The sequence below is a fragment of the Manis pentadactyla genome, chromosome 2 (genome assembly GCF_030020395.1).
Source record: "Manis pentadactyla isolate mManPen7 chromosome 2, mManPen7.hap1, whole genome shotgun sequence".
Lineage (NCBI taxonomy): Eukaryota > Metazoa > Chordata > Mammalia > Pholidota > Manidae > Manis > Manis pentadactyla.
This window is the reverse complement of record NC_080020.1, coordinates 173,469,949-174,040,494: the sequence shown is the minus strand read 5'-3', so window position 1 is coordinate 174,040,494 and position 570,546 is coordinate 173,469,949. Positions and strand designations below refer to the sequence as shown.

At 41.3% G+C, this 570,546-nt stretch overlaps 16 protein-coding genes, 1 long non-coding RNA gene and 2 pseudogenes across 43 annotated transcripts; 8 read left to right on the top strand and 11 right to left on the bottom strand.

Annotated features, from left to right (window-relative positions):
- Nucleotides 1-29,178: 29,178 nt before the first annotated feature.
- Nucleotides 29,179-34,418, top strand: NOTO (notochord homeobox). The gene is made up of 3 exons (XM_036930699.2): nucleotides 29,179-29,717; nucleotides 32,073-32,287; nucleotides 34,112-34,418. The coding sequence occupies exons 1-3, from the start codon at nucleotides 29,336-29,338 to the stop codon at nucleotides 34,268-34,270; spliced, it is 756 nt and encodes a 251-aa protein (XP_036786594.1). The 5' UTR covers nucleotides 29,179-29,335; the 3' UTR covers nucleotides 34,271-34,418.
- Nucleotides 34,419-36,399: 1,981 nt separating this feature from the next.
- On the top strand, nucleotides 36,400-48,177 carry SMYD5 (SMYD family member 5). Of its 2 annotated transcripts, XM_036930708.2 has the most exons (13): nucleotides 36,400-36,550; nucleotides 40,163-40,271; nucleotides 41,053-41,192; nucleotides 41,623-41,744; nucleotides 42,131-42,200; nucleotides 42,800-42,904; nucleotides 43,723-43,785; nucleotides 43,998-44,068; nucleotides 44,393-44,499; nucleotides 44,902-44,958; nucleotides 45,860-45,954; nucleotides 46,627-46,697; nucleotides 46,794-48,177. In XM_036930708.2, exons 1-13 carry the CDS (start codon nucleotides 36,455-36,457, stop codon nucleotides 46,939-46,941), a joined length of 1,254 nt encoding a protein of 417 aa, XP_036786603.1. In that variant the 5' UTR covers nucleotides 36,400-36,454; the 3' UTR covers nucleotides 46,942-48,177. The 2 variants fall into 2 exon arrangements, with proteins under 2 accessions (XP_036786603.1, XP_036786604.1); XM_036930709.2 differs by lacking the exon at nucleotides 43,723-43,785.
- On the bottom strand, nucleotides 45,801-47,882 carry LOC130682572 (uncharacterized). Its single transcript, XR_008995802.1, has 2 exons — nucleotides 47,772-47,882; nucleotides 45,801-45,970 (listed from the first exon to the last, which is right to left on the bottom strand). It is a non-coding gene; the product is annotated as an uncharacterized LOC130682572 (long non-coding RNA).
- Nucleotides 48,178-48,628: 451 nt separating the features above from the next.
- PRADC1 (protease associated domain containing 1) lies at nucleotides 48,629-52,638 on the bottom strand. The gene is made up of 5 exons (XM_036930711.2): nucleotides 52,453-52,638; nucleotides 50,449-50,549; nucleotides 49,821-49,930; nucleotides 49,395-49,562; nucleotides 48,629-49,167 (listed from the first exon to the last, which is right to left on the bottom strand). The coding sequence occupies exons 1-5, from the start codon at nucleotides 52,517-52,519 to the stop codon at nucleotides 49,047-49,049; spliced, it is 567 nt and encodes a 188-aa protein (XP_036786606.1). The 5' UTR covers nucleotides 52,520-52,638; the 3' UTR covers nucleotides 48,629-49,046.
- A 906-nt stretch (nucleotides 52,639-53,544) lies between these two features.
- Nucleotides 53,545-69,349, top strand: CCT7 (chaperonin containing TCP1 subunit 7). Its single transcript, XM_036930707.2, has 12 exons — nucleotides 53,545-53,717; nucleotides 58,368-58,521; nucleotides 59,142-59,248; nucleotides 60,617-60,742; nucleotides 61,576-61,628; nucleotides 61,980-62,151; nucleotides 65,018-65,182; nucleotides 65,992-66,180; nucleotides 66,782-66,879; nucleotides 67,250-67,382; nucleotides 67,871-68,077; nucleotides 68,976-69,349. Exons 1-12 carry the CDS (start codon nucleotides 53,712-53,714, stop codon nucleotides 69,195-69,197), a joined length of 1,632 nt encoding a protein of 543 aa, XP_036786602.2. The 5' UTR covers nucleotides 53,545-53,711; the 3' UTR covers nucleotides 69,198-69,349.
- Nucleotides 69,350-70,803: 1,454 nt separating this feature from the next.
- LOC130682571 (uncharacterized) lies at nucleotides 70,804-74,392 on the bottom strand. The gene is made up of 2 exons (XM_057497095.1): nucleotides 72,922-74,392; nucleotides 70,804-72,462 (listed from the first exon to the last, which is right to left on the bottom strand). The coding sequence occupies exons 1-2, from the start codon at nucleotides 73,204-73,206 to the stop codon at nucleotides 71,770-71,772; spliced, it is 978 nt and encodes a 325-aa protein (XP_057353078.1). The 5' UTR covers nucleotides 73,207-74,392; the 3' UTR covers nucleotides 70,804-71,769.
- A 21-nt stretch (nucleotides 74,393-74,413) lies between these two features.
- FBXO41 (F-box protein 41) lies at nucleotides 74,414-96,860 on the bottom strand. Its single transcript, XM_036930683.2, has 13 exons — nucleotides 96,554-96,860; nucleotides 83,978-84,989; nucleotides 81,644-81,854; nucleotides 81,066-81,139; nucleotides 80,443-80,801; nucleotides 79,401-79,645; nucleotides 79,054-79,169; nucleotides 78,780-78,932; nucleotides 78,504-78,599; nucleotides 76,923-77,041; nucleotides 76,583-76,741; nucleotides 75,225-75,340; nucleotides 74,414-75,088 (listed from the first exon to the last, which is right to left on the bottom strand). The coding sequence occupies exons 2-13, from the start codon at nucleotides 84,865-84,867 to the stop codon at nucleotides 75,026-75,028; spliced, it is 2,601 nt and encodes an 866-aa protein (XP_036786578.2). The 5' UTR covers nucleotides 84,868-84,989; nucleotides 96,554-96,860; the 3' UTR covers nucleotides 74,414-75,025.
- A 6,154-nt stretch (nucleotides 96,861-103,014) lies between these two features.
- Nucleotides 103,015-106,101, bottom strand: EGR4 (early growth response 4). Of its 2 annotated transcripts, none has more exons than XM_036930713.2 (2): nucleotides 105,269-106,101; nucleotides 103,015-104,871 (listed from the first exon to the last, which is right to left on the bottom strand). In XM_036930713.2, exons 1-2 carry the CDS (start codon nucleotides 105,711-105,713, stop codon nucleotides 103,565-103,567), a joined length of 1,752 nt encoding a protein of 583 aa, XP_036786608.2. In that variant the 5' UTR covers nucleotides 105,714-106,101; the 3' UTR covers nucleotides 103,015-103,564. The 2 variants fall into 2 exon arrangements, with proteins under 2 accessions (XP_036786608.2, XP_036786609.2); XM_036930714.2 differs by having other exon boundaries at nucleotides 103,015-104,868; nucleotides 105,269-105,464.
- A 63,077-nt stretch (nucleotides 106,102-169,178) lies between these two features.
- ALMS1 (ALMS1 centrosome and basal body associated protein) lies at nucleotides 169,179-367,596 on the top strand. Of its 9 annotated transcripts, XM_057497091.1 has the most exons (24): nucleotides 169,179-169,488; nucleotides 186,966-187,100; nucleotides 191,437-191,632; nucleotides 195,026-195,143; nucleotides 196,288-196,754; nucleotides 198,302-198,420; nucleotides 198,513-198,644; nucleotides 202,899-202,989; nucleotides 221,326-226,386; nucleotides 227,412-227,545; nucleotides 251,960-253,803; nucleotides 265,930-266,171; nucleotides 275,662-275,787; nucleotides 287,956-288,126; nucleotides 292,931-293,068; nucleotides 302,550-302,717; nucleotides 321,888-323,038; nucleotides 356,602-356,722; nucleotides 357,847-358,050; nucleotides 358,343-358,572; nucleotides 359,537-359,720; nucleotides 360,962-361,025; nucleotides 366,345-366,444; nucleotides 367,450-367,596. In XM_057497091.1, exons 1-24 carry the CDS (start codon nucleotides 169,192-169,194, stop codon nucleotides 367,492-367,494), a joined length of 11,538 nt encoding a protein of 3,845 aa, XP_057353074.1. In that variant the 5' UTR covers nucleotides 169,179-169,191; the 3' UTR covers nucleotides 367,495-367,596. The 9 variants fall into 9 exon arrangements, 8 of the variants coding, with proteins under 8 accessions (XP_057353074.1, XP_036786548.2, XP_036786550.2 ...); XM_036930653.2 differs by lacking the exons at nucleotides 186,966-187,100; nucleotides 195,026-195,143; nucleotides 196,288-196,754; XM_036930655.2 differs by lacking the exons at nucleotides 186,966-187,100; nucleotides 195,026-195,143; nucleotides 196,288-196,754; nucleotides 275,662-275,787.
- LOC118934799 (aurora kinase A-like) lies at nucleotides 294,259-296,367 on the bottom strand (annotated as a pseudogene).
- Nucleotides 367,597-376,231: 8,635 nt separating the features above from the next.
- NAT8 (N-acetyltransferase 8 (putative)) lies at nucleotides 376,232-378,912 on the bottom strand. 5 transcript variants are annotated; one of them, XM_036930663.2, is made up of 2 exons: nucleotides 378,808-378,912; nucleotides 376,232-377,680 (listed from the first exon to the last, which is right to left on the bottom strand). In XM_036930663.2, exon 2 carries the CDS (start codon nucleotides 377,607-377,609, stop codon nucleotides 376,905-376,907), a length of 705 nt encoding a protein of 234 aa, XP_036786558.2. In that variant the 5' UTR covers nucleotides 377,610-377,680; nucleotides 378,808-378,912; the 3' UTR covers nucleotides 376,232-376,904. The 5 variants fall into 5 exon arrangements, with proteins under 5 accessions (XP_036786558.2, XP_036786561.2, XP_036786562.2 ...); XM_036930666.2 differs by lacking the exon at nucleotides 378,808-378,912 and adding an exon at nucleotides 378,481-378,793; XM_036930667.2 differs by lacking the exon at nucleotides 378,808-378,912 and adding an exon at nucleotides 378,547-378,793.
- A 3,476-nt stretch (nucleotides 378,913-382,388) lies between these two features.
- TPRKB (TP53RK binding protein) lies at nucleotides 382,389-389,622 on the bottom strand. 4 transcript variants are annotated; one of them, XM_036930673.2, is made up of 5 exons: nucleotides 388,414-389,622; nucleotides 385,992-386,154; nucleotides 384,962-385,084; nucleotides 383,478-383,654; nucleotides 382,389-382,920 (listed from the first exon to the last, which is right to left on the bottom strand). In XM_036930673.2, the coding sequence occupies exons 2-5, from the start codon at nucleotides 386,130-386,132 to the stop codon at nucleotides 382,834-382,836; spliced, it is 528 nt and encodes a 175-aa protein (XP_036786568.1). In that variant the 5' UTR covers nucleotides 386,133-386,154; nucleotides 388,414-389,622; the 3' UTR covers nucleotides 382,389-382,833. The 4 variants fall into 4 exon arrangements, with proteins under 4 accessions (XP_036786568.1, XP_036786569.1, XP_036786567.1 ...); XM_036930674.2 differs by having other exon boundaries at nucleotides 385,992-386,151; XM_036930672.2 differs by lacking the exon at nucleotides 388,414-389,622 and adding an exon at nucleotides 388,365-388,385.
- Nucleotides 389,623-392,261: 2,639 nt separating this feature from the next.
- On the bottom strand, nucleotides 392,262-413,438 carry LOC118934807 (RNA/RNP complex-1-interacting phosphatase). Its single transcript, XM_036930661.2, has 9 exons — nucleotides 413,187-413,438; nucleotides 411,685-411,760; nucleotides 408,770-408,901; nucleotides 407,113-407,236; nucleotides 403,901-403,961; nucleotides 395,850-395,896; nucleotides 395,495-395,570; nucleotides 395,082-395,267; nucleotides 392,262-393,268 (listed from the first exon to the last, which is right to left on the bottom strand). Exons 1-9 carry the CDS (start codon nucleotides 413,285-413,287, stop codon nucleotides 393,073-393,075), a joined length of 999 nt encoding a protein of 332 aa, XP_036786556.2. The 5' UTR covers nucleotides 413,288-413,438; the 3' UTR covers nucleotides 392,262-393,072.
- Nucleotides 413,439-415,458: 2,020 nt separating this feature from the next.
- Nucleotides 415,459-422,234, top strand: C2H2orf78 (chromosome 2 C2orf78 homolog). Its single transcript, XM_057497543.1, has 3 exons — nucleotides 415,459-415,467; nucleotides 418,148-418,280; nucleotides 421,122-422,234. The coding sequence occupies exons 1-3, from the start codon at nucleotides 415,459-415,461 to the stop codon at nucleotides 421,868-421,870; spliced, it is 891 nt and encodes a 296-aa protein (XP_057353526.1). The 3' UTR covers nucleotides 421,871-422,234.
- A 133-nt stretch (nucleotides 422,235-422,367) lies between these two features.
- LOC118934832 (RNA/RNP complex-1-interacting phosphatase-like) lies at nucleotides 422,368-435,199 on the bottom strand. The gene is given in 7 exon segments (XM_057497090.1): nucleotides 422,368-422,779; nucleotides 425,536-425,596; nucleotides 428,922-429,045; nucleotides 430,568-430,699; nucleotides 433,480-433,555; nucleotides 434,990-435,035; nucleotides 435,038-435,199. Coding segments are annotated over 7 exon segments (531 nt in total). The 5' UTR covers nucleotides 435,090-435,199; the 3' UTR covers nucleotides 422,368-422,739.
- A 9,671-nt stretch (nucleotides 435,200-444,870) lies between these two features.
- On the bottom strand, nucleotides 444,871-446,164 carry LOC118934827 (mirror-image polydactyly gene 1 protein-like; annotated as a pseudogene).
- Nucleotides 446,165-448,734: 2,570 nt separating this feature from the next.
- On the top strand, nucleotides 448,735-482,376 carry STAMBP (STAM binding protein). 5 transcript variants are annotated; one of them, XR_008995795.1, is made up of 11 exons: nucleotides 448,804-449,306; nucleotides 450,667-450,881; nucleotides 461,630-461,705; nucleotides 462,039-462,134; nucleotides 463,260-463,626; nucleotides 465,549-465,673; nucleotides 466,502-466,639; nucleotides 471,733-471,845; nucleotides 472,459-472,558; nucleotides 473,894-474,059; nucleotides 479,839-482,376. XR_008995795.1 is itself a non-coding variant. In XM_057497086.1 (10 exons), exons 2-10 carry the CDS (start codon nucleotides 450,679-450,681, stop codon nucleotides 473,948-473,950), a joined length of 1,275 nt encoding a protein of 424 aa, XP_057353069.1. In that variant the 5' UTR covers nucleotides 448,735-448,829; nucleotides 450,667-450,678; the 3' UTR covers nucleotides 473,951-474,553. The 5 variants fall into 5 exon arrangements, 3 of the variants coding, with proteins under 3 accessions (XP_057353069.1, XP_057353070.1, XP_036786494.1); XM_057497086.1 differs by lacking the exon at nucleotides 479,839-482,376 and having other exon boundaries at nucleotides 448,735-448,829; nucleotides 473,894-474,553; XM_057497087.1 differs by lacking the exon at nucleotides 479,839-482,376 and having other exon boundaries at nucleotides 448,794-448,903; nucleotides 473,894-474,553.
- A 9,512-nt stretch (nucleotides 482,377-491,888) lies between these two features.
- Nucleotides 491,889-516,117, top strand: ACTG2 (actin gamma 2, smooth muscle). Its single transcript, XM_036930640.2, has 9 exons — nucleotides 491,889-492,018; nucleotides 502,130-502,291; nucleotides 503,138-503,266; nucleotides 508,128-508,238; nucleotides 508,484-508,568; nucleotides 510,024-510,185; nucleotides 511,022-511,213; nucleotides 513,041-513,222; nucleotides 515,896-516,117. Exons 2-9 carry the CDS (start codon nucleotides 502,166-502,168, stop codon nucleotides 516,037-516,039), a joined length of 1,131 nt encoding a protein of 376 aa, XP_036786535.1. The 5' UTR covers nucleotides 491,889-492,018; nucleotides 502,130-502,165; the 3' UTR covers nucleotides 516,040-516,117.
- Nucleotides 516,118-522,515: 6,398 nt separating this feature from the next.
- On the top strand, nucleotides 522,516-552,427 carry DGUOK (deoxyguanosine kinase). 6 transcript variants are annotated; one of them, XM_036930650.2, is made up of 7 exons: nucleotides 522,516-522,708; nucleotides 534,433-534,545; nucleotides 542,639-542,808; nucleotides 546,176-546,323; nucleotides 550,920-551,035; nucleotides 551,647-551,775; nucleotides 552,199-552,427. In XM_036930650.2, exons 1-7 carry the CDS (start codon nucleotides 522,567-522,569, stop codon nucleotides 552,200-552,202), a joined length of 822 nt encoding a protein of 273 aa, XP_036786545.2. In that variant the 5' UTR covers nucleotides 522,516-522,566; the 3' UTR covers nucleotides 552,203-552,427. The 6 variants fall into 6 exon arrangements, with proteins under 6 accessions (XP_036786545.2, XP_036786546.2, XP_036786543.2 ...); XM_036930651.2 differs by having other exon boundaries at nucleotides 522,518-522,708; nucleotides 551,647-551,746; XM_036930648.2 differs by having other exon boundaries at nucleotides 522,518-522,708; nucleotides 542,639-542,826.
- The last annotated feature ends 18,119 nt before the right edge of the window (nucleotides 552,428-570,546 follow it).

The window sequence follows — 570,546 nt, the reverse complement described above, 5'->3', positions numbered from 1 at the left end:
CGGTTGTGGCGCTGGGCCTGCTGGTGTGCAGGAAGCTTTTGCAGGAGAGGGAGGCCTGTGTTGGGTGCTGTGCTGTGGGTGTGGAGGGAAGAGGAGGCCTGCTTTGTACCTGTGCCTGTCAGCATTCTGTGTAGAAGAGAGCTCTTGGCATTTTAATCAAGAAGAGATTTAATACAAAGAATTAGGTTTTTTCCAAATTATTGGAAGGGCCTTAGTGGGTTCTAATCTGAACCTCCAGGAATGATTCCCAGAAGAATTCTCAACTGAACCCTGTGGGACTCTCACCTCTGAAACCATCCTGTGAACTCTGGGTTTGAAACTACTGTAGCTGTGACGGAGAGATCAAGAAACCAGAATGAAGCCACCACTGACACTGTCACTACTCTTTGCCTTTTGACACCCAGAAGCTAGTGAATGGTCAGTGGGAAGCTGCTGCAGAAAACAAACAAAAAAGCAGAAACAACCAGAGGCAGGAAACAACCCAGGCTCCTTTCAAGTTTCATGAGTATAACTGATCTATTCATTTCCAGAACCCTAACTGCAAGGGAGTCTGGAAAATGCAATTTTTAGATTTCCAACCTCTCCAGCCAAATGGAGGGTGGACGGGAGTTCGAGGGAGCCCATCCTCAGTGTCCACCACACCCCTCAGGGGAAACTGTTAGGTGGAGGAAATGGAGCAGGACTGCAGTTCACATGGTGTGACTGGAACACCAAACGGAGCTGAAGTTCTGAGAGGGCAACTCGCCCTAGGGCCCCCCGGAGGGGGGAGCTAATACCTGCAGGCACACTGAGGAGGCCAGCCCTGCCCCAGCTTGTTCTGTCCTCCCTCTTACCTCACAGACAGGGCCTAGTACAACCCCATTTTCTCACAGGGAAGCTGAGGCTCAGAGTGGGTGACCTGCCCAAGAGTACCCACCGGTAAAGGGCAGAACTGGGCAGAGAACAGGGACTGCTTGACACCAAAGCCCTTTGGCTGGCTGTAGAGAAAGGGATGGAAATAGAGTAGATGGGAGGAGGGAGGGGGCTGAAGGAAGCCATCCATGTAAGCAGAGGCACTGAGGGCTTGAAGCGTGGTGAACGTGGGCTGGAGTGAGCCAGAGGTCTGGGGGAGAGTGGGCGTGCTGGATAGGAGGGCCGGGAGAGGGTGAGACGTGCTCAGGAGGACACTTCCTGCTGCACCACTATGAGGGGTGCACAGTGAGCACGGAGGGAAGCCAGCTGCAGGGCCTGGGGAGTGGGGCAGGAACCCATCTGGAAAGGGGCAGGAACCTGGTGAGGGAAGGAGCCGGGGCAAGGTGGAAGGAGAACACTGAGGCTCAGGTGATCAGAGCATGGGGATCGGTTCTCCCCACCACCCAGTAGGCATTGCTCCCGGGCTGGCAACAGGCCCTGCCACAGGGAAACACAGCCTGCCATGCTGTTCAGGAGCTGGGGGTTCCTGCCTCATTCTTCCTTCAGACAACTTTCTTGAATTGCCTCCAGCCAGCATTCCTGGGGCCAGGGACAGCCACATGGGTATATGGCCTGCACAGCTGCCTAGACCCCCTGCTTGGAAGAAGACCCCTGTGCTTGACTTAATGCTCTGCCATCACTATCTGGAAATTCTCAATAATTTTTTAACAAGGGGGCCTTGCATTGTCATTTTGCACTAGGACCTGCAAATTATGAAGTTAGTTCTGCCTGGAACGAGGAATAATTTAAGGTTTCCATGATTGGGGGGTTGGGGAGGTCTCCCCATGGACCTTTCAGGGAGGATGGGTTGAGGGCCTTGAAAGGCATCCCTCCCATTGTTTGGCCTTCAGGCCCACCCCTGATTGCTGCACTTGCACCAGGCACCCTCCTTTATGAACATGTGTGACTTTCCCGCATCCTATGCCAACCCTGCTCTAATCTCTGAGAAGCACAGCCAGTGTCATCTGTCTGCCTAGTGCGCATTGGCTACCCCATATATCTGTTTAGTGGGCATGTGGAGCCTCTGATTCCACCTAGGGCTGTGCACACAGTGGGTGCTCCATGGTGCTCACTGAGCTGAGCAGAAGGCCAGGCTGGAAGGCCGGGTGGACAGACTGTCTATGATGATCCTCTTCTGCAGCCTGGGCAGGAATGGTAGACAGGGAGAAGGGAAGGGACTCTGTGTGTGCGTGTGTGTGCACGTGTGTAAGTAAGAGAGAGAGAGGGAGGGAGGGAGAGAGAGAGAGAGAGTGGAGGGGCGGGAAGGAGGGAGGGGGTCCATAAAACAGAAACAAATAAAGAGTTCAAATGTGAAACGATTAAAAAAATAAATCGAAGGGAGCGAGATAAGGCAGTGGAGCCTCTGCTCCCTAGTTAACATTCATTGGATTGAATAATCAGGCTTCATTATCTCAAATTGTCTGCATATTTGCCCTCAAAATGCTAATTTACAGTTGGCTGGGAGCGGTCTCGGCCTATTTTGACTAAAATATTATTTCACTTTATTGAGCACTGTTCTTAGCTGTCGGGCATCTTGGTTTGCAAGGGAAAGGAGGGGAAGAAATAGAGGGAGAGAGGAAAACATTTTCTATCAAAGCTCTGCCCCGCTCAAGTCTGATTATGGGCTCCCTGTTTTGCGTAGAAATGGCATTTCTAAGCCTCCAAGTAAAATTAGAGTCTTTATCATTTCCTTTTAGGGGACAGTTTATCATTAATCTCAGAGAAGGAAATAGGAGAAGTAATTTTTTTTGTTTTACTGAAGGGATGAAAAAATCTTGCTCATCACATCCCCCTCCCTCCTCAGTGCTGAGGCAGCTGGCTCCCTCCTCCTCCACCACTTTCTCTGACCTCCAAAGGCCGGGAATTTTCTGTCTCTTGCCCTTCTCTGTCCTCCAGGCCACAGTGACAAAAAAAAAAAAGGGGGGGGTTGCAGGTTATTCACATCAGCTCTGGAGTTTGGCTAGAGTTTCCCAGAATCTTAGCCCTGGAATGGAGATGTGAGCTCCAAATTAAATTCGAGAAGTGAGTTAGAAAGACACAGCCCTCCTGGGAGCTAAAAACCCGTAGTAGTCCTTCCCAGTCTTTGTTCACGTATGAGCACGGAGTTCCAGACAGCAAGATGTGGGCCCTGGGCAGGCTGTCTGGGCAGGTGGCACTGAGCCGTGCCTGGGCTCTATCCCACCTCCCAGCCTCCCTTGTGAATAAGGGCAGGATTTAGTGATAGTTGTCATCTGGGTCAGCCTTAGGCCAGGCCAGTTCTGTGTGATACAGTCACAGGGAAAAGAACCTTAAAATTGTTTTATTCTAACCCTCTGAATCAGACAGCAAAACTGAGGCCAGAAAGAAGTTAGTAGCTGGAGGTCACATATCCTTTTAGTGGGTTACAGACCTTGGGGACTCCTGCTACTGTTTGGCTTCTCTCCTATCCCCTTTCAGGCTCCTTTCTGAATGCACTTTTTGGGCTCTCCTACTTTTTCTGTCATCTCTTCCCTGTCATAACTCTTTCAAGGGCAATGAGTGGCCCCTCCGGCACTGTGTGGAGCAGGAAGATTCTGGATTGCTGCTGCCTTTTGCTCTGCCTTTGCTGTTTAGGCCAGCCCAGGACACAGGAGACAGTATGCCCAGATGACAGGCCTCCAGCTATCCTTTTTCAAAGCTATCACCTCCCCAGCCAGCCAGGCTTTCCCTCTCCTCCAAAGATTGAGGAAGATGTCCTTTTCTTAGAGGAGGCAGAAGTTGCAGGCTCCCAGGCCAAGGTACAGGGTCAACATGCACAGCTGGGCAGGTTGTACCTTGCACAAGGGCACCAGACCAGGTGGACAGTGGGACTGAGATCCACTTCCTACTTCCTTCACTGAGTCCTGTGTACTGGCATGGAGCTGCCTCTGTCCAGAAGGTGCCAAATGGGCTAGTCCTCCAGAGAAGCTCACCTCTCTACCCCACCTGCCCCAACCATCTGAGCTCAGCCTTCTCCCAGGGCGCATCTCCTTCTGAATTGTCCTGAGTCTGAATATGTTGCCTGAATTGAGTCCCAGACTTAATGTGTCCACTTCCCTTCCCTGCCCAGTATCTGTGTGGTGCATGGGCCTTGCCTGTATTCAGTGGGATTCGAGGCCCCAGGCACTGGCTATGTTCACTTGTGTCTCCATGCCCCTGGTCACAGCAGTCACTGCTGGCCCTCAGCTGCCTGACCTCCTAAGACAATGGACTTCCCAGACCCTCAAGGCATGTCTTCCTAGTCAGCCCAGGCCCAGGGGCAGCAGCCTCTGGCCAGACACAGGGTCACTAGTTGGGGATATCATCAGGCACTTCACACAGAGGCTTCCAGAAGACAGCATCATGATACAGCCTGAAGGCACCCCAGCCACCTACATGCACACAGAGCAGACATTACACACATACATCCCAGCCAGTACTGCACACACTCTGCAGACCCCTCTGCCCCAGTCACTACTTCCCCCCACCCTTAGCAAACACTGCAAACACACAGGCACCACCCAAGAGACATTACACACATACACACTCAGCAGACACACACCCAGACAATAGCCCCCCACCAATCTCTACTCATATCCAACATAATCCATGCACAGCCTCTGCTGACACCACACACACACACCCTCGCAGGCACATACACACATACCATACACATTCCCACCTGCTCCCATGTGCACTGTCACATTTACTGGAGTCGGTGGCCACATGCCTGGTATGCTGTGAGAAAGCTGAGAAGTGCCGGCAGCCCACACCTGCATGCATGAGGCAGAGGGCACTGTACCCTCAAAATTCACCTGATGCAATTACTAAACATGTTCCCATGGCTTCCAGGACACAGGAGCCTGACTTCAGTTCAACTCTGTCTGACATGTGACCTGGGTTACCCTCTCTTCAATCAGAAATAAGGTGTAAGGATGGCTTGTCCAAAGTCTTTAGAAGGGTGTGAGGGCCCCAGGTATTCACCATACAGCATGTATCAATGGCTACCCTGGCCTGGGTATTGCAGGGCAGATAAGGAATTCCAGGCCATTCTTGGTCCCTGTCCTGAGGGAGTCAGTGTCTGGCTGGAGAGGGAAGCAAGGCTTAGTATTAGAGGATGTGAGAACAAACACACACCAATTGTGCAAATTCACGCTCAGGCAGAGAGCCTGAGGATTAAACGGTGTTCAAGGTAAAGCAAACAACCCGGGGGTGGCTACTGCAGCTGGTCATGTCTAGAGGGAAGAATTCAGACTTGGGGGCAAGGAGGGTAGAAGATACAGGGTTATTTATTCATTCACCAGCTACTTATTTATAGAGCCCTCACTGCCTTCCTAGGCCCTGCTCTTGGTAGTGACTTCAAAGATGAGGACCCTGCCTTAGGCAGCCTCTGTCCCAGCAGGGAGACAGTCTATACCAACCAAGTGAATAGTGAGGACGATATCACAGTGGCATCAGGCTATGAGGCAAAGGGGCAAGTCAGGGGCACTGACTGCGCTACCACGGGCCGGGGGAGGGCTCACTAGGGCAATGAGTGCAGGCATGGGACCAAGGAGAGGCACGGAGGTGCTCCCCTCGGGTGCTGCCCCTGCCCTTGCACGGCCTTGAGAGGGAGTGCCTCCTTACATCTGTGCCCTCAGTGGTGTCTTACCTGCCTGCTCAAGGGGTTAAGGGGAGGCCACTAGGCATGAAGTTCTAGTTTGCTATCCAGACCTCTTGGCCCGATTTCTCGCCTACATCCCTGCTTTCCTAGTCCGCATCTACAGACCTCCACCCCGCTGGCCCAGCCTCTGCCCAGGCTCTAGCCCTCCTTCCTTGGACCTCAGGGTGTTAGAAGAGGCCCCTGCATACTGGATGCCCCAGGAGCACAACACCAAGCCTTGACCCTGCACAGAGAAGCCAAGCTTTGAACTATTGGCCTAGTCCCAGGGAGGTCACTCAGAAGGCCAGGTGGTGGCTGTTCTGGGAGGAGAAGAGCATGCTGGGGGTCTGGGTGGGAGGCTGGGAAGTGAGAGGGAAGAAACAGCTCACCCATCTGGGGAGGTCTTGTCCCAGTGAAGCCATTTCTCAGGCCTCAGTGGTCTGCCCCCAAAGGCTTCTATATCACCCTACTTCTCTCTTCCCCTGCACTGACCTCTCTCATTAATGACTTGTAGAATAGCATAGAATAGGCCACTTCTGTTTCCCAGCTTCAAACCCTTGGCCCTCTGCACCCCATCCCCATGTTCTGTGAACAAATGACAGAATGAGGTCTTCTGGGTAGACCACAGGAAGCAGGTCCTGCCGCTGCAGAAGCACTGGGTCCTTAAGGGTGGTTTAGGGCATGGTACCTCCCAAGCCCCAGCTCCACAGTGGGCTCTTAGGGTATCAAACCCAGGCAGGCCCCTGTGGCTCCTCCACACCCCCTCCCTCACCACGCTTAGGACAGCAAGGTCTGGTGGGGGTTGGGGAGTGGGGGGTGCTGTCTCTCTTCCTCCAGCCTTGGCCAGTTTGTGGGTGTTCCTCCACCCCATACCCCCTCCCCCAAATCCATCTTTCCACTGGCAACCTGGATGCCCTTTTCAGGGACATTTCCTCCCTCCAAGTCCCGAGGACCACGGTAGGCTAGGAACGCGGGGGCTCTGGGAGAGGTGTCCAGATGGGGAGAGGGTCCCGACTCCCTCCTAGGCCGGGAGGCTGGGGCACCCCTCTCGGGGCTGGGCTGAGCCTGCGGCTTCCGCGCTAATCAATGGACCGCAGCCGGCGGGAGGGGCCCTGCCGGAGGATTAGGGGCGGAGAAGGGCAATTACAGCAGATCGTCCGCACTCCGGCTTTCCCGCGCGGCGCAGCTCAAATGCCGCATTTCGGATGCAACACCGCGCTCGGCCTGTTTGCTTGGGGAGCCGGGGCTCCGGGGCAGGAAACCAACTCGCAAGTGTATGGGAGATTAGGGCCCGCGGCGGCGGGGGCCGGCGCTGGGCAAACACGCGGCGGCCGCCTCAATCCCCCGTCCTGGATTCCGCCCGCGGCGGCGCCGGCCGGGCCGTGACTGGGCTGCATGTGGGTGTGCGGCAGCGGAGGATCGGTACCCTAACCCCGCGCGGAGCCCCCGCGCCCGTCCCCGGGGAGGCTTGGCGGCCTGGGCCCGCAAGCAAGCGGCAGCGGGGAGGGGGCGCTAGGCAAGCTGCGACGACGCCGGGGAGGCAGCACCCGGCCGGGGAGCAAAGAATGTTATCTTCCTTCCCATGTTACGAATTTTGCACCTTCTCCTTATTGAGCTTACATGTGGAGGGTCAGTTCCCGAAAACGAGTGGGTTGGTACGAAAAAAAAATGGAGGGAGAAGGCGGGAAAGAAAGGGGCACGGGAGAGGAAACAGGGCCGGAGTGAGTCAGGAGGACAAGAAAAGGACGAAGGGGAAGAAGGGGGCCGGGGGAAGGGAATCCGCGCACGGCCTTCCGTAGTCCCTCCGACCCGGTGGGGCCGTCCCCCAGGCCTGGCTCTGGACTCCCCTCTCCCGGCACCCCTAGTTCTCCCCCTGTCTGAGGGGGCGAGGGGAAAGAGTTCCCAGTTAGGGACGGGGAAAGAAAAAGAGCCAAAAATGTTGGTGTTAAGACCAAAGTGGCGCGACCCCTGGCCACGTGCGCGCTCAGGGGGTCTGGCAGGCTGGCCGCAGAGCCCGCGTGGCCCCATGGCGAGCAGCGCGGAACCAGCGCGGCAGGGGATGGGGCCCCCGAGTACCCAGGGAACCGCGCAGCTCGGCCAGGACCGCCGAAGCAGATCTGCGCCCCCGGCGGCTCTGGAAGGCGAACCTGAGACGACAGGCGTCAAGCTGCCCCAGGGGACTTGTCCGGAGTCTTAAGTTAGTTCTTCCAGGGCCCCAGAGATCTGAAGGACAGTCTAGAACTCCTGAACAAACTCCTTTCCTGGGCTCCCCACACCGGCCGCTGCCACTTCCCCAGCTAGGGGTCCTATCCTGGCCTCACAGCTCACCCTCGACCCGTGCTCCTTCCCGTTCCCCAAGCAGACTGATCATTCCTTAGAAGCCTGCCTTAGGAGGGTCCAAATCTTGCCCACTTACCAAGGCAGAGGTAGCTTCCAACCTCCTCCTCCAGGAAGCCCTCCAGAGCCTCCCCAGCTGGAAGAATGAAATGAAAGATACCATTCACAGTATTTTGTTAGGAGATTACGGGAGTGCTTTCATCTTCTTAGTAATAATTTCGGTATTGCTTTATTTTTATGCAACTTGTATATTTTAGTTTTGGAATCAGAAAACCCATCTTGTCAGGACAGAAGGGTCTTGGTCAGCAACACATTTGAGGCTGGCAAAGGTTGTGGTCTGGGAGCAGAGAGATGGGTCCACCTCCCATACTGCCACTTCTTAGCTGTTACTGCGTAGGAGACAGTCGCTTTCTTTGCCCCTTCGGTCAGGATAAGAGCTACACAAAAATGTGTTTGTTTTCCATTTTAACACTTGGGGATCTTCGACAATCGGCTTTACGCTGCGCCCTTCCTCCGGGGAGGTGGGGCATCCCCCCGCAGTCAGGCAGCGTGACTCCCGCAGCCTGGAGCTGCGGTCCTCAGCACCGCACGCAGCGTACCTCCTCTCTCCTCCCCACGAGCACTCTGCAGCCCTGGGACACAGCCCCCGCCCACCTCCCCGACTCGGGTTTCATTTCCTGGGCTTCTGAGGTGTCTGCAGACCAATCTGATCCTAACTCTTAGGCTCCGGTTGGATGGCCTCTCCCTTCTCACACAGCTTCCAGGCCTGCGCTGCTGAGAGCCCGGGGTCCTGGTTGCCCAGGGCTGCCGAGGCAGCGTCCCCATCACGCGGTCTGCGCGCGCCCCCTGCTGTCCGCCGCGAGAAACCACACGCTCCGTTAGCCCTTCGGTCAGCCAGTTGCTGGGCGCTCGCGACCATTCACATCTCAGCGCGTTCTCCTGGCCTCACAGGGTCAGCACCCAGGAGGGACAGGCACTTAAAAAACAAAATGGTGCCTCCATGAATGGGCTCACAGGCTGTGAGGCTATCATCCCGCTTCATAGCGCCTAAGCGACTCACTTGTATCTTGTCATGCAGCAAGTTAGACACAGAGCCAGACCAGAGCCTAGGTTTCCGGACAGCAAGGCCAGGCCTCGACAAACCACTGACAGAACAGAGGGCTTAAATTCTCCGGGGCACTGTATGAGGAGCTCTGTGGAGACTGAGAAAACGGGGTCCTGCCTCCCAGGAACCTAGAGCTCCACAGCAGGCACAGGCCTTATTTTGTGTTCTGCCAACTGCCCACACAGGCCAGCAGCCACCTGTTCTGTACCTGGGCCAACCTGCCCACCCAGGCAGTAAGCACTGACAGCCTCTCCTCAGCACCAAGTCCAAGTATGTTCCCAGTCAAAAGAGAAGCACCAGCCCAAAATAGTTCTAAAGCACCCCCATCCCTCTCTGGCCTCCCTTCTACCTGCAACACCCCACCTCACCATGGTGAGTTCCCTGGGGAAGGAAGGATAATGATGCAAGGTCAGGGCCAGGGGAGCATGGAGGGAGGAAAGGGCACCCCTCCCTTCTGCCATGTACTAGCTGTGCCATCCAGGTAAGTGGCTTACCCTCCTTTCTGAGACTGTGTTCCTTATTTGTAAAGAAGTAGTAATGATTTTTTCACAGGTAGTGATGAGGGCTTACTGCTGTGATTTTTGCCATATCCAGCACATAGAAGATGCTCCATAAATGGTGGACCCCAGAGCCCTTAGATCCCCAAAGGATCTCCAGTCTGTCCCAAGAACTGCCCAACTGTGGCCATTAGCCTCTAACAGCAGGTGCTGTCCTTTGCAGACCTGTTTGAATAATCAAACACTAGCCACAACGCAAATGTCCATTAATAGTATAATGGATAAATAGATCATAGTATATTCATCTTCGGAATACTCTACAGAATGAAATTAATAAACTAGAACTATAAAATTTGCAAACATAGTGCTGAGTGAGAGGTAAGCTGAAGAATGGTAAGTGCAGTATGATGCCATGTATATGAAGTTTAGAAGAATGAAAAACCCTTCATGCTATCTGATGCTCATAGATAAGTTACTGTGGAATAATTGTATGAGACCATGAATGGAAATGATAACACCCAATTAGAACAGTAAACTCCAGTGAATAGGACTGGAAAGAGGCTCAAAGGGGCCTCCTATGTGTCTGTAATGTGAACACATTCAAAACAAAACAAAAAAAAAACTCAAGTAAACATGGTAAAACTACAATTGATAATGTAGGATGGTGGGTTCTCAGGTATTTATCACATTTTTATCTGTAGCTTTCTTAGTGTTAAAATATTTTATAATTTTTAAGAGAAGGGGAGGAAAATAACTGCTCGCCTACCTCTAGATCGTGTGATAACCCCTGCTTTCAGCAGCCCAGTCCACTCATCTCCTCGCTTCTCCATCTTTGACCCATTCACTGATGTCTTCTTTTCAAAGTAGAACCCACATGCAGATGACTCCTAAATCTACATCCAGCCCAGACACCTTCTCTGATCCAACATCTTATCAGATATCTCCACTGGAATATTTCCCAGACACCTAATCCTTAGGATGTCCAAAATTACTCCCTCTATCTGCTTGTTGCCCACACCTGGAAAGACATGTTGAGAGAAGATATATACCCAAGCTTCTTGTTAAACTTTTGAATGCTGATGATAAAGAAAAAAATCTTCCAAGCTATTAACAGCAGGAAAGGTTTTCTACAAATAAAAAAATCAAAGAAATACCAGAAAATAGCCATTAGAAGCAATGAAACTTCTAGTATACAGCACCAAAAGAGACCTTTAAAATAGTTTTGAGGAGCAAGAGAAAGAAAGAAAAAGAGATGTATACACAATATGTGTGTAAATTAAAACAGATATACAAAACAACCCTACATATTTTACATGGATCCTTAAATAATTGATAACAAACAGCAAATACACAAGAGAGAGGCTCATTGGGGAAGGGAGGTATTGGCAAGGAGATGAAGATAAAGAAGAATAGATTGACAAAAAGAAGAGTGGGGTCTGGTGTGGGCCTCTGATGGTAATGGCCATGAATGGGTAGGAAGACTGCCTCAGCCCTCTGTTCCTGAGGTCCAAAAGGGGGAAAAAATCATTAAAAAATTAAAAATAAAAGTGTTCTTAAATGTGAAAAAAGGTTGTTGGTCATTAGGTTAAAAGATGATTTAGAGAGATGCCTGGGAGCTTGCAGGAATTTGAGTTCAGGTATTTATTTTTGCTTAGAAAAGTGACAGGTTTCAAGTCATATGGTCATGTATTTGGCTGTAATCAATCCCTACCCAGAACTCTCTTGGTGAAAGCTAAAGCCTTGGTAATCCTGGACCAGAAACTCAGGCTGGTGGCAGCTTACCTGGCTCCTTTAGGGCCCTTGAGAGGAACACCTGACCAAATGGATGGACAATGATCAGGCTGATGAGCTATTTCCTGCCCTGCTCACATCTCCTCCCAGATACCCACACAAATGTGTGCACAGCCTCTTTCTGTGCCAGGAATTGTATCTCTATTACTCTTTTCAGATTTTACTAAATCCAACAGAGTAGGCTATATTAGGTGAAGCTAACATCAGTTACATTCATTTATTGTTGTATTCTTTTAATAAGTATTTGTTGGCTGACTGTTCCATGCCAGGCTTAGTTCTAGGCACCAAGAGAAAAAGCAATGTAAAAATCTCTACCTTAGAGACTTCACATGGACTTTCACTCTTGTTGAGGGAGAATAAAAATAAATAAGTTAGTAAAATAAGTGCTTCTTGCATGGTGATAAGTACTATGGAGAAAAATTAAACAGTATGGGGAAATAAGGAATTTAGAACAAGTCAGAGAAGGTCAGGGAAGCCCTTATTAAAAAGGTGGTATCTCAGCAAGAACCTGAAGAAGATTCTTGAACCTGAAGAAGGGAATGAGGCATACAGATACCTGAAGGACAAGCACTCCAAGCAGAAGGAATAGCAGGTACAAAGGCCCTGAGGCAGGAGTGAATTTGGTCAAAGGAAAGCCAGAAGGCCCATGTGGCTGGAGCAGAGTGGGGGTGGGGGCTAGTAGTAGATGAGATTAGAGAAATAGGAGGAGTAGAGGGCCTTGTCAGCCTCTAATTGGGATGACTGGGGAGTCACTGGAGGGTATTGAGCAAAGGAGCAACATGATGTGACCTGTTTACCAGAGTTACTCTCGCAGTGGAGTTGAAGACTGCAGAGGGGTAAGGAAACAGATAGGTTGCTACTGCAAGATCCCAGCAAGAGATGGGAGGCTTGACCTACAGTAGTATCAGTGGAGATGGTTGGATGAAGTTATGTTCTGGATACATTTTAAAGATGGAGCCTTATGAGAAGTATGCTGATGGTCTGTCTGGGTGTGAGGATGAGAGAAAGAATGGATTCAAGAATGACTCTGAGATTTGTGACCTGAGCAGCAAGAAGGGTGAAGTTGCCATTTTCTGGGATGGGAAAGGTTGCAAGGAGAGCAGCATGGGGACACGTGAGGAGGCATAGGCTCCCCAAACTCACAATGTGAATGTGCACAAGCCTGATGTAAGCTTAGCGCTGACTCCACTTTTATTCTGCTCCTCCCCAGTAGTTGAATTGGTTTGTCTCAGGTGGGGTCAGAGATCTGATTTGTCCACTTAGATCCTGAGAATGACTAGAGGACTGGCCTTGGCCAGAGAGCTGCAAGGTCTGTTGGTCACTTTACCAAGTAAGTTGGTGGGAAAAGGGTGAGCCAGGTGAACAGGTGCAAGAGGCATGGGGACATGGCTCTAGCCCCTTTCCTCTGAGCAATGAGGCCTACTGGAGTGAGGAATCCAAAGCTTTGCTACTCAAAGTGTGGTCCCCAGACCAGCCTGGGAGTGTGTTAGAAATGCACTACTGAGTCAGATCTCCAACTTTACCAGATCTCCAGGTGACTCCTATGCACAGTAAGGTTAGAGAAGCTGGTAGACTCTAGCAAGGTGGTTTTCACCTGGCTGCACACTGGAATCACCTGGGAAGGCTTTACAAGTCCTGATGCCCTGGCCACAACCCAGATCAACTAATCAGCCCCTCACAATGGGACCCTGCCATTAGTCTACTTTGCTCCTCACTAGTTAGTTCCTCTGGTGAGTGAGGAAACCAAACTCTAAATCCTTCCTGACTCAGGACTCCGCACTGGGCAAGCCTCATGTGGCCCTTGTCTGGAAAGCAGGGAGCCGGGGCTGAGGTCTAGTGGGGCCTAACCCTTCCTCTCCTCACCAGGGGCTTGTAGACACAGATTTTCCCAGATTATTTTCTGGCCCCCACAGGCTTTGAATTTGGTCCATACTCTCCCTTCCCACACCTACTCCTATGTTTGAAGCCAGGACTCCAAGGAGCAGCTTCCCAAGCAAGTGTGAACAGCAAACAAATCAGTCTGGACACAAACAAGAGTGCTTCCTAACAGGAACCTCAGTTCAGTGGTGAGCAAACAAGCAGGCAGAGCTGCTGCCCCACTCCTAGACCCCCCGGCTGGAGGCAAGGCCAAGCCTCTGCACCTGGCCTGGGAAATGAGGTTTCCCAGTCCTCCCAGTGCCCCACCCCCCAACTCTCTCCCAGCCTGTCCCCAAACCTGGGTTCAACCTCCCCAGCCTTAGAAGCAGGTGGCAAAGGCTTGGTGACAGTCCAGGAAGCCCACTCGTGGAAGAGCCTTAGAAGGGTTACAAGGAGATTAGGGAAGGTTTGGGCTCGTATGCAGGGCCTGTCCCCTTTTCCTTACCCAAGGCCATTCAGTATCTACCTTCAACACACACACACACACACACACACACACACACACACACACACACACACACACACACACACACCACAGCTGCCACCACCACCATCTTCATCATCTCCATTTCCCTTTCTTCTGAGCACAGAAACCTCTCTCCACATAGTTTTCTCATCCTCTCGCTTCTCCAACTCCACCTGCCTGTAAGACACTGGGGGAGGTCACACCCCTGGTGATCCAACTCTTCCGGTGTCTTTCTCTTTCACTGATGCCAGTTTCTGGACCCTCAGACCAGGTTGGAATGCCAGTGATGCAGAGAGGGGCTGAAGCCTGAGAAGGCTTTGGAAAAAGAACTAATACTTTGTTCATCTCTGCTACTGATGTTTGAAGTTCAGACTTTTATGAGTAGTTAAAACAAGTTAGTCCTTCAAAAGAGTTACTCTCTCACACATACTTTCTATTATAACTCCATCCCCCCCATTTATTCCCAGGGGAAGAAATAATCCTTCCCCTCTCTGAGGGCTGTGGGCACAGAGAAGTCAACTTAATTAAATTCCATTTCAACCATTTAAAGTGATTCTCAGTTGTAGAATTGAGAGTCAGATGGACTGGGTGTGAATTCAGATAGTTCACTGGGCTGTGAAACCGGTCACTTAGCTATCCAAAGTATAGTTTCCTCATTTGTTCTGTGGGGATCAACAAAATAGCATAAAATCATGCCCTGCATGGTGCCTGTGGTATAATAGGGGTTTGGTAGGGGACCCAAGAAAGAGGAGATCCCTCTTTCTTCTCTCTTCAGAAACTGGAAGAATAAGGAAGAAACAGAATTCAGTTCAGCAATTATACTTGTACTTACTATGTGCTGGGTACTGTGGTAGGCATGGCTGGTGGATAAAATGACAAGATGCTGAACGGAGTCTTGAGTTGTCAAGGGGCCTGGTGTGGATGAGCTAGAAGCTGAATACTGGACCAAGTCTTGCCTTTGGGGAAAATCACTCCCCACTTTGTTGGACCTCACTGTCCTTTCCAGTACAACGAAGGGCTTTGACTGGTTTTCTGCTAAGGTCCCAGCCAACTCTGAAGAACTCTGGTAGAAAAGGTACCGGTGTCACTGCATGAGCGTTGTTTGCCCTGGTCTTCATCCTGCTCTGATCAGCCCTTCTTCCCTTTATCTTTGCCTATCCTCACCATTGGGAGTCCACACAGGGTTCATACCAGCTAGGCTTGCTCTTCTCTCACAGCATTTTCTTTCTGCACAATCTCACCCACTCCTTGCTTTCATAGGCTTTTCTCTCTTGGGAGGTATCTGTAGAGGAAAGCCTCCTCCAGGAAGCCTTCCTGGATCTCTGAAGTTATAACATCTCTGTCCATCATACTCCCACAGAATCTGCCCCTTTAGTTTAACAGTTGTGTTACTTAGTTGTGAATCTCTCCCACCATGAGATTGTGAATTCCCAATGGGAAGAAACTGTTTTCTTCATTCCTTTGTACCCCCCATAAACCCAGCTCTAAAATTGTCCTCAAACAAATAGATGTTTGCTAAGTTCAGTGTAACTGAAGAGCACAGGACTTCAGAGAAACTCTTAAAAGCAGCATACATAAGAAAAAGTTAAGAAACCCTAGGTAACTGCAAAGTGCAAAATGTGTTAGCATATATGGTACCTCCTCTGTGTCACTATGCATTCCGGGAGAAAGGAACAAACAAGCTTGTTTGCTCTGGGCCTGTCAGGTGCAAGGGGATGCAGGAGGGACCGAGAAGGGCGGAGCAGGTGAGGGCTGGAGCTGAGACAGCAGGCAGAGGGAAGAAGTGGGGGGCTTCCCCCAGTGTAGCCCTTCGGCCTTCTCATCCTGTAGGCTGGGCTTTATGGGAGACCTAATGTGTGTGGGCCCTTCATCTCAGTGCCAAAGACCCACATATTTCCCACTAGCACCTTTTTGCTGGATGAAAAAGGTCCCTTTGGAAAGATGAAGAGGAAGAGAAATGGAAAGAGACCCTGCAAAAGAGAGGGTGAAAAGGGAGAAAAGGAACAAGGACCTGTGTGGGTGTTGGTAGAAAGGGCAGCAGAGGCCTCCCAACACATCACCAACTTCCTAAGTCCCCAGTGGCTCTAGGATCCTGACTAGGGCTCAAAACGTTGGTGTCTACAGCTATGCTTCTCCCCTCAATCCAGAGATAGAAATTCATTCTCTCCTTAAGTAAGATAGCCCAAGGGCAAAACTAATAGCTAATCAGTAAATTTAACAGTTCCTATTATTACCAATTTTCCCTCTTTCTCCTCCTCTCTACATTTCAAAGTACAGAGTATATAATATACAGTATAGTATGTAATATAATGATAAAAAGAATATCCATATGCCCACTACCACCCACTTTATTATTTTTACTAGCTGTTTTAATAAATATAGTATTACAGAAAATTGATGGCCTATATGCCCAAACCTTGTCCTATTCCTTTCTTCCTCCCCAGAGCTCATCCCTATTTTAATTGTCATATTTCTCATGCTCAAAAATGTCTTTATACTTGTACTACATATTCATGTTTTATGTTATACATATTTTAAACCTTTCTATAGTGTGGTGCCTTTGTATTATGTCAATTTGGCTAAGCCTAGAACTACATTTTCCAGAATTTCCTTCCCTGAATGGTTCTGGGCTAGGATTGGCCAGATGAGAAATCTGCATGATACCTGGGTAGCAGATGTGGAACCACAACATTAACACTGTGTAAGACAGTGGTGGCTCATGCATCGTGACAGATTTGCTGGCTCACCGAGCTAGTCGGGGGCAGCACCTGGGCATGAAGCTCCTTTATCTCCTAGCAGACCCTCTTCAGTTTCCCAACTCCTGAGCTAGGTATGTATTTAGTTCCAGAACAAAGGACCCCAGATTCTTTTGCAGGTCACCTGCATCAACAAAGTTGGAAGCTCGGAGGTGGTATGAGACTGAAGCAGTTTCCAACTCATTCCTACTTTTCTTCCTGAATTCCAATTTGTCTTGGCTCTCTGATTTCACACCTATCTTTCCTGCCCAACTGCTTACCCAGAGTTCAGTCTCTAGCCCCAGCAAAGTCTCACACAGACTATATAACCAGCTCCCAGCATTGTGTAAGGTCAAATTCCCATAAAAAAAAAGTCCTTATTCTGTGTCACTCCTAGTGGTTCTGCTTCTCAGACTGGATCTTGACTGGTACAGAATTTGCTACCAGACATGGTTCCAAGACAGAACCTTAGTAAGTGATGAGATCTCTGAATTCAGTCTGAATTACCTAGAATTGATTCTGTGATCTCATCATATTTAATGGCATAAATGACCCTTACCAAAGATTACCAAGGGCTTCCAGGGTAAAGGGATTACTGGTATTCTATGGCATATAATAGGAGAGAAAGGTCTTTTAAATGAACACCTATAGACAACTGCAATCAAGTGCTTATAGAAGTCAATACTTTGATTGGTCAAGTCTTTGCTTGAACATAACAACTGGAATCAGATTGGTAGAGGGTAAAAATGACCCAAAGAACTTCAAGAAAGAATATAGTGTGTCAGGGCTTTAAATTCCCATCTCAAGATTCATGTAAGAGACCTGTGGGACAAATGATGTTCCCAACTTCAGGGGTCTCTCCTGTTAAAATCAAGTAGTTGATTGGAAAGAATGTGACCATGAAAGTTAGGATGGAGACATATATGGGCAGATTCCAAGGAATCTGGGAACCCTGAGTCCCTAAGTTATTCTGAACCTCCTTTTTAAACAGAAACAGCCTTCCACCCAGATCTGAGGAAGTCAGTATCCCCTTGCCCAAAGGACCAGCAACAGCCTTCCCTGAAGTAGTGGTCTTGATTTTTCTTGGGCTCTCCTTCCATCACTTCTTATTGCTTGTAGACTCAAGTCTAAACAGGCTTCAGAGGGTGAAGTACACAGCACGATCCATGAGAAGGGATGATACACACCAAAATAATTGCATACCTTTGGTAATTTACATTGACACAGACCTGGAGAAATGAACAAGAATGGATCCCTAAGGTGTGGGATTAGGGTAGAAGGAATATAATGTCATATTTTAGGCTGAATTTATAAGGGCTCACTAGGCAGAGATTGCTGATTCAGTATGTTAGCTTGAGAGATTCTAATAGTTCACTTAGTTGGTTGATTGAAATCTGGAATCTGAAATGTCAGAACACTGTTGGTATACTGTACAAGAGAATATCCAAAGGCTAAATAAGGAAGATTGGAATGCTAGAGCAGACCTACCATATAACATCTGCTTACCTGCCCCCTCAATATGTGCCCAGGAAGGTCAAGAAGACACTCCTTCTACCAAGCCTCTGAGAGACACATTTACAAGGAAAGCCCTGAAATCTGCGGAGCTCCATTTTGGCTATTCCTTGAAGGCCAGAAATAATGGCAGGAATTTATGCCACTGAAACTGGCATGGGATGATGGGATCCCAGGTTAGCAGGGACCAAGTACTTAGTCACTAAAGATAAAATAGGTATGGTTATTATAATGGGCTTGTGAAAAAATGTGGCCATGGTGGGAGGGATGAAGTTACCCATGGGCTTAGTAACATAGGTTCCTACTCACCAAGGTGGCTCTGGCTATAGCCACTGCTGAGTGCCAACAGCAGAAACCAGTACTGAGTTCCCAATTTGGAAATCAATCAGCCAGCTGGTGGTGGGCTGGTTACACATGAAGGGGCAGTGCTTTGTTCTCATTCAACTATCCAGTTACTGTGACACAGATTTGCCTTCCCCGACCATGCTTCTGCCAAAATCACCGTCTGTGAGTTTACAGAATGCCTTATTTACTGTCATGGCATTCCACACAGCACTGCTTCTGACCAAAGAATTTCTTTTATAGCCAATGGAGAGCGGCAGTGAGCTCAGGCTCATGGAATTCACTGATCTTACCACGTTCCCCTCACCCTGAAGTAGCCAGCCTGAAAGAACGGCGGAATGGCCTTTTGAAGACTCATGGCACCAAGCTGGGTGGCAAACCTTGCAGGGTTTGGGTAATGCCCTTCAGAATGCAGGATATGCTCTAAATCAGCAGCTGACTTACGGTGCTATCTCTCCCAAATAGGGGGATTTATGGGTCAGGAAGCCAGCGGTAGAAATGAGAACAGCTTCCTTCCACAGCGCTACTCTACCAAAAACGTTGCTTTCTGTCTCTGAAGCTTTGGGCTCTGCTGATCTGATTTTTAGCTCTGGGACGAAGGGCACCATATTCACCTACAGATCACTTGCATCATGGAAGTTGGGGGCTTGGAGATACTGAAAGAAGGATGTGAGTTCCAGCTTCTCCTTGTGAGTTTCAGCTTTTCTTTGCAGGATCCAGTGGTCCTTGTTACCCCCGGCTTCATGTCCATGTTTCCTTCCTCACTGTTTGCCTTGCTGACTTCAGGTGTCAGTACCAGATGTGGAAGCAATAGCTGTACATGAGCTGTTTAACCAGCTCCCATAATTCCATAAGATCGAATTCCCATAATAAATTCCAAGTCACTCCTAGTGGTTCTGATTCTCTGATCAAATCCTGTTAGCTCTGTGAATCATAAATATATTCTCCCAGTTTGTTACTTACTTTTTATCCTTGTCTATGGGTGTCTTTTATGGTACAGAAGTTCTAAATTTGAATGTAGTAAAGGTATGGAGTGTGTTTCCTGTGTTTAAGTAATTCTTCCTTATCCTAAGGTCATAAGGAAGGTCTTAAGGGCCTATATTTTCTTCCCAAAAAACTTGAAATTTTGTTTTTTACATTTAGGTTTTAAAACCCCTCCTAAATTAGTTTTGTGTGTGTTGTGAGGTAAGAATCTCCTTTTTTCTCTTTCCATATTTGTAATTAACTAACCTAGCCACAGTTTTGAGTAGTCCATGTGCAAAAAAAATTTCAAGTTGTCTTCCCATTTATTCAGGTCTTTGTCTTTCAATACCGTTTTCTAATTTTCTCTTTAAACATTTCTCACATCTCGTTTATTTCTTATGTGTCTTATAGTTTATGTTGCAGTTATTAATAAGATATATTTGTCTATTAGATTTGCTAATATTTACCCTTACTAATTTTTATATATTGATCACATATCCAGCAACCTTACTAAATATCAATTACTAAATTTCCTAATTAATTCTAGTAGTTTCTCTGCAGATTTGCTTGAATTTTCTCTGTAGATAATCATATTGTCAACAAATAGGAGTAGTTTTCTCTCTTCCTTCCCTATTCTTATATCTTTCTTTTTGTGTCTTATAGCATTGGCTAGTACAATGATAAATAGACACTATGACAACAGATATGCATGTCTTATTCCTGACTTTAATTGGGACTGCTTCTGAAGTCTCATTTTTAAATATAATTCTTGCTCTAGGTTTTTTTATGACTACCTTCAACCTTTTAGTTTGGAGAAAGGTATGCTTTTTAAATGAATGAATGTTAAATTTTATAAAAGTTTTTTCTGTACCTATTAAGATTACATAGTTTTCTTCAATCTGTTTATATGGAATACTACTTTGATGACTACATTTTACCCTTAAGTTTACTAAAAGTTTACCTTTTTAAAAATGGTTATAGAACTTTATCAAATGTCTCTTCTGCATCTATTAAAAGTATTACATATTTTTCTTTAGCCTCTTATACGGTGAACTCTTTAATAGATTCAATGATGTTGGACAAACTCTACTTGATCACGATTAATTATTATTTTCATATAAACTGCCAAATCTGATTTACTAATATTTTATTTGGCATCTCAGCAATTTAGCACCATAAGGATGATTGGCTTATGCTTTTGTCTCTTAAAACTATCTTTTCCTGGTTTGGATATCAAGGTTACATTAGCCTCAAAAATGATTTGGGTAGCTTTCCTTTTTTTCAACTCACTGAAACAGTATAAAATCGAGATTACTTGTTTTATAAAAATTATTGGGACTCTGTGTCTTTTTTGGGATGGGGGATATGATTCATAAATTTTTTATTACCAATTAATTGTTAGTGATATATTGTTTTCTATTTTCTAAAGTCAATTTTAACAATTTATATTTTTCTAGGAAAGTATCTACTTCATTTAAGTTTTCAAATGTATTGACTATGTTAGTCATGATAATTCCTAGGAATGAAACTATCTCTGTTTTATTTCTAGCCTTGCCCTGTCATCATTCCTAATAATGTTTATTATGCCTTTACTCTTTTTACTCTGGATAAGTCTTGACTGTGGTTTGTTTATTCTACTATCTTTTCCAAAGAACTGTTTTGGTTTTTGTTGGTTTTCTCAGCTGTACCATCTTTTTCTGTCAACTATATATTTTTATATTTCCTTACTTTTTTGTTCCTATCTGTATTTTTTATTTTCTTCCATTTAATCTAACTTTTCCTTGTTGTTTTTTTCTCTACCTACTTAACTTGGATATAATTCATTTTTACCACTCTTTGCTTTAATTGTTACTTCTCCTTATAGAAAATTTTAAATATAAACAAAAACAGAAAGAATACTACAATGAAACCCTATGCACTCATCAATCAACTTCAACAATTTTCAACTCATGGCCAATCTTATGGTGGCCAGTCCCCACCCTAGATTATTTTGAAGCAAATTTTGACATTATATATGTTCATGTATAAATAGTTTTGTAAGTTTTTCTAAAATATAAGGAGACAGTATATATACATACATACATATATATATACACACACACACACACATCTTAAGAATACCATCATGTGCTTAAAAAAATACCATTATAACACCTTAAAAAATTACACTAAATCACAACCATTTGGTACAGGCCAAGAACAGAGAGCCCAGATATAAACCCAAGCATATATGGTCAATTAATAAATGATAAAGGAGCCAAGAATATACAATGGGGAAAAGACAACCTCTTCAACATCTGCTGTTAGGAAAACTGGACAGCTATATGTAAGAGACTGAAACTAGATCATTGTCTAAGTCCATACACAAAAGTAAACTCAAAATGGATTAAGGACCTGAATGTAAGTCATGAAACCATAAAACTCTTAGAAGAAACATAGGCAAATAATTCTTGAATACAAGCATGAGCAATTTTTTCCTGGACACATCTCCTCAGGCAAGGGAAACAAAATAAAAAATGAACAACTCAGACTATATCAAACTAAAAAGCTTCTGTACAGCATAGGACACCATCAGCAGACCAAAAAGGCATCCTACAATATGGGAGAATGTATTTGTAAATGACTCATCTGATAAAGGGCTAACAGGTTAACACCCAAAATAATATAAAGAACTCATATGCCTCAACACCCAAAAAACAAATAACTCCAATGAAGAAATACAGAGGGCCAACAGGCACATGAAAAGATGCTCCACATCACTAATGATCAGGGAAATGCAAATTAAAACTTCAGTGAGATATCACCTCACACCAGTTAGGAGGGCCACTATCCAAAAGACAAGAAATAACAAATGCTGGCAAGGATGCAGAGAAATGGGAACCCTCCTGCACTGTTGGTGGGAGTGTAGATTGGTGCAACCATTACGAAAAGCAACATGGAGGTTCCTCAAAAAACTAAAAATAGAAATACCATTTGACCCAGGAATTCCACTCCTAGGAATTTACCTAAAGGAAATAAAGTCCCTGATTCAAAAAGACATGTGCACCCCTATGTTTATCATTGCATTATTTGCAATAGCCAAGATATAGAAGCAATCTTAGTGTCCATCAACAGATGAATGGATAAAGAAGATGCAGTACATATACACAATGGAATATTACTCAGCCATAAAAAGAAAGAAATCCTGCCATTTGCAACAACATGAATGGATTTAGAGGGTATTTTGCTCAATGAAATAAGCCAGGTGGAATAAGACAAATACCATAAGATTTCACTTATTTGTGGAGTATAAAAACAAAGCAAAACAGAAGGAACAAAGTAGCAGTAGACTCAGAGACACTGAGAGGTGACTAGTGGTTACCAAGAGGGAGGGGGTAGGGGTGGGTTGGCGGGGAGGGTGGAGGAGATAAAGGGGCACAATAATTTGCAATCACAATATAAGTTGGTCATGGGGACAGTAGTACAGCACGCAGAATACGGTTAATGACTCTGTAACTCTTACTACATCAATAGATAGTAACCACACCAGAGCAAGTGAGGATTTAATAATATGGGTAACTGTTAAATCACTGTGTTGTACATTTGAAACCAACATAAGATTGTATATCAATGATACTTTAATGAAAAAATACACTGATAATATTTCATATCATCCAATATCCAGTATTCAAATTTCCTTAATTATTTCCTATGTACATATACAATTCATTTGGCTCCTAATAAGGTCCAATCATTGCAAGTGGTTAGTATGTCTCTTATGACTCTTTAAACCTGTATGTTCTCTCTTCATGTTTTTTTTCTATTTATTTATGAAGACAGATGGTATGCCTATAGAGTGTCTCATAGTCTGGATTTTGCTGCTTGCATCCCTGTGGTATTATTTAACATGTTGCTCTGGCCACTGTATTTCTTGTGAATTGGTAGTTAGATCTAAAGATTTGATCAGATTCAGGTTTGATTTTTTTTTTTACAAGAAAACTTCATAGATAAAGTTGGGACCACTGATGATCACTACCACTATTCTTTTTTTTTGTATTAAGGTACTATTGATATACACTCTTATAAAGTTTTCACAAGAAAAACAAATATGGTTATTACATTCACCCTTATTATCAAGTCCTCCCCCATGCCCCATTACCATCACTGTCCATCAGTGTACTAAGATGCAACAAAGTCCCCATTTGTCTTCTCTGAGCTATACTGTCTTCCCCGTGACCCCACACACACCATGTGCAACAATCATGATACCCCACAATCCCCTTCTCCCTCCATCCACACCCGCCCTCATCCATTCCTCCCCCTTTGTAACCACTAGTACCTTCTTGGAGTCTGTGAGTCTGCTGCTGTTTTGTTCCTTCAGTTTTTGCTTTGTTCTTATGCTCCACAGATGAGTGAAATCATTTTGTACTTGTCTTTCTCTACCTGGCTTATTTCACTGAGCATAATACCCTCTAGCTCCATCCATGTTGTTGCAAATAGTAGGATTTTTCTTCTTCTTATGGCTGAATAATATTCCATTGTGTATATATACCACATCTTCTTTATCCATTCATATACTGATGAACACTTAGGTTGCTTCCATATCTTGGCTATTGTAAATAGTGCTATAATAAACATAGAGGTGCATATGTCTTTTTGAAACTGGGATCCTACATTCTTAGGGTAAATTCCTAGGAGTGGAATTCCTGGGTCAAATGGTATTTCTATTTTTAGTTTTTTGAGGAACCTCCATACTGCTTTCCACAATGGTTGAACTAGTTTACATTCCCACGAGCAGTGTAGGAGGGTTCCTCTTTCTCTGCATCCTCACCAGCATTTGTTGTTCCTAGTGTTTTTGATGTTGGCCATCCTAACTGGTGTGAGGTGATATCTCATTGTGGTTTTAATTTGCATTTCCCTGATAATTAGCGATGTGGAGCATGTTTTCATGTGCCTGCTGGCCATCTGAATTTCTTCTTTGGAGAAGTGTCTGTTCATATCCTCTGCCCATTTTTAAATAGGGTTATTTGCTTTTTGGGTGTTGAGGCTTGTGAGTTCTTTATATATTTTGAATGTTAACCCCTTGTCGGATATGTCATTTAAAAATATATTCTCCCATACTGTAGGATGCCTTTTTGTTCTGCTGATGGTGTCCTTTGCTGTACAGAAGCTTTTTAGCTTGATGTAGTCCCATTTGTTCATTTTTGCTTTTGTTTCCCTTGCTCAAGGAGATGCGTTCAGGAAAAAGTTGCTCATGTTTATATTCAAGAGATTTTTGCCTATGTTTTCTAGCTTTGCAGAGTTTTAATTTCCTCATCTATACAAGGTAATTGTATTACCTAGCCTACAAAGTGGCTGTTAAAATCAAATAAGACAAAATATCCAACTCAATTTCTCAAAGCCTAACAGCTGCTCACTAAATATTATGATCTTATCAAAGTCATAACACCTATTGCAGAGCTGGAACTGGAGCCCAGGTATCCTGGCTTTTGATGTGATGCCCTTTCCAAGACTGCACTGTTTCAGGGCTTACATTTAAGTTGTTTTAAAACTAAAGTTCATTTCCATTGGTATGCATATGTATTCAAGTAAGCCAATGTCAAGGCCTAACCTTTGGTGAATGACTTGACTGCCCATATTTCATTTGTCCCTATCTTTACAGTCATTCCATGGCTTACAGTGTGGGTGCATCAGGCTTGCTATTAAATCTTTTTTTTTATGTTAATAAATATTTATTCAAAGCTTAATATATGGCAGGCATGATTTTAAGTATCTTACATATATTGACTCATGTTATTCTTTTGCAAAATTATAAGGTAGAGACTACTGTTTTCAAATTTTACAAATGAATAATCATCTATAAAAAACACAGTAAAAAGCTGTGCAACACAGAGAAGATAAGTAGTGATTCTATAACATCCTTCTATGCTGATAGACAGTGACTGTAATGGGGTCTGTGGACAGGACTTGGTGAAGGGGAGAGCCTAGTAAACATAATGTTCTTCATGTAATCGTAGATTAATGATAATGAAATTTAAAAAAAAACACAGTTAAAAACAAAATCATATGGAAACACTGATGAGGATTATAAAGATGTTATCTCAGCATAATGAAAATACAGTATATTAAAACAAATTTGTGAAGCCTAAAAATGAAACATTAAGAACATTTCAATTTGAATCACAAGAAAATAAATTATCATTACTAATATACATAAAAATTACAGTATTCTATCATTTTTACACAGTGTAATACAAATACAAAATAGGTATTAGAACATATAACTGTTGGAATTCAGAAGCAACATTTTCCTTTACAAAAAAATTTCAGGTAAATATCACTTTTTCCATTAGTATCCAACTCTCTTTCAGCCTCAAGCCCATCCATTTATCATTAATTTGTCTTGTCTCCATTTTTTCTAATTGAATTTATCAGATGGTTCCATGTTTGTTGGGGTCCTGTTCTGGTAGTCTTAGTGACACTCATATATTTTAAAATGTGACTCTTTTTAAACTCTTATATCCATTAATGACTCTGTTTATCTTTATTGTTTAATTACCTAGTCTTCTATACAAGCTCATTTTTAAACTTCTTGCCTTGGATTCATTTTTTATTTAATTTTAATTTAATTTCAAATACTAGTATGTTCTTTTACAAATTTACACTTGATAAACTTAACACTCCTTAAGTGTTTATATTTACAGTCCTCATTTTAACTGCATTCTAAGGGATCTTAATGATATTTAAATTTCATTTTTGATCCACCTGTCAATCATGTGTGTTTTTAATAAAATTTGTTGTTGGCTTTTAAATTTATTATTTTTCAATATTGTTGAAGTAAATATCAGAGAATATTAATTCTGCAACTTACTATTTAGCTATCCTTAGTTTAATGTATTATACTTGTTATTTTCCTTAATACCAACAAATCCACAAGAAAGGTACTAAATCTCCATCTCATGATAAAGTTAAATGAATTGCCCATAATCATACAGCCCAAGGTTTCTCAACCTTGGCACTTGATGTTTTCAGTCAGATAGTTCTCTTTTGTGGAGGGATATCCTATGTATTGTAGGATATTTTTGCAGCATGTCTGGTTGTAATAATCAAAAAGGATTCCAGACATTGTCAAATGTTTCCTAGGGTTGGGGTGGGGCGGGGGGTGGCGTACATAATCACTGATATAGCTGGTGCCATTTTTTGATAAATGCTCTTGGTGGTTTCAAAGATTTCCTCCTGCTTTAATAGAATCAGCTGTGCTTTTCTACTTAACGAAGGAAAACAAAATTTTATCTATATGCTCACAACTACATTATCTACTAAAACTTTTACTGTCAGTCAATACATGTATAAATAGATTCAGGAAGAAAAATAAATAAAAGATGATTGTGTCCAGAGCTTTGTTTTTCATAATAAAATAAACTAGGTGGTCTTTCAATACTCTTGAATCATCCATCCCTGGTCTTAGTACTAAACCAATTCTCCATTTTTTTTCATATTCTTCCCTCAAATACATTCCATAATTTCCTCTTGTCTAATGTCTCATCTTCGTATTTAATTTTGGGCTCTGTCTCTTGCAGCAAAATAATATTTAGCATTGCTTTCTTGTTTATTATACTTGTGTTTTTCCTTAGCTGTGATTTATTTTGTCTTTCTTCCTACCTGCTAACTTCTGTAATAAACATGTCACGATTCATAGTTCAGCCACTACAACTAGTTCATCTGTGTCCCATCTCAGCAGCCTTCCCCCTGGGATCCAGCCAGAATCGAGGAATAATTTTCTAATTTGTAGAGAACACTATTCTGAGGTAAGCAGTCCGTGAATAGGATTAGGCGACTGTGATCCTGATCTCTCTCTCCCGACTGGGTATAGGCGTTCTCTCTGTCTGCAGGATGAAATCCCTGCTCTCCATAGCCACTAGTAGCCTCTGTCATTCCTTGACTTGTAGATGGTCATTTCCCTGTGTTTTCACACATGACCTCTGCTCTGTGCTTCTCTGTCCTTGCTATTAAATCTTTATATTAAAGCAAATCTCTGTGATAATCTCTTTTTGGCCTCTCTCTATTCTCTGGAGGATATAGCTAGGTTAATTTCAAAGTTAATCTTTTACAATTAGCATTATGTTCATATATGAAGTGCAGCACATTAATAGATCATTATATCAAAGATAATTTGTAAATCTCAAACAAGTAATTAAGGGAGATCATAAGAGGAAAAGCTTAAGTAGAACTCACCTTCATATTTAGTACACCCCTCCACCCCCACCATAACAACAACAAAAAAAAAGGATTGCTCTGCTCTGCAAGCTACCATTTAGCTAAAAAAACAATTTCATTTAATTCTTGTAACAATCCCATCAGGTAAGTATTATTTTCTCATCTAAGTGATCATTCCCATTTTACAAGAAATTGGAGGCTTAAAATCAATAATCCACTTAGTCCAAGTCACTAAATGAAACATACATTCGAATGTTCAGTGACAAAGCTAAGATCTGAAGCCAGATTTGAGCAATTCCAAAATTCACATTTTTCTGTTGCTGTAGTCTTTGTGGGCCTGATAAGGTGGGTGCTTGTCCCTCCTCACAGGCATTCTATTGGTATGTTGGCACTGCAGTCTGGGCAGTCCCGGGGGTTCATCTCTGACCCAGCACCTCCTGGCTGGACCACAGTAAGCCTACACCTGGGACCAGTCGGGCCATCCAACAATTATTTTAAGCACAATCTTACATTCCCAGCCACCTAGGGGGCTGTCCAGAAGGCGGGGACAGTATTTGCTGAAGTGAGAAGGGGTCTGCCCACCTCAGCAAGGTTCCTCTGGCCCTACCTGTAGAGCAGAAAGGGTATGTTGTGTCTCAAATAGCTGACGCCTATTCGCAATGACATGGAACAGCCCTCCCCCCGACTGAGTATTTTCAACATTAGGCATTGATTCGGGGAGGCAGAACATAATGGTATCTTGGAGGCAGAAATCCCTCTAAGCCCCACAATGACAGGATGCGTCAGACCAACTCTAAATGCTTTATACGCACTAACTCATGTAATCTGCACAGTTATTCAGTGAGGTAGCTACTATTTCATTCATTTAACAAGTGAGGAAATACAAACAGTAACTTCTAACTTGCCTAGGGACAATAGCTGGTAAGTACTGACTATTCAAAAATAGGGATACAAATACCTTCCCTACATGTACACAACGCAAGGTGTTTTGTGGGCCAACAACTCCTGTGCATTGACAGTAAACTAATATTTCTTGATCTGGAGCCATTACAGTTTTCCCCTTCTACTTTTTTGTATATTGGAAATATTTTTTTTGTATATATGGAAATATTTCTGCACCCACATCACCTACACTACACTGGAAAAAAAATCAGGTAAGTATATATATTTCTTGATAAAAATCAGGTAAGTAAGTATATGTATGTATTTTTATATATACTTACCTGATTTTTTTTCCAGTGTAGTGTAGGTGATGTGGGTGCAGAAAGTTCCTGGAAAGATCCAAATGAAATTGGTAAGCACGTGGTGTCTCTAGGCAGGTAAACACCTGCTAGGGGACAGGGTGGAAAATCTAATTTTCACTGTACTTAAAATCAAGGTGTTTAAAATTTTAAATGTTTAAAGGTCTGAGCAGTCATAGGTGGATCTATCTGGCTGGGGTTTCTGCTTCAAAGGACTCCCAGGCCTGACGGCGCCCAGTAGAGGGGTGGCTCGCCCAGGCTCACCAACGAGCCCCAGCGAGGTCGGAGTCCTTTCCCTGAGCGCGCCAAGGTGGGCATCTTTTAAAGAGCAAGGAGGGAGGAAGCGAGAACGCTCACTGGCGCTGTGCCCACCTTTCCTAGCCCAGGGCTGGGCGCGGCCTTAGCCGTCGCGGTGCTCCCCCGCTTTGCAGGGCTGGGACCCGGCCGCGCGGGAGGCCCCGCCCGGGCCGCAGGAGGAGAAGGCCGGCCCCTGCCCCGCCCCGCCCCGCCAAATTTAAGAGCACTGGCCGACAGCTGGGGCCGGTACGGGCCAACAAAGTCTCTATCCCTCCAGTGGGCTATTTCATTCGCCTTTGGCGTTCCCCACCACAGCTCCAGAGGCCCCGACTCCCCTCTCTAAGCCCGTCCGGGCAAGGGCCGCTTCATGCCCAGCCCGGGGCCGCGAGGCCGCCGGCCGCCCGCTCTCTCGGGCGCTTCGGTCCAGCCCCCAAGCTCAGGCCGCTCTCCGGCGCCCGCGTCCCCGCGCCGCTCCGCCGACTCCGGCACACCCCGCGCTCCCGGACGCCTCGAGTCCTCCTTCTCCGTCGAGGCCATCCTAGCCAGGCCCGCCCGCCGCGCGCCCGCCGCCTCCCCGGGGCCCGTCTCCGTCAGCGCCGCCCCGGGCCTCTGGACCGCTCCCTCTCGGTTTCCGGCCCCGGTGCTGCCCTGGGCACTCCCGGCGACGTGGCTGCCAGCCTACCTGAGGCCCCCTGTGTCTGGGCTCCGCGTGGCCCACTTCTGCGGCCTCCAGGGCTTCGGCGTCCCAGGTACGAGGTGCCCTCGCGCCCGCGACCCGGGAAATGGGCGGGGCGGCTGTGCTCAGTCTAGAGAAGCCCCTGAGTTTGAGTGGGGGGGACAACTATGACCCTTGACCTTGCCGTTGAAATTGAGGCGGAGAGCCCAGCTGCGACAGTATGCCACACCCCAGTATGAGGCTGGGGGAGATGTGTGTGAGGGCAGGAATGCCGGTGGGCCAGGGGCTCGGAAGACTGACAAGGCCAGCTCTGAGACAGCTCAGGAGGAGCCCTGCTCTCGGCCTGCACGTCCCCTGATGAGGGGTTTATAGAGTCTCTTTCTTGCCTCCCACACCCGCTTGGATAGGAGCTGGTGAATGTGTAGACCCCAGTACCGCCCCCATTGTTCACGTCTGTGAGAGCTTAGGCTCCACACTTAATGTCTCCGAGCCTGCTTGCTTAAGCCTTCTTAGAAGGATGCCTTCAGGCTCTGGAGCACAGGCACTTAAATCCCAAAGAGAATTGTACTGTTGATGTTCTGTGGAGGTAACTTTCTCCTCCGGCATTACCATCCACTTACACAAGCTTTTGCCAGTTGGCAGTCTGGTTCATGTTTCCCCACTTCCTACGAGGGAAACAGAAGCAAAGTTAGTGCAAGCCTTATCAACCCACACCAACATCGTTGTAATACAGTCTAACCTGGTTCCTACTCCCTCCAGCCTGCGTTTCCACAGACCCTTTCAGCTGGGCATTCCCCCACCCTCTCCCCATTAGAGAGAAACCCTGGGCTCCCAATTCCATCCATATTCATGACACCCATCCAGGAGCCACTCCCATCACTTCAAGCCACCTTTTTCTCACCTCCCTACACAACTGAGGTCTGAATTGCAGTTTGCTACTTAATATTATAGTTGTCTCATTTTCAGGTTAGTTTTTGCATATGTATTACATTCACACAGTTCAAACTGTTTACTAAGATTCATGGAAAATAGTTTCCTTTAACAGTCCAGTCCCCGAGTTGCCTGCTTACTCCCAACCCACAAGTAGCCAATGACACCATTTTTTATTCTTTCAGAGGTATTTTATGCAACTTTAATATCTAAATACCCACATATGTACATGTGCGTGTGTGTACATATGTATATACACACACGCACATATACATTTACGTTTCTCCTCACACTCCATCACTCCCACTAGACACACTGCACTACACCTTACTCTTTTCACTTGCCCATATCTTGGGAGATTTTTCATTATCAACCCACACAGAGCTTCTTTACGCTATGGAGTGTCTCATTGTTGTATACAATCAGGTCCCATTGATTTTTCTCAGTTTGCTATTAAGCTTATGCTTCTGGTAAGCCTGGTGGGCCCATTGGTTGGGCAGCCAGGGTCCTGGCCTCTCTCCCTTCACTGGGGCATTTTGTCTGCCACCCCTCCCCAAAGCTAGTGGGAACTAAGGAGTCTTAGCACTGCACTTGCCATTCCTCCATCTAGAACAGTGCCCTCCCAGACAGCCCAGTGGGTCACTTCCTCATTCCTTTCAAGTTCTGACTCAGATACTGTCCCCTGATAGACAAACCTCCATCTCCATTGGTCCACACCTCAAGGGAATGAATAGCACTTTTTTTTTTCGCATTAGAAAAGGGCACCCCTTCCTTCATGAGACACAGCACCTTGATGTGGGCAAGAATTGGCCTTTGGAAAGTGGGCAAAATTTCAGACTCCACTTACCTTCTCAGCTGAGTACCTGTGTGCAGGGCACAAGATGTACAGAGTGGCCCTGTTCAAGTGTTACCTCAATATGGTGGCTTCCCTTCCTAAGGATACAAACTGTCCCCCACACATACTTTCATCCTCTTTCTCTGTTCTTCTCACTAGTGCACATCACTTTCTCACATGCTCAGTATTTTACTTATTTACCTTTCTTAATGTTTTACAGGGATTACTGTTTTGTCCTGGAACCATGCCTAATGCATAGTAAACATTCAATAAGTATTTGTTGAATGAACAAAGAGGGCAAACCCTTGGGGGTCCCTTCTCTGGGGGACTTTCATGGGGTTCCTGCTTTCATGGGGTTCCTGAAGTAGCAAGGAAAGGAACAGAGAGCAAGGAGAGATAGAGGTTTGGCAATTCCTTTTAGGCTCAGAGGTTAAGTGGCTCTGCTGGAAGAAAAGTGCAGGCAGTGGATCCTCACAGAATTGTCCCTTCTTTCTCATGTTTGTTTTCTATTATTTCTGCATAGTCTCTTCCCAGCCTGCCATCTTGCTGTGTTATTTGGCCAAGGCATGGCAGGGCAGTGGAGCTGCGCCTGTCTCCACTCTCCTCCAAGGCGGGTGGGAAGGTGGGTGCTGACTAACCTCCCCTCCTGTTGGTTTCTCTTAGGTGTGGAGCTGGCTCACCACTCAGGCCTCTGGGGTCCCCTGGACTGGGCTCCAGCCAAGGACCTTCAGGATACTGAGAGACCCCAAAAGAGGGTTCGAACTATGTTTAATTTGGAGCAGCTAGAAGAGTTGGAGAAAGCGTTTGGACAACAGCACAATCTAGTGGGGAAAAAGAGAGCCCAGCTGGCAGCACAGCTCAACCTGACAGAGAACCAGGTGGGAGCAGGGGCTGCACCTGCGGGCTGACACTAGTGTCCAGGAGGCCCTGGGTCGGGGCTGGGGGGCACATAGGCCTTCACCCTCTGCGCCAGGCCACTGCGGGAAACAGGCCCTCCTCACTGGCACACTTCTTACGTGAATGAGAAAAATAGTCCCATTTGAAATCACATTATGGGAACAGCACATGATTGTTAACATAGATATTAATCCAGAACTTTCCATTTGCAATGTTAATAAGGAACTGACAGTGAAATTAAGTAGGTTTTCAAGGGACTAAATATTTTTAAAAATTATTAACATTCCCTTGACCACCATTTCCCTCTCCAGCTACTGCACCATTCTTCTGCTCTTTTCATGAACTAACTTCTCAACAACTTGGTATGTTCATTCTCTCCCTGTACTCCCTTCCCATCTACTCCTTAACTCATTCCAGTGTGAATTCTTTCTGCCATTCCATGGAAACTTCTCATCAAAGTCTCTAAGAATCTCCGTGTTGCCAAAGTCAGCAGATGCTTTCCTCATCTTACTCCACCAGTCAGCAGAGTTGACTGCTCCTTCTGTTGAAACATACAAACATACTCTTGCCTTGGCTTCCAGACACCACACTCTCTTAGTTTTCCTCCCAGCTCTATGATCACTTCTTCTCTGTCGCCCTTATAAAGTATATAGCTTGCAACCTTCTCTTTATGACCCCAAATTTTTCTCCCCTGCCGATCTCATTTCTTCCCATGGTTTAAAATACCACCTATAAGCCAACAACTCCCAAAGTTGTATCTGAGCCCACCTCTCTCTTCTGACTTGCACATCTTAACTACCTTCTTGAGGTCTCCACTGGGATGTCTTGTAGATAGGCATTTCAAACTTAACAAGTCTAAACTTCAATTCTTGCCTTTCTTTACTCCCCTTCTCCATTTATGACCCCACCATCCACCCAGTTGCTCAGAATACCAAGTCATCCTAGATTCTGCCGCCTTTCCCACATCAGCAAGCCTTGTCACCTCTACCTCCAAACAACAGCTGGAATCACTTCATTTCTCTCCATTGCCCCAATCCATACCAGCCCCAGCTCTCACTGGATAATTTCAATAGCTTCCCTGCTATCTCCTGGCATCTGCTTTCATCCATTCTTTACTCAGCAGCCAGATGTGCAATTCACTTGAGATGCAAATAGGATGTCACATCCCACTTGAAAGTCTCAAAGTTCACATTCCTTACCTATGGTCTTCATTTTATTTTCCTGGGTGATCTGGCCCCTGCTGGCCTCTCCCACTTTCCCTTCCTTTGCTTCCCCATCTCACTTTCAGGTAGTTCAGCCACATTCTCCTCCTTTCTGGTCCTCAAACACTCCAAGCTTAGTTCTATCTTAGAGCCTTCCTATAGGTTGGCCCCTGCCCAGGCCTTCTTTTCTCTGACCCCATTAGGCTGGCTTCTCATCTGAGCTTCAGCTTAAGTGCTGGTTCCTCAGAGAGGCTCAAGCCTCTGTTTATATCCCCATTCATGTTGATTAATTTGTTAATTTCCATGTTTGTTGTCTCTCTCCATTAGACTGTGAGCTTCATGAGAATAGGGACCACACCTCTGTTGCTCACAACTGTATCATGATCACCTAGGATGGTGTCTAGTACATAATAGGAGTGCAGTCAACACTTGTTGGGTGAATGAATGGTGACTGAAATTATACAGAAGGGTGTTTTGGAAGGGGTATTTCCCTTAGAAGGAAGAATAAGTTATGGGCAGAGAGGAGTGGGCACTGTGGGAAGAGGGGAAGCAGCAGGAACTGTTGGTCAAATTCTGATCTCTGCCCACTGCCTCCAATTATAGGTGAGGGTCTGGTTCCAAAACCGCAGGGTCAAGTATCAGAAGCAGCAAAGGTTGAAACTTCCAGCCACATCTGCTATGGCTGCATCTCTGGACGAGCCCTCCAGCAGCTCTGATACCAGCATCCAGAGAGAAGATGCTGATTCAGGAGTGGACAGCTGAGGACTGGGACAAAGGTTCAACCCAGGCTCTCTGGGCTGTTTTTTCTGTGACACCCAGTGGACTCTCCTGGCCCATATTTTAATGAAGAGTCTCATTAGGGTCAAAGGGCACCAGGAGAATCTGTACTATCAATCAGTGGCCTCCTTTATCTATATTGGTCCTGGAAAATTGGAATAATAATGGTCAGGGGCACAGATTTTGGCCTTCAGCTATGTGCTTGGCCAAGTTACTGAACTTCTGAGCCTTTTTTCTTGATCTATATAATAGGTGTGTTGGTAACTTAAACCTCCCAGGGCTGAGATGATGTCTGTAAAGCACTTACAGTATGCCAGGCACAGTGCTAAATGTTTGGTAACTGTTAAGGCTCATAGGCCCCCTTTACCTAGGGGCATTGTGCTTGCACCAGCCCTGGCTTCTCTAAGGATTAATCTTTCCCTGGCCTGGCTATGAAGGGCCTCCTTGAATCAGTGTCTGGGCCTAGAAGACCCTTCCCTGCCAGAGATGGTAGAATTGAAAGCAAAGAGAAGGGAAAGGTAAACTATTTAGCCCACTTTCCCTCAGAGTTTTCCAAAGTTTTGCTTTGTCTGAACTGTTAACCACTTTCACAAGTTGCTGAGGCACAGCTGCCTCCTTGGAGCAGACATGCTACCTTGATCACCGTCTTTTTCCCTCTAGCTATCCACCTTGACCCCTTCTCCATCTCTATATAGAATAGAGAAATTTGACTCTGCCTTTGCCAAGGCAGGCATTTTGTCAGAAATTCTTCTGTATTTTCATGAGTCAGTTCATAACTGTCTCATGGTTCCTTTTACTTCTTAGGGATATGCGCAGTTTCCCTTAAGCCTAACAGATAGCCAACCCTTGTGAAGCCTGCCACCAGCATTTCTAGAGATGATTTCTCTAGTACTTGGCCTTCCTGGGCAGGCCTCTATTGAGAATATTGATTTACAATCTAGCGTGGCTCCGGGTGCTCAGGTGAGCCAGGAAGGAGGACTGCCCTGCCACCTGGTGGTAAAAGAAGGCACGGCCCCTACTGCTCTGTATAGAGTTTTCTGAGGGAGAAAGGAAAGGCTGGGAGCAGAGGTGGCCTTGGAAAACCACCTGTCCCTAAGGCAGCGGACCACTCTCCCTGACACCAGGCCACAGGCTTGAAGGAGGCCAGGGTCCAACTTCAAGAACCCTTCTCTATTCCTGTCTTCAGAGAAATCCTTCCTCATGCTGGCCCCAAAGTCAACTCAATCAGAAGAACCCAGATACATCTACCTACCTCTTCAGATGGCTTACTTTATTATTATTATTTTTAACCAACAGTTACCTATTCAGCAGTTATGAGGCTCTACCCAATCCCCAAATGTCATTATAATGAGACTACAGCAGAAGCAGACACAGATCTCTTTTCAAAAAATCAATTAGGGGACAAGGAAACAAGGCACGGTGGCCAGATTGGCTGTGGGAACAGATGCTATACATCAGTGGTTTGCAGCTTTTGGGGGTTTCTGAATTAAGAAAGCAGGTCTCTCTCCTGCTGTCAGAAAAATGTGTGTATGCACTCACTACTGCATACAATTTCAGGGGTCTTCATACCTGAGGTCCACTATAGACTCCCCCTCCACCACTCCCAGGCTGCAAGGTCTCTATGCCCCTTAAGAATCTGAGAGAGGCGAAGTCCAGCTTGAGCTTTTGTAGGGCCGTCTGCCCCGCTGCCAGAAAGCCCACGTTAAAGAGAAGTCATGCGCAGGGCTCTGTAGGCTAATTGGAAAGAGAAGCTAGTCTTTCCTCTCAGGTTGAGAGTCAAAAAAGATGGTAGTTAGTCGGCCCGCTACTATCCCACCGCTCGGCTGGGTCCAAAGAGTACTTGACGCAAGACGGCCCACTGGGTGGGCAGAAACGACACAACCATGAACTCGGACAGGTAACACATCAAAACTACACGCACACAGCCTCTGATACAGAGGTTAACATACTGGCCACGAAGACAGACACAAAACTACACAGATGTGAAAACACAAAGGCACGCTTAGCGACCAACCGACCTAACCCCGCAGGTAAAAGGGAACCAATCTCGGTCTCGCCAGCGCGCAAACCCTCGCAGGCTTGTACACGTACGTCGGGGCGGAGCCGGGAAGGGGTGGGCCTCCCGGGTCGAGGCGAGGTCAAGGGTCAGAAGGCGGAGGCGCGCCCAAGATGGCGGCCTCCATCTGCGACGTGTTTGGCTTTTGCGTGGGCGTGGCGGGCCCGGCCCGGGTCGCCGTGGAAGTCCGTTACGTGAGCAGTGCTAAGGTGAGGCCTGGGCGGACCCGCCGGGAGTCCCCCACCCCGTCCAGCCTTGGAAACAACCCCACAGGACCCCAGCCATAGAGCCTACAGGCTCCTCTGCTGCTCGGATGCTGCCGCCCGGACCCTGCTCGCGGCCTGGGGGTTCCCTGTCCCCGCGCGCAGAATTCCGGGGCGGTCACGCGGTGGACCGGGGCCTCCGAAGTCTCCGTGAGCGCCCCCTCCCCGCGAGCGCAGCGTACCACCAGCGAGCGGCCCAGCTACTGTCGCTCCAGCAGGGCCTTGTGGGCGCCGGGCCTTTTGGGCCGGACTGGGGGACATTGCTCCTGGGCCCCAGGGACGGTGGAGGGGAATCTCTGAGCAGAGAGAACTGAGGTACAAAAAAAACGTGGGTCTTCAGGGAACTCTGAGTGAGATTTGGGGGTGTGAGTGAGGATAGAGTCCAGTATATTTCATAAAGGGCCTTGGAGTGCTTAGGTATTTGGACCAGAACCCGACGCCCGCGGGAGCATTTGAAGGGTTTAAACAGGAGAGTGGCATTATTTTGTCGTTTTTGTGTTTTTAAAGTTCATTGTAGAAAAAAATTGCAAATGCATGTAGGGAAAGAGAAGGTGAAAATCACTCCTAATCCTATACTTGTCTGAATATGTGTATACTAAAAATCACGTTTTTAGAAACTGCTTTTGGATGCAGCAAATCCTTCAACGTCAATAACCTATGTCTACATATTAGTTTTTGAGAGCTGAGTAATAGTCTGTTTCATGGGAGGACCACAGCTCACTCCACCAACTACTTATTTTTTAACTCTTATGTTGTATCTTTTTTCGTTCCTGAGGTCAAAGGTCTTGGAGCTTAATTTCTGTGCACACGTCTTTTTGTTCTTTCCAGCACTATTTTCTTCCCTAGTTGTCTTTGCCAGTTGATCTGTGCACTATGGTGTCCCTTTGTTTTCATTTACATTTCTTTGTTTACTGGTGAGGTTGAATGACTTACCTGTATAGTGGCTGTTAGTCCTTACCCAGGATGTCATACTCATCTGTGTCCTCTTCTCAGCATCTTCGTATTGATCTAGGTCCCCATCCCACTTTCCATTACCCTTTTTCCATTTCAGGGGCATCTGGAGCATTGCTCACTTTCTTTGGTAAATCAGCTCCTCTACATTTGTGGCCTCCTCAGATACTCACATCTCCATCTCTGTCCCAGGGCCACTAGTGTTCTTGATTGACCCACAGTTTGATGGTGTCTCAGTTTCATCATTCCTAGCCTGCAGAGATACTCACCTTTACCTTCTCTTAGCCCCCTCTCTCTCAGCCCCTTACTTTTTTCACTTCCTGCCTCTCATTTCATTACCTCAGCCACTCTCCTTGCCCAGTTGTCCCGTCCCAGCCTTCTAGCAAAACCTCAGCTCTGAAAGAATGAGCTGGCTGCCCCTTCCATACCTACAACTGATCTGCTGCTGGAGAAAATCACATACTCACCCAGGCGTGGTGACAAGATGGATTATTCCGGGCCTTTTGCATCTGTATTCATCAAGTGAAATTGATTTGTGATGTTTTTTTCTTTGTGCTAGCTTATGTTTATTTTTGGTAAAATAGAGCAGCTTTCCATTTTTTTCTCTGTTACTGGATAGTTTAAATAACATAAGGATAATTTATTTGGTTTGAGAAAACTGGCTCAAAAACAGTAGGGGCCTTGTGTGGGGTACCAACTATTATACCAGGGACATGACCAATCAGAAGAGAAACCTGACCAAAGATGGTGGATACCAGCCAGCATGCCATACTGTTGCAGATCAGGCAGGTATCAGCAGAGATTAGTCTGTCTAGACTTTATTCCTGTTAGATTCAGTTTTGGTAATTTGTATTTTTCTGGAAAACGATCCATTTAATAAAGATGTTTAAATTTCCTACATAGTCTTAGTGTTTTGTATAGTCTGTTTCAAAAACGTTTTTCAAGTCAGAAATACCTTTGCATAGTTTGTGCTCTTCCATTCAGGTTCAGTTCTCCCCAAGCTTCTTGAAACGTGAATTAGAGCTGTTTTTCTTGAAATACTGTCATAAGTTTTGGGGATGAGTGTTTTCATAGAGAACGGCCTTTGTTTTGGCTACTAGAACAGCTACTGTTTCTGCAGTTGGGTACTTCAAAAAGAGGGAAAAAGATGTATATTTACTCAATACTGGGATTGCAGATTTAGAGAGAATGAGGGTGCATGTTGATATCTTTTTATCCCATAGAGGAAGGCCAGGTTTTCATTTTGCTAGATTGGGTTTCAGGGGCTACGAGGCATGAAGGAGGGGCTTTCAGGAAGACACCTTGGGTGCATCCACGGTGTCACCCCGTGGTTTTGTTCCAGCTGTTCCTCTCTGCTGTTAGAGCTCCCAGAGGATTGAGCTTTGTGGCTCATGGGTTGCTTAGGGCCTGTCCTGGTCTACACATCTGCTGCTCCGACTTTGGGAGGTGCCCCTGTCTAGCCAGAGTATCGATGCTAGAAGGAACCAGAGAGCTACCTGGGAGGCCACGTGACAAGACATTTCACTGCTGGGGCAATCTTTTTTTTTCCTTCCCTTTTTGTGACAGTTCAGTGTTGGCAGAGGCATGACTCCTTTTATGCAGACAGTGGATGTAAGTGCCTGGCAGGGTCAGTAACTCCATAGGTTTGAAGCTGTCTCCTGAGCCCTTTGCACATTTGACAGATGGAAATTCAACAACTGTTTTCTCATCCTCCATCCCTTACATGATGTATACAGTGCTTTAGACCAGTGTTTCTCAAACTTTAATGTTCCTCTGGGCATCTTGTTAAAATGCAGATTCTGATTCAGCAGGTCTGGGGTGGGGCCTAAGAGTTTGCATTTCTAATAGTCTCCCAGGTGATGCCCATGCTGCCAGCCCATCACCTGACTTTGAATAGTAAGGAGCTAGTGCCCATGAGGTACATTCATCTGTGCTATATGCTTGCATCCTGGAAACTACCTGGTAGGTATTACCATAATATTTTCATATTGGAAACAGATGCAAAGAAGTGAAGCAATTGGCTCAAAGGTTTACAGCTTTGAGGTGCTAGGTTTAGTCATTCTTTTCATGTGACAATTCAGAATGTGTTGAGTACTAGGTACAGTGACTACTGAGCTGACCAGGGAAATAGGGCACTTTCTCCCGCAAACTTGGCCTCCCTCTCTTGTGGTGTTGGATTTCTCTGCAATCCTGAGCAGCGTCACTGCCAAGATCCTGAAGGGGCACATAGGTAACTCAGAGAAGGCTTCCCTGTTGTTACCAGCTCCTGGTGCAGGACCTGCAGCCTGTTATGAGCCTGGGTCCTGCTCTATCCTTTCTAAGATTTCTTCTCCCCTGAGTACAGTGGGATGGCTGATGTGGTGGCCCCCTCCCCATCCCAGGCCCTCTGCTCTGAACAGGCTGAAAGAGGTGCAGCGGAAAGTAGGTCAGAACCACATTTCCAGAGGAGGCAGTTATGGAGGACACTGACCATGAACCCTCCTGAGGCAAAGGCCTCTGCTGAAAAGGAGGCTTGTGGGGGTGAGGCTGGGAGGCCCTTCAGGGGCCTGTAGAGCTATGTCTCCTTTTTCTTCTTAAGACCACCCTATTTCTTCTCTGCCCTTTTAGGGAAAGGGGCTGTTCGCCACACAGCTAATCCGGAAGGGAGAGACCGTCTTCGTAGAACAGCCCCTGGTGGCTGCACAGTTTCTCTGGAATGCACTTTATCGCTATCGAGGTGAGCACATTTTGCTCACTTCTGGCTGCTGGGCCCAGGTGCCTTTGTGCAAGGAAGAGAGCTACAATGCACATCCCTACTGGCTGGTGTCTCTGGGACTCCAGCTGTTGGGAGGAAAGGCTGTCTTCCCTTGGAGAACTGTGCCAGAGAGCCATACCTCTGTCTAGTCTCTGGCAATTTGGGGCTGTGAGTCTGCAGTCAAGAGGCTCTTCCCAAGTGCTCCCTGGGGAGGATGTCACTCAGGTGGAACTCGGTCTGGCCAGAGTTTAAGGGACTGGAAGTCATGCTGAAAGGCTATGCCAAAGTGCAGCCCTCCACCAAGAAGAGGCCTCTCATGTCCCTTGGTCAGAAAGGCTGAATTAGGGGTCAGAAGCAAGTAGGAAGCCCTTAGCTTTGCCAACCACATGCTTTTTTCACACTCTTCTTAGGCTAAAGAAGACAAACTGAACAGAGGGTCAGTTGGCTGCAGATTGTGGGGAAGTCCAGTCTGGGGGAGGGGAGTGAAGGGAAGCCCCTCAAACTAAGTTCCATTGAGAAGCAGAGTCCGACAAGAGGGGTGGGTACTCCGGAGAGGGAAGAGGACCAGTACATCTTGTAATGGCTGCAAAATTCATTCTTCCATTCTTTAACATAGCCATCATCCACTCACTTCTCAAACGTTTATTGAACACCTACTATGTGCCAGGCACTATTTTAGCTCTGGGGATATTGCTGAGGACAGGACAGACATGGCCTCTGCTCTCAAGACACTTATATTGCCATGTTTGGTTCTCTCCCTCAGCCTGTGACCACTGCCTTCGGGCACTGGAGAAGGCAGAGGAGAATGCCCAGAGGCTGACCGGGAAACCAGGCCAGGTTCTGCCTCACCCGGAATTGTGCACTGTGCGCAAGGACCTCCATCAGAACTGTCCCCACTGCCAGGTGAGCATCCCTGGGGACTGTGTGCATTTAGAAGGGGGCTGGTGGGGGAGGACTGAGCTGAGGGAGACCAGAGTGAGGACAGACCTGGTCATGGCCCTTGAGAACCATGATGTAGGGCAAGACATTGAGAAGGCTGAGTTACTGTTCCAGTCCCACTGTCTAGAAAATAGGCTTGATGGGAACTTGCCTTGGCGGCCTGGCAGGGGCTCTTTCCTCTCTTCCTGAAAAACTATCTTTCCTTCCCATGGTTTTATAAGCTTTCTCCCATGTCCCCAGAGCACTATAGGCTTTCTCATCTCATGGTACCACTGAACTATTCCTTGGGCAGTGTGTAGAAGGAGTGCAGTTAGAGGAGGTGATCACCACAGGGGACATGTGTGCCTCACTCGTAGGCAGATACTAGGGTGCTGACCTCCACCGACTCCAACAGGTGATGTATTGCAGTGCCGAATGCCGGCTGGCAGCTGCTGAGCAATACCATCAGGTCCTGTGCCCAGGTCCCTCCCAGGATGACCCCCTGCACCCTCTCAATAAGCTGCAGGAAGCATGGAGGTAGGTAGCATTTCATCTCTTGTTCCTTTTTCCTTCCCTCTCTGCCTTCCTGCTTGGGTTTGGCAGAGGCAGCCGTCTTTCTTAAGTTACTATCCCTTAGGTTTTTCTTTCATTCGTAAGGTTAACCAGAGGTCACATTGCCCAGCCCCCTCCTGACTTAAATCTGAGCTGCCAGTCCCACCCCACCTTAGCATTTTACACTCATAGAAGGAGCCCCGTTGAGCCCACGGTGGGTAAAGTCCTGCCCAAGTCCATGCTGATTACTTTCTCTCTTTGGTTATAAATGGTATCAGTATGAAGGATTCTCTAGCAGTCGGACTGGGCTTCTCAGAAATTCAGCTACTGGAAAGGGAATTTCTAGGCCAAATCTTTTTCTTTCCCTGCAGGAGTGTTCACTATCCCCCTGAGACTGCAAGCATCATGTTGATGGCCCGGATGGTGGCCACAGTGAAGCAGGTGAGCCCACCTGACCCTCCCAGGGAAGCTTATTCTGGCCTCATTCAACCCTTGACTTCATTCTCCTCCTCACCTCAAGACCCTGGCTTGGATGCAGATTTCCTCCTGGGCTCCCCAAATGAGAGCTGCCTGCTATGTAAACCTTAGGAGTAGCTAACCATAAATCTGGCAGGGGGAGTGGGGTTCACGTTGCCTGTAGTCTTTGATCTATGAGAGAACTTGTGCAGTAGCAATTCATGCGTTTGATTTATAAGCACCACTTTTCAGGATTGTATCTCTTACATAAAGCAAGAGAAGCCACTTTAACTGCTTCTTTTAATATTGTTGCCTTTCAGCCTCAATCTCTTTATTTTACCAAGTGTTATTGAATTGGCTGGCTTGTCCCCATTTGAAGAGATGATTGTGTGTGGGTGGGATGGGGAGGAAGTCCCTAGACAGAGGCAGGAAGGGTCTCCTAGTCACTCACGTGTAATGGTGTTTCCCTGATGGCAGGGGCTTTAGGATCATAGGCTACCTCTTGGGTAAGGGTGGCAGAAAGGAGGCATGTGCATGCACAGGCATGTGTGAACATGACCCTGAAGTACATCTGTTCACTGCAGGCTAAGGATAAGGATCGTTGGATCAGGCTCTTCTCCCAGTTCTGTAATAAAACAGCCAATGAGGAGGATGAAATTGTCCACAAACTCCTTGGGGACAAATTCAAGGTTAGTCTTCTCTCATGATCTCCCACCCCCAGTAGCCTGGGATATTCTGTGACTTTCTGTGGGGAGCTCCACATCTGATCCCTTCCCAGCCAAAGGCAGGGGTTAGAGTCTGGGGCCAAAATCTATTCAGAGGACTTAAATTCCTGCCACTGCTTAACTTCATGACCTAACATGGACCTAAAGTCAGAAAGTGGCATGATGTGACAGAGGAAGGAGGGGTTGAGTGCTTTGATGGTGGAAGGCAGAACCTGTGAAAGGAGAGCAGTGGGCAGATCAGGTACACCTGAAAAAGGAGGGCTGGGGTCCACAGGGTCAGGGAGTGGTGTGAAACGGGAGAATTTTAGCTGCCAAGGTAGTGAGTGCCCACTGCCGATCAAAAGTTACACATTCTCACTGAGGACAGCAGACTTCCATGCAGGAGCTGCCTGAAGGTGGAGGCAGGTGTGTGAAAGGGCATCTGGAATGGGTTCCTACATTGAATTCTGAGGAAAGGAGGGGGAGAATCAAGCCAGTCTGGAGGCCAGGTTGGGAAGCCTGGAGGGCGGTGGTAAGGATAGGCATTCTAAGGCAGGTGCCTTGGCCCTACTGGAACAAGTACTGTAAAATAGGGAGGTATTTGGGGTTTGTCACCCTGGGTTGGAACAGGCCAGGGGACTGCATGGCTTTTTGGAAATGAGGACTTTGTGGCCTGGCTTTGCCCCCAGGGAAAGCTCATGCTACAGGGCTGGCCCTCTTCCCGTTCCTCACCTGGTCTTCCGGGCCCTGCCTGAGTGCTAATCTCCAGGGATGCAAGTCTCTCCCTGCTTCCCCTAATCCAGGGCCAGCTGGAACTTCTACGGAGACTCTTCACAGAGGCCCTTTATGAGGAAGCACTCAGCCAGGTGAGTGGGGGGGAGGTGGGACCAACGGCTCACAGTCACTGCAGCTCTCCAGGAACAGCTGGGTCGGCATCTCCTACTGGGACAGCTAAGCCAGGCCGACTTGGTCTTCTGGAGCTGGGATGGAACTGACTCATGGGAGACTTCCTGAACAGTTGTGAGGAGAAAAACAAATGGCCATAACCTGAAGGTTCATCTCTTTTTCTCTCCCACAGTGGTTCACGCCAGATGGATTCCGGTCTCTCTTTGCTCTTGTTGGGACCAATGGCCAAGGAATTGGGACCAGGTTAGGAGAGAATATTCTGGAGCTCTCGGACTTGTCCCATAGGGCTTGGGTGGGAGACTGGCTGAGGAAGGTAGCCACAACTCCTTTCAAGATTAGGGTGGGGTAGGGTGTGTGGCTCTGTGGCTAGAGTGCTGGACTAGACTCAGTGATGAGGATCAGAAAGACAGAGGCAGGTGAGGTGAGATTGATCTTGGGAGCCTTGGTTTCTTGGGGAAAATGGGGCCCCAATCCTGGAGAAAGAAATGGGCTTAACTTGCCTGGAGGTGGAGAGCCCTGTGAGCTGGGCCTCCCCCTCTTCCAACCATGGCTGCCTGGGACCCCCAGCTCGCTGAGCCAGTGGGTCCATGCCTGTGACGCTCTGGAGCTGAAGCCTCAGGACCGCGAGCAGCTAGATGCCTTCATTGACCAGCTGTACAAGGACATCGAGGCAGGTTGGTGAGATGGAGCCTTGGCCTCACCCAACCTTGGAGATGCCCCTCAGTCAGATGGCGGACACACAGCCTTCCCCCAGGGACCTCTTGAGTTTATGGTTGGGGAAGGTACTCATTGTGTGCCAGTGGGAAGCTTCAAATCTGTCCACAGGGTACACAGATGGGCATTGGTCCTAAGATCCATGCAGAGGCTCGATGCTGAGGGTGGGAGAGTGCTGGCCAAAAAGGTGATAATGTTTACAGACAAGCAAGGCCGTGCCTCAGAGAAGCTGATGGAGTAAAATGGTAATGATTGGGTGGCAAGACAGTGGAGCCAGTGCCTGTCCTTACAAGTCTAGTTTCCTTTTCCCACCTGTAAAATGGATAATTCTAGAATAAAACCTGCATATTACTGTCTTACAGCAACTGGCGAGTTTCTTAACTGTGAAGGATCTGGCCTCTTTGTGCTTCAGAGCTGCTGTGAGTCCCGACATTGAGGAGGGGTGGCCTCACAGCCACAGTTCATCTTTCTTGATGGAACCCTTCTTAGGCTAGTGGAGTTGGTCTGGCAATGGGGTTAAGTCTGAGCTTCCTTGGACATTCTCTTGGGCCTTTCTGTTTCATCATTTTTTCATTCACTCATTCATTGGATTGCTTGTGCCTTAATATATGTTTATATATAAAACCTTCCAGTGGGCCAGGCCCTGTGCTGAGGCAGGGCACAGAGCTCTTATTCTTGCAAAGGGAAGCATGGGCCCTGCACCACCACTGCCCTGTGAGATTTGGTGGGGAGTGTTGTGAGGGTCTGGGAGGCTGTCAGGATCCTGGGAGGAGGATGCTTAGGCTAAAAGGTGACTCTTATCAGCACCGGGTTGGGAGGGGCAGAGCCAACTCAGACTCTTGTCTTTTCTGGATCTCAGCCTCCTGCCCTCTGGTTTCCTCCCTGCCAACCCCTCCTCCCAGGCTCTGGGACTACTCTGCCCTCCCAAACTACATTTTCAGGGGGGCCTGGGTCAGCTGTTACCACACTGTCTGTTACCAGTAGCAGACAGGACTGAGTTCTGTGGTCTGGCACAGGCATCCCTTCACAGCTCCCCTCCCTTTCCCAGACACTGGTAACACAACAGAATCCAGCTGGCCAGTGAGGAGGACAGCAGGGTGGTCATGGCAGGTGGCAGAGGGGAATGATGTGGGAGTGCATTTGTGCCTGTGCTCCATCGTCTTCAGGAAAGAGCACTGGACAGGGAGTTGGGAAATTTCCAGGACCTGTGCAGTCCTAGCAGGAATCAGAACAAGGAAGGATGGGACCCAGTGCTCTGCAGAATTGAGGCTGTTATTTTTATTAGTCAACAACTCTTACTACCTGCCTCTCATGACCCAGGCAACCACAGCTGTGTCCCCAATGCAGAGACCTCCTTCCCAGAAAACAACTTCCTTTTGCATGTCACCGCCTTGGAGGATATTAAGCCAGGAGAGGTGAGGGGCTTAGGAGCTGTGGAGGGCAGAGAGGGTGGGCAGTGGGCCTTGCAAGTTCTCTCCAGGGATTGGGAGCAGCAGTGTCTAGAGCCCCAAGTTCCGGTTGTTGGTTTAAATCTGGACATGCCCCAGGGCATGAGTCTTTTTGCCCTAACTCCACCCCACTTTTTTAAAAAAAAAACAACTCCAGAAAGCCTCGGAGCAGTGTTTGACAGACAGTTGTGTACCCAGCACCTTTTTATCACCAAATCTGCAGCTTCTAAGAAAGCAAGAGATGGCTCTTTGTGGCAGGGGCTCTGGGGTACTAGTGCGGGTTTGGGGGCCTGCATGCTAGCATACCACGCCTGGGTGAATCTTCTTCCAGGCAAGTAGCATTGCACCAAGATAACCTCTGACTCCAGCCACAGACCTTGGCTGTTGACTGCCTTTACCATGGCCTGAGGCCAATCGCAGTCCCCTCCGTCTCAGACACAGGTTGTTAAAGCCTCTTGATCTGCCTGCCTCTAGGCCTTTCCAAGGACTGAATCAGGGCAGCCACCCCTTCCCTTAAAGGCAGTGTGGGCCTGGCTTCTGAGTGTGGGGCAGTGGTTGGAGATAGGATAGAGCTGAGGAGGCTCTTATCCCACCTGATAGAGAGGCAGGCTCAGACCCCACCTATTTTCTGCCCTCCAGGAAATCTGTATCAGCTACTTAGACTGCTGTCAGCGGGAGCGCAGCCGTCACAGCCGCCACAAGATCCTCAGGTGCCAGCAGGGGATGTGGTGGGAACTGGGCTTGGGTCCTTCATCCGGTGGCTGGCTGACTTTTCACCCTCACCACCATCCCCCCAATCCCTGCAGGGAGAACTATCTGTTTGTCTGTTCCTGCCCCAAATGCCTGGCAGAGGCTGATGAACCCAATGTGACCTCAGAGGAGGAGGAGGATGAAGAGGAGGAGGAAGGAGAGCCAGAAGATGCAGAGCTGGGTGATGAGATGACTGATGTGTGATGTCACCCTGCTGGAAGGGGACTTACCCCAGGCCCTGCCAGGAAGGGGGTCCTTCCTCCAGAGAAGAGGCTTGGAAGGAACTCCCCAATCCTGTTGCTTGCTTTCCCCCCATTATGCCAGCTCTGATCCTGCCAGGGTGTTAGGACAGAGGCTGGACTCCAAGCCCTGGACACTGCTGCTGAGTGGCTCAGGCTCTGAGCCGTCACTGAGCCTCTCAGAACCGGCCTCCCTCCGAGGTACTCCACTCCAGGGTGTGAGCAGCTGGAACAAGGTCAGGGCCGAGCAGTGTTTCCTCCCCTTGGCCCTGTGGCCACACTTCCCCATCCACCTGAGGCTTCACCCCTCTCAACTTGCTGTGGAGGGGGTAACAAAGTGGCCATCTGAGAACAGCCTAATTTCACAGGAGGGAGAGGGAATGAGCCTTCTTCCCCACCTCCCACCGTTGTAGCTGAGAAGGCAGCTGCCTGACCACCAGTACAGCTGGGAGAGGCAGAAGGAGGAGCTGGGCCTCCGGAGCACCTTCCCTAAGGCTGTGTGCTGGGGAGCACCGAGCCAGGAGGATGACCTCCCTCTGCCCACCACTGCACTCCCAGCATTTGGACATCTGGGGAGTGGAGATGAGCCCCTTCCCAGACTCCAGACTCTCTGTATCGTGCGCCTTGCCTTTCAGGTCTGGCACAACAGCTAACCCAAGCAAGAGGCCTCTGCTTCCCTCAGAAAGGGCATGTGGGGGATTGTCACCCCTTCCCACACCCTCTTCCATTGAGGGTTCTAGCAGCATGGCTAAGCAGGTCTGTACATCCTTAATTTAGGATGCTCTAGAGTCTTACCTGGGACCAGTTTAACTTTGGTTGGCGAGGGGCTTTCCTGGCCTCAGTCTTCATCTTTAGGGTCTCCGCAGAGGAATATTGAAGTCTTCCAGAAACCTAGAGGGGCCGAGCTAGACACTGGGAGATTAGCCCTGACTGTGTTCCCCCAGATGAGCACTACCCATCACTCTTGGGCTGGATGCTATGGGAATTATAACCCATCACTTGCAATTTTTTCTGCCTAACTTCCCTGAGGGGCCTGCCATATCCCACTGCTGAGGGATTCCCAGGAGAGGTGCCCACCCCATGGGCCCTTTCCTGGATATGAGCCAGTCTGGCCTATTGAGTTCTTACTTCTTCACAACAGCCAGGACCCCTTCTAACCCCACCTGCCCACTGTTCTCAATAAAACATGAGTGGTGACAGGCCTCTGCAGGAATGCTTTGTGGAGGATGGCTTGACAGGCTGCCCTGAGACATGGCAGTCATGTAGGTGGTGCAGAGGCACGTAGGTTAGACAAAGTGATGGCAGATGGGGGCTCTGCTTCCCAGTCTGGGTTCATCTCTGGTTTCTACACTGCTGTGCAAATGCTTCTGAAGCCCAAGAGTAAGGATCCTCCACAGGCGTGTGGATCCCCAGTACCAGGCTCTAAGGTGAGTCTTCTCAGGTAAATTACAGGTCCCTGAGTGCTTGAGCAGGAGGCTGTGTTGGGATCCAAGATTAACAGTCTGAGCACTGACCCAAAAGGGCCTTGGGCAAGTCATTTATCCACTCTGAACTTCAATATCTTCCCCTCAGAACAAGGGCATTAGACAGACATGTGAGTTTGAAGGCCCTACCCACCCCCATGTGCTTTTTTTCTAGGACACAGTTGCAACCCTGATGAGAGGCTTTATTGCTAAAAAGTCAGTGAGGGTTTATTAAGTCCTCAAACACCAGCTCCTTAGACCACTTCACCAAGTGCTGTGAAGGGCACTGAGGAGACCGTGGGTGAGGAAGGCTGGAGCCAGATGGGGTGTGACAGATCACAGATGGCCACCTTTAGCCCCTTTTGTTCCAGATTCTAACCAAGAAGCCCTGGAGACTGGCTATTGCCTGTGCCCCCTAGCATGAGACACCTTTGGGGGCCCTGAGGAAGGGAAGGCCAGTGGTGTGGTTTTCTTTAGCAAAACCAAGGCCCAGGCCTTTTTCTTCTACCTGTCCCCAAATGCTATCCTTAAACCTAAACAGCAGAATTCCTGGATTCCCCCTCCAAGCCCAGAGTTGCTTATGGCTGGAATGTGGGACCAAACTCTTCTACCAGAAGGTCCAAGGCGGTTGCAGCAGCTCAAAGGTGGGGATGCTGGTGACATTGACTGGGATGGAAATGATGGCCCATGGCAGCCCATGCTGTTCCAGGGAGCGGCGGATCATGTAGCTGGGAGGGCATGAAGAGAGGTGGCAACAGTCACTTTCCCAGCATCCTATCACACCCCATTGTCCCCATCATTCTGGGAGTTCCAGAGCCTGAGGACTTCTTTGGCCCTCCAACTGGGGCACCCCCAGGACAAGGCTGTGGGAAGGGATTGGTGATTGCCCTTGACCTCCCCAAGTTAATGGCACCCAGCCTGGTGCTGATAACAGTCAGAGACAAGGAGCCCTTACCCGTCTCGGCCGAGCAGGAAGAGAGCAGGGATGTCAGCAGTGCGCTGGGTACTGTCCTGGATCATCTCCACGTAGAAGCTGTCATTGTCAACTGCATTGTCCGAGATGATCACTGCCCGCCCGCCATGCTCCTGTACCACTCGGGTCTTGGAGAGGAAGGAGCAGCCCCTGGAAGAGGTGATGAGACCAATGAAAAGGTAGGTTCCTCGCTACCCCTGTACTAGACTTATCACCCTGGGAGGATGAAAGAAGCGTCATGGAGAACTTATAAGGGCTCATAAGTAAATGGCCAAAGGCATGGATAATCTTAAGACATTTCTTAAAGACCTTTAAAAAGGTGAATTATTCAGTTATTTCAAAGCACTAACACCGACCTGAGTCTATCTGTGTCTCCCTCCCCTTGTTGCTGTGCCTGCTGCTCCTTACCCCCTCTCCACCAGAGCGATCTGGTCCTGGATGAAGAAACCGTTGCTGAGTTCCCCGCAGGCCTCTGAAGGTTCTGCAGGGACAAGGTGAATCTGCTCATACCTTGTGTGCTGAAAGACATTTAGGCAGGTCAGAGTGAGGAGACACTGGCTTTAGGATAGGGCTGACAATCCCATCCTGTCAGCTCCTCACAAAGTGAGCAGGAAATGTGGAGTGCTTTCTGTGTGCTGGGCACTTGAGCATTTTTACTTAATTCTCACGAAGGCTTATCTAGTCCTCCATCCTGCCTTTTCATGAGATAGGTATGGGAGTTGATATGTACCCAGAGCGGGGAAGTAACTTGCCTTAAGTCACACAGTGCAGAGGTAGAGCTAGCAGAACCCTTGGTTTTTCACTGTTTTGTGTCCCTAAAGCAGATAGCTTATCCTTCCATGGTGCCCAGGTCTGTATTATACCCACGGGAGTAGCCAGAAGCCCTTCGTTCCTGCATTGCAGCCCCTGGAGGGCAGCGCCGGATTCTCTCCCTTCCCTGCCCCAACACTCAGGTTGAAGGAATAAGACAATGACCTCAGCTTAGCTGGGGGAAGGTGGAGACAGAATCAGAGACGGGGGGCCTCCCTGAACTTACAAAGATACCACCAAAGTCCTTGGCAGGTGTGGCTGTGAAGATGTATCTAATGTCCCCAGGACTCAGTACTTGGAAGTACAAATAATCATGGATGCGTAAGCCTGAAAGACAAAGAGTTCAGGTGAGAAGACTTCAGGGAACAAGTTGGTTAAGGTTCAGATCATGGATGCTGTGTTTTCAACTGAGCTGCTATACTCTGGGACCCGGGACCCAGCTTCAGCCAGGTGGAGGAGCTCTCTGCCCTGGAGAGGATGGAGTTGATGCAGACAGAGTTAGTAACCCAGAAACATAGCTGCAGCTATCCAGGTGAGCCAGGAAGATTGAGAGCTCTAGTGTTATCTCAGATGGTTAATCCTTTCCTCTGTAGTCAAGGTGGAGATAATGGTAGCCTGGGTACAAAATAACTCTCACTAAAAATGAAAAGTTGACTCTGGTTCCACTGCCACCCCCATAGTCCAACTACTGTTATTTTTTGTCCTGACCCAGCTTCCTAATTAGTCTGCCTCCATTTTTGTCCCCTAGGGTACTTTCCCCAAACAGCTGTCAGGGATCTTCTTAAAACATCTCAAAGCAAATGTGATCATGTCACCACTCCTCTGGCTTCAGTAACCTTCAACAACTTCCTTTTGCACTTAAAGTAAAAAAGAACCTCTTCCCTACCACCTGCAAAGCCCTGCTTCATCTGGCCCTTGGCTGCTACTACAACCTCATCTCCTTCCTATGTTCAAGTTACACAGGCCTCCTTTCAGTTTCTTTGAGCCTTTTTGCAAGCAGTTTCCTCCTCCTGGGGAGGCTTCCTACTCTCACCCAGACCACCTCTACCTCTTTACCTGGTTCACTCCTGCCCATCCGTTAGGTCATAGCTTAAATGTCACTTAGAGAAACCTTCTGCCCTATGACTGCCCTCCCTTTATGCCCACTCAAAATTTTCTTCTCCATTGACACTTTGAATATAACTTTCAGTTATACAGTATCCAGTATTTTTTAGTGTCTGTCTCCTGCACTAGGGCAAGGGCCCTAAGTTTGTCGCTTCACTTAATGCTGTATCCACATTACCTAACATAGTGGTCAGGAAATGTGGGTGCTCTAATGTTGATGAGTGAACAACTATCTTCAACTCCATTGCCTTGAGGAAGAGCATTGCCAGAATAACCAGATTTTTCTGGGGTGTGGAAACTACTCTTCAGCAGCAAACTTTAAGGTTTTACCTGAACTTGAGTCCTTGGTTTCCTTAGCTCAGAGAAACTGAGGAATGTGAAAGGGTGGAAGCTGCTGACACAGGCCCATTAATCAATCAACAAGCCACCAAGCCATTAGTGTGCCCAGGCTAAAACTAATTGTAGCTTTAGCTTCCCTTGTCTACTCAAATCACAGCCACCAGGTAGAATTCCATTGGTTTGGCATTGGGCTATACAACCTTTCATCCTGGGAGTATTCCCATCAGATACAGATACACTCCAAGGAAGCGGCCTTGGGTTATCATTAAACTCCTCCTTCCCACACACGTCTTTGCCTGGCCTTTGATTCTGCTGATCTGTGTAAATTCAGTGTGAGTATACATACGTTCATGTATGTGTATGGGTGTATACGTTTATGTGCTCCTGTAGATGCAAACAGGCTGTGTGGGTACGTATGTACTTGTGCGTGTGAGTCCACGTGTAGGAGGAGCATGTGCTCCTGTATATGTGACAGCTCATCTACATATCTCTAGCTGTCCCTTGTTCCTCCTGGTCTCCCACTCAGCCGTTTGGGTCGGTGGTGGTTGGGAGTAGGGGGAGTCTTCCTTCGACGTGGGTAGCTAAGGATTCAGCCCAGCCTCAGGCCGCGCCCAGCTCCAGTCCCTGGAGACGGACCAGCACCCAAACCACTCCAGTCGCCCCTCTTGGGACTTGCCTAGACCCGAACTCCCGGGGTCCCCAAGGTGACCCGTGGCTCCCGACCCGAGACGCGAGCAGGCTGGCCAGCCCACCCCGCCCCAGCGCAGCCCAGCCCGTTGTCGCTCACCGTGAGCCACGACGCACGCGGGAAGCCAGAGCACGAGACAACACCAGCCCGCGGCGCCGGGGACCATCTCCAGGGCCCGGCCCGGCTACGCGCTTCTTACAGCTGCGGTGGCGCGCGTTGCTCTCCAGACTTCAGCCTGACAGCTGCTCCGGCCTCCCGCCCCCAGACCCGTTCTCGCTGCTGGTTGGCGGTCGGGAACGAGGCCCAGGATTGATTGGCTCTGATGCCTGCTCATGTAGCCACAGTTTCCGCCTTTGCGCCTTAGCCCACTTCCTATTGGTCAAGAGAAGTGGTGCCGCGGGTTGACTGGTCTATGCACTTAACAGAAACTGCCGCCCCGTTCTGGGGCTGGTGGGCGGCCTGAGAAGAATGGCGAGCAGGAGGTGGTTTCTCCGGCGGAGCTGTCTTCAGCCGCCGAAAGTCCTGGCCCTCAGCACTTGCGTCGCAGCCGGATTCTCCGCGTGGCAACCTGCCAGAACGATTATTTGCCTTCTTCCACCTGGGCTTTCTTCTACCCACTCCCACCTTGGGAAGGCATTCATCAAGCGCCCAGGTGGACTCCTGCGACGCTCGCTCTGCTAGTCTTCTGCCCAGTTCCACTGGGCTTGCGAGCTCTCTGTCTGTAGACGCCCTCGAGGATTCTCTGGCCTATGCAGAGCTAAAAAATAGGAGTTCGGACCAGGTGCCTGCTTCTCTGCCATGTACTGTGCAACTCTGACTTTGGACATTTTCCTAACCTCTCAGCCTCAGTTCCCTCATCTGTAAAATGGGCATGATAACAGTACCACTGCGATAGCGTGGTAGGGACTGAGATCTCTGACCAAGTGCTTACTTAACAAGTCTCTCCTACCGTCAGCGTTCAATAAATGTTTACGTTTATTGCATTCCTTGGTCTGGCATCTGGGGCTGGGGGAGGCGGATAGGAGGAAAGGAGGAATGGAATTAGGGTTAGTGGGTGACGCGAGCCAAGCAAGAATCCCACATGCTCAAAGAGAAACAGCTGGACCGAAATCCAGCGACCCTACGATCAACGATTCTCGCAAGAGCACCCTCAGAGGCCCAGTCCCTGGCCCTTCTAGCCACCTCGACTCTGTGGTAGCCAACCATAGAGTGGCGGAAGTAGGCGGTCCTCTTCCTCTCTGGGTCCAACTGCTCTGCGAAGTTTCTGGTGATTTCTCTGGCGCGGAGCATTGTGGGGTTGCTGGGCGGTCCGGACACGGTGAAAAGAAGAGCAGCGGGCCATTGAATAAGCTTCCAAAATGATGGTGAGTGGCGTCTTGCGCATCCGTGGCCATCCGCTGCCTCCTGCTGCCATCTGGCCCGTGGCTGGCGTCACCCGGCCCAGATCGGCCCGGTAGAGCCCTCCGCTGCCTGCTGACCCTCTCCTTCCCGGATTCCCCGTCTACAGGCGACCCCGGCCTGCCGGGGCCTGGCTCGTCCCGGGCACTTAGCAGGGCCCGTAGGCAAAGGCTGTGTGGGCTCGAGGGGAGGTTTTGGTCTGGGCGGCTGGGAACTACAAGTCCCAGGGTGCTTCGGGACCTAGGGGACCCGGTTTTTGGAATCCCCCACATTTGTGACCTGTGTTAAGTGCGAATTGAGCGCGCACACGTGGTCGGCGGCCAGACTTGGAAAACCTGCCTGCCCTAAAAAATGCGGGGTGTAAAGATGTGTGCTGGCTAGCACGCGCAGCGGCAGAATGGGGACCTAACGAGCCCACGGTCTCGATTGTGGTTGCTCGCTGTCTTAGCCTGCCTGCTGGTGCATAAATGGAAACAGACTCAGCTCATACTTTAATTCATTCATTGAGTAAGCGCCTATTTAGTGCCTATTCAGTGTACCACGCACAGTTGCCTGTTGGCAATGCAACTCCTCAGCCAGGAGAATGGACCGAGCAGACGGGGCACTGTATCAGAGCTGGGAACAGCTGGGCTCTGAGTATGCCCTTGTCTGCCCCTCCGCGTTTGACCTTAGACCAGGCTTTTCTAGTTGGCCATCTAACGCCGGGTCTCCTTTTCTTAGATTAGACTGGTGGGAGTGGGTGCGGTTGGTAAAACTTGGAGGATCCCTATAGCCTTCCCCCCATCCGACTTGGCATCCTTTTCCTACATCTCCAAGCTGCAGATAACGCTTGAAGGGTCCCAAACCTGGATGGTATCTCTTGAGTTGCTGTTGAACAGGACCACCTTTTAAGGTGTTGGAGGCAAAACCCTGACTAAGATAATACTGCTCCCTGTGCACTTGGCAGTTTCACTCATTCAGTTTGGTCTATCAATAGGATTCAATTCTCTGCTCTTTTCCAGCTTCCTACAGCTTCTCCCTGTCCTTGTAGATATCAAACCAACCCCTGTGAGGTGTTCATTCCACTACCAGATACCTTGTGAATCCAGCTGTACCTAAGATAGAAGAAACCTGGCATTTATCTGTCTGTACTCTCTCTTCAGATCTCCAGTACTGCCCTTTATCAATCCACCGTCAGTATTACCTGAATCATCATCTCTGTGCACAGACGGCATAGTAGAGCAGTTGAGAGTAAGGGCTCTGGAGCCAAACTGAATGCCTAGGTTTGTAACTCAGCTCTGTCACTTACTAGGTGTGTGACTTGAGCATGATATTAAATTTCTGGCCCTCATTCTGTTAAAGGGGATTCAATGAACTAGTACATAAGAAGTTCCTAGCATGCAGTAAACACTTGGCAAATGTTAGCTATTCTGCTAGGTGGTTGCTTGCTTCCTTTCCTCGTAATCCATCTTGCTCTCAGGGCTACCAATTTTGGTTGGCATTCATAAAACTAGGGATCAGAACCGAACTTTGTCCGGTGATAAGGCCCTTCACCAGCAGTCTCTAGACCACCACACTTGGGTTTTTCCTGAAATGACTCCTACTCTGTTTCCCTGCTGTATTGTCCGTATCTCCCCTTTTGGCATGTGAAACTACTATCAAGAACCCTCGCTGTCATTAAATTGGTCCCTGATATTCTAGAAGCCTTCTGTGTTCAGAAGGGAGGTGAAAAGGTCCCTTGAAGCCTCAGCCCTATGACTTTGGTACAGCTTGTACAAAAAGTATGTCTTTGCCTTTAGGTTGTTGAGTACTATATTCCTTGACATATAAACACCTGTTGTTTTATAGAACACCAAGCTTAGTAATGCTTAATAAAAATTTTTAAGGAGGATTAAGAGAAAGATCATGAAGCTGAAATTGCAAAGCACTGTGATACCTTTGGCACATTACTGGGTTCTGCTATTGTTTCTTTACTGGAGTGAAAAATGAGTGAGGTTGAAAAGTGGCCTGGGGACAGAAACTTTACATAGCAGTGCCTGCTCCTGGGGAATTAATAGAAGAGGACCCATCCTGCTTGAGCTGGCTTGGCTCAGTCCAGCTCTGCCATCTTTCTGTACCCCATAGGATCTCACTTCTACCCAGCCCGCCATTTCTGTAGGGCCTACAAGCATAGAGAAGTTGGGGACTATATGGTCAGCTGCTTCCAAGCTCTCCTTGCCTTGTACTTAAGAATTCTCAGTGGCTTTAGTGTCATCATACTACCAATGCTTTTCCAAAAATACCAAGCCCTCTACCAATAGCACTCTATCTTATTTCATAGCTTATATCAAGCACTTTCGTGTCTATGTAACAGTTGAATTTTCAGCACCAAAACTGCTGTATATTGTTCATATCTAAGCACTCTATAAATTGAGATTACTACAGTCCTTACCTTTGGGAAGCTCATACTTTAAAATGGATGGCAATATAAAAGTTGTGTGCAAAAGGAAGCAGAGTTATGGAATTCCCTGTTCAGGATGCCTCTGTTAGCTGCTGTTGAGAAAACTACTTGGAAGAATTGGGGCTCTGAGGAATTGCTGGCCTGGTGATAAAGTGGTTTTGGTAGGAAGTGCCAGGGTGGCTTTTATAGGTGGTAGTACAATTTGGAGATGGAGGCGAGAAAAAGTCTACAAAAGCATTGGTAAATCAGCTTGTTGGAGAGGTGAAAGAGTTTGTTGACGACAAGAGGAAGGAATTGAGACAAGTTGGATTTTGATTTATGTGTTAAGAGTCCCTCAGGGTAGGGTGGACCACCGCATACTGGAGGCTGCCATGCAGAATGATGCTACAGGACTGGGAGAAGGCGGGGCTTTTGGGGGGACATGCCCTTCCTTACAGAAGATGCATGGGTCCAGAAGAATGCTGGGAGTATAGAGAAGCGATTTCTTGCCACCAGACCTGGGACGCTACCATGAAAAGGAAGGAATTTTCCCTTCAGGTCTTGCCTAACCCCAGAGTTAAGGGGTTATCTGACAGGAATTCCTTTTTTTAAAATGAGTAATGTGTGACATATTCTTTAGAGAAAAGTTAAAACAAAATGTACAAGACAGTGTCAAAACCTTGTTTACTATTACTCTCTTACTCATTAGAGTTTGCTGGGAATCTTTCTAGGTCCTTTTCATGCATTTACGTTTTATATCTTGCCTCTCAACCAGTTTTCAGTAGGGCTTTTTATTTATTTTATTTTTTATATAAATCACACCATGCCTTTCCTTTGCTAAAAGGAGTTTGCAGGGTTTCCCTTCTTTGTAGGAATAAAATCTAAACTCCTTACCTTGGCCTGCAAGTGAGTGTGTGGTCTGATTCCTGCCAGCCTCTTCAGCCTTCGTCCAGTCTTGTGCTTCCTCACCATCCTCCAGCTGCACTGGCCAGAGGAGTTGCACTTTGTAAGGAATTGCCCAGGTAAAATGGAGTCAGCCTCGTGGGTTGCTAGACTACTGGTGTGTGAATTCTTGACTCCTTATTGTTTTGCCAAGAGAGCCCTCTGATTTCCTGTGCCTTCCCTGCTCAGACACCTGAAGTACCCCGAGGGGTTAACGTGGGCAGTGGCTTCCAAACTTCATATTGCAGTCAATCCAAAGTAAGAAACAAACATTAAATCATAGCCTAATCTCACACACATAACCCAAGTTTTGAAACAGTATTTACCCTTTCTGTATTCTGTTTCACACACAGACTTAGTCATAGACGTTGGGGAGACCGGGTCTGGTTCATGAGCTCCTCTCTGAGGCACGGGCTTGGATGCAGAAAGGACTCTGGTTTTCTAAGCCTAAGAATTTGTGCTAATGGTCACTAGAGCAAAGACATCTAAGCAGGTCCTTTAAAAAAAGCAAGTATGCTTGCTCCCCAGCGTTTGTGAAGCAGGTCTGCAAATGAAGCTTCTATAGGGACTGTGACTCTACCGGAGGCCAACACAAAACAGAAGAACACTTCATTGGGGTATCTGATTGGAGATGAGGCACAAGAAAGCTTTATGGAGCCAACATGAAAGAGGGAAACATTGCTGTATGAATTAAATGTGTGGTCCTTTTGTGAGGCAAGTCAAAGTGCCATTTGTCTCCCTGGCTACTTCCCTACATAATTGGTAAAGCTGCCTGCCTGTGCGCTTCTCGGACAATATCGGAAGCTGTAGGCACTTGTGTTTTGCTCAGGGCCCCGTCTGCTTGTTTTAGGATTAAGTTGTAACACAGGTAAGTGGGTGTTTTGCTGGAGGGTGAACACAGCATGGCCTACTGCTTCCTCCTCTGCTGTGACCTAGTTCCTCAACACAGGAACTGGTGTCAGGAGTTGAAAAGGCTGTGCTCATTCAGCCGGGTGCTGGAAAACACATGTTTGACTTGTTTTTTTGGACTGATTCAGTGCTTCTCAAACCAATTCCGAGCAAACCTGCAGAGTTTGCATGGTCTTTGCAGTGTCTCTGAAGGCAGAGGCTGGTTAAGGAATAGATGTAGTGGATGGTGGGGAAATGTGGCTTAAAAAGCCTCCAGATACTTCTGTTATGAGGGAGATGGGAGCATTTTTCTTTCCCAGTCCCTCCTTGAATTTCATTATAGTAGATGATTATTACAAGCAATCACTTGCTCTTCTTTCTTCTCTAGCCCACACCAGTTATCCTGTTGAAAGAGGGGACCGATAGCTCGCAAGGCATCCCCCAGCTTGTAAGTAACATCAGTGCCTGCCAGGTCATTGCTGAGGCAGTAAGAACTACTCTGGGCCCCCGTGGCATGGACAAACTCATTGTGGATGGCCGAGGTAAGCCTGCAGGTTCCCCAGTGTGTAGGAGAGAAGGCTCCTGGGGAGTGTTGGGGGCTAGCAGAGGTTGGCATCAGAAATCCCACTGCTTTTAAGATCTCTGAGGGATTGCTCGTTATGAAGTGGTTCCATTTCATACATTGTCCTGAATGTTGAGCCCTGTGGTTGAAGCTGGGCTCAGGAGCCTGTTGCCTCATAAGAGATGGCAGCCTAGAGACAAGAATTAATCATCTGTAGTTGTCTGTGGTCACTTAATGTTGTATCCTCTTTCCAAGACAGAGAAAATCCCCTCATATATTTCAGTGGATTAATTGACATGAGATACTAGGGTATCAAGCAGTAGAAACCTAAATAGTTACTCATTCCCATTAAATTTTTTTTCAATATCCACTTGGGGTGTGCTAAATGTTGTTCAGAGGAAATCAGGAGCCCATGGTCTTCAGAAGCCTGTGATTTGAAGTGGTCCTTTGGGTACAAAGCCAACTCTATAAAAAGATCAGTTCATGCCTACCTCCCCTCTGCCCTATCCCAATAAAGCGTACCTGGCCTCCAAAGCCAACAAGAAGACAGAATTTTACGAAAGGAGTTTTAAATTTTTATTTGTGTTTGTTCCTTTTAAGGCAAAGCAACAATTTCTAATGATGGGGCCACAATACTGAAACTCCTTGATGTTGTCCATCCTGCAGCAAAGACTTTGGTGGACATTGCCAAATCCCAGGATGCTGAGGTAGGAAGCATGTGCTCAGGTGGAGGTTGAAACACGTGCCTGCTTACTCCTTTGAAAGCATTTTTTATTTTACATCTCTAATTTCAATTTTAATAGTAAGATATGCTCATAAAGATATTTAGATAGAATTAATACTCTTAAAATTCCTATTTTTTCACTGCATGTAACTGAGATCTTAGGCTCAGGCCATGTGCTGTCATTCATATGAGTTGCCAGGTAAATAATTGAAGCTTGCTTTCACCTGTTGGTCACCTTTTAAGATGGGGCTGGAAACTCTAGGACTTCCAGTTCACCTTTTTTTTTCTTTTATGGGGGTAAAATGTATATAACATAAAATTTACCATTTTAACAATTATTAAGAGTATAATTCAGCCGCATAACCAGTCTGCCTTTTTAAAAAAAACATTTATAATGCTGGAGTCTGATAATACCTGTGGAGAGAGACAGGTTTGCATTTTGGATGTAATTACAGATAGGTCCTAAAGTTACATGAAAAAGTTTTATTAGCTTATAAAACAAGTATGGCATATATAAAATTAAAGTGAGAAAAGTTTAGATTTACCCTGTTAATGTCTTCAACAAGGGACTAATACCTTTTTGGCCAGGAGTTTGGCAACTTAAACCCTTCACCACGGTAACCCTTTCTTCCCCCTTGAGAATCCCTTACATTATACTATGGACACAAATGAGTTGATATTTCAAATTCAAAATAAATTTCTTTTTGAATCAGAGTTTAGCCAGTTTTCTTAAAAGCTCTTATTCTTTTTTCCTTTATTCAAAATAGGGTTTAGATCCCATTATAGAAAATAGCCATGTTAGATTGGCAGACTAGTGATCCACTTAATCCAAATAGTGTTTAAAATATAAAGGACTGGCTAGTCCTGGGAGGTTTGTTATAGTGGGGTTTGGCTGGGAACCATCTTTCTTTAAACTCCTGTAGCACTTTACACTTCTTAAAGAATATTCATCTCGTGCCTCTTGCTACCGTGGTTATTTGTGGCATGTAAGCATTGTATTGGAAGCATGACTGGGATTGTCTTATTCATCATCTTGCCTTGTATATAATAAGTTCTTGGTTACTTCACATACATGTTTTCATGTCCTGAGGAAATTTAATTATCCAAATCAATTCTCTCGAGAATAGACCTCACTGGGGATATTTTTGTAGCCCAGGACCATTTGATGGTATATATATACCCAACCACTATCACCTTCCTTCGACTTGTGATTACCTGTGCTTTCAGGAAGAGGTTTTATACCCATTTAAAAAGCCCCCAATTTAAAAGGGCAGATTGCCTAAATATGGAGTTTGGGGGGGCTTTATCCCTGAACATGAGATGATGTGAATTTCCTGTCATCCTCTTCCAGGTTGGTGATGGCACCACCTCAGTGACCCTGCTGGCTGCAGAGTTTCTGAAGCAGGTGAAACCCTATGTGGAGGAAGGTTTGCACCCACAGATCATCATCCGAGCTTTCCGCACTGCCACCCAGTTGGTATGAGAGTCCTGGCTAACTTGGCCTGGTACCTGGGCACCTTCATATTTCTCTTACAATATCTTTATTGTGGTGTGGAGAGACTGGGAACAGGATTCCTTGGACATTTTCTGAATACTCCTCCCAGGAATCTCCAGTTCTACCATTCAGTAGCTATTTGACTAGATATATTACTCCAACTCATTAAGTCTCAGGTTTCTTAACAGACCATAATGTAGGCTCTCAGTGAAAGCTATTTTTGTTTTTATCAAGTACTTTATGACACATCGTGAGACCTTTGACTTTGACCTTCATTTTGTGACCTTGGGTAAATCATTTCCTCTAGGCTTTACTTTCTCCCTTTATCATCTCCGTTTCAGGGTAGTGACATTAAATGAGATCATACATGAGAAGTGCTGTTGAAAAGATAACGAGTTTAACAAAGAAGTGTGTATATCATACATTGTATAACATTTCTAATTAATACATAAAATGCTAGAAGTTGCCGTGGGTGTTTTTCACAAGCCAGAAGGTTGGGACCACTCCAGTGTCGTAGCTTGTTTCCACTCATTTGTTTTAGTGTGTTATCTGCCTATCCAGAGCTAAATCCTGAAAGTACCCTGATGTTTCTTCAGAAGTATACCTATTCTACATTTCTAAAACTTCAGGAGTTTTCCAAACTATAGAGATTTATATTTTTCTGGAAAGCTACAAGACTTAGAAATGTTTCAGCTGTAGAACAGAAGTGCTTAAGATTTGGGAGTCAGCAGATGAGGGACTAGCAAAAGAGATTGAGATCATGTCTCCAGTTAGTCTTTAGCATGAGAGACTCACTCAGCTTCTGTTCTTGTCAGGCAGTTAACAAGATCAAAGAGATTGCTGTGACTGTGAAGAAAGAAGATAAAAAGTAAGTTGACAGTGAGCATTGTTGGAACCTTGACTTTCTGTGGCCAAATTGGTTGCAGAAGCATGTTGCAGCCCCTACATGTGCCTGCAGCTGTTTGGCTCTTGCTAGACCCTTGGCTGTGCCCCAGCCCAGGCAGCATAAAAGAGGCTGTAGACTAGTTTAAAAGCTGTCACACATGAGATCTTTGACTGTGGTCCCTTCTGTCACTGATACCTGCCCTAAAGATAACAAGAAGATGAAATTGGTAAAGGCTGAGTTTAGAAGCTAGAATGGAAACCACCTCCACTTTACAATAGAATAAGACAACAGGGGCTTTCAAGGGCTGATGCATGTGTCCCCTTTGTGTCCCAGGGAGCAGAGGAAGCTGTTGGAGAAGTGTGCCATGACCGCTCTGAGTTCCAAGCTGATCTCCCAGCAGAAAGCCTTCTTTGCTAAGATGGTGGTGGATGCCGTGATAATGCTCGATGATTTACTGCAACTTAAAATGATTGGTATTAAGAAGGTGCAAGGTGGAGCCCTAGAGGTAAGCCTGCTGAGGCCTCCCTGAGAGGCTCCTACATTCACAGTGGCTCTTCAGCAGCTTGGTGTTGGTAGAGAGCACACGTTACAGATGAAGAGGGAACATGTGTTGGACTAGAGGTCAGACTTGGACTGTATTCCCCGTGCTGGCTTATAGGCTGTGACTATACATCCATTTTGTTATCTCTGTCGACCTATATTTACTTGTCAGCAGAGTGGAAGATTAAACTGGCTGATATTCAGAATCTCAGTGTTAATGTGGGAGCGGATAGGGCTAGCTATAGTAAATTATCTGTGACTCTGTCAGTTACTAAATCTGAGAAGTACTTTAGTCCATTCTTCTCCAGGTGAAAGGCCAAGCTCTCCCTTCTTCTATTCATTTATTTTGAATAGATGACACATATTTCAAACTGTATAAAAGGGCCTAAAGTTAAAAATAAAAGTCCCCTACACTGCTCCTATGCAGATATAACCCTGTTGTGTGTGTTTTCTTCCACAATTACTGTGTGTATCTATAAGCACATGAGTAAATACTGCTTTCTTAAACACAAGTGTTCACTTCTACAGTCTATAACTGGCTTTTGTCTATTTGAAACGTATTTCAGAATTTGTTCCATGTTAGCACATGTAGCTCTTCACTCAGTGCTGCCTTGGAGAACTTTCTGTGATGGTGAGACTGCTACATAGCTGCACTGTCCTGTGTGGTAGCTACTAGCCAGGGGTAGCTACTTAGCGCTTGAAATGCAGTTAGTGCAACGAGAAACTGAATTTTATGTTTAATTTTCATTTAATGAAATTTAAATAACAACATGTGGCTGGTGTGTACCATATTACACAGCATAAGAAACTCTTACTTGTACATTTGTTTTCCCTAGTGACCTCAGCCCGAAGTGATTGGGACAGGGCAAGACCTGCTTCAAATACTATTTCAAGCCTGACTGTTAGTTTTTGTTCTGTGACTTTACCTTTCCAGGTTGTATTCCCAGTGTGCCTGCCTCATCTTCCTATCGTGGTACATGTCAGTGGGCTGTCGTACTCTTTATGTAATAAGCCTGTGAGGAATCTGGAGGTCGTCTGAGCCGTTCCCCCACCTGGCCTCCATTGCTACTTAATTTTCAGCCCATGATGGCTTGCTGATTGTGTAAAGACTTTACACACTACTTTGGTAGCAATACTCCACTTTCTCTTGGGTCTTCCTGCTGCCATAAACCCTTGTGATTAGTGGCATCTCCTCCCCCGGGATTCAGAACTAATCATCTCACCTGGTGAGAAAGCCAGGGCTCCAAGCCACACTTATGTTTTCCTCAGACTGTCCTTAAGTTTCCACATTCCTTAAATGCCTGTAAAACCCTTAACATAAAACCTGACACAGAGAATTCAATAAATGGTGGTAGTAATTATTTACTTATTCTCAGAATTAACTGAGAACTCCCTGATCTGTATTTTCAGCCCTTACCCCTCCCTTGAACCTCACATTCTTGTATGTAATTACTATTGAATTCATTATGTTGTTCTCCAAACCTGATGTGTTTTCTGTATCCTTGACATAGCTGGTATCACCACCATTTATTCAACCACTCAAACCAGAAATCTAGGGTCATCCTTGAAGATCTTTACAACTCCCCACTACCTGCTGGTCACTGATGTCTCATTTACCTACACATTCACTTTTTATTTCTTCAGTCTGTCTCTTACTTATTCCCAAGACCATTCTGGCAGTGGTCACCCTCCTGCCTTCCTGGAGTCTTAGACCCCTAAATCTATTTTCTGTTGCAAGGTGAAGTGCCCCAATTTACTACCCTGTGTTTAAAGCCTTTTAGGGTCTCACATTGCCTACAGGATGAGAGCCAGGCCTTAGAAGAGCGTATAAGGTTCTCCTAAGCTGGTCCCCTCCCTCTGTGTTCCAGCAGCTGCAGGCGGCTTTTCATTCCTGGACTCTCCCTCTATGGAATATCACTCTTTCTTTTTCTGTTTGACTAATTTATGCTTATCCATCTTGATTCAGCTCAGGCATCACCCCTTTTAGGAGGCTGTGGATTTGAAAGATGCAGGGAATCTGTTCACCAGTAGGCTACCGTATTACAGAATGGGACTGTAGATCAGTACTAGCAGAGACCATAGAGGTCTTCCAACTGAATATATACTCTTTCTTACAAACCTGATTGTTAAGTAAGAAAGAGATTTGAGATTGGATCCTAAGTCTTCCAATAGTGCCAAAGTTAGTACCAAGTGCATCGTGCTTTCTGTTATGCCCTACTACTAAGTCCAACCCCCAGGGAGCTCTGTTAGGGAACACGTGGTAGAAGTTCATGTTTGGAGGGACTGAGATGTGGGAAGCCACAGTGTTAGCTTGGGATCTGTGCAGGGAATTTTGACCCTTATGATCGTTTGGTTTCATAGCCTGGGAAGAGGAAACATCTAGGCTATAGTACACATGCCAGAATATGCGTGTATACGAGTGGTGCAGGTGGGAGGAGTATGTGTAGGTGTGTGCAGGTAGGGAGGAGACTGCAGCTTTGAGATTGAAGAGGGAGGCATTGGATGGCTTGTGCCCTATTCCTAAACACCTGGCTCCTTTCCTGGCACTGATACCTAGGTACCTCTGGTGTTATCCCTTGGCATCCGCTTCAGAGGCCAGTCTTACAGGACAGCCCAAACAGGCCTTTACCATGCTGGTCTCTGCAATACCGAAGAGACAACCAAAATATGTCTGTATTTTTCCCAACTTTTATGATAACAGAAAGACTTTGTTATACCAGTAACATAGTTAACTCTCAGGTTCCTGGGAATGGCTGTGCATTAGTCTAGCACACTAACTTGATCTCATCTCGTGCCAGTACTGATGCTGAACTGTTTGTTTTTCTATACAGGAGTCCCAGCTAGTAGCTGGTGTCGCATTCAAGAAGACTTTCTCTTATGCTGGGTTTGAAATGCAGCCCAAAAAATACAATAATCCACTGATTGCCCTTTTAAATGTGGAGCTTGAGCTGAAAGCTGAGAAAGACAATGCTGAAATCAGAGTCCACACAGTTGAGGTAGGCCCCTCTTAACTGGTGGTGGTGTGGAAGAAGTGGGCGGCTTTCTGGGCCATAGTCTTGGGTCTTTCTGGCTATCTTGGTTCCAGCTCTATTTCTCAGGCTCCTCATTGGCCTCTTTCTCCTCCTGTACTCTTAAATCTTAAACATTGATGTCGAAATAGAAGGCTTTCTTTTTTTCTCACTCTATACTCTCTGAGGAACCTGGCCCTCTGGGCCTGAGGAGGCTTGAGTCGGGCAGGCCTGCTGAGAGGTTCTCCTCTGGCCCTAGGCCAGGGTTGCCCCAGACTCTCTGGCTTTGCAGCAAGCCCAGGATTTGGGTTCCTCTTCCCTGGCAGAGGTGGGCTCCTCCCTTTCTAGACGGGCTCCCAGGCTGCAGGGGCAGGAGTGCCCATCATTACCAAGGCCATCTCTGGAGGTAGCACCCAGCTCCGAAGTGCTCTTGAGAAATGTGGCCCTGACGCAGAAGGGCCTTCGGGGGAAGGGGTCTTGTCAGTGGGAGCTCCATGGGTGCAGTGCCTCAAGAGGAGACAAGAATTCAGCCAGGCCAAACTGTTTCTTACACCGTGGCAATTCCAGCTCTGGAGGAGCTCGCAGTTGTGGGGCTACTTGATGTTTTTGTGTTTGAAAGTTTTAGGTGGTTCCTAAATTGTCTTGTGTCCTTGTTTACTTGGACTGAGGAGAGGCTATTGTGTTTACCCGTTAGTTCCCAAAGAAATCAGTGTATTTGGGGGAGTGGTATATTTTAGCCCACTACATACGCTAACCTTCACCCCAGAGCATCCTGATCCTTCTTGGGGTCTTTTCAGGATTATCAGGCAATTGTTGATGCAGAGTGGAACATTCTCTATGACAAGTTAGAGAAGATCTATCACTCCGGAGCCAAAGTTATCTTGTCCAAACTCCCCATTGGGGATGTGGCGACCCAGTACTTTGCTGACAGGGACATGTTCTGTGCTGGCCGCGTGCTGGAGGAGGATCTGAAGAGGACGATGATGGTAAGCAAACCTGAACAGACGGCCGCTTGGCCTTCGTGGCCCTGGAAGGTTAGCCCTGAGGTACTGGAGTGCGATCTAGGCCTGCCTGCGTCACCTTTGTTGTGAAGCACACCAATCCCAGTGTATGTGAGCTCTGTACAAAAGTTAGTCTATCCAGAACTAGTCAGAAAATCTGATTTGTGCAGGAACCTAGCAGTAGTGCGGTGATGAACTGGATAAACCCAAGTAATGACACTTCCAGCCAGGTTTCTTCCCTCTCTAATAGAGCATCTTACCAGATCCACTTCAGGTCTAAACCATTGTTCCTAAGACCCTAGTTGGGGGAGGGGGTGTCAGAGCAAAGCATTGGGTCCCTGTCTCCTTTTAACTAGGCCTGTTTGCCCTGCATGTGTTTTATCTCTGCTTTGTTTTCTCCCCTCCCAGAGGGGGTAGGGGTTGCCTGGAGGTCACAGATGAGAGTGGATTACTCAGTGCAGAGGGCTCAGAGACACTGAGGCAGAGTCCAGCATGGGAACTGGATTTGAAAGTGGGTGGTGGGAAGCTGTCTTCTGGCCTTTCTGAGCCTTCACTGCTGACCCTCTTGCCGCCTTCTGCTCCTCAGGCCTGTGGAGGCTCCATCCAGACCAGTGTGAATGCTCTGTCAGCAGATGTGCTGGGTCACTGCCAGGACTTTGAAGAGACCCAGATTGGAGGCGAGAGGTGAGCTGCCAATTTGAGGAGCTTATGAGACCTGCCTGGGGCTGGCCTGCTGCTGTCATCAGTGTGGTATACAGCATATGCTACCCCTTGTGGAGGTCTCATTTTGGGGGGTACAAGGAGCTCAGATATAGAGTATTTCAGTAGGGAAGAGTGTCAAGTTGGATCTAGAGTCCAGCAGAAGTCCACAATGTGTTATGCCCCAGTGGTACAGCCCCAGACCTTCCCAACAACATGTCTCTAAGGGTAGGATTAGAGAATCTTCATGAGGAACAGAAGAGCAACTGCTGAGCGTTGGGAGGACTTGGTGAGGTCAGAATATAGCAGGTTGGCAGCAGAAAGGAGTTCACATGTTTGTTTTGACTGGGTGTAGGTACAATTTCTTCACTGGCTGCCCCAAGGCGAAGACTTGCACTATCATCCTCCGGGGTGGTGCTCAGCAGTTCATGGAGGAGACAGAGCGGTCCCTGCATGATGCCATCATGATTGTCAGGAGGGCCATCAAGGTACTTGGGACTTGGGACTTCTGCCTTTCATAGCCCCTCTACTGCCCAAGCTGATGAGACCCTGGATTTGTGTGGTGATTCCTTCCCTATATGCCCTGTTCTTCCCTGAGTGGTGTGTGGGCCCTGGTTGGCTTCACAAATCATAGAACCTCAGCCTCCTGAAATAGGTCGTGCTGTCTTAAAGGCTAAGACTGGTTCTTATGAGCAAATTCTGCATCTGGAGTAGTCAGCCATCCCAGGGATATTGCCAGTGCCCTCGAGCTATATGTGACCTTGAAGATGGTCAGAAACCAAAAGGTTCACCAGATTAAAGTTGGGATATGCCAGACAAGAGCCATGTCAGGGCTTCCTGGGGCTTGGGATGGGGGATGGAATGAGGAGCCACTCTCTGGGCTGGAAAGCCTATTGACTGAGTGGCCCAACTTGGCCATGGCTGGAGCTTGGACCAGGGGCCCCCTTACATTGAGCGGTGGGTCTGGTCTTTGCAGAATGACTCAGTAGTAGCTGGTGGTGGGGCCATCGAGATGGAGCTCTCCAAGTACCTGCGGGATTACTCAAGGACCATTCCAGGAAAACAGCAGCTGTTGATTGGGGCATATGCCAAGGCCTTGGAAATTATCCCACGCCAGCTATGTGATAATGCTGGCTTTGATGCCACAAACATCCTCAACAAGTTGCGGGCTCGGCATGCCCAGGTGGGTCCTTATTCTCATCGGGGTCTAGGAATTGGGTGGACGGGGCTAGGTTCTGAGTGCATGCCGTGTTTATGCAAGCTCTACCTGCTTGGCCCATGACGGGGCTGGAACCAAACCCCGTACTAAACTGCTTCCTCAGAGCAGAGGGGAAGCCACAGTGCCAAGACAGGAGGTTCCAGGATTTCTTCAGTGCTTCTCCCAAGAGTGTGGTCACTCCTCATGGTGCAGTGGGAGGAACCGAGGGATCCCTGTGGCCTCCTGCCTGGCAGCACACACTGACCACAGTACCAGCTTTCCCAGTGTGGCAGTAAAGCACTCCAGAACCCTGCTGAGGCACCATCCCTCCTTGGCTTTACCACTTCCAAGTTGTTACCTCTCTGAGAACTTAATTTGTTCATTTGCTATTTAGCAAATACTTGGCTAGAGATACGTGTTAAGGGCTCAGTACTGTGACAGGAGCACTAAATGAGTGGCTTGCTTCTGACTTGTGTTTGGGCTTACACCACCACTTTCCCTGCCCGTGTCTCAGTTTTCTCATCGGTAAAATGGGGACTGACAGAAGCAGTGACATAAAATGAGATAAGGGACTGGAAAGTGTTCCTCTTAAGATTTGTTGCTTGATAAACAGAGTCCTTGGGCCATCTCGAAACAGCAGCTTGCGTGGAAGCGGGCTCAGAGCTCTTATGTGATCATGTCCAGAATGGCTGAGGGTGGTTAGCGAGGGCAGCAGTGAGAAGAGGGCCGCTTCCAGCGTCGTGGTTTGATGCCACAGGCAGGTGCTGTCTTCCTCAGGGAGGTGCTGGCCAGTTCCAAGTCGGGATCTCTAATAGGTCTTCAGAAGGGCATGCAAGAAGAAATTGAGAATGGTTCCCTATCACCTTTCTCTCCCTGCTTTCAGGGGGGAACGTGGTACGGAGTGGACATCAACAATGAGGACATTGCTGACAACTTCGAGGCCTTTGTGTGGGAGCCAGCTATGGTGCGGATCAATGCCCTGATCGCAGCCTCTGAGGCCGCATGCCTTATTGTGTCCGTCGATGAAACAATCAAGAACCCTCGCTCGACAGTGGATGTGCCCGCAGCTGCTGGCCGGGGCAGAGATCGAAGCCGCCTGCATTGAGAGGCATCCCACTGCTCACACAGGTGGCCGGCAGGCTGGCTGCAGGATGTGCTTATTTTCTGTCTTGGTTAATTGGTATCACAAGGAAGGGGTAGTAATTGGCCCAGTGTGTTCTTACTGGAGGTTATTTAAATAAAATTTAAGACTTGGAATTCACTTGGCAAATTATTTAGGCCGGGAATTTTACTCATACCTGTCTTAATGGTGGCTCAGGGCTTTAGTGTTGTGTGTACTCACCCAGTAGGTAGAAAAAACCATCTTCCCTCCTATCAGGAGCCTGTGATGAGGATCCTGAGTTCTCATCAGCCTATGGCTGGTAAGGTAGAACGTGGGTTGCTCCATCTGAGTGGCCCTTGTCCAGAAGTCTTGCTTTGGTTGCTTCTTAGTCCCAGAAGTGGCTGGTAGATGAGTTGCTGCCCTTCTGACATCACCTTCCTCAGCCCTAGCCCAACTGGGCACTGCCCCCAGGCTTTCTCTGGATTTGAGTAAATGTGGTACATGACCTTGTGTGCCCATTTTGCCCACATACTCTTTTGGTCACTCTTACTCAAGATCTGGAGGTTGAGGGCTCTGTTTTAGAGAAGCCACATCCTCTCAACTCTAGTGACTTCCTGGAAGTCCACCAAGGAAGTGGCTGAAGGAGCACTAACCTGATTTCAGTCTTGGGGTCCCTTTCCTTGTCTGAACAGTGGAAGTGTGGACTGACTGGCACAGATAGCCTGGGTATCAGCAGGGTCTAACTGCCTCATTTATGCTAGAGCTGGCCTGCAGTTAGCTACGGTTAATAATTGTTGAAACTAGAAATGAATAAAGCTGTCACCTTGAGCGATCAAAGCTTTTGCTGCCTGAAACTGAAAGTGATTTTTAAAAAATCTGCATCTGATCACTCCTGGTTGGACAGACCCCAAAGCAGAATTGGGTGATGGACAGGTGCAGGCTTTGGAGTCTGGTGGTCCTTGTAACTTGATGGTCTTTGGGTAAACTAACTGTTCTGAGCCTCAGCTGTTCTCCCTGTCCAGTGAAGGTAAGACTAGCTGGCTTAGATCTGTGGGGAAATGCTCATTTACTTGTTTGATGCTAGGGCCGTGCATTGTTTAAGGCTGAATACCTGATCTTTTTTCTGACTTTAAGTATTTTAAGACTTGAGTAATCAAAGCATGGATCAACCCTATTTTGTAAAATAAGGAGGAAGTTGGTGCCCAGATTGTGGGGAGCAAGTTCGTCTCTCCAAGGCCTGAGCCTGACCAGCTGGCCAGCCACATAAGCAGGTGACCAAGCCAGTGAGGGACTCGGCAGGGCCTGCTGCTCCTGCTCTACTTGTGCGAGGGCTGCCCTTCAAGATGGCCTTACCTGGCTGGGAGTCAGAAATGAGACCACAGGCTTCCTGCCCACATGCAGATACTGAAGGGGGTTAGTGAGCTAGGGCAGAGCCAGTAACCCACATGGGCCTGCCTCCATCGATGCCTGCAGCTCCGAGACATGTCTTCCTCATCCTTCACTTCCATGCTGACACCGTGCAGGTCACCCACCTCCTGCCCACCTCAGTGCACTCGAGCTACAGAAAAGCTTGGTGATACAGAGTAGCAGATGTGGCCACCTACATTTACTTCCCTGACACAAGTATTCCAGTTTCACCATCTTTTATTGGATACAAAGTCATAAATTCTCTGATGCCCATGTGAGTCCTTTTAAATACATACGCTCAGGTACATTCGGCAAAGGGCATCTAAGGGTGATGTGGAGCAAAGTGCTGGGATGGTGATGCCTGGGTGGGGGCAGAGAAGTGGGGCCAGGGAAGGCCCCCTGGGGGCTGGAGGTACAGGCACCACTTCAGAAACAAAATCAAAAAATGCTCTCCACCACTCTGCCTGATGTGCATGAGGTGGGGGAAGCTACCCTCTCACAGCTCAGGCCCACTGCAGCCAGGCTGTGTGGGGAAGGCAGGGTCTGGGGGCCAGTTGTGGAGGACCCCACCACTGGTACTAGAACCAAGCCTACTGGCCCCAGTCACAAAGCAAGCCTAGGTCACCTCAGGCCTCTGCACCTGAATGCAAGACCCCTGCCAGGGCAGAGGTGAGGCTGGAGAGCCCAACGCCAAGCCTCCCTAGGGCCGTGCTAGTGGTGGCAGGCGAGTGAGGCTTGGACTCATGGTGGGGAGCCTGCCTGATTGTCAGGGGCCTTGGGACTGGCCAGGCTCCCAAGGGGTTGGGGAAGGAATAGGAGCTGGTTGCCTTAGTTGGCCCTGGTATTCTGATCTTCACCCAATCCTAAATATCCTCAGGCAAGGGCTGCAGATAAACACTTGTCCAGGAATAAATACATACACACAATACACAGCAATATATACAGGAATGCAGGCCTGGGACAAGGCTGGGTGAGAAAGTGAGGCCACCAGGAATAAAGAGAAGTGCCAGGCCCCTGGAGGAGGGAAGTGACACTTGTCAGGGAATAACAGGCTGGGACAGATGCCATGAGTTTAACTCCTCTGGGTACCTGGGCCCTATACCCTCACCTGTTTTCACCCCAAGTCCACAGGAATTGGATCTTTGGCACCAATAGTCTGGGAAAGTCTTCAACTTAGCGCCTTAGAGAGCTTGGGGTTGGGTAGCTCCCTAACTGTGACCCAAAGAACTAGAGGCCAGAATGAGGGGAACACACAAGACCCAAATGCAAGGGATGCAGTCAAACCTTGGAGCATCAAGCCTTGGGAAGGAGGCGGCTTTTTTTGTTTTTTGAAGCAATTCCTGAGGGAGGGGTTGGCCCAAACTCCACTCTCATGGGTAAGAGAACATGAGCTGCCTCGGTCCTTAGGTGGTCTCTCCTGACCAGTAGAAAGCCGTGGTCCTGGGCAGCTCACTCCCTCTCTGGGGATCCAGATGTACATAGCACCTCCTTTGTTCTCTGCCAGTGCTGTGGGGAGGCAGTCTGAATAAAGCCTGATGAAGTACTCAAGCCAAGTAAACCAAGCCTCTGGGTGCTGGGGCCCAGCTGTACAGCAGGTGGGGGACAGCAGTGACAACAAGAGGCCACCGCCTATGGGAGCAGGCCTGCCTTGGTTTGTGGTCTCATACTCTTCTTTGCACCTTACTGGGTGTGAGATGTGGAGGAGGGCTCCTTTGGGTGAGTGAAGGGTGCAGCACTGCAGGGATGGCCAGGCCTGCCATCTCCATATCGCATCTTCAGCCCTAGCTGTGTGGTTATCAGGAAAGTGGATAAAGTATCCCGGCAAATAAAAGCCCCTCACTCCATGGCAAGGCTTATGCCCCTGAGAAGCAATAAATAGCATTGAGCTGCTGGCAGGGTGCCTGCAAACCCACCGCTTCCCAGGCCATGCATGAAGGCCTGTGCACACACGTCTGTCAGCCCTGGGGCCAGGTGTGCAATGGGACACCCAGCGTTCCTGTTGGCAGGGCCTTGGGCCTGTACAGAATGCACTCCACACATCCTTCACATACTTAGATGGAAAATTTAGAGCAGGGCACCTGGGGGTTTCTTGGCAAAAGCCAATCCTGTGAGAGGCAAATTTCCCACCAGCAAAGGGGTCCTGTTTCCTCTTGTGTCCCCTGGGCTGGTGGTGCTCAGCGCGGCTGCATTCATGAATGAATGAATGACCTTACCCATACAACTAGTCCTTTACCACCACCTTTCTCCCACTGTAGCTACCTGCCTGTGCACCCTGACCTCCTTTGCCAGGACTGATGCCAGGCACTCTAGTGACACTCACCCAGGGAGGAACTGCCTGTAGCCTTGCCCTCAGGGCTGGAGGCTTCCTGGGGCACAGAAAGTCCCTCAGTAGGGCAAGCTCAGGCCTGGCAGGGCATCCCTTTGTGCTTTGTCCAGAAGACAGAGAGGGCAGTGCCTCTGGTCCTGGGTTGCGGGGAGCAGGGGCTACAGAGAGTGCAGTTGGCAGGCAGGACAGACACACACAGGGCGGCCAGGTCTTGAGTGGCCCTCCACCTCCATTGCAGGCCCCTGGAGTTTGGGGAAAAGTTGTGCTTCTCCTTCCCATGACTCTTGGGGACAGGGCCAGAGAGGTGGGAGCCAGTGGAGCAAGTTGCTCTGGGGTGGGGAATGCCACACAGCCAAGGCTTCATGCAGGACTGGACAGGGAGTTGCCACCATGACACCCTTGCTTTCTGGGGTCTTCAAAGGCCAGGGCCAGTACAAGCCACGGAAGCAAAAGTCATCAACTATGAAAAGCTGGGACACAGCTGGGGGCACTGCTGAGCCTGTGGGGCCCCAGCTCTAGAGGACTTGTTGCGGGGCTGGGTCTCGATGTCCAAGCCAGGTTGTGGCAGGAAGTTGGGTCCCTGGAAAGTACTGAGAAGCTAGAGATGCCCAGTCCCTACCAGGACCAGCAGCCTAATGGTTAGGGCAGAGATCTGGTCCTGTACAGGAGAGAAGGAAGCCCTAAGGTGGATCTAGGTTATGGTTGTTGAATCTTTCAAATGAAGTTTGGCAGGACCCATGGCCTCTGCACCATTGTGAGAGTCGTGAGAGGAGGAACTGGGGAGACCTGAGTCTTTGGAGCCTTGGTGCTGGGACCTGGTCCTGTGGGAACCATGTCAGAGTTACTGAAAATCCCCCATTTGCATCTGTGGTTTCTAGGCCAAGTGGCTCTGGCTCAGACCCCAGCAACACACCCAAGGGACAAGACCCCCAACACAGTCCTCAGCCAGCAGAGACAGGGGAGAGGGGTGAGTGTGGTGAAGGTGCTTTTCCTGGCTCTTGGCCACATGAATTTCGCTCCCTACCAAGGCCACATCGTCAAGCAAGCTGGTTGGACAAGGGAGCAAAGCAAACCACTCTCATCCTGGCCTCCTCCAGGCCCCAACCCAGAGGGCAACCCCATAACTCCCTCCCACAGTCTTGGAGACCCAAAGGCCATCAGATTCCTGCCCAAGCACTGGATTAGGATGACACTCCTTGAGGACAGAACTGCTCCTCACCATGGCAGTCTCCCAGAGCTGGCACCTGTTTCCTGTGGAAGCTCAGAGTGGCCGGGAGGTACAGAAACACGTACCTTTGAGCTGAGCCAGCTCGGGGGGTCACCAGGTGGCATGGGATATGTGCTGGATGGGAGGAGGAGTCTTCTCTTTCCTATAGCAGTAAGAACTCTAAGTGTCTCTACCTGGCAATTTCCCCCTTTAGAAGGGGCAGTCTCAATATCCTGTGGAGAGGTTCTGGATGAATGTTTTGCTCTGGATGAGTGTTCCAAGCTCACTCCCATTACCTCACCGCACCCTGCCCCCTACTTTTGGGCCCCTAGGGTGTTGTCCCTGGAGAATGTGGACCCAAGCCTAGGCGAGCTGTCTGAAGGAGTAGCCCTGCAGAGGGGTGGGACAGAGGAAGGAGAAGGGCCCTCCTTTCCAACTCTGAGCTGCCTTGTGGAGCCCCCTCTGGTCGGGGGCCTAGCAGAGGCCCCTGAATAGAAGGCTGTGCCCCAGGAAGTGGAAGCTTCCCCCGCAGCCTGAGTAGCTGAGGAGCCACTGGGTGGTTATTGCAGATCCTTGGGACAATGACACCAGGTGCTGCTGGTGGTGACTCAGCTCTTCGCTGGCTGTGCTCAGAAGGCTGCTCCAACTGGGGGTGGGGTAGGGGCTGGAGGGCAGCTTCTGTCTGAGCCCCTGCCATGGAGAGGCAGTGCCCAGGATCAGGCTTGTTGTTCCACTGTCCCAGGAGGTGGACAGGAGACTGTCCTCCCCTCCCTGGAAGCCAGGAATAACACTAGGCCTCCAAAGGTCCATTCCAAATCAAGGTCCCTCTGGAGATCCAAAGAGAGTGCCCTGGTGTGGGGTTGGCAGAGGCCCTGCCGCCCCCAACCCGGGTTAGCAGCTGCCTTCCACCTTGATGTGCAGGATCTTAGAGAAGCCGGGCCTCCGTCGTAGGGCCTGCAGACCGAACCCTGGGTTAGTTCCCCTCAGGGCCAAACAGGTGGGGCCCTCCCTTCATACACCCAGGTCACCAGCCCCAGCCTAGGGATGCCACTTGGGGTCATGGGGGCTGGCCTCAGAGCCAATTCCTCACCTGGAGTTTTGTTACCATGTCCTCGAACAGCTTCTGGGCCTCAGGACTGCTGGGCTCTTTGAAATAATCAGCAATTCCAATCTGGACCACAATGGACTTGAGGTTCCGGCAAATGCCTGGGAAGAGGTGGGTGAGGTGGGGGCCCATGTTTGGCCTGGGCAATGGGGCTGCTTCCTCTCCTCTCCCTAATTAAATGAGAACCCTACTGAGAGATGATCGTGGGCCAGGCAATGGGAACCCAGAAGAACAGACCCATGATGCCCAGGGGTTCAGCTGGACAGACAGTCAGGCTGAAGAGCAGAGGCCGCAGGGGACTCGGGAAGAATGAGTGGGCAACAGCCAATTGTGTAGGAGCTTTAGGAACTTCCCCTACAGAGGAGACAGTTGTGCTATGGCCTGGGGATTTGGAAATGAATTACATGGGCAGAGCAGCTGAAGGAGCATGGTGAAGGGGAGATGGGGAGCAACAAAGTTGAGAACAGAAGGCTTGAGGGCCTGGATGTTGCCATGAAGTCAAGGGAGGAGGGGCAAGGCCAGGAGGCTGAGCAGTTAGTTGTGGTGGTCAGTCGGGATGAGGCCATGAGGCAGAAGGGGAAGGAAGAAAAGGATCTGGAAATAATAATCCAAGGTCAAGGAACCATCAGTCCTCAGCACATGGTATCCTGCCAGGGGCCAAATGGTCCTGGACGATGGTCTCACTGGGCCTGAGCAGCCCGAGCTGGACACCCATGTCCTCAACGGGTGACATTGGAGGAATGGCTGGGAATGGAGTGGGTGGTTGGAGAGAGGTGGGGCCAGACCAGGCACGTTGGAGTCTACACCAGCAAGAGAAGAGTCTACACTGAGAACTGTCCTCTGGGGGCTCACACACATCTCATTTAATCCTTCCATCCATTCTAGAAAGTCAGCTTAGAAGATGGGGATACAGAACTCAGTACAGTAGTACTGAGTACAGAAGTACAGTACCTTGCCCAAAGTCACCCAGCTAATAAAGCAATAGAGTCCAAATCGAGGCCTAGGTCGGTCCAGCTCCAGGACCTATGCTCATAACCTGCCTATTCTTCTGCTTCTGCCCTTGGCTGGAGGCTCAAGTTGGGGCAGATGGTGCTACACAGCTCAGGTCTCCATGGGTGGAGCACAGGGCAATAAATGTCTGTAGAACTGAGCCATTTGGACCAGATGCTGACAGGCCTTACATGCCATGCTGGCTTCAGAAGGCACTGTTAGCAAAGTGAGGACTAGAACCCTGGTCCGTGTGATCCCAGGGCTTGTGTTGCTGTCTAGGAGCGAGAGGGAACTAGTTACAAGCATGGTAAAAGGTGACAGTGCATTCCCACCCTGCATTCCCCATCTCTCACTGTTGAAATGCAGCAGGGCCTTGGGAGTGACGGGGGTGGCTGTGAGCACCAACATTTCCAGTCCCTTCAGGCCTTCCCGGCAAACCTCAGCGGCCACCTCCTGGGTGATCTCCGACACATGGTCCAGCTCTAGGACCTGCAGCCGCATGCAGTTTCTCGCTGAGAAGGAGGTAGAGGGGAGATTCTGCTGACAAACTCCCCGAGTCACCTTGTGCCCAGCTCCTGCCCTGGATGGAGCGCCTGCCACCAGCCAGGCTGCAGCCCTGAGCCCTCTGGGATAGAAGTGCCGCACCCATGCCTGTTTCCACCCACACTACTCCGAGCCCAGGGAAAGACTCACCAAGTGATGCCAGGCCCTGAACCCCACAGCCAGCGCCCCCAACCCCCAGGGCTCGGAGGTGGGGCCAACAGCGACCGATCATCTGCAGGCAGCGGTTACTGAAGCGCATGGGCTGCTGGCTAGAGAATGAGGTGGAGGGAAGGTGGTCAGGGAAGCCTCTGGTGGCATGACAGCCCAAGACTGCTTCTCCTCCAGGCGCCCCCCACCTCTCCGGCAAAGGGCCCCACCGACCACCTAACAACTCATTAGAACCGTGGGATCATCCCTGACTCCCTCTCTGTCACCTCCTGCCAAGACCTGCAGATTCTGATTCTTGAATGCCTCTTCAAGCCCAATTCAGACCACCATCAATAATCATCTGGAGTTTAAGTGGTCTCCCTGCTAATTCAGCCTCCATATTGCTGACAGTAAGCCATTCATCCCTACATTCTCTGTCAGTCATTCAATAATGGTTCACAAGAGTCTACTATAGCAAGAACCTCGGAGCCTGGCCCTGGAGATACAGTAGTGACAATACAGAAATGGTCTCTGCCCTCAAGGAGCAGACAGTGCATCTGTGTCTGGGGAGGGAGGGAATGGCAGGGGAGGGGTGGGGGCACACAACCACAACCAGTCTAATGTAATCCCATTTTTAAGATCTAAAATCCCCCAACCACTCCCCTGTGCTTTCTAGATAAAATGCAAAAATCTAAAGGTCAAGGGCTTACTGACCTTGCCCCAGCCGTCCCTTTCCACACTCCCTGCTCAGCCCTGCCCACCACTCACACCAAATTTGCTGCTTCCCTGAACACTTCATCCCTCAACACTTGCCCAGGCAGCAGACTCACTGGCGTCTGCCTTGTGCTTGGTACCAGGGATGTGGAAACGGATAGTCACAGCCTCTGCCCAAGAACCATGAGTCTAGTGTAGACTGAAATATAGAGAAATTATTGCAAAATGGACAACTGCAGGGGTCAGGACAAGTTGCAACAGGAACAGAGGCAGGGGAGCAGTGACAAATCCTACCAGGGGGCTAGTGAAGGGAAACTGAGTGACCTGGGAGGAGTCGTCACACAGACAGAGGGCCTGGAGGGCAAGGCAAGAGCAACAAAAAAAGCCTGGTGTGTTTGAGGAACTCCAAGGAGAGCGATGGAAGATCTCACACCCTGGATTCTCCAACAACCAGCTCTTTTGTATATTATACACTGACCTCCCTGAAGTGCCTTTCATATGCCAAACAAACCTGGCTATTTCTAGCTACTGTTTACTGAACACTTACTGGGGGCCCTGCAAGCCTTCTGTACACATCTCATTTGAGCCAGCTATAGTCCTAATAATGTCGACGGATCCCTAATATCACTTTTACTTTGCAGTTGAGAAACTAAGGCGTGACTGGGTTCCCCCAAGTCACACTGTTAGTAAACCAAGACGTGACCCCAGGTCTGATTCTGAAGTCATGTTCCTAATGCTGAAATACAGACTGATGAATGTGAATCTGTTTCCCCAGCCAGCTTATGGAATGGGGCCAGATCTGCTCAGTCCTCAGCCACAGCCACAGCCCCAAGCCCAACCCTGACCCTCCCCACCCCTGCCAGGGCTCACCAGGGGTGAAGTGGTGCCACCTGGAGGGAGACAATCTCTCTGCAGCCTGCGCCCAAGGCCCAAATGACCTCATGGCCCACGGGGTCTGTTGCGCTCCTGTTGAAAAGACTAAGCTGGGGCCGCCCACTCTGGTGGCCTCTGCTCCCTTCCCTTGGGCCACAGAGCTCTTGGGTCCCTTTGCCTGAGAGCCCTGGGGAAAGCATATACAGAGAGGAGGGATCCCTTGGGTCCAGGGCCAGGAGGGGATAGGCCGTGCGTCTGGTGGTGCAGACCCACCTGTAGGTGACAGCCTGCAGGGCACGGCAGTAGCAGCTGGCCAGCCAGAGTGAACGGTCAGTGAGAACGTTGGGACAGTGGGAGATGCGCAGGATCAGCAGGTTCCCCCCTGCCGCCTTCAACAGGGACTCCAGCCCTGCTTCCAGGCAGCCCCTGGGGATGGCCAAGAAGTCATGGTGCTGCTTATGGCCACCTCCTTCTCCAGGAAGTATCCCCATGTAATTCTGGGTCTGCAGCCCAGGAGCAGCCACCCAGCCACCCACCACGGCCTCACCGGGTACTCCGGGCATATTCCTCCTTGCTCTCCTTCTTGCCCCGCTGCCGGGGCTTCAGGTTCTGCAATGTTAGTGAGTGGGCCTGGGTGCACCACTGGGCCAGCATTGCCAGGAACTGCGGGAAGAGATGGGTTACCTGAGGATGAGGGGTCTGAGCCTGGTTGACTGGAGGTGGACCAGCCCCAGGATGGGGGTCCCATGAGAGTATTTCGGGGACCCATACTGGAGCTGGGATGTTTAAGGGGCTGCAAAGACCAGACCTTGAGGAGCCCCAGACTCTGCTGGGGGAAAGGTGTGCTCAGAGGGAATGGGTGGGAGGGAAGGGGTGGTGGGTGGGGGCAAGCACCTTAGAACAGACGCGGGCATTCTCAAGTAGCACCCGTGTCCAGACAGCGGGGTGGCGGGCCACGAAGCGCCAGTCCCGGCAGACCTCAGCAGCATGCAGCAGTGTGCGTGTGTCCAGGTAGGTGAAGATGCAGAACAGGGCAGCTCGCATCTTGAGGATCTCCGGGCTGATGACTTCGTTGGAGCGAGAGGGGCTGCCCCGCTCAGCTCGCCGACCTCCGCGCCCGCTGCCTCCCTCAGGGCGGGCTGCATAGTACCAGAGGGTCAAAGGTGAGTATGGAGGGTCAAAGGCCAGCATGGACACATGGGTGGGAAACTGGAGTAGGTTAGGAGCTACAGGAAGAACGGGCATCAGACCCATGCTGGGAACCAGAGACTTGGGAGGAAGAACAGGGCCTCTGCCTCCCCTCCTCCGCATCACCCCAGTCCCTAACTTTGCGAATTAGAAAAAGGCAGTCCTTCCTCAAGCAAACTTTCTAAGATTGTGTATCATCACACAGTCCAAACTCACCCCCTGGACGAGGCAACTGAGCCAAGTTTGGAGAAGGAAAGAGTATGGAGGGCTGGGGGACGGGTGGATAGAAACCATCTCTGTGAATGGAAAGCGGGTGTGAGCCTGCCCAGAGTAGTCACTGGGCCACTGCCACACCCAGAGGATCCCTCTAACCTCCTTATCCTGACTTCCTGACTCACCCACATATGCACATGGCCTCACATATGTGGGAGGGACTCTCCCCACTGCTCTGGGGGCTTCAGTATGGGGCTAACACCCCACCACTCTCCTGTACATGTCAGTGAACAGAACCCCTGAGATGTGCCATCCTTGTGCTGTACCCAAACTGAGTGCCCTGCACTGCAAGCTCCTGCTCCAGGCTTGCAGGGTGCTATGCAGGAAGGAGTTTGTCTTTCTCATTGTGTGAGGTCTGCAGCAAGGGGGAAGGAAGTGCAGGAGCCCAGGAGATTTACAGCTTCAGACCTGTGTCCCTTGAGAGGGCCCAGCACCATGGAAAGACCGGCCTCTCTGCACACCCCCCAGGCCTCACCTGAGAGCCGGCAGCTGCTCGGTGGCCCAGCCACAGCAGGCCCAGGGCGGGGCACATCCGAGGGGCCCTCAGCCTCTGACTCGGTGGTTCGGGAGCCCACGTCCGAGACGTCACCCTCCTCCCCCTCTGTGCTGTGTCGGCGGGGTCTGCGCTGCCAGTTCTGGATGGCCTGGCGCCGCAGGCCTGAGCTGCGAGGGGGCTGGGCCCGCTCTGAGCCACCATTGGCAGCCCTTTGGCTTGCGCCCAAGCCCCCAGGGCCATTGTCCTCAGGAGCCCCCTCTTCTGGCCGGGGCAGCTCCAGACTGTCACTGTCATAGCAGCCTGAGCTCTGGGATGCAGCTGGAATGCGACTGGAGGCCCTGGGGTGGGGTGGACCAGATGGTGAGGAGCGAGGGACACCAGGCCTGCCCACACTCCCATACCCGCCTCCTCTGTCCAAGGGCAGGCCCCCGCCACCCTCCCTTTCAAGAGCCCCTCTGAGTGTGGAAAGGCAGATGGAGGTGACTCAAGGAGGACAGGGAGAGGAGGACGTATGACCCCAGGGAGGCCAGCCATCCAGTGGGCTGGAGGAGCTTTCCAGGCTGAGAGTGGGCTGTGTGGGGCGGGCCAGGCCCGAGGCTTACCCTGTGCTGGGAGAGGAGCCATGCCGTGACACTGCGTATGTGCTAGGCATGGCCGGGCCTGCATGGTGTTCTCGCTGTGGGCCCCCAGCGCAGGAGGGAGAGGGAGGGGGCAGTGGGGAGCAGAGGAGGCAAGAGGATGAGAAGGAGGAGCAGAAATGGGGCACAGAGAGAGAGGAGAGGAGGGAGAGGAGAGAGAAGGAAAAAGGTTGGGAAAGATGGACAAATAGACAGACAGACAGCCCAGAGAGGCAGGCTCACCAGCCTCCTCCCCCCACCCCATCCCCCCAGCAACCCAGGCCAAAGCTTGTGGCTCCTGGGCTCTTATTTGCAGGGATGGGTAGAGATGGGCCCCTGAAGGCTGGGCTGCTGGCACACACCTCATTACAGCCTCAGGGACTGGCACTCCTGCCCTATAAAAGGGGCTCCCCCGTTCCTGGACCCCTGCTTCAGGCCTGAGTCTGCTCACAGGGAAGAGCCAAAGATGGAAAGCGTGGAGCAAGGGGGGTGTCAGGCCTGTGTGAGGAGAGGTCACGGGGCCGGCCGCACAGGTCCAGGAGCAAGGGCGGCTGGGCACTCACCGACCTGCCTGGGCCCCGGGCGCCGGGCCCACCTCCACGGCCCAGGCTGGCACTAGGCGTGCTGCCACAGCTGCTGCTGATGACCTGCAGCTGGCGCTCCGCACGGTCAGCCCGTTCAAGGAGCTCCTCGATGAACTGCTGCAGCCGCAGCTTGGCACTGGCCTCCCGGGCCGCCGTCTCCTTCAGGAACTGGTCGATCTGCACCACCTCCCTGGGCCCAGAGCAGTCCCTTACCCCAGTGCCGGGGGGCCTGGCTGCCCACACACCCCCGGGAGGAGACCCGAGCAGTAGGGAGAGACATGAGCACAGCTGCCCGCTATATCTGCTCACAGTCATGTGGGTACATGCAGCACAGGTCCTGGCACACTCTCTGCTCATGGCACACACAGAAATGCAAGCACACTCTCTGTCTGGGTCACACTCTCCACACACCACCGACCCAGCCCCATACATACAACTAAACACCCCCACTACCCAGGGAAATGCTCATAGGTATGCTCAGTCACACACAACCACCTCCTCCCTCCAGAAACAATCATGGGCACACCCTTAGGGTTGCACAGCCATGTATGCATAGCCTATATCACTCATATGCATGCACATTTACCAATGTACACATACAATTGACCCTCAAACAATGCAGGGGTTAGGGAGGCTGACCTCTGCACAGTTAACAATTGTGTATAGCTTTTGAGCTCCCCCAAACTTAACTACTAACAGCCTACTGTAGACCAGAAGTCTTACCAATAACATAAGCAGTTGATTAAAACATATTTTGTATATTATATGTATTACATGCTATAGTCTTACTACAAAGTCTGCTAGAGAAAATAAAATGTTTTTTCAAATTGTCACAAGTCTCCAAAAATTTTCCTAACACCTTTATTTAAAAGATCTCCATGTAGAAAGACAAGTGCCAAATGATTTCCCTCATTTGTGGAGTATAACAACGAAGCAAAACTGAAGGAACAAAATAGCAGAGACTCCAGGAAGGGACTAGTGGTTATAAAGGGGAGGGGTGGGGGAGAGCAGGTGGGGAGGGAGGGAGAGGGGGATTGAGGGGTATTATGTTTAGTACACATGCTGTGGGGGATCACGGGGAAAACAGTATAGCACAGAGAAGGCAAACAGTGAATCTGCAGCACCTACTACACTGATGGACAGTGACTGCATTGGAATATGGGTGAGGACTTGATAAAATGGGTAAATGTAGTAACCACCTTGTTTTTTCATGTGAAACCTTCATAAGAGTGTATATCAATAATATCTTAATAAAAAATTAAAGAAAAATAAACTAGTGCAATGCTGATATAATGAGAAAAAAAAAGATCTCCATATAAATAGACTCTTGCAGTTCAAATGTGTTGTTTAAGGGTCAACTGAACTTACATCATGTTTATGTGTGATATGAGTATTTACTCCCAAACACATTCACAGTTGTCTATGCATCCATTCAACATTTACTGAGCACTTTGTAGGTGTCAGAGACTGTTCTAGGGTATTGGGGATACAGCAGTGGGCAAACCATTGAAAAATTCCTGCCCCCATGGAGCTCATATCACAATGTGGACAGATAAACAACATCTATATATTTCATAATTCTACATTTAAAGACCACAGCAATGAGAAGCCAGCAAAGGTGACTGAGAAGCAGACAAAAGCTAGGAAATCCCAGGAGAGTGTCCTGGAAGGGAATTATTTCAAGGATCAGCTATGTCAAATGCCACTGATGGGCCAAGTAAGATGATGACTGGGTCTTGGCAGCGTGCAGGTTGATGACATGGAGAAGAGTGGTAGAGGTAGACACCTGATCAGAGTGGGTTAAGGGAGAAGATGGGAAAGGAAATGGGAGACCAGGAGTACACAGAATACTTTGAAGGTGTTTTCCAAGGAGAGAAAAGGGTCAGAAGCTTAAGAGGAGGAGGCATTAGGGCAGATGGGGGAAACAACCTTCTGTGTGTGTACGCTTTTAGGAATGATATAGTAAATAAAGAAACTCCAATGATGGAAAATGGAGAGGGGAGAATTAAGCCATGTCTTTGAGTAGACAACATGCAGGGGCTGGCCTGGCTAGGAGGACAGAAAAGAGAGACAATTTTCACAGTGAGGCACATGGTCATATTGCCATGGACTGACTCACGGTCCCAAATACACTCCATCATGACACTCTTGGCCCCACACACCATTTCATGCTCGTGGCCACAGATCCCGTATTACAAAACCACGGCCACTCACGCACACTCATGGTGGTGGCAGGGGCACAGTGTTCCATGCTGTCACCCATTCAGGAACACTCAAGCGCACATCAACTACATGGCTCTGCGGGTTACTCACTGCTGCTTTCGGCTCAGCTCCTGTTCCTTGTGCACCAGGTCCTGCTTGAGGGAGGCCAGGAGCTCTACACTCACGTCCACCTGGCGGGAGAGCTCGGAAGCGCGCTCCTCCAGCTCCTCCTTCTCTCGCCCCAGCCGTGCGCTCTCCTGCCGCGCAGTCTCCAGTTCGGCTGCCTTGCGCTCCAGCTCGGCCTGCAGCCGGCCCACCTGGCCAGCGATCTTCTGCTCCACCTCCTCGCTCAGCCGCTCCAGCCGCCGGTCCACCTCCAGCTTCTCCAGCGCGCGGATCTTGAGGCGCGCCAGACCCTCCTCGTAAGCCACATCGGCGGGAGAAGGGGACGCGGGCGAGGCGGACGCAGGCCCGGGGCCCGGCCCGGGCGGGGGCGTCGAACAAGCCGACGAGGCCACGGACTTGCGGGCGAACAGCTCCCCCAGCGGAATCTCGATCTCACGCAGCGCGTAGCGCGCGGCGGCGGCGGGCACGAGGCCGGGTTCAGCCAGCTCGTCGCAGGGCAGGCTGGCGGGCACGAGGTCGCCGGGGAAGTGGGCGAGGGGCGCGTGGTGGTGATGGTGGTGAAGCAGGTGTGGCGCTGCGGGCGACGGCCCGGACGCCTGCTCCTTGCCCTGGAAGGACGTGCTCTCAAAGACCTCGCGCCGGGCGCCGGGCACGGCCAGCAGGGCGGCGGGCTCTGGTGACAGCGGGAAACCCGAGGCGGCGGCGGCCGCAGCCGCTGCGGCAGCGCCGTCGCAGATGCTGTTGGTCTTGGAGAGGATGTAGAGCGTCTCGTACGTGTGACTGTACTCCAGGTGCGCCCGCAGCGACGACAAGCTGCGGAAGCGCTTGTGCTCCCCGCAGCGGGGGCAGCGGTATGGGAGGTCCAGCGAGGCCATGACCCCGCCGCCCCCGCGGCGCCCAGGCTCCAGCGCGGCCCACCCGCAGGTCAGCCGGGCGCGCACATGAAGGGCTGCAGGCGGGCCTCCCCACGTGGTCAGGACGGCTCAGGGCGAAGAGGCTGGAAAAGAGGGAGGAAACCTTAGAGGCTGGTATTCCTCCCCCCCTCCCCCCACCTCGTATGCCCCACCCGTGAGGACATTGACTTCCCCAGGAAACACATGCCCAGAACGGAGGGGCCAGCCGGGACCAATGGCCTGACCTCCCAGAAGGGGCTGGCCTGCTCTGGTACCTGTACGAGGGCCTGTACATATGGCAGAGTGAGAAAGAATGAGAATTCTTTAAGGAAAAAAAAGGCATTCGTTTTATTTATAATAACTCCAACCTAGGCATAACCCAAGTGCCCATTGCCAGTGAAACAGATAAACTGTGGTATAGTCATAATGGAATATTAGCCAGCAGGGAGCAAATGAACCATTGGCACATGAAGCATGGACGAATCCATTCAATATTAGGTTGCATGAAAAAAGCCAGACCAGAGTGCACACCATCGGATTCCATATAATGCAGAGTTTGAGAACAACCAAGTTGACAATGACAGAAGTCAGAATAGAGGTCACTCTTGGGAGCTATATGGGCAGAGAAGGGGCAGGAAGGACCTTCATGTGATGCTGAAAATGTTCCATATCTTCATATGAGTGGTGATATACAGGTGTGTACATACATAAACAATCTAGCTGTATACTTAAGATTAGTGCACTATATGTATTTGGCTGTATGTTACATCTCCACAAAAAATGCTTTTAAAAAAGATGCTTGTTCAATTTCCATGTTGTGAAAACCACACCCATCAGACAGGCTGGACTATTGATACCCTGTTGCAGTGACCAAGATGTCACCTCACCTGATGGTACCTGTGTATCACTGTTCCTGTCCCTGCTTCTGAACCACATTCTCCCATTCCTGCCACTCCAGGCACCTAGGTTCTTTTTCAGATTTCTTTGCTTTCCAGTAAGTGCCCCTGCCCTGCCCTTTGCTCCAAGGGCTACCATATTTGTCTTACTCAGATTCTTTGTGGCACAAGCCACCACCTTTCCTGGCATCCCACCCCTGGTCACCCTCAACTCCCACTGCCCATCCTCCCTTCTCTCTGACCCATCATCCTTCCCCTGCCTCACCAGATCTCTACTCCATTCCTCAGTGCCCTCCTCTTCCTAACTGCCTGCAACTGGGAATCAACCACCCTCTGTTGTCACTACATTCTTCTGGGTCACAGACAACCTGCTAATCAGACAGTCCCCTTGGCATCAAGAGTCTCCTTCACCCATTTGTCCCTCAGCTGATACTACAGACCTCCCTCCCATCTTCATAGATTGCCATGAAGCTTCCCCGTTTGTGTCCTCAGACCTCCTCTCACTGTCTTCCTAATCATCCTGTCTCCTGATGGGAAGTCTCCCTTCCCACCCCCTTTGCCTCTGTCTTCTCCCAGGTAGTCTGGTTCACTCCCACAGCTTCACTCACACCTTTAAGCCAATGACTCTCAGCTCTCTCTCTCCATCCTGACCTGCTCCTGAATTCTGTTTGCCTTCTGGCATTTGCACATAGATATGTGGGGGGATGTTTGCCAGCTCAACACCCAGTCCTCCTCCTGGTAACAACACCCTGCTTTGACCTTGAGGAACCATCCTTCCTTCCCCACTTTCTCAGTCCATGTGGTCTGAGTGGGGATTGATGGTCCACCCCGGGTTTCAGGAATAAGACGGTGATATCGGCCTGGCCAATTAGAATCCTGGAATGGGCACAGATCACCAAGTTAAATCAATGAGTCTTTTCTCACTGCATAATGAGTCATTTATCCAGGACTTCTCTAGAACTACTAGAGAAAAGCATCCTCTTTCAGGTTTCTAAGCTAGTGGGGAAAGTCAGAGCAGCAAAGGCCATCTTTGTCTTCTCTGGGAGAAACCACCTGGGAATGAAGCTAACACAGAGAAGCAGGACTGAGATGGAGAAAAAGGGATTCTTCCAGACACTGAGATCCTGGTCTGTTCAATTATGTGAGCCAATCAATCCCCTTTTTTGCATAAGCCAGTTGGAGTCGCATCTGTGTTACCTGGACCAGGAGAAAGTCCTAACTCAGAAATTAGAATGAGAAATAGAATTTTTAAAAGTGACAGACCCTAAGGAGGAATTAGCTGAACTAAGGGGAGTGAGGAGTGAGATAGTACCGCTTCCCTAGTCAAGTTGGTTAGCCCTGCTGCAGAAAAGCAAAGCAGCTGATTGAATTCTCCCACCATCTCTGGGGCTGAGGTGACAGGGGACTTGTAGGAAAACATCATGATGTTGGGGTGTGGGCTTTCTCATGGCCTCAGAAAGGTACAGCAAGAAACAGACACACTGGCTGAAAGCGGAGAGGAAGAAAAGGCTGCTTTGCCGGGAGAGGCCCTTTCTGCCTGAGGCCAGTAATCCAACACGGCTGAGAGTCAGATAATTAAGAGCCAGCTCTCTGCTTCTAGCTAAAGGCAGTTCAAGTTGGAAACACAGAGGGAGACAAACCTGGGGCCTGAAAGGCTCTTGACTCCTCAGACCCTCCTGAAGCCCTCCTGCTGTGCCCTTCCAGTTCAACAGAGGCAACTGTTGCTTCCACTATAAGCAGCTATTCACTGGGATGCAGGCTGAGTGGAAAGGCGCAAATGAACTCTGCCTCCCACCCTACACTAGGCATTCTCATTGCCCTGTGGCAGAGCCCTTATTAGAGGCCACAGAACCCTGGGCTCCTGGGATGGGCAGGGTACCAAAGCCTGTTGCTAAGAGACAACCCCTCCTTCTCCCACAACACCATCACCAGGGACTCGATTCAAGAATGTAACTTTCAGTAAGATCTCTAGTTTGGTTAATAGCTCTGGGGATGACGGAGTACAATTTCACTGAAAGCTTCCTAATGATGAAGGGAATTGTACTGCCAGGAAAAAACCACAAAGGCTGGGGATTACTCAGCCCCTAAAGTTTTCCTCCCCCAAATCTGCACCAATGGGAGGTGACCCCTCAACCCTCCTTTTGTGTATGGCCACAAAATTTCTTTGTGGGACAGCAGAACCAGAGCCGCTGAGAGGTGGGCCACTACCCTCACCCACACTGGTGGAGCATGTTGACCTCGCCATGGGCCTTTGACCACTGCATGAGTTTCTTCATCTCCCCTCTTCAGTGGAGAGGATTTTTGTTCTTTAATCTATATGCGTTTTCCTCCACCCTCAAGAAGGTACCAGGTTCCTCTGTCCACAGATGACCCCTTCTCATGGTCCTTCAGTGGCTCTCATCCTCTATCAGCTGTAGCCAAACTCCTCAGTTCATGTGTGGGTTTCCCTGTACTCTTGGCAATTTTAGAATGACAAATGGCTGGCTGTTTTCACTTGCATTTTTTTGATTACTATGGCTGGACATTTTTTCACACATTTGTCAGTCATTTATAACTCATTGGTGACTTGCCTATGCACTACTCATTTTTATACTGAACATTCATATTTTCTTATTGATTTGCAAAAGCTTTTTATTATATTGATCCTTTGATATTTATATACTAGAAATATTTATATACTAGAAATATTTTTCTCAAGTGTGTTGATTGGCTTTTACTTTTGTTTTTGGTCTTTATTGATATACTAAAGCTTTTACGTTTGCTTCAGCAAAATCTTCAGTATCTCTGATTTTGTCACATGTAAAAGTCTGTCCCTCCCTGAAGATTATATGAACAGCTACAAATGTTTTCTTTTAGTACTTTGTGATTTCCTTTTTTTAAAGTCCAGAACATTTTTTTAAATTAAGGGCGTTAAACAAATAACCATTACACTATAAACTAACAATGACTTGGTAGCATGCAAATTCTCTAGGCTTTGTGGTTATCTTGTTTACACTGGAGTTTTAATCCATCCAGAAATATTTGGTATGCATGGTGAGACAAGGACCACTTTTTGTTATGGACATTTTCACAAAAATGGAATATGATGATGAACTCCAGTGTACCCATCATCCAGCTTCAACAGTCATCAACTCACGGCCAATTCTGTTTCATCTGTACACTGCTCCCCTGCTTCACACTTCCTCCATCCCCACCACTGGACAATTTTGAGCAAATCCAAGATATCATATTATTTCATCCCAAAATACCTTAGTATGTATAAGACCGGGACTTAGATCTCTTTTTGAAAAAATACTTGTCACTGTTCTAACATCATCATCCTTTAGGTATGTATATTAAAACCCAAAGGTAAATCCAGAAGATGGATTTCTGAAAAGACCAACAAAATAAACACCCCTCTGGCAAATCTATTCAAAAAGAAAAAAAAAAAGAAAAGAAAACAAGCACATAAAACTATGAATGAAAAGAAGAATAACTACTGACACAGAGATTTTTTTAGAAATTACTAAAATGCTACCAGGTACAACTCTTGGCCCCAGTTTTTGAAAATCTGGATTAATTGAAAGCTTTTCTGGGAAAATATTAAATTATCAAAATTGGCCCAAGAAGAAATAGAAAGCCTGAATAGACTATTGACTGTAGATAAAACTGAAGAAGTCGGCGAAATGGCCAAGGGATATTATAAAATAGAATTCAGTTCACACGCACCCAACTGTTTAGGAACACGGTTACAGGCATACCTCAGAGAGGGCAAGTAGGGTTCTGGGCTGCTGCAATTAAGCAAGTATCACAATAAAGTGAGTTGAATGGATGTTTTACATATAAAAGTTATGTTTACACTATACTATACTCAATTAGGTGTGCAAGGTTACTATGTCTAAAAAACCAAGGTACATGCCTTAATTTAAAAATACTTAAAACATTTAAATACTGAAAAAAATTTTTTTAAATAGTTAAAAAATGCTAACCACCACCTGAGCTTTCAGAGAGTCATAAGCACTGATTATTGATCACTATAACAAATAGAATAATAACGAAAAAGTTCAAAATATTGTGAGAATTACCAAATTGTGACACAGAGACATAATGTGAGCAAATGCACTCACTTGGAAAAATGGCGGTAATAAGACTTGCTCAGTGGGGTTGCCGCAAATCTTCAGTTTGTAAAAAAAATGCAGTATCTGTGAAGCACAATAAAACAAGGTATGCCTGTATCTGTATGGAATGGTCAGCCTGGTGTCACGGTACTTGTGTGTGCCTGTTCATACCAGCTAAGTGCCGATCCCTCCAGTGGGGGCATTTTTTAGAGCCTCAAAAGTAGCCAGCCTGCTTCCTCCCCTCCCCCAAAAAGGGTCCATTTTTGAAGCACCCTTCGCCTGCACCGAATCTTGCTAGACAGGCTCCAAGAAAGCAGGGGAAGGGGAAAGTCTCGGGGTGCAGGCTTTTGTGTGGATGTGCAAGGCAGAGAAAGGAAGGGGCTTCTGAGATCCAGCTGGCTCTTCCCAAGAGGCCTGCCCATCCCACAGTTCCCTCCATCTACTGGAGCTGAGTAATGACTATGAATCATTCTTAGGAATATTTTTGCCCAAATGTATACATTTCCTCATCATGAGCATGAAGCTTTGAATGTAGGCAAGAAGGTGATGGAGGCAGGGGAAGGCAAGAGAGGAGGAAAAAGAAAAATAGAAATGTCTGTTTAAATTCCATTGCAAACTTATACTCAGTACCATGACAGAACAGACAGAGATCTTCCTTTGCATTCCAGTCTCCCCAAATCAGCAACCCCTGCAGCCCTAAGACTTGCCTCCTTTTTCAGCCTGGCCCTGTCCCCTGGCTGTCCCCAAGACCTGCTCCGCCTTCTCCCATCTGAATGCCTATCTCAAGTCTGCCTTTTTTCAAGTCCAGCTCAAAACTTTCATTGGGTAAGAGGATTCTACAGGCTGAACCAATCAGGAGACATTATCTTTTCTCCTTTTTCTTCTTTTTTTTTAAGGCTTTCAGGTGTGTCAGTCTCATCTCCTCAAACAAGATCAACATCTCAAGGTGTGTGTCTTCTCTGGCTCTTGTCTACTGTCATTTTCTCAGGTTTCTCAGGTTTCTCTGCCAGAAACACAGATAATCTTACATTTTCATGGCTTCCTTGACCACGTGGTCACCAAGAATTCCTGCAGTAGATATTATATTTTCCCTGCTCAGCAAGTCTTTACCTTCTGGTATTAGCAACATCTTGTCCTTTCCTTGATGAGTTGCCTCTCCTCACTCCATGTGGTTCTGATGGGGCTGCCAATCCTAGTAGAGGGGACATATGACCCAGGCCAGGCCAATCATGGTACCCCGATCTCCTTGGCCACAATGATTGACCCAGGAATGGGCACATTCCTCAAGCTGAGCCAACAGTCTTTCACTGGGAATTTATAACAAAGATTCAGGAGTCCTCTGGTCCTTCTGGGATCACATGCCAGGAGGATGAAGCTATCTATGGCCTTGTGCAACTTCCATCCACTATCATGGTTGGAGAATAAATATGGCAACATTTAGAGGAAAACTGAGCCAAAAGCTAGGCAAAGGGTCTTTGTGACATTTTTGAGAAACTGGGTACAGTTATGCCAAGACCCACTCATCTCCCTTATTTGGTACCTATTCTTTTTCATTTAAAATAATTTGGGTTGGATTTCTGTCACTTCTGATCAAAAGTCCTGACTAATACTCTCATAAGTCTATATTTCTAGCCTAAAATTCTCTCCTGGGCTCTATTAAAACATGAATTCATTGAATGTACATTCACGGAGTACCTGCTCTGTACCATGAACTATATCAGGTGCTGTGCTAGGTAAGCTGAGGACACAGACCAACACGATTCAAACCTTGCCTTCAAGTGGCTTGTGATCTTCTGGGGCAGATGAGGTATTGGATGAAACCATCATAAGATAAATGCAGGAGGCTGGTATGGGATTCTATAATCAATGCAACTTGAGGAACAGGAGGACTGAGATAGTAGCATCCAGGTTGACTCTTAAAGAGCAAAGGAAAGTTGTCAGGTGAGGAAGGGCAATTATGAGATTGGGGGTGAGGAAGAAAAGCATTCTGAGTAGCAGAAACAGCATGTGCAAAGGCCAGGAAGTGAGAAAAAGTACGCTTCCCTCAGAGAACTAAAATGTGAACTCCACAGGGTAGAGACACTGTCTGTCTCAATCACTGCTGTTTCTTCAGTACTTAACAAGAAATGCTTGTCATGGGGCAGGTGCTCAGCAAGTGTGGAATGAAGGAATGGCAAGGGTTTAATCACTTGTACAGTTTAGAGAATGTACCAGAGAGGGCCAGGGCCAAGGTCAGGAGGAAGGCTGTTGGGATGTTGGAAGTGGAGACTGTCAGCCAAGGTAGCAGGAGTGCAAACAGGGAGGAGGGTGGATACAGGAACAATTAAAGAAGGAGAATTGAGAAGGCTTGGTAACAGAATGCTTGTGGCAGGTACAAAAGGAAGGAGTCGAGGATCAGGCTTAGGTATGGGTTCTGAGCTTCTGGGTAGATGAGTATGTGGTTCAGTAAGGAGGAAAAATGAAGGAGCGCAGGTTTGGGAGTAAGATAATGAGTCTGGTTGTAGATTCCATGAACTTGAGTTTCCTTGGGGTCTTGGAAGTAGAGATACCCAGTACATAGTTTGCAATGTGGAGCTGAAAATACAGTTTGGCAGCTTAAGCATAAAAACAAAAGTGGATGAGGACCAGGGAGAGGGTGCAGAGAGGAGAGAGCCAGAGGAAAGGTAAACCATCAGAGAGGCAGAGGAGAAGAACCAAGAAATTCCTATGAACCAGCAGCAGAAATGGGATTTCTGGTGGGAAACCTTAGGGAGGACAGGATATCAGGGAGGAAAGGAATGGGCAACAGTGTAAATAACAGTGTAAACAGCAGGAATTGACAACTCAATTAAGAGCAGAGCTGCAAAGGGTCTACTGGTGATTTTAGAGAGGGCCACTTTGATGAGCTTTGCTAATGTGGGTTTAGGAGACAGCAAGGTAAGGATGTGAATAGAGTCAGTGAGTGGACACAAAAAGTTCAACTGTGAGTGGGAGGAGGCAGCATGGAAGAATCCAGAAACAGGTTTTAAGATGAGAGACACCTGAAGATATTTAAATGTTTCTTAGAGATAACCTATAATCTATACCATCACGTCTGCTAGCCTGGGGCACAGATAACTCAATGCATTAGACCTGAAATTTGTAGCAATTCTTTCTTAGAAGCACCACTTAGAGAGAGGATGAAAAGGGATATTTCAATGTAGATAGCTCAGAGCTTATTACGACTGAACTCCCAATACAACAACAATCACCTTCAAACCTGCTGCTTTCTCGTGTTTCCCATCTTGACCAACATCTTTATTATCTACTCAGCAACCTGGACGTGACTCACCAAGGCATCACTGAATTCTCAGTGTCCCCCTCAGATCTCATCAATCACTGATTTTCGTCAATACTATTGTCTGAATATTTGACTCTGTCTACTTCTTGTTTTTCCTATAGCTGCTGCCCCAGACCTGTTATCTTCTTCTATTGCATCATTGATTCTAACTGAAGTCTCTGATTCCTCCAGCTTTGAATTCTCATGTTTCCTGCAAATATAGATCTAGTCATGTCACTCTTCTTCTAAATATCTAAAGGCAAGCCATCTTCTGAGAGGTAAAGTCCACCTTGTCTTGCCTACCCTCAAGGCAGGCCAGGATCTGACTACCACCAAGCCTTGTCAGCCCTAAATTTTGCCTCTGCTTCCCGCACGCATCCTTAGCAAGCCCTGTGGGGCTCAGCTTCAATGAGAAGTGCCGTGTGCTGTCACATCCTCAATCTTGGCTCACACTGGTCCCTCTTTCTGGGACTCCCTCTCCAGTTGGTGATTTCTGCAGACCCGGCTCAAATGCTGCAGTTTCCACGGTGCCTTCCTGGGTCCTCTCCTCCAGATCAAATCACATCACAGCATGAATCACTCCTTCCCATAGCTCTTCAACATATGTTAGCAGGTATCACATGCTGGAGAGTCAAAGACCTGTTACACATCAGATCCTGGCCTACACACATATTAGAGAGCAGGGACAATGCAAGTGATTCATTTCACACCTTCCTCACACACAGTAGACATCAGTATCTTCTTAGAGGACTCACACTGGCTAATGGATGAATTCACTGTTTTCATGTAACCAAAGTGATTTCCACCACTCATTGTCATGGAACTAGATGAATTTGGTTACAATTAAGTCAATCTAAGAATCATCTTTAATAACAAGTTCTTCCCTGGCTCTGCTAGTCATCCACTGGGAGGTAAGAACTTGCTAAGCTTTTTTGACATTGTCGCTCTAAGCAGAGCTTGAACAGAGCTTCTCTGTTTCATTCTATTTTACCCACTCAACAAAAAGACGCCAAACATAAGGTCCATGCCAGGCACTGGGGACACAAAGATGAATAAAATAGTCATGTCCTCAAAGTGCTTGCAGTCTAATAATCTAAATAGTGAACATTTACTTACTCATTATTCTGATCAGATACCATGCTTCTCATTTAGTTCTCAAGGCAATGCTGCAAAATGGGTGGTATCATCTCCATTTTAGGAGGAGGAAATTGAAGCTCAGGGTGGCCAAATCACTCACCCAAGTATAGTAAGTAACTGTAATAGGCTGTTGCTTTCATGGCCTCCAATGAGCTATGCCTCCCAGTATTCTTGCCCTTACGTGGTCCCCTCCACACTGACTTAGAGTGTGGCCATGTGTCTTGGTTTGGTCAGTGGGACATGCACAAGTCTGATGCAGACAAAGGTTTGATAAACAGTTGTAAATAAGGGCTTACCCTCCTGTAATACTTCCTCTTAGGATCCAGCTGCCATGTAAAATACTTGGGCTAAACTACTGAAGGATTAGAAGCTATGTGGAGAGATACCCTGGAGGATGAAAGATCATCTTGGTGTTTCTTTCCAGCCACCCTCTCAACTGAACACAGCTGACAGGTACCAAGTAAGCCCACAGCCAGTCATGGCCAACCCACAGACCATGAGAAATATTAAATATCTGTTGTTTGAGGCCCCTAAATTCTGGGGTGGCTTGTTATGCACCAATGTATAATTGAAACAGTGACAAACTATGATTTGAACCCAGTACTACCTGATGAACTTCAAAACCCACAGTCTTAGTCTCAACACTAGGTTCCTTCTGGTTGGAAGTGGAATGTCGCATTGATACTGTAATATTCACAGGCTGGCCCATACTGCACTCAATAAATATTTGTCAAATGAATGAATAAAGGGGTGGTTGGCTACCAGAGAGGTAAGAAAGTCCTGGGAATTCAAAGGCAGGATGGCAATTACTTTTCAACAACCATCATCCCCTTTCAGCACAAATATTCCAAAAACAAAAACAACCCTAAGTCTAGAAATGAACGTGTGGATATCACCAAACTACTTCACTCTGTCTCTTTCTCTGTTAAATTTGATCAGGCAAAATTGAGATATTAGCAGAGTTTGGTTTTTTATGGTCCTTTCCCCTGTGCCCAGCTCCCCACCATGCCCCTGGGATCTCCTCTCCCTCCCACTTGGCCTTCTGGGCCCCTGAGCTCTTTCTTCTCTTTCCATATAAAATCCACATGCAGGAAAGGAGCAGAAAAGGTGGAAATTACAGAAATGGGGAGGGAGATTTGGGTGTTAATAGATGATTTTACAGGCCAAATAAATGAAGTAAGTTTCAGGAGACAACTGCCAGCATGTGGAGGAGGTATTCTAAAGAGGGGGAGGCAGTCAGAGGTGTCCCCGTGGACAGGGAATAAAGGAATGCCCCCTGCCTCTTTAAATCCTTCTGAACCCTCAAGAGGGAGGGTCTTTGGCTCTCCACAGCTGGGGCTGGGGCTCTAACATGTTTATATCCCAGAGTAGTCACTATAGCCTGGTCAAGACCCACAGGGGTCAAAGTACCCAGTCCTCTGCTTCCTGACTGCCCTGATATTGCCTTTTCTGTTCTAAGCCCCCAGTCACTCTCAGGCTCCTGCAAACATGCACACACCTCCCAAGGTCACACACATGGTTCCAGCATATGAATCCCACACCCAGAAAATCATTTGAACCCATAGCTGCAGACTCGGCCTAAGGAGAGAGCAGGGCCCACTCTTACAGGCAGACCTTAGTAAGTGCACATAGGCACCGTGTCACACACTCACATGCAAAGCAATGCAATGCAGTGGGGTGCACACATCCAGGCACTGGAATATGAGCAGACAGAAACATGTGTGCACATACATGCACACCTCCAGACCACGTAGACTGTCACACGTGCCCAGCAGCACGCACACACAGATACCTAAACCCTCCCACCCTCAGACACCGGCACAGGTGCCCAGCCAGGCCTCAACACCAAGCCCCTCCCCCACCCCTTTTCAGAAGCAGGTGGAGTGGGCTGGGATTTTCGGGCGTTGCCCCTCCTCCCTCCCTCTGGCCCCTGCTCTCCAAGGTCCACAGTCTCATTGGGGTCTGGAGCCCGCCCCGGCCCCCAACCTGCGCGCAGGGAGCGACTGTTGAGAGGGGGGATGGGAAACCTGGTCTCAAATCCTTCGGATTTTAATTCCTTAAATTAACACCTTCCTTGCCTCCGGTCTGGCCTGTCCAGAATCCCTGCCTGTCTGGCAGCCTCGCGGGCCTCTAGAGGGCTGTGGGGGAGAAGGAAGAGGAAGAGACAGCGGCTGGGGTCCTCCCTGCCTGCCTTCTCTCTCCAGGAGCGGTCCCACTGCGAAACCGCGACTCGTCCTTACCTCCTCCACCCCGCGGCGAGGCCAGGCCCCGGCTGGGGGTGCAGAGGCAGCCCCCGCGTGCCCGGTCCAGATGAAGGGCCGCCTCGGGGCCTGGGATCTCGTTCCCCACTGAAGCCTCGGGTGGCCGCCGCGGCTGGAGCCCCCGCCTCCCTCTCGGGGCGGGGGCGGCCAGGCCTCCCAGCCAGTCGCGGCGGGAGGGGCCCACCAACCGGGTGGGGGAAGATTGGAGAAGAGGAGGGAGGAGGGGGTGCGCGGCCGGGGGAAAGGAAGGGAAGGGGGAGGGAGGCAGCTAGGAGATGGGGCGGAGCCGGCCCCTCCTCTGGGGCGGGCGCTCCTGCAAGCTGGGGAGCGGCAGATGCCGCCAGAAGCGGCTGCGCCGGGACCCCACGCTTTCTGCTGAAGGTGGCTTCGATGGGGGAGGGGTCCACGGCGCCGCCCTCGGGTGCAGGGACCGCTCTGGCCGCGCTGCTCCTGGGTCTCTGCCTTGCCGGCTCCTGGCACCGCCCTGAGCATTCTCCTGGCCCTGGGCACCCCCGGTTGTGGCCTCTGCTGCCCACCTTTAATCCGAACCTCTCCTCCTTAACCCTACCACCCTGGCTTGGGCCTGCACCTACTCGGGGCGAATCCTAGGGTGGGCGGTTCTGTGGAAGAGGGCCGGCGCGCTGCAATACTCCTGGGATATGTGCCCCAGCCCCTAAGCGGCCCGTGGGCTACGCACCTAGGTTGTGCACTTGGCGACCTCGGGTCCGATGCGTGGACTCTGCGGAGACTGCTTGAATAAGTCCGCTCTGGGCATCCCTAGGGAACATGGGGAGGTGGGAGTGACTGTTCCAGGCTACTCGGTGTCCTGGAACCCAGCCTTGCCCTTGAGGGTGCCACCTAGGACCACATGCTATTGCCACAAATTCCATCGCAGACCTAGAGGAAGAAAAGAGCAGGCCTCCGGACTGTTCCTTCTAACCTCGAACATGGTTAGGAGAGAAGCCTGGATCCCTGGAACTAGAGCATCTAGAGGGCCTGCCTGGCCCTTGGCTTAAGGCCTGTCCAGCTGAAGAAGCAGAAACAGTCTGGCTGCTCTAGGCTTGGAAGACGTCCACAGGGCTGCAGTGGGGCCTGAGCAATCCAGAGGACTGGGGCTACAAGCCCAGGGCAGAGCTGGTCTTTGGATGAGGAAAGGGGAAGATGGAATTTCAGGCTAGGGATGTTACTTGGGCTGAGGCATAGAGACAGGCTTGGGTAAGGTTGAGCACCAAGGCCATAAAGGGCAGTCTGGCTGCAGCAGAGCAGAAAGCCAGCATAGCCCCAGGATTCTCCAGTAAAGGCTAATGGGACTTCCCTTGGCCACATTCTACTCCAGCTGAGGCAGAGGCATTGGGCATTTAGTATCAGTAAGGATCATTTGTAGACTTGTCAGTGGCCCTGGGAAGAGGCAAATTTAGTAAAGTTTGAGGCTGAATAGTGGCCAGATCAAACTACCCCCTCCCCACACCTTCTCTTCCTTTCCTTAGCTCCCAAATTTCTTTCTTCCTCCAGAAAGTGTTCTTAGATTGAGTGAATGAGAAATCACTTCTCCTAAGATTTAAATGATACCAGTTTCTATTAATCGAGTGCCAAGCATTATACTAATCATTTTTATGCATGCCATTCAATCATCCTAATAAACCTATGGAGTAGGTATATTATTACCCCCAATTTACAGATGGGAAAGCTAAAGTTCAGAGTTCAAGAAATGGCACAGCCAGGATGTGAACTCACATCACCAAACTCCGAGGTCTTTGCTTAACCATGGTGCCCTTCTCCAACCTCTTTACTGTATTAAACCCACTGAGCTTTCCCCTACCAAAATTCAGATTCCCTAAATCCACCCACTTCTGTAGTGATCCAAAAATATCCATATATTGTCTTGGTTCTACCTTTTCTAGTGATGTTTGCCCTCACTCTGTGCTTCTTGTGAATATGCAAAAACGATTTAGGGCATGCTTGTGTATGTATGTATGTGCTTTTGTGCAAAAGCATATGCATGCATGTGCATGCAGGTGTATATCTGTGCATATACATATGCACTCATGTCTGCGTATGTGAGTACTTGTATGTGTGAATGCATATGTGTGTATATGGAAATACACTGCACATATATGTATAACGAATGCACATGTGTTTGTGTTTGTGTGTGGGTGTATTTTTGTATGTGGGTGTGCATATGTGTGCATGCATGTGTGCTTGTGCGCATGTGTGCTCATGCTACATTTCACAGACAACAGTTCCTGCCTGGTTGTTATGGGAACCACAGTTCTAAAAATGTTAAACTGAATCCCACTCCATGTGGGCCAGAGAAACCAAGAGTGAGTGAGCTGAGTGACAGACACATTTGGGGGCCCAGTGCTAAGGCAGAGAATCATGGGCTCAACAAGAACTGGACATCCACAGACTAGCTGGAAATGTGGTCCCCCCTCATGAGACTCCATGGCTTGGACTAGGGCCTCAATCCTGCTTCTTCCCACCTCTCCCTCCTGACCCTTTCCCAGCTTCATGCTCTCCAAACACCTCCCTTTTTCTTTCCCTTTTCTCTTTTCCTTTCTCCTTTTAGAACTTTAGGCCCTTTTTTGGCCAACCAATGTACACAAAATTATTGTACTTTAGTGTATGGGCAGTAGGTTTGGTGATATGGTATCCACATGGGTGGATCACACAAGGTCTCTACCTTTGAAGGAGCTCAGCGGTGGGAGGAGTTGGATAGTACATGCAGGGAGGGGAGAGAACAGAGTAAAGGAAGAAATGACAGAGGAGGGGGAAGATGAATTTGGTTCAGACATGGAGGGCTTTAACTGCAGTGTATTTCTGGAGGAAAGTGGAAGCTGTGTTCAGTTTGAGATAAAACACTGAATAATGTTTTAGGGAAATCACATCAGTAGCAATGTGCAATGTGGAATGGAGAGAGAATAGAGACAGACGTAGCTCAGTTTGGTTTACTGCAGGCTTGTCTCAAATAGGAAACAGGAGTTGGGGGAGAGGAGAATAGCAGACATCCTGTGTTGCTTTGTCAAACTGTCCCGCATATCTTACTTCACACCAAGACTCATACTACTCTTCCCCTCTCTCTAGGGTGAGAATCAGGACTTGAGTGAACCTTTGTTACTGATGTGTGTGTTGAATTCCTCAAGTGCACTGGAAAGGAAAAAAGTTGGGGACCACTGACCTGGAATATGGTAGGCACTCAATAATACTTGCAGAATAGGGATAGTCCCAGATCTTGGAACTGGAAGGCCCAGGTTCAAGGTCCACCTCAGTCTCTCATCATCAGTGTGCCCTTAAGCCTTAACCCCCAAACTTCTTGAGCCTTAGTTTCCTCCTTTATACACTGAGGGGTCAGAAAGGGTATTCTTATAAACTCCTTCTACCTACAGGCTCCTATGCAATTCTATGTGACTGTCCTAGCCACAGTGTACACATATGTGAAGTGGGTAGCATGGACTGAGGAGCTGGCAATAGGCACAGAGAGGATAAATGTGGGAAGTATTTTAATAGAGAAATCAACATCTTCTGGCTTCAGTTTTAATCAATATTGTTGAATAAATAAGTCATAGACCCTACTGCTATAGAATAGGTGGACTGGTTCACAAAATGTAACAGACATTTGAAATGTTTAGCTGAGATTACAAGAAAGGAAAGAAAATCTACATCAACCAAAGTAAGGTAATTGAGACAAATAAATGAAAGCAAGAGATGTGTTGTGACTAACCACAGGAGGTATGGGGCCAGGGAACATTGCTCTTCTGTCCTGACTTGAACCCTGCTTTCGAGGATTGAGGGAGTTAATTGCCTCTGAGAATTAATAACTATTTGAGTTAGGGTTTAAACACACAACACCTGTATGTACAGGAATCCCAGGCCAAGAAATTAAGATAAAGACTGATCTCTATCAGTTGATATTCCAGTTTGCTTGTGACCACCCAGCACAAGCAAACACAAAACTTCTTGGGATAAACACACCCCTAACCCAGGCCCCAGAGTATTACTGTCCAGGTAAATCCTCACTGAAAATGAGCTTACAAGCTAAAGATCACAATATACAAAAGGAAGCAATGTACCATGAATGAGAGTCAATAAGGCCCTGAAGAACTTCACTAAGATCAAACAGGTCTGAGTGACAGCCTAGATGTGGGGGAGGGAAGGGTCAAAGGTGAATTCCACAGAAGAATTTTAGTTATTTGGGTGACTCCAGGGAACCAAACAAATAATAATCCCCATTAGCAGAAATTGGGTAGAGAGAAGGATGATTTGATTTTAAACAGTGAATTTGAAATAGTGGTGGGACATCCACATGGAGATGTTCATTAATCAAAACCAAGGGGCTGGCTGAAGCTGGAGTGAGGACCAGGCCTGGGTGACTTAGAAGTCATCTCTGTAGCTGTGAGAGCTGAAAGCTGGGAATAGGAAATAGGAGAGACCTCAGAACCAAGGTTTGGAAAACACCCACATTTTGAGGACCAGATGAAGAAGAGGAACAAATAAGGACAATGAGCTCTTAGTCCTTGATTCTGTTTGGGTTGATTTTCTGATTGTTTGATTTTAATTCTTTCCATCTCTGACCTCACATTCTCTTACTTCAGAATCCCTAGGGGAAGGTCCAGTAAATGGAGCCGTTTCCCTTGGGATTAATAGGAGGAACTTTTCATCGGGGAACCAAGATGGGTTCTGGTACCAACACCACTACTAAGTCACTTCTTTGGCATTCAACTTTCTCATCAGGGATATTAGGCCTAGGTGGGTGTGTGAGCAAGATGAGGCTGCTGAAGGGGGCAAGGGTGGCGTGGTTAGCTGTCACCCACCCATAGCCTGTCAGCACATCTTCCTTTGTTCGAAGTGTGTGGTTTGGGACCAGTTGCTTGAAATCTGGGCCTCTGTGCTCTTCTTTACCATATTTTGCATGGAAACTGAAATCAGTGAAAGTCACTTTCATGACTATAAGTAAAAAGTGTGGTCACTCAAGTAGCAAGATAAATGAGACGCATCATTATCTTATGTTTCCATGAACCTACCACTTACCTATTAGTGTCTGATGGTCTGTCATTTGAGCCTTTCTGTAGGGCTAAACATTGCCCTCTACCGGCTACTCTTTTAAAATGTTAATTCTCCTAGAAGAGGTAATACTAAATCCCTTACCACAAATTGGTTTATTAAATACAAGATACTCAGCCATGTGAAAGTACTTAACACTTAGGGAGAGAAATGGGTGGAATTCTCTGATTTGATAATTTTGTCTCTGGTCAACTGGACTGTGGGGATGGAGGGTGAGCACATCTGAGAGTGAAGGGATGAAGGAGCCAAAGGCTCAGAATCTGGGTTGGTCTGGCATAATTGGGCAATAAGGCTCTCTTAATTCAAGAACAGTTCAGCTCAGAAGAGAAAATTGTGAAACCCCCAGACAGGCCCTACCCTTTCCTTAACAGAGAGGAATTGTTGGGAAGGAGAAATGGGGTGCACAGAAGACTTTTAATGGTTCAAGTTCTGTCAAAGGTGACCAAAAAGAGTGAAAAAGTTTTGGGGCTGGAAGTTCAGGGAGTAAATGGGGGCTAACTTTCACTCACCTCTCACTTTCCCCATCACAGGATCATGCTTTCCTCACCAACCTCCCAGCTCCACCTGCCCCCTCTCCACTCTGACCTCCTGGGCAAAGCCACGAAGGGTTCACCTGGAAAGAGGGGTAGGGAAAAGGGGTCTGTGCCAGGTGCAAGGCTAGACGGTAAATGGGTAAATCTCCTTTTGGAGAAGCTCCTCTGCGGGAAGAGCTTCTGACAGACACCCTCTCCTTGCTGGGCTTGGCTTTGCCTATCAGTGGTCTAGCTCACAGCATGTGACTCTCATACAGATGCATAGGCACTGCCTGGAGCTTCTGTAATACCCAATACTCTGGGTGTTCATAGTGCTGAAATACTGCAGTCTTGTGTTGCTGTCGCTACTCCCTGGGGCTCCTTCTAGTTGCCCAACCTATTTCATCTCCTGGTAAGAAGCCTTTCCAAATAGTGCTATTAAGATAAGGTGCCTCCATTCTGGGATTTGAAAAAGAGCACTGGCTTTGGAGCCAGACAGATCTGAATTTGACCCTGTCTGTTACTGGCTGGGTTACCCAGCAGGTTACCTACTTTGCTTCCTCATCTTTGAAACAGAGTATCTGACTGCTGCACTCAAGATTGTGAGAATTAAGGAAGATAACATGTGCATAATGTTTAACACCTAAACCTCTCAGCCACGCTCCATTTCCAGAAACACCTTGAGCCCTTAGGTCAGCTGTGATTAAATCTATTCCTTAATTCAGTACATATTTATTGAATGCCTTCTATGTGCCACAGTGCCTGACTTTAGGTGCATACTGACTCCATTAGCGTGAGGCTCTCCTTTCTCTTCTGGCACATATTCTCCAGGGGCAGTGAGCGGTTGGGGGGAAGGGTCAGAAGCTTGGATGGCAAATCAGTAAGCTTTTAGCACGATACTTTTAATTGCAAAAATAAACAGTTTTGTCAACTGCTTGAGAGTAGCGTCTGCTTTACAAAATTAACAACAACAAAAAGGAAATAACCCCAAAGCAAAACGTTACATCCAATGGCTGCTGGAAACGACACTGCTGTACAAAATCCCGCGCGAGACCGGCTCTGCGCTGCCCCAGCCTGTCTCTGGGGGTGGGGTGGGGTTAGGGGAGGGCGTGGGGCGTGCGCCAAGCCAAGTACAAAAGACTGTCTTAAGTCCCAAGGAAATGCCTACTCAGTGGGTGACCTGAGAGGGATTTTCCCAAAGCGCAGCTAACGCGGGACACAGCGCCTGGGCCCTGGGAGCTGTCCACGGAGCTGGTGCTGAAGGGCGTGTGCAGTGGGCGCTTCACGGGAACTGGAAGCTGGACCAAGCCGGCCCCCGGGCGTGACAGGAAGAGGAGTGGAGAGGCGGGGGTGGGGTCAGGCCAGGTCTTTTTGTGCGCGCCGGACGGCTACGCCCCAATTTACAAACCCATTTCTCCCCTCACAGGGCGGCGAAGGAGAGGCCCAATGAGTAAAAGCCAAGGCCTTTGAGCCGCTCCTCGGCGCGCGCCTTCTGCTTGAGGTGCACCTTGCTGTGCCGTTTCTTCTCATCGCTGCGCGCGAAGCGGCGGCCGCACACGTCGCAAGCAAAAGGCTTCTCGCCTGTGTGAGTGCGCACGTGTGTGGTAAGGTGGTCGCTGCGGCTGAAGTTGCGGAGGCAGATGCGGCACTGGAAAGGCTTGTGGCCCGTGTGTATGCGCAGGTGGCGGTTGAGCTCGTCGGAGCGCGCAAAGCTGCGCACACAGCTCTCCACAGGGCAAGCAAAGGCCTTGGCATGCGGCCGCGGGCAGAAGCAGCGCGCGCTGCACTTGCCGCCCCTGCGCCCCTTGCGCCGCGCTTTGGCAGGGGGAAATGGAGCCTGAGGCGGTGGCCCAGGAGGCTCAGGTACGCCGCTGCTTCCAGAGACGTCTGTCACCAGGGGTTTCGAGAAGTCCGCCGTGGCGCTGCGGAGGCTCAGCGGAGACGGCTGAGGCTGCGTGCTGGCCAGAAACTCTCCATTGTCGCCGGTACTCCCCCCCTCCCCACTAGGAGGGGTCAGGAGCTCCGGGAGGCTCTCGGTCCCCTCCCCTAAGTCACCCGGGGCCAGCGGGAAAGCGTCGTAGACCCCCGTGTTGTAAAGTCTGTTGGCCGGACCGGCCGGCAGCTCCGCGGGGCAGCTGATGGACAGCAGGTCTTCAATCTTGGTTCCCATCGGAGGGAAACGGGCCTCGGGCGCGCCCTGGTAAACTCCCTGTGACCCACAGCTCCCTGAGAGCAGCTCCCAGGGAGCGTAAGGACCTTTGAAGGCCGAGGCAGTGTCCGGAGCTGGTGAGGCCGGAGGGGCGCGGAGGCCTGGCTTGACGTCGGGCGGGGAGAGCTGAGGCTCATACAAGCACTGTGAAGGGGTGCCCGCTGAGGACGAGACCTCCCAGAGCGCCTCTGGGAAGGTGGCAGAGCCCAGATCCGGGGAGTAAAGGTCCGGCGGACCCGGCAACAAGGTGTCGGGGCCTGCGGGAAAAGAGGCGTCCAGCGGAGAGCGGGATGCTGCCGCCTCCGGGCCGGGGAAAGATGCCAGACCTAGGATGCCCGACATGAGATTGAAGAGTGCCTCCGGGTCGTGCGGGTGTTCGGGCACTGCCTGGATGAAGAAGCTACCGCTGTAGCTGAGGCCGGGAGGGGGTGTGGGTGCAGGCCCCTCCAGGAAGCAGGAATCAGCTAAATCCCCCCCGGCGCCGCAGCTGCTCAAAGCCCAGCTCAAGAAGTCGCCTGCTGAGGGGGGAGCAACAATCAGCTCCTGGCACATCAAAGGGCGCGCCCTAGAGTCCGCAGCCCTAGTCCACGAAGCCCTTGGTGCGCACTGACACATACAAAGTGCCTTTTGCACATCTGATCCAGCCGAAGCCGACATACGCCCCAGACGCGCACACAAACATGCACACGCAAAACACACGTGCACAGGCAAAAGGACGCCTGGATACACGCACGGGTTCCTGCGGAGGCGCTGGTGGCCCACTGGGGGTGGGAATGGCAGTGCGAACCCCAGTACCCCCGAACCTCTTACCGCCCCTGCCCCCACAGGTCCAGCGTCCCAGTTCCTGACGGTTCTCAGGCACCGTGCACCCCCGAGCTGCGCAGCCGTCTGAGCACCCTCGGCCGCGCTCCTTACCTCCGGAGTAGCCGGCGGTCGCTGGCGCGTCCCTGGCCGACAGCCGGGACAATTCGGTGCAGGGTTCGGCGCAGCAGTCCTCGGTGGACTTGGCTAAGAGCGCGTCGGGGCCGGAAAACTCGCTAAGGTGGAGCATGGCGCGGCGGCGACTGCGGGGCGCCGGGGGCCTCGCCCGCTGGGCTTGAGAGGACGCGGGTGGCGAGGAGGCCGGCAGTCGGGGTGCCCCACGCCTCGCAGACCTGGGCACCCGGGCTCCTGGCTCCAGGGGCTCACCTCTGGGAAAGTGGTTGCGAGGCCGAGGAGCCCTTGCTAGCCGAGACCAGCCTCGGGCGGCAGCTCCTCGCCTCTCCAAAGCGCAGCCGGGCTCCCCCAATCCTTGGCCCCCCCACTTATATAGCAGCGGCGGCGCTGGCTCCGGGCTTCCGACTCCCCGGGCCACTGCCATTTCGGGAGGCCCCGGCCCTGCCGTCGTGACGTAAATGCCCAAACATGGACACAGGATGTTTGCCGGGGACTCCCGAAAAGGAAAACTCGGGCCGTGACGTCGTCGCCGCCGCCGCTGCCGAGCCCGTGCCGCTGCGTGCGCGCGCGCTCCCCAAGCGTGGAGCCCTGTGCGTGCCGGGGCCGCGGGTGCGCTTGGCCCGGGCGCTGCGCCGAGTGAGGCCCAACGACCAGTTAGTGCGCTTCCCGCCTGGAGGCAGAAGCGGAAGGCAGCCGAGGAAAGAGCACGTGACTTTGGGATGCCACAACTTCGGGTTCGAATCCACTTTCTGCCACTTCTGTATCATTTAATCTGCCGGGAGGGACATCAGCGGCCTCACCTGCGACCTAGAGATATTATATTTACTTCGCAAATGTGCAACGAAGAGTAACTGGGCTTGAGTATGTGAAGTTCTATGCACAAGGGCACACAGTAAACCATAGAGATTATCACCATTATCCATTGTTTGCTAGCACCTCTATTTTTTTTCATTTTGTTAACTGTCTTTTTTTTTTAGTTTGTTCTACAAAAAATATGTTACCTAAATTATAAGGAACATAATACTTGCTAATGGTGAGGAAAAAAGTAAATTACTACAGAAAAGTATATTCCAAATTGAGAAGCAAAAACCTCTCTTTTCCCTACCCACCTACCTCCTGAGGAAGCCACATCTAAGTTTCTTGTGTATTCTTTCAGAAAAAAATATGCATATGCAAGCATACATGCTGTTCAGCAATATAATTTTTTCCCACCTACAATAGCTGAGAAATTATCCAAACATAAGGAGTTTGGGCATCCTTTTCTACAGCTGTATAGTACTCCATTGTAAGGGGGGTCAATTTGTCCGCTATCTGTGAGCATATAAGAAGTTTCTAACCTTTTGCTTTTATCAACATGTAGCCAACATCCTTGACTATATAAATGTGAATATATCTGAGATAAATTCCAATGAGTGTAATTCTGTGTCAAGAGTATATAAAATTTTGATAGACAACTGGCAACTTGTCCTCCAGAGAAGTAGGGCCAATTCCTGCTCCCACCTTCCTCATCCACAGGGTATGAGATGTATCTGTAGACATTTTTTATAAATGACTTTTACTCTAGGAATGTTCCCAGCAACACAAAGAGAATCCACAAATTATTTTTCCATGAAATCAGTATCCTAAATAGTTGGAATTCTTCTGAAAAAGTTAACAAACAAAAATTTTTTAATCCCCTAACTTTAAGGAGACTGTGAATCTTGGCTGCAGGTCAATCAACTCCAACAAAGAAGCCTGACTACGTCCCTGATCTCATCTCTCTTCTGCTATGGTTTTCCCTCTGTATTATTTTCTCCTCCTCTTTTTAACTTTTTCATTTTATTTTGTGTTATGCTCACTCAACTCCTTTCTGAAACCAAATCAGGGAATGAAATAAATATGGTATAGCATGCTTTTCTTTACAAAGAGCATCAATTCTTGGGACTCTGGCTGTTGGAAAGTGGGGAGGGGAAGGATGGGTTCCCTCTTCCTTCTCTACTTTCCTAGGAATAGGAGCAAAGGCATCCAGGGCTGATGAGCTACAGCATGACAGGCAATGTATCTCCCAGCCTCCCTTGCCTTTTCAAGAAAGAATGCCAAGAATGCCCAAACGCAGGCCTTTCACCCTATGTCCATCATCCAAACATTCATTCACTCGATTTCTGAATGTTCATTCATTCTTTAAGTGCCTACTATGGGCCAGAAATTGATTTTGTTTTTTCTTCTACCAGGACCCTGAGGCCCTCCAGCCCTAGCTGCCCCCTCCAACATGATCCTCTAAGTGTGTTTACAGAGTATGTCATCATACAGTCATCTGTGAAAACACATGCTGACACACTTGCATTCATCTTCTCCTTGTGTCTGGAAATCATACAAAGGTTTTCAAAGAGTCATGCATGTGCAGCATGTCCTAACAAATGTCACAGACATGGTTCTATGTTAGCAGCACCTATGTTTGCATGTGGGAAATGCAGAAACCAACCACATGTCTGTAAGGATGGGACACACAGAATACTATTTCCCTTATACTCTATTTCAGAGCTGGGATTTGGTTCTAAACCAAATGCATTGCCAAGACCAGGTGAGACCACACCAGACATGCAGGGTGCACATGTCTCAAATCCATTCTGGCATCTTGCTGCCTGGGAGGGAGGGGGAGTGGAGGGGTTCGGCTAGGCTGGTGTCCAGGGCTCCCCAGGTTGCTCCGTCGGGCCAGATTGGCCAGCCCCAGGTTCCCTGTGCCTTCTGCTGCTTTTCTCTCTACCACAGCATTCCTTCTCCTTCTTAGTCATAGATAATTCCCCTACTCCTTTGGCAAGTTCCCAGACCATTGCTGCTTTCTGCCAAGGGTTATTGGACTAGGTCTGTGTTAAGACATGGATCCAAGTCACCCCAACTTCCTCTTGTGAGAGGCCAGGCCTAGAGGCAGAGCTGTGGAGGAAGGAATGTGTAAGAGAGGAGATGGGGAACACAGTTCATGCTCTGGGTGTGGGCTGGCCCACACCCCCATCTCTGCACCACTCACCTTCAGTGAACACACACACACACACATTTACACACACACATTTACACATAGGATGGTTACCTCTAGAGAGCAATTGTATCTGCACTTGGTTCCTTGAGGATGAGGAGGGAATATGAATTTTGTAGCCCTTCCCAGCTTAGCCCCTCTTAGCCCCAAATTTTAACAGCTTAAGAAGAAATTCTGGGCCCAGGTATAATAAAGATATTTGGGAGGGGATGGAAGAGAGAGGAGCTTAGTTCTATGAGCCCTACTTTAATTCACACAAATTTACACAGAAAAAAGGGAAATCATATACATTAAACACTTTTCAAACATCATTTGATTATCCAAAAAGCTCTGTGGAGTAAGGTATTGGAGATGTATTTCACAGATGAGGAAAAAGAATCGAAAAGGTTAAAAATCTTGCAAAGGCCACACTTCCATTCAGTGGTAGGGCTGAGAGTCAAGACCAGGCTAGCCTACTCCACAAAATAATTTAGGAAAAGATAATTTATTTTACAAAAGATTCACTGTAAAATGACTTTAGATGGAGAATCTCCATTTAGGTTTTCAAATAGGGTATGACATGCAAACTCAGCCTTGTTGGTGTCCATCCCTGCAAGAATTCCCTGATGTGAATGCCAAAGATAGGAACAACATGGGTCACATCAGATATATGCGGAGAAGGAACACAATATAAGGTCCTTGGGAGCCAGTGTGGAAGTTAGTGGTGATGGTGGTGTGTGTGTATGTGCGTGTGTGTGTGTGTGTGTGTCTTGGGGTGGGTCAAATGGAATTTCTGATTTCAATGGGAAAAGGTGGGGGAAGCAGAGTTTATCTACCAGATAAGCACTGAAGGAATATTTACTGAATCAATTAATGAATGAACAAATTCATTCATCAAAAGTTCATTGAGCACAGCCCTGTGCCAGGCACCGCACCGGCCTTTCAGATGCTGATGCTACAGTGGGTGAGACTGGAAGCTCTGGAACCAGGGAGGGAGAAGAGGAAGAAGATTGGAAAGAGTGAGCCTCCCTTCTCTCTCTTCTGGGAAAGGCCCAGCCCCTGTCCTCAATCTGGTAACGTTGCCGCCCCCTCCCCCACTCCCCACCTTGAGCTTTCTGCTCTAAATATCATTGTGTTCAAATAATAGTGTATATATTTTAAAAGACTCCAAGAAGACAGCTGCCTCAGAGCATTAATCATGAAGAGGCCAGCACTCAGTCTCCATGGCGACTCGTGACAGCTCAGGAACAGCTCACGTCCTACTTCCTGGGGCCATGGAGATGCAGGGACACAGCATCTCTCACCCTTCTCTCTCCTCTCTGCCCCTCCTTCCCCCCCTTCCTCTCTTCCCTCTCTTTTTCTCTTCCTAAAGGATTTATTTAAAAGCAGGAACAGAGGCAGCATCCAGCCATCAGACTAATAAGGAACAAAGTCAAAGAAGATGCAGCAGACACGGAGTCTGCCTCCCGCAGCACCTCTGTAGTATACTACTCCCCTCCCCAGACTCCTGCCATGTCCCCAGTCTTCTCTGACCACTAGGGCAGATGGAGTCTGCACTGTCCTTGAGGCAAGGGACCACCATCAGGGTCCTCTGTCTCTTCCCTTTTCCTTCCCATGGCCAGTTATTGGTTTACAGTTTGGGTCCTTACTATTATTATTATTTTAATGTCCACAAAGTAACATAGGCCCACTGGAAAAAGCCAAAGATGTTACAACTTATATGCAAGAAATGAAAATGTATTTCGCAATTCTATACCCAGATATATACATTTAAATGGTTTCAGGTTGATTCCAATAGGTTTTTCTTCATGAATAGTTATTCAACATTCATCTATTCAACTGTAGCATCAACATCACCATCATTATTATTATTATTTTTAACAAGGACAAGGTTTAATATGAATATATAATATATATACACTATCTGGGAAAGATAAGGGCCCATTTTGTTAAATGGTTAGGAGGAAATGAAGCCCCTACAAACAGCCATAGGCACCTTAGTAGTTCCAGGACTAGAGAAAACTGTCCTTACAACATACACACTCCTGAGGTGCAGGCTCCTGGCTTTCTGTAGGAAGAGAGCAGGTTGAGTTTCCCTTATAGTCAAGTCCATTCATGCTACGTACAGATTGCAGACCAACATCTTCTCCATATTTGTTGAGATTCATGATAGAAGGATGGAATCAAGTGGTGGTTCCTGTGAAGCTGTGATCAGTACAGCTTGCTGGGCCCAGAACACAGCAGTGGCTGTTTGACCAGGAGCCTCCACACATGCTGCTGGCTCCTGCAGAGTCACAGGGCTGCCCTGCTGGAGTGAGGGGGGCAGGGGTTTGGGATGAGAATAGACTAGTTTCTAAAAATGATGGTACTGTCCCCTGTTGCACCACCTGCATTTTGTTGGCTAGCAGGGCCCCAGGTACCCTACATTGATGGGATCCATGAGGATGTCCAGTCATAGCAGGCATGGTGCTATCACCCACACCTCCACCTGTGCTCTGGGTAGGTGGGCTCCAAGTGATGTAATGGCAGGTGGTGACACAGGGAAATCCTATTATAGGTGAGATGTTTTACTTCAACTGCATCACCTGTGTTTTGGCCCAGTGGCCCCCAGCTGTACTGATGGAATGAAATAGGAACACCAGGTCCTTTCATCACGGGAATGATGTTGACCCCTACCTTCATGCCACCTGCTTTCTGGGCAGGTGTGCCCCAGGTGCTTGGGATGATGGTGGAACTAGATGTGGATAATTAGACGCTGGGATAGTGCTGGCACTCGGAGCTACAGTGGCCGTGGTATGCCCAGGAGATGGAGGTGGAACCTGAAGTGGGCAATTAGACACAGGAATAGCGCTGGCACTCAGAGCTGCAGTGGCTGGCTGTGGTATGCCCAGGAGAGCCCCAGCTGCCCTGACGGAAGGTGTTAACAGATGTGTTTCTTGACACAAATCTCTTTTTCATGATGGTGGTTCCTCCAAGTGTAGGAGGTCTTACCCGTCCAGGCGGGCTTCAGGCCTATCGATAGAATGTGGGAACACTAGGGCCTCCCATTGCTGTACCATCTTTGTTTAGGACAGGTGTGCCCCACATGCTCGGACGTAAGGTTGTATTCATAGAGTGTCCTACCACTGAGGTGCTTGCCTGTTGTCCTGAAGCAGCCGTGCTGTGGCCATAGGAGCCCAGGTTATCTGGCCACCAGGAGGAACAGAAGTGGGGCTATGTGCCCTCTTCCTGGATGACGTCTGGTTGAGTATTTGGGATGCCTGTGAATGAGTAGGGCCTTGGGCAGATACACTGAGCTCAGGTCTCCCTCTACCCATGGGGGCTGCAGGAGCTGCCCACACAGATGGGCCTGGTGTGGCACCTGTGAGCAGTGAACTCCTGTTTCCACTGCTGGGCATCCTGGTAGCACCTCTAAATCCACTTGTGGTGGCTGTGCTGCTGGACATGCCAGAGGCTAGCGGGACATTCACAGTGGTGCCAGATGCCAAGACTAGCGATGTGAAGCCTGTGAAGTTTGATTTCATTCTGTGGCTGCTGGGTGACTGGGTGGCAGGAGAGCACGGCCGTCTGTTTTCCCAGCAAGTGCAAGTGTTTAGGCTGCTGCCCACCACAGTTTCGAGAAGTGCTGGGAACAGGGATTGCTGGGTTAAAGAGATGGGTGGAAATTGCATTTTGTCTGCTGCCCGCTTTGGGATGTAAAGAGGTGGAGACATGGGCTGAGGCCATACTACCATTGCGTGGTTTGTTCTGAGATCCAGGAGGTGCCATGTAAACTGGGAAATGATTCTTCCCAGAGACAGGCAGAGACTGGAAAATGACAGCCTGGGAAGGTGGTGTTGTATCTATAGCATCATCATCAAAAGTAGGGTTGAAGTTTGCAATTGTGCTGCCCATGGCATTGTGTGGGATTTTAGGCACCACAAAGGATGAACCAGGAGCCCTGGGGAGAGGGGCGTTCTGGGAATTCCAATGGTGAGCTGAGGGGCAGTTTGGGGGCCAATGGGGTGGGTAAAAGTGGGGGTGTGACTGGGGATCAATAAAGGTGGGTTGGTGGAGACTGGTCCCTTTGCAGGGTGCCTCTGGTCCACCCTGCAGCTGATTTGGGTAAATGGGAGCGATCTCCCTATGGACTCTGGGGGAGAAGTGAAGATGACAGCATGGAAAAGGGGAGTCATGTCCATGTCCATATCAGGATCTGAAGTAGGTGGGGAGATCAAGCCTGCAGGTGCCTGGGCAGCAATGGTGGGAGGACCTGCAGTAGAGGTGACTGTGGGGACACTGAGAACAGACTTACTGAGGGAAGGCCCTGGAACTGGAATGGGTAAGAAACAAGGACTGGGAAAATCTATACACATAGGCGATGGGGAGTCCCTTACCCAGGAAGGCTGCTGGGAGGAGGTGGTTGAGGTGCTGGGAGGTGTGCAGAGGTCAGAAATATGAGATGCTGTAGCTGTGACTGACTGACAAGGGCCTGCATTCTCCTTGGGTGGAATTCCAACTACAGGATTGGGTCTAAGAGGAGGAGCAGTATCAGCAGGAACAGGGGGAGGAGGAGAGTTAGGGGCCATGTTTCTTGTTTCCTGATCAGTATTGGGTTTGGGGGAACGTGGGGGGACAGGTGGCAGAGAAGCCATCCAAGTTGGCGGTGGTAGCAGGGACCTGTAAGGTGTGACTGGTTGAGGGCAGGGAGCCTGCAGTCTCTAATGGGGAGAACGAAGGGGCCGGCTGAGGGGCACTGCCATCAGCCATGACCTCCGTTCTAACCTCTGAGTTCTTGTTTCTCTGACGGTCAGTACTGTTCTCCACAGTGCCTGGGTCTTCAGCAATAACTAAGTGAGGAAGTTTAGAAGGTTGGGGCAGCTCCCTGTGATCCCACGGCGCTGGTAGTGGCCATGGCCATGGCAGAGTCAGAGGCATGGGTATTTTCCTTCTGCAGGGCCTCCTGTAGGCAGGTCCCAGTAAGGAGCTCCTTTGGGGTGTTGGAAGGCTCTGTGCCCTGCATCTTCTTCCCAGATGCTGGTGAGTCTGCAGGACTCAGCTGATGACTGTCACCCGGCACTTCCTCTGCTGACCTCCCTGGCAGCCAGGAGCAGCACAGGGTTGGGTCAGAGGGCACTGCTGCCTCTGGATCAAACTTCTGAGGAGGCAGAACACCTCCAGACGGGTTGTAAGTGGTGCCCATGTGGTCTGCAGAGGAGGAGCTCATCTGGGTGGTCTCTCTTGAGCCGTCTTCTGGGAGCCTAGGACAGTCCAGAGGCCCAGGACTGCCCTCCGGGGAAGTGAGAACTCTGCTGGTCTCTAGGGGCCTAAATGTTGATGATGGACCCCCACTGCCGTGGGGGCCCCTGTTCTCATCATGCTGCCCTTTGGTCTCTGTGTAATCTTCTACCTCCTCTGTTGTCCCCTTTCTAGGCTCTTTTGGGACCTCTACCTCCGGGCGAGGAAATGGGAGGTCGCTAGCTGGCACTGGCTTTTTAGCCTTGACTACCTCCTCAGATAGTGGATGCAGGAGAGAACGTTTTCACCCTGAGGGAGCCATTTTTGTGGTTCTCAGGGGTCCAGACATCTTGGAATTATAAGTCGAGAGCGTGGCCTTCTTTGGTGGGACCCCTGGTTCATTAAGGTCAGGACTCCCAGAGGGGAGGATACCGCCTCTGCAGCTTGATGGAAAAGTCAACTGGTAAAGGCACAAGGTCCTGGTGGAACAGCCTGTGGCCAGGACAGTCGACAGGTGCACGGGCTGCAGGGTGCTCCCTGGCAGTAAAGGCAGCGTCCTGGATGGGAAGGACCAGTAGGCAAAGAAGGTGGAGCTGGGGAGGCGGCAGAGTGGGGCATGAAATTTAGGAAGGAAATTGCCCACACAGAAAATTGGTTGTGCGCCAAATGATCTGAGAATAGGGTATGAAACTAGGAGAGGGTCTCCTTTGCTTCTAACTCCTCTCAGGCTAAGCATGCACTGGGCTGCCCAGCTAGAGCAACTGTGATGTCACCTGGGGCTGTGAGCACTGCTGTAAGCACACCAGCCCCACGCAGAGGAAACCCTGCCAAAGGTCACAGGGCGTGGCCCCAACACCAACCCCAGTAAAATTCCTAGCACCCGGGACTGCCCGCTGAAGGCTACAGGTGTTTGGACCAGTGAGACCACCATGTAAACTGTTCAGGGCTGTAGTGCCTGCATCTGTCAGACCTCACCCTGCCCAGGTGCCAGCTCTGCAGGCCCTCAGCACCTGGTGTGTTGTGGTCAATGCTGTGTCCCGCAGTCCCGGAGGCCAGGGCCTGCTCAAAGCCTGGTGCGGAGCCACCCAGAGGCTGCCAGGGTATGGCCTACACTCCCTGAGCCTTCCCAGCTTCTCTGTGAGGCCTGGAACCAGGCATGCCTTCTCTACCATGGACAGCCAGGCAGGTGATTTCTGAGGAGAGGACCCCATGACTTCCCTTTCTAGCAGGGAGGTTCTTTCTCTGATTCTCAGAAATTGTAAGTTAGGAACCACCAGTTTTCAGGATAGCAACATCCCACATTCTGACTTAGCCTTGCAGCCCAGATTTTCTCTTTGGTCTAGTTTTGGGCATGTGTCTGGTATATGAATAACACAGCAAACTGGAAAACAATTTTTATTTTTAAATGCATCTCCTTTAAACTCTTCTTTTCAATGGTGTCACCATTCTTACTGTCAGCCAACCTGGAAGCTTTAGGGGCAACCTTGCCTCTCAGCAGTCAACCTGTCCATTCCCTAATCCTGACAGTTCATCCTTTATGTTATCTGTGAAACTCATTTTCAGGTCAGTGACCCTGCTTCTAGTTTTTTTTTAATTAAGGTATTATTGATATACACTATTATGAAGGTTTCACATGAAACAAAGCAACATTGTTACTACATTCACCCATATTATTGAGTTCTCCCCTATGCCCCACTGCAGTCACTGTCCATCAGTATAGTAAGATGCCACAGAGTAACTATTTGCCTTCTTTGTGCTACACTGTCTTCCCCACGATCTCCCCCTACACCATGTGTGCCAGTCATAATACCCCTCAGTCCCCTTCTCCTTCCTCCCTCCTACCTGCCCTCCCCCACCACTCCCCTTTTGGTAACCTCTAGTTCCTTCTTGGAGTCTGTGAGTCTGCTGCTGTTTTGTTACTTCAGTTTTGCTTCGTTGTTATACTCCACAAGTGAGGGAAGTCATCTGATATTTGTCCTTCTCCACCTGGCTTATTTCACTGAGCATAATATCCTCCAACTCCACCCATGTTGTTGCAAATGGTAGGATTTGTTTCTTTCTTATGGCTGAATAGTATTCCATTGTGTATATGTACCACCTCTTCTTTATCCATTCATCTACTGATAGACACTTAGGTTGCCTCCATATCTTGGCTATTGTAAATAGTGCAGCAATAAACATAGGGGTGCATATGTCTTTTTGAATCTGAGAAATTATAATCTTTGGGTAAATTCCTAGGAGTGGAATTCCTGGGTCAAATGGTATTTCTATTTTTAGTTTTTTGAGGAACCTCCATACTGCTTTCCACAATGGCTGAACTAGCTTACATTCCCACCAGTAGTGTAGGAGGGTTCCTCTTTCTCCACATCCTTGCCAGCATTTGTTGTTCTTAGTCTTTTCAATACTGGCCATCCTGACTGGTGTGAAGTGATATCTCATTGTGGTTTTTATTTGCATTTCCCTGATAATTAGAGATGAGGAGCATCTTTTCATATCCCTGTTGGTCATCTGAATTTCTTCTTTGTATAATTGTCTATTCATATCCTCTGCATATTTTTTAATTGGGTTATTTGCTTTTTGGGTGTTGAGGTGTGTAAATTCTTTATATATTTTGGATGTTAATCCTTGCTAGGTATGTCATTTACAAATATATTCTCCCATACTGTAGGATGCCTTTTTGTTCTGTTGATGGTGTTCTTTGCTGTACAGAAGCTGTTTAGTTTGATGTAGTCCCATTGGTTCATTTTTGCTTTTGTTTCCCTTGCTCAAGGATATGTGTTCAGGAAAAAGTTGCAAATGTTTATATTCAGGATATTTTTGCCTATGTTTTCTTCTAAGAGTTTTATGGTTTCATGACTTACATTCAGGACTTTGATCCATTTCGAGTTTACTTTTGTATATGGGGATAGACAATAATCAAGTTTCATTCTCTTGCATGTTGCTGTCCAGTTTTGCCAAAACCAGCTGTTGAAGAGGCTGTCATTTTCCCATTGTATGTCCATAGCTCCTTTATCATATATTAATTGACCATATATGCTTGGGTTTATATCTGGGCTCTCTAGTCTGTTCCATTGGTCTATGTGTCTGTTCTTGTGCCAGTACCAAATTGTCTTGATTACTGTGGCTTTGTAGTAGAGCTTGAAGTTGAAGGAAGCTTTATTCTTCCTTCTAAGGATTGCTTTGGCTATTCAGAGTCTTTTGTGGTTCCATATGAATTTTAGAGCTATTTGCTCCAGATCGTTGAAGAATGCTGTTGGTATTTTGATAGGGATTGCATTGAATTTGTAGATTGCTTTAGGGAGGATGGCCATTTTGACAATATTAATTCTTACTATCCATGAGCATGGGATGTTTCCATTTTATTGGTATCTTCTTGAATTTCTCTCATGAGTGTCTTGTAGTTTTCAGAGTATAGGTCTTTCACTTCCTTGGTTAGGTTTATTCCTAGGTATTTTATTATTTTTAATACAATTGTGAATGGAATTATTTTCCTGATTTCTCTTTCTGATGGTTCATCATTAGTGTATAGGAATGCAATAGGTTTCTGTGTATTAATTTTGTATCCTCCAATGTTGCTGAATTCAGATATTAGATCTGGTAGTTCTGGAGTGGATTCTTTAGGATTTTTTATGTACAATATCATGTCATCTGCAAACAGTGACAGTTTGACTTCTTCCTTACCAATCTGGATGTCTTCTATTTTTTGTGTTGTCTGATTGCTGTGGCTAGGACCTCCAGAACTATGTTGAATAAAAATGGGGAGAGTGGGCATCCTTGTCTTGTTCCCAATCTTAAAGGAAAAGCTTTCAGCTTCTTGCTGTTAAGTATAATGTTGGCTGTGGGTTTATCATATATGGCCTTTATTATGTTGAGGTGCTTCCCCTCTATAACCATTTTGTTGAGAGTTTTTCTCATGAATGGATGTTGAATTTTGTCGAATGATTTTTCAGCACCTATGGAGATGATCATGTGGTTTTTGTCCTTCTTTTTGTTGATGTGGTACATGATGTTGATGGATTTTCTAGTATTGTACCATCCTTGCACCCCTGGAATAAATCCTACTTGATCATGGTGGATGATCTTTTTGATATATTTTTTAATTTAGTTTGCTAATATTTTGTTGAGCATATTTGCATCTATGTTCATCAGGGATATTGGTCTTTAATTGTCTTTTTTTGTGGTGTCTTTGCCTGGTTTTGGTATTAGAGTGATGCTGGCCTCATAGAATGAGTTTGCAAGTATTCCCTTTTCTAATTTTTGGAAAACTTTAAGGAGGATGTTTATTAGGTCTTCACTAAATATTTGATAGTCTGGTCCAGGGGTTTTGTTCTTAGGTAGTTTTTTAAATTGCTAATTCAATTTCATTGCTGGTAATTAGTCTGTTCAGATTTTCTGTTTCTTTCTGGGTCAGCCTTAGAAGGTTGTATTTTTATAAAAAGTTGTCCATTTCTTCTGGGTTATCCAGTTTGTTGGCATATAATTTTTCATAATATTCTCTAAAAATTCTTTGTATTTCTGTGGTGTCCATAGTGATTTTTCCTTTCACATTTCTGATTCTGTTTGTGTGTGTAGTCTCTCTTTTTTTCTTGATAAATCTGGCTAGGGGTTGATCTATTTTATTTACTTCTCAAAGAACCAGCTCCTGTTTTCATTGATTCTTTCTATTGTTTTATTCTTCTTGATTTTGTTTATTTTTGCCCTAATCTTTATTATGTCCCTCCTTCTACTGACTTTGGGCCTCATTTGTCCTTCTTTTTCTAGTTTTGTTAATTGTGAGTTTAGACTGTTCATATGGGATTGTTCTTCTTTCCTGAGGTCAGCCTGTATTGCAATATACTTCCCTCTTAGCATGGCCTTTGCTGCATCCCACAGATTTTGCAGTATTTAATTATTGTTGTCATTTGTCTCCATATATTGCTTGATCTCTGTTTTTATTTGGTCATTGATCTGTTGATTATTAGAACCATTTTGTTAAGCCTCCATGTGTTTGTGGGATTTTTCATTTTCTTTGCATACTTTATTTCTACTTTCATACTTTTGTGGCCTGAGAAACTAGTTGGTATGATTTCAATCTTTTTGAATTTACTGAGGCTCTCTTTGTGGCCTAGTACATGATCTATTATTGAAAATGTTCTATGTGCACTTGAGAAGAATGTGTATCCTGTTGCTTTTGTGTGGAGAGTTCTGTAGATGTCTGTTTGGTCCATCTGTTCTAATGTGTTGTTCAGTGCCTCTGTGTCCTTACTTATTTTCTTCCTGGTTGATATATCCTTTGGATTGGGTGGAGTGTTGAAGTCTCCTAGAATGAATGCATTGCATTCTATTTCCCCTTTTAAATCTGTTAGTATTTGTTTCACATATGTAGGTGCTCCTACACTCACATATGTTGGGTGCATAGATATTTATAATGGTTATATCCTCTTGTTGGACTGATCCCTTTATCATTATGTAATGTCTTTCTTTGTCTCTTGTGACTTTCTTTGTTTTGAAGTCTATTTGGTCTGATTCAAGTACTTCCACTCCTCCTTTTTCCTCCCTATTAGTTGCATGGAATATCTTTTTCCATCCCTTCACTTTTAGTCTGTGTATATCTTTGGGTTTGAAGTGAGTCTCCTGTAGGCAGCATATAGAAAGGTCTTGTTCTTTAATCCATTCAGTGATATTATGTCTTTTGATTGGTGAATATGGACCATTTATATTTAGAATTATTGTTGACAGGTATGTACTTATTGCCATTGCAGGCTTTAGATTTGTGGTTACCAAAGGTTCAAGGTTAACTCCCTTACTATCTAAGAGTCAAATTTAACTCACTTAGTATGCTATGATAAACACAATCTAAATGTTCTTTGTTTTTCTCCTACTTTTTCTTCCTCCTCCATTCTTTTATATATTAGGCATCATATTCTGCACTCTTTGCCTATCTCTTGAGTGACTTTAGGGGTAGTTGATTTAATTTTGCTTTTCTGTAGTAATTAATTGTTCTACTTTCTTTACTGTGGTTTTATTTCCTCTGATGACAGCTATTTAGCCTTAGGAACACTTCCATCTACAGCAGTCCCTCCAAAATACACTATAGATAGGGTTTGTGGGAAGTAAATTCCCTCAGCTTTTGCTTATCTGGAAATCATTTAATCTCTCCTTCTAATTTAAATGATAATCTTGCTGGGTAGAGTATTCTTGGTTCAAGGCCCTTTTGTTTCATTGCACTGAATATGTCATGCCACTCCCTTCTGGCCTGTAAGGTTTCTGTTGAGAAGTTTGATGATAGCCTGATGGGTTTTCCTTTGTATGTGATATTTTTTCTCTCTCTGGCTTCTTTTAACAGTCTGTCCTTGTCCTTGATCTTTGCCATTTTAATTATTATGTCTTGGTGTTGTCTTCCTTAGGTTCCTTGTATTGGGAGATCTGTATACCACCATGGCCTGAGAGACTATCTCCTTCCCCAGATGGGGAAGTTTTCAGCAATTACCTCCTCAAAGGCACTTTCTATCCCTTTTTCTCTCTTCTTCTTCTTCTGGTAACCCAAAATACAAATGATGTTCCGTTTGAATTGGCCACTCAATTCTCTCAATATTCTTTCATTCCTAGAGATCCTTTTTTCTCTCTGTGCCCCAGCTTCTCTGTATTCCTCTTCTCTAAGTTCTATTTCATTTATCATCTCCTCTACCATATCTAATCTTTTAAATCCCTCTACTGTATTCTGTAATTATTGGATCTCTGTCCTGAATTCTTCCCTAAGTTCTTGAATTTTTCTGTACCTCCATGAGCATGTTTATGATTTTTATTTTGAAATCTCATTCAGGAAGATTGGTGAGTTCAATTTCACTTGATCCTTTTTCTGGTGTTTGTGGGATTTTGGTTTGAACCAGTTTCCTCTGACGTTTCATATTTGTATGTGGCGCCCTCTAGTTCCCAGAAACTCTACTCTCTGGAGCTGTTTGTGGGTTGCAGGGGAGTGGTGCTGGTGCTTATTTGGGAGGAAAGAGCTATTTCCTGCTTCCTGGCTCCTCTGCCTGTCTCTACTGCCAGAATCAGTTGGCCAAACACACAAGTGTAAGCCTCTATGCTTTGTGTTTGTAGCTGCCATAGGCAGGGCTTTCCTCTGGCTGGCCTGACACCAGGGTAGGGGCTGCCAGTTTGCGAGACAGGTGCGGGCTGGCTGGGTGGAAGGCGCAGCAGGCTGCATATCACTGTGGGGGGCTTTATAGCTGCATAGCCAGCCAGTGGGATGGAGTGCCTGAAGCTCCTGGAAGTTCTCAACCTGCTGGGCAGAGTGAGCCTGGACAATTTTGTCTACCTGTCCTTTCTCCTGAGCAGTAAACTTTGTGCAATCCTTGTCCCTTTAGCCACCCACTTGCTTTTAGGATGTCTCTCAGACTTTTCTTTTGTCCCAGAGCAGCTGCATATGGATCCTTGTTTTCCACAAACAGCTGGAATATCAGTCTCTTCAGGTATTCCACTTGTCTAAGCTTTCCAACCCCACTAATCACCAGTGCACCATGCAATGTAGGTTCATGCTCCCAGAGCAGATCTCCAGGGCTAGGTGTTCAGCAGTCCCAGGCCTCTACTCCCTCCCTGCTCCATTTCTCTTCCTCGCACTAGTGAGTTGTGGTGGGGGAAGAGCTTGGGTCCCACCAGATCATGGCTTTGGTACGTTACCCTGTTCCATGATGTCTGTTCTTTTCTCTGCATGTATGCAGTCTGACACAGACTTCTTTCCTGTTGCTCTTTCAGGATCAGCTGTATTAATTATATTTTTGTATTATATGTGATTTTGGGAGGAGGCCTCTTTCTCATCTCTCACACCACCATCTTTAATCCAGAGTCCTCACCATCAGTATTATTTATACCAATGGCATCCTATTACACATACTCTTGTAACTAACTTAACATTGTATCTTGAATGTTTTTTTTTTCCCTCAATCATGGTACAAACTAACCTATAGTGTCAACAGCACCAGAGTCTTCCATCATGTAGATGTACATAATTTTTTACCTTGACATGTTCCTGTTTCTAACTATTATAAAGAATCTGGCTGTGCATAGCCTTTTATGTGTACTTGGTGCACTAATGGGGGTAGTAATAATAATAATAATAATAATACAGTATGCTAGCTAGCATTTGTATGCTACCTACTATGACACTCACTACCAGGTGTTGAGAGCTTTACACATACTCACCATTTAATCCTCACAACAACTTGATGAGTACTATTATTATCTCTATTTCACAGATGGGGAAACTAGGCATGGAGAGGTTAAACTTGCCTAAGCTTATAAGGTTAGTAAGTGATGGTGCCAGAATTTGAACCTGCAGTATAACCATAGGCTAGATTCCAAACAGGGGAATTCCTAGGTCAAAGCTACAAACATTTAAAAGTATAATATATATTGTCAAACCTTCCTTTGAGAAGATTGTTCTGATTTAGATGCCAGTCAGCAGTATATGAGAGCTAATTGGCTAGCAGAAAGAAGTATCCCAGTGCTAACTGTAATTGCACTGTAAAAATTGTTAAGGAAGGATGAGAATGTATTCATGGGGCCTTGGTATTTCTTTTTCTATGATCTAGGGGTCTAATGCCTCACCCAGGAATGCCTGAGCAGGAAGCTACCTCCTACCCCTGCAGTGGCCACTGGAGATGAGGCTGTTCTGCCATGAACTGGAGAGGGTATACTGCAGGGGTGGGAGGCTTCTGCAGCCTCCTTACTTTTGTTCTTTCTAGTTTGGGTCATGCAGGAGGTGGAGAGAAGGAGACCAAGGTGGCTGCGAACCATTTAGGAAAAGCTTCTTAAATTCTTCCAAGGCAGCTTCTAAGCTGTGTTACCACAGGAGAGAGGAAGGTTATTGTTTCTCTTGTTTTCCATTTTATATGCCTCCTTGGGCAAAGTCAGCATCAGACAGAGCTGAGAGGTAAATCATCACTAAAGAGGTGGCTAGGATGAGCTTTAGGAGAGTCAGAGGCAGGGGGGTGGGCACAATGACTTCTCCATGCTGCTAGCCACCCTATAATTTGAGATCAAACTCCCTTTGTATCTAAGCCTGCTTCTCCTTTGGTGGGCAGTAATGGACTTGGATCTTGCTATATGCTTTTATTTGATTGAGAAATGGTATTCAGTGCATTGATTTTTAATTTATGTGTTTAGAAGATGAAGAAGAGGCTGAGAGTGTAGACTGAGAGGTCTATAGCTCTAGAACAGAACCTAAATCAGAGATAAACCTGCTAAACTAAACCTACCTGGCATGCTTCTCTTCTCCCTGTCTTCCTCCTGCTTCTCACCTGAGCTCATCTCATGTGTTTTATCTCTCCTCCCCTGTCTCACAATAGTTTTCCTTAAACTTCTTTGAAGTAGTTGGTCAATGTACTGGGATCTGACAACATAATTCCAAAATACCTGGGTGGTTTATCCACTGCTGACCCACTGAGCCATAGCCTGAGTCTTCTGTGCATCCCTGGACCATGCCCACCACCGTTAGGCTAGGCTTCTGGTCACAAGTAACAAAAATGCAACCTGAATTAGCTTAAACTGAAAAAAAAAAGAAAACAAAGGAATTTATTAACTCACAGAATCTAAGGCAGTATCAAACAACTGGCAAGGGGGAAAGGATACAGCTGGGTGTCAGGAGCTGGTAGACCGAGGGGCTAAAAGTTTTTCAGATGCTTTCAGGTCTTCCTTTTTCCTCTTACTAATGACTGAAAGCCTGGCCACTGGCAGATTCTGTGTTCTCCATGTCAGCCTGCTGTGATAAATGAATGCTTGTTCTCAATTCCAGGTAGGAAATTTCAGGAAAGACCATTGCTATCCTCTCTAGGACAATTATCTGGCTAGGTGGCAGGGTAATTTATAGCTGATAAGACCAGTAGGGGCTTGTGCTTGTGTTTTGAGGGCCATTCCCGGAAAAGAGGAAACCACTGGGAGCCAGGAAGCCTTCCAAGAGAGGCCTTGAGGGCAAGAGCTAGGTGGAAATGGGCTTTGGCATGTTCTCCTAACAGGGGCAGAAATGGATAGTTCCCACTGCTTAGCAATGCCCCTGGAGCAAGTTGCCTACTCCATCTGTCTGCCAGTTCCAAGGAACATTGCCCAAAATAAAAATGCCTAATTAGCAATTCCTGCAATCCAGAGCAAAACAATGTATTTGTTTCCTAGAATAATCTGGAGCCATATTCAGCTTGGCAACCTGTGGGCCTCACACATGTGGTTTGCCATGCAAGGACTCCAGCAGGGACCTTTACTCAGGACATGAGGGGGATGGTCCAGGGTGGCCCCCTGCCCAGACAGCAGCAAGCAGGGGTTCATAACAGAAATGGCTTTAACAATGGTATACAGAGGGCTTCTGATACAGGGTATGTCAGGGATGGGAGGAACTTAGTGCTTCTAAATACCAGCTTCCACTAAGGCCAAACTATGGACACATGGCCACAGGGTTATAGAGAATCCCATCAAGGAGTAGGGATCTCAAGCCTGGGAGTTACTGGAACTAATTCCAACCCAGCTCTGCTGTTAGCTTGTTCTGTGACCTTGAACAAAATACAGGCCCTTTCTGTGCTCACATTCTCTCACTTGCTCTACCTACAGTCTGAGGATTAAGAGCTATAATTAATAGATTAGGCAGTAGAAGCACAAGCACTTAGTATGGCAAAGAGAGATGATGTGATAAAGCAATTAATTCCAGATATGCTTCTTATGTTTTCTGGGTACCTCCCCTTATGGAAGTGAGGTTGGTCACCACAGTCTGAATTTTATGACTAGCTTTTGTCTTCTAATCCCTGCTCTCATTCATTCATTTATTCACTCATCTAAATATTTATGGCTGACTTAACATATCAGCCACTTCAACAAATTATTGCAAAAAGGTGTGATACATATGACAGTGGGGAATGCTCAGGATAGTTTGGGATCATAGAATGAGGCAAGAATTCATTATCTAGCCAAAAAATTCAGGAGAGACCTTCCTCCAAGGAAGTGATTTTCCAATTGAGACCAGAAGGTTGGGTAAAAGTTAGCCAAGAATAATGGAAAGTGAGTGGGGAGAATGTTCTAGGCAGAGGGAAGCATGTGAACAGGCCAGAAGGTAAGAAAAGGAGGGGTGGGGGACAAAAAAGGATTTAGGGAACTGAAGGAAGTCCATGTTGGCTGCAGCAAGAAGAGTAAAAGAGGCTAGAAAGGAGAAGTGAGGTCAGGTGGGAGCGATGGGCAAGCTCAGGATCATGGACTGTTTTAAACACGTTTAGGTATCTGGACTTTATTCCTGGGGCAATAAGAAGTCTTTGAAGAGGTTTGAGCTGTGTAGGAGATGCAGTTTTTATTTTAGGAAGGCCAGTCTGCCTACTGTACAGAGGGTGACCTGGAGTGGAGATCAGTTAGGAGGCTGCTGCAGTTCAGGTGAGAGAAGGCTGTGAGGCCTGAAGCCTGGTGGGAGTAACAGGAAAGAAGAAGTTTCCAGAGTCCACAGCCATTTAGAAGCTAGTCTCTAATGGACATACACGGGTGATTATCTACCTATGGGGCAGAAGGGAGAGGAGGGAATTGGGGTTGACTCTCCGGTTCTGGTTTGACGATGAGTAATAATTCACTTAAGTGGAGAATCAGCAGGAAAGCAGAGTCTTCTAACCAAACATTGGGTTTTATTTGTGGAGCTATAATTTATATTCAGTAAAAGGAAAAACTCTTAAGGATACAGTTTGATGACTTTTTACCCAAATCATAGCACATTTACATACCCCGGAAATTTCCCTTGTGCCCCTTTTCAGTTGAGAGACACTTCTGCTTTGAGGTAACAGCTTTTCTCAATTCTATCCCTATAATTAGTTTTGTTTGTTCTTGAACTTCATATACATGGAATAATTCAGCATGTACTGTTTTATGTCTGGCTTTTTTTGCTCAACGCAATGTCTGTGAGGTTTATCCACTGCATGTTTTGCATGCATCAGTAGTTTATTCTTTTTTTTCAAATTACTAATATTCCATTGTTTAAATATACCACAGTTTGTTTATCCATTCTCCTACTGATAAGAGTAGGTTTTCACTTGCTTTTATGGTTTGTTTTGAGGAAGCCACAAGGAAAATGATTTAGAAATGAACAACAATGACAAGTTATAATAGTTGTATAACCAGTTATATAACATAACCTTTATGACCTACTATATAGATTTGAAATATATAATAAGAAGTATGAATAAAAGATCTAATTTACTTCAGGAAAAATACTTTTTTAAAATTTAGTAATAAACTTGAGAATGTGCAAGATGAATATGAAGAAAACTACAAAATTTTCCTGAAGAGCATTAAAAAATAGAATCGGTGAGGATATATGTTTTCTTGACTGGAAAGACTCAATATCATAACTATGTCAATGTGTCAGTGTCAGTGGGTTCCCTGAGAAGCAGACACTGAGATGAAGTTAGGAGTACAAGGGGTTTATTTGGGAGTAACACACTGAGAGATAAAAGCAAGACTGGGGAGGAGAGCCTCAAATCTGTCCTACATGTCTGACAGTCTCAGTCAACCCAGAGACGAGTTCCAGAGCAAAAATTGCCCATTCGAAGATTCTGGTACTGAGAAGAAATGGCCAGTTCCCTGGAACCTCCTCTGTACTCAGTCACTGGTGGGGGCATTCCTGGAAAAAGCATGGCTTTGGTTTGAAAGCTGAGGTGAACCTGAAAGGTGCTACCATTGGGGATCAGCATAACTGTGTTCTTTGCAGCTGAATGGCATGTTCTTTCTTTAAGAGACCCTCGAGGGGAACACCTCCATAGCCAACACTCACAGTCACTTCTCTCCAAATTAATCTGCAAATTTAATGCAATTTCAGTAAAAATGCCCACATGGTATGATTATGTACAGGGAAGAATACAAAGGAATGAACAGAAGAATTATGAGGAATTTTTAGAGTTTATAAAATTTTCTTGGTACAAAGTTGATATATAAAATTTAATTTTTTCATATATCACCAACTAGAGTTAGAAAATGAAATGTAGAAAGAACAAGACAGAATTTTAAAAAATTCTATCATTTTCCAAAAACAATAAAAATATGAACTATTGAAGTATAAATATAGCAAAAAGTAAAATCTTTATAAAGAAATTGATAATATTTTATTGAAAGATACTATACAAACTTCAATTAAATGAAGAGATCTATCATTCTCAAGTATTGAAAATTAAGAAAATTTAAGATAACAGACCTCCCTAAATTCATTGATAGTGTAAACAAACAAAATATGAACGTTTTCATGGTGGTTCTTGATAAGTTGATTATGAGATATTTATGAGAATGCAAAGAACCAAGAGCACCTAAGATGCTTTTTGAAAGAAAAAGGATGGAGGGCAGATCATGCTGCTTAATATCAGGACCAATTATAAGACTAAATACTGTAGTATTACCATAAGTAGCAGAGAAATGTTATAGAACAAGGAATCTAGAAATGTACCTATGAATTTTTTAAAATGCCAATAACATGGATTTTTTAGGCATTGGGGTGCAATTTGACAAATTCTAAAGTATGTTCAGAAGAATATGAAAGAATAATCAAGAGAATGTTAAACATTTATGACTAATGCTCTATTAAATATCAAAACCTATTAAAATAATATATGCTGGAGCAAGGGATACCCAAATAGATGAGTGGAATAGTCGAGAAACTACCCACACATATAAGGAACTTAGAATATGTAAAAAGTAGAAATTCACAGTAATGGCAACAATTTGGCTATTGAACAAATGTCCTTGAGAGAACTGGGAATACTGGAGAAAAAAAGTAGATACATATTTTACAAATATTCAAAAATGAATTCTAGATATGTAAAATTTAATAATACACCTACAACTATAAATAGCGAAAAATGCATAGGAGAATATTTTTATAATCATGGCATGAGGAAGGTCTTTGAAAGTATGAAATAGAACTCAGAAGCCATATTAGGAAAGGCTGGCAAGTTTGTTTATGTGAAAAATTTAAATGTTTGACAAAAGCCATCATGAACAAAATTCAAAACCAAGGAGTCTTGGAGAGAAACGATCTCTATATATGTAATTAATAGACATGGCTTAATATTGAAAGAGTACCTACAAATAAATTTAAAGAGACAAACAACTCAGGAGAAAAATAGCCAGAGGATATGACAGGCAACTTAAAGGAGGAATAATACAAATAATAAAGAGATAAAAAGATGTTGAAACTCTTTGCTAATAAGATAAATGCAAATCAAGCAATGATATGTAAGAGATATTTTTACCCTCCAGACAGGCAAGAGTTATTCATGATGATGCTTATCATTATACATTTTGTTTTATAATATTGCTAAAGGTAAAAGCAACATAAGACAATATACATACAATTATCCCATTTTTGAAAAGCAACTGTATTTATGTGCATGTGTTTCTGGCATGTGTGTGTCATTGTATATGTATAGGTAAAGGCCTTAAAAGACATTAAACTGTTTAAGGGTGTTTAACTTTGGAGAAGTGTGTATGGAGGGATTTTTGCATTTTATTTTACATTAAACAACTTGTTTTAATTTTTTAAACAATCAGATTGCATTATAAAATAAGGATAAAACAAGAAGAATTGACTGGACAGCCACACTTCTAGAAATACAAACAAAACATCCTGCAATGTGGATGTACATGAAGATTCCTTAGAGCATTGATCATAATAGAAAAAATTGGAAACAAACATATCCATCACAAGAAGATTGGTTAAATAATAATAGTAATTCATGCCATTAAAAAATTTATAGCTGTTAAAAATGAGATTCCTCTAAAAAGGAGGAATAATACAAATAATAAAGAGATAAAAAGATGTTGAAACTCTTTGCTAATAAGATAAATGCAAAACAAGCAATGATATGTAAGAGATATTTTTACCCTCCAGACAGGCAAGAGTTATTCATGATGATGCTTATCATTATACATTTTGTTTTATAATATTGCTAAAGGTAAAAGCAACATAAGACAATATACATACAATGATCCCATTGTTAGAAAGGTGTTGTGATACATTGTAATGTAACAAAAATAAGTTGCAGGACAGTGTATACTGTGAGTCCTTTAAGTTTATATGAGGATAACAAATATTAATGATATTAGTTAGGAGAGTCCAGATGGGTGCTACAGATGCATCTGGGCGTGGAAAGTTTTGGTCTCCCCTGCTTGTAGTGTGTAGTTTCCTCAGGTGATCATTATCATCTCCATTAATTGCACCAGCCAGTATAAAAACACATCATGAAAAACAGGGTAATAAAGATGGGGAAGAGAAGAAAAGGAGATGGAAGTGAAATAAAAACGACTTGAAAAGATAAGAGCTGTTGCAATCAGTTGGTTGGAGGTCCATGTGGATACTTTTGGCTCATTTACGTAATCTCTGTTTCACCTTGCTTTATAAGGGCCTCTCTATGTCACAGGCTGGGAAGCTGAAAACCACAGTTCTCAGACTCCTTTGCAGCTAGAATTCTGAATGAAAATTAGATAATACCAACTAGCGTTGCATAAGGTTCAGAAGGCCGGCGTGGGGCAGACGTCATCTTCCTGCCTCTTTGGGCTGTTTTTCTGCTGCCAAGACATGTCAAGGTCATGTGAGCTTCTACCACAGCCATGCTCCACTGCCCACTCCTTGGCTTCTTAGGTGTTGATAGGTGGTTGTGTTGGCCAGTAGGGACTTCCTAGACCCTGGATTACATCTACTGTAATGTGTTTTTGAGCTCAATCATTTTACATTCTGAGATTCATTCCAGCCCTCCCAAAGATTTTGTTAAGTACCCACCATCCTCTAATAAACCTCTTCCTCTTTAAAATACCTAAAGTAGTTTCTATTTCCTTGTTTCAGTTCTCTAACTGCTGCATAACAAACCACCCAAAATGTAGTGGTTTAAAACAGCAACAAATCATTTATTTTGCAGACAAATCTGTGATTTGGGCAGGGATTTGCAGGGAAAGCTTATCTCTGTGCCACACCCTGGAAGCTGGAGGAGCTGTACTGAAGGCTGGACAGCTTGCTGCTAAGAGGGCTCATGCATACAGAGGGCAAACTGGTTCAGGCTCTCAGCTAACCTGCTTGCTTCCTGTCCACGTGGGACTCTCCTCACAGCTTGGTGGTTGGGTTCCCAGGGCAGTTTGTGTGTGCGTGTGTGGTATGTGTGTGGGTACAATCATCTTTATTACTTATTTTCAGACATCTAGCATCATTTCTGCCACACTCTAGTAGTCAAGACAGTCACAGACTCACACAGGTTCACCCACCCTGGTTCAAGGGGAGGGGACTTAGATGTCACTTCTTGAAGGAAGAGTGGCAAAGTCCTGGCAGAGCATGTGGGATGGAAATATTGTGGCCATTTTTAGGAAGTACAATTTGCCACATTCCTGCTCTGAAACATGACTGATGCAGTTAATAAAAAGGTTTTTTTTTAAACCTTAAGAATAAAAGGTTGAGCTAAAAACTAAATGCAGCAGAAAATACTAAATCTATAAATAGAGAAACAAGTAACGCTTAAAAAGGATATATATGAATAAATAAAAGGCAGATTTTTAAAAGGTTAAAAAATTTAAATGAGCTAAAATATAGAAGCAAATAGTTTTCTAAAGTTTAATACATAGGATGTGAAATAAGGGAAAATAATAGAAGTCTGAAAATTAGAGAAGCACTAAAATAAGGATATAGATAGAAAAGAATGATTTAAAATGGCTCACATCAAGACTGCAAAATATGTTCTAATAGCACTGAAACAAAATTTTATTAAGTCAAATATATCTTTGTTAAAAAAAAAAAGTGACTGGAGGTCAGTCTGGGAAGGTTCTGGTCCTAGACAGAAGGAATCCCTCTTCAAAGGCCTTCTGTGGCCGGGATTGCCTTTCAAGGCCGGCAGCACTCACAACCCTGGCTTTGGAGGTTCCATGTCTTTGGCTAATCTCTCTTTCTCCTGCTCTTAAAGTTTCTTTTCCATGTAAATCTTGGACATTATGGACTTTACTGCCTCTGTTCAGGTCTTCCTGGTCCTTGTGGGCACCACAACTGGGTCATCATCCTGCTGAAGAGAGAACAGCACCCCACTGAGCTGCGTCTCCTGGAGCCCATTTTGCTGCCCTTGCAAGTGAAGCCAGGAAGCAGTCTGGGACTTGGTGCGCACGAAATTGTTCGGAGGCCCCAGGAGCCTACTGTACCATAAATGCATCCTGGCAGTACACGGGTTCCTGGATTTCTCTTGCTTAATCTGCCGTCGTCCTTAATGTTTTCTTTTAATGACAGCGATTAAGAAAAGAATCAGTCATCATCATCTCAAGCTCGCACTGTCCATTTCCGTTTCGGAACGGAGAGTCTAGGCTGATTCACTTCCCTGGACAGCGCTTTTGTCCCTGTCTTCACTGGTTTGCTCTTATTTGCAACACCAGGGCCCCAACCCCTAGCCTTGTGAGAGAGCCAGAACTCCCCCAAGGCTGTTTGGGCAATTGGCCCAGCTGTTGGGCGCCAGCAGTGAATCGTCCGAAGCAGCCTGGCAGAGCAGGAGCTACGCCGGGGGTGGAGATGTGAGAGGTGAGCCTGGCAGGCTTCAATTACGTTGCTAAGTTCTGAGTTGCTTGTTTCCTGCACGGCTGAGTCGGCTCACCCTGGAAACAGTCACTTTCCCGGCAGCTCCATATATAGGCTGCCGGCTGCCGGCTGCCTGCACCTTTGCCTCCCAGCTCCCTCCCGAGATGCCTGAAGGTTCTGCTGCCTGTTAAGAGTCTCGCTTCTCCTGTGTTATCAGAGGCTGAGCCTTTCTCCAGAGAGGCGGGAGGGTCAAGACTCTCTTCACTGGGGTGTTAGCTTTGTGGGAGGGGCTGGAGGAGATGGAAGGTGGGTGGGAAGGTGAGGGATTGAAACCTGTGATTGAGAATATCTAGTCTCTCTCCTTATTTAGAAAATTAAAGAATAGTGGGAGTGGTGGTGTCCAAACTGATTGTTCAATGGGGGGATAGATCCCTGCGCACTCCTGCTTTCCCACAGGGCTCCCTCATGACCCAGGGCACCAGACCTGAGGCTCCAGAGACAGGCTACCCAGATGCAGCCCTTCTTTCCCTCAGAAGCCCGACCCAGGGGCATATAAGAGCATCTGTGTTTAACTCCCTACCACTCTGGCCATGAGAGCCTCATCCTTAGGGACTCTCGGGCGCTCCGCAAAGCCCAGGAATGAGATTCAGATTTAGAGGCTGTCCCTCCTCATGCCCCTCATCCTCACTGCTTCTCCCCCATCCTTTCTAGCCTTCTAGCAGATGCTCCCCTGGGTTTTCCTTCCAAGCCCCACACTCACCGACTTCCCCTGTGAGCTCTCCCTGTTCCTCCAGGCCCAGCACAAGGTGTCTTAAATTCTCAACAGCCAATCCTTCCCTTTCTCACACTGCATTCACACCCTCCACCCACCCCGTTTTTAAAGTTTCGGTCCAATTCTGCATTGTTGTATAGAATAACTATTTGTGTAGAAACTTATCTCCACTTTGGACTCATCTAGTTTGGGGCTTGGCACTCATTAGATACAATGCATGTTTGTCCAGATGACTTGCTGGAGGCATACAGATTATTCTGGCCCTACAGTTTACTCACCACCCATTAAATGCCCTTTATCTTCTTTACATTTGCATATTTACTTAACCAGTGTTCCAGTCCTCTCTTATCATTCCTAAATTGCAAGCTCATGGGGGTTCCAGATTCCAGGTCCACTCACCTCATTTGATCATCACTTAGACTCACACCATGGCAACAATATATGCATAAACACTGTTGAAGATTTTAAAGGGATGTTTTTACCATGAAGATAGAAAGAGTTGAGGGAGCCCAAGACCTCCCTCTTACATTGCCATTTTATAAGTTAGGAACTTATTACTTATAAGCCCACCCCAAACCTACTGAGACCTCTGAGATTTGAGGGGTAGTGGGAGAGACACTTATAATGTCCACTCCAAAACATGACAGGAGTATAGAGATGTTTACTCTTTTGTGAGGCTAGTATTTTTTAAACCTTAAAAAAATATCCATTTAAAAGATAGGAACATGGAATGCTTAGTGACTCTTCTGCCCCACCCCTCCTTGTTTATAACTTACTATTTTTTTTCACTCTTTTATACAGAGAATATTTTTTGAATAAGCATGAGTAAATGGATTTCATATTTGCAAACTGAAATTAACTGGAAACTCTTATTTTTTTTTTTTTATGTATGTGGGTAAAATTGCAATATTTCCAGAATCTCTTGCCAGGCCTTAGTACATCTCCATATCAGTAGGTGTTTCCAAGGGGTAGAGAGGTGTAGCCATCTCCATATCAATATTATAAGGGGGTTGGGGAGCGAGCCTGCACCTGGACAGGAGAGGTTTGGTGGAGTCTTTTTGGCATCCAGATGGTGAGAGACACTGGCGAGCAGGAGGAGATGAGGGCTTGTAAGCAATAAACAGTTTCCCCCACTTTATTTCTCCCTTTGTCTGATTTTGGCTTCAAAGGTTTATTTGCCCTTTGGGAACATATTTTCTCTCTAGAGTTACAATGTATTATTTACTTATTTTACTGAGACACAGAGTAAAAATTCACAAATCTTAATGTATAGCTGGATGCATTTTGACACATGTACACACTCATGTACCCATCACCCAGATCAAGATATCAAACATTTTCACTAATTTTTCCCCCTTCTTCTATATAACTTTTCCCCTTCTCCTTCTTCTATAACTTACTTCTATGTAGTTAATTTCATTTTTTTTCAATTAAAGTATCATTGATATACAATCTTATGATGGTTTCACATAAACAATACTGTGGTTTCAACATTCACCCATATTATCAAGTCCTTACCCCCTCTATTGTGGTCATTGTTCATTAGCGTAGTAAGATGCTACAGAGTCACTACTTACCTTCTTCGTGCTTGCCTTTCCCGTGACCTACCTATATTGTGATTGCCAATTATAGTGTCCCTTAATCCCCTTCTCCCTCCCTCCCCACACACCCTCCCCAACCAACCCCTTCCCTTTGATAACCAATAATCCCCTCTTGGTGTCTGTGAGTCTGCTGTTATTTTGTTCCTTCAATTTTGCTTTGTTTTTATACTCTTATGTAGTTAATTTCAGTAATGTAATAAGCACCCATAAACTCACCATTCAAAACAAAGCTAGTCCCTGGGTAGTAACCCACATCTATGTGGTTTCCCCATCCCATTTCTCACCCCAGTTCTCTGCTGTCCTCAAGTCAGGTTTGGATTCAGGGGCCTGTTCTGTTACATCACCGTCTCAACTGTCCCCATTGTCACCGATAGAGCAAGTCTTTGGCGGGCTTCACATTTAAAAAGTCCTTAAATGCCCTCACTTGGCAGAGAACAAAGCTCAGATTAAATGCTGCTTGTTATAGCATACTCTTCTATGTTTAAGAGGAGCTCAAATAAATATAGCTGAGATATTATTCATCTCAAAACCACCGCCCACCAATTTGGATAGAACTTCCTTTGTTGCATTCCAGAAATTCCTTCTTCCAGGATGGGAACAGGATAGCTGACTAAGAGGTCCCCACCCCACACTCCCTGCCCACCTTCTCTCCAATACTGATTAGTGTTTTTCCCTCAGCCTCTGCCATGGGGAGAAACAGCTGCTGAGTGACGTTCTCCTAGGCTAATAATACAGAGACTACTGTTTGGAGTGATACATGCTGCCATTAGTCACTCTTCCCAGCACTGAGTCTGTATCTGTGTTTTGCAGTTACAGGCAGCAAGTAGGTGTTATAAGGCACACACTCAGACCTAGGGATAAAAAGAATGTTATGTGTTATGGTACCTCCTTACTTCATCTTCACTCTCCTTGTGGAGAGGGACTCTGAGAATAAAAATGAATTGTGGGAGGTGATTTGAATTGGCAGGATAACGGGCAACTTGTCTTATAGGTGTTTACTCTGAAGAATTTGTAAGACCTAAAGTTCCCTGGACTTGAAGGTCTATAAGGAGGCTCCAGCTGCCACCAGGAGACTGCAGTCTCTAAGACACTGACCACAAGGGGGTCTGTCAGAAGGGAACCTGGAGTCTGGAGCCTGGGGGTAGGGTGAGGGTTGGGACGGGGCAGGGTAGGTGGGAGCAGAAAAAAAGGTGAAGAGGGAGGGATCCCGGGGAAGAAGAGACTTGGGACTTCCCACCTAAGGCTGATTTGTTCTGCACTGAAGGCTGTCTCAAGCAAAAAATAAGGACATGTTCTGCATCATCCTCTGGGTATCATTGTGGCTAGCCACTGGGAAGATTGTTCTCTTTCTGGCCATGACATTGCAGGACATAAGAGCAGGGTAACATAAGGACGATCATGAGTATGAGCACAGTTTTGCTTGGCCTCCTGTGGGCCAGAATGCTGTGGAGATGGTATGCCGAGGGATGAGGCTTACAATGGGCCTGTGCTAGGGAGCTCTCTGGTGGTGCCTTGCCTGAGAGGTGGCCCCAGATCATGGTGAGGCAGCTCAGCAACTAGATCTGTGCTCTTTAAGTCTTCCTCAAGATGGGTAATTGGCTCAGAGGAGGAGACATGGTCCAGGTTGGGCCAATCGTATCCTACCTTCTGAGAAGGTCTAGAATATGGAACGGAGAGGCATGCGGCTGGTGGTCTCTGGGGTGGAGTCATAGCAATGGCAACGTTCTGGAGGGAAGTGGATCCTCCAACCTCAGTTAAATGTTAGTGAAAGTGTTTGACATCTTGATCCAGGTGATGGTTATAGGAGCATATACACATGTCAAAATGCATCAAGCTGTACACTAAGACTTGTGCATTTATTGTATGCACCTCAGAGGATAAATAACTTACTTAGGGTCACAGTGTGAAGTAGTTAGGATCTGAACCTGCTCTGCCCTGTCCCCAGTATGGGATTCCAGTCTTATTGCTTGACAATTGAATGTGCTTACTGTCTTTGATTCCTTAGCTCTGTTCTCCTCTTGATTCTTTGGGGTTGGGCTGAGTAGGTTTTAGATAATGTGGGATTTGAGGTTGGGCTATGTGTTTCAAGACCCCAAATGTGCAGGGACATGGTTGATAGTACTGTGTATTTTGGAAAGAGCTTATATATATATTACATATATGTAACATATATATGTAATATATATAACATAATCCAATAAGAACCTAACAGTCTACTAAAGCTAAATATTTATATATGTTTTTTAGATGAGAAATTGACCCTTGGAAAAGTTAAGTATTCAGAGCCTCATGACTTGTGATTTAGGGGCAGAACTGGGCAAGAATCCAGGTCACCTGGCTTCCAGCCAAGGGCTATTGACTTACAAATGGAGAGGGTGCTGGGGAGAAGATAGTGTGGCTTACTGAGGAAATGTGGAAGGAAGGACTCTTAAAGTAGGACTTGAAGGAGAAGGAAAGAAGAGGTGGTTTCCCTGGCCTGGCTCCTATTCACAGCTGCCAAGCCAGGATAATGCCTGTGGTTTCTTTCATCCAACATCTTTTTACTATAGAAGAAGTCATATGGGCTCATCAAAAATGATTTCATCAGAAAGAAGAGTAGAGAACAACATGAAAAACTCCTCTGTTCCAGCGCATCTCAAGAACTCTCTCAGAATGTCTTGAGAGTGTCTGGATTTGCGTTGCCATTCTTTCCGGGGTCACATACTCTTAAAATGCTTGTGAAGATAGTGAACTCTATCCCACATTTCCCCTATTTTGAGTTGGGGTGGGATTTTGGTGTCTGGATTATAGCACTTGGCCCTTATCCACTTTGGGGTTCCTGCAGCTATGCACAGAAGTGGGAAACACAGCATCACATTATTAATAGTGCACAAGCAGAGGCCACCCACCAGGAGCAGGGCTTCTCTGTGCTGGAGCACGAGGCTTAATTCTGAAGTCTAGGAGGGGCTTCCTATGCGCTGTCCTCTGAGCTGAGGATAACTGAGCCTGCACAGCTCAAGCACTCTCCTCCCTTCCACAGGCAGAGAAGACAGAGCAGGGGAGCTGACCAGAAGGACAGCCAGAGCTTCTCTGCTCACTGCATAGAGACAAAGGGGGATATCCAGCTCCCACCTGCTACAAGGTATGGTCACTCTGCCTACCTGTGAAACGTGGCTCAGGAATGTTCTAGGCTTTGAGCAACTCCTTCACTCTCAGAAAAGATTAATAAAATGGTGTTTTCTCCCTTAGGGGCAAAATGGACATATGAGTGAAGCAGCAGAAATATTCCCACCTTATGTTTACATAAACTGAGGTTTGCCTTATTAAGGTGACATCTTTTATTTAGGGCAGCACTTAAATGCACAAATTCCCTGGGGGCAGAATGTACTAATACCTATTGGTTTAGGGATTGGGAATCAGAATGGCAAAGATGTAGTCCCTGCTCTCAAGGAGTTTATGACTCATAATGGGAGACAGATACCCACCCTACAGTTCAAATAAAGTTCTGTAATAATAATTACAATAGGTAAACATACAGGAAACAATTACGATGTACAGGTGTTATGCTGACCACGTTACATGCTTTACCTTGCTTAGTCCTCCCAATAATCACACTATGGTAATTTTAGTATTACCAGTTTTCAGATGAGGAAACTGAAGCTCAGAGAGGTTAAGTAGTTTGCCCAGCAGGAGACAGAGGTGGAGGCAGGAGTTGCTCGAACTGAAGTCTTTGTGTGACCACTACATTTTATTCCTACTATAGAGGACAACATGGGGTGCCACAGGGACCCAGAGAAGGGCAGTCACCCAGACTACAAGGTCAGGGGAGGACTGCAGAGATGCTCACACAGCCCTCCACAAATGCTTAAGCACCTTTTAGGGACCAGCCAGTTAAATGGGGGAAGAAAGGGGGAGCATTATTAGTAGGTCAGGTCTGCACAGGACACCTCAGTGGGAGAAGGAGGGGAGAAGGATGCTGAAGGGGCTGGAGGAGCGTGTGAAGGGGTGACCTGAAGGCTGAACTTCACAAGTATGTGCTGTTGAGCTCATTTGTCTCCAGGGTAATGCAGAAATGCTCAATAATGACCGCTGTTGAGGCTGTTTGACAAAAAAATATTTATCTCTGAGGAGAACACAAATGAAAATATCTAAGAGAGGAGGAAGGGGGGACACCAGGGCATCAGGAGCCGGAATCTCAACCATCTGGAATCCTACTGAGATTTGGCAGCCCATTCCAGAGTCTCAGGTATCTTGCCAATAGATTTTTTAAAGGAGAAAAAAACAGTAATGTTGCCTGCTATAATAATGACCCAGAAACCCCGCACATTGACATTTACAGATTTCCTGCCAATGGCCGGGAAGCATATATTGATTGCATAGCAGAGGCAGCAAAGGGGAAAAGCAACTGGGTGACGGAGCTGTGCCTCCTTGGGTTGTTGTTATCGCTGCCACCTTTAGCCATATGCTTTTCAAAGGCACTGAAAAGCCTGGACCGGTTTCAAAGGAATTCCGAAACCCAGATTTCAAAATCGTCATTACATCTCTGGATTGTCAGTGCTCTGTGTACAGGAAACACAAATTTATGGAAGTTCTTAAATGTTTCTCCATAAATGTTGATCAGCTTCTCCTGTCATTACATGAGATGCCTGGGATGTTGAAAATAGATGCTAATAAATTGCCAATCCAGCTTATTGCCAAGTAATAAAAAGCATTTCTCTTCCTTGGAATAGGATGTCTTACCACTTGAGTGGGTTCCAGAAGCTGTACAGGAAAAGGAATAAGATGGTTTCTTTTTCAGTCTGTTTGGTTGTTCCTTACCGCCCCCACCCCCACTGCCACTTTTTTAAATGGAATGAAAACAGATTCAATCTGCTGGGAACTCTGATTTTTAAGTACAGCATGGACTGTGTTTGTGATGCAGCTGTCATCTGGGACTCATATCGTTCTTTGCCACCACTGGATGTCCCATATGGTTACGAGTCTCCACGCTTCCAGGTCTTTCCCTATCCTTTTTCGTGTCCCCTTTCCACATACCAACCTTGCTCAGTTTCACAAACAGAAAAGCTAAACCAGAGGCTGATAAATCAGGTGGCTGATGAGTCAGGCACAGAGCCTGGGAGTCCTGCAACCAAATGGGGCTCTGGGACTCTGCAGTGTCCCTGACTCCATCTCCATCTCGAAGGACAGCATGCTGCTTTGTGAGAGTGATGGTGTTATACCAAAGGCTCTGGAGAACTAAAAGCCCCACATGCTCTGGGTATTTTGTTAAGACTTGTGTGAAGGGAGCAAAGCAAAAGGATAATACTGGGCAAATATAGGAGTCTTCCACTTTAGAAAATTCTTGGATGGATATTGTGATGAGATCTGGGGTATGTTGGGATATTCCATTCAAAATGAATGGCAAGTTGCTTCACCGTGTGTCTCGTAACTAAGACTGATGTTCCAATGACATCCTTGAATGTTGAAAGCAGCATAATATATTTAAGTGTCTGCTCCACACCACAAATTGGATAACACAAAATGCTCCCAGGGAACCACTAGAAAGTCATGTTCAGTACCTTGAGATGAAAGCATGGGACCATTTAATTTTTTTCTTGAGCATGTACTGTGTGCCAGGCATTTCTCTAAGTACTTTATATGTTAAACTCATTTAATCCTTACAAGGGCACAGGTTGTATGGCGGAGCCAGCATTTGAACCCAAGTATGTGGCTCCCGAATCCACTGTTCTTAATCACCATACTTTACTGCTTTCGTTTTCAGAGCTGTTAGTTAATCTTGGAGGCTGCAATTTCCAGGCGATGCCCATTCCTCATCTAGTCTATCATAATTCCAGTATTTGTCAACCTATGGAATGAATGATAAATTTAACTACCACCTACACACCCACTTACAATAGTGATAGGTGGGAATGAATAAGAGGAAGAAATTTGCCATAACTAGTATTTAAAATAAAAGGAAAAGGAGAAGCTAATTATTCAGTCTTCAATACTCTAGAAGCAGTACAAAAATATGCAATTAGCCAAGAGCATAGTCCCCACACATAGGTATTTTGTCCCCTATTCTTCACAACCACAATTAGGAAGTATGTAATCTCCAAGATTTGGAGATGATTGCAATAACCAGGAACTTTTTTCTGGGAGTTAAAAATATTGAAAAACAATATTTTTTCAGCATATTCTTTCAGAATTGTATCTTCAGATAAAGTAACCTTACTTGATCATTTTTCACATAGCCTTGAGTACTCTGAAGTTTTGGTATGATTCTTCCTTTGGCTACACTTCCATCCTCCCCCTATAGGAAAACACCTTGTTCCCAGCCTTGAGCTACCTACTAAACCTTTTCTTTCACTCCAGAAATGGAAAGAGGGTCCCCGAAGTCAGGGCTTATGTTGTGGAACTCCCAAATGTGGAAGAACGAAATTTTTCTGTTATTTTTATTTTGCAGAAAAATTAATTATCTTCATTACCGATATGTATGCCTTCATTACTTTTATTTTTTCATATATATGTGTGTGTGTGTGTATGTGTGTGTGTGTGTGAAAAAAATATATAGCACAAATCTTGGCATATAGCCTGATGAATTTTGACATGTGTATATACTCATGTAACCATCGCTCAGATCAAGATATCAAACATTCTCACTTATTTTTTCCCTCTTTGCCTATCTCACCCATTTCCTCCACCCCCTGCCGGTATGGCAAAGACCAGTCTGTTCTCTTTGTTTATGAGTCTGTATCAGTTTTGTTTGTTCTGTTTTTTAGAATTCACATATAAATGAAATCATATGGTGTTTTTTCTTTTATTTGTCTTTGTCTGACTTATTTCACTTAGCATAATATCCTTTAGGTCCACCCATGTTTTTCTACTGTTTTTAATCCTCCATTTCCCTCTAAGGATGGTGGGGTCTTTTGTTTGCTAAGTTCAAATGGAGTCATCATCCTTAGTATAATAACATTCTACATTCTTGAGGATAGAATTTAAATGCCAGGGTTGGGAGGAAGTGTAGATACACAGTTTTAGATACAGGAGCTACAAGAGAGCAAAATTACTGTGTTTAAGGAATAAGGAACTAAAAAATAGAGATAACAGTCTCAAGACCTAGAATTGTTTTTGAGGGCTAAATGAGATAACCTGTAAGTATCTGTGCACAGTCCTCAGCATAAAGCAAGGGCTGAGCCAATGTTAAAATGTTTTACACTGCTATCATTTTTGTTGTTGTTATTGTTATATAAGCCTTTCTTGAAAATAAATGCTAATGATAGAAATAGAATCAAAATAAAAAGCTTGAAATTATGTTTGAAAGTGTTATTTGCAATACCATCTTAAACCTAGAGCTAGAAATAAATGCTAAAGAAAATAAGGTTATAGAACTAAATGTATATGTCACACACCTTGGCAATGGAAAATAAAACATGTACTAAAAGTCAAGGAATGGGAAGGAGTATAAAAGTACTGGTTTGTTTTAGGTTGTCTCTAGAATATAGCATACAGCTGGCTTTTGCTTTGTGAGCAACTCAAAATCTTTTTGTCTTAACTAAATTTTGCTTCATTTACACTAATTAATATGATGTATTTGACTTTGTTTCTGTAACATTTTGTTTTTCACTGTTCCTTAGCTTTAAAATATTTTGCTTTGTTTTCTTTTTTATTGCATTTTGACTGAAATAATTGTAGATTCACATGCATTTGTAAGAAATAATACAGAGAAATTGTGTGTAACATTTACCCAGCTTCCCCTGAAGGTAATGTTTTGCAAAAGTCTAGTCCAATATCACAACCAGGATATTGTATTGATACAACCAGCAATCTTGTTCAGATTTCCAGAGTTGTTTTGATTGGTTTTGAATGTGTTTCTTCTACTAATTTGGAAAATTATAATTTTATTCTAGTGTTTAGCTTTATGGTTGTATGTAACTATCTTTTTTACTGAGATACAATTGACATGTATCATTGTATCAGTTTTAGGTGTACAACATAATGATCTGATAAATGTATATATTACAAAAAGATCATCAGAATTAGTTAACATCCATCACCACACATAGTTACAATTCTTTTTTCTTGTGATGAGAACTTTCAAGATTTACTCTTGTAGCAACTTTCAAATATACAATACAATATTATTAACTATAATTGCTATGTTATAGATTACATCCCCAGGACTTACTTTATAACTGGAAGTTTGTGCCTTTTGATCACCTTCACCCATTTCTTCCCTCTCCTCACCTCCCACATCCACCTCTGGCAACTATCAATCTGTTCTCTGTATCTATGAGTTCAGTTTTTTAGATTCCATATACAAGTGAGCTCACACAGTATTTGTCTTTCTCTGTCTGACTTATTTCTTTTAACATAATGCCCTCAAGGTCCATCCATGTTGTTGCAAGTGACAAGATTTCTTATTTTTTTATGGCTAAATAATATTCCATTATTTATATAATATATGTATATATCATATATATATATCCTATCTATGTATATAGGTATATATCTATATATCACATTTCTTTATCTGTTTATCCATCAATGGGCACTTAGGTTGTTTCTATATCTTGGCTATTGCAAATAATTGTGCAGTGAACGTGAGAGTACAGATATCTTTTTGAGATAGTGATTTTATTTCCTTTGGGTAAATACCCATAAGTGGAATTACCAGATTGTAAGATATTTACAATTTTAATTTTTTGAGGAAATTATATTCTGTTTTCCACAGGCGCTGCATCAATTCATATTCTCACCAACAATGTGTGAGGGTTCCCTTTTCTCCGCATCCTCATCAAACTTGTTATTTCTTGCTTTTTTGATATTTATGTAATCTCTATCTTAAAGTCTTCTATTTCTTTAGATAGAATCTATTAGTTCCCCACTATGAGCAATGGCAAGTTATATTTGAAATAATAATGATGATAAAATTTCTAGAGTTGAAAGGTCTCATTACATGTCATGCCGGGCAGATAAAAAAACTAAATCACATTTATATACTTTATAGTGAAATTCAAGAACTTCCAAGAGAAAGAGAAAATTCTAAAATCTCCCAGAAAATACCAAAGACAAAGAATCTGCAGAGTAGAGGAACTACAAAGGAACAAGAACAATATTGACTTCATTTTTCCCACAGAGAAAGTAGATCTAAGAAGTCAATGGAGCAATAATTTTAGAGTATTAAAGAAAAATAATTTTAGTTTCATAATTTTTAATGCATCCATTTTATAATTGAATGTGAGACTATAATAAAGATATTCTCCAGCACAAAGGCCTTTGAAGATTATCACATAAAGAACACTTTGTAAATGTTTTTAGTGGGAAGTGTCTAAACAAGAAGAAAAATAAACCAAAAGGATATATGGGACATGTAAGGATAATTAAATAACTTAGCAAATGTTATCATTGTCTAAAACCTTAAGATCAAAGAGAAAAAAGAGAAAAAATTTATCTATAAAAACCTGGAAGGAATTTTATGGACAATATCAAATCTGTCATGGTCATAAAAGTATGCTGAAGTTATTATTTTGTTTGGAGGGTAAGATGTTGATAAATAAAATAAATTAATAGGAGTAAATAAATGTAAGTATCAAACTTAAGGGCAATCATATAACAAAAATAAAAAACACTCAATTTTATCTACCTAATGCAAAGCAGGAAAGGAGAAAGACAGAACAAAAGTGAAATACAGTGCACAGAAAGTATAAAATAAGTCCCAGAAAGTTCAATAAATACAAATGACTAAAATTCATCAATTAGAAATCTAGGAATTCTCAAATAGCTTAAAAAATAAAATAAAACAAGGTCCAACAATGTGTTATGTACATGAGACACTGAAAGCAAAGTAAAATGATAGGTTGAAAATTAAAGAATAGGAAAAGATAAGAACAAGAAGAAAGTTGGGTCACAATCTTTTTTTCTCATGAAATAGATACCTAGACAAAAATAATAATAAGAGACAATGAGAATGGTTATATGCTGGGCAAAGGAATCACAGAACAAGGACATACAGCCAGCACAACATAGCCTCTAAGTAGGTAAAATAACAACTGACAGCATGTTGAGAGAAATAGATGATCAATCGTCATCAGAGATTTTAACTACAAATCAAATAGGTCAGCAAACAAAACTTATTTGCAATCTCAGTCTAGGGGAAGGGATCGTACATTTATAGAGCAAAAATCATAAGCCAAGTACTATACATGTGTTATTTCAATTCATTTTTCAGAAGTGTCTAAAGTAGGCCATATAATTAACCCCATTTTACAGATGGAGAAACTAAGGTTCAGATAAACCAAGTAATTTGCCTAAGGTCTCATAGCTAGTATGTGGTAGTCTAAGAATCTAAACTGAATAAATACAAGTGCTATGTCAATATTCAGTGTTCAAAGCATTATGACAGGGTTTGAGTTATAACATGGTGCTATAAGCCCACTACAACCCATCTCTCCTGCTAATCACAACTAAAATCGCTAGACAAATACATAAACACACTATCGGAGGACTCAGAAGAAAATTTTTTATTTGAATTTTAAAATGCAGGCAGATCATGGAGGAGAGTCAAAATTTGGAGAAGCAACCAACGTGGGGGCAGCTCCCCTTTGTTTCCCTTTCTTCTCTTTCGGCCTTGCCCGATGGCTGAGCCCTGACTGTGGAGAAGTGCAGAGGCACCAATGGCTAAAACTTGAACAGAAACAGAGCGATGATGGTCAAAGAAACCAGAAAAAGGGGTCCCAGCAGGGCTGAGAGTAGGCAGTAGTATCCTATAGGGGAGAGAGCCAAAGGAGATCCATTAACTCTCTATATGAACCCACATATGTCCTGCACAAAACCTGACTATGAATGCATGGACAGATGCAAAGACTTGAACTACATGATCAAACATCAGAGTGTCTAACCACTGAGAGACACATGGGTGGAACAGACCCAAACAAAAGTGGCTTGGAGAACTGAAGCTGAATTTGAACCACCTGACCACTTTTCAGAATAATCTCTGAGTGGCACATGAACTGGTCAGACCCAAAGCAGCCTAAAAGATGCTTAGAGAACGGAAGTGAGATTTGAACTACCTCAGGTGGGGCAGATATTACAGGTTAATTGCCTTCTAAAACAGAAACATACACTTTCTCTAGAGGGTTTTAAAAGGATCCCCAGTCTATCCAAAATGACTGTCATAATGTCAAGATACTATACAAAATTACTCAACATAAAAAGAATTAGGAAATATAAATAATTCTTGAGGGAAAATAAAATCAACAGATGCCTATTCCAAGATAACCCAGAGAGTGGAATTATCAGACCAAACGTGGATGAACCTTGAAAACATTGTGTTAAGTGAAAATAACTAAGTCATAAAAGATCACATATTGTATGATTTCATTTATATGGTATGTCCAGGATGGCAAATCTGTAGACAGAAAATAGACTAATGCTCTCCAGGGGCTGGGATAGAGGACATGGGAAATCACTGCTAATGAGTATTAGGCTTCTTTTTCAGGTGGTGAAATGTTCTAAATTTATATAATGGTGATGATTGTGCAATTCTGTGAACATACTAAAAATGAATTAGTTTGTATAATTTGAAAAGGTGAATTGTATAGTCTGTGAATTATATCTCCATAAAACTGTTATTAAAAACCCGTACATATGCATAGAAATGAATCTTGAATGATATTCAGCAACTGTGTGCAATTTGGGGTGGTTTGCTGCTTTAATATATTGCTTGGATTTAAAAATAAGGAACATTAATTCATTTTTATAAAAATAAGTCATTGCTACCAAATGATTTCACTCATCTGTGGAGTATAAGAACATAGAAAAAAACTGAAGGAGCAAAACAGCAGCAGACTCACAGAACCCAAGAATGGACTAACAGTTACCAAAGGGAAAGGGACTGGGGAGGATGGGTGGGAAGGGAGGGATAAGGGGGGAGAAGAAAGGGGGCATTACTTTTAGAAGACATAATGTAGGGGGGCGCATGGGGAGGGCTGTACAACACAGAGAAGACAAGTAGTGATTCTACAGCATCCTACTACGCTGATGGACAGTGACTATAATGGGGTATGTGGGGGGGACTTGGTAATGGGGGGAGTCTAGTAAACATAATGTTCCTCATGTAATTGTAGATTAATGATACCAAAAAAAAAAAAAAGTCTTTGCTTTCAAAGAAGTAATGGTACAAATGAATTTCAGTCTCAGAACTGAAGGAAGGGTGGGGGGTGATTGTTCAGTGGTAAAAGAAAATAGATTTTGGAGAGAAAAATCTTGTGTTTTCAGTGCTGTTATCTACTGTGCCTTTGCTTGCTGAAGAAATGCAAACTTCATTAACATGATTACAATTAGTAACATAGTTTCATTTTTATCTTCTCTTAAGCTGAGTAATTTTCAAATTTAAAAAAACTCCTCATGATATAATTTTACTGAACTCAAAGAGGATCTGTTGGGACAGACAATTTACTGACAGAAAAGCTACTTTCAAAGAGGCAAGAACAGAAATACCTCCTTTTCATGATGTGCCTCTGCTTCAATCATGGGAAAATGTGCCTACAGGCATTATCCCAGCAGGCCAATCCATAATTAGAGCTCTAATTTTTTTCCAGGCACTTTCCCCTATATTGTCCAAGGGATCCAATAAGAGGTGCCTATAAAACCATGATAATGGTTCTAAACATTCTGAGTGCCAGCTCTACGACAGAGCTTATGTGTGGGTGGGGGGAAGCTGCATGGTGTAGAGCAGAAACGCAACTGCATGATTGTAAGGCTTGCATCCGAATTCTTCCCTCTCAGAAAGGCTAACCAGGAAGACTCACAGAGCCTCCATTAACACTTTCTTTGAAGACACTTTCCTTTGATGCAACCATCCCAGAGGAAGTTTGCCTTGGTTACTAGAGTATCAGGAACAAGATGATAACCAGTAAAACCAAAAGTGAGCTGAGCAAGCTTTGGGAAACTTCTTTTGTGGCAAGAATGATAAAAATTAGTTATCAAGGACGAGTCAAAGGACAAATGTCTAAAGATCTGTCACCATTGGTTTCTGCACACCTCCAACATCTTGATTTCATGCATTCCTTTCTTTGGCTACCACCTCTTATTATTACAGGGCACTTGCTCTAGCAGCTCATTCCTGCAGTTCTTAACCACACTGAGATCTGCATCCATTGATTTTCACTGTTGATCAGCTCCTTCATGATATCACTTAAGTTCCTACCCAGCCTGAGCATCTAAGACTCAGGGAAATTATGCATCTACATGTTTATTTATTTTTAGTTGATCCCTTGCAATTCACCTACTTCCAAAACCAGTTTGAGATGGATTGAAATAGAAAACACTGATGACAGAACAGAGTACAGGTTTAGAAGAGGAAATAAAAATTATTTAAAATGTCAATCAAGAGATAATTGGTTATGTAATTCAAAGAGACTCTATCATTTTTCACCTTCTCTTTTACTGTCAGAGAATAGAGGGAGAGTAGACCTTGGCTAATAATGTAATTTGGCTGAGGGTTAAGAGAAAGGGCATTTCCAAGGATGGTTCTTTGTATAGCTTAGCAGTAGTTGTAAAGAGGTAGGTAGCTTAATAGTGGATCATGATTTGGGGCTCAGGACATCACTGGCTTGAAGGGGTTGAAGAAATGTTGAGGAAGTAAGATAAGTAAGAGGAACTCACACTATTTTGCATAATTTCAGGTACTCACTCTCGGGCTATGGGCTGTGACTAAATTTTTGTGGCATTAAGGAAAAATTTTTTCTTCTGCAATATAAATTTAGACTGTAATATCTCCAGGAAATTAGTATTTGTCCTTGGGAAATATATGTGAGAGAGAGAGAGAGAGAGAGAGAGAGAAAGTGTATGTGTGTGTGTATTTGATCAAAAATTACCTGTTGGACATCAGGAAGACAAAAAGGAATAGCTACAACCCACTCCAAGTGGTGGACAGACTTTTTGTAACCCACTGGGAAAATCGAGGCCATCTCAACTTCTTTCCCAACCACCTACAAACTAAACCCTCTTGACCTGCCCTTTCTCCTTCCCTCTTATCTCAGTGAAAGAGATTTCTCCTTCCACCAGGAAATCCTGTCACTTTCTTAGGAACTTGTTCACCAACCAGCTCCTTTCTCTGCAGGATCTTCACCCTCTTCTTCACTCATGGTGTTTTCTCTTCAGCACTTGCTCAAGTCTAATCCTCTCTCGTTGCTACCCTATAATTCTCCATTATTCCACAACCACACTATTTGAAAGTCATCTGCAAGAACTGTTGCCAGTTACTTCACTCAGAAACCACTGCAGCTATGCTTCTGTCCCCAACACTTGGTGAAACTCTTCTCCCCGAGGTCACAGATGACCCCCTGGATACCTAATCCAATGGATCATTGCCTTTTCTTAATTTATGTGACTTCTCACTTTGTTGTTCCATGAAATTCTCTTGTGCCTTGGTTGCTATGATACCACTGTACTCTCCTGGCTTTCTTCCAACCTGTCTGAACCAGCTTAGCATCCCTCTCATTCTGGCCATGGAGGAAAGAGCTACCATTACAAACTAAAAAATCTATACAGTTGTGATCTACTATACCAGTTCCCTAGGCCAGTGGTTCTCAAAAGTGTGGTACTGGCCCAACTGCCTCAGCATCACCTGGGAACTCGCTAAAATGCAAATTTTTAGGCCCCACCCTAGATCTACTGAATCAGAAACCCTGGGGATTGGGTGCAGAAAATTGTATTTTAGTTACACCCTCTAGGTGTTAATGATGCAAGCTCAAGTTTTAGAGCCACCACCTTAGGTCTCTGGCTCCTAGCTCTCCAACCTCAGTTAAAATGTTCTTCATTTCTGTGGTTACTTCTCTGGGGATATAACTTATAGCTGAGGAAGCAATGATTAGAAGATCAAGTTGACCATTTTGGCTTTGTCATGATGCCTAAGTGTTTAGGCAAAGCCTTGGACCTTTTCTGGAATTTAATGGTCAGCATCTTGAATGTCCATGGTACACTGGATAACAGCCTGATGCATTCACCAAAACAGATATGTCTGTATTCCCAGTTGTGTGTTCCAAATAGTCCTCACTGCCAGCCGAGTGCTTCCTCTGAACCAATCCAGGGAAGTGGGGGTCCGGTAGTTCCAAGGAAAGTTTCCAGGGTCTCGTTCCATACAGCCGAGAGCAGCAAACACTTACAAAAAAAGATGCCTTTGATGTAGAGTGGGACCTCCAGTGTCAAAGGCAATCAGAGACTCCTGGAGATGGCCACATTTTCCCAGTGATTCATTCCTGACATCTTTACCTCGTTATCTCCCCAAATCGAATTTCCATATAAAGGGAGCCTTGGGTGCTGAAGATTCATACAGCCAAGATGCTTATCACAGGAGTCTTTATCCTGGATGGTTTTCAGGTCCACCCTCCTCCACGGCCATGACCTGCTTTTGAATCTTGGCTTTCCCACTTTCTAACTAGGTGACCTTGACCAAGATGATTAACTGAGCTTCAGTTTCTTCATCTGTAAAGACACCTACTTCTCAGGTTTGTGAGGACCAGCTAATGTTAAGCATTCACCACTGTGTCTGACAAATAGTAGGCACTTCAAGCCTAGGATCTACTATGATTATTATTACTTTTTTTTTTATAAGCCACCTTCCCTAGTTTAAGCCTGGAGATTTTGTGGCTTTGTCTCCTGTCAACAGAAAAAAAAACAAAAAGAGCCAAACACTAAGAAAATACACAGAGGAACAGAACAATTTAAAATCAAAATTTCAGCGGGACACTAGGAAGGGAATATTAGGTTCAGAAAGATCAGATGGGAGAAATAAGATCATACAACAGGAAAGATTAAACTGAAGCCATTTCAGATTTTAAAAATCTTTTATTGCAGTACAGTAGATATACAATCTTATATTGGTTTCAAATATACAACACAGCAGTTCAACAGATACCCATATTATTAAATCCTCACCCCCACTAATGCAGTTACTGTCTGTCAACATAGGAAGATGTTACAGAATCATTGGCTGTTTTCTCCATGCTGTCCTACCATAGATTTTTAGTTTAATGTTCTACACAGCAGATTGATTTTGCCATTCTGCCTGATTGAGATACCATGGGAAGAATAAAAGATTACTTTCTTTTAATCACTAAAAGAATATTTAATGGAATACCAACAAAGCTCTGAATAGATTTTCTTTTTAAAAAACGCTTTTTAAATATAAATAGAATATATTTATTATAGAAAAAAATCAAAGAATTCAGAAAGTAAAAAAAAGAGAACCTGTAATCTTACCACTCAGAGATGACCATTATTGATATTTTGGAGTGAATCTTTCCAGTTAATTTATTTGAACACACACACACACCAGAAACACATTTTTTTTAAACAAATGGACTTGCACAGAAAATCCTATTTTGTAACCTATTTTTTCCACTTAGCAAGATGTTCTGAAAGTTTTCTATAGGTACTCTTTTAAATGACAAGTATTTCATTTCATGGATGTACCCCAATTTATTTAACTAATACCATAACTAATGAATCCAGTGACACAGACAGTACAATGATGAGCATTGTTGCACATAGATATTTTTCATTAATAAAGTTGTAATTGAGGTATGGATGCATAAATGTGAGATGTATGGATATATAAATGTAATTATTTTGCATATGCAACTGTTAAAAGTTTTATGCAATTGAATTGCTCTAATACAATTTCTAATTCTTTTTATTTGGGTTTCAGGCTTTAGAACTCAGAGGGACTTTAAAAATCAACGTGTCCAATCCCAACTTTGAGTAAGTAAGCTGTTTTCACCACATAACATATGGGCCACTGTGATCCAGAGAGGTTAAAACCCAAGCTCCAGGTCACACAGCTGTACTGGTGGCTATGTGAAGACTAAAACCCAGGCTCCTGATACTGAGCACACTGAAATGTCATTCTTCCTTCACATTGGTTCTCAAACTCAGGTATACTTTGGAATCACCAGGGGGCTTTAAAGAATACTAATGCCTGGATCTCACCTCCAGAGAACTTGATTTAATTGGTCTAAGGTGTGACTAGGTATGGGACATTTTTAAAGCATGCATTTATTTTTATAAAATAAAACATCACTGCAGAACACCACACCAATAAAACACATGGCTTAATGAATTACTTTAAGGTAAGCACCGTTCAGATGAAAAAAATAGAAATTTGCCAACCATTCCAGAAGCCTCTTCCATGTACCCCATCCCAATCACACATTCCCTCCTCCCGAAAGTGACCACCAGGCAGACCTGCCTTTCACAGTGACCACTTCCTCACATTTTCCTTTTTTATAGTTTTATCACCCAAATGTGCATTCCTAGAAGCTATATTTTACTGTCGCCCATTTAAAAATATATCATGTATCTTTTTTTTTTTTTCACATAAGTATCTTTTAATCTGTAGGTTCCTCCTCTTCCATCCTTCTCTGGCTTATAGGCCTTTGACCTGCACAGTCTCCCACAGTCTGGATTTTTTTTACTTGAGCTTGTGGTGCAGGTCAGTGCGTTCCTCTGTCCTCTGTATTTCCTGCAAATACACAGCTGATTCAGAGGCTGAATCAGATAACAGGTTCGATCTCTTTGGCAAAACCCTCAGTATTATATAGCAAGGCTATAAAAGGCACACATTGTCTCGTTGTTATTTTTTGTGATCTTAGCAGATGCATAATGACTATATCTATTATTCATTGGGGAGGTTGCCAAATGCTGATAATTTGATACTATCATTTCTTTTCATTTTTTTAGTGGAAATGCTTTTATAAACACACACTTTCCCTCATCTACTGTTTTGTTATACTGTAGTAAAGCTCATACAGAAAAAGCACAATAAAGGTTATATTTATTCTTTTAATTTAACTGTTTCAAGATAATAAATTGGTTATCATCATCTGAAGGTGACCAATTCCTGTTTTTAAAGTATCATTATGAACTCTTAGATTTAGACATATTAGGTGACCTTCAAACCATTGCAATTATTATCATTATTGAAGCTCACATAGTCCTTTGGCCAGCGAGAATCTCCTCAAGCTGGTTCCTGAGCCCTCTTGACAGAACCTGTTTTTCTACTTTCTAGTTCTCTTCAGGTATTCTCTGTTGTATTAACTTGCTCTTGAATTCTTTCTAGTTTCACCTTCATTTATGAAATGATTTATGCTTGTTGATTCTTATTCTATGTTGAGTTCTGTCCCCTCATTTCTGAGTTTTTCTGATTCTGATTTTGGTTGGATTTTTTTCTTCATGATGTTCATTTTGAAGTCATAGGTTACAATTGTTACCTGGTTTTGAGCCAATGTTTGGGCATTCTTTCATTGTCTCGTGGGACATTATTCTGGTTCTTATTCTCTTTTTTCTTGTAATAACTTTGTGTGAGCTTTGACCTTGATACTGTTCTCTTTTTTATTTTTTGTGTGAAATTAATTGTCCGGGAGTTTATAAGATGGAGTTCAGGAAAGCTTTTCTAATTTCATAGAGCTCCCTCTTCTGTTGTTTTTGTGTAGTGTTCCAAACTATGGTGGTTTGCCTTCTGGGATTTTCCTGATACTGTTCCCCTCTCCATTTAGGTCTACCCTTTCTATTTCTGTGCAATATTTGAGACATACTTACACACTAAAAAATTATTCACTGTTTACTTGAAATGGAATTCCAATTTAACTGGGCATCCTGTGTTTTATTTGCTAAATCTGGCAACCCTAGTTGTAAATATTTTCCATGTACTTTGGGTTTACTGTCTAGCTGCTCTGCTGTTTTTATATGGAGATTTGTAGGGACTGAAAGATTATGCAGGTGCTGCCATTGCTGCTTTCCCAGAGTTCATCCCATAATTCTCAAATACAGTCTTCTTGTTTCCCGCCCTTCTCCCTTGGTATAGTCCTCCCTTTGCTCACACATATATCACCCCATATCTCCTCTGATAACCCATGATATAAATCTAGTGTGTATTTTTCTATAGTATTTATTATATTCATACAATAATATACATATGTGAATTATAAATATGGTTTATTTTATTTTTTTAAAACAAAAGTGAGATCACGTAATAGACATTTTTCTCCATGTTGCTTTTCTCAGTCAACAACATCCCAAAGAAATGCCTCTAAGCCACCTCATAGAACCCAATTTCCTTCTTCATAATGCCAGCACTCAGAGACATGCATAGACTGTAATGACTTTAACCATGTACTTAGTGTTAGGCCTTCACTTTGTTTATGGATTTTTGCTGCTACAAAAGCATCTGTAATAAAGACCCTTACATAGATCCTTCCATGTGAATGCTTTTGTTTCCCTGAGATAGACTTCCAGGAGAATACTTACTGGGCAAAAGTGTTTCTGATTGTGGCAGAAATGAAGATAGGGTCATTCAATGTCCATAGCATCCCCCTTCTGTCATGCTTTCCCATTGAAGAGAGGATAGAAAGTTAAAATAACAAAACTCCAGACTCGACTAGTTCATCCTCGTAAATACCCTCATCCAGGATTAGATTTAGGAGTAGCCACCCATATCATGTGGTGGAAGCGTCTGGTTGTTTTGAGGGAAGCTGTGTTGGAGCCCCTTCCTGCTGTCTTGTCCCTCACCTCATACATGTCATTGTCACTGGGACCTTCCATGGTGAGGTTGGCTATTTCTCCTGGCTGCATGAGTACCTCAAACTTCCTGTCTATTCTTATAGACAACATTTTATAATAAACCTCTCGCCATTAAAACACTCCACTGAAGTCTCCATTGAAGACACTGCCTTAGTGATCAAAGTGGCTGCTGTGTAGACCATGTGAAGAGCACAAGAGTATAAAGGCTATGACTTAGTCTGTCTATGTCTAACAGTGCTTGAAGAAATTGGAAGCCTTAAGGTTTTAAATTCTTACCTCCAGGCATGATTAGAGAACCAAGAAATTCCTACTATTGTCCTAAAATAATCTCTTCATGTTAGTCCCAAATGGCTGAGGTTAACTGGGTTGCTGTATTTAACTCAGACTGAACCCATTACTATTTTTTATACAATTTTTTATTAAGGTATTATTGATATACATTCTTATGAAAGTTTCACATGAAAAACAATATGGTTACTACATTCACCTATATTATCGTGTTCCCCCCATACCCCATTGCAGTCACTGTCCATCAGTGTAGTAAGATGACACAGAGTTACTACTTGTCTTCTCTGTACTACACTGTCTTACCCATGATGTCCCCCGTATCATGTGTACCAATCATAATACCCCTCAATCCCCTTCTCCCTCCCTTCCCACCTACCTTCCCTCACCCCTCCCCTTTGGTAACCGCTAGTTCCTTCTTGGAGTCTGTGAGTCTGTTGCTGTTTTTGAATCCATAGTCTTGTTTGATCTTTTAGGTGAAAGTCAGGGCATCAATTGAGAAAGGGTGGTAACATGATAATTGGGATGGGGAAATTCAGGAGAATCTGGCTGATACCAAGTAGTCAAACTCCATTCAGCCTCTCTTGATGGCAGAAAAATAATCCTCCCTGTCTTTGTCTGATGTACCTACTCCTGCCCTGCTTGAAGTCCTCCGGACCTGGCCTAAGATAGTTTCCTTGCAAGTGGATGCCAGTGCTCCTTATGCTCTTTCTAATCTCTCGTTATATCCATACATATAAGTAGAGTTGTGTTGTCTTATGTCCTAGGGGACCAATTACAAAGTCATATGTTATTTAGCAAAATAATTGCAATATTTTGCTAATTTGTCTCAATAAGACATGGAAAATACATGTGGACGTGAATTCAAGAGATTAGGGGCACAATTTTACTATGGCCTAAATTTATTTAGTTTTAGAGGATCTAACTGTTTGGTCAGTGGATTGAAATCTGGTGTGGCTTATGCTGCATAATGTTGAGATACCAAGAACTCTTTGATATGATACAGAAAAAGCCAATGACATTGATATTTTGGAATTTTGGAATGAATTTATTAAATGTGGACTTACCATTCACTCACCCCTTTCTTGAGCCAACAAGACTCACAGAACATTCCCTTCATTATGGCATAGAAAAATATACTGATGAGAAGAGCCCTATATCTTTACAAGGAACCCATAGTAGCTGTCCTCTGTAGCCTGGGTGTGAAGGGAAATATTCTGTACTGAAATGCATTTGTTGATTTCAATGGAGATTATTATATCCCAGAATGGCAGAGGCCATAGAATGACACTTAACCAACAGAGAAAGGTGACATGGCTACCATAATAAGCAGCAGGGCTAGAGTGGTAATCAGAATAGTTTGGTAATCAGAATAGGAAACTTTGATGGTAGCTAATGTGGAGTACTCAGGGACAAAATAGACCACTAACATTCTAACATTCTACTTAGACTGTACAACTGGGAAAAAAACTTCAGGGGTATGAAAAGAGTCCTGACTTAAATCATCACAATAAAGAGGCATGACCTCTTACCTTTTGCCATTTCTGAGTCAGTTTGATGTCCCAGGAGTCCTTGAGGAAGGACCCTGTGATAAATTTGATAGAGTGACTCTTATTCCTGGTCTTCCCCAAAGGGACTTATGCCTATTTACCATGGTAACTGAGCCAGGGGAAAGAGAAATATCAAGACCTCTTAGGAATTACTAGTTACTGGCTCTGGGCCAAAGTTATTTCCAAGGAACCTGAATTTCACTGTGGTCCACCAGGCAGGGTGGGGCTTATGAGAGCAAGGTAATGAAATTTCGGCTACTGTTCTTCTCATAGTGGCCCAATAGGTTTTCAAGTCCATCTAATTCCTGTTTGTAGTTGGAGTAGAGATATTCAGGTACTGGTAGAAAGATATACATTGTTTCACCCATGAAATCATGTCTATTGTGGCAGAAAAGACCAAATGGAAGTTCTTGGAGATTCCCCTTCCTATCCAAATTATAAACTAAAGACAATAATCATGCCCCTTTGGAGAATTTTGGTGACTAGGTACCATTGAAGACTTGAAATATTAATAGGCGGTGATTCTTATTACATTTCCATTTTACTCACCATGTGTCTTGGATAATTTTATTGGGTTACCATAAGTTTAATCAGGTGGTAACTTCAATTGTAGCTGCTGATTCAAATGTGATCTTTTTGCTGGACAAAAACCAATCCAACATCTGGTACCTGATAGGCTGCTATTGATCTTTTTTTCCATCTCCCAATAAGCAGAGAATAGGATAGGCCATTGCTTTCACCTGAAAGGTCAGCTGCATAAATATTCTTTTCCGTCAAGGCTACTTAAGTTCAGCATTGGGTCATGATTTTGTCTTTATGATTGTCTCATTATCTTACTGGATATTGCTTTGATTCAATCCATTGGTGACATTCATTCTGATAGGACTAGAGAACAGGAAGTAGCAGGTGTCCTTAGTTCCCTGACAAGATACATGCATGCTAGAGAGTACCTGGGAAATCCCACAACAATTTCAAGGTGTCACCCCAAGGAAGTGTCTGTGACTCCAGTAGTCTGTGCAATGTTGAGATGTCACCTTCACAATGAAAAATAAGTTGCAAAATAAAAAATACCTTGCATCATTGTCTTTAGAAAAAATAGATAGCAGATCACTCTGGATTTTTGAGGCAACATATTTATTGAATAATGTGCACTCCAACCCACTGTAAGTAACCTGGAAGGGTTACTTGACTTGAGTCAAATCCAGAATAACAGAAAGCTTCAGCTTGTTGAAGCTGTTCTGGCATTTGCCCTTATGACCCAAAGTATCTAATGGTGCTCCAAGTATTTGTGGCAGATTGAGACACTGTATAAAGCTTATGAAAATCCCAGATAGAAGAATTACAGTGTAGTGACCCTCAAAAGGATCAGTGATGTGAGACAGTAATTTTATATTCACAGTAATAGAAATTCATTACATTGTCCTCACGAGCTTATCATATTCTAAATTTATGACATATACAAACACACACACATACATATATTAAAAAATTTCTTTCTACATATTACATATTAACTTTCATAATTTCTTCTTCTGATTATAAAAGTGTTATGAAAATAAGGCTATTAACAGATTGACTTAGCCATAAGTGGAAATGACTCCTTCTAAGGGAGAGTTTGCTACCAGGAATCATCTACAGGTTACAGTCAGCTTCCTCTCCACCCACTCAAGCACTTGGAGATGCTCTTCACTTTCTGCCCACCTAATGACCCCAGAGACCAACTGGAGGAGGAAATTAAGGGTTCCCCAGTAGGCAGACATCTTTATCAGCTCCAGTGAAACCGAATTTATTCTGAAGTTCTCTCCAGAATCTTTTGCTCAACCAATTCAATACAATTTCTATTCATTTCATTCAACGTTTACCGAGCACTCTTTATATGCCAGACATTATTTTAGGCACTAGGCATAGAGTGGTATGCAAAACAGACAAAATCCCTGCTGTCATGGAGCTTGCATCCTAGTTGGGGAAGACAAACAATAAGCAAAAAATAAATGTTGGGTGGTAATAAGTTCTAAAAAGTAAAATAAGGTATGGGTAGGTGTATTGAGTTATCAAAGAAAGCCTCTTTGATAAAGTGAGCAGAGACTCTGTGGAAGTGGGTGCCAGGAGGTGGGAACAGCAGGTGCAAGGGCTCTGAAGTGGGGGTGGGCTTTGCATATAGAAGAACTGTGAGGAAACCGGTGTGGTTTGAGAGGGGTGAGCAAGAGGGATGGGTAGGAGTTTAGATCTGGAGGTATCTTGGTAGGAGTGAGGTCAGGTAAGCTCTTACAGGCCATGATTAAGACTTTGGATTTTATTCTGAGTGAGGCTGAGAGTCCTTGAAAGGTTTGGACTAGAGACATAAAATCCTCTGATTTATTATTTAACCATGTTACCTTTGTTCCCCCACAGAGAATGGTCTATGATGGAAAGTAGTTCTGTACCTCTACGTTCTGTCACCTTCAGGCACATGCAGAAGTACAGGCTCCTCCCACTTCCTCTTGCTGCAGGGCTTTAATCTGCATATTTATGTAAATCTTGGCTCATCCTGCACTGCTGACCTCCTTCCTCCAAAACCTGTCCTGCAGTTAGTTGTAGGCAACCTTCCCTGCTCCCATAGCCTCTCACCTCATCCCATCCTTGACTGACCCACCTTGCTCCTGAGGACAGGGCTGTCCTTGCAGCTTCTGTGGGGGAGGTTGGAGATAGGGCAGGGACAAGAGACAAGCATCACGATTAGTTTTCTCATCATGGGATGCAGTGAGATTATGTTCTGAGAACTTCCCAGAGAAAGATTTCCAAAAAAGCGAAGATATAAACAGTCTAGTAAGAGCAAGAAAGATTCCATCTTAAGGCTAAGATTCCATTTTAAAAACCGAGAAGTTACGAAGTAAGATAAGATTCCTAACATGTTCTTTAAACAGACGATAACTCAACCGACTTTGGGAGCAGGGCAGGAAGTCTTGACTGATATGTTCCCAGAAGGAAGCTACTATCCTAGAGAGGAACTGACCAATTTCTTGTGTTAAATTAGTTTTGCAGAATTACCTAGAGGACTGATAGTAGAAGAGACTTAACGTCTCTCACTGGAGATAAGCATTTTGAGACCACTTTACAAGTCTATATGCCCTAGCCCTTTGAAAAATCCTTAAAAGAGGGAATTCCCAGCCTTTTTACGCCTCCTTTCTGAGGATGCCTGGACTTTTCTTTCTTTAAGTGCTTACCTTTAAATAAAGCTTTCTCATTGCTCAACTTAACTGCGCTTTGTCTCTCTGTGCTTTTCCAATAGTAAGCGTTTCTTTGCTTACTATTTTGCTGCTGAGAGCTCAGATTTGGGCCTGCAAGTTCCCTTCGCCTGGGTGACCAGGAGGAAACTGAAGCTGCAGAAGACTGCCTGAAAATTTCCTTTCTTTGGGAAGTTCTCAGAACATAATCTCACTCCATCCCATGCTCCATGGCTCCCCCAGATCCTGTGGTGGTAGGGGCTAGTTCCCACGCGGTGCAGATGCAAGTGGACAAAGGACACCAGATGACCTTGGCTTTCAGAGTTAGCAAGAGAAACTGCCTTAACCCCCTGCACTTCACTGTTCTCAGCTGCCTGCAAGGCCCCTGCCATTCATTTCTACTCTCGCTTTAATGAATTCCTTCCTTACCTATACTCTTACGACCTGCTTGAGAATTTTTTCTTGTTCAGAGTCAAGAACCCTCCCCCATCCAAGCTGAGGTTTCACCTAGTGGACAGAGAGACATTTTCCAGACGCAGCTGCCCATCAACAGGTTGACCGTTTCCCATGTTCCATTTACCACAGGGCTAGAATGGGCTGTGTCTGCTCCTACTGCCCCACTGGAAGCTCCTACACTGTATGGTTCAATGGGAAGGAGCATGGACTGTGGTAGTCAGACAGACTGGGCTTGAAGCCACATTGCACACAACCGCTTACTGGCTGGGGTATATTGGGCAAATTATTTAACTTACCTCAGCCTTGTTGTTTCCATCTGCAAAATGCCTTACTGAATTATTGTGAAGATTAGAGGAGACAGTAATTGTAAAATACCCATCATAGTGCATGGCTCTTCAAAAGCCTTAGTCTTCCATTCCCACTTGTCCCTTTGATGTCACATGGCTATCCTTGTGACTTCCCTGGATAGCACAGGAAGGACCTAGTCATTTGACCCACCTTCTCTCTTATTCAGCTTCTGTTTCCCTCATAGGGGTTTTAACAGCCACAGGGGGAGTTTTAGGAACTTGTTCTTACAGCCATACCTTGGCCTCTTAAACTCCTATAGTCACACCTTCGACCTTTTAAACTCCAGTATTTTGATCCCCCGTCAAGATGTATTTCTCTACTCATACTCGTATGCTTGTGCATTTAGTTTCCAAGTGCTTCTGCTCCAAGTTTGACAGCTTCATCCCGGGACTCTGTCCTTTCCCCCATTTGGCCTAGACTTCCTCCTGTAGATCAGTGACAGGTTTTGGGTTTAAGCAACAGAAGCTGACTCTGCGTAACTTCAGCAGAAAAGGAACCTAGTAGAGGGATATTGTGGAGCTCCTAGAACCAATGGGCAAACTGGAGACCAGACTTGGAAAAGGGGTGGTATTGTATATTAGGTTTATCATTCAGGAAATATTTATTCCCTGTTCATCAACCGCCTTAGAAGAAATATGTTGTTGCTTTTACCCATTTGCATCGGCCAGTGATGTGTGGGAGAAAATGACAGTGTGCCTGTGGCCTTAAGAGGCATTTGTGTTTCCACTCACCTGAGCACTTCCTACTTCTGTCATGGAAGGAGCATTCTTTGGGTAACCTGCTGGTCCCGGAAGAATGAAAGACTTGTGGAGTAAAGTCACCCCAGCCAACTCATGCACTGCAGCATGAAGCAGATATTCTCAGGCAACCAGCTGGTGCACAAGCAAGAAACAGTGCTTTTTATTGTGGGTCACTGAAATTCTGTGATTGTTTGTTATACAGCATTAAACATGAGTGGTTGAGCAGGGAGGCAAAAGTCAAAGGAAGGCTGGGGAGCAGGACCATGACGATGGTCCTGCCATAAGAACCAGCTGGTGAGGATATCTCCATTTCATTGGCTGTTGCTACTATGGCAACTTCACCACTATGACTATCTTCTAAACCAGTGCTTTTCAAACTTGAATGTACCTGTGAATCACCTGGGGAGCCTGTCAAAATGCAGATTCAGTAGGTCTGGGTGGAGCCTGAGATTCTGCATTTGTAAGAAGCTGTCAGGAGATGCTCCTGGTCCCCAGACTATGTCTAGAGTAGTAAAGTTTTCAACCATTCCAGCTTTACCCCTTAAGAGTCAAAGCCACAGATCAGAGCATCCAGAGGTATGAATTTAGGTTACATGTCCATGCCTGGGCTGCTAAGTGGCAGGTAGAGGGGTGATTCTCTGTAGTGGGTGGGGCAGCACTATATTACCCTTGATATTTCAGAGAAAAGAAAGAAGTGGTTCTCAACCATCACTGGGCATCAGCAATACTTGGGGGGTGGTGAGTGTGCTAGTTTAAAGATGAGATTCCTGGGTGCCAACCAGACTTCTTGAATCTTATTCTCTGGGTGATGGGAGCTGGAATTTTTCATAAAATTTACACCTCAGGTAATTCTGATGAAGATGGTCTGTGTACCTCACTTTGATTAATGTGAATAAAACCCAGAAAACATGACTTCAATCAGTTACTTGTCCCACTTGCCTGAGTAGAGGATCTATGTTGGTCCTGCCTTTTCTCTCCTCTATGCCGAAGCCACATCCTTCTTCTATCTGAGGGTAACCCCTCCACCTGAATCACCTGACATCCTTCTGCTTTCGTCAATTTTTTTTCTAGCTGCAATGTCTTTCTTTCCTTTGGTTTAATCTTCTCAGCATACTAATATACTCAAGGGTCTTCCATATTAAAAAACAAATCAACCCCCATGGTTCCCTTCATGCTCCAGCTACTACCTACTACCTACCACTTTCCTTTCTTTTTAGGGCCAACCTCCTCTTTTCTATACTCAGTGTCTTACTTTCCTCTCCCCTAATCATTTCCCAACTGTTGCATCTGGAATTTACTCTCACCATTCCAACAAAATAATTCCTTTTGCAACAAGTTACCAATTTCTCTTTTTGTTTCTTTCAAAGCATTTCCTCCCTCCTTCCCTCCCTCCCTCGTTCCCTTCCTTCCTTCCTTCCTTCTTTCCTTTTTACCAATAATTACTTGATGCCAAATTCAATAGATACATTTCAGTCCTTATTTTATCTATTTGCTACATTTGATACTGTTGGCCTCTCCCATTTTGAAACTGTTTGATTTCCTATATTCTGTAGTACCTTTTTTTTTTTTCATCCTCTTCCCATCTCTCTGGCAGTTCCTGCTTAGTCTGTGTTCCTCTTTTGGAACATGGGTATTCAGTATTCCACTGTTGGCCCACTCTTGTTTTACACTGAGATATGACTTCCTCTAACATCTATGTGCTTGTCAGCAACCTACACAACCCTCTTCCCTGAGTCCCAGATCTGTATATACAGCTCTAACTGAACATCTTTGACTGGATATCTCTCAGGCAACTAATACTCACTATGCTCAAAACTGAGCTTGTGACCTTTCCCTTCAGACCAGCAGGTTCCTTCTTCTGTACTTCCATCATCAGCTTGGTTGTCCAAACCCCAATATGGGATTTATCTCACTCCTTCCTGTCTCTCCCCACTGCTTTCAGTCACCAGGTCCTACTGATGTCACCCCCCTATGTAGCTTTTGCATCTATCCTCTCCTAATTCCATACCACTATCTGTGTTCTGTCATCCATCATCTGAAGCACTGTTGTGACTTCCTTATTGGTCTCCTTTTCTCTGCCAGGGTCCTCTTTCATATCATCATGTGTTTGGTCTCCTAAGGAGAATACCTAAAAAAGTATGGGGACATATTGGTGTATCTCAGTGATATAGCCATTTGTTTAAAAGGATGATGTAGTTGAAGGATGATTCTAGCTTGTTCTCTGGAAGGCTCAGATTCAGGAGACATCAGTTTCTCTACCAAATTGTCTAACTGGGATGTGGAAGCTGCTGGACAGACTTAAAACATTTCAGACGTAGACATCAGCAGAGAGCTTGGCATCACCTGTAGGCGATCTAATTATTTCCTCACTTATACCTAATTTTATACTTTTGTGAAGTCATCTTCGAAGAAAGTTATCATGTGCAATCATAGCAGGAGGATTCAGTGAGAGTAGGGGCTCTGCCATATTGACCTGTCCCAGCTTCAGTACATCTATAGAGGACAACAACTAAAGTAATATTGATTACTGAGAGTCAAGCCTGCCTATTTCTCCCTATAGATTGTAAATTCTCTGAAGGCACAGGAAATGTCATTCAATCTCTGTTGGTCTAGCATCTGGCAAAGTGACTGGCATTTAGTAGCTGGTCAATAAATATTGGCCAAGTAAATGGTACTAGAGATTTGGGTCTGACCCAGAGCAGCCTTACCCAAAGGTGACAAGGCTCAGCCTCAGGGCTGAAAGATAACTAAGAGGGAGGTAACTGTATAGCTGGGCTGTAACCTGATATCTGAGGTAATCTGCCTATGCAAATTCTTTTCCCATTTTAAAGTAAAAACTTGACTTTTCAAAGGCTTGGGTTTGAAAAGAGAATCTTTTGGTGGGAGAAAGCCAGCTGACCCTGTGGTTCCAAGTGGCCCCCTGAATTCCATCTTTCACAAGCAGTAAGCTCTGTTTGATGACTCCTGTCACTGCCATGCTGGTCTACATGGTTAGAATGTTCCGGCTCAAGGGTTGAGATTATTTTGCTGGATTTCCCTAGCTCTGAGACTCATAATGTTTCTACCAACTAAAAATGTCAACAGTCTCTGGTTTCAGGTAAGTCCAAATTAATAGTAATCTCCCAATTCATTGACTGTGGTCCTTCCTCAGATAGTGCCTCATCCTGCTCTGCCCCCAGGTAGTGGTGATACTAAAAATATTTAACAACTGAAATGGCAAGGGCATTGACCAATCAAACCAGAGGCTCAAGCTAGAATAGGCATTAACCTTTCGATTTTTGTATCCTAGACAGGTAAGTCTGGGGCAGCAGAAGGTCACTGGGGATGGTGAGGGGAAGGGTACTTGGGGCATTTGCTAACTACCAATGAAAACAGAAGTATCTGAATATTTTAACAACCAGTATTGATAAACCTGTGCACATCAGATGAATGTCAGCCCCACATCCAGGTATTTCTGGGGATTGTCAGTTTGTCATTCATGACTTCCCCAAGGAGTCCAGCTAGATGTCATGTGACAGGTGCAGGGTACTATTGCCCCTCTAGCAGTGGACAGCCTCTTCCACAATCACATTGGCCTCATCTGGGCATGGCTGCAGTTTATCCTAGGTTATTTCATCTCAGGAGCACTAATTCCTCCACTAGACTACACAATTCCTTCTGCTCTTGCCTGCCAGGCCCTGTGGTCTTTTTGTGGGTATCCAGGTTGCCGTGGGCATCTCTGGGTACCATCAAACAAGTCTTGAAGCTTTTACAACTGATTTTCCAGATATCCATGGTAAAATGGGGGAGGATGCCTCTTTTTCCCTGTAAGTTTCTTTTGTGAAAAGAGTACCAAAATAGAATTCATTTACTCACTCATTGGCTACATATTGAGGGCAAGTATATGGCAGGCATAATCCAGATGTTAAGGTTGTGAAAAAGACAAGCTCGCTGCTTGTATGAGGTGTATATTCTAGTGAGAAGAGACAGAAAATAGACAAAGAAACATATATAATGTTAGCTGATAACAGATATATAAAGGAAAATAGAGTGGTAGGCTTGAGGATTATGGAGAAGGTGGGGGTAGGGTTGTTATCTTAGACTGAGGGATCAGAGAAGACTTCTGACATTTGATCAGAAACTTTAATAAAGTAAAAGAGTGACCAATGTGGTTATCTGGGGGAATAACAAATGCAAAAACCTTTCAGTAGTTTGCAATAGTGCTCCAGTGTTTTATGGTTTTGCTGAATTGGTTCCTTCAACTTCTACTGCTCTTCTGCCCTTTGCTTTACAGTTTAGCTTCAAAAACCTAGAAAAGATCACTTTCTTCTATAACAGACAGCTTTTTCCTCTCCTCACCTCTTTTTATCCAGAGAAGAAGAAGAGGAGGAAGAGGAAGGAGAGGAAGAGGCAAAGGACTAGAGGAGGCAAGAGCAGTGGGTATGGGGGAAGGGAGGGCATGATGCCCTTGCTTCCTCTTTCAGTGTCTAGAAGCACGAAGGGATGGGCACGCTCTGTGAGTGTGCAGGCCTAGTCTGAGCAGCCCTCTGGGCACATTAGACATGTGCTGTGGGAATCTGTACCATTTTGAGTTGGCTGACTCCAACTTTCTGTGAACTCATATAAGTGTAGTCCTGCTATTGGAGATAACCAGGCACCTGAACCATGAGTCTCAGCTGCAGGATCTTCTGTTCCAGGTATATCTGTGGGTCTCATCCTCGCCATAGGTCTCCAGCCATCTTTTCCTATCCTCTGGGCCTTGGCCTCAACAGACGGCTATTATAATAGGAGTTTTTTCTTCTGAGTGCAGTATTGGTCTCTAATTTTGGCTAGGACCCTTCGCCATCATCTTAGGCAGTAGGAAAGGCAAACTTGTCTATGTCTTCATCTATAAACAACATTTGCATAGTGCTTTTGAACCAGAGCTGGAGTCATTACATTGTGTTATGGGGTTCTGACATCTCCAAAATTTCTCTTTACATATATGTCCCCTATAAGACCTCCAACACATGGTAAAGGTGGCTATAATGGAAGATGAAGTGAGGGCTAAGGAGGCATATGTGCTCAGAATCACCACTCTCTTCAGATAACTAAAGCTCTCTACCCATGAACTGAATGCATCCTGCCTTCCTTCCCAGAGAAACAGGAATGTTTGAATCCCCCTTGCAGTGAAAGCTGACCTTCCAAAAGGGGTAACAGCAGGGAAATAATATGGAGAACCTAGGAAATAAGAAGTGTGTGAACAGTAAGGCATGGGTTTTAATCTTACTACAGTGGTTGGCCAGGTTTCTCTGTGCTGTTGGGGAAAGAGAACTTTTAGCTATTCTCCTGTCTCCTGTGGCAGTACCATCTTTAACCCCTGGTGCTACTACCACTACTAGAAGGAAACATTGACAGGGCGCTCGCTCTGCCATAATGAGATTGGTGCCAGGAGGCAGCACCCCTACTTTCTAGCACCTTCCTAGTGCCTTGAGCCTAGAAAGCACTCAAACCTTTGATCAGGAGTATTGTGCTTCAGAGCAGAAACCAGAAGTCTAGTAACTGGGATTGCATCCATTCACAGTAAGTTTGAAATTGGCATAGAACTTACACAGTTCCTTTAGTTGAATATGTCAATGCTCTCCTGCCAATGATCATTGTTTAACCTATAGTTAAAACTGGATTTGCTATTCATTGCCAGCAGGGAGAACACCCATAGGGAATCATTGCATATCTCAGTAAGAGCATGTTAGAATTTATGCTACTTGGCTTTGTGTTAGGTGGTTTTGGGGAAGGTTCAAAGAAGCAGGGCTTAACTCTGAATTGGGTGATGTCAGGAAAAGGGGGGTAATTCTATGATTATTTTATGAATCTTATTAGAAGAAGGGGAGAACAATGTGATGCTAGAGCTATCATTGTTAAAGAAGCAGCGGTTACTCAAATTAGTTGGAAAAGGGAGTGTGTTTATGGTTTGCACAGTAAGGCTGTTTTTGTCTGTACTTATTCAAGATTATGAGGTAGTCTTGTTTTTTGTCTCCCTTCATCACAATCACAGAGTGACCTTGTGTGATACTGTCATTCTGTGAGATGGCTTATCCTTAATGGGAAAATACCACGGCATAGCTATGAATGACAAGCCAGCTCTTCACAACCCTGAGACTTGCTTGTTAGTGTTAGAACAGTTTCCAGAGGCAGAGGTTTTCTTAGTCTCTCCCCTCTTTTGGTCAAGTGCAGACAAAGTCAGTCCACTGGACATTAATCCACAATATTCAGATTTTCATTAGGGCTGAGATCCTGCTGATGGGAGAATGCAGTCTGTGGTTCGATTAGAATTAATCCTTCCTTCTCTTCCTCTTGTAGGATGAGTTGTTGAATCATATACCGTGACAATGGCTATGTAGCACCATTTAGGATTCTGGACAGAATACATTGACTAATTGCAAAAAAGAGCAATTACTGGAAACAAAATTCTTATTCACCTTTGTAATAAGTCTTGAAGCCAGGGGCCCATATTATAAAACCCTGGCAAGGAAAACATGCCCTAGAATCCAACTGGATCTGTTTAGAGAGCCAGTTGGCTTTTCCTTTCAACCTAGTTACAGTTTACATGTCCTGAAGGCACAGATGCAGCAGTGAGTGTTGCTGAACACAAACTCCCCCGTGGCTACTAAGAGGAAATCAAGGGCTGTATGATTGTCCTTGAAAACTGTGGCTAATGAATTCAAACTTAAATGGCCTGTTGAGCTTCTAAAGCAGATGTTGTGTTATTTATGATGTCTGCTAAGGTCAGAGACAAAAAATTGGACTACCTTTTTGGTTGTATTATTTTGTTGTGGGAATTTCACTCATATGCAGAGGAAGTCAGTTATCCCTCCTGGGAGTTCTCCCAAGCTCTCTGAGTCTGTGCTTGCCTCTTTTTGTTGGTTTCTGGGTAGGGAAACATGATCCACTGGTGCGGTGTTAATTTTAAATACCTAGGAGTCTCTAACAATTAGCTTCAAAACACAGGATAAGTTAGTGTGTGTGGTAGGAGGGTGTAAGTCTGATGTTCACATATGAACTAGCACTCTACTGGTGTACTACATTGGGAGTATGAGTATTATTTAGCACATCAGGAGCAAGCCAGTATTTTGTTCCTTAAGGTGGGCAGTTATCTTGAATTAAGCAAAATAGGCTTCTGAAAAGTGGGCTTTTGTAAAGAGAATAAACTGAACAAAGAATATTGTAGCAAGGATGACTCCAACATTACTTGCCATTCTTGAAGGGCTAGGTTTTTCTGATAAGGTTGCAATAATCTTAGAGAAACATTTTGTTGAAGTATGGGTCAAGATTCAATTTTTAAAAGGCTGAAGTTTCGGACTAATTGTGTGAGGAAAGCTTAAGTACCAGAAGGGAACTGTGGAAGGAAATCTACATTATGAAGTGTTTAAAAGCACAGCTAGTAAGTTTTATAAATTAAGAGCAGTAGCTATGGTTTGAGAAAAACACATCCAAAAGGGTTTCTTAAGTGGCAGAAGAGCATGGGGAGTCAAAAGTTATAGGATGAAGATAATGGAGATCGTATTCAGAAATCATTTTGTTAGTTAACAAAGGTTGTCAAAGTACAATAAGAGGCAAGATTAGTGGTAGGATAAAGGATACTGAAGAATCAGAAAATGGTCTTGTTCTGTTGTATGGGCATAAGCTGTCCAGTTCTTTGCACCTTCTGGAAAATTCCCAAGAATCTTCAGTTTGAGGTCTTCCAATGGAATGGCTGTCAAGTAGCCAGGGAAAAATGATGCATGTATTTTAATTTGGGTAATGTGAATCCCAGGGTCAATGCCTTTGAGTTTTACTGCTGGGTCAGTTGTTGATCTGCCTTGTAAAGTCTTTTCTATTGAGGTTCATGGGAAATTTTTTTCTGATACATTTTCAGAAGACAGTCTCCAGATTCCAGAGGGTGCAGAGGCTGTAAAGGTGGGTGCTTAGAAATATAGCCCCTACGTATTGTTGATAGGAGTTATTGTATGGGTCCCCTGCAACAATTAGTCGAATCCACTTGAATTAAGGTAGAATCTAGTATTGGAAGTAATTACCCAATACATGGGGTTGCCTCTTATTAACTCAGAAGGAGATAACTGGTGGGTCCTTGAATGGATTGATGTTATTGCTATCAAGGCAAATTGGAACTACTTTGAGCCTTGGAAGTTTGAGAGGTTTTGACAGTTCTGATAATTAGTTTTGGAATTTTCATTGTTTCTCTTAATTTTTCTTGAAATTTGTGCATAACTATAGTGGGGTTTCTAAGCAAATGAAATTCTAAGCTTTACAGAATTATTTAGTAACAGTATCTGTGAAATAAGTGTCCTTGTTACTGGAGAGATACTTTGGGATTTCTAAAGTCAGGAATATAAAATCAGGCAATTTCTTACACCATTATAGCTATAGCTCTCCAGCAAGGAAAAGCCTCAATCTGCCACAATAAGAGCTGTATTTGAATGTAGTCACTGTCCATGTAGAGGTGTTCAGTTCATGAACACCATATTCTACCTTTATAGTTTTGCCAGGATCAAGTCCTTGGCAGATAGGACATATATTTTGGCAATACCGCTAAAATTACTCCATCAGTGTTGGTTCAGTATCTTTGCCAATTTATCTCTGCTGTTCTGGGCAATACCATGATGCCTTTTTGCTGGACTCCACTTTACGCTGTCTCCCAAAGTAATAGCAAAGCGTCTCAGGACTCTCATTTGCCACAACTTTTATAGCAGTTCCTGAAATGGCCAGGAAATCTTTTGTTTCTGAGGCATTTCAAAGTCATTGATTAACCCCAGAAGATGTGTATTCTCAGTATAAATATTTGGTCTTTTATGCTTTATTAGCTGATCAGTCTGGGCCAGGGCCATTTCTGGACTTACATAGGACCTGGGATGGCAATGACTCAGCCAGCCACGTACTAGGTAAGAGACTTTGGGCAAGTTATTTTTCTGAGCATTAGCGTCTTCAAATAGGAAATTGTAATCGTGCTTGTCTCACAGAACTGTAAGCATTTAATGAGTTACTGTACAGTAATCGACGAATAATATTTACCACTAAAGACCTTCATATTAGTTATTTCATTAGCACAACCATCTATGCGATTGACTTCTTATTCCCATTTTATAGGGGCTCAGTAACACCGCTGAAAATGGCAACGTCAGGAATCAAACTCCCATCTTTCTGATACTAGCGCCCAGTTCTTATACTGATACTTTCCCACTGTTTGGTTCACGTGCCCACGCATCCTGTCACACAGTAGGCACTCAACCTTTAAACATTTATAATTTGCAAGTTTGATTATGGTGTATTTATCGTGGGCATTATTTCCTCTCGGTGCAGGGGCAAAAATCAGTTTTGGCGCGGCCCCGCCGAAGACTAAATTCTCTCCTCCCCCGAGAGGAGCCCAGTCCAGGTTTATTGTGAGCTTACAGTAGTACTGTGAGCAAGATCCCCCTTGATGGGGGAGAGGCGGCGGCGTCGCCTGTCGCGCCCCCTTGCCCGCCTTCTCGTCTGTCCCCGCGGGGCGTCCCTAGCAACACGCACGCTCACTTCCTGCCCCGCCCCGTGCACCCGGCGCGGCGTCTGGAGCGAGGCGGCGGCGGTCTTTGCGCCTGCGCGCGGCCCAACTGCCAATCGGTTCCTTTCCCCTCCCCCCCTCCCTCCCTCCATCCCCTCCTCAGCCTCTGAGAGCGAGGCAGCAACATGGAGCTTGAGGACCTACCCTGGCCCGGCGAGCTCGAGGAGGAGGCGGAGGAGGGGGAGGAGGCGGAGAACCTGGACCAGGATGAGGTGGCGGTGGTGATGGAGGAGAAGGAGGGGGAGGGGCGGCGGAAGCTGGCCTCGGACCTCCACTGTGAGAGCCGGCCTCTGGGGAGTCCGGACGGCGAGGACGACGAGGAGGCCAAGGCCTGGATGCGGGCGCGCCCTGCCGGGACTGTGGTTCCGCCGTCGCTGCCGACGTTCCACCGGTCGGAAGACCAGCGGCCCGGCCCAGAAAAGGTGAGCCGGGCCGAGCGGCGACGTGGGCCGCCGGGGGCGGGGGGCGGTGCCGGACACAGCGTAGGCGCGCATTTCAAGGCGTGCAGAGGCCATCTCGTCTCCCGGGCCGCGACTCCTGCCCAGCCTCTGGCTGACTACGAGTCTCCCGTTCTTTCTGGCAAACACCTCTCCTGTTTCCTCCCCCCCGGTGGATCCCGGGCTTTTTGAACTTACACCAGATGTTCAGAAGACCCAGTATTCCTTTTGCGTGTAGTTAAGAAGCCGTTGTGGGAGGAGGTGCGGTTTATCGTGCCCTGAAGGGGGGGAAGGGCGGTGTCGGGTGGAGAGAGTGGTTGCCCAGGGACTGTCTTGTAGGGGAGACAGTTGGGAGATTAGTGCCTGAGGGCAGGACCGCCCTTGAGGGAGTAGTGTGGATTACGTACTAGGCTTGCTCAGTTACTCTCAGGAGGCTCCTCAAGGAGCACCAATTGTACTTCTCTGGCTCTAGTTTGTACCATAAAGGGGTCCCTAGCCTGTAGGAGGGGCTTAGAAATGCAAGAGCCTTATGCTGCAGCTCCAAACAGTCTGGGAAACTAGAAAGACAATGGAGAAAAACTGATTTTCCTGAAGAGCATTTTGAAAATAACTGCATTTGAGTTATTGCTTTTAAAGGTGAATAACAAAGGTTATACAATTCAGATATCAAGACATCAGATATGTTCAAAAAATTTTTTATTAACGTATTACTGATATACACTCTTATGAAGGTTTCACATGAAAAAACAATGGTTACTACATTTGCCTATATTATCAAGTCCCCACCCATATCCCAATGCAGTCACTGTCCATTAGTGTAGTAAGATGCCACAGAGTCACTGTTTGCCTTCTCTGTGCTAAGCTGTTTTCCCCGTGATCCCCCACACCATATGTACTAAACATAATACCCCTCAATCCTCTTCTCCCTCCCTCCCCACCTGCCCACACTCCTCTTTGGTAACCACTAGTTCCTTCTTGAAGTCTCTGAGTCGGCTGCTATTTTGTTCCTTCAGTTTTGCTTCATTGTTATACTCCACAAATGAGGGAAATCATTTGGCACTTGTCTCTCTCCGCCTGGCTTATTTCACTGAGCATAATATCCTCCAGCTCCATCCATGTTGTTGCAAATGGTAGGATTTGTTTCTTATGGCTGAATAGTATTCCATTGTATATATGTACCACCTCTTCTTTATCCATTCATCTACTGATGGACACTTAAACGTTGCTTCCATATCTTGGCTATAAATAGTGCTGCAATAAACAGGGGTGCATATGTCTTTTTGAATCTGAGAACTTGTTTTCTTTGGGTAAATTCCTAGGAGTGGAATGCCCAGGTCAAATGGTATTTCTGTTTTTAGTTTTTTGAGGAACCTCCATACTGCTTTCCACAATGGTTGAACTAGCTTATATTCCCACCAGCAGTGTAGAAAGTTCCCCTTTCACCACATCCTCGCCAATATTTGTTGTTCTGAGTCTTTTCGTTGCTGGCCATCCTTACTGGTGTGACGTAATATCTCATTGTGGTTTTAATTTGCATTTCCCTGATGATTAGTGATGTGGAGCATCTTTTCATGTGCCTGTTGGCCATCTGAATTTCTTCTTTGGAGAACTGTCTCTTCCTATCCTCTGTCCATTTTTTCATTGGGTTATTTACTTTTTGGGTGTTGAGTCATGTGAGTTCTTTATATATTTTGGATGTTAACCCTTTGTCAGATATATCACTTATAAATATATTCTCCCATACTGTAGGCTGCCTTTTTGTTCTATTGATGGTGTCCTTTGCCATACAGAAACTTTATAGTTTTATGTAGTCCCATGTGTTCATTTTTGCCTTTGTTTCCCGTGCTCGAGGAGATGTGTTCAGGAAGAAGTTGCTCATGCTTATATTCGGGAGATTTTTGCCTATGTTTCGTCTAAGAGTTTTATGGTTTCATGACTTACATTCAGGTCTTTGATCCATTTTGAGTTTACTTTTGTATATGGGGTTAAACTATAATCCAGTCTCATTCTCTTGCATGGAGCTGTCCAGGTTTGCCAACACCAGCTGTTGAAGAAGCTGTCATTTCCCCATTGTATGTCCATGGCTCCTTTATCATATATTAAGTCACCAAAGATAGTTGGGTTTATATCAGGGCTCTCTAGTCTGTTCCATTGATCTATGGGTCTGTTCTTGTGCCAGTACCAATTTGTCTTGATTACTGTGGCTTTGTAGTAGAGCTTGAAGTTGGGGAGCGTAATCCCCCCAGCTTTATTCTCCCTTCTCAGGATTGCTTTGGTTATTTGGGGTCTTTGTGGTTCCATATGAATTTTAGAACTATTTTCTCCAGCTTGTTAAAGAATGTTGTTGGTATTTTTTTCTTTTGGTATCATTAATCTACAATTACATGAAGAACATGATGTTAACTAGGATCCCCCCTTCACCAAGTCCCCCCCACATACCCCTTCACAGTCACTGTCCATCTGCATAGTAAGATGCTGTAAAATCACTACTTGTCTTCTCTGTGTTGCACAGCCCTCCCCATGCCCCCCATGCACTATACATGCTAATCATAATGCTCTCTTTCTTTTTCCCCGCCCTTATCCCTCCCTTCCCTCCCATCCTCCCCAGTCCCTTTCCCTTTGGTAACTATTAGTCCATTCTTGGGTTCTGTGATTCTGCTGCTGTTTTATTCCTTCAGTTTTCCTTTGTTCTTATACTCCACATATGAGTGAAATCATTTGGTACTTGTCTTTCTCCGCCTGGCTTATTTCACTGAGCATAATACCCTCTAACTCCATCCATGTTGTTGCGAATGGTAGGCTCTGATTTTTCTTATGGCTGAATAATATTCCATTGTGTATATGTACCATATCTTCTTTATCCATTCATCTACTGATGGACATTTAGTTGCTTCCATATCTTGGCTATTGTAAATAGTGCAGCAATAAACATAGGGGTGCATCTGTCTTTTTCAAACTGGAGTGCTGCATTCTTAGGGTAAATTCCTAGAAGTGGAATTCCTGGGTCAAATGGTATTTCTATTTTGAGCATTCTGAGGAACCTCCATACTGCTTTCTACAATGGTTGAACTAATTTACATTCCCACCAGCAGTGTAGGACGGTTCCCCTTTCTCCACACCCTTGCCAACGTTTGTTGTTGTTTTTCTTTTCGATGATGATGATCCTTACTGGTGTGAGGTGATATCTCATTGTGGTTTTAATTTGCATTTCTCTGATGATTAGTGATGTGGAGCATCTTTTCATGTGCCTGTTGACCATCTGGATTTCTTCTTTCGAGAACTGTCTGTTCAGCTCCTCTGCCCATTTTTTAATTGGATTATTTGCTTTTTGTTTGTTGAGGCATGTGGGCTCTTTATATATTTTGGATGTCAATCCTTTATTGGATCTGTCATTTATGAATATGTTCTCCCATACTGTAGGATGCCTTTTTGTTCTATTGATGGTGTCCTTTGCTGTACAGAAGCTTTTCAGCTTGATATAGTCCCACTTGTTCATTTTTGCCTTTGTTTCCCTTGCCCGGGAAGATATGTTCATAAAGAAGTCACTCATGTTTATGTCCATGAAATTTTTGCCTATGTTTTTTTCTAAGAGTTTTATGGTTTCATGACTTACATTCAGGTCTTGGATCCATTTGGAGTTTACTTTTGTGTATGGGGTTAGACACTGATCCAGTTTCATTCTCTTGCATGTAGCTGTCCAGTTTTGCCAGCACCATCTGTTGAAGAGACTGTCCTTTCCCCATTGTATGTCCATGGCTCCTTTATCATATATTAATTGGCCATATATGTTTGGGTTAATGTCTGGAGTTTCTATTCTGTTCCACTGGTCTGTGGCTCTCTTCTTGTGCCAGTACCAAATTATCTTGATTACTGTGGCTTTGTAGTAGAGCTTGAAGTTGGGGAACAAGATCCTCCCCACTTTATTCTTCCTTCTCAGGATTGCTTTGGCTATTTGGGGTCTTTGACAGTTCCATATGAATTTTTGAACTGTTTGTTCCAGTTCATTGAAGAATGCTGCTGGTAATTTGATAGGGATTGCATTGAATCTGTATATTGCTTTGGGCAGGATGGCCATTCCAACGATATTAATTCTTCCTAGCCAGGAGCATGGGATGAGTTTCCATTTGTTTGTGGCCTCTTTAATTTCTCTTAAGAGTGTCTTATAGTTTTCAGGGTATAGGTCTTTCACTTCCTTGGTTAGGTTTATTCCTAGGTATTTTATTCTTTTTGATGCTATTGTGAATGGAATTGTTTTCCTGATTTCTCTTTCTATTAGTTCATTGTTAGTGTATAGGAAAGCTACAGATTTGTGTGTGTTAATTTTGTATCCTGCAACTTTGCTGAATTCCGATATTAGTTCTACTAGTTTTGCAGTGGAGTCTTTAGGGTTTTTTATGTACAATATCATGTCATCTGCAAATACTGACAGTTTGACTTCTTCGTTACCAATCTGTATTCCTTGTATTTCTTTGTTTTGTCTGATTACCATGGCTAGGACCTCCAGTACCACGTTGAATAACAGTGGGGAGAGTGGGCATCCCTGTCTTGTTCCCGATCTCAGAGGAAAAGCTTTCAGCCTCTCGCTGTTCAGTATGATGTTAGCTGTGGGTTTATCATATATGGCCTTTATTATGTTGAGGTACTTGCCCTCTATGCCCATTTTGTTGAGAGTTTTTATCATGAATGGATGTTGAATTTTGTCAAATGCTTTTTCAGCATCTATGGAGATGATCATGTGGTTTTTCTCCTTTTTTTTGTTGATGTGGTGGATGATGTTGATGGATTTTCGAATGTTGTGCCATCCTTGCATCCCTGGAATGAATCCCACTTGGTCATGGTGTATGATCCTCTTGATGTATTTTTGAATTCGGTTTGCTAATATTTTGTTGTGTATTTTTGCATCTATGTTCATCAGGGATATTGGTCTGTAGTTGTCTTTTTTGGTGGGGTCTTTGCCTGGTTTTGGTATTAGGGTGATGTTGGCTTCATAGAATGAGTTTGGGAGTATTCCCTCCTCTTCTATTTTTTGGAAAACTTTAAGGAGAATGGGTGTTGTGTCTTCTCTGTATGTCTGATAAAATTCTGAGGTAAATCCATCTGGCCCGGGGGTTTTGTTCTTGGGTAGTTTTTTGATTACCGATTCAATTTCGTTGCTGGTAATTGGTCTGCTTAGATTTTCTTGTTTCTTTATGGGTCAGTCTTGGAAGGTTGTATTTTTCTAGGAAGTTGTCCATTTCTCCTAGGTTTTCCAGCTTGTTAGCATATAGGTTTTCATAGTATTCTCTAATAATTCTTTGTATTTCTGTGGGGTCCTTCGTGATTTTTCCTTTCTTATTTCTGATTCTGTTGATGTGTGTTGACTCTCTTTTTCTCTTAATAAGTCTGGCTGGAGGCTTATCTATTTTGTTTATTTTCCCGAAGAACAAGCTCTTGGTTTCATTGATTTTTTTCTATTGTTTTATTCTTCTCAATTTTATTTATTTCTTCTCTGATCTTTATTCTGTCCCTCCATCTGCTGACCTTAGGCCTCATTTGTTCTTCTTTTTCCAATTTCGATAATTGTGACATTAGACTATTCATTTGGGATTGTTCTTCCTTCTTTAAATATGCCTGGATTGCTATATACTTTCCTCTTAAGACTGCTTTTGCTGCGTCCTACAGAAGTTGGGGCTTTGTGTTGTTGTTGTCATTTGTTTCCATATATTGCTGGATCTCCATTTTAATTTGGTCGTTGATCCATTGATTATTTAGGAGCATGTTGTTAAGCCTCCACGTGTTTGTGAGCCTTTTTGCTTTCTTGGTACAATTTATTTCTAGTTTTATACCTTTGTGATCTGAAAAGTTGGTTGGTAGGATTTCAGTCTTTTGGAATTTACTGAGGCTCTTTTTGTAGCCTAGTATGTGGTCTATTCTGGAGAATGTTCCATGTGCACTTGAGAAGAATGTGTATCCTGTTGCTTTTGGATGTAGAGTTCTATAGATGTCTATTAGGTCCATCTGTTCTAGTGTGTTGTTCAGTGCCTCTGTGTCCTTACTTATTTTCTGTCTGGTGGATCTGTCCTTTGGAGTGAGTGGTGTGTTAAAGTCTCCCAAAATGAATGCATTGCATTCTATTTCCTCCTTTAATTCTGTTAGTATTTGTTTCACATATATTGGTGCTCCTGTATTGGGTCCATATACATTTATAATGGTTATATGCTGTTGTTGGACTGAGCCCTTTATCATTATGTAATGTCCTTCTTTATCTCTTGTTACCTTCTTTATTTTGAAGTCTATTTTGTCTGATACTAGTATTGCAACACCTGCTTTTTTCTCTCTATTGTTTGCATGAAATGTCTTTCTCCATCCCTTGACTTTTAATCTGTGCATGTCTTTGGGTTTGAGATGAGTCTCTTGTAAGCAGCATATAGATGGGTCTTGCTTTTTTATCCATTCTATTACTCTGTGTCTTTTGATTGGTGCATTCAGTCCATTTACATTTAGGGTGATTGTTGAAAGATATGTACTTATTGCCATTGCAGGCTTTAGATTTGTGGTTACCAAAGGTTCAAGGTTAGCTTGTTTATTACCTTACTGTCTGACTTAACTTGCTTATTGAGCTGTTATAAACACAGTCTGATTATTATTTCTTTCCCTTCTTTTTCCTCCTCCTCCATTCTTCATATGTTGGGTGTTTTGTTCTGTGCTCTTTTTAGGAGTGCTCCCATGTAGAGCAGTCCCTCTAAGATACCCTGTAGAGGTGGTTTGTGGGAGGCAAATTCCCTCAACTTTTGCTTGTCGGGAAATTGTTTAATCCCTCCTTCATATTTAAATGATAATCGTGCTGGATACAGTATCCTTGGTTCAAGGCCCTTCTGTTTCATTGCATTAAATATATCATGCCATTCTCTTCTGGCCTGTAAGGTTTCTGTTGAGAAGTCTGATGATAGCCTGCTGGGTTTTCCTTTGTAGGTGACCTTTTTTCCTCTCTCTGGCTGCCTTTAATACTCTGTCCCTGTCCTTGATCTTTGCCATTTTAATTATTATGTGTCTTGGTGTTGTCCTCTTTGGGTCCCATCTCTCAGGAGTTCTGTGTGCCTCTGTAGTCTGAGCAACTATTTCCTCCCCCAGTTTGGGGAAGTTCTCAGCAATTATTTCTTCAAAGACACTTTCTATCCCTTTTTCTCTCTCTTCTTCCTCTGGTACCCCTATAATGCGGATATTGTTCCTTTTGGATTGGTCACACAATTCTCTTAATATTGTTTCATTCCTGGAGATACTTTTATCTCTCTCTGCATCAGCTTCTATGCGTTCCTGTTCTCTGGTTTCTATTCCATCAGTGGCCTCTTGCATCTTATCCATTCTGCTTATAAATCCTTCCAGAGTTTGTTTCACTTCTGTAATCTCCCTCCAGACTTCATCCCTTAGCTCTTGCATATTTCTCTGCAGGTCTGTCAGCATGTTTATGATTTTTATTTTGAATTCTTTTTCAGGGAGACTGGTTAGGTCTGCCTCTGCAGGTCCTTTCTCAGGTGGTGTTTGAACTATCTTGGACTGGACTAAATTTTTTTGCCTTTTCATGGTGTTAGCGGTGGCTGTAGGCAGGTTGCAGGTGTGTCAGCTGGGAGAAGAAAGTCCTTTCCTGCTTGCTGGATGTCTTGCCCTTCTCCACTGCCTGTGACGGTTACCCGCACTCCTGGAGCAGCCACCGGGTTAGTCCCCTAAGCTGCTGTGGGTGGTGTGGAGCCCTGTGGGAAGTAGCAGACACACCAGGTGCATTCCTCCGTGCTAGCAGCGCCCCTGCCCGGCAGCTCTGTGCCAGCAGCGTCCTTTGGGTCTGGCCCGGGTGGTTTTGCCTTGGGCTGAGATTCTGGTCGGCTGCTGGGAGCGCTCCTGCTCCCTCTGGCTCTGCTGCAGGTGCGCGTGGGCCTCTACCAGGCTCCTCTGGCTCCACTGCCATCGATGCGTGCGAGCCGCTCCCGGGCTGTTCAGTCGCGCTGCTGCGGGCTCGCACAAGCCTCTCCTCTCCTCCTGGTCTCCTCTGGCACCGTTGGCGCACGGATTTGCTCCTGGTCCCTTCTGGCGCCGCCGTCCCCAGCACGTGCTGCCACTCTCCTGCTACTGGGCCGGTGTGTTGTGGTCTGTGCCAGTTGGAGGAACGACTGGCAGGCTGCTTAGTGCCGTGAGGGGCTTTGGAGCTGAACTGCCTCCCCGGGGTTTAGGGCGCCTAAATTTCCCCGGGATTCCCAGCTGCTGGCTAATTGTGCCAGGACAACTTCGTCCAGCAATGGGGTCCCTGTCTCTTTAAGACTTGCAGAAAGCACTTGCTTTTCTTTTGTCTCGGGCGCCCGTTGCGGGGAACTGCCCACAGGTTTTGCTTTTCCGTTTCTTTAATATCCAGCACCCCTTGCACCTTGTGTCTGCGTTCCGGGTGTGGATTTCTAGAGCTGGTTGTTCAGCAGTCCTGGGCTTTCAGTCCCTCCCCGTTCCGACTCCTTTCTTCCCGCTGGGTTTTGGGGTGGGGGAGCGTTTGGGTCCCGCCTGGCCGCGGCTTGTATCTTATCCCCTTCGTGTGATGTTGAGTTCTCACAGATGTAGATGTATCCTGGCTGTTGAACTGCATCCACTGGTGTCTCTTTTAGGAATAGTTGTATTTATTGTATTTTCATAAATATATATGTTTTTGGGGAGGAGATTTCCTCTGAACTACTCATGCCACCGTCTTCCCATGATTCCCCCCTGTTGTTGGTATTTTTATAGGAATTGCATCGAATCTGTATATTGCTTTGGGCAGGATGGCCATTCCAACGATATTAATTCTTCCTATCTATGAGCACGGGATGTGTTTCCATTTATTGGTATCTTCTTTAATTTCTCTCGTGACTGTCGTGTAGTTTTCAGAGTATAGGTCTTTCATTCTCCTTGGTTAGGTTTATTCCTAGGTATTTTATTCCTTTTGATGCACCTGTGAATGGAATTGTTTTCCTGATTTCTCTTTCTGCTAGTTCATTGTTAGTATATAGGAATGCCACAGAATTCTATGTATTAATTTTGTGTCCTGCAACTTTGCTGAATTCAGATATTAGATCTAGTAGTTTTGGAGTGGATTCTTTAGGGTTTTTTTGTGAGTATTTTTAAAATTTTGATATCATTAATATACAGTTACAATTACTTGAACAACATTATGATACTAGACTCCCCCTATTATCAAGTCCCCTACACATACCCAATTATAGTCACTGTCCATCAGTGTAGTAAGATGTTATAGAGTCATTAATTACTTGTCTTCTCTGTATATACTGCCTTTCCAGTGTCCCACCCCCCACTGCATTATGTGTGATAATCATAATGCCCCGTTTTCCCCCTTATCCCTCCCTTCCCACCCATCCTCCCCAGTCCCTTTCCCTTTGGTAACTGTTAGTCCATTCTTGGGTTCTGTGATTCTGCTGCTGTTTTGTTTCTTCAGTTTTTGCTTTGCTCTTATACTCCACAGATGAGTGAAGTCATTTGATACTTGTCCTTCTCTGCCTGGCTTATTTCTCTGAGCATAGTATCCTTTAGCTCCGTCCATGTTGTTGCAAATGGTAGGATTTGTTTTCCTCTTATGGCTGAGTAATATTCCATTGTGTATATGTACCACATCATCTTTATCCATTCATCTACTGATGGACACTTAGGTTGCTTCCATTTCTTGGCTATTGTAAATTGTGCTGCGTAAACATGGGTGCATATGTCTTTTTCCAACTGGACTCTTGCATTCTTAGGGTAAATTCCTAGGAGTAGAATTCCTGGGTCAAATGGTATTTCTATTTTTCGTTTATTGAGGAACCTCCATACTGCTTTCCACAATGGTTGAACTAGTTTACATTCCCACCAGCAGTGTAGGAGGGTTCCCCTTTCTCCACATCCTCGCCAACATTTGTTGTTGTTTGTCTTTTAGATCTTGGCCATCCTAACTGGTGTGAGGTGATATCTCATTGTGGTTTTAATTTGCATTTCTCTGATGATTAGCTCTTTAGGGTTTTTTATATGTAATATCATGTCATCTGCAAACAGGGACAGTTTAACTTCTCTCTTGCCAATGTGGATCGCCTTTTATTTCTTTGTGTTGTATTATTGCCGTGGCTATGACCTCCAGTACTATGTTGATAGAGGTGGGGAGAGTGGGCATCCTTGTCTTGTTCCTGATTTTAAAGGGAAAGCTTTCAGGTTCTTGCTGTTAAGTATGATGTTGGCTGTGGGTTTGTCATATATAGCCTTTATTATGTTGAGGTACTTGCCCTCTATACCCATTTTGTTGAGAGTTTTTATCATGAATGAATGTTGAATTTTCTCAAATGCTTTTTCAGCATCTATGGAGATGATCGTGTGTTTTTTATCCTTCTTTTTGTTGATGTGATGGATGATGTTGATGGATTTTTGAATGTTGTACCATCTTTGCATCCCTGGAATAAATCCTACTTGTTCATGATGGATGATCTTTTTGATGTATTTTTGAATTTGGTTTGCTAATATTTTTTTTGAGTATTTTTGCATCTATGTTCATCAGGGATATTGGTCTTTAATTGTCTTTTATTGTGGTGTCTTTGCCTGGTTTTGGTATTAGAGTGATACTGGCCTCATAGAATGAGTTTGGGAGTATTCCCTCTTCTACTCTTTGGAAAACTTTAAGGAGGATGGGTATGAGGTCTTCACTAAATGTTTGATAAAATTCTGCAGTGAAGCCATCTGGTCCAGGACTTTTGTTCTTAGGTAGGTTTTTGATTACCAGTTCAGTTTCCTTGCTGGTCATTGGTCTGTTCAGATTTTCTGTTTCTTTCTGGGTCAGCCTTGGAAGGTTGTATTTTTCTCGAAAGTTGTCCATTTCTTCTAAGTTATCCAGTTTGTTAGCATCTAATTTTTCATAGTATTCTCTAAAATTCTTTGTATTTCTTTGGTGTCCGTAGTGATGTTTCCTTTCTCATTTTTGATTCTGTATATGTGTGTACACTCTCTTTTTTTCTTGATAAGTCTGGCTAGGGGTTTATTTTGTTTATTTTCTTGAAGCAGCTACTGCTTTCCTTGATTCTTTCTATTGTTTCATTCTTCTCGATTTTATTTATTTCTGCTCTAATCTTTATTATGTCTCTCCTTCTACTGACTTTGAGCCTCATTTGTCCTTCTTTTTCTGGTTTCATTAATTTTGAATTTAGACTGCTTATATGGGATTGTTCTTTCCTGAGGTAGGCCTGCATTGCAATATACTTCCCTCTTAGCACAGCCTTGGCTGCCTCCCACAGATTCTGCAGGATTGAATTATTGTTGTCATTTGTCTCCATATATTGCTTGATCTCTGTTTTTATTTGATCATTGATCCATTAGTTATTTAAGAACATGTTGTTAAGCCTTCATGTGTTTGTGCGGTTTTTCGTTTTCTTTGTGTAATTTATTTCTAGTTTCATACCTTTGTGGTTGGAGAAACTGGTTGGTACAGTTTCAGTGTTTTTGAATTTACTGAGGCTCTTTTTGTGGCCTAGTATATGAACTATTCTTGAAAATGTTCCATGTGCACTTGAGAAGAATGTGTATCCTGTTGCTGTTGGGTGTAGAGTTCTGTAGATGTCTGTTAGGTCCCATCTTTTCTAATGTGTTGTTCAGTGCCTCTGTCTCCTTACTTATTTTCTTCCTGGTTGATGTGTCCTTTGGAGTGAGTGGAGTGTTGTAGAAGTCTCCCAGAATGAATGCATTGCATGCTATTTCCCCTTTTAATTCAGTTATTACTTGTTTCACATATGTAGGTAGTCCTGTGTTGGGTGCGTAGATACTTAGAATGCTTATTGGATTGACCCTTTTATCATTATGTAATGTCCTTGTTTCTTGTTACTTTCTTTCTTTGAATATCCTCTTTTGTTGGATTGACTGCTTTATCATTATGTAATGTCCTTCGTTGTCTCTTGTGACTTTCTTTGTTTGTAGTCTATTTTGTGTGTTACAAGTACTGCAACTCCTGCTTTTTTGTCCCTGGTAGGTTCATGAAGTATCTTTTTCCATCCCTTCACTTTTAGTCTGTATGTCTTTGGGTTTGAAATGAGTCTCTTGTAGGCAGCATATAGTAGGGTCTTGTTTTTTTATCCACTCAGTGACTATATGTCTTTTGATCGATCCATTCAGACCATTTACATTTAGGGTGATTATCGATAGTATGTATTTATTGCCTTTGCAGGGTTTAGATTCATTGTGACCCAAGGTTCAAGGGTAACTTCCTTATGTACGCGTCTAACTTAACTCACTTAGTATGCTATTACAAACACAATCTAAAGGTTCTTTTTCTTTTATCCTCCTTTTTCTTTATATATTAGGTATCATATTCTGTACTCTTTGTCTATCCCTTGATTGACTTTGGGGGTAGTTGATTTGATTTTGCATCTTGCTTAGTAATTAATTTTTCTACTTTCTTTGCCGTGGTTTTATTTCCCCTGGTGACAGCTATTTAGCCTTAGGAATACTTCCATCTACAGAAGTCCCTCCAAAATGCACTGTAGATGTTGTTTGTGGGAGGAAATTTCTCTCAGCTTTTGCTCATCTGAAAATTGTTTAATCTCTCCTTCAAATTTAAATGATAATGTTGCCAGATAGAGTGTTCTGGGTTCGAGGCCCTTCTGCTTCATTGCATTGAATATATCATGCCATTCCCTTCTGATCTGTGAAGTTTCTGTTGAGAAGTCTGATGGTAGCTGATGTGTTTTCTTTTGTATGTGATCTTTTTTCTCTCTCTAGCTGCTTTTATGAGTCTCTTTATCCTTGATCTTTGCCATTTTAATTATTATATGTCTTGGTGTTGTCTTCCTTAGGTCCCTTGTCTTGGGAGATCTGTGCACTTCCATGGCCTGAGAGACTATCTCCTTCCCCAGATTGGGGAAGTTTTTGGCAATTTCCTCCTCAAAGAAACTTTCTATCCCTTTTTCTCTCTTCTTCTTCTGGTACCCCTGTAATACAAATAATGGTCCATTTGGATTGGTCACACAGTTCTCTCAATATTCTGTCATTCCTAGAGATCCTTTTCTCTCTCTGTGCCACAGCTTCTTTGTATTCCTCCTCTCTAATTTCTATTTCATTTATCGTCTCCTACACCTTAACTAATCTGCTTTTAAAACCCTACATTGTGTTCCTTAGCAATTGGATCTCCATCCTAAATTTGTTCCTGAGTTCTTGAATATTTTTCTGTACCTCCAGGATCATGTTTTTGATTTTTATTTTGAAATCTCTTTCAGGAAGATTGATTAGTTCAGTCTCACTTGATCATTTTTCTCGTGTTTTTGGGATTTTGGTTTGAATCAAGTTCCTTTGATGTTTCATATTTGTTTGTGGCACCCTCTAGTTCCCAGAAGCTCTACTCTCTGGAGCTGTTTATCCCCTGGAGTGATGTTGGAGTTGCAGGTGTGCTGTGCTGGTGCCTGGGGAGAGGAAAGAGCTCTTTCCTGCTTTCTGGCTGCTATTCCTTTCTCCACTGCCAGAACCAGTGGGCTGAACACACAGGTGTAAGCCTCTATGCTTTGCGATTGTAGCTGCTGTATGCGGGGCTTCCCTCTGGCTGGCCTGATACCAGGGCAGGGGTTGCCGGTTTGCGAGCCAGGTGCAGGCTGGCCAGGGGCAAGGTGCAGCAGGCTGGGTATTAAGGTTGGGGGCCTTGGAGCTGCGTAGCCAGCCAGGGGGATCGAGCACCTGAAGATAGTGATAGTTCCCAAGCTGGTGGGCAGAGTACACCTGGACAATTTTGTCCATCTGTCTTTTTTCCTGAACAGTAAGTTCTGTGCAATCCTTGCCCCTTTAGCAGCCCTCTGGCTGTTAGGAAGTCACTCAGACTGCCCGCCCAGAGCAGTCAGATATGGATCCCTGTTTTCCACAAGCAGCTGGAATCTCAGTCTCCCCAGGTATTCTGCCTGTCCTAGCTTTCCAACCCCACTGATCACCAGAGCACCATGCAATGTAGGTTTGTGCTCCCAGAGCAGATGTCCAGGGCTAGGTGTTCAGCAGGCTCAGGCATTCGCTCCCTCCCTGCTCCGTTTGTCTTCCTCCCGCCTGTGAGCTGGGGTTGGGGAAGGGCTTGAGTCCTGCTGGGTCTTTGGTATGTTACCCTGTCTCGTGAGGTCTGTTCTTTTCTCCAGGTGTATGCAGTTGGCGTACCCTTCTTTCCTGTTGCTCTTTCAGGATTAGTTGTATTAATTTTATTTTCATATTATATGTGGTTTTATGAGGAGGTCTGTTTCTAACCTCTCATGCCGTCATCTTTAATCCCTCCTCATTGATTTTTTTTTTCTTCCTGTTCACTCTTTGGTTTATCTGTGCTCCAATATTTATTTTTCTTCCTTCTGCTTGATTTTAGTTTAGGTTGTTCTTTTTTTTTTTCTCATTCCTTGAGGTATAAATTAGGTGGTGTAATTTGAGATCTTGTTTTTTTTTTTTTAATGTATGTGTGTACAGCTATAAACTTCATTCTTAGAACTGCTTTTGCTGCATCCTTTAAGTTCTGGTATTTGTGCTTTCATTTTAATTTGTGTCAAAATATTTTCTAATTTCCCTTGTGACTGTGAAACCCATTGGCTTTCTTAGAGTGTAGTGTTAATTTCTACATATTCGAGGAATTTCTAGTTTTTCTTATGCTTTTGATTTCTAGTTTAATTCCTTTGTGATTGGAAAAGATACTGTGTATGACATATTTTGTGGCTTAATATATGTTCTATCCTGAAGAATGTTTCATGTGTACGTGAGCAAGTGTGTATTCCGCTGTTGTTGAGGGGAGTGTTCTGTATATGTCTGTTAGGTCCATTTGGTCTATGGTGATGTTTAATCCCTCTATTTTCTTCATTTTCTGTCCAGTTGTTTACCCATTATTTAAAGTTAGGTATTGAAAGTTACTAGTGTGTTGCTGTATATTTTCTCCTTCAATTCTTTAAAAGTTTGCCTTGTTAATTTTAGGAACTCTGAGTATTGGTGCATAAATACTTGAAATTTGTTGTATCTTCTTGGTGAACTGACCCTTATATCATTGTATAATATCCTTCTTTGTCTCTTGTAACAATTATTTTATTTTGCTATCATTAATGTACAATTACATGAACATTATGGTTACTAGACTCCCCCTATTATCAAGTCCCCACCACATACCCCATTACAGTCGCTGTCCATCAGTGTAGTAAGATGCTGTAGAATCACTACTTGTCTTCCCTGTGTTATACTGCCTTCCCCTTGTCCCCACCCCCACTCCCTTTTTCCCCCTTATCCCTCCCTTCCCATGCATCCTCCCCAGTCCCTTTCCCTTTGGTAACTGTTAGTCCATTCTTGGGTTCTGTGAGTCTGCTGCTATTTTGTTCCTTCAGTTTTTTCTTTGTTCTTATACTCCACAGATGAGTGAAATCATTTGATACTTGTCTTTCTCTGCCTGGCTTATTTCACTGAGCATAATACCCTTTAGCTCCTTCCATGTTGTTGCAAATGGTAGGATTTGTTTTCTTCTTATGGCTGAATAATATTCCATTGTGTATATGTACCACATCTTCTTTATCCATTCATCTACTGATGGACTCTCTTGTAACAGTTTTTGATTTAAAGTCTGTTTTGTCAGAGCTTAGTGTATTGACTCCTATGCTCTTTTGGTTACCATCTGTGTGAAATATCTTTCAGCCTATATGTGTCCTTAAATATAAAGTGTTTCTCTTATAGGTAGCATATAGTTGGAAGACCACTAACTTTTAATATTAAAAACTGACTCAGATGGACTCTTTAAGGCTTTTTTTTTTAAACCAAGACATTTAATCTCAGATCAGACAGTTGCTGATAACACCTGCTTAGGTTTCAAGCATTCATCTTAAGAATCCTCCTTTCAAGTATTTGGATTACACACTATCCAGAGGTAACTGTGGGAAAGCTGATCAAATATAATGGCATGTATTAGAAATTAATTTTCTTGGTAAAGTTGAGAGTCAGATAGGTAAGAAAACTAAGTAGTTCTGGGAAATGGAATTTTTAATAAGAGCTTTTAACATAACCCCTGGGTTTTCTTTGAGTTGATCTAAAAGTGAGTAGGAGTGTTCTTTTTCTCACACATTGGGTTTGTTGTCAAAGTGCTAGTTTCTTAATATTGTATTATTAGTTTTCTACAAAAATCCTAATGAATTGAACTTTCTTTTTGTAAGCTGTTTCCAAAGGCAAGACCCCATGCTCTATACCCAGCATTATTTCGCTGCAGTGAATAACCATTTTGAACATTGATTTTGACATTCATCTTTCCTGGAGGGCTCAAAGAAGACTAACTGTGCCAAAACATTGGCTGTATTGTTATGTATTTAGTGATTTCAGATTGCCAAAATGAATTTGCATAATGTATTTCTTTGCTTTTTATTCTTTATCCCTTAAAAATTGCCTTTGAAACAAGGTGGGCGTGCCACATGGTGCTCTATCTTTTCAGAAAAGCTTCTTGGAAGAGTTGATATGTTAGAAATCTCCTTAGTTTTTTAATAGAATTTAAATTAAGCTGTCCTTCTGTAACCAAAAGTGCATTGTTATAAAGTGCAGTGTAAAAATGTTTTGTTAGTATAGCAACAGTGTTTTAATTCTGAAAAAAAATCTGATGACCTTGGGTTTCCTTCAAAGGTCTTTTCACATTTGTGGTTATTAATATTTTGTTAGCATTTATCTTTTCTTGACTAACAACTGTTTTACTTTAGAACCTTTCTTTTTTATGAACAGCATATCTTTTAAAAATCTCTTTGAGGATCTGAGATATTCATTATATAGTCTTTTGAGAATATAGTTTGTAATAGCATTTTTAGGAGTGTTATTTTGTTTTGTCTTTTGGTGCACCCTTCTTACAGGTTGTGTTTGCCTGTCCCTTATGTCTTTTTCTTTGGAAGTAGGTCTTATATTGGAAGCTTTGGGTTCTTAATCTCCAGTGGTATTCTGTGGGGCAAATCTCAAGAATCAGTACCTGAACCAGTGGGTGACTGGAATAGGTCATTTTTGTTTGACTGCTTCTGATTTTTTTTCTGTTTGTATTGCTTCAGCCTTGGGGTGTAGCCACAGCTTTCATTGCCTTCTTTTACAGGTGGGAGAGGCCTGATTCAACTCCTCATTTAACCAAATGAGCCTGACTTTAATCCCACTCCCCATGCTCTGAGATGATTTTAGTCCCTGTTATTAGGGTCAATTTCTTAGGTGTCTTAAATAGTAAGCTTGCTTCTGCTTATTCTTTTCCCTCTAGGGGTATAGGAGGTTAAGAAAATGCTGTAGTTTATTGGAAAATATTTGAGTCCTAATTGGGTAACCAGAAGACCCTGTTTCCATATTTTTGAGTGATGTGATAAGAACTTAAAACAGTGGTTTTGAAGTTGAAATGTGAAAGTGCTTTACAAACTGGGAAATAGAATCTAAATGTTAGATTTTTATTATTATTATTCAATCATAGTGACTGTACTACTACTGTATTTAAACCTGATTTTGATTTTCAGTTTATTCCATCAACCCATTGCTTATGGCAAGAGCCATTAAATCAAGACAATAATGGAACCCAGATTTCTGATGATAATATGGTCTTTTTGGGAAAAACAGCTCAGTGGGGTTTTGGGGATGATCAGATGTGTCTTGCGTAATTGGCAAACTATCTTTTGATAAGCAGCACAAGAAATTCTGACTTAGCTGTGAAGTATGGAAAGAGGTGAATTAGTTTAATATTCCATTTTTTCTAATAGAGCTTTGGCAACCTTAATTACATAGAATAACAATTCACATTTTATTTTTGTCTCAGGACTCCTTTACATTCTTCAAAAATATTTTAAAGAGCTATTGTTTATATGGGTTATCTATATTGATATTTACCTTACTAGAAATTTAAAAAATATTTAATTTAAAATAACAAACCTATATGTATTACCATAATCTATTTTAAAATGAAAAATGACTATTTTCCAAAACAAAATAAAATAAGTTGAAAGAATGCATTGTATTACATTTTTGCATATCTCTTTAAAGTTAGGCTTACTGGAAGATATTAGACAGCGGGTTCTCCAGAAAAATAGAACCAGTAAAAGACATATACAAACATAGAAACATCTATGTCTATCTACATATGTTGTAAAGAATTGGCTTATGTAATTATGGAGGCTAAGAATTCCGAAGATCTGCAACCTGGAGACCCCAGGAGAGTTGACAGTATAGTCTCAGTCCAAATCTGAAGGCCTGAGAACCAGGATAACAGGTGGTGTAAGTTTTAGACTGAGTCTGAGGGCCTGAGGTCTAGGCCAGCTGATGGTATAAATTCCAGTCCATATCTAAGTCCAGATGCGGGAGAAGACCATCTCAGCTTGAAGACCATCAGGCAGAGAGAGAATTCTTTCTTGCTCAGCTTTTGTTCTAACGGAGGCTTTTAATGGGATGAGCCCTGCCTACTTTGGGAAGGGCAATCTGCTTTGGTGAGTCTTTGGATCAGATGTTAATCTCATCTGTACACACCCTTAGGGGCTCACTCAGAATAATGTTTAACCAGATATCTGGGCACCCAGTGGTCAAGCCAAGTTGACACACAAAATTAACCAACACAGTTGGATTGTCAGATCTGCCTCCCTGTTTAGTCTGTTGGGATATATTGCTTTGGTTGAGGTATGTGAAGAAAATATGGCCTTACATAGATACATAGTCAGAAAAGGGAGTGTCCACATAGATGCCCTGAAAGGGTGTCAGTGACCCCTAGGGATCCTTGGACCACACTTGAAGAACTGCTAATCTAGAACATAGTCATATATACTTAGAAGAAATGGAAAAATTGGAAAATGGAAAAATAGGGAAAAAGCTCATATATGCTTGTTAGAGGAAAAATGCAGCTTTGCTTACAAAGGTTAAATATTTAAGGTTGATTATCTAATAACTTGGGTATCAGATTTCTTCTATACTTCTGGTTTTCCCTGAGTTGCAGTGATTATTCTTTAGATGTGAGATACGGAGCAGAGATATTTGTAGTCACCAAGCAAAAGGGGTTAAGAGAAACCCTGACAAGAGAAAGCACAGTACTCTGAGGCCATTAAATGGAAGGGGGATTGTTAAGGGTTTAATTGTGTACCCCAAAATGATAAGTCCTAATCCCCAGTACCTCAGAATGGGATCTTATTTGGAAATAGGGTAAATGCAGGTATAGTTATTTAAGGTAAGTTGAGATAATATTGGAGTAGGATGGGACCTTGTACAAGAGAACACCATGTGAAGAGGGAGACACACAGAAAGAAGCCAGAAGACAGAGGCAAAGATTGTGGAGTCATGCCGCCACAGTCAAGGGATGTCTGGGGCTACTGAAAAGTAGAAGAAAGGACCCTCCTCTTTATAGGCTTTGGATGGAGCATGGCCTTGCCAGCATCTTGGCCTGAAGTCTGAACTGTGAGAGAATAAATACCTGTTTTAAGTCCCAAGTTTGTGTAACTCTGTTATGGCAGCTCTAGGAAACAAATATAGGATGTATCCCTAAAGAGTTTAATATTCTCTGATACATATGTGGTTGTGGTAGAGCACAGTCCAAAATAGATGTCTTCCTTTTTGTCCCTTTCTTATATAAACCATGGATGGATACTGTAGTTCTTCATTTCTGTCTTCATGCCTGGGTTCTTTAGATCAGCTGGGGCATTATGCAACTTTCCAATTCCTTCTCCTCTTTTCTTCTGGTTATTCTGTTCATTCGTCCTTTTTCTGTCATCTGAGTTACCTCTCTTTATTCATTGAAAACTGTAGGCTCTGTGCTACACTGTCCTCTTCTACATTCTTTCACTTCAGCTTACATTACCCATCCAGTGTCAAACTCTTGGATCTTTCAGCTAACCCGCAGAGATCTTTTCCTCCACTCCTTCTCCCAACCTTCTACCCTCACTAGGTTACTCATCCCATCCCATGGTCACAGCCTAGACCTTGCCATCTCCAGCAGCTTGAGTACAAACCATCCTCTCTTCCCCTCCAGCTACTGTCCCCATTTAACATTCTCCTCACTGTCAAATGAAATTTTCAAGAGTTGTCTGCATTCTCTATCTCCACCTCCTGTATCTTACCCTCATTTCAAATTTTTAATATCTTAATTTTATTTTTTACTCTCATTTTTAAAAGTCAGGTTTATTGAGGTATAATTTAAATACAGCAAAATTTACTCCTAAGTGTGCAGTTTGGTGAATTTCGACAAATATATGCAGTCATATAATCATTACCACATTTGAGATATACCAATTGTCATCACCCCAAAAAAAGTTTGCTTGTGTCCTTTTTTAGTTAGTCTTCTCCCAATTCTTAGTCCCTGGCAACCACTGATCTGATTTCTGTCCCTGTAATTTTGCCTTTTCAGAATTATAGTGTGTAGACTTTTGAATATGGCTTCTTTAATTTGGCACATGCTTTTGAGATTCATCCATGTTGTTGCATGAATCAGTAGTTCGTTATTTTTAATTTTTTTTTGCTGGTAGTATTCCACTCCTTTTCAGGTTCTTAGGTAGACAAATGGTTTCATTTCTCTTGGGTAAAAACCTAGGAATGGGATTCCTGGCTGATATGGTAATTGTATGTTTAACATTATAAGAAAGTGCCAGATGTTTCCCAAAGTGGCTGTACTATTTTGCCTTCCCCACAATGTATGAATTCTAATTGATTTGCATCCTTGCCAGCCCTTGGTATTGTCAGTTTTCTTGTTTTTTGTTTTAAAAATTTTAGCCATTCTAAGTGTCTTATTATGGTTTTAATATGCATTTTCCTAATGACTAATAATGATGACTAGATGACTAATGTGCATCTTTTTATGTGCATATTTGCTATCCATGTTTCTTCTTTAGTGAAAGGTCCATTTAAATTTCTTGCCCATTTTTTATGTGATTTTTTCTATTTAGTGTTTAGAGTTCCATATGTATTCTAAATTCAAGTCCTTTATCAAATAATGTTTTTCGCAAATATTTTCTCCCAGTCTTTGGTTTTTCTTTAAATTCTCCTGTGTCTTGAAGAGCAGAAGCTTTAATTTTGATGAATACTTTCATAGCATGATAGGAAGAATATTCTTATTTTTTAATGAACACTAAATTTAAAAGGAAAGCACCTACAAAATTGGTTGTCATTAGTATTTGATTCAACTTTAATTCAACATTGCTACTTATTATTGTCTGTCATTTGCTGCCAGTCCATGAATTACTTGTTAATGGTTTGTCAAGAGGTAAGTACAAGAATATAGAGGAAATACTTAGCAACTTTTACAGCAATTTTACAGAGTAATTTTATGTTTTTTAGAACTAGAAATTAGATGTTTGGCCCTGTATTTTGTATTTTGGGCTTATGTGTCTTTTAAATTTCACTTTTTAAACTATGTTTTTTTTTTTAAGTTTTAAAATTATTTTTACTTACTTATTTTTATTGGTATTTTAATAAAAATGTCTGTGATGAATTGGAAATAGCAAAAACTGATCTTTTCCATAGATGTTTTGAGAAGCATTGCTCTGTATCATGCCACTAATGTGAGAATAAACATTTGAAAGAGACAGATGTATTCGATCTGTATACTGAGAAGAAACAAAAACCCACTAGAAATCAGTATAGCTAATAAGAATTCAGTACAGTGATCAAATGTAGAAAATATTGTGGCTTTAGGTTTGGAATTTTTTTTCAGTTTTATTTTAATCAGATTGTAAGATTTCATCATGTAGAAGCAAAGTATTATTTTAATGGTAAGAACTGTTAAAGAATAGCAGAGATGCCAGTGATTCAACACAGTAAAAGAGGTTTAGTGATGGGAAGAGGTCTAAAATGTAGTTAATATTGTGAAAAACACAGAACAGCTTTACTTTTTCCAAAGTTTGATGAGATTGTCATCATAATGAAGCCATATGCTACATGAGTGGACATTTTAATCTAAGTGTTAATATGTATAACTCAGTTAATGACTCAGCATGTTCTCTTTCAAAATTACTGTTTTAGAAAACAGAATCTTGGCATCGTCTTCCTCAAGAAATGGACTTTTCCAACACCTTGGATACAACCCAGACCAGGTTTAATAGGAGAGAAGAAGGGACCAAAGTGACAGACTTCCCCTCTCTGGAGGAAGGTTTATTGACCCTATCAGAAAATCGGGTAAAGGAGCCCAACAGAGATCTCTTATGTTCTCCATTGCTAGGTAATGCTCTTTATTTTTAACTAGTAGTAATAGTTCACATTTGTAAAATACTTTTCAGGGACTTTAAGTTTTGCTTTTAAATCCTTTCTTGAGTTGAGGAGCTCTGTAGAGCCATACTCAAAGGTATTTGCTTATTTCTAAGTTTCCACACTGGCTAGCTGGTCTAGTTGTATTAAATACGCAGTTACCCCTCATTTTATCACACCTTATTGCTCACAGTAAAGTGTTAACTTCCTCTCTGATGTGTGTGCCTCCTCAGTCCTGAATTTCTGGATTTTTTTCTTAGGGTAAGCCATATTATCCTTTGACTACTTTTCTCAGCAATGTAGACCCCTTGATACTTAAGAATAAGCAAAAAGCAAATGTTCATGCTTACCTCCTTAGATCCTTAGAATTAGTTTAAGGCATATATTATTACCCTCAGTGTTCACAAATTGAAATAAAACAGGTTAAATGACTTGTCTGAGGTAGATCTTACTGCTTTCTCCTGTTTAATATGAAACTGATTTATTAACTCTTTACAAAAGGTAAACTTTAAGTGCCTTCTAAGTCATCAAGGGAGGAGATAGAATTGTACCATTACTACTTTGGATCTTTGTGGATATGTAAGAATGCTTAACCCATATGGTAATTTCAATTTTTTCATGATTAAACCATAATTCAGTCAAATATTTTGTTCTTCCTTCTGTTTTATTCAGTCCTCCCCCCTCCAAAATAAAAAAAAAAAGCAACAACCACATTTTTTAGAATTAGTCTTTGTCAGGGGAATGAGATTCAACCATGAAGTTGTCAGAGTTTTGTAGAGGAGCATGAATAAGATTTAATTCAGCAAGTTTATTTCAAACATAAGCTAATGCTATCCAAATCAAAATATTAGTGCCAATGCATTCCATGATGTGGATCATCAAAGTCAACTTGAATATTGCATTTTAAAAAAGATGTTGCCAACATTAGAGTTCCTTTGTGGGAGATGACTATGACAAATAGATGAGAGAAGACTTTGCTATGATCAAGTGTTGAAAGACTGTCATGCTTAAAGAGGAAGCAGTTTATTTTTTATTCACTCATTTATTTAACAGATACCTAAGCATCCATTGTGTGTTCGATGCTAGGGATATATGAACAAAAGCTACCTCCTCTTTTGGGAAGACAAAACAGAAAACAGCAATACCATGGGATGAGTATTATAGCAGTCTAGAGCAGGAGTCTACAAACTATAGGCTGTGGCTTGATTTTGTACTATCCATGTGCTAAGAATGGTTTTTACATTTTTAAAGGATTGTAAAAACAAACAAGCAAAAAAATATGTGGGACAGAGATCATATGTGACCAAGAAAGCCTAAAATATTTAGTACTAGCTGGCCTTTTATAAAAAATTGTCTATTCCTAGTATAGTGGTCTCCTAGTGTAGTGATCAAAATGAGAATATGGTCTCCTAGTGTAGTGATCAAAATGAGAATACATAAAGGGAAGTTGTTTTCAATTTGATATAAAAAAGAACTTTCTGATGGAGCCACTTAATAGTGGGAAGGCTATGTAACACCAGAGTGAGCTTTATGTCATGGCAGAATGTCAAGCAAAATTATCTAATAGAAGAATTTCAGCATTGGGTAGGAGATTGTGCTATGTGGATTCTGAAATGTTTTCTAATGTAAAATTTTATAATCTATTTTTTCATTTACTATACATAAAGTAGAACATTTTAATTATTAGAGGGGATCCCTGGATCTGCTGGCCAGAGGAAATGTCTGTCATTGCTGTTTTGCTTTGCATGACAGTATTGTGGGGTGTGTTAGTCTCACCAATGGCAATGTCATGATGATGACTAGTGCCAGAATAGTTAAATATCTCAAAAAAGAGTGATCCAAATTATCATGAGTTGTCAAAATGTGAGGAATTATGGAGTAATATAGTAAACCTTCATGATTCTTAGGTGAAAACCTTCTTTTAGGAAGTTTTAAGACTGAATCTCTAAACCAAGGCCAAAGAGGGACTACCAATTAGTACTTGGTGGTAAAAGTTATTATTATCTTTCCGTTTCTCATTTTAATTAACTTAACTCAGTGAATAAGTAGAATAAATAATTCTTTTTGAGTACCTAGTAAGTGTAGCAGGTACTTTGTTAGGCACTGAGGATACATCTCTGAATAAAAGCAAATATGGAATTGACAGTCTAGGTGGTAAGCAGACAGACCAGAGATTAAAACAAGAGTGTGATAGTGATGACAGGGAAGGTGTGCAGTATTATAGGCATTCTGAAATCAAGAAAGTATAGTGTAGCAACAATATTAGATTCATATTGAAAGAACAATTTAGTTTTAACAAAACATCACCCATCCAGTTAAGTTAATAGTAAATAGAATGCTTTCGGTTTTACAGCTTTGTTTCTATTAATACTTAATTTTTTGTTTTGTAGTTGTGTAAAGGCTGTAAGGAATAAGGAGTTTTTATCTAGTTTGTACATATTAAGGATATCATAATCATAATGAGAATTATTTACATTGGCATTCATGAACCATAAGACTTTTTCTTTCTTTAAATTAGGACTTCTCAAACTTCTTGGTCACAGGACTCCTTCACACACTTTAAAATTACTAAGAGCTCCAAAGAGCTTTTGTTTTTGTGGGTTATTGCTGATTCCCATATTAGAAATTAAAATTGAGAAATTAAAAAAATATTAACTCATTAAAAAATAACAACTCCATTGCATGTGAACATAAATTACATAGTTTTTTAGGAAAATAACTATTTTCCAAAAAAAAATATTAGAAAAGTAACATTATTTTACTTAAAAAATTCTCTGTAGTAGCTGACTTAATAGAAGACAGGTAAATTCTGATATTTGCCCCTGCATTTAATATGTTGCTATATCATATGTGAGACAACTTCTAAGAAATTCCACTGTACTCTTATGAGAAAATGAGAGTGAATAAGGCAAATGATATCTTAATATTATCCTAAGAGTGTCTTAGGAATCCTCAGGACCACACATTGGTATAAGATGGAAAAAAAATCCTCATAACAGTTAAGAACATTTGCTAAAAAACGTTCAGAATATTTAGGTTCAGGTCTCTGGTACTTAAGCTATTTGAATGTGGACAAATTACTTAATATTTCATAAGTTTTATAATCGTATCTCCTTACCTACAAAATGGATACAATACTACCTGTCCTTCAAGGTTGTCATGAGGATTAAGTGGAATATTGTATGTTAAGTGCCTGGATCTTAGCAGGCTCTCAGTAGATGGTAGTAGCTGCTGCTGCTGTTATGTTATCATTCTAATGCTTATAGAATTCAGAGGGCAGCATGTTTAAGTTCTTTAAAATACTGCAGGAGTAGGCTAAACAATTAATGTTCAGCATTCCAACATTTTTATATTCGAAACTTCACAGTCATACAAGACAGCTTTGCTTTTCCTGATTTGCCTTTGCTGACATGTTTGACACAAGATCAAGAGTTTGGGCCTGATTCCTTATTTCATGAAAGTGAGCTAGAATTTGCACCTCTGAGGTAGGATTTATTTTATTTGCACGTAACCTTTCTACTCTTTCTTTTTTTTTTCTAAATTGTTAATATTAATGACTTCAGATTAGGGTGATGCTTCAGGTTGGGGGTTAGATATTCTTAGCACATACTCTGAAGGTAACAAGGCCCTAAGTTAAGACATTGTGCATATGAATTTGGTATAGTTACATGTGTAAAAATGAGCCAGGCAACTGTAGTTTATTAAAAAATTACTTCTAATGTATTCTACCATTTTGGGCATATATTAATTTAGAAGGCACACTGATTTTTTTCCCTTTTACGAATCTCTCCTTTCACTGCCTATTCTGTAAAAAGCATTCATTTCATGGTCACTAACTTGTTTAGCACTCTAATTTTGGTCAGCTGATATCAAATGAGCCTCGTTGTCTCTCCGTATCTTAGAGGAGGTGTGAATATGAAGCTTATTCTAACAGACATTCCCAAATTAACAGTTATTCCAGATTAATACCCTTTAAAATAGTCATGATGGGAGACAAGTCTGGAATTCTCTAAAACATACTTGGAATTACCCAAGAATATGAGTTTTCCTCTTTTAGAACCTTAGATTAAAAACAATATGTTTATAGACAGAAAACTCTGCCCTTCTGCTATGTTTTACCTTAAAGTTACTTTTATGAAAAGTGTGCTATGTTCAACAGTCAACAATGATAAGGTTTCTGTTTTGGGAGTGGATCATCTTCTAAGTGGTTTTCAAGAGCACAGTAAATGATTAGTAAAGTAATTAGTGAAGGTTAAAAGAATATTAAATTATGGTAGGTGACAAATCAAACATTTAAGTTAAAATAGAAAAGTTTGGATTTTTCATTTAAAGAATCATTTTCTATTTTTGGTGATATGAAAACATGCATATTTTTTGGTAATATTGTTTTAGGAGAAGCCAGAGAAAATACCAGGGTCATAGGATGGTAGTTCATTTTTTGTTCACAGAAAATTTTCTTTGTTTGGTCATTAGCCATCTTTAAGAAATTTGAAATCTAATTTGTTTTCAACACACTTTCAAATGACCTTAATTTCAGAGACACATCAGCTTTGTATTTTTTCATGTGAGTATTTTAAAAAAGAAACGTTTTTAATGTGTTATTTTATTTATTTTTAACTGTATTTTCAGGGGAATTCCTGGTAAGTCTGAAGACACTGAATGGTTTTCTCGACCGTCGGAAGTTAGTGAAGCTTTATTTCAAGCAGCCTCAGAAGTAGCTTCAGATTTAGTTAACAGGTGTTTTAGTGTATCTCTGCACCCACTTATAGGTAGTACAGCTGTTGAGTCTCAGCATTCTTTTTTACCTCCTGAACAAGGGACGAATGAAGAGACTATTTCATCTGATACAGTTGATAAACTGAAAACTGCTAAAGACCCTGATAGTTATGATGCTGTTTGTTCTTATATGTCACGGAAGACAAAAGAAGTTGTACAGGAGCCAGAAATCAATTTAGCTGATAAAGGTCAAGTTACTTTTTCAACTTCATCTGATAGAAGTGATGAATATATAACTCCTAAAGAAAGCAACAGTTTTAATGCTTCTTATTCATGTTGGAAACAAGAAGTTTTACAGCAGTCAGAAAAATATTCAACCAGTAAGGACCAGGATTCTTATTCAGACTCACCTGACACAGTTGATAAAAATAAAATTCCTAAGGAAAGTGACATATTTAGTGCCCCTTTTTTATGTATGCCATGGAGCACACAGGGAGTGGCACACTATCCAGAAACATGTCTAATCAGTAAGGACTGTGTTTCTTTTCTACCTGAATTGCACTTCATTTTAATAAAAGAACATCATATTCTTTCTTGCATTGTTTGTTGGAAAGAAGAGGAAAAGGGATTTTCCCTTGACGTCCTTATTTTGAGAGTGTTTATTTAAGGGCTCCAGCTGAGAAAGAGGTGAAACAAAAGATAGATTCTTTGGAGGGTTATGAAAAAAATGAAGAAGGTCTGTGGAAAGAATTATCTCAATGTTTTGAACTAAAGGAGAATAAAAGTACTTTAGTATTTTCAGAGGTGTGTCTCAGATCTTCAGAAATTCATTGTCTTGAGAATGTTATAGTTCCTGATAATAATTTTATAGCAATTTTAGAAGCACATATACTCTCCAGGGGACATAACACTGCTAAGACAGAGGCTTCTGATGGTTCTCTTCAGATTATTAAATCCAACTTGGATGACACATCAGAGCAACTATTTTCAAGAAGAAAGAAACCAAAAGGCAACTTCTGCTTTTGGTGGGAAAAATATTGATGCTACTAAAAATGTAGCCTTTGAGGCAGTTAATTGCCTCTATTGAACCTTTCAAGGAAGAGAGTACAGTAAATGAAATCCAAACTGACATCAATAAATCTTTAATAAATGACAGCCAAGAAGGTGAGCCAAAAAGTCCAGATCTTTCCCTGTTATATTATAATGATGAAAATCCTTTCTTTGATAAATACAGCCGTCCATCCATGCTTTCAATCTACTCCTGGGGTGTTTGAACCAGCACTTCAATACCATTCTTGCATAAGAAAGATGATGATGGCTCCCTGTACTGGTATCCTAATTTAAAATTACTCCCCAATGCACTGCAGGAAATGTTATTAAGCCACCTTCTCTGTACAGAACTTAAGTTACCTGCTGCTTTAAGTCAAAAACCTCACAGCCAGGCTGTTGGTCTTGGCAAAACACAGCCAGCTTTTTTTCAGTGTTATAGAGACAAACCATTTCTTCCCATTGGGAAGATAAAGTCTGTTCCTGCTCCTGACCTTGCAGAGAAGATAGGATCTTCAAACATTTTTTGTCCAGTGAAAGTATCGACTTAAGATTCTTTGGTTTTACCAGATTTAAAGCAGCAAACCTCTGAAGAAGTTGCAGATTTCTCAAACTGTATTTTGGGTAAGAATGTAAACTCTAGTAACACCATTGAAGGTCCATCTGCAGCTTTAGGAAGCAGCTTTTCAGCAAACTTGGGGACAATGTGATGCAAAATCACAAGATATTTTGCTGATGACCTCTAATGCATCATTAATCACATTCAGCCAAGAGATATTGCTGAAAGCTGATATAGGCAAAGGTGAAATTCCTCAGCCTATGGGAGCTGAGTGCGGTTTTACTACACACACAATTATACAAAATGACTCCTATTTTGTAGAGGGCCTGCAGGGGAAGGCCGAATCTGACATCTGTACTCTGGATGATGATAGTGAATGCTGTAGCCTAGATGAAAATGCTGTTGTATGCGGTAATAGAGTTGCTGAGCTACAAAGAGAGGTGAGACACAATAAAGTGATGGTTAGGGTTTACATGGTCTTTTCCATTATTTCAGGAAGTGATATTGTTATTTGTTTTTTACTGTTTCCCAGATATGTGTCCAAGGTGACTTGACTGGTGAGTGCATTGAGCTAGCAGGTTTAGAAAATTTGCTTGATGATCTAGAAATTTGTGACAGCTCTCTACAACTATCATCTAAGGAAGAGAACAGTTCTGAAGAACCTGTAAGTTTTTCTATTTGATACTTCTTATGGGGTAGGGAAAGAAATTGTTGAAAAATGGGGATGAAAGTAAGGGCCCATTCATATCCTCTAATACCAGTTTGTGACTTGTAATCTGTTCTTCATCTGATACCCAGGAATACGCTCCATTAATTCGTTAGAGGTTGGCATAAAAGAAATGTTGTGTTTTGTAGACTATTAAGACTTAGGGAGTTATGTGGTGTATTGGAAAAGGCCATTCTTTGGAGTTCCCAGACCTTTGATCTTGAGGCATCCTAATAACTCTTCCACATTGTCCAGCAAGAACCTTGGGAACAGTGTTAAGATTAGGTTCATTCATGGAGGCGTTCAGTTGTGCTTTCTTTTCCTATGGGCCTTCTATGTATAAGCTTTGCAATAAGCCCTGGAATATTCAATATTCCTATTTAGAAGTTGGTGAAACATTTGACTTCAGAGGTATCTTGAAAATTACAAGAACTAATGTTTCCCTAGGAAGGATACTGAGGTGCTTGATGTTCAAACTAGTCAGTGTCTCCAAAGGGAACTAACTACCCCTTTCCCAAATGAGTGACATACTCATATATGTACACATTCCTTCCCTCTACTTATATTGTCATCATTGTGTTTCTGTACAAAAAATGGTAACTTTGGGGTGTTATAAAAATTCTTGACATGGGCACATACATGAATTAATTAGCCCTTTGGTCATTTTTATCACATCAGCCTTTCTTTCATAGAAGGATTCATGTGCCTGGTTTGGATCCCTTCATTTTAATGTTGTTCTGGTCCCATTACCCATCCTTTTTTGTCTGATAATGTCAGCTCCAGTCTGGATCCACTTCTTTATAAGATGTCCTTATATTCTTGCTGTTAGTCATTAAATACAGTTAGATAATATATGTGGTGTATTTAATGTTACTTTCCTTGTCCTGTTTTAATATGTATAAGATCAGTATGTCATTGGGAAGCTACTGGTTTTGGTTGCAACCACATTTAGACCTTTAGGTTCAGACAGTTGATGAGAGAATATGAATGACGATATTGTAATGAACTTTTTCCTTTTATTTATAATTTATTGAGTTTATAAAGAATTTTAATATAGAGAGCTGTGAAGTTAGTTTTATTATCTTCAGCATTCTAAAGGCATTGTGTAATTCTAATTTTCATGCTAATAATGGGGTGAAATAATAGCTAGCACTCTGTGCTCAGATACTGTATTAAGCGGTTTACCTGTATGCATCAATTTAATGTCCTTTGGTCATTCTTATCATATACAACTCTTGGGTATTATTATCATCCCTATTTTACAATTAATACTTAAAGGGTTAAGGAACTTGCTCATGATCATGTAGCAAATAGGGGAATGAGTATTTGAAACTAACCTTGTCTATATACTATACCATAAACTGTCTCCCTGTTTAACTCTTCAATGAAACCAAATCCAAGATTTTGCATTATTTTGGCAGGAGTGAAGATTTTGAAGGAGATTGGTCAAAGTCAGTTTCAATAGAAATTAGAAACAACATGTAATCAATTTTAAAGTTTCTAATTTTTTTTATAGTAGTACTGTTGTAACTTACATAAACTTTTCATATAAAATGTAAAGAAAGATACATGTTCAGTTAATAGTGATATGCTGAGATTAACTGACCACTGTTCCAAATTTTATTTGTTCCTAACTGTAGACTTAGGACTATTTTTTCAGTCTGGGAAGGATACTGTTCCCTGTATTGCCTTTTACTCTTAGCTTTGTTCTATCGTCTGAGAGTTATATATGCCAATATTAGGTAAGCAAGAAGCCAGACATCGCAGTAATCTTACTATGTGGCTCAGCTTGTTCTCGGGGCTACCATACTCCTTGGTTTCTTCCTTATTCTCATTTGTGTTTCAGAACAGTCATTCATACTTGTTTCCCTTACTTTGATACCTACCCATCATTCTCTAAATGATTATTTGGATATTCACTTACATATGATATTGCTTGGGGCTATGAAAAGGATGTGGTGATTTGGAGTCAAAATCCTGTTCACTTACTTTGTTAGCCTCGTGTCTTGGGCAAATGACATCTGAGGTTCACTCTGCTCATCTACATAAAGAAACAGCAATAGTAATAAGCAACCTCCGATATTATATTAAATGGGGGTAAGGTATATAGTACCTTTGTGGCATCTGGCTGTTAGTTTTCTTCTCTTTCCAGAAATTAGACTACTAGATTCTTATCTGGGGTTTCCTATTTTCTATCATTATTTTGTTCTTTCTGTCTCCTTGTTCCTATAGCAGCATCATACATTCTTTTAGCCTCTGTGATAAAGTACTGTTTGGTATCCCTTATTTTGGCCATGTAATTGTAAATATTACAAGATTTACTCCTTAGATTTCTTTTTTTGTTTTCCCTTCTCCCCCAAAGACCTAGTTTCTTCTCAAGGTTTAAATTCTTTTTCCTGTGTGGATAGTTATCACCTATACTTTTAGACCCTAATATTTCTCCTAAGGTAGACTGATGATATGCTACTTTGAAGGGTATTTTCTTATAAACATTCTCATCGCCTCAAATTCAACTTGCCTATATCAAAATAACTCATCTTTTCCCAAAAATCAGACTGACTTGTAGATTTTCCCAGTTCTGGTAGAAGTGTTAGAATTTCTTGGTTTCTTTATTGTCTTTGATTCTTCATTATTATTAAAAACTGGGAGATAAGCCAGTCTTGCTTTTTTCCCCCTTCTGATTCCTCCCATTTTTAGTTAGTAACACAGATGTGCCGATCTCTTGAATACTTCTCTCCTTTTTCATTCTCTTCTTTATCATTCTTTTGAATTACCTACACTAGTAAGTTTATATTTTGAAGCTTTGATATAATGAAATTTTCTTGAAGTAAAGATTGGAATAGAAATTTTTTTCTTCCTTCATTTGAAAGCTCTAGGGAAAAGCTGCTATTAAACACGTGTGTGTACACAAAATTACACACATGTATCATATATCATATCATATACATGATATTTGTGTCAAAAAAGTCTCCTTCAGGAGTGGAATGATTGAAAAATAAGAACCTTGTGCTATGTTTAGACCAGGACTTCTCTGAACTATTGTCCTTTTGAGTTGGATGTCCTTGTTGTGCAGGGCTGTTTTCTGTGCATTTTAGGGTTTGGCAACATCCCTGGCCCCCCTTTACTAGTTGCCAGTAACATCACCCCTGCTAAACATATGACAGCAAAAAAATATCTCCAGGCATTGCCAAATATCCCTTGGTTGGAGACGTGTGGGTGGGTGCAGTATCTCCCCCATTTGAGAACCACTGGTGTAGAGAAATGTAGACCAGGGCTTTGGATATAAAATATTCGTATCTACATACTGTCAGCTTCCTAAGAATGTTCATTACTCAATGAAAAAAGCCTTGATAAAAGAGAGTAGAAAAATTCATGCTTATGTACATTTTAAAGACTCCCTCCTGAGAAGGCATCACTGGAATAATCTTTTTAGGGAAACCAAGAAACCTAAACGTGGTATACTGTTTTTTATATAAGAGTATACCATGAATTTGGTGAAAAGTTGTGTACGTTTATGTAGTAACATCATAAATAATAGTTTCTATTTTCTAGTAAGAACTTGTGATCTGATGAAACTTGAGGAACTTCGTTTTCAACATTTAACTTTTACTTCACTATCAGTTTGTATTTCCCACTACTTTTGTTTCAAAAGAAGTTTGAGAGGACCTGTGTGTTTTGGTGACTGATCACAGAAACAGTTCTTTGATACCTTTATTTTTCTTCTAAACATTTGTGGATTTCTTGAAAATATTCCTGTTCTCCTATCCTCTTCCACAACACACCTCTTCTTAAAAAAAAAAAAAATCTTTGAGCTTGTGAAGAATAATACCAAAGTTCAAATCCTGCAATGATTATACTATTATATGGAGCAAACCTGGGAGAAATAGAACCTTCTAGGCCTTCTGTCTATAAAATTCTGTAGGTAGACTTCCAGACCCTCAGAGTAATTTGTAGAGCTTTCTTGGAATTGACCAAACACAATATGACCTGTATATGAATTCAGGAGGGTTGAGAATATGATCTTAAGGAACTAAAATATAACTGCTTAGTATTCATTTTCATAAGAATGAGTTTTGTTTTTTAGCAGATAAAGTCTACAATTAATCTTACTTTCTTCATTTTTAAAAATCTTTTTTTCATAGGTAGACTGTTCTAAATATGGACATTAATCAGTCTTTTTCATCTGTATTGCCTCCATTTGTTCCTCTTAAGCCAACAAGAAAGACAGAATATCACACATCAGATCTCAGAATGTTGAGGATATCTCCTGACAGTGTGCCAGAGACTCTCAAACATTTACCAGGTACGTAGAAAAGCAGATAGTAGGTGTGGTTATGGCTAGCTAGCTTCCTATGGCTAACTAGTTTTTTATTTTTGCACTCCTATAATATTGTTAACTTTTAATTAGGTTTACTTATAAATCCACAGCTCTTTTATTAAATGAACCAATTGATTTTTCATTGTATTCTTCATCACATTATTTAGAACAGAATTACATGGAGGAATCTGATATCAGAGTCAGTTTGTTTCTGTATTCCTTTCTGTGACTTGAGGGCAAAAAGGAATTAATTGAATGTGAGAGGATAACCAGCACAAGAGGACAATCAGCTTGTAGAGAGGAAATTTAGAGATTAGTTTTGAGGTAGAAAGCTAGATAATCTGCTGAAGGAGGTGGGGAGTGGTTGAGGTGAATTTGGGGTTTGAGGAGAGTGGCTTAATGGAGGGTCAGAGTTTGTGTTGAAGTGAACAAGAGATGGAGCTGACCAGGGAAAAGCAAAAGGATTGGCATTTAGTTCTGAGATGTCCTCTGAGGTTGGAGGTGATTTTACAATGTTGGCATCTTGTATAGAATCTCTAATTTTTCTCTACTAACATTCAGAAATTGAGAAGATGAAATTACAGGATTGAGTCTTGGTTGAGGGATTTGTTTAGTGGGTGGATGTGGTGGAAGATAGTGGAAAGGCATCAGTGAGAAAAGATCAGCTATTGGCTTCAGCCTGCATGGGGAAAGAAAAGAAACCAGAAAAGAAGTTTGGGAGAAAATAGAAGGAGCAGAAGTTTATTTATGAAGTTGAATAGATAAGGTGGGTATAAATTACTGACAGAGCTAGAAGAATGGATAATATTGGTCAGATTGCATCAGTACATTTAAATGGGGATCAGTTTGAAAGGTCATTAGGTCCACTGCATGACCCTGGGATTGGATAGTAGAAGTTGAATATACAGATCATAAAGTAAGTTGAGATTTTGAGGCTGGCCTCTTGGATTGGTTAATAACTATGTTGAAATATATTCTGATAAATGTGGGATTTGGGGTTTAGGGAAAGCCTGTGAACCACTCATTGAAGTCTTAAAAAACTGATTGGGAGGAACTAGGAGCTATAAGGGAAAAGTGATAGATGGAGGATGGTGTGTGTGATCTAACCCTCAAAAAATAGCTTTTATTTGTGTTTTTTTTTGTTTATTTGAAGAAGATAGAAAACAATAAGGAAATCATTGTGAAAAGTAGTTAAATGCCAGGTTCCATACCTTCTCGTTCTCAGAGCCATGGCATATGGGAGAGGACTGCAATAATTACCTAATATTTAATTGTTATTTTTTTGTAGGTAATTTTTATAATTACCTGATTTTCTTTACTAGCACTGTTTTGTCATGTAAATTGAGATAACTGTCTAGTGTCACTTGCTTTCAGCTTGAAGAACTTCCTTTCGTATTTCTTACAAGATGGGTCAGTTAGCAACAAATATTGCTCTCCATTTTATTGTACCTGGAGTGCTTTTACTTGTTTTGAAGTACAGGAAAATGAAAGTTCCTATGGCCAGGATCCTCACCTGACCATAAACTACTTGATGTAATTGGTCTACTGCTAGGCTAATGATTGCCACCTGTGGGCAATAAGCTATTATTGCCTGAGTCATTATATAGAGAGGTCTGCCCAGTGCTCTGCCTAGAGGCAGAGACGGAGTCGGGCTTGCTGCATGCAGACTTCCCCATGGCAGACATGATTCCAGCACAATTCCAGCACTCCACCTGCCACTGTGAGAATAAAGCTTGGTATAAACCCTTTTACCCCAAAGTTCCATTGTTGTAATTTGGTCTCACCCACTCCAGAGTGAACTTGCCCAGGGGCAATCCCCCTCAGGCAAGACAATAGTTTTGCTGGGTTTAGAATTCTCTCTCAGTACTCTGAATATATCTTTATACTATCTTTTCGCCTTCCTTGTTCCTGATGAGAAGTCAATCTTATTAGCATCCCCTTATATGTGATTTGTTTTTCTCTTGCTTTCAAGATACTCTGTCTTTCAACATTTTGATTATGATGTATTGGTGTAGATCACTGCTTACTTACATTGAATTCGTTGAGCTTCTAAGATGTATAGCTTAATATTTTTCATCAAATTTGGGAAGGCATTATTTCCTTGAGTATTTTTTTCTGCTCGTTTGTTTTCTGCCTCAGTATCCTCTGTTTTACATATGTCAGTGTACTTAATCTTGTCTCACAGTTTTCTGAGCATTTGTTAATTTTTCCTTATTCTTTTTTCTCTCCTTCAGATTGCATAATCTCTATTAATTTATCATCACGATATCATTTCATTCTTCTATCTGCTTGTGTTTACTCTTAAGCCTCTTAGGAAGTCTTTCAAAGTACCTGCCTTTCTTTTGTCCCAGACCAGCCGGCTGTGGGTACCTGTTCTCCACAAGCAGCTGGAATCTCAGTCTCTCCAAGTATTCCACCTTTCTCAGCTTTTCAACCCCACTAATCTCCAGAGCACCATGCAGTATAGATTTGTGCTCCTAAAGCTGATCTCCAGGGCCGGGTGTTCAGCAGTCCTAGGCTTCCACCCACTCCCCGCTCCATTTCTCTTCCTTCCGCTGGTGAGCTGGGGTGGAGGAAGGGCTTGGGTTCAGCCAGATCACGGCTTTGGTCCATTACCCTGTTTCGTGAGGTCTGCTCTTTCTCCAGGTATATGCAGTCTGGTGCAGCCTTCTTTCCTGTTGCTCTTTTAAGTTTATTTGTATTAACTATATTTTTGTATTATATGTGGTTTTGGGAGGAGTTCTCTGTCTCACCTGTCACGCTGCCATCTTGAATCTTCTGGTTCTCTTTTAAACTTCTGGTTTGTCTCCTGTATGTCTTATTGGTATCATGTAGCTACCAGCTTCCTCTTAGTTACTTGCCATTGTTTTTCCCAGTGTCCTTAGGTCAATTTTCCCCGTGCTGTATTCGAAATAAAGTTAGTCTCCTTATGGAGTATGAGAAGCTCCATGTTAGTATAGCTTGCCTCTCATCCCAAGCAGAAGCTTTGTGATGCTGCTCTCGATGTAGGGCACTTTTTGTGCACTTCTTTTACAGTCCATCTCCCAAGACATCTCTGTATTTCTTTTCATGCATCTCATTTACCATTTTAATTGTTTGGTCACATCTCATTCCTCCTAATAAGACCCTGAGCTCCTGAGTGATAGTATTATAGTGTAAGTCTTGAAATTAAGATTCAGTATTACGTGCTGCCCTGACATCTGAAAGTTGGAGGGCCTCAGAAGGTGTAACCACAGGTTTTCCTGCTCTCACCAGATAATGCTCTCCACTGAGAGTGGGAAAGGTTCTCTACCTCGCTAATTCCCTTATTCAGCAGACCAGCTGCACTCTACCTAATGGTTTTCAGTCCCTTGACAGCTTGTGAAATTATTCAAACAAGCCAATTACAGCTGCTTGTGGGAAACTTATTCTCTTGCTGCTACTGTAAAGCCTGCCTCTCATAGTTCCTGCTTGGTTATTTTCTTCCCAAGTGCAAGCTCTGTGTTGCGTTGCATGGTTCAGTGTCCTCCTCCCATATAATGTGGGTATTTCTGACTAATAAACTGTGGTCAGTCTAATCTGTCCAGTGTCAAATATCATCTGCTTGGGCATCCCTATAACCACCCATGTGGTGAAGAGGATGTCAGTAAAAGAATTATTTATGTTTGTGTTCAATAAACATTGTATTTAAATGGGCCCTTGATGTCAGTTGCCCTGATTTCTTATTTTTTATTGGCAAATCCCCTGGGTCCTATGATGAGCAGAAAATGACTGATGAATCATACCTCAAACTGGGTCTAAAGTGTGGGGAACCCATTTATAAATAGTGTAAATAATTACACTTAATAGAATTAGAGGAGTTCAGAGTACAGGAGAGATTGAAAATAGAATAATAAGCTTGAGTTTGCATTATTGAGAATTGGTGACACCATTAGCAATTAGGGAAGTAGATTGAGTTTTAGACATACTGAGTTTGATTTTTTAGATCATTCATTTTGGAGTGACCTCAAAGCGAGTTTAAAAAATGGGAAATGAGAAATGTAAATTTGGAAGACCTCAACAATCCATTATTAAACTATGCTGTAAGTATAGGTAAGCTTTCTGAGGAAGCATGAGTATAGCAAAAAAGCAAAATGCTAAGGACAGACTCTTATAGAAAATAGTAGGAGAAAGGGGGGCCAATAGAGAATACAGAATAGGAACAAATATTTTGTTTAAATTATTATTCTGATTTTTAGTTCTTACCTTTTCTTACTGCCTTCATTACATCACACTGGATTTTGTTGGATACACATGTAGGATTGCTGTGTCTTCTTGGTGGGTTGATCCTTTTATCACTATGTAATAATGCTCTTTATCCCAAGTAATTTTTCCTTCTGAAGCTCTTACTTTTAAAAAAATTGTGCAATATTTCTTTTCCCACCGTTTACTTCACACTTCTAATAGCATGTGAAGTGAATTTCTTATAGACAGCATATTATTTTAAAAACATTCTGCTGTATCTGTATTTTAGTTGTACTTTTAAGTACTTCTATAAGTACACTTACATAAAATTATTTACACTTAAGTTATTGATATACTAGGACTTAAAGTCTGCCATTTTATTGTTTTCTCTTTGTTCCTCTGTTTCTCTCTTCCTGCCTTTCTTTTGGTTAAACAAATGTTTTGATCTGTCTAGTATTTTGAGTGTATTGCTTTGTATAGTTCCCTTAGTGGTTGCTCTAGGTACTACAACATACATACATAATTTGTAACTGTCTACTGGCATCAACTTTTAACACTGGGAGTGAAGTATAATTAGTTTCCTTTACCCTTCCCACTTTTTAAATACAATTGCATTCATATTTCCTTTAAACATATTGAGCACCACAGCATGATGATGATAACATTTTTACTTCAAACAATCAAATATGATATTTAAGAAACATGAAGAGAATGATAGTATATTTAACTCTATTTTTATCTATTTTGTTCTTTTGTTTGTGAGCTTTCAAGCTTTTTCCTGCTATTTCCTTTCTGTTTGGAGAACTTCTCATCCCTTCCTTGTGGATGGGCCTATTTGTGACAGATTCTGTTAGTTTTCTTTACCTGAAAATGTCTTCTTTATCCCCCATTCATTCTTGAGGGATAATTGAAACAGATACAGAATTAATGCTTTATAACTTTTTTCTTTAAGCACTTGCAGAATGGTATGCTACTTCCTACTGGCCTTCATATTTTCAGATGAGAAGCCTGCTATTATTCAAATTGGTGTTCCCCTATAAATAATGCATCTTTACCTCTGGTCAATTTCAAGATTTTTGTCTTTAGATTTCAGAAATTTAATTGTGTTGTGTCTTGATGTGAATTACTTTGGGTTGGGATTCACTCAACTTCTTAAACCTGTAGGTGTATGTCTCACCAAATTTGGGGAGTTTTCAGCCTTTATTTTTCTGTGAATACTTTTTTTGAGCTACCCACACCCCTCACCCAACTTCTAGTACTCTGTTGATGTGACTGTTAGATCTTCTATTATAGTCAAAGGTCCTCAGTTTTTAAAATAATCTGTTGTCTCTCTGTAGTAATTATATTGATTTGTCATCAAGTTCACTGATTTTGTCTTCTGTTATCTCTATTCTGCTGTTGAGCCTTTCCAGTGAGATTTATACTTGTTATTGTATATTTCATTTTGTACTTGAATTTCCATTTGGTTCTTTTTTATAATTTCTGCTTCTGTGCTGAGATGTCATCTTACTTCATTTGTTTTAAGAGAATTCTAAATTGCTTGTTCTAGTATGTATAAGATGGTTGCTTTAAAATCCTTGTCAGATAATTCCATTATCTGATTCATTCTGGTGTTGGCATCATCTAATTATCTTTCTTATTCAAACTGTGAGTTTCCTGGTTCTTGGTATTGTGAATGATTTTTAATTGTATTCTGTGCATTTGGATGCTATGAGGCTTTGGATCTTATTTAATCTTCTATTTTAGCAGGCCGTTGCCCTATTTAAGTGTAGTATACAGTTCTTGGCCTACTTGTGTACAGTTTGCTTTCAGAGACAGTTTAGTTTTTAGAGGCTGTGCATTCTCGTCAACTTTTTTCACTGGTGCTGCTGAGGCTTATATTTGATCCCTGCTAATGTTGCTCGTTGAGGTGGAATTGTCTTCCCCAGGCCTGCTGGTATTGAGTGGGAAGTAGGAGATACTGTCTGATAGGGTAGAGGATACTTTCCTGGGCCTGCTGCCAGGCATTTGACACCATTGGGTTTCACACTTGATTCTTGCTGGTGCTATATATAGGGGTGGAAAGTGCTACTCTAGGCCTTGCTAGTGCATCTAGATGGGGAATGTAGAATGGTAGGCCTGGAGGGTGGAGACTTTTCCTGGGCCTGCTGTCTGGATCTTTTAGTGCTGCTGGCTTCTCACCCAGTTTCTGTCAGTGCCATTGGGGTGGAAAGCACGTACCTGGGCTGCCTCCTGTTGCGTGGTTGGATATCAAGAAACTGGGAGTAAGTTGCTGGCTTGAGGGCTGGGAGACACTAGCTATGCCTTCTCTTTTTTCCCCCTTTCCTGTCCTGGTGGTGGTTCCAGGTTTGAGGCCTCTCCTGGATCTGTTTGGGATGAATGAGAGTTAAAAAGATGCAGAGAATTTGTTGATGTGTTGTTCCTGAAGTCCTGTGGTCCCATCCAGTCAGCCTTCCACTTTCTAATGTTGTAGTCTTTTTATGATGACATGTTGAATTATTTCCATAGGGGAGTAGGGAAAAGTGAGTTTCTGCTATTTTGTTTGGGGACTGAAAGACAATAGGAAGTTAGAATATGTGAAACTTGGAGACACTGTTGTCCTTGGCTATTAGAAATCATAAAATGAAGAAGTCAGGGTGATAAGAAGTGAAGTAAAGATCTTTCTTAGGCAATATTAAATAAGCTCAGGGATCTCATCCACAGAAGGTAGGAATACCTGTGTCATGAAACTTTCCTAACTTTTCTAAAATCTGCCCTATCATGGACCAATAATAGCTAACATTTTACTGCTTGCTTTGTTGAGCATTTCCATTGATTATATTATTTTATATTTATAACAGACATACGATGGTTGATACTGCTGTTATCCTATTTGATAACTAAGCAAAATAAAGTTAGAAAGCTTATCTTGCCCCATAGCTGGTAAACTGGTGCAGTGCCAGTTAAGAACCCAGGCAGTGTCCACACAGAGCCTACATTCTTTCTTTTTAGTTAATTATTTTTATTGATGGACAGTCTTATATTAGTTTGAAGTATACAACACAGTGGTTCAGTAGTTATCCATATTATTAAATCCTCACCCCCACTAGTACTCCTCCTATCTGTCAACATAGGAAGATGTTACAGAATCACTGGCTATATTCTCCATGCTGTCCTACCATCCCTGTGCCCAACATATATTATGATTGAGAATTTTTGTGCCCCTTTATCCTCCTCACCCTCCCCATGGCACCCCTTCCCCCATGGTAACCACCAGTCACTTCTCAGTGTCTGTGAGTCTACTGCTGTTTTCTTCATTCTGTTTTACTTTGTATTTATATTCTACAAATAAGTGAAAGGATAGGTATTTGTCTTTCTCTGCCTGGCTTATTTCACTGAGCATAACACCCTCTAGATCCATCCATGTTGTTTCAAGTGGCAGGATTATTTTTCGTTTTATGGCTGAATAATATTCCATTGTGTATATGTACCACTTCTTCTTTATCCATTCATCTATTGATGGACACTTAGGTTAGTTCCATTATCTTGGCTATTGTAAATAGTGCTGTGATACACATAGGGGTGCATATGTCTTTGAATCTGGGATCTTGTTTTCTTGGGGTAAATTCCTAGAAGTGGAATTACTGGGTTGAATGGTATTTCTATTTTTAGTGTTTTGAGGAACCTCCATACTGTTTTCCACAGTGACTAACCAGTTGACATTCCCACCAACAGTGTAGGAGGGTTCCCATTTCTCCACATCCTCATTGACACTTGTTATTTCTTGTCTTTTGGATAGTGGCCATTCTAACTGGTATGAGGTGATATCTCATTGTGGTTTTAATTTGCATTTCCCTGATGATTGGTGATGTGGAGCATCTTAGCATCTTTTCATGTGCCTGTTGATCATCTGTATTTCTCCACTAGAGTAATATCTGTTCAGGTCCTCCACCAAATTTTTAATTGGGTTTTTATTTTATGGTGTTGAGGCATATGAGCTCTTTATATATTTTAGATATTAACCCCTTATTAGATAAATCACTTATGAATACATTCTCCCATACTGTAGGTTGCCTTTTGTTCTGCTGATGTCCTTTGCTGTACAGAAGCTTTTTAATTTGAGGTAGTCCCACTTAATTCATTTTTGCTTTTGTTTCCCTTGATTAAGGAGATGTGTCCAAGAAAAAAGTGCTCATATTTATGTTCAAGAGATTTTTGTCTATGTTTTCTTCTAAGAGTTTTATGGTTTTATATCTTACATTCAGGTCTGTGATTCATTTCAAGTTTACTTTTGTGTATGGAGTTAGACAATAATCCAGTTTCATTCTCTTGCATGTTGCTGTCCAGTTTTGCCAATATCAGTTATCAAAGAGGCTCTTTTCCCCATTGTATATTCATGACTCCTTTATTGTATATTAGTTGACCACATATAGTGTGGGTTTATCTGAGCTCTCTATACCCTTCTGTGGGTCTGTTCTTGTGCCAGTACCATATTGTTTTGATTACTGTGCCTTTGTAGTATAGCTTGAAGTCCGGGAGTGTAATTCCCCCAGCTTTGTTCTTTTTCTCATGATTGCTCTGGCTATTTGGGGTCTTTTGTGATTCCATATGAATGTTAGAACTATTTGTTCTAGCTCATTGAAGAATGCTGTTGGATTTTTGATAGGGATTGCATTGAATCTGTAAATTGCTTTGGGTAGGATGGTCATTTTGACAATATTAGTTCTTCCTGCCCATAATAATGGGATAGATTTCCACTTATTTGTGTCTTTAATTTCTCTCATGAATGTCTTACAGTATTCAGAGTATAAGCCTTTTACCTCCTGGGTTAGGTTTATTGCTAGGTTTTTTACTCTTTTTGATACAGTTGTAAATGGAATTGTTTTCCTGATTTCTCTTTCTGCTAGTTGTTGTTAGTATATAGGAATGCAACAGATTTCTGTGTATTAATTTTGTGTCCTGCAACTTAGCTGGAATTCATTATTAGTTCTAATAGCTTTTTGGTGGATTCTTTAGGGTTTTCTGTGTATAATATTGTGTCATCTGCAAACAGTGACAGTTTAACTTTTTCCTTATCAGTCTGGATGCCTTTTATTTCTTTGTGTTGTATGATTGCCGTGGCTAGAACCTGCACACTATGTTGAATAAAAATGGTGAAAGTGGACATCTTTGCCTTGTTCCTGATCTTAGAGGAAAAGCATTCAGCTTTTCACCATTAAGTATGATATTAGCTGTGGGCTTGTTTTTATGGCCTTTGTTATGTTGAGGTATGTACTCTCTGTGTCCATTTTGTTGAGAGTATTTATCATGAGTGAATGTTGAATTTTGTCAAATGTTTTTTCAGGATCTATTGAAATCATGTGGTTTTTATCCTTTTTTGTAATGTAGTGTAATGGATGCTCCTTTTGATGTATTTTTGAATTCAGTTTGCTAAAATGTTGAGGATTTTGCATCTGTGTTCATCAGGGATATTGGTCTGTAATTTTCTTGTTTTGTAGTGTCTTTGCCTTGTTTTGGTATTAGAGTGATGCTGGCCTCATAGAATGAGTTTGGAAGTATTCCCTCCTCTTCTGTGTTTTGGAATACTTTAACAAGGATGGGTATTAGCTCTTCTTTAAATGTTTGGTAGAATTCATCTGTGAAGCCATCTGGTCCTGAAATTTTGTTTTTTGGGATTTTTTGATTACCATTTCAGTTTCATTGCTGGTGACTGATCTGTTCAGATTTTCTGTTTCATCTTGTGTCAGTCTTGAAAGGTTGTATTTTTCTAGGAATTTGTCCATTTCTTCTAGGTTGTCCAGTTTATTGGCATATAGTTTTTCATTGTATTCTATAATAAGTCTTTGTATATCTGTAGTATCTGTCGTAACTGTTCCTTCTTTGTTTGTGATTTTGTTTTTTTTTTTTGTACTCCCTTTTTTGCTTGGTACGTCTGGCCAGTGGTTTATTTTATTTTCTCGAAGAACTAGCTCTTAGATTCATTAATTTTTTCTGTTGTTTTATTCTTTATTTCTGTCTGATCTTTGGGTTTCATTTCTTCTTTTTCTAGTTTCTTTAATTGTGAGTTTAGACTGTTTATTTGGGATTGTTCTTGCTTCTTGAGGTAAGCCTGTATTGTTATGTACTTCCTTCTTAGAATAGCCTTTGTTGTGTCCCAAAAATATTGGGCTGTTGTTTTGTTTTCATTTGTGTCCATGTATTGCTTGATTTCTGTTTTTATTTGGTCATTGATTCAGTGATTATTAAGAAGCATGTTGTTTAGCCTCCATGTGTTTGTAGGCTTTTTTGTTTTCTTTGTGTAAGTTATTTCTAGTTTTATACCATTGTGGTCTGAGAAGTTGATTGATACCATTTCAATCTTTTTGAATTTGTTGAGGCTTTTTTTGTGGCCTAGTTTGTGATCTGTTCTGGAGAATGTTTCATGTACACTTGAGAAGAACGTGTATCCTGATTCTTTTAGGTGGAGTGTTCTGTAGATATCTGTTAAGTCCATCTGTTCTAATGTGTTTTTCAGTGCCTCTGTCTCCTTATTTATTTTCTGTCTGATCTGTCTGTTGATGTGAGTAGTGTGTTACAGTGTCCTAAAATGAATGTGTTTCAGTCTATTTCCCCCTTTACTTCTGTTAGTATGTATTTTACATACTTAAGTGCTGCTATGTTGGGTGTGTAGATATTTATAATGGTTATATCCTCCTGTTTAATTGACCCCTTTATCATTATGTAATATTCTTCTTTGTCTCTTGTTACTTTCTTTGTTCTGAAGTCTATTTTGTCTGATACAAGTACTGCTACACCTGCTTTTTTCTCCCTATTGTTTGCATGAAATATCTTTTTCCATCCCTTCACTTTTAGTCTGTGTATATCTTTGGGTTTGAAGTGAGTCTCCTGTAGGCAGCATATAGATGGGTCTTGTTTTTTTTAATACATTCTGCCTCTCTGTGTCTTTTCATTGGTGCAGTCAGTCCATTTACATTTAAGGTAATTGTTGATAGGTGTGTAGTTATTGCCATTTTATTGTTCTGTTTGTTTTTATAACTCCTTTCTGTTCCTTTCTTCCTCTCTTATACCTCTTGTTATTTAATGGTTTTCTTTAGTGTTGTGAGTGGATTTCTTTTTTTTAAAATTTTCTTTATATCTATTGTAGGCTTTAGGTTTGTGGTTACCAAAGATTCAAGGATAGCTTCCTGATTATTTAAGTCTCTATTAAGTTGCTGATTTCTTATTTCAAACACAGTCTAAAAGTACTTTCTTTTTACTTCCTTCTCCACTCTTTATATATTAGATATCATAATCTGCACTTTTTGAGTATCCCTTGATTGATTTTGTGTACAGTTGGTTTTGCTACTTTTGTTTTAATTTCTTACTTGCTTAGTAAATAATCGGTCTACTACCTTTACTGTGGGTTTAATTTTACTGGTGAAAAACTTTTTTTTTCCTCCAGAGCATTTCCATCTTCAGCAGTCCCTTTAACATTTCCTGTAATGCTGATTTTGTTATAAATTCCTTTAGCCTTCATTTATCTGGAAATCATTTAATCTCTGCTTCCAATTTAAGTGTAATCTTGCTGGGTAGAGGATTCTTGGTTGAAGGTCCTTCTGTTTCAGTACATTAAATATTATGCCACTCCCTTCTGTCCTATAAAGTTTCTGCTAAGAAGTCTTCTGATAGCCTGATGGGGTTTCCATTTTAAGTAATCTCTTTCTCTTTATGGCTGTGTTCAGTATTCTCTCTTTATCCTTAATCTTTGCCATTATAATTATTATAATAATTTGCCAAATATATATTATAATTATTATATATTGGTGGTATCTTCCTGGGGCTACTTTTGTTAGGGGCTCTCTGTACTTCCATGACCTGAGTGTCTGTTTCCTTCCCAGATTGGTGATGTTTTCAGCAATTATTTCCTCAGAGAGACTTTCTGTCCCTTTGTGTACCTTTTCTACTTCTGGTACCCCTGTTATGTGAATATTATTTTGTTTGAATTGGTCACAGAGCTCTCTTATCATTTTTTCATTTCTAGAGATCTTTTTTTATCTCTGCTTCTCATCTTCGTTGTGTTTATGTTCTGTAATCTCCATCTCATTGATTATCTCCTCTTCTTGCCACAGTCTATTATTCATTCCCTCTATTTTGTGTTTCATTTAAGTTTCTGTATTCTTCAACTCTTGTATCTCTTTGTTGAAGTCCTCCTTGAGACCTTTAATATATTTTTGCACATCAGTGAGCATATTTGACTTTTACTTGGAAATCTTTATCAAGAAGATTGGTGATCTCTGTTTCATTTATCTTATCCTGTAGTTTTGTTTGGAACATATTTCTCTGTCTCATTTTGTCAGATTATCTTATCCTGTATCTTATCCTGTAGTTTTGTTTGGAACATATTTCTCTGTCTCATTTTGTCAGGGTTTCTGTGTTTCTTCCTTTGTATTAGATGGATCTGCTATGCTTCCTGATCCAGAGAACAATGACTTTATGGAGAAGGCATTTGTGGTGCTCAGAAGCTTAGGACTTTTTCTTCTCCAGTGACTGCTTCTCCTTTGCTGTGGAGCCACAGTTGCTGTTCGTGGGCTATGGACAGGATTGCCTTTCTGTTTGCCAGTAGTGGTTTGCCTCAGCCAGGCCTATGTGGTGGGAGCAGTGGTTTCTGCTTGGGTCATTGTGGGTGGAGCTACCCTTTGCCTGCACTGCAGCAGTGGTGAGGCTGCTGGGCTAATGGGGTGGGTGGGGCAGGTGCAGGGCAATTTGTACAATGGCAGGGTGCATGGGCTCCTGGGGTGACTAGTCACCTGGTTGCCGAGCATGGGGTTGCTTGGTAGTGTTTGCGAGTTGCACAATGGAAGGGCATTCAGGTTTGTGGAGGTGGTGCGACGTGTGGTGGGGTGTGCGTGGGTGCTTGGGGGAGCAGCAAAGGCAGCCAGCCAGCAAAGGCAGCTAGTTGCCCTGTGGTGGCATGCAGCTGCTGCAGCAGCCAGTCCTTGGGTGCTCCCTAGCAGCAGTGAGGTGTGCAGCAACCAGCTTGGCCACCCGTGGGGAGGAAGAATCTCTTGGAGCTGGCTCTTGCAGGTGCCTCCCCAGCTGGGCCGAAACAAGGCCGTGAAAGCTGAGAGAGTCTCCCTCTACCCACCAGGCAGCAATATCCGATGCTGCTGGGCCACGTGCACTGGTGCCTTAGCAGTGCACAAGCAAGTGGCCTCAGGGCTGAGCTTCCAGTGAGGGGATGGAGTGTCTGGGGCTCCTGAGAGTGCCCAGTCTCTTGGGGAGGGAAGGCTAGGGAGGTATTGTCCACCTGCCCTTTCTCCTGCAGAGATAGCTCCATCCAACCATCACCCCCCTCTGGCTCTCCTCCCACTGTAGGCAAGTGTTCAGACTGCTGCTTCTGTGTTGGATCCCAGTGGGACCAGCAGAATGTGGCTGTCCTCCACCGGCAGCTGGTGTCTCAGCTTCCCAGAGTGTTTCAACTGTCTCTGGTGTCCAGCCCTGCTAATCACCAGAACCTCCAGGGCCAGGTGTGCAGAGTTTATGGGCTCCTATCCCTTCCCTGCTGTATTCCTCTTCCTCCTTCCTGTGGGTTGGGATGGGTGAAGGGCTTGGGTCCCACTTTGCCCTTTTTTGAATGGTCTTCTCTTCTCCCCCAGGACTAGATGGTCTGTTCTGCAGTCTTCAGTTTGTTTTCAGGTTTAATTGTGTTTGCTGTAATTGCTTTCTTTGTGTGTGTGTGTGTGTGTGTGTGTGTGTGTGTGTGTATCTGAGGAGGTTTCTTTCTTGCCTTCCTACTCTGCCATCTTGAGTGTCCCCCTTCCCCCACCCACTGCCCAGTGCTCCAGAGCCTACACATTCTTAATCACCACAGTATGCTACCTGTATTGTTCCTAAACCCAACTCTTACGTTCTTCTTGAATGTTGATAATAATGTCTGTTCTCCTCTATCAAATCTTAACTCTTCTGACTGATTACCAAGACCTTCTATATTCTATTTATCCAGTTCTAATTTTCTTACAGACTTTGGTTATTCCAGGTAAGCCATTTTGTTATTTTTACTTTTCTACCTCTAGAGTCATGTTCATTCCTTCCCTTGATATGTTGCTTATTCCATTTTCCTTCCCTGAATGCCATTTCCTTTCTTCAAATATGTCTACATTCTTCTTATAATTTAAGGCCCTTAAGCTCAAATCCTACGTTTTCTATGAAGATTTTTGATTACCTGGTTCCATTTTGTTGTGTTCTTTATTTGAATTTTAAATGCTTCTGTAGCTTCAGTATAAAAATAGAACAGCAACAATTTTTTCAAATTCTCTCTTAGAGAGGTTACCACATTATTTTTTTGTTCAGTACCTAACACAGATCTTGGTACACAATAAGGCTTTGAAGAGTTTTGATGACGATTTCCTAACCTAGGAGTATCAGTCAGTGGTATAGTACTGGCTGTCTTCAGTTTGTTTATAGCAGCAGGTAGAAACATGGTAAGAAATGATGCTTTTGTGCAAGAAAGGATCTTAACTTCTACTAAAGTGATACTTACTCTCAGTGCTTCAGTTACTTTCTGTAAAGCTGATGACTTCCCATGTAGGACTGTCTAGATATGTCTTACACTTTAGATGTTTGTATCTAACTGCCTATAAAAAAATCCTTCATTTGGCTATCACATGGTACCTTACCCTCAGAACTTTAAAGAAATATTCATCATCTTTTCAGACCTACTTTTCTCTATTTCCTCTTAGTGAAGGGCATCTATTGAGTTGCCAAGCCAGAAACTTGTATATCTTCCTTTATGCTCGTCCCTGTCCAGCCACCCAATCTTGTTGATTCTGTTTCTTACTTAGATTCCTATTTTCTCTTTTTTAAGAGTAGTACATAAATAATGGGAAACTGGACTCTTTTCTGCCCTCCTATCCATCCTCTGTCTTAAGCTAGAATAGTCTTTTTTCAAGGCATACTTGGTAATATCACTTGTAGTTTGAAGCTCTTACTTTCAATCTACTTTCAGGATAAATTCCAGATTACTCTTTGGTATATCATAGAAGGTCTCTGCACACCTCTAGTCTCACACTTGCCTCTTTCATCATAGTGAACTACTGCCTTTCCTTCATTATGCAAGGCTTTCTTATCTTCTTGATCTTGTAGATGCTGTTTTCTCTGCTTGGAATAATCCCTTCCTCTACTCCTTGTTCCCTGTCTTTGCCCAATTCCTACTCTTCATCCTTCTGTTCTCAGATGTCTGCCAGGAAATATTTCTTGATTTCCACTGCTCACCATGACTCCTTAAGAAAGAGTAGGTTACTCCTTAAATGTGTTTCATAGTTTCTTGTAAACATCCCACTAATCATTGCACTCAACACATAGAGTAGAAATTGCTTATTTACTTGGTTCTATCTTTTATGAGACTTTAAGCTATTTGAGGGGAGAGCCTGGGCTTTGTTAATATTTTTTTGCATCTGGCCATGAAAAGATGCTCTGTAACTATCTGTTGAATGACAATGAATTATTGAATATTAAATGAGTTAAATATGTGGGTAGACAGTGGAGATGGGTGAAATAAGATAGGTTTTGTGCTTTTTTGATCAGTTCTCAAAGAAGTGGATCTGAAAGCACATCTGGTTGAATTCATTTATTTCAGTTGTTATTATGAAGGCCTGTGAGTTTTTTTCTTGCCCTATTTTAAAGCTTTTGCTGAGTTCACTAATATGGGACTATATATTTGCATGGCATATGTGCCTTTCTTTATGTTGTTTCATGGTTATTGGGGTTTGTGATTCCTGCCTACAGAGTTAACTGATATAATCGTTTGTTGGTATTCTTCCCATAATTTATGATTAAAGCCCAGTCTTTGCTTTAGCCTAACTGCTTTTAAGTTGTTATTTGTTTGGTATCTCTATAGAAGGTACAATCTGGGTATGGCTTAGAATAAGTGAGGACTTTGAGTTATGAAAGGACATTGGGAAGGTTCTCCTAAAGATTAGGGGCCAGAAGCAAGACCTGAAATTCCATCTTCTTCCTGTCGTCCTTTCTGTGAGTAAGGGTGCACTTACCAAGTGCCAATTACTTTTCATACATTATCTCATTTAATCTTTATCACAACCCTGTGAGGGTGGTATGACGAAAGAACTAACTTTCCCAGCATTATTCTATTAGGAAATAGTGTGTTTTGGATTTGAAACTATGTCTGAGTGCAGAGTTGACAAACTTTACAATATAAGCTGTTGCCTAGCGTTTTGAAACCACTGCCCTCTTAAGAGGAGTTTAGGGAGTCTATAGCTCATTGGCCTTACCAATTCCCACTTCCACATAGAACTTAGTGATAGGAACAAAAAAACTAATGTTGTAGTGTGAGTTTGAATACGTCATTATTATGTTACAAAACACTGCCCTATAAACTTTTAAAATGCAGCAGTCTTATTATATTTAATTTGATACTGTGTTGAAAGTTACTCAAATGGCATACATTTGTCAAAAAGATTAATGAAGTATCGTTATATAGGCACTTTGGAGGGGTTATATTTACATCTGCTTTGTCAATAAAGGTGTCAACAATTCCTAGTTGAACCATAATAATACATGTATTATAGTCTAGTTTTGAGAGAATTTGGGTTTAAAATAATGTTGATGCAAACATCTATCAGTTTGCTTAGGGGTTAACCAAATGACCCCCAGAAAATTGTAAATAATTATATACTTACCAATAATTAATAATTAGAAAATTGTAAAAATGATAGTTACACTAATTCTAATATTACCAATGTCTTTTTTTAAACTGCAGAAATTTTAATCTTCTTGCTGTGTGTATAGAACATAGGTACTTTTCAGGATAGCCAGACCTCTTAGTAGTGACTGAATTGGAGTTCTTGAAATCCAGAAATATGCTAATTTCTTTTTGTGCAGTGGTAATAATATTCCATAATAATTCACTTGGAATGATTGCTAATAAGAAGCCGTAAGTCATATGTAAGATGAAACTAGAATTGCACTTCGTTTTATCTGTGAGAAATAAAGGACTGACTTGTTACTAACTCAGGTCAGAGAGGATATGCAGTGTAATACTCTCTTGTGATGGTGGGTGGCAGCAGTGCACCACAGCTCCCAGTCAGCTATGTGATCTTGATTTATTTGCTTCCTATATTAGAATGTAAGCTTTTTGTGGCAGAATTAGAATGTAAACTTTCTATTTTATTGCTGTATTTCCTATATCCTGCAGTGATTGGCACGTAGTTAATATTCATCTTATTAAATGAACAAATGAGTGAACTACTTCTCAAATCTTGACATTTCTATTGCAGTCCTTTACTTTTCCACTGCTGTTTAGAACTAGATTCACTATGTTAGTACAAATATAGAACTTCCTGTTGTTGCAGAAAGTTCAGTTAGAGAGTGCTGCTTACACTTTGACATTCCCTTCTCAACCATCTTGAAATCTCTTTCTACAGTCTAGTACTGAGTAAATCTGTCAGCAGTTCCCCATACCATAGAATTAATTAAGTTCAAGCTCCTTAGAATAACCTTTAGAGTATTTACAGTTTCATATAGTTAGAAGTATGTATCTTATTCAGGGTGCATTTAATAGGACAATCAGTGAAACCCACTGCATATATAGCACCCATCTGGTCCATATTGCATTGCTCTTTAGGACTTGGGGGAAAGTGGAACCCATGAAAAAAAGATGATGATTATTTGCTGTGCCACAGAAAAAAGTATTTGTCTCTAGTTGAGGGGTCTCATGTTTTCTGCCAGCATTCATGGCATAATAACAGACCAACTTATTAGCTAATAAGTAGGGTGAAATAAAATCCCAGAGTAGACAGCATTTTCCCATCACACTGAAAGTTCTTTAAAAATCCAAATTTTAAGATCCACATAATATTCCATGGATATATTGCTATTTTTAAATCTCCATATTGAGATAAACTACTCTATTGTTTAATACTTTAATTATTTCCACATTAGTTTGCTGTTATAAAAGACTTTGTAATTTGTAACCTTTGTGTGTAAATACATGTCTCCTTTGATGATTATTCCCTTAGGATTCCTTTCTTAGAAGTGTAAAGGCCCAAGGAAGGAAAGATTGCTTTATTTCTTTTATGCATTAAAGAGATATATTTTTAATTAAAAAATGTAATTAACAATATCAACAAATTTCTTTTTCTTTAGGAGTTACTTCTAAAGGAGGCATATCTGAAATTATTCAATCCAAGCTAAAAGCAGGCATTAATACTACTCCTGCTGATTCAGACACTGGATCTCATTTATCCTTCTCCTCTGAGGACTTTCCTCATTTAGCTGTAAGGTCTCTGCAAGAGAATACTATTGGTCAGCTTACTGATGCTCTCAACCAACAGGCACTGGCAGATAGTCAGCCAACTGAAGGAACTCTAAAAGTTTCAGCTGTTCATGAAATAGCTGACCAGAAGACTGGGATATCAACAGTACTCTCTAGTTCCTACTCACAAAGAGGGAAGCCTAGTATTTTCTACCCACAGGCCTCGCCATATAGTCGTTTAGCTGAGGAGGCTCTAAAAGTTTCATCTGCTCCTGGATCTGCTGAACAGAAGACTGGGATACCTATAGTTTCTCCAACTTCCTACTCATTTAGAGAGAAGCGCGGTATCTTCTACCGAGAAACATGGTCAGACAGTCATCTAACTGAACAGGCCGAGAAAGCTTCAGCTGCTCCTGGATCTGCCGAGCAGAACACTGGTATATCAACAACAACCTCTGCTTCTTACCCACATAGAGAGAGGCCCAGTGTTCTCTACCAGCAGCAGTTGCCAGACAGTCATCTAGCTGGACAGGCACAGACAGATTCAACTGTTAGTGGATTTGCTGATCAGAAGACTGGGGTACCCAAAGAAACCTCTACTTCTTACCCACATAGAGAGAGGCCCAGTGTTTCCTACCAGCAGGAGTTGCCAGACAGTCATCTAGCTGGACAGGCACAGACTGGTTCAGCTGTTCCTGGATTTGCTGAGCAGAAGACTGGGGTACTCACAGCAACCTCTACTTCTTACCCACATAGAGAGAAGCCCAGCATTTTCTATGAACAGGAGTTTCCGGACAGTCATCTATTTGAACATGCACAGAAAGGTTCAGCTGTTCCTGGATTTGCTGAGCAGAAGATGGGGGTACCCACAGCAACCTCTGTTTCTTACCCACATAGAGAGAAGCCCAGTGTTTTCTCTGAACAGGAGTTGCCAGACAGTCATCTAGCTGGACAGGCACAGATGGATTCAACTGTTAGTGGATTTGCTGAGCAGAAGACTGGGGTACCCACAGAAACCTCTACTACTTACCCACATAGAGAGAGGACCAGTGTTCCCTACCAGCAGGAGTTGCCAGACAGTCATCTAGCTGAACAGGCACAAACGAGTTCAGCTATTACTGGATTTGCTGAGCAGAAGACTGGGGTACCCACAGCAACCTCTACTTTTTACCCACATAGAGAAAAACCCAGTGTTTTCTATGAACAGGAGTTCCCGGGCAGTCATGTAGCTGAACAGGCACAGAAGGGTTCAGCTGTTCCTGAATTTGCTGAACAGAAGACAGGGGTACCCACAACAGCCTCTACTTCTTACCCATATAGAGAGAAGCCCAGGGTTTTCTATGAACCGGAGTTGCCAGATAGTCATCTTGCTGAACAGGCGCAGAAGGGTTCAGCTGTTCCTGGATTTGCTGAGCAGAAGACTGGAGTACCCACAGCACCTTCTGCTTCTTACCCACATAGAGAGAAGCCCAGTGATTTCTATGAACAGGAGTTGCTGGACAGTCATCTAGCTGAACAGGCACAGAAGGTTTCACCTGTTTCTGGATCAGCATACCAGAAGTCCAGGATACCAGTAGCACTCCCTAGTTCCTACTCACATAGAGGGAAACCCAGTGTTTTCTACCAACAAAAATGGCCAGACAGTCGTCTAACGGAACAGGCTCAGCACATTTCAGCTCTTCCTGGACCAGTTGACCAGTATACTCAGAGACAAACATTACCTTCTAGTTACTACTCACATAGACAGAATCCCATTATTCTTTATCAGCAGGAGTTGTCAGATAGTCATCTAACTGATGAGGCTCTAAAAGTTTCAGCTGTTCCTGGACCAGCTGACCAGAAGACTGAAACACCAATAGGGTTCTCTAGGCCATATTCACTTGGAGAGAAGCCCAGTATTGTCTACCAGCAGGCATTAACAGATAGTACTCTAACTGAAGAGAGTCTGAAAGTTTCATCTGCTCCTAGACCAGGTGACCAGAAGACTGGTATACTAACAGTACCCACTAGTTCCGACCCACATAGAGAGCAACGCAGTATTTTCTACCAACAGGCTTTTCCTAGTCATCTACCTACAGAGGCTCTGGAAGTTTCAGTTGTTCCTGGACCAGCTGAAAAAAAGGGTGGGTTACAATCAGAAGCCTTTAGTGTGTACTACTCATGTAGAGAGAAGCCCAGTAGTGTCTATCAACAGGAGTTGCCAGATAGTCATCTAACTGAACAGGCTCAGAAAGTTTCAGCTGCTCCTGGACCTGCTAACCAGAAGGCTGGGATATCAACATTACCTTCTACTTCTTATTTACACACAGAAGAGCCCTTTATTTTCTACCCACAGGGCTTACCAGACAGTCAGCTGTTTGAAGAAGCTCTGAAAGCTTCAGCTGTTTCTGGACCAGTTGACCAGAAGACTGGGCTACCACCAACAGTATACTCTACTCACTACTCAAATAGAGAGAAACACATTATTTTCTCCCCACAGGCCTTGCCAGATAGTCATCTACTTGAAGAGGCTCTGGAAGATTCAGCTGTTTCTGAACCAGTTGACCAAAAGACTGGGTTGTCATCAGAACCTTCTAGTTCCTACACACAGAGAGAGAAGCCCATTATTTTCTACCCACACGGCTTGGCAGGCAGCCATGTACCTGAAGAAGCTTTGAAAGTTGCAGCTGTTTCTAGAACAGGTGATCAGAAGACTTGCCTACCAACAGTACCTTCAAGTTCCTACTTACTTGGAGGGAAGCCCATTATTTTCTGCCAACAGGCCTTGCCAGATAGACATCTTACTGAAGAGGCCCTGAATGTTTCAGCTTCTCCTGGACCAACTGACCAGAAAACTGGGATACCAAGAGTATCCTCTATTTCTTACTCTCAAAGAGAGAAGCCTTTTATTTTCTACCAACAGGGCTTGCCAGACAGTCAGCCAAGTGTAGAGGCTCTTAAAGTTTCTTTTGTTCCTGAGCCAGGTGACCAGAAAACCAGGAAACTAGCAGTGACATCTGCTGCTTACTCACACGGAGAAAAGCCTATTGTTTCTTACCAGCAGGAGTTGCCAAGTAGTCATCTAACTCAAGAAGCTCTGAAAGTTTCAGGTGTTACTGGCCCAGCTGATCAGAAGACGGGGCTACTGGCAGTAACCTCTGCATCTGACTCATATAGGGAGAAGCCCATCATTTCTTACCAGCAGGAGTTCCCAGATCCTAATGAAGATGCTTTAAAACTTTTAGGGTCAGCTGACCAGAAAACTAGTCTACGAATTGTGTCCCTTCCTTCCTGTTCACATGGGAAGAGCCCCATCTTTCCTTACCAAGAGTTGCCGGATCTTACTGAAGAAGCTTTGAAACCCTTTGCTCTTCCTGAACCAGCTGACCAGAAGACTGAGATATCAACAGGACCGTCTAGTTCTCACTCACAGAAACAGAGACTCAGGATTTCAGCTGTGATTTTACCAGATGACCAGAAGACTGAATTACCAGCAGCTCTCTGTAGCTCCTACTCATATAAAGAGAAGCCCAAGAATTTAACTGTGATTGGGCCAGATGACCAGACAACTCCATTACTGACAGTTCTTCATAATTCTTATTCTCAGAGAGAAAAGCCCAGTATTTTCTTTCAACAGCAGTTGCCAGATAGGCATCAAAGTGAAGATACTCTGAAGATTTCAACTGTCCCTGAGCCAGCTGATCTGAATTCTGGAATACCAATACCTCTTTCTAGTTCTTATTCACACAGAGAGAAATCTAATGTTTTCTATACAAAGGAATTGCCAGATAAACATCTAACTGAAGATGCAGTGAAGGTTTCAGCAATTCCTGGACCAGCTGCACAGAAAATTGTGTTACCAGTAGCTCCTCCCATTTCTTCTTCACACAGAGAGAAACCAAATACATTCTGTCAACAGGATTTGTCAGATAGACACCTAATAGAAGATTCCTTGATGTTCCCAAGTGGTGTTGGGCAAGATGATCAGATTACTAGGTTATCAACTGTTCCCTCTGCTACTTATTCACATAGTGAGAAGTACAAACTTATTTCAGACCATGTTCAAAGGCTAATAGATAATTTGGGTTCTTCTAATACTGGAATTATCTTAAACAATGTGCCTTTAAATTCCCAGGCTAATGAAAGAGTTGTAATTAATAAGCCAGAATCTTCAGGTTTTGAAGATGTTAGCTCTGAGGAAGTTCAGGATACAGACAGTAATTCCAAGACTCTAAAAGAGATTCGGACACTTTTAATGGAGGCAGAAAATAGAGCACTGAAACGATGCAATTTTCCCTCTCCCCTCGTCCCTTTCAGAGATGTTAGTGATATTTCATTTATACAGTCTAAGAAGGTGGTTTGCTTCAAAGAACCCCCCACTACTAATGAATCTAACGGTGATTTGTCTCAGAGTCAGCCATTCACAGAGGAAAGCCCAAGCAGCAAGTGCATGCAGAATGATACCAGCACACAGACAAACCTGAAATGCCAGACTGGCATTGAAAATTGGGAGTTTAGTTCAACTACAGTTAGCAATCCATTACAGGAAGCAGAAAACAAAGCCACAGTGGCATTTGATGAAACTCTTAGGCAATATAAAGCAGCCAAATCTGTAATGAGATCTGAACCTGAAGGGTACAGTGGACTCATTGGGAATAAAATTGTTATCCCTGTGATGACTATTATTAAAAGTGATTCAAATAGTGATACAAGTTCCTGCTCATGGGACAGTAATTCCTTCGAGTCAGTTTCTGATGTTCTTCTAAACTTCTTTCCATCTGCTTCACCCAAGACAAGTATGACAGGTAGCAGAGAGGAAGAGGGTGTGTCAGAAAGTGATGATGGTGGTGGTAGCAGTGTAGATTCACTGGCTGCGCATGTGAAAAACCTTCTGAAATGTGAATCCTCACTGAATCATGCTAAACAAATACTTAGAAATGCAGAGGAAGAGGAAAGCCGGGTACAAGCACGAGGTAGGAACTGGATAGTTTGTTATAAAGGCAGGTCAGACTTACAGATAGTTTAATAATTTGTTTGGAGTTCTAAATTTATTTTCTTGTAGAACTGTTAGAATGTTTGCACTTTCTACTGGCAGTACAGAATAAGCCCATTTAACAAGTAATGTAGCTAAGTACAGTATTAATAGTGCTACTTTGAGTTTAGGGTCTTAGATTTTGATGTCTGAAGGAAGGTTAAGGAACTAGCTTGGGTTTCCAAAATCCTAAAGCTCCCGTGTTTCCCTTATCCTCCCCATTATAGTATCCTTATTTTGGAGGCAGAAAAAAAACCCAGTTCGCTCTACGTCATGAAACTACATACAGTTTCTCATCCCATTTTCCAATAAAATTCTTGAAGCAGATCGTAATAGACAGTAGAAAAAAATAATCAAGATATTTCACAGTAAAACTTGATGAGAGGCTTAAAGAGAATATTTACTAATCCCATTTATCTCTAATAGTAGAATTATATTAGCAAAGGAAAAACACTTCAAGACAATATGGGGAATGTATTTTGAAGAGCAGTTTATAGGCAATTCAGGCTTACTTGGGGTACTTCCCTTGGGATTAACTGCCTACACTATTCCTTCTATCACTTATGCATATTTTGATTCTGAAAAAAACTCCCAAGTTTTATTTATTATTCTTAAATAACAGTTCTCATGGAAGTAGCAATAACGGTAGCAGGAGCTAATGGGGAGACAAAGTGACTGCCTTGATTGGAAGGAAGATTAAAATAAAAGTGTTTGAATACCATATTTAAAGTGGCCTGTTGGGAGGAATATCTGTAGAATATGGTTTTTAAATATCAGATTTTTCAATGAAATGGAATCCTTAAGAAGTTCTAATGGTTCATCATATGAACGAGAGCACACTTTTTGCTAAGCATTGTCGTAGGTATTAAAAGTTGGATATATTGACTATCATCTGTGCTCTTATAATCTGACAGTTTGCCACTTCTGCCCTGTATTATCTCAAGTGTTTTTATGCTTTCTTTCCAGCTTGGAATATGAAGTTTAATTTGGCCCACAAGTGTGGCTACTCCATTTCAGAATTAAATGATGATGACAGGAGAAAAGTTGAAGAGATCAAAGAAAACTTGTTTGGTCATGGGAGAACAACTGACTTGTCCAAGGTATAGAAGAAATCTAGAAATGAATAGGAAAAATGTGAAATTTTGAAAGGGTAGTGGAATGTGAATCTCTTACCTAGGTACTCCAACTGACTCACTGATAATCTTTGGGTAGAGTGTTAGGGTCTTAATTCTTTGATATTAAGATTTAAGGATTGGATTCTGTAGGTTTTGATTAATTCCAAATTCATCTATGAAAAAAAATGTTCTCCTTAAGAAAATAAGAATGAATTTGCTTATTTTATCAATATATTGTTGTCACCTTTCTTTTCTCTTGAGGGTGATGTCTAGAGGTGCAAATGAAGTCCATTTATTTTCAGATGAATATTCTCTGCTTAAGAACACAGAGCTATAGTAGCTTATGTTTAAATGAATTTCTTTTTAATAGTGCTTATTTTCTTCTTTTGAGAACTTCATGCACAGAAAAGAACATATAAAACATATATATAATTAAGAAAAATAAAAATAATTCCTGTATATTGGCCATACAGCTTGAGCAATAGAATGTTACCAAATACCGTTGAAGTCCTGTGTTTTGCCTTCCCTAGTCGTATTTCCTTAACTTCCTATCCTGACATGTATTGACTTTTTTTGCTGTTCTGGATGACTTTGAACTCTTTAATAGATGGAGTGAATATGCTATATATTCTTCTGAGAATTGTGTTTTTTGTATTAAGTGTTTGAGATTCTTCTGTGTAGATATACATAGTTCTGCTTTATTCTTTTTTATTGCTGTAAGTGTTCCTGTGTATGAATATATCATAGTTTATCCATTCGCTTGTGGATAGGGCATTGGTCTGCTTTTATGAATAGTAACAGGGTATAATAATACCTATCTTATGGCGTTTTGCTCTAGTTTACATGAGATAATGCTTAGTGGTATGTATGATAGCTAGTTAGTTCTCAATTATTGACAGCTTTGTTATTATTAATCCTATAAATATTGGTACAGTTATTATATTCATAGACTTTATGGCCTAATTCATACAACTTCTTAGAAGTTTGTCAGTGATAATAGCATAATCATTTGGCTTTTCTCAGTTTTGGAAAAGTTTTTGAAAAGTATGAATGAAATTGGATTTTAGGTTTATGTATAGCTTGTGAAAACAAAACTTATAATAAAAGGATCATTAGTTGTCTTACCACCCATTGTTTAAAAGTACATATTTTCTCCTGTGATGTACATTTCCTTATTTCTTTAATCTTCTTGTATTCATGTTTTCAGACTCCTCAGCAATCAAACTGCTCTCCTTTGGGTAGACTAGTTTGTATTCTTCTTAAAATAGGGTGTTCTCATTTAGATTAAACATAAAATTTCACTTGTGATCACACCAGTTTGAAACATATTTGGTAATTTTCTTTTTGCTAATGTAGTCTGTGATTTCTAATGGTCACATAACACTATTGCATTTTTTTTTAAACATGAACTGCTGCCCAGATTTCTATTCCCATTTTTTGTGTATGTATAATTTTTTAAAACTCCCCTGTATTTCTTCTTACTGTTTTCATATCAATGTTCAAGCATATTGGAATGATTCTGAATCTAAAATGGGTCATCTGTTATATTAAATATCCTCTCTAGCTTTGTGCCCTGTATATATTTAGTAACTATTTACTAAAATAGTTATTAATAAAAATGTTTACTAAGACATGGTTATGAGGGAAAAAGTCTAAAACTTTTTGAAAAAGATTTTTTAACAACTGGGGTAATTCACCATGCTATCTTTCAGTCCACAATTCACCATCTTACACTTGACTTTCTTTAGTCTGTTTTCTGAGTGATTAGAAACTGTGGTTTGTTTAGTATGACTTGTTCTTAGTGAACTCAAACTGACCACAACTGTGTGTGTACTTTTGGATTCTCTTTTTACTTAAATATATGATCATTTCCCCTTAAAACTTCTCTAAAAGCATAATTTTATGTAGGTATATAATATTCCATTGTGTGAATATAACAATTTAGTCATTCCCCTATTGCTGGAAATTTTTTTGTTGGTTCCTCAAATGCTTACTGGATGCCTAATATGTGCCAGTCTTTGGTCGATATGCCTACAATGTATCACTGAACAAAATAGACAAAAATTCTTCCCTCTTTAAGTTCATATTCAAGTGAGAAGACACAGAAACCAAGTAAGATATATATGTCAGTTGGGGAGATGCCAGGGAGACAAAGCAGAATGGTCAATGAAGGACCTGAGAACAAAATATTTGAACAAATATCTGCAGAAAGTATGAGAGTGAGCCATTTGGGTATCAGTGGCAAGAGCATTAGAGACAGAGCATGTTAAAATAGTGTGTTAAAGGATACTAAGGAGGCCAGTTTGTTTGGTGAGAGAGATTGAAAGAGGAAAGATCAGATTGTGTAAAGCAGTAGTTTTTGTCACTGGTGTTAAATGCCTCCTAAAAGCATATTTTTGGAATTTAATGTGGGTTATTTTGGTCATCACATGATTGAGGATTGCTTCTGGCATGTAGTGGATAGGTGTCAGAGATATTAGAAGTCTCACAATAAAAATTCTCCCATATCACATACAACTTTTGAATGCCTGTCTGTTTATGTAGGTGAAAAACCTGTTATAATTATTTCAGTGTCCATTTCATTGTCAGGTTTCTTCAGGTTTTTTCAATATAGAACATTTCCTCTGTTTTTCTTTTTTCTGTCTTTTGTGACTTTGACATTTTTGAAGAGTATAACCCAGTTACTTTGTGGACTGTCCCTCCAGTTGAGTTTGATGTTTTGTCATCGTTAGATTCAAGTTTGGGTTTTCTGTAGGAATACCACAAAAATGATGATGAGCTTTTCTTGGTGTGTCATATCAGGAGACTTATTATGTTAATTAGTACCAATACTGCTAATGTTAACTTGTACCACTTAGTTAAGGTATGGTATCAATATGGTACATTTACTGTACTTAAGAGTTAATTTTTAAGTGTGTCTTACATATAAATTAATAAGAAATTAATAAGTTTGAGGGAGAGATATATCAGACTATGTAAATATATTGTTATTAAACTTTTACCTACCTTAGCATCTATTGATGATTTATGACTACATCAGTTATTAATAATATAGCTGCAACTTGGAGATTTTTTTTAAATGTCACCATTCCTTCAACACTGATTAATTGGAATCCTATGAATTAGAGGTTTCCATTCTCCCCATATATTTGTATCAGTTTGGAATATTAGATTTTTCTTTTACTCTAGGAGTATAATCTATTGCTACCATTATTTGACACCTAAATTATCCTGCACTTGCTAGTGAGAGCCCTTTTTATTCATTTATTTATTAATTTAACATATCTATACACACACTTAATGAAGGTTTCAAAAGAAAAACAATGTGGTTATTACATTCACCCTTATTATCAAGTCCCCCGCATACCCCATTACAGTCGCTGTCCATCAGTATAATAAGATGCCACAGAGTCCGTATTTGTCTTCTGTGAGCTATACTGCCTTCCCGTGACCCCACACACACCATATGAACTAATCATGAAACCCCACAATACCCTTCTCCCTCCCTCCTCACCTGCCCACCCCCACCCCTCCCCTTTGGTAACCACTCATCCCTTCTTGGAGTCTGTGAGTCTGCTGCTATTTTGTTCCTTCAGTTTTGCTTCATTGTTATACTCGACAAATAAGGGAAATCATATGGTATTTGTCTTTCTCTACCTGATTTATTTCACTGAGCATAATACCCTCTAGCTCCATCCATGTTGTTGTAAATGGTAGGATTTGTTTATTTCTTATGGCTGAATAGTATTCCATTGTGTGTATATACCACATCTTCTATATCCATTCATCTATTGATGGACACTCAGGTTGCTTCCATATCTTGGCTATTGTAAATAGTGTTGTGATAAACATAGGGGTGCATATGTCATTTTGAATCTGAGAGCTTGTTTTCTGTGGGTAAATTCCTAGGAGTGGAATTCCTGGGTCAAATGATATTTCTATTTTGAGTTTTTTGAGGAACCTCCATACTGCTTTCCACAATGCTTGAACTAGTTTACATTCCCTCCGGCAGTGTAGGAGGGTTCCTTCCCCTTTCTCCGCATCCTCGCCAGCATTTGTTGTTGTTCTGAGCTTTTCTATGTTGGCCATCCTAATTAGTATGAGGTGATACGTCATTGTGGTTTTAATTTGCGTTTGCCTGATAATTAGTGATGTGGAGCATCTTTTCATGTGCCTATTGGCCATCTCAATTTCTTCATTGGAGAGCTGTCTGTTCATATCCTCCGCCCATTTTTTAATTGGGTTATATGCTTTTTGGGTGTTGAGGCGTGTGAGTTCTTGGTATATTTTGGATGTTAACCCCTTGTGAGATATGTCATTTGCAAATATATTCTCCCATATTGTAGGGTGCCTTTATGTTCTACTGATGCTTTGCTCTACAGAAGCTTTTTAGCATGATGTATTCCTTTTTGTTCATATTTTATTTTGTTTCCCTTGCCCGAGGAGGTGCATTCAGGAAAAAGTTTCTCATGTTCATATTCAATAAATTTTTGCCTATGTTTTCTTCTAAGAGTTTTATGGTTTCATGACTTACCTTCAGGTCTCTGATACATTTTGATTTTACTTTTGTGTATGCAATTAGACAATAATCCAATTTCATTCTTTTGTATGTAACTGCCCAGTTTTGCCAACACCAGTTGTTGAAGAGGCTGTCATTTCCCCATTGTATATCCATGGCTCCTTTATTGTATATTAATTGGCCATATATGCTTGGGTTTATATCTGAGTTTTCTAGTCTGTTCCATTGATCTATGGGTCTGCTCTTGTGCCAGTACCAAATTGTCTTGATTACTATAGCTTTGTAGTAGAGCTTTGGGGAGCGTAGTTCCCCTGCTTTATTCTTCCTTGTCAGGATTGCTTTGGCTATTCAGGTCTTTTGTGGTTCCATATGAATTTTTTTTTGTATCATTAATCTACAATTACATGAGGAACATTATGTTTACTAGACTCCCCCCATCACCAAGTCCCCCTCACATACCCCATTACAGTCACTGTCCATCAGTGTAGTGATATGCTATAGAATCACTACTTGTCTTCTCTGTGTTGTACAACGTTCCCCGTGCCCACCCCTACATTATGTCTGCTAATAGTAATGCCCTCTCCTTTTTTCCCCCCTTATCCCTCCCTTCCCACCCATTCTCCCCAGTCCCTTTCCCTTTGGTAACTGTTAGTCCATTCTTAGGTTCTGTGAGTCTGCTGCTGTTTTGTTCCTTCAGTTTTTTTCTTTGATCTTATACTCCACAGATGAGTGAAATCATTTGATACTTGTCTTTTTCCACCTGGCTTATTTCACTGAGCATAATACCCTCTAGCTCCATCCATGTTGTTGCAAATGGTAGGATTTGTTTTCTTCTTATGGCTGAATAATATTCCATTGTGTATATGTACCACATCTTCTTTATCCATTCATCTACTGATGGACACTCAGGTTGCTTCCATTTCTGGGCTATTGTAAATAGCGCTGTGATAAACATAGGGGTGCATATGTCTTTTTCAAACTGGGCTGCTGCATTCTTAGGGTAAATTGCTAGGAGCGGAATTCCTGGGTCAAACGGTATTTCTATTTTTAGTTTTTTGAGGAACCTCTATACTGCTTTCCACAATGGTTGAACTAATTTACATTCTCATCAGCAGTGTAGGAGGGTTCCCCTTTCTCCACAAACTCACCAACATTTGTTGTTGTTTGTCTTTTGGACAGTGGCAATCCTTACTGGTGTGAGGTGATATCTCATTGTGGTTTTAAATTGCATTTCCTGGATAAATAGCGATGTGGAGCATTTTTTCATGTGCCTGCTGGCCATCTGAATTTCTTCTTTGGAGAAGTGTCTGTTCATATCCTCTGTCCATTTTTTAATTGGGTTATTTGCTTTTTGAGTGTTGAGGCATGTGAGTTCTTTATACATTTTGGATATTAACCCTTTGTTGGATTATGTCATTTACAAATATATTCTCCCATACTGTAGGATGCTTTTTGTTCTGTTGATGGTGTACTTTTTTTTTTTTTTTTTTAATAATTATTTTTTATTGAATGATGGTGTACTTTTTTGTTACAGAAACTTTTTAGCATGATGTATTCCTTTTTGTTCATTTCTGATTTTGTTTTCCCTGTCTGAGGAGGTGCGTTCAGGTAAAAGTTACTCATGTTTATATTCAAGAGATTTTTGCCTATGTTTTCTTCTAAGTGTTTTATGGTTTCATGACTTACCTTCAGGTCTTTGATCCATTTTGATTTTACTTTTGTATATGGTGTTAGACAGTCATCCAGTTTCATTCTCTTGCATGTAGCTGTCTAGTTTTCCCAACACCAGTTGCTGAAGGGGCTGTCATTTCCCCATTGTATATCCATGCCTCCTTTATCGTATATTAATTGACCATATATGCTTGAGTTTATATCAGGGCTCTCTAGTTTGTTCCATTGATCTGTGGGTCTCTTCTTGTGCCAGTACCAAATTGTCTTGATTACTGTGGCTTTGTAGTAGAGCTTGAAGTTGGGGAACATAAACTCTCCAACTTTATTCTTCCTTCTCAGAATTGCTTTGGCTATTTGGGGTCTTTTGTGGTTCCATATGAATTTTAGAGCTATTTGCTCTAGTTCATTGAAGAATGCTGTTGGTATTTTGTTAGGGATTGCATTGAATCTGTACTTTCTGTCCTTATTTTCTTTGTCTTCTTCTGGTACCTCTATAATGCGAATATTGTTCCGTTTGAATTGGTCACGCAGTTCTCTCAATATTGTTTCATTCCTAGATATCCTTTTTTCTTTCTCTGCCTTTCTTCTTTCTGTTTGTCCTCTATAATTTCTATTCCATTTACCATCTCTTCTACTACATCTAATCTGCTTTATAATCTCTCCATTATATGTTTTATTTTAGGTACGGAATTTCTTAATGATCAAATTCCATTCTAAATTCATCCCTAAGTTCTTGAATATTTTTCTGTACTTGCATGAGCATGTGTATGGTTTTTATTTTGAAATCTCAGGAAAATTGGTGAGTTCAGTTTCTCTTGGCCCTTTTTCTTGTGTTTGTGAGATTTTGGTTTGAACAAGGTTCGTTTGACGTTTCGTATTTGTATGTTGTGCTCTGTAGTGCCTAGCCTCTGGAGCTGCTCAGCCCCTGGAGTAATGTCAGGGGTTGCACAGGAGAGACACTGGTTTCTGGGGGGAGGAAAGAGCTGTTTCCTGCTTCACAGCTGCAGTGCCTCTCTCCACTGTCAGAACCAGTGGGCTGAGCACACAGGTGTAAGCCTCTGTGCTTTGTGTTTCTAGCTGCCATAGGTAGGTCCTCACTCTGCCTGGCCTTACCCCAGGGCAGGGACTGCCAGTTTGCTAGCCAGTGCCAGCAGGCCAGGTGGAAGTCACAGCAGGCTGTGTATCACAGTGTGAAGCATTGGAGCTGAGTAGCCAGCCAGGGGGATGAAGCGCCTGAAGCTCCTGAAAGTTCCCATCCTGCTGGGCAGAGCACTCCCAGACAAACTTGTCCATCTATGCCTTCTCCCGAGCAGCAAGCTTCGTGTAATCTCCACCCCTTCAGCAGCCCTTTCACTGCTAGGAAGCCTGTCAGACTGCCTGCCTTTCCTTTGTCCCAGATTGGCTGGATGTGGATCCCTGTCCTCCACAAATGGCTGGAATCTCAGTCTCTCCAAGTATTCCGCTTTTCTTAGCTTTCCAACCCCACTCATCTCCAGAGCACCATGCAATATAGGTTTGTGCTCCCAAAGCAGATCTCCAGGGCTGGGTGTTCAGCAGTTCTAGGCTTCCACCCTCTCCCCGCTCAATTTCTCTTACTCCTGCCGGTGAACTGGTTTGTGGGAAGGCTTGGTTCTCGCCACATCAAGGCTTTGGTATGTTACCATTTTGTGAGGTCTTCCCTTTTCTCCAGGTGCATGCAGTCTGGTGCAGCCTTCTTTCCGTTGCTCTTTTATAATTAGTTGTATTAACTACATTTTCGTATTATACATGGTTTTGGCAGGAGGCCTGTGTCTTACCTCTTACGCTGCCATCTTTAATCTCCCCAACCTGTTCTAGTGAGAACCCTTTTAAGCTGGCTTCTGTCTGTTTGATATGTCCTCATTCTTTCATCACTCAGTCACTTTCTGTGCAAGAAGATATTCCAGGTAAATCTTGTATTTTCTCTTCACTATCACTAGGGTCAGCCATTTCTCCAAGGGACCCTGATTCCTTCTAACAGAGAGTATATTTAGAAACCAAGAGAGGGGTGCTTATGATACTGCAATGCCATTGTTTTTAGGCTCTCTCAGTAGATAGTTTGTATACACTCTACACTCTTGTCAGTTTTCTATATCAATATTAAAAACCATGAGAACTGTGCATTTACACTGGTATATCCAGTTCCATTTCAGTACCTTAGGGTTATTTTAGCATTTCCCCTTTCTATATTTGTAACTCACTTTACTGATAATGAGAAATCTGTCTCCTATTATCCTCAATATATTTGGTTGCTTGCTCAAACTTCCCTGTATGTTCCTCTCTTGGCTCCAGTGTTCATCGTGGCTGCAATATTTATTTGCATTTAATTCCCAGACCCCACTTCCAACCTGTAAGTTTTATATGTAAACCATTATTATCATACCATTTCAGATCTTTTTTAATTGGGTAAACTAGGTAAAGGGAGAAAAATTGGTGAGAATATTTGATATCTTAATCTGAGTGATGGTTACATGAGTATATACATGTCAGATTTCATCAAACTATACACTAAGTAAGATTCATGCATTTTATTTTAAAAAATTTAAATGTCTATTTTAATTTGTTCCAAAAATATTAGGATATTTTCAGTATGTTGAAAGAATAACTGTCTACCTAGAATTCTATGTACAGTGGAAATCCATTTCAAGAATAACACAAAATAAAAGTGATTTTTGTAAAAACAGATTTTCAACATTCAACACTTACTAAAAGAAATGCTAAGTGGTGTACCTCAGATTATAAGAAAATGATCCCAGATGAAAAATTTGTGATGCAAACAGGATTAAATAGCAAAGGAGATGTAAAGTAAGTATGCAGATGTAACCAAATACAACTGTGCCAAACAAAAATAGGATCTTCAGGGCTGATATAAAACATGGTATAAAACTAAATGACAACAATTTCTTTTAGACTGGAAGTTGTTTAAATGAAGTTAAATATTTCTAAGGTAATTAGTTGTTGAAGGAGAAGGTAGACATATTGTTTACTTTAAATGAATCAGTATATGTATTGTAATTTCTGGGATAACTGTGTCACCTATATCATTCTCAAAGTTAATTTGAGGTGGGTCATAGACCTTAATGTGAAATATAAAATTACAAAGCTTCTTGAAAAAAATCCCTTAACAATGTGGGGGTAGGCAGATTTCTTAAACAGGATACAAAAAGATACTAACCATGAAAGGCAGGATTATTAAATTGCTTATCATGAAAATTAAAAATGTTTGGTCATCAAAAGGCACTGTGAAGAGTGAAAAGTCAAGCTGTTAAGTGGAAGAGGGTATTTTCAATACATTTATTGTAAGAACCCCTACAAATCACTTCTTCCTCCCACAAGACTGCAGTGGCTGCCTCACAAATGAAGATATCCAAGTGTCCAATAAGCGTTTGGTAAGATTCAGTGTCATTCCTTATTAGAATAATGCAAATTAAAACTATAATAAGAGACTACTTCAAACCAGAGGGACTAAAAGTAAAAGCAGAACAATGTTAAATATTGGTGAAGTTGTAGATAAACTGAAATAGTCATGCATTGCTAACAGGAGGGTAAATTGGTACAATATTCTTAGAAACTAATTTAACATTATCTAATACAGGTAAACATATGCCTGTTCTAGGAAACTTCAGTTCTGCTTCTAAGTGTGTACTAAAGAGATATCAGTGTATATGTTCCCCAAAAGACATGGACAAAAGTAGTAGCTAAAAACTGAAAACAATGTGCATGTCTATCAAGAGTAGGATAAATCAGTCATTTATGATTTATTTGTACAGAAGAATCTGTTATTTTATTTTAGCAGTAAAAAAGAACAGACTATTGCTGGCTCAGCAGTACTGAAGAATTTCATATTATGTTTAGCAAAATACAGAGAAGAGTAATACTGAATAATTCAATTTATGTGAAATTCAAAAACAGGCAAACTAAAGGTGAAAAAAGGTAAGAACAGTAGTTAACCTTGGTCAGGCCAGGTGTGTGGTATTGACTGGGAGGAGGCATAAGATGTCTACTCAGGTATAGGAGGTGTTACAGAGGTGTTATATATATCTGTATCTGGGAAACATTTACACAGCTGTAAAAGGACATGTTTGTTGCTTCAAGAGTTTTTGCATTTATGAATAAAATTGCTGAAACATCCTTATGCAGGCTTTTGTATGAGCATAAGTTTTCAGCCTCTTTGGTTAAATATCAAGAAACACAAATGCTACATTGTATGGTAAGTTTTATAAGAAACCACCAAACTGTCTTACAAAGTGGCTATTCCATTTTGTCTTCCTACAAATAATGAATCAGAGTTTCTGTTGCTCCACATCCTCATCAGCATTTGTTATTGTCAGTGTTCTGGATTTTGGCCATTGTAATAGGTGTATATCAGTGTGTTAATGTTTTATTTAGTTTGCATTTCCCTAATGACATGATGTGGAGCATCTTTCATATGCTTGTTTTCTAGCTGTATCTTTGGTGGAATATCTGGTAACATCTTTGACCCATTTTAAAATCGGATTATTTTCTTGTTGACTTTTAAGGGTTCTTTGTATATTTTGATAACAATTCTTTACCTTTCAATAAGAACCTTTTGCAAGTCTTTTCTCCCTGTTTGTCTCTTGTCTTCTCATTCTTTTGATATTTTCTTTCATAGAACAGACTTTTTAAACTTTTAGTTGTAAAAAATTACCAGCTTATCAATGATTAGTTTCAAGGATTGAATCTTTGGTGTGCCTAAAAAGTCATCACCATACCCAAGGTCATCTAGGTTTTCTCTTATGTAACCCTCTAGGAGTTTTATAGTTTTGTATTTTATACATTGTTCTGTGATCCAGTTTGAGTTAATTTCTGTGAAAGGTTTAAAATTGCTATCTAGGTTCATTTTCTGTATGTGGGTGTCCAATTCCAGCACCATTTGTTGAAAAGACTGTCTTTGCTCCATTATATTGCTTTTGTTCCTTTGTCAGAACAGTTGACTATATTTACATGGTTGTATTTCTGGGTTCTGTTCTGTTACAGTGATATATTTGTTCTTTTCACCAATACCACACTGTCTCGATTACTGTAGCTTTGTACTAAGTCTCAGAGTTAGGTAATGCCCACCAGTTTTGTTCTTTAATATTCTGTTGGCCATTCTAGGTATTTTGCCTCTCTGTATAAACTTTATTTTTACTTATTTTTTTTTTGAAATATAGTTGATATAACTCCATATAAACTGTAGGTAATCAGTCTGTCAATATCCACAAAATAACTTGCTGGGATTATGTCTGGGATTTGCATTGAATCTGTAGATCAAGTTGGGAGTAATAATATGAAGTTGGGAGGGTTCACAATATTGAGTCTTCCTATCTAAAAACATGGAATATCCTTCATCTATTTAATTCTTTGATTTCTTTCATCAGGATTTTGTAGTTTTCCCCATATAAATGTATACCTGTATTGTTAGATTTTTATGTAAGCATTTCATTTTTGGGGGGTGCTAATATAAATGGTACTTGTTTTTAATTTCAAATTCCGCTTGTTCATTGCTGGTATGCAGAAAAGGAATTGACTTTTGTATGTTAACCTTGTATCCTGCAGCTTGCTATAATTGCATATTAGTTCTAGGAGTTTAAAAAATTCTTTCAGATTTTCTATGTAGGTGATCATGCCATCAGCAAACAAGGGCAATTTTATTGCTTCCTTCTCAATCTGTATACTTCTTATTTCCTTTACTTGTTGCATTAGGTAGAAATTCCAGTGTGATGTTGAAAAGGAGTGGTGAGATGGGGTATCTTTACCTTGTTCCTGATCTTTGTGGGAAAGTTTCTAGTTTTTCACCATAAAGTATATTAGCTGTAGGTTTTTTTGTAGATATTCTTTATCAAATTGAAGAAGGTCTCCTCTGTTCCTAGTTTACTGATTTTTTTTTTCTCATGAGTAGGTGTTGGATTTTGTCATACCTTTTCTGCATCTACTGCATATATAATCATGTGATTTTTCTTTTTTAACTTGCTGGTATGATGGAACATTAATTTCAAATGATGAACCAGTCTTGCACATCTGGGGTAAATCCCACTTGTGTGTGGTGTATAATTCTTTTTATACTTTGTTGCATTTGATTAATATTTTTTTGAGGATTTTTGTGCCTATATTCATGAGAGAGATTGGTGCATACTTTTTTTCTTTCTTTCTTTCTTGTGATGTCTTTGGTTGTGGTATTATGGTAATGCTAGTCTCATAGTATAAATTAGGAGGTATTCCTTCTGCTACTGTCCTCTGAAAGGGATTGTAGGGAATTGGTGTAATTTCTTCCTTAAATGTTTTGTAGAATTCTCCAGTGAACCCAACCGAATCTAGTACTTTCTGTTTTGGAAGGTTAGTTATTGATTCAGTTTCTTTAGTAAATTTATGCCTATTCAGAATGTCTTTTCCTTTTTGTGGGAGTTTTGGCACATTGTATATTCCAAATAATTAATTGGTCCATTCCATTTGGATTATCAAATTAGTGGGCATATGGTTGGACATTATCCTTTTGATGTTCATAGGATTTGTAGTGATGCCCGCATTCATTTTTTGTATATTAATAATTGATGTCTTCTTTTTTTCTTAGCTTCTGGTTAGAGACTTACCAATTTTGTTTATCTTTTCAAAGAAACAGATCTTGGTTTTGTCAATTTTTCTTTTGTTTTCATACTTTCAATTTCATTGATTTCTGCTCTAATTCTTATCTCTCTGCTTTCTTTGTAATTGATTTTCTCTTCTTTTTCTAGTTTCCTAAGGTGGAAACCTCTGTTACTGATTTTAGATCTTTCTTTTCTAATTTTTGCATTCAATGCTATAAATTTCCTTCTATGTACCGCTTTTATTGCCTCATAATTTTTTGTAAGTTGTGTTTTCTTTTCCGTTTAGGTTAATATAAATTTAAATTTCTCTTGAGGTTTCTTCTTTGATTTGTGCTTTATTTAAAAATACTATGTTTAATGCGCATATTTTGGAATTTTACAGTTATCTTTAGATGATTTCTAGTTTAATTCCATTGTGGTCTAAGAGCACATTGTATGTTTTATCTTTCAAATTTCTCAAGATGTGTTTTATGGCACAGAATACCATATTTTGAACAAACTACTTCTGTTAGATTAATTATGAGTGAAGAGAAAAGGGTTTACCCTTTTCATTTATTTCTTCTTTGATTTTCTTCCTTTGTGTAGATTGGGGTTTCTGTCCTACATTTTTCTCTTCTCTAAAGTACTTCCATTAACATTTGTTGCATGGTAGGTTTACTAGCAACACATTTCCTCTATTGTTTATTTGTCTGAGAAAGTCTTTATTTCTCTTTCAGTCTGAAGGATAATTTCATAGGATATAAATTCTCAATTGGTGGGTTTTCCCCTCTCAACACCTTAAACATTTCACTCTATTCTTCCTTGCATGTTTCTGAGGAGAAATCAGATATAATTCTTTGTTCCTATATAGATGGGGTAATTTTTCCCTCTGTCTTCTTACATGATTTTTTTCTATGTCTTTGATTTTCTGTACTTTGAAAATGTTATACCTAGGCATAAGGTTTTTTTTGGTATTTATCCTACTTGGTATTCTCTGAATTCCCTGGATGTGTAGTTTGGTATCTGATGTTAATTTGGAGGAAATTTTATGCATTGTTGTTTCAAATATTTCTTTCCTTTCTTTTCTTTCTGGTATGCCCACTGTAACATTTATACATTTTCCCAGAGTACTTTGATTTTTTTTTTTTTTCTTCCAGTCTTTTTTTTCTTTGCTTTTTGGTTTTGAAGGTTTCTTTTGAGATATGCTTAAGCTCAAAATTCTTGTCTAGGTCATACCAGTCTATCAATAAGCCCATCAAAAGCATTCTTCATTTCTGTTAAAGCATCTTTGATATATAGCATTTCTTTTTTGTTGTCTCAGGATTTTCATTTCTCTAGTTAAATTGTCCTTATGTTCTTGTTTGCTCGCTACTTTATCCATTAGAGCCCTTAGCATGTTAATCACAGTTGTTTTAAATTCCTGGCCTGGTAATTACACTGTCCCTGACATGTCTGGTATTGATGCTTGCTCTTTGTTTTAAAATAGTTTGTTTCATAGTATGCTGTATTGTGGAGCTTGTAGGTGGTTTACTAAATTAAGAATATGCAAATCATGACCTGCTGAATGAGGAGGCACGAGCCACCCATATGAGGCTGGCAGGTAGCTCCTCAGCATCCAAGTTCCCACTTTGGGGACCTGAAAAATCTGGAATTGTTTTGATTAAAGGTTCAGTTTTAATATACTCACACGAAGGAATTAAAAGTCACATGATTTATTACTTGCAGATCCCAGAAGTGGTTTGGGGCTGTGGAGCACAGTGAGCACAGGAAGGGCAGTCCTCTGTCCCAGGTCACAAGCAAGCAGCAGAGGGAGAGGAGAGTAGTGAGCACCTATTACTTACAAGTGGTTGGGGCAGAGGTCACTAACTTCACTCGGGTTCAATTCTAAGTGGTTATTTTAAAAGGTGCCCAGGAAAAACAGAGCTTCTGGTGAGAATCCTAAGCTCAGGTCCTTATCTAACTGTCCAGACTCTGGATGTGAGCAGGGTTGTCTTACTGAAAAATGCCTGGACAGCAACTCAAAATGGCTGTTTTCTCACCACAATTGACTCTGTGATGCCTTGGCATTGGTCTGTAGGAAAAATCCTGGGCACTGTGTGGATGGTGGAGATGTGTGAAACCACTGGCAGGGTTTCGGTCACTCAGTGACCAACCGTTTGAGCAAAGCAAAAATGCCAGTCAACAAATATCTGTAGCTAAATGATAGTTTGAAATCCTGTCCATAACCATTCCCCTATTTGTTGGGGTCCAGCCAAGAAAAGAGAGTCCATGGATAAGGTTAAGGTAGGTATTTGGCCAAAAACTTGGATGAGATTTTGAAATATTTAATCATGGGGTGCCACGATGCCTCTGTCATGGGTTAGAGCTGGTTCTCCAAGCTCAACACCCCGGTCCCAAAACACTGACAGGGTGGGCCCAGTAGCCAACTTCTCTTTCTGCCATTAATCTAGGGTAATTCTCCTTGGCCCCCAATACGTGATAGCTTGCACCCTTGGTCCCTGCCTGGGGGGAAGAGGCACAGCCCTGCCTTCCTAGTTAGCTCAGCTTGGCTCAGTGCTGGTACTTTCGTATACGATTATAGCCAATCACCTTCAGACCTAACACCTAGTGGGGTCTCATTTGTAGCCTCATGGGAAACTCACCTCAGACCCGGGTCTGCTAGTCTGTCTCTGTAGGGGAGTCTGACCTTTTCCACTACCAACAGTTTAGGGTGGGGATCCGCAGCAACACCTGGCAGCATCAATGTAGCAATCCCACAGAACACAGCAAGCAGTGGTTCCTTCCCAGAGAGATTGAGCAGCCAGAGGGGAAGTTAGTAAGCTGGCTGCAACTAAAAAGTATCTTATGGGGGTGCAGACTGTCCACAATTCTATCCTGGTTACCAGTTGTTTTGGGGGCCCATGGCTGTTGTATTAAATTGGGAATATGCAGATTACGATCTAAATGAGGAGACACAAGCCACCCACACAGAGCTGGCAGGTAGCTGTTCCTGTTTTGGGGAATGGAAAACCTGGGGGTTGTTTTCATTTAAGGTGCAGTTTTAATACACTCACACAAAAGGAGTGAAGTCACAAGTTTTACTACTTATAGTTCCCAGAAAGCAGGGTTGGGTAGCATATGGCACAGCAAGCTAGGTGAAGGGCAGTTCTCTGTCCCGGGTCACAAATGAGCAGCAGATAGAGAAGAGGGTAGCAAGCAAACATCTATTAATTATGAGGTGGTTGGGGTGAAAGTCACTGACTTTTCTTGGGCCTAATTCTCGTTATTTGAAAAGGTCCCTGGGAAAAGCAGAGCCAGAGCTTCTGGTCCTTATCTAACTGTCCAGACTTTGGGTGTGAGCAGAGCTGTCATTTCTGTAAAATGCCTGGGCAGCAACTCAAAATGGCTGTCTTCTCATCACATATGCCTTATAATTTTTTCTTCATAGGAGATTATGATGTATCAGGTAAAAGGAACTGTTGTAAATAGGCCTCTAGTGAAGTCGTGGTAGGGTATGTATTGAAGGAGGAAGTATTCTGTAGTCTGTGATTATATCTCACTCTTTTAGTGAGCCTATACTGTGAACTTCAGTGTTTCTCAGCTTTTTTTCTTTTTCCCCTACATGGGACAGGATAGCTAGAGTGGGCTGGAGTTGGGCATTTCCCTTCTTCCATGTGGAAGAGCTGACTGGACCTGGGAGGCTTTTTTCACCCAGGTCAGTTAGGCTTTGAAAACAACCCCAGCAGATTAGGCTCTGGTTTACTAATTACCCTCAAGGGCAGGCCTTATTAAAAACAGAGTACTTTGGCATATTTTAAAACTTTTTTTTCTCCTATGCCTACTGAAAGCATGCAGGTTTTTTTTTTCTTTCCAGTATTTACTGTGAGAACTTGGTCAAGCTTGCAGAGGTAAAACTTACAAAATGTTAGGGGTATACCTATGATAGGTCTCCCTGTAGTTTTCAGCACTCAGAGTTGTCCACACTGAGCCTCCAGCAATTTGTCAAGCACAATTCAGGTTTTCCTACTCCAACATGGTTCTCACAGTAGTTTCTACTCAGTGGTCTCTGCTCCTATAAGGTTTGATTCCCTTTATTTGCCTGGCTGTTCTTGGGGTCAGTGGTTTGCTCTGTGCCCTTAACTACTTTTATGGATCTCAGAAGAGTTGTTCATTTTTTATTCTGTTCAGTGTTTTACTTGTGAGGACAGAGTGGCAATTTCCAAGCTCCTTACATGTGAAGCCAGAAATCCCTGAGGTAAGAACCCTTTATCTGCTTTTTGTATATTCATAACAAAAGGTTGAGGAGAAACATAACCGGGTACAGATATTAAAATGGGTGAATCTTCTAAGCTGTCAAATAATGGATAATTCCCATGCTAATATTTAAGAAGTTCTAATGAATAAAAGAAATATAAGTTTCAAAGTCAACTTGAGAATACTAACAATGTCAAAACAAAAATTTCACGGACACCTCAGAAAAGAGTGGCAACATCTGCTCTTTCATTTCTGGTTTTATTGAGTCTTCTCTTTTTTTCTTAGTCTAGCTAAAGGTTTGTCAATTTTATTTATCTTTTCAAGTAACCAACTCTTAGTTTCAGTTATTTTTTTCTATTTTTCTGCTCTTTATTTTGTGTATTTCTGCTTTAATCTTTATTCTTCTGATAACTTTGGGCTTAGTTTGTTCGTAGTTCCTAGAGGTATAAAGTTAGGCTGTTTATTTGATGTCTTTATTTTCTTTTAATATAGGCATATATCACTGTAAGCTTTATACTTCTGCTTTTACTACATCCCATAAGTTTTGGTGTGTTGTGTTTTCATTATTGTTTGTCTCAAGATATTTTCTAATTTCCCTTGACCCATTATTTCTTCTAGAACGTGTTAATTTCCAGAGATTTGTGAATTTCATGGATTTCCTTCTTTTACTGAGTTCTAGTTTCATTTCATTGTGGTCAGAAAAATACTTGGTATGTTACCCATCTTGAATTAGTTAAGACTTGTTATTTGTCTATATATTGTGTTCTCTCCTGGAGAATGTTCCTTGTGCACTTGAGAAGAAAGTGTATTTTGCTGCTGTTGGGTTTATTTATGTTTATGGCTTTGTTAGGACCATTTGGTCTATAGTGTTGTTCAAGTCCACTGTTCCCTTATTGATTTTCTGTCTGGATGTTCTATCCATTATTCAATGTGTGGTATTGAAGTTTCTTACTATTTTTATTGCTGTCTTTTTCTCCTTCCAGGTCATGTAGTGTTTGCTTTATATATTTAGGTACTCTGATGTTGGGTGCATATATATTCATAATTGTTATTTCTTCTAGATCAATTGACTTTTATTATTATATAATGATCTTCTTTGTCTCTTGTGACAGTTTCTGACTTAAACTCTATTTTGTCTGATATTACTATGGCTGCTCCTGTGCTTTTTGATTACCATTTGCATGGAATATCTTTTTGCATCCCTTCACTTTCAGCCTTTATGTGTCCTTAAATCTAAAGTGAGTCTGTTGTACACAGCATATAGCTGGATCTTGCTTATTTATTTATCCATTCATTAATTCTGTGTCTTTTGATTGGAGAGTTTAATTCACTTATATTTTAAGTAATTACTGATAGGGAAGGACTTCTTGCCATTTTGTTCATTGTTTTCTGTTTCTCTTGTAGTCCTTTTGTTGTTCTCCTCTGGCTGTCTTTATGATTTGTAAATTTTTTGTAGGGGTATGTTTTGATTACTTTCTTTTTTCTCTTCTTTATCTTCAGTAGGTGTTCTCTTTGTGGGTACCCTGAGGCTTACATAAAACTTCTTGTAGTTATAGCATAGACAACAAAAGCTAAAATAGACAATTGGGACTACATCAGATTAGGAAGTTTCTGCACAGCCAACAGTCAGCAGGGTGAAAAGGCAAATTATAGAATGGGAGAAAATATTTGCAAACCATATTATCTAATAAGGGGTTTAATGTCCAAAATACAGAGAACTCATACACTGCAATAACAAAACACCTCACAAGAAACAAAAATAAGTAACAACCTAATTGAAAAGTGGGCAAAGTACTTGAATAAGACATTTCTCCAAAGTCTAACAAGTGCATGAAAACACGCTCAACATAACTAATTATCAGGGAAATGTAAATAAAACTGCAGTGAAATGTGACCTCATACTCACTAGGATGGCTACTATCAAAAAACAAAAAGAACAAGGGTTGGACGGAATGTGGAGAAATTGGAACCTTTGTACATTGTTGGAGGGAATCTAAATGGTGTAGCTGCTACAGAAAACAATATGGAGGTTCCCCCAAAATTTTAAAATAAAATTACTGTGTTGTCCAGCAATCATACTTTTGGGTATATATCTAAAAAAATTGAAATTGGAATCTTTTCACTCCCATGTTGCAGCTTTATTCATGATAGTTAAGATATGGAAACAACTTCTATGAATGTTTTACCAGATGAGTGGATAAAGAAAATGTGGCATATACACATACAATGGAATATCATTCAGCCTTAGAAAAGAAGGGAATCTTTTCATATGTGACAACATGGGTTAATGTGCAGGACATTATTCTAAGTGGAATAAGCCAGTTACATAGACAACTTACAATTTTACTTATGTGAGGTTTCTAAAATAGTTGAACTCACAGCAGCAGAGTAGAATGGTGGTTGTTAGGCCTGTGAGGTTGGGGAATGGGGAATTGCTGTTAAATAGGTATGTAGTTTGTTATGCAAGATGAACAAGTTCTAGAGATCTACTCTACTATATGGCACCTGTACTTAACAGTACTTGGTTGTGCACTTAAAAAGGAAATGTACCTTTTGTCAAGAAGATAAATCTCATGTGTTTTTACCACAGTAAAAAAATAGACAGTTGGCCCTTGAACAACATGGTCAGAGTATTATTGCTTAGGCTTACTGTGGTATATTTAGGTTGTTTTGAATATAAATAATGTAGTTCTCATCTTAGTAAGTTTAGAGTTGATTTTAAACAACAGCAAGATTTTCAGGATTTTCTAGAAAACACTTTAAAACTTAGTATACTTGTTCATTCCAATACAAGTAGAAATTGCTTTAACTGTTTTTTTTAAATTTGGATTTGAGGCCCTAGAATATAAAACTATGAACAACTTAAAAAATTACTCCTGCAAGTAATTCTGTTGTAATTTATAAATTTTTCTAAAATTTTACACTTCAGCTTATAGTAACCCTTATTTATTTTTTAAAACATCTGTTTCCATAAGTTCATTGAATTTTCAAGGAATTTTGTATGAAGTAGTGATCCATGTTTCATTTCTTTGTAGGGAGAAGATTTTTACTTTTAGTGCCGGGTGGCTGTGCCCATGGCTCTGTGTGTCCACGTGTGTGCATGTGTGTGTGTTTTGTTTTGACAGGGGAAAATTATTTATTTCTTTTCTGGCTTATTAACATGAAGTCTGTGACTTGTGATATTAAGTAGAGCAATGAGAGAATAATGTAATCTGTTAAAACTCAAACATCTGTTAAGTAAAAATTTTTTCTCTGGAAATTAGTAGAGGACATGTATCAGCCAAGAAGTACTTTTAAGTTTTATCTCAATGCTATTTATATACTCTAAGGTTTGATGCACAGAAGTTTTAAAGCTTCATGTCCAATTTATGTATTTTTACTGTTATTGCTTTCTCCGTAGAGGCAGTTTTTAATGTATGGAGTACAAATTCATTCTTTTACACATGGTTATTCAGTTGTCCCAGCACTGTTTTTTTGAAAAAACTGTTCTTTCCTTGGTCCATTTGTTGAAGATTAAGTTACCATAAATGTTAGTTTTTATTTCTGGGCTGTCAGTTCTGTTCCCTCGATTTATATGTATACCCTGTGCCAGTAGCACCCTGTTTTGACTACTGTAACTGGGTAGTAAGTTTTGAAATCAGAAAGTGAGTCCTCCAACTTTGCTCATCATTTTCAAGATCAGTGTGGCTTTTCTGGGTTTCTTGAATTTCTGCATGAATTTTAGGATCTGTTTGTCAATTTCTGCAAAAAAAAAAGCTTGGATTTTGATAGGAATTGCCTTGAATCTGGATCAGTATGGGAAATACTGCCATCTTAACAATATTAAATCTTCCAGTCCATTGGACCACTCTTTCATTTATTTTTATCTTTTGTAATTTCTTTCAACAGTGTTTTATAGTATACTGGTCTTATATTTATTTTAGTAAATATATTTTTTAAAGAATTTTATTCTTTTTTATGGTGTTGTAAATGGAATTGTTTTCTTAATTTCATTTTTTTTATTGTTCACTGTGTTGAAATATACTTGATTTTTGTATCTTGAGCTTGTATCCTGCAACTTTGTTGAACTTGTTTATTATTAGTCCTTGTGGTTTTGTATGGTTTCCTTGGGATTTTCTATATAGAAAACCATGTCATCTGTCAATAGAGGTAGTTTTATTTCTTCCTTTCCAATCTGGGTTTAATTGCTTTCCAGATGGGCTGGAACCTCCAGTGTCATGTTGAAAGTAAAAGGAAGAATGGGCATACTTGTCTCATTCTTAACTAGGGGAAAAACCTCTTTTTGCACCATTTAGCATAATATTAGCTCTGCATCTTTTGTAAATGTCCTGATTGAGGAAGTCTCTTTCATTTGTAGTTTGCTGAGTGATTTTATCATGAAAGAATTTTGGAATTAGTTGAACGAAACATTAGCTTTTAAGAGCCTGTTAGATATCTAGTGATACTTTGTTGTGATGTAACAAATGTTTTATAGCTTATCTGAAATGTTCATACATAGGAAAATACGATTATTTATCCAATACTAACACTATGAGAATTTTTTAAATGGAAAGGTTATTATGAAAGATGTTTACAATTATTATAAGCTTAAAAGAGGTTATGGGAAACTGTAGGGTATAGAATGTTTTAAAAAATTGTAAGATATGGATTGTTGGAAAGAAGGAAGAAATATGTTTTAGGATGAGTGCAAATCTAATCATGCTCAGTTTTAAGAGACTGGATTAAGTTTATGTTTCTTAAATTGGTTTATTTATTTCCCAGTGATATGTCAGGTAGTGTCAGGGTACTAGGACATGGAATACAAATGGCATTTTTAAAGCGTTGGTTTTGTCCAGTGTTGTTTAATTAATTTATTGGCTTTAAAATTTTTCAACATTTAATTTTGAAATAATTGTAGATTCACATGCAGCAGTAAGAAATAATACAGAAAGATTGCTCTTACACTTTTCCCAGTTTCCACCAGTAATAACATCTTGCAAATCTGTAATAATATACCACAGTCAGGAATTGACAATAATACAATCAGGGTACTTAAGTTGAAATCACCACAAAGGTCCTTTTTGTTGCTTTGCAACAGCTACATCCACTTCTCTCCTGCTCCCACCCCTTTCTTAACCCCTGGCAACCATTAATCTGGTCTCCATTTCTATAGTTCTGTCACTTCAAGAATGTAATATAAATGAAATCATACAGTATTCAACCTTTTAGTATTGGCTTTTTTCACTCAGCATAATTCTTTGGAGAATATTCAGGTTGTTGTGTGTATCAGTAATCTGTTCCTTTTTATTGATGTGTAGTATTCCATTGTATGGATATACTACAGTTTATTTAAATAGTTACCTATTGAATGACATATTAGTTGTTTTGCAGTTTGGGGCTATTACAAATAAAACTTCTATAAACATTCATGTGCAGGTTTTTGGTGAACATGGCTTTGTTTCTCTGGGATAAATGCCCGGAAGTGCAACTGCTGGATCATATCATAGTTTTATGTTTAGTTTTTTGAAAAACTGCTACACCATTTTCCAGGGTGGTTGTACCATTTTACATTTCCAGGAGTAATCTGTGCATGATACCATTATTTCACAGCTTCACCAGCATTGGTGGTGTCACTAATTTTTATTTTTTAGCTATTCTGTTGTGGTGACTCACAACTCACTGTGGTGTTAGTTTGCATTTCCTTAGTGTTAGTGGTGTTAAACATCTTTTCATGCCCTTATTTCCCATCTCTGTCTTAGTGAAATGTCTATTTTTGACCATTTTTCTAAATTTTTTTTAACTGTTGAGTTTTGAGAGTTCTTTTTGTGCGTTATATACACATCTTTTACTGTATATGGGACTTAGAAATACTTCATCCAGTCTGTTGTTGAGAGAGAGAGGGGATCATCCCATTACTGCTGAACAGGAATGAAAGTTGTCTCCCCATGTGGTCTACATTGACACCACGGGGAGAGGTAGCTCATTTCCAGCCAGTAGGGCTGAAAATAAGTCCTGGGTTCCTACTTGGCCATCTCTGATACTACCTTGGCCTTGGTGTTGAGGTACTTCATTATAGTTGTGAAAGGGGGAGTCTAGGCTCTTCACTTGGCCTTTGCTGGTGCGGGTGTGGGTGAGGCCACAGTTGTGTCTGTGGTATTGGTTACAATAGAGGAGTTACTTGTTTAAATGTTTTCTGTCATGCTGTATTTCACCTTTACTGGGTTTTTTTTAGCCAGTGAGACACGTTTTTGTTACCTTTTATCTGTGCCCTTTGTCCCTAGGTTGCTGGCCTCTTTGGATCCAATCTGGGATATATGAAGTTAAAAGAAAACCTAGGGATCTCACTACCATGTCATTCCTCAGGTCCCAAGGTCCCTAGCCAGTCCTTCTTCTCTATATCTTTCAGATTCTTCTTCAGTTTGTCTTATATATAATGTCCAGGATTTTTTGTTGTACTTAGCAGGAAGAGAATAGAGCAAAGTGCATCTGCCTCATCAAATGGGAATGTCAGCACAATTTATAATATTTTTATATGAAATCAAATGTGACTGTGTCATCAAATAGAATGCCAAGGTTATAACTTTATAGGTCTAACATGGAAGTATCAAAGAAATTTTATATTTATGGTAGCTTTAGGTACTGATCCTGTACCCCAGGAAGAAGTATATTTCTCTTACCTATTCTTAGGAATATTCTTTTCTTTATTCTTATTGATAAAATATTAGGGTATAGGCCAAGGTTCTGTAACAAAAAGACACAGAAATACAATGAATCAAATAAGGTAGACTTTTATTTTCCTTTCATGTAATAGTCCAGTGTAGGATAGGGGCTCTGCTCCTTGAGTTCATCCAAGGACCCACACTGGCTGGGCAGCTGAGCTATCCTTACACATGGCTTCCAAGGTTGTTCTAAACATCACCATTTTCAAGTGGCAAGAGTAATGGTTATGGTAGTGATGGTAGTAGTATGTGAACATGGAAGTGAAGAACTTGATATTTTTTAAGGCAGAAAGCAGAAGTTATATTTACTGCTTTTTCTCAGGTCCCATTGACCTAAACCTAGTTGACTATATGGTTACACCTAGCTGCAAAAGAAACCAGAAATGTCTCTAGTTTGGTGTCCATGTGACTAGCAAAAATTGGGGTAAGGGAACCTCTATTATTAAAAGAAAAAAGGTGAGACAACCTTTTGGGAGACAACAGTAATCTTTGCCTTTGTTACTTTAGTGAAACATTTTTAGATGAGATAAATGATGTTTTAGTTATCATGAATTAACTGTCTTTTTCTTTTGTTTTTACCTGTTTTATTGTAAAAGATAAACATGACCTTCATGGTCAAATCTTAGCCTGGCTATAAAACTGATTTTTATATAACTATTTGGATTACTGCAAGTAAGAACTTGTTTATATCTTCTAGGCTTTACGGAGTCCACAGGGAATAGGATGCAAGCCAGAAGCTGTATGTAGTCACATTATTATTGAGAGCCATGAAAAAGGATGCTTCAGGACTCTAAGTGCTGAACAACAACAGTTGGACAGCCACCCTTGTGTTTTCAGATCTGCTGAACCCTCAGAAATTATCAGACAGCAGAGCCCATCATCATGGAGAACCAGGCACATCAACCTTTCCAAATCACTAGATCTGAACAACCCCTGTTTCAAAGTTTGGAATTCTTTGCATTTACAGAGTCATTCCCCATTTCAGAACTTTACAACTGATGACTTCAGAATTAACCAGAGTCCTCAAATGCCATTCCATGAAAAGATGGACCCTTGGCTGGCCGAATCAGTAGAACCTGCTTGTGTGCCACCTGAAGAAATGGATTGTCATGCTTCTTCTCAAATGCTGCCCCCAGAACCCATGAAAAAGTTCACTACCTCCATCACTTTTTCATCTCATCGACATTCTAAATGCTTTTCAGATTCCTCTGTTCTTAAGGTTGGTGTTGCTGAAGGTAGCCAGTGTACTGGAGCATCTGTGGGGGTATTTAATTCTCATTTCACCGAAGAGCAAAATCCCCCTAGAGATCTAAAACAGAAAACCTCCTCCCCATCATCATTTAAAATCATTAGTCAGTCACCAGATAAATCTGTGACTATTTTAGCAGAAAGTAATAAGCAAAGCCAAAAATTACCTGTTGAACATTCTCACCAAGAAGAAAAACTATTAGAAAAATCATATTATAAAGGCAGTCATTCTGAGCCTAATACCAGTGCCAATTATAGCAATTTCAAGGAAGTTCATTTTTCTGATAACCATACCCTCATGAGCATGGGCAGACCAAGTTCCACACTAGAAGTAAAAGAGAAAACTGTAACTGTAACTCCAGATCTTTCTTCGAACATTTTTCTTGAACAACAAGAGCTCTTTGAACAAAGCAAATCCCCACATGCAGATCACCATGTGAGAAAACACCGTTCTCCCCCTCCCCAACATCAAGATTATGTAGTTCCAAACCTTCCTTGCCGCATTTTTCTTGAAAAGCGAGAACTCTTTGGACAAACTAAAGCCTCACATGTAGATCATAAGATGAGAGAAAACTACTCTCCCTTTCTTCAAGGTCAGGATTATATAGCTTCAGACCTTCCTTCTTCCATTTTCCTTGAACAACGTCAGCTCCTTCAACAAAGCAAAGCCCCAGATGTAGATCACTGTATGAGGAAACACCATTCCCTACTTCCTCAAGGTCAGGATTGTATAATAGAAAGGAATAATCAAAATAAGCATAAACCACACGTTGCTGATACGATAAATGTTGAAGCCAAGTCCAACAATGTGGTCTCCCAGTCAGCCCCAAATCAATGTACAGTGGTAACATCTGCATCTACTACACCTTCAAACAGAAAAGCACTTTCTTGTTTTCATATAACTCTTTGTCCCAAGATTCCTTCCAAGTTGGATAGTGGAACTTTACATGAAAGGTTTCACTCATTGGATCCTGCTTCTAAAACAAGGATGGATAGTGAGTTTAACTCTGACCTACAAACTGTATCTTCAAGATCATTGGAACCAGCCTCCAATTTATTGACCAGTAAACCTATAGCACAGGATCAAGAATCTTTAGGTTCTCTAGGACTTAAATCTTCATTGGACTTGCAAGTCATACAGTCTTCTCTTCCTGATAGTAAAACTATTAGTCAGGACTTGAAAACCATACCTTTTCGGAATAGCCAGATAGTAACCTCAAGGCAAACACAAGTGAACATTTCAGATTTGGAAGGATATTCCAATCCAGATGGGACTCCAGTATCTGCAGATCGGTGAGTCTCATTGTGATGACAAGCAGGCTGATGAAATTTGTGGTAATGGGTTTAAAATAATTGAGCAAGTGTAAGTTCTTGGGGGAGTGGCGATATGAGTTAGTTCTCTTTGGAGAGGTTGTATCTGACCAATCTTCTAGAAGTCTTTCAAGGAATAAATACCTAAGTAGGAGAGAACATTTGAAAGTAATTTATATTTTCAAGGGCTTTTGACAAGAATTGGTGTCAAGTGTTTTAAACATTGAATTACTTTGAGAAGAATCTTTGATAATCTGGTAGTACAGTTTACCAGTTCCTTACTATGTTGGAAATATACTGAAGACCAGGTTTTTGGAGGGGATATGTGCTCATGCTCACTCTCCTGCTTGTTTGTTTTCTCTCTGTTTGGCTGTCTCTCTCTCTCTCTCTGTTTCCATTTTATGATTCCTCTAAAATATTTAGTATTTACAGTGAAAAAATGGTATCTTTCAGTGGAGAATCCTGGCAGACATAACTTTAGACAAGTTATCAAAGTTAACATCATCAGTAATGCTTATCAACATAATGTGCTCCCTGATGAGATGCCCCACCTCACAGTGTATCGTAGGAAAGGAAGTGCAGTTCAGAGATAAATACATTTGATTTACATTATATTGCCTAATTTTAAGACTGGCATTACTTGAATTTTACATTAATGAGTCTCTTAAAATATGGCTAAACAGAATTACCCTGTGTGTTTAATGTTTCCACCTTATGGTTGAGAAGGCAGCATATCATAGTGGAAAGCACTAGGCTTAGAAAGGAGGAAGGGAAAATGTTTATTCAGCATCTATATATGGTAGTCATGGCAGTGAGGGACTTACATATGTTATCTCATTTAATACTCATGATAGTCCTTTGAGGTAGGTGGTGGTATCCTTATTTACCCTCTGGGAAACAGACACTGACATTGCCACTTTGTCAGCAAACTGTATTCTCTCAAGTAATGCTGTTTGTAAGCAGCAGAATGTGCATTCAAATGCAGTCTGTTCAGTTAAAGTAAGAGCTTGTTCACACATGGTACTGTTTCCCTGAATCTCCTTCCAGCTCTTCTACCAGTTCTCTTGGACAAGTCATTTTAGTATCTTTGGCACTCAAATGTGGATGATGATAGAAGGAAAGGATGGTTGGAAAACTGAAAGGTGGTGATTGAGAATTGGACTGGGGTTAGAAAAGCAAGGTCAATCTCTGGTTTCAGTATTATAAATAGTACTATATAGAGATCAGCATTGGTACTTTTTTAATGTCTAGAAATTAAAAGATTGGCAAGTTTATATGTAATACTTAAAACTCTTCAAAGTGAAGAAAATGGCAGGTTATTGGAACTGAATTGAGAATAAAAGAATAGGTGTTTGTAAGTATGAACTAACAATAATGCCATTTGTTCAGGTGTAGTAAGTACCAGGCATTGTAGAAGATGCTTATATCCTTTTATACTAAGTGTAATCATATATATTAGATGTTTTACCCCAATTTATAGATTTATAAAACCTAATACTTAGAGAAATTGTTTTGCCCAAAATCACATGGTCAATATTAAGTGTTAGAAGGTAGCATTTGAATCTAGTTTTGTCTGACTCCAGAGTCCATAGATAATTCAAACTATATATATGCACATACACATTCATGTGTATATATATTTGCATAAACAGGTGAAACCATATTATCAAGTATTTTTTAACTTTTTAATTTTGAGATAGTTTTAGACTTACAGAGGAATTGCAAAAATAGTAGAAAGAGTTCTATATTAATTATCTGTTGCTAAGTAATGTATTACCTTGAAATGGAGCAGCTTAAAACAATAAATATTATCCCATAGTTTCTATGGCTTTGGTGCTTCTGGTTCAGGATTTCTCACAAGGTTGCAAACAAGGTACTGGCTGCCGCTCCCATCTCAAGGCTTGACTAAGAGTATGTGCTTCCAAACTTTCTCATCTGGCTGTTGGCTAGAGCCATCAGTTCCTTCTTCCGTAAAGCAGCTCAAATGTGACAACTAAGCTTCCCTCATAGTGAGCAAATAAACAAACAAGAAAGGGTGCCAGAGACAAAAGGTGCAGTCTTAGTAACCTAACCTTGGAAGTGAATTTCACTACTTCTGCCATATTGTATTCAATGGAAGTGAATCACTATTTCCAGCCCACCCTAAAAGGTTAGTGATTACACAAGGGCATGAGACAGAGACCAGGAGGCAGAGATCACTGGGGGTATCTTAGAAGTTGCCAATATGCCCTTTACCAAAGCTTCCCTTTATGTTAACATCTTAACATAGCACCATAATCATAAAACATTAACCAAAACTAAGAAATTGCCTTTCATATAAAACTATAAAATATTCACTGATTTTGATGTCACCTGATTTTTGCACAAATGAACCCTTTCTGTTCAGATCCAATCCAAGATACTATGTGGCATTTTAGTTATTATGTCTCCTTAGTTTCCTTCAACTTACGGCAGTTTCAGTCTTTCCTTGTTTTTCATGAACCTAGTTACATGACCTTGTAGAGATTTGATTATTTTGGAGAGTCTTTTTTATTTAGTTTAGTCTGATGTCTCAAGATTAGATTGAGGTTATGCATTTTCAGTGCATCTCATCAGGGAGCACATTAAGTTGATATGCATTACTGGAGATGTTAACCCTTGATCATTTGGCTAAAGCAGTATCTGCCAAGATTCTCCACTATAAAGTTACTGTTTTTCCTTTGTAAATACTAAATCTTTGAGGGAGACACTGGCATACTCTGCAGATATTTGTTTCTGCTTAAATTTTGATAATATTTTATCTTCCATCAATGGATCTTGCCTATAGCAATTATTGCTCTAGTATTCTAATGGAGTTTTTATATTACTTTCATTCCTTCTACCTGTATTAATTCGAATACTTCTACAGGCAAGAGCTGTTGTTCCTCCCCATTTATTTATTCCTTTCTTGTGACACCAGTATGGACTCAGAGGCATTTACTCATTCTTTGGATTATAATCCAATACTACTCAAGTTGTTCCTGTTATAGCTATTGAGACACTTTTATGTTGGCTCCTGACCCTGCTACAGCCTTGAAATCAACCATTTCTCCAAAGAACCTTGCTTCTTTTTTTGGAGAACAGGATTTAAAAAAATTTTTTTCCAGCCTCATTGAGATGTAATTGATGTATAACACTGTATAAGTTTAAGGTTTACAACATTTTGATTTGATATACTTACATATTGCAAAGGAATTGCCATCACAGCATTAGCTAACATCTCCATCATGTGACATAATTACCATTACTTTTTTATGGTGAAAATGTTTAAGATCTACTCTCCTAATTTTCAATTATGTAATACATTATTGTTAATCACTACAATGTTGTGCATAGATCTCCAGAATGTATTCATCTTCTAACTGAAAGTTTGCATCTTTTGACCAAAAGCTCCCTGTTTTCCCAGCTCCCCACCCCCTGGTAATCACCATTCCACTCTTATTGCCACAAGTTCGGCTTTTTTAGGATCCACATATAAGTAAATGGTTTACAGTATTTTTCTTTCTCTAACTTAATATCACTTAGCATAATGCCCTCAAGGTGCAAAAATGACAGGATTTCCTTCTTTTTAATGACTTAATAATATTCCTTTGTATATATGTACTACGTCTTCTTTATATATTCATCTATTAATAAACACTTAAATTATTTGTGAATAATGGGGCAGTAAACATAGGTATACAGATACCTCTTTGATGTCTTGTTTTCATTTCCTTTGGATGTACATCCAGAAATGAAATTGCTGGATCGCAGGTAGTTATATTTTTAATTTTTTGAAGAATCTGCATTCTGTTTTCCATAGTGGCTGCACCAATTTACATTACCACTAATAGTATACAAAGGTTTCCTTTTCTCCACATCCTTGCCAACACTTAATTTCTTGTCTTTCTGATGACAGTCATTCGTAGAGTTGTGAGGTAATACATCTTTGTGGTTTGATTTGCATTTCCCTGATGATTAGTGAATGCTGAGCACCTTTTCATGACCTGTTGACATTTGTAGTCTTCTTTGGAAAATGTCTATTTTGTTCCTCTGCACATTTAAAAAATTGGATTGTGTTTTTAAAATTTTTGAATTGTATTAGTTCTTTATATATTTTGGATATTAATTCCTTATCAGATACATGGTTTGCAAATACTTTCTCTTATTCTGTAGGTTGCCTTTTCATTTTGCTCATTTCTTTTGCTTTACAGATTTTTGGCTTGATGTAGTCCCACTTACTGAGTTTTGTTTTTGTCTCTTATGCTTTTGGTTTCACATCTAAAAAATCCTTGCCAAGGCTGATGTAAAGAAGTTTTTTCACTATTTTTCTTCTAGGAATTTTATGGTTTCAGGTTTTATGTTTAAATCTTTAATCCAGTTTGAATTAATTTTTGTAAGTGGTGGCATCTAATCTCACTTTTCTGCATGTGGGTATCCAGTTTTCTCAGCACCATTTATTGAAGAGACAATGCTTTCCCCGTTGAGTATTTTTGGCTGCCTTGTTGACTGTACATGCAGGGGTTAATTTCTGGCTTTCCTGTTCATTTGGCTGTGTCTGGCACCATATTGTTTTGATTACTATAGCTTTGAAGGTTGAAATCAGGAAATAGGATACCACCACTTTTGTTGTTCTTTCTTAGAATTGCTTTGGCTATTTGGGGTCTTTAATGGCCCTATACAAACTTTAGGATTGGCTTTTCTCTTTTTGTGATAAATGGAATTTTTGAATTTTATAGAGGTTGAATGGAATCTGTAGATGGCTTTAGGTGACACAGACATTTTAGTAATATTTACATATTAAGTTTAATTTTAAATTTACATTTATTTCTTCTGGTTCATTAACATGGGATGTCTTTACATTTGTTTGTATCTTCATCAGTTTCTTTCATCAAACTCTTGTTGTTTTCAGTGTACTGATCTTTTACTTCATTTAAATTTATTCCCAGATATTTTATCCTTTTTGATGCTAATGTGAATGGGACTTTATTTCTTTTTCAGATGCTTTGTTGTTAGAACTGATTTTTGTATGTTGATTTTGCATGCTGCAACTTTACCAAATTTATTGATTAGTTCTCACAGTTTCTTGGTGAAGTCTTTTTTTAATTGAGATATGTACAGTAAAATCCACAAATTGTGTACAGCTCAATGAATGTTTACACATCTATACATGGTGGAGTCTTTAGAATTTTCTACATATTAGATCGTATTATCTAAACAAAGACAGTTTTACTTCTTCCTTCCTGATTTGGATGCCTTTTATTTTTCTTGACTGGTTGCTCTGGGTAGAATTTCCAGTACTATGTTGAATAAGAGTTGTGAGGGTGGGCATCTTTATTTTGTTTCTGATATTTGAGGGAAAGCTTTCAAACTTTTCACCATTGAGCATAATGTTAGCTAAGGATTTGTCATACATGATCTTTGTTATGTTCAAGTGTGTTCCTTTTATGCTCAATTTGTTAAGAGTTTTTATCATGAAAGGATGTTATATTTTGTCAAATGCCTTTTCTGTGTCTATTGAGATAATCATATGATTTTTATCTTTTTACTCTATTAATGTGGTATTTCACATTTATTGATTTACATATGTTGAACTATCCTTGAAGCCCAGGGATATATCCCATTTGATCATGGTGTATGGTTCTTTTAATGTGTTTTTGAATTTAGTTTGCTAATCCTTTATTGAGAACTTTTTTTCCTATATTCATCAGGATGTTAGTCTGTAGTTTTCTTGTATTGTCATCTGGTTTTGGACCAGTAATGCTGGCCTCATAAAATGAGTCTGGAATTTTTCTTTACTCTTTAGTTTTTGGATGAGTTTGAGAAGAATTGGTGCTATTCCTTGAAAGTTCAGTGGAATTCACCAGTGAAACCATCTGGACCTGTTATTTTCTTTTTTGGAAGGATTTGGATAATTGATTCAATCTCCTTATTGGTCTGTTCATATTTTCTAGTTTTTCATAATTCAGTCTTGGTAAGTTTTATGTTTCTAGAGATTTGTCCATTTCTTCTAGGTAATCCAATTTGTTGGCCTATTTTGTTCATAATAGTCTCTTATAATCCTGTATATTTCTTTGGTACCAGTTGCAATGTGTTCTCTTTAACTTATGATTTTGAATCTTCTTTCCTTTTTCTTAGTTTAGCTAAAGGCTTGCCAATTTTTGTTTATTTTTTCTAAAAACCAGCTTATAGCATCTTCGAACTTTTCTGTTTTTTCTACTTTTTCTATTTTTCTATTTTTCTATTTTTATTTATTATTATTATATTTTTATTTTTCTGCTCTGATTTCTGTTATTTCCTTCTGCTACCTTTGAGCAAGTTTGTTCTTTTTTCCCCAGTGACTTGAGTTGTAAAGTTAGGTTGTTTATTTGAGACCTTTTTTTTTAAATAAACAGGCATTTATTGCTATAAACTTTCCTCATAGAGCTGCTTTTACTACATTCCAAGGTTTTTCATATGTTCGTTCCCATTTTTGTTTCAAGATTTTTTTTTTTTTTTGAGAGGGTATCTCTCATGTTTCAAGATATTTTTTGCTTTCCCTTTTTATTTTTATTTGACATCCTCATTTTTCAGGACTGTTATTGTTTAACTTGCATGTATTTGTAAAATTTCCTGCTGTCCTGCTTTGATTTCTAGTTTTATATCATTATGGTTGGAAAAGGTAGTTGTTACAATTTCAGTCTTCTTAAATTTGCTGAGACTTCTTTTGTGGCCTATCATATATACCCATCCTGGAGAATGTTCTGTGCATGTTTGATAAGAGTATCTATTCGTCTGATGATGGATGGAATGTTCTTTATATGTCTGAATGTTTTTTTATGTGTCTTTTTTATATGTCTGTATTTTATATATATAATTTGGTCTAAAGTATGGTTGAAGTCCAGTGTTTTCTTTCTGATTTTCCTGTCCATTGTTGATGGGGTGTTTAAAAACATAATAGTGGGGGGAGTAAAAGGGTAGTTTTTCTATATGTGGTCAAAGTTGTTATCATATAAAACAGGTGGTTATAAGATGTTTTACATAAGCATCATGGTAACCACAAAGCAAAAACCTGTAGTAAATTCACAAATGATAAAGGGGATCAGAACATACTATTACAGAAAATCACCAATTCACAAAGGAAAGCAGCAAGAGAGGAAGAAAGATACAAGGAATCTACAAAACAGCCAAAAAAACAATAAAATGGCATTAGTAAGTCCTTACCTATCAATAATTACTCTAAGTGTAAATGGATCAAAAGACATAGAGTGGATGGATAAAAAAAAGACCCAACTATATGCTGCCTTTAAAGAGACTCATGTTAGCTTTAAGGACACACTGGCTTGAAGTGAAGGAATGGAAAAAGGTATTCCGTGCAAGTAGAAACCAAAAGAGAACAGGGGTAGCTATACTTCTATCAGACAAAATAGACTTTAAGTCAAAAACAGTAACAAGAGACAAAGAATGTCATTATATGATAATAAAGAGGTGATTTCATCTAGACAGTATAGCAATTATAAATATAAACACACCCAACATTGGAGCACCTAAGTATATTAAATAAATACTAACATATCTAAGGGAGAAATAGACAATACAGAAATAGTAGGGAACATCAATGGAGAACAGTATTTAGATATGAAGATGTAAGCACCAGGGTTTGCTCATTGCTACTAAGATCTCACTGCTTCTAGCTGCTCTCAATTAATAAAGCTAAGAATTATGTGTATGTATGTTAATACATACATATACCTACATCTATATTTATTTCTATCAACATATATGTTTGTATGTATAGATATGTATATATGTATGTATACATGTGTGTGTGTGTTTCCTTAAACCGTAAATTGATAATCAGTACCTCCAGTGAATCTAGAACCACAGGGTTGATTGGTACTCTTTCCTCTTTATTTGTAATTCCTTCTTCAGTGGTGATAAACTTGGCTCTTGTTATTTACAATATATTGGCCTAATATATAAATAAAGTCATTTCAGAATTCCTAACCCTTATCCAGGTGGGAAACAAGTTCCTCCCACTATAATACAGTGTTTCTGTATAATTTCTTTTGAATTTAGTGTTACAGTACCAGTCAAAACACTGCTGACATTTTGTGGGTCAGCTTGTTCGTTACACCCTTCAGTGTGGGTATGTGATCATTTATAATACAGTTTGATTCGTTTGTCACATCCTGTACTCCATCCTTATCCCCACAGGTTAATTTTTTTTTAAATCCACATAATGTAAAATTCACTTTTGTGGCATACAGTTCTATCAAGTTTTGATAAATCCACCATCACAATTACATACAAAGCATTTCTATCAATTCAAAAATTCCTTCATGCCATCCTTTTTCAGACATACCCTCCCTGGACCTCTGGCAATTTCTGATCTGTTCTTCCCTGTAGTTTTGTTTTGTTTTGTGTATTTTATTTTATTTTATTTTACTTCAATTCATTTCAATTCAATTAATTAATTTGGTGTCATTAATATACAGTCACATGAGCAACATTGTGGTTACTAGATTCACCCCATTATCAAGTCCCCACCACATACCCCATTACAGTCACTGTCTATCAGTGTAGTAAGATGCTATAGAGTCACTACTTGTCTTCTTGTGCTATACTGCCTTCCCTGCACACACACATTATGTGTGCTAATTGTAATGCCCCTTATTCCCTTTCTCCCTCACTTCCCACCCACCCCCACCAAGTCCCTTTCCCTTTGGTAACTGTTAGTCCATTCTTGGGTTCTGTGATTCTGCTGCTGTTTTATTCCTTCAGTTTTTTCTTTGTTCTTATGCTCCACAGATGAGTGAAGTCATTTAGTACTTGTCTCTCTCCGCCTGGCTTATTTCACTGAGCATAATACCCTCTAGCTCCATCCATGTTGTTGTAAATGGTAGGATTTGTTTTCTTCTTATTCAGCCCTTATTTATTTAAGTATTTTTTCTCTACCATACTCTTTCTTCTCTCCTCTGTCTCTGATGACACACAGCTATTAGACCTTTTGGTATTATCTTATAAGTCCCTGAAGCTCTGTTGATATTTTTTCAATCTTTTTTTTCTCTGTTGTTTAGATTTTATCATTTTTGTTCATCTGTTTTGGAGTTCACTAAATCTTTCCTCTGACATTTCCATTTTGTTCTTGAGCTTATTCAGTGAGTATTTTGTTTCATTTGTATCATTTTTTAGTTATAAAATTTCTGCATTTTCTCTTTATCCTCTATTTCTTTGCTGAGGCTTTGTTTTTCCATTTGTTTCAAGGGTATCCATCTTTAATTGTTGGTGCATTTCGCTAAAGCTTTTTTCGTATAATCTTAACATTTTTTAAAATCTCAGCATTAGTGTCAGTTGATTGTCTTTCCCCGTGTGTGTTGAGATTTTTCTGATTATTCATATCTGAGTATTTTAATTTGGGTTGTATTTCATGTTTTGTGAGATACCTGGCCTCATTTAAATCCTGTAAAGAATTTTGATGTTTTTATTTTAGAAAACAATCAGCCCATTTGGCTTCAGGTTATAAATTCCAGCCAGCCTTCCATGGGTTGTAGTTCCATGTCAGTTCAGTTTTCAGTTTTGCTCTGCTATTCAGATCTGACTTGTATTTGTATGCCCTGGGGCCAGTCTAAGACTTGGGCAGTAGTCTGTCCCATACTTCAGTCTGAAAGCACGCATATGCTGTTAACTTTCAGGTCCACATATGCATAACTCAAGTGATAAGCCCAGGAGTTTATAAACCATGTTAAAGAGTTGCTCTCCTCTCTTTCATTTCCCCTTGAGCTTTTCTTTTCTGCTCATCAGGATGGAAAGCAGGGGCTTAATTTGCTCTTCTCTTCTAGGTACTTCCTGTGATTACAAGCGGCTTAGTACAGAGGGAGAAAAAAAATCAGGGGTGTGGTCCATACTCTTGATACCACACCTCCTCTGGTGGAAGAGGAAGGTTTCCCTCCCTCAATATTTTAAGCTCCTCCCAGCCCATCACTGCTATACCACTGCCACGATGAAACTACTTGAGATTGCTAGAAGAGAGAATGGATAAAAGGGGATTTTCACACTATTTCCATTCCCACTCCTCAAGCCTGAATAGAGGGCTTCTGGAGGTCTTCCTGTCTGTGCTAATGCTCACATCCAGGCTTCAGGCTATATTGAGTTCAGGGCAGTCGATGCCAAAGGAAACTGGTAAACTCATATCACGATTTTAGTGGTACTTCAACTGTTGGTGATCAGTTTGTCTGTTCTTACTATGTTAAGAGTCTTCCAATAGCTGCTCCATGTAGTCTAAATTTTATTGCTGCATTCAGTGAGAGAGACAGGATCGGTTATTACTACCCAGGATTGTAACTAGATATACTATTTTTTTGTTCCCATCAGCAGCATATGCAAGTTCCAGTTACTCCACATACTTGCCAGCACCTGGTATATCTAGTCATTTTTAATTTTAGCTATTCTAAATGTGGATGTGATATGGTATGTTATTATGGTTTTAATTTATAATGCCCTGATGACTCATGTTTACTTTTGTCTTTTGGATTGTTTGTCTCCTTATTATTGATAAAATCTGGACAGGAGTACTGTCTTTTTGAATAAGCCCACCCACCATCTCAGACTTTATTGATGTGGTAAATCGCATTGATTGGATTTTAAGTGCTAACTCAACTTGCATTCCTAGAGTAAACCATCTTGGTAGAAGTTCACACACACACACAAACTACGTTTGGTTTTCTAGTATTTAGGATTTTTGCTTCTATATTCATAAGGGAGATTAGCCTATAATTTCTTTTTTCATAACTGTTCTTTTTTCAACTAGTGAATGAATAGTAGGCAGACAGAGGGTAGAGAATAAAAAGTTCTTCTGTTTTTGTGATATTATAAATACTACTCCAGTATAAAACAATATAATTTTGCTTCATTTTTAAGAAATAAACTTTTATTTTCTAATTATTTTAGATCTGTGGAAATAATACAAACATAATATAGTTCTCTATACCCCTTTCCCAGTTTTTCCTGTTGTTAACCTCTTACATTACTATAGTACATTTGTCAAAATTAAGAAGCCAATATTGTACAATACTATTAATGAAACTCCAGACTTTATTTGGATATTGCTAGTTTTCCATTAATGATGTTTATTTGTTCCAGGACCCAATCCAGTATATCACATAATATTAGTTATTTCTCAATCTCCTGTGGTCTATGACAGTTTTCATGATTTTAACAGTCTTGAAGAAATTTGTCAGGTATTTTGTAGAATGTCCCTCAATCTGGCTTTCACTGATATTTTCTCATTATTAGACTGGAGTTATGGGTTTTGCAAAGAATACATAGAATCAGAGTATCCCTCTCATCACATCATAGCAGAGAGTCTTTGATGTCCGCATGATGTGACTGGTGATATGAACCTTCATCACTTGGATAACATGGTGTTTTTCCAGATTTCTCTACTGTAAAGTTACTATTTCTCCCTTTTTTATACTCTGTTCTTTGGAGTCTGGTCACTAAGTCCAGCCCATACTCAAGGCGGGAGGGAGAGATTAAGCTTCATCTCCTTGGGCAAGGAAGGTATTTACAGATATTATTTCAAATTCTTCTCTAAACAAGATTTGTTCTCTCTCCTTTTATTTAGTCAATCATTTATTTACTCCATTCTGTTTTAACATGAATTCTCTATAATCTTAATACATAATTACAACCTTGAAAACCTCTGGTTCTCCAACTGACATATAAAATACCTTGAGGGAAGGCTTTGTTTCTTGTTTGTCTTTGTAAAATCTGTGCATTTAGCACAGTCTCCTAATTTATAGTGACTTCCAGTAATTTCTTAAAAATGAATATATTTTCACTTCAGCTGAAAAGTACCCCTTTCTCAGCTAAACTATATAATTAAGAATTCTAAATTGAAATTAAAAGTAGATTTAAAATAAATAAAAGTAAATTCATGTACAATGGCATTGTAATAAGTATCAAAGAAAGCGAAGGATACTGTGGAAATAACCATCTGGGGTTGATATTTTACCACAAAATATACCTTGAAGCTGCTTAAATGTTCCTTGAAGCCACTTTTGTATAGAGATTAGAGTATTTAATAAGCCAAGGATATAACCTACTGTGTCCTTTCTCTGTTTTGTTAAGATCATCAGAGAAGATTAAGATACCATTTTCTGCCTTTTCTGGAAAATTATCATTTGATGCAATAAACCAGATAACAACAGAAGGTCCAGAAAAGACGATGTTTTCATCTGAGATTTTTATTAATGCTGAAGATCATGGAGGTGAAATTGCAGAGTTTGGGACCCAGAAGGTGGGCAAAGTTCCTGTCAAGTTTGGGTCATTATCTTCGGTCCAACAGATTACTGTTTCTCGTGGCACAGATGGTAAGACAATGTGATTATATTTGGGGCCATATTGTGAATTTTAATATGTAATTATCTCAGAAATTTGTGATTGGATCTTTGTAGTCAGAAAACCTAATTTTAATTTTAAGCATTAGGATGCATAGCTATGGAGAGGATATGATTTATTGTTTTGCCGTAGTTTCTAGTTAGCCACGTATGTAGAACTCATATTGCTGGTCGTTGACATATTTTCATCTCATGATACTTGAAATAAAAATGCAAGTAGTTTATAAAAACTTAAAATAATAAAGGTCCTATTTTAGTTGAGCAAGTGAATTATTGGCGTTTGGTATTATAGTGTTACAAACTATAATAAACAGATGCAAAAATATATAATAGTGCAAATACAATACCCGTCTATTAATTGCTCATAAAATAATGACCAAGGACCCAAGTGACTGTGGCCCTGCTGTCTTTAAAACATTCAACTCACGGTTACCTTGGATTCACCATCACAGTATGCTAGAAGGGACAAAAAGCATGGAAGAGTGCATGTGGAAGGCTTTTCTAGGCTAGGCCTGGACATGGCCCAAATTGCTTTGCGCTGGCTAGGAATATTTAGCTGTGTTTTCCAGAATGGAAGAAATGGGTTTTGGTAAACAGCAATCTCTACTTGTAAGGGCTACATTTAGAGTGTTCATACACTATTGTGATAGTGATATTCAGTAGTTCTTATACTATAGAAACATTGAAAATTAGAGTAAATTATTTTCTTTTTCAGACCAGTAACAGAAACATTAACAATTAAGTTTGCATTTTTACCCCAGTGAAGCTGGAAACTTAAAATTACTTATTTAAAGTACTTAATATATTTAAAATATATTTTAAGTTTTCTTACTTAATGCAAAAAGCTTATGTATGTATAGATACAGATGGGATATGCCTAAATATATAACGACAATTGCTTGGATCGGCATTTAAGTTGTATTGAATTTAATTAATTAATTAATTAATTATTAAGGTATTGCTGATATACACTCTTATGAAGGTTTCACATGAAAAACATTGTGGTTACTACATTCACCCATATTATCAAGTCCCTCCCACACCCCATTGAAGTCACTGTCAGTGTAGTAAGATGCCACAGAGTCACTATTTGCCTTCTCTGTGCTACACTGTCTTCCCTGTGACCCCACACACACCATGTGTACCAATCATAATACCCCTCAATCCCCTTCTCCCTCCCTCCCCACCCACTTTTCCCCACTCCTCCCCTTTGGTAACCACTAGTCCCTTCTTAGAGTCTGTGGGTCTGCTGCTGTTTTTTTCCTTCAGTTTTGCTTCATTGGTGTACTCCACAAATGAGTGAAATCATTTGGTACTTATCTTTCTCCGCCTGGCTTATTTCACTGAGCATAATACCCTCTAGCTCCATCCATGTTGTTGCAAATGGTAAGATTTGTTTTCTTCTCATGGCTGAATAGTATTCCATTGTGTATATGTACCACATCTGCGTTTAATTTAATTTTTTTTTTTTTTTTTTTTATATAGAAACTTTTTTTAATAATACATTTTGCAATTCACAAATTTAATCTTAACTTCTGTTTTTTTTGTTTTTTTTTTTTTAATAATTATTTTTTATTGAAGGGTAGTTGACACACAGTATTACATTACATGAGTTTCAAGTGTACAACACAGTGGTAGAACATTTATATACATAATTCTAGGTTCCGGCTATCACCCTACCAGGCTGTTACAATATCTTGACTATATTCCTTATGCTATACATTACATCCCGGTTACTAATTTATTTTACCATTGGAAGTCTGTCCTTTTTTTTTTTTTTTTTTGTGAGGGCATCTCTCATATTTATTGATCAAATGGTTGTTAACGACAATAAAATTCTGTATAGGGGAGTCAATGCTCAATGCACAATCATTATTCCACCCCAAGCCTAATTTTTGTCAGTCTCCAATCTTCTGAGGCATAACAAACAAGTTTTTACATGTAGAACAAATTCTTACATAATGAATAAGTTACATAGTGAACAGTACAAGGGCAGTCATCACAGAAACTTTCGGTTTTGCTCATGCATTATGAACTATAAACAGTCAGTTCAAATATGAATACTCATTTGGTTTTTATACTTGATTTATATGTGGATCCCACATTTCTCTCTTTATTATTATTATTTTTAATAAAATGCTGAAGTGGTAGGTAGATACAAGATAAAGGTAGAAAACATAGTTTAGTGTTGTAAGAGAGCACATGTAGATGATCAGGTGTGTGCCTGTAGACTATGTGTTAATCCAAGCTAGACAAGTAATTTAATTTTTAATAAGCTCATTTATATGTTAAGATAGTTTTACTTAAACATTTTTATTGTGAAATAAAAGCAATACCCCCAAAATGTACAGTTTAATAAATAGCACAACACCTTTACGTGTCAGTTACCTATTACCACAGTGATCCTGTACAACAAACAACCTCAGTGCTCATTTGCTCTCATCACTCATGGGCTTGTGGGTCAAGGGTGTTTGGCTCCAGGGTGTATAAATGGTTTGGGTCTGTTAAATATGCTTTGTTCTGAAACTCTGGTTAATGAGACAATAGCTGGGGTGTGGTGATGATAAAAGCACGAGGGGAAATCTGCCTGTGAAAGTGTGTGTTAACCTCTGCTCACATCAAATGGCACAGTTTAAATAGAGGCCATGATTTGTAGTTTTACCTTTACATACAGATACCTGGGAGAAAAAAGTACTCCTTTAAATGATTAGTATTATTTGGTTTCTAGTAAAATATTATTTTTAATACTATAGATTGAAAAGTAAAATTTTGTGATTTTTTTTGTATGAAATATTTTAAAGTACAAAGAATAATGTATTAAACACATAACTATGTGCCCACTACTCTGAATTAACAAATTCATAATAATATGCTCTGTGTTTATTTTTGGCTCTATTTTCAAATTTTTTGAAGAATTAAATTTTATAGTTGAATTTTCCTTACCTCTCTCCAGTCTTTCTACTTTCCCAAAGCAAACCATTATTTACTATATAGTCACTTCTCCCTCTATGGCAGGCAGTCAGAAGTAACCATGAAACTGTTGCATCTAAATATAAAATTACTGAGAATTTCAAAAAGCCACTTATTTGTCTCAGAAATCTCCATATACATATTATGATAGCCATTCTTGCTCTGGGTCCATTGTAATTGTTTCCAAATGTTATCCATTTTCTGCAACCTTTGAATTAGATGGTAAATTCAACCATCACTATGAAGTTTTATATACAGTAGGGGAGGAAGAAAATGAATGAATCAATATTATAACAATAATGACTACAGAGTGACCAAACAGAAGTGGAGGCTACAGCCTATTTTTTCTGTTGTTTAAATTCTTCCCTCCTCTATATATTTTTTTGTTCCTCTTGACTTCAGCCAGGTGTGTGTCATCAGTTTGGTATTTTTGTTTTTTGGCATTTTTTGCCTGTGGGGTGGTACAAATATTTCTACTAAGTAGTCTGAGATTTAACTAGGTCATGTTTTGTTAATTTCTATCACTAAGCATGGTAAAGTGGTCCCTTAGGGATTTGCTATACTCCTATTGACTTCCTTTTTTAAGGGCAAACTTATTTCTCCCCGATAGTTAAGGTCAGTCACACTTTTAGTCTACACTATGGTGTCCTATTCCATGTATAATTTAAGTGACATAAGGAATGTAAAATGACTAAATGACTCCTTCCTCCTGGTAGAAGTGTACCTCTTATTTCTAAGATCTTCCATCTAACAAAACTCAGAGTCATAGAGGTGAAAGCAAAAGATTCTAAAAAGGCTTTTACCTTTGTTACTGAATTCATGCATTCTGGTGTGTGTGGGATAGGCAAATACCATATGTGGTTTCAAGCATATGCCATATTCTATAAGGTAGCACCAGGCTCAGAAAGTGATGTCTACCAGCTTTGCTCACTTTTCTGTCTCATTTCCTTCACTATGAAATGAGTCCTTTGGTTGGAAGGAGGATACTGATAATATGGAATTCTGTGTCAAAATAAGTCATCAGAATGAAGGAGTAGTCAAGGATGGGTAACACAATTCTAAGCAAAATAAAGGTTGTATTGTTTCCAGAATGAAGGAGGCTTCATTTTACTCTGGGACTGTCAGACTCTATCTGGAGTATTTTGATTTTTATAAGCTAGTCATAGTCAACTAGGAATGCATCTAGAGGTGCTGACAGGGTGAAAACCATGGTCTATAAAGTTAAATTGAAGGAGCTGAAGGTGTTTAGTCAGAAGAAATGATAGCTACCTACAAAATTCTATTCATATGAGTAATACAACACCATAAAACACTCAGGAATAAACTACTAAATAAGAATTTTATAGGGTCTTTGTGAAGGAAACACTAATCCTTTATGTAGCAATTACAAAGAACAGTGGGCTAAATTAAGGGATTGGACGTTTCATATGGGAAGGCGGGATATTGTAGGATGTCATTTATTCCCAAATAAATTTATACTCCAACATAATTCTCAAAATTCTAATGGAATTATTCTTTCAAACTTGTTTAATTGATCTTTAAGTTTATCAGGAAGGATAACAAAGAAAATATGGAAGAAGGAATAATGGGAAGGACAAATTTTAGCAGCAATCAAATTTAAATTGTACTCTATCCTAAATATCTCCAAACATATTGATGTAATAAAATAGCACAGAAGTGAGTTCTGTTTTACTTGAGCTTAATAAAGAAGGTATCACAGTAGAGAAAAATAGGGGTTATATAATTAGTGCTATTAAAATAAGTTGGTTCCTTAGGGAGAAAGGGATTAGAAAAACTTTACACTTCACCTCTAACCACATACAAAATTAAATGTTTGATACATGGTGACTTTTTAAAATTTCTTTAAATTTTCACAGTAACCCTGTGAGGTATGTATTATTATCATGCCCATGTTGTAGGAGAGAAAATTGAGGCAAAAAAGAAGAGACCTTTATTCAAGGTCACAAAAATAGTGGCAGCTCCAATTAATTTACAATTAATTGACTGATTATGTACTGACTACTGACTGTGAGTTAAGGTAAGAATAAGCTATTTTATCACAGAAATTCCAAAATTACTGTAAGTGGCCTAGAGCAAATAGCTCTGTTTCAAGTCTGCTGGCTCTGGCATCCTTACAATGTTAACTTTCATCTCTGGTTCCAAAGTGGCTGCCGCAGCTATCATGATCTCCTGTCCCTAGGAAGTGGAGTATTTAAATGGAATGCCTGGAATTTGCACACATTGTTCTCACAGTCATTTCATGGGCCCAGACTTAATCCTATGTTGATACATGGCTGTAAGGGAGATTGGAAAATACAGGCATACCTCAGAGATGTTGTAGATTATGTTCCAAACCACCGCAATAAAGCGAGTGTCACAATAAAGTGAGTCAATTGAGTTTTATTTCCCAGTGCATATAAAAGTTATATTTACACTACCTCTTGTCTGTTAAGTGGGCAATAGCATTATGTCTCAGAAAATAATACATGTATTCACTTAATTAAAGTATACTTCATTGCTAATAAGTGCTAACCATCATCTGTGCTTTCAGTGAGTCACAGTCTTTTGGCAGGTGGACGGTCTTGCTTTAGTGTTGGTGGCTGCTGATCAGGGAGGTGGGTGCTGAAGGCTGGGTTGGCTGTGGCAATTTCTTAAAATAAGGCAACAGTGAGGTTTGCTGTATCAATTGATTCTTCCTTTCACAAACTGTTTCTCTGTAGCATGTGATGCTATTGGATAGCATTTTACCCACAGTAGAACTTCATTCAAAATCATAGTCAATCCTCTCAAACCCTGCTGCTGCTTTTTCAACTAAATTTACGTAATAATTTTCTAAATTGTTTGTTGTCGTTTCAGTAGTCTTCACAGCATCTTCACCAGGAGTAGGTTCCAACTCTAGAAACTTCTTTCTTTGTTCATCCAAAAGAATCAACTCCTCATCCATTTAAGTTTCATCATAAGATTGCTTCAATTCAGTCACTTCTGTAGGATCTCTTTTTCTTGCTTTTTTCACCACATCTGCAGTTACTTCCTCCTCTGAAATTTTGGGCTGCTCAAAATTATCAACTCTTAAACTCCTGTTAATGTTGATATTTTGACTTCTTTCCATGAATCATGTTCTTAATGGCAACTAGAGTGGTGAATCCTTTCCAGGTTTTCATCTTACTTTGCTTGGATCATTAGATGAATCAGTATGCATAGTAGCTATGGCCTTATGAAATGTGTTTCTTAAATAATAAGACTTGAAAGTCAAAATGTCTCTTTGATCCATGGGCTGCAGAATGGATGTTCTGTTAGCAGGCACGAAAACATCATTAATCTCTTTGTACATCTCCACCAGAGCTCTTAGGTGACCAGATGCATTGTCAATGAGCATTAATATATTTTTTTATTGCAAGTATCATTGATATACAATCTTATATTGGTTTCAGATATACACAGTGGTGCAACAGTTACTCTCAAATCATCACCCCCTCTAGTACGGTTACTATCTATCAACATAGAAAAATGTTACAGAATCATTGACTATATTCTCTGTACTGCTATCCCCATGACCAACTTACACTGTGATTGAGAATTATTGTGACCCTTAATCTCCCTCACCCTTATTCCCCTCCAGCACTCACCCTTTCCCCTTGGTAACCACTAGTCACTTCTCAGTGTCTAGGAGTCTACTGCTGTTTTGTTCCTTTTGTTTTGCTTTGTTTTATATTCCACCAATAAATGAAATCATAGGGTATTTGTCTTTCTCTGCCTGGCTTATTTCTGTGAACATAGTACCCTCTAGATCCATCCATGCTGTTGCACATGTCACTTTCTTTCTTATGGCTGAGTCATATTCCATTGTGTATATGTACCACATCTTCTTTATCCATTCACCTATTAATGGACACTTAGGTTGCTTTCATATCTTGGCTGTTGCACTAGTGTGGCAATAAACATAGGGGTGCATATATCTTCAAATCAAGGATTTTGTTTTCTTTGGATAAATTCCTAGAAGTGAAATTATTGGGTCGAATGGTATTTCTATTTTTAGTTTTTTGAGGAGCTTCCATATTGCTTTTCAATGAGCAGTAATACTTTGAAAAGAATCATTTTCTGAGCAGTAGTTCTCAACAGTTGGCTTAACCCCTGTTAAACATTAACCATGTTACAAAGAAGACATGCTATCATCCAGGCTTTGTTGCTTCACTTTGAGAGTACAGGCAGAGTAGATTTAGTATAATTCTTAAGGCCTTGGGATTTGGAGAATGGTAAAAAAAGTACTGGCTTCAACTTCAACTTCAAGTCATCAGCTGCATTAGCCTATGATAAGAGAGCCAGCCTGTCCTTTGAAGGTTTGAAGCCAGGCACTGAATTATCTCTAGCTATGAAATTCCTAGGTGGCACCTTCTTCCAATAGAAAGCTGTTTCATCTGCATAGAAAACTTTCATGAACTATCTTAGATCTTCTGGGTAACTCACTGCAGCTTTCACATCAGCACTTGCTGCTTCACCTTGCACTTTGGCATTACAGAGATGGCTTCTTTGCTTAAACCTTATGAACCACCCTCTGCTAGCTTCAAACTTTTCTTCTGCAGCTTCCTCACCTCTCTCAGCCTTCACAGAACTGCAGAGAATTAGGGCCTTGCTCTGGATTAGGCTTTGTTTTAATTTAGGAATATTGTAGCTGATTTGATCTTCCATCCAGACCACTGAAAGTTAGTCCATATCATCAATAAGGCTGCTTTGCTTTCTTATCATTTTATTCTCTGGAGTGGCACTTTTGATTTCCTTCAAGAACTCCTTTGCTTTCACAGCTTCACTGTTTGGTATAAGAATTGACCCTGTCTTGGCTTTTGACATGCCTTCCTCACTAAGCTTATTCCCTTCTAGCTTTTAATTTAAAGTGAGAGACATGAAACTCTTCCTTTCACATGGACATTTTGAGGCTCTTGTAGGGTCTCTCAGAGAATTGGGAGGTTCAAGGCTGCTTGGTGGAGCAGTTAGAACACATACCAAACATATATCGATTAAGATCATAGTCTTCATTGGGTGTGGTTTGTGGTGCCCCAAAACAAATACAATAGTAATATCAAAGGTCACTGATCATACATTACTATAACAAGTACAATAATAATGAAAAAGTTTGAAATATTGTGAGAATTATGAAAGTGTGACTGAGAGACATGAAGTGAACAAATGCTGTTGGAAAAATGGTGCTTATAGACTTGCCCATTTTGGGGTTACCACAGACCTTCAGTTTGTTAAAAATGCAGTATCTGTGATGTGCAATAAAGTGAAGCACAATAAAAAAATGTATACTTGTAGAGTGTACAGATGGAATATATGCCTAGCTAGATATCAGAAAGCTGTTACTAATAGAGTTTCTACCACATCATGAAAGAAAAGTATGTAGAAGAAGATCTTACCCTCTATAATCAAGTTATTACATTGGCACAGCCATTTTAGAAAGTATTTTAGCAGCTAGTATTTAAAAAAAACCTTATAAATGCTACAGTCTTTCACTCTGTCATCAGAGAATTCATTTCCAGTGGTGTAGCAGGGGAGAAAGGGTATGCTATAAACAGAAAATTCTTCATTCATAGAATTCTTTATAATTGAAAATCGAACTCAACCTAAATTTTCAACATGAGAAGGGTTAAAAACATTTCATCTTTAGGATAGCCATAAAAAAAGTGAAGATAAGAAATAAAATGATTTATTATAAATGTGAAGTCGAATTCCAAATTATATGTACTATATGGCAACCACTATGTAAACAAATATGAGATAGAAAAGATGTATAGGAAATACATTAAAATGTTACTAATAGTTGTCTTTGGTAGGACTTTTATCTTTTTCATGTATTTTCTTAATGCTGAGTATTTATACTTTTATAAGAGAGACTTGTTTTGAGTATCTGTCACATAGAAGAGAATTATTTTCTGTGATTCTGGGGACAGGCTAAGACTATAAGACCAGTACTAGGGGTTAACAATGACCAGGTTTCAGTTTGCTGTAAGATGTTTTTTGTTACAGCAATTTTCTATATGGAATAGATTACTAAAAACTCATGTTCTCAATGAAGACTACCCTTACCACCCTAGTTAAATTGCCTCCTGCCCAGTACTTGAAAAAGTTTAATACAGGTTCAAGAGAGGTTCAAGAAGAGGTTCTCTGGAGTGGCATTTTTTATATCCTTCAGGAACTTTTCCTTTGCCTTCACACTTCACTGTTTGTTGTAAGAACTGGCCTTGTCTTGGCTTTTGACATGCGTTCCTCACTAAGCTTAATCATTTCTAGCTTTTAATATAAAGAATATGCTTATTCTTTACTATATATCTCCCTCCTCTAGGCTAGTTCCTCTTAAAGGCAGAGATAATTTTCTGTTTAGTTCACTGATATATCCCAAGAATCTTGAACACTGTCTGACACACTAAAGACACTCAAAATTTGTTCAGTGTATTAATAAGTGTTTGCTTATAGATTATTCTGATTTTTATCTCCTTAGCCCAGCCTTCACTATTGCCATATAAGCCTTCTGGTAGTTCAAAGATGTACTATGTTCCACAATTAAAACAAATTCCTTCAACTCTGGATTCCAAATCAGACACCACCATTGAGAGCTCACACTCAGGTAATATGCAAAAATTATTCAAAGTTTTATTTTTTGAAATTTTATTTGTGGATTAGCAGATTAATTATGGTATGACATATCAAAGCTCAGTGATATTTAGTCTTCCAGTGAAATGTAGAGCTTCTCATGCCTCAGTGTCTGGTTCTGATAGGTGAGCTATTTGATCAGGTATATTATATACAATTAAACATTTTTTAAATATTTGATAAAGAAAATTGTATGTACAGTTGTTTAGAATAGTGGACCCCATCTAGGACAGAGTTTCCAAGTTTTCTCTGTTCACAGAATCCTTAGTATTTTGGTGATTCTTTTATGTGAAACACATAAATATAAGAAGGGTTTTTCAAACAGCTACTAAGTTATTAAGGCATAAATACTTACTGTTTTGATCAAACAATTTAATAAATGAAACTGTTGGATATTTCATTTTTATTTTGGTTTCTGAAAGAGAATATTTTGCTATGTTCATAAATAGCCCCAGTTACCCAAGAGATATGTGCAACTGTTAGGGCATTGTACAACTTCTCAAACCTTGAGATGAAATTGGATACAAGCACCATCATGTGCTGCTTTTATTACAGAAACTGTGAAAAATCCAGCTTGGCAAAGATACAGTAGCAGTGAAGGGAATGTGGCACTGTGTAATGTTGAAATTTTAAACTACCTTGATATAGTAGTTTGTGTAGTATACACCAGATATCTGTTGTTTCCCTAGAATCTTAAACCATCCTGCAGCATCCCTGTGAGATCACCACAGGGGAACTGCAGATTTAGAAAATGAATAGCAGTCTATGGAGGAGCTCAATATTTCCTGTGGGGAATTTAAGATAAGGATTTTAAATGGTGTGGTATGGGGTTTTGACTGATAGAATAGCATTTTGAGTGGTCCATGGAAGAAAGATTTGATTCAGTTTAGATATAAATTGTTGTCTTTGTGATTTGTCCATGGACAGTCTTTATAGGTGTAGAAATTGCACAGAAAGGAGAAATTGTTCTGGTCTTACGTAGAGCTTTTTGTTAATTTAAAAGGACCAAACTAGTATCTAATGATAACTGAGTTAAAGTCTCTGGTAAAAGTGGATGTCACTGAAAAAAAGAACCACAGAAATGCTCATATTACAATATGTTAGGATTGATTATTAAATCTACTACCAGAAACTGTAAGACATTTCCACTATTTGCAAGGCTATGATTTTAAAAACATACTTAGTGGTCACCAGAAATAAAACAAGATCACTTAATTGATTGTAGGTAGGAAAATCTTTGATTCTTTTCTTACTTTCAGCCCCCTAGTTTAGAAGACAGAATGTTTGTACCAATAAAAATTTGATCGGTGTCCCAATACTTTTTGAGGCCTTGTGTCCTGCTATCTATCCATATTCCTAACTCTTCCTTCTAGTTGGAGGCAATAACTTTGAGAAAAATTGGACAGTGGTGGGAGGAAAAAAATGATTCAGGGATGGTACATGATATCCTAAGAAACAGGGTCCCTTTAATAATAAAGTACTGACTACATTAATAAGAAGAGATCTAGTAGCTATGTATACTTGAGTTATAGTTTTTCATGGTTTGCTTCTAGTCTGACAGTGAGGGAATTGAGAATAAAAAATAATCCTTCATTAAGCTGGTAGAGATACTGTAAATGAAAGCCTTGGAATCGTTCTAATAGCCATCATTCATTAATGTGTTGTGCATCTATAGGTATGAGAAAGATCCATTGTTGGCAAATATTTGGACCAAGTAGATTTTTCTCAATTGAGAATGAGTAAACAATTGAATTCATAAAATCTTTAAGAAAAAAAATACAAACAAGCAAAGGTAACAACTCCAAAAGAAAGAGGCAGATGTTAGAAATTTCCTTATTTTAGGACCAGTAACATTCTTAAGTAGTAACAAGACTCCATTTATATTGGATAGTAAGTTCTGTGAAGACAGGTACCATGTGTTTTTTTTTGTAAGCTATTTTATACCTCATACCAATGTTCTTATATACATTCAAATACTTGTATATTAATAATCACTGTCAGTAGGAGCAAAAAGCCATGGGGAGAGAACTGGCTAGGATTTTTAAAAAGGACTAGGGAATTATAGTAGAAAAAGGGTGGAATAAAGACCTCTAAGGATTCATTCCTCAATAAAAGCAATACAAAAGTTGGCAAAACTTTTCCAAAACTCTGGAAATTAACCAAAGGCTTGTAGCAACCCAGTGAGGATTTATGCAAGAAGAATGAATCCTTGTAAGAACAATAGATTTTGTGACCTTCCAGCTTGCCCTAGGCCCATCCCCATACTCAACTCAGTGATGACCTTGAAAAATATCAGCTTGCATTCCCAGGACTGGAGAGAGCAAAACAGCTGGACCTCTTTCAAAACTTAAGTCCTAAAGAATTGTCAATATTTGACCTGTCTGCTGGTTCCCTGGAAGACACCCCTCAAAAGGCTTGTCTTTAGTTGATCTCATTCAGAGCTGTTATCCAGTATTTAAAGCTGTGTGTGTGTGTGTGTGTGTGTGTGTGTGTGTGCGCGCGCGCGTGCGTGCGTGCGTGCGTGTCTAAAACATCTTTCTTTTCGGTGTCCCAATGCCTGTGTTTTGATGTCGCACTGTCTGAGGTGATACATAATGGTTTCAGACAAACGGTTGACTAGCCAAAAGCTTAAAAGGAAAACATGAGGTTGAGAAGTCCAGAGATTATTTGAAAAGCTTTGACTGATTCCTGGGACTAGAAGACCATGCACATGCAGAGGCCTGTGTGTGTGCTCAGGAAAGACCTGAGGAGACCCTGCCCGTTACTTCTGGTTGCCTTAAATCTCTGTGCAGGAAGAAAAGGAAGGCTGAGGCAGAGCTAGAAACTGCTTGGCTCAGTGTTGAAGTCATGCCCTAACATGCTGACATAGTCCTTTGGCCAAGACTTGGAGGTTTATTGGTTCTAGGTGTTTAAGGCTATCGCTGTCTAGGCATTAGCTGACCACTAAGCTAGTTGAGTAGAAAATTCAGCAGACTTAACAGAAGTAATTCAAAAGTTACTTAAACAATATAGAGCAACAACCGCAAATCCAGAGGAGGTAGCAGAGTCTTATTTCCACAACTGCCAAATTAATGCTGGTTTTCAACAAAAAATTACAAGATGTGGAAGTTAAAAAAATTGGCCCATACACAAGAAAAATAGTAGTTTAGAAACTGTCCTTAAGGAATCACAGACATTGGATGTACTAAACAAAGACAAAATTAGCTATTTATAGTATGTTCAAAGAACTAAATGAAACCATATCTGGAGAACTAAAGGGAAGTATGAGAACAGTGTCTTAACAAATAGAGAATATCAATAATGATAAAGAAATAAAAAAAGAACCAAATAGAAAATCTGCATTTGAAAAGTACAATAACTAAAATTAAAAACTTACTAGAGAGCTCAGTATCACATGCGAGCAGGCAGAATAACCAGCAGTGAACTTAAAGATTATTTTATTGAGATTATCCAATGTGAGAAACAGAAAGAAAAAGAAAAATGAACAGAATCTCAGAGTCTTTTATGAAAGCTTAGGTATACTATTACACACATAATGGGAATCCCAAAAGAAGAGACTATAAAAGAGTCTGAAACAGTATTTGGAGAAATAATGGTGTAAAACCTCCCAAATTTGATGACTATTGATCTGCACATCTGAGTTCAAGTTAGTCCAAACAGAATAAACTGAAAGAGATCCACATCTAGACATATCATATCAAACCTCAGATGACAGAATGTTGAACAGGAAAAGAGGGGTTACATCATTGTTTACAAGGGATCCTCAGTAAGATTAATAGCTAATTACTCATCAGAAACGATGGAGGCCAGAAGGCATTACAATGACATACTTCAAAGAGCTGAAAGAAACAGCTCAACCAGTAATTTTGTATCCAGCGAAACTACTCTTCAAAAATAAAGAAATTAAGAACTGGAGAGCTACATGCAAGAGAATGAAACTGGATCATTGTCTATCCCCATATACAAAAGTAAACTCAAAATGGATCAAAGACCTATAAGTCATGAAACCATAAAACTCTTAAAAGATAACGTAGGCAAAAATCTCCTGAATATAAACATGAGCAACTTTTTTCTGAATGCATCTCCTCAAGCAAGGGAAACAAAAGCAAAAATAAACAAATGGGACTACATCAAACTAAAAAGCTTCTGTACAGCAAAGGACACCATCAGCAGAACAAAAAGGCATCCTATGGTATGGGAGAATATATTTGTAAATGACATATCTGACAAGGGGTTAACATCCAAAATATATTAAAGAACTCACATGCCTCAACACCCAAAAAGCAAATAACCTGATTAAAAAATGGGCAGAGGATATGAACAGACAATTCTCTGAAAAAGAAATTCAGGTGGCCAACAGCACTTATTATCAGGGAAATGCAAATTAAAACCACAATGAGATATCACCTCATGCCAGTTAGGATGGCCAGTATCGGTAAGACTCAGAACAACAAATGCTGGTGAGGATGTGGAGAAAGGGGAACTCTCCTACACTGCTGGTGGGAATATAAGCTAGTTCAACCATTGTGGAAAGCAGTATGGAGGTTCCTCAAAAAACTAAAAATAGAAATACCATTTCACCTGGGAATTCCACTCCTAGGAATTTACCCAAAGAAAACAAGTTCTCAGATTCAAAAAGACATATGCACCCCTATTTTGATTGCAGCACTATTTATAGCCAAGATATGGAAGCAACCTAAGTGTCCATCAGTAGATGGGATAAAGAAGAGGTGGTACATATACACAATGGAATACTATTCAGCCATAAGAAAGAAACAAATCCTACAATTTGCAACAACATGGATGGAGCTGGAGGATATTAAGCCAGGTGGAGAAAAACAAGTACCAAATGATTTCCGCCGTTTGTGGAGTATAACAAGCAAAATTGAAGGAACAAAACAGCAACAGACTCACAGACCCCAAGAAGGCACTAGTGGTTACCAAAGGAGAGGGGTAGGGGAGGGCAGTTGCAGAAAGAAGGAGAAGGGGATTGAGGGGTATTATGATTGGCACACATGGTGTGGGGGGGATCATGGGAAAGACGGAGTAGCCCAGAGAAGGCAAATAGTGACTCTGGCATCTTACTACACTGATGGGCAGTGACTGCAGTGGGGTATGGGGGGGACACGATAACATGGGTGAATGTAGTAACCGCATTGTTTTTTCATGTGAAACCTTCGTAAGAGTGTATATCAATAAAACCTTAATTAAAAAAAGTAAAGTAAAGAAATTAAGGAATTCTCAGATAAATATTAACAGAGAGCTCCTTGCTAGCAAACTGACCTATAAAAAATGCTAAAGGGATTCTTCAGGATGAAATGAGGGGACTCTACACAATAGCTCAAATTCATGAGAAAAAGTAAAGAGCACTGGCAAAGGTAACTGCATAGGTAAATACAAAAGACAATATAAATGTATTTTTGTTTGTAATTCCACTTCTCTCCAATATGACTTAAAAGACAAATGTATGAAGTGATAATTACAAATCTAAGGTATTAGACACAAAATATATTAAAATGTAACTTGTGAAAATAACAGCTTAGGGAAAAGATAAGATAGAACCATTTTGGAGAAAAGCTTCTGTATACTGTTGAAATTAATATTGATCCAAATAGATTGTTAATTTATTTTAAGACGTGAGTAGTAATTCCTAGGACAACCACCAAGAAAGTAACTCAAAAATATATACTAAGAGTCACCTAGGAGTAAGAACGCTACACTAGTAAATACCTATTTAACACAAAAGAAGCACAAGTAGAGAAGTCGAGGAACAAGTAGATATACATATAGAAAAAAACAACAACACATAAATCCCTCATTGTCAGTAGTTGCAAGAAATATAATTGCATTATGCTCCTGTAAAATGGCAGAGATTGGCAAAGTAGATAAAAAGACATGCTCCAATTATATGCTGTCTCCAACTATATACTATCACTTTATGATCAAAGACAAATTGAAAGTAAAAGGATAGAAAAGGTTATGCCATGTAAACAATAACCAGAGGGCTAGTGTGCCTGTTATTAGACAAAATTAACTTTGAAACAAAAATTACTAGAGACAATGAAGGTATTATTTTATAATAAAAGGTCGACTCCATCAAGAAGATATAACAATTATAAATGTATATGCAGCTAACAACATAGTCCCATGTACATAAAGAAAAACTGACATGATTAAAGAGAAAAAAATAAATCCTGACTCTATTAGAGGGAGAAATAGCACAAATTAAGCCAGTAGCAAAAAGTCACATATTGTATAATAACATTTGTATGAATGTCCAGAATAAGCCAATCCAAAGACAGAAAATAGATTGATTAGTGCTTAACAGGGTCTGTCTAGGTAGAGGAATTGGGGAGTAATTGCTAAAATGTACAGGATTTATTTTTGTGGTGACAAAAATGTTCTGGAATTACTGTTGTAAATATACTAAAGACTACTGAGTTGTATACTTATTCAAATTGGTAATTTTATGTTATGTGATTTGTATCTCAATTTTTAAAAAGAAGGGAGAGGCAGGAATGAATGAGTGAAGGAAAGACTGCTTGAAAATGTAAAGATTCGGTAACATTTAAAGTATATTTTACAGACAAAACTAACATGAAAGCAATTGAATTTGTGACAAGGACAAAGTTGAGAAAGTCTCCAAAAACACAAAGGAAAAAGAACAAAATGAAAATGATCAAAAAGAAGATGACATATATAAAAAACACAGCTCAGTAAACCAAACCAAGAATTGTATCTGGAGCTGAGGAAGAAAGCAGAACAATTTGAACAAAACTAATATTCAAAGACTTAATTTAGGAAAACTTACGTCTCTTGAAAAAGGGAACACAGTATGCAGATTGAAAGTTATTATATAATTCAGGCAAGTATCTGCAGAAAAATACTGAGATACATACTAGAAAAAGATTTTTAAGTCAAAAATAAAAGGAAAAAGCCCTATAAATATATAATTTTTTAAAGCTTATGTAGTTAAGGGAACAAATGGTCTAATACCAGACGTTTTAACAATGCTAAATGTTAGAAATGAAAAAAGTCTGCATTTACTGGGAAAATTATATAATTCAAGGATTTTTGGACCCAAGTGCATATTCAGTAAGCAATGTGGCAATGAAAAGACACTTTCATAAATACACAGGTGCTAGAAAATATATTCTACCTCTATACCTCCTTGAAAAAAAATCACTCACGGACTCACATCACTGAAGAGATGGATCAAAAATAAAGATTTTTAAGAAAGAGAAAACAGTGCTAAAAGTGACCATGGTGTACTTTAAAGCCAATTTAATATAACGTGTTTTAATAGAAAGTTTAGTCTTAAAAAAATTGACAGAAGTCAATTTTGAAACGAAAGTCATGAAAAGAAAAAACAATTGTATTTTTTGACTTTAATAGAAGAGACTAAAGGGGTCTCATTTTATTTATGACTTGGTGATCAGATAAAGAAGTTTTTATAAAACTCAATTGCTAAAGGCACAGGCAACAAAAGAAAAAAATTTGGACTTCATCAAAGTCAAAACTTTTATGCATCAAAAACACTTATCAACAGAGTAAAAAGTTAACTCAGAATTGGATAAGACATTTGCAAACATTTATCTGATAAGGGGTTAATAACCAGAAAATATGAAGAACTCTTACAGCTAAAAAACAATAGCAATCTGATTTTAAAATGGACATAGGATCTGAATAGACACTTCTCCAAGAAAGATACATAAATACCCCAAAAAATCTTGAAATGATGCTGTACATTGTTAGTCATGAAGGAAATACAAGCCAAAACCACAATGAAATGCCACTTCATACTCATTAAGATGACTATTATCAAACAAAATAACAAGGGTTGGCAAGGATGTGGAGAAACTGGAACCCTTGTGTATTGCTGGTGGGAATGTAAAATGTTGTGGCCACTATGTAAAACATTATAGTGGTTCCTCAAAAAAATAAACAATTACTATATGATCTAGCAGTTCCATTTCTGAGTATATGCCCAAAAGAATCAAAAGCAGGGATTTGAACAGCATTTGTACACCGATGTTCATTGAAACATTATTTTTAATAGCCAAAAGTTGGAAACAACCCAAATATATATCAACCAATGAATAGATAAATAAAATGTGATATATGCATACAATGGAATATTATATAGACTTTAAGAGGAGTGAAGTTCTGACAGATGCAATGCCGTGGATGAACCCTGAAGACATTACACTAAGTGAAGTAAGCCAGTTACAAAGGGACAAATATCCTAAGATTTCATTTATGGGAGGTACCTAGAATGGTCAAATTCAGAGAAACAAAAGTAGAACAGTGTTACCGAGGGTTGGGGTGAGGAGAAATACAGAGTTATTGTATATTAGATACAGAGTTTCAGTTTGGGAAAATGAATAAATTCTGGAGATAGATGGCGTGATGGTTGCACAACAGTGTGAAAATACTTAATGCCACTGACCTGTATTCTTAAAAATGGTTGAAATGGTAAATTTTGTGTGTAGTTTATTTACCACATTAAAAAAAAAACTACTTTAAAAAAGCCACTGAAAAAAGTTCTAATGAAAATTTAGAACTAGATATCTATCTTCTAAATTACTGTTGTGTATACCGAATTAACAAAATAACATAGAACAAGAACAGGAAACAAGAAACTTTAAAATAGGTCAAATGAATAGATCACAGTGAATTGCCTTTAGCTGTGATAAATAATGTAGCATACATTATCATTTTCTCATGCATTTAACTTAAACACGTTCAGTTACATAAATTTTAACAAAAGAGGAGAGAAAGAATTTTAAATGTGCATGTGTTTTGTGCACTTTACCCTCTATGAGCATATTACCATAAGGAAGTTTGAAATGGAAGGTGGGAAACCTTGGATCTCAAAGTTCATTGCCCTCATATGCCTTTTATAGTTTAAGCATCTTATCTTGCTTCCCTGAGTGTGAATCTAGAGTTTAAAGTGTCTTTTTGGTATAGTATGTCCACTAAGCATAAGCCATTATTTTATCAGGTGCTCAGATGGAGGCATAGTGATTTATTGCAAGCCAGAAGGGAAAAGTGGACTCTGGAGGATTTATTAAATAGACAAGATGTTGATTTCAACATGGTACCTTCTTAAGGGACCTTCAAGGGTGATTTGGACCCTGCATCGTTTTTCACTTTGTATGCTGACTTTAAATTCCACTTAAAATCTCTCTCTTCTTGAGTGAAAAAAATAGATAAAACTATATATGCTGTGATCTTAGTGTATGTTCATTTAGAAGGATATATAACCAGTTTGGTTGGGGTTTTTTCATATTTGTTGTTGTTATTGTGTCCTGCATGCTTTTCTGAATCTTCTGGTTGATGACCAGGTTGATTTTTTTTTTTTTAAGGTGAAAGCTTTTAGCTCATTTTCCTTTGTTTCTTCTTGTGTTCCTGGCAGATACTATGCTGGATGCTACATTTACAGGGGTTTGCAAAATAAACATGGCCCCTGTGACAATTGGGGCATGTATGTCCCAGTGGGGAGACAGATACTAAACAAATAGACCACTAATGAGTATATAATTACAAATGACAGGTGTTAAGAAAATGAAGAAGATTTTAAGAGAATAATGGACTTTTGTTTTAGGAGCTCATAAAGGTCTTTCCAAGGAAAAAACTTTTGAGCTGAGATCTAGAGAACAAAGGAGAGCTAGGCAGGCATGGAGTAGAGAGTGAGAGTATTTTGGTCAAAGGGAACAGTATGCACAAAGTTCCTGAAGCCAAAAAGAGTTTGATGCATTTGAAGACGGTGTAAGTGGAGCAGAGTGGTGGCTAGATAAGGTTAAAGATAGGTCCAAGATAATGCAGTGTCTTGTAAACCAAATTAGAGCATTTAAATTTTATTCTAGTAGGCAATTGTAGTGTGAATTTCATTTGTAAAATTTATTTGGCTGCTGTATGAAGAATGGCTTGTAAATGGGGAGGCAGGGAGCCAAAGTGGGGAAGAAAGGATACAGTTAGTTAGAAGGCTGTTGTAGTAGTCAGTGCCAGAGATGGTAATATCTAGGATTAGAATGATGGTGATAAGAGATGGATAGAAATGGGCACAGTCAACTATTTTTAGGAAATAATTCATCCTGGACTTAGTGATAGAATATGGAGAGTGAAAAAATTGATTACTAGTTTTGTAGAGTAAGTAGTGGGATGAATAGAGGTGTCATTCACACTGAGAGGAATAAACAGATTTGGGGAGGATATCTGCTTTGGACATGTTAAAATTGAGATTCCTGTTCCACATCCACATAGAGAGTAAATTTGCAATTGAATGTAGAACATTGTGTGTTTACACTGGTGAGGTTGTACGTTAGAGTACCACATTGGTGGCACTGTTCACATCATAAACATATGCTATTTTTTTATGTTAACACACAGTGGGCATGAGGGTTCCAGATTTCTAGGTAGAGTTCTGGAGCAATAACATTAGCTCTCTTACTGCCCCAAACATATACCTACTTTCACATTTTACAGCTATTCACAGATTTGAGAAAGTAAGTACACAGACACTCATTGGCATATACAGACGATTGGCTACACTCTCTTTCACCTGCCTCTTAGCTCCACTGAGGTTGATTCTTTTGCTCATCCACCCACTGCTCTCAGAGAGTTAATTATTGTTCCCCACCTGATTCTGTATCTGGCATAATCACCTCTGTTGGTGAACAAAGGGTGGTGGTTTAAAGAGTATGCTTGTGCATGCTGCTCATGGTGTGTGATATCTGGTATCTGGAAGTATTTGTGAGGAGAATGATCCCCATATGCAGTTGTTGGTGTTATACCATAATATTTAACAATTTTTTTCAGTTGAGGAAGAGACATCTCTCTAATTTCTTGAAAAAATGCTATAAGGGCTAGCTGTGTCCTGAGTGCTAGAATCTGAACCCAGAAGAAGGGTCCCAGCTAGAGATACATGTTTGTTGGTCATCAGCATATAGATAATGTTCCATACATTGGCAATTGGTGAGTTCACTTAAGAAGAAAACAGAGCCCAGTTCTGATCCCTTGAGGAACTCCACCATTGAAAGATTTGGTAGAAGCAAGAATACTAAGGATTTGCTAGAGAAGTAGGAGCAAATAAGAGAAAGTGATCCCACAGAAGCTAAGAGCCCAGTATAGTCTACACATGGACCGAAGGCTTACTAGGACCTCTGTGATCTGTCTTGGAAAGTTCTTAATAGCTTATTTATGTTTGCATTGTACTGTGAGGCTTATACTTACCCAGCTATTATTGCCATATACAAAGAAAATACATGAAGTAGAGAATCCCAAATTAGAAAGAACAAACATTTTTGTTGAAGGTAATTCTATTTTTATTACAAATTTCTATATGTCCAGAGATGTTCTTTTGCCTGTTTTTTTGTGGCATAGATAAATTTCTCTTATCAGTGGATATAGAAATACTGAAATGTATTTTAAAAGATAATAAAGTTACTTTCAAATGTTTTATTTCTTTATCATGTAAAATTTTCATTTCAATATTTTGTCTCTTGTATTGTCAGATTAATCTTCCTAAAACTTAGCTGATTACATTTTCCCTTTATTAAAAAACCTTTAATGGTACTGCATTTTATGTACAATAAAATTTACACTCTTTAGCTTGGGATTCCATGCCCTGCTGAATTTTGTCCCAAACAATTATTTTTTAATACCTCCCACCACTCTTTAATGTATTCTGTGATCCAGCCTGACCCAAAAGTGTCTACTGTTCTTATATATATACACTTTGCTTTCCTCCTTCCTTGTCATTGCTAATGCTATGACCTCTCCCTAAAATGCCTTTCTTTCTTCTTTTCCAAATTTGAAAAAACCTACTTATTTTCCAAGATACAATCTATTTTCTCTTCCCCTGAAAACCTTCCTGAGCTGGGTATCATCTCCTTTCTAAACTTGGTAGCCTACTTTATATGTCTTCTCTTGTGTTATTTGTTTTTCCACCTTGTATTATTGCAGTTTATTGTACATATCTGACAGCTTCAGTTTGACTGACATCTCCTCCTGATTACCCTACAACATGCTCTTTGTAGTGTCTTTTTTTATAGAAGTAGTTTAAGAGGTAAATTTTTGTCTTTCTTCAACTTCATGTCTATATTTTTGTTAACTGTACTACCTTAACATTTTTCTGTAGGATCCAATGATGCCATTGCTCCAGACTTCCCAGCTCAGGTGCTAGGCCTGAGGGATGATGACCTGGAAGACACTGTTAACATTAAACACAAAGAGGGGATCTACAGTAAGAGGGCAGTGACTAAGGCATCCTTGTCAGTGGGGAAAAAACCCTTTCTGCAAGATAGTGCAGGTAACTGGATTGGCTTTGTATATTCTGTGGCCTGTTTTTTGCTTTTCTTATCATCCTAAATAGGAATATTGTCCAATCTTTATCTTTTTTCTGCTTTGTTAGGCAAACTTTTCTCCTAACCATTTAGTGGGTGTATACAAGAAGGTAGGTATCTATAAAGTCTTTAAATGCTTCACAGATTTTTGAAAGCTGTAAACTTTATTTTGACTATGGGAAATAAAATATTTTCCAGCTATAGAAATGATATACAGTCCAGTATGTTTTCAAGACTAAAATTCATAGAAAATCTTGATTAAATTGCCTCATGAATTTATCTGTCAGAGGGTGCAAACTATTATCTCATAGTTGGATTCTGTAAGAAAATATGGCTCATATGGTCTTAAAAATTTTTTTTTTAATTCTGCCAACATTAAAGAACAAGATTTTGGGCTTCTCTTAAATCAGAATATCTGGTTGCACTCAGCTTGCATTCCTCCATAGCAATAGTCAGCTGCCCCTGAAACACGTTTGTCTCCTGCAAAGAACACAGTACATTCTCTTGTTTGCTACAGTCCCCACAGCTCTCAGACTCAGTCTGCTTCATTCATCCATCTATCTGTCTGGTCACTGTGGGTATTTTGAGTTTAAAATGTTTTTCCCAGATATGGGCCCCACTGTTTTTTGTTTATTTTTTTACTAAGGTATTGATATATAGTCTCATGAAGATTTCACATGAGCAACATTGTGGTTACTATATTCACCCATATTATCAAGTACCCCCCCACACCCAGCCGCAGAGTCACTATTTCTCTTTGCTACACTGCCTTCCCCATGACCCCCCACACACACCATGTGCGCCAATCATAATGCCCCTCAATCCTCTTCTCCGTTCCTCCCCACCCACTCTCCCCACCCCTCCCCTTTGGTAACCGCTAGTCCCTTCTTGGAGCAGTTACCAAAGGGAAAAAATTTTAAACTCAAGCACTTAAAAATGTGACAGCCTCAGTGGAAGGAAAATGACATTTCTCAAAGAATTTAAAAAGCTTTCCACAGGAGAGCAGGGAGCCCACAGAGTTTGTCAGATTGTGTACAAAATAGGAAAAAAGCACCTTTCAAGAGAGTTCAAAATACATAAAAATACATAAAAGGATTATTTAAATCTATTAAAAGAAAGTAGCTAGAATAACAGTGGGATGTCTTGCTGTTAATAATGGGCCACTTGAAAATTTAAAAATGTAATTCTAATTATCTCAGATGTTAAAGAGAAAGTCACATAGGAAATTACAATATATTTAAAACTAAATAATAACAAAATTCAGATATTAAATTTATAGAAGATAGCCAAAGATAACTGTGAATATGAATAATAGATATGAATATATGAATAGTAAAAAATAAGAAAGATCCAGTCACAATTCCAGTAGATTTTTCCCCTAAAGATAGCAAACTTATTCTAAAATTGATAAGGAAATATGGAATGCCAAGAAGAGCAAAGCTAATCTTAAAAAAGAATAACAAATCTGAAGGATTTACACTTCCAGATATCAAAACTCACTATAAAGCTATAGTAATTAAGACAGTGTGATATTAGCACAAGGATAAACAGACTGACTGTAGAAGAGAATATTGCAGAAACAGATTCACACATATATGGACATGTGATAGATGATAAAGGTACCACTGAAAGTGGTGTTGAAAAAGATTATCTTTTCAGTCAAATGATGCTAGATAAATTGGATATTCCTATTAGGAAAAAAGCCATTGCCTCCCCCCTACCTCACACTATACACCAAAATCAGTTCCATATGAATTTTAGATCTAAATATGAAAGGCATAGATAGGTAGGTAGGTAGGTAGTAGGTAGGTAGGTAAGTAGGTAGGTAGGTAGGTATGAAGGAGGGAGATGATTGATAGATAGATAGATAGATAGATAGATAGATAGATAGATAGATAGATCTCCAAGAAAATGCAGAGGTGTATGTCTTAATAATTTTAGAATAGGAAAAAAATGATTATTGATTAGTTGGATTACCCCAGCAGAAAAACCAATTGCAATAAATGAAAATATTAACAAATATGGCACATTAAATTAAGAAATTATTTTAAGTGTAAAACACCAAATAAGAGAGTAAAAAGCAAGTCACATAGTAGGGAAGATACCTGCAATACAAGTCTCGCATATCCAGAATATAAAAAGAACTTAATCAATATGAAAAAGGTAGTCAACCCAATAAAAACTGAGCAGAAAATTTGAATATGTACTTTATAAAAAAAGAATATTCAGTAGCCAGTGAGCATATGTAAAATATTCAACCTAATCAGCAGGGAGATGCAAATTAAAACCACAATAAGATAATCTTTGCATATCACTAAATTGACTGAAATGTAAAGGATAATACTATATTGGTAAGAATTAAAAACAAACTACTAATTCACAGCTGGTGAGAATGTAAACTGGCAGAAGGACTTTGGGAAGCAGTTTGCCATTATCTCCTAAGTTATACAAAAACACAGCTATAACCTAGCATTTCTGTGCTTAATACTCAACAGAAGGAAGTACAAACAAGTACCAAGAAACAAACCTGAATATTCTTAACAGCAGTATTTGTAATAGCTCCAAACTGGAAACTACTCAGATACCCATTATTTTTTCAGTAGAATGGATAAATTGTGGCATATTAACATTACTGAATACTAACCAGCAAATGAGAATGAGTGAAGAACAGTTATAACACTTGATGAAATTTACAAATATAATGTGAGAAAAGAAAGCAAGACATAAAAGAGTATATGCCATATTCCATTTATGTAGTTCAGAAGTACAGTTACTTTTGACAACTGAGCTTTATGTTAGTGCATTTTTCTGTACATATTTTTTACTACACAATAACAAAGATCTTTTAAAAAGATACCTTTTTAAAAAGCAAAAAGCTACTTAGAAATGAATTTAAAAACAACATAAAGGTTATTGTAAAGAAAATTATAGAGCTTCATTGAAATATGTTAAGGAAGGCCTAAATAATTGGAGAGCTATACAATGCTAATAATAAATAGATGTTAATTCTCACCAGATTTAATTCTAAATTGATGCGTTGCTACTCAAAATTTCATTCGAATTTTTCATGGAACTTAGCAGGCTAATTCTATAATTTTTATGGAAAACCAAGAAGTATATTTAAGGAGTAAGGTAAGGGGACTTGCCATACTAGACATCAAGACCTGTTACATATGTAGCTTTTTAAAGACATCATTTGCAAAGGAATAAACAAAGAAAAATGGAAGGGAACGCTGTCCCAGTAACATGCCTATGAATATGGAAACTTAATATGTGTCAGAGATGGCATAGCAATCCATGCAGAAAGGAAGAACTATTATATATGTACAAAAAAATAAAATCAGATAAATCCTTACTGCATACTAAAATGTAGTGCAATGATATTAAATGTAAAATGGAAAGCTTTAACCTTTTGGAATTCAGTTGACTACTTATGACCATGAGGTATTGAAGGATTTCTTAAAACAACACACAAAGCACAAACTATGAAAGAAAAGGAAAATAAATGTGATATTATTAAGATGAAAAATTTTTTACATCAGAAAACATCATAAACAAAGGACAAGACACAGACTAAAAGAAGATATTTACAACTCACAACCTGCAAAGAAACTTTACAGCTTTTTAATGTTAAAAAAAAATTGGAAATAGCCTAAAGTTGATCAAAAGGTGAATCCAACAGAAGACTACATAATATTGTGAATCAGTTAATTAGAACCACATATTTAATGTGAGTAAATCCCCAGATCATAATATTGAGTGAAAAGGTGTGTTGCTTAAAAACATGGAATGTACATTGTTGATTAGTACATGCAATAGAGTAAAAAGTTTTTAAGAACATCTTTGAGATTATTAAACTCTGAATTCAGTATCAAAGTTGCTACTGAGAAGAGAATGGCATCATTGAGGCTTTACTCAGGGAATCATTTTATCTGTAATGTTTATTTCTCAAACTATGGTAGACATTTAGATGTTCATTAGGTTATGTTTTTAGTAATCTCTACTGCCGTTCTGATTTCTTTGTTGAAAAATATTCACAGAGATAGGCAATCTCTTGTCAACCCATTATAAAAACATATAACCATTATTAACTGTTCAATGACTTATCCTAGTTGTATTGATTTTTTAAATGTGTTTACTAATATTATTTTGCACTTGAGCTTTTTCATACAATAAAAAAGAAAACTGATTAAAAATTAGATAAATGTGTAGCAAGTATGACCAAGAAAAACAGAAAGAAAATAGTATTAAACTAGTTCAAAAGGATTTAACTTCACAGGATTTAAAAAATTATATGAGTGCTATATGTAAAATCTAGATGATAAAGATGCATTTCTGGGATTATATGAAATATCAAAATTGGCTCCATCAGTGACAAAAACTGAACAGGCCAAAGAACTTGGCAAGGTTGTTTAAATTTACTTGTCTACTTTGAAAAAGATACCTGATTTAGACTTTTTTTTTTTTTTTTACTGTTGTGTCAAACCAGCAAAGAAGAGATTTTATTTAAAGTAGTATTTTATTTAAACCATTATTATACCCAGAAAGTATGTTGAAAAGCTTTCCAGTTCATGTTATAGACCCATTATAACTGTCACAGCATTTACATGGTGGGACTTAAAAGGTGCTTTTTTCCTAATGTATAATAAAGAGGGGTTTGGGGTTTTATTTTTTGGAGTTTTTTGGGGGAGGAAAGGGAAGACAGTTACTTGCTTATTGTATGTATTATCTTTTCTTTTGCTGTGGGGTCAAATGATGTCATTGTTCCAGATGCCCAAGTTCAAGTTAACATCACAGTCAATGAGACCCTCTCAGATAAAATCCAGAAAAAGGAGATCTACAGTAAAACGGCAGTGACTAAGGCTGCCCAACCTGCAGAAAAAGAATCCTTGCAGAAAGACAGTGCAGGTAGCTGAACTGGATTATCTGCATATTATTTTCTTCTAACCTTCAAAAATGAATATAAACAGAAAAGTTTTTTCTTACTCCCTTAAACTGCCCATCTTGCTCATATGTGAAATTAGGATACTAGCTGCCATTTTTTTGTATACATTGGCAGGTAAAATTAACATTTTAAAACTGTTTGAGACATTTGTAGAGAACTTTATGAATATATTACACAAGTTAATCTTATTGCCAGAAATTCACATAATGGACTCTTTGTAACTCTACTGATAGAAAAACTTCAGTGTCAAGAGATGCTGATTCTGTAATACTAAAGCTGTACAGAAGCCTTTGTTCTTTAGGAATTCAACTACTTTACCTAACGACCTATCCAGTTAATTTACTTCAATGGGACTCTGCTGATTAAAAATGCCTATAACAGTGTGGCTAAGTTAGGATTTGTTTTGGCTCTGAGAGTTGAAAACAAAACTGAAATAACACTGACTTAAAGAAGACAGGAAGTTATTTCTCATTCTCGTAAAATCCAGAATTAAACATCCAGGTTTGACATGGTACTCCAGAGTATCAGGGAACAAAACTTTACTCTTTCTGCTCCAGTATTTTAGCCTCCATCCTCATGCTTTAGCCTTCAGGCCCATATTCTAGCCAGCAGAAAGGAAGAAAGGAAAATTAAAAAGTATATATCCTTCCTTGAAATACTTCTCAAAAGTTATGTGTACCAATTCCCTTCCAATTGGCTAGACTTAGTCACATGGTCACATGTTGCCAGGGAGGTTAGGAAATATAATCTTTATTCTGGTAAATATATGCCCAGCTAAGTTAGGCTCTATCACTTATTTATTTATTTGTTTGTTTATTTGTTTGTTTATTATTCATTCATTCATCCATCTATCCATTCATTCTTACCAGGATTTACCACCACTAAGTTACAAACACATTCAAGTACTTGGAAGTTTACAGTTCTTTAACTGATGGAGTCAGGGCAAAGTGGCTATTTTCCTCACTGTCAGACACCAAGTTCATCTTTCACAAGAGTTCCTTACTTAAAACAGGATGTGTGGGGCAACTACAGTTGAACCTTGCCTCTGGGTTATGAAACCAGTGAAGTTATCACGATTCTTGTGGCTACCACTTCAGTGTGTCCTGTTGAGTGAAGTGGAACTTTCTGAATGGGGAGACTGAGGACTGTCTGCTCATAAAAAAAAAAAAAATTCTGTAGTGTCTAGCTTGCAGGCAGGCAGGCAGCAGTAAGATAAATGTTGGTAGCCTGTTTCTGACAGATGATAGAGCAGTGAGTGTTTGCTAGTTGAATCTTTGCTTTTTTGACTACTTGATGGTTTTGAATTTGCTGTGATCCAGGGATGGTCAAATACTTCGAGAGTCAATCTAGGCTGGGTTTATGCTTCAACAGTCTTGAAATGAGGTCCCTGGCTCCCTCTGATATACAGCCAAGGAATATGAATCAACCCAAGATACTGTTTTATAGGTCTCTTTGTATGTGCTTGCCCCAAAAAGAGGTTTCCCAACTAGAAATCCATAGCAAAGAACCCCAAGGCTCCATAGATCCATCTTCCCATCATACATTTGGCCTTCAGTCATCTCAGGAGACCAGTTAGTCCAGGGAGCCACAGAGGGCCATTCTCCTGGAAGATGGGGCACGTACCGATCTTAAAGTCTCCAGCTGATCCAAGAAGTAGGTCTCTGGCTTAATGTCTCTTTGAATAACTCTCTTTGAATGACACTGAGACGCGGCATTTGCCAATTCTGTGATACTCCATTATTGGAGTTCTGGCTCTCATCCAGTTTTGACAGTTTCTGAAGTTCTCTATAGGTAGTTCCAAGAGGTGCATATTCTAGAATTACTTAAATTCTGATGGTATCATGGAAATGACCATATAGTCTGAGAATATTTGGATGCCTAAGGTGGGATTGTATTTCTGATTCTCAGCTGATACCCAATTCCTGCATCCTCCAGTTGAACTTTTAAAATACTAACAAAGCCAGGGAAAACTTGCTTTGTTTTTCTCTGACCATATAAATATTACCAAATTTTCCTTTATCCAGCAGGTAACCAATTTAAAAATCTTGCAAAGCCTATTACTTTTCTGGTTCTTTTCTGTTTTAACACTAGTTCCTTTTCAAAATTGTTTCCAGGAGCTGATGGCTGGGCTTGCTCACTCTTTTGAGAATTATTCAGTGGCCTAGAAACAAAATGAGTGACACTGGTTGCCTGCAATTCAGCATTGGATTCTGAAGTACTGATCTCAGTCTGCTTCAGCTTCTGAACTGGTTTATGGCTGGAGAAAAACTTCTGTTCTTCTAAAGAAACTTGCAGTGAGAAATTTGAAGGAATAAGTCCATCTGAACCTGGCCACTATTGTCAGGGATCTATTTTAGAGGAAGAGGAAAATGGATTTCAGTGGACAGATGATAATCTATGCCATAACTGTAAATAGGAACATATTTTGGAGCATAAATAGCTACTTCTCTTTTTGTGTATTGCTTACTTTCAGAAGTTACATTGTATTCTGGGTAACACTTGAAAATCTTACCCCTTTTTTGTGTTACTAAATGAATGTTCCAGAAACAGTTTGATCATGTTAGTCTGCTAATCAAAAAGTTTTCATTGATATTAAGAATAAAATCTTAATTATTGTAGCATAGTCCTTCAGAACAGTAAAATCAGCTCCCAGTTTTCTAAATGCTGGTTTTCGCTTCTTTTCCTTATACACTCTATAATATAATAAACTATACACGTGCTCTATGTCTTGGATATTCAGTTGCTGTCCTGACTCCATTCTTTCCTTATGTAAGTCACCTTTGCCTAAAATGCCTTTCTCTTTTCATCTCAGTGTGTATCCCAGCTTAAGTATCTTTTAGCACTCATATCAGTTGTTACTTTATTCCAGAGTTTTTCCATGATCTTCCTAGCTATAAGTAGTTTATCCTCCTTCGAGTACTTATACTTCATTATCTGACTTTCTCTTAAAATGATTCTTTAATTTTTTATGACATCTATTTTTGTACATTTTTTACTCCAATTTAGATCTGCAGTTTCTAAACATAATTCTTAAATTTTTAAAATAATTTACTCAGTTGAATATTTTTTTTACCAATCTACATCTTTTTTTTCTTATTGAGGTTCATACAATAAAATGCACACATTTTAATGTACAGCTGGATGAATTTTTTTTTTGTAACATCAATCAACAATTACATGAAGAACATTATGTTTACTAGACTCCCCCCATCACCAAGTTCCCCCCAACAAACCCCATTACCTGCTGGATGAATTTTGACATATGAATATACTCATGCAACCATCACCCATTTCAAGAAAACAAACATTCTCATGAATTTTTTTTTCCTCTTCATCTATTTTAACCCTCGAAAGCCCTATGGCATCCACTAGTCTGTTTTCTTTGTCTATCTATTTCTGTTTTGTTTGTTTTGTTTTTTGGATTTCACATATAAATGAAACATATGCTGTTTGTCCTTCTTTGTCTTACTTCACTTAGCAAAATACCCTACAGGTCCTTCCATGTTGATACAAATGGCTTGGTTTCATTCTTATTAATGCCTAAGTAGTATTCCATTGTATATTTGTACCAGTCTTTTTTATCCATTCATCTGTGGATGGTTGGACGTTTAGGTTGTATCCACATTTGGCTATTGTACATAATTCTGTGATAACCATAGGAACGTATACCTCTTCAGATTAGTGATTTTGCTTTCTCTAAAATTCCCAGAAGTGGAATTTCTGGGTCATATGGTGTTACTATTTTTTGCTTTTTTGAGAAACCTCCATATTGTTTTCCATAGTGGCTGCACCAATTTTAAGTCCCACCAAAAGTGTATGAGGGTTCCCTTTTCTCCACATCCTCACCAACATTTGTTATTTCTTGTTTGATATTAGCCACTGTTCTGCTGTGAGATGCTATCTCATTGTGGTTTTGATTTGCATTCCCTGATGATAAGAGATGTTAAATATCTTTTCATGTGTCTTTCATAGCCATCTGTATGTCTTTTGGGAAATATGCCCTCTGTCCCTATTTTAATTGGGTTATTTATTTTCTTGGTGTTGAGTTATATTATTTGGATATACCCTTATCAGATATATCATTTGCAGATGTCTTCTCTCATGCTGTAGATTGCCTCTTCGTTTTGTTGATGGTTTCCTTTGCTGTGTAGGAGCTTTTGAGTTTGATGTAATCCCACTTGTTTATTTTTGCTTTTGTTTCTGTTGCCTGGGGAGATATAGCTAGAAAAAAATTACTAATGCTGATGTTCAAGACTGTACTGCCTGTGTTTTCTTCTCGGAGTTTTATGGTTTCAGGTCTTTTATTTAGATCTTTAGTACATTTTGAGTTTATTTTTGTATGTGATAAGACAGTGATCCAGTTTCATTCTTTTGCATGCAGCTGTCCAGTTTTGCTAAGACCATTATTGGAGAGATTAATTAGATTTTTCCCCATTGTATATTCTTGCCTCCTTTGTCATATATTAATATAGACATGGGTTTATTTCTGGGCTCTCTGTTCTGTTCCATTGGCCTATGTGTCTGTTCTTGTGTCAGTACCATACTGTTTTGATTACTGTAGCTTTGTAGTGTAGCTTGAAATCAGGGAGCCTGATAACCCCAGCTTTGTTCTTTCTTAAGATTGCTTGACTCTTCAGGGATTTTTGTGCTTCCATACAAATTTTAGGATTATTCTTGTTCTGGGAAAAATGCCATGGGCATTTTGATAAAGATTGCATTGCATCTGTAGATTGCTTTGGGCAGTATGGTCATTTTAACAATATTAATTCTTCCTATCCATGAGCATGGAATATTTTTCCATTTATTCCTGCCTTCTTCAGTTTCTTTCATCAGTGTTTTATAGTTTCCAGAATACTTTCATGAAGCTCTTTGGTTAAATTTATCTCAAGATTTTTTATTCTTTTTGATGCACTTGTAAATGGGATTGACATGTTAATTTCCCTTTCTGTTAGTTCATTATATAGAGAAATGCAGTAGATTTCTGTAAATTGATTTTGTATCCTAAGACTTCACAGAATTCATTTATTCTAGAAGTTTTCTGGTGGAGTTTTTAGGGTTTTCTATGTATCGTATCATGTCATCTTCAAAAAATGACAGTTCTACTTCTTTCTTACCAATTTGGATGCCTTTTATTTCTTTTTTCCCTGATTTGCTATGGCTAGGACTTCCAGTACCATGTTGAATAAAAGTGGTGAGGATGGACATCCTTATCTTGTTCCTGATCTTAGAGGAAAAGCTTTCAGCTTTTCACCAGTACGTATGATGTTAGCTGTGAGTTTGTCACATGGGCTTTTATTATGTTGAGGTATGTTCCCTCTATACCCACTTTGTAGAGAATTTTTATCATGAATGGGTGCTGAATTTTGTTAAGTGTTTCTCCTGTATCTATTGAGATGACCATATGGTTTTTATCCTGCCTTTATTAATGTGGTGTATCACATTGATTGATTTGTTTTTTCTAGGTTTTTCAATTTGTTGGCATGTAGGTTTTTCTGTGGTGTCAGTTGTCAGCCACTTTTCCTTTCACTTCCAAGGATTGAATCATCCTTGCATCCCTGGAACAAATCCTATTTGGTCATGGTGATTGGTTGTTACAATGTATTTAAAAATTCAGTTAGGTAATATTTTGGTGAGAATTTTTGTATCTGTGTTCATTATTGAGGGATATTGGTCCTGTGATTTTCTTTTTATATAATGTCTGTCTGGTTTTAGTATCAAGGTGATGCTGGCCTTGTAGAATGAATCTGGAAGCTTTTCTTCCTCTTCTGTTTTTGGGAATTGTTTGAGAGGGATAGGTATTAACTGTGCTTTAAATGTTTGGTAGAATGTTATCTAAAGCCATCTGGTATTTGGAGTATTTTGATTACTGCTTACATTCATTACTAGTCTCTTCAGATTTTCAATTTCTTCCTGGTTCAGTCTTGGGAGATTGCATGTATCTAAGAATTTATCTATTTCTTGTAGGTATTCCAGTTTGTTGTCATATAATTTTTCATAGTAGTTCCTTTTAATTATATTTGAGTGGTGTAGGTTGTAATGTCTATTTCATTTCCGATTTTATTTATTTGGATCCTCTGCTTTTTTCTTGATGAATCTAGCTATCAGTTTTATCAATTTTGTTTTTCTTTTCAAAGAATCACCTCTTGGTTTCACTGATCCTTTGAATTGGTTTTTTAATTTCTATTTCATTTATTTCTGCTTTAGTCTTTACTATTTCCTTCTATTAATTTTGGGCTTTGTTTATTGTTCTTTTTTCTAGTTATTTTGGGTGTAGAGTTAGATTGTTTGAGTTTTTTTCTTATTTCTTGTGGTAGGCCTGTGTTGCTATAAACTTGCCTCTTAGAAGTGCTTTTGCTACATCCCAAAGATTTTTAACCATTGTGTTTATATTTTCATTATTATCCAAATATTTTTTGATTCCCTCTTTGATTTGTTCTTTGACCCATTGGTTGTACGATAACATTCTGTATAACCCTCCATGTTTCTGTTTTTTCCAGTTTTATTCTTGTAATTAATTTCCAGTTTCATATCATTGTGGTTAGTTCATATCATGTTTGGTATGATTTCTATATTCTTAAATTTATTGAGACTTGTTTTGTGGCCTAATGTGATCTATCCTGGAGAATGTTCTGTGTGCACTTGAAAAGAATGAGTGTTGTTTTTGGATATAACATTATATATATATACATATATATATATATGTATATATATATAATGTCCATTTGTTTCCTTATTGATTTTTGTGTCTGGATGATCTACCCATTGATGTAAGTGGTGTATTAAAGTCCCCTGCTATTATTGATTGCTGTCAATTTCTCCTTTTATGTCTGTTAGTATTTGCTCTATGTATTTAGGTGCTCCTCTGCAGGGTGTGTAAATATTTACAATTCTTTTATCTTTGTGCTGGTTTGAGCCCTTAATCATTATATAATGTCCTTCTTTGTCTCTCATTATAGTTTTTGTTTTGAGGTCTGTTTTGTCTGAAATAAGTTCTGCTGCTTTGGCTTTTTTTTTTAATTTATATTTACATGGAATGTCTTTTTCCATCCCTCTAGTTTCAGTCTGTATGTGTCTTTAGGTGCGAAGTGAGACCCTTGTAGCCTAGATGGGTCTTGTTTTTTTATCCATTCAGTCAAGTCTGTCTTTTGATTGTAGTGTTTAGTCCATTTGCATTTAGGTAATTAAGGATATAGGTGTGTACTTAATTGCCGTTTTGTTAAATGTTTTCTTGTTATTTTTATTGTTCTTCTGTGGTCTTTTCTTCTCTTGCCCTCTTTGTGTGTGATGACTTTCTTTAGTGTTGTGCTTGGATTTCTTTATTTTTTGTGTATCTATTATAGGTTTACGGTTTGTGGTTACCTTGTGGTTTATATATGAGATTTTACACATATAACAGTCTATGTTAAGTTCATGATCACTTAAGTTTGAATTCATTCTAACAGCACATTTTTTACTCCCCCTCCTCCATGTATTATGTCCATGATTTCTTCTTTAACCCCTTTCATTTACTGAATTCCCTAATTTTTAAAAGTAACTGATTTTACTACTTTTGTCTTTTAACCTTCATACTAGCTTTTATGTGATTTTATAGCCTTTGCTTTGTTTGTTCTTACCAGTAAAGTTTTTCTTTTCATAATTTTCTTGCTTCTAGTTATGGCCTATTCTTTCCTTTCTAAATAAGTTCCTCTAACATTTCTTGTTAAGCTGGTTTAGTGATGGTGAACTCCTTTAACTTGTGTTTATCTGGGAAGTTCTTTATCTTTCCTTCAATTCTGAATGAAAACCTTGCCAGGTAGCATATTCTTGGTTGTAAGTTTTTCTCTTCAACACTTTGAATACATCATGCTGTTCTTTCCTGGCCTGTAGAGTTTCTGCTGAAAAAAAATCAGCTGATAGACTTACAGAGTTTTTCTTATGCGTAACTCATTGTTTTTCTCTCACTGCTTTTATGATTCTTTGTCTTTGGTGTGACATTTTTATTACTATCTGTCTTGATGCAGAGCTCCTTGGACTCTTTATCTTGTAGAGTGCTGAACTTTGTTTCATTTAGTTCTTTTCTGAAGTTTGTCTTGTTCTTTTGTTTGGAGCAAATTCCTCTGTCTCCTCATTTTGTGTGAATTTCTATGTTTGTTTCTATAGGTTAGGCAGAAGTGTTACCTCTCCTGGTCTTGCATGCATGACCTTCTTTAAAAATGTCCTCTGGATGACTGCATATGTGTGGAGATTTTGGCAGGCTAGCTGGAGGTTAGGTGGGTCAGTGGGGAGCAGATGGGCATGGTCTTGGGGCTCCTAGGTGGGCCTTGGTCTGGGGCCTCATTGGTGGTGGGACTGGGAATGGAAGCATGAGAAGAGTGAATCCACATGAGTATTGTGCCAGCAGAATTGCTGAATTTCTGGTAGGTGTGTTTGGGTGCTAGCAGGGTCCAGAAGATATCTTGGTTAAGTCTGGAACTGGTGTGCATGCCCTGTCTCTGCTCCCATCTACACTTTCAAGATTAGGTAAGGGAAGGGGGGATATGTAAACAATGGCATTTCTCCCTGCTCCCATAGGCACTAGCAATGTGCTGGGAGAATGTAAACAGTGGGGCTCATCCCACTCCATCCATGCTAGCCATGTGCAGGCAGAATGTAAATAATAGTGCTCACCTACTCCCCTCCACCCTAGTAATGTGCAAGGGGAACATGAACAGTTGTGCTCACCAGCATTGTTGGTCCCAGAGAGAATTCTAGTAGTTCCCCCATCATTTGGTAGATGCTTTCGTTCTGAAAATCAATTTCTTTCTCTTACAGTAAGATCACTCTTTAATCTGCAAACTCTGGCTTTCTCTCCATGCCTCTAGGCAAGCAAATCTGCTCAGGTCTCTCAGTGATATCCCTTCCTCCTCTAGGGTCTCACTGAGCATTGGGCATGGGGCTCCCTCCGTTACCATGTGTCTGTCTCTCCTGCTATTTTTTAATGTGGTCTTTTTATCCCTTGTGTAGGTGGTGTTAACTCAGCCCTCAGTTCTTCCTCAGGATGAATTGCTTGGTGTGTAGGTGTAGTTTCAGTGTATATGTGGGAAAAGGTTGGTTCAGGCTTGCTCTTTGCCACCATGTTGGACCTACTTCTCACAGAACTACGTCAAATGAATCAATGAACTATTTCTTACCTTTTGTTAAGCCACTTCTCCAGCTTTGTGAATCTTGGACAAAGTAAATGTGTTCTACCACTAATTTTCCCATCTGGAGAAAAGGATCTGGCTGTCCCTTTAGGGAAAAAATGCTTGCTTCTAATAATGTGGATTTACTCTTCTAATAATATGTACATGAACATATTCCTGATTGACCTGTTTTTTTCTTTAAAACTAGTAATAATGCCTTTCTCATAGTAGATACTTGACAGGTATTTAAAAATATTTTTTGTTGACTTCCTGTCTGGATACTTTGTTAATTTCCCTCTCTCAGGTTCCAAGGATGCTGCTGCTAAAGAGCATTCTGCTCAGTTAGAAAACACAAAGATTGAAAGCCTACCAGACACCAAAGCCATTAAACAGAAAGAGAGCCATAGTAAGAAGGCAATTCCTAAGGAAGCCTGGTCAGAAGACAAAGAATCCTTGCAGACAGATATTGCAGGTAATGGGATTATTGAGGGGGGAGAGGGAGGAGCCTATATCTATGTTTCCATTTCATTCTGATGAAAATATAACCTCACAATTTAAATAGAGATCCATGTTTTCTTTTTTTTTGCTTTCTCATGCAAATTACTTCAGTGCTACTTTGTGTGGATATGTATATTGATTTGTAAAATGATTGTTACTTCTGGGAAAAGATGTTGGCAACTTAGAAATAGGAATACAAATTAATACCAAAGGCTGATAGTAGTAGAAGTGAAGTATCATGTCTTAGTGCTTAACATCTAAAGGTATTCCAGAAGACTGTGATAAAGATGGAAAGAGACTTTATACAAACTTGTTACAACTTGCAGTAAAAAGAACTAAGATCTTGATGGACAGTGACTGTAATGGAGTATGTGGCGGGGGACTTGATAATAGGGGGAGTCTAGTAACCATAATGTTCAAGTAACTACATTAACGATACCAAAAAAAAAAAAAAAGAACTAAGATCTAATCCATTTATGTTTACCCATGGCCCCCTTTTTTCTAACAAATGAAGAGTATAGGACACAGCCATTACTTCATAGTTATAAACTTTAACTCTTAGAGGATGAGGATGTTAGAACAGTACCCAGTTAAGGAAGGAAATGAGTCGAGGAGCTCATCTATCCATACAGTAATTTGAAAATAGTCCAGGTGCGGTGGCCCACATCAAGAATACATAAGATCAGTGTTTCACAAGAGTGCCAAGACTACACAAATGTGAAAGAACAGTGTCTTCAAGAAATAGTATTGGAAAACTGGATATCCACATGTAAAAGAGTGAAGTTGGACCCTTAACATTTACCATATACAAAAATTAACTCAAAATGGATCAGACATCCAAACATAAGAGCTAAAATTACAAAATTCTTAGATGAAATGATCAGGAAAAGCTTCTTGACATTGGATTTGGCAGATGCTTTCTTGGATATGACATCAAAAGCACTGGCAACAAAAGCAAAAATAAATTGTACTACATCAAAATTGAAAAGTGTGCATCAAAGGACACAATGAAAATGTAACCTAGGGAATGGGAGAAGATATTTGGAAGTCATAAGTGGTTAATATTCGAATTATATATAGAACTTCTGTAACTCAACAACAACAAAGAAACCCAATTTAAAAATAGGGAAAGAACTTGAGTAGACAATTCTCCAAGGGAGATATATGAATGACCAACAAGCATATGAAAAGATGCTCAATATTACTAATTATCAGAGAAATGCAAATCAAACCACAATGAGATACCACTACACAACCAACCATTAGGATGGCCACTATCAAAAAAAAAGAACAATTGTTGTGAAGGATGCAGAGAAATTGGAACCCTTGAGCATTGGTGGAAATAAAAATGATGTAGTCATTATAGAAAATAGTATGGAGTTTCCACAAGAAATTAAAAAGAGAATTACTTCATGATCCAGCAATCCTATGTGTATAAATCAAAAAGAACTCAAAGCAGGGTCTCAGAGATACCTGCCCACCTATGTTCAGTGCAGCATTATCCACAATAGCAAAGATATGGAAAAAACCCCAATGTCCACCAACAGATGAATGGCCAAATAAAAGGTGGTATATACATGCACAATAATATTATGCAGCCTTAAAAGTGTAGGAAATCCTGTCACTTGCTACAGTATAGATGAACCTTGAGGGCATTTGGGCTAAGTGAAATATGCCAGTCACTAAAGGACAAATACTGTATATTCCACTTATGTTAAGCATTTTAAGTAGTCAAAATCATAGAAACAATGTAGGAAAGTGGTTGCTAAGGGCTGGGGAGAATTAGTATTTAGTTTTGTGGAGTTCCTGCATTGGAAGATAATATTCTAGAGATCAGTTTTACAACAATGAATATACTTAATGCTACTAAAATATATATTTAAATGGTAAAGATGGTAAACTTAATGTTACATTTTTTACCACATAAAAAAAAAGAAATGTGTAAGATGAAAAAACAGAACATTGCAACCCTGCAATGGGCAGCAAAGGAGACAGATTAGAAAAGAAAGATGGAAATATAATCTGCAAAAGCATACTGTGGAAGACAGAAGAAAATTTTTCCTATGGTGTTTTGTGCTCTGAATAATTAAAATACTTAAAATATATTAAATAAAAGTTGAGATAATAAGATGTAAAGAGAGATTTAGGGGATCAGATAACAAATTGAAGGGGAAAAAGTATAACAAGGAAAAGAGATAAATGCAATTAGAATAAATAGTTTGAAGACTGACAGTGACAATCCAACAGTCATGTCTGTGGTGTCTCTAAAATAAATAACAAAAAGATATAATGTATAAGGAAAAGTGAACCTACAATTAAAAAGGACATAACCTCGTCCCAGGAAAAATTTGTTTGTAGTAGTCGACACCAGTCATGTGTCATGTGTTAAAGGAGGTATACATGAGCTAATTTTATCTCTAAAGTTGATAAATCAAGAAATACATATGCATGTATAACATTGTAAAAGTTACCCCTTAAACAGTTAAAATCAAACTATAAACCATTCAAAATGTTTAGAAAAATGGTAGTAGTAGTATGGGGATAAATGGAGGAAAAAATAAAACAAAGTAAATTTGTAAGAAAAGAAAAAAATACCATAAAATAAAGAATGGAGAACATAGAAGAAGTCTATATAAATAAACACATATGGGATAAATTCACCAATTAAAAAATCTTCTCAGATTAGGTTAAAAATAAATGCAGTTCCATGCTGTATAGCAGACACATTGAAAATAAAATGACTCGGGAAGGTTGAAAGTAGGAAAACTATACAGACATATCAACAAGAAATTTGGAAACATGATGTTAATAGAGACAACACCAGAAGTGTTGCAGGAATTAAGGAAGAAATTTTTATACAGGTTTGCAAGCCCAATGAGGCTATAACATATAAATCAACATGAATTAGTATAAATTTACATAAAATCAAAACTGGGAGCAGCATCAGTAAGGAAGTTTATGTTGCTATATATAAGAATAAAGACAAAATTATATAAAAACTCTTATGATAGTGTTAGGTAAAAGGTGTTTACATGGGGGCAGGGGAGTGGAATTTGCTTGCATGAAAGAAAAATACAGCACAAACCATAACCTAACAAAACCTTCAAGGAGAAATGGGCAATACAGAATAGTTGTAGGGAGCTTAAACACACATATTTGTTCATGAAATCATAGAAATGATATATATATATATTTTTTTTAATTTTATTTTGGTATCATTAATCTATAATTACATGAAGGACATTATGTTCACTAGGCTTCCCCCCTCACCAGGTCCTCCCCACATCCCCGTTCACAGTCACTGTCCATCAACATAGTAAGATGCTGTAAAATCACTACTTGTCTTCTCTGTGTTGCACAGCCCTCCCCGTGCCCCCACACACACTATACATGCTAATCGTAATCCCCCTTTCTTTTTTCCCGCCCTTATCCCTCCCTTCCCACCCGTCCTCCCCAGTCCCTTTCCCTTTGGTAACTGTTAGTCCATTCTTGGGTTCTGTGCTTCTGCTGCTGTTTTGTTCCTTCAGTTTTCTTTTGTTCTTATACTCCACATATGAATGAAATCATTTGGTACTTGTCTTTCTCCGCCTGGCTTAAGAAATGATATATTTTTAAGTTTAAAAAAACTTCTGGAAATAGTGTAAATAATGCGGTTGATCTAATAGATACACATAAATGTTTGATATTTTAAAATGACTTAAAAAAAACCTTTCCAAATGCCTGCAAAACACTGTTTCAAGCTGCTTCATTGATATATAATGCACATACCATAAAACTCACCCATTTAAAGTGTACAATTTAGTGTTTTTTACCCTATTCAAATGTGTACAACATTCAACACAATCTCGCCCTCACCCTCACATTAAACACAGCCCCTGACTCTACTGGGAACCCTAACCTTCCCCGTACACCTTTCCGAAAACCTAACCCTAAACCTAGCCCTGGCTCCTGAACCTAACCCCTCACCGTCACCACTGACATCACCCACACCTCACTGTAACCCTAAACCTCAATCTTGCCCTCACCCTCACATTAAACCCAGACCCTGTCTCTAACTGTAACCCTATCCTCCCTGTACACCTGTCTTAAGTCATTGAGTGTGATTTTAGCTGTGGATTTTTCATAGATGCCCTTTATCAGATTGAGGAATTTCCCCTCTATTCCTAGTTTAGGTGTTTTTATCAAGAACAGGCTTGTTTTTGTCAGTACTTTTTGTCTTTTGAGGTGATCAACTGAGTGTTGTATTTTATTATATTGATTGACTTTTGGATGTTGAACCAACCTTGCATTCATGGAATAAATCCTACTTGTTTGTGATGTATAACTCTTTATATGTTGCTGGTTTCCTTTTGCTATTATTTTGTTGAGGTCTTTTGTATCCATACTCATAAGAGATATTGGCCTGTGGTGTTCTTGTGATGTCTTTGTTGGGTTTATTATCAGAGTAACACTGGTCTCATAAAATGAATTGGAAAGTGTTCCCTTCTCTTTGTTTTTTGGAAGAGGCTGTGAAAAATTAGTATTAACTTCTTTAAATTGTGGAATTCAGTGGTGAAGCAATCTGGTCTTAGACTTTTCTTTGTAGGTGATTTTTTTTATTACTAATTCACACACTTCACTTGCTTTAGATCTGTTCAGATTGTCTATTACTTTTTTAGTCAGTTTCAGTGGTTTGTGGCTTCTTAGGAAGGAATTTGTCCATTTCACCTCAATTATCTAATTTGTTGGCATACATAGTAAAGTGTATTCCTTTATAATGCTTTTTATTTTTATAAATAAGTAAAATTAATTTATTTTATAGTAGCAATATTCCCTCTTTCATTTTTCATATGAATCTTCTCGTTTTTTCTTGGTCAGGCTACCTAAAGAGTTTTGTTGATCTTTTCAGAGAACCAGCTTTTAATTTGTTATTTTTCTCTTTTTAAAATTCCTTGTTTCAGTAATCTCCACTCTAATCGTTATGATTTCCTTCCATCTGCTTTCTTTAGTTTTAGTTTTCTCTTTTTCCAATGTCTTAAGGTGAAAGTTTAGGTTTTTTTACTTGAGATCTTTTCTTGATACAGGCATTTACAACTATAAATTTTCCTCTAAGCTTTAACTATATCTCATTAGTTTGTTGTCATTCATTACAAATTATTTTTTCTGGTCTCTCTTTTTTGATTTCTTCTTTAACCCTTAGGTTATTTAGGAATGTTTTGTCTAACTTCACATTTTGAGTGTCCCAAATTTTATTGTTACTGATTTCTAATTTCATTGTATTGTGGTTGGAGAACATATTTTGTATTATTTCTCTCCTTTTAAGTTTATTGAGGCTTGTCATATAGCCTAGCATCTCTCTGTCTGGCAGATACTCAATATGCACTTTAGAAGAGTGCGTATGGTTAGAATGCTCTGTATATGTTTATTAGGTTTAGATGGTTAACACTGTTACTCAAGTCTTCTATTTCCCTGTTAACCTTCTGTCTACCCACTATTTAAAGTGGACTATTAAAGTCTCCAGCTTTTGTTGTTGAATTGTCTATTTCTCCTGTCACTTCTGTCAGCTTTTGCTTCACAGATTTGGTTGCTCTGTTACCAGATAGACATGTTTATAATTATTATAATTGTCTCATGGATACCCTTGTATCATTATGAAATAGCCCTGTTCATCTCTAGTAACATTTTTTTTTCTGATGTTATTATAGCCATGCAGCTTTCTTACTGTTGCTATTTGCATCTTTGTCCATCCTTATATTTTCAGTTTATTTGTATCTTTGTATCTAAAGTTCATCTCTTAAAGAGAGCGTATAATTGGATCATGGGTTCTTTTTGGCAAAACCAGTCTGACAATCTCATCTTTTTTATTAAATTGTTTAATATGCTCATTTTTAATGTTCAGTACTACTGACGGAGTTGGATTTACATCTACCATTTTATTTTTTGTTTTCCATGTATCTATTCTTGGTAATATGGTGGATTAGATGTCCTGATAACCTCTCTTAAGGAAAACAAAGCTGGATTTAAAATATCAAAGCTATCTTTAAACTCATCACAGAGTTGACAATGAAAATAAAGCATCTGTAGCTCCCCAAAATAGAGTGAAAGCAGGAACCTGACAAATAAGCACTAAAGCTAGTCACCCTAAAGGTTTCAGATGCAGTCTATAGAGCTGGACTTTATATTTAATGTCTACATGAAATTGTGGACAAAATATAAAACTTAGGGCCCACCCACAGTGAAAATTTTAATGGCTATTCCTGCTTAAAGCTGGGCTTCCAATAGGTTACAGTCTAAATAAAAGATTAAAAACAAAATAAACACATCCATGAAGAAGAGGAAAACAAGGAAACTTACATGTCTAAACCTTGTTAATGAGTTTGGGGAGAGAAAGCAGTGTCAAATTTATCCTGAAAATTTGTAAATGCAAACCAGCTCTCACACAGGATTACAGTAAAGAATTTTGCACTTATACAATTTATTGGTGCAGTAAACTACATGTGTATTCTGAAAATCCTCCAGCCCAGAATTTTATTTAAAATGGTCCTAGCTTGGTAGTGCCAACTCACATGCCATACTGAAGCAAATGTCTATCTCTCTGAAGAAATTTCAACCGAGACCTCAAAACATTCCCCCAAATGCCAAGCTCATAGTCAAGGCATCATGAATGAAAAAGCATAAAAAAAAACAAAAGATATAAATGAGACCCACAAAAACAAATTTCCAGGGCTCCTTGGGAATTCCAATTCTAGGATTAGAGCAGGAAATAGAGGAGATGAGTCTGGAGCATCTTGTAGTACTAGCAGGTAAAGAAAAAAAAAACTCACAAAGAGATACAAGAGCCAAGTAAAAGAACTCCCAATGACCAAAGTTGTAATTTGAACAATATAGTAGTATTGAATTATAATCAAATATCCATATCCATACTGATACAATGATTGAATAAATAAATACATGGGAGCAAATAGACAACTCTTCTGTGCACAATTCCAAGTAATTTGCATAGATACTCTATCCTTAAGGAGGTGTGGAGCATGATTTCCCACTCCCTAAGAACATATCTTACACAGTGACTTCCATCCAAAGAAAGTATAGAAAGGGAAAAAAGAATAACTTTACAGTGAAGAACTCTGACAAACACTACTTCAGCCAGCTAGTCAAGTTCAACATCAATAGTTAAGTCATGCTGATGCTATTTACCCTTATGTGGTGAGAATGGCACTTTCAAGTCTTCCTTCCCAAAATCATAACTCCAATCTAACCATAAGAGAAACATCAAACAAACCCAAATGACTGACATCCTACAAAGTACCTGATCGGTGTTTCTCAAAACTGTCAGGGCCTTGATTAACAAAGAAGTACTGAGGAACTGTCACAGATCAGCATAACCTAAGGAGACATAATAACTAGATGTAATATGTCCTAGATTGAATCCCAGAACAGAAAAAGGGCATCAGGTATAAACTAAGGAAATCTGATAAAAGTATGAATTTCAGTTAATAATAATGTAACTTTTTTGGTTCATAAAATGTAATGTGCTATATTAATGTAAGGTGCTAATAGGGGAAACTGGCTATGGAGAATAAACTGTCTGTACTATCTTCACAATTTCTCTATAAATCTTAAAACTTTGAAAATAAAAAGTTTTATTTTAGAAAATTCATATATCCATGCTGATATTAAAACAGATAAGATAATTTAGATAGAGCGATAGCTTTATTGATTAGATAAGGAAAGAGATACTCTTCTTTATAGAATATAATATGATACCAACTAAATGAAGAATGAAAAATAGTTGGAAAATCTCCACATTACAACCATTATAGTAATAATAGATTTAAGCAAGACTCATCAGTGGATAAGATTATTGAGTGAAAATTTATTAGGGAGTAGGGTATTTATACTTTCCCACATTACCCATTAATTACAAAGTTGAAAAAAGTTTACCTTTACCATAGAGAACTCTACAAAGCGTCTTAGCCAGGTAATCTGGGTTAACATAATCAGCACTGGGACAAGTTGAAGTAAAGTATTCCAGATGTGATGCACTTAGGACACATTACTCATGTAGAGTTTTTGTCAAAATTCATAACTTCATCTAATCACAATGAAACTCAGACTCAAACTGAAGGACATTCTGCAAATAACTAGCCTGCCGTTTTAAAAAATGTTAGTGTTTGGAGGACAAAAGCTGAGAAACTATTCTAGATAAAGGATCCTCACTAAATGGGTTTGACAAAGAATAAACACACTTTGGAGAGGAAAAAAAAATGGTGGCATGAGAAGTGAGGCAGAAACATCCTCCTAAAATCACAGAACACGAATATACAGCAAATAAACTAACCTTGAAAAAGCAACCCAAAGACTGCAGAACAGACTGCCTACATCTGGGGAAAAGAGAAGACCTCACAGATAGTGGTAAAGTAGCAAAGCTGCAATCTGGTGGGAACCAAGTCCTCCCCAACCCACTCACAGGAGGGAGGAAGAGAGACAAAGCAGGGAGGGAGTAGAAGCCCAAGACTGCTGAACACCCAGTCCTGGAGATCTACTCCAGGAGCATGAACCCACATTACATGGTGCTATGGAGATTAGTGGGGTTGGAAAGCACAGTCAGGTGGAATACTTGGAGAGACTGAGATTACAGCATCTTGTGGAGAACAGGTACATACATGGGATCCCCTGGGACAGAAGAAAGGTGGGCACTTTGAAAGATTTCTCAGCAACGAGAGGGGCATTAAAAGGGCAAAGATACAAAACTCATTGCTCAGGAGAAAGGGCAGGTAGACAGAATTGTCCCAGCATGCTCAGCCCAGCAGGTTAGAAGCTCTCAGGAGCTTCAGATGCTCCATTCCCCTGGCTGGCAACACAGCCTCAAGGCCGCCCACTGTGGTACTCAGCCTGCCACTCCTTTCGCCAGTCGCCAGTCACACTGACCTGTCTCCACCATCATGCCAGGCCAGCTGGAGGATGGCCCCACCTATCACAGCTATAGAGGCATAACACAGAGGCTCCTCCCTACATTCTCAGCCCACTGGACTTGGCAGTGGAGGCAGGCACTACAGACAGGAAGGCAGGAAAGATCTCTTCCCTCCTGGCAGGATTTACTTCCTCTTTCTTGCCTTCTACACCTGCCATTGCTGCAGGTGCTCAGCAGCTCCAGAAAGTAGCATTTCTGGGCACTAGAGGGCGATGTCTACAAAAAGTTCTTATTCCATAGAAAACACTAAAATAATGAAACGGTAAAGAATTTGGTCCAAACAAAACTGCAAGAAAAAAATTCCAGAAGGAGGGTTGACTGAAACTGAGATCACCAGTGTTCTTGATAAAGATTTTAAAATAAGAGTCATAAACATTCTCATGGAACTACAGAAAAATATTCAAGATCTCAAGGAGGACTTCAACAAAGATATAGAAACTTTGAAAAATACAGTATCTGAAATGAAACATACAACGGAGTGATTTAAAAGTAGATTAGATAAAGTAGAGGAGATGGTAAATGAAATGGAAATCAGAGAACAGGAAAACAAAGAAGCTGATGCACAGAGAGAAAAAAAGATCTCTAGGAATGAATGAATAATAAGAGAACTGTGCAACCACTCCAAAAGGAACAATATTTGCATTATATGGATACCAGAAGAAGGAGAGAGAAAAGGGGATAGAAAGTCTCTTTGAGGAAATAATTGCTGAAACTTCCCCAGTCTGGGGAAAGAAATAGTCACTCAGGTCATGGAAGTGCAGAGATCTCCTACACAAGGGATCATAGGAAGACAATACCAAGACACATAATAATTAAAATGGCAAAGATCAAGGACAAGGAGAGAGTATTGAAAGCAGCCAGAGAGGGAAAAAAGATCACATATAAAAGAAAGCCCATCAGGCTATCAGCAGACTTCTCAGGAGAAACTTTAAAGGTGAAAAGGGAGTTGCACAATATATTTAATGCAGTGAAACAGAATGGCCTCCAACCAAGAATACTCTACGCAACAAGATTATTGTTTAAATTTGAAGCAGGGATTAAACTATCTCCACATAAGCAAAAATTGAGGGAGTTCACCACCCACAAATCATCTCTACAGTGTATCTTAGAGGGACTGCTCTAGATGGAAGTGCTCCTAAGGCTAAATAGCTGTCACCAGAGAAAATAAAACCACAGTAAAAGAAGTAGACCAATTTATTACTAAGCAAATGCAAAATTAAATCAACTATCCACAAAGTCAAGGGATACACAAAGAGTACAGAATATGACACCTAATATATAAAGAGTGGAGGAGAAAGAAGGAGGGAGAGAAAAAAACCTTTATATTGTATTTGAAATAACGTAATAAGTGAGTTAAGTTACACTGTTAGATAGTAAGGAAGCTGTCCTTGAAACTTTGGTAACCACAGATCTAAAGCCAACAATGGCAATAAGTATGTGTCTATCGGTAATCACCCTAAATGTAAATGGACTGAATGCACCAATCAAGAGACATAGAGTTATAGAATGGACCAAAAAACAAGACCCATCTGTATGCTGCCTGCAAGAGACTCACTTCAAACCCAATGACACAAACACTAATACAAGTGAAGGGATGGAAAAAGATGGTTGAGGCAAATAATAGGGAGAAAAAAGCAGGAGTAGTAGTACTTGTATCAGACAAAATGATTTCAAAACAAAGAAAGTAACAAAACACAAAGAAGGATGTTACTTGATAAAGGGTTCAGTCCAACAAGAGGATATAACCTTTGTAAATATCTATGCACCCAAAATAGGATCACCTAAATGTGTAAAACAAATACTAACAGAATTAAAGGGGGAAATAGAATGCAGTGCATTCATTTTAGGAGACTTCAACATATCACTCACACCAAAAGACAGATCAACCAGACAGAAAATAAGTAAGGAGACAGAGGCACTGAACAATGCATTAGAACAGATGGACTTAATATACATCTACAGAACACCCCACCCAAAAGCATCAGGATACATATTCTTCTCAAGTGTACATGGAACGTTTTCCAGAATAGATCACATACTAGGCCACAAAAAGAGCCTCAGTAAATTCAAAAAGGTTAAAATTGTACCAACCATCTTCTCAGACCACAAAGGTATGAAACTAGAAATAAATTATGCAAAGAAAACAAAAAAGCACACAAACACATGGAGGCTTAACAACATGCTCCTAAATAACCAATGAATCAATGACCAAATTAAAACAGAGATCAAACAATATATGGAGACAAATGAAAACAACTCAACAGTCTATTCAGAGATGAATGGATGAAGAAAATGTGGTTATATACATTGAAAGAAGGAAATGCTGCAATATGTGACACAATGGATAAATCTTCAGGACATTATGTTAAGTAAGATAAGCCAGTCACAGACCAGTATTGCATGAATTCACTTATATGAGACTCTAAAATAGTTAAATTCACAAAATCAAAGGGTAAAATGGTATTGCCAAGGACTGGGGGAGTGAGGGAAATGAGTTACTAATCACTGGGTATAAAGTTTCAGTCAAGCAAAATAAATAAGTTCTAGGGATCGGCTGTAAAACACTGTACCTACTGTCAAGAATAATATATTGTACATTTAAGGTTTTGTTAAGAGGGTGTGTCTCCTGTTCAGTCCTTTCACAGTATTATTACAGAAAGAAAGAGAGAGAGAAAGAAAGGAGGAAAATGTATTTGGGGCCAAATTCTGCAGAACCTGGAACACTAGGCTAAGGACTTTAATTTTATCCTTAACAGAAATTAAGAGCCAGTATAACATTTTGAATGGAGAAGTAACATGATTATAGTTGTATTTCAGGAAGGATAACCATGGCAACAGCATAAAAGAAGCAGAATTGTGAAAGGCTATGAGAATACATTAAAAAATAAAGCAGTAAGTTAAAAAGTGCAGAATTAGGTAACATTACTGTTAAATATATTCGTTTTCTAATGTCAGTAATTTCAGTCAGCCCAGTCCCACTGACTTAGGATGTAAGTAAACTATATAGTGAAAGTAGAAAATGAGCAAGCTGAATTCCTTGAGTATAAAGGGCTCTATAGAACAATGGAAGTAGATAATCATCATCTCATGGTACTTCCTTAAGAGTAAAGGTTGGGGTAGTTAACTTCTGATAATGAAATTTTATATAGAAGCATCTGAAAACTTCCCCTCAAATAAATCATAAAGTACATTGAAAATATGATTTACTACTTTAAAAAAATTAAAGTTAAACATGCTGATTGTAAAAGATTCAAATAATGCATAGAATTTCAGGTGAAAAGAAAAGTTTCCCTTCTATCCCTGAAGCCCCTTGTTCCACTTTCCCATAATAAGAGGGGTTAATCAGGTTTTTGCATATCCATTTAGATAAAATGCTGCCAGGTAGTCCAGAAATATTTGTTCAATGAAAGGAATATTTATGCATATACAAACATTTTATATTAAGTGATTTGATATACCATAATTTAACTAGATATTTAAGTTGTTACCATATGTTTAGTAATCTGAAGAATACTGCAGTGAATATTCTTTTGTATGTGTGTGTAATTTTACTTCATTCTTTTGGTACAACTTTATGTGTTTATCTATAAGCCCTGTTAAGTCGAATTGCTATTTGAAAAGGAACCTGTGTTTCAATTTTAGTCAATGTTGAGAGTTTAGATAAATTATTCCATAATACAGCCACCTACCAATCCCACCAAAAAGTTGCGAAAACAGTACAATATACTTCCATTTATTTCTCTTACATTCATTTTTGTTAACATTTTGCTTCACTGGCTTTATCTCTTTAACAATCGATAAATGTATATATATATATTACTAATATTTTATCTGAACCATGAGGGGATAAATGGTAGACATCATGTCCTTTCATCCCTGGATACCATAGTATATATATTCTAAAAAGAAAAACATTTCCTTACATACTATGGTATAATTATCAAATATATTTAACATGGATACAATACTAATGTATAGTCTACATTTAAATTACACAAATTCCTCCCTCCCTTCCTTCCTTCCTGTTTTCTTCACCAAGTTTTTCTACAGCTGTCCTTTACAACATATTTCCCTCCTGGTCTAGAGAGTCCAATCTATGATCATGATTGCATTTAGATGCCATGAGTATTTAGTAATCCTAAATCCTGAAGTCTGTTATTATAGACACTGAGAAGTGACTGGAGGTAACCTGGCTACAGGGGACAGTATGTGTTGGGTCGGTGGACTGGATGAGGGGAATAAAGAGGCACAGAAATCTCAATCATAATGTTAAGTTGTTCATGGGTGTGGAGTGCAGTATGAAGAATACAGTCAAAAGTTCTGTAACATCTTTCTATGTTGACAGATAGTACTGCACTAGAAGGGGTGAAGACTTAATAATGTAACATTTGAATCATTGTTTTGTATATCTGAAACCAATATAATACTGCATATGAACTGTACTTCAATTAAAAAGAAAGACTTAATGCCAAAGGTAGCCACAATTTGGATTGCCTTTAATATATTAGCTAAAAAAGTGTGTTGATTTTTATATTTTAGTTAAGGTATCATTGATATATAATCTTATGAAGGTTTCACATAAGCAACATTACGGTTTCAACATCACCCGTATTAAATGACCCCCACCCAACCTGATTGCAGTCACTGTCCATCAGCTAGTAATATGCTATAGAGTCATTACTTGTCTTCTCCGTGCTATACTGCTTTCCCCAAGACCCACCTATATTGTGATCGTTAATTATAATGCCCCTTAATCCTCTTCTCCCTCCCTCCCCACCCACTGTCCCCAACCTCTTCCCTTTGGTAACTGCTAGTCCCTTCTTGGAGTCTGTGAGTCTGCTGTTGTTTTGTTCCTTCAGTTTTGCTTTGTTGTTATACTTCATAAATGAGTGAAATCATTTAGTACTTGTCTTTCGCTGCTGCCTGGCTTCTTTCACTGTACTTAATACCCTCTAGGTCCATACATGTTGTTGTAAAAGGTAGAATTTGTTTTCTTTTTATGGCTGAATAATACTCCATTGTGAATATGTACCACTTCTTCTTTATCCAGTCATCTACTGATGGACATTTAGGTTGCTTCCATATCTTGGCTATTATAAATAGTGCTGTGATAAATGTAGGGGTGCAAATGTATTTTTGAATCAGGGATCTTGTTTTCTTTGGGCAAATTCCTTGTAATGGAATTCCTGGGTCAAATGGTACATATATTTGTAGTTTTTTGAGGAACTTCTGTATTGCTTTCAACAATGGTTGAACTAATTTACATTACAACCAACAGTGTAGGAGGGTTCCCCTTTCTCTGCATCCTCACCAGCATTTATTGTTTCTTTTCTCTTGGATGTTGGCCATCCTAACTGCTGTGAAGTAATATCTCATTGTGGTTTTAACTTGTATTTCCCTGATGTTTGCCGATGTAGAGCATCTTATCATGTGCCTGTTGGCCATTCGAATTTGTTCTTTGGAGAAGTGACTGTTCAGATTCTCTGGCCCTTTTTATTTAATCGGGTTATTATTGTGAGTGTGTGAGTTCTTTATTTTGGATGTTAACCCCTTTTCAGATAAGTCATTTATGAATGATATATCCTCCCATATTGTAGGATGCCTTTTTGTTCTGCTGATGGTATTTGCTGTACCAGAAGCTTTTTAGTTGGATGTACTCCCATTTGTTCATTTTTGCTCTTGTTTCCCTTGCTCAAGGATATGTGTTCAGGAAAAAGTTGTTCATATTTATATTCAAGAGATTTTTGCCTATGTTTTCTTCTGTGACTTTTATGGTTTCATGACTTACATTCAGGTTGTTGATCCATTTCAAGTTTATTTCTGTGTATGGAGTTAGACAGTTATCCAGCTTCATTCTCTGGCATGTAGCTGTCCAATTTTGCCAACACCAGTTGTTGAAGAGACTGTCATTTCTGCATTGTATATCCATGGCTCCTTTCTTGTATATTAGTTGGCCATACATGGGTGGGTTTATATTTGGGATCTCAGTTCTGTTCCATTGATCTATGGGTCTGTTCTTGAGCCAGTACCAAATCGGCTTCATTACTGTGGCTTTGTAGTAAAGCTTGAAGTCAGGGAGCATAATCACCCTACTTTCTTCTTCCTTCACAGGATTGCTTTGACTATTTGGGGTATTTTGTGGTTCCATATGAATTTTAGAAGTATTTGTTCTAGTTCTTTGAACAATGCTGTTGGTATTTTAATAGGGATTGCATTGAATTTGTAGATGGCTTTAGGCAGGATGGCCACTTTGACAATATTAATTCTTCCGATCCATGAGCCATGGGATGTATTTCCACTTTTGGTGTCTTCTTTAATTTCTCTCATGAGTGTCTTGTAGCTTCCAGAGTACACATCTTTCACCTCCATGGTTAGGTTTATTCCTAGGTATTTTATTTTTTTTGATGCAGTTGTAAATGGAATTGTTTTCCTGATTTCTCTTTCTGCTAGTTCATTGTTAGTGTATAGGAATGCAACAGATTTCTGTGTATTAATTTTGTATCCTGCAACTTTGCTGTATTCCGATATCAGTTCTAGTACTTTTGGAGTGGAGTCTTTAGGGTTTTTTATGTACAATATCATGTCATCTGCAAATAGTGACAGTTTGACTTCTTTACTGATCTGGATTCCTTGTATTTCTTTGTTTTGTCTAATTGCCGTGGTTAAGACCTTCAGTACTATGTTGAATAACAGTGGGGAGAGTGGGCATCCCTGTCTTGTTCCTGATCTTGGAAGAAATGCTTTCAGCTTCTCGCTGTTCAGTATGATGTTGGCTGTGGGTTTGTCATATATGGCCTTTATTATGTTGAGGTACTTGCCCTCTATACCCATTTTGTTGAGAGTTTTTACCATGAATGGATGTTGAATTTTGTCAAGTGCTTTTTCAATATCTATGGAGATGATCGTGTGGTTTTTGTCCATGTTTTTGTTGATGTGTATGATGTTGATGGATTTTAGAATACTGTACCATCCTTGCATCCCTGGAATAAATCCAACTGGGTCATGGTGGGTGATCTTTTTTATGTATTTTTGAATTCAGTTTGCTAGTGTTTTATTGAGTATTTTTGCATCTATGTTCATCAGTGATTCTGGTCTGTAATTTTCTTTTTTTGTGGTGTCTTTGCCTGGTTTTGGTATTAGAGTAATGCTGGCCTCATAGAATGAGTTTGGAAGTATTCCCTCTTCTACTTTTTGGAAAACTTAAGGAGAATGGGTAGTAGGTCTTCACTAAACGTTTGATAAAATTCAGCAGTGAAACTCTGGTCCAGGGATTTTGTTAATAGGTAGTTTTTTTATTACCAATTCAATTTTGTTGCTGGTAATTGGTCTGTTCAGATTTTCTGTTTCTTCCTGGGTCAGCCTTAGAAGGTTGTATTTTTCTAGAAAGTTTCCTTTTCTACATTATTTGTGTTAATTCTTCTTTAAATGTGTTGCAGTCGGGGACTGCGTAAATGAGAAATAAAGTCAGAATGATGTTTAATGCACAGGACTTAGACTTCCTCTGAAGACTAAGCACCAAGTCAGAGCTTCCCTGTGCTTTTATTAAGTTACAGCAAGCAAAAAGACAGGATTATAGAATAAGTTTTATCATCAAGCCTAACAATTGCAAACTAATCCTCTTAAGGTTTCTCTTATGTTCATCAAGTCATCCAGCCACGTGAGTCTCAAGGTGTGTTCCTTATCTGGGTTTGCCTCAGAAAGGATCACAAGAACTGTTTGCAGTCCTGTCACACCACTCATGACTCACACCAGATTCCAAGACGCAGTACCTATTGTTCTTTTCTCTTAGATTAGTTTAGGCTATAGATTAAGCTTAAGCAGGAACTAAATTACAGCAAGGTTTACTGCTGGGGTAACTACATAAATGTTTGGTAGAGTTCATCAGCGAAGCCATCTGGTTCTGGACTTTAGTTTGTCGGGAGGTTTGAAAGTCCTTCTACAGTTTAGATATTAAAAGAAGATATCATGTATCCCACTGTATTCTGGGGAAATTGCCTTAAGGATTCCCAGAGTATTTAATGAAAATTCTGACAATAATCTATAGTGTGGGTAAAAAGGATCAATAGTCACAAGTGTTTCCTTGTGGAATCTATTTGTCATTGTTTCTGCCTATAGTTGAAACTCCAAAAATATGTATTGATACTATATTAGTGTTTAGAACTAGGATTTATGATTGTAGGATGTTATTACATCTAAAAATACCTGTTTGATGTAGAAAAATAACTGTCAAAAAGTGAAGATGGAAGACAGTAAATTTTATGTTAGGTGTATTTTACCACAAGAAAAAAAAAACTGGGTATGAACAGACACTTCTCCAAAGAAGGAATTCAGATGGCCAACAGGCACATGAAAAGATGCTCCACATTGCCAGTCATCAGGGAAATGCAAGTTAAAACCACAATGAGATATCACCTCACACCAGTTAGGATGGCCAACCTAGAAAAGACTAGGAACAACAAATGCTGATGAGGATGCGGAGAAAGGGGAACCTTCCTACACTGCTGGTGGGAATTTAAGGTAGTTCAACCATTGTGGAAAGCAGTATGGAGGTTCCTCAAAAAACTCAAAATAGAAATACCATTTGACCCTGGAATCCCACTCCTAGGAATTTATCCTAAGAATGCAGGAGCCCAGTTTGAAAAAGACATATGCACCCCTATGTTTATCACAGCACTATTTATAATAGCCAAGAAATGGAAGCAACCTAAGTGTCTATCAGTAGATGAAAGGATAAAGAAGATGTACATATACACAATGGAATATTATTCAGCCATAAGAAGAAAACAAATCCTACCATTTGCAACAACATGGATGGAGCTAGAGGGTATTATGCTCAGTGAAATAAGCCAGGCAGAGAAAGACAAGCACCAAATGATTTCACTCATCTGTGGAGCATAAGAACAAAACAAAAACTGAAGGAACAAAACAGCAGCAGACTCACAGATCCCAAGAATGGACTAACAGTTGCCAAAGGGAAAGGGACTGGGGAGGATCAGTGGGAAGGGAGGGATAAGGGGAATAAGGGGCATTACGATTAGCACACATAATGCAGGGGGGGTCACGGGGAAGGCAGTTATAGCCCAGAGAAGACAAGTAGTGACTCTATAGCATCTTACTATGCTGATGGACAGTGACTGTAATGGGGTGTGTGGTGGGGAGTTGATAATGGGGGGAATCTAATAACCACAATGTTGCTTATGTGATTGTATATTAATGCCAAATATATATATACATATTGAAGATATGAAAATAAATAAAACTGTGAATATGGCTTGACTGTAACAATGTGTTAAGGGTATACTGGAGGACCATCTTTTAAGAAAACTGTTCATAAACAACCTCCTAGAAGGCTGGAGATGACTGTATCCCTCATTTCAGGTTGGGAAGTTTGAAAACCTCTAAGTATTTTAATGTGCCTATGTGTCTTTGTCATCTCTCTTTATATCTGTATGCTTATGTTATCTAGCTAGCTAAATTATATATAAAAACACACATGCCAGGAAAAGGTAACTATATTTTTTCAGTCTCTGTCATATAAACATAGTGATAATGGGTTTACCTAATTAACTAGGAAGTTAACTCATTCTTAAGTAAATAGATTATACAGTATTGTTTTAAGAGGAACATAAAAAATAAAAATAAACTGGGTATAAAATAGGTGATGATGGTTCACAGAAAGGAATTTTAAAAGCCTTTAAAACATCTGAAGAGTTGTTTTTTTATTTATCCCACCAATTTAATTACTGATGATTAAAATGAAGTCTCAGGTTTCTTAGGTGAGAACAGAGTTAACAATATCTATCTCTCAATTTTATTAAGAAGATTGAATTAAAAGAGGAAAAATAGATATAGAACACATCCTAATCTCCCGTACATAGCAGGTAGTGAATGCATAGCAGCTGCTGTTATAATCCAGAGAACTAGAGTGCCTTCCTTGAGATTACACAGCCAGTCTATGGCAGAGTACAACCCAGAATACAGATCTTTTGGACTCTGAGTCTCTTCAAGTTTTACTGTGCCACTCTGTCTCCCAAGCACAGGCATGAATCCTCTGTACAGGCAGTGAATTTTCTGAAATTTTATATAAACGGTTCTTTCTATTGGTCTTTGTTCTATATCTAAATAATTAAGTGTGAATACTATTTCTAAAGGGAATGCAAATATTTTAAAATCTTTTTTTCTCCTTTTCAGAGTCTAGACGTCATTCAGAATTTGAAAATACTACCCATTCTGTCTTCAGATCAGCCAAGTTTTACATTCATCGTCCAGTACACCTACCAAGTGATCAAGATTTTTGCCATGAATTCTTAGGAAGGAGTGTTTTCATGAGGCATTCTTGGAAAGATTTATTTCAGCATCACCCAGACAATCAAAGAGAACACAGTTGTCTTCCTCCCTCTTATCAAAATGTGGAAAAGACAAAGACAGATTATACCAAAATACAGAGCCTAAGCATCAATGTAAACTTGGAAAACAAAGAAGAGGCTAAAAGTCAGGCTAGAGATTATCCACAAAGTGACAAACAACTGAATGATCAAAATAAGGATCAGAAGGTCACCTCAGAGCCACCAACTCGGCACACTGCACATTTGAATGAACTCTGGAACAAGTATCAGGAGCAACAGAAGCAACAGAAGAAACCTGAGTTTGGTGACAGGAAAGAACTGTCCTTGGTGGAGCGACTTGATCGTTTGGCCAAACTTCTCCAGAATCCCATCACACATTCACTCCTGCCCTCTGGAAGGACACAGGATGATAGCAGAGGGGAACGAGATGTTAAAGAAGGGAGTGCTAGACTGCAACAGCAAAAAAACAAGCTTCAAAAAAAGAAACGGTATAAAAGCCTGGAGAAATACCATAGAAACACACGAGATCTTAAAAAAAGCAAGGTTTTTTCTGCTCATCAAGATTGGAAGTCCAATCAGATTAAAATTGAGCAGATTAAATTTGATAAATACATTCTGAGAAAACAGCCAGGTTTTCATTATATAAACACTTCTTCAGATTCTAGACAATCAGAGGAGAGTGAGCTGCTCACAGATACTGCCACTAACATTATTTCCACCACCACTTCTCCTGTGGAATCAGATATATTGACCCAAACAGATAAAGAAGTGACTTTGAATGACAGGAGTAGTTCTCTTTCCACCATTGACACTGCCCGATTGATCCAAGCTTTTGGCCATGAAAGAGTTTGTCTGTCACCTAGGCAAATTAGATTATACAACAGCGTCACCAACCATCAGAGGAGGTACCTTGAGAAGCGGAGCAAGAACAAGAAAGCATTTTACACATGTCACCCCCAAATGACTTCTGAGCACACCAGAAGGAAACACATCCAGGTACATGGCTACAAATTCCATCTGGCAATGTGACTGCCTTTTTCATGGACTTTTTAGTTAAGCTTTGCACACAGGTGAAAAAAAATCCCATTGCCCTATCTTCACTTAAACATTTCTTACCAACTGAAAAAGAGGGAGAAAGTATAGTACAATGCTGTTGTGAGTTGTCATTCTTTTCATCAGCACTCATTCACGAATTACCCTTTGGATGAAGGGCTTTGCTCCTACAGGCTTTAGAGTCTGCAAAGTAATCCCCAGGCACAGAGGTGCTTCAAGTTAAGAATGGCCTCCATTCTGAACAGGATTGCCTGGTCTTTTGGTTTGTTTTTTGTTTTTCATTCCTCTCTGTCTTTCAAGAAAGGTTAAGGTGCTTTTAACCCATACACACACCACGTGCATACATAAATAACATACTATTTTTTAAGTAAATGAGGAATTGGAATGATAGAAAATTAAAGCCAGGAAGGGGAGAGCTACATGATTTTTTAAAATAAATAAATGAAGAATTGTGAATGACAGGAAGACAAATTGAAGCCAGGAAGGAGGTGAATATACCCTGTGGACATGATTGCTAGAAGTGAGCCACAAATTTCCCTTTATGTTTCTAGCAGTTATATTAGTATTGCTAGGATTTTGTGATCAAACGACATGAGTCCGTAATACAAAAACAAGCTGCATTTTCAAAAACATTACAGATATTTCTGGTACCAAGACCTAAGAGGAATTTCTCTCGTTTGTCCTCATAAAGCAAGCACCAAAGTATAACAGAGTCATCAACAGTATCCTTACAACAGATTTAGTAACAATGCCCATAAGGCTAATAATGGCCGTACTTTAGGGAGTTCAGTAAAAACAGATCTCAAGAGTTAAAAAAATACAGACCATTACTTTAACCCAAGAATAAAATTTAAGATATCTAGAGAAGTGCTCTCCAAAGAGGGATGCTTGCAAAATGGTTCACTGGAGTATAGAAAGAAAAATACTAGATTTATATTCATTTTTCTCAGCCTTTTAAAATTTGTTTTGTATATGATAGAATTTATAAATAAATGGTAATTTACTCAAAATGTTTTTTTAGTAGGACTGCATGATCAAAAAATTTTAGAGAAAAGAGGTACAAGACATTCAAGAAATTTACTATTTATTAATAGTATTTCTCATGATTGAGTTTTTGGTAGGTACTACATGATATTGATTATATATATATATAGTACAATATGACTTTTTTTTAAGCAAATGAAGAATTGAGAATCACACAGATTAAGGCTTTTTGTTCCTTAGAGGAGAATAGAGGTAAAGCGGAAGAAGCTTAACACAAAGGTCACATGTTGTATAACTCTATTTACATGAAATACCCAGAACAGGCAAGTTCACAGAAACAGAAAGTAGATTCATGGATATTAGGGGCTGGTGGAAAGGACGATGAGAGTGTGACTAATGGGTAAGAGTTTTCCACTGAGGTCTACTTTGGTAGAGGATTTTTGTGTGTGTGTATGTGGTAAAATACACATAAGATAGTTTGCAATTTTAACCATTTTAAAGTATACAGTTCAGTGGCACTGAGTACATTCACAGTGTTTTACAAGTAACATCACTATTTAGTTCAAGAACTTTTTTCATGACCTCAGTGGAAAACTCTTACTCATTAGTCACACTCTTGTCATCCTTTCCACCAGCCCTAATATCCATGAATCTACTTTCTGTTTCTGTGAACTTGCCTGTTCTGGTTATTTCATGTAAATGGAGTTATACAACGTATGACCTTTGTATTAATCCTCTTCCACTTTAGCATAATGTGAACCTCACTTTGAGGTTCATCCATGTCTGGGCATGTATGGTATTTCATTTTTCATAGGTAATACTCCATGTGTTTTCTACATTTTATTCATCTACTCCATTCATAGACATTTGTGTTGTTTCCACCTTTGGCTGTTGTGAGTAGAGCTGATATGAACATTAATGAGCCAGTATTTGAATACCTGCATACAGGTCCTTTTGTATGTATGTAGGAGTAGAAATACTGGGTCACATGATAATTCTATGTTTAGCTTATGGAGGAACCACCAAACTGTTTCCTACAGTGGCAATACCATTTCACATTCCCACCCACCAGAAGTGGGTGAGGGTCCTAATTTCTCCACATTCACTAGCACTTTTTATTTACCTTTTTTTTGCCATCCTAGTGGGTGTAAGTGATATCTCATACTCACTGTTATTTGTTTGTGGTTTTGATTTCCCTTTCCCTTTCCCTCATGACTAAGGACGTTAAGTATCTTTTCATGTGCTTATTGGCCATTTGTCTATCTTCTTTGGAGAAGTGTCTGCTTAAGTCTTTAGCCACTTTTTAATCAAGTTGTTTATCTTTTTGTCCTTTGAGTTGCAAGAGTTCTTTATATATTCTGGATTGTAGACCCTTGTCAGATTTATAATTTGTAAGTATTTGTTCCCATTCTCTGAGTCGTCTTTTCACTTGTTTATCAATGACATTTGATACACCATAGTTTGCTTTTGATGAAGTCCCTGCGTACCTACTTTTTCTTTGGTTGAATGTCCTTTTAGTGTCATCTAAGAAACCATTGTCATATCCAGATTCATGAAAGTTTGTCCCTCTATTTTCTTTCAAGGATTTTATACTTTTTGCTCTTTGTCTGCATCTTTGATGTATGTTGAGTTAATTTTTATATTTGGCATGAGGCATGGGTCAAATATCATTCTTTTCTACATGGATATCCAATTGTCCAGCACCAGCTGTTGAAGAGACTATTCTTGTCAAAAATCACTTGCCCGTGGATGTTTACCTCTGGTCTCTGTATTCTGTTCCATTAGTCTTTATTGATTCTGTTCCATCTGTCTTCATGCCAGTATCACACAGTTTTGGTTACTGTAGCTTTGTAGTAAGTTTTAAAATTGAGAAGTGGGAGTCATCCAACTTTGTCAAAAACCATTTGACCATATATGCAGGGTTTATTTCTGGTCTTTCTGTTCTTTTCCATTGTCTGTCTTATGCTAGTCCCACACTGTTTTGGTTTATTTTATCTTTGTAATAAATTTTGAAATCAGGTAATCTAAGACCTCCAACTTTATTCTTCTTTTTCAAGACTGTTTTGGCTATTCAGTGTCCCTTGAGATTACATATGAATTTCAGTATTTTTTCTTTTTGATGCTGTTTTAAATGTAATTGTTTTCTTGATTTTGCTTTTTCATTGTTCATTGCTAGTTCACAGAAACACAACTGTTTTTTTTGCATGCTGGTCTTGTATCCCATAACTTCAATGAATTCCTTTGCTAACTCCTAACAGTTTTCTTGTGGATACCCTAGGTTTTCTACATAGAAAATCATGCCATCTGTGAACAGACATAGTCTTACTTTCTCCTTTCCAATTTGGGTGTCCTTTATTTACTTTACTTGTCTAGTTGGTCTGGCTAGGACTTCCAGTAGAGTGGCAAATAGAAGTGGCAATAGCATTATTGTCTTGTTCATTATCTTAGGAGGAAAGCATTCAGTCTGCTGCCATTGATATGTCAGCTGTGGATTTTCTGATATGACCTTTATCATACTGAGCAAGTTCTCTTTTTTCCTATTTTGATGACTTTTTACTGTGAAAGGGTTTTGAGTTTTACCAGGTGGTTCAGCATCTATTGAGGTGATCATCTGGGGGTTTTCCCCTTTTATTCTATTAATATAGTGTATATTGATAATCGTGTGTTGAATCAACCTTGTATTCAGGATAAATCCCACTTGATCATAATGTATAATCCTTTTCATATGCTGCTGGATTCAGTTTGCTAGAGTTTTGAAGAGGACTTTTACATCTATATTAATAAGGGATATTCATCTGTAGTTTTCTTGTGACATCTTCATCTGCCTTTGGTACCAGGATAATGTTTGCCTCAGAATGAGTAGGACATTTTCCCTCATCTTCTATTTTTGGATAAGTTTGAAAATTGCTGTTAGTGACTGATGCTAATTCTTCTTTAAATGTTTGGTAGAATTCACCAGTGAAGCCACCTGGTAATAGGTTTTTCTTTGGGGGAAATTTTATTACCAATGCAATCTCATAATGTTATAAGTCTATTCAGATTTTATGTTTCTTCTTGAGTCAGTTTTGGTAGTTTATGTGTTTCCAGGAATCTGTCCATCTCTGCTGTTTTTCTAGTCTCCCTTTATCTCTACTAAACTTCATTAGTTGCTTCTGCTTCCTTTGGTTTAGTTTGCTCTTCTTTTTCTAATTCCTTGCAGTTTAAAGTTAGATTATTGATTGGAAATTATTATTTTTTTAATATATATGTTTACAGCTATTAATTTCCCTCTGAACACTGCTTTTTCAGATACAGATTTCCTTCTAAATTCTGCCTTTACTTCGTCCCATAAGTTTTGGCATGTTTTGTTTTCATTTTCATTTATCTCAAAGTATTTTTTAATTTCCCTTATAATTTCCTCTTTGACCATTAATAGTTAGGACTACTTAATTAGCACATGTTTATGTATTTTCCAAATCTCTTAACTGTTATTGATTTCTCACTTCATTCCGTTTGGTCAGAAAAATATACTCTCTATTATTTCTCTCCTTTCAAATTTATGCTGACTTGTTCTGTGGCCTGGCATGCATATGATCTGTCCTGGACAATTCCCATGTGTCCCTGAGATTATATATTTTGCTGTTGCTGTATGTAGTGTTCTCTATAGATCTATTAAGTATAGTCGATTTATAGTGTTGTTCAAGTCCTCTGTTTCCTTATAGGTCTTTTGTCTAGTTTTTCTATCCATATTAAAATGATACAACAATAGATCTGTAACATACAACAATAGACCTACAACTATTTATGTAGAACTGTCTTTCTCCCTTCAATTCTGTCCATTTTTGCTTCATATATTTTGAGGCTGTATTGTCAGGTGTATGTATGTTCATAATGTTATATTTTCTTCATGGGTTGACACTTTTTATCAATAAATAATCCCCTTCATTATCTTTTAACAATTCCTAACTTAAATTCTTTTGTCTGATGTTATTATAGCCACCCTGCTTTCTCCCGATTACTACTTGCATGGAATATCTTCTTACATCCTTTGACTTTCAAATACTGTGTCTTTAGATCTAAAGTGAGTCTTCTGTCAACAGTATGTAGGTTGGTTGTGTTTTTTTCTTTAATTCATTCAGCCATTTCTACCTTTTAATTGGAGAGTTTAATCTGTTTACATTTAAAGCAATTACTGTTAGGAAAGGACTTACTTTTGCCAGTATTTATGTCACATCTTTCTACCTTTTTCAATTCCCCATTACTGCCTTCTTTTCTGTTTAATTTACTTTTTGTAATGTGCCATTTTGGTTCCCTTCTCGTTTCCTCTCCTTTATATTTTTTCTTAGTAGTTGCCTTGGGGATTACAATTAACATCTTAAACATACAACAACCTAATGTGAATTGACACCAACTTAACTTCAATAGTTAAAACTCTCCTGTTCATCTCTGCCCTTACCCTTTATATTGTTATAGTCAAAGGTAATATCTGTATACTTTCTATACCCATTAACATAGATTAAAATTATTATTGATGCATTTGTCTTTTAAATCTTAGGGGAAAAGAAAGAGATGTTACAAACCAGAAACACACTGTTACTGACTTTTATATTTACCTGCCTTTACCAGTGTTCTTGTGTAGGTGGCCTTGCTCCTGTTTAAGTTTTCACTTAGTTGCCGTAAACTTTTGACCATCTTCCAGAGTTCTGATAAGGTTGATTTGACGGTTCTTGCCAGGTATTTTGGTGTTTCTAGGGAATGGACAGGCCTCTCGAGGTCCTCATTCTACCAATTTGCTGACATAGCCCCAAAGCAATTTTGTATTCTTCCAATAATAGCTGCTATACTTCTTTCCCAGGTCTGCACCATAATGGGTCCTGTTGTAAAACTCTTCAGACTTTTACCTGGTAGAGTTTGTGGAGAAATAGTCAGCAAGATGGTGCACAATCTCCTAGTTTCTGTGCCTCCTATGGTTTCACACTCTCACCTGTGTACACTTGGTCTTCCCCACTTAATCCATCTCCAGCCTTCTTGAGTGGTGTCCAGTTGTGTCTCCTCCAGGTAAACTGGTACTCATGTTTCCTGTCTCCCTACAGGCAGCAGTCTCCTTAGATTTGGGGCCAGGGTTGACCTCTGACCTCAGCTTTTTGATGGCTTCAAGAAGAGTTGTGAACTTAAAGTTGGTATATTTTTGTTGATGGTGGAAGTAGTGGTAGTGGCAGTGTTGTAAGGGTGGGAGGGCTGTCTTCTTCAACTCTAGATCCCCAAATGGAAACTAGGATTTTGACTTGTGGTATTTTTATTAGTAGTATTTTCTAGATGTTTGTTTAGGGGAGTTTTTTTTTTTAATTTCTATGAGGTTGGGTTTATTGTTATTACATATTTATAATTTTAACGTATCATGATCAGAGATTGTATTCAGTTCTACTTCTGTTTTAAGGACATACAGAGATTTTCTTTGTGGCTTAATGCATGAATAAGTCCTCCAAGGGTGGAGATGGAGTCTCCATAATACAGTATGGTATTCCATTTATATCAAGTCATTCACCTTTATTAATTATATTAGTTATATTCTCAAATACTGGTTTTTGTGATTTGTTCAAGACCTGTTAGAATCTCCAGTACTGTGTTGAAAAGAAGTAAGAATATCTTGTCTTGTTCCTGATTTTAGGGAGAGAGCTTTTTAGTTATTAAGCATGGTGTTAGCTGTGAGTTTTTAATAGATGTCCTATATCAGGCTGAAGAAGTTCCCTTCTACTCCTATTTTACTTAGTGTGTTTAATCACGGAAGGGTTTTGAATTTTGCCATATGCTTTTTTGTGTGTATTGAGATGATGTTTTCTTTCTTTTTAATATGGTGTATTACTTTGATATTCATATGTTGAACCACCCTTGCCTTCTTAGGAAAAATTCCACTTGGTTTTGATATATAAAACTTTCTCTATGCCACTGGATACATTTTGCTAGTATTTTGTTGAGGATTTTGCGTCTGTACTTATAAGGTGGTCTGTAGTTTCCTTGTGTCTTTGTCTGCCTTTGTTATCAGGGTAATACTGGCCTCTTAGCATGAATTGAGAGGCAATCTTTTTTTTTAAGCTTTTTTTGTTTGTTCATTTTATTTATTTATTTTTATTTTTTTATAAAGGTATTATTGATATACACTCTTATGAAGGTTTCTCGTGAAAAAACAATGTGGTTACTACATTTACCCATATTATCAAGTCCCCACCCATACCCCACTGCAGTCACTGTCCATCAGTGCAGGAAGATGCCACAGATCTACTATGTGGAGAGGCAATCTTTAGTGTATTTTTTTAAGAGTATGTCAATGGTTGGTGATAGTCCTTCTTTAAATATTTTGTAAAACTTACCAAGAAGCCTGGTCCTGAGCTTTTCTTTTTGCTAAGTTTTCTGATTTCTGATTCACTAAGGTTTCTTTCCATGTTCAGATTTCTGTTTCTGTTTGAGTCAATGTTGATAGGTTGTTTTTCTGGAAATGTGTTTCATCTAGGTTATCTAATTCATCAACATATAATTCTTCATAATATTCCTTATAATCCTTTTAATTTCTGTATAGTTGGTAGTAACTTCCCCTTCTTCATTCTTAATTTCATTGATTTGAGTTTTCTCTTTTTCTTTGGTGAGTCTACCTAAAGACTTGTCCATTTTTATTGATCTTTTCAAAGAACCAACTTTTGGTTTCTTTGATTTTTCTCTTTTTCTGTACTTTATTTTCATTATGATCTGTAATTTCCTTCTGCTTCCTTTGACTTTTGTTAGCTCTTCTTTTTCTTATTAAGGTAGAAGATGAGGTTATAGTTTTAAAATCACCCTTCTTTTAATGTAGACATTTACAGGTACAGATTTCATTCTAAGTTCTGCCTTCATGGCATCCCGTAAGTTGTAGTATGTTTTGTTTTTATTTTCATTCATCTCAAAGTATTTTTTAATTTCCCTTGTGATTTCTTCTTGAACCATTAGTTGTTAAGAATGTGTTGTTTTATTTCCACAAATTTTTAAATTTCCTATATTTCTTTATGTTATTGACTTCCAATTTCTTCCACTGTGGTCAGAGAACATACTTGGTATGATTTCAAGCCTTGTAAATGTGTTGTGACTTGTGTTGTGGCCCAGTGTATAGTCCCCTAGAGAACATCTCATGTGCCCTTAAGAAGAATGGGTACTCTGCTGTTTTTGGTTAGAGTATTCTGTATATGTCTGTTAGGTCTCGTTGGTTTATAGTCCTCTTCAATCTTCCATATCCTTACTGGTCTGTCTGGTTGTTTATCCATTTTGAAAGTGTTGTTTTGCAGTCACCAACTATTACTGTTGAATTGTCTGTTTCTCCATTTCTGTCAGTTTTGCTTCATATATTTTGGGTATTAATTTTTTTCTGGTACCAGTAACTCTGTATCCCTTGTACATTCAGGTTTACTTTCATTTCAGCAAAAATTTTCTTTAATTGTGTCTTGGAATTTTTTTTATTTCTTCATAACCTGTTTTCTATCTTAGGAGTAAGAGATGTGTATTTTGAGATGTGTTAATAAAGGACTAAAACATGATAATCTCGATATACATGGATGGCAATGCCACTTATCCAAATGTTAGCTCTCTACTGTATGTCTTCCTCTCCTAACATTCTAATGATTTCATTTCCTGAATCTTTTTATCTGCATTTCAGGACACTTAGCATTCCATTTCTAAACATGGAATTTCTGGGGTATCAAGTGTGCACATTAAAGGTGTTTAATCCATACTGCAAAATTGTCCTGCTGAAATGTTTAATCAACTGTTTATTCACCAGTTATGTATAATAATACCTTGGTCAATAACTGTCAGTAGCATTCTTGTTAATATTTGCCAGTCAGAGAGGCCAGAAATATGGTATCTATTCTGACTCACATTTCTTTAATCATACTCACTGAGTTTTTATTTTCTTTTGTATGTCTGTTGACCATTTGTATTTCTTCTTTTTTGAACTATCTTGTCTTTAACTCAGGTTTCCTTTGATATACTAATGTTTTTTTTCCTAAACATGTGTACTCAGGACACTTTTTACCTCTGTCCATTTGAGGGTTTAGGGGTCAATATAAGGAAATGACTACAGCAGGCTGCTTGTCCCTCCATCCCTGCTTTGATTACACCTAGTCTTTCTTTGACTCACTGTGCCTCTCCACTGTATCTACACAGTCTCTCCCCAGTCTCTGCAGTTCATGCTTCTCCATCACTTCTGTGTTTTTGCACTCCCTGCTCTTCCTTATCTCTGCCTCAGTGCACCCACACTCTGTGCATCTGTGCTCTCCTCCACCCCACCCCATGCTGCCTTCTTGTCTCACTGTCTGCTGTGTGGCTCAGGTTTTTCTGGTTATTCCTTCCCTTCTCCCTTTCTCTCAGGTTCTTGCTATGCTTGTCTCTGTGTGCGCTCTCCATATTTTCTCTTTCTTTCTCTGTCATTCCCCATCTCTTCTTCTCAGAGTCTGGTTGTGTATTGGGGTTAGATAAGAGGGATAGGTGTCAAAACAAAACAAGTCAAGTCAAGTTTATCAGTTTTTATTTATGGAGAAAAAGCTGAAGAAGATTGATTTGTCTGTGTTTTTATCCCTCTCATTACTTCCTTTGCCCATGTTTCCAGCAGTTGGGCAAATCAGCAACACTACCAAACAAAGAGACCTACCTCCATGAGAGAATAAAATGAGACCTTGGTAATGTTCAGTTAAATATTTATCATTGTTTCTTACATTTTATAAAACAGGCTGATTTCATATCTATAATCACACTTATATATGGAGAGAAACAACAGTCCAAAGCAGTATCTTGGAATCCATAGGGTAAATTTCGCTCTCTTCAGAGATAAAATACAAGATATAAATATGTGGTATGTAAGTGTATATGTGTGTGTATACACACACATGTCAAATACATATATACACATGTCAAATACACACGTGTCAAATACAGTATTTGACGTGTATATATGACTGGAACAGAATAAAATATTAATGGGTTTTCTTTAAATTATGGGATTTAAATTTTTTCCTGTATAATTTTTTATATGTTTCAATATATTTTTTACAAGAAACATGTATTTTCTAATGAGAAACCATAAACATTGTTCTTGTTTGACATTAATAAAAAAGTGAGGTAAGCCAGACTGATCGAATAAACAAAATGTTAGTTATAAGCTGGAAAGGACAATTCTCAAGCTTTTCATTGTGTCCTGGGTTCTGCCTAAAATACCTATTTGAACCTCCTTTCTAGCCATGATAGATCCTTCTAGAAGTAGAGTAAAAGAACTGGATTAGAAAAGAACCATACACAGTTTCTTTGCCAAGATGAAGTAAAATTTTCTTTTAACTTCAAGTGCCAAGGTTTGAGTTAAATTTGCTCCTAGGTACATGGCCTCTCTGAAGTTGATCCCCATATTCCATATTTATTCTTGTTCTCCCATGGGCATCTGTTCTTTTGGCTTACAAGAATACTTACAAAATGTATATTCTGTGTATGTGTGTGTATTTTCAATATATATAAAAAATATATCATTTTTTTCTTATTTTCGCTAAGCATTTTTAAGATCTAGCTACATTGCTATGCATGCAATCTAATCCACGTTTCTAATCATTGCATACATAATACTCCATTAAGTGCATGTACCAGTTCACCTATGAACTTTTCCTATAGTGGACCCCCAGGAAAAGTTGTCAACTCCCAGCACCACAAAACATTAACAGTGTACATCCTTGTCCATGTCCCCTTCTGGGTCTGTGTAAGCCTATGATTGGTATATATACCCAGACGTTTCACTTGATTTCCTTCATTAGCACCAGTTGCTTTCCCTTCTATGTTCCTATCTGCAATACATAAAAGTTCTTATAGTTATACTTCTTTGCCAGCATTTCTAGTTTTGCCAGAAGATTAGAAGTACAAGTTTCTATACTGTGAGAAGATTGAATTTTTTTTCATTTAATTAATTAAAAATTAATTGTTACTTGTCTGGAGAGTCTACCCTATCCCGATTGCAGTTTCCTAGACTTCCAAAACTACCGCTGTGCTTTCAACCAGAAAGCATTCATTTATTCATTCATTCAGACATAATTATAGAACATGACAAAAGTACAAGAGTGGGATACTTTAATTGCTTTTCTAAGGTTGTGACTTAAAGCAAATAAGATGTGGAAGTTTTAATAGCAAAACTAACAAGCTTGATTTAAAGTATCTATATAAAACTTCAATCTAGAAACCGAGAGTCCATAATTATTTCAAATGCCCGTGGAATAGTTAGGAAAATTAACTGTGTTTAGGCAAAATGTTGATGAATCCCAAAAGTACATTTATGACTAAACTTACATTCTCTAACCACAATATGATAAAATTGGAATTTGACAACTAGAATTTTTTTCATTAAATAGATGAATTTAAAGCATCATTCTAAACTTTTGGGTTATAGAAGAAATAAAAGTTGAAACTACAGACTTTTGTTTTTCATTAAAGGTAGTAAAAGCACTTATCCAAAATTTATGGGATATAACAATATATACTTACAGGAAAAATATATAATCTTAAATGATACTTAGTTGAACAAACTCAATTGGGGAATAATTTTAAAAGACTGATGAAAGAAAGAAAGAAGTAATAAAGTGGAAAATATATAAATTAATAAATCAGTCCCCAAGATCTGATTCCTCCAAAAAATAAAATAGAACAAACAAATCTCAGGTTATTCTGACCGTGGAAAAAAGGATATCAACATTAGTGACACGCAAGGGTATAACCACAAAGCGGTGATTTTCTTAAAAAAGATTACTGTGTACAACTTTAGGCTAATAAATTTTAAAATTAAAAGGATTTTTCTAGGAAAGTATAAATAAAGAAAAGTTGACCAAGAAGTTTTTAAGTCCTAAGTAGATCATTAACAATAGAAATTTAAAGACTCAATACTATAAGCCATTGCTCCTATGTGCCCTCCAGAAATTTTGTACAAATACATGTTCCCACCAAAAAGTTGTATCAGAGTTTGTCCTTCTTTGTTCCCTTGCCAACTGTGGGTAATACCAGTCGTTTAATATTCGCTAATTTTATGTGTAGAAAAACTCATTGCTTTACATTTATATATTAGGTTTCAGGGATTGCAATTTTATCTTTTGCCTATTTTTCTCTGAAGAAGATTTTTCCCTATTACTCTAAAGCATTAATTATATTTATATTGTAATAATATTGTTATACTCAACCTTCTTTGTTCCATGCTAAGAAATATCTTCCCAATTTAAAGATTATGAAAATATGCTGTTTCTCTTTTAGTACTTTTTTTAAGGTAGGGGCAAGGCATTTAAACCCTTAATTCACAGGGAATTTATTTTGTGTATATAGGTATAACTTTATTTCCAAATGTTAAGCTAATTGTCAGATTTCTAAATAACAGTGCTTTCATAAATTATTGGAAAAGTCTAATTCTTTTGTTAAGCTGGACTCTTAATCAGAGTTGGTAATTAATAAGCCATGGTTCTTTTGAAATTTCTACACAAAACAACTGAAATAGCATGGGAACACCTTATCAAAAGGGAGAGATCTAAAGAGGAAACTAATTGTGACTAAAATATGAAGAAGTTTCATTTATTAAACTTGAAGTTAAAGCAAAACATCCAAGTGAAAATATCTGATAAACATAGATATATCTGACTTCATGAGTATATCGTGAGTGGAATAAAGACTTTAAACTCACTTATGTAAATGTGATCATAAATCCTCATAAATATTAAATCCAAGAGGAAACATATTGGAAGAATGTAAAGAAAAAAAAAAGGGCCACTTCCAAGCCATAACTTTTCAAACCCTGATAGAAAATCCTTTCGGATCCATGTCATCTAGCTTTACCGCCCTCTACTGGATTTTTGTGATCCTTTCCTTTTCCCATATATTGATTGATTCTGGTTTTTCCCATATTAATTGAGGACTTTAACTCTTGGTTCATTTTCTTGATCTCCATCCCAAACCCTGCCATTATGTGGGAAACTTTACTATCTTGTTAAGGTTTCTTCAGTTCTAGTGATCAGTACTTCCATTACATTTTAACCATCTTGTTTCATGGCCATACTTGGAATGCATTTTAAATTTTCTGGGGAGGATTTTTCAGTTACCATATACCATACTTGCAGAAATCAATGACTAGTTCTGATTCGCTAAAGGTGAATAATAGTTATCACCTGCACTGCTATTATAAGCTTTAATCTTGTCTCTAGAAATTAAATCTATGTCAAAATATTATATTTTGGACACTTTGTGATTGTGTCACCCTTTACTGGTTAGTAAATTTTATTGAAACTACAGGTGCCAGTTTGATCTGCACATACCTAAAAAATTTTCACAAGAAAAGACTTGTTTGGTGCCAGAGACTACATTTCTAACTGGGACTCTGTCTTATCAATGTGTACCTCTGGTCCTAAAATTGAATGATTATAAATGATTAGCTTAACTTATTCCTCTTTTAAAAAATCTCCCAGCAGGCACGTGGCCAGCAGAAAGTTAGCAATGACAATCTTTCTACACGAATAATAGCCATATAGGGTCATGTAAGAAAGTATGGCCTTTTTCCTATATTGGATATATTTTCCTAAACTCAATTTCCACCTAAAAAGTAATTTTTTAATTGAAAAGCTTTTCTCCCTCCTCGGTCTATCAGATGTTGTCTCTGATTAATACGTATGGGAATAAATCTGACCTAGATTTTAATTAAAATGTACTATAAAAACCTGACACATCTCTCAGCTGGAGGCAGTTACTTTTCCTAGTTTGGAATAAGGCATTAGCAGGTGAGTTTGCCCTCATAACAATTGAAATTAAAAAACAGAAGCAGCCAGCCATCATATATCTCCTTCCCAGACTCTGCACCTCATACCTTAAACCATAATAGCTGGTAATATCATTTGACTTGTAAGCCACTTAAATCTCTATCTGTAAGCCCCACTGCAGAGAACTGAGTGGGCTGATTCACACCCAGACCCTGAAGGATGATGAGATCATTAAAGCAGATGCTGGAGACTCTCCTATAGACTAAGGAAAGTGGACTGTTGTGGTTTACCAATAGCATTTGTAAATGCATTCAGCAAAAATGATGTTCTATCCCACGATGGATCCTCAGCACAAATGGTCAGACACAGTGCAGGCCTGTGCGTTGTGATTATTATAAATCTGGGAAGTCAACATGGCATGATTGCATGATTCTCTTGGCTCTAGCCATACAGTGTATGTAGTGCTACATCATACCTAGAACATCCAGTGCCCATAATTTTTATAGGATTTTCCATTCTTTATTATATGAAAATGACATTGTTGGTCATCTTCAGTTATTATATCCCTGATTTGGTAACACAGGAAGTGCAGGACAGCAGAACATGAGAAGCTTTTTTTCTCCCAAGTAAGGTTTGGAAATCTGCATGCATTTGTATTTATTTATTTATTTATTTATTGCATTGATGAATAAATATATTTTTGCAGCTTTCTTGAGATCTTTTACATACCATAAAATTCACCTATTTAAAGTGAATAATCTTAAAATATTTTCATCACCCTGAAAAACATCCTATACAGATTAGCAGTCACTCTTCATGTCCCCCAGCCTCCTACTCCTGCCCCAACACTGCTGCTGTGGTTACTAATCTACTTTCTGTCTCTATAGATTTGCTTATTCTGGACATTTCATATGAATGGAACCATAATATGTGATCTTTTGTGACTGGCTTCTTCCACTTAAAATGTTCAAGGTTCATTTACATTGTAGCATGTATTTATTACTTTTTATGACTAAATATCCCATTTATGAATATACATATTTCATTTATCCATTCATCAGTTACTGGACATTTGGGTTCTTCTACTTTTTGCCTATTATTAACAAAGCTGCTGTGAACATTTATATACAAGTTTTTGTGTGGACATACATTTTTCTTTTGGGCATATGCATAGGCGTGGATCATATGGATTGAGGAACTACTAGACTATTCTCCAGAGTATGCAAAGATACCCTTTTGCATGCCCACCACCAATGTTATGAGGGTTCTGATTTTTCCACATCTTTTTTTCCATTCATCTATGGATGGACATTTAGGTTGTATCCATATTTTGGCTATTGTAAATAAAAAATGCTGACATGAACAGAGGAGTGCAAAATACCTTTTCAGATTAGTGATTTTGCTTTCTCTGAGTAAATTCCCAGAAGTGGAATTGCTGAGTCTTATAGTATTTCTATCTTTTGCTTTTTGAGAAACCTCCATACTGGCTGCACCAATTTGCAGTCCCACCAGAGGTGTATGAGGGTTCGCTTTTCTCCATGTCCTCACCAACATTTGTTATTTCTTGTCATGTTGATACTAGCCATTCTGACCACTCTAAGGTGCTATCTCATTGTAGTTTTGATTTGCATTCCCTAATGATTGGAGATATTAAGCATCTTTTCACTGTGTTGGCCCTCTGTATGTCTTGGGGAAAATGTCTATTCAGGTCCTCTGTCCCTTTTTTAATTGGGTTATTTTCTTGATGTTGAATTGTATGAGTTCTTTATGTATTTTGGATATTAGCTCCTTATCAGATACATCTTTTGCAAATACTTCTCTCATGCAGTAGGTTGCCTCTTTGCTTTGTTGATGGTTTCCTTTGTTCTGTAGAAGCTTTTGAGTTTGATGTAGTCCCACTTGTTTATTTTTGCTTTTGCTTCTCTTGCCTGGGGAGACATAGCTAGAAAAAAAATACTAATGCTGATGTTCAAGACTGTACTATGTTGTCTTCTAGGATTTTTATGGGTTCAGGTCTTTTATTTAGGTCTTTAATCCATTTTGAGTTTATTTTTGCAAATGGTAAGACAGTGATCCAGTTTCATTATTTTGCATGTAACTTGAGTTTTGCCAATCTTTGATAAAGATTGCATAGCATCTGTAGATTACTTTGGGCAGTATGGTCATTGTAAGAATATTAATTCATCCTATTCATAAGCGTGGGATATCTTTCCATTTATTTTTGCCTTTTTTCAGTTTCTTTCATCGGGTCTTACAGATTTCAGAATACAGTTCTTACACCTCTTTGGTTAAATTTATTCCTAGGTTTTTTGGTCTGCTTTAACACATTTTATTTACTGATTCCTTAACTAATTTTTAAGTGATTGATTTTACTACTTTTGTCTTTTAACCTTCATTCTAGCTTTTATGTGGTTGGTCTATTACCATTGCTGTCAGTTTGCTTTACCAGTTTAATTTGTTCTTTTCATTAATTCTTGCTTCTATATATGATCTTTTATTTTCCTCATAAAGAAGTCCCTTTAACATTTCTTATTAAGGGTGGTTTCATGGTTTAGACTGTATTATATTTTTAAATGTTTACCTTTTTATAGGCAGGAATTAATCTGGATGAGATTTGAACTTAGAAATGGAAACAAGCACACCAAGGCTCATCACTCAGTCAGATGTAGATGTGGGTTTTTTTATTATAAAGGTATCAATGATATACAATATTAAGAAGATTTCACAAAAGCAACATTGTGATCATGACATTCACCCATATTATCAAGTCCCCCTAAACAGCCCACCACAGTCACTATCCAGCGTAGCAAGATGCGACAGAGTCACTACTTGTCTTCTCTCTGTTACACTCTTCCCCGTAACTAATCATAATTCCCCTTAATTCCCTTCTCCCTCCCTCCCCACCCACCCTTCCCAATCCCTCCCCTTTGGTAACCGCTAGTCCCTTCTTGGAGTCTGAGTGTCTGCTGTTGTTTTTTTCCTTCAGTTTTGCTTTGTAGTTACACTCCACAAATGAGTGAAATCATTTGGTACTTGTCTTTCTCTGCCTGGCTTATTTCACTGAGCATAATACTCTCCAGCTCCATCTATGTTGTTGCAAATGGTAGGATTTGTTTTCTTGTTATGGCGGTACAGAATCCGTTGTGTATATATATCACATCTTTGGTTATTTCCATATCTTGGCTATTGTAAATAGTGCTGTGATAAACATAGGGGTGCATATATCTTTTTGAATCAGGGATCTTGTTTTCTTTGGGTAAATTCCCAGGAGTAGAATTCCTGGGTCAAATGGTATTTCTTTTTTTTTTTTTTTTTTGTAGATAATTATTTTTTTATTGAAGGGTAGTTGACACACGGTATTACATTACATTAGTTTCAGGTGTACAACATAGTGATTCAACATTTATATACATGACAATTCTAGGTACCAGCTATCACCATACCAAGCTGTTACAATATCTTGACTATATTCATTACATCCCGGTTACTTATTATTTTACCATTGGAAGTGTGTACTTTTTTTGTGTGTGTGTGTGTGAGGGCATCTCTCATATTTATTGATCAAATGGTTGTTAACAACAATAAAATTCTGTATAGGGGAGTCAATGCTCAATGCACAATCATTAATCCACCCCAAGCCTAATTTTCGTCAGTCTCCAATCTTCTGAGGCATAACAAACAAGTTCTTACATGGAGAAAAAATTCTTACATAGTGAATAAGTTCTTACATGGTGAACAGTACAAGGGCAGCCATCACAGAAACCTTCGGTTTTGCTCATGCATTATGAACTATAAACAGTCAGTTCAAATATGAATATTCATTTGATTTTTATACTTGATTTATATGTGGATACCACATTTCTCTCTTCATTATTATTATTTTTAATAAAATGCTGAAGTGGTAGGTAGATACAAGATAAAGGTAGAAAACATAGTTTAGTGTTGTAAGAGAGCAAATGTAGATGATCAAGTGTGTGCCTGTAGACTATGTGTTAATCCAAGCTAGACAAGGGCAATAAAACATCCACGTATGCAGAAGATTTCTCTCAGAACAGGGGGGTGAGGTTCGAAGCCTCACCTCTGTTGATCCCCAATTTCTCACCTGATGACACCCCTGCGACTTGCCTGTCTTAGGTTGTTCCTCCCTTGAGGAATCTTACCCGTCTCTGGCTAACCAGTCATCTTCCGGGGCCATACAGGGAAATGTAAAGTTGGTAAGTGAGAGAGAAGCCTAATTGTTTGAAATGGTTAGCTTTTTATTTCTTTGCATATTTATGCCCTGTAGCTTCTATGCCCAGCGTTTGTCTTGAGGTATCTTTACCACTTGGAAGAATTATGATACTCGGTAAATTTGATATGAGGCACGAATTCTATTTAAGGGTTGTAATTAGGAAGGAAGAAGAAAAGCTATAGAAGTAGCAGGCGGCAGAAAACATGGGAAGATTGATTATTTCTTTGACATATCTTCTTGTAGACTAACTTCAGCATGTATAGGTTTTAAGCTACTACTTAAATTGTGCACACACATTAACGTAATAGGAGTATAGTTACATAACCAAAGCATACCTGTAATTACCAGCCATCTCCAGTGAAACCAAGAAAACCAGTTAGGCACCTTAGGCATTTGTGAAAACTTATCTATGATATGGTGGATATTGTCCAACTGAACTTGAACAGTCTGAGAGAAATCAGACAAATTAAAACAACCCATTCCTGGGGAATGTTCACATCCCTTATGTTCTTTTAACAGTAAATAGTCTGTAGTTGTAAGATTTTGGAGCGCTACAATTTGCACTTCTCCTAATTCTTGATTGCGTTCCAGCAGTATAGATCCAGTCAAATTTGTTGTTTTACTGTATGCACATGCCAGCTTAGATATCTCCTTCATTCCCATGGCAAGTCCAGGAACTGGTGGGATGAGTGCATCTACAGCTGTAGCAGTGCGTGGATCTCTGTTGGGGTTTTTTGATGATCATCTTCTGGCATGAGTCTTCCAGAGAGTGCTGATGTTGGAAGTTCTTTTTCATATCGTATCTTAGTTCATTTTCGGGGTAGCCCAATTAGGCTTTGATCCTCTGTATAAACACAAACAGACCCTTTGCCTACACTTTTATATGCCCTTTATGCCCTTGTGTAGAACTCATTGGAGGTTACCACACAGGAACTGCCCTTTTTTTTTTTTTTTGGTATCACTAATCTACACTTACATGACGAATATTATGTTTACTAGGCTCTCCCCTATACCAGGTCCCCCCTATAAACCCCTTTACAGTCACTGTCCATCAGCATAGCAAAATGTTGTAGAATCCCTACTTGCCTTCTCTGTGTTGTACAGCCCTCCCTTTTCTCCTACCCCCCCATGCATGCTAATCTTAATACCCCCCTACTTCTCCCCCACCTTATCCCTCCCTACCCACCCATCCTCCCCAGTCCCTTTCCCTTTGGTACCTGTTAGTCCATTCTTGAGTTCTGTGATTCTGCTGCTGTTTTGTTCCTTCAGTTTTTCCTTTGTTCTTATATTCCACAGATAAGTGAAATCATTTGGTATTTCTCTTTCTCCGCTTGGCTTGTTTCTCTGAGCATAATACCCTCCAGCTCCATCCATGTTGCTGCAAATGGTTGGATTTGCCCTTTTCTTATGGCTGAGTAGTATTCCATTGTGTATATGTACCACATCTTCTTTATCCATTCATCTACTGATGGACATTCAGGTTGCTTCCAATTCTTGGCTATTGTAAATAGTGCTGTGATAAACATAGGGGTGCACTGATCTTTCTCATACTTGATTGCTGCATTCTTAGGGTAAATTCCTAGGAGTGCAATTCCTGGGTCAAGTGGTAGGTCTGTTTTGAGCATTTTGATGTACCTCCATACTGCTTTCCACAATGGTTGAAGTAACTTACATTCCCACCAGCAGTGTAGGAGGGTTCCCCTTTCTCCACAGCCTCGCCAACATTTGTTGTTCTCTGTCTTTTGGATGGCAGCCATCCTTACTGGTGTGAGGTGATACCTCATTGTAGTTTTAATTTGCATTTCTCTGATAATTAGCGATGTGGAGCATCTTTTCATGTGTCTGTTGGCCATCTGTATTTCTTTTTTGGAGAACTGTCTGTTCAGTTCCTCTGCCCATTTTTTAATTGGGCTATTTGTTTTTTGTTTGTTGAGGCGTGTGAGCTCTTTATATATTCTGGACGTCAAGCCTTTATTGGATGTGTCATTTTCAAATATATTCTCCCATACTGTAGGGTTCCTTTTTGTTCTATTGATGGTGTCTTTTGCTGTACAGAAGCTTTTCAGCTTAATATAGTCCCACTTACTCATTTTTGCTGTTGTTTTACTTGCCCGGGGAGATATGTTCAAGAAGAGGTCACTCATGTTTATGTCTAAGAGGTTTTTGCCTATGTTTTCTTCCAAGAGTTTAATGGTTTCATGGCTTACATTCAGGTCTTTGATCCATTTTGAGTTTACTTTTGTATATGGGGTTAGACAATGGTCCAGTTTCATTCTCCTACTTGTAGCTGTCCAGTTTTGCCAGCACCACCTGTTGAAGAGACTGTCATTTCGCCATTGTATGTCCATGGCTCCTTTATCAAATATTAATTGACCATATATGTCTGGGTTAATGTCTGGATTGTCTAGTCTGTTCCATTGGTCTGTGGCTCTGCTCTTGTGCCAGTACCAAATTGTCTTGATTACTATGGCTTTATAGTAGAGCTTGAAGTTGGGGAGTGAGATCCCCCCTACTTTATTCTTATTTCTCAGGATTGCTTTGGCTATTCGGGGTCTTTGGTGCTTCCATATGAATTTTTGAATTATTTGTTCCAGTTCATTGAAGAATGTTGCTGGTAGTTTCATAGGGATTGCATCAAATCTGTATATTGCTTTGGGCAGGATGGCCATTTTGATGATATTAATTCTTCCTAGCCACGAGCATGGGATGAGTTTCCATCTGTTAGTGTCCCCTTTAATTTCTCTTAAGAGTGACTTGTAGTTTTCAGAGTATAAGTCTTTCACTTCCTTGGTTAGGTTTATTCCTAGGTATTTTATTTTTTTTGATGCAATTGTGAATGGAGTTGTTTTCCTGATTTCTCTTTCTGTTGGTTCATTGTTAGTGTATAGGAAAGCCACAGATTTCTGTGTGTTGATTTTGTATCCTGCAACTTTGCTGTATTCCAATATCAGTTCTAGTAGTTTTGGGGTGGAGTCTTTAGGGTTTTTTATGTATGATATCATGTCATCTGCAAATAGTGACAGTTTAACTTCTTCTTTACCAATCTGGATTCCTTGTATTTCTTTGTTTTGTCTGATTGCCGTGGCTAGGACCTCCAGTACTATGTTAAATAACAGTGGGGAGAGTGGGCATCCCTGTCTAGTTCCCGATCTCAGAGGAAATGCTTTCAGCTTCTCGCTGTTCAATATAATGTTGGCTGTGGGTTTATCATAGATGGCCTTTATTATGTTGAGGTACTTGCCCTCTATTCCCATTTTGCTGAGAGTTTTTATCATGAATGGATGTTGAACTTTGTCAAATGGTTTTTCAGCATCTATGAAGATGGTCATGTGGTTTTTGTCTTTCTTTTTATTGATGTGGTGGATGATGTTGATGGACGTTTGAATGTTGTACCATCCTTGCATCCCTGGGATGAATCCCACTTGGTCATGGTGTACGATCCTTTTGATGTATTTTTGAATTCGGTTTGCTAATATTTTGTTGAGTATTTTTGCATCTACGTTCATCAGGAATATTGGTCTGTAATTTTCTTTTTTGCTGGGGTCTTTGCCTGGTTTTGGTATTAGGGTGATGTTAGCTTCATAGAATGAGTTTGGGAGTATCCCCTCCTCCTCTCTTTTTTGGAAAACTCTAAGGAGAATGGGTATTATGTCTTCCCTGTATGTCTGATAAAATTCCAAGGTAAATCCATCTGGCCCGGGGGTTTTGTTCTTTGGTAGTTTTTTGATTACCACTTCAATTTCGTTGCTGGTAATTGGTCTGTTTAGATTTTCTGTTTCTTTCTGGGTCAATCGTGGAAGGTTGTATTTTTCTAGGAAGTTGTCCATTTCTCCTAGGTTTCCCAGCTTGTTAGCATATAGGTTTTCATAGTATTCTCCAATAATTCTTTGCATTTCTGTGGGGTCCGTCGTGATTTTTCCTTTCTCGTTTCTGATACTGTTGATTTGTGTTGACTCTCTTTTCTTCTTAATAAGTCTGGCTAGAGGCTTATCTATTTTGTTTATTTTCTCGAAGAACCAGCTCTTGGTTTCATTGATTTTTGCTATTGTTTTATTCTTCTCAATTTTATTTATTTCTTCTCTGACCTTTATTATGTCCCTCCTTCTGCTGACCTTAGGCCTCATTTGTTCTTCTTTTTCCAATTTCGATAATTGTGACATTAGATCATTCATTTGGGATTGTTCTCCCTTTTTAAAATATGCTTGGATTGCTATATACTTTCCTCTTAAGACTGCTTTTGCTGCGTCCCACAGAAGTTGGGGCTTAGTGTTGTTGTTGTCATTTGTTTCCATATATTGCTGGATCTCCATTTTGATTTGGTCATTGATCCATTGATTATTTAGGACCGTGTTGTTAAGCCTCCATGAGTTTGTGAGCCTCTTTGCTTTCTTTGTACAGTTTATTTCTAGTTTTATGCCTTTGTGGTCTGAAAAGTTAGTTGGTAGGATTTCAATCTTTTGGAATTTTCTGAGGCTCTTTTTGTGGCCTAGTATGTGGTCTATTCTGGAGAATGTTCCATGTGCACTTGAGAAGAATGTATATCCTGTTGCTTTTGGATGTAGAGTTCTATAGATGTCTATTAGGTCCATCTGCTCTACTGTGTTGTTCAGTGCTTCCGTGTCCTTACTTATTTTCTGCCCAGTGGATCTATCCTTTGGGGTGAGTGGTGTGTTGAAGTCTCCTAGAATGAATGCTTTGCAGTCTATTTCCCCCTTTAGTTCTGTTAGTATTTGTTTCACATATGCTGGTGCTCCTGTGTTGGGTGCATATATATTTAGAATGGTTATATCCTCTTGTTGGACTGAGCCTTTTATCATCATGTAGTGTCCTTCTTCTTGTTACTTTCTTTGTTTTGAAGTCTATTTTGTCTGATATTAGTACTGCAACCCCTGCTTTCTTCTCGCTGTTGTTTGCTTGAAATATGTTTTTCCATCCCTTGACTTTTAGTCTGTACATGTCTTTGGGTTTGAGGTGAGTTTCTTGTAAGCAGCATATAGATGGATCTTGCTTTTTTATCCATTCTATTACTCTATGTCTTTTGATTGGTGCATTCAGCCCATTAACATTTAGGGTGACTATTGAAAGATATGTACTTATTGCCATTGCAGGCTTTAAATTCGTGGTTACCAAAGGTTCAAGGTTAGCCTCTTTAGTATCTTACTGCCTAACTTAGCTCGCTTATTGAGCTGTTATATACACTGTCTGGAGATTCTTTTCTTCTCTCCCTTCTTATTCCTCCTCCTCGATTCTTCATATGTTGGGTGTTTTGTGCTGTGCTGTTTCTAGGAGTGCTCCCATCTAGAGCAGTCCCTGTAAGATGCCCTGTAGAGGTGGTTTGTGGGAAGCAAATTCCCTCAGCTTTTGTTTGTCTGGGAATTGTTTAATCCTACCGTCATATTTGAATGATAGTCGTGCTGGATACAGTATCCTTGGTTCAAGGCCCTTCTGTTTCATTGTATTAAATATATCATGCCATTCTCTTCTGGCCTGTAGGGTTTCTGTCGAGAAGTCTGATGTTAGCCTGATGGGTTTTCCTTTATAGGTGACCTTTTTCTCTCTAGCTGCCTTTAAAACTCTTTCTTTGTCCTTGATCTTTGCCATTTTAATTATTATGTGTCTTGGTGTTGTCCTCCTTGGATCCTTTCTGTTGAGGGTTCTGTGTATTTCTGTGGTCTGTTCGATTATTTCCTCCCCCAGTTTGGGGAAGTTTTCAGCAATTATTTCTTCTAAGATACTTTCCATCTCTTTTCCTCTCTCTTCTTCTTCTGGAACCCCTATAATAGGGATATTGTTCCTTTTGGATTGGTCACAGTTCTCTTAACATTGTTTCATTCCTGGAGATCCTTTTATCTCTCTCTATGTCAGCTTCTATGCGTTCCTGTTCTCTGGTTTCTATTCCATCAATGGCCTCTTGCATCCTATCCATTCTGCTTATAAACCCTTCCAGAGTTTGTTTCATTTCTGCGATCTCCTTTCTGGCATCTGTGATCTCCCTTCGGACTTCATCCCATTTTGCTTGCGTATTTCTCTGCATCTCTGTCAGCATGTTTATGATTCTTATTTTGAATTCTTTGTCAGGAAGACTGGTTAGGTCTGTCTCCTTCTCTGGTGTTGTCTCTGTGATCTTTGTCTGCGTGTAACTTTGCCTTTTCATGGTGATAGGAATAGTTTGCAGAGCTGGGACGAGTGATGGCTGGAAGAACTTCCCTTCTTGTTGGTTTGTGGCCCTCCTCTCCTGGGAGAACAGCGGCCTCTAGTAGCTTGTGCTGGGCAGCTGCGTACAGACAGGGCTTCTGCTTCCTGCCCTGCTGCTATGGAGTTTATGTCTGCTGTTGCTATGGGCGTGGCCTGGTTCGGGCCTCTGCTCCCAAGTGGTGGAGTCGCGTTGGAGGGGGAGTGGCCTGGAGGCTATTTATCTCCGTAAGGGGCCTCCCTGCTCCCTGCATCCCAGGGGTTAGGGTGCCCAGAGATCCCCGGATTCCCTACCTCTGGATTAAGTGTCCCACCCTGCCCATTTAAGACTTCCAAAAAGTACTTCCAAAAAAATTTTTTTTTAATTAAAAAAAAAAAAAGTGGCTGCTCGTTTTTCTTTATTCTCCAGCGCCAGCCTCAGGCATCTGCTCACCGGTCTTGCTGCCCTGTTTCCCTAGTGTTGGGGGCCCTATCCCTTTAAGACTTCCAAAAAGCGCTCGCCAGAACAAAACAGCAAAAAAAAAAAAATGGTCGCGTGTTTTTCTGGTGTCCTCCGGCGCCAGGCCACCGGTGCCCACTCACTGTTCTTGCTGCCCAGTTTCCCTAGTATTGGGGGCCCTATCCCTTTAAGACTTCCAAAAAGCTCTCGCCAAAACAAAACAGCAAAAAAGCAAAAAAAAAAAAAAAATGGTCGCGCGCTTTTCTTATGTCCTCCAGCACCCGGCTTCCGGTGCCCACTCACTGTTCTTGCTGCCCTGTTTCCCTAGCATCCAGGGACCCCTGGGCACGTACTGTGTCTGCTCTCTGGCCCGGATGGCTGGGGCTGGGTGTTCGGCAGTCCTGGGCTCCGTCTCCCTCCCGCTCTGCCTGCTCTTCTCCCGCCGGGAGCTGGGGGTATGGGCGCCCGGCTCCCGCTGGGCCGGGTCTTGTATCTTACCCCCTTCGCGAGGCGCTGGGTTCTCTCATTTGTGGATGTGGTCTGGATATTGTCCTGTGTCCTCTGGTCTTTATCCTAGGAAGGGTTGTCTTTGTTATATTTTCATAGATATATGTGGTTTTGGGAGGAGATTTCCGCTGCTCTACTCACGCTGCCATCTTCCGCCCCTCTCAAATGGTATTTCTATTTTTAGTTTTTTCAGGAACCTCCATATTGCTTTCCACACTGGTTGAACCAATTTACATTCCCACATACCTTTCTCCACATCCTCACCAGCATTTGTGTTCCTAGTCTTTCTGATGTTGGCCATCCTAACTGGTGTGAAGGGATATCTCATTATGGTTTTAATTTGCATTTCCCTGTTGATTAGTGATTTGGAGTATCTTTTCATGTCCCTGTGGTCCATCTGAATTTCTTCTTTGGAGAAGTATCTTTACAGATCCTCTGCCCATTTTTTAATCAGGTTTGTTCTTTGGGTGAAGGCGTATAAGCTCTTAATATATTCTAGATGTTAACCGCTTGTCAGATATATCATTTATGAATGTATTCTCCCATATTGTAGTATGCATTTTTGTTCTGCTGATGGTGTCCTTTGCTGTACAGAAGCTTTTTAGTTTGATGTAGTCCCATTTGTTCATTTTTGCTTTTGTTTCCCTTCCTTGAGGAGATGTGTTCATGAAAATGTTGCTCATGTTTATATTCAAGAGATTTTCTTCTATGACTTTTATGGTTTCAGGTCTTTGATCCATTTCAGATTTACTTTTGTGTTTGGAGTTAGACAATAATCCAGTTTCATTCTCTTACATGTAGCTGTCCAGTTTTGCCAGCACCATTTGTTGAAGAGGCTCTTGTTTCCCCCTGGATCCTTTATTGTATATTAATTGGCCATATATGTGTAGGTTTATATATGGGCTCTTAATTCTCTTCCATTGATCTATGGGTCCGTTCTTGGGCCAGTACCAAATTGTCTTGATTACTGTGGCTTTGTAGTAGAGCTTGAAGTTAGGGAGTGTAATCCCCCCACTTTCTTCTTCCTTCACATCATTGCTTTGGCTATTTGGGGTCTTTTGTGGTTCCATATGAATTTTAGAAGTATTTTTCTAGTTCATTGAAGAATACTGTTGGTATTTTTTTATAGGGATTGCATTGAATCTGTAGGTTGCATTAGGTAGGCCATTTTGACAATATTAATTCTTCCTATCCATGAGCAGGGGATGTATTTCCATTTATTGAGGTCTTCTTTAATTTCTCTCATGAATGTATTGTAGTTTTCAGGGTATAGGTCTTTCACCTTCTTGGTTAGGTTTATTCCTAGGTATTTTATTCTTTTTGATGCAATTGTAAGTGGAATTGTTTTCCTGATTTCTCATTCTGCTAGTTCATCATTAGAATATAGGAATGCAACAGATTTCTGTGTATTAAATTTGTATCCTGCAACTTTGCTGAATTCAGATATTAGTTCTAGTAGTTTTGGGGGAGATTCTTTGGATTTTTTATATACCATATCATGTCATCTGCAAATAGTGACATTTAAACTTCTTCTTTACCAATTTGGATATCTTTTTTTCTTTGTGTTATCTGATTGCCATAGCTAGGACCTCTAGAACTATGTTGAATAAAAGTGGGGAGAATGGGCATCCTTGTCTTGTTCCTTATCTTAAAGGAAAAGCTTTCAGCTTTTCACTGTTAAGTATGATATTGGCTGTGGGTTTGTTATATATGGCCTTTATTATGTTGAGGTACTTGTCCTCTGTACCTATTTTGTTGAGAGTTTTTGTCTTGAATGGGTGTTGAATTTTGTTAAATGCTTTTTCAGCATCTATGGAGATAATCGTGAGATTTTTGTCCTTTTGTTGATGTGGTATATGTTGTTGATGGATTTTCGAATATTCTACTATCCTTCTGTCTCTAGAATAAGTCCTACTTGATAATGATGGATGATCTTTCTGATGTGTTTTTGAATTCAGTTTGCTTATATTTTGTTGAGTATTTTTGCATCTATGTTCATTAGGGATTTTTCTGTAATTTTCATTTTTTGTGATGTCTTTACCTGGTTTTGGTATTAGAGTGATACTGGCCTCCTAGAATGAGTTTGGAAGTATTCCCTCCTCTTCTACTTTTTGGAGAACTTAAAGGAGGATAGGTATTAGGTCATCACTAAATGTTTGATAAAATTCAGTGATGAAACCATCTGGTCCAGGGTTCTGGTACATAGGTAGTGTTTTTATTACCAGTTCAATTTCCATGCTAGTAATTGGTCTATTCAGTTTTTCTGTTTCTTCCTGGGTCATCCTTGGAAGGTTGTATTTTTCTAGAAAGTTGTCCATGTCTCCTAGGTTATCCAGTTTGTTAGCATACAATTTTTCATAGTATTCTCTAATTTTTTTTTGTATTTCTGTGGTGTCTATAGTGATGTTTCCATTCTAATTTCTGATTCTGTTTATGTGTGTAGACTTTTTTCTTGATAAGAGTGACTAGGGGTGTATTGTTTTGTTTATTTTCTTGAAGAATCAGCTCCTGGTTTCATTGATTCTCTCTGTTGTTTTATTCCTCTCAATTTTATTTCTTCTCTTATCTTTATTATGTCCCTCCTTCTACTGACCTTGGACCTCATTTGTTCTTCTTTTTCCAGTTTCATTAATTGTGAGTTTTGACTGTTCATTTGGGATTGTTATTCTCTCTTGAGGTAAGCCTGTATTACAATATACTTCCCTCTTAGCATGGCCTTCGCTGTGCTCCACAGACTTTGCAGTGTTGAGTTATTGTTTTCATTTGTCTCCATATATTGCTTGATCTCTGTTTTTATTTGGTTACTGATCCATTGATTCTTAAAGAGCATGTTCTTAAGCCTCCATGTGTTTGTGGGTTTTTTTGTTTTCTTTGCATAATTTATTTCTAGTTTCATACCTTTGGGAAGCTGATCGGTACAATTTCAATCCTTCTAAATTTACGGAGGCTCTTTTTGTGAACTAGTATATGATCTATTCTTGAAAATGTTCCATGTGCACTTAAGAAGAATGTATATCCTGCTGTTTTTGGGTGGAGTGTTCTGTAGATGTCTATCAGGTCCATCTGTTCTAATGTGTTATTCAGTGCCTCTGTCTCCTTACTTATTTTCTGTCTGATTTATCTGTCTTTTGGAATGAGTGGTGTGTTGAAGTCTCCTAAAATGAATGCATTGCATTCTGTTTCCCCCTTTAATTCTGTTAGATCTTGTTTCACATATGTAGGTGCTCCTATACTGGGTCCATAGATATTTTTAATGGTTATATCCTCTTGTTGGACTGAACCCTTTATCATTATGTAATGTTCTTCTTTGTCTCTTGTTACTTTCTTTGTTTTGATGTCTATTTTCTCTGATACAGTTACTGCAACTCCTGTTTTTTTTGTCCTATTATTTGCATGAACTATCATTTCCCATCCCTTTACTTTTAGTCTGTGTATGTCTTTGAGTTTGAAGTGAGTCTCTTGTAGACAGCGTATAGATGGGTCTTATTTTTTTATCCATTCAGTGCCTCTGTGTCTTTTGATTGTTGCATTTAGTCCATTTACGTTTAGGCTGATTATCGACAGGTATGTACTTATTGCCATTGCAGGCTTTAGATTCGTGGTGACCAAAGGTTCAAGGGAAGCTTCTTTACTGTCTAAAAGTCTGATTTAACTCGCTTAGTATGGTATTTCAAACACAATCTAAAGGTTCTTTTTTTTTCTTCCTCCTCCACTTTTTATATATTAGGTATCATATTCTGTATTCTTTATGTATCCTTTGACTAACTTTGTGGGTAGTTGATTTAATTTTGCATTTGCTTACCTATTAATTGGTCTACTTCCTTTACTGTGGTTTTATTTTCTCTGATGACATCTGTGTAGCCTTAGAAGCACCTCCATCTGTAGCAGTCCCTCCACAATACACTGTAGGGATGGCTTGTGGGAGGTAAATTCCCTCAACTTGTGCTTATCTGGAAATTGTTTAATCCCTCCTTCAAATTTAAATGATAATCTTGCTGAGTAGAGTATTCTTGGTTTGAGGCCCTTCTGTTTCATTGCATTAAATACATCATGCCACTTCCTTCTGGCCTGTAAGGTTTCTGCTGAGAAGTCTGATGATAGCCTTGTATGTGATCTTTTTTCTCTCTCTGGCTGCTTTTAATACTCTGTCCTTATTCTTGGTCTTTGCCATTTTTATTATTATGTGTCTTGGTATTGTCTTCCTTGGGTCCCTTGTGTTGGGAGATCTGTGCACTTCCTTGGCCTGAGAGACCATCTCCATCCCCAGATTGGGGGATTTTTCAGCAATTACCTTCTCAAAGACATTTTCTATCCATTTTTCTCTTCTTCTTCTGGTACCCCTATAATGCAAATATTGTTCTATTTGGATTGATCACACAGTTCTCTTAATATTCTTTCATTCCTAGAGATCCTTTTTTTTCTTTCTGTGCCTCAGCCTCTTTATAGTCCTGTTCTCTGATTTCTGTTTCATTTACTATCTCTTCTACCTCATCTAATCTGGTTTCAAATCTGTCCATTGTATGTTTCATTTTAGATACTGTATTTTTCAAAGTTTCTATCTCTTTCTTTAATTCCTCCCTGTAGTCTTGAATATTTTTCTGTAGCTCCATGAGCATATTTATGATTTTTATTTTAAAATATTTATCAGGAAGATTGGTGATTTCAGTTTCATTTGGCCCTCTTTCTGGTTTTTGTGGGATTTGGGTTTGTACCAGGTTCCTTTGCCGTTTCATGTTTGTATTGATTACTCTAGAATAATATCTTTGTGTAGGCACTATCCTCTAGTGCCCAGAAGCTCTACTGTCTGGAGCTCCCCAGCACCTGGAGCAATGGTAGGGGTCGCAGGTGAGCAGTACTGGTGCCTGTCATGGGGAAAGAGCTCTTTCCTGCTTCCCAGCCGCATTGCCTGCCTCCTCTGCGAGGGCCAGTGGACCAAGCGTACAGGGAGGAGTCTCTCCTTTATTTCCCTTAGCTGCTGTGGCGGATCCGCCCTCCGGCTGGCCAGGCTCAGTGGACGCAGCAGGTTTGTGAACCAGTGTTGGATGGGAGGAAGGAGCGGGAGGCTGCTTATCACCGTGGGGGGCCTCAGAACACATTGCCCGCAAAGGGGATGGAATGCTTGACAGTCCTGAGATTTTCCAACCTTCTGGGCTGAGTGTGGTGGGATTATTTTGTTCACCTATCCTTTCTGAGCAGCAAGCTCTATGCCCTTTAGCAGCCCTCTTGCTCTTGGGAAGTCTTTCAAAGTACCTGCCTTTCTTTTGTCCCAGACCAGCCGGTTGTGGGTACCTGTTCTCCACAAGCAGCTGGAATCTTAGTCTCTCCAAGTATTCTGCCTGTCTTTACTTTCCAACCACACTAATCTCCAGGGCACCATGCAATGTGGGTTCATGCTCCTAGAGCAGATCTCCAAGGCTGTGTGTTCAGCAGTCCTTGGCTTCTGCCGCCTCCCTGTTCTGTTTCTATTCCTCCGCCAGTGAGCTGGGGTGGGGGGAGGGCTTGCGTTCCACCAGATCACAGCTTTGCTACTTTACCCTTTTCCATGAAGTCTTCTCTTTACCCCAGATGTAGGCAGTCTGTCAGAGTCTTTCCGGTCGCTCTTTCAGGATTCGTTGTATTTGCTATATTTTATGTGGTTTTGGGAGGATGTTTCTGTCTCACTTCTCACACCGCCATCTTTAAGCCAATCCCCCAGACATGGTTTTTTCACACCCAGTGGTTCTCTGTTTTGGAAGTGCTGGAGGTTCACAGGCTCAGGCTTGGAAGGGACCATCAGCACTTCTGCAGCATCTGTACCACAAAGCACTCCAGCGTCTACTTTAACTGCTCCACCACTCACCCATGGGCAGCTTGTTCCATTTGTCTAAGACTTCAGTTATCAGAGGTTTTCAGTTACAAAGATCAAAAATCTTCCTGCATTGGATTTCCTGTCTCTGTTCCTAGTCTGCTGTCTGAAAACACAGAAAATAGGTCTAATCTACATCTTGGGTCCCCACTGCATTCTCTGAAGTTTTTTTCCGTCAGGTCTTCACTTTTTGAACCATTCCTTGCTTTCTTCATCCCTTTCCTAAGCAGCTTTTGGGTCTGTTAAAGTTCATCATTATCCTGTTTTTAAACATGTCCCTTTGAGTTAAACACATTGTGCTTCAGATGGTGAGAGCAAATTGACAGAGCAGATTAATCACCTTCCTTTCTGTGTCTAGAACATTTCTATGGCCTAATGTGTTATACTTGTTGAACTCACTGGAGACATTAAACCTTTATTGCCACATGCTTCCCTGTTTTTGTATTGTTTATTCTCACTTAAACTGGTAATGTAATCACATGATAAAAAATTTTTAATGTGTAAAAGAGTATTTGCCTTTTTACTCCTGCTCCCTTGGCTCCCAGCTCTCCTTTCCAAAGCTTCTCAATGTTATTAGTTCTTGCATCTCTTTACAGAGATTTTTAAAACAAGTTATTGAAGTATAATTTATATACCATAAAATTCATCCATTTTAACTACAGTTATTTTAGTAAATTTATAGAGTTTTGCAATCATCTCCATGATCTAGTTTTAGAACATTTCTGTCACTGCAAAAAGGCCCCTTATACCTGTTTGCAATCAATCCACATTCCCAGCCCCAGACAACCTCTAATCTGCCTCTGCCTTTTCTGGACACTTCATGTAAATAGAATAATATAATGTAGTCTTTTACATCTGGCATCTTTTGCTTAGGATAATGTTTTCAAGGTTCATTCCTGTTGTAGTATATATCATTAGTCCCTTTTTATTTCCGATTAGTTTTATGTTATATGGATATACCACATTTTGTTCATCCAGTTACCAGTTGGACATGGGGATTGTTGGTTTGTTTTTTGGATAATATGGACAATGCTGCTACAAACATTTGTGTAAAAGTTTTTATGTGGACATATGTTTTCATCTCTTTGGGGTATATACCTAGAATTGCTGGGTCAAATGGTAAGATTCTGTTTAATTTGTAAGAAAATGTCAAAGTGTTTTCCAAAGTGGCTGTGCCATTTTACATTCCCACAAGCAATATGTGAGGGTTCCAGTTTGTTTGCTTCCTTGTCAGCACTTAGTATTGCCCATCTTTTTTATTATAGTCACCCTAGTGGATGTGAAGTGCTATCTCATTGTGATGTTAATTTGCATTTCTCTAAAGATTGATGATGTTGAACGTCTTTTCATATGCTCATTGGCCACTCTTATGTCTTCTTTGATGAAATGTCTCTTCAAATCTTCTGTCCATTTTAAATTACATATGTGGGATGTCTCGCTATTTATTTAGCTCTTTAATATCTCCCACTGACATTTTGTAGTTTTCAGTGTGCAAGTCTTAAAATTTTTCAGGTCGTCATTCTTAAACCCTCCAGTTTGCAATGTTTAACTTTTTGAAAACTAAAACATTTCCTGTCCCCAGACATCTAATGTAGATCCTTCCCTCCAGGATTCTGTTTCAGGTTTTCTGAAGGCCCTAGAATATAGTTTTATCTAGTTCAGGGAAGCAGATCCTTGCAGTTTCCTTTCCTGTCTTGGGCTTTAATTCACCTCTACCAGCTTACTTAAGTAGACAAGCATTTATTCAAAACATAGATGCCCAGACCTCTCCACTAGAGATTTGAATTCATTGTTCTGAGTTAGGGCCTCTCCCCCAGGAGAGTGTTATGATGAGTAAGTTTAAGAAATACTGTTTTATACTGAATGTTGATAGATTTATACTATATTCGCATGTATTTATATATGCCATTTATTCTATATTTGATAAGCTTTTTGTTACCCACTAACATTTCACCATCACTTTTAATCCAGGAACTTGCCTTGTCATTGCTCTACTTGCTCTGAACATAACTAAAAAGGCCTCTGGGCCCTTTCATGCTATTTGCAGTATTCCACTCACTCAGGACTTCTCATGGGGCCTTTCAGCTCTTTGTAGATTTATCCTCATAAAAGCATCTGAGTCTGATCATGTTGGAAAGCACTGTGTCTGCAGCTCACCACTGTATTTCATTATCCCCAGCCTCTTTATCTCATATCAAAATTTTATGTAGGTGTCAAGTTAGAGTGTCGTTCAGAAGACCCACCAGGCTATTGTTTGGCTAGCATCCTCTTCATGGTTTTTTCAAGCCCTGTGAACATACCCATAATACAAGTCTTTATGTCTTACCCTCTTGAAACAGCTTAGACCCTTATATAATTACAGCAACACTCCCCTCCATATCACAAATTATGTGGTAGCATGTTCACATTGTTATAAGCTTCCTGGCAACTTCATCTCAACAATTGAATTGGATTAGAAAAGGCTCTTGGTGACTTGTGTGTTTTCTTATCCTGCGGGTAACTGTGCCATTGACTGCAGGTAATGGTAACAGGGTCTGTTTTGTTTTCCAGGTGGCAAGCCATATGATTTCTTCTGACTGTATATCATCTTCTACCAGTAGTTTCTGGAACTCAAACTCTACCTTTTGCAACAACCAAAATTTACACATGTTAAACAAGGGCGTGCAAGCAGGTAAATTACTTGAATTTAACATTTCCATTGAAATGCAAGCAGTTCTTAAACATATAAAATACTGAACCTCTCTCAAAATAAAAGAAATGAAGATTAAAACTATACTCAAATGCTATTTTTCACCTGTCAGATTGGCAAAAATCTGAATTTGAGAGCAAATGCATGGGCAAAAGTGTAAGGAAATCGGTAATCATACATTCTAGTGGGAGTATAAGTTGGGGTACAACCCCTGTGACAAGCAATTTATCAATTTCTATCAAAATTACTTTGAACTGACACTTTTACTTAGGAAATTTAGCCTACAGATACACTGTGCATATGTGCAAAACTGGCACGTGTTCAGAAGTATTGTTTATTTTAGCAAAAAATAAAAATCAACATAGATGTCCGTTAATAGCCAAATGGTTAAATAAATTATTGTTCACCCATATAATGAAATCCTATATAGGATGAGGAAGCTCTCCCTCTACTAATATGTCAAGATCTCCAAAATACATAATTAAAAAGAAAAAGCAGGGTATAAAACAGTGTATATATAACATGCTAGTCCATGTATTTAAAAAATGGGAATTTCTTGAATGTGTGCAAAGAGTTCTCTAGAATTATGGGATTATAAACTGTGTGAGTGGAGAACAGGAGTGGGAAAGAGGCTATTTACTTTGTTTTTCTATATCTTTTGACTTAATAAAGCAAAAATAAGCTTTCCCCTTGAGTTTTTTCCCTCAGTCTTACCTTTACATCTGTGAATCCCTTCTGTACCTGGGTGATTACCAGTAAGACTATAAGTATTTTACTGTCTTTCTCACTCAGCATCAGAACTGAAATCTGTATATATTGAATCCGTATCGGTAGATCTTTCCCTCTAATATCTAAATGACTTCAAAATATAAGCCTTCTTTCTTTCTCCTACTTCCTCTCCCTCCCTCTCTCTCTTTCACTCCCCATCTCTCTGTCCTGCCTCTTTCCCTCTCTCCTCCGTACCCCACCTTAACCACACTACACCACTCAAAGGAGGCAATAGCCTGTGTTATTAAAGCCTTAATAAGTTTTTATTTACTGACTTGAGTATACCTGCTAGCACAGTCTTGAGCTGCCTCCCAAAGATCTATGATCTTTTCCCCCAGGTCATTTGGAGATTGTGAACGGCATCAGAAAACATACTCGAGATGTTGGGATGACTTTCCCAACTCCAAGTTCTAGCGAAGCTAGAGTAGAAGAGGACAGTGATGTGACTTCTTCGTCAGAAGAAAAAACTGAAGAGAAAAGCCTTCTCACCAGTTATGCTGGGGACAAAAAGTTAAGGAAGAATAAGCACAGTTGTTGTGAAGGTCAGTTTCTAATTCCTGGTTTTGTAGCAGAAAACCTAGTGAATTTTAAGTCTCTTGCATTGCTAAGATCTTTATTTCTAAATAACTGTGTTGACCCATATTCCCAAGCACCACCCTGGCAAATTTTCAAAGTATCTAGCACTAGAATTAATAGAATATACCTGCAGTTCAGCAGACTCCAGGGCATCCTGGTGGCATGGCCTCTGACAGCTGAGTCCCCTGAGTGCCTATATTATGCACATCTGTGATAAGAAAAATGAAAAATATTTTTTCTTAAAAATATTTCCTATAGGAGTTTCATGGTTTGTTCCTGTGGAAAATGTGAAGTCTGTTCCTAAGAAGGAAAACCTACCCCAGTGTCATGGCCCTGGTATTGCCTGGTTTGCACCAGTAACTAACACCAAACCCTGGAGGGAGCCACTGCGGGAACAGAACTGGCAGGGACAGCACATGGACAGCCGTGGGTCACAGGCTGGCCACGGCAGAGATCCACTGAAGCCGTTTGTGAGAGCAACCCTGCAGGTGCAGTGACCTTGGGTTAAGTTTAGCCACACATTTAAAGGGGACAGAAGGGGGAGACAACAAAGAAGTCAAATCTGACTTGGCCTTTTGAAGTGCAGTCGTGTGACCTCCTTTCTAGCACCTCCACAGGTCATCTGTGCTCACTCTTATCAGTCAAAGGCTGCCTTACTGTCAGCCATTCTGAGTCACATATGTGGGGACAAGGCAGTGGAAGGGAGGGCATTGTGATGCTGCTCACAGGCTTGCAGAGAGCCTCCTGGGGGGTGCTATGGACGCCTGATGATTGTCAGCCTTCTGTCTGTTCCTCCATTTACACAACTCCTATTCCTGCTTAACACAGGATTTCAAAGGGGATGTGAAAGGAAAGGAGCGACACACAGCAGCAATTCACCGGAGAATTCCGCTTTATTGGGGAAAGGTGCTGGGTTATATAGGAAGGGGCATGGGGTGATTGTGGTGTTACTTCTACGGGGCTGGTGGCTATTGGCTAGGTGCTGGGATTAGGGGGGCGAGGGGTGATTGGTCTTTAGGTGGCGCCGTCGGGAACTGAGGACCCGGAAGAGAAGCCGGAAGTTCGCCATCTTACTCGTGGGGGCCCTTCAGGATGAGTCTCTTATTTATTTATGAGTATCTTGGTAGCTAAAGGAAATGTTATTTAATGATGTGTTTGTTTGAAAAGAAATTTAAAATAGCACAATGGGCCAAGCTCTATCCCATCGACATTTGAAAGACTTGTAATTACCAGTCTTAGTTCTCGGCTTATTCCAAAGGCATTTCTTTGATCCCTCTCATTTCATTACTGGAGCTCTCCCACACAGAATTGTTAGATTATTCTTCAGCTCTAGATATTTTCTGCATTTTAGGAACAGGCTCTCCAAACCTGTTAGGCAAGTACTGTTCTTCTAGGCCTTGGACAACAGACTGCATCATTAATGTGAGCTCGGGGGCTTTTTCTCCTCCTCAGGAGTCACTTCAGCTTCACAGACCTGACTTCATCTCCCGCTCTGGAGAGCGGATAAAGCGCCTGAAGTTAATAGTTCAGGAGAGGAAGCTTCAGAACGTGTTACAGAGTGAGCGGGAGGCACTGTTCAACCCTGTGAGAGCATGGCCAGGCTGCCAGGAGCCCATGCGCCCAACCCCCAAGAGAGGTACCCTCTGCTGTTCACTTTCCTGTACTGGGTAGAGATGGCAAAGTATGCCTCGTGCTGGGAAGCACTGCTCGTGCCAGGCTGTCACATGGACAGAAGGTGACTTTTGCTTGCTGAGTCTCAGATCTACTTAGGAAGCAGAATATTCCCAATTTAGCTCTCAGCACTTTCATGATCCAAATAAAATAAACACAGTTACTCCTTTCCCTGTTTTATATCTTACAGTGTGCAATGAGAATGTTGTTTCTATGAACCAGCTGTGTCCATGAGCAAGTTAGTTCCAAAAGTATACAGTTGACCCTTGAACAATGCAGGCGTTAGAGGTGCCAATCCCCCACAAAGTCGAAAATCTACTTATAATATTAGACTCTTCAAAAACTTAACTACTAATAGCCTGCAAGTGACTAGAAGGCTGGCCAATAACATAAATGGTTGATTAACACATATTTTGTATGTTAGTTGTGTTACATACTGTATTCTTAAAATAAGCTAGAGAAAAGAAAATGTTTTTCAAATTGTCACAAATCTCCAAGAAATTTTCCGATATATTTATTGAAAAAAGTGTCTGTGTAAGTGGACCCACATTCAAACTGTGTTGTTGAAGGGTCAACTGTAATTTTGTTCCTTTAAAGGTGGAGCTGATTTCAGGCTTGCCTATCTCATAGGGTGGCAACAATAAAAATTATCATCATAATTTTTTAGAAACACTTACGTAGCCCTTCGGCTTTGCCCAGACACTGTTCTTGTTAAAGCTTAGAACACCTCCCCGAGGTAGATACTATTAATATCCCTATTTTACAGATGAGAAAACTGAGGCAAAGAGAGATTAATATCTTGTCCAAGATTACATACCTGATAAGTTGGAATTTGAACCCAGCTGGACTGACTCCAGAGTCTGTACTCTTAATAATTAGGCTAAGTATAAGATCTCAGTATAATAATGTATGAAAACTATGGAAACTATAAAATATGACCTATTACCTTCATCACTGCCTTACCTGTAAACTGGTCAGTGTTTTGATTCCTACTGTCTAGTCTGTACTGCAAAAGTATTGTGCATTTTCAGGGGCCTTAGACTGCTTCACAGTCACTATGGTGACCTCGCTTTAGCCATTGCTCACCACCCAGCACTGCCAGCTCAGAGTAGGGTTGCAAAGTCCTAGTAGCTCCCTCTCATAGATCTTGAGCAATATACCTTCCTTATTAAAAACTATGCACTGAAAACCCCTTCTCTTGCTTAGGCTTCCTGGCTGCCCAAAAGAACAGGCCTATTGGAAAGAAGGAAATGATTCAGAGGTCGAAACGGTAAGGCCAAAAGAATAATTGTAATTATAAAAGCATAAATCAGACCACCAAGTGGTCAGGAGCTCTGGCTTGCTCCTAGAATGAAGGCATTATGCTCAAATTAAAACATTATAAAAGAAGAAGTTATGAAAGTAGTTTCTCATTTATGCCACTGAAAGAAGAAAGAAAAATAGATAGCAGATCATGGCATGGATTGATTACTCATATACAAAATATACAAAAAAATCCTCACTAACTTGCAAGCTTTAGGATTGTCTTTGTTAGAAACCTAATTATAAATAGACTATTTTGAAATAAAATTTATTTGGGGCTTTACCCTTTATGTAGGCAATCCCATTTCTATAAATCTTTCCAATACAGTGAGAAACAATGGAATATTCTCCAAGACATATTAATTAAATGATTCTTAAAAATCAAGTTTGGGAGGCATGTGTATACTGCTACCATTTGTAGTCTTTAAAAAGAAGTATTTGTGCTTATGTAGATGCATATACTTTTACATGCATAGACTGTCTAGAGATGGATACACAAAAAACTGGTTATAGTGTTTGCCTCTGAGAAAAAGAACTGAGTAACCAGCATGCAGATGTAGGAGAAAGACTAATTTTTTGCCCTTTTGTACTTTAAAAATTTTGTGCCATTGCATGCATTAGCAGTTAATCAGAGATATGCATATATTGATCTTGAGAATGCCATGGAAGAGCAAAGTTAAGGGCTATCTAAGGGGTTCATTAGAGACTTCCTTTAATAAGAACAGTTTATAGTTGACATAGTGCTTGAAAACAACTTATTTTAGGTAATTAAAGCATTCCTCTTAAAATATTTTTACTCTCCATTTAGTAAACCCTTTCCTTATAGCTTAATCAAAGGGATGCTTTAACCAGGTGGTTCTCAAAGTATAGTCTGTGAACCTCTGGAATTTGCTAAGACCCTTTCAGGGTCCAAGTGAATTTCAAAATGATGCTAGGACATTGTGCCTTTTCACTATGTTGTCATGTACACTGATGATGCAAAAGTAATGGGGGGAGGAGTAAAACTGTGGCGCTTTAGCTCTGTTTGAGACAGTGGCACCAAACTGTTCTAGCCTAGTAGGCACTGTGTTCTTCACAGCCACATAGCAGCAGGGTAACGGGACTACACATAAAGCACTTCTGCATACCAAGATATTGTGTGCATGATTGGTTCAAGGAAAAGTACTTAATATCATGATTTGTGTAACAGCCATCTCGCTGCCTTTGTCATTGGAAACAGCTGACAGTATTTATTGCCAAAGAGAATATTTGAACTTTCAAGCAAAAAGTAGAATTCTAGAAAACTTGTGTCTGTCACTATGAGTATGACTACCTCCCAGTACTTGGACTTTTCTGATGAGATCAGCAGTGACATTACCAAATGTGAAATTTTCACATTATATAAGTAAATATGTCAGCATTTAGAAGCTCTGCATAACTCACTGACCAGGATTTTCCAAAGGACTGTTGCATGGTGTTACAAAATCCAGCATGGAGTGCAAGATAGACTGACGTACTCTGCAGAATTCATAACAGTACAAAAATTCATTGATACAGTTTCAGATTTCATATTGCAGCAAATCTGAAGTATAGTAATATTTAAGTATTTGGTATAGTATCAAGAAAATCAACAATTATCTGAAAAGAATATTAAAATACTTCTTTCTTCTCCAACTACATATGTGTGTAAACTGGATTTCTTTAAATATATACTTTAACCAGAAAGGCATCTAACAGACTTAGTACAGAAGCATATATAAGAATTCAGATGTCTTCTATTAAATCAGATGTTAAAAAGAGATTTGCCAAATATGTAAGAGCAGTGCTCTTCTTACTGTAATGTTTTGTTTTGGAAAACATTTATTTTATATGTTAGCAGGGAACAAGATTATTGTTATTTTTAAATGAACTAAGAAATAAGTATTTTTTTAATGTTTAGTTTTAATTTCTAATACAGTACCAATAGATAAATCCACATTAACCAAAACTGGCCTCAATTTTTAGAAGTATAAAGGAGCCTAAGTACAAAAAATTTGAGAACCATTGCTTCATTTAACTGTCACAAAATTAAATTACGGGAAATTACATAGCACATTTATTGGAGGGAGGGGCGACTCATTACACCTTACCTCAGCAAAAGCAGCCTTTGCTGTAAGGGGCTATGAACTTGCCTGCAGGAAGATCAGCAGGGCATCTTCTGTAAGGTGTCAGTGCTTTGAAACATAAGTGTAATTGTAGCGTTAAGCACCCATCCTCTGAAAAGAGACTCAGGTTTTAAAGTGATAATTTCTTGAGTGCTTCTATTCAGTTTTATTTTCATATGGCCCCTTTTCAAGGAAGCCATCCCTTTCCATCTGAGAATCATGGAGCTAAATGGGATCTTAAAGATCATCGACTTGGCACCCTTAATATTTAGGAAAGTACAGCCCAGATAGAGGAAGTAGCCCAGCAAGTCAGGTCTAGAGGTTTAGAGTCTGGCAGTGAGTTCCCCATCCAGTACTTTTCATCTGTATCAGATGGAGGATGTGTATCTCTAGATCCTGTGTTACACATCACCTTTTCTCATCACCTACTTCTAACAAAGATGCTTAAAGGTTTCTGGTGAGAAGAAAGGATTTGAAGAAGAGAGAACTTGATACTTAACTGAAGATATTTCTTCCAATGTGTCCTTCAATAGAAGTTATTTCACCAACTTCTTAAAGCATATATTTGGGTATGTGCCACATACAGGACTAGGTACTAAAAATGAAAGATAATTGACTCCAGACCATGAGCAGATAGACAGAGAGTTCCATAGTATCTTTAGCTGCAATATATATGTAATTACTGCTTCCTGGCTCCCAGCTTCCCAGTCCTAGAATGCAAGCTTTCCTGGGCCAAGCATATTTTTTTTCACAGCACATGTTCTCTTGGCAATAACTCTTCTTTTCCAATGGCCTTTGTTACCACTTTCCTAACAGTGAGTGGTTTTTTTGTCCAGCTTTAGTGAGATATAATTGACACATACCGGTTGTATAAGTTTAAGGTGTAAGTATAATGTAGTGACTTGATACACGTATATATAGCAAATGTTTACCACAGTACGGCCCATTAACACACCCATCACCTGCAGAACTGCTGTATTGTTGTTCTTGTTATTCTGGTAAGAACACTGAAGGGCTACTCTTAGCAACTTTCAAATATGTAACACAGTATTGTTAACTACAGTCATCATGCTATACCTTAGACTCCCAGAACTTATTCTTCTAACTGGAAGTTTGTGCCCCTTTGACCAACATCTCCCATTCCCCACCCCTCAGTCCCCGGCACACCATTCTGTTCTGTTTCTGTGAGCTTGATGTTTTTAGATTCCACGTATATGTAAGATCATACAGTATTTGTCCTTCTCTGTCTAACTTATTTCACTTAGCATAATGCCCTCAAGGTCCATCCATGTTGCAAATGGAAGGCCTGCCTCTTTTATGGCTGAGTAATATATTTATGTGTATGTCACATCTGCTTTATCCATTCATCCATCAATGGACACTCAGATAGTTTCCATCTCTACACTATTGTGAATAATGCTGCGGTGAACATGGGGTTCCTGATTTCATCATTTTGAGATCCTAATTTCATCTCCTTCAGATATATACCCAGAAGGGGGATTGATGGATAACATGGTTGTTCTATTTTTAATTTTTTTAGAAACCTCCATAATGGTTTCCATAGTGGCTGCACCAATTTATGTTCCTACCAACAGTGCACAAAGGTTCCCTTTTCTCCATATCCTCACCAGCATTTATCTCTTGTTTTGTTTTGTTTTTGATGATTGCCATTCTAACAGGTGAAATCTCACAGTGATTTCATCAACAGTGACTTTTTTTAATATATGATTGTTCCTCTTTAATCTCCTTCTTGACTTCCACTTTTGTGTTTTCAGTTAATGATCATCTCCACTGCATCCCATTCTCTACTCCCACGATAGCTCAGACCACCTATTCATCCAGCTAGAAAGCTGGGGAGTAGTCCCTTGCAGCCATGTTACCCATCACTGCATATGCAGCCAGTGAGCACAGCCTGGAAGTTTCGTGGCTTGATTGCTCTGGAACCTATTCTGCCTTGATGGAGGCTGGCCTGTACTCTTGAAAGACTGCTCTTCTCCCTGCTTCTGCTCTTGATTTTCTCTAGTCTACCTTCCACACAGCCTCTACATGATTTTCAATTATTTTTTTTTCACATTATAGAAAACTTTGAAAATATAGAGAATTAGAAAATAGAAAATAAATGTCACTCATAATCCTTCTATCTAACCACAACTAACACTAGTACCATTTCTGGCAGGATTGGGGGTTGTACAGAGACCTGTATTAATGCACACTTATTTTCCCCCTAATTGTCGATCATACTATATTTACAGGTTTGTAGCCTGCTTTATTTTGCTCAACATATATTGTGAACATTTTCCCATATCATACAAAATTCTTTGAAACATATTGTTCATGCTTTATATTAATTCAATTATATTCCATAATCTGTTTAACTGACCATTTATTAGAATTTAAATTATTTCCATTTAGAATATACTTATCAAATGTATATTCAATCGTGTTCCCCTCTACTTAAAATCAGCGGCACCCCATCCGTGACAGGACAGAGCCCGAGGGTTTCACATGACTATGAGACTCTCCACATCCCATCTCACCATGACCCCATCTGCTTTCCCCGTTTCCCTACACCTCTCTTGTGAAGCCTTGACTCCCTTCTTACCAACACTCCCTTCTCCTATCCACTTTCTTCTCCTAACTATTCTTCAAGACCTACGTCAAGCTTAATCTCCTTTCTGGTCTTCCCTGACTCCCTTCAGTCAGAATAAATTTCAGCTTTTCTTTTAATTCTGTTAACATTTTGTAGATATGACCATTTTTGTACTTTTATTTCCCATTTTCCTTATATTTAAAAATACTAGTAATTATAGTAATACATATCATTATCTTATATTGAACCAATACATTTTTGCATATATAGAGAAAAGCAGTTCATATCCACCCCTTTATCCCATTTCTTCCCAGAAATAACCACTATTAGCAAGATTTTATATGTTTTTATTTATTTGTCTCCCCTTCCAGATTGTGAGCACCCCAGGCTAGGGTTCTTTGTGTCCACATTTCTAACAAGAAGCTGGGTGCACATAGTGGTCTAGGGCCTGCCTGCGAGGGACTGAGTGCCTTCAGAGCAGTAGAGCTTAGGGAGGTGGGGGAAGGAGATCATGTGCCTCAGTAATCAGGTAACCTTGCTGTTTTTCTGCCTTTCCACTGGTGCCATTTCTAAGGATTTACGAGCAGCTTCCAGAAGTACAGAAAAAGAGAGAAGAGGAAAAGAGGAAATCAGAATATAAATCATACCGGCTACGAGCCCAGCTATATAAAAAGGTCAGTCAGTCCAGAGCAGGACTGATCAGTTTTATGGGGTGAAAAAAAAGTTGGGAGAAACACATCTGACCTGTTAGCATTAACCGCATTTGGGAAGTGCTCATAATACACTGTACTACTGGTGGAAATTGGAAAGAAAGCACCTGTGACTAGACTTCAGAATTAAAAAGCCACCTTCCAGACATACATTTGGAATGAAACCAAATTTCCTACTTAGGAGTTAGTTTAGATGTCATAGTGGAAATGTTCAAATCTATCAGAAATGTTGGGTTTTCATTCCAGAGTCCCAAATGGGAGTTCTTTGCCCCTTATGGGTACAGGATATATGTCTAGAACTTATAAAATAAACTGGAAAATGTCCAAGTATAGCATAACATTTGGCAGCTTGTGGGTCAGATTCTTGAAGCTGCTGCTATTTCTGGCCTGTAGCCCACTGGAATCCACGGTGCTGCAAGTCCCTGAAAATCACAGGCCAGGGGATTTGCTGCTGATTAATTCCTTTAGAAACAATTGGGATACTGTGTTCAAGGTCCATATCCTTCACTGTTCTTATTTCCTTTCCAACCCCCTCACTCCGTCCCCAGAGGACTCCCAAGTCAGAAACCAAAAGATGAGTTCTTAGCCAGCCCATGTGGCATTGAAGAACTGCTTCTGGAGCTCTCAAGTAGGGAGGCCCAGGCACTGCATGGCGTGTCTGGTGCGTGAGCATTACACAGCCAGGTCTCTCATTGTGCGGGTGTGTTTGTGAACTGGTGGATGAATTCGTTTGTCAGGATTATTGATTATCTTTATCTTGTAGAACTAAATGATTATAGATCATCTTCCCTAATATGTCAGGAAGTATTTTTTTTGTATAATTTCCATAGTTTCTGTAGATGGGGAAGATAAATAAGGTTTGAGTAGAACTGCTGGTCTTCTCAGTGGAATGTCTGGGGTAAGGAGTGGCTGGCTGCCTCTCATGGTAAGAGTACCTAACTTCTTCCCTGTTTTTCTTTTCATCCACAGAAAGTGACCAATCAACTCCTGGGGAGAAAAGTTCCCTGGGACTGACATAGATTATTTTCCTCAGAGCCTTGGAATTATTTATCAGCCTGGAGAAGCACAACCCTCACTTTTATGAGTCTGGTTTAATAAAACTTAAGTCTTTGTTCATGTACGGTTTCAAAGTAGTAACCATCTGAAGAGTCTAAGACAGAGTCGTGATTGGAGAAAGATACTTCCTCCATAGTGGCCATGCTCATGGGGATGTTGTTACAAGGATATTATCTCTTAATTCTAATATGTGTTTTTATAGAGTTAGAAAAAAATAACTGCTGATTGTCTCATAGTAGAGTAACCAGCAGAGGGTCATTTAATTCCCATCTGAAGATGTGAGGGAACTATGCAATGTCTCCTCTGAGGTGTATGGAGAGCTTCAGTCCAAAAGCATCATTCAAGGGAAATGAACTTTGAGAATGAAATATAGCCTCTCCTTGGAAACACAGCAGGACATGGTGAAAGCCCTGTCATGAGTTCTGTGGAGAAGCTGTCTTGTTCGGGTGCCTATCAGGCATGCCCAGACTCCTGGCACATGCAGGCACATGCAGGATGAAGCCTCCTTTTAACTTCATTCCAGATTCTCAGGGGGCACTGGCCTTTGGTGGATTTTCCTCTACCCACCCTCTTGTTTTTCAGGATTGAAGCCTCAGACCATTTATCATTGCACATGGGACAAACATTTATAGCCTGGAAAACCAGATCTGCAAAGCATGAGTTAATAAATGTGATAAGGCACATAAAGCACTTAATTAATCCTATGGCCTAGAATCACAGCTAAGGCCCAGAGTTGAGGAGGGGAAGGTGCTAAGCAGCCTCATTCTGAGTTCGGTGGCCCCAGCAAGGCAATAGAGGACATTTGCCTCCCCAGGAGGCTTCTTGAGGAGAGCTATGGCGAAGTGAAGACCCTGCCAGAAAGTGGAGGTCAGAGCTTCCAAACCGTGCCACCGAGGCTCCCTTCCTGGCCCAGGACAAGGCTCGGAGGAAGAACCTGGCGTACGCGAGGCTTACTCCTCGATCTCCCTTTCATGCTGGGCAAGGTGATGAACCACTTCAGGCCACTTTACTAGTAAAATGAGAGGGTCAATGCCTCCAAACCCCCCTTTCAGCTCTCAAATGCTGTGGCTATTTGCATGTCTTGTGAGAAGTTTTTATTCAGAACACAAAGAAAGTGTAGACCCAAGTGGAGACCTGGGTCTACAGGAAAACAGGGCAGGATGGAGTCCACTTAGGAATGATGAGTATGATTCTCTTTAAGCCCAGAGCCGGGTCATCCAGGCATCTTCCCAGAGCAGCTAGGTTCAGGGCCTGGGAAGCCACAGGTGGCAGCTAGCAGCTACTCCACCCAGCCCCAGCCAGCCATACCTCCGTGGGAATACTACTACAGGTGGCCTGGAGAGAACCTGTTAGCACCTCCATTAGGTTCCTGTTTAAACGGGAAATCTACAGACTTGCATTCACCTAATAACAGGTATTTTCCCCGACAAACTCAAGCCCCACTTGGGGAGGAGTGCTGAAAGAACCCAAAATTGCAGTTTTCCTTGACCGAGTACTGCCTGCAGAACCCCAAGCATTATCCTTTCTTTAGTGCCTCTGCCAGAATCTGTTCTGCCCCCAGAGGTAAGGATGGTTTCTCCACTCTGCCCTTGGCGGTGCAGGCTGAGCACCTGGCAGAAGCCACAGTCACTACCTCATGCTGCCTCTCCTGCATCCATCAGGCTCCACGTCCATCGGCAGCACACCCACCAGCCCCACGTGAGAATTTTTCTCAGAAAGTGCTCTTTTTCCCTTGCCAGGAGGGCATTGAACCTCTTGTTTGTTTGTTTTTTGTTCTTGCATGGGTGCAAGAAGCCCAGGCATATGTGAAAAATTCCCCCTGGTTACTGTCAATGGAATTCATTCCTGAATTGCTTTTCCCTAGATCTGGCATACACCTAACCTGAGAATCCCTGGCACTCTTCTTCTGGAGATAAGCCACTCCTTATCCCTGAGGGCAACTTCTGTTTCTGCCCACACCCAGGAAAGGCATGCAGTGACCATCAGCACATGCAGTGTGGAGTGAGGGAACATACGAAAAAGACAGTGAAATATGTATCGCAAATGATTGTTCATTAGAAAGGTAGGTCAACCAGAACTGCTGTATACACTTCATGTTCACTGTTAGATGACTAACATACTGTGTTAACAATTTTGCTGGCTATGAAGCCTTATATCCATTCCCACATAAATACTCATGAATACAGAGAGATATCGAGAGAAGGCTGATATACCAAAGATTAAAATTAACATGATTGCCTTTTGTCTGCAAAAGTGAAGGGAAAAATGGAAAGCAATGTAAGGGCTTAAAAATAGGAAAATACTAACACTTGTCACATGATACAAGCAGTAAGAGCAACAGGACCCTGACGCCAGGGGAGAGGCCGCGTGATGGAGTTGTTAGCAGGGCAGGGTCTGCGGCCCTGAGGCCTGAGTTCTAACCCTGACGGCAGCACTCTGAGCTTTAGAGCAGTGTCAGCTCTCTGTTCTTCAGGGGTAAATGCTTTTCAAATGGAGAGGTACCACCCTAAACATGTCATTGCTCTTGGTCTCACCAGAGCTGGGGCCAGGGCCCTGGGGAGGGGCCTGAACAGTACCAAAGATTGAAACGAACATGATCAGCTTTTGGGGGCACTTGGCTCACCTTCTCAACTCTTCCCCCCTGAACGCCCCCAGGATGAAGGTGCTGGTCTAAGGACACTCACCCCTCAGGGCTGAGTCCTTGTCCAACATGACTGGGCTACATGTGATGGATGGAGCCTACAGTCATAGTGCACATCGATGTGTCATTTTCTGGTGGGTGGCCCTGGCCTGTGCTTTTCTCCTAGCTGTCTTCTACAAGATACCCAGCAGCCCACGCCACTCCCCCATGCACACTGGGGTAAAGTCTCTCTCTGTGTGTATGTGTTTCTCATTCTCTGTCCCTGGTCCTGATTCCTCGAATGCTGGCACTCTGGTAGCCTAATAGTTGCACAGGTGAGAATCGAGACTCCGCCCTGGACCAGACTTAGAGAAAATAGCGCCTGCCTCAAAGGTCAGCCCAGCTTTTGAGACTTCTATGGGGCTTGGGGTCCACCCTGGCCCCAAGGAGGCGAGGCGGGTTCACATACCCCTAGGATCCCTGGCCCACGCTCACCACAATGTTCCTGCAGCCTCACCAGTGCTCCCCACACGAGACTGCCTAGCAGCAGAACTAAGTCCAGAACCTCAACTACCCATGGGGCAGATGGGGCTGCAGTGAAACTGCCTATACTCTACTTCATTTCACGAGACAGGGGCCACCTGAGGAAATGCAAGATGGCGTTCATAGAGTTCCCACTGTCGGTCCCTAACTTAGCATCTGAGAGCTTAGACTAGGGATGAAACTGGGGAGCAGGCCCCCCTGCTCAGGAGACACACACCAGGTGTCATCTTAGTACAGTAGTTACCAACTCCAGACCCCAGAAAATAACTAGGCATAGAAAACTCCTTACCACAGAATCGGCTTGCTTCCTGAATCTCCCGTTAGATAGTAAGCTCCACAAGGGCAAGAACTGTAACTGCCTGTTGGCCCTGTTTCTCCAGGGCCTCGCACAATGTGGAGCACATGGGTGACTCCATGAGAATTTGTTGAATGAACACACGGTGGGTCTGAGCATGGATTGTCAGCCAGGGACTCTGGGAAAGACTTCAGGGAGACCTAAGTGATAGGTGACCTGAGGCCCCTGAGCTGTGTACCATGAATATATACTTAACTAATAAAACTCAACATCAAAAAAGAAATTCTATCAAAAAATGGACAGAGGAACTGAATAGACATTTTTCACTGGAAGACAGTTAGCCAACATGCACATGAAAAGATGCTTTACATCACTAATCATCAGGGAAATGCACATCAAAACCACAAAGAGATCAACTCACATCAGTCAGACTGGCTACTATCAAAAAGACAAGAAAAAACATGTGTTGGTGAGAATGTGGAGAAAATGTACCCCTCATGCACTATTGGTGGGAATTTAAACTGGAGCAGATGCTGTGGAAAACACTATGGTGGTTCTTCAAATTACTAAAAATGGATATACCATATGTGCCAGTAGTAACACCTCTGGGGAAATACCAAAAGAAAAAAATCACTAGTTTGAAAAGATATATGCACTGCTATATTCATTGCAGCATTATTTACAATAGCCAAGATATGGAACCAACCTACATTGCCCAACAATATTTGAATGGATAGAGAATATGTGGTATATATACACACACATACATAAACACAATGAACTATACTTCAGCCATAAAAAAGAACAAAATCTTGACATTTGCAACAACATGGATGGACCTAGAGGTATTAGGCTAAGTGAAAGAACCGAGAGAGTGAAAGACAAGTACTATTTGACTTCAGTGTATGTGGAATCTGAGAAACAAAACAAAGAAATAAATCAGAAATAGACCGACAAATACAGAGAACCAACTGGTAGTTGCCATAGGGTAGGAAGGAGGGCATAGGAAAAATAGGTGAGGGGGATAAAGACGGAGATAAAATATTCAGTAAAAAAATGTCAACAGCAGCAGAATTATAAAGGCATGTTTTTTAAGAATTTAAAGAATATTTATTGTATCAAGAAACTGAAACTTCATAAATTAAGGTACTATACACAAAGTTTTCAAATAGGGGGAAATAGAAATGCCAGGTCCGGAAGCCTAAGAGAAGAAAAATTAAGCTAAAACAATTCAAAACACAAGCTACATATTGTCAACAGGGAGGAACGTCAAAATACAATTGAAATGGTTTAAAAGGAAAATGAGGCAGCAGTTTGAAAATACACCAGGAGAAAGAAACTAACTGGCAGCTGTGTAGGGGAGCTGTCAGACAGAGGGTGGCTTGTGCGACCTCCCCAGAGAGAAGTGTGTGTGGTGGGGGCAGCACTGAGCTCCCAGTGGTTTGTCCTGCTCATCTGTGTGCCTGTCACCAGGATGGCATGGGTCTCCCCTGCCCACTCGAGAGTCCCTCATCTCCAACTGGAGTTAAGCTGAGTGACCCCCAGGTCACCCAACATCTTCATCAAGGCTCCAGGCTGTCCTTGGTGCTTCCAAGGAGACGGCACTCAGGTCTTCAGTGGGTGGGGGTAGGGCCCCCCCAACGTGCTGGCACCCAGAGGAAGGGCAAACCTCCTCCCCACCTTCCCCCTCAGATCGCCCTGTGGTGAGAGCTCTACTGGGCCAGCCTTCTTGCCAAGACTCCGACCCCTAGGCCCCCAGACTCCTGGAGGGCCAGGGCTCTCTCCCAGACCCCACCAGGGTGCTCTCCCTTCTGTTTTCTAGACCCACAAGCCGTGAGGGTATCAGTTTTTCCCAAGAGCACGTCCCCACATCACTGGGCAGCTGCTTAAGCAACATGTGCCCCTCTCGCCTGCTTCATGCTGTGCAAAGATGCCCCCAGAGGGGTGACCGCAGCTGGAGAGAGGTCTCGGGTTTTGCTCTCCCTGTGGTCCTTCTCCAGCTGTGGCTCTGGGTGGCCTGGCCCACACTGGCAATGCCTCTGTTTAATGTTCTCTAAGGCTCAAAGTACATGCCTCACCACTCTGTCAAGTCAGCTGCTAGTTTTCAAACCCCAGTTTGGTACCTGGCCACAAGACTATTCCCTGCATACTTGTTCGCAGAAAAACTTCTTACAACGAGACCCACATTTAGCAAACTCTCAAATAGGTTACCCCCAGGATACATATCACAGCATTTTCACATGGATTTGATTCAGAAGATAACCAACCACATAGACTGTAATACATGCAAAAAGTACTCATGAAGGCCCCCAGAATGACTCCCAACTAAAAATTCACTATGTCCCGCTTCAGCATATTAAGTATTTAGCATATTTAGCAAAAGAAATTACCCTTTTTTCCTTTATTGTCAAAAGATGAAAAGAACCCAAGAAATGTCCATCAACAGATGGATGTGCTATATACAAAATGTGGTCTATACGTGCAATGGAAAGTCATCAGCCTACATAAGGGGATGACATTCTCACCCTGCTACAGGGTGGGGGAACCTATAAACCTGAGGCCAAGTGAAAGCAAGCCAGATGCAGAGGACACCTAGTCACAGCGCTTCAGCAGTGAGGCGCGCGGCACGGACAGGGAGTGGGTTGCGGTGCCAGGGCTGGGAGGACGGGCGCTGTGGACATGTGACTTAGTGGGTACAGTTTCTGTTTTGGGGGTGGAAAAGTTCTGGAAAGAGAGTGTGGTGATAGTCACACAACTTGTGGATGCAGTTAATGCTTCTGAACTACACATTACAATTGCTAATATGGCACGTTTCATGTTATGTGTAATTTACCCTAGTACAAAAATCACAGGAAGAGGAGGAGGAGGAAGGGCAGGTGAGGGACCACAGGCTGGCAGGGCTTCCTGCAGGTGCCACATGCGCACAGGGACACGTGTCTGTGCATGCCGGCCAGGGCTGCGTGCAGGGAGGCAAAGCCAAACACAGGTTGACACCGGTTAACCTGAACACTGTTACGTAAAATGGAACCTTAATGTCCTCAAAATTTTACCAAGCTCAGCATAAAACCTCACCCTTCAAATTGAACTAATTCCTTATTAGTTGAAGAAAGGTGAAGGGAAGTTTGGAGTCAGCGTTCTAGGTTTTCTTGCTATGTCAGGTCCCTGATGTCCAAATTTATCTTGCACCGCACCCTCCGTCTTGCCTCCCTTCTGGAAAACTACCATCAGAGGCCCAGCACGAATCACCGGCTGCACTTTGCACTTGCCGGTTCCTGGGAGCCAGGCCCCACCTCTGTCCGCGTTCCCTGGGCCTGCAGATTGCTAGCCTCCAGCCCCAGGTCAGGAAGAGCCCTTGCCATCCATCCCCCCGCCCCACCTTCTCCATCTTCTCCTCCCCCATCTCTCTAACACACACACACATCCAGCAACTTCTTACGTCTGCTCAAGTTGCAGACCCATCGGTGCCAGCTGTGCCTTATTGATTCCTCAACCATCAGCTCTTGCTCCCCAGTGGGAGGGGACATAGGTGTCTCCAGGGTCTGTCACAGTAGCTTGGGGTGAAATGTGCTGCCTGCCCATACCCTTTGCTTGTTAAGGACAGACTCATGGCCAGCAGCAGCAACTCTCCCAATAAATGCTGTCAAATCTGGGCTCTCTCCAACCTTTTGAAACCTCCTTTGGGGTTTCAGACATCGAAGCTCCTCCTTTTTGTTTCTCTAATTGTTTTAAAGGTGCATTTCACATATCATAAAGTTAACCATTAAAGTGTATGCTTCAGTGGCATTTAGTACATCCACAGGGTTGTGCCACCATCTACTTCAAGTCTCAAAGCATTCGCAGGCCCCTAGAAGAACACCTGCAGCCACTAAGCCGTCCCTGCCCCCAACCCCTGGCCGCCCTTCATCTATCCTGATCACCTTTGGAGTTTCCACTGGGCCTCAGATCTTACTTCTTATCTGTCCTAGTTTGATGAGCCCTGCTCTGCAGCTCCAGCCTGATGTCCTGTTCCTTGGCCCACTATGCTGCCCTGAAGGCCCTCCCTCCAGTTATAGACACACATGCAGCCACTTGTACAGCATGGGGGCCTCCCCTGAATCCTGGAGACACGGCTGCGGAACCTCGGCTGGCAGCGAGGGTGGATCTGCTCTGGGGAAGGTGACAAAAGGAGGATCAGCCAGGGTGGGCCTGGCCTCGGCCCCTGCTCTGAGAGCACATGACACCCTCCCGTGGACCACTGGGCAGAGCAGCAGGGGGTCCCCTTGACTTCCTAGGCCTGAGGCAGAGCCAGAGGCTTATGGGAGATGGCTGCCATTGCAGGGAGAACAGAAGGTACAGGACTGATCTGATGGGCTACTAGTAGTCTAGTGGGCAGAATAAGCTTTGTAATCACACAGAGTCTTCATAAGCCTCCAGCCAGTGTCCTGCTGCCGGCACCTTCCTCTTCCTGCCCCTAGGAGAGGCCAGGCCTGAGCCCTGCCCCACGAAACAGAAGCTGGACCACCACTCAGGAGGCAAGCTAAGCTTGATTGAAACCCTGGGTGGGGCGGGCACACTGACAGGTGGCGGTGGTGGTGTGGTTTTCTGAGCAGCACAAGGGGAAGGCACAAGGCCGGAGGCCAGGAGGTGGGAGGCAGGTGGGGGCCTGCAGAGGGGACTGTGAGTGACACCCAAGTTCGGGAAGAAAGAGACCAAAACGGAGATGGCAGCTGCACATCCTGGTCACTGGGGCACTCAGAGACTCCTGGGACTCAGCCTTTGGGTAGGGGAGCTGGGGAGCAGATGCACACCATGTGTGCTCACCCAGTCTGGTAGGGGACTAGCTGGGAAGGGTGCCTGGGGATGTGTTCACAAGCACAGCGCCCGGGCTCCCTCGCTATTGTAGCAGAGGCGCTGGGGACAGAGTGGTCAGGCCCGCGGCAGCTGCGACACCTGCAGAAGCGTGGGAAAGCATAGGCTTGTTTCTTCTTTTCCTTTGCTCCTCTGCAATTCCCTTAAAACCCGTGCTGAGCTCACCCGCTGGATAGTGAGAGAGTCCCGTGGCCCTGTCACTTCAACCAGTCCCACCGCATGGGAACAAGTCTGTCTCAGACCAGCAGGGCAGCCCAGCCAAACCCAGCCAAATTTCAGACTCACAGGCTCATGATCAAAAGGATGTGTGTTATTTTTACTGATTAAACGTGTTTTGTTTTCCTGACTCTTATCTTCTCAAAAGAAAAATGTCCAGTTGAGATATGAGATAACAAGTAAGAGCAGCAAAAATGTATTGAGGTAAAAGAAAAAGTACAACCTAGAGACAGGAGAGCAGGCTCTGCAAACTGGAAGCAGCCCCACTCTAAGGATTAGGTTGGCCTTTATTTTTTCTTAATGATGGGAAGTCCTGACCTGTCTCTTAGGTCTTTTGCATGACAAAGTGATTGATGGAATGTCCTGTCCTGTTTCTTTTATGTCATTTCATTGACAGGTCAATAGATGGCTCTAGGTTATATAACCTTTTTATTGTTGATCAGGCACTTTGCCCTTGAATATGTAAGTAAACCCCTAAGCAGGGGGTAAACCCCAATGTAATTTGGATTTAGATGGTATTTTAGTGACATGGGTTACCTAATCCTTCATATCCTTATTAGCTGAAGAAAGGTGAAGGGAAGTTTGGAGTCAGCGTTCTAGGTTTTCTTGCTGCTGGGTCAGGTCCCTGACGTCCAAATTTATCTTGCACCGCACCCTCCGTCCTGCCTCCCTTCTGGAAAACTACCATCAGAGGCCCAGCACGAACCACCATCTGCAGTTTGCACTTGCCGGTTCCTGGAAGGCAGGCCTCACCTCTGTCCGCGTTCCCTGGACCTGCAGGATGCTAGCCCCCAGCCCAGGTCAGGAAGAGCCAGTCCTCCCCTGCGTGATCCACCAGGAAGCAGGTCACAGGAACCCTCCCTGCTTCCGTGCCTGAGGCCCCTGAGCAGAGGAGAGGCAGTATCTGAACTGGAATGCGGGAACATCAATTAGCCTCCAGCTCGAGGAGAAGAAATACCGGCCCACCTTCTGGAAGCCCAGGCTGCGGTAGAGGGCCAAGGCGGGGAGCTGCAGAGCAGTGGTGCTGAGGACGACCTCACTGTAGCCCTGCTCCTGCGCAAACCGGAGGACAGTCCTGACCAGGGCTCTCGCTATCCCCTGACCACGGTGCTCGCGGGCCACGTTTAGGTGAAGCAGCTGCAACTGCTCCTTCTGCAGAGAGGGCTTCGTCATGGGCAGAGCTCCCACCATGCCCACCACCTGGCCCCCAGACTCAACCACCCAGAAGCAGGAGCCACAGTCGCTGAAGTAGGATCTCGTGATGTCGGCCATGTCTGTGCGCAAACATAATACTTCAAACTCTGTCAAGGTGTACTTGGCAAGGAACCCCAGGGCAGCAAGGAGGGTAAGGCTGGCCACCAGGGCCAGGAGCCAGGAGCCAGAGGCCACAAAGCAGGTGAGGGGGCCAAAAAGCAAAAGCACAAGGGTTCGGGGTAGCTTCAGGACATGGCGGAATGCGGTGGGGAAATGCTCAGATATCCCCTGGGAAAGCAAGTGCAGGACGCCCTGGCGGTCACTCTCCTGGTATTGGCGGATGTGACAAGCAGCCATGATGGCTTCTGGGTCTGAATCTCAAAGTCCACCAGAGAGAGCTGCGTGCCTCTGCGTACCTTCCCAGTCACCTTGGGGAAGAGAGAGGAAGCTATGTGAGTGTCCCGCCTCTCCCACCATCCAGATGTGAAGCAGCAGGCCACCCCAAAGGGAGGAAGTGCAGGGTCAGAAAGGCCGGCATTAGCCCTGGCTCCGTCCCTCTCTAGCTCTGTGACTTAGGGCTTGTCACTTAACCTCTCTGAGCCTCTGTTTCGCCATCTCTAAACTCAGCGAGGTGAAACCTGCTTTCCGGGATCCAGAGGCAGATGTAATACAATAACATATATAAGCTGTGGCACATAAACTTACCCTCCTCTCCACCCTCCTTCCCCTTTTCCTTGTATTACCAGCTTCTGGCTACAGTGGGGCAGCACCCAGCAGCAGCCTGACCCCACGTCCCTGGCCCATCAGTCCCTCTCCCAGGGTCCAAACACTGCAGGATTCCTTTGTTCCCAGCCACAAACTTCAGCAATGTCTCCTGCCCTTCACTGTAAATTTTTGGGCTCCTGAAGTGGCTTGAAAGTTAATTACCAAAAATGGCCCAGTGTTGATAGTTAGGAGAGTCTGGGCTCAAGGCCATCCTCAGAGCACTGTCCTTCCCCTTGGTCATCTCACCTGCTAACGCAGCAGCCTTGCGTGTCCACAGAGGCCTTCGCCTACCTGTGCCTTCAGCCTCAGACACGCGTCCCCGGAGACAGGGCAGGGCTTGCCCCACCTCTGGGGCCTGGGCCCTGGATGGCATCACATTGGCTGGTGCCTGGACATTTGATGAGCATAAAACCCCAGGACAAGAAGCTGGGCTATGACAGAGAAGGGCACCCATTACAGTCACCTGTGTGATAGGCAGGGAAAGAGCCTTGAGGGGAAAGCAGGTCTGGGCGAGCTCAGGAGTCCTCACCCTCTGGATGGCCTGTACCCACTCTTCGCATAGCGGTTCAGGCCCAGACTTTGTCTACCTGGCCCCATGGAGTGTCTGATGGCCTCAGTCCTTCCACATGCCTGCTAGGAGCCTGGCTGCACCCCGGTCCTGTGTGCTGTCATCACAAGTCAAGGTCCAGGTCCCCTGGCTCAGGACGCAAGGTCCTTCAGAGCTGCCTGTCCGTGCATGTGCTGCCCCTGGTGCCTGTGAACTTGATCTGATGCAGTTCCTTGCACTTACCTCACTAGGCTCCACCTCCATTCACCCACTGCCGTCAGGCCCGGGAGGCGGTGTTGTGTACGTGCACCTGTAATGAGCAACGGTTCCTTTTAGCTTCCAGCAATGTTGACACAAGCCGCTGGGCACCTGTACAGTGTGCAGCTGACGCGGGTGCTGAACGCTGGTCATACCTGTGCCGCAAGAGCACTTAACTGTTCTGTGCTGAAATGTAGCACTAAATAAACAGGGAAAACGAAACAGAACGACACTGGGAGGACACAGACAGAGTTCAGAAGGCTGGGTAGGCCTGAGCAGGGTGAGTGAAGGCAGTGGTTCAGGCCGAGGCGACAGCAGCATGAAAGGTTTCTGAGGCAGGACAAAGGCAAGGCTTTCAGGAAACGATGGCCCACAAGGCCACCAAAGGAGGTCGGTGGGCAGCAGGGGTCTGGCCACGCAGGGCCTGCTTTCCAGGTTAGGGGTTAGGACTCTATTTCCAGCACCACAGGAGGCCATTGTGCTTCTGGTGGGAGTGACAGAGTCAGCGTTATGGGAGTGTGGGGTGTGTGGGTGTGTGCGTGCATGCGTCTAGCTCCACGTGGGAAGGGCTGGGGGAGGCAGGAATGGGAGCGGGCGTTCCCCGGCCCCAGAAGGTGTGCAGGGCCCCAGGGAAGGGGGCCCTCGGGTGCAGATGCACTTTGCTCACCTTGGAAGAGCACCTGGCCAAGGGGGCCGAGAGGGAACCCGAGGGGAACCTTATGTGCCCAACAACAAGCCGTGAGCCTGGACAGAGCTAGGTCTGCCCATAGGAGAGCCACTATTTCCTTCTTTGCTCAAAAAAAGCATTGTTGCCCACTGAACTGCACATGCGATAGGCTCCTCTTCCAAGGTGGGGTGCCTCGTTCTGTGTTCACAAAGGAGCCATCTGGGCCAATCGAGGCCCAGTGAGAGACAGCGGTGGCTCAGGCCAACGGGGGGTGACCCCGACAGTGAGACCTGACTGGCCTGCAGGTACTTGGGGAGTAGAAATGGCAGGTGTTACCTACAGTCCTACTGGAATGAGGGTAGGACGGAGTCACAGATGGCCACCAGGTTTCTGCCAAGAGTCTCCAGGGAGACGCTGGAGAGAGGTCAGGCTTGGGGTGAAACTCATGTCTGCCCCTAAGGAGCCACCTGGAAGCCTTCCCCATCAGAAATGGTGAGGCGGTGAGCCATGGGTGTTTGTTACGTTCTTTTCCCTACACTGAAGTTCATTTTCAGCATTTCCGAGTTAAGCTGAGTGTGAGCCAGCAGTCAGACAGAGGGCCAAAGTGCAGCTGAGGGTTCCTGGTGAGTCTAACATTAACTGGTCAGAAACCTAATGGTCAAGCTGCAGGGCCTGAGGCCTGAGGTCTGTCCCCAGCCGCTCCTTCCGTTTCCTCACCGGAGTCTGTGGCTTCCTCGACACCCCGCGGCCTCAGTTTACGTTCAGGCTTTCCCTCCTTCCTACAGCTTGAACTACATGATGAGGAGGATATACTGACGTGAAAAAGGTTGTTAAAAGAAGAGCTCCAAGCAGTAAAAGGTTGTAAGACAGTATGCTCTAATTCATGTTTGGAAATATCTAACTAAAAATAACGAACACACACAAGCTGGCAGGGAAAGCCTGAGTGGCCACGCCAAGTGGTGGCAGCAGCTGTGTGTGCCCTGGGGACTTGTGGGTGAATCTCGGTAGAGGATGAAGCCAGAAAGTCGTGGCGCACTCCAGGTTCTTGGTCCTGCTTCAGAGGAAACTGAGGGTTGGGAGGCATCTGCCTGGCTGTGCCCAGCTGACTTCGAGAGTCTAAAGGGATCCAGCTAAGGTCGTGAACTCCTAAAGGGAAGGCAAGGGTACTACCTCTCTCATTTCATGTGTTAATTAACCACTTTAATGTGTACATTTCAGTGGCATTTCGTACACTTGCAGTGTCATGCAAGCATCACCTGGGTCTACTTCCAAAGCATTTTCTTCTTCCCGAAGGAAGCCCCTTGCGTGCTCCGCATTCACTCCCTATTTGCCCCTATCCCCAACCCCTTTGAAAACACTAATCTGACATTTCCTTGTATTTCCCTATTCTCGATGTTTTGTTCACATGGAATCATGCAAATGTGAAGTTCTCTATTCAGCCATGTTACTTCGTGTTTTCATGGTTCCCTCATGCTGTACATGCATCAGCACGTCATTGCTCCTGTGGCTCAATCATCTTCCTTAGTCGGGATAGAGCACGTTTATGTATCCAGTCATCCACTGTGGCCATTTGGGTTGTTTCCGCTATTGTGAAGAGTGTACAAGTTTTGTTTGAACCTGTGTGCAATTCTTGGGCATGAAACGAGGAGCAGAATTGCTGGATCAGGTGGAAATTGTTTTTTGAGGAGCTACCCAGCAGTTGTCCAAAGTGGCTGCACTGTGTTACTTTCCCGCCATCAGTGAGTCTCATTTTACTCTCTGCCTGGGCACTACTGCCTGGTGCCAAGAGAGGGGAGGAAGCTGTTTTTCCCCAAGATATTAGATGGCTGTCACCGTGAGGAGGCCCTTTTCTGGGCTGTGCTATTTGATATTCATGACAACCTAAGTCCTAAGGTTGAGGTTAATGTCCCCATTTTGCAAATGGGAAACCAAGGTCCAGAAAGCTGAGATCTTTTATCCAAAGCCCCCCAGAACATGGCAGGTGGCATCTCAAGTCGTGACAGCTCTGACTCCACAGCCTGCATCTTTCAGTACCACAGGCACATAACTGACTAGAGTTTGGTGAAATATGAATGAGTGTAAAGCACCGTATAAGAGAACAGGCTTCATTGGGTGGGGTGTGAGACTCACCCTGAAGGCCCATTACCCATCCTATTTATTGCCAGGGATCAGGCCACACTTGGCCAAATTCCAGTATGTAGCTAAGGTTGTTTCTTTAATATCCAGGCTAATACCTCCTTCTGCACAAGACTTCTGACCATTATGGACCAGATGGATTCTGGCATCTGCTCCGTCCTCTGAAGCCTTTGCACTTCACATTTAGTACTTATATTTCTATTGTTACTTGATATCCATACCTCAGGCTCATGCCCTGGACTCCACTGAGAGCTCACAATTTAAAGGACATGAGTGAAAGGAGACAATGGCCAGTCATGTGAAGGGGTAGAGAGGCGGACAGGCACACCATCCCTGCTAAGATGTTCGGACATCCCAGTATGGTGATTCCAGCACTCTAACACTACGTTAGACATGCTCTCTAACCTAGGTTTGAACCAGTTCTCTGAGTAAGGGAAAGAGGATCAGGCCCGACACTCAAATCAGGGTAATTCAAGAAGATTCATATAGATAATCAAAGGGACTAATTATGAAGTTGTGGTTGGGTAGAGGGGAACAAAGGAGGATATGGAACAGGCATTTTACTGCCCCAAGAGAGACAGGAGGGAGAGGTGACAGGAACCTGTCCCAGGAGCTGAGTTATACAGGCTACCATCTGACCTAGTTAATCTTGGCTGATTAAATAAAAAAATAAGGTAACAGAAAAAAGTCCAATTAATTTATTACACATGACTTTACATTAGCTGTATTACATTTGGCAAGTTATTTTTATTTCTAATAAGTAAATAAGTAACCTTTTGTGCCTGTTTTAAAAATGGGGGTAAAAACAGTATCTACCTCCTGAGGCATGGTGAGAATTAAGTGAAGTCTTGACTGTAGAACCCTTAGAACCAGGAGCCTTGGAGGGAGAATGCCAGGGTAGCCAGAAATAAGCAGGGGCATGAGCTGATGGATATGAAATCACTATTCCAAGAACCTAGTACATTACAGACATCCAATTATTCCAGTTATATAGGAATAAAAACAGGAGAGTAGAAGACAATAACAAATAGAAGTAACAGTGATTCTCTTTTAAAATACTAAAATATTAATATAGGAGTGGGTGTATTCTTTTTGTTTTGTTTTACCATTGTATTTAAAAATTTCTATAAGGAACACATATAAATTTTATAAAAAGGAAAGGGAAATCAATGGTTTTAATAAATGTTGAAAGTTTACTATCTGTCATTTCACAAAACATCTTTTGTTGACATTCTACAAATAATATCATCCAATAATGTCCCAATATTTTCTTCTTGTGAAGACAGCTTATATATCTGTAAAAATAAAAGACAAATTATGACACGGTGATATATTCATGTACTACTAATTTTCATTATACAAACTTGTCTAAGTGAGATTATATCATTCTGTTATTGGGATAATCGTATGAAACTACAAATCACAAATGTGATTAAAGTAAGCAAAGTACGTAGCAATCACCACTTAGGTCAAAAGTTCCCTTTAAATTGCAGGTATGTTGATAAGTCTCTAAACATAGACACGAAATTTGCACTAATTTTAAAGGCACACATCTAGATATTAACTTCATACTAGATTTATTTTACGTTTCAAATGTACTATGTGAGTCTGATACTTAAAGTTAGCTATTCTTTCTTAAGTAGAGAATGTTTTTGTCAAGTTACTTTCTAATAATATTTTACATAAACCTGCGTCTTCCAATTCTTTGCATCTATAATTACTTTCCAAGTCATTTTCCATTAGTCTGTCTTAAAAGTTCCAAAAAGAGAGAAGCATTGGTGAACAATAAGCAAACAGAAACAGAATTATTCCTCATTTACCATACTCTTTCTAAAATTAGAGGTTCACAAACCTTTTTGACTTCTGTGATGTTTGTTATTTCAGGAAGATTCTTCAGAGATACTTGATGACCTTCTACCTGAGATATCAGGTCTTCCCGATTTATTTGTTTTTCTCCCTCTTCAATGTAAACAATTAGAATTGAAGTGTCATTTGCTGATATACCAAATTTTTTCAGTGCCTCTGAAATCTAAGTTAAAAAAAAAAACACAATAAACAAGTAGTTCCAATATCTGAAACATCCCTCATCTGCCTTCTTCTCTGGTCAGGCTCTTATTTTTCATATTCTAATGGTTCTCTCTGCCTGCAGCTTTTCCCTTCCAGAATCCCTTCCTAACACTTACCAGCTGTGCCCAAGGACACTCTCTGCTCAGAGCTGCTGCTCCTGCTCGTGCTGTTAGGCCCAGACTTCTCGGCATGGCATGCGGACACCCTCCCTCTGGCCCCAAGGGACCCTCTGGCCATGCACGCCGGCCTTCTAACCACTTGAGGAGCCCGTCATTTCAAACTGTTTTGCCTGGTCTCACACTTTGTCCTCTGCCTAGAGCATCACATCCTTCAAGGTCCAGTTCAAATGTCACTCCCCACTGTGCTCTCTTTCTTACAGAATGAATTGCTGCTTTGCTGTTCCCATAAATTGATTTATTATTCCCATTTTTTCATGTGAATTTCTGTCATCAACTGCCTTCCTCAGGAATATCCTTCTTTCTGCTGCCTGTAGAACTGGAACTGGGACAGGGACAAGCTCAATGGCTATTTACTGAATGGCAAAGTTTCTCAAATTATTTGAAATGATCTCAAAGAAACAATAATTGGTAATTTCTACCCTAGGTACTGGGGAATTCTATTATCATGCATTTTATAAACTTTTCAAACATCTGTATTTTAAACCATGCCACAGGCTTCCTAATTTTCCTCTTGATGATATTAGTACCTGGTTGTATCATGAATAATAGCAGTAACACTAAAACTTCGACAGCGAAATTTCAGATTTTCTTTTAAATGTGCCACAGGTGCAGTCTTCAGTTCAATAACTGATTACTATCAGGATCTTAAGCCACAAACTCTCCCTATGCTCTAGGCCTGTAAGAAAGCATGTGTTAAAGGCTGTTCTGGGTACCGGGTAGGCTTCTGGTACATGGAAAAGACATGGGTTCTGTCTTCAAGTAGTTTACAAGATCCATGCCTAGTGTTTCATCATTAAGATTTAGATATTATTTAGAGGGATCTTCCTGACCCAGGAAGAACAGATAAAACTAACCTCAGTTTAGCTTAACTTTTGTTTACTCATATGTGAAGTGACATCAGAACTTATTTGTCTATTAAGAGGCAGTGCCAAACCTCAGCTCTCTATTCCAGAGCTCTCGTCACTATTACTTTGATTTGTTACTAACAACAGGCCTAAAAGAATTTAGCCTCCAATCCAACACTGCAGAACACACATGTTATCATGACAAGGTCAACAGAAAAAAAGTGAATAAAATACAGATTAATTACATTGTTATTTGGGGAAAGGTTGAAAATAACTTCAGTAGACAGAGTTCTTGTCTTCATTTTTCCCAGTTTGTAGAGGTGAACCGCTTTGTTGGCTGCCACAAGTATCTGAAATGGATCAACAATCTACCAAGGAGAACAAACGAATTACACACAGACCCAGGAACGTTCTGAAGATGCATACCGTCTCAAGGCGACCCCAACGTCAGGTCGTTCTTCTTCATAATACCTATGGGCTACATTTTCAAAACGACTCTCTCAAGGGCCCGGGTGTCAGAAAGTCACAGAATTTTAAAGCTGCAAGAAACTTAAACTGTAAAAAATTTTTTAAAAATAACATTTACTAAGGGCTAATATGTGAAATACCATATTCTAAACACTTCACCTGAATGTTCTTTAATCTTCACAACTACCCTAAGAAATTGACCTTATTCACATGCAGTAGATGAGGAAACCACAGCAAGTAACGTCTGGGCTCGAAGCCCGGCTCCCACTCACCACCGAGGGGACTGGCAAACACCTTGGGCATGTTACCGGTGAGGTTCAGGTAATCACACCGCTTACTTCACAGGGCTGTTGTGACGAGTAAGCAAGTTAGTATATGTAAAGCACTTAGAATGCCAGGAACAGAGTAAGCACTAAGTATTTGGCTACCACTTGTTCAAAGTCACAATAAATGGCAGAGCTGGGATTAAGTCCTGATAATGCGACACCACAGAGTGTGCTCTCAACCACTATGCATTACCTCCTCTGCGGAGATTTCCGAGTTTAGATGAGAAGATGGAGATCCTGGCCATGGCCTTCTGCCATGACATCAGAGCCAGACCACAACCTTTCACATGTCCTAGAGCAGGGCCTGGCACTTTGGCTTCTATTCACTGTTAAATTCAAGGTTGGCTAAAACTGACCCCCTCCACAGCTTGAATAAGGCTTTTTAATCTGAAGATGATTATTAGACTAGACTACAACATCACGAAAAATTAACTTACTGGTAAATGCCCTGAACAGTTTGCTCATTTTTACTTGTACTTACCAATGTAGGGTTTATTAAGGAACCATCAATAGCACCGTCCATGGCCTTTTTCCTCAAGTCTCCAGAATTTTTTACCCCTTTAAATAACAGAAGGGTCACCCTGCATTCAGGAAATAGGTCCAGCTGATGTGTTAACTGCATTTCATAGATTAGCAGGATTCTACTGCACAAAACCAAAAATATCAAGAATTCTTTTGTTTAGAAGTTACCATTGCAATTCACTACCAAAGATCCTTGCTAACAATTAAGTAACTTTAATAATGATAGAACTGTTTAAACTAGAAAACCATCCCAAAACCACATTTGGCATCCTCATGAGATGCTGTCTTCCTAACCCTCCTGTTTTTAGCTTCCTTTACCTCTCCTGGGAAAGGATCAAGATTCACCTGGCTCCCTGATTGTACAGATGATGCAGGCTCTGATGAACAGCTGAGGGGCGGCTGAGGGGCAGCTTCCCCAACAGACAAACAGAAGCGGAATATCAGGAATTGTTTAGACCACGGGTTACTTATGGCTCATGGTATTAACAAAACCTCACTTCAGCTCAGTCCTTTCAGCTTTCTGACCTCACCATTGTATTCATATTTTAACAGAACCTAAACACAAATATTAAGGACAAAATAAGTTTATAGAAGAAAGTATACCTGACTCAAAGATACTCATTTCACATAGGGAATTGTAGCAGAGAGAATTAGCACAATGATTAAATAATTAGTAATCTTGGCCCTTTCTTAGACATATTTAACAAGGACAGGGTATATACAAAAACATAAAAGAAGCATCAAAGACAACTTGACTAACTCGATAGATATAACCATACCCTTAAATGGAAAAATTACATTATTGCAAAAATTTGATCTTTAAAACAATTTCAATCCAAGGCTTAAAATATTTGGGTGAAGCAATTTGATAGGTTCATTTTATCTTACCTGGTAAGATTCCATTTCTAGGACTCTTTCTCAAGGAATAAATTAGAAATTTGAGGACTTAAGTAAATAGATGTCCCTCTCATCACTCTAATAATAAAGAGTTGAAAACAACCTATCTAGCTCATAACAGGGGATTGGTTGTGACTAAACCATTAAAACTTCATCAAAAACATCTATTTGGAAAATAACAAAATGTGGCACAAATTGTGGGGTTCTTAAAAAGGTACACAAAAAGAAAAAACATTGAAAGGAAAATACACCAAATAACTATCCCCTGACTAGGTGGAATTATACTTGACTTTTTGTTACAACCTGGAAAAAAATTTTTGTGAACAATGTCCTGGCACACAGTAGTTCAATCTTTATTGTCATAGCAATGTCCAATGAAAAAAAAAGATACAGAAAGACATAACGAATATATTTCCAATTATACAAAAAGATTCACAGAGAAAACACAAACTTTAAGGAAACATACCAAAATATGACCATCTTGGGTAGTAGGATTATAGGTAATTTTTATTGTCCTGTATAAAATGTTTTTGTATGTTCTGAATTTTCTACAGTGAGCACACAAAATGTGAATACATATAATCAGGGAGGAAAAATCCTGTGGTTTTTGTCTTTAGACTCAGGGTACAAGGACCCCTAGCAAATCTCAAGTTTTTGTTTTATACGAATTACTCACTTAGGCCAGAAACTTAGAACCATCGCTGGATACCTATGGATATCATTCGAATTCCGTATCTATTTATAGTCTTGCCAGTTTCACCTCTTAAGCGTCATTTTGGCTGGTCCACTTCTCTCCCATACCCATTACCACCGGCACCATCTGTTATCTACAGCTGTAGCCTCCTAACAATTCCTGCCCTCCTATCATCTAACCTTCATCCGGTTGTAAAAGTGATCCTTTCTAATTGAAACTATACCTTGTACTCCCATTGCTCTTATAATAAAAGCCCCACTCCCTTCAAGGAATTCCAGTCTCTTATTGTCGGGCCCTTCCTCCCTCTTCTGTTTTCCAGCGCACGTCTCCCTGGGCCGCCTCTTTCTGATACCGCAATGGCTTTCTCAGCTTCTGGTCACAAAGCTTTCTCCCACATGCCCTCTCGGACACGTAGTTCCCCTGACTCACGCCTCCCTCCCTTCAACTCGCCGTTAAGAGTCCATTTAAGAGCGTGCCAGCGTGCCAGAGCCGCGGGCCTAGGTCCCTGTAATACGCGCTTTTTAGCCCTTGTCACAACTCGAGTGACCCAGGGGCCTGCCAGCTGTATGTATCCTCACTAAACCGTACACCCCTGGAAGGGAGGTTGAGTCTCTCAATCCGTGCTGCATTCCCAGGCCTGGCCTCGGGAGGCGCTTGAAAGACAGGGCGGAGGGAAACCCCAGGATCGTCTCAAATCGCTCAGGTTGCTGCTCGTGGGGCTCCGTGCCCCCGCGCCCCGACCTCCAGCCCTCCTCCCAGCCGGCCTGTCCGCCCGCGCGCCAGTACTCACCGTCGCGCCCAGTCCGACTCCTAAGGTCTTCCCCTCGGAAACAAAGCCCCCGGCTTCCGGCCGCTCGGCCGCGGCAGCGCCCCAGCCTTAACCCGTTTTTCCGGATCTCAGCGGGCGGAAGGTTCCGCGCCACAGTCCCACCCGCCGGTGAGCAGGCCCTTCGACCCCCCGCCGGAGGGGCGCGGAGGGCGGAGCGGATCCGGGGGCGGAAGCTGAGGCCTGGGTGCGAAGTCCCCCTCAGCCTTGTCCCTAACCCGTGTTCAGCCTTAGATGAGACGTCCTCAGTTTCTTCCTGTGCAAATAAAAGTGTGGCCAAGATGAGCCCCGTATAGGTCTCCGCTGCTCCAGTTATTTTTCGAGGCAGGCGGGGCTCAAGTTTCCTTCTTGCTCTACGTGCGGTCATTTAGGGAAAGCCTCGAGCGGCCGCGGTTGCCGATCTCCCTTGGCTAGTTGAGGTAGGTGACCGCACCTTACTGAGATCAACCTCTTCCTTCATCTAGCAGTCTCATGAATTTGTCATCCCTGACCGTATTGGCCTCCAAGGAGGAGGTAATCCCTTAACAGCCCGAATAGAACCATTTTCCTTGTTCCTTATGGTTGGAGCTTATGTTGGGTCAATATTTTTCTTTACACAAGAAGATAGGTAAATAACAAATGTAACTGTTGGGTGGATATGTGCTATGGAGAAATAAAATAGAGAAAAGGGGTGGAGGTGCCAGGCCATGGGGTATTACTATTTTAAGTAGGAAGGTTAAGAAAGATGTCACCAAAAAGACCACTTTAACAGTGACCGGAGGGAGAAGGTCTGACCAGCTGTGGGAGAGCAGCACTCCAGGCAACAGAGTTCAAAGCCTCCGTAGACACGTTTGGCCTTAGCCTATTTAAGGAACAGCAAAGACAACTGTGGAACTTGAACACAGTAGGAATATACATGGAAAAAAATGATTTATTCTGACAAAAGGCTGGTATCCAGATTATAAAACAATGCCTACAACTCAAGAATAAGAGAAACAACCTAATTTAGGATGGGTGACATATTTGGACAAGTCACAAAAGACACATGAAAGGCCAATAAACATATGAAAAGATGCTCAACATCACGTCATTAAGGAAATGCAAATGAAAATATGAGATATTACTACACCCACATAATGACTATAATTTAAAAGCCTGATAATATCAAGTGTTGCCAAACATGCAGAACTGGAACATTCCTATATTGCTGGTCTGAATATAAAATAGAATAACCACTTTAGAAAAGAGTATGGCAGTTTTTAAAAAAATCATATGTGTACTTACTGTAGCCAGCAATTTCACTCCTTGGTATTTACCAAGAGAAATAAAAATTGTCCACACAAAGGCTTGTATATGAATGTTTATAGTAACTTTACTTATAATAGCCAAAACCTGGAAACAACCCAATGCTGAAGAGCACCTCAGTGGATAAACAAATTGTGGTAAATTCATACAGTGAGATGGTACTCAGCAACAAAAAGGAATACACTACTGATATTTACAACAGCAATACTTGCAACATGGATGAATCTAAAAACATGCTTAGCAAAAAAAAAAAGCCAAGAAACCAAGATTATGATTATGTTAACTGTATGAACACCCCATTTCTACAAAGCTCTCAGAATTACGAATTATGCCAGAGTGACTGAAAGCAAATTAGTGGTTGCTAGGGACGTGGGAATGGCAGAGATTGACTGGCAAGGACCCCAAGAGAACCTTTGTGGTGAAGTCAATGTTCTTTCTATACCTTGATGTGGTGTTAGTTACAAAAGTATGAATTTGTCAAAATTCATTAAATTATGTACTTTAAAGGAGTACATTTTAGACTATAAATTCTGCCTCAATAAGGTTTATTAAAAAATAGGCATTTAAAAAAAAGTCTCAGTTCATAGCAATTTGTTTGTAACCACCAATAAAGTCAGAAACAACCTCAATGTTCAAGTGAATGAACAAAGTGCTATCATACAATGGACTGCAAGTTGGCAACAAAAAGGAATCAACTATTGCTACATGCAATTAACATGGATGAATCTCCAAGTAACTACACTGAATGAAGAGCCAGACATAAAAATACACACTGTATGATTTGCTTATATAAAACTGATCTATCACGACAGAAACAGATCAGTGGTTGCTTGGGTGGGGGCCCTGGAGTGGAAAAGGGGAATTACAAAGGGGCACAAAGAAACTATGGGGTAATAAATATGTCTGTCTTAACTGTGGTTACAGTTTCATGTATGTATATATTTCAAATGTATCAAACTGTACACTTAAAAAATGTATAGTGTATTGTATGTCAATTATATCTCTGAATTTGTTTTAAAAATTGCAATCAGACAACACAACATCTGTATCAGAATAGCTAAAGTAAAAGAAAAACCTGACAATATTAAGTGCTGGTGAGGATGGGAGCAAATGGAACTCATATCTTGTTGATGGGAATTTAAAATAGTAGAGCCATTTTGGAAAAGTTAGGCAGTTTCTTATAAAATGAAACATACACTTACCCCATAGCAGCAATCCCACTCCAGAAGAAATAAACACCATTATGTTCACACAGAAACCTGTACACAAGTATTTATAGCAGCTTTGTTCAAAAATCAAAAACTAGAAACAACCCAAATCCCTTTCAACTGGGATATGGATAAGCAAATTGTAGTATACCCATACAACAGAATACTAACTCAAATTGAAAAATCAAGAAGTGGCAAGATTTATTATTAGAAGTATCTAATAGGGAGGTGAATACTAGAAGCTAATGGGAAAAAAAAGTGGCTGACTTCGTGGAGTGATGACTGGTGGTAGGGTGGAGGGGGGGCGCTATTCTTTTTCACAGAACTATTTGGATTTAAGGCACTCACATGTTATTTTAAGAAAAATAAAAAAATTTAAGGCTTAAAAAAAACCACTGAAGACCTTTAAAAAAGGGAGTTGCTGGTCCGTTTAGCCAGAGGACTTTCATTGGTGGGTGTGAGCAGAACCCAGAACTTAAGTGTATTGAAGAATTAATGACGTACAAGAGAGCAAGAGACTAGTGTTTGACAAGCCACGTTGATGCCCGAAACGGGAAGGGGAGACAGTGTGGGACAACAGGGCCAAGGAGGGCTTCTTCAAAGTATCAGTGCTTATATGATGGGACCTCTACTGGCAACATCCTCCTTAGGAACTGCTGGCCAAGGAACTTAACACTATGAGACTCTAAGACTGTGGATTCCCATACCTGCCCCTGCTTGTTCTTTTCTGCTTTATCAGTTGTCTTGCTCTAATTTCTTTCCAAGTGAGCCTTCACAATGTATCCTAGGGAGTAATTTCCTAAGAGTTGCCTTTTAGCAAGAATTCTTGTATCTCTGTTAAGTGTGGCAGGCAGAGAAAAACTTCATGAGCCATCCCTTAGATGAAGGGAAGCAACTTGACTGAGCTAAATGGACAGCCCAGGGGAGTAGCTGAGTTAGAGCACCCCCTTAGGGTCTGTGTCCACATGTTGTTCACATATAAAAGTAAACAGAGAAAATTACTATTGTGCAGCATCAAACATTCTATAATACAAATTTTTTAAATCAGAGGCTTTAAAAACATGAAGCCAAGTTGCTCAAATAGTCATCAAATATCTACCGAGAATTCTGTTGTGACGGTGAAATACTGTCTTGAGCAGCAAAGGTTTGTGGCTTCTCTGTAGCTAAAACTAATTAACATCTCCCAAGTGATCCATCTGTGTGTTCGAGGTATATCAACAGAAAAGACAACTTTGAAAAAAGTTAAGGTCAAGGTACCACCCACTGTGAGAAAAGAGTGGAGAAAGAGCCTATCAGCAATAACACAAGGAGCCATGCAAGTCTTCCCAGATATCCCAGGCTTTTAATGTTGTATCCTATTCTGCTCAGTAAGCAAATTTTATAGTCGTATATATATATACAAGTTTTCAAGTTTTCTGAATAGATCTACCCAGTCGATTAACAATTACCCTTTTAGGTAAACTACCCAGCATTTCTGGCTTATCAATAAAACCAAAGTGACAATCAATAAATTGACAATCAATCCCTCAGAATTTATCCATTCTTGTGTTTAGATGGCACCCTGAAAATTCAGTTAAAGGAAGTCAGTCAAATCCCACAGTAGATGGCCAAAGAAAGAAATGCCTAATCATAAAAATACCACAGCTAATTACAAATAGTGATCAGGTTCTAAAGAGATTGTCTCTCAGGTAGATTCTAATAGAAACCTTCAACAGTTGGGGTAACAGATACCCTTATGACTGATCGGCTCAATGACAGAACATGACAAAAACATTAAAAATGTCTGCACCTTCACACATTCATATCACAAGTCTAGTTAGAAGGAAATACATAGAAAAGATAGAATTTTAAAAAAATAATTTACAAAGGAAGTTCTTTTACTACTTTATCACTTCTAAAATATCACCTTTAAAAAAATTTAAGACTGGAATGACAGATTATTTCCTTCACTGTTGCAAGTAGTGCAAATTTATGAGCAAAGAGGTAAATATCAATACAATTTTTCCTTACACTTGAACATATAAGGGAGCAATAAAACAGATTATAAACCTCATTTGACCTGCTCTGATAAAAAGTCATTCCAGCTGTCTTCAGTCCTGCTCTGTCTCCAGATTTCCAGGATAGGGTTGTGTCACTCAGTCCATCCACAATAGGTTGGATAGGAGAGTCTGTAGTAACTGCCAGAAGACCACCTTTTATTCTGGGTTGCTTGACTGGCATTTGGCTTTACATTCCAAGAGTACCTATTCTGAGAATAGTCTCCTCCCGGGGGACCAGGAGGAGGGATACGGTCTCTCCGGTAAACATCCTGATATGGTGAAAATTTTCTTAAAACAAAAAGTAATAAAATACTATTAACTTCAATGAAATATAAAATAAGCTTTATAAAATAATACATACATACTCTGGTTCTACTGTTTTCTACATATGTGACCTTAGCAGATAGACTACCTTTATATTTTGGACTCCTGAGCTCTTTATAAAATGGAGCTGATAATACCGTCCATCTTCATGGGTTGTTTTGAAGGTAAATTAAGACAATATATTTAAATTACCTACCACATGCCCTGGCAAACAGTAGGTTCCCAAGAGCCTTTCCACATTTCCCTACAGAGATTATGCCCATACTATTCTAATCAGATACTTTCTCTCCAAGTCTAGCAGGGCTGACATGAGACAGAATAAGCTATTCATTTTTGAAAACAGAAAACTTTCACTTTATAAATAAATATATAATTCAATTATAAAGTACAGAAATTCTAGCCATACTACATGCAACAAATCTGGCAAATTAAGATTTCAGTTTCATTGCTTCAAAAGCAAGATCAGCCAAGATCAGTAAATCTAATAAAATAATTTTTTAAAAAAATAGGAAATCTGAGAAAAGGAAAAATAATACCCCAGTCCCCAAATTCTCAATCCCACTTTAATCTAATTCGGCCGGTTAATATTTCCTTTTAGTCTATTCCCCCTGGCATCTTTTTTTTGACTGTTGAATCACAACCAACTCTTTTCACTTACCATAAGTGAGCTCTTACTTTCAATGGTTTTATAAAGTGTCATAGTATGAATATGATTAATTTACTTAGCTATTCTTCATTGTTAGAAATGCAAGCTGCTACCAAGTTTTCCACTACTATAAATAATGCTGGGATTAATCTCAGAACATATACTACTATATCTTGAGCACCTAGTCCAGTGTATGATACATAGTAGACAGTTGAGAAATATGCTGTATGACTTAACAAATATAGATTTTTCCACATTTTGAAGTATTCCCTTAGTCTCAGTGTGGAGTTACCAGGTATAAACATTCTTATGGCTCCTAAAGTTGTGTTTCAAAAGAGCTGTACCAATTTGCAGTGCCACTGGCAAGATGGGCAACATCTTTTTGGAATGTTTACACGTTCTAAAGATGCCGACATCTTTTTGAAAGTGTTTTCAATGTGCTAAAGTACTTTATTAACTCATGTAATAGTTACAATCCCTAAGAGGTATGTGTTATTAAAATTTCCATCTGACTGATGAGAAACTAGAAATTTAGAGATCTTACCACAGATCACAAGGGGGGGTAAATGGCACAGCCAGGATGCAAACCCAGGTCCAGCCTGACAACCACTACACTGGACGTTTTATCAAAAACTGTTGCTAAATTAATAGGCAAAGAATAGTACTCTGCCATTTTAACTGTACTGAGGTTTTTCCTGTTTCCCAGGTAAACATATTTTTGTGACTTAGTTTAAATCCTCAGCAAATTTCTCTACTGGAATTTTACTGTTTTCCCTATAATCTGTATTTACTTTATAAATAACAATCACCCTTATTCTGAAAACTATACCACTATTAATATAGCCTAAGAACGCAAGATCTTTTTTGGTAGTAACATCAAATTATTGGCTTCAACTAAGTTTAGTATCAGTGAAAATTTTTAAGTCCTTTTCCCAACTGCCTCTGAAAAGTCAGATTCCCCACCCTCTACTTGATTTTCCAGCCCTAAATGTAAAACAAGGAGCGAAAGATACCTCCTGGGTTGATTGATCAGCAAGAAAATGTCAATTCCTCACCAATTGCATGACGTGTTTACAGTAATTTATAATATTAATTTCTATTTCAATTCTAGAAAAGGGACAGCAGAAATACCTTATTGACTGCTGCAAACCTTGATTCTGTATGTGGAAATGCCGAGAAGGTGTTCTGTAACCTTGTGTTCGATGTAGGTTATACCTAGGTTCTTGGTTAACAGACTTATTAGTGGTGTGGACTGGTTCCATCAGATGTGTTGTGTCTTCAAAACCACTTGATCTGGATACACTGGACTCCCAATTCCTCAAAGAGAATGTTTTCACACAGTATTACTGGTTTCCAAATTTAGTAGCCAATTTAGTGACTTTGTTTTGGCCTATGAATAAAACCACCTCATCCTCCCCCTATTCCTATTGATTTAGGTTTCCTAGAGCAAGTAAACAAGCTATGAGAAGAACACCTACGTGCAGCTAAAAGATATAAAAGCAGATGTCCCTAGCCACAAATCTCACACATAAAATGAAACTTACTTTCTGATGGGCCCATTCTGAAGGTCCTCAATGTAGTTTTGTCTTTCCAAGCAATGTCCTCGGCACCTGTTGAATACTGAGGAGTGGATGAACTGTTAAAAATAACTGTATGAAAAGTAAATCTTTCCCAGAGAATGCAGATCACAGCTGAAATCCACTGACAAATTATTCAGGACATTTGTTACACCTCTCTATTTCCAGATATATCCCTTTATAAACGTTTGGCAAAAGATTCTTACGTCAGGACAAATGAATCACAAGATTTTCTTTGTTTCAAAAATTTAAGAAATGCATCTATATTTCCAACTTCAACTTTTATAAAAAAGGGAAAAATAGTGACAATCCCCATACTTACATTCAATTGCATCATCTGGCCTCATGTCTTCTACATCAATCAAATATCTAACAAAACAACATACATAATTCAAGTCATTTATATATGAAAAGAAAAAGTCAAGTTTTTTTAAAAAGGTCCAATTTCACTTACAAATACAGATATAAAAATCCTAAGAAAGGCCTTTATTTGGATTAAAGATGGTGGCATGAGAGGTGAGACAGAGGCTTCCTCCTAAAATGGCATACAATTCAAAAATATAGTTGGTGCAACTAATCCTGAGAGAGCAACAGGAAAGAGGACTGTGCCAGACTGCATACACCTGTAGAAAAGAGCAGACCTCACAGAAAAGGGTAACATACCAAAGCTGTGGCCCAGAGGGACCCAAGCCCTTCCCCCACCCCAGCTCACCGGTGGGAGGAAGAGAAACGGAGCAGGGAGGGAGTGGAAAGCCTGGGACTGCTGAATACCTAGCTCCGGAGATCTGCTCTGGGAGCACAAACTGACATTTCATGGTGCTTTCATGATACTCGCGTGATTATGGGGTTGGGAAGCTAATTACAGGCAGAATTCCTGGAGAGACTGAGATTCCAGCCACTTGTGGAAAGCAGGGATCCATATCCGGCTGCTCTGGGACAAAAGCTTATACCTGTGTGCTCGGCCCACTGGTTCAGGCAGTGGAGACAGGCATAGCAGCCAGGAAGCAGGAAACAGCTCTTTCCTCCCCCTAGGCACCAATACCGCTCTCCTGTAACACTGCAACATTGCTTCAGGGGCTGAGCAGCTCCAGAGAGTAGAGCTTCTGGACACTAGAGGGCGCCCTATACAAATATGAAACACCAAAGGAACCTGGTCCAGGGTAAAAGTGATATAACTCCAGAAAAAGATTTAACTGACCTGGACCTTATGACTCTTCCTGAAAGGGAGTTCAAAATAAAAATAATCAACATGCTAATGGAGGTACGGAAAGATATCCAAGAACTCAGGAATGAATTCGGGTCGGAGATCCAATCGTTGAAGAGCACAATGGAGGGTATTAAAAGCAGGTTGGATACGGTGGAGGAGCCAATTAATGAAATAGAAACCAGAGAAGAGGAATACAAAGAAACTGAGGCACAGAGAGAAAAAAGGATCTCTAAGAATGAAAGAATATTGAGAGAACTGTATGACCAATCCAAAAGGAACAATATTCGCATTCTAGGGATACCAGAAGAAGAAGAGAGAGAAAGGGATAGAAAGTGTCTTTGAGGAGGTAGTTGCTGAAAACTTCCCCAATCTGGGGAAGGAGATAGTTTCTCAGGCCATGGAGATCCACAGATCTCCCAACAAAAGGGACCCAAGGAAGAAAACACCAAGACATATAGTAATAAAATTGGCAAAGATCAAGGATAAGGACAGACTGTTAAAAGCAGCCAGAGACAGAAATAACATGACAAACAAAGGAAAGCCCATCAGGCTAACATCAGACATTTCAGCAGAAACCTTACAGGCCAGAAGGGAGTGGCATGATGTATTTAATGCCATGAAGCAGAAGGGCCTAGAACCAAGATTACTTTATCCGGCGAAATTATCATTTAAATTTGAAGAAGGGATTAAACAATTTTCAGATAAGCAAAAGCTGAGAGAATTTACCTCCTACAAACCATCTCTACAGTCTATTTTCGAGGGACTGCTATAGATGGAAGTGCTCCTAAGATTTAACAGCTGTCACCAGAGGAAATAAAACCACAGTAAATAAAGTAGAACTGCTAATTACTAAGCAAATGCAAAATTAAGTGAACTATCCCCAAAGTCAATCAAGAGATAGACAAAGAATACAGAAAATGATACCTAATATATAAAGAATGGAGGAGGAAGAAAAAGGAAGAGAAAAAGAAAAGAACTTTTAGATTGTGTTTGTAACAGCATATCAAGTGAGTTAAGTTAGACTCTTAGATAGTAAGGAAGTTAACCCTGAACCTTTGGTAACCATGAATCTAAAGCCTGCAATGGCAATAAGTACATACCTATCGATAATCACCCTAAATGTAAATGGACTGAATGCACCAATCAAAAGACACAGAGTCACTGAATGGATAAAAAAACAAGACCCATCTATATGCTGCCTACAAGAGACTCACTTTAAACCCAAAGACATATACAGACTAAAAGTGAAGGGATGGAAAAAGATATTTCATGCAACTAACAGAGAAAAAAGCAGGTGTTGCAGTACTTGTATCAGACAAAATAGACTTCAAAACAAAGAAAGTAACAAGAGACAAAGAAGGACATTACATAATGATAAAGGGGTCAATCCAACAAGAAGATATAGCCATTATAAATATCTATGCTCCCAACACAGGAGCACCCACATATGTGAAACAAATACTAACAGAATTAAAAGGGGAAGTAGAATATAATGCATTCATTCTAGGAGACTTCAACACTCCACTCACTCTGAAGGACAGATCAACGAGACAGAAGATAAGTAAAGAGACAGAGGCACTGAACAACACAATAAAACAGATGGACCTAACAGACATCTACAGAACTCTACACTCAAAAGCAACAGAATACACATTCTTCTCAAAGGCACATGGAACATTTTCAAGAATAGACCATATACTAGGCCATAAAAAGAGCCTCAGTAAATTAAAAAAGATTGAAATTGTACCAGTCAGTTTCTCAGACCACAAAGGTATGAAACTAGAAATAAATTACACAAAGAAAATGAAAAATCCCACAAACATATGGTGCCTTCACAACATGCTCCTAAATAACCAATGGATCAATGACCAAATAAAAACAGACATCCAGCAATATATGGAGAAAAATGACAACAATAATTCAACACTGCAAAATTTGTGGGACGCAGTCAAAGGCTGTGCTAAGAGGAAAGTATATTGCAAAACAGGCCTACCTCAAGAAAGAAGACAAATCTCATATAAGCAGTCTTAACTCACAATTAATGAAACTAGAGAAAGAACAACAAATAAGGCCCAAAGTCAGTAGAAGGAGGGACATAATAAAGATTAGAGCAGAAATAAGCAAAATTGAGAAGAATAAAACAATAGAATCAATGAAAGCAAGAGCTGGTTCTTCGAGAAAATAAACAAAATAGATAAACCCCTAGCCAGACTTATCAAGAAAAAAAGAGATTGTACTCACATGAACAGAATCAGAAATGAGAAAGGAAAAATCACTATGGACACCACAGAAATACAAAGAATTATTAGAGAATACTATGAAAAACTATATGCTAACAAACTGGATAACCCAGAAGAAATGGACAACTTTCTAGAAAAATACAACCTTCTAAGGCTGACCAAGGAAGAAACAAAATCTGAACAGACCAATTACCAGTAACAAAATTGAACTGGTAATCAAAAACCTACCTAAGAACAAAACTCCTGGAACAGATGGCTTCACCGCTGAATTTTATCAAACATTTAGTGAAGACCTACTATCCATTCTCCTTAAAGTTTTCCAAAAAATAGAAGAGAAGAGAATATTTCCAAACTCATTCTTTGAGGCCAGCATCACTCTAATACCAAAACCAGTCAAAGACACCACAAAAAAAATAAAATTACAGACCAGTATCCCTAATGAACATAGATGCAAAAATACTCAACAAATATTAGCAAACCAAATTCAAAAATACATCAGAAAGATCATCCATCATGATCAAGTAGGATTTATGCCAGGGATGCAACATTCGAAAACCCATCAACATCATCCACCACATAAACAAAAAGACAAAAACCACATAATCGTCTCCATAGATGCTGAAAAAGCATTTGACAAAATTCAACAACCATTCATGATAAAAACTCTCAACAAAATGGGTATAGAGGGCAAGTACCTCAACATAATAAAGGTCATATATGACAAACCTACAGTAAACATTATACTTAACAGCGAGAAGCTGACAGCTTTTCCTTTAAGATCGGGAAAAAGACAAGGATGAGCACACTCCCCACTTCTATTCAACATACTACTGGAGGACCAAGCCACGGCAATCAGACAACACAAAGAAATAAAAGGCATCCAGATTGGCAAGGAAGAAGTTAAACTCTCCCTGTTTGCAGATGACATGATATTGTACGTAAAAAACCCTAAAGAATCCACTCCAAAACTACTACATCTAATATCTGAATTCAGCAAAGTTGCAGGATATAAAATTAATACACAGAAATCTGTGGCTTTCCTATACACTAACAATGAACTAGCAGAGAGAGAAATCAGGAAAACAATTACATTCACAATTGCATCAAAAAGAATAAAATACTTTCACTCATATGTGGAGTATAAGAGCAAAGAAAAACTGAAGGAACAAAACAGCAGCAGAATCACAGAGCCCACGAATGGACTAACAGTTACCATAGGGAAAGGGACTGGGGAGGATGGGTGGGAAGGGAGGGATAAGGGTGGGAAAAAGAAAGGCGGCATTACAATTAGCATCTTTAATGTGGAGGGAGTACGGGGCAGGCTCTACAACACAGAGAAGACAAGTAGTGATTTTACAGCATCTTACTACGCTGATGGACAGTGACTGTGAAGGGGTAGGTGGGGGTACATGGTGAAGGGGGGAGCCTACTAAACATAATGTTCTTCATGTAGTTGTAGATTAATGATACCAAAATAAAACAACAACAACACACACACACACACACACACACACACAAAGAATAAAATACCTAGGAATAAACCTAACCAAGGAAGTGAAACACCTATACTATGAAAACTAGAAGACACTCAGGAGAGAAATTAAAGAAGATACCAATAAATGGAAACACATCCCATGCTCATGGATAGGAAAAATTAATGTCAAAATGGCCATCCTGCCTAAAGCAATCTACAGATTCAATGCAATTCCTATCAAAATACCAACAGCATTCTTCAACGAACTAGAGAAAATTGTCCTAACATTCATATGGAACCACAAAAGACCTCGAATAACCAAAGCAACCCTGAGAAGGAAGAATAAAGCAGGGGGACTTATGCTCCCCAATTTCAAGCTGTACTACAAAGCTACAGTAATCAAGACAATTTTGTACTGGCACAAGAACAGACCCATAGACCAATAGAACAGACTAGAGAGCCCTGATATAAACCCAACCATATATGGTCAATTAATATATGATAAAGGAGCCATGGACATACAATGGGGAAATGACAGCCTCTTCAACAGCTGGTGCTGGCAAAACTGGACAGCTACATGTAGGAGAATGAAACTGGACCATTGTCTAACAACATACACAAAAGTAAATTTGAAATGGGTCAAAGACCTGAATGTAAGTCATGAAACCATAAAACTCTTAGAAAAAAACAGGCAAAAATCTTTTGGACATAAATATGAGCAACTTTTTCATGAACATATCTCCCCGGGCAAGGGAAACAAAAGCAAAAATGAACAAGTGGAACCATATCAAGCTGAAAAGCTTCTGTACAGCAAAGGACACCACCAATAGAACAAAAAGGCATCCTACAGTATGGGAGAATATATTCCTAAATGACAGATTCAATAAAGGGTTGACATCCAAAATATATAAAGAGCTCACGCACCTCAACAAACAAAAAGCAAATAACCCAATTAAAAAATGGGCAGAGAAGCTGAACAGACAGTTCTCCAAAGAAGAAATTCAGATGGCCAACAGGCACATGAAAAGATGCTCCACATCGCTAGTCATCAGAGAAATGCAAATTAAAACCACATGGAGATATCATCTCACACCAGTAAGGATCACCACCATCCAAAAGACAAAGAACAACAAATGTTGGCGAGGTTGTGGAGAAAGGGGAACCCTCCTACACTGCTGGTGGGAATGTAAATTAGTTCAACCATTGTGGAAAGCAGTATGGAGGTTCCTCAAAAAACTCAAAATAGAAATACCATTTGACCCAGGAATTCCACTCCTAGGAATTTACCCTAAGAATGCAGCAGCCCAGTTTGAAAAAGACATGCACTCCTATGTTTATCGCAGCACTGTTTACAATAGCCAAGAAATGGAAGCAACCTAAGTGTCCATCAGTAGATGAATGGATAAAGAAGAGGTGGTACATATACACAATGGAATATTATTCAGCCGTAAGAAGAAAACAAGTCCTACCATTTGCAACAACATGGATGGAGCTAGAGGGTATTATGCTCAGTGACATAAGCCAGGCGGAGAAAGACAAGTACCAAATGATTTCACTCATCTGTGGAGTATAAGAACAAAGAAAAAAACTGAAGGAACAAAACAGCAGCAGACTCACAGAACCCAAGAATGGACTAACAGTTACCAAAGGTAAAGGGACTGGGTAGGATGGGTGGGGAGGGATAAGGGTGGGGGATAAAGAAAGGGGGCATTATGATTAGCATGTGTAATGTGGTGGTGGGGGGCACGGGGAGAGCTGTACAACACAGAGAAGACAAGTAGTGATTCTACAGCGTCTTGCTGTGCTGATGGGCAGTGACTGTAGTGGGGTAGGTGGGGCTGACTTACTGATGGGGGTGTCTAATAGACATACTGTTCCTCATGTAATTGTAGATTAATGATACAAAAAAAAAAAAGTAAGTAAGGCATACTTAGTATGATGGCATATTTATCAGGAACCAACAAACACCAAAAGGCAAACTGGGAAAAACATTAACATTGTATCTAAAAAGTACTATCTAACGAACTGGACGGGCCAGAAACTTGGAAGTCACCATCACTGTCAGCCATTTCTTCCTTACCCCCTGCTCAACCCACCACCAAGTTGTAACAAGGGTATTACCTAAGTATCTCTAGAGAATGTTCACAGCTTTCCACAAAAATGACCATGCCACACCCAAGCCACCATTATGCCTCTTCTACAAAAACCTTCTAACTTATCTCATTGCTTCCACTCTTTCCCCTACAATGTATTCTCCACTTGGTGGAAAAATGATACCTTGAAAATGCAAATTTCATCATTCTCCACACACTCACCTTCAACAAAAAAGTTCAACAGTTCTCTGCTACTCATAAGACAAAGTCTAAAACGTTAAAGAGAGGCCTGCATGACCCAGCTCCATACTTCCAGCTCCATTTTAATGCTTTACTCCCTCCAGGCCCAGCTCCCTGGCCAGTCCCTCCAACACAGCACATGCTTTCCTGCTGTCAGTCTTTGCTGTTCCTTTGACCCAGAATTCTCCCCCCAATGTCCCTACCTGGTTAATACCTATTTATCCTTCAGGTATCAACTCAATCATCTGTATGGAAACCTCTAATCTCTGTGATGAGGCCAAATCCTCCCCAGTAATGTGCTCTCACAGTACCATGTCCTGTCCGTCCCGGCACTTGTTCAGGTTGTAACTCTACAGGCAATTATGTGATTCTCGAGTATCTATTCCCTCCCTAGACTGGTAGGATTCAGAGAAGGCTGGTCAAGTCTCTCTGCCCACAAAGTCTTACAAGTCGTTTTGCCAGCACCCAGCACAGTGCTTACACATTGAAGATACCTAATACATATTTTTGAATGAACATAAATTGGCACAGTGCAGCAACATCCACAAAAACACAAGGGTTGCTGTGATTCAGAAATTCCATTCTGAGTCAAATTGTCTCTGAGAAGATAGTATATATATATATTCAAAGATGTTCATACAGGAATATTAACTACTTCAATATTTTATAATATCAACAACTTATGACTTTCTTATGGTCATCAGTAAGCGAAGCAGCAATGCAACCTTAAAAAAGAATGAGGTCTCCAAAGACTTTTATACGAAGACATCTGCCATACACTACATTATAAAACAGGATGCCTTAATATTATACCATTAACCTGAAGTTAGTATGTCAACTATACTTCAATGAAAAATTAAAAAAAAAAAAAAAAATAAAGCCCTTCTCAAAATAAATAAGGAAATAAATATCATACCATTAAAGTACATGTACATGCTTATGTCTGCATTTTTAAAGTCTGAAAAAACAGGTTAAACGATTTCCGGTGGTATCTCTGGGTGGGGGTAGGACCGCCTTCTCCTTCATAAGCTTCTACGCTGATTTTCTGCAACCAGCTTACTTTACTATTGTAAACCAAACAACTGGAACAGGGTCTGCCTCTCGAGGTTGGCAACTCACCTGCAGATGAGGTAGCCAGTCCTGTTTACACCATGGGTACAGTGGACGCCAATAAGTTTGTCTGTAAAACAGGGAATAGAGTTAAAGTCACACTGACACGCTACCAACAAGTGATGCGCCTTTCTGGAGAGTGACATTTCTTAGTCACACAACACTACCACTACCCTGAAAAGGAGTAACTCTGAAGAGGAATGTGATTTTGTGTTTAGGAACATACTATAAAGAATTATCTAATAAAAGTCAAAATTCACTGTCTCTGGGAAACTGTGAAGAGCCCCCAGTTAGACACAAGGGTATAGACGGGAGAAGGACCGGTCAGGTCCAAACAGCTAAACCATACTGAGATAAACCCATCTGTCTTCCTAGAGAGTGCCCATCAGTCATTGATTTCAGTACAGGAAAAGGGAGTGGGAAAAAAAACAAAACAGGCTAGAAGAAGAATGAAATTTGGTTTTGAGTGACACAAATGCGACGCATTCACTTTTGATGCTGAGTTATTAAAAAGAACAGCTCCCGTAGCACTCCCTTCAAGGCCTCAAGGTGCTTCCACTCCTCTCACTGTTGGCTCCCCACATACCACAGGCCCCTGCACCCCATCAAGTACCTAGATGAACAGCTCTGCCCCTATTTTATGATGAAAAAGCAAGACTTGGAAATATGTAAGTCTAAGCTACACAGCAGGCAAACAGAACAAAGTCTAGACTCAAGTCTAAGATTTCTCCAAGTATGCCACAGTATTTCTTAGTCCATCATTTAAAAACATTACACAGAAATTAAATTTTAAAACTGTAGTTTTTTATTTATGCCTGCAAAGCATAGGTCGGTGACTACCTGGTGTCTCGTAAGAAAGGACTTGTATTTTCCTGTCTGGATTACTACCTCCCTACTTCTGATTGCTACTATTTCAATTGTTCCTTCACATGGAAGATGTTATCTTTCCTAAATGTAAACTTGGTTGGGTTACTCCCTTGCTTAAAAATCTTCATTTAGCATACAGTAATGCCCACACTCTGAGCAGAGCATTTAGAACTCTTTATAAAGATATCAATCTGTGTTTCCAACTCACCTGTAATTCCACAATGATCCGAACTATGGCTTACAAGGGCCTGCATAACCCACCTCCCTCCTGGCATGGCCAGCCTCTCTGATCCCATTTTCTACTGCTCTAAACTCAGTGCTCCCTCCCTACTCCAGCCACACTGACTTCCTTACTAGTCCTAAATATGCTGAGCATAGTTGTACCTCAGAGGCTTTGTACCACTATTCCCTCTGCTTTAGGACACTTTTCCACCACCCCTCTAATACCAGTGGCTTGGTTCCTCATTTCCTTTTAGGCTGTCCTCAAACAACACCTTCATACGCCTTCCCTGACCACCCAGCACACTCCCTCCCTTCTCCATCCTGTTTGGTGCTCTCCAAAGCACTTATCATCATGACATTCCATGTACTCACTTCATTCTCTCTCCCCGGCTAGAATGCAGAGGATGGACGAGCAAGAACTGTCCTCTGCTCCTACTTCCCACAACAGTGCCTTCAACTTAGCAGGTATCACATAAATATTTGTTGGAAGTGAGCATACGAATTCCTCACCTTTTCACACTACCCCCTCACCCAGCAGAGCTGCCTCTCCATGGCACATGTCAAAGATCTGTGCCTTTTGTACATTTCCTGATACCTGCACTGTTCTTTCCTCATTTTAGTGAAAGCCTCTCACCACCTAGCCCAGATGCTGTCTCCTCAGTGAGGTCTTCCTCAGTCTCTCCTCTATATTCCCGCTGCACTTAATTCTTTTATTATAATTGACCCACTGTCTTATGGTAGAAAATGCCTTGTCCTCTTCATCTGGGAGCTGGTGTCTGTGGAGGGGCCTATCACAGAGGTGGCCAGAATGGATGATAAGCAAGGCCCCGAGACCACTACGGCAGAGCCCCATCAAGTTAGCACCATGGGGGCAGACGACCAACACGGGGCCAGCCTGTGCAACGGACTACACCCGAGAGTGACCGAGATTTACCAATGTGTCCTCGGCACTCTCAGGGACCTTTAGCCCTCATGGAACAGACGGGATGCCATACGGTAGTTCTAGGGAAAGGAGCCTGAAGGAGCGAACAAGCTGGCAGCGGCTCCCTAACATCTCAAGAGGTGATGTTTCTGAAACTACAATTTATACAAATTAGAAAATTTACCTCTATACATGCCCTGCTCAAGGCTCAGCTTCTCACGTTCTAAAGTCAAAGTGGAGGGAAGATATGTTAATGGGGCTTATGACATTTAAGAGCCAGTGCCCACATTAAACAACAAGGTTGTAGTTTAAAAGTTAATCTTAAAACTCCTCTCTCTCTTTCACCCCCTAACTTCCCACTGCCATCTCTATTCTTTTCTACTCCCTGTTGATATGTATATACATATACATACACACATATATATATGTATATACATATACACATATGAAATATTACTGTCTGTCCAGCTCAATAGTGTATATTTCTCAAGCTAAATTTAGAAAGATGGCAGAATGAACACTTCACGCTGTGGGCCAGTCACTTTCCAAAGACAAGAGACCTCGGTTTTAAAATATGAAAAATACAATAGTCTTCCTGATAGTGAGATGCCAGAAAAAGGCACATGGATCCTTAAAATTTGGAAGCTATTAAGATCTATTTGCAACAGAGTAAGGTAGACTTTAAAGCAGGTAGACTTTCTGTCTGCAGAATGACAGTAAGAGGTGGCAGTGTACTTCCACACTTGAACCCAAAGTGGAAAAATAGCAGGAATATCTTAAATACATATGATGAGGATGCCACTCCACTGGTCCATTTTTTTCACTTCTAGGGGTCTCTCTCTCACTCCTAACCTTTGCCTTTTGTTGCCTCTTTTATATACTCTAAGACCCTGAGATTCTTTATCTTTTCCTTTATGTCTCACCTCTTAACCAATATATAAAAGAACATTTTTATATTTCCCATTCAAATTTTTAAAAAATAGGTGAATAAGCTACTTCAGTTCATATCGCTAACTAAAATCACTTTCCAAACTAACTTTGTGGCCATAAGAAGAAGTAACACCTCACTCTATTAGCATCTGACCTTTGACATTTCTACTTTAATAATATTAAACATAATAAGCCAAATGGCAAAACTATTAAAAAATTAAAAACTCCTAACCCATTCAAATGCATACAGAAGTTCAGGTAAGAAGAAAAAAAAACTCACCATTATCTTTATTTTCTTTCAAAAACCCATTAACAGCATATTTGAATTTAAAAATGGTGTCATCATCAGGTACCTGATGCCCAATTGTATAAATTTTTAAGTAAGGAACAGTTTCTGGTAAGTCCTATAATGCAAAACAATGAAAATGTGTATTATTTCATTTGTAGGAAAGAATTAGAAATGAATTAGAGGAGCCAGAAGAAAACCAAGAGATTATAATAAACTTGGCATGTCAGAAATTCTGCTAAAAGAGCCATTTTTTTAATCCCCAAAGCTGCTTCAACCTGGAAGTATCAATTCCTTTTCATTAAAACTGCAGGATGGATAGTCAATAGGCATATAAAACTGCAAGCAAAGTCCATATGAATGAATGTATATGTCACTAAAAATTACATAAATAGTTCTACCTAATATTTTACATTTCAGGGGCCACAAAGCAGCTGTGATTTAAGTAGAATAGAGTCGGAGAAGAATTTGGATTTGAATTGTGAGACAAAGCAAATTTCAGACACTATTAAGAACTGCTATTCTTGGTGTGGGAGAAATTAGGTACCGATAAAAGACAGAAGAGCTTAACTGAAAATGCTGTTGTTCTGAACTTAAACGGAAAGAATCAACGTGAACTTTTGATGTATTTTATTTAAAAACAAACATAGAAACACATTTCCTAGCTCTGACCTAGCTCTGATGAAAAAGGACTCAGGAACCAAACAGAGAAGTTCCAACTGGTCGAAGATGGGGCCTCAGTTAAGAATAATAACTGCAATGGAGTCCACAGTGATACAAATAAATAAACAAAATAAAATCTCATTGGTCACCACTAGAGGATACTAGTGAATCAACTCATTATTTCGAAAACTGTTAAATAAAAGGAAAGAATCATGACACTACATCTGGGCAAGCAAATAGATAATGAGGGGGCAACTTCTTTTGGTAGAAATATACCCAGCCAATAAATGAAGAAAACAACAACAGAATTCACCATTTCTCAAAGCCTCAAACAAATTTATGGACATAGCTATCAATCATCAGTGACTGCTAATATCACAGAAAGACAATCACTAGGAGATATTAGTACTACTACCTCATCAGCAAAGGACTGTTACGAGGATCAACTAAGTCAGTGTATGTGCAAGTACTTTTCACATGGCAAACTGCTATACAAATACTCACAAACGTTAGGTGTCATTGTCTCCCAAGGCCATGCAACCATCAGAGAAGGAAAATTCCTTCCCACTGATATGCTACATGGGCCAACAGATTATATGGGTTTCTGTATCAATAGCAAAAGGTACTAGGAATAGAAAGCATGCAACTCAGAGAACTGTCTTTTCCTCTGATGCTTACACATGCTCAGGCAACTGTTTAAAATAAGTGCTAGGGACATATGAGGTATTCCTTTCTATTAGACTACTGCTATTCTTACTACAGGTTTACTTCATTTTCAAAATAGAGAACACGAAAGCTTACAGCATTTCTTAAGCACATACGAAGCTTACTGCCAAATCTATAATTAAGGAAACCATTTGGTTCCTTTTTTGAACTATTACCCATGAAAGAAGGCCTGGATTCACCTTAATGTAAGATGATAACTACTGAATTACTATGAACTAATACAGTATCTAAAAGGTCCTTTTCAATTAAGGGTTTCACTTACCTCTGGCTTGTAATAGCGGTGAGTATATGTTAAATCAACAATCAGTCCAAGTTCTTCATTCTGTTCTTGGACTTTGTTAAAAAGATCCAAGGGGGAAAAACATTCTTCTGGAGCAAGATTCTCTTCAAAACTCTGGCAGAGAGAATGAGGTAAGAAAGAGCAGATGGGTGCTTAATATCTTTTATTTTATTACCCATTTATTCAAGCCCCATGATGCTAACAATGAGATGCAAAGGAAAATTTCCACTCTTTTGGAAGTTACAAACTATTGTATAATCCTTTCTTTTAGAAAGATTAGAGGAAGAAAATAAACTCACTTCTATCATTTATTTCTCTGTTTATTTGTTTCATGTTGGTCTCCCAGCCAGACAGTAAACTCCCAGAACGACCACATCAGTTTTGTCCCACACTGCATCTCCACCTCCAAGGGGAGTGCCTATAAATAGGCACTTACAAATACTTCTAGAATATTTATATATGTGAAGGGTGGTTTATATTGCTAAACATTTTTTTATGTATTTGGCTTACTTATGTACTCTTTTCTATACCGATATATTTGGTTATTCAAGTGCCAGCAACATACTTTTTTTATTAATTAACAGACTAGTTTTTAGAGGAGTTTCAGGTTCACAGAAAAACTGAGTGGAAAGCACAGAGAGCTTCCAATTATACCCTCTCTCCTTCACCCAACAAAGACTTACCATCAATATTCCAGAACAGTGTGGTCCATTTGTTAGAACCAATAAACCAGCACTGATCTATCATTATCAACTGAAGTCTCCAGTTTATGTTATGAGTCACTCAACATATTGTACATTCTGTCGGTTTTGACCAATGTATAATGACAAGTATTTACCTTACAGTGACATACAGAATAGTTTCACTGCCCTAAAAAGCACCTATGGTCCAGCAACACTTTAATATAGATTAATATCTGGTACGGCTAGATGTCCCCCTTCCACCATTATTCTTCTCTTTCAAAACTTTCCTGGCTACTTAAGTCTATTCTTCAATATGAATTTTGGAATCAGCCTATTTGAGATGATAAATTTATAATTAACACAAGAAGATTTGACATATTTATGGTGTTGAGTCTTCTGCATAATACTGTAAAAGTTTTGAAGAGTAAATTAATTACATCAAGGCATATACTCTCTCCAGTTTCTCACAAAGTTGGAGCTGATGGATCAAATGCCACCTTCAGCTATCTGAACAATGACTAATTTCAGATAACCAATTTATGTTAACCCTTTAGGAAGCCTTCCTTGATTAACCCTATTACGGTTTTACCCTCCTTTGAACTCCCAGGTATTTCTCGCCATGGCAAATATTTGACACTTAACATATTCTCCTTTGTATTCCAGTGTGCTTGAGGAGAGACTGGCAAGTACTGAGGCTGCTTTTCTTTGGTGACTTCCATAAATCACACAGGAGACCAATGTTACACTTCATTGCCACACAGAGATATTTCATCTTCCTGACTCTACTGTATGAACAGGGGGTACACTGGGAGTGGTTCTACAGCCCTGTTATCCCCTTTATGGTACCTTAATCCGAACATTGAATAAAACTACTTGAGTACACAGAGCCAGGAGAAGCTTTTTATAGTGAGTGTGCAAGAGACCTGGGGCCACGTGGAGGAAAGGAAACTGAAGAGTCTCCCTGTGCTTCTCTTGCTGGTGGACTTCCAGACAGGCACTGAGCAGGGACCCTCGTGGAACCTCAGTAATCCACTTTTACAGGCCATGGAATAGGCAATTGAGGCATTGGGACGATCACACAGAAAGGAGGAATACAGGAGCAACCCCTCAGGAACTGCAAATGCGGGTGGGGAGTCCATTCATTCAACAAAAATTGTTAAGTATTTATTATATGTCAAAAAACACTATGCTTGGGGTTGGTGGATGTAAATAAGAACCACATGTTTAACTTTATGAAGCGACTAAGATTTTAAGCACAGAGATGCAAAAGAATGACATAGCAAGTAAAATAGGAACCCTGACCTATGAGTCACAAATTACATCAATTCCCCATACTTTAAAAGTTGAGTTCTTCCACAGACAAATCCACGCTATGCTGGGCAGTTTAATTAGAAACATGAACCTCTTCACCTTTTTTATGTCAGTCAAATCCTTTCCCCACCTATCCCTTTCTGAGTTCAATTGTCAGAGTTTCCATGCTGAAATCATGACCGTACTGATCCAGGTTATTTTTTCAATTGTGACAGTGGTAACAAAGGTGTCTCAATGGCATTTAGTGCATAGGGTCATAGATGCCAGGCATCTGGCCAAATTCAGAACAGTCCTACAAATGTGTCTTACCCCCTAATGACTTCTGAATGTTCTAGTCAACATTCATGTAGGTGAAAAAATTGTTCGTGAGTTAAGCCTTAGAATCAAACTTCATTTCAAGAATAAACATGAAGGCTTTTTTTGCAGTTTTAATGTATAATCCATTTTCCAGGACAGTCATCACCTTATCGACCAAGTGAAGGCTTTGCTTTATTTGGAAATCTGCTAAGTAAGAGCTGTTCATGATTATGGAAACTCCGGCCACTTAGGCAAAATAATTCACCTACATCAGTCCTCATTTAGTTTTTTGAATTCACGAAAGAAGTAACTATTTCTTTATGTCTAGCATAGTTATGGCCATTTACCTATTGAAATGTAAATATATATTACGTTATTTTGAATTTCTATATCTTATTTATTCTTTATGTTATGGCTAGAGCATTACATTGTTTTTCTTTCTTAAAAATTAAGTATGGAAGTAGGTTGTACTTATATGAATTTCATTTCAGGATACCAAAGGGTATTACAAAGTATTTGCTACAAAAAAGGGAAGATGAGGTGTGACAGGGTTGAGAACCAGTGTTCTACACGGTGAATTTGGATTTCTTAAAGAATACTGCTTACCTTTTTCAAAGGAACTTTGAAAGCAATGAAACGGGTTCCTGGCATCCGCTGTCCAACTGGGATATAGTCTTTCCACCTATTAATACAAATTTTTATTAGCCAAATTTTAGGTCAGCCAGTCTCTCTGCATAGAATGAAATCTCCTTGAAAATGAAAAGCAGAACCCAAAAGTAGGTCCTCTCTTCTCTCTACTCTGCATTTCACTGCTCCACCTAGTATCAACCTATACTCCCCTTCTTTCTGCTTCCCCATCTCGAAAACAGACAAGGCAACAGAACAGTGCAAAGGGCTCAACAAATAAGACACATCTAAAACCAGAGGCGGCCAGAACTTCTGCATCCCCAGTAAAATCTAGCCCAATCCTGAACACTAAGGTGCCATTAATACACACATGTTCACTGAAACAGTTTAACTCTTTCACTTTACACTTTATTTTTAGTCCTGATACAACCAATGCCATCAAACGCAACCGTAGTGAACTTCAAGTTCATATTTTAAAAGAAAATTTGATAGACAAGGGGGCCGTGAACTTCACTTAATAAGGCAAGGGGTGACAGTAAAAGGTAGTATTTGAGCTGCCTTCGGTAGGATTTTATACAGAATTAACTTAAGGTTAATTCGGCACATCTTAAGTATAGAAAGTTAGGGCCAAAGAGACACAAGATGAGTCTGGGGAAAGAGGGGATTCAAGACCACGCAGAGTCTTAAAGGCCATGGAAAAGAGTTTGTTTTTATTCTTAAAGCAATGCTTTTGTGCGATATTTACGAGAACTTTCCAAGCTGCGTATTAAAAAGATGTGTTACGTGAAGTACGGAGTGAACAGAAAGAAGAATCAATAAATATATACACTAATTAGGACCTAAAAGCAATAGATCAGGCAAGTTCTGTATTAGGATGCTGACGGAGGAGAGAGGACAGATTGAAAAGATATTCAGGACATAAAAAGAAGGGGACTTAATGAGCTATGAGATGGCGGAAAGCAACGTCTCAAGGAAGAGTTCACTGAAAGCAAAGCCTCAAAATTAACCATTTGAATATACAGAGGGCGAGTTCTCAAATGAGACCTGTTAGAAAGCAACAACATGCCCTTTGCGATTTCTGGAAACAACACACATTTTATCAGTGAAAAGTTTGGTTGTACTGGTGGGCTTTTCATTCAACCTTTGCTCTTAGTAGTATTTTCTGTGCCAAACAGAGCAGCTTGAGGAATGCGGGGGCCTCCATTTTGGTAAGTAAGGGGTGTTCCCAACACTGACAGTCCCATCTTAAAGGGCAGTCCCTATTTCACCCGGGAAACCATGGCCTGCGCCTCGCTTTTATAAGGCCGCGGAGAAATAAAAAAATCACACTGTCCACGTCAGCTACTGTGAGCAGGGCAGCGAAAGCGTCACAGCCTCCCAGGAAGAGGCGCGCGGGCAACGAGCGGCGGCAGCGCTCAGGCAGCTACCGAGGCCCGGGAGCTGCGAGCGGGACGGGCCCGCACCGGGCCGAGGCGGCTCACCTTTCGGGGGCGTGGCTTCCACCCTTCCTCTCGCCGGAGGGCCGTCCGGAAAAGACGCCTCTGTGGCCCCAAAGGTAGTGTGCAGGATGCCATTGGCTCATCTGGGCCCCAAGACGCCGTCCACCCAACTCCAAGAGCCCCAAAGCCGCCAGCCCGGCTCCCTCTCGGCCAGAAGAAGACTTCGGACCGGAAGAGTTTAGGCAGCAACACACACAGCGCCTCGGCTCCTTCTATTGCGCATGCGGCACCGCCCGTGGTTATATCGTCCCCGCGCCGGCCGACTGGATGCTGGAGGCCACAGCGCCCTCCTTAGCCGGCGGTGGGTAGCGCAGGTCGATGAGCTTGCACACCCGCCAGAATTCAAGTAGTACAGGACATGGGATCAAAGTCAAGTCCCACTCCTCCATTTCCTTGTGCGGTTTTTCGGACATTTTCCAAGGGCTTACATTCACATTTACTGTATATGTACTTAAATATATAACTACCTATTTGTACATATATGCGTATCTTCTATTTTATATAAAAGCACCATACTGTATGTATTTTCTTCAATCTATCTTAGATGCTGATTTTCCTGGTCGATTTATGCAAACGTCCTTTTTATTCTTTCTAAAGGCTGCAAAGTACTCCCGTGATTATAAGTACCACAATTTACATAACCTGTCCAATACTGATTAACTTTCTGTTGTTTTCAAATTTTTGTCCTCCTTAAAGACATGCGGCAATGTGAGCATCCTTATACATGTGTTTGGGGAGCCCTGTGTGCTTTCCTCGGTTCTTGTCCCGCCAAGACAAAGAATTGAAGGGCAGAGACACAGTAGTGAAGCAGAGTAAAAGTTTTAATTAAAGTTACTTAGAGAAAAAATGCAGGCGACCTCAGAGAGAGAGGAGCACCCTGAAAGGTTGTAAAGAGAGAGTTTAAAATTAAAAAGGTTGTGCACTTAGAAAGTGCGGGCGACCTCAGAGAGAGGAGTACCTAGTTAGGGGTTTTAGTTGCTTGCTGTCTGTTGCCTAACACATGTATACAACTATATCTAAATTCCTAGCAGAATTGCTGGAATGAAGGATATGCAAACTTAAAAGATTTTCTGCAAGATACAGCCTAACTACTCTCCAAAAGTATTGTATCAACCTACATTCCCACTCTTAGTGAAACTTCTTTTGGGTTCCTGTCATGGGCCAGGTATCATGCTAGAGGTGGACAAGTATGTATTTACATTTTAGCAAATACCAAGAAATAACAGAGAGGTAAGAATGAAGCTTAAGTCTGAAATGTGCACACAGTATCAGGCATAGGGATCTGCACTTGTTTGAAAAATTCTGAATTTTGCCACAGCGGGACAGCAAAGGCAGCATGTCCTACAGTATGTCTGAAGGCAGAGTAGAGTACAAAATCCCAGATTAAACTGTAGAAAATTATAATAGTGAATTTTTTTACTTATTTTTGAAAGTACCTTTCATACACTGTTAGTGTTCTTCGCAACCATTTAGAGCTGGAAAAACAGTCAGAAAAGCCAGGGTTATTGAATGATTGAACGAATAAACAGGTAAAAAGATCACTAGCTTTAACATTGGTGGCACAGTCATATTCTGACCAAGTTGAAATACACAAGCATTTACAATTTTAATTATAATAATTAAAAGTGGGTCAATATTAGTAAATTGCTATTTGGAAAAAGAAAAGACATAAATTATTAGCACAGCATAGTTTGCAAAGTTACAATTAGGCAATCCAAATTTGGTGCTAAATATTCTTTCAGAATTAATGAAAAAAATACCTTTTTAGAATAAAATCATAAAATATTAGAATTCATGAAAAAAATCACTAATAGGCATGTGGAGGCCAAAAAGTACAAGTGGTACAAATATCTACAGACATGACAATGTACAAACTGTGACATAAATCTATCAGAAACTAGAAAAACTGTATTGATCCTGCTCTTCCAGTTTGCTGAAAGATAAAGCTTGAAGTGGAAACAAACTCAGTTATAGCTGACACAAGAAAATCCAGACTGAGGCATAACAGGGTTTCCAGAAAGCATGTGAACTAACAAAGATTGGGTCTTTGGATAGGACTGCATTCAACATGAGATAAAAGAATGCCTTGATAGGTATGTAGTGGAATGGAAAATATAGGAATGAGGGATATCTGGAGCACTGAACCACCAAATAATTGACACTAACAAAATCTACTGCTATCTGGTAGGGCCCCCAGGTACTAAACCCCGGGGGTTTAAGGGATTTCAGTCTTTAATCAAATCAAAAAGTGACAATGGAGAGAGTAAGGAAGAGCCTCAGGGGTGGATCGACTTGTTATGTAATACCAAGACAGTCCCAGTTATCCCGAAGAGTACAAAATACAGGAGGTGGGTCTGCGGGACAAGACAATATCTAACCATAAAAATAAGTCTTTAGGTCAGGGTAGGGCTTAATGCTAAGTTCCAGAGTGTTAGACCAAAGCTCTTTAGGTTCTTCCTCCTACATTTAAGATTCTTGTAGGGCTTAAGATATGTTGAGCCTGCAGCTAACATCAAAAGGCTGGGTCTACAGAAAGAAAATAGTTACAAAGGCTGGGAACCAGGAAAGGCCTAATTAAGGATTTGCCTAAATAGAATTGAATGTTGGAACTGAATATTTCAATATGTAAACATTGTACTGCTACCAGAATTTGTCTTACCACACATACCCGAATCTTACACCACCAAACTAACCTGCATTACCTTTCAATGCCCTTGATTCCCATGGAAGTGGAGAAAAGGGAGACTGGTGTGGCTTGCAGGTATTTACCATATGTCATTAGCCTCACGTTACATACTAATATCATGGAAGGAGGCTATTTGAGATATGAAGCTTAGGGAGAAAATCTTGGGAAAAATTTCTAAGCTTAAGTTCTATCTCTACACTTCAATACCCTTCACAATCTCTTCTCAGATAAGCATCACCCCCCATCACTGAAAAGACTCGTATCTCCTAATAGGAAAAGTAAGCCAATAAGTGAAATATGTGTCTACAAATGAATATGTGACCTATAAATGAAAAAGAAGTCCCATCTATGCTATATGCTTCATGTGGGTTTTTGGCATCTCATATCACATACCTCCTGCTCATCGCACTGGGAAAGTCCCTAGATAGATCAGTCTAGGCACCTCTAAAGGCATACCACCAAGGAACAGATCCACAGATTTCCTCCACCAAACCAGCTTCCACCACATAGATCACTAGGTACTCAGCCCTAATTCACTTTATCACAGTCACAGAGCCCTTAGTGAGTTACACTAAACAGGGAGCAAAAACAGAAGCAATTCAGCCACTGAGGGCAGGCATCTGTCCTTATGTTTGCATGCACAGTGTGACTCACCAAAATGACCTTTTCACAGACTCCTTTTTAAATCTCTCCACTAAATCCATCAAGTCAGGATAGCTCATGATGCTTCAAAATAAACAATCATCAACAGGAAAACATGCACTATATCATACAATGTTGGATTCCTTGAAAATGGGAGAAGGAGAAACCATGTAGACAAAACCAGAGCTTTTTAGAAACCATCTATAGTGTACAAACATACCAGTGAGTGAGGAAGTGAGGTACTCTGACATCAAACAAGGTGGGAAAATATATTTATGATTATTCTCTTCAGGGTACAGAATTTATAGCAATTGCTGCACTATCTAGCTACGTAAAATATATTACATATATTTTGAACTGCCTGTTTTGTTAATATGAGGCTAAAAGTGTGTCAACTTGATTCTCACAGAAACTGAAAAATCCACACGAGTCTCTCTTCCTGTGTCTGTTCACCTTGCCTGTTCCCTGTTCTCCAGGAATGGTCTCTTTCTCTAACTATTCTCTTCCTCAGCTTGTCTGCATTGTGCCCAAGCATGGCAGGCAGAGAATCCTAGGGTTCCAAGACTCTACCTGTTTGCAAGGGGGGAGGAGACTACTCTAAATGCAATACTGGGTACACTATGTGAGAAGGAAAAGGGAAAACATCAGCAGTGCCTCTCGTGTATAAAAGAGTGGGATGGCAGGATACCTGTGCAGCCTAAGAAGCCAGACGTAACAAATTATGGTCAAAAGAACTGCAACCAAAGGCTGGAAGAGGAAAGGTTTGCAATCAGTGATGTCTTCTAGCTCTCTGGTGTTTGCATCTAATGAGCAGAGCTCAATTTGGGAAGGATCAGGCACTTAAAAACAGCACCCCTGCTGCTGGAAGCTGACAGAAAGTAACATCCATGAGCGTGAGAATGCCAGATCAAGGCTTGTCCCAGAAACAATGCCTATAATGAAGAAAAAAAGGAAAGCAGAATAGAGGTGCAAATACAACCTGGCTTACCCCAGCACAGCCCAAGGAAGATCAGATTCAAGGAGAAGAAACTAAAAGGAAAGATCCTTGGACCACATCTTTCCTCACAAGGTGCACTCAACAAATTCATCCAATTCTTGAACCAAGTTACAGAAAGAGCTCCTTAATCCCTTCCTGTGCTCCTAATAAAGGGCAAGTTCATTGAACAGATCAACTGATATGATTTCAGAACAAGTGTAACTGTTCAACCTAAATGTTGCTCCTTCCTAAGGATATTAATGAACAGTACATATAATTTAAAATGTGTCATATATGTTATAAAATATATTATAAATTTTAGTTTTTTATAGTAATGAACATGTATAAGAAATGTTGAGATTCTTTCTCTAACATAAGATCCTGGGGGGAAGTGAGGCTATCACACCTGTCTTGTAGGATTCCACCTTTACAGACTCAGCCATTTAGGTGTTGTTTTAGCTCTGCTACTACTCCCTCCATCAAATCCTGCCTTCTAGTTGGGAATCTGACCTCCATATTGGCTACCTCATACTGTTAAACTGCCTGCTTGTGACATCGTTCTCCCACCAACCTACTACACCTGCTGGAATCTTGGGGTTTCCATGGAGCTGCTTATAAATAAACCTGGATCATCTCAAGCGACCAGTGACCAGTGATATTCATCCTGGACACACGTGCTCTTTGGCTTCAGTCACTGAGATATCATCTACTATATTATCCTCATCTCTTGTATCTACAGTTGTTGTTTCCTCTTCTTCTCTGACCATGTCTGGTAAGGAAAGAAACTTTTTAAAGATTTTCATTAGATTTTTTTTGCCCCTAAATGTAGTAGCAGATTTAAAATAGCATGAAATAATGGGGGAAAGTGTTGAGCTAGAAATCTGGAGACCTAATTTCAGTTTTGACTTTGACATTTACTAGCTGTGTGACTTTGGACAAGTCATTGACTCTCCAAGAAAATCTGTTTTTTGCTCATCTGTTACATTAGGATGGCAGATTAGTTCTCTCTGGTCCCTTTCTTTTCCAATATTGAGTTTTAAAGGGCACCCATGTAGAAAATGAAATCAGAGGTATCTTGAAAGTGCTTCAACAGAAACAGAGAAAACAAGGTGATGTAGAAAACTGGCAGTATATGTTGAGATGTATCATCTGTAGTGGCCTCCCTCCACTAATGTATCAAATTAACTATTTTTAATTTAATGATGTTCAAAAAGTACTATCCACACATTTTGGAGTGTTCTATCTAAACTAGGTGAAAAGAGAAAGTAAGGAGAGAGGAGAGAGAGTACTGGGCTATTCAAAAGGAAGGAAGTTGAAGATTGTTTTCATCAGCACAGGCCAACAGGAACCAAGAGGGTAGAGAAAATATAAGAATGAAGGCAAGCATGGAGCAGCTCTAAAGAAAAAGGAGTAGTTTGAGTGGAGTGTTGAAGGAATCAAAGATTTTAAATTAAAGCTAAAGCATAGAGTGAAATCTGCTCAGAGCAGGGCAGAACACAGTTGATTTAAGCAAATGCTTCCATGAGTAGACTAAGAAGGAAAGTAAGGCCAGATAGAGTATCACACATCACAAACAAGGAGCTTGTCAGAAGGCATATGCAATTGTTTGTTTTTTTCCTGTTGCCTCTCTGAACCACAGATGACACCTTACAGTTTTGAATGTAAACATTTTAGAAGTATATTTTAGAAATCATCCTTCCTATAAACAAGAAATTAAAATGGTTATGTTATCTAGGAGAGTGAAGGAAACAGAATTTTCACTATTTTATGTCATTCTGATTTTTAAACTATGTAGATGTTTTGACTATTAAAAATAAAATGAAGTCTTTTAAAAAAAATTTATCTCCTCACTTGAATGAGGACTAACTGCTTTTGTGATAAGTTCCAAGTCAAGACTGCTTTTTTATCTTTAGTTATTTTCTTCCTAATACAGGGAGCACACTAATAAACAGCCATTATCTGCTTTTAGATATTAGCTATTCTAAGAAGGAAAAATCAAGCCCCGCAACTTTAATTCCACATTTATCTAATAAAATTTTTGTGGAGTCCTTTGGGTTTTCCTAAATTAAAAAAATCAAATTTAATTCTAGCCATGATGGTTTTTCTGGGCTTTGGGGACGACATTTTCCTGGATGTTGAAGATTATGATGTAGTTTTTAAGATAAATATTAAAACCTTCATGATACTTGTTAAGTGTTCTTTTCTCTTATGTGATTACATTAATTGAAATATATATATTTCTACTAGGCTTGATATCTGTTACTCGCTGGCTAATATTCAGACAGCTATGAAAGAGCACAATAATGGAATTCCTTTATACTTAGTATCTTGCTCTCTGCTTTCCCTCAGTTTTTACTGAAATATTTTTCTACAAAAATTGTAGCTACCTCTACTTGCACACTTACTGCATTTTGCTGCTGTTTATACAATTTTTTACTGATATTATCTTCTCTGCCTGAATGTACTGTCTAGGAATTCATTCAAAATCACCTTCTACTGTGGGCTGTTTTTTGGTTAGTAGTACTCACTAACATACAGTAGGCAATATTCACTTTCATAGTTTTGCACATATGATACAGAACTCCATTTAATAGTAAACTTATGCTTAATGTTTGCTCCATACATACCCCAGTTTCCATTAGTATCTCCATATTTCTTTTTTAGTTTTGTGATACGTTTTTCATAATTTTTCTCATCTTTCCAGAACTTCTATTTTCCTCTATATAAATCATATGTAATATCACTTTTATCCATGTATGAATTATTACTGTCATTATTGTTACTATTATAACCACTTTATAGATGAATAACCTAAAGCTCACAGAGTTTAAATAACTTTTTTCTCTCAAAAAGCACTTTTTGAGAAACTCACTCTCAGGTAGTCATTTTGAGGGAGGATCAGAAACCTGGCTTGAAGAGGGTAAGAATGACCCCTTAAATTTACCAAGTGGACTTAGCTATACATGAACTCTGGGTAAGAGCATGTGAACTGCACAAGCAAAATGAGACACTGAGGATTACAATGGGAGCAGCTGTGCTATTTTCTAATGGACCAAAAAAAAAAGGGGGGGCCCCATATGAAAAGTACTATTTCTCCTGGTATTGGGCAGTGTAATGCTCAGAGCAGAGTCCTGGCAAGGAAGGCAGGATACTTCGGGTCCTGTAACCTGGTAATGACACTAACATAATGGAAGAACTCGAACAAGCCCATCTGACCTCTCTAAGCCTCAGTTTCCTCACTTGTAAAATAAGAGTATTAGAAGTTCTTGAGGGACCTCCCAGTTCTAAAATGCTTCAATTCTAGGAAATAGCACAGGAGAAGACACTAATGCAGGCTCATAGGGAAGAAGGGCAGGGAGAAGGTTGCTTCTAGCCTAGAGAACGATGAGGAACCCCTCTCCTGGGTCTTCTGCACATCTGCCCAAGCTGGGAGCATGGGCAGTGAGTACTGAAGGATACCAAACTGCTCCAGCACTGAGAACCATCAGAAACGGACTGATTCTTGCTGTCTCCAGTGAGTTGATGTTACAGTCTTCCTGATAGCAGCAACTTTAAGGTAATGCTGCAACTCTGACAGAGAATTTTCAACCTCACTGATTTTTTTTCCCTACAGAAAATTTCCAAAATCCATCTTTACTTGGAACTTCACATTCTCTGAAGTTCCCTGTTCCTGTGGTGAGCCATGCAGCTTCTTCCTTAACAGGAAGAGTCTGCGATTTCTCCAGAGTCTCTGCTCCCACTGCCAGTTCAACATGGCTGCCGCCATCAGCCTCTGGCACCTCTTTCCAGCCACTCATGGGGACTGCCTACCTTTACCAACATTCCAGCACAACTGTGTTGTCTGCAGTTACCAGCCAGCGCCAGATCTCCACTTCAGTTGGAGACTTCACTATGACTGCCACTAACCAGAACAGAGCCATGTGCACGGCAACGCAGTATGCTCAGACTTTGTATGCCAATTACATGGTCCCTGTGTATCCATCACTTTCTGGCAGGCTTGTTCAGGGAACACCATCCCAGATGCTAAATCAGGGACATAGCCTGTCACATCTGTACCAGCAAGGGAGCCAGATATATTATTACAATCAAGGCACAATGGGGACTCTGCGATCTGGAGAACTTGTCCCCTGCTGGCAATCCTATGGCTCTGTGACAAATACAGGAAGTAGGGCCTCTGCCCCTCAACCAGAAATGACGGTACTACAGGAGATTCAGCCCGCAGGTACCCAACCACCAGTCTCCACATCTGGAATCTACTACTACGTGTCTGCTCAAACCATCACAGAAACACGTTTTCAAGGTGAGTGCAAACAGCAAGTATGGAGAGGAATAAGGTCAGCATTCAAAAGAAAGGTCAAATAGGTAGAGTTCAAGTCCTGAGACTTTAATAACCACCACTCTCTCTCAGTGCTCTTCATTTTCAGACCTAATGGAGGTGGGAAGGCAGGACACTGTAACAGCCATCTATGCCACATGTACATAGAGCGTGCCAAGGGATACCATGCTTTTCACGGCCCTAGCTCATCAGTCCCCCTGCACACTCCCACATGGCAAGGAACTCCCGTTTCCTGATCTAGTCCTGATTTTTGGAAGGCATTTCACTTATTGTGCTAGCACCAGTTTAACTTTCCCTCACTTTCTTAACTGACACCAGGATTTAATACCTTTTGTTCTGGGATCTTGTCCAAAACAAGCAGGCTATGAATCTGTCCTTGCTTATGTATTTCATCAGGAAGAACTCCATTCTCTCTCTTAGTCTATAGGGTGAGGTGTTCTTAACTTCTCAGGAAAGCAGAGAGGACTACTGAAGACTACATATAAGACTGCTAGGCCTTGTAAAACATTTCATATTTTAAAAATCACTTTTACCTTTTACTTGACTTATAAAAGTCCTATGAAGTACAAAGGAAACCAAGCAACAGTGACATCAAATGATCAGCAGTAAGAACTAGAACAGCTGCCTCCTCTATCTCCTAGCACAGGGTGCTGCCCATGACTCTTAAGAACTAGTAGAAAAGTCTTGTCCGTGTTGAGCAGTGCATGGTTTCTGTGTTGCATCTAGAAGCATCTCACTTACCAAAGACTGACTTCTTCCTTGTTCCTTTGTAGCGATGGAGACTTCCCGGGGTTTGCAGCCTCCAAACCAGATATTTTGTCTGCCACAACCTCCACATAGCCAGACACTTGAGAGTAACCCACCACCTGAGGTTGGGGGCATTTCAGTTAGAGCTTCAGTCCAGAGTTCTGGTAATCCCTTGGCACTTCCTCCAGCTAAAAACGAGGAACAAACACCGAATAACAATTTGGAGGATAGTAAAAACAAGCTTTCGAAGCCTCTGGATGCCTCCCAGATCCCAGTAGAAAACCAAGATGATGTACTACTGCCTATACACATCCCTGATACTCACCATCTCCTGGCCTACACTGATCCCCTCAACCGAGAGAAGCAGCCTCGTTCTGAAAACACTGATCTGGGGAAGAACAGCCTGAGCCTTGAGGACCAAAGCACACTTGGAAATGAGAATGAATCGAGAAGCAGTTTTGCAAACGTTGCTGCCCAGGCAGGAGACAGTCACCTTCATCAGCTCTTCAGTTCCTTGAAAAACCTTATTCAGTCCAAAGGTCCCAAGGTGATCAAAACCCAAGATACCAGAGCCACCGAATTAAACCAGGTGCAGGAAAGGTCATGTGCCAAAAAGAGGTCTTCTGGTCAAGCAAGGAAGAATAAACATGAAGCCTCTGAGCCTCTCAGTGGTGCTCCCGAGGCACCGGAGGGAAACGTGAGTATTTTCAATGTTGCAGATGGTGACGAGGCTCCTGTGAACAAGTCCAAGCGTTCTAGACGCAAATCTCCAATAACTGCACCAAGGAGAACCAGAAAAACTAGGAGCTGTGCACAGGAGAAGACCACAAGAACCAGAAAAAGGAACTCCAAGAAAGCTGAAGAGGGTGAGCAGTCTGCAAACAAAGTCACAGCAGAAAAAAAGCCAACCATTCCCAGGATGAAGCGTAAGAAAAATGAACCTGAGCTCAGCCAAGAGAACTTTAAAACACCTCTAAGTAGGCTAGGCATGCACATGCTGGAGTCTGTGCAGTACTTTCATGCACTGGGGAAGAAGATTGATAAGAAACCTCGATTCTCTTCTTCCCAGGACTTGGGAAATTCAAGGAACCCCAAAGACCCCCAGCCACCCCCGGCCACCAAACCTCGGCTGAATACTCAGTGTGAGGGTAAAAGTCCTCAGAAAACTCATGTCAAAGCCCAGAAACCAGATGGCAGTGTCAAAAAGAGTGTCCATCTCCATCTCAGAATGAACTGCCACATCCTGGGAAGCTCAAATTGATGCCTTTGCCTTTTCCGACGGAGGAAAGGTCTCCAGTTTGCCGAGTTCCTCGTAGGCGACAGTCTCCAGCCTCAGACCAGCCAGCTTTGGCTTCCTCTACCCAGCCTGGCTCTACAAGTGCAGCTCAGTCTACTGCAGTCGATTCATCCCAGCAAGCTCCTCCATCTTTAACAGTTCCTGCCTGCTCATCTCTGGGTCCAGTCTCGACCAACTCAACCCAACCAGACCTGACCAAGTCTACCCAGCCTAGTGTCACCCAGTCCGCTGCTTCTAGACCTGTACCCTACAGAACATCACTTTGCACTTCTCTCCAGCAGGAGCCCATTCCCACTGCTGTGCCCCAGAACCAGCCTCCACCCAAGCCTAAAAGCCCGTATGTAAACCAAGAGGTCTACTTCTTCATACCACGTCCATGGAGGATATCTGACATCCTTGGGCCAGAAGTGTCAGAGCCCATCACAGAAGAGCAGAGGCCAGAGCGGGAGGCTATGAAGAGGCAGGCTCAACAAGAGTGTGAGAATGCTGCCAAATACACCTCCTTGGGGAAAATACAGTTTTTCATTGAAAGGGAAAAGGAAATGGAAATTGCTGACTCCTATGGCTATATAATAATGTAAGAGCTGATAGGATTGTTGGTGCCACTTTGGTTACCAGCTGTAGATAGATAGATAGATAAATTTCCACACGTAGATAGACAGATAGATATAAGTTTCCACACATAGACAGATAGATATGTTTCCACACGTAGATACATATAGATAAGTTTCCACACGTAGATAGACAGATAGATATGTTTCCACACATAGATAGATAGATAGATATAGATAGATATAAGTTTCCACACGTAGATAGATATAAGTTTTCACATGTAGATATACCTGTCCACACTTGTTCGGGTTGTAATTCTACAGGCAACTATGTGATTCTTGAGTATCTATTCCCTCTCTAGACTGGTAGGATTCAGAGAAGGCTGGTCAAGTCTCTCTGCCCACAAAGTCTCACAAGTCTTTTTGCCAGCACCCAGCACAGTGCTTACACAAAGAAGATGCCTAATACATATTTACTGAATGAACAAATATTGGCACAGTGCAGCAACATCCACAAAAACACAAGGGTTGCTCTGATTCAGAAATTCCATTCTGAGTAAAATTGTCTCTGAGAAGATAGTATATATATATATATATATTCAAAGATGTTCATACAGGAATATTCATTACTTCAATATTTTATAATACCAACAACTTATGACTTTCTTATGGTCATCAGTAAGCGAAGGAGCAATGCAATCTTAAAAAAGAATGAGGTCTCCAAAGACTTTTATACGAAGACATCTGCCATACACTAAATTATAAAACAGGATGTCTAAATATAATACCATTAACCTGAAATTAGTATGTCAACTATACTTCATGAAAAATTTTTTAATAAAAATAAAAAATAAAATCCCTTCTCAAAATAAATAAGTAAATAAATATCATACCATTAAAGTACATGTATATGCTTATGTCTGCATTTTTAAAGTCTGAAAAAACAGGTTAAACGATTTCCGGTGGTATCTCTGGGTGGGGGTAAGACCGCTTTCTCCTTCATAAGTTTCTACGCTGATTTTCTGCAACCAGCTTACATTACTATTGTAAACCAAACAACTGGAACAGGGTCTGCCTCTCGAGGTTGGCAACTCACCTGCAGATGAGGTAGCCAGTCCTGTTTACACCATGGGTACAGTGGACGCCAATAAGTTTGTCTGTAAAACAGGGAATAGAGTTAAAGTCACGTTGGCACACTACCAACAAGTGATGCGCCTTTCTGGAGAGTGACATTTCTTAGTCACACAACACTACCACTACCCTGAAAAGGAATAACTCTGAAGAGGAATGTGATTTTGTGTTTAGGAACATACTATAAAGAATTATCTAATAAAAGTCAAAATTCACTGTCTCTGGGAAACTGTGAAGAGCCCCCAGTTAGACACAAGGGTATAGACGGGAGAAGGCCTGGTCAGGTCCGAACAGCTAAACCATACTGAGATAAACCCATCTGTCTTCCTAGAGAGTGCCCATCAGTCATTGATTTCAGTACAGGAAAAGGGAGTGGGAAAAAAAACAAAACAGGCTAGAAGAAGAATGAAATTTGGTTTTGAGAGACATAAATGGGAGGCATTCACTTTTGATGCTGAATTATTAAAAAGAACAACTCCCGTAGCACTCCCTTCAAGGCCCCAAGGTGCTTCTGCTCCTCCTCTCACTGCCTGCTCCCCGCACACCACAGGCCCCTGCACCCTGTCAAGTACCCAGATGAAGAGCTCTGCCCCTATTTTATGATGAAAAAGCAAGACTTGGAAATATGTAAGTCTAAGCTACACAGCAGGCAAACAGAACAAAGTCTAGAATCAAGTCTAAGATTTCTCCAAGTATGCCACGGTATTTCTTAGTCCAACATTTAAAAACATTATATAGAAATTAAATTTTAAAACTGTAGTTTATTTACGCCTGCAAAGCATAAGTCTGTGACTAGCTGGTATATCGTAAGAAAGGACTTGTTTTTTCCTGTCTGGATTACTACCTCCCTATTTCTAATAGCTACTATTTCAATTGCTCCTCCATATGGAAGATGTTATCTTTCCTAAATGTAAACTTGGTTGGGTTACTCCCTTGCTTAAAAATCTTCATTTAGCATACAGTAATGCCCACACTCTGAACATAGGATTTAGAACTCTTTATAAAGATATCAATCTGTGTTTCCAACTCACCTGTAATTCCACAATGATCCAAACTATGGCTTACAAGGGCCTGCATGACCCACCTCCCTCCTGGCACGGCCAGCCTCTCTGATCCCATTTTCTACTGCTCTAAACTCAGTGCTCCCTCCCTACTCCAGCCACACTGACTTCCTTACAAGTCCTAAACATGCTGAGCATAGTCGTGCCTCAGAGGCTTTGTACCACTATTCCCTCTGCTTTAGGACACTTTTCCAACACCCCTCTAATACCCAGTGGCTTGGTTCCTCATTTCCTTTTAGGCTGTCCTCAAACAACACCTTCATACGCCTTCCCTGACCACCCAGCACACTCCCTCCCTTCTCCATCCTGTTTGGTGCTCTCCAAAGCACTTATCATCATGACATTCCATGTACTCACTTCATTCTCTCTCCCCAGCTAGAATGCAGAGGATGGAGGAGCAAGAACTGTCCTCTGCTCCTAATTCCCACAACAGTGCCTTCAACTTAGCAGGTATCATATAAATATTTGTTGGAAGTGAACATATGAATTCCTCACCCTTTCACACTACCCCCTCACCCAGCAGAGCTGCCTCTCCATGGCACATGTCCAATCTCTGTGCCTTTTGTACATTTCCTGATACCGGGGCTGTCCTTTCCTCATTTTAGTGAAATCCTCTCACCACCTAGCCCAGATGCTGTCTCCTCAGTGAGGCCTTCCTCAGGCTCCCCTCTTCCCGTTGCACTTAATTCTTTTATTATAATTAACCCACTGTCTTACAGTTGCTACATGTTTAATGTCCTAGATAACTATACATTTCTACTGAACAAAATCTTATTTACACTGTATTCCCATATTGTAACAATAAAACTAAGAGACACTCAGCATTTACTGAATCGATTTATTTTCTGAGGCTCTACCAGTTCTAGGAGGTGGAAAATGCCTTGTCCTCTTCATCTGGGAGCTGGTGTCTGTGGAGGGGCCTATCACAGAGGTGGCCAGAATGGATGATAAGCAAGGCCCCGAGACCGCTACGGCAGAGCCCCGTCAAGTTAGCACCATGGGGGCAGACGACCAACACAGGACCAGCCTGTGCAACGACTACACCCGAGAGTGACTGAGATTTACCAATGGGTCCTCGGGCACTCTCAGGGACCTTTAGCCCTCATGGAACAGACGGGATGCCATACGGTAGTTCTAGGGAAAGGAGCCTGGAGGAGCGAGCAAGCTGGCAGCGGCTCCCTAACATCTTAAGAGGTGATGTTTCTGTAACTACAATTTATACAAATTAGAAAATTTACCTCCTCTATAGATGCCCTGCTCAAGGCTCAGCCTCTCAAGTTCTAAAGTCGAAGTGTAGGGAAGATATGTGAATGGGGCTTCTGATATTTAAGACCTAGAGCCCGCATTAAACAACAAGGTTGTAGTTTAAAAGTTAATCTTAAAACTCCTGTCTCTCTCTTTCATCCCCTAACTTCCCACTGCCATCTCTATTCTTTTTCCCCTACTCCCTGTTGATATGTATATATATATATATATATATATATATACACACACACATATGCAATATTACTGTCTGTCCAGCTCAATAGTGTATATTTCTCAAGCTAAATTTAGAAAGATGGCAAAATGAACACTTCATGCTGTGGGCCAGTCACTTTCTAAAGACAAGAGACCTCAGTTTTACAATATGACAAATACAATAGTCTTGCTGATAGTGAGATGCCAGAAAAAGGCACATGGATCCTTAAAATTTGGAAGCTATTAAGATCTATTTGCAACAGAGTAAGGTAGACTTTAAAGCAGGAACAAGAAAACACTGGCCTTTTTAAGTTCTTTCTGTCTGCAGAATGACAGTAAGAGGTGGCAGTGTCCTTCCCCAGTTGAATCCAAAGTGGAAAAATAGCAGGAATATCTTAAATACCTATGATGAGGATGCCACTCCACTGGTCCATTTTTTTCACTTTGAGGGGTCTCTCTCACTCCTAACCTTTGCCTTTTGTTGTCTCTTTTATATGCTCTAAGACCCTGAGATTCTTTATCTTTTCCTTTATGTCTCACCTCTTAACCAATATATAAAAGAACGTTTTTATATTTCCCATTCAAATTTTTAAAAAATAGGTGAATAAGCTAGTTCAGTTCATATCTCTCACTAAAATCACTTTCCAAACTAACTTTGTGGCCATAAGAAGAAGTATCACCTCACTCTATTAGCATCTGACATCTGACATTTCCAGTTTAATAATATTAAACACAGTAGGCAGAATGGCAAAACTATTAAAAATATTAAAAACTCCCAACCCCATTCAAAATGCATACTGAAGTTCAGGTAAGAACAAAAAAAAACACTCACCATTATCTTTATTTTCTTTCAAAAACCCATTAACAGCATATTTGAATTTAAAAATAGTGTCATCATCAGATACTTGATGCCCAATCGTATAAATTTTTAAGTAAGGAACAGTTTCTGGTAAGTCCTAAAATGCAAAACAATGAAAATGTGTATTATTTCATTTGTAGGGAAAGAATTAGAAATGAATTAGAGGAGCCAGAAGAAAACCAAGAGATTATAATAAACTTGGCATGTCAGTAATTCTGCTAAAAGAGCCATTTTTTTCCCCCAAAGCTGCTTCAACCTGGACGTATCACTTGCTTTTCATTAAAACTGCAGGATGGATAGTCAATAGGCATATAAAACTGCAAGCAAAGTCCATGTGAATGAATGTATATGTCACTAAAAATTACATAAATAGTTCTAATATTTTACATTTCAGGGGCCACAAAGTGGCTGTGATTTAAGTAGAATAGAGTCGGAGAAGAACTTGGATTTGAATTGTGAGACAAAGCGAATTTCAGACACTGTTCAGAGAACTGGTATTCTTGGCATGGGAGAAATTAGGTACTGATAAAAGACAGAAGAGCTTAATTGAAAATCCTGTTGTTCTGAACTTAAACAGAAAGTATCAATGTGAACTTTTGATGTATTTTATTTTAAAAGCAAACAAAGAAACACATTTCCTAGCTCTGACCTAGCTCTGATAAAAAAGGACTCAGGAGCCAAACTGAGAAGCTCCAACTGGGCAAAGATGGGGCCTCAGTTAAGAATAATAACTGCAATGGAGTCCACAGTGATACAAATAAATAAACAAAATAAAATCTCATTGGTCACCACTAGAGGATACTAGTGAATCAACTCATTATTTTGAAAACTTAAATAAAAGGAAAGAATCATGACACTACATCTGGGCAACCAAATAGATAATGAGGGGCAACTTATCCTGATAGAAATATACCCAGACAATAAATGAAGAAAACAACAACAGAATTCACCATTTCTCAAAGCCCTAAACAAATTTTTGGACGTAGCTATCAGTCATCAGTGACTGCTAATATCACAGAAAAGACAATCACTAGGAGATATTAGTACTACTACCTCATCAGCAAAGGACCTTTACGAGGATCAACTAAGTCAGCGTATATGCAAGTAGTTTTTACATGGCAAACTGCTATGCAAATACTAACAAACGTTAGGTGTCATTGTCTCCCAAGGCCATGCAACTGTCAGAAGGAAATTCTTTCCCACTGATATGCTACATGGCCAACAGATTATATGGGTTTCTGTATCAATAGCACAAGGTATTACGAATAGAAAGCACGCAACTGAGAGAACTGTCTTTTCTCTGATGCTTACACATGCTCAGGCAACTACTTAAAATAAGTGGTAGGAACATACGAGGTATTCCTTTCTATTAGACTACTACTATTCTTACTACAAGTTAACTTCATTTTCAAAAATAGAGAACACGAAAGCTTACAGTATTTCTTAAGTACATACAAAGCTTACTGCCAAATCTATAATTAAGGAAACCATTTGGTTCCTTTTTTGAACTATTCATGAAAGAAAGCCTGGATTCACCTTAATGTAAGATGATAACTACTGAATTACTATGAACTAATACAGTATCTGAAAGGTTCTTTTCAATTAAGAGTTTCACTTACCTCTGGCTTATAATAGCAGTTAGTATATGTTAAATCAATAATCAGTCCAAGTTCTTCATTCTGTTCTTGGACTTTGTTAAAAAGATCCAAGGGGGAAAAACATTCTTCTGGAGCAAGATTCTCTTCAAAACTCTGGCAGAGAGAATGAGGTAAGAAAGAGCAGATGGGTGCTTAATATCCTTTATTTTATTACCCATTTATTCAAGTCCTGTGATGCTAACAATGAGATGCAAAGGAAAATTTCCACTCTTCTGGAAGTTACAAACTATTGTATAATCCTTTCTTTCAGAAAATTAGAGAAAGAAAATAAGCTCACTTCTATAATTTATTTCTCTGTTTATTTGTTTCATGTTGGTCTCCCAGCCAGACAGTAAACTCCCTGAAGGACCACATCAGTTTTGTCCCACACTGCATCTCCAGCTCCAAGGGGAGTGCCTGTAAATAGGCACTTATAAATACTTCTAGAATATTTATATGTGTGAAGGGTGGTTTTTATTGCTAAAGATTTTTTTTATGTATTTGGCTTACTTATGTACTCTTTTCCATACTGATATGTTTGGTTATTCAAGTGCCAGCAACATACTTTTTTACCAATTAAAAGGCTGGTTTTTAGAGCAGTTTCAGGTTCACAGCAAAACTGAGTGGAAAGCACAGAGAGCTCCCAATTATACTCTCTCCTTCACCAGACAAAGACTTACCATCAATATTCCAGAGCAGTGTGGTCCGTTTGTTAGAACCAATGAACCAGCACTGATCTATCATTATCAACTGAAGTCCCTAGTTTATGTTAAGAGTCACTCAACATATTGTACATTCTATGGGTTTTGGCCAATGTATCATGACAAGTATTTACCCTTACAGTGACATACAGAATAGTTTCACTGCCCTAAAAAGCACCTATGGTCCAGCAACACTTTAATATAGATTAATATCTGGTACGGCTAGATGTCCCCCTTCCACCATTATTCTTCTTTTTCAAAAATTTCCTGGCTACTTAAGTCTATTCTTCAATATGAATTTTGGAATCAGCCTATTTGAGATGATGATAAATTTATAATTAACACAAGATTTGACAGATTTATGGTGTTGAGTCTTCTGCATAATACTGTAAAAGTTTTGAAGAGTAAATTAATTACATCAAGGCATATACTCTCTCCAGTTTCTCACAAAGTTGGAGCTGATGGATCAAATGCCACCTTCAGCTATCTGAACAATGACTAATTTCAGATAACCAATTTATGTTAACCCTTTAGGAAGCCTTCCTTGATTAACCCTATTACGGTTTTACCCTCCTTTGAACTCCCAGGTATTTCTCGCCATGGCAAATATTTGACACTTAACATATTCTCCTTTGTATTCCAGTGTGCTTGAGGAGAGACTGCAAGTACTGAGGCTGCTTTTCTTTGGTGACTTCCATAAATCACACAGGAGACCAATGTTACACTTCATTGCCACACAGAGATATTTCATCTTCCTGACTCTACTGTATGAACAGGGGGTACACTGGGAGTGGTTCTACAGCCCTGTTATCCCCTTTATGGTACCTTAATCCGAACATTGAATAAAACTACTTGAGTACACAGAGCCAGGAGAAGCTTTTTATAGTGAGTGTGCAAGAGACCTGGGGCCACGTGGAGGAAAGGAAACTGAAGAGTCTCCCTGTGCTTCTCTTGCTGGTGGACTTCCAGACAGGCACTGAGCAGGGACCCTCGTGGAACCTCAGTAATCCACTTTTACAGGCCATGGAATAGGCAATTGAGGCATTGGGACGATCACACAGAAAGGAGGAATACAGGAGCAACCCCTCAGGAACTGCAAATGCGGGTGGGGAGTCCATTCATTCAACAAAAATTGTTAAGTATTTATTATATGTCAAAAAACACTATGCTTGGGGTTGGTGGATGTAAATAAGAACCACATGTTTAACTTTATGAAGCGACTAAGATTTTAAGCACAGAGATGCAAAAGAATGACATAGCAAGTAAAATAGGAACCCTGACCTATGAGTCACAAATTACATCAATTCCCCATACTTTAAAAGTTGAGTTCTTCCACAGACAAATCCACGCTATGCTGGGCAGTTTAATTAGAAACATGAACCTCTTCACCTTTTTTATGTCAGTCAAATCCTTTCCCCACCTATCCCTTTCTGAGTTCAATTGTCAGAGTTTCCATGCTGAAATCATGACCGTACTGATCCAGGTTATTTTTTCAATTGTGACAGTGGTAACAAAGGTGTCTCAATGGCATTTAGTGCATAGGGTCATAGATGCCAGGCATCTGGCCAAATTCAGAACAGTCCTACAAATGTGTCTTACCCCCTAATGACTTCTGAATGTTCTAGTCAACATTCATGTAGGTGAAAAAATTGTTCGTGAGTTAAGCCTTAGAATCAAACTTCATTTCAAGAATAAACATGAAGGCTTTTTTTGCAGTTTTAATGTATAATCCATTTTCCAGGACAGTCATCACCTTATCGACCAAGTGAAGGCTTTGCTTTATTTGGAAATCTGCTAAGTAAGAGCTGTTCATGATTATGGAAACTCCGGCCACTTAGGCAAAATAATTCACCTACATCAGTCCTCATTTAGTTTTTTGAATTCACGAAAGAAGTAACTATTTCTTTATGTCTAGCATAGTTATGGCCATTTACCTATTGAAATGTAAATATATATTACGTTATTTTGAATTTCTATATCTTATTTATTCTTTATGTTATGGCTAGAGCATTACATTGTTTTTCTTTCTTAAAAATTAAGTATGGAAGTAGGTTGTACTTATATGAATTTCATTTCAGGATACCAAAGGGTATTACAAAGTATTTGCTACAAAAAAGGGAAGATGAGGTGTGACAGGGTTGAGAACCAGTGTTCTACACGGTGAATTTGGATTTCTTAAAGAATACTGCTTACCTTTTTCAAAGGAACTTTGAAAGCAATGAAACGGGTTCCTGGCATCCGCTGTCCAACTGGGATATAGTCTTTCCACCTATTAATACAAATTTTTATTAGCCAAATTTTAGGTCAGCCAGTCTCTCTGCATAGAATGAAATCTCCTTGAAAATGAAAAGCAGAACCCAAAAGTAGGTCCTCTCTTCTCTCTACTCTGCATTTCACTGCTCCACCTAGTATCAACCTATACTCCCCTTCTTTCTGCTTCCCCATCTCGAAAACAGACAAGGCAACAGAACAGTGCAAAGGGCTCAACAAATAAGACACATCTAAAACCAGAGGCGGCCAGAACTTCTGCATCCCCAGTAAAATCTAGCCCAATCCTGAACACTAAGGTGCCATTAATACACACATGTTCACTGAAACAGTTTAACTCTTTTCCTTTACACTTTATTTTTAGTCCTGATACAACCAATGCCATCAAACGCAACCGTAGTGAACTTCAAGTTCATATTTTAAAAGAAAATTTGATAGGCAAGGGGGCCGTGAACTTCACTTAATAAGGCTAGGGGTAACAGTAAAAGGTAGTATTTATGCTGCCTTCGGTAGGATTTTATATAGAATTAACTAAGGTTAATTCAGCATATCTTAAGTATAGAAAGTTAGGGCCAAAGAGACACAAGATGAGTCTGGGGAAAGAGGGGATTCAAGACCACGCAGAGTCTTAAAGGCCATGGAAAAGAGTTTGTTTTTATTCTTAAAGCAATGCTTTTGTGCGATAGTTATGTGAACTTTCCCAGCTGCGTATTAAAAAGATGTCTTATGTGAAGAACGGAGTGAACGGAAACAAGAATCAATAAATATATACAGTAATTAGGACCTAAAAGCAACCGATCAGGCAAGTTCTGTATTAGCATGCTGATGGAGGAGAGAGGACAGATTGAAAAGATATTCAGGACATAAAAAGAAGGGGACTTAATGAGCTTTGAGATGGCGGAAAGCAAGGTCTCAAAGCACTAGAGTTCACTGAAAGCAAAGCCTCAAAATTAATCATTTGAATATACAGAGGGCGAGTTCTCAAATGAGACCTGTTAGAAAGCAACAGCATGCCCTTTGCGATTTCTGGAAACAACACACAGTTTTTTCAGTGAAAAGTTTGGTTGTACTGGTGGGCTTTTCATTCAACCCTTGCACTTAGTAATATTTTCTGTGGCAATGAGAGCAGCTTGAGGAATGCGGGGGCCTCCATTTTGGTAAGTAAGGGGTGTCCCCAACACTGACCGTCCCAACTTAAAGGGCAGTCCCTCTCTATTTCAGCCGGGGAACCATGGCCCGCGCCTCGCTTTTATAAGGCCGGCGGAGAAATAAAAAAATCATAGTGTCCACGTCAGCTACTGTGAGCAGAGCAGCGAAAGCGTCACAGCCTCCCAGGAAGAGGCGCGCGGGCCACGCGCGGCGGCAGCGCTCAGGCAGCTACCGAGGCTCGGGAGCTGCGAGCGGGACGGGCCCGCACCGGGCCGAGGCGGCTCACCTTTCGGGGGCGTGGCTTCCACCCTTCCTCTCGCCGGAGGGCCGTCGGAAAAAACGCCTCTCCCGCCCCAACCGTAGCGGGCAGGATGCCATTGGCTCATCTGTGCCCCAAGACGCCGTCCACCCAACTCCAAGAGCCCCAAAGCCGCCAGCCCGGCTCCCTCTGGGCCAGAACAAGACTTTGTACCGGAAGAGTTTAGGCAGCAACACAGACAGCGCCTCAGCTCCTTCTACTGCGCATGCGGCACCGGCCGACTGGATGCTGGAGGCCACAGCGCCCTCCTTAGCCGGCGGTGGGTAGCGCAGGTCGATGAGCTTACACACCCGCCAGAATCAAGTAGTACAGGACATGAGATCAAAATCAAGTCCCACTCCTCCATTTCCTTGTGCGGTTCTTCGGACATTTTCCAAGGGCTTACATTCACATTTACTGTATATGTACTCAAATATATTAGGTACCTGTTTATACATATATGCATATCTTCTATTTTATATAAAAGCACCATACTATATGTATTTTCTTCAATCTATCTTAGATGCTGATTTTCCTGGTCAATTTATGCAAACGTCCTTTTTATTCTTTCTAAAGGCTGCAATGTACTCCCGTGATTATAAGTACCACAATTTACATAACCTGTCCAATATTGATTAACTTTCAGTTGTTTTCAATTTTTTGTCCTCCTTAAAGACAGGCTGCAATGTGAGCATCCTTATACATGTGTTCGGGGAGCCTTGTGTGCTTTCCTCGGTTCTTGTCCCGCCACGACCAAGAATTGAAGGGCAGAGACACAGTAGTGAAGCAGAGTAAAAGTATTAAAGTTATTTGGAGAAAAAGTGCAGGCGACCTCAGAGAGAGAGAAGCGCCCTGAAAGGTTGAAAAGAGAGAGTTTAAAATTAAAAGGTTCCGCACTTAGAAGGTGCGGGCGACCTCAGAGAAAGGAGTACCTAGTTAGGGGTTTTAGTTGCTTGCTGTCTGTCACCTAACACATGTGTACAACTATATCTAAATTCCTAGTAGAATTGCTGGAATGAAGGATATGCAAACTTAAAAGATTTTCTGCAAGATACAGCCTAACTACTCTCCAAAAGTATTCTATCAACCTACATTCCCACTCTTAGTGGACCTTCTTTTGGATTCCTGTCATGGGCCAGGTATCATGCTAGATGTGGACAAGTATGTATTTACATTTTAGAAAATGCCAAGAAATAGCACAGAGGTAAGAAGGAAGCTTAAGTCTGAAATGTGCACACAGTATCAGGCATAGGGATCTGCACTTGTTTGAAAAATTCTGAATTTTGCCACAGCGGGACAGCAAAGGCAGCATGTCCTACAGTACGTCTGAAGGCAGAGTAGAGTACTAAATCCCAGATAAACTGTAGGAAATTATAACAGTGAATTTTTTAACTAATTTTTTTAAGTACCTTTCATACACTGTTAGTGTTCTTCGCAACCATTTAGAGCTGGAAAAACAGAGTCAGAAAAGCCAGGGTTATTGAATGAATGAATGAATGAATGGGTAAAAAGATCACTACCTTTAACATTGGCGGGGCAGTGATATTCTCACCAAGTTGAAATACACAAGCATTTACAATTTTAATTATAATAATTAAAAGTGGGTCAATATTAGTAAATTACTATTTGGAAAAAGAAAAGACAAATTATTAGCACAGCATAGTTTGCAAAATTACAATTAGGCAATTCAAATTTGGTGCTAAATATTCTTTTAGAACTCATGAAAATATACCTTTTTAGAATAAAATAATAAAATATTAGAATTCATGAAAAAAAACAACCTATACGCTTGTAGAGACCAAAAAGTACAAATGGTACAAATAACTACAGACATGACAATATACAAACTGTGACATAAATCTATCAGAAACTAGAAAAACTGTATTGACCCTGCACTTCCAGTTTGCTAAAAGATAAAACTTGAAGTGGAAACAGTTATAGCTGACATATATAGATTGGCAAGGAAGAAGTTAAACTGTCCCTGTTTGCAGATGACATTGTACATAAAAAGCCCTAAAGAATCCAATCCAAAACTACTAGATCTAATATCTGAATTCAGCAAAGTTGCAGGATACAAAATTAATACACCAAAATCTGCGGCTTTCCTGTACACTAATGATGACCTAGCAGAAAGAGAAATCAGGAAAACAATTCCATTCACAGTTGCATCAAAAAGAATGAAATACCTAGGAATAAACCTAACCAAGGAAGTGAAAGATCTATACTCTGAAAACTACAAGACACTTGTGAGAGAAATGAAAGAAGATAACAACAAATGGAAATACATCCTGTGCTCATGGATAGGAAGAATTAATATTGTCAAAATGGCCATCCTGCCTAAAGGAATCTACAGCTTCAATGCAATTCCTATCAAAATACTAACAGCATTCTTCAGTGAACTAGAGCAAATCATTCTAAAATTCGTATGGCACCACAAAAGTCCCCGAATCGCCAAAACAATCCTTAGATGGAAGAGTAAAGCTGGGTGGATTATGCTCCCCAACTTCAACCTCTACTACAAAGCCACAGTAATCAAGACAATTTGGTACTGGCAGAAAAACAGACCCATAGACAAATGGAACAGACTAGAGAGCCCTGATATAAACCCAACCATCTATGGTCAATTAATATATGATAAAGGAGCCATGGACATACAGTGGGGAAATGACAGCCTGTTCAACAACTAGTGTTGGCAAAACTGGACAGTTCCATGCAAGAGAATGAAACTGGATTATTGTTTAACCCCATACACAAAAGTAAACTCAAAATGGATCAAAGACCTGAATGTAAGTCATGAAACCATAAAACTCTTAGAAGCAACATAGGCAAACATCTCCTGAATATAAGCATGAGGAACTTATTCCTGAACGCATCTCCTCGAGCAAGGGAAACAGAAGCAGAAATGAACACATGGGACTACATAAAACTAAAAAGTTTCTGTATGGCAAAGGACACCATCAACAGAACAAAAGACATCCTACAGTATGGGAGAATATATTTGTAAATGATATATCCAACAAAGGGTTAACATCTAAAATATATAAAGAACTCACACACCTCAACACCCAAAAAGCAAATAACCCAATTAAAATATGGGCTGAGGATATGAAAAGACAGTTCTCCAAAGAAGAAATTCAGATGGCCAACAGACGCATGAAAAGATGCTCCACATCACTAATCATCAGGGAAATGCAAATTAAAACCACAATGACATATCACCTCACACCAGTAAGGATGGCCAGCTTCGAAAAGACTAAGAACAACAAATGCTGGCAAGGATGCAGAGAAAGGGGATCCCTCCTACACTACTGGTGGGAATGTAAACTAGTTCAACCATTGTGGAAAGCAATATGGAGGTTCCTCAAAAAACTAAAAATAGAAATACCATTTGACCCGGTTATCCCACTCTTGGAATTTACCCAAAGAATACAACTTCTCAGACTCCAAAAGACATATGCACCACTATGTTTATTGTAGCACTATTTACAATAGCCAAGATATGGAAGCAACCTAAGTGTCTGTCAGTAGATGAATGGATAAAGAAGAGGTGATACATATACACAATGGAATACTATTCAGCCATAAGAAAGAAACAAATCCTACCATTTGCAACAACATGGATGGAGCTGGAGAATATTATGCTCAGTGAAATAAGCCAGGTGGAGAAAGACAAGTGCCAAATGATTTCCCTCATTTGTGGAGTGTAAACAATGAAGCAAAACTGAAGGAACAAAATAGCAGCAGACTCACAGACTCCAAGAAGGGACTAATGGTTACCAAAGGTGAGGAGAGTGGGAGGGTGGGTCGGGAGGGAGGGCCAAGGGGATTGAGGGGTATTATGTTTAGTACTCATGGTGTGGGGGGTCACGGGGAAAACAGTGTAGCACAGAGAAGGCAAACAGTGAATCTGTGGCATCTTACTACGCTGATGGACAGTGACTGCATTGGGGTATGGGTGGGGACTTGATAATATGGGTAAATGTAGTAACCACATTGTTTTTTCATGTGAAACCTTCATAAGAGTGTATATCAATAATACCTTAATAAAAAATAAAAAAATAAAAAAGTTTGAGCAGCACTTTAGAAAGATGGAGGTAGCAGCATAGTTTTTGAATCCATCCAAACCCTCTCATGGAAATAGATCAAGCAAAACCAAACATTCGTGGGTAGCATTTATTGTCTCTAGAACTTTTTCATCATCCCAAACAGAAACTCTGTGCCTATTAAATTTAAAAATAAAAATAAAAAATAAGAAAACATGGTGACTTGCTTTCTGAGGTTTCCTGGCTCTGCTCTCCTCCCCTGCTTTTATCAAGACATTTCCCTTTGTGTCTGGTGTTTCTCCAAAAAGCTTCTCCTCTGTGTGGGCCACAGCTTGGAAAGGAGCTCTGGCTGCTCAGTTTCAAGATGTAGAGGGGCTGGCCTACTCCAGCCCTGCAGACTCTATCTTGGGTCCCTTGTACTTAACTCACTCTGTGGATGAGAAAGCCCCTCCTAGTTTCTGCTGCTGTTCTAAAATGGCCCACAGTGCTTCCCAGTGACTACCTGCTGGCACTTTGAAGGCCTCCTGCTCTTATGCCCATCCTCTTGTCTGCCACTTCTGAGCAGATACTGAGACTCCAGGTAGGTCTGTGCCTGTTGGTGGTGGTCAGCCCTACCCTAATGTTTGGGATTCCTGGTTTCATGGTAACTGCTGCCCATGGGTGTTGGGTTTTGGTTGATCTATTTCCATGGGAGGGTTTGGGGAAATTCAAAACCTATGCTCCTGACTCCATCTTTCGGGAAATTCCACTCTATCATTTGACATATTTATTTTACACTGAGGGCCCTGTAATTTTCAGTTCTCCAAAGCAGAGCTCCTCTTGCCTTCTCCTGTTAGGACTCTGGGTCAGATGAGGCTTTCTGAGTCTCCTCTGTCTAACTTGGCACCTCATATCTGCATTTACTCAGTCCATGTTTTGAAGAAGTCAAAACACAACAACATTATGAGCTCAAGAGTGGACGGACATCTGGCTACCACAAGAGGTGGAATAAACCTGTGGGCAGGTGGGGAGTCTGGAAAAAATGTGTCTTTTCCTTCCCTCTTTTCTTTCTCTTTGTATCTACTTTCTTAAACATGTACAAAATGGAATCTCCAATCTGTCCTCCTCCCCAGCAAAAAACCTGGTCCATGCTCAGTTTTCTTCATCTTAGTTCATGGTAATCCTTTTTTTCCAATTGCTCAGGCCACAAACATTTAAAGTCATTTGACTCCTCTCTCTCCCTCCCAACCGCACATCCAGAACATCAGCAAATTCCATCTGCCGTACCTTCCAATTGTTTCCAGAACTTTCCCACTTCCAATCACTTTTCTCCCAATCCACTCTAGGTCAAGCCCCCATCATTTTCTGCCTGGATTACTGGCAGGGCCTCCTATCTCAGAGGTTCCCAAACTTTCTAGATTCACAGAGCCTTTGGTGTCTCACCTCTAGGCTAAAAGAAATACTTTATAGTTCCATTTATTAAGTAGTTAGGTGCCAAAAATCTAACAAGTATTTATGCTTGTAGTAAGCTGGGTAATGGCCACCCAAAGAGATCAGGTCCTAATCTCTGAAACCTTTAATATCACTACCATATTTAGAAAAAGGGTCTTTGCATATTGGTTAAATTAAGGGCCCTGATATCCTGGATTATTAGGGTGATCCCTAAATGCAACCATATGTCCTTATAAAATTGAGGCGGAAGGAAATTTGATACAGACAGAAGAGGAGAAGGCAATGTGAGATTGTGTAGACAAAGACTGGAGTGTTGCAGTCACCAGGCAAGCAATGCCAGCAGCCACCAGAAACTGGAAGAGGCGAAGAATGAACTCTTCCCCAACAGCCTCCGGAGGGAGTGCAGCCCTGGCAACGCCTTAATTTTGTCCCAGTGATACTGAGTTCAGACTTCTGGCCTCCATAACTGTAAAAAATAATTTCTGCTATTTTAAGCCACCAAGGTGTGGAGATTTGTTAGAGCAGCCACAGAAACATGCTCCAGTAATACAGTACATTATAACAGCAACTAAGTAAACATTTGAGAAATAATAATATAAAAGAAAATATATTTTTATTTCACTCTTAAATAACCCCAATTACCTTGCTAATGGAAAGTGTGTGACTGTTGGGCACTGTACAACTTCCCAAACATTAGAATTAAATTGAACTGCCAGCCTCATTTCCTGCTTCACATCAGTTTTCAAGTAGTACTTGCTTTCTGTTATAACTACTGTCAAAAACCAAAACTTCACAAAAATATAACAGCACTGAGAGGACAATAGCATGATTTGACGTTCAGTCTGTAAACTACTGAACTAGCTAGAAGCTCACATGGTATCTGACAGATGTCAAGTATTTCTGTGAATCCTTCAAAAATTTGAAATATCCTGCGGCACCCTGGTGAATTTGCTGGGGTGTCCTGGGGGCCTCCCCAGTGTACCCTGTGAACTACAGTCCTAACTGATTTCCCTGTTCCCATCCTTGCCTCTCTAAAATTTGTCACATAGCCACCATAGTGATCCTTTCAAAACATAGGGCAGATTCTGTCCTGCTCAGACCCTTCCATGGTTCTTCATTTTTCTGAGTCAAAGCCAACATCTCTACAATGACCTAAAAGGTCCTGCCTACATCGGGGATCAGCAAATATTTTCTATAAAGAGCCATACATTAAATATGTTACTCTTTGTGGGTCAGATAGTCTTTGTCTCAACTACTCAAGTCTGCAGTTGTAGCATGAAAACAGCCACAGAAAATATGTAATTGAATGGGCATGGCTGTGTTCCAGTAATACTTCATTCACAAAGACAGGCCACACTATAGTTTGCTGACCCCTGCCCTACACAATCTACTGCTATTCTTTCTTTCATTCACTCCACTCCAGTCATGCTGAGCCCTTGCTGTTCCTTAAATACACCAACAAGCTCTTGGCTCAGGGCCTTTGCACTTGCTGTTCCCTGCCTGGAATGCTCTTCTTACTTCCAAGTCTTTACTCAAATCTTTCCAATGAGCTTGTACCTGACCACGGTATTTGAAATTGCAACTATCTCTTTGCTCTTCTTCCTTTTTCAGTCTGATTCCATTTATAGAGACCCAATTCTCCCATAGTACTTAAAATCTTCTAATATACTACATAATTTACTCATTTATCAGATAATTGCTTAATACTCATCACTTCCTCACCCATCACTGGAATGTAAGACCCTTAGGACAGGTGGTTTTCTTGTTCACTGATATGTGCCCAATGCCTTGAACAGTGTTTGGCACATGGTAGGTACTCAGTAAATATTAGCTGATTGACTAACTGAATGAATATTTTTCAAAGAGTATAAGTATAATGGTATGCAACTCTTTATATCACATTCAAAGTTATAGGGCCTAGTTATATGCCAATATTTTTGCCAAGAAATATGTAGACAAAATCTAAAATGATAAAACCCCTCAGGCCAAAGTGTCCAGTCCAACTAGCCCTAAGGTTTTTCATCCCATTTAACTTTTGTTGAAATTTACAACCTTGAGAATGGTACTCTTACTTAAAACAAAAGGCTTTGAGTTATTAGGAAATAAATTATATAACTCAGAGCTAACTATCAGCAAGGATGAAAATGCATCTAAAATAAAGTTGACTCTTTATGTACACATTCAAATATTAATTGTACCATACACATACATTGAAAACCTTTTCAAGCATGCATGAGAACTCATTTTCCCAACTAGATATTTTTCTTGGCAAAAGAAGATAATGCCAGTCTTCAAACAAACTATAGGTGGAGCTCCAAACCTCAGATTCATCTTAATGTTACCCTTTTTACTGTAGCCTTCTTAGCAATGAACAACTTCTTCATCAGTTAATTCCAACTCCAACTGAAAAGGAATGTAATTAGCAAGCAATCATAACACACAAATGTAAAAAACCCCAGTACACTTGCTGTATTTTCCTTTTTTTTTTGCAGCTCATCTCACTTCTTTTTCTTCCCAAGTATTTACTTTTCAAATTTTGTTTGTCATTTTATATTCCCAATGGGTTCACAGCAAAAATTTTAGCCATGTAAAAATTTGTCATGAGTACACGTTCCATTTCTGCTTTCAGAGCACCCCCATTTCCCAGCAACATTCACAATAGGTTCTTGTAGTGTCTCAATGCATGGACTCACCTAGCACCTCCTTGAGAAACTTAAATCATCTTTTAAAGATTTTCTTCCTTCTGATGGCTATAAACCCTGATTATGAGGGCTTTGAAACAACAAGAACTGAGTTTTTCTTGCTTATTATCATAGATCTATTACATGACATAGATCCATGAATATGATAGGTACTCAATAAATATTTGCTCTATTAATGAAGCTCTAACTGCCTTGTAGAGAAAACTTGGTCCCGAAAGCATAGGGGTCAATGTTTTTCATTGCTCATCTCAATTATCACCATAATTGACTAACCATTCTTGTAATTCATTTTGGTGACAGTGAGACAACACTTATTGTAACATCATTTGAACATCTGACAATCTTTATTGAGTGTCATCTGGGGTCCCAGGATGTTCCAGGCATGGGGGCTAGAGCTGTAGGCAAGTCAGGAGAAGTTCCTGTCTTCTTGGAGATTACATTCTCTAGGGAATGAGATACAGTGAACAATCCAGACCATAGCAGACAGTGGTAAGGACTATGAAAAGAGTTAAAACAGGACCAGGTGATAGAGGGTGACTGGGTGGCTACTTAGAGTGGACAGAGAAATTCTCTTTGAGAAGAGACATGTAACCAAGTTGTGAATGACAAGATGGAGACAGCCAGGTGAAGATCAGGGTAAGAGCATCTCAAGAAGAGGAAAAAACTGTGTAAAGGTTTTGAGTGGAGAAGTAGATGTTTAGACAGCGTGGCTAGAGAGTAGCAAGCAAGGAGGAGAAGTGGGTTGAGGTCAGAGAGACAACAGGGACTGACTCACACTGTAAGCCAGGGTAAGGAGTTTGGAATTTTAATTCCAAGTACCATGGGAAGTAACTGGGGAGTTGTAAACGCTCCCATTTTACACCCTTCAGTCAATTCTGTTAGAGCAATAGAACTGGTTTTTGTTTTAAAAAGAATATTAGCTATTGTAAGAATGCAGTAGGTAAGAATGGATGTTGTTCCTGTACTGAGATTGCCCCTATAGGTGTGGCACTCAATCAAAGTGGTAACAGTAGGCACGTAACATCTGCCTGGAGTCATCCCTGTTTTTTGCTCCCCCAGAAATCTCATCTGGGCTTATTTTCTATATCCTGATGTTATATATCAAGGTAAGAATTTTGTCTTCTAGGAGTCCCTTGCTGCTCTCCAGGAATGATCAGGTAGGAATAAGCATTCAGGAGTGCAGGAGTAACACCGAAGTATGCAACAGATCATATGGAGACTAACCGAGAGTAACACTGGCCTTATATTCAGGGAAAGTGTTCATAACTAAGTGTGGGCACCAAAAGGAAGGAGAACCTCAATTCCTAGCCTGGCCATTGCCCATCAGGTGAGCTGCTGAAGCCTATTTGCTGGCAGAATACCTTCCATGTTTAGCCTCCTCTGTGGGCAGGAGCAAGTTGAATATTCTCCTCAGGTATGTCAAGAGCCAACAGAATTTTTGTAGCCTTACTTTCCTAGTTGCATGTATAAAATTGTCCAGATTTTTTTTTTACTTTAAAGAATATAAATTATAACAAGTGAGCAGTTTTATTACTAGGATGCACATATTTGAAGGTGTAACAAAATATGTGATTATTTCAACATATCTAAACATTGTGGTATTGACCTATGCTAAACACTAAGTTGAATTAAGAATATATGGGGAAAGGTCATTTTTTAATGATAAAGAAAGAGGGAAAATGGTATTTGCCTTTCAGAATAAGACACATGCAGTTATTACCTGTGACAAAGCAGCATCTCATTCCTTTATCACTGCATTCATTTCTTCCGCAATTATTCTCTTTTTACATTCCTTGGTCTGGTAGATTCTATCCACAATTATAGCTCCATTCTTCTTAATAGCTATCCTAGTGTCTGCATTGTTTATTCTTTTCAGTAATACCTGCAATTTCTTCAGGGTTAATCTTTTCTAGCACTTTTAGACATTTCCATATTCTTGGCTCGTGCAATTGCTTCATCTCGCTCCTCATTGGCCAACCATAGTTGAGACATAATAGCTTCATCACGTTCTCTGTGCAAAATACACTTCTTCAACCAGTGCTGCTGTCTTTTCAGCAATTTGAGCTTCTATTGCTTTCTCTTGGAGTTCCAGCTTAAGCTTTAGTTTTCTCTGTTCTTTATCTTTAGTCAGTTTTTCTTGAAACTTTTTATTGCTTGTCCTGAGAATGTCCAATTCTTTAAGAAGAAATGTCATTGTCTTCTCTTTATTTAAGTCTGAAGTAACTTGAGAAGGAATCATAAATTCATAATGCAAATCATTATTCCTATGTTCCATAATGTTGGATTTTTCAGTAGTGCAGTAAGCTGTCTTATCACCTGGATAAGGAAAACTCCTTGATCTCTGCTCTGGCAATTCTGAGTTCTCATATGTGGCTTAATTAACTAATTCATTGGATTTCTGATGCATGCTTCCCTTAGAATTCATAGTTGGTTGCTCATCTGGCTGTGTACTTTTATTTCTTTCTGTAGTCTCTTGTTTAAGATAATCATGGACTGTATCATTTTTCTTGTTTATTCTTCTTAGTAATTATAATTTTTTTAAAGGACCAAGAATTCAATAGGGAGAGTGTAGCCCAACTGATTTAAAACACTCTTTCACAGAAGGATGCAATAACAGTGATCACCACCACCAACATTTAGGCCCTTTTGACCAGTCCTCCATTTGTACTTCAGTTCTTGTTTGCTCTGGCAATGTTGGTTTTTGTTCCAAAATTTGAAGCTCACAGTGAGAACTCTGGGTTCTTTAGAAAGTCCTCAAATAAAGCTGTAGTAAGCTTCTTCTTTTCCAATTTTCTCTAAATATGTTGATCTGGAGTTGGCAATCTTTCTCTAAATTCCTCATTTACTTTTGGATTAGCTGAGATGAGCCCGGCACCAACCCAGGAGCGACTCTGAGCGCTGCCCAGTTTCTCAGGCCGCAGGCACAGCCACGTGTCAGCCAATCGCTGCTCATTCGGAACCTCCCGGCCCCGGGCTCCCCCGCACGAGGAGAGCCCCCAAATTGTCCAGTTTTTAACTTTCCAGTTATTCAGAGTGAAGAATGTTAGATGTTCACCTAGGCCAAGGTTTTCTTGCTTGCTTCTGGTCCCTATAAAGTCAAGACTGCTGATGACTTGTCCGAGAGACCAAAAACTTTCGTATTCATAAACTTCCTCCCTAAAAGGACCAGATCCTGCTTCCTGTATCTTCTTTTTTTTTTTTTTTTTTGAAGATAATTATTTTTTATTGAAGGGTAGTTGACACACAGTATTACATTACATTAGTTTCAGGTGTACAACATAGTGATTCAACATTTATATACATGACAATTCTAGGTACCAGTTATCACCATACCAAGCTGTTACAATATCTTGACTATATTCCTTATGCTATACATTACATCCCGGTTACTTATTTATTTTACCATTAGAAGTGTGTACTTTTTTTTGTGTGTGAGGGCATCTCTCATATTTATTGATCAAGTGGTTGTTAACAACAATAAAATTCTGTATAAGGGAGTCAATGCTCAATGCACAATCATTAATCCACCCCAAGCCTAATTTTCGTCAGTCTCCAATCTTCTGAAGCATAACGAACAAGTTCTTACATGGTGAACAAATTCTTACATAGTGATTAAGTTCTTACATGGTGAACAGTACAAGGGCAGTCATCACAGAAACTTTCGGTTTTGATCACGCATTATGAACTATAAACAATCAGTTCAAATATGAATACTCATTTGATTTTTATACTTGATTTATATGTGGATACCACATTTCTCTCTTTATTATTATTATTTTTAATAAAATGCTGAAGTGGTAGGTAGATACAAGATAAAGGTAGAAAACATAGTTTAGTGTTGTAAGGGAGCAAATGTAGATGATCAGGTGTGTGCCTGTAGACTATGTGTTAATCCAAGCTAGACAAGGGCAATAAAACATCCATGTATGCAGAAGATTTCTCTCAGAACAAGGGGGGTGAGGTTCTAAGCCTCACCTCTGTTGATCCCCAATTTCTCACCTGATGACCCCCCTGCGACTGTACCTGTCTTAGGTTGTTCCTCCCTTGAGGAATCTTACCCGTCTCTGGCTTCCTGTATCTTCTTAATCATTATTTTGAGAACTGCCAGCACCTGGGCCTATGTGTTTCCCAGTCATAGCATTGTAAAGCCTTCTTATCACAGTCTTAACATCTAGCATGTTTGCAAACTCTGTTAATTTTAAAAAAAGCTACTTTTTGGAGACAGTGCTCAACGGAAGCAGATGCCCCTGCTCCCCACCTTACCAGCTCTGCTTTTGCCTGTATTTCCACAATAAAAGTATCCACCTGCTGGACTTCTTCACTGCTGTATCCTTAACACTTAGAACAGAAGCTAGCGCAAAGTAATTGAACAAATATTTACTGAATGAGAGGTTGAATGGTTTGGAATTTGTTCTGTGTTGGCTCCCACCAGGACCCTACATATACTGTATGTCCTCCCTATGACCAGCAACCCCAGCTCATCTACTTGTTTAGGCTCAACCCACTACATTTACATTCTGAAGGGCAAGCATAGTTATAAAGACACAGTACAGAGCCTTCTACAACTTTCTGCAGGGGTTCCCCGAGAAACAATAGTGGGTCATAGCACTGATATGCCTATTGATACTTGTAGGTTGTGTTTGAGGGAAGATCTTTTAAGTGCTTTCATCCATAAGTCTGAAAAGCCAATAATGACACAGAATCACTTCAGAGAGATCCAAGAAAAATATACACAGCAGGGAGTGGGAGAATTGGAGATTTGGACACTGGCCCGAAGGAGGAAGTTAACACCTGTGCAGGGGTTTTAAACTAGACGGTGAAGAACAGGCCATGCCATCACATTAACAAACACACAGAGAGGCTGCCAAAACTTGGGGTGTAAAGTATCCCCAGAGTTTAATTTTTAAACCAAAGCATAGACATTCAAAGTGGTTATATACGAAGTCTCCTGAGAAGGAATGACTAGCAGTCTTGAAGGACTATTTTGGAAAGAAGTTGTGCACATCCACACATCCACACACAGAATGTGCCATTGTTTGAATTTGCTGTAAATAACCATCCTAGGGCCAGGAACTGTGTCATACAGATCTTTGTGTCCCTGTTACCTCGCAGTGCCTCTTAATGAAAAAACACTAATTTTCAGTAAGTTTTATTGGTGTTCTGACATTAAAACGTTAGTCTTAAATTCTCTTCTAGGCCAGTGAAAAGGATTGCTGAATACCTCAGGCCATTAAGTTTGTGTAGAGAGTAACACAAACAAGCGGAAATTTTCAGAAGTTTTCCTTCCCCCGATTTAGAAACCCTGATTAGTTTAGGCAGGACTCAGATCGGCAATCCCTCCTTGAACGCTGGATTTGTGTGGGCGTGATAGAGAGGCTATCCCCTAACCCATATCAAAATAATTCTAAAACCAAAAGTTAGCTCGATTATCTGTCCTTCTAACGGCTCGGTTCCCCTGCTACCGCCTTGATCTAATTACCAAAAGTGCCGCCACCGCACTCGCCCGTCATTGGTCGGACTTTCCTCAGGCGGCCGTTCTAGCCCCTCTGGGTCCTAAATTCTCCAGAGTGCAGTCGAAAGACCTCAGACAGGGGCGGGGCGGGCGCCGGATGTGACGTTTCCGGAAGCGCGGAGTGTCGTCTGTGGGGACAGGTGGGGAAGGGTCCCGGGAATGTGGTGGGGACCGGACGCTGAGCGTGGGCCGACTCTGAAGGGGAGCGGCCGCCGTGAGTGTGGGCCTGCAGCCTTCTCCTGCCGCGCGCCCCCTGCCCGGGCCGCCGCGCGCGAGGCCCCTGGTGGCCCCCTTCCCTAGCCGGGCCCAGCGCGTCCCCGCCTGCCGCACTGGAAAGACCCGAAAACCTTGAACGTTTTTGTCTTTGGCAACTTGGGCCTGACTGCCTTCGAAAAGGGAGCCTCAAGCAGTTGTCAGGCGGCCCCTCTCGGCAGTATACGCCCCCTCCGCTGGCCCCCTACCCCCTTTCAGGCCTTTAGGCCACGTTCCTCCCGCATCTGCGGGCTCTGCATCTCCTCTTTGGGGTGCTGCCCAGCCCTGTAGAACCAGGCACCGCTCTGACCTTGGGAGGGGATTCCATTCTCCTCCCAAAAGATCCTCTCCCGAGAGGTAGTGAGGTACAAGCACCCTCTGCTTCTGTTTGCATTGATGGGCTCTGGACTGTTTACTAATTAGGCAACTTGGGGACGTTTTAGATTTGCTAGCGGCTTTCCGAGCCCTTAAAAAGGCTTGGTGGGAGATGGGATACCTCTGTGTTCCTCGCCGTCCCCACAACTTTTGTACTATTGGTGGGTGTTTTAGAGAACGAGTTTGGTGCAAGAAGCGTGACCTAGGGATAGAACTGGCCGAGGGGAGGACTATCTCTGAGGGACGGTTAGAGTGGAACACAGAAAAACTGGTTAGACTAGTGATTGGTGAGGATTTCTGGGCAGATCAGAATCCTGACTGAAGTAAAAGATCTCTTCCGGGAGGAAGGAAGCCTTACGACTAAAAGATAAAACAAGGCCTGTAGACCTAGGGCCTTGAATTCCAAAGTGAATTCTACTATAGCTTGTGTATTTTAGAGCATGCGAAATGCTAGGGTATGCTGTATTTCGATGTGTATCAGATACCCAGATTCTTTTTGGAAATGATGTAGAGTTATATCTGATTAGAAGTTGGAATCTGATTCTAACAGCTACAATGTCTAGAAAGATTGTAGAATTATTGCGGCTTGAGACCCAGGGAGGGAAAACTCCCAGGTTTTTTTGTTAGTTTGCCTTTGGCATTTCAAGTTACCTTTGTGCCTTTTGTTACTCAAAGAGTGCTTAGTCTTTGAAGACAGATTTGAATAAATTGTTTTTAAGATCTAAATTCCTTGCCCTGATATGACAAATAATGTTATAGATTAGAATAGTGGTTTAGTGAGCAGAGTTAGAATTATGAGCATTCATTCACAGACCAGTTCCTTTAACCTTGTGCTCAAATATGAAAAAAGTACACCATAGAAAAATGTCAGTTGCTCTCACATTAAATACCAATGTTCAAACTTAAGTCAGTTAGCAATCATCATGAAAGTTTATTGAGTATACTCTGCCATGGAGGGGATTGAAATAGGTGGCTGGGAAGAGAAATAATACAAAAAATTTAAGATACTGTCCCTCCTTTTATGGTGCTGAGGGCAGGGCCACCTAATGATAGGGAATGATTAGCATGGAAACTAGATAGAAATTTTATTCCTTGTACTGCCTGCTAATGGCGCAGGTATTGTGAGTTTTTGAGTCTGCCAATCCTTTCACCATTAAAATAAGGGCTTCCTTGAGGGTCTTATCCTTTTCATGGGAAAGAGACCTTATTTGATATGAGCCATAACATAGGGTATTTTTCTCTTAATTTCTTTGTCATGTAGAGGTTTGTGGGATGAACACACTGAGTAGTAGGCTGTGCTGGCATAATGGGGCCATGGTTGATGCCACCTGTTCTTTTCTTTCTGCTCAGAACTTGGTCCTGATGTTTGACCATGGAGATGTGAGCCTTCCGCCCGAAGACCGGGTGAGGGCTCTCTCCCAGATAGGCAGCACGGTGGAAATAAATGAAGACATTCCACCTCGTCGGTACTTCCGCTCTGGAGTCGAGATGATCAGAATGGCCTCCATTTACTCTGAGGAAGGCAATATTGAACATGCCTTCATCCTTTATAACAAGTACATCACGTAAGACACCTCCAGTTTCCTTTTTCTTTTCCGGTGACTGATGCCTCACTCATTCTGCTCTTGTGCTCATTTATTCTCCTCAGAATTGCTAAAACTGGAGAACTTGACGCCATCATTAGCATTAATCATTTTTACTGGCAACTCCTACATACTGGCTGTCCTTGACATTCAAACTCACGAGTACCAAAAGTATTATTTTCATGACTCAATAATTTTATGAGTAAGAGACCTAGCTCTTTGGCCTGTGCCCACATGGCCCAGCTGTTAGGCAAGAGAGTTGGTGGTTAAATTACACAGGTTTTGTTTCGATTAATGTTTCTCTCTGTTAAGGCAGCCCATCATAGGATTATTATTAAGATTAACAGAGCCAAGATTCTTCACTTCTGCTTATTTTGTAGCAAATCGAGGTTCAGGAAAAAGTTTTTTTTTTTTCTAAACCTATATCATAATCATACAAGTCATCAAATAAGTATTGACCACCTACAGATTGTGTGGCTTAACATAAGACCTTCCCTTGAGTTACTTAGCATCTTAGGTAGGCAGCATACATAGAAGATTTCAGTGCTGTTGATAGGGAACAACTCCTAAGGCCCCAATGATAATGAAATCATGTGTAATTTAGGAAGGGAATAATGTTAAAGGGTCTCATTTATCATTTTTAGTCTTATTCTTTCATAATAGTAGGACCTTCTTAAAAAATATATCAACAGTGTATTTGTATAGTTTTTTAATAGTTCATAGAGTATTTCACCTTCTTTACTTCATTTGGTCTTCACAGTTCAGTGTGCTCTGAGTTGGGCACATTATCCTCTCATTCTGTAAGTAAGGAACCATTCTCTGGGTTTAGTGACATGCTTTGTTCCACAGTTTGGAGTGACAAAAACTGAATTTTCTTACTCTTCAGGATTCACTCTTCATTATAAGCCCCATTCTTTTTGTTTTCCTTTTGGTAATTCTCTGTGAGCTGAAGGTAGTCTGAGATTATAGTTTTGAGCCACACTGACCACTTTTTGGTTATTTTTAAGTTATTTTTTGAATAGGTGACATGTACATGTGATACAGAATTCAGAAAGCACAAAGGGCGTTTATATATATACATACATATATTTAAAATCAAAGTCTCCCTACCACTCCTCTTTTCCCCCAAACCCTCACTTCCCCTTCCCAGAGACAATCACTCTTACTAGTTTCTTATATGTCCTCCCCAAGATGATATATGCATAGCAATTATATCACATTAGATTTTTTTTATTAAGGTATTGATATACACACTTATGAAGGTTTCACAAGAAAAACAATGTGGTTATTACATTCACCCTTATTATCTAGTCCCCCCTCATACCCCATTGCAGTCACTGTCCATCAGTGTAGTAAGATGCCACAGAGTCCCTATTTGTCTTCTTTGAGCTACACTGTTTTCCCCCTGACCCCACACACACCATGTGCACCAATCATGACACCCCACAATCCCCTTCTCCCTTCCTCCCCCCTACCCCTTCCCTACCCCTTCCTTTTGGTAACCACTAGTCCCTTCTTGGAGTCTGTGAGTCTGCTGCTATTCCTTCAGTTTTGCTTCATTGTTATACTCCACAAATGAGGGAAATCATTTGGTACTTGTCTTTCCCCACCTGGCTAATTTCACTGAGCATAATATCCTCCTGCTCTATCCATGTTGTTGCAAATGGTAGGATTTGTTTCTTTCTTATGGCTGAATAGTGTTCCATTGTGTATATGTACTACATCTTTATCCATTCATCTACTGATGGACACTTAGGTTGCTTCCATACCTTGGCTATTGTAAATAGTGCTGCAATAAACATAGGGGTGCATATGTCTTTTTGAATCTGAGAAGTTGTTTTCTTTGGGTAAATTCCTAGGAGTGGAATTCCCGGGTCAAATGGTATTTCTATTTTTAGTTTTTTGAGGAACCTCCATATTGCTTTCCACAGTGGTTGAACTAATTTACATTCACAATGGTTGAACTAGTGTAGGAGGGTTCCCCTTTCTCTGCATCCTCACCAGCATTTGTTGTTCCTAGTCTTTTATATGTTGACCATCCCAACTGGTGTGAGGTGATATCTCATTGTGGCTTTAATTTGCATTTCCCTGATAATTAGCGATGTGGAACATCTTTCCATGTGCCTGTTGGCCATCTGCATTTCTTCTTTGGAGAAGTGTCTGTTCATATCCTCCACCCATTTTTTCATTGGGTTATTTGCTTTTTGGGTGTTGAGGCGTGTGCGTTCTTTATATATTTTGGATGTCAACTCCTTATTGGATATGTCACTTATGAATATATTCTCCCATACTGTAGGATGCCTTTTTGTTCTGCTGATGGTGTCCTTTGCTGTACAGAAGCTTTTTAGCTTGATGTAGTCCCATTTGTTCATTTTTGCTTTTGTTTCCCTTGTCCGAGGAGATGTGTTCAGGAAAAAGTCGCTCATGTTTATATTCAAGAGATTTTTACCTATGTTTTCTTCTGAGAGTTTTATGGTTTCATGACTTACATTCAGGTCTTTGATCCATTTTCAGTTTACTTTTGTGTATGGGGTTAGACAGTGATCCAGTTTCATTCTTTTGCATGTAGCTGTCCAGTTTTGCCAACACCAGTTGTTGAAGAGGCTGTCATTTCCCCTTTGTATATGCATGGCTCCTTTATCGTATATTCACATTAGATTTTTTATCACATACTACTCGAAGGGTTTGTCAGTGTTATTGACATTTAAGGTGGAATAATTCTTTGTTGTGGAGACTGTCCTCTGTGCTGTAGGTTGTTTAGCTGTGTCCCTGGTCTGTACCCACTAGATGCCAGTAGCACCTCTTCCCCCACTGTGACAACCAAAAATGTCTCCAGACATTACCTAATGGTTTCTGAGGGGCAAAACTGCCCTGGTTGAGACCCAGTGCCCTAAAGAAAAGGAGGTGGAAGAAAGGGACTGCTGTTGTCTTTTACTTTTTATCTTTTTTAAGTTTAGAAGTAGTGCTTGTTTATTCAGATACCTTGCAGTTCATCCATGGCATCATTCCCTGTTATGTGACTTAAATGTAGATAAATCGATATATAATTATAATTACATTTCTGCCTCTCTTTGCAGTTATGAATTTTTCATTCCTAGGCACAGTGGACACAAAAATTACTTTGAGTTTCTTTGGCTGTTGTTCCTCTTTTTATATACTCTGATCCTGGTAGAAATAGTATTCTTGTATATTTCTGGTAATATTTTAGATAGTTCTCCCAGAATGAGACTTAGGGGCACAATTGCTTTGGGGAATCATCGTTGGTAATGTTCAGTAGAATCATGGACTCACTCTACCAGGTATTTTCTGAGGGCCTTCTGTGTGCTGTTGCCCCACATAGAAAGTGCTTTGAGAGCAAGGACCATATTCATTCACCAAATATATATTGCATATACCTGCTGTCTACTTGGCACCACTCTAGGTCTTGGATACATAGTAAGTAAAATGGGCCCTGACCTTACTGGTGTACGTTCCTAATTTATTAGCACAATAAATGGGTAAGCAAATAAATATATAGTCACAAAATAAGGAAAATGCTATGAAAGCAATAAAGTGCTATGTCAGAATAACCCAAAGGTATCTAATTAGGCTTGAGGGGTGCTGTAGAGTTGGTCATTCCAAGTACATAAAGCAGAGCATTTAAAGCATGTAACTGTGTGTTCAGAAGCTCCTAGGTAGCAAAGACCCTAGTGTTCTGAAGATTGTTGTGTTTGGAGCATAGCTGGAGAAGAGGGAGAATGATTCCTGGTGAGGTTGGAGAGGCAGGCGGGGCTGAATCATACAGGATATTATGAGCCAGAGTAGAGTTTGCATTTTCCCTAAAGAGCAACAGGAAGCCATTGAAAAGTACTAAGTAAGGTTGTGACTGTTTTGTGGTAAGTGATGGAGAGAGTGTAAAGAGAAGGCAGGGAGATTAGTTAGGGAACTCTTAACAGCAATTCAAGAGGGAGGCTGGCAGCATGAATGAATGTGGTGGCCTGGAAAGAAGCAGATGGATTTGGTATTCTGGAAGTAGAGTCCACAGGACTTACAGATAGTTTGGGAAAGAAGATAGTATCAAAGCTGACCTCAGCTTTCTGCCTTGAGTAACTTAAGATGTGCTGGTCTGTTAACTGAGATGGGGAGAGTGGTATTGAAAAACTGTTGGTAGTGGGGAGATTCAAGAGTTCAGACCTGGGTTTTTTTATGTGTTCAGGTGTTAAGTTTAAGATGTCTATGTGATATCAAGTAGAGGTGTCCAGTAGGAAGTTGGATGTATCAGTCTGAACTCAAAGGTCTGGGTTACAGGTAACAGACCCACAAGTCCTCAACATAGAGATGTTTCTGAAGCCGTGAGAACCTCTGGGACCTTCCAGTGCAGAGGTTCTGAATCTGGGATCCAGGAACCCCACAAGGATTCATTTATATAATTTGGGGCCCATGAACTTGGCTGGGAAAAGCTTTTCTTGCTTTTACTAACCTCTAGTTGAAATTTAACATTTCCTTCCATTTTGAACATGGTCCTCAAACCAGAGTAGTATTAATAATATTTGTAGTTTGGTGACCAATAGAAATCAGGATTTTCATATCACATTACAACTACTGCTGATATCTCAAAATAGCATTTACATTTATCACTACTTCAGAAATAATAGTACAGTTACTAAACCCATGACTAGATCCTGTTTTTTAATGTATTAAAAATGTGTGAGTAAAGAAACATGTATCACAATTTTATATTTTGAAAACTGTATTTCTTTTGTAATCCTTCACATTTAATATCACATCTTTAAAAGTTAATCTGAGGTGTCCATAGGCTTTATCAGATGCCAGAAGGATCCTTGACACAAGGATCAAGAACCCTTAATAATGAGACTGTAGAATGAGAAGAGAAGGAGCTTTGGGTTGAGCCCTGAGGTTGGTTAGTGGAGGGAGGGCCAGCAGATGAGACTTTGCAGGAAGGTTTGAGAGGCAGGAGGAAACCCAAGAGAGAATGGTGTCATGGGAGTCGAAAGAGGTCAGTATTTGCAGGAGAGTGGACAGATGGGTGAAGGTTTGGGTTTGGTGTCATGGTGTCATTGGTGATGTTGGTCAGCAATTTCACTAGAAGGATTAAAGAGACACTAGATTTGAGTGGGTTGAAAGACAAATGGACTAGAAAAAAGTAGAGACCATGAGTATAGTCCAGAAGTTGGCAAACTTTTTCTGTAAAGGGCCAGATAATAAATATTTTTGGCTTTCTGGGCTGTTTGATCTCTGTTGCAGCCTCTGTTTTGTAGCATGAAAACAGCATAGATAATACATGAAAGAGCATGATGGCTGTTCCATTCAAACCTCACTTACAAAACCAGCTGACCTAGCCATAGTTTGCTAAGCCCTGGTGTAGACAACTCTTTGCTGAAGTTTGGATAGGAAGTAAAGTTGAAAAATGAGGAAGTAATTGAAGGGGACAAGAAGTGCGTGATTATGTGATATGTATTTTAAGATGGGAGATTCTAAAGCATATCTTTTGCTGATGGAAAGGATCCTGTGGAGGAGGAGAGGTTGATGGTACAGAAAAGAGTTTAACTGTAGTGATAAATGTCTGAATACGCAAGAGGGGGTAGGATGAAAAGTACAGAGATACTTAAGGAACTGATTGTTTCCTGTGACTTGGTGTTACTTTGAGTGACATGAAAATCAGTGTTAACAGTGAGACTGATATGGGGAGTCTGTCCCTGTATATGGTGTTTGACTTCTAGGACCAGCTAATGTGATAAATTAGCCCTGGAAGAAGGTTAAGTGAGGTGAGATGTAGTGAGGTTAAGTAGGGTGAGATGTAGCAGCTATGTACTTAATTTGTTAGATTTAGGGTTTAATTGGGACTTTGTTGGATTGGCTTGTCCTGGAGCAATAAATGTAGCTGCTTTCATTTTTCTTGCAGATGTATCTTCAAGAGCCTAATTTTGATTCTGTGAACTGACAAGTACTCAGAGTTGCACAGAAGTTCTAGCTCAGTATACTCTATTTTTCTACTGCCTTTTAGTTAGTATATTCCTTTCAGTAACTGGCTTCCTCTGGCAGTTCTACAACAGAGGAGAGATGAGGGAGGAGGGTAGGCATCTACCTCACCACTCCTCTGCCTCCCCACTATAGAGAGTCATTGTTCTAGACCTTTTGTGGGTACTTTAACTCAGGATTTTAAAAGGCATTTCATCTTTTCCCTGGAGCAATTCAGGCATCTTAATGATCTCAAGCACATTTCCCCAATCGGAGGTTTTCTCTGCTGCAGGAATGCTTTGCCTTTTGCAGACCCCAGTATAGAAGAAAGATCTTCAGCACATTAAATCAGTACATATTTTCATGATGAGCACAGGCAATAATCCAGGCAGTGGATTCTTTCACAGCTTTTTATGGTCATTGACTAGGCTATACAGAAGGGAGTTACAAAGGATGTAGGCAATGCCTGCTCCTATGACACGAACCCTGAAAATGGTCTGTTACCTGCATTGAAAATGTTTACCACTGGGATCAGGGCTTATAGACTGAAGAAGGTTTTCTTCTGTGATCAGGCTTACTTTGCTCATTAATTTTTAAGATTGGGAAAAATGAGATGAGAATCATTAGTGTACCTGTGTTATAGCATTTCTGCCTGACTTCTTTGAATTCGTTATTTTTGTATAAAATTATGTTCATGATAAAAACAGTTTTTTGGAAACCATACAGCAAGGGAAATATTAAAATGAAAAGTCCCATTCCCCACAAGTAATATAACCACTGTTACATTTCCTGTATGTACAAGAAAATGTTTATGCCCATGCAAGCACATGGGCTCATGTGTTTATCCTTTTACTTTTTTCTTTTTTTTTTTTTTGACAGACAATGGCTGCAGCAGCCCCGATGTAGCCCCACTCCTTTATTTATTTATTTTTATTTTTTATATTTTTAAATTTTGGTATCATTAATCTACAATTACATGAAAGACATTATGTTTACTAGGCTCCCCCCTTCACCAAGTCCCCCCCACATACCACTTCACAGTCACTGTCCATCAGCGTAGTAAGATGCTGGAAAATCACTACTTGTCTTCTCTGTGTTGCACAGCCCTCCCCGTGCCCCCCCACACTATACATGTTTATCCTTTTTCTTAAAGCATGAATTAGATCATACAATATTTTCTATACTATAGCTTTCTTTCTTTTTTTCTTTTATTAAGGTATCATTGATATACACTCTTATGAAGGTTTCACATGAAAAACATTGTGGTTACTAAATTCACCCATATTATCAAGTCCCCCCCATACCCCCCTGAAGTCACTGTCCATCAGTGTAGTAAGATGCCGCAGAGTCACTACTTGTCTTCTCTGTTACAGCTTGCTTTCTTAACACTCGGGTGTTTCCATATCAAGACACACTGATTCATCTCATTCTGCCTCAGGACCATTTCTTCTGCTTAGCACTCTTATCCTAGATCTCTCCTTGGCTTACCCTCTCCCAATCCTTACTTACCTTCTCAGATGCCTTTGCTACCTGCCCTATCTAAAATTTCAGTCCCTCCCCTGTCACTGCCTATTTCCTTTCCCCATTAATGACTTTTTCCCAGCATTGATGATCTCCATACTTTTTATTTTGTTTATTGTCTGTTTCCCCACAGTAGTGTACACTCTGTGGTGGGGAGAAATTTGTGACTGTGTCATTTACTGCCAAATCCCCAGCCTTTACAGTAATACCTGATCCTGTCGTAGATGCTTAGTAAATATTTAGTGAATGACTGAGTGAATGATTATGTTGCTTTTCCTATTTGAGTATACCATAATTTATTAAATAATTCCCCATGGGTGGACATTTAGGTTTTCAGTTTTTCCTACTTTCATGAACAAAACTATATGGTATAGTCTTATGCATATATTTTTGTACTATTGTATAGGATAAATTCCTAGAGGTAGAACTGTGAGTCTAAAGGATATACACATTTAAAATTTTTAGTAGTTGTCTCTCATCCTTCTCCCTCCCCTAAGAAAAAAGATGTTATCAAATTATAGTCCTCCTAAAAGTGAATAAGGACATTGATTCCACCAGTTCTAATCAGTCTTTAAGCCTTTGCCATCTCATAGATGAAAGTGGTATCTCATCTTAATTTGAGTTTCTTTCATTATAAGTAAAGTTGAGTACAATTTCATGTATTTATTCATCTTTTATTTTACTTTTCCAGGGATCTCTTTTTTTCCTATTGCTCTGTTAGGTTGTTGTGCTTGTGTTTTTGCCAATGCATCTTTGTTTGCTTTGGTACATTTCCTGTCTCCATGCTGCAACCAGATCTAAGCCTAGAGAACAATATACACCTGGGCCACAGCTGTTCTAGGCCTAGTGTTAACATCTTCAGCCCTTCTTCTTGCTCAGTTTTTTTTTTGTTTATTAGTAAAAACAATCACATAAGCACATAGATGTAGTCTATGTGCTAGGTGTGCTCACACTTTTTATTTTTTACATCTCTTTTAGCATCACAGCAACCCTATCAGGTAGTACTAGTTTGTCTCCATATGTGTAATTTATGTATATAAAGAAACTGAGGGAGGATAAGATTAAGTAACTTGCCAGAGGTCACACAGCAGGTAAATAACCAGGATTTGAGTCTAGGCAAGATGACTCTGGAGCCTGCCTCTTAACCACTAAGCTCTCTTGCCTCTACTATGGCCAGTGGGATATGTTGCTTATTCTGTTTTCAAGAGATCCTTCTGTCTTTGTGTCCCCATTCAGAAAATTAACTCTAGTTGCTAAAACAAGAGAAGAGTACTCATGCACAGGTCTGGAAGTTTTTACTTGCAAACTAGATTCCATTACATGGTTCAAAATTTTTAAAGAATGGAAAAAAGTATATAGTGAAAAGTTTTACTCATGCACTTTTCTTATCCACTCTTTCCCCTGCCCTCACTTGTATTAGTTTCTGTGTATACTTCCTGTGTTTATATACTCAAGCAAAACAAATAAATATATGTACATACACATAAACAATTTTTTCCCTTTCTAACACATAAGATAGCATACTATATACACTTTCTCCCACTTTAACTCAGCTCATCCAAGGGTTTTAAGACCATTTTGTTCATCAAATATTTATTGAGTGCCTCCTTATACAGGCACTGTACTGACTTTAGAGGAATATACAAAGAAGCATGGAAGTCTCTGATCCTAGGGACTTTACAGTTCTTTAGGTCAAGAGCGTAAGTGATTAAAAAGTGTGTTTATGTGACATGGTACTTTCTTGGCTGATTCAGGCTTCAACACAATGCACATTCAGCCTTCTGCAGGTGGTGAACACATATGTTGGTCTTTAGGGCCAGGATGAGAGAGTTACTGAATCATAGGGCTCACCACAAGAACTGCGTCTTATTTATCTTAGTGTCCTCTTCAGGACATTATGGTTGAAAGATGAATCTACTCATTTTAAATATAGACTTCAGGGAAACTATTTCATTCTTTTTCATGAACCCAAAGGAAAGATTTTTAGAATCATTTTGTTTTCAGAATTAATCCCTGCCTGAGAAGTCTTGTCTCATTAGACTGAAATGAAATGTTCATGTGCATAATACAGAACCAAAGGAGGAGGGCTCATCTATATAGGGTTTGTTTTGGTGGGAAGCTTCTCCTTTTCCCCTTACTGAGGCTTCCTCCTCTGTGGGCAGAAAGTGGAAGAGGGTCAGTTAATCCCAACTACAGTGCAGTGTTTTAGGTCTGTGGGCAAGCTACCCTCAATTTATTTGAGTCTCAGCTTGTATTTATTACTACTTAATTCTATTAAAAGGCATCTTTGTTCCAAACCCCTCTGACATTTCTGGACATTGCAGGAGCCATGTGGAGGCAGTATGATCTAGTGGTCAATGTGGATATGATGTATGATATGATATGGTAGAATGATAACAGGCTAATAGTATGATATATGATATACAATAGAGTATTATATATGGTATAGTGGAACTGGCTTGCTGGCATTGAAATTCTGAATCTCCCACTTTGGCTGTGAGAAGTGACTGAACTATTTGTTTTCCCTTACCCCAAGTAGGCATCATAAATGTTAGAAGTCTGTGAACTGATTCAGTTTACTCTTCCCACTGAGTTTTACAGCAATAGACGAGAACTGAAAGTGAAAATCTAGCACTTAATGTTTCTCTAAGCAGTTTTTATCAGAGATCATAATGCATGTTACACATGTAATATGCACATATTACACATGTATAACACAAACACTGTCTGAGTATGTCAGTGCTTAGTATGATGCAAGGAATATTCTTCTTTGAAGGGACATGAATCCCAAAGGAAAAAAAGCCAAAGCGAAAGGTTACACAGGGCTAGGAGTAGTGCAAGAACATGGGTTTTCTCTCAGCTGCCTGCCGCTGGCTGTCAAACTATTCTCTGAAGAAGGATTGGTCAGAGCGGCCCTTTCCTTTGGAAGCTTTTCACTGTTAGAACAAGAGAAGACTCTCTTAGGAGCGTTATTTTTGGGCACAGGATAGGCTTCTTTTCCCCATTTTTTGTAGGAGTCTGATGCTGTCTGCTGCCACCTGATCAGGGAAAAGAGGGAAGCACTCCTTTGCTCTCTGCAGGGCTGGAGAGATGGGTGGGGAGCACAGCCTGCCGGGGTGTGTGCTACCCCTCCCTGCATGTCTACAAACTAGTCATGCAGTGGCTGCAGGACAAGGGAGTTTCATTGTTTCAGTCTTTTGTACTTCTGGACAATTTCTCTGCATTATAATCATTGTGATCTGTTCCCTTAGACTCTTTATCGAGAAACTACCAAAGCATCGAGATTATAAATCGGCTGTCATTCCTGAAAAGAAAGACATGGTAAAGGTAGGTCTTCACTTGCAATGTTGTGCAAACATTGAAGCTCTAAAACATTGGAAACTCTAAAAGCTTCGAAGAGGCACAAACTAACTTCAAGGTAAAAGTAGTAGGGTCTGCCTCTGTGCATCAAGTCCTGTAGTAGGAGATTAGGCCATTGCAACACATCAGTTTCAGAGGCGAGTCACAGGTATGGTAAAGTTGAGGGTGTTTTAAACTGTTTTGGGGAACATTGTTGCCATTGTCAAACTCTTCACTACTCTTCACTACTTAACTCTTCACTACTCTGCTTAATTAGTTGGAAATTGTTCTAATTCTCAGTTTTTAATTTTCGTGTCTCAGAAATTAAAGGAGATTGCATTTCCCAAAGCGGAAGAACTAAAGGCAGAGCTGTTAAAACGATATGCCAAAGAATATACAGAATACAATGAAGAAAAAGTGAGTATACAACAACAAAAGAGGAAATTATTTTGGTTTCTTAGCCCTGGGATTATAATATGATATTTAGCAGATGCTATGATTTTATGATTTTAATGTGATATTTTACTTTTTTTGGCAAACCAGAAACTCAGAGAAGAATACAAGTGTTTAGACTGAGGATTCTAACACAAATTTTGCCTGCTTGTCCAAGAGGGTTATTTGAGGGACAGAAAATGTATTTCTTGTCTGCTATATCTACAACAAGAACCTAAGAACAATGAAAATTCTCACTAAAATACAGGTTTTTAGATCAGAGAATTTGGGGGTTTGATTCACATTTGGTGTTACCGAAACAGATTATACCTGTTTATAATAATTGACTTTTCTTTTTTAAACTATTTTCAAATGATTCTTGTAGGGAAGTGTCAGTTAAAGCATATGGAGAAACTCTCAAGGCACTGTCAGTGGTCTTTGTCAGATGTGAATACACACTGCAAGAATGTCCACATTATTTTGTAGTTCTCTGCTGAGCTGTAGTCTGGACTCAGATGTTAAAAATCAGCAGAGAGCTGAAAAGCTGTGAGGCAAATATTTCTAAGGCACCAAGTAAGTGAAAACCTTAATGAAGGATATTATTACTTGGTATTTCTTGTTAGTTTAAAATGTCACTCTACTGAATTGATCACTAGAGAAATTTTGGAGATTCCATTTTGGGTTTACATTCAGTAGAGACTCTTAACACAGCAGTTAAATTTGGATTTGGTTCTATTTTATAGCCTGACTTAGGATACAGAATGTATACATGGCAGTTAGAGAATAAAACTGTGTATGATATAGATTATGAGATGCAGCAAGTTGCATTGAGATTCTGGTAAAAGAAGAAAATGCAGTAGAATCATTGGGGAAGGGCCTGAGAGGATTGGGACTTTGTACTAGATGAATAGGTATAAGGCAGCTGGATAGACAGGAGTGATGACTATTCCAAGGGTGCAGAGATACTGAGGGAAGCACGATTCTGTGTTGGGAAATCAGGCCAGAGCAGAGCACATTTTGGGAAACTTCCCTGTTGGAAAGTCTTGTCCTTGAGACATGAAGCCACCTGACTGTAAAGTAGTCTAACTCCTGTTCTTTCATTTACTATAGAGGAAGGAGGCAGAAGAATTAGCCAGGAATGTGGCCATCCAGCAGGAACTAGAAAAGGAAAGGCAGAGGGTAGCACAACAGAAGCAGCAACAGCTGGAGCAGGAACAATTCCATGCCTTTGAGGAGATGATCCGGAACCAAGAGCTAGAAAAAGAGCGCCTGAAAATCGTGCAGGAGTTTGGGAAGGTGGACCCTGGCCTGAGTGACCCGCTCATCCCTGACTTGGAGAGGCCCTCTCCAGATGTGTTCCCCACACCTCCTGTAGCATCCACACAGCCTTCAGACTGTAATACAGCTGTAAGACCTACCAAGCCACCTGTGGTGGACAGGTCCTTGAAACCTGGAGCGTTAAGCAACTCAGAAAGTAGTGAGTCCATTTGCTTGTATCTTCTTCCATCTTAGCTGCAGCCAAAGAGGGTCATTCTGGGGGATTTAGCCTAAGATAGCCTCTGTGATCCCACCCACTAGGCTCTGGTCACAGAAACCCATTTGATCAATATTGTCATACTGTGTCCTGTCAACACTGGTTATATTATGAAAATGGCCTTTGCTTAACTCATAATCTATTTAGGGCCAGTTTGATTTCTCAAGAGCTAATAATATCCTGGAAAGTCAGACCCTCAGCTGTTAGGGGTTATACAGAGATTTAAAATGTTGAATGGACTAGAGACCATGTTAGTCTTTTATAAAGGAAACTTGAAATTTATAGTATCACTTTGCAATTCAACAACTGACCTTTAAAAATTAAAATAGGGCCTCTGAATTGTGCTTGCTGTGAAAGCATTTCTAATCCTTAAGTACCTTAGTCAAGAGAAATATTGTATGTAGTCAGTAACAATTCAGTCTAGCCATAAAAGCTGTTGACAGTCTTTTTCCTCCTCTCACCAACGATTGGCTATCTGAGCCTCAAAATGATAAGTAAACCTTGATTACTAGAATAGATCTTCTCAGATAGGAATCAGCTTTCAATTAGTCATTTGATGAAGTCAGCTTTGCAGAAGACCCACTTGAAAGTACAGTGGGGGCAAGAGTGCTGAACCCTGAAGCCTGGCTTTTAGGGTTTCTGCCCACGTACTCAGCAGGCTCATCGTTCACTACTGTTTCCTCATACATATTCTGTGCTACAGTTCCCAGACTCTTATGTTCCCAGAACGGTTCCTGGACTGTCTTACCCAAAGAGGTTTGTTAACTTTTGCCTTCAACCTAAAATCTCCTTTCTCTATCTCTGTCTTCCCTTCTTTTAGGTTTTTCCAGATTCCCTTCCCTTTAAGCAGGTTGATTCTCTTCTCAAAACTCCCAGAGCTCTTACCTGTGATGCAGTTGAGATCATTTACCTGAGAGTGTAGTCAATTGTCAGTGACTAAGTATGAACTTCTTGCAGGTTAGGGCTTCATATTTGTGTTTCCTGAGGGCCGAGCACAGTGCCTACTTGGTATGCATTTGGGAAGTGATGACAGAATTGAAGGGCAAGGACCATGCCAAACCTTAATTTAGAATCCCCAGCTACTGTCATTGGACTGCCATGTGACCTCATGGCCCTCGTCTGGCTTGTTACTACCCTACAGTTCAGATCTTGCTGTTGAATGTTCATAAGCAGAGCATCCTTTTTCACTTAAAAATTAAAAAAATGAAATGTGCCTGTGAAGGATGCCCCCTGATTAGCCTCCTGGCTCTGACAGGGCTTCTCCCGGTGGTCAGGGACTGGGTCCATTCTTGGCATTCTCAGCCAGGCCTATGAGCTGCTTTGTTCATTCATGCCTCTTTTGAGGATCAGAATGTGTTTTTTGTTGTTTTGGCATTTTTAACTTTCTTCTAAATGAATAAATTCAGAAGTAAACATTTACCCATATAGTTTTCAGTTACCCAGCATATATTCTGGTGTATTTCTTTGAAAGTAATGCTCTCCAATGTTCTTATCTGAGATAAAACAGATGCTTAAAATGTAAACAAAAGTTCAATTGAATGGGGATGTTATTTTTTTAATCCTTTGTATTAGATTGTGACAGAGAATTCCTGAGTAGCTCAGAAACTTCTAAGTATTAGTTTACCCTTGTCTTAACTTGAATGGTTAAAGCCTCTTCTCTTTTTCTTGAAATAATGTGGCCAGAGGTTGGAGAAGAGATTTTTCAACCCTTGTTCTTCTCTCATTAGGGTGAGATCCCCTGCTCACTGCCTACAGTTGGGGGACCCTGGAGACTTGGCATTGTACTCCCAGGGCTACTAGCTCTGAGGTGCACTTAGGGACACTCTGTTCCGTGGTCTCAGATTTTTCCTCTTTCTCCTTTCCAGCCCCTACCATTGATGGACTGCGCCATGTGGTGGTGCCCGGGAGGCTCTGCCCACAGTTTCTCCAGTTGGCCAGTGCCAACACTGCCCGTGGAGTAGAGACATGTGGGATTCTCTGTGGAAAACTGGTAAACAGCACACGCTTTCCTGAGCTGAGACTGTTTCTTCCCCCTTGGCCTCCTGTGACTCAGAGAAGATATCCAGGGTCAGTTACTCTTTGTGCTGATCCCTCTGCCAAAGGAACCACGGACAGCATAATGCAATGTCACTTTGAATTTGGTGACACTGTATTTGATTGATTTTTCATAATCCCTTAAATTGAACTGATTATTTTAATGCTAATAGAAAGAAATAACAAATTCTAAACTTGGTAAGAAGATTCAGTCATTACTTGTATATCAATTTTTGAGCACCTGCTTTATGATAGGACCAGGAAATATGAAATATATAAAGCACATAGCATGTGTCCAAACTTACACCAAAAGATAAATTGCACGCTGCCTTGTATGTACAGTAAGAGCACTAGGAATTTTGAGGAAGGAAAGATCATTAAATGGAGGCATTTAAAGAATCCATTGCTAACTGCTGAATGAATAAATAAATGAGGTGTAATAGATTTAAACTGTGCCTTAAAGGATGGGAAGAACTTAGAGAAACAGTAAAAGGGAAACTACTGAACAAAGGAAAAGAAATGGTACTATACTCAGAGCTTCTCAAGAATCACAAGTAGGTCTGTTTGGCTACAGCCAGAAATTCCCGCAGAACTCTGGGCATTTGTGGCTTTGCAGAGCGCCCCAAGCCATGCGCATGGGCAGCCGAGGTGGTGAACCACTGAGGTGAGGGATTCAACTTGCAGGAGACTCATTTGCATAGATGTTTCACTTTCCCCTGCTGTGACAGAGTAGGGTTGCATAAGTGCTAGGGAATTGTGACAAGCTCTTTTCTCTTTTTAACAGATGAGGAATGAATTTACCATTACTCACGTTCTTATCCCTAAGCAAAGCGCTGGGTCGGATTATTGCAACACTGAGAACGAAGAAGAACTTTTCCTCATACAGGATCAGCAGGGTCTCATCACACTGGGATGGATTCATGTAAGCAATTCTGAGCTCTTTGAGGGTTAGCCTTCTCTTCCCTCATGACGTTATAAACACAAAGTGAATTGTATCCAGATTATTTAGAAAGCTGTTTCCCCCTCCATTGGATACAGACTTGACTTCCCTAGCATACTTGGCTGCTTGCACTCCAGTATTCATTTTGGGAACTTTTTAAATTTGGGGAGACTTGGAGCTTTTTAAATTTTTTAATCTTTAAAAATGTTATAGTAAATGAAACTTCATTTCATACAGTAAAAATGAACTTGTTTCCCCATGAGTGTGAATGGTGATAGGAAGCTGGCCTAGAATATATGTGGACATTGAGTAGTCAGGCTATGTCTACTTTATACAAATGATGTTCCTAAAAGGTATGTAAATCAAAATATTTTAAGTGAGCCAAGGAAGTTAATTCAGATGTTTGCATTTGGTCTTAAAGCAGCTTACATCTTTAACCTTTATGTAAACCAGAGGGCCACCAATATAGGTGATTTTTAAGTGTCTGCATATCTTATGCAGTCTTCTGGTAATACTCAGGTAAAACATAATTGCACCTTGAGAGATTATTTATTTATTTTTCTTTCTATTCCTTTCCAATTCCTCACTCTCATAAACCAAGCCACTTCATATATTATGTGACAAGGCTACATACATACATACAAGTTGGCTCATTTCTGGATTTAGGAAGCTTACACATACTTGTATGTTAGAATTTGGGAAATCCTGACCTGCGAGGCAGTCCCTTGTGCCTCTGTCCTTTCTTTAGTTCAGTTACATAAATATTTGTTTTCTATTGTGTATTCCTCCATTTTGGTATATGGAACATAGAAAACTTGTTCCTTATCTGCCAGGGAATACAAATTTGAGTAAGATATGATTTTAGAGTAATAGAAGAGATTAGACAAATAGATAAAGTAATAACTCTTCATGTGAGACAGAATATGCCAAGTGCCTCAAGAGGTGCAAACAGAACACTGTGAAATTCAGAGGGAAGGATCACAGCAATATGATTTACTAGAATTTTGACAGGTGGACCAATGGAGAGTTCTGTGTGGAGAAGACATGAGTGGTCCGATGTCCTGGGGTTTACATTTCATGTCAGGAAATAGTAGCTGAGCTTTAACGTGATACATTGGAGTAGTGTTTTGAAGGGTCTTGGGTGGACAGGCAGAATAGTTCTGCTTGTTAGTTAAGTAGAGAATTCTTAAAAGGTTTTTGAGTAAATCAATGATGTGATCGAAGCCATACTTTAGAAGTTTTAACCTAAAGGCAGTTTCAAGGTAGTTGAGTCAGGAAGATGTTTTAAGAAGTTAGTGTGGTGATAAAATTTAATAATGATGAGAGGATGATGGCAGTGCATTTGGGATGGGGATGAGTATAGGATTTCAGAGGATGTGGGAATGAGTAAGAGGATGATGAGTAAAAGTCAGCGATGACAGAGATTTCAGGCCTGACTCGTGGGGGTGGCAATGAGCATCTCATAAGCAAAAATGGGAGGAGAACTTACCTTGCAAGTGAGGCAAATTGTGTGTTCAGTTCTGAGCATATTGAATTTAAAATACTGGTGAGACATCAGTGAAGGTGGTCATCAGGCATTTGAAAATGTGGCTGGAACTTAGGAGCAGGGTCAAGGTGGGAAAGAGATTTGGGAGACCTCTGCAGAGAGCTTGGAAGCCTTGGAATTGGAGGAGAGTGGAGAGCAAGAAGAGTTGACTGGCAGCTTGTGGGTAGGCTACCTAGGAGGATGTAGGGAGTAGTCAGTAATGAAACAAAGAAATGTAAGAGAAGGGTGAGGGTAATGTTAAGGCACAGAAGCCAAAGTAGGAACATTTTAAGAAGAAATTTCAGGATGTTGACCATGTCTGCTGCAGAGAGTTCCAGAATGACAGAGACTTGTATCAGCTTTCTGGATTTGGGAAGGTCATTGGTGACCTCTGTTTCATGGGCTCTAGGCAGTGGTGGGAGTAGCTTATAAGGGTTTAAGAAGTGATGATGGTTGAGGTTGTGGTGATGGTGAAATGTACACTAACTTTAATTTTTTGAGAGCTTAGCTGTAGGGGAAAGGAAAAAAATGGGATAGTGGCTTAAGGAGTAGTCAGTTTGAGAGAATGTTTGATTTATGATTTAGTGTGAAAGGCTTGAGCATGTTTTCTATTTTGATTTTTTTGAAACCTTCTATTTGAAATGTGTGTGTGTGTGTGTGTACATACACACACACACACACTTTAGATACACTTTAATAAAACGTTAAGCAACATCTATGTACACAACCTAGGTCAAAAAATAGAACATTGTCAGAAGCACACTCCCACCCCCGTGCTCCTGCCCAGTCATACTTCCTCCCTGGTACAGGTAATCCCTCTCCTGACTTTTCTGGAAATCCTTTGCTTGCTTTATAATAGTTTTGCAACCTAAATGTGTGTTCCTAAACTGGACAGTTTAGTTTTGCCTGCTTTTGAACTTTATATAAATAGAAGTATATAATATGTATTCTTTTGTGCAGCTTCTTTTGCTCAATATTGTTAAGGTTTGTCTACATTCTTGTGTATGTTAGTTGTCTGAATGTGTTTTTATGCCCAGTGAGCCCATGGGGCATAGTGGAGCCGATGGAGGAGATGTAATGTGAAGGTAGGAAAAGATTAAATCAAAAGGACAAAAAAAAAGGGGGCTCATCTTCATGTGCAGGAGAAAATGCTCATCTCTGAGACAGAATTGAAAGGAAGAGAGAAAGATACAGAGAGATTGTTGATATTATATTTAGAGGGGTTGAAGGAGCTCATTTTAAGCAGTCTGATTTCAACAAGGTTGAAGTCTAAATCCACTACCCAACATGAGGGAGACAGGTGGTTTGGGGAACTGGAGAAGATGGGGCAAGTTTGGAATAATTACTGTTTAAACTTAAGGTGGAACTTAGCCACAAATGAATAAAAGGACCTCTATTATCATTAAGGGCCTATCTAGGAACAATGTTAGAGCCTTAATTGTTAGTATTTCAGCTTTTTTCTCCATATTTCTGTACTATTCCTTCCTAGTTTGGGATTAAAAAGAAACAAAATGCAAACTATAAGGCTTTGCTCAGATCTTAAAATTGGCAAGAAGGGAGAGCGCAAAATCAAATCTTCCTTCTGTACCTTGCCAGCTATAAATCAGGCTCCCTAATCAAAAAGTTTGTATGGTCATGTATTGATCACGAACTATCATTGTGTAACCCTCAACCCAGTATTCAAGGCACTTCTTCACCTTCTCAGCCCTGCCTTAGCTTGTATTGCTCCCCTGTGGCCACTCTTCTCCTGTCCCGATGCTTAGGCTGTCCTCTGCAGACACTCACTCATTTCTGCTCCTTTGGTGTGTTGTTTTCTCTTCATAAAAATGCCTTCCTCTGTCTCCAGCTCGTGGACATAGCTATTTTTTCAAGAAACTCAATTGTGAAGGGAAAGAGAGAGAGAAGGCACAATAGTTAGAGGGGAACAGAAGCGCAAGGCGAGGTTTGTGGATTCAGCTTAAGAGTTACCTATTGAGCCCGTACTATATGTCTCTTAATCATCTTTCTAGCTGACTCAATTTAAGATCAGAGGCCTAGATCAGCTTATGTAGGCCTCATTTGTTCCCAGTTAGAATTCCAAATATGTTGAGAAGAGTTAGGTTCGGTACTTCAGGGAAGCCGGACAGAGTGAAACCAAAGTCACAAAAGAGTCGCCTGCTGTACACTTAACTCCTGCCTCCACTGATTCAGGTCACGAGCTCCTGCCTTCACAGTCTCTAGATGCAAATCAAAGCATAAGTAACAGAGACCATGCTTGCACTGCCTCTTCTCACAATCAGAGGTTGAAAGGTGTTGGCTCAGGCCGTTTGTCCCTAGCAGTCTGTAGGATCATTATTATCAGGTAGAAACTGTTTTTCCCTTGTGGTCACCAAAGTTCTTACCTGTCCCATGAGCATCTGTGTGCAGATTTGCTGTCAGCTCTCAGCTGACACAGTTCTGTCCTGCAGGCCTCTCTCACTGTGAGCTGGTCACAGCTTTCTGTGGAGTGGAGCTTCTCAGCCAAGGCTGCATATGAGATTTCTTTATTGAGCCTTTTGAAAAAAAAAGTCCCCTCTTAGGGCAGATATTTCCATGGGTTGGGTACAGGAGCCTGTGCTTCTGACAAGCTCTTCAAGGAGCTTCATTTTTTGTACAGCAGGTTTGAAAACACTGGTCAATTACACTTACTTTCTGTGCTTTTCTGTCAGTGAAGGTTGGTCTTTTTGAGTCATATTGGGTTTTTCTTTTTCCATTCTTGTTATCTAAGATCGCAGGCCTCTCAGATGCATGTAAGTTGTTCATTTGTTTACAAAGAATGTGCACAATAAAACATTAAGTAATCAAAAATAAATGAGGTACTGCAGGGAAGCCAGACTCATCCCACACAGACTGCCTTCCTCTCCAGTGTTGACCCGCACACTCACTGCTCTTACCAGATGATGTTGCCAGTCAGTAGCCATTGTTTGCTCCCCCAAGTGAATGCATGTTTAGATGGTGCTTTAACTGGTTACTTTCAAATTTTAATATCCTTGTTTTTTCCCCAAAGACAGGGTCCTCTGTGTGATCTAACTACTTGCTGACATCCCAGTGGCCCCCTGCCTGTCATATCCTTGGATCATGTGCTTTAACAACAGGATAGCTTTTGCCCCTTTTGCCTAGGCTCATGCTTGACCTTCTAACACCTGTTGAGAAGAATCATTCTTCTAACTGCTGTTTGTTAAAGTCCTGTTTTCTACCATATTGAAGTGTTGGGCAGCATGTACCGTCTATTCCAGAACGGGTGACTCTTCATCACACAGAGAAAGCTCGTGAGGAGCCAAATAAGTCTTGAGGGTCAACTAGAAATTATGAGCCTTTTCACATACATTAAACTATATTTGTTTACAATGCTGGAAAGGAAATTCATCACTTACGAACTTCAGGTATGCCCCCCATGGCTGCAAATGGCTTTGTACTTGAGAAGGAGATTGTGGCCAGCTGACAGGAACTCTTTGGCTTTACTTTCCTTCATAGTAAAAGGCTTGGCAGTGTTCTCACTGAGGGGATCTCTGACTTTTTTTTCTCTTCTCAGACTCATCCCACACAGACTGCCTTCCTCTCCAGTGTTGACCTGCACACTCACTGCTCTTACCAGATGATGTTGCCAGAGTCAATAGCCATTGTTTGCTCCCCCAAGTTCCAGGAGTAAGTTCAGGTTGTTACAAGGAGATAATGGAGAAAAAACCTTAGAGGAAAAGATCTCTGTTTTTAAGACCTTGTTCTGTATAAAATACGTAGACTGTGATATTGGCTGTTTACTGGGTTTTAGATTGGTGTTAACTGGCTGTTGTAAAGGCTGCTTCTTAAGCCCCATATCCTGATAAACCTATTATGCTTGTTTAAAAAGCACCAAGCAACAATGTAGGTGCTTTTCTAAGAAAAGGGCATAAGAAATTTGAAATGATTGACTTGAAATGTAAGAATTACAAGAGATTGGTGTCAGATTAGAGAATTTCAAAATCAAGCATATTATCTCAGAATGTTAACTTCTTTTTCATTCTTATCCTGTTATTTACTATGCATTCTCCCAGCAAAACTTGTGCGGTGGCAGTGATGAGTCACTCTCTAACTCTGATTCATTCACCAAAGAGACCTATGAGCCAGCATACTTTTGAAACTGCCTCAAAATGAGCTCTGCTCTGTGTGTGTGTGTGTGTGTGTGTGTGTGTGTGTGTGTGTGTGTGTGTGAGTGAGAGAGAGAGTGAGTGAGTGATCAGTGGGACACCTTTGATTCTGAGCCTGCTCTTTCTTATTTTAGAACTGGGTTCTTTAAACTAACTGAACATGGACTGGAGGAGATTTCTTCCTGTCGTCAGAAAGGATTTCATCCACACAGCAAGGATCCACCACTCTTCTGTGTATGTACCTATACAGAAGAAACTGGGGCTGTGCTTCAGGCGGGGAGGACAGTCAGAGCTAATGAGATACATTGTCCTTTCAACCCACAAAGAAGATCAGCTTTCTCATTTACTTTCCACGTCTTCCTAATAAGGATATACATGGGGAGCAGTGTGGGATAAGAATGGATTTGAATCTTAGCTCTGCAATCAAGGACTGTGTGTCTTTGATCAGGCTACTTAACCAGTATGGGCTTCAGGTTTCTCATCTGTAAAGGGGGACGATAGTAATAATAATACCTACTATATAGGATTATTGGGAGGATTAAATGAAATAATGTACAGAAAGTACCTAGTGCATTAGCTGGATTATTAAATCTTAGTGTTTTTCCTTCATCACCATTAGTTGGAAAGTCTACTTCAGTAAAAGATTTCAATTCAGAGGAAAACAAGCCACTTAAAATAGGTCAAGTATATTTATTCTGGAATTTTATTTAGAGAATAAGGATTTTTATGACCTTAGAAAGCTTTCTCCATAAATTGTATTCTGTGAATAAAGTTTCCATTTCTGGCAGTGTGTTTCAGTTTGCCCCTCAAATCTCATGTGAAAGCATTGCTTCAGTCCATGCTGGCCATGGAATGATTATTTCTGTGGTTCACTGAAAAGTGACCAGTATGGAAAAGGGACTGAGAAGAGGAACTGAGGGTGTTTAGAAGAGAAACCCCAGGGAGGCTCTGAGAACTGACTCTAAGTATTAGAAGAATTGTATAAAAAGATATTGTGTGTATTTCATATGACTCCCAGAACTAAAATTAAGACCTCATGGAATGACAGTTTTCAGCTAAGTATAAGAAAGAACTTTCTGACAGATCTATTCAAAAAGGTTAGCCTGCCTTGGAATGTAATAAATGTCTAGGTTCCAGGATGTTGAAACAGAGGCTGCACAATTCCAGAAAAGTGCCTGGGTTTTCAGTTCTAAAGACCCATTCTGCATGCCAAAATTAGGCATTCCCCTTGTGAGGGTAGGTGTATGTTATTGTTGGGTAGACATAATAGTTCAAAAAACTGCAATTAAGTCAGCAATTCTTTTAAATAAATGCACATTTTATTAATGACTCTATAATATACATACATTTGAAAAATAAATGGAGATATGTGGGTCCATGTTGATTCAGGCTACAGGTAGGGATTGGTAGAAGTAATGATACCCAGAGCCTTTACAATAACTGCCGTAAGTAGTTGTCTGACTTCCAGAGTGGGAAACACTAGCCCGAGCATTTTAAGTAGAGAGTTTTAAAAAATGACTTTTCAGAATTTTCCAGGACTCTCCCTTTCTTTCTTTTTCCCTATTGCAGAGCTGTAACCACGTGACTGTTGTGGACAGAGGAGTGACCATCACAGACCTTCGATGAGAGTTTGGCTCAATCACCCTTCCAAGAACTATAAAACCATTCCAGTATACTGTAACCCCTTAATTTAAACTCTCCAGAAAGCTCTAGAAGCTTTTGCAGACAATAGAAAGTGAGTATCACCTGGGGAAGAATTGATTTTCTGTTTGTGGTTCGAAAAGAAATAATTAAATATGTATTTTAGGCAGGTCTGGAAAATAGCACAATCATGCTAAAGCAACTTTTCAGTCAGCCTGTAACTAAAAAATTAAGTTGAAAGAATGGTATAATGAACACTCATATATCCTTTGTTCTGATTCACCAATTGTTAACATTTTTTCCCTCTCAGCTATCCTTCTAATTTGTTGGTAGTTTGTTTATTATTTACCTTTGGACTAATTAAGGGCATCTATGCAGAAATTTGGAAGCCATTTAGAAAATCTTTAGGTTTTCCTGTGGTTTATGACAATATTAATGAAGCTTATTACAAGGGTGAGGGACAGCTCACTATGTCTGACCAGATGGTCAGGTTTGAAAACCCTGAAAAATGATTTTATCAGAAATTATTGTTATTTAACAAATATTTCAGGATATTTTTTCTTCTACAATAAAATAACAAGTAACTTATTCTTTTTTTTTTTTCTTCCTGGTGCTATAGAGTGATCTGTTGATCAAGCATTGTCTAAACAGGCTAACTCAAAAGGTCTGATTGTTTGGGGGAAGGTGAGGGGAAGATGGAATTTGAGATGACATGGAAGGTGTGTCCCAATTCCCTTTTAATTGTTGAGTTATTTTGTCTGCCTGCTGCCCTCTCCCAGTGTTCTATCTCAAGTCATCTGTTCTTTTGCTTCTATCTCAAGTGGGTCATCCTATTCACTTCCTCCTTAGGGCCTGAAAGCTTTCAGCTGAAGATAATAGAACCTTTATTTGGAGTGTCCGGTGACACTCCAAATAAACAATTACATTCCCATGCCACCCAACCATACCAATTTTATTGTGTTGACTATCTTTTTCTGACTTAGGCAACATCTAGGAAGGTGTTTGAAGCTGCAATTGATTCTGTATTTTTCTTTCAGTGAGCTGAGCCTAGTGTTTTAAGGTGGCCTGGAAATAATGGCATTGTATGGGAGGCCTCAGGTGAGGGCGGGAGAGTAAATACCTCGAATAAAAGAAGAATGATCTCTTTTTATATCAGAATTCTGTGGGAAAAAGTCTGCAGATGTATGATGTTTTGCTTCATGTTAAAATCTTGTGTCCTAAATATGTTCAGTCTTTACCACTTAGGGTAGCAGTCCTCGGAGCACTTGAACCTGAAAGAGCCAAGTCTCTCTGTTCTTGTCCTTCTCTTAGGTTTTCAACTTCCAAGATACCAGGAATTCTTTCTTCTGCAGTTTTGGTATAGGTGAAAATGTGAGGCCAAGTGGGTCTGGACCAGAGATGAGTGCCTCTCCTGTCACTGCCTGCTATCCCTGCTGTGGCCCCAGAGGTGCCTGGATTATTCTCCTTTGCCCTAACAGTCCTACAAGGGCCCAGTCCTGTACCTTCCAGGAAATTCATCTTACTTTCCATCCTCAGGGCTACTGTTGAGTTTAAGGTTTTATTACCCCTTACTTGGACCATTGCAGTAGACTTTTACCAGATCTCTCTCTCTCTTTTTCAGTATTTCTTGACTCCAGTCTGTTCTGTCCAGTACAGTCAGGAGAAGCTGCCCATATTAAAACCATTCTCATGCTTCCTGCTCAAAAACTACAGTAGCTTTCCATTGCCCAAAACCTAAATTGAACCTTTATTCAGAACTTTCTGCATATGGCCACATAAAGTTCTTGCTCCTGGCTACCCATTCAAATACTGGGGAAATATTTTTTTAAAAAACTGATAATTGTGTTCCACCCTACACCAGTGAAATCTGAATCTCTAGGATGGGGCCCTAGACATTGTTTTTGACTTTGTCTCTAAAGCTGGGAGAATTCTCACGTGCAGCCAAGGTTGAAAATTACTGCACCACTCATTTATATCTAAAAATTGTGAGCTCTCTTCCCAATCCCTGCATACCAAAGACATTCAGTAAATGCCTATTGAGCCAAAGTGAATTTAATGTATGGTATATTGCAACCACACCAAGTGGCCACATTTTCTTGCTTCTACACCTTTGCACCAGAAATCTCAGTGGCTGCATGGGAGCAGGAAATCAGTCTGCCAGTCTGCACATGTCATCTTTTCACCTGCCATAGTGGCACTTTGCACAGGGTCATTTCAGTGTCTCTCTCTTCACCCTACCTCTATGGGAGAGTGGTGCTGTGGAGCTGGCCCACAAGGAAGTAGGGAGACTTGGGAGGACAGAGGGAGAGAAAAGGAAAGGACAAAGGGAATATTGCGAATAAACAGGAATCAGACCATGAAACCTGAGGAAAGCAGCTTATATTGAAAGGTAAAGAGACTGACTCCTGGGCTCCTGAAAGCCTTCCTGCTCTTGCAAGCCACACAAGTACCATGCTTACTGGTGGGGCTGAGTGGGAGAGAGGCAGTGTCTGGTTGCACCCTGGCTGGCATCAGTGGCACAGACCCTCCCAAGTGCCTTGGGCCAGGTGCAGAGAGACTCTGGGGAAGCTGCCTTGCTGGGGACTTGGGTAGTGCTGAATTTTCTCAGATGATCTTGTACTCCTAGCTAAATGCCACCAAAGAGGAAGAAGAAACCACTTAAGCCTTTGCAATGCTGTCCCTGGTACCAGACACCTTAGAAGGCAGTGTGGGGAGAAGCAGTTCCGTGGGACTAGTCTGGTGGACGTCTGTTGTTCAAGAGGCAAAGGTTCCAACCTTCGTTTTGGCACCCCAGAATTGATAGTCATAATGCCTATCCCTTTTGACTGTTGATCACTTCTGGGTTTTAGTTACCCCAGTGGAAGAAATTACACATGTGGGGGTTAAGTGGAATAAAGACTACTGAGAGCAAAGCTTTAATGGTGTGAAGACTCCATGAGTCCTGCAACTTATGTCAGTTTCACATGGATTTTGAGAACAGTTTTAGGACCAGACCAGATGTTGTTTGCTAGAAAAGTTTGTATGTGGTATTGTGCCTCCCAACCCCTCCTCCCTGGTAACTTAGTGTTTTAACCGTACCTGGGTTAGGAGGCCGGTTTGTCCAAGGATTTTTCAAGCCTCTGAGCCCAGAACAGAATTTCTGGGTCAAGGCTTGTTTCTTTTTGTGAGCAGCTTTGCCTGGGCACAGAGAGGGCCTGTTTGGATTATGAGCACTGGAACACCACTCTGAAGAGGAAGTGCCAGTGAACATTTAAGACTTTGCTTCTAGGCCAGCTTTTCATTCACCAGCAAATCACTTAACTTAAAGTCTGTAAAATGCAGTCAGTCTAATAATGCTTACCTCAGATGAGAACAGAACAAAATCTATAAATAACAGAGAGTTGTAAGATGCCATAAAGATGTAAGGTACTTGTTATTTGTGTCTCTCAAAATGTGAGAAGTAAGGTGCCATTGCTTCCCCTACTAGATCTCTATCCCATCCAACTTCCAGCTACAGGACTCCTTGGGCAGATCCACATTCTTTATCACTAGCTGGGCCTCAGCTCCAAATATCTTGTCTGGTCTGTCCTGATTTTCTGAGCTGGAAAACTGAGAACCTCAAGAACCAGAAGAAGCATCCCAAATTTTTACCCATTTTCCCTAAGACCTCTAGCAGAACCAGGACCTAAAGAGATGCACCATGTCTTTTATGCCTTGGTTCCATCCCTTCTTATTTGAACCTCCCACTTTTGTCCTTCCAACTATTTACTGAGACAGAAGAAAACTTTGATCCTTTTCATAGATGTCTTTTACTCCTCAATCCAGAGTTGAATTTTTTGTTAACTTTAGTCTACTTGGGGTTAGAAGCAGGGCCTTATGCTTTTAGGATGTGTCCAGTATCATTCACTATGTCTGTTAGATCCAGAATCCAGCCCTGTTAACACTGCATAACTATGGGCACTTGTGTCCTTTGGTGATCAAATCTGCTTCCCGTAGGTTTTGGTTCAAATTCTGCCTCCTCTCAGGTCTTCTCTCACTGGTAAATTCGTTCCAAGGGCTTTCTCATTGAACTCCAGTGACACTTACAGTATGTTTCCCACAATTTGATTTGTGATTTTTTTTTTGGTTGTTTTGCAGTGTTTTTTAGTTCTCTTTTCATGTGAGTCATGTCTCTGTATAAACTCTGAAAGGATAGGGGCCATGCTTGCATTCTAGCACTGTACTGGGTGTCTTTCAGCCAGCATGGTACTTCCTTACTTTCTTTTGCTTAGCCCTTTCTTGAAATAGTGTCCTTGGTGTTGAATTGTGTGTTAGGAAGCCAGCTAAACCTGTGACCTACCCTTTCGAAGCTTTGTCTCCATGCTGTGGGAAACTATCTTAACACTTTCACTCAGACGTCATATCTTGACCTGCACTGCTACCCCAGTGTCACCTTGTGCAAAGGCCATAATGCAAGCAAGAACTCTCATCAGAAGGAGCCAGCAGTTGAGTCCTCCTTCCAGCTGCCAGGATAGGTGGTTGTCCTGCCCAACAGGCTATGTAATTGGTGGTCAAGGGATGATGTGCCTGCAATGAAGGCTAAAGGTGGAGAGGGTCAGAGAGGTAGGAGACCAGAAGATCATGACACCACTCTCTTGGCACAGAAACCAAGAAAGGCAACAGTTTAAACAAGGGGAGGTAAGTGGTGCCAAGTGGCTCTGGAGAGGTTTTCTGGGCTAAGGACCAACATGAATCCATGGGAGCTGGTAGTTAGCATGGTTTCTTCCCTGACAACCCCATCTAAACCACCTCCAACCCCATCTTTCTGCCACATCTCCTTTACTGTGTGAATAGCACAGTCATTAGGTGAAATCCTCCTGTTTGCTTATTTTTAGCTTATGTATCTAAAGTAAGTTCCTTGAAAACAGCAACTTTGCCTTGTTTATCCATGTATTCCCAGCTCCCAGTTTTTCATTCTTAATATAAAGACAATGTTTTTAGGGATAAGTAGATCCATTCTAACTACTATTATCTAACACTGTCCTGAAAGGATAATCCAACCTAAGTAATGAAGCAGAATAAAGAGTTTACTATTGGAAAGGAGACAGAGATTTTGTCTGCAAACCAAGTATCTACCTAGAATTCTGGAGATAGTCAATCCTGAACAACAGTTAGACCTAGTAAGAGAGCAGCAAGGTTGTCCACTAAAAGATAGATATGAAACTTACAAAATAGCTTTCTAGTCCAAGTAATAACCAGTTGTGACCAGGGGGAAAAATCTCTTGCACTCCAGCAACCAAAGCTATAAAATACCTTGGAACAGAATTAACAGTAAATATGTAAGACCTGTAGGAAGAAAACTATTAAGCTTTACAGAAGAACATGAAGAAAATAAATTGAAAGACAGATACACTATATTCTATGAGAGGAAGACTTAATGTTTTAAAGTTGTTACTTCTTTAATTATTCTACAAATTTAAATGAAAGTCTTCAAAAATCTCATTTTTTTAACTTAGATTATGCTAAAATTAATCTGGAATAAGTAAAATAACTTTCTAAAAATTAAAAGAGAATGTTGGCAGAAATGTTATTACTAGGTAACTCTTATTACAACCTGTTAAAATAATACCATGCTGGTGGCAGACTAGATTAAAAATTAGCAAACTTTATTGTTGAAGAAGTTAAGACTTAAAGAGATGAAGCTGCCAAAGGCCACGGAACTCTAAATGAGCAGTGCCAGACTTCCAAACCCATACTCTTAACAATCAGGCAACGCTGCCCTCCTGAAATACACATAGATAGATACAGTCATAAAGACTATTACAAAATGTTAGTATTAGTTTTCTGTAGATGATGGAATTAAGGCATGATTGTGCTTCTTTTTCCCCTCTATACCTTTTTGAATTTCCAAATAGTCTACAGAGAAAGTGTATTGCTTTTATAATTGGACAAAAAGGACAATGCCTGCTATTTTCAGAAACCAAAGTTCCACTGCTCCTTCAATGTGGGAATCCAGCCAAGTTCTTATTCTTGGACAGCATCACTGAGAGGGCCTTGGGAATGCTCTTGGGCGCAGCAGCAGAGGCATGTCATATATGGAAACCTTCCATGAGGATGACCTCACCACTGGAACCCATTCAGCATAAACCTTGCCTACAAGAGCTAGCAGAGATCTTTGAACAAAACCTGGAGGATGGAGAGCCAAGAAAGAACTGACCTAAAGAAGAGAACCTCTAGGCTTATGGTCTAGAATACCCACCTGGGCTTAGTAGGTCTCCCCTGTGATCAGTTCCTAGGGAAGGATTACTTTTCCCAACCTCACTCCCATCCAAAAAAGAATTTCCACAATGGCCCATGGGTTGTTTGTTTTTTTCCCAGGCCTGAATGAGAACATATGATGTTACTTGTGCTGGACAAATAGTAACGGGTTATTAGTGGGTGACAGAAGTGGAAACATCACCTAGACTAAAGGAAGGAAGACTATTCTTAGATATTCCTCAGTCATTCCCTGTAGTTAGCTTCCCAATCCCTAGCAGTCTCCTTTCTTCACCTCACTTTGCCTTAAAAAAGCCAGTGGCACATCAGACCAAAGACAAGTCCATCAAAATATGGTCTGTACTGGCCCCATTGCTGTACACCCTGAACAGCACTTGACACCCCTGTTTGCCATGCGTAAACATCTGCATCTAGAATTTCTCTCACCCAGCCTTGTGTTCTACACCTTTACCATGACTCTGGAGTTTTAAATTATTTATAATTGAATCATGGTAGACTCAGGATAAGTTTACACAAATATTTGAGTTCCCAGTCCCAGTGTTCCTTTGTAAGCACAAGGCCTCTGATTATGGCCTTGTGAGTTCAGTGTGGCCTAGAAAGAGACCACATAACAACAGAATCCTGTTTGGGTTTGAATTCTTTTAATTGCACTGAAAGAAAACTCAGTTCTCACTGGTGTTCAGGTACAGCTGAATCCACTGCCCATTGTCATCAAGACTAATTTTGTCTTCCTCTCTTGGCTCCTATATGCAGGATTTGTTCATTTAATTAGGTTTTCCCAGTGTGGTAGCTTTGACAGTTCATAGGTTTGTATCCTATTGTCTTGGTAAATCCAACAAGAGAAAGAGAACTTCTGTGTCCAACAGTTGCCATGAATGTCCCGGAATGGAGTCACTGGGTCATGACATTGGTCATGACTATTCTAGGACCAGTCACTATGGCCAGTGTGATAGAATGCTCTGATTGGACAGGCCTGGATCATGTACCTACACCTCATCTGACCCACATGCACTGAAAGTGGGGAAGCATTCATTTAAAAAAAAAAAAAATGATAGCATCAATAGTAGAAGGGGGAATGGATGCTGAGCCAGCAAAAGAAATAGATGTCTACAATAGATGCCTTGGAGAAAAAGCTAGGGCCTGCTGTCACCACCATGGGTAGTATGACCCAAAATGAGCAAGCTAATAAAATATAAATGGGAGCACCAAGTGCTATTGGCAATAATAGCACCTGAACTATGGGGTTGTGACCCTTTCACTTCCAAAGTGGTGGGTCATATATCCAGCCAGGCCCTTGGGTCATTCATGTAATTTGCATTTATTGAGCACCTTCTGTATAGAGCTCTGTTCAAAGAACACAGGGTAAATGCTGTGCTCTGTCTTCAAGGAGCAAACAGTGAAGTAAGATAAAGGAGTCATACTCCCATGAAATCCACAAGAGCAGTTTCTTCATAACTGATGAGTGTATACAGGATAAGCACCAACTTTATGCCTAAGTGTTGAGGTTACCCAAGCAAGGGAGAAATGAATGTTTTCATTTTACTTATACTCCACTTTTATAACAATCTCTTTATTTATAGTTATAATTTATTTGTACTACATTTTAAATTCTTTCAACAAATATTTACTGTATGCCCTAAGCACCAAGCCCCATGGTAGACTCTAGATACCTAGTAGAAATGTTTTCCAGGGTATGTGAAATATTACAAGGAGAAAACATATTGAATGTGTGGCGGCAAATGAATATAGAATACAAGGATGCAGCAAAGTGGATCCAGTAATAAAGCAAAAACTGTACACCATGATCACTTATACTCCTATGGATAGGCTATATGATGTGTGATGTCATAATATAAACATTTGTATAATAAACCCAAATAGCACATGGAGGGTTCTGTTTTTCCATATAAAAGATGGCCTCTCACTAAAGCACACTTATATATTAATTCTACTGGAACTCAGATGGGTACAGGGGGTGGGGGCCATATTCAGCTCAGATAGCTAGCTGTCTGCTTATCTGTCTTAACCTAAGAGTGTATCATGTCATATCTGAGAGTTCAGATAGACTGGGTGGATTTTAAACAACTCCAAGTTTCTCTTGGTGATACTTTAATAAATATTTAGGGACAATGAATTTGGAATTGTAATCTTTGACAAGTGCCTGGGTGCAGCTGCCATTCTTTGTTGCTGGCTGTGTAAGACCCGAGGCTCTTGAGTTTTGAACTGCTTCTTTTTTGTTTTAACAGACCTGACCAAGGTTTAATAAGAGAGCCCACTTTATAGTAGAAAAGGAACTTGCAGTAACTACAAATGGTTTCTGCACAAGTAAATTTGTAGAACCAAAGTTTGGACACTGTGTTGCCTCTTTATTTATGACTTTCAGAATACCTACGTAGGTAATAACTTTAATGTTAGATATTTTGATCTGTAGCCCCTTTTTCTGTCCATAATTAGCTAGCAGGATCTGTTGTATATACAGACCATTCCTTGTCCCGGAAGATGAAGCCCTTTCATCAGAGCAAACAAGAATATCTCCCTTTTTTTTATAGCAAGGGACTGTGCAACCAACTCATCCAAAGATAGCATAAGTTGTTTTTTTTTTTTTTAATGAGTGGAAAAGTACTGGTGTCAGAACTCAGCCCTCAGGAAAGCTGTTCTGCTTGCTTTGGGCCTGTGAAGTGGAATAGCAGTGTTCGATCAATTCACCTGTGGCCCAGACTGAGGAAAGGTCAATAAACGTTGCGGACAATTTGATACTATTCTTGCCACTGTAGGGCAAAAAATGGTGGTGACCTGTGGTGGAATTGTTGTATAAAGCCCATCTGTTCCTTATGTCAAATGCTGATCTGAGAATACTGGATTTGCACGTGTTTAGGAGCTGGCATAGTATTTGGGTAGAGTGACCAATAAACAGTTGAGTTAGGGAGGCACAGGTTGTTCTTATTCAAGAAAGATAAACTGGACTCTGAAAAGCTAAACAGAGCTAAGTCCAAAGAGGGAGAAAGAAAGAATAAATGCAATCAATAAATAGAACCAGTGATGGGAGCCCACCATTCAGGAGAAGCATTGATAACTCCAGAAGCAAAAAAGTCTCCCATGGGTGCCTTATTTCACTCAAGTTTTAAAATTTGGTAGTGAAGGACCATAACTGGCCTCTAGTCAGACACTGGCTTCATAATTATAAGAATTGGGGCAGTTGACCTTGCTTTGTGAGAGCTGGTGGAAGTGAACTTGCAAAATGTTATTCAGCATTTGGTCCCACACAAACTCACTCTCTAGGATTAACAGCTCAAAGTCTACCCTTGTTGCCAGATTCCATTCTCACTACAAGGTGTTAACTGAAGTATTTTTAAGACAGTGAAAGATGTATTCTAAATTTTAACTCTTCCTGAGGTCCTGAGTGGACTCTCCTGTTTTTTTTCACAGCTTCTTCATTTGACTTGTTAAAGGTTATTTTGAGTTCCTAAACCAAATGTAGGAAAAGGAGAACCTACATTTTCAGTAACATTTTAAAATTAGGACTAATTCCAAATTATTTGCATTGTTGTTAGGGGAGAACCTCACATGCAGAAACTACAACTGATGCTTCTGATAGTTCTTAGCTAATACCAAGTTGCAAGTGTATTTCTTCCAAAAGCAGTAGGGGTAGATGTGACGGTGAGGTTAGGAGCTGGACTGACCTGGGGTGGATGCCTGGCTTCCTCACATAACTGGCTGTGTCACTTTGGTAAGTGCCTCATCCTCCGCAGCTTCAGAGCCCTCAGTTATATAAAGTATGAGCAGTACTAAATAGGAGAATGCATACACGGGGCTTAGTATAATTTGTAGCATGTAGATAATAAATGGCAGCTATCTATAACAACAGTAGTAATAATAAGGCCTAAGGCTGGTAGTTTGCTCCAAATCACTCTGTGGGGACTCTAGTCTCACAGGGGGATACCCTTGGCCTTTCCTAGAGGATGGGCAGAGAATTCTAACAGCCAAGGTTCAGCTGAGTGCCTATATGCTGAAACTTTTCCCAAGGGAACCACAGCCCTTAATCACAAAATGGTGGGGCTGAGGGGCTACTTTCACTTAAAAGCCACTCTTCTGGGTGGGCAGGCCTGAATGTCAGAGCTTGACTTTTTAAAGACCCATACAACAGGAGGCTGTCGACTTTTTAGTTGCTTTTAAAGGCTTCCAGTCCTCCTGTGCTCATTGCAGTCCCCAGCTCCTGTCTCCTGGGATGAGGATAGGAACCTGGGGCACCACATCCCAAGGCTTGATGGGAAGGATAAGGGTTGGGGTGGGGGCAGCAACTGCCTGATAGTAAGGGAAGGAGTGGGCCCAGGCCAGCCAAGGCTTGGGACACGTAGAAAGTGGAGAGGGGTGTAGTCTATTCTAGCTCCTTCAGAGGTGGGGCCATCCCTGAGGGATAAAGGAAAGAAACATGTCTTTTTACTTAGCTGGCTGGTAGGTGTTAGAGTTCTCCCCTTTGGCGGTCACTTCTCCATGTAGCACTGACTGTCCAAATGCTGGCTTTCCCATTCAGTCTGTGGGGTTTCCTGTGGGTCCTGTGCAAACTGTCCCCCCACCTCCCCAGCTGCACACTTCCTTGATACAGGAGGTCAGTTCACACACTTTGATCCTCCCTTATCCCCACTCCCTCTAGAGTATACCCACAGCTTTTGTCTTGGGTGGGGTATTGGCAAGAAGGCTCAAGCCCAACCCTTCCTTGTGCCCTTTGGACCTGAGAGGATACAGCAAGTGGGGGTTCAGTCTCTCCATAGACTTCCCCACTGTTTGCCCTGTGTCTTACTGCCTTCCCCTCATCCCCTCAGGTGCACTTGGGGTACATCAGTGCAGCTGCTGCACCAGCAGACCCCCAAGGAAAACAAGAATTATTGTGGGCACCTGGATCCTCCAGATTGTCCTCTTGGAATCCTTCCTTACTTGGTAAGGGATGCAAGCCTCCCCTCCCCACAGATAAAGGAGAGTATCCCCTCGCACCACACTGTTCTTCCCACAGGGTGTGGACCCCGACTGGGAAGGTGCAGCCTCCTCTCTACAGCTTTCCCACGTAGACCCAGGGTGTAAGGACACCTGGAAGTAAGGTGGTTAGGCTGCCTCAGTAAGGCCTGGGGGAGGTGCTGCTCCATTTGGGGCCATCTCCTAGTGCCTATTGTTTGCATTTGGGGCCATAGTGAATTTCAGGGAAATAGATACTCAACATTCTGTACGGAGTTAATGATTTCATCCTGTTGTTCAAATCTTCTGTATCCTTGCTGATGTTGTTGTCTCTTTGTTCTATCAGTTACCGGGAAAGTTGTGTTAAAATCTCCCAATATGATTGCAAATATATCTGTTTCTGCTTTTTGTTTAGTCAATTTTTGTTCTTTCCCCACCCTGCCCCCACCACCTCTGTCTCTCTCTCTCTCTCTCTCTCACTCTCTTACTAGGTGTATACAAATATGGAATTATTATATCCAGTAGTGGACTGGCCTGTTGATATTATAAAATGTTTATTTATCTGTAGGACTGTTCCTTGCCTTAAAACCTACTTTGTCTGATGTTGGTATCTTTCTTTTGCTTAGTGCCTCCAACTTTTGGTTTTACTGACTCCTACATTCAAGGCATCTCTCTTATAAGCAAGTATATTGTTCATTTAGTATCATCAAATATCCAAACAATCTTTATCTTTAAATAGATATTTAAATATTTACTTGATTTAAATTTAATGTAATTACTAAATATTTGGATATAAGGTCACCTACCACCTTACAATTTGTTTTCTATTTTTCCCACCTGTTTTATCATTCTTTTCTCTCCTTTCTTGATTTCTTTTGGATTAATGGAGTATTTTTAATTATTCTAGCTGTTTCCTCCTTTATTAGCTTATTAGTCATGCATTCTTTTTCTTTTAGAGATTACCCCAGATATTATAACAATCATCCTTGACTTATTAATATTTCATGCAAAATGGTAACTTTGCTTCTTCCAAGATAATGCAAGGAACTTAAAACACTTTAACTCCGTTTATCCCCCTCCTGACTTGTGTTGTCGTGCATTATAACTCTATATGTTTTTTAAACTCCACAAGACCTTATTACTTTTGTTTTGTATGCTAATATTCATGCAGATTTATGCAATACTAACCCTTTTAATTGATCTTTATTCCTTCCTGTATCTTTGTGTTTTCTACTGTGAGCATTTTCCTTCTGCCTGAGGAGTTCTTCTTAAGGCAAGTCAGCTGGATGACTTGTCAGAGTGTGAGCTTCTCTAAAAATGTCTTTATTTTGTCTTCATTTTTCAGGATATTTTCACAGAGTGTATAATTATAAATTGCATCTATTTTTATTCAGCATTTTAAAGATGTCATTCCATTGTGAAAAGTCAGCTGTAAGTCTTATTGCTGTTCACTCATAACATATGTTCCCCCAGTTGCTTTAAAATTCTCTTAGTTCCTTCACATACCATGCTTCTACTATGATGTACCTAGGAATTATTTTCTTTGTATTTATCCTTTTCAGATACAGAGTACTTCTTGAATCTGTAACTTAATGTCTTTTATCAGTTTGGAAATTTCTTGGCCATTATGTTTCACATATTTTTTCTGTCCCATTCTTTCTCTCTTCTCTTTCTGTTATTGCAATTACATGTATGTTAGACCTTTTCACCATATTCCAAATTTCTTTTTGTATTTTCATATTATTCCAAAAGATCATCTGTAGTGTGCTTGCTTTTTTCTCTTTCCATCCTATCTCCTTGTATTCCTGAAAAAAATTTTAATTGAATGCCAGGTAGTGTAGACAACAATTTGTAGAGTCTCTTAATAGTATTATCTTCCTCTAAAAAGGATTTACTCTAGATTTTGGCAGGTAATTAGAGATCACCTTATTCCAATCTGGCACTGAACTAATTTGAAGATGTGTTCAGTCTTTTTAAGTCCTGGTCTGTTTCTAGACTTACTCCCTAAAGCATAGTTTTTAAGCAACCTGTATTAGTCAGTGTCAAGAGAAATAGAACCAATGGAGTGTGTATGTGTATGTGTATGTGTTTACAGCCAGCAGGCTGGAGCCCAGGAAAGAACTGCAATTCATATCCAAAGGTGGCGTGCTGGAAGAATTCCTTCTTCTCGCAGGAAGATAGTCTTTTCTATTAAGGCCATCTGCTGATTGGATGAGACCCACCCATATTATACAGGATAATCTGCCTTACTCAAAGTCTACTGATTTAAATGTTGATCTCATCTAAAAAATACCTTCACAGAAATACCTAAATTATTGTTTGACCAAATATCTGGGTATAATAGCTTAGCCAAGTTGACACATAAAGTTCACATCACAGGTCCCAATGAAAAGCCTGGAGTGTTTGACAGCGCCTCCTCCATAGTGAGCTCTGAGCTCCAGGAATTTTCTCCCTGGCCCCATAATTCTGCCAAAAGTGCTAATAAGCTTCTCAGTCTCTTAGTTACTGCTTCTTGGTCAATTTCTTGGCCTTGTCCCTTTGCTGATTAAACACTGAAAGATATCGCAATCGGAAAATGTCATAGACTATCAGATTCACCCAAATTAGTTCTCTTTATCTGGAAACCTGGTCTCTCGTGTCCTGTCTGCGTTGGTGGTTCTCTGGTGCCTTCAGACAGATGTATTTTCAAATTTTATCCTAGAGGGAGGATCAGTTGAGATGCTGAAAAGACATTTTATTAAATCCAATTCCCAATTAATAACTCTTAACCTAGGATGAAGCAATATTTCCTGAAGATGAAAAATAATCCCTATTATATTGAATAATATTTAGTGAGTCAACACTACAGTAGGGTCCTCAGTGTATATTGGGAAAAAACACGCTTCAATATTATGTGTGCAACTAACACAACACAGTTGCCGGGGTCCCACTTCAGATTTAGTGAATTAGAACCTGTGGGGGCTCGAGGGGATGGGCTCAGAACACCGAACTAGAGGCATTCTCATTAAAGATGAGGATGCCAGGTGTAAGGGCAAAACATTAAACATTCTAAAAGTTCTAAATAGCATAAAAAAATAATATAGGTAGAAATATTGGTTGAAATAAATATTATTTTCAGATGATATGTTATCTACCTAAAAAAGACATATCACACTAATGAGAGTAGTAAGATGTCTAGATGTGTGTGTATAATAATATGTATGTTTACATAATAAAATGTATGTTTCCTACATATCAATAATCAGGAAATATTTTTAAAATGTTAATACAGTAACAACAAAAAATATATAAAAACATGGTTTGAAAAAACAGAACTTGTAGGATCTATAGAATGAAAACTTTGAGATGTTATTAAAGAACAAAGAAAGTGTTAAATAAGAAAGACATAAGTGGAAAGTCCAACAATGTAAAGATATAAACATTTTCTAAATTAATTTATAAATTCAGTTACCACCTACAACTCCCATGCAATGTCCCCAGAGTGCGTACAATTGTATTTGTCTGGACAGCTAAAATTCCAAAATTTTAAAGATGGCTAAAGGTGGTTCTTTGGGCACAGATGAGAGAGAGGCTCATTTGGGCAACTGCCCACTGAAGCAAACAACCTAAGATGCAAACACCTATTTCCAATTTTCCTTTTTTTTTTGGCCAGTGTGTATTACTTTTATAATCAGACAAAAAAGTTAAACCAATTCTAAGGTGGTGAGTCATATGAAAATCAGTATGTTTCCAAATGTAATAAATGTAATGGACAAAAAATTGATACTCAGAGTGTCTGAAAGTGTAAGGATCTGGTCTTATACACTATTGGTAGGAGTGTAAACTCGTACAACCTTTTTAGAGGATGATTTGGCAGTTTCCATCAATATTCCAAATATTTCAAACAATTCCACTTAAGAAATTTACCATATAGATATGCTCACACATGGACACAAAGACATATATATATATATAAAGTTTTGTTAATTGCAGCAATGTTTGCAAGTAAAAATGATCTAAGGAAACCATCAATAGGGTATTGGTTAAATCATTTATGGTATATCTTAGAGCGGAAAATTATGCTAGGGTTTAAAAAATCATATCATCTGATTTGGAAAGACATCCAAGAGTATTATTAAGAGAACATGACAACTTTCAGAACAATTGTAAAGACATATGTTATAAACCCATTTTAAGAAAGTAATAAGAAAATGGTAGAAAAATCTGGAAAAAATGAGAAAGAATACACATTATACTGTTAATAGTAGCCATCTCTGACTCAGGTCTCTGTGAGATTGTAGGGGCTATTTGCTTTCTAAAGTACACATATTTGTACTCTGCATTTTTTGCATTGATTTTTGAAACCAGCGGTGGGGGAAAACATGTTAAGGATGGGTTTCCTCACCCTACAAAACATTTGAGTATCTCTGGCACTTTGTTTGGCCTCACACCTCCTTTGCCCTCCTTATCTCTCTCAAAGTCAAAGCCAACTGCACCTCCCTAAGCATTTCCCAAGAGCTTCAGTTTATTCTGATAGCCTTCCTTTCTGATCTCTGGGCTCTTTGAATCACAACCAGTCCCCTTTGATTTCAGACTCTGTTGTTTATCAGCTGACTGTGCCAGCAAGGTGCAGGCCTCCACCCTGGCCTCGGTGCTGAATGGTAGGAAGGGAACAGAGATGACCCTCACATTGTGAAAGGAAGTGATGTCCCCTCTAGATTCCTGGTCAGGGCAAGGGGGACTGGCACCCTATCCCCATCCATGGAGGGAGACTCAGAGAGGAAGCTTATGACCTAGACACTAGCTCTCAGCTGCCTCGGCCAGTCAGACTGACAGCACTCTGTCCCTGCTGAACAGCTCCCCAACCTCACGCCGCTGCCTGGCATGCCCCTGCTTCCACAGTGAAGACTTGTCCAGGTGAGGGCTTTTCCAAGGACCTCTGCAAGGCTTCCCATGGGGCCTGGAAATTAGACTTAGTACTATGCAGTCAGGCCAGTGGTCAAAAGATGAGCAAGTGTCCTGATGGGTACAGTATCCTTTCTTTACAGGGGACAATCACAAGCCCTTATAGAAAGCCTTCCCTGATCTTTCCTCTGTGTTCTCTCCAGCAGTGTCCTCAGTTAAAGAGGAAGACAGACCTGCACCTAGCCATTGTACCAGGTCACATTGACAAGGCACAATTGCACCCACTTTGGGGGCACCTAGAACTCCCATGCAGTGCCCCCAAAGTGGGTGTAATTGTGCCTTGTCTTCTGCAAGCCCAGAGCAGTTAAAAGCCAAAGAGAGACACTGTCCGTACCTGGGGGAGAAATTCCACGAGGCCTACTCAGCTGCTACCTCTCACATAAGTTCCTAAGTCTTGGGCTGAGTCACCTGGGGGTCCCAGGACACCTTAAGCAGGTATTCAACACATACTGCTTCCAGTGAAGGGTAGGTTTCCTGGGCCCCTGGGTTGGGGGAGATTTGTAAAACAAGGATGGCTGAGCCCCTTCCCCAGAGTTTCTGATTCAATCCATCTGGAAGAAGGCTGAGAATGTACGCTTCTAACACCATCTAACACCAGGTCACACTTCCAGCCGGCCTAGGGACTGCACTTTGGGAACCTCTGGGTGTGAAGATGGGCAGAGTCAGGAAGGCTAGTCAGGAAGCTGTGATGGCACCAGGCCAGACACGACCTGAGCCTGAAGTAGGGCACGGCCAGCAGGGATGGAAGAGAAGATGTAGAGCAAAGAGGCATTTCTGAGGGAAGGGCCACCAGGAAAGGTGCTCTGGGGGTTGTAGAGCATGAGGGAGAGTGATGAGTCCAGATTGACTTGGAGGTTTCTAGCCTGAAGGACTGAGGGGAGGGACTCTGAGGCTTGGAACTCAAAAGTCATAATGTTGTTGAGGGTAGGAGACAAGGGTCTGTGTCTGGAGGGACCCTCTGGATAAGGATGCCCAATAGGCAGTTGGTAATTTTAATTTGGATTAGGTGTGAGGTATTGGGACTGTGGACATGTGGGGTGGAGAGTAATTGCCATATAGCTGGTAGCTGGTAATGTGGGAAATGAAACAGCTACCCAGGGAGAGTACATGAATTATGAAAAGAAGAAGAACCACAGGACTGTGGAAAGTTCTATAAGCTTGTGAGTCTTGTTAGGCCTGCCTCAACCCTAAGACAGCTCCCTTGGTCTGTAATTCCCAGTGTTTAGGGACTGGAAGCAGGAATACAGTAAGGAAAGGAGAAAGATAGGGGACAGTGACATTCCAGGGGCAGCTGAAGGTGTCCCAGGACCCACAAGTGACCAGCCCTGGGCTGAGGAGCTTGTGTGAGGACAGTAGCTGAGGAGGCCCAGGTGTGTCTCTCCCAGGTCTGGAGGGCTCTCCCTTTGGCTTTTGGCTGCCCTGGGCCTGCAGCAAACAAGGCACAGGCACACCCAGTTTGGGGACACTGCATTGGTGTCTCATGCTGACCCAGGGCAGGAGGCAGCAGGGTCTAAGGAGGGAGGTGTGGAGGGCGGAGGCCCGCTGCCATTCTTGGTATGGTTCTCTCTCCAGGAGCAGGGCTCTGTCGGGTTTCGCTGGGCAGCTTATAAGGCCTGGTGTGAGTTTTGTTTATGCAAGTGCAGCATAAAAGGAACAAATCTGCCAGCACTGGGGCTGTTGCCACCAGAGTCCTTTTGCATACATTTTTCAAATGATAATTCACTCTAACCAGCCCCCTTCCCCACCCCCCAAGGCCGATTTATTGAAAAAACCACCTTATATGGTAATATTGCTAACACACCGTCAGCTGGCCTTTTTAGGGACTCTGTTTAAAGAAGATCCGCCTCTGGGGTTTTATATTGCTCTGGTATTTATGCCAAAGCCACACCAGCCCTCGGTCACTGGGAGAAGGACCTCTCATACACTTGGTGAGTACTGTACAGCTTCTGCCGGCTCTTCCTTTCCGGGGCTGCCTAGCCCCCTGGGTGCTGGAGGTGCCTCCAGATTGGCCTGGCTTCTGTGACGCTGGCCCAGATCATACGTCAAGGCCCTTGGGGGCTGCCATGCCTCCAGCATGCTGCTGCCTTCCAGGAAAAGGCATTTGTGGCCCTGGCATCCTGTGGCAGCCCTGTGACTGGGTGGCAGATGGGATGTAACACCTGTGGTCTCTATTTACCCTGCTCCCCAGAGCTGGTGCAGAACTACGCCCTCATGTCCTCTCATAGCTCAGGACGTCTGACAGGCTGTTTGAGGGGACCAAATGCCTTGCAGGAAAACAGCTCTTTCTCAGGGTATTTGAATCTAAGCCAGCAATGGTCCGTGTGTCTGTGAAGTGTCTGTGCTGGGAGTGGGAGTGTATTTTCTTCAGTCCCCCTGTGGGTCTCACTGTTCTCTCACTCATGCTTGGCTGAGGCGAATGGAGAATTTTCTCAGTCCTTGAAATCTCCAGGGTCATTGGGAGATGTGGAAAGTCAGGGTGGGGGTAGGGACAATGCTGTGGCATTGTGTGGTTTTAGGGCTAGAAGGGACATGGAAGCCTTCTAATTCATTCTCCAATGGGGACACTGAGGCCTAGAGGAATTAGTGACTTGTCCAAAAGGCTCATACCCAGCTGTCAATGACCCGCCGATGTCATTACCCTCCCCTGCAACATGCACACAGACACACACACACAAATAGTGAAGAGGACAATGAGACCAAGGGACTGATCCACTTCTGTGATCAGAGTCTGCTAACATCTCTTTATGGCTAAGGCAGGCTGGTGCACTGGGGCAGGCCTTGGAGGCAACTGCCCAGCTATGAGTGACCTTGATTTCCTGTAAAATGGGAGTAATAGTAATAACATCTACTTGGCAATGCTGTTGTGAGGATTAAATGAGATAATACATACAGAAAATGCTCAGCTCAGCACTGCCAGGGCCTGGCCCTGAGTGCTCAAACTTTAAGAATTACCTGGAGGGCCTATTAACACCTAGATTGTCCTACACCCCACCCTAGCTTCTGATTCAGTAGGCTGGGAGATAGGAGCATGATAATTTGCGTTCCTAATAAGCTCCCAGGTGAGGCTGAGGCCCCAGATCTGAGACCACAGTGCGTAGGGAAGCTCTAAGCACTTGCTTTTATTATTTGAAAGGTTTGGACTTTGCGGTTAGTCCTGGGGCTGAAACTCTTATCAGAGTTCCCTTTGGGGAAGATGTATGGTTACTGGAGAAGTGCATGAGAAGTGAGATTCCCATGCCAGGCCTGGGAAACCAAGATGGGCACTATGACATCACGACCTTGAGGCTAGATTTCTTTTCCTCCTTCCCTTTTTTCATTCCACGAGCATTTATTGAGCACTTATTATGTGCCAGGCACTGTCTGCTCCTTCAGGACAGTGTAGGGGCTTCTGCAATCAGGGAGAGTAGATAAACAGATGAGAACCATGGAGCAGATAAATGTGTGAAAGGGGTAAAACCCAGGAAGAGCTCCTCACCCAGTCCAGGAGTTATCAGGGAAGGCTTTCTGGGGGAAGGGGTACCTGAACCAGGTTCTGAAGTAGGAGGTAGTCCTGGTACAGAGGAAGCATGGTCTCTGGGACTCTTTAAGTGGCTCAAGTCCACTGAATTTAGATTTCAAGGCAGGAAGCAGGGAGCACAAACATCAGAGGGGTGAGCAGGGCCAGATTACTAGGACTTTCTACACTAAAGGATTGGGCAATGTGGGACCACACAAGGGTGATGGCTAGAGAGTGCCTTTTGAAGGTCCATCCTGGCAGCTGGGAGGATGGTGGACAGGAATGGGGCAGGCGGGCTACCTTAGTGTGCAGGGGTCCAAAGTTGTTGGCAGAGGTGGTATGGAGGTAGAACTAATAGGGCCTAGGGCTTGATTGGGGGGCAGGAGAAGAAGTCAGGGTGTTGGGCCTGAGCTCCAGGGTGGGTGATACAGTTCTCAGAGAGGAGCTTGCAGGTAGAGGATGGTGTAGAGGACAGCAGTCCCGTAAGTAGAGTTGAGGTGCCAGGGAGCACAGTGTGTAGATGCCAGCAACAGTTGGCTCTGTGTGTCTGGAGCTCAGGAGAGAGGTCTGGACTGGAGCTGAGCCAGTGGAGTGAATGAGAAGCCTAGGTAAAAGCCAGAAGAGTGGGCCCAAAGGGCAGATTTTTGAGGGTCAGAAATGTTACTAGCCAGAAGTCGTTTTTAATTTAATAAACATGTATATCAATCAAGTCAATATACCCTGAAATTAATAGGCAGTGGTAGAATTTTCCACTGTACAGGTGTTTTTTCATGAAGTCATTTCTCTCTTCAGGCTCTCTGATCCTATGGATATCCATATATCCATATAGGTGTGTGTGTAGATTATAATAGGCAGCTGCATGTGAATTGAAGGCCTCACTGCAAAATATTTCCCCAACTGTCATTTGAAGTCTCACCATCTAAGAAGCTTAAACTTTCCACAAAAAAGAAAATGTCTTTGGGAACTAGCATCAATTCAGCCTTCCCTTCAATAATCATTGATTTGTGAAGTAGATCCCCCAACTTCTTCCAACATGACAGGCTTCATCCTGGGAGCAAGTTCTGATGGAGAAGAGTAAGTGATAATAAGAATTATTATTTTTGTAGGCTTTACAACAGAGGTTGGCAAACTTTTTCTGTAGAGTACCAAAATAGTAAATATTTTAGGCTTTGTGAATCTAAAGTTATCTGTTGTAACTACTCAATACTGCCACTGTAGCTGTAGCAGCCCAAGACAGTGTGTAAATGAATGGGTGTGGCTATGTTCCAATAAAACTTTATTTATAGGCACTCAAACTTAAATTTCATATAGTTTTCTTGGGTCATAGAATATTCCTCTTTGACTTCTTTGCAACTATTTTTAAAATGTTAAAACCATTCTTAGATGGTGGGTCACACAAAAATTAGTTTGTGGGCCCTGAGTTAAAATGTATAAGCACTTTCATTTCCATCATTTCTTTGATCCATCATCCCAGAAGATGGATGTTCCCATTTCCATTTTACAGTGGAGGAAACTGAAGGTCAGAGATGCAGACATGTGACTGGGCATGGGAAAGGGGAACCCAGAGGGAGGAGAAGGGCAAAGAAGGGAAACTGGAGGGAACTCTGAAGCCAAATCTTGTCTCCTTCCGAGTGACAGGTGCGGGGGAAGAGTAATGTCTTGGTACTAATATTTGCTTGGAGATGGACAGGGAGTTGAGTGAGTGAGCAAAATCTTTGTACTCATTATGTCTTTAGGTTTTGGCCACTTTGGGGGGAGAAAAAAAAAACGTCATTTCTATCTGTGAAATCCTCAGTAATGCCCAAACAGTGCGCTCTGAAAGAGCCAGAAGAGTTTGCGCAGCTGAGTGCACAGAAGTTGTGACCGGAGGAAAACACAGTGACTTTGGCCCTGGTTCCGCTAACATGCTCAAGCTGAGCCACAAATTACCAGCCAGCCCTGAGGAAGGCTTAGGATTTCTCCTGGCAGAGAGATTCCCAAAGAGCCTGGCTGCACAGTAAAACCCATCTCTCCAGGGCAGTGTGGAGCCTTCATGGGGGCACCACTCCAGGCTAGCAGCCCTACCCCTCACCTTCACCTCCTTTACTGCTCATCTGTTTCCATCTTAAAAAAGTAGATTCAAATTTACCTAAAGTGCTGCAGGTTGGCATTGTTTTCAGTTCTCAGTCACTGTGTGGCTTGTCTCAGCTGCTGCTCTGCGTGGGAAACTAAGTCCAACACTCCCTTTCTTCCTGTGTGTGTGCAGCTCGGGGGAAGACAAAGGGTTCATTGAAAAGGCTTGACTATAAATCGCCTGAGAGAGGGGTGCTGAGGGGACCCCAGGGGGAGATAGTCACAGGAGGGGGAGACACCCTTGCGTCTGGGCCACCTTCTGGCTTTTGAGGTTGTTTGCCCTTCCTGGTGGAGCACCTGCTAGAACAGGGAAGCACAGCTGTTTGCTGAGCAGCTTGTGAAGAGAAAACTGTCCCCATGTGGTTCTAAACTGGGCCATGTGACCAAGCTGTCATGAGACTGGACATGGGGACTTAGATCCCAGGGGAAGAGCAGCCATGTCTGGGAGGGGGCCACTCAGGTGGTGGGATTGTCTTCCAACATTTGTTGAGCACCTACCCTGGACTAAACACCAAGTTATGTGCAGGGGCTCTAAACATACATCCAGATGTAGTCCTGGCCTAGGAAGGGGTCAGGGGCTCAGGGAGAGAAGAGAACACAGACCCTTTTGTTTTAGGGCCCTTGCTGCTAGCAGCTCTAGAGAGGCAGACGCAGAAGCAGAAACACCAAACATGCAGAAGTTATGACTGTCACTAAAGCAGTGATGAAGGTGCAAGATCAGCTCTCAAACCTGTACTGGGTTAATATCTGCCCTGCCTCTTCCCAGCTAGGAGATCTTGAGCTAAGTTGCTTCACTTCTCCGAGACTTGGTTTCCAAATCTGTAAAATGGGAAATAAAAAATCTTCCCTCAGGGATTTTGTGAAGATTAAATAGATAATATGTGAAAGGTTCCCCCAATTGTTTTGAACTAATAAGGGGACATTTTTTCCAAAAATGGAAACAGAATCTGCTGTTTCACCTATCAAAGCAACTGGCACCTTTTCCATTGCCATTTTCCATTTCTGTTCAGTAAAATTAAATATTATACTCTCTTCATTGTATGGAGGTTTCTGGCAGTTAGTTTACAAACCAATTATCATTCAATAAACTTTTTCAACATTAAGGGTTTTTCTGGTTTTGGTTGTTTTAAACAAAGCTATGATAAACTGGCTCTTGGCCAAAATCTTTGCACTCTCCCGTGAGTGTTTCTCAAGGATAAATTCCTAGAAGTGCCTTTGTAAAGTCAAAAGATCTGTACATTTTCAAGGCTTTTGATAAGTATTTTTGAATTCCTCTTCCAAAAAGCAGTATAACTTGACACTCATCAGCTGTGAATTCTACCCCACTTGCCCACACCTTTGCCAGCAAAGGTGGCCCCAGGAACCAAACACAAAACTCCAGTCAGTGGTGGGATTGGCTTTTATCCCTGCCACAGCAGCCTGCTAACTGTCAAGAAGACCCCAGGTCCTGCTCACTGATGCTGAGCAAGAGCTTTCATGGTTTGGTTATTTAGACTCCCATGCAAAACCTCATATTTACCCTGTAAAATTTAATCTTATTTGATTCAGCTCATTTTCTCTGCTTTTTGAGGTCTTGGATTTTTTATTATTTCCTCCAACATATTTAATGTTATAATCTCTCCTAGCTCTGTTTTATCTGGAAATTTGATCAACATGTGCTCTCTATTTTCATCCAACTCATTTATAAAAATGTCATATGGGAAAGGACCAAGAGTGGAGCTCTGAGGCATATCGCTGCCTCCAGGCTGATGTTGATCCATTAATGGACACCTTTCAGTGACGGTAACTCAGGCAGCTGTCGAAGTACCTAACTAACTTACTGTTCGGTCCACACAGCTCTATCAATTAGTGCTCTCACAGGAGACCTGTCAGATGCCATGACCAAGTTAAGTTCAACATCTCCCACCTTCTGTATTCCCAATGCAGCAGCCCAGGGGAAAAAAGGGAAGGCTGCTATTCTGCCAACATGTTTCTCAGTAAATCCTTACTAGTTATAAGAAAACACTGCTTCTTTAATAATGCCTTCTGGAAACCTGCCTGACTTGTATATAAAGATCATCTGAGGTTTTAGAAATCTGCCTTCTTTCCCTTTTCAAACATTGGACCATTTGCCATCTCCAGTCTTCTGACATCTCTCCATTTCTGATTCTTCTAGTATGCCAGGAGGTTAGGGATCTTCTGTGCAATCCAGAAACCATTCAGGCAAGAGACAATATTGTTCGGAGCAACTAGGTGTTTTTCTTCAATCTCCACCTCATTGCAGACCTCAATTTCTTCTTAACAATATTAATTCTATCTTTGTCATTCTAAAAATCTTTCTCCTTGACACCCACTGATTTATTTACTCATTCATTTGATATCATTTAAGAGCCCACTCTGTGCTAGACATTGTGTTAGCTACACTGAAGAATCTCTGGGGAACAGGACAGTCAGTCCCTTTCTTTACAAAGGTATGAATGAGCTGGCATATGCAGAGCTGATCATTGGTTGGGCATGTTCAAGGTGCTGTGGGGCAAAGAAGAGAGGCCACTAACTGAGACTGGTGGGCCAGAGAGGCCTCATGAAAATACAATGTCAGTGCAGAGACCTGACAAGTGTTGGAGTTAGAGTAGCAAACAGGTCAGGGGAAGGTGTTCCAGACCCTGCAACTAAAGGTCTAGGAGGGAGAAGAGATGACAGAATTCAGAGAATGGAAAAAACTCCACATAGCCAGAGTGAAAAGGCCAGTAGGGGGAGGGGAGGGAAGACGAGCTTGGAGACACAGGGTGAGGCAGAGGGCTGGGACTTGATTTCCATGGCCATGGTTGTGGGGTGTGGGGTGTTCGTGAAGGACAGAAGGGACAGAAGCAGAGCTGAATTCCAGAAGTCACAGTGGGCCCTCTCCCTTAGCATGCATGCTGCTTTGAACATCATAGAGAAGGGGGCTTCCTTTTAGCCTTAGATTGTGTTAATGGGCTTCTGCTGAGTCTCTACTTAGCCCTTCTGACTGCATTCATAGGGCTGTGGCCCTGTCTCCCCTGTGCTTTGGCCAGGTCTTTGCTGCCCATCTTCCACAAAAAGCCATCTAGGGGCCAAGGTCACCCATCTCCTTACCCTCCTGTGGTCACACATTCTGAATGAAGCTTGGACAGGTCTTCCGCCCCCTGTGGCCACCTTCTCTTTACATGTCTCCTGCCTCTCTCTTCTCTGGGATCCTAAAAGTCAGCCTTCCCAACTCCTCAGAAAGGACCTTCCCCACTCCCATCCTGTCCCGCAGGGCCTCCCAAGCTAGGAGGCAATCTGCACACCCTCTCCTGAGCTTCTGCTGCTGTTCCTCTATCACCACGTGCCAAGAATTGTCAGGTGTTGTCTTAACCTCCCCAGAAGAAAGGAAACCTGCAACAGATGTTGGAAAATGAATTCCCAGCACTCTGTTCAGATTGCAGTACTGGTGGAGGGACTTCCCTGTCTTCTCCATCTGCAGTGGCAGAGCCACTGAGTCTCATCATGAATTCTCTTGCTTTCCTCTCTCCTCTCAGGTCGCCCTTTCCTCCTAAGTGGCTTCTACCCTTAGGGGTACATTTCACCTATAATGACCACATCTTCTTTTCCTTAATCATGTTATATTATTGATTTTAATTATAAACTATACGTGAATACAGTCTCCTTGTAAAAAATTATGATGCTACAGCTATAACCCAGCACCTCCTCTTCTGTCCCCTTCCCTCTCCAGAGGTGATCACTGTGATCAGTCTTAGACTTTTTTTCCAGAACTTTTTGCTGTATGTTCATAACCACAAAAAGAAAACTGTGGAAAATACACAATATTGTTTTGTCCTTTAAAAAGAACTGACATAAATGGTTTTATGCTGTACATTCTCTGTGCAACTTTCTTTTTCACTCAGATAAATGGTTTAGAAATCTATCCATGTTAGTCCATATAGATCTGCCTAACATTTCTCTTAACTTCAGTACAGTATCCCATAATTTGGCCCTTTGGGTAATTTCAAGTTGTGTGTTTGTGTGTTTCTCTAATCGAAGAGTGCCAGTTTTCCCACACTTTCCCCACCCCTGTTATTAAACTTTTAATCTTACTATTAGAGTGAAAATGGTCTCACTTCATTTGCACTACCCTGAAAACTAGTGAGGGTGAGCATCTCTTCATGTTGTTGTTGGGTATTTGTATTTCCTTTTCTGTCAATTATCTGTTCATCTTTGTTTTTCTTTGGCATTGTTTGCTTCTTTTTTCTTGATGTATAAGAGTTCCTTATATATAGTAAATGCTAATCCTTTGCTATGTATATGGTAAATTTTTTCAACTCATTTCCTAAACTTCAAGTCTTTTAGGGAGTCTCTCCATTGGACTTGAGCTTTGCAGCCATTTCAGGTTTTCAGGAGGCAAGCAGATTCGTTCACAGGCTGCTGGAATGAAGGACCACAGACTGGATGGCTTAAACAACAGAAAGTTACCTTCTCACAGTTCTGGAGGTTAGAAGTTTGAGATCAGGTGTCAGCAGGGTTAGTTTCTTCTGAGGCCTCTCTCCTAGGCTTGCACATATCTTTCTTCTGTGCAAGTCTGTGTCCTAGTTTCCTCTTCTTCTTAGACACCCATCCTCCTGAATTCATCCTATAATTACAAGTCATATTGGATTAGTGACTTCATTTTACCTTCATCACCTTTCTAAACACTCTGTCCCCAAATACAGTCACACTCTGAGTTACGGGATGCTAGGACTTCAACATATGAATTTGGGGGGACACAATGCAGCTGTAACAGCAGGTAAAGGGATAAAGCCCCACTTGCAGAGAGTGGGAGTCCAGGTCCACTCCTGTGCCTCTTGGAACTGCACCCTAGTCACAGGTGGGCAGGCTCCAAAGCCAAGAACACTCTCTAATATGATTTTTTTTGGTATCATTAATATATAATCACATGAGCAACATTGTGGATACTAGATCCCCCCATTATCAAGTCCCCACCACATACCCCATTACAGTCACTGTCCATCAGCATAGTAAGATGCTATAGAGTCACTATTTGTCTTTTCTGTGCTATACTGCCTTCCCTGTGCTCCACTCTACGTTATGTCTGCTAATTGTAATGCCCCTTATTTCCCTTCTCCCTCCCTTCCCACACACCCTCCCCAGTCCCTTTCCCTTTGGTAACTCAGCCCATTCTTGGGTTCTGTGAGTCTGCTGCTGTTTTGTTCCTTCAGTTTTTGCTTTGTTCTTATGCTCCACAGATGAAATCGTTTGGTACTTGTCTTTCTCTGCCTGGCTTATTTCACTGAGCATAATACCCTCTAGCTCCATCCATGTTGTTGCAAATGGTAGGATTTGTTTTCTTCTTATGGCTGAATAATATTCCATTGTGTATATGTACCACATCTTCTTTATCCATTCATCTACTGATGGCCACTTAGGTTGCTTCCATTTCTTGGCTATTATAAATAGTGCTGCAATAAATATAGGGGTGCATATGTCTTTTTCAAACTGGGCTGCTGCATTCTTAGGATAAATTCCTAAGAGTGGAATTCTGGGTCAAATGGTATTTCTATTTTGAGCTTTTTGAGGAACCTCCATACTGCTCTCCACAATGGTTGAACTAGTTTATAGTCCCACCAGCAGTGTAGGAGGGTTCCCCTTTCTCTACATCCTCACCAGCATTTGTTGTTCCTAGTCTTTGCTATGTTGGCCATCCTAACTGGTGTGAGGTGATATTTCAGTTGTGTTTTAATTTTCATTTCACTGATAATTAGCAATGTGGAGCATCTTTTCATATGTCTGTTGGCCATTTGAATTTCTTCTTTGAATTTCTGCCCATTTTTTAATTAGGTTATTTACTTTTTGGGTGTTGAGGTGTGTGAGTTCTTTATATATTTTAGATGTTAACTCCTTGTCAGATATGTCATTTACAAATATGTTCTCCCATACTGTATGTAGGATCCCTTTTTGTTCTGCTGATGGTATCCTTTGCTGTACAGAAGCTTTTTAGTGTGATGTAGTCCCATTTCTTCATTTTTGCTTTTGTTTCCCTTGCCTGAGGAGATGTGTTCAGGAAAAAGTTGCTCATATATATATTCCAGAGACTTTTGCCTATGTTTTCTTCTAAGAGTTTTATGGTTTTATGACTACATTTATTTGGTCTATTTTGAGTTTACTTTTGTGTATGGGGTTAGACAGTAATCCAATTTCATTCTCTTACATGTAGCTGTCCAGTTTTGCCAGCACCAGCTCTTGAAGAGGCTGTCATTTCCCCATTGTATATCCATGGCTCCTTTATCATATATTAATTGACCATATATGCTTGGGTTTATATCTGGGCTCTCTAGTCTATTCCATTGGTCTATGGGTCTGTTCTTATGCCAGTACCAAATTGTCTTGATTACTGTGGCTTTGTTCTAATGTGATTTTAACAAACGGCTGACTAATTCTCTTCTCTCCCTACTTCCAAGGTGCTCCAACCCCTGGTTCACTCAGTCACCCTCACCATGTGTGAAGAGGAGACCACCGCACTCGTGTGTGACAATGGCTCTGGCCTGTGCAAGGCTGGCTTTGCAGGAGATGATGCCCCCCGGGCTGTCTTCCCCTCCATCGTGGGCCGCCCTCGTCACCAGGTGTGTGCTCATCAGGACCCAAGGCTGTGAGGCACCAGGAGTGAGTGCTGCATTGTGGAGACTATGCTGAGCTCTGTGTGTGAGTGTATGTGAGTGTGTTGGGGGTGGGGGACCCTCTTCTGATTAACTAACAGAGCAAGACCCCTTAAATAGTAATATCCAGGGTCAAAACCAGCATCCCCAAGGCAAGCAATGGTGGCATTATGTCTGACTTAAGTCTTTGGGGGTGCTAGGTTTGGAAGCAACCTTTTTCAAATACATGCAATAAAAAAACAAGTCCCTTGCCTTTAAGAAATCTATACTCCATGAAGATAGCCACACAACAAACTTGAGATCACAGGCTGGCACAGAGGCAGTATATTTCCCCATGGGAGCACAAAGGAGAGAGAGACAAAATCTGAACAGAAGGACTAGGGAAGGGAAAGATTGTAGAAGGAATAACTGAAGACACAGAGGCCTCAGCGTGTTGGGAGAATCACGGGAGAGAACATCTGGATGTGAAAGTGTGAGCACAGGGATCGGAGGAGGGTGAGTACAAGTGTGTGTGTGTGCGCGCGCGCGGAGGAAGGAAAGGGGAGGAAGTGCGTGGATGGGGCCCTTTTGCCTCTCAGAAAATGGCATTGTCTTAGGAGAGAAGAAAGATGACCCCATGCAGACTTCTCCACCTTCTCTCCCCATCACCTCCACACTCACTGGTTATCTGCCCCACCTTGTCTCCTCATGCCCAGTTTCCTGGGAAAGAAGGACATTTTTCCTATCTTTATCCTTCTTCAGAGACCCTCCAGTGCCTGAATCCCTGAGTGTTGCCCTCAGCCCCTTCACATCTTCTTCTCTTTTGCATTGCAGGGGGTAATGGTGGGAATGGGCCAGAAAGACAGCTACGTCGGGGATGAAGCTCAGAGCAAGCGAGGGATCCTAACTCTCAAATACCCCATTGAACATGGCATCATCACCAATTGGGACGACATGGAGAAGGTATAGTGGGTTCCCCCTTTAATGGTTCATTTTAATAATATGTCATTACAGCCCTCATATCCCACAGGCCTCTGTGCCATCAACTCTTCCTCAGGAATGTTTCTCACATCCTCCTTTCCTTCCTGTCCATCCCCATGGCGATTCTCCAGCCTAGGCTGCCCACATTGCTCCCTGGACTATTGCAGCAGTGTCCTGGCTGGTTACTTTGCCTCCTGCGTCACACGCCCAGTTCATTCCTCACACTGCTGCACAGCTTATCCTTCTCAACACGAGCAGCTCATGCCACTCGCCTCCTCAGGAATCTCCAGTAGCTCCTCATGAACCAGTGGTAGGTTCCGAACTCCGTGTCTGGCACCTGAGGACTTGGTCCTGCCTGATTCCCAGCTTCATCTTCATACAGCCATCCCTCAGCCCAGAGCTTGTGTCTCCCTTAAAATGGTGCTGGTGCCTCTCTCCCTTTCATTTTCCCTGCCATGACCTCAGACAGGTGCACTAGTGCTCTATTATTATGAAGACTCTCTAACAAAATTTTCCAGTAGGAATCTCTAGGGGGACCTAGCTTTTTTGTGTAAGAAAAATGCAGGGGCAGGGTCCACTTTGAAATGGTGGTTTGTGATCAACAAAACTATGTGTGCAAAATGTGAATTGAGCCTCTCTACTATCCTTTTGATAAAATTATGCTGACAGTTGTCTGTGAATTCTTTTCATCTGCAGCAACTGCCTTGCAATATAATAGAGTGCTTAGTGAGCAGGCTGAAACTGGGAAAAAGAAAGTCGATTTGAAATCTGCAGCTCACTCTGCTTTTCTCTAAATCCTGAATTCAGTTACTCTAGATGTGAGATAAATAGGTAAAATGCACAAGTTTTCAATGCACACAGTGGAATGGTTAAGAGCACAGGCATTAGAGATGGAGGCAGAGGGCCCTGGGAGCAAATCCTTCCTGCCAAGCCTCAGTTTCCTTGTTTCAGAGATAAAAATGCTTTCTTCATTAGGTTGCTCTGGAGACTGAGTTAGATAAAAAGTATAATCCCAAGGCATGGAACATACTTAATGCCCCAGAAATGGCATATATTGTTCATATATATCTAACAATATCTAATTCAAAAATATAATAGACAAAATATTTTAGTGACAGTAATAACAATACATGAGCTCTTTAAAACAATAAACCTAAAAAATACTATGTGCCTTAAAAGAAACACTGAATAGTGTAAAGCTGTCAAATATTCCCAAATCAACTTATAGGCTCATTGCCATTCCAATAAAAGTCTCACAGGTTTTTAAATTGTATATATTTAAGGTGTGCAACTTCATGATTTGATAAACAGAGTATAATGTCACCACATTCAAGCTAATTACCATATTTATCCCCTCATATAGTTACTTTCTTTCCTCTTATAGTGAGAACATTAGGATTTACCCTCTTAGCAAATTATAAATATACAGGAGAGTGTTGTTACCTATAGTCAGCATTCTAAAACATAAAGATTTCCAGAATTTATTCATCCTGCACAACTGAGACTTTGTACCCCTTGACCACTATCTCCCTATTTCCCGCACCCACAACTCCCGCTTTTTATGCTCTGCTCCTCTGAGTTTGGCTAAAAAATAATCACAACTTTTTGGTTAAGATAATCATACAGCACACTTGGAGAAATAAGTAAGGCAAAACTAATGAGAACAAAATGAATATGAAAAACTGAAATGAGATTTGCCATATCCAAGTATTAAAATATTACATAGTTATTAAAATAATTTGGTACCAGCACAAAAATAAAGAGGAAATATATGATAAGTTAAATTCCACACCAGAAGGGAGAAAAAGATTATTAAATGAATTATTCTGGGATAGCTGAGTAGGTATTTTGGGGATGGGGAATCTTTATTGCTCTCACCTTGTACCATTTCACCAAACACATTTATCAGTTGAATATAAAAGTTAGATATAAATATTCAAATGGTTAAAAATATATATAGTAAGCATACTTACACAATTTCAGGTGAAAGATGTCATGGAGAAAAAGAGCAACAAATGTGAATTCTTAAAATTCACAACTTCTGATATTTGAAAAATAAAACCAAATTTAAAAGGCAAACCACAAACCAGAAAAATATTCACAAGTGCAGTGAAGGATTAATACAAACAGATAATGTAAATTGGTAACTAAAAATACAAAGTTTCTACCAAAGGACATGAATAGTTTGCCAAGTAGAAATTATAAAAAGTTGCAAATCTGAGAAAGTTTAAACTCATTTGAAACAAATAAAAATATTCAAAGTAAAATAAGTAGGTAATATTTTTACCTTTCAAATTATTGCACATTATAAGAGCAAGAAAACTGAATGTAAGGAAGGTTAAAAACAGGCATGTTCTTATTCCGGAATGAAAAGTAATTTTGTTGTTTTTTGGTAATAGAAATCAAAGTCTTCCAGTTGCCATGCTATTTAGCCTAGTAATTCTACTTTCAGAGTTCTTTTCTTTGGAAAACATTCTGAATAGAATAAAGAAAATGTAGTATGCACAAAGATAGCCATCACAGGATTTTTTATAAACAAAAATTGAAGCTACCATGACTAGAAATGATTAAATATATGATAGTATAGGATGAAATGTTGTGTAAGCATTAAAGATAATAATGCTCACTTTATTAAAAGTAAATGTTTCATATGACAAAGGAAATTATTTATATTAACTGAAACATGGCAGAAAACAAAATTGAATGTAAAGGTATAGTAATAGCATAATGGTAAATAAATCCAAGTATCTGAAGTAAATAAAAGGTAATAGTAATAAATTTGAAAATACATAAAGGTTAAAGGTTAGGAAGAAGAAAAAAGCCAAAATGTTGGCTTTTTATTATTAGGTGATGGAAACAGGTTTTCTTACTCTTAAAAATAATTTTCTAATTTTAAAATTATCAACATCTTTAACTTTAATGTATTTTGTAAACGTTCCAAAAAATAAAATAAAGTGAAGTGCAGATGCTCTGACCCAAGACCCAAGGCTTCTGGTTCATGGGTATGGAATACAGCCTGGAACCTGCAACCTGCAACAGTTACCCAGCTACTTCTGATACAAAGCACCTGGAGCCCCCATCTGAAGGACTAGTGACAGCACCCAATTAAGACTATTATCATCTCCTTTACGTGAAACTTTCATAGGCCAGGGCCTTTGCTTGTGCCATTTATTCTGCCTCAGGTGCCCTTCCCAGCCTCTGGAGACCTTCCTTTGCCTTCAGGGCTCACTCAAATCCCCCAGAAAATGAACTGCTCCTGCCTCTCCCTTCTCTTAAAATGTGCATGTGTCTTGGTAGTGTGTCTTTTTGCCTGCCTTTCTCCCCTCCAAACTTTGAAACTAAGATTTAGGGGCCATGTCTGATTCATATCTGCCCTCACCACATTCAGCTTAGCACAAAGCTAGGGGCCCATAAATGTATGGTGTGGGGAAATGGAAGTTCCTATGGCTAGGATCCTCAGCTAACCCAAAATTACTTGATGATGTAATTGGCCTACTGCTAGGCTAATAATTCGACACCCATGGGCAATAAGTTATTATTGACTGAGTCACCATAAAAAGAGCTCTGCCCAGTCCTCTGGGTGGAGGTGGAGACAGAGGTGAATTACAGACCTGCAGACTGAGTGCTCAACCTACCAATGGGAAAATAAAGCTGGGTATAAATGCTTTTACCCCAAGAACGTTCCATTGTCATTTCTTGGTCCCACTGAATCTATAGTGAACTTGCTTTGCCCAGGGTTGAAATCCTCAGGCAAGGACATATGGGTACAGTGGAATCAAATGCCCCTGTGCCCCACCTATGAGGAAGTCAAAGGCCTATGTCCCTGCCACTCTTTGCTGGATCCCTCTGAAACAACAGCTCCTTGTATAGTCGTCTCACATCACTGAAGAGGGAATAGACATAGTGGGAAGAAATAACTTCCTCTAAAGCAATGGTTCTCAACCAGGACAATTTTGCCTAGCAGGGGCCATTTGGCAACATCCGGAAACATTCCTGCTGTCACAGCTGGAGAGGTGCTATTGGCATCTAGTGGGTGGAAGCCGGTGATGCTGTTAGCCTTCCTATAATGCAGGGTGAGCCCCCACAGTGGAGAATTAACCAAGCTAAAGTGTCAGAGCACTGAGGTAGAGAAGTCCTGCTCTAAAGCACCATCCTGGCCAGTGATAAACAGTGAAAGTTCAAGTGTCAGATCTCCAGCAGGAGACAGTATACACTCAGCTGGGGTTTTTAAATTAATTAAAGGTGTGAGCAGGGTCAAGGAAGCAGAAAGAGGGATGAGACACCCAAGTACTATCAACGGAAGGAAGATCTTACACTCCTAAGCCTGAAGGGGCCAGAGGGGGAGCTCACTAGAGCTCAGTGACAGTTCGGGCCCTGGAAGAGGGGCCACCCAACAGGGGCTGTGCTCAGTGAGGGCCACACCTAGGCTCGGAGAAACACCCTGACCACTTTCCTTCCTCTCATTCTCCAACCTCTTGTGGTAGCTTCCATTTTAGCCAAACACAGCCAGAAGCCAAAAAGCAAGGAACACTGAGAGACACAGTGTGTCTGCCCCCCAACCCTCACCCAGGACACAAAGCAGGGGAGACAAGGGAAAAGAGTAAAGAGGAGGGAAGTTCAGATGGAAATACCACACTAAATGGCCCAGGTCTGAGTCCTGTCGGGGGCCCTGCTGAGAAGGAATACAACTTCCAAAGACCAATCAGAAATTCCCAGGGCTGATAGGTCTTCTCCCCAGATCCAGTCCATCCTGAGAATGTGGTGCCCTCTTCTCCCAGCATGGGCATGTGAATTGGAATTCACTGGGGGTCTGCTGGCCTCAACTGGCTTTTATCCCAATCAGATCTGGCACCACTCCTTCTACAATGAGCTGCGGGTAGCACCTGAGGAGCATCCCACTCTGCTCACAGAGGCCCCCCTAAATCCCAAGGCCAACAGGGAGAAGATGACCCAGGTAAGAGGCCAGAAAGACTGGGGCACTAGCACAAGAATTCAGCGTGGATGCTTGGCCAGATCATCCTTCTTGTTCACGCATCAGCGCACCAGAATTTTTTGCAGACCAGCTGTGTATGTAGTCCATGGGAGGTGGGACTGGGGTAAACAGGCACACTTCCTGCCCTTAAGAAGATTACAAACCATTCTGTGAGACAAGCAGTGCTGTGATATTTGCCTATTTTTTATTCTGCATTGTGCTCTCAGATCATGTTTGAAACCTTCAACGTCCCTGCCATGTACGTTGCCATTCAGGCTGTGCTCTCCCTCTATGCTTCTGGCCGCACAACAGGTTAGTAGCCCTGTAATCTGTTCCCTTTCTGACTTCAGGGGAAGGAAGGGAAAGTTGGGCTCCTGCAGAGGTTCCTGCTCGAAAGAATCAAACGAGCAGCCAAAGTCCAGGGAATACCCTGCTTAGGGATAGCAGAAGGGAAGCTACAGGGTATGCAGATGTGAATCTCCCTAGCATAGCTGGGGAGCGTTTACATGAACAAACCATGACTAATACATCCAGCAAGGACAGTAGTTGGTTGGGGAGCTTTTACACACTTTCTGACAGTTCTGAAATGTTTCTGCTCATGAAGCAACAATGGCAGAATTCGTGATGGTGAATGTTAAGTATTGGTATAGAAAGGTGCTCAGGGAAACAGCAAATTTCACATAGATCAATTTTTAATAGGGACATGACACTCTTCAAATACTCATTCATGTATTCATTGATGTGTCCATTCATTCATTCATTCACTCATCAGCTATTTTCCATTGCTCCTACCATGTGCCAAACACTGCATCGGGCCATGGGCACACACTGACAGTCAAGGCAGACCGTGCCACTGTGGAGCTAACAGTCTAGGGGGGGAGAAACAAAGGTAAAAGATAATTTCATGGCAGGTGATAGGACAGTGATGGGGAAACACAGGGTATATAACACTTTGTATCTTGTGCTTTGCACTTGATTTTACATTGTAAACATAATGTTTAATGTCTACCTGGTAGTCATTGTATGATGGTTCCATGATTTATGTATTAATTTTACCACTTATAGACCTTTAAGTTATCTCCAATTTTTCTCTTTTATTATAAAATGTGTTATGATCAACATGCTTGTAGAAGAGTAAGCTACAAGTCTCAGGATATTTATTCAGCTCCTGGCCCTTAGTGAACCATCTTATTACTTTGGATCATTTCTTAGTTGATTCTCTTGAGTTTTCTGGGTATACAACTACATCATCTGCACATTTCTGCCTTATTTCACTAGATAGAACACACAAGATAATATACAATAGTAATAGTACTATAACAGTATTGTAGTGTTTCTCCATCAATGATTTGGCAGTTGGATTGAGAGAGAGATTTCTTATCATACTGAGAAAGCCTATTTCCTTTCGTGGTTTACTAAAAGTTTCATCAACAGGGAATGATATTTTTTTAATTGGCTGGTTTTTATAGTCCCTTTCAGATCTAACATTCTAATTGCATGTGCATATGTGTTAGTTTGATGTGTGAAGAATAAGCAAATTATCCAGTCTCTCTCCAGGCATTTTACTTGCCTTCCAGAAGGTTACAGTCTCAATTGGGAAAATTAATGAATGTACACAAAAAATACAATTGATGATTCTTACAGTGGATGAGTTTTCTTAGCTGCTAGAGAAAAATATAGTAGCTGAAGATCATTTGGTAACTGGTCCCAGAAAGACAGATGAAAGGCAAGAAGTGTTTTCATAGGTCTTATCCCTTCTGTACATAGGCATTGTCCTGGATTCAGGGGATGGCGTCACTCACAATGTCCCCATTTATGAGGGCTATGCACTGCCTCATGCCATCATGCGCCTTGACCTGGCTGGCCGCGACCTCACAGACTACCTCATGAAGATTCTCACAGAGAGAGGCTATTCCTTTGTGACCACAGGTATCCAGCCCCTTTCCTGATTCTGACTTGAGCTCAGAACCAAATCTGATCTAGGACCAAAAGTTCTCAGGACTAATGAAAAGTCTGGCCCCCTGTCCTCAAATTTTTTTGAGGTAAATAGGGAGGCTCTGGGCTGAGCCTGGGCCTCTGGACAAGACCAAGGCCTCTGAACAAGATAGTCAAGGCAGCCTTGTTTAAGGAGGAAGGCTCCCAGTCACCACTCCTTGGGGTGGGGGTCAAGCCTTAGGCCTACTTATCCTAAGCAGTGCTCAGCTAAGCCTCCTTAAGTGCCCTTCTCACAGCATCCCCTCCTTGCCCAGGGACCCGCTACCTCTGTCCATGTCCACACCAGGGTCAGAGCTAGTTTTTATAGCACTGAATGGTAGTAAAGATCTGGTGATGCATTTCATGACCTAGGGGCATTTATGGTTTATCTGAGGCATGTGGAATCAATAATGTCTGAATTTCTAAGGTGCAGGTGTCATGCTTCAGGGACTGCCCTGAGTAAGAGGAGATTTTAGGTGGGGGCCTTATTAGATTCTGTAAGATCACAGCATATAACCTACATCTAGACTGGAAATGTGTCTTGCAAGCCCCTCAAAGGCCTGCAGCTTTCTCAGGGCAGAGTGAAGACAGCCCAGAGAAAAGCCCATGTAGAGTTTTGCTGGGGAATCAAGATTTTGAACTCCCATTTAGGAAAAGGAATGAAAAAAATCACATTCATCCTAAGACTGAGTCCAAAGTAGAAGTAAGGAGGAAGTTTGCATGGAGATCAAAAAGGAACAACAAACTAAGAGGACTGAGCACCTACTGTCTGTCATTTCCGCCCTTTCTAGCCGAGCGAGAAATCGTGCGAGACATCAAGGAGAAGCTGTGCTACGTCGCCCTGGATTTTGAGAATGAGATGGCCACAGCAGCCTCTTCTTCCTCGCTGGAAAAGAGCTATGAGCTGCCAGATGGGCAGGTCATTACCATCGGCAATGAGCGCTTCCGCTGCCCCGAGACCCTCTTCCAGCCCTCCTTCATCGGTGCGGCACTGCCAGCCCTGCCAGTCCAGTTGGGGGCAGGGAGGAGGGCATGCGAGGCTAGAGAGAGAAACATCAGGAGCCAAGCACACTCTGTTTATTGCTTATACACAGTTCATATTTTTCCAGGAAGGGCCAGAAATACATAAGCAATACAAGTAGATAAAATCTAATTTTAAATAAAATGATAAGGAAATGGAAAGAAAAGCAGAATGGGGGTATGACATGAAACCAGGAGTGAGGTTAATACACAAAACCCTTCTTGGGTCACTCACCATTTTGGTCACAGAGAGGAAACCTATGGGAGTAAACAGGAGGTGCTTGGGGTGCAGACCTGAGTTTAGGTCCTGATTCTGCCCTTTCAAGCCCTGTCTCCTTGGACAAGTTAACTTTTTTTTTTTTTTTTTTAGGAGAGCAAGGCAGAGGCTTTTATTTAGAGAGAAAGCTAGAGGACAGAGCTCCTGGCTCAGGCCAGGAGGGGACAAGAGTGCCACAAGTTAACATTTTTTAACCTCAGATTTCTCATCTATAAAGTAGAAATAATGATAGTACCTACTAGATAGGGCTGCAGCAGGATTAAATATTTAACAAAAGGATAACTACTTTCTTGAGAAGTGTCTAAGGAGAGTTAGGCCTGTAAGCAAACACTAATACACAGTGAGTGGTAAAGAGCAAACTAAACTAACAAAAGTGCTCTAAGTGTAAGAGATCAGTGAAGGCTTCTTAGAGAAAGTGAACATTGAAGAATGAGTATCATTTTATGGTACCTGGGGTTGGAAGGAGTGTCAGAGTAGAGAATGGAACATGCCAAGTCATGTGAAAGGTTATGTTCTATTTGGGACATGATGGGAGAATTCTGTGTGTGTGTGTGTGTGTGTGTGTGTGTGTGTGTTTGAATACAGATTAGAGGCAGACCACAAAGAGCATGGGGGTTAGTCATATCAGCAATGGCACTGGAAGTTTTTAGGCAGACTGTAGCAAGATCAGATTTGTATTTTATGAAGATTCTTCTATCTACAGTATGGAATTGTATCACATGGGGAAAGACTAGAGGTTGAGGAGGCCAGGCAGGGCCTGAGCTGGTTTGGCATTGGGACGTTTCACTGCAGAAGGTCACAGTGCCAGACTAAGGTAGCTAGATCTTGACCTGAAGGGGTCAGAGGCTGTCAGAGATGATGTGATCGGTCTATCCATACAATGGAATATTATTTGGCAATGAAAGGGAGTGAAGTACTGAACATGCTATCATCACATGAATGAACCCTGAAAACATCATGCTAAGTGAAAGGAGCCAGACACAAAAGGCACATATTTTATGGTTCCATTTATATGAAATACCCAGAATTGGCAAATCTGTAGAAACAGAAAGTAAATTAGTGGTGGCCTAGGGCTGGGGAAGGGATGAAAGGGAAAATGGGTAGTGTCTGCTAATGGGTATGAGGTTTCTTTTTGGGACATTAAAAACATTCTAAAATTAGATTGTGGCAATGGTTGAACAATTCTGTGAATATACTGAGAAGTACTGAGCTGCACACTTTAAAAGGGTGAGTACTGTGGTATGTGAATCATATCTCAGTAAATCTGTGAAAAAAGGTGATACGATGAAAGTGTTTAGAAATATACCCCAGGCAACAATGAAAAAGATTGAGAAGAACAGGGAAACTAAAGGCAGGGTGATGGCCAGTTGGAGGGCCTGAGCTTGCAGTCCACTGGGAAGATGATGAAGTCTGCACTAGGGTAGCTGCAAAACCAGAAGGGTCCCTTGAGGAGCTGGAGGGGTGGGTGTTCATGAAATGCTGGATGTTGACTGGATACTGTGATCTCCACTAGGCATGGAGTCTGCTGGAATTCATGAAACAACCTACAATTCCATCATGAAGTGTGACATTGACATTCGCAAGGACTTATATGCCAACAATGTCCTCTCCGGGGGCACCACCATGTACCCCGGCATTGCTGACAGGATGCAGAAAGAAATCACAGCCTTGGCCCCCAGTACCATGAAGATCAAGGTGGGTCTTGCCCCAGTTCCCTCCATCCTGTTCTTTGTACAAGGACCTGGCTACCTGGGTGATGCTCAAAGTCAGGCTGGGCAGGCCTAGAGCCTGGTGGCCTCCCGGGTTCCCCAGCTTCATGATAGGGGACAGATTTCATCTTGGGGGATTATGTTCCTTGGGCACTGATGAGCTGGCGACACATTCATCATGGGCTTTCAAACATGATCCCATAGTGTCATAGGAGAAGGGGGTGAAAGGCTTGGGGATGAAGAAAATACTGAGGGGCTTAGGAGGAAATTAGGAGGAGGGAAATAGGAGGAAAACAAGGAGGCAGCACTACAGCATCTCTAAACCTTTCAAAGGACTCGAATATTACCCCAGAGGAGGGTGAAATTTCCAAAGAGAGAAAGCCTGGCCACGGGGCAGGCTGCTGGTTCAGATTCCCAGAGACACTCCTGGATTCCTGGGTAGCCTCTGCTCTGTTACTTCATCTGGCGACAGCCCTCCCTACATGGCTGCTCACCAGGGCTTCTCCCCACAGAGACCTTGGCACCAGGGTGGCCCACTAGCCTTGCTGCTCTCCCCAGCCTCTAGTGCCCAAGCAATCATGCAGATCTTTTTACAGGCTCTAGAAACTTCACTGCTACAGGTTTAGTAAAAGAGTTGGGAATAGAATAGAGATGACAAATAGGTTGAAACTTACAAAGTCTCACAATAAAGTTGGTCTCTGGGGAGTAGAGCTGATGTGAGAAAATGAATTCTCTATGTTAGTTTTCTGAGAACCTTCTTCCCAAAGGGAGGCTACCTCAGGCCTCTCCTCTGCCTAGTGGATGGTGTTCAGCACAAGGAAGCAGAGGCCACCAGAAAAACACGAGAGCCACTGAAGCAGCCATGCTTACTGAGGCCTGCCATGTGGGGGACATCAGGCCAGGCCTGGGCAGGAGCTTTTTACCAGAATGGTGTGGCAGGTTATCACACCTAACCTCACCCCCAGATTCAGGCTCAACAGGTCTGAGGTGCCCCCACCACCTACACTGACAAACAAACACCAGCAGTTTGAGGCATATCCCAATCTGTGAGTTGCTGCCCTGAGTTTAACAGTATGTGCCGGCCTTCAGGGAGGTTACGATCTAATCAGTAGACCTATCAATGAAAGGCCGATTTAAATAAGACAAGGGGAGGGGAAAGGGTACTCTAGATAGGGGAAACAGAGTAGGCAAAAGTACTCAGAGGTGGCATGCATGTACGAACATGCTGGAAAATTAGAAAGATTTGTGTAGAGCAACTGGGGGAGATGAGGCAAGCCTCAAGGATATGGAAGAAGAGTTTGGGTGAAGTGGGACTGAGACTGAGGACTTCTAGCCCAAGACAACCAGAGTTTTCTCACAGCTAGAACTTCTCAGCAATTAAGTCTGTTAGCTTCTTAGTGGCTGTGCCCGTCCTTGATGTATCTGTCCAAGGAGCAATGGGATGACTTTTACCTGCCTAAACACTAAGATAACTTCTAAGGACTTATTCTGCAAGTCCATGATCTCTGCAATCTAGGAAATATGTAGAGAGACTCTAAGGAGACAAAACATCAATTTAGTGTCTAATTTGTTCCAGCACTGAATTCTAAGAACCTTCAGAAACTGGGAAATTATTTAAGGGTCACAGTCCTTCTGGATCCACTTTTAGTGGAGTTTTACGGGACAAACAATTTCTAAAGCTAAGCTCAGGACTCCCAGTGGCAAAGATGAATAATGTATTATGAATATGAGAACTTCTCAGATTTAAGTGGCTGTTGACAGATGAAGCTCAAGACAGGATCTGAGTAGACTGACTCAGACTCAGAAATGGAGAAAGCCCAGTCTGAGCTGCCAATACATCCAAACTCCAAGCAGGAACAGAACGGTACCCCCATAGATGTTGGTATTGGTCAGCTAATGCTGAGTAACAGGAAACTGTAAAATCTAAGGTCACATAACAATAAGCATTTATTACCCATCTGTAGGTCAGCTGGGAGTCAGCTGATCTAGGTCAGGCTTGGCTAGGCAGCTCTCTGGGCACAGTCAGCTCAGGTCAGGTCCACATCTCCCATTATGGGGCCCAGGCTGAAGGGCCAGAGGCTCCTCAGGGGCAGCTCTTCCTGTGATGATGGCAGAGGCACATGGCAGCATGCCTGACTGAGTGTCTGAAGCACATTCCAAGCTCTTCTTTGGGTCATGTCTGCTAACACCCCATTGGCCAAAGCAAATAGAAGGCCCAGCCCCAAGTCACAGGGTGGAACAGTGCACCCTTCTCATGGAGGGGTGGGGGAATAAGGGTGGGAAGTAAAGATATGAATAATAATCAGATCCACACAGTTTACTCTTTTGGTTTCTGACCATGGGAGCCGTCTTTTTCTGGAGCAGCCTGGCAGTGTAATGAGATAATTCCTGGACCACCTTCCCTATTCCCTATGTAGGGACTGATCATGAGTCACCACATTGTTTTTTATTGTATCATTGATACACCTTATGCTGCTTTCAAATATGCAACACAGTGGTTCAACAGTTACCCATATTATTATTAATTCCTCACCCCTCTAGTGTAGTCACTATCTATCAATGTAGTAAGATGCTACAGAATCATTAACTGTATTCTCTGTGCTGTACTACCATCCCCATGACCAACCTATATTGGAGTCACCACATTTTCTCTTTACAGATTATTGCTCCCCCAGAGCGGAAGTACTCGGTCTGGATTGGAGGCTCCATCCTGGCCTCTCTCTCTACCTTCCAGCAGATGTGGATCAGCAAGCCTGAGTATGATGAGGCAGGGCCCTCTATTGTCCACAGGAAGTGCTTCTAAAGTCAGAACAGGTTATCTGGGGATCTCCTTGAGACTGCTCTGTTGCCAATCATGAAACATTAAAACTTACAAGCCTTACTTCTCTGTGTGGGGCTCTTATTTCCTGAGCTGTATCTCACACAGTGCTGAGGGCTTTTTTTTTTTCATTAAGGTATCATTGATATACACTCTTATAAAGATTTCACATGAAAAACAATGTGGTTGCTACATTCACCCATATTATAGAGTCCCCCTAGTACCCCATTGAAGTCACTATCCATCAGTGTAGTAAGATGCCACAGTCACTACTTGTCTTCTCTGTGCTACACTGTCCTCCCCGTGACCCCACACACACCATGTGTACTAATCAAAATACCCCTCAATCCCCTTCTCCTTCCCTCCCCACCTGCCCTCCCACCCACCCCCCTTTGGTAACTGCTAGTCCCTTCTTGGAGTCTGTATGTCTGCTGCTGCTTTGTTCCTTCAGTTTTGCTTCATTGTTTACACTCCACAAATGAGGGAAATCATTTGGTACCTGTCTTTCTCTGCCTGGCTTATTTCACTGAGCATAATACCCTCTAGCTCCATCCATGTTGTGGCAAATGGTAGGGTTTGTTTTTTTCTTATGGCTGAATAATATTCCACTGTGTATATGTACCACATCTTAGTTATCCATTCATCTACTGATGGGCACTTAGGTTGCTTCCATATCTTGGCTATTGTAAATAGTGCTGTGATAACATAAGGGTACATATGTCTTTTTGAATCTGGGCTCCTGCATTCTTAGGGTAAATTCCTGGAAGTGGAATTCTGGGGCAAATGGTATTTCTATTCTTAGTTTTTTGAGGAACCTCCATACTGCTTTCCACAGTGGTTGAACTGAATTACATTCCCACCAACAGTGTAGGAGGGTTTCCCTTTCTCCACATCCTTGCCAGCATTTGTTGTTCCTAGTCTTTTCGATGTTGGCCTTCCTAGTGCTGAGGGCTTTTATACCTTATTTCTAATCCACACAGTGACCCTGTGATATAGGTATTATTTTATTCCCATGTTACAGCTGAGGAAATTGAGGCTCAGAGAAGTCAAGGACCCGCTGAGGAGCACACAGAACCAAGATGAAAATCCAAGTGTATCTGATCTATAGCCTGTGGTTCTACTATGCTACCTTGTTTCCTTTTCCTTGAACATAAATAAGAATGACAGCTGGATGACTGTTTAAGCAGTGGGGTGTAAGAAACTAGGGCTCTCAGAGATGTAAGTCCTTGTACTCGACCATGATACGCAGAGAACATGAACATAAAGAGAAACACAAGTCTGGGAGGCTGTAACACATGAGTGGATCAGACAGTGTTATTTGAACTTAGATGAAGCAAGATCATAGTGGGTGTGAGATCTCAATTGTCATTGAGGATTAGGTGGTACTTTGCCCCAAAACTAATCAAGAAAGGAGTACCCTTAGGAAGAATGATTTTTCTCCTCCTCTGCTCCCCCACCTTCTTCTTCTCTTCCTCTCTCCTGTTGTTTGTCCCCTGCTCCCTGTCCTTGGTCAGTTCTGTTTAATTTTGCACGTGTACTGAATTTTGGTTATCTACAGTTACTGGGCAAGGGCACATGGGATTTATGCACCATACAAAGATGATTCTTGCCCATCAGGGTCTCACTGCATAAAATGGGAGACAGATACATACATACAAGACAATGATGTGGGGTGAAATAGAAGCACCCACAAAATGCTGTGAGAAAGTAAGGGAAAAGAATAGCTGACATGATTAAGTGCTTATATCTAACCTCACCACAACCTTATAAGGCAGGTCTAGTATCACACACATTTTATAGCTAGTTTACTAGTTAACTTGATCACCCAGCTAGTTAATAGCAGAACTAGGTCCTCACTTCTGCCTGGAGTACCCTTTGTTCTCTCCACCGAGCAAGTCCCAACCTTGATGCTCTTGAGCAGATCCCACCTGGTCCATGAGCCTCCGCAGACACACCTATTTGGAAAGGGTGGAGCTCAGGGGAAGTGCACAGACCTCAACACCAGACATTCCTCCTCTGCCATCCCTGCACTTGCCCTCCGAGGGTGGAGTGGAGGAGCATGTTTCCAAAAAACCCCTGAAGGATTTATGTCTCAGGATGGGCTTCCCAGAAGCAGACCCTGAAGTAAGGAATCACAGGCAAGTGGTTTATTAATGAAGCACTCTTGGGGGAAACTGGGGAACAGAGTGGGAGAGGTAGGACAGGGAAGGGGAGTAAGGAGGGCACCTGGTAAGCAAAGTCCCACAGAGGGTGGCTTCAGCCTGGTCCCCAGGGAGTTGTGGAGTATAAGCCTGATTGGGTGCAATGAGCTGGGCTTTCAACTCACGTCAGTGATTGGTGAAGGCTCTCCGTGGGGCATGGATAGTCCCAGGCTTTCCACTTGTGCTACGAAAGGGCTCCAGTGGGCTGAGGGCAGTCCTGCAAAGAAGAGCTGTAGGTGCTGGCTGTTGGGAGAGAAAGAAAGTACAGGGAGGAGGTCAGAAGGCGGACACACACACACACACACACACACACACGATCCAGGAGATGAGCCCTGAGGCTCTGCGCTACATAGGGGTGCATTAGAATCTCCATATTGGGGGAGAAGGGGAGGCTGACCAGTTGCTCCCTTCCCTCCCTCCACTTCAACAAGTGCTGTCCTAGAATTCTTCAGAGGTAGTTGCATTATGTGCTGATAGTGAGGGGGGCATGGATTGGTTACAAAGGGCTTGAGGAGAGTGGAAATCCAACAGGAAGTCAGTTAAAGAGAAATAAAAATAACGTCCAGCACTGAGAGCCAAGCTAAAGGCAGTATTTTATTATGTAAAGTCTATTGGATGGTAACTCTGTGGCAGGCGTTAAGTGCTGCGTGTGCATTACCTTTCTTAATCCTCACCCTTGGCCATCTGAAGTCAGAGCCCACACTCTTAACCACTCCCTATATACCTCGCTTTATGATTAGGTATATCAGTTGGAGGTCATTCAGGGGAGTGGAACCACTATGGACATTATGAGAATAAGGGATTTTTCACAGGAATGAAACTGAGGAGCTGGGGAAGTGAAGGTCTGGAAGGAATTGTGGGATGACCAGAGAGGAGTCACTAAGGCCTGGAGGACTAGCCAGGATCTATTTGTGGGTGCGTCTGTCTGTCTGTCACAATATGATGGAGACCTTCTCAGATGAGTGGCTGAGACTCCCATTCTGTCTTCCAAATCTCATACCAGTCCTCTTCTGGCCAACTCTCAGAGCCCTGTAAGGAGGGCATTCTAGAAGCATAGTTCCCAGGTTAACCAAGTTGAGTTAGCATAATCCAGCACATTAGAACATCTTTGCTGTAGATGAGAACATAACCAGCCAGACATCCAAGCAGTAGAAGTAGGTCAGGGTCACATTTGTGTATGCATAGCATTTTTATGATATAGACAATATTATATACAAACATTTGAAGACAGTAATTCCTTCAGAGCTGTACTCCAAGATAAGCAGAGTATCTAGTACATGTAGGTGCTCAGCAAATATTGGATGAAGGAATGGATGCTGAATGGCTAGAGTCCACATAGGGCAATCAACTGTTACTCGTAAACTCTAGCACATATCTGAAACTCCCAGGAGCAGGGAGTCACTTCATTCTTCCAAGCAAGTGGGTTGGAATTCTGCTCACTAACATGCCCTACTTTCTGTCTTCTGGCCAACATCTGAAGTGGTATGAAAAACACCCTGTTTACCATCCAGGAGGAACTGCTTACCACCTTTCTTGGGTGTCTTCCTTGCTCGCAACAATCGCCTTTAATCACCCTCCTTCCTCATCCACAGGGGTGAGGTCCCAATCCTCACGTTTGTTTGAGGATACCCTATCTTTTGTGCACAGCTGGGCCAATCAGATTCTCTCTCCTAGGAATTTGGAATTAGGACCAAGAAAGATGCTGAATTTTTATGCATGGTTTAACAGAATAAAACAAGCAAAAAGAAATAAAGGAAAATAAAAGAATCCTCACTAACATTCAGATGATTGACAGGCAATTTAGGTAAAAGACATTTTAATTTCTTAATTTACACTATACATCAAACAAATGTAAAAGCACTTTAGAAACAAGCAACAGAGAGAAAATATTCATAAAGGACTCATATCCAGAATATGTAAAGAATAATAAAGAACAATAACAGTAAGTAAAAGACAGATAACCAACAGAAAAATGAGCACAAGAATTGAACAGGTCCTTCACAGCAGTTGTTACTGAGATGGGCAATAAACATATGAGAAGCTGTTCCACTTACTAATCATCAGGAAAGTGCAGATCAAAACTAAAATAAGACACCATTGTTTATGACAGAATGGATAAAATGAAAAAAGCTGACAATACCTACTATTGGTAAGAATGTGGAACAACCAGAGTCCACACTCACTGTTGGTGGCAGTATTGACTGGTACCATCAAATGTTGTGGGACTACCTACTATTTGGGAAATTTACCAAAGCTGAGCATACAAATAATCTATGATGTAGCAATTCACTTACAGGTAAATATGCAAGAGAACTGTATACTTTACCAAAAGACATATTCGAGAATATTCATAGCAACAGTATTTATAATAACCCAAATCTAGAAAGTCTCCATTGTCCCATGAATAACAGAATGAATACAATATATCATGGTGTAGCAATATAATGGAATACTATACAGCAACGAGAATAAATGAACTACAACTACATATACAGTATGGATGAATTTCATAGATATTAAGTTGAATGAAAGAAGTACTTACTACATGATTCCATTTATATGAAAAACAGGCAAAACCATTGTCTGCTATTAGAAGTCTGGCTATTGGTTACTTTTGGAGTAGTAACTGGCAGGAGAAATGGAGTCTAGAGGTACTGGTAATGCTCAATTTCTTGATCTGAATCCAAGTAACATGAATTATGGTTACCCGGATGGGTGTGTTCAGTTTGTGAGATTTTCATTAAACTGTACGTATATGATACTTATTCTTAACTTCACTACATATTATACTTCACTATAAAAGTTTATACAACTAGTAACTTTTAGGAGCCCTAACTTGTAGGTTTGTTGCCTGTCTGCCCCTAAACCTGACAACTTTATCATTTAACCTTCATTGGGACCATGAGGCAGTGAAGTCAGGAAGAACTTGGGAGCGCAGAGAGCCTCTCAGATGAATATTTTCCAAGTCTATGGGCTTACACAGATAAAGAAATGTGAGCGGTATTTTTACATCAAGGTGGCTGTGAGAGTGGGCATGGAGATGGGATGACTCTAGCTGCTGCAATGTCTATTAGTGCTCCATCCAGGTTATTCTAAATACATTTATAATCTATTTTTTAAAATAGTGTGCTTACTCCACGATCATCACTTCAACCGTCCCCTTAAAGATGAATATAAGAAAAAGGGTTTGTGCTTGATGTGAAAGTCAGGTGTCCCAGCCACCAAACACCTCCACACCTCCACAACCCCTTGCAATCAGATCGCTATTGCCTAAAACCTACCACCTCTAATAGTGCTGCCTGAATGCCCATTTGTCTATTGACTCTTGGTTTGACTCCTGTGGTTTAAGAGATGGAAAGTGGAAGTACTCTCTGAAAACATTTCATAAAACATTAGTTCTGGGATCATTATGACCATGGGGTGTGGACGGGAAAGCCAGTCAGAGCCTCACCCAGTGGCGACAGCTCAGGACTGTCCTTGCCCCTCTGCAGATCAGTGCTCCACCACAGCAGGCTCATTTTTAAACACCAGCCAAGTGTCTCTCTATTCGGTCTCTTCTCACCCTTTACAAATGCCCTTCAGAAGCCCCACCTCGCCATTGTTCTGTCCACAGAACCCAATCTATCTAGTTTTAGTCTCACTCACATGGCTGAGCCTCCACCCACTTTATCCTAATGAAATTTTTGGCCTCTATGCAAATTGAGTGAAGGTTTAAACATTCGTCAAGAGGTTAAGAGTTGGGGTGTAAGTGAACTAACGTGTTGATTTATTCAATAACATCCCAGCACTGTGTTGAGCGGTAAAGGCAGTAGGAAAATGTTAATTTGTGTACACCATTAGATTGTCATTTTCCTACTTCAAACGGCCCATCTCTTCCCATGTTGGAATAAAAAGATACAAACATCTGGAAAAAAGAAACCTCGTTTAAAATTACACTTATTTTTCTTTAGTTATGAAATATATTCTAAAGTTATACAAAAATGAAAGGTGATGGGATTGTTGAGTTACGTCTCTTTTAAAACACTACTTGTCCAATGAACAAAATCGTAGGGGCTAATTGCACCGTGCCAACTTCAGTTATTAGCAAACTTCCCGCACCCACACTGGAAGTCTCTTCCTCCTACCAACGCGTCTCTCCAAACAGCGGAACAACATGACACTGCCTTTAGAAACCTCCTCCGCAGCCAGCTCAACCCCACCCACTTCCCGCCCGAGAGCTCTGACGTCAGAGGCGCGCCGGAGCGCGTGACGATCCTACCGGGGGCGGAAGTGCTTCCGGCGGAAGTAGCCGCTGCGCGAATCGTGGGTAGGATGTTTGCGGGCCGGCTCCTTCTAAGGCTGCAGCGAGCACCCACCAGTTCCATGGCCCAGAGCCCACTCGAGGGTGTGTCCCCTTCCAGGGGTTTGCACGCGGGGCGCGGGCCCCGAAGAATCTCCATCGAAGGAAACATTGGTAAGGGCTGGAAAGTGGCAGCCAAGCCTCGGCCTCCGCCGAGCAGGTGCCTGACGGTCTGGGAAAGGAGTTGGGCCCGGACCCTCCCAGTCTGATGCGGCCGGGCTGCTCGTCCTGAGCTGCCAGGGATTTTCCCCTCCCATAGTACGCTGTGTTTTTTGCCTCCTTGATTTTTAGGACGTAAGGCCTCAGTACACTCCCACAGCCACGAAGACTGTAGATGGGACAAGAGTTCTACTAGCTTGTTCTGACAAAGCGACAAGGAGCAGGGGGCACAGAGATAGGGTTGTCAGGCTTAGTGGGGGGAGGAGGAGAAGGATGCCCATTTAAACAGGACTTAAGAGAATGAATGTTTTAGTGTGTGTTCTATACACTGTTTGAGATATACACTGAAAAGAAAATCACCCACTGTTTATCAAAAATTCAAATTTAACCGGGTGTCCTGTATTTTATTTGGCAACCCTATCCTAAGAGAGTTCCTAAACTTTAGTCATTCAGATACCGCCTTCACGATTTTGTCATGCCTGTTTGCTAGTCCTACTATAATTTAACATTTTTCTTAGAAGAAACTCACTTGTTAAACTTATCAATTAAAAGTAACTGTTACAAGAGTAAATAGAGACCCAGTATCTTAAATGAAAAGTAATCAAGTAACAAAATGAAAGCAAAACATTTCAATTTAATGTTACTGAATCTGATTTGATGTTTTTATCTACCAAGGTGCTGAGTATTGAAGACATTCTAGCAGCAAACTGAGAATATCATTTTGTTCATTCAGCACATAACCCTTTGAGCAACTCCCATAGGTCAGCACTCTTCTTGGCCCTGAGGGTACAAGAGTGAATAGCACAAATAAAAATCCCTGCTTTCTTGGAACCCTAGTATATATAGAGAGACAATAAATAACATAAACTAAGCCAAATAAACAGTGTAAGTCAAGTTAGATAGAAATGGATGTGATGGAGAAAATTCAGGGATGAGGGATTGAGGGAAGTTGTAATTTTAAATAGGGTAGTCAAGATATGCCTCACTGAGAAGGTGATATTTGAGCAAAAACCTGAAGGAGATGAGGGAGTGAAACCAAGGAGACAACTGGGAGAAGACTTCCAGGTAGAGGGAAGATCAAGTGCAAGGTTCTGAGGTAGAAAGCATGTTCAGGAAACAGGAGGAAAGCAGTTGTGGCTGGAGTGTAGTGAGCAAAGAGGGATGGGGGTAGATGAAGCCCTAAGGTAGGGGGTGTCTGGATAGTATAGGCCTTGTAGTCCATTATGGATTTTTAGTCTGACTGAGATGGACAGTCTCTGGCAGGTTTGAGCAGTCAAGTGACATGATTTGATTTAGATTATAAAAAGGTCACTCTGGCTGATAGGTTGAAAGTAAAAGGTCAGAAGGTTATGAGTTATGCAATGATGCAATGATGCATTACAGTGAGTTAGACCTGGATGGTAACAGTAGAGGTGATAAGCAGTTGGATTCTCGTTACATTTTTAAGGTAGGGCAAACTGGAGTTAACAGATGAGGTGTGGGGTGTGAGATAAAGAGAAGGGTCAGTGATGACATGAGTTTCTCTGAGAAACTTGAGAGATGGAGTGCCAGTTTTCTCCACTAGAAGTGTCAAGATTTTGATTTCAGGCATGTTTGATTTTGTATACTTATTAGATGTCTAGGTGGAGATGTTGAATGGGCAGTTAGATAAATGAGTCCAAAGTTAACGTTTCCCTTGTCTGGAGTTATAATGTAGACGGTATTTAAAGCCTGGAGATTTAGGTGTGCTGATGGAAAGGACTACTTCCTGGGTTGCCCAAATGTTAAGAGAGTTTGGGGAGCGGGAAAGAACCAGCACAAGAGACTGAGATGGATGACCACTGACAGAGGAGAAAAACCAAAAGAAATGATATCCTGGAAGCCAAGTGAAGGAGGTGTCCAGGAGAAGGGAATGATCAGCTGTATAATGCTGCTTAAGTAATTGGGAGTTCTTTGGTGGACTTGAAAAGAAGGTGTTCAGGGAAAGGGAATGATCAGCTGTATAATGCTGCTTAAGTAATTGGAGTTCTTTGGTGGACTTGAACAATTTTTAGGCTCTTAGTGGTGAAAGTCTGATTGGCTTAAATTCAAGAAGAATTGGAGGTGAGGAATTGGAGACAGTGCATTAAGGATTAAGACAGTGAATTAAGGATTAAGACAACTGTTCAGAAGTTTTCCTAGAAAGGACAAACCTGGGGCAGTAGCTGAAATGGAAAAAGGGCTTAAGAGGGTTGGGTTTTTTTTTTTCTTTTTGTGAGAGGAATTAAATTACCCTTTCAACCTCAGGTCTAGTAGAGAGCAGAAAAAATTGGTGAAGTAGGAGAGGATAGAATTGCTGAAGTGATTTTAGTAAGCAAGGAGAAATGGAGTCTGTTGCCTAAGTGGAGAGAGGTTGACCGTAGCTCGGAGCAGTTTATCTCTGGTAACGACAAATGTCAAAATAAATGAGTACTGGCTTAAGTAGTTTTGCTGGGAACCTAGGGACAGTCTTTTGGTTGTGTCCGTTTTCTCAGTGAAATAAGAATAAAGATCAACCAAGAATGACTGTGAGGACAGAGGAAAGACATGAAGTGGTCTAGTGAGTGAGTGAGAGAAATGTGGAATTGCTGGGCAGCATTAAGGACCCACTTGGTCTTAGTGGTCATGAATTTAAAGTGAGACCTGACACTCATTTCTCCAGCCAAATCAGAAACACCAAAAGGAATGAGAAGGGAGGGTCCTGCTACCTGCCTGATGGTGCTATTTACAGATGTTCTGTCCTAGACTTTGTTAAATATGCTCCTAAAGGGAGCTCTGTCCTCAGAGCCCAGAGGGGTACCCAAGTACTTCACAAAATAAGTACTTTTTCTGGATGGACTATCAGGTGAGGATCAAGCTCCCTCTCTCAATTTTCCTGACCTTTGCCTCCTCACCTTTCCAGATTTCTGTGTTTCTCCTTGCTTTCTCGTGAACCGAGACTCACTGAGTGCCTCCTGTGAGGGTGGACAGCTCTTAGTCTTTAAGGAGCTCACCACCAGGTAAGAGGCACAGACTTGTAAACATAATTTCTGTACCATGGGATGAGTGCCACCTTTGGGCATGGAAAGTCAGAATCTCAAAGGTAGGAATTCCCAAGGCAGAGAAGAGGGGAAAGAGTGTTCCAGGCAGCAAATAATATTTGCCAAGGCAAAGCCTGAGGAAACATGCATTTTAATAACAGGGATGTCCTGCGAAAGGATAGCAGAAGAGGTTGGAAGGGTAGAACTGGCCAGATGTTCATGAGCTGTCTAGGTGGTGCTAGTAGTCTCTCTTGTAGGGAGTGGAGACTGCTGACGATTTGAAGCCAGTATGTGTCCTGAGCAGATTAATATTTCAAAGGAAATTGGCTAGGATGAATGAAAGGAAAGCTCCAGAAAGTGGATGTGTTCTTTGTATGTCTTGTTTGCCGCAATACCTATAGGGTCTTGCATCCAGTTTATTAGTGAATAAATTTGAGTAGATAGACCAATTTTGTGGCCACTGTAGTGATTGGAGTGTGGCAAGATGCAGGCTGAACAGAGGGTATGGAGGGACAGAGAAGAACAGAGGTTTGAGAGGGATATTGGAAGTGGGGTTGACAGGACTTGGAGAGAAGGAATAAGGAGGCATAGAACATGACAGGTTTATAATTTGAACTCTGAAAACTGAGCATGGGAATAAAGGAACTGAGGCAGTCTGGGGAGGCAAGAGTGATGATTTGTATGAGGTGCCTCTGAGTCCTACAAAGATAGATGTTCTGAGGCAGATTAGAATATGTGCTTGAAATCAAGAGAGAGATGGGAGCTGAGATTTCAGAGATGGAAGATGTTGACTTGGGGTAGTTGCTGAAGCCTTGGAAATAAATGCAGTTGCTCAAGGAAAGTGTGACTAATGAGAAGTGGCCTGGGGGACCTTCATCTGGTTCTTTCTGTTTTATCTCCTGTTACTCTCCATCACCCCACCCACCCTGATGAGTCCTCAGACAGAATTAGTCACTGCCTTCTCTGTGTGCTTTTATAACATTTTGTACCCACAGCTGCTGCAGCACTGGAGTTCTGTTGCAATGGTTTGCACATTCAGCACCTTCCCTGGGCTGGCCACTTGGTGTCTTGTTCATCTTTGTGTCACCAGCACGCAACCCCCTGCCTGACAGTATACTCATTCAGTGTTTAACAGGTGCTTGAATCCTGTACTGAGATGTCCTTGTAGAAGTCAGTCATTGGAGCCCACAGAGGGAAGATATTAAACTGCTTTTATAGTTAAACTAAGAGTTCTTTGGTTCTGTAGTCATAGACGACAGCCCCAAACAGACAAGATGAGAGGATGCATTCAGGGAACCTGAACAGGGGGTGACCCCTGTCCTAACCGGAGTTAAGTGTGTTTACAGGGGCTTTTCTTGTAGTCTTGTACTCGAAGTCTTGTTAATAAGATTCTGCAGGTGCAGACAGCAGCATGAAAGGAAAATGGATCAGTGAAGTAGCAACTAATGGCATCTAGCATGAGTTATGAAGCTATGTGCCATGTCTGATTGAAAATCAAAAGCTTGGTGCCTTGAATCCCTTAAAGTCTAATCAGTAAAACACCTAGCCTGTTGCTTGAATGTATTCATCACTACAGTGTATTAGTGCCTTCCAAAACCAGGTATTTTATGATTATAAACCAGTATTGAAGAAAGGTTGCCATATGAAATATTGTCAGTGGGTCACCTCAGACCATTCTCACTTTGGTTTTCAAAGAACCAACAGAAGAGGAAACAGTTTTTTTATTTTGCAGCCTAGAGACTTGTACATAAAGCAGTGGAGAGAGCTTCCCTAATGACATGTTTCTCCAGCATTCAAAATTAGTGATTTAATAACATAATATACATTTTTTACTTTTACTGAGTATAAGCAATTGGGCAAAGAATCCTAGAGGAAAAGACCTACTTATTCCAAAAACTGTATATTGGAGACTGTTTCTGTGATTCACTTCATTCCATCCATCCATCTCCATTCTTAGTACCTGGCTAGATATTCAGGCTGCAAAGAGAATAAGGTCAGTTTGTGTTTTCAGCAGGCAGGCTCCCATTCTAGCTGGAGAGAGTGCTGAGTCAGCAAATGAGTACAGTGTGTGATACCCTGGGGAACCAGGGCAGACCGTCATTAACCCTGCCTAGGGATGGAGTGGGGCGGGAGAGAGTCCACCGAGGCTTCACAGAGAAGTCCGCAGTGAAAGGATGAAATCAAGTGGGCAGAGTGGGGAAGAAGAGCATTCCAGACCAGCAAGGGTCTCTTGCTGAATAGATGAGTTTGGATGGTACTCTGAAAGTTGTGAGGAGCTTTTCTTTTTTGTGAACACAGTTTCCCATGATAAGAAAAAAAAAAAAATCAGGGCGAAAATGTATTAAGTTTCTCTTAAGCCTGCTGAGTGATTTTTGTTAAGTTTGCCCAGAATGCCTTTAGATTCAGAGCCTACCTGATGCTGGGTACTTGAGCTCAAGGTTGGAGTATACATTTCTGGAGGGCAGGGTCTCAGCCTAATTCATCATTTTAGTTACAGTACCTACTACTGAGTAGCTACTCCAAAAACATCTGTCAATTAAATGAGTAAGTGAATGACTGAAGCGTCAAATGCAGTTTCTGAAATAAAGTCTTCAAGTTTTCTTCAGAACACTTTTTTGTTTAAAGATAAACAGTTTTATACTTACTGCCTGTGTTTGCTTTTTGGTTAAAAGGTTTCAGAATTGGATTTTTTCCTCCATGTTTTTCATCTTGTTAAGAAGAAACTGCCTGGAGGTGATAGTATATTTAAGAGATTCCCATGAAATACAACTGTACTAAATTTAAAATAATAATATCAGATATATCTCCCTACTAGATTTTAGTATAATGTGGCTATAGCAAGCATCAGAGTTTATAGAAAAATGTGTGGGAGGAAAAAACAATGACTTAGGAAAAGATCAATATTAACAACAGAACTCTTGGTCCACCTTATGGAATGACAATCCTGGTGCTAATAAAAATAAACATGTTGAAGTAATAGAAGAAAGTACCTCCCACCCTTTTACTGTCATGGCACATGTAATAAAGCACAATGATCACCAAGGCTGGAAGGGAAGGCTTGATGCCAAGATTGAGGCCTCCCAAATTTCATATTAACAAGCATATTGAAAGATAATAATAGTTCAGCTGGCTTATCACTAACAAGAGGCTGGTGCTCTGCGTAGAGACCAGACGGAAGGAGGAATTTGTCAGGTTGCCCAGTGTTGCATGAAGAAGAGCGGCTTTCGGTGGCTCTGAGTGTTTTGATCACTAGGAGGAGGCCAGTGTAGAAGTAGAGAACTGGACAACACCACTCTTTTGAAGTCTGTGGGAATATTTAAAACATTTGGCTTTCAGGCAGAGAAAGACAAGTACCAAATGATTTCACTCATATGTGGAGTATAAGAACAAAAGAAAACTGAAGGAACAAAACAGCAGCAGAAGCACAGAACCCAAGAATGGACTAACAGTTACCAAAGGGAAAGGGACTGGGGAGGACCGGTGGGAAGGGAGGGATAAGGGCGGGAAAAAAGAAAGGGGGCATTATGATTAACATGTATAGTGGGGGGGGCATGGGGAGGGCTGTGCAACACAGAGAAGACAAGTAGTGATTTTTACAGCATCATACTATGTTGATGGACAGTGACTGTGAACAGGTATGTGGGGGGGACTTGGTGAAGGGGGGAGCCTAGTAAACATAATGTCCTTCATGTAATTGTAGATTAATGATACCAAAATAAAACTAATAAAAAACAAAAAACAAAAAACATTTGGCTTTAAAAAAAACTAAACCCAAGCAGGAAGAAGAAAACTATCATGATCAGGTATCACAGCACTAAAAAATGTTATACTGTGTCTGGTTTTACTATAAATATTAACCTTCAATTATTTTTTAAAGTAAGTATTCCATGTCCGTGGGTGGTACCTGGCAGAGCCGAGTTCCATTGGAATGCAGTTTAAGAAATAGTGCCCTATAGTAAATTACCCAGGCTGAGCCCTGCGGCAACATGGATGGCACAGCTCTGAGGACCTTCCACCACCATTTACTGTCATTCTTTGCTGAAGCCAGCTTCTGATTACCAACCGGATTTTCCAGAAGCTGGGAATGGGGAATGGGGTGCAGGTTGGATATGATTGTTCCAGTAATTAGAACTGTGTATTTCCCATTACATCTCGTTGGTTGGCTTTCCGGGTTTTGTATGTTTAAATGGCATGAGTCAGTTTCTCAGAGTCCTGACTGCCCTTAGCTGAACTAATAGTGTCTGATCTAAGAGGTGGAGTTGGCATTCCCTAACCCTCAGGGCCCTTCCTTTACATCTGCAGTAGTTTCTTGAGTAATTGCTTTTACCTTTAGAAAAATTCAAGTAATTCTAACAGGCATTCAATCCCACCTATCTAACAACTAATTACCTTCATCTTTTCATGTTCATTAAAATAGCTTTCTAGCGGATAGTCAGGGACCATGTTTTAGACTTAATCAACAACCTGCAATCTAAATATTGACCATCTGTGCCAAATATTTTAAACTAGGGGCTACTCAGGGCAGGGCAGGTGTCTGTTAATATACAAACTCAATCAGTTTATAATTCCTGCCATCCTGTTATGTACTCCATGACGGGCCTGGAGAGTTTTATTTAGTAGTCTGGGATGTGATTTGGGAAAATACCTTTTTTAAAAAAGGTATTTATTGATTTTGATCAGATTGTTTAAGATAGCAATCTCAAATGTAAGTGTGCCTCCGGTTATACTTTTTTTTTTTTTTTTTTTTTGGTAGATAATTATTTTTTATTGAAGGGTAGTTGACACACAGTATTACATTAGTTTCAGGTGTACAACACAGTGATTCAACATTTATATACATGATAATTCTAGGTACCAGCTATCACCATACCAAGTTGTTACAATATTTTGACTATATTCCTTATGCTATACATTACATCCCGGTTATTTATTTTACAATTGGAAGTGTGTACTTTTTTTTTTTTTTTGTGAGGGCATCTCTCATATTTATTGATCAAACTTGGGGCATACTTTTAAAGTGAATTCCTGGGGCCCCACCCAGAAATTCAGATCCTGTTAGGAAACCAAAATTGAGGCCCATGAAACAATCAAAACAATTCATGCTAAACATGTCATAGGCAGTTAATAAATATTTTTTGTTTGATACAACTGCCCATTCTAATAGAAATTCAATGTGAGCTAGATAAGTCCTGAACTTAATGGAAGAGGTGGAGCCTTGGGCTTGGTAGGGGAAAGGGTTTAGCCACAGGCCTAGAAGAGTAGGAAAAGGCATTTATTCTTTGATGGGTGGGAAGAACAGAGGCTGAGCAGATGTGCAAAGGCAGACCCGAGCTGGATGGGGGTGGGTGGGGATGAGCGTGACTGTGCAGAATGCACGGATCCCTGTTTGTTCTTACCCTGTGTGTGCAGGAGGAGTTAGAGTGGTGTGTTGTAAATGTCACATATTCGATGTGTGGGCTGTTTGGCTGAGACATCTCTTCGTTCCCGATCAGTAACCATGAGTGCCTGATAAAGTTGACTGGTAGGATGCCTCCCTTCTTCTCTTGGTTCCATTTGGGTTCCTCCTCAGTGTAGAACTCACTTGAGAAAGATCATCTCTGATAGAGGAGATTGAGTTCCAGACACACTCCCAAGGTTCATTAAAAAATCTTTAACATATGCAGGTTTCAGAGGAAACTGCAATTAATAATGTAGTAAGTGTTTTATTCATTCAGTCAGCTTTGGTTCCTGTCCTGGAGGAGCCCCATCTTTACCTGAAGAAACACAATTACAATTGCAGTGATGGAGACTCACAGTGCCAGGCCAGGCATGAAGAATGATTAGCTGGTCCAGCTTAGGGGTGTCAGGATCTGGAAAGGTTTCGCACAGGAGGTACATCTGAGCCGAATCTTGAAGCTTGAGTAGGAGTTGGCCAGGTAAGGAGTAAGAAGGTGCTCCAGGCAATGGGAGAGCACATGCAGAGAGAACACATTTGCAGGAGAGAACATGGCGTGCTTAGAATTGGAAGGAATTTGGTCCAGCAGGAGCTCAATGCCTGAAGAGAAGCTGAGGCCAAGGAGAGGTATACAGGGGCCAGATTCTTGATGTGTCTTGTAAACCATGATAAAGGGTTGGATTTTGTCATAGGCAACAGGGAGCTGTCAGAGGGTTTTAAGCAGTGTTATTTTGTATTCAGTGTGGCTATGATTGAAGGATGGATTGAAAGAGGCAAGGCCAGGGTCAGAGAGGCAAGAGATGATGAGAGCCTGTCTTGAGCACAGAGGTGAGAATGGAGAGAAAAGGACAGATGGGAAAATATGGAAGGCAAGTAGGTGCAAAAGCCCTTGGTGGCTACTTGGTTTAGCAGAGGAAGTTGTTTTGACAGTGACTGGAGGGTAGTGCCATACCCCGAGGATACGGAGGAAGCTCAGCTTGATGTGGAAGATGATGACTTCATTTAGGCAGTAGATTGACTTTTTGAGGTGTTTATGGGACATACAAGTGTAGATATCTGGAGGGCTTTCAGATGGTGAGTTTGGAGCTTAGGAAGGTATGGCCAGACATTGGTTAAATGGGAAGAGAACTTGGACCTTGTGGTACTCAGTGATTTCATCTCCAAAGCATTCCTCAAAACAAGCACTACTTCTGCCTCCTCTGCCATCCTCTTCATTCAAGTGGTCTGCCTACTTCTGTATTACACCATTGGTGGAGTGATTTTTTTTAAATGATGTAGACCCTTACTATTTCCCTGTTTATAATCTGCTGTCACTGACTTTCCATTGCCCTTAGTTAGAGTAGATGCAAATTTCTTACCATGGTTACAAGCCCCTGTGTGACCCGGCCCCACCTGCCTACCTCCTCTCCACACATCTTGAGCCAGTCTTGTCCCTCACTTGACCATGCTGTAGCTGTACTGACCTCCAGGCCACAGACTTCTCTTCTGCCTTGTGTGCCAGGCTTTTTCTCTTTTCCAAGTCTTTGTTCATGCTGTTCCCTCTGCCTGGATCACCCTTCCCCAACCCTTGACCTGGCTAACTCCTCACCTTTCAGGTGTTACCTCAAATAGCATTTTTTTTTCCCTCGGAGGAACTTTCCCTGATCTCCTGAGCAATATTAGAGCCATCCTGCATTTTATCTTTCCTAGCATTATCACAATTTGTTGTTAATTACTTGCATGTTTGTTTATTATCTGTTATCCATACAAGCTCTGTGAGGGCAAAATCCATCCTGTGTTTTGTTTACCATTGTACCCACCAGGCAATCCTGATCATATAATAAGTACTCCATGAATATTTCTTAGATTTGTTGAATGAATGAGGGTCATAGTCTTCATTTTCTACCTTGAAAAACTTGGAATTTTACCTTGTCACAGAATAAATATGATTTAAGCTTTACAATTTAAGAAGCTGATTTCATATACTTTTGATAGTCTATTGCATTTTCACCTGTTACTAAATACTCTTTACCTTTGGGAAGTTGGGGCGTTAAAGTTGCAGATCAAATCTGAAGGGTGTTTTCTACCCCATTGCCTGTCTTCATTTATAGTGACTCTGATTAGCAGGCCTGACCTATCATCAGTCTGACAGTGATATGGCTGCTGGGTTTCAAAATTGGAGAAACTGGTTGTGGATAAAATGAGAGTTCCTCTCTTACAACACTAAACTCTGTTTTCTACCTTTATCTCGTATCTACCTACCACTTCAGCATTTTATTAAAAATAATAATAATAGAGAAATGTGGTATCCACATATAAATCAAGTTTAAAAATCAAATGAATATTCATATTTGAACTGACTGTTTATAGTTCATAATGCATGAACAAAACCGAAAGCTTCTGTGATGACTGCCCTTGCACTGTTCACCATGTAACTTATTCACTATGTAAGAATTTGTACTCCATGTAAGAATTTGTTCGTTATGCATCAGAAGATTGGAGACTGACGGAAATTAGGCTTGGGGTGGATTAATGATTGTGCATTGAGTATTGACCCCCCTATACAGAAATTTATTGTTGTTAACAACTATTTGATCAATAAATATGAGAGATGCCCTCACACAAAAAAAATATATATATATATAAACACACTTCCAATTGTAAAATAAATAAGAAAAAAAAAAAATGAGAGTTCCTGTGGCCGGGATTCTCACCTGGCCCTGGTTGACTAGCTCACTGCACACCTGTGGGCAATACATGGCTGTTGACTCTATATAAAGAGCTCCGCCCAATGGTCTGGGCACGACATGGTGGCAGGGTTGCAAGGTCGCAGGAGAGCAGAGCAGAGGCTGGAGTGGTGGCAGCATCGAGGACAGAGGCCCGGAGGATGGCTTTGTGGGATGACTGTGCAGAGAGGCCCGGAGGACGGCTGTGCGGGACGGCTGTGAGGACAGAGGGGCCCAGAGGCAGAGACCTGCTTGCTGCATGCAGACTCGCTCTGAGTGAATGGGATTTTAGTGACTGACCTGCCACCTGGAAATAAAGTTGGGTATAACCCTTTCACCCCAAGAACATTTTGCTGTCATTTTCTTTGGTCACACTGAATCCATAGCGAACTTGCCTGGGGCTGAAACCCATTGGCATGACACTGGTACTTGTCCCCTTGAGCATTTGTGGCAGTGTTTGTAGCAGCCTGCTCCTTCAGCGCTGACTTGAGAAGTGTCCCAATACATGCCGTTTGCATTGCAGCTGTGGGAAAGTCCACCTTTGTGAAGTTACTCACGAAAACTCACCCAGAGTGGCAAATAGCTACAGAACCTGTGGCAACATGGCAGAATGTCCAGGCTGCTGGCACCCAGAAAGTAAGTTTTCAGCTGCAGTGGGTCGTTGGCAGGTGTGGGTGAGTAAACTGATTGTAATAATCTCATTAGCTCCAAGTGGATGAAGTAGCCCAATTTTGAGTCTCCTTTTTAAAATATCTTTATTCCAGAAAGCAGACCGTATATGCCAGAGAGGATATCATTTTTAAAATTATGACTAGTTTTGATTTTTACGGTTTTATGTATCACTATTAGGGATTGCCTCTGTTCTCTGTGTGGTTCCCCAAAGCATGTCCAGCCATCCTGGCTTTGAAGTTGAGTTTTGTCATTGCTACCCTTCAGTGTATACTGAAGCTGACCATCAGGATTAATAGTTAATGACAGTGATTTGAACTTATTTATGAAGTCTTAGAAATTGGAAGAGACCTTAGCATCTTGTCACTTTGAGTCAGTACAGAACAGTAGCTAACATTTATAAAGCACACGCTTTGTGCCAGACACTGTACATCTCACATGCCTCGTGGCTCAGGCCCTCGTGTCAGGTTTACTGCTTTGGGAAAGGCCATTAGGTTGGTTTCAACACCAGTCACCATGAACCTTAGAGGTAGCTGAGAGAGTGGCAACGCTATGCCTCGGTCACTACAGACTCCTGCAGCCACCAGAGGAGAGCAGTCACTGAGTGGCTCATTCTTTCTTTTTTTAACAATTCTGATTGTTAGAAAGTTCTTACATAAGCCACTCTGCATCCCTGTGACTCTGACTCATTGATTAAAGTTCTACCTCTTAAGTCTTCGAACTTTTCCACATGGCAGCCCTTCATATAGTGGAAGGTAATGCCCTTTCCCCCTAAATCTTCTCTCTTTCAAGCCAAACATGATTTTCCTCCAGAAGATTCCTCATTGTGAAGTAACTTTGTCTAGGTCATGAGCCCCAGTTTGTTAGTTTTCCATTAAGAATTTACTAAGAATGAAGTAAATTCAGAGCTGAACAGGACATTCTGGATGTAGTCTAAGTGGTACAGAAAATCATATAACTTGTTCTGGGTATCATTTTCCTGTTATCCCAACTCAGATTTGTGTCACCTTTTTTGGCAGCACATCATATTTAGGATTTTTGTATTTTAAATAGTCTCTTTGTGTGTGTGTGAGAGAGTGAGCGTTCATGAAATTTTAACTTTTCAATTTAGTAAAGAGAATTATGTATCTTTTTCTGAGTTTGCCACAGGTCACTTATTCAGGGGATTTAAAAATATGTCCACAAATTGTTTGATATTCTTTCTTTCAGGAGGTGGACTTAGTGCTCCTCTTGAGTATGGGCTAGTCTTAGCAACTTGCTTTCAAAGAATAGAATGTAGCAGGAGTAAGAGAGTATGACTTTCTAGGGTAGATCATAAAAGAAGCATTGTATCTTCTGTCTTGTTCTCTCCATCACTCTTTGGCTCTGGGGATGTCATGAAGCCTCTCATCTGTGGAGGCCCATTGCAGCAAAGAACTGAGTCCTCCTGCCAACAGTTGTGTGAGTGAGGCTTCTTGGAATCGGCTCTGCCAGCCCCAGTCAGGTCTTCAGATGACTGCAGCCTCAGCCATCACTAATTGAAACCTCGTGAGCAACCCTGGGGCTGAACCACCCAGCTGAGCTGTGTCTCAGATTCCTCATCCATAGAAACTAAGATGGTGGTTTTTTTGTTTCAGCCACTAAACTTTGGCACAATTTTGTTATGCAACAATACATATCAAATACTCCCATAATCCCCTTATCCAGAGTTAAAACAGTTAACATTTTTGTTCTTTTACACTTCTTTATACAGTGGAGAAAATATATTTACATTTACTTTTTTTAAAAATTTTGATTGTCATCTCCATGTTACTTGATATATAAGGTCTTCCTTTCATTGTAATGTTATTTTAATGGTTGCAGTATACTGCATATATATATACTCTTTTTAGTTATCTAATCTTTTATTCTGCATATTTACTATTTTAAATTTCTCCCTATTATAAACAATGTTATAATGATGAATATACTTGTAGCTGCCTCTTTTTTCTTTTTAATAGCTAAATTTTGTCCACATTTGTATTTTCTCAGGAATATCTAGAACTGGAATTTTGATGTCCAAAAATTAGGCATTTTGTTGACACTTTTGTATACAAAGTTGTACCAATTTCCTCACATTTTCAGTAATATTGGGTGTTAACTCTGTTTTCATCCTTGCTAATGTGTGAGGCAAGAAAGTGGTGTGTTACTTTATTTTACATTTCTTTGATACCAGTAAATTGACCATCTTTTTACGTTCATCAGCCACGTATTAGTCTTGAGTGAATTGCCTGTTCAAACCTCTTGCCGGTTTTTGGAGTTTTTTTTTTGAGATTGTCAGATCTTTGTAATAGCTTCATAAGAACTCACTGTGTGTTAAAGTATTTAACTCTTTGTCATATTTGCTGATATTCTCCCCACTTGTCATTTTCCTTTATGTATTATATACTTCACTATATAATATTTTTAAGTTTTTGCATAGTCAAATCTATCTTTTCCTTCACAGTTAGTGCTTTTACTGTTGAAGTTTAAAAAGACCTCTTAGAGCACTTCTTTCTTTTGCTTGTGTGGTTTTACTCTTTATGTGACTTTAAAGTTACAGGAGTCAAATTTCCCCCAAATAGTTATTTACTTGTCCCAGTAGTATTCTTGTTTAGTTTATTCTTGAGTGGTTCTGTATTTTATTTTTATTGTGGCTGGGATCTGTTTTCCCAGCATCTTTCTCAGATTGGTTATTGCTGTTTTAAGGGAAAGCACTTAATTGTATTTGTCTTATGTGACTTAATTCCCATATTAATTTTTATTTTTGCTTTAATTTTTTTTTGAGGGTTTAAAGAGGAACAATTTTCTCTAAATACTAATCACTTGTAAGAGTTTTCCAATATCCATACCTCATTTCTTGTGTTTTTTCATTGGTTAGAAGTTCCAGAACAATATTAAATAGTAGCAATGATTGTGGTCATTCTTATCTTGTTATGTCTTTAGTGAAATTACCTCTGATGTATTACTGTTAAATCCTATGATGAATATTCATTTTAGTAGACCATATGGAGAAGGTTCCCTTCTATTTTAATATTAGTGAAAGATTTGATAATGATGCCTTCACATTCCTAAAATCAAACTGTTTGGTCATGGTATACTGTTCCATTTATTTGCTAATGTGTTGTTTAGAATTTTGGATGCATATAAATTTAATTGGTATTACTGTTTGTACAGTTTGTAACAGGTTTTACCATCAGGATTATGAAATTGAAATGAGAAGCTTTGCATTGATTTTAACATAGGAATTATTTACTCTCCAAGAAGGGACTAGCAGTTACCAAAGGGGAGGGGTGGGGAAGGGGTGGCGAGGGTGAGTGGGGAGGGAGGGAGAAAGGAATTGAGGTGTACTATGATTGGTACACATGGTGTTAGGGGGTGTTATGGGGAAGGAAGTATAGCACAGAGAAGACATAGTGACTCTGGCATCTTACTACGCTGATGAGCAGTGACTGCAATGGCGTGTGGGGGGAACTTGATAATATGGGTGAATGTAGTAACCACATTGTTTTTTCTTGTGAAACCTTCATAAGAGTGTATACCAATGATTCCTTAATAAAAAAAACTTAGTAGTGTAAAATTAGTACATGTGTTCTTTCATACTTTAAATTCTTTTGTATCCAGAATTATTATATATTTTGTCTGATGTTGCTTATTTTGTGTGAATATTTTGTAAAGGTTAGATTTGAATTTTGCCTTCAAATTTATTCACATCTTTCTCAGAATTTCTTTGCATTTTTAAAGCTCTTTAGGTTAAATGATTAGTTTGTGTATTTTTCTTTTTTTCGACTTAATAATAAAAGTATTTGCAACTGGAAATTTTCTTCGTGGGATAAGTTTGGCCCTATCATCTATATTTTGACAGAAGATTTCAACTGAAATTTTTTTCAAGTTTTGTTAATTGTAGTTTCGATTAATATTCTGCCCTAGAATTATTTTTAAAGTACATTTTCTGAGTAGATTTTGTGTGTACATCATTTTGTTATAATTTTGTTATGGTCTGACAATGTGGCTTACACAGTTTCTAATTGGGGAAACTTATGAGGTTTTCTTCATGGCTTATGTATGATCAGATTTTATATATGATCAGTTTTGGTGAATGTGCTGTGGACTTTATTAAAGAAGGATATGTATGTTATCTGCACTGTTTGAAATTTAATGTGACATATTTTATAAAATCTAAGATGCCAGTGATTATAAGGCACATACTCAACACATCTAAGGAATAATTAAAGTGTCTGTTTAATTTAATGAACATTGTAAAATGTATCCCAATTTCATATATGTAAAAAAAATAGTGATTTAGAGTCTTATCCTCTAAGTTCTCATTTTGGGGGCTTACTTTTTATATTAAATCCTGAGAGAACTCTGTTAAAGTTTTATGCTTTCATTGTGTTTTGTCCATTTCTCCTTGTGTTTTTAATTGGTTTTGCTCTGTATTTATATATTTCAATGCTTCATTCAGCATTAGAAGGCTCATGTCTTTGTGGAGTCTTTATTGGTCTATAAGTATAAAAAGCCCTGTGGCAGCATCTAATGCTTTTTCTTCTTAACCCAGTTTTGCTGCATCTGCTCTTATTTGCATCTGCTTGGTAGATTTTGCTGCCCTTTGTCCTCAACTGATCTGTCTTTTTGCTTTAGGTATTTCTCTTATGCATAGCATTTGTAGTTTTTACCCAGTTTTAGGATTTGCCTTGCCTGAGAATTTTTCTCGCTTATTGTGATTATGTTTAATTGATTTCTGCCACCTTATTTTGTGCTTTCATTTCCTTTTTTTTTTACTGTATTTAAAATTTTCTTTCATTTTTCTCCCCTTCAGTCATATGGGAAATTTATTATTTTTATTCCACTGGTAGAAACATTTAAATTAAAAATATACATGTTTAAGCCTGTCTATCAATGTTACAGAGTCTCTGTGAAAGAAATTTAAAAAAACTCTACTACTCTTTTTATTACTCGTTTCTCCAGACTCCATCCAGATCCAGAATGTCTCTACATTGTGAAATTTCCCTTTTAACAATAGAAATTGACAATAAACATCATAACCACATTAATAATAGTTACTTTATATTTAACTGTTTTACTCGTTGATCACTGACCCCTGTTTTCTCATTACCACATCTTCCCATTTCTTAATTCTTTATTTTGAAATAGTTTTTCATTGGTTGAAATATATTTTAGAGAAGTTTTTCTTCAGAAAGGCTTTGTGGATGGTATAATTTCTGAGTGATTGCTTGTCTAAAAATGTCTTTTGCTCTGGAATACAAAAGTTATAAAAGGTAATTTCTGGTTTTTTAAATAAGTAGTGTTTTTCTCACTCACTACGTTTTTGTATTGCTTTTTATGAATTGTTGACATTTTGCCAGGATGGGTCCAGTTGTGGGTGTGTGTGTGTGTGTGTGTGTGTATGTATGAAAGCTATGTATGTAAATATATAAAAAATCTTTTCTGGTCCTCAGTGACTTTCTGTGGTGGAAAGTCTCACATCTCAGAGATTTTTGTTAATTTTTTTCTTTGATTTTAGCTTCATTTCCTCTGATAAGTTCCCTCTGACTATAACTCCTAGTTGTACCATGCTTTCTGTTCTTAAATATCTAGAGATACTACATGTTCCTACTAGATACTGATTCTCAGTGATGGTGAAATTTGGTAGGGAGACACACATCTTATGAGTAGTGGTCTTCCTGTGGCCTCTGTTGGGGGTAGTGTTTCACTTCTCTTTATCAGAGTCTTGTTGCATAAGAAGGAAAATCACTTCCTTGCTCAGGTGGCTTTGTCTCAGCTGTAAGTACTGTGGACTTGCAGATCATTTTAACCCCTGTTTGGAAAGTTGGTTCATACAAAATTGTATTAATTACTGTGAGGTGGAACACAAGTGACATTACATCTTGATGTATCTTTCCAGAGGAAAGAAAGAAAAAGCAAAAAATACCCTGCCACTCTATTTTGATGTATATTGGATCTCCTATTTCAGACCTGCAAGTCTTCTCATTTCTCTCATAATTTTCTTCTTTTTTTTCTCTTATTAGATAATTCCATATGATATTCACTAAGTAGGTTTACTGTCTTACATGGTCTGCTAGTTACTATCTTCATTGGGTGTTTTGTTTTGGCGATTGCATTTTTCTCCCCTAACTGTTCTTTCATGACAGTCTGTTCTTACCAGTGGGGCAATCTCTTGAATCTCATTGAGATTTTTTTCTTGTTTCTGGCAACAGCTCTGTTTCCTTAAGAGGCTGCTTCTCCTGAGCATACAGATTGGTCCTCTCTTTTTGAATTGCTGAATATTTTTACATTCAGCGTTTGTCCCTTTTATCTGTTTATGTATTTGAAGGGATGTTTGCATTTGTTCTGTATCTGACATGGGTTTTTTGAGAAATTATGTAGACCCTGTACAGTTGTTTGTTCCTGGAAGAGCCTCCCATGGGTAGACCAAAGCCTGCTGGTGGGATAGCTGCTACCCGGCCACCCCAATACATCTGCACACAGAGCTTCCATTACAGCAGGCTTACCCTGCAGCTTCAGAACTGTGCTGCCCACCCAGGGCTTCCTGCAGGCGCTGCTGACACCATCAGAGACTCAAGTAGCTTCAAATTTGTCTACCTCCAGTTTTTAATCAGGGGCCAATTTCAAGGGTGGTGTGTATTTGTGGGTTGGGGGATTGAAAGAAGGGAAATTGTTCTGTGATCCATTCTGTTCTACCTGCATTGCTGCTGCTAAAGCCTTTCAAAGTGCTGGGACCCTTCTTTGGAGTCTAGGGGTGACGTTTAGCCAAATTGGAACATTTGTGGTCTTTGTCTTTTTTTACTTCTTGTATCTTTGTCTCCACCTGAAATACTTTTTTAATCTCCATATCTATCTGTGGAAATTCCATGTATCATTTATTTCCCAGCTTAATGCCACTTTTTTCTAGAAAGTTGCTCAGATTCCATCTCCTAAATGTGATAGCCCCTTTGTCACATGTTCTGCCTTATATTCTAACTCTTTATATCCTTCTCATCCCCTTTCCTTTTGCATTGTGAGCTCCTTGAGTTTGGGAACCATGTCTTGCTTGCCTTTATATGGAGCAGTATTGGAATGAAGTTCAAGGAAGCCAGGTTTAAGTCACCATTCAACTCTTAACTCACCATGAGACCTTGGACAAGTTACTTAACCTTGATAAGTGGATTGTACCCTCAGGAAAATGAGCATAACAGTAGTACCCACTTCATGAAGCTGTTCTGAAGTTTAAATGAGATAATATAGTACAGTGAACACTGAAACAAGTCTTATTAGTTTTGTTTCCTACACTTCTTATAGCACTGAGCCCGTGGAGTGCCTCATCCATGCAGGCCTTCAGTTAACAGTGATGGAGTAAATACAGATCCAAAGTGCTTTGCACAAAACTCACTTTTGCACTGAGTCAGTATCAGAGCCCAGGAAAGAATCCAGGGCTCCTGAGAATCACACACGTTCTCATCTACACATGCAGAGTCAGCGGGCTTTCAAATACAGTCCGCAAAGACACTAGAATGGAGGGGAGAGTTTTGTTTAACAGTTGTAGCCCTCCTGTGAGAGAGAGCGTTCTATTTGGTTGGTTGGTTGTTTGGATTTTCAAATAATCAGTTGCTTTCTTGTCTGGGTTGAAGTTTTATAAAGAAATAGGTCCAGATGAAAACTCAAAAGAGAGGCAAGAGTGTTACAGTGGAAGATGTGATTGGAAGTCGAGTTTTAGATGGTTGCCAGTTAACTCCTCAGACAGACTTCACAAATCCATCAACCAGTGAATAAGCTAATTCTGTACCAGTGGATATAGTGTTTTTTCCACTGCTCTTGTATATTGAAGGTGACATGTCATCTCCCTCTTTCAAATTCTTGTCTAGTAACATAGGAAAATCTCTTTCTCGATCATGTAGCTTTGACGAAGCCAGGGCAAATGATTATATAGTTTTAGTGGAAGGAAACATTTGTAATTGCTTCCTTCATTGACTGTTAAGCTGATGTGGGGGAGGGGAGGGGTAGTAAACACCATGAAAGAAATATGGCTTTTAGGAAATTCTCCTCTTTTGTAATTTCCTTTCCAGGTCTGTGCCACCCAAAATCTTGGAAACTTGCTGAATATGATGTACCGGGAGCCAGCACGGTGGTCCTATACTTTCCAGACATTTTCTTTCATGAGCCGCCTGAAAGCACAGCTGGAGTCCTTCCCTGCGAAACTCTTACAGGCCAGGGAGGCAGTCCAGGTCTTTGAGAGGTCTGTGTACAGTGACAGGTAGGACCCTGAGCCCTCTGCTGGTCATAAGCCCCATGCTCAGTGCTGTGTATTCTCTCTTTCTCAGATCCTGCACAGCTCTCTGATCTTGGAAAATTGTACTTTGAAAAATTGTTATCTTAAAGACAAATCATGCAGATTTATTCAGAGAGTTACCATATATGTCAAGAAAGAATATTGTGTTTTTCATAAAGTGCATGCATTTAATTTCATTGCAACTGCTTACTTTGTTTCCTTACTCATTTGTCAGAGAGGCAAGCTGGTAGCTCTCTAGCATAACCATTATATGCTGAAAGGCACAGAATAGACACTTCAGGAGTAGTGTATAGTCTAGAACCAAATATATCAGTGGTTGGTTATCACCTTTAAAGAAAAAAGCAGACATAATGAAAATGTGTGTTCCTAAAATGATATGAGAAATGCATCCTTTTTTTGTTCTTCAAGAAAGGATTTCTAAGTAGAAATAGCACATTTTGTGAAATGGGCTTCTGTCTCAGATTTTGCCTATTTGACCCTGTGTTGTGGCAGGGCTTGTTGCTGGCCGCCATCTGTAGAGGGCCTCCAGGGCCTGTGCCAGCTCAGGGGAAGGGTGTCATCCCGATGCCTGTGGGAGTGAGGGCCGAAGTCACTTCTAGTGAATGCTAGCACTGGCTTGGGAAGTCAGTTCCGGGGAAGTTAGTCACCCAGCTCCAGAGCTCTAGCAGGGCCATGGCCCAGGCTGTGACTTGTGTTTAAGCCATTTGGAGACAAGGTGACAGTGCCTTGATCTGGACACTGCTGAGGGGTTTTCAGTCTATGAATGACTTCTATCAGTGGGAAATAGTGGTTTAAACCCTGACTGTCTGTCTTAAGCCCCTGTGAGTTATCAGAATGGAAAATGCTGCATTTTCATTGTCCATTCACTTCTGAAGACATTAATTTGATTACCCACTTCATTTTAAATTAGATAAACTAGTTTTACTGCTTAGTGTTCATAAAGCCTCCTGGTGGGAAAATATGGGAGTGTACTTGTAATGTCATGTATTTTTTTTTTAACATTACCTAAAAATCATGCAGGATGTGTAAAACAAACCCTCTGGGCTGCATATTCCTTCTCAGTGTGTCCCTAGAGAGAATGTACTCTTTATAAAAGCTAAATATGTGAGTAACAAACAATCAGGTTTTGATTTTGGTTCTTTTTTCAGTTGTTGGGTTTACTGCTATATATTTTTCTCTGCCCTTTCCAAAGCCATGCCTCTTGGACTGGGAAAAGGAATCACATAAAATCATCTGGGTTACTTGGGAACATGCTCTATGGGTCTTTTGATTTACAGCCCTTTAGTGAAGTAGGCATGTGAGAGACCCCTCAGAAATAGAAATACTTTGTTTAGAAGCTACAAGATCTTAACATGTATTTGAAAAGGAAGAGATGAGAATTGGTTGCACTATAAGCAGCTGTAACATTCTAAATGTTTTCAGAGGGGGCATTTTGGAGACAAAGGATAATTAATTACACGTTATAATCCTTATGGTAATTGAGACCCTTTCTCTTCTTTAAAAAATTCATTCATATGCTCAGCGTTGATTGACGAAGTCCCCACTGTGTTCAGGCACAGGCTGGACCCTGGGGCTGCAGCAGTGAGCAAGGCAGACCCAGTCCAGTCCCTGCCTTCATGGCAGCCATCAGAGGGGACCAACAGGGGACTCAAAGACTGCACCCATGCTCACGAGTGTGATGCCGTGTCACATTCCAAAGGAGGGGCACAGGTTGTTTGGGAAAATGATGACAGGGAGGAAGAAAGCTTAATCTTTTCTGTTTGAGTTAAAAGAAACAATAGTCTGTGGTTTTAGAGCAGGGCCCCTGATGCCTAAGTCCTTATTAAGTTGTCCTGTGCAGGTCCTGCATGCAGACTGCCATAGTTCCTGCCCCTTGGCACTCATGCCACACCCTTTTGCTCCATCTCTGCCCACCACCACTGTTGGAGAAATAAGGAGATGTTCATCCTTGAGAAGAGTGAGGGCCCTTCTTATTAACAAGTGCATAATTTCTAAGTTACCTGGGAAGAAGCTAAAAACATTTTTCAGAAATTGAGTTACAAAGGTCACCTCTTCTCTTTGTTGCTTTCAGCTAGACTATAGCTAAACCATTCCAGACTGGGAAGTTGACTTCTGGAGCTCCCAAATTAGTTTCTTCATAGCCTAGCAAAGAAGTAGTTACACTAATGACTAAGATGTCTTGAGTGCTGTGTGTCAGTCACTCTTCTAAGCACCTTGTGAGTATTATATACACTCATCACAGCAACTCTGGGAGTTAGGTTCAACTGTTACCTCCTTCTATAAAGAGGAAGAAACAGGCTGAGGGAGTTAGGTGACTTGCCTATGGTGACATGGCAATTGTGAGATTTTTGGAGCCAGGATCAGCCTCAGGAATGACTCTGCAGTACATACGGCTTTAGGGTTTACACTTCCCTGAGCCATTCCTACACAAGGATTCCAACTTTCATTTTCACAGAAGTGGCCAGTTGTTAAGTGTTGCCATTGGAGTTTACTGTTTAGGATGTAAATTGTGTTTTGTATCAAGAAGTGTGAGGTTTCAAAGCAGAACTAACCCTTCTGAAGCAGTGGTGTCTGGTTAGCTCTGATACCTGTTTACCACATGCTCCTTGGGTTGTGGCCATAAGCTAGTTTGATTTTTAGATTTAGTTTTCTTGTATCTGGGTTAGAAGCTCAGCAGCAGAGGAAGCAGGTAAACAAGAGCTCATGTGTGCTCTGGAGGAGAGTCTGCTTCTTGGTAAAACTGCAGTTAGCAAGAAATGTATTTCCTGCTCCACAGGTGACACCACTTAAATACAGTTCCTTCTCCACTTCTTAACTAGACAGAAGGATGGCTCTGCAGCCTAGGGACTCAGAAACCTCAGTCATTAAATGAAATGTGATGGGTGCTTTATACTAGAGTTATTTGTTTGGGGGCTAGCTACAGTAATAAGGAAGTCTCAGAAGTTTAAGTGTATGTGCACCATGCTGTACGTTCTGACTGAGGGACATTTTTTCCAGCAGGGAAAATTGTTGGTGACCAATGACACTGTTTTCCAGTGTCCCTTTTTCTTCCAGTGGATTAATTCATCTGGAGAGCTGTGATTTTGGCCACTAAAGTCTAGATGCTATTTCCTATCTTAATGTTGAGCAAGGAGGGAGATATAGGTTAAGAATTCAGATTTCTTAAAGATTGATGAGGAGCTAGAAAGGTTAAGTGGTTTAAACAGACATGTAGCAAGTTGGTTACTGATTTTTCTGCTCTCTCTCTCTCCTGTCTTTCATTCTATTTCCCATTATTTCCCCCCTCCCCCATCCCACTTACTTTTCCAACCAGGTATATCTTTGCAAAGAATCTTTTTGAAAATGGTTCCCTCAGTGACATCGAGTGGCATATCTATCAGGACTGGCATTCTTTTCTCCTGCAGAAGTTTGCCAGCCAGCTCAAATTACATGGCTTCATCTACCTCCAGGCTACTCCCCAGGTAACAGAACCTAAACGACTTTAGGGCCATGTGAAAGTTAGGAGGTGGTGTTCTCCAAGCTCCTGATTTTTCTGGTTGGGGAAATTGGATTGTGGGTATTACGTGGAGCATGGAGAGCAGTGAATACACACCCTCCCATTCTGGCACCAGCACCTGTTCCCCACAGGCCTTCTGCTGCAGAGGACAAAAGCCATTGATCGTGCACAGCACAATGTAGCAACTAGTATAGAGAAAATTGGGATTGTCTTTATCACCCAGGTTTGCAGATTGGCTCCTCCGACCAGGTAACCTATAGTCAATTGCCTTTGCTTTTCCTTCTCTCTAATTGGGTCGTCAGAGTCTGGTGGTCTTGATGGTTTCCTGAGTAGGATGTTGGGAGGAAGAGGATGGTTTCCAGCTAATCCTGATGCTGCCCTACTTTGCAGCCTCTTTTTGAACCTTAAGAACACCACTGGTAAGGCAGGATGGATGACAGAAGTTGTCTTCCATGGCTCTGACTTGGACCATGGAGCCAGCCAGGGGCACAGTAGGTTGATGTTAGGGTGGCAGCACCAATGTCTCTGGAGATGGCAGTGGTCCTTGGCCTCTGCTGACTGGCAGTGACCATGGCCGCCCCTGGAACCTTTCTCCTGGGGGGTCCTTGTCTGTCAAATCCAATGGCTCAAACTAGTGAAGTCTAAGGGCTCTTCTGGAGGGGATTCTGAGTCAAGGCAGGAGGTAGTTTTTGAGAGATGTGTTGCTCTCAACTTTTGAGACACATGCATAATGTATAGTCAGATGCCATGAATACCACATAATCTTAGGAGGGAGAGCTCTGTTCAGACTAGGGGCCAGCAGGCCTGAACCTTGTAGACAGAAGGAAGCCTCAGAGCAGACTGAAAGCAGGGTCAGAAAATGGGGGAGCCCCATCTCAGTCTCTCAGGAGGCAGAGAGGAGAGGACAAGCACAGAAGTCTTCCTCACTCACATGTGCTCCAAGTGACTGCCTGAGGAGGGGACAGTGGTGACGGCGATGGTGGTGTGGTGGATGCACCTCTTTGGAGAGACTAATTGAAGTATTTCAGCTGGGGTAAATTGGGGGGAGCTGAGAGATTATTACAACTTAATGGCAGAAAAAGCAAAATAGCATATTCATTTTGAGATTGGATTAGGATTTGGTGCTGTTTGATGGCATTAGAGCCAGGGACCCAGGAATACTGATTTCTTCCCCTGAAGTTATGCCTGACCTCTTCTGGGAGATTCAGAAGTAATTATATCCAAGAGAGGAGCAGAACAGAAGTGAAGACAGCTGTGTGCACAAGGCTGTGTAAGCGCCCAGGACTCCGGAGCAGAGCCCTGGCAAAACCGCATTAGACCAGGTAGGGTGCGTCTGAGGAAAGCCTTTCGCTCCATTCCACCTGCTTTCCCCTAATTCTAAAACACAAGCAAGCCAACAACAACAACAACAACAACAAAAAATGTCTAGGCCTCAGTGTCCCCACCTGGCCCCATGGAATCAGGAAGAGAAAGTGCAGCCAGCCAGTGTGCCTCAGAGGTCCAGCCTGTTCGCAGTGTGAGACAAGGCAGGAAGTGCCCGGGACAATTGGCACCTGGGCTGGGGCTCAGGAAGCACAGCAGCCTGTCGCCCACAGTCACAGCCTAGTTGCTGTCTGACTTCAAGCAGGCAGAGCAGCAGCCACTTCTGAGGTGGCAGGTGAAGTGGGCAGATTAGAAGGAGGGTCCCCCCTGCCCCTTAGCAGCTACACTGTGTCCTTACTACACACAGATGTGTCCTCCTCATGAGGACTATGAAGAGGGATAAGACTAAAGCACTGTTTATACAGGGTGTTTTTTAAAGAATGTGTTGTAACCATATCAGTAAAATAAGAATTTTGCCAAATGTTCAAAATAGGAGTTTATGTGGACTTCTAGGGGGAAGAAAAGTTTGCTCTGTTAGCCAAATTAAAAGTAAAAGGGGAAATATTAGCTTATTTTAATAGGAAAGAGACATTTTAAAAATATGCATTTTAGTTAATTCTGATAATATTTTTCTCTCAGAAGAGAATATTTTCTCTCAGAGAGGAAAGTCAGGTAGCTTTGCTGTGTGACACATCCCAAAGCTCCCTTGCTAGTGGGAATGTAAATTGTTTAACCCCTACGAAGGTAGTTTGGTACTGTAAGTGCACAAACCTTCGACCTACTAATTATGCTCCTTGAAATTTACTCCTTAAATATGCTCCCATGTGGGCAAATGGCTTGTGTGCAAGACCACATTGCTTGTAATAGCAAATTACTGGAAACAACCCAGTGGTCAGTGATAGTGACCAATTGAATATATTGTGCTCTATCCATGCACTGGAAAACTCTGAAGCCATAAAAGAGAATGGGAAAGTACGATACTAATATGTAACGATCTCCAGGACGTAGTGTTAGGAAAACAAGAGCAAGAGGGTATGGTGGAACATCTCTTACATGCATATGGGGCTTTAAGGTGGGATTAGAATGTACCTATGTGTAAGGTATTTCTGAAAATACACAAAAAAAGTTAATGGTGGGTGGGTGTGGGTAGGAGCGGAGCTGGAAGTTGGGTGGAAAGCTGTGTGATTGGGAAAGGAGGCAACAAGCTGTCAGCAGTGAAGTGGGGATACAGGGCCAGGAGATGGAAAGAAGGAAAGAAAAACAGGCAGTTCAGAATGAAGGAAAGTAGAAATAGAAAGGATGCAAGTGAGAAATAGGTAAATGGAGATAGAGAGACTAGGTCAGAAATTAAAACATTAAAAGAATACATGCAACAAATATTTGTTGACCAGCTACTCTGCCCAGGCCCATGCTCAGCCCCAAAGGAGACAGACTCCAGCCTGCCTCCCAACCCCCTGGGCCCTTGGAGCTCCCTGTGTACACCTCCCTCTGCTCTCTGATGTAGCTGAAATGGTGGTCTGTGTTTGTCTGGGGCCCAGCACAGCACCTGCGCTCAGAGCAGTGCTCAGTAAGCTGGTACCAGAGATAAAGGCGAAGCTCATGCCTCTTCCAGGAAAAGCCTCTGACTACTGGGACCCAGTCGCTCCTTCCCTTATCTGACCTGCTAGGAGTAAGACCCAAACCTCACAGCTTAGCACTTGATTTGCTATTTTGCATATTGTCTTACTTATTGTTTAGCTAAATTAAAATCATGAGGACAAAGATTTCATCCAAGTTTGAGACAGTAATTGATTTGGGGAAGAGATTTACAAGGAGGGATAGTGCTGAAAATATTAGCCAGTTAGATCAGTCTCTCTTTTCATTAGTGTGAAAAGTTGGGTATGAGATCATAAATGAAATTTGCTTATATGATTTTGTTTCTTTAGAGGAAAGGTAAGACAAGAGGAAACAGTAAAGACTCAGCACCTTACAGAATAATGTGCACTTCACTTGGGATTGAAGTCTACATTTGGGAATAAAGTTTTTTAAGTGATTGAAAGAGGGAGGTACTAAGTCAATCGGTTAATCTACCTGTTCACCCAGAATAGATGACATTGAATGTATAGATGACCTGTTTGCCGGGCAGAGAGAAAGGAAAGCAATTCAAGCTAAAACATTTGGAGCAAAAGTCTTGCGGTATGGAAGCACTTGGCCTGTCCTGCCGCCAGGAGGTCCAGTCGGGCTAAAGCAGTGAGTCCAGGGGAGGCACCAAGGAGGTTGAAAGTGGAGAAGTGGGAGGGGTGGCCAGAATCCAGGAATGGCCTTGTGTGACAAGTAAAGGAAAAGATGACATTCTCTGAACCAGTGTGCTTCAAACTTTTCTACCAGGTGGAGGCAGAATAGAATTATGGAGTGTCTCAGAAGGGCAGGGAAGTTAGTATTAAGCCTCGCTTTGCTTTTTCCTCATTATTTGCATTCTGCTCCAGAGTGATATGAGTGATGTTTCAGATTACTTACCATTTTGTAAATACTCATACTTCCTTGAACCCCCAGAGTTTGTGGCCATAGGCAATAAGGAGGCTTTGCCAGCAACAAGAGTAATGCCCCAGTGTTGCAGTGCTGTAGAAGGTTGGGTGGGCAGAGGGGGTGTCCTGGAAGGATAGCGTTTGCCAGGAACGTGGCATGCCACCCTTTGGTGGGTCCTCACAGCCACCTGAGGGCTGAGTGGAGGATGAGGGATGAGGAAATGGAAGCCCACAAACACTGCAGCAATACATAGTGAAGACAGGAATTTAATCCTGGATGTCTGACTTTAAGGCCTGTGCTCTTTCCATACACTTCACCACCTCCAGGAAGCAGAGTGCCAGAGGCTCTTGCCATGCTCCAGATGAGAGGGACCGAGGGCCTGTTCAGGGTAGAGGTGAGAGAGGCAAGGAGAGAAGCAACTGGAGAGAGATCAAAGAGAATTCAGTGACTTCCTGGATGTGGTTGGAAAGAGGAAAATGAAGGGTAATTCCAGGTTCCTAGGTGCGTGACGCTTGCCCTTAACCTGTGATTAAATAAAAAAACAAAACAGCAGAAGATAAGTTGTGGCATATAACACCCAGGATAGACATCATGAATGGGTCTGAAAGCACCCCGCACCCCGCCTCCCCCAACACTGCACTGTAACAGCCAAGATAGTAGACAAGTTCAACAGGGCCTGGGAATTGTCTTTTAGGTTTGTTTGAAGAGACTACACCAGAGGGCAAGGGAGGAGGAGAAAGGAATTGAGCTGGTGTATCTTGAGCAGCTCCACAGTCAACATGAAGCCTGGCTTATTCACAAGACAACCAAGTAAGCAGAGAAGAGGGCAGCATTAGACAGAGACCTGCCTCCCTGAAGCCAGTTGTTAAAACACAAGAAGTCAACATGCAGCCCCATAGGAAGATTAAGAATGTAGTAGAAGTGATTGGAAATGTCAAGCATTACAAAACTCAGATATTTAATATTGGATGTAATCTGTGTATTCCAGGATACATTTTACTAGATTCTGTTTCTCCAGCTTTTTTGTTTCCTAATGTTCTCCTAGATTGAATATTGTGATAGATGATGTTATGCTATAGTTGGCTCAGGATGAAGGGCTGAAAAATTTTAGAGAAATTATCCATTTTACTAAGTTGACAGTCCTTGTTTCAGCCTTTCCTCCTTCTGGGCCTGGTATGCTGTCCACTTAAAATGTTTGGAGCTCTGACCTTCAGCATCCATCTCAAGACTAAAGAGAAATTTCAGCCGCCTTCTTTCCAGCCAACTTTAATTCTTTTTTAAAACTCCTGTTTACATGCAACTTCATTGGAAACTTCAACAGACTTTAGGTCTGTTCTCTGAATTAATTAAGACTTGCTGAGTATGTGAAGCTTGGCTCAGCCTTCTTTTTTCTGTGCCCTAAATGTTCATGCTTCTTAAAGGCTCCACTTTGAGGCTCTGCTGAACATTCCAGTGCTGGTGTTGGATGTCAATAATGATTTTTCTGAGGAAGTAACCAAGCAGGAAGAACTCATGAACAAGGTGGGGAGGACCTTAGCTTCAGCTTTCTGGTGGTTTCCTTTATTGCACTTTTATCTTTGCTTCAAACTTCAGCATAATGGGTCTTGTGCTTTGTGCCTCAAATTGCATTTTACACTCCAAAGCCTATGGGACCTTGTACAAGTTACACATATAATCCCTATTCTCTAAATTATTTGGGGCTAATAATTGTTAAATAATTGACTTGTAATATGTGCTTCTTAGCTAACATCCTCCTCTAAGGCATTCTAGAACTAGGGAAATGCAATTTCTGGATTCTGTTCCCACCTTTGCCATTTGTAACTATGTGACCCTGAGTAGGTCATATGCCTCTCCATGCCTATTTTCCCTTCCTAACAAAAACCTCATGGGCTTGCCTATATGCATTATAGAAAGACTAGCATACAGTTTGTTGATAATGTGAAATTTAACTTTTGGTTTTTCTCTTCCCACAGGTAAATACCTTTGTAAAGAATCTGTAACCAATACTGAGATGTTCTGGCTATGATCTGGGCTCTCTGACTTTTTGAAGCTAGTGAAATACGGAGTCACAAAGCTTTCCATCACCTTTTACCCCTAGAGTGCTCTGACACTCAAGTGTATGGTTTGTTGTTAGCCTTACACTTTGCCATTGTCTTCTTTTGTACCTCAGTGACTTCTAAGATAAAGTTTAAGTTTTTCTAACTTTGCATATCCAGTTGTTCATTTATTTCAGTGTGTGTCTTTTGCTGCCTGCTCTGAACCTCTAGCCATTTTCATGTGAAGTCTTATCTTTTCTTCTTTACTTTTCACCAGCCAGACTTCCCAGTGTGTTCACTTGTTCCCTCTGACATGCCAGGGCAGGGATTGCTCCCAGGACCCCCAGTCAAGCCCTGCCATAGTCATGAAGAAGGGAAGGAAAGTGGCTCAGTAGTACATGGATACCCAAGTGTGGGCCCCAAGAGCTGGGAAATGGAGCCCAAACTCCAGGAAGTTCCTTTGTCTTTTCCCATCCAACACTCTTGGTACAGAGGGTGGCAGGGTGTTCAGACCTTTGCTTTGAGCCAAAGAACCTGGACACAGGAAAGAAAGGGAGGGAGGGAAAGAACAAATCAGGAGCATAGAAAGTTAGCTTCTAACATATAGGGTTTGGTCATCCTGGCACTCTGGCCTGTTCTAAATATCTTAACCCAGTGAGTTTCAGGTGACCTTAATGGAGTGAATTCGTCTATGCTGGAAAGAAAGAAAAATTTTTGTGCTTCATTTCAAGGTTCAAGGACAATATATTGTTACCAGAGAAAAGTGCATGGCTTTATAGAATTGAAGTGCTCCATTGCAAGAAGCCTGCAGGTCTGTGATTCACCATGAGCAGAATTGCTGCACTGGCCCTTGTCCATTGTACAGGCACATAAGAAAATAAATGAACTCAGGACTCCTAGTGTCCGAGATGATAGAAACCTGCATTTTCTGAGATTGGTTTCTAACAAATGTGTGATATTTCTAAGTAAAAGCACAGTATTTCTTTTTCCCACTTAAATTTCTAACAGCTTTATTGAGATATAATTCATATACCATACAATTAACTCATTTAAAGTAATACAATTCAGTGGTTTTTAGTCATAGGACTGTGATGCCATCATTACAAGCAATTCAGAATGTTTTCATCGCCCCAGGAAAATGCCATGCCAACTAGCAGTCCCTCCCCACTCCACCCACTCCTTCCCCTGCCAAACCCAGCTCTAGGCAGCCATCAATACTTTCTGTCTCTATAGATTGCCTATTTTGGATATTTCCTATCAATAGAATCATGTTATATGTAGGCTTTTGTGACTGACTTATTTCACACTCAAGGTTTTCAAGGTTCATCCATGTTGTGACATGTATCAGTTATGTTACTCCTTTTTATGGCTAAATATTTCACTTTTTGGATATGCCACATTTTGTTTATCCATTCATCCATAGACATATGTGGATGCCACTTTTTGGCTATAACCAATACTATGAAAACTCATATACAACTTTTTATGTGGACATACATTTTAATATCTCTTGGGCATATTCCAAGGAATGGGATTACTGGGTCATGTGCTATCTAACTCCATGTTTAATTTTTTGAGGAACTGCTACACATTTCCAGAGTGGCTACACCATTTTACATTCCCTCCAACAACATATGAGGGTTCCAGTTTCTCCAGATCCTTGCCAACACTTGCTGTCTGTCATTTTGATCATAGTTATCTTAGTCTCTCACTGTGGTTTTGATTTATGTCCCCCTGTTGAGCATCTTTTCATGTGCTTATTGGTCACCTGTATCTTCTTTGGAAAATGTTTATTTAAATCCTTTTGTGTATTTTTCAGTTGGGTTATTGGCTTTTTCTTTACCTTTTATTTTTCTCTTTTTATTGAATGGTTATTGGCTTTTATTGAGTTGTATGAGACCTTAGATATTCTGGATCCAAGTTTTTAATGAGATACATGATAATTTACAAATAGTTTCTCCCATTTTGTGAGTTGTAATGTTTTGATAGTATCCTTTGGAGCAGAAACATTTTTCATTTCAATGAAGTCCAATTTAGTCACTTCTGCTTTTGGTGGCGTGTGTAGGAAAGCTTTGAATAACCCAAGGTGACAGACACTTGTTCCTATGTTTTCTTCTGAGAGTAGAAGTTTTAGTTGTTAGGTTAGGTGTATAAGCCTTTGAGTTAATTTTTATGTATGGTATAAGGAGAGTTTTCAACTTCATTCTTCTGCATGCGCATATCCAGTTGTCCCAGCACCATTTATGGGAAAAATTATGCTTTTCTCCCATTGAATCATCTTGACACCCTTGTCAAAAATCCGATCCACTTGATCTTATGTTTGTTTGCTACTTCAGGCTTTGGACAAGACTAGGGATGAATATAGGGTATTAGGTGTGTTTTGGAAACTCAGTGGTTTTGCTACTTTGGCTTTGAGGGGCCCAAATATTTAATTCTGATTTGCATTTCCAAAAATCTCTGTGTTCAACTGAAGAATCACCTGTTAAACCAGAGTAAAAGCAGTAGCCACCCCCCTTCACTCATTTATTCAACCATCAACAAATATTTATGCATATCTGCCATATGCTAGAAACCAAGTGAACATGACATAAGGCAAACCTTTTTCTTCAGAATGTGTCATCCAGAGGAGGGGAAAGACACTGAATGAGTCATTGCAGGTACCATGAATGACTCAGAAGTACAGGCATGGGTGGGGTCCGGTAGCAGAAGGAGCCAGTGTAATCTAAGGACTGACAACTATTCTGAATTCTGAAGAATGAATGGGGTAGAGTATTCAGGCAGAGAAAAGCCATTTGCCCAGGCCCTTATGTGAGAATGAGGCATTAGGCCCAGGTTGTCAAAACCAGATGAGATTGGTGAGTTTATAATTTAAGAATATACTCCTCTCCTTCCCATTCTTCACTTAAAGCCTGAAAGTCTACAAATTCAGCATTTCTTTCCATTTGTAACATTGCCTTATAGAATGTAAATGTTCTCTTAAGATAGAGCCATCAACAGTCTCACCTAGGTGAAATAATTTGCCATTTTCCAAATTGGTAGCTGAGATGGTCTATAAAGAGTAAATATTTTAAGGAGTAGTTGTAGTTTTGCACCTCCAGTGTCCAGGGAGGGATAGGTCTGGATGGAGTGTTTATTAAATACAGTCAGGACCACAGTGTCAGGCCAGTCCGGTGGCTGTTCTCATTCTTCATTTAGGCTGCTCCCCAGAGTCAAATAACTTGGATTAACACATAAAAATAGATTTCTTTCTGGCTTACAATGCGGTTAAAACCCGCTATTCTGGAACTAGAATATTACCTTGATAGGATTATTATGTGAATTGAGGTTGTGAAAGTTCTCAAACTCTCAGGCTTTTAACATGAAGGGAAAAGGTGATAATTTCAGGCAAAAAAGGCTGTTTGTTATATGCAAATACTAGACTCCCAGGGAAAATGAAGCAAGGAAATAACATGCCCTTTAAAATGGAAAGACTCACCCCCTTCAGCCTTCACTTTAAGGGGTAGGCAGTTTAAATCTCTGGACCACTTTCTCCTTCTTGAAACTTTTCCTTTGCTGGCCTCTTCTGGGCTTCAGTGTTGTATCTCCCTTTCTGTGTCCTTGGCTGACTCATCTTTCCCTCCTCCCCATGCAGTGTTGGTGTCCCCAGGGCACCCTGGGCTCATTTCTGTCTTTACTCACTCCTCTGAGGGATCTGGTATTCATTTTCTATAGCTGCCATATCCAGTGACCACAAACTTGGCTTAAAGCAGCACAAATGTATTCTCTTACAGTTCGTAGGTCAGAACTCTGATACGGGTCTCACTGGACTAAAAATATCAACAGAGCAGCATTCCTTTCTGGAGGTTCTAGAGGAGAATCTGTTTTCTTATCTTCTCCATCTGCTAGAGGCTGCCCGCATTCCTTGGCTTGCAGCCCCTTCTTCCATCTTCAAGGCCAGCAACTTTACATATTTCACCCTGCTTCCACTGTCCCAGCTCTGACCACAGCCAGGCAAGGCTCTCTGCTTTTAAGGCCCCACGTGGTTGCATTAGGCCCACCTGGATAATCCAGAATACTCTCCTTTCTCAAAGCCTTGAGCCTTAATAATGTCTGCGAAGTCCCTTCTGCTGTTAAGGTAATATATTCACAGGTGCAGGGATTAGAATGTGGACATTTTTGGGGTGCTGTAGTCATGGCTCCTACAATTACCATGGGGTGAGGACTTTATAAGAACTTGGAAATGTTACGGAAAATGTGAATCACTTGCAATAGTTGAGGAAACTGCTGTACCCCATTACTCATGTCCTGGCCCAATCAGTCTGAGATCACCAGGAACAAACCTGTAGTTTGACAGAATCAGATTTATTAACTCACTGCAACAAAGGAGACCACACACCAGGGGAACTATGGAGTGTCTCATCAGACTGGAAAAGACAATTACAAGATTTGGTGGGGAGGATGGAGTTTAGGTAAAATTTAAATGAAGCAGTGTTTTGATAGGCTCAAAGAAAGCAGGACGATACATATAGGGGTCAACATCTGGTCTGAACCACACAGTAGACCCAGGTTCTTTCCTTCAAAAGTACAAGATAAATGTGGAATGTCATGTTCAGAAGACTATCTGAAGTTCTGAATCTGGCTTGCAAATCAGGACTGCTCTGTGTCAGGTGACTTAGATGCTCCCAGCATTGAAATTTTTAGTGATAAATTTCAAACTGCAAAGTTTCTGATGGGCTATCATTTAAAGAACAAGGTTTCTCAGTCAGAAAGCTGTAGTCAGGCAAAGAAGGGGTTGGTTATGATACTCCAGCTGCAGCTGGCCCTTGGGAGGGACATTTGTTTCGTAGTAACTTTATAGCTGGCCTTACATATGTCTGGCCGCCTTTTTTCCTTAGTCTGAGCTAATTTTTACTTCCTCACCCACTTTACTCAAAGCCAATTTTGTTTGTCCTATAGCCTACCCACCATTTTCTAAATATTTTGAAGCAAATCCCAGACAGGAAGATGATTTTTGAAGCTAGAGCTGTGGTGCCTCTGGATAGCATTCCTGGCTACCCCTTTATGCTCAGTGTGTATGAAAGAGCTCTCACCACCACTCCCACCCCACCTCAGCCAGCACAGCCTGTTGCTCCTGCTTCTCCAGGCACCCAGTTGACATAGAAGACTTGGAGTCATCCTTGCCCCTCCAGCTCTCCTTACATCCCACCCTCACCAAATCCTGCTTGTTCATCTCTGGCATCTCTCAATTCTCTGCATCTCAGTTTCCATTTCTCCCTTTGAAGGTTTAGTGGACATTGTCGTCAATGCCCCAACCTTCATTCATACTGGCCACTTGGCTCCCATCTGAGCGGGGCCATGTCAGGAGTAGCTGGAAGCCACCCCCACCGTTAGTACTACCGGTGACATGGCTTCTCCAAGCCACCTCGACTAAATGTGTACATTCATCCCCACTTATCTGCGGCACCAATTCCTGTGGTTTCAGTTACCCCCAGTCAACCGTAAGCCAGAAGCAGATGATCCTCCTGAAGTAGTGCTAGAAGGTCAAGTGTGCTACATCACAGTGCCTATGCTCTGCCACTCGCCTCACTTCTCATCAGTAGGCATTTTATGACCTCACATCTCACCAGAGGAAGGGTGAGTACAGTACAGTAAGATAACTTGAGAGAGGGGCCATATTCACATAACTTTTATTACAGTATATTGTTATAATTGTTCTATTTTGTATGATTGTTAATCTCTTACTGTGCCTAATCTATAAATGAAACTTTATCATAAGTATGTATGCATAGAAAAATAAACAGTATATCTAGGGTTCGGTACTATCCCTGGTTTCAGGCGTCTACTGGGGATCTTGGAATATATTCCCCAGGGAAAAGCGGTTGCGGGCGGTGGGCAGCTACTCTACCAAAAAGCTGTGGTTGCTATGAAAAAGCATGGCTTCCAGCCGGGTCTCCTGCCCACTCCTGCCATCAGACGACCACCCCTCAGCCCCTTCTGTGAGGAAGTATTAGAGCTGCCGTGTTTTTATAACCTCATCTCCCACCGCTCATACTGTCACCTCCACGAGACCACCCGCGACTCCAGAGGATATCGTGTTTCCCAATGACAAGCTTCTCTGTCTCTCTCGTCTCACCCTCCCCCCACCATTTGGTGCTGGAAGAACTACTCACGCTGCCATTCTAAGTCTGTGCTCTCTGTGAGGCTCTTCCTTGGCCCCACTCAGAAGGAGCTCGTCTTTGTGCCCTTGGGTTCTCTGCTTGCTAAACTATGCCAAACTCTGCGTCAGACCTGAATGAAAGTTGTCAGGAGACATCTCTCCCCTGCTAGGCTTTCCAATTCTTGACACAGACCATGTGTTGGTCACTTAGCACAGTGCCTGGCATTTATTGCTATTTAGTGAGGCCTAATATAGACTTGCTAAACAAATGCGTGATGTAACTGGAGACATGGGCTGCCCTGTCTGGGGCCACCGGGTTTGTGGCCTCCATACTATAATCATTAATCTATGAAGTACCTTCTGTGTGCTAAGCACTATGAGAATATGTGAGAAAATTACAGGCCCAGCTCCACCCTCAAGTTGTCGAGGGAGCTGCTGCTGATTGAATGCTTACTGTGTGCCAGCCACCTACTGAACACTTTTTAAATGTTACTTTACCCTCTCAATAATCCCACGAACGAGGCTGAAGATTCAGTTTTTTAGCAGTGTGGAAACTGAAGCTCAGTGAAGTTCGGTAATTCACCCAGGGTCCTGCAAGGAGTGGTGGAGCTGGGACTCAAACCCTGGAAGGCCTGAATCCAGAGCCTGTTCTCTTTCCACAGTCAACTGCCTTGTCGGGGGAGATGAGACTAGACTTTTGGAAAAGAAGGCAAGCCTGTCTGGGTGTATCAGCTCACTCTTGCTGTATGGACAGAAAGACCCCCTAACTTGCCAGCACTGCTGGGTGGAGGCCCCCTGTGCCTGCCAAATATGCCTTTGGCCCAAGGGGGCCCTGAGCAGGCAGAGATGCTCCCAGTGGCCCAGATGTCCTCTTTCTGGCTACTGCATCTTCAAGGTGGTGAGCCCCTTCAGGCACTTGGCATTGGGGCACATTGGGAAGTTCAGTGAAGTTTCTGGAAGCTATTACAAATGCTTTCCCACCCCAATGCCCTGGTCCAACCTGTATGTAGCTATCAGATGATTCTCCTGAAATACTTCTAATCATGTTAATTGTCTCATCTAAAGAAGTTGGCATCTAAATGGAAAGTGGTATCCTGGATTGAATCCTGGAATAGAAAAAGGAAATGCATGCAAAAACTAGTGAGATCCAAATCAAGTGTGGAGTTGAGTCTCAACAGTAAGATACCTGTGTTGGCTTAGTTTTGACAACTGCACCATTATAATTGGGGGAAACTGGGCAGTGGAGTATAGAGAAGCTGCCTGTACTGTCTTTGTAACTTTTCTATAAATGTAAAATTATTCCATAATAAAAGTTAATTAAAAGGAAAATTTGGTGCCTCTTATAAGATGTTGACCAGGCTCCTTAACTGGGCTTTTGGGGTCCTCCAACCTTGTCTTCCCCTCCCCCTGTGAAGGAGCCCTCTGTTCTAGCTACACAGTTTCTTCACTGTCCTTTGGATGTGTGTGCTTGCCTCATCACTGCATTTGCCCTACCATGCGCCCTGCTGGACTGACAGCTGCCAAAGAATCAACCATAGCCCTTAATTGCAAACAGGAGCAAGTTGCTGTGAACCTAATGAAGCTTGACTGTCAGGGCCTGTCATTTGCAAGGCCCCGGGGGCTCCACTGTGGCTGGTAGGAAAAGGGAAAAGGTGATCCCCCTGCAGCAGCTGCCATAGAAAGTTCCTCATGGTTCCAAGACTCTTGCAGGTAGGTATATCTGACTTGCAGAGCTGGGCCACATGCCCTTGACATGCCACATAGCTGCAAGGGAGTCTGAGAAAGAGTGTCTGACTTCTTCTCATCACTGTGTGAGGCAGACTCTACTTCCACCCAAGGTGGATCAGTCCCCAAACACTGATCCTGAGAAGGAGTCACCACTGGCTGTCTACACTGTGGCAGGTGTTCACTGCAGGTGGTTTTCTAGAAACAAAGCTTCTCCTAGGGACCTTTGGACCCTGGTGACACTTGTGAAACTCCCTGGTTTGGCCCAGAGGTTTCATGATACGTCTATGCTCCTGTATTTGATTCACCAAACAGGGTCAAGGGGATGTCATCCCCTGAGGGCACTTGAATTAAAACTCTTAAATAGAAAAGGGCCCATGTGCTCATCTTTGGAAAAGGAACACTGCAGTGGCGATAGCCCACTTGAGGGGAGTCATTCCCCAAGGCAAGAAAACACATGGTCCCCAGGAGAAGGCCCATGTTCTCTGTGTCAGCTATGGCCCACCGCCCCCGAGCCACCTCCACCAGAAAAGCAGGAGCGTCTGACTCCTCCCTCTCACCCCTGCCAGCCAGGCCATCATCTGGTGCGAGCAGCCTCCCCCTAGTATTCCTCAGGCCTGTCTCATCAGCACACACCCTCTTCAGAAAGCCTTTGCTGACCCCCCAGCTGGGGCAGGTGTCCTGCCTTTGTGCTTCTGGTGAGACCTTGGCTTGTATCTTACTGTTGCACTCACCACATAGCATCAAAATCATCTACTTCCTTGTCTCCTTGTTAGAGCAGGAAGTGCTATTTATCCCTCTTTGTTTCTCCAGTGCCTGGCACAGAGGAGTGAGTAGCTCAGTAAATACTAGACAAATGGGAAGAAGGAAGAAAGGGAGGAAAGGAGACAGAGCTTGAGAAGGGCCTGTTGGCCTATGCAATTAAATGTTCCCCACACTCTTACCCTTTAATGCTGCCAACAACACGCTTGCCAAGACCCAGCCCGCTCCCAGCCCAGCTCTGAGAAGCCTGCCTGCCCCTGGGTGAGATGATGTGACTGTGAGATCTTCAGAGTGAGCAGTAGAAATAGAAGATGGCAGGGAGCTCTTTGATTCTGCTCTCGGAGCCTCCCCCACCACAGGTGGTCCTGGGGCCACTATGGAGCACAGAATGCCTCATGAGGAGGAATTGCAGAAGACAGAAGCCCCAAGCCCTGACTCAGTAAACTGCAACATCAGCCCTGGACTGCCCTCCTCAGGCTTCTTTTACATGGGAAAGATAGAAACTCGAAGTCACTGCCATTTGGAATTTTTATCTTTGCATACAGTTGAGCTAATAATCCTGTGGCTCTGAGTTTGTTGCAACATTTTCTCTTGATTAATTTGGGGCCCCGCTTGCAGGGCAGATAGGCATCAGTTTGCAATTGGGGCCCCAGGGAATGTTCCCAGGTACAGAGGACCCTTGCAGTTGATAGATGGTTCCTGGGCCATTAGTGCTGGCCTGTGGGAGGATAGAGGAAAGGGGGTAGGGAGAAGCTGTGTTGCGTTGGGCAAGTCATGAGACCACTCTACACCTTAGGTTCCTTGCTTTGAAAACAACAAAGATGATCTTCATAGTCATTACAGTCTTATGCTCACAGTATTTGCCTATGAATGGAGTAGCATGGCATGGATGGAGGGCTTGGGTTTAGGTGTCAGACAAACCTGGAGTCCAGTCCTGGCTGGGCCATGAACCAGTAATGCTACTTGGAAAATTTCACTAACCTCTCTGAGCTTCCATTTTCTTAAGTCTGAAGTGAAACTAACTTTGCACCTACTCTGCAGGGGCTGTCCAAAGATTAGATACACTGTAGACAAACTTCTAGGCACAAGGAGCCACTTGGTAAACAGAGCTGGTAGATCTGCCTGAGCGGGGAACATGGAGAGTTGGAAAGCCCTTCACAGATAATCTAGCTGAGCTGGCCTTGAAGGGGTGGGTGAGGAACACGTTGGGAAGTGGGGTGCCAACGACAGGCCAGACAGGTGAGTAGCAAGGGCAAAGGAAGGGAAACGTGTGATGTGGTGGTGAAGAGGGGCACAATTTGTCCCAAATAGGGAAGTACAACATATCCGTAAGTGTGATGCAAGACAGACTGTAACAGGTGCTACTTCCAGCTATGGGAGCTTCATGGATCACATGACATTTGAGCTGGGCATTAAATGAGAATAGGGTTTTGATAGCAAAAGTTGGGATGAGAGTGGCTTTGGAGTAAACACCCTATGTGAAGGCAGGGAGCTAAGGAAGTGTCCTGTGCCCTGGGGAAGAGAGGTCATGAGGCTGAGGAGAGTGCAAAGGTGGAGGAGGAATGCTCAAACGTTTCAGATAGAGCACTTGGGGCCCTTTGCTCTGCTTGGGCACCCTGCATGGGCTCTGTGAGGCCAGAGTGCCTGGGTCTGGAAAGAGCCTCTGAGGTCCCTTGGTGACCTGGAAAAGTAGTTGTTGCGGCATTTGTGTTCAGAAGGTAGAAGGCTGAGAGAACAGGCAGGCAGGCATTCAGTGCGGCTTCCTTCCCACTTGGCGGCTGGCTGAGTGCCTTGAACTTGACCTCAGATGACCTGAGTGTTCCCTTCCTGGGAACGGTTCCATTGCCAGGAGCAGTTGAGCTCCGTCTTTGGCTTGCTTTCTCCTTCAAAGCAGGGACTTTGTCTCCGCTGAAACTGGCCACTGCTGCCCCAGTGTCTCCCCACCTGAGCAGCACCTTGCTTTCCTCTTCAGTGCATGGCAGTGGGTGTCTACTGTTAGCAACCCGCTCTTGCCTCTGCCTCTGGCCAGCGTTGTTCTCAGTTTAGAATTGATGACTTTAAGAGTGCAAGATCATAGCATAGATAAGGACATAAAAACCTGGTGGGGAGGAAGAGAGAGGAGATGTATGTGTCCCCCCTTCACAACTTCAGGCTGTATGGCTAGTTAACAGCTAAAACAGAACAGCTCAGAAGCTAAGGCTGATGCTCTCTGTCCTGACTGAGCTGCTTAACTCCAAGCTCTTCAAATTCAAGAAGGCATGGATGGGTGTGGACCTCCGCTAATTTGCAAGTCTGATTAATGTCAGTGTCTTGTGTGAAAAAGTGAGTTATGTTTCAGGCATTGTCCTTGTTAACAATACTATGCCTGATTGTTTTATGGATTGGGTTGGCATGAAAAATAATTCCAAAAATGCCTGAATTTGTCCAGTGTCACTGATTAGTGTTGCCTTAAGACACTAAATCCAACATTATGTTAGTAAAGGAAAGGAACTGCAACATTTTTTCCTCAGTCATATGCACAAGCTATATATTACCAAATATATATATTACACAGTATATTACCAAAAAAGGGACTGATTTCTAATCAGCATACAAGCTAGGATGTATTAATCTCAAATAGGCTGCTTTGCTCCAAAGCCATTTCAGACTTACCTTTGGAGCCATTTTATGGGTCCCAGTAGAGAGCCAGGCTCTGTTCACTATTCAACTAGAAAACATCAAACATCTGGGTCCTGGACACTCTGCAGGGCACTGGGAATTGACCAGGTAGAAAGACAGACACACATGTATAACTTACAAGTTACCTTTTCACTTAATAAATGTCTTACTATAGCACAGGAGGGTCTCAGCTCCAGGCAAATTCACTCTGTATTCAGTGAGACCAAATAATGACAATGGAACGTTGTGGGTAAAAGGTCTTATACCAGGCTTTTTATTCTTGTGGTGGCAGGTCAAGCACTAGAATCACCTCTGCATCCAGCAAGTCTGCAATCCACAATTTGCCTCCGCCTCTGCCTCCAGGACAGAACAGTGGGCGGAGCTCTTTATATATCAACAGACAATTATGCCTTGTTGCCAGCACTTGAGTAAGCATGCACCTACACAGTAGGCCAATTTTTACATCATTGCACGTGTGCATTGGGCAAGTAGATTAGGCTCAGGTGAGGATCCTGACCATGGGAACTTCCATTTTCCCTACACTTACCTAGGTTTGAATACCATCTTAATCATCAAATTTGGTTCTAAAAGATATTTTGGGCTGCTTTCTAAAATTAAGCTCCACTTCAAAGGACGGAGAATGAATTCACTGATTGAAAATACTCAGGGAAAAAACATGTAGCTTAGGCAAAGGCAATCTCACAAGAGGAATTCCCCAAGACATTTTAAGCAATGGCCACACAACCTCCCCAGAAGAGACAATTTAAATAAATTTTACTTTGAAGCAGTGTTTGTTTAAAATGCAAAGGCACATTTTCATGAGAACAAGGTTTTGGCTTCTGGAGGCCAGCCATGTCTCCAAGCAAGATGACCAAAAGGTCTGAGGCAACTCAGGTCTATTGGCTATGTCTGCTGCCCATGAGCCCTCAGGCTAGAATTGCCCCAGGCATCCACATTTGACAGCTCACGTCTACAGGATCTCCAGATCAAGTCAGATTACAAGATTGACATGGCTCAGAAACAAACCTGTTTATTTGCATGGGTTCCCATGGTGCCAAGGATATTTCATTGATCAGAGATACTTGATATCATCTGAGTTTCCAGGAGCTAACAGAACACATTCTGTATGCTTTCTATTTCACACAGCGCTTTCTCATGTATCCTCTCCTTGAAGCCACTCCCTAACTCTGGTGGTTGGGAGTAAATATCCCCATTTTACAGATGCTCAAACTGAGGTTCAGTTGAACAACTCACCTAAAGCATTCAGCTGCTGAGAGCCACTTACAGGGCTTGAAATCAGGTCTCACATTTCCTCCTCCACCAGACCACACAGGCCTAAACTCCTGCTGGAACTTGTGATCTCATGCAAGCCATGGTTCCCAGCCTGCACAGTAGACCCCCACCCAGTGTGACTAGATGTTGCCAAGGACATGAAACCTGGGGTCTGGGCCCAGGTCCATTCAAACAGAATGGGAGTGGGACCTGGGCATCAATATTCCTTCAGTTCCAGGTGGTTCCAAAGTGCCAAGTCAAGTCATTCTTTTAGTAATTGGGATTTGCTTCCTTCTCTCTTAAGGCTCTGCTTTAAGGCATGGATGTTCCACTTGTTATTTTTCAAAAATAGTTTTCTATTTCTCTTATAGGAGTGATATCTATTTATAGTAGATACTTTAGAAGATACAAAGAAGAAAAAAATTATCCAGAGATCTGTTATTAATATTTTGATGTATTCTCTTCTAATCTGAGTATATTTGCTTACAAATTTTTGATAGTACAATATGTACTAGTTTTCATGTGCCTTCATATGGTAAATATTTTCCAATGTTACCAAATATTTTTCAAAAACACTATTTTAATATTAAAATATGAGGCTTTTAAAGATATAGTCATGGTACATGACATTAACAGTGATTAACACTGGACTGCAGATTCTTTTTAGATTTTTCTCTTTGCTTATTATACAAATAATTTTTCTATAATTAACCTGTATTTGTTAATTTTTTTAATTAATAAAATAATCACAATGGCTGCATCATGTTCTAATGTGCTCATATCCTATACATCATTGTTTAACGGTTGGCCATTTAGGTTGTTTCTATTTTCTGTTGTTATAAATAAATGTTCCATGAAGATCTTTGTGCCTAGATTTTTGTGCACCACTTTCCTAGAAGTGAAATTATAGAGTCAGAGGGCATAAACACTTTGAAAGTTATTGATAAACATTGCTAAATTGCTTCCCAGAAGGGTACACAAGTTTATGGTCACATCAATGGCATATCTTGGGAAATAAAATTGTTACAGTATTTACAAAACAGTGTTTTCGGTTTGCCATCTGTCAGTTTGCTATGATTATTAATGAGGCTGGTTGGGTTTTTCATATTTTTATTGGTCATTTGTATTTCCTCTTTTGTGAATGTTTACATCCTTTGCCTTTTTTCCCCCCTTATAGGTATTTGTCTTTTTCCTTATGTACTATGTATATAACACCTTTCCAGTTCATTTGTTTGTAAATATTTTCTCTCAAATTATCATTTAATTTGGGTTGTTGGCATTCAGAAAGGTTTATTGATTTTACGCTTAGAAATACTTTTGATTACCTGATCAAATAAGTTGTTGCCAACATTTTCTTTTACAGCTCTCAATGAATAAATGCCTACTTACTTAGGATTTTTCTGGTTAAGCAGGAATTTTTTTGGTCTGGACTAAGAAACAGTCCATCTCCTATGGGAACCTGACCTGGAATTAATTAAAACTCCAATGCTTTCATAGTATTATAGTATACCTTCCTTGAAGTGCCCCACCCAAAACATGATGATGTAAAAAAACATGTTGGGAGTTCCCACCTTTGTAGGGCAAAACATTGTAAATTCAAACGATAGCACATAGCCTCTCACAAAAAACTGCGCCACCCCAAAACTAATTTAGCCCATTTCAGCAATGTATTCAAAATTAGGATGGGTCTTAGGAGGGTGCCTCTGGCCTCAGGTGGACGCTTTCCTTCAGTCCAAACCTCCTCTGGTTCCATCCTTTGAGGACAGACTGTAATCCTGAGCAGGGTTGCTCTGGAATGTAATATTCAGGACATTTATACACTAACAAATTATTTGTTGTTTTCCTGACATTCAAATTGAACTGAATGCCCTGTATGTTTATTTGCTCAATCTGACAACCCTAACCCTGAGGTTTTCTTTCAGTGTGGTTGTGGGGCCCACATCCCAGGAGTGCCCACAGGAAACAACAGACAGATCTGACATCACTGGCATACACATAAAGGAATTAACCTGCCTGCCTCTGAAGAGGTTCCTCACAGCCAAGAGGTAGCCTGCTGGCACTGGGCCAGGATATTTATCTGAACAGATACAGAGGCAACCCGTAGAGTGCCACTGCTGCCTCACTCAGGTGCCCTTAGCCCACTGCACGTTCCTTGTGTTTGACTGAGAACAGATTGAGACTGAGTGGCCAATCTGTTCCCTGTGGCTACTTTCTGCTGTGACACCCATTTTCTGTCTTACATGCTTTTGATTCACTATAAATAGATTGTTTTCCAAAGGCTGGATGTTCAAATTCAGGTTTATTGTGGTTTTGAGATGGCCAAATGTCATGTAGATATGGGTCATGTGGCTATGGCCTAGATAGGCCACCATTAGGGCATTCCTGAAGATTTGAGGATCCTAAAAGCAAGAAGACTGAGACATCAGCTGATAAACCCCACCCCTTGATTTAGCAGATAAATAGTACAATGTTGGGGATACAGAATATCTCCCTAGGAACAATGCTAGAGTTACCTCGAATGACTCAATCCCTTAGTGCAGGTATTTCCAAAAACACCTTTCCCAGCTTCCTGGGGGAATGCCTGTGTCCTTTTTATCTCTAGCCTACTTATCCCTAATTCCCAAAGATTTCTAAAGCAGAGCTTCACAATCTTTAGGTGCCAACAAGCATTGGAAGGTTTTGTTAAAATGCAAATTCTGATTCATTAGCTCTGGGCCCTGCTGAAATCCTGCACTTCTAGAAATTCTCCATGGTACCACTGCTGCAAGTCCACGGGTCACACTTTGAGCAGCAAGAGGGCTCTGGAATTGAATCAAAGGCAATGTGATTCGCGTCTGAGAGAAAAGTGACCACAGAGTGAGGCAAGTGGGTAGAAACAGGGAGCCTGAGAGAGGGGATGACTTCAGGATACTTTAGAATGGAGCTGGCAGGGCTGATTGGATGTGAAGGGGGGGAGGCACTGGGAAAACTGCCAGCTTCTTCTGAGGAGGCTGAGTAAGGGGCTCGTGCTCAGGGCCAGGCCTCATCCTGGGCCCCTGGAGGTCATTATCTCCATTAGCTTAGGTAACACATCTTGTCCTCATTGGGTATTGTATATATTTTAACTCTGGTTGTCATGGCTACATATAGTTAAAACTTTGTAAATTCCTTTCTCTTTAAGAGGGAAGAGGAATTGGGGGATGGGGTGAGGATGTAAGGATGAGAGTGTGAGTGCCTACTGTACACCAAGGTCTGAGACAGGACATCGCCATAGCATGGTTCATTTGATTTTCTGCGAAGGAAGCTGCAAAGGAGGCATCATGAGTCCCATCTTTACAGATGGGAAGGAGGCTGGGAAAAAGGAATCACCTCATGCACAGCCACAAACCGGTAAACGGAGGAGCTGAAAATGCAGCCCAGGCATCTAGAGGACACATCTTAGTGGGGAGGGGAGGGGTAGGTGTTGCAGAGGTGGGGACACAATGGCTGAGTGGGAAGAATGGGTCTCTGGTAGGGACTCTGAGGATTGATCCCCAGGCACTGCACCCTTCCTGCAAATGGGCCTTGACCCTCACCCATAAAAGGAAATGTGGAAGGGGGTGCCTCAAGGATGAAAGCGGTTGATATGGTATGAAGTTCTTGTCTCAGATGGGACAAAAAGCAGGCTCTTGCTCAGCAGAAGATGGAACAGGAGCAGCTTATGGAAACAAGATAATGGAACAAATGGGTGCCAGTTGGCCCCATCTCGTAGGGATGGGTGGGTGCTCAGCTCTTTCTATGAAGACTTTGCACTGCTTTGGCTGAATTCTTAGGACTTGTAGGTCAGGAATTTCATGATTTTTATACTACACATATTTTCTGTGGTTTCCTTTCTCCAAGCCCCCTTTCCCCCCAGGTTCCTTTAAAATGTTGACTTTGTTGGAGGATTTGATGTTGAAATTTAACTAAGAGGTAGATCATAGGATCCGGGCCCAGCCAGTTTCCCTACCTGAACCTCAGGCTCTTATATGCACTGCTTCCTGGATCTCTCTGTGAGCATGTACTACAGGCACCTCAAATAGGATGTGTCTTTGCTGATCTATTCTGCAACCTGCTCCTCTTCTAGGGCCCTTGATGCTACTAACCACCCTGTTGCTCTTCCAGAAACCTCCTGCCTCTTCCCTCCTCCAATAAATCCCCATCCTATTGATTTGACTCCCTACATCTCTGTCCAATACTTCTCTCCAACCCCTCCCCTACTACCCTACTGGAAACCATCATTTTTTCTCACCTGGGTTCCTGCAACAGCTTTCCAGCTAGTCTCTCTGCCTCCATTCTGAGACCCTCCCTGCTCTGTTCCTGCTCCCATTCCCCATACCGCAGCTGGCACCGAGCAACATGTGGTCCCTGTCCACAGGGATGGGACCTAGGCACTCTTACGATGTGATTGGTGGGCCCTGTCTCAGGAGATCATCAAAGGCTTCCTGGAGTGTCACCTGAGTTTAGCCAGGAAGGATGAGTGGGAGTGAATGGCAAGAAGGTAGGAAATGCTTCTGCCAAAGCTATGCTGTTTTTGAAGTTTCCTTTACAGGTGAGCCCCTAGTGACACATATACTGAGTTCTTTGCTGGATTGTTTCTCTATTTACAAACTAATTTCTACTGAATCTGTCACACTGCCACTCACCTCTTCCACCATGCTTCCCTCAACTAAGTTTCCTTTCACCCAAAATCTCTGAACCTGCTCTAGTGAGAGGAAGGACAACCCATTAAAGTGGGAATCTTAAATATATGTCCCCAGGAGAGGGAAGCACTCTGGAAATGGGCAGAGCTCACTGCACTTACAAATGCAGTACCTCAAATGCACACATCCATATCCAACACACACACACACACACACACACACACACACAGTTAACCAGATGTTTTTTGCTTCTCCTTCCAGGTACATGGGAGCTTTGCTCCTCTTGAACTTCCCTGCAATCTTGTGACTTGTTTTGGCCAATGAAATGAGGGTATAAGTGATGTGTGTCACTGCCAGGTAAATGCTTTAAGAGACAGTGCTTGACATGCCCCATCCTTATTTCCTGCTTTCAGGCTTCAGCAGGCAATAAGTCCAGTTAAAGCAGCCGGCATCTCTAAGTATCCATGGAAAACAGCTCCTGTTGACCCACAATGAGCATATTTCATGATAGAGAAATAAAATTGTGTTATGTCAAACCACTGAGATCTGGGGATTGTTTGTTACTGTAGCACAGTCTAACTGATCCTGACTGCTACCTGCAGTCAAATCAAGGTTTGGGGGCACCAGGGCCTTCATCCCTGTTGGGTATTCAGCAGCTTTAGTCTCTGAGCCAATCAAAGCTCCCATTCTCCTGCCAAGCCCCTTTACGTTAGAAGGTTTCCAGGTTATTTCATCCTTTCTCATGATAGGGACCCTTGCATTCTCCCTATAAGGTATACAATCTATTTTATTCAACCTAAATTCAAAATGAAGTCACAGAAATCGTTATAACACATGAATGCATTGGCTGAGCTATTCAGAAGCTCGACATGCCTTACCCACATCACATTAATGCACGTCCAAAAGCAATCCACTAATGAATCTCCCTTTCCTCAAGACCAAAATGCCAGCTTCTGCCCTGTATCAGCCCTGGCACTGGTAGGCTAATTTCAGAAGTCCTGGACTATAAGCCTAGTTTTACCACTTGGTAGTGAGTGACCTTGGACAAATTACCTCTCTGAGTCCCAGTTCCCTTATCTGTAAGATGGTGAT

Coding starts and splice junctions, on each gene's coding strand:
- NOTO (XM_036930699.2), top strand. CDS start 29,336: ATGCCCAGCCCGGGGCCGCGAGGCCGCCGGCCGCCCGCTCTCTCGGGC. Junction 29,718..32,072: donor CCAGGGCTTCGGCGTCCCAG/GTACGAGGTGCC, acceptor GGTTTCTCTTAG/GTGTGGAGCTGGCTCACCAC. Junction 32,288..34,111: donor TCAACCTGACAGAGAACCAG/GTGGGAGCAGGG, acceptor CTCCAATTATAG/GTGAGGGTCTGGTTCCAAAA.
- SMYD5 (XM_036930708.2), top strand. CDS start 36,455: ATGGCGGCCTCCATCTGCGACGTGTTTGGCTTTTGCGTGGGCGTGGCG. Junction 41,193..41,622: donor AGAACTGTCCCCACTGCCAG/GTGAGCATCCCT, acceptor CGACTCCAACAG/GTGATGTATTGCAGTGCCGA. Junction 42,905..43,722: donor TCCTTGGGGACAAATTCAAG/GTTAGTCTTCTC, acceptor CCCCTAATCCAG/GGCCAGCTGGAACTTCTACG.
- PRADC1 (XM_036930711.2), bottom strand. CDS start 52,519: ATGGTCCCCGGCGCCGCGGGCTGGTGTTGTCTCGTGCTCTGGCTTCCC. Junction 49,931..50,448: donor AGGACTTTGGTGGTATCTTT/GTAAGTTCAGGG, acceptor AATGTCTTTCAG/CACACAAGGTATGAGCAGAT. Junction 49,168..49,394: donor TTCCTGCTCGGCCGAGACGG/GTAAGGGCTCCT, acceptor ATGCCCTCCCAG/CTACATGATCCGCCGCTCCC.
- CCT7 (XM_036930707.2), top strand. Junction 66,880..67,249: donor ACCCAGATTGGAGGCGAGAG/GTGAGCTGCCAA, acceptor GACTGGGTGTAG/GTACAATTTCTTCACTGGCT. Junction 68,078..68,975: donor TGCGGGCTCGGCATGCCCAG/GTGGGTCCTTAT, acceptor CCCTGCTTTCAG/GGGGGAACGTGGTACGGAGT.
- LOC130682571 (XM_057497095.1), bottom strand. CDS start 73,206: ATGGGAAGGAGAAGCACAACTTTTCCCCAAACTCCAGGGGCCTGCAAT. Junction 72,463..72,921: donor TACAGGCAGTTCCTCCCTGG/GTGAGTGTCACT, acceptor ATTGCTTCTCAG/GGGCATAAGCCTTGCCATGG.
- FBXO41 (XM_036930683.2), bottom strand. CDS start 84,867: ATGGCCTCGCTGGACCTCCCATACCGCTGCCCCCGCTGCGGGGAGCAC. Junction 78,933..79,053: donor GAATATGCCCGGAGTACCCG/GTGAGGCCGTGG, acceptor GGCCATCCCCAG/GGGCTGCCTGGAAGCAGGGC. Junction 78,600..78,779: donor CTGCAGGCTGTCACCTACAG/GTGGGTCTGCAC, acceptor TCTTTTCAACAG/GAGCGCAACAGACCCCGTGG.
- EGR4 (XM_036930713.2), bottom strand. CDS start 105,713: ATGGCAGTGGCCCGGGGAGTCGGAAGCCCGGAGCCAGCGCCGCCGCTG. Junction 104,872..105,268: donor GACCGCCGGCTACTCCGGAG/GTAAGGAGCGCG, acceptor CTCCCCCCTCAG/CAGGCGACTTCTTGAGCTGG.
- ALMS1 (XM_057497091.1), top strand. CDS start 169,192: ATGGAGCTTGAGGACCTACCCTGGCCCGGCGAGCTCGAGGAGGAGGCG. Junction 169,489..186,965: donor AGCGGCCCGGCCCAGAAAAG/GTGAGCCGGGCC, acceptor TTTGATTTTCAG/TTTATTCCATCAACCCATTG. Junction 359,721..360,961: donor GCGCCCAACCCCCAAGAGAG/GTACCCTCTGCT, acceptor TCTCTTGCTTAG/GCTTCCTGGCTGCCCAAAAG.
- NAT8 (XM_036930663.2), bottom strand. CDS start 377,609: ATGGCTGCTTGTCACATCCGCCAATACCAGGAGAGTGACCGCCAGGGC.
- TPRKB (XM_036930673.2), bottom strand. CDS start 386,132: ATGCAGTTAACACATCAGCTGGACCTATTTCCTGAATGCAGGGTGACC. Junction 383,655..384,961: donor ACCTTTCCCCAAATAACAAT/GTAATTAATCTG, acceptor TTTTTAACTTAG/ATTTCAGAGGCACTGAAAAA. Junction 382,921..383,477: donor ACATCACAGAAGTCAAAAAG/GTTTGTGAACCT, acceptor TTATTTTTACAG/ATATATAAGCTGTCTTCACA.
- LOC118934807 (XM_036930661.2), bottom strand. CDS start 413,287: ATGAGCCAATGGCATCCTGCACACTACCTTTGGGGCCACAGAGGCGTC. Junction 411,761..413,186: donor GGAAGCCACGCCCCCGAAAG/GTGAGCCGCCTC, acceptor TTGTATTAATAG/GTGGAAAGACTATATCCCAG. Junction 395,268..395,494: donor CAGAATGGGCCCATCAGAAA/GTAAGTTTCATT, acceptor ATTCTCTTTGAG/GAATTGGGAGTCCAGTGTAT.
- C2H2orf78 (XM_057497543.1), top strand. Junction 418,281..421,121: donor TTCTTCTCTGACCATGTCTG/GTAAGGAAAGAA, acceptor TTTTCCCTACAG/AAAATTTCCAAAATCCATCT.
- STAMBP (XM_057497086.1), top strand. CDS start 450,679: ATGTTTGACCATGGAGATGTGAGCCTTCCGCCCGAAGACCGGGTGAGG. Junction 463,627..465,548: donor GTTAAGCAACTCAGAAAGTA/GTGAGTCCATTT, acceptor TCTCCTTTCCAG/CCCCTACCATTGATGGACTG. Junction 471,846..472,458: donor TGCTCCCCCAAGTTCCAGGA/GTAAGTTCAGGT, acceptor TTCTTATTTTAG/AACTGGGTTCTTTAAACTAA.
- ACTG2 (XM_036930640.2), top strand. CDS start 502,166: ATGTGTGAAGAGGAGACCACCGCACTCGTGTGTGACAATGGCTCTGGC. Junction 510,186..511,021: donor CTATTCCTTTGTGACCACAG/GTATCCAGCCCC, acceptor CGCCCTTTCTAG/CCGAGCGAGAAATCGTGCGA. Junction 513,223..515,895: donor CCAGTACCATGAAGATCAAG/GTGGGTCTTGCC, acceptor TTCTCTTTACAG/ATTATTGCTCCCCCAGAGCG.
- DGUOK (XM_036930648.2), top strand. CDS start 522,567: ATGTTTGCGGGCCGGCTCCTTCTAAGGCTGCAGCGAGCACCCACCAGT. Junction 522,709..534,432: donor CTCCATCGAAGGAAACATTG/GTAAGGGCTGGA, acceptor TTTGCATTGCAG/CTGTGGGAAAGTCCACCTTT. Junction 534,546..542,638: donor AGGCTGCTGGCACCCAGAAA/GTAAGTTTTCAG, acceptor TTTCCTTTCCAG/GTCTGTGCCACCCAAAATCT.